The sequence below is a fragment of the Plecotus auritus genome, assembly GCF_963455305.1.
Source record: "Plecotus auritus genome assembly, chromosome: 3".
In the NCBI taxonomy this organism is placed as follows: Eukaryota; Metazoa; Chordata; class Mammalia; order Chiroptera; family Vespertilionidae; genus Plecotus; species Plecotus auritus.
This window is the reverse complement of record NC_137772.1, coordinates 206,385,025-206,878,584: the sequence shown is the minus strand read 5'-3', so window position 1 is coordinate 206,878,584 and position 493,560 is coordinate 206,385,025. Positions and strand designations below refer to the sequence as shown.

Sequence of the window (493,560 nt, the reverse complement as noted above, 5' to 3'; positions counted from 1 at the left end):
ACTTCGGCAGCAGTGCTAAGGATGTCCAACTGCCAGCTTGTTGGACATCCCCCAAGGGCTCCCAGACTGCGAGAGGGTGCAGGCCGTGCTGAGGAACCCTCCCCCACCCTGAGTGCATGAATTTCATGCACTGGGCCTCTAGTTTTCTATATATTTCCATGGATTAAAATGCTTGCTGCTATGAAATTGAAGACATGAATGTCAGTATGCCTAAGGAAAATCATCATACACTCTGAGCATATAATGGCCCTAATTATATAGGATCTTTAACCAAAAATCAAAAGCCAAGATCGGCTATAGAAGTGTAAATAGGACCCAATTTGTGGTCATCTGTCATTCTTCAGCTTTGGGTGAAGCTTTTTATCAGAGATCATAGGCACTCCATATTCCCCGTAGCGGAGGCAAACATTACACTGCTTTTCCCCAGAGGGTCTTGTCCACCTTCCCTTCCTCTGAGAGACTTTTTACCCTGTCAAACCTGTTCCATTTCAGAGCAGCAAGGCTCAGTCACTCCCTGCCATGTCAGGGAGCATCCTCTGGTCCCCCTCTAGGTGCAGAAAGGCCTGGGTTGGGGGGCAGGCAGTGGACAGGGCCACTCCCTCTGAATTCCTGCACCTCTGGCTCCTGCTGGCAGTTCTCCAGTGAGGGTAGGCAGGAGCGCGTAGGTAGCTAAGTTTCTGATTCTGACACCCAAGGGAATTGTAACCTAAGGCATGCTTCGAGAAGACTACCCCAGGGGTCTCAGCACAGTGACTTTTCTTGGGACCTTAGCTGAGTCATTTGTACTCCACAACCCTTGGTTTTCCTTCCTGAAAAATGGATATAAAAACATTCCTAATTCAATTACAGAGTAACCTGGGAGCTAAGAATTAGCAGCAGGGATGAGAACATTGAGAAGGTATAGGAAAGGCAAGTTGGATGGTCTCGGAAGCCCCAGAAAGGCCATCAGAACTGCTTCCAACCCCAACCTAGTAAGCCAGCTGGACTCCAGAGAGGTTAGGCAACTCAGCCAAGGTCACACAGCTAACATGTAGAGCAGAGCTGGGACTGCCTTAATAGGCAATTTCTCGAGCAAACTACAGGAGTATATGACTTGAGAGTTTTAGACATTTCAGCTGGGCCAGCAGAGGGCTTTGATAAGGGTCCTGCTAATGCCACCCCAGCATCTGCACTGCCAGCAAGTGTTTCTGCTGCTCTCAGAGACCTTGAATTTTCCACATGGGGTCTTAAATCTGTGCTTATCAGACCCTCCAGGGGCTGCCCCTCTGGTTGGTGTTGTGGTGTGGTGACCCAAGTCCAGGAGACCTAGGCTAAACTGCTGATCTCACCACTCATAACCAGGTGATCTTGGGCAATTTCCCTGATTTCAATCAGTCTCGAGTTTCCTATAAAATGGAGATGATGATAGGACCTACTTCTCAGGTGATAATGAAATCTCTGTAGCTGGAACAAGGCAGCGTGGTGGCCTAGTGGACCAGTAGAATGGAGCAGGGCCTCCCCTGGGCCTTTTTTGAGTGTTGGAGAATAGGGAATTCCTGCAGACTCCAGGGAAGGGTAAGCAAGGATCATGGGAGATCCCTTGGAGGACTTGGAACAACAGTTATTACTAACTGGTACAGTAGTCTTTTGGTATTTGAACAACTGACTCAGCCGCACCTTCCAGCCTACCGTCCACTCTGCCTACCTTAAAGGATGTTGATGGGAGGGAAGGCAAACACAGAAACCATCTATCCAGCATCATTCTGGGCATCCGGGAAGCTCTCAGTAACAATGGCTCTCTCCCTCTGAGAGATGGGACCTGTACCTCCAGGTCCCAGAGAAGAAAATCTAGCTGGTCAGTGGGCCACCCTGCCAAGATATACTCATTATTCTGCTGCTCATTGCCACCCTCAAGGGAAATGCCTTTTTCTTGTCCAAATGCTTTATACTGTAGCCCAAGTCCATTTTTGTAGTGCCTTGATTTTTAAGTCCAGACCAAATCTAGAAGCTTTCTAAAGCTCTTGCAAAAATAGTCCAAAAACACACTGTCATTTGAGGGGAAAGGCCATCAGGAGGCAGAGGATACCTAATTTCTATGGGTGTCTTTTGTAACATCTCCCCTTCCTCCTCGTGCTCTAGCAGAGTGGCATCAGTGGGCTTAGGCATGCCCCTGCTCCCAGGTGTGGCACTGCCCTGTCCTTGTCTTTTCAATCTAGCAGGAGGAAAGAGAGATGTAGTGTAGACGACTGAGAGCCCGGTGTGGCCATCAAGAACAACAGATGTGAACCCTAGAATTCTGGCCCCACTGCACAGCCCAGATGAGTCAAGGGTCCCGAAGCCACATCCATCCCTCCTCCCTCTGTGCTGGCTCTGTGTCAGACCCCCGCTTGGGGACACAGAGTGCAGCACAATTTCCGGGAGAGATAGACACACATAACTGCGAGGCAATGTGTTCAATGTTTCAAGAGCTCTCATGACAGCTTGTTATTAGGACCCAGAAAAGGGACTCTTTGCCTGATGCCAATACATGGGTTTATGTTATTGCGACATAAGAGTGTGGGCAGCAAGGATCAGGTCATGGAGGCCCATTGTGCTGTGCTAAGGAGCTTGAACCTCACCCTGCAGAAAAAGGGGAGCCTATGTCCTATGGGAGTAAACTAGGAGATATTCTTTAATAGCTAGGTCACCCAAGTGTCTCATCTGTCGGAGTGCTCTGAGCTTCATCACTCCAACCCCCAGACCACCTTCACTGGCTGCTCTGCTGTATCCGTGCAGACCCAGGCCTGCCTGGAGTCAGAGGAGCGGATGTGGCCAGCCATGTGGTGGATGCTCTATTGCATTCTCTCTGCAGGATGGATATGCTCAAAGGCATGTTGAAGGGAAAGACCTGGAGGGGTATCCTGGAAGACTGAAAAAAAGGTTTGGAGAAGGTAGATGCAAGAGTAAGGCTGTGGTGGGGCTACTTCATTGTTCATCTCATCTGAGTTTGACCATCACTCAGCATCACACTGTGCATTCCCTGGTTCCCTTGGCCTCATAGGAGGGCCAGCTTTGGTCACTGCCCTTTATGGTCTCCTACAGCTGGAAGGCCAGATGCTAAGTCTCAGTCCTACGATAATTGTCCACATTGCTTCCTCTCCCTCTTATCTTGTCAAACTTCCTCCTGAACTTTTAACACGAACCATGCTCATGTCAGTGTGACTGTCAGCCCAGTGGAGTTGGCCTTTTCAGGGTGGGTCTTGCAGCCTTGCTCAGCCCCTAGAACCCACAGGCCTGGTTCCAGGCCACTGACCCACACTTCCCTGTTCACCTCAGCGGCAGCAAGGCCACAGTGCCTCAAGACAGTAGGAAGACAGAGAGCACAGGCTCCTTGCTGCCCCATCGATTCCTTTGCACAAACAAGGCTGGTTCACCTCATCCTGCAGGAGCCCTGGAGTAGAGTTGGCTTTTCTTTTTCCTGATCTGAATTTTTGAAGGATATGGATGAGAATATTCCCAGAAAGGAATTTTCATCAAATGCCACTTTCATCAGGTCCCACCCAAATGCTTTTGGGAATCCCTATAGTCTAGAGTCCAAGATTCCTGGCTGGGCATTTGGGGTCATTGACAGTGCAAACCCAGCTGCTTTACCGCCTATTTCTCTCTCTCACTAACACTGAGAATGGCCCCACTGATCGGCTTCCCATTTCTCAAACCTGCCTCTCAAAATCCACCTCCAAGCCTTGGGATAGGAGATTCCCCATCCCAGCCCTCCCTGTCCTTCCCTGACCATGGCCTTCATAACACGCAATAGTCCCTCTTGCTCTAATTCAAAAGTTATGCTAGCAAAGAAGACATGTATGAGGTCCTGGCTCTTGCACTGATGACTTTCCCCCTTTGGCAGATGAGGATGCTAAAGCCCAGGGACAGTCAGTAACTCACCTGTAGTCACAGGTGGTGAACAAGAGTGCTGGCACTCAGACCCACATGCTCCAGCTCCAGAACTCAAGCCTCAAAATGTCCTCCATATGGAACTTGTTCCCTCTGACTCTCAAGGCGGGAAAGAATTCTAGATGACACACTCAGTGCTCCCTGACTCTTGTCCACAGGTCTCTACATACGAGACATGTTCCTTCTTCCTGGAGCGTTGTCCTCCACTTTTCCTGAAGGGAAATCAGTAGCCAGCCTTTAGTGATACCTTGACTATAACCAGAGCTGCATCAATTCCCCTCCTCAGGACTGGTTAGAGAATCTGGGTGCAAAAGGCAAACACAGGTCTCTTGTTCATAATAAATAAGAATTTCAAAATGGTGACAGAAAAACATGAAACCCCAAGGACGGGGCCCTTCTACATGCAGGGCCCCATGGGACTGCCAAAGTGACCACCCAGGAAGCCCACCTTGTACCTGTTCTGGGCTCCAGAGGACCTGGTGCTCCCCCCCCCCCCACCATGCTAACACTGCCCCGTCCCCCGGGCATTGGAGTGGCAGACCTGTGGCATTGTTGAAGCCCCAGTATGAGTAGTGCTTGGCACAGTAGTTCCTCAATAATGTCCATTAAGTTGGAAAGACATCCTCTATGCAACAGGCTATAAACTTCAGAAGAGGTGATTCTAAGAACAGAAGATATACCCATATGTCTAGGTTCACATTTTTTGGTGTTTAAAACTTAAAAAAAAAAATTGAAATCCTCTTTGTAAAAACAAGAGTGGGTACCATTATGCCCCCCATTCAGGTGTTGAAGTCCTAACCCCTAGTGCCTCAGAATGTGACTGTATTTGGAGACAGGGTCTTTGCAGCGGTGATTAAGTTAAAATAAGGCTATTATAGAGGTCCTGAATCCAGTCTGATTGGTGTCCTTATAAGAAGAGGAGATTAGGACACAGACACACGGAGGGATGACCAGAAGACCAACAGTGGAAAGGCACAGGGAGAAGACAGCCATGTATAAGCCAAGGAACAGATTCTTTCTTACATCCCTTAGGAGAAACCAACAACCTCAGATTCCAGCCTCCAGAACTGAGCCAGTACAGTCCTGTTGTTTAAGCTGCTCAGTCTGTAGCCCTTTGTTAGGGCAGCCTTTGCACACTTAATATAGGTACTTAAAGAAAAATTATAAATGTTAAAAGCTGACAGGAACCATAAACAATCAGAACAATCATTAACTTCCTGGCATACCTGTGCCATGCTGGCACAGCCATGGTAAACCTGAGAGGGGCGGTGAAGGATGGAGAAGACAGACAAGAGAATAAAGCTGGGGCTAGGTGGGACACTGCTTCTCTGATGGAGAGATAGCGCCACAGCCTGCAAGCTGAGTCTTTATTTTATAGCCAGATTACACGAGGCAAAGTAAGGGCGTGGTCAAGATGTTTCCAATGTTCTCGCGGGTTTCAATTACATGCACCTGATCAAGCTTTGTTTACTTGCTGCACCTCTCACAGCCTATATCATTTAGCCACGTGAGACCACAGGTTCAGCCATAAGGTCAAACTTACAACAATAGCCTTTGGCTATAATTGTGCTGGGAGGGCTTTGCCTTCCAAGCTAGGACTTGCACGTGGCTTTGCCATGCGAGGACTGTGCCCTCTCATTAGTCCGAGGTTTGAACCTGTCCAAACACTGTAGCCGCTCTCCACAATACCTCTATAATACTTTATTTCACATACTTTTTTTTGTCTGCATAGTCTTCACATCTGATAATGCAGATAATTTAGCTTCTCTTGTAATGTGATGGATCAAATTTTGTTTTTTAATATTGATAGCTTAGCAAAGTTTCTTTCAGGTTCAAAACTTAATGTTGATAATGTCATGTATGTTTTCAGAATTGTTACCAAACTTAGGAAAACCTCTGTGAAGGTTCTTTCACATATCAGCTGGAAAATGTCAGGACATTGCCATCTGCTTTAATGCAGTGGTTAATCTTAAATGCTCTTTGAATTGCCAACACTCATTAACCAATCTGTCATCATCACTCACACTTGTAGGGTTATGTTATCTTTAGCCATTATATCAGTTTATGTTGAATCAGCAAAAAGGGGGACATTATTTTTCTAATGTGAACATATAATTCATCCCTTTCCCTTAATTGGATTATATAAAAATCCAAGAGCTTACTCATTACTTCTATTGGAAATTTGTCTCTCCCTCTTAATGAATTAATAGTTTTGTGTGACCTGGGATTTTTTTGGTTAAAATTTGTTTCTTGATATAAAAATAATTTTAATCCTACTTTCACAAATTTTTAAAAACCATATGGCATATGAATACATTGTTAGGGCACCTCCCAGCCTTTGAGAGGGGTTGGAGCAAGTGAGGGAACCTTAGCTTCCTAGTGAGTCAGTCCTGGTCTAGGTTGGAGGCTGGGGCTCAGAAGGACTAAACCAACACATACTTCCAGCCCCCAACCTTGCCCCAGCCAGCAGCACCCATCTTTAGACCCACAGTCCCAAGCTGCAGCGAATTTCTGTGAGGTTAGGATGAAATTACACACACTTTCTGTGTTTGTGTGTCGAGAAAGAAAAATAATTTTCTGAACTCAAAGTAGTTTCCTTTGGGGGTATTGCCTACTCTATTCATCTGGTCTACCACAATAAGATTTTCTCTGGTTTTGTGTATAAAGTTTTTCTTTTCCAGCAGTCTTACTAATAAAGTGTTTGTTTTTTGTTATCTATTCCATGGTGAACCTCTGCATTCCCTCAGGGTGAGAGAATTGTTAGAGATAGGTGAGATGGGTCCCAGGTCCCCCAGTGTGGCCTGTATCCTTGCATGACCCTCACAGTGATTAAGAATGTGGGATCTGGGGCCATACAGTTGGGGTTCTGACATGAATTTTACTAGTATACTAGCTAGACCCGGGGCAAACCACCCCCTCCAATCTTGCCTTTCCTTGTGGGTATAATGGAAGGAAGTGTACTTACCAGCACAAGATAGATGTCACAGTGAGGAGTGAGTGAGTTGTTATTACAGGTAAAGCACCTAGTACAGGACTGAACATTTCACTAGAGTTCACTACAGGACAGTTAGTGTTTTTATTAAGAGGATAATCCGGAGAACTGGGGAAACTGGTAAAGGGAACAGGCAGGCCCTGTCCTTGCCCCAGGGGCTCCTCCGATCCCCTTCCCTCAAGGGTTCATGGGGATTGGAAGCTGCACCCTCTGCTCCTATAGCCTGGGAACAGCCACGTGTCTTGCCTCTCATTTCCTATCAGACAGAGGCAAGGAGCGAGCCTATTAGGAAGACCCAGGGCTTCAGCTCCTTCCAGGCTAAGGGCAGGAGATGGCTGTACCTGCCTCACAGGCCGTGTTCCAGGCAGGCTCAAACTGCAGCTCCTAGGCCATTGTTGTGGTCAAAGACCTGCTGCAAAACCTGACTCGGTGTGTGCCAAGCATCAACCATGAGAAGAGCAGGTCACACTCTTCTCCCAGCAGCCTTCCCAGATCTCACTCTCCTGCCTTGAACTCTGCCCATAACCAGAATCTGCTCTAACTCTGGGCTTAGCTTGTTCAAGAGACACCCCCTACTGTCATGTATAGTATGTTTCCAAAATTGTGCACTACAATAGAATATTCAAAAGTATAATCATAGACTTACATGGCATAAGGGTATTTTTACCAGGGATCTAAAAGAAACAGCAACATCGTATTGTACCTCACCTTTTTTGCCACAATTTTTACAGTATACTACTCATATTTTGAACATATTTTTAAATAATTCAACATTCACTGATAGGAATGAATATTAATATTGAAAAACAAAATGGTGCCCTAGGTGCCAGACACCAGTGTAGGCGTTGGGGATATGTCTTTCATGGAGTTGACAGTCTAATAACAGGAGGAAACGGATAATAAAAAGGACATGTAACACAAGTCAATCTGTTAGCTGGTGATAAGTGCTATGGGGCGTGGGGGAGACAAAGCAGAACAGAGTAAAGAGGACCCAGAGAAACGAGGGTGGAGTGGGAGGTGCAATTGGAAACAGGAGGGCCAGGAGAGCCCCACCAATAAGCCGAACTCTGAGCAATGACTTGAAAAGTTGGTGAGGGAGTGAGCCACCTGGTAGGCCAGGGAAAGAGCATTCTGGGTAGAGAGCCCACAGCATAAAATGGGTCTGGCATCCATGGCAGCCCAGGTAATCCATTTAATTCTGCTGAGCTTCTGCTGATGGCTTCTTGGCTCTACTTGGGCACGCCTAATGACACCTATCTCATTTGCATTATGTTTATGAGACTTATGCCTTCTCCCCCTGCTTCCCACTGCTTTCTTTTCATAATGCAATAAAGACAGAATTCAATGAAATGTGTAAAATAAGTGCACAAACTCTGTGCCTGAGGCAGAGGGAGACAGGCTGATGCTGAACTGTCAGCTGGCGTGCTGCGCCCCCACGTGGAAGCTTGGAAGGTTTGGCCCCTAGGCAGGAAGCTCCAGTCTGCACTGGGAAGGAAGTCTGGGGATCAGTGCACAGTGCCCCAACCTGCATGCTGAGCACAGGGGAAATTTATGCAAGTCAATGACTTCTTACTGCATCAAAGCAGAGCCCAGGGCAGAAGCAGGGAGTTGGGGAGGTGTGTGAGGTGCTGGTGGAATGTGGGCCACACCTGTTTCCCTCTCAGAGCCATGGAGGGCTTTCCTGTCCTTGAACCATACAGCAGACAGTCTCCCTGAGGCAGCTGTGTGCGTGGGGCAGGTGGCGGAGTTTGTTCTGGGAGAGGGTGCGGTGCCAGGGAAGGTGCCCTGGGACACGAACAGGCACTTCGCACTTCTTGGCAAAGGTCCTTCTGTTAACTGGCTAAGCATGTCTTTTTCCTCCAGTGTCCTCTGGACCAGGACCTCTGAGGCACCCATGCTGCTGTTCCCAGAGGCTTAAGGACAAGCTGTGGGACATGTGGGCGTCTGGGCTGGTGAGCCTGGGAATTGGGGAGGGGGTGTCTGTGCAGGGAAGCTCGCCCACCCCAGTCATAAATGCCATCCTCTCAGGGAAACGCAGGAGTATTTTATTGTTTCATTGAAAACTGAGCCCCCAGTGCAGCTGTTCAGGAATTCCAGGGGGCAGGATCGGTGCGGGAAGTGGGGAGAGGGCCCACTTGTCAAGCATCTGAGATCTTGTTACTGGGGTTGGGGGGAAATCGGATGCGGTTCCAGGGCTCAAATCTTTCTTGCCCCACACACCAGGGCGCTGGCTCCACTGAAGGTCATGAAGACACAAGGGCCATGTGTTTATTCCCCCATCAGCCAAGCAAATGGCTTCTGAGCCAGCTCTGGCAGAGTCTGTTTTCAAATAAGAAAAAGTTTTTAAAAACACTCTTTGTCTGGAGAGCAAAACCTGCTCCATGTTAGAGGTGACAGGTTAGGCTGTGCTGCAGACAGGAACTTCCCTCCTGGGCTTGCTTAGGGAGGCTCTGGCGCTGGCTGGCCTGTCTATCTGGGATGCTCTTTCCCCAGATTTCCAGTTGGCCATCTCCTTCTTATCTTTCAGATTGCAACTTTAAAGCTCACCTCCCCCAGGATGCCTTCCCTGCACAGCTACCTGGGCTAGCCATAATATCGACATTGTCACCCCAAAAATCAGACTTTTGAATTACAGTGCAGATTACACACATCATGTAGATGAGCATGCATCCCATCTCCATCAGTAGCGTGAGCTGTCAGGTGAAGTGAAAATCTGATGCAGGAACCATAACTTTTATGATTGGGAATGGATCCCTGGGGGCACGCAGATTTGGTGGGGTAGAGGCCTCTATGATATCACTGGAACTAGGCAGGCCAGGGAAGCAGGAGCTCTAAGGCATGTTCATACCCATCATTTGGCTGAGGATTGACCCTGCTTTCTTGTGCAAACATTCCATTTCTCTCTTGTGTTCAATGAACATTTGTCAGAAGTCTGTTGTAAAGTATGCAGGCACTGGGCTAAGCCCACGAGATGACAAAGATAAATAAGGCAGAGCACCTGCCCTCATGGAACTTACTAGCTCCTAATCCCAAAGGTGCAGAAAAACACTAGGAGCACATGCCAATATATCATTAGGTTCAGATTTAGCTCTTTCTTCTAAAAGTCTGGCAATAAAGCCAGAATAATCAATGATCAATAATTAAACATTTATATTACTTATGAGTTTATGGTTCTTCAACTTTTATTCAAATTGCATTTTTCTTTGCAAATACTATTAATAGTCAAAAGCAAACTCTTGATTTCTAGCTCTCTCCCCAAGTCCCTCTCCCTCAGTTTTATCCATCACTATAGATGGTTCCTCTATTGACCTAATTGCTCAGATCAAAAATATAGGGGCATCATCTAAAAACAAAATAAAACTATATATGTTTATATATAAAACCTATTATTCTTTTTATACTATATCTTATCTTTTGTAATTTCTGTAATTCTACCCTTATAACATATATACAGAATCCAACCAATTCTTATGATCTCCACCACCATCATCCTAGCACAAGCCATCACCTCTTATCTGGACTTTTGCAGAAATCTCATAACTGGTCTTCCTGCTTCCATCCTTCTCCCATACATTCTTTCTAACCAGATCAGGTTATCTTACTCTTCAACTCACAACCCTCTAGTAATTTTCTATCACACTTACAGTAAAATCCAAACTTCTTATGAGAGCCTAACAGGCCTCAAATGACTTGGCCCTGGCCACCTCTCAAATCACATCTCCCAGAAGTCTTCCCGCTCAGTAACACTGCTCAAGTTATATGGTTGGTACTGCTTTTCCTTAAACCTTCCAAACATTCCTACCTCTGGGCCTTTGCACTTGCTATTCCCTCTGCCTATGACCCTCCTGAGCTGGATCTTCTTATGGATCATTTTTTTCATAATATTTCAATCTCTTCTCAAATTCTAACTCTTTAGAAAGAACCTCCTTGACTATCATCCTAATATATAAAAACCCAGGGTCTGTAATGATTGACCATGGCTCAACTGAACACCGGAAGTCAGTCCTGCAGTCAGTGGCAACCCAGCACTGACTGCTGAGGGGGCTGCGAATCAGGCTCGGAGTGAGGCTGGGAGAGAGAGGCAGGGTCTGATCTGCAGCCTCCGTGGCAGCTGTTGATCAGCCGTTGCCTCTCACTTTCTCTCCAGGCTTCGCCAGCAGCCGTGCCTCTCTTTCTCTTTCTCTCTGGCTTCCAAGGGGACTGCTGATCAGCCCCACCTCTCTGATCAGGCCCAGAGATAAGCCCAGAGATGCTGACTGGCATAGAAACCGACCAATCAGAACCAAATCTGGGTGAACTGTAAGGCAGAGCTTTTGAGACTGACTGGCATAGAAACTGACTAATCAGAACCAAATTGGCTGACAGGGGAGGGCAGTTGGGGGCAAGATCAGGCCTGCAGGGAAGGGAAGTTGAGGGCGAGATCAGGCCAGCAGGGGAGGGCAGTTAGGGGTGATCAGGCCAGCAGGGGAGAGCAGTTGGGGGTGAGATAAGGTCAGCAGGGGAGAGCAGTTAGGGGCAAGATCAGGCTGGCAGGGGAGGGCCATTGGGGGCAAGATCAGGCCAGCAGGGGAGGACAGTTGGGGGCAACCAGGCTACAGGGGAGGGCAGTTGGGGCAACCAGGCCAGCAGGGGAGGGCAGTTGGGGGCAAGATCAGGTTGGCAGGGGAGGGCCATTGGGGGCAACCAGGCCAGCAGGGGAGGGCAGTTAGGGGTGATTAGGCAGGCAGGCAGGTGAGCAGTTAGGAGCCAGCAGTCCCAGATTGCAAGAGGGATGTCTGATTGGAGAGGGTTCAGACTAGGCTGAGGGAATCCCCCCTCTGTGCACGAATTTCGTGCACCGGGCCACTAGTAGCTAAAATAAGCACCATCACCCATTCTGCAATGTCCTTCACTCTATCTTTTTATCCTGCTCACTACCCTATATTATACTATGCATTTACTTGTTTACTAATTTGTTGCTGAATGTGAGCTGCCTGAGTGCAGAGGTCTCAGCTGTTTTGTGTGCCACCATAAACCTATACTTTTCAACAGTCCTTTGCTCTTCCCAACTGTGTAATAGTGTTTGTGGAACAAATGGCTAAAAGTTCACATTAATTTTCCTAATAATTCTAATAGGCTCATTTTTTAGAGTAATCATTGAGTGAATAGGCAAGTTTATAGTATAGCTCAAACAGGACTCTTGAAATTCAGAAGGCGTGAATTAAATTCCATTGGTTTTCTATTAAAACAAAACAACAAAAACCACAAACATTTATTTTTCCTTCTTCAAATCATGCTTTCTCTTCTCCCAACCTAAGAGGTACTATACTTATTTCCATTTTACCAACGAGGAAACTGAGGCATGGAGAAGTCAGCCTCGGTTTTTGCTATCTCACCAAGAGGTTTGACATCTAGAATGCAAATTCTATCCAAGAATTGTGGCCAGAGAAAGTGATCTCTGGATCACTTTTGAGGCAAAACTCCTGCACATTGTGTTCTTAACTCCTGTAACAAGGGAGCAAAGCGCCCCTTCCCAGGCCCCGCCTCTGTCCAGCGGGTCCCTCCTATCCTAGGGCAGGCTGGGACTTGCTTCTGTCTGTGAACAGGGGCTGTGCATGTGGGTCTCTGGTTACTAGGAACACTGCCAGCCTCCAGGAGCCCAAGGCTGCACTCTCCAGCGCCTTCTTGTCAGGCGCAAATAAACAGTTGTTAATGTCTTCCTGGGCGTATGTGCTTGATGTCATCACAACAAGGATCTCTGCACTTGGCACAGACCCGGGTGCAGACACCCGAAGCCTCCAGGCTGACAGCTGCATGGGGTCATTTTCAATTAGAGGATGTCTTGGAAAAGAAAAGAAAATCCAGCATCACAGCTTCTCCTGCAGCCTGCCTGCCCAGGGCCTGGGGACTCCCAGGTGCAGCCGCCCTGCCACTCCTCCGCTTGCAGGGAGAACAGTCAGCCCTGTGCTCAGCTGGGGGCAGCTTGTAGAATCTTGCCCTGCTTGGGCTGCACTTCCAGGCAGGAGGAGAAAGTACTGGGGCCTCAGAAAGTAGTGGCCTCCTGGAGAGTCTCATTTTTTTGTGTGAGTCCTTGTTCTCAAGGGAGAAGGAGGCCACACAGCACAGATTAGTGGGCAAGAGGATCTGAGCCCAGGTTTTGCTCCCTGCTAGCTGTGTGACCTTGGGCAAGTTTCTTGACCTGGTTGTATTAGTGGGAATTCCAGCAGGAAGCAAAGGCATAAAGTCAGATTGGGTAATTTGAGGGAAAGTGTGTTGACTATTTAGAAAAGTGTGGGCACAAGGCATCTTGTGGCATCTGGGACTAAGGACAGCAGAGCACCATGCCCCAGGGAGGGCCACAATGAGAATGAGCAAGAAGGGGGATGCCACAAACTCAGCAATACAGATCAAGAATATTTTAAAAATTAAAATTAATGTAAACAATTCGTGGTGAACAAAATATCAAAATTGTAAATTAAAACAGGCTTTTGCAAAGCCATGTCCAGCCAAGTTGAAGCCTGAGGCAAAAGGAAATGGGCCTCCCCATATGCATGTTTCTGTGTATTTTAAATGGTTAATTTTTTTCTCTCCGAACATTCAAGAGGTTTTTTAAATATTGAAAATTAAAAGTAAGTATATAAAGCTCACATTATTTTAAGTATTTTATTCACATCAAAACCAGTGTGTATTATAATTTTTACTTCCCTGGATTAAAATGGAAGCAAACTCATCAGTAATGTTTTTAGAATCTATTTGTGGTTTTGTCATTTTCAATTGAGAGAGTTGCCATGTTTGACAATATCTGTTGACCAAGTGACTATCTCTTATATAAAAGGCCTGTGGCCATCATGCTGTATTGCCGTCACGCCCAAACAAGCAGCAGCTCTTGCGGTGGGCGTGGCGGGGAGTGAGCTACTAGCAGCAGAGAGCTATGCGCAGCAGAGGGCGGGGCAGCTATGAGCGGGGTTAGGTGGGGTGGCCAGCTGAGGCAAGTGGAAGTGAACTACTCTCACACGATTTTGTGCGCGCTGGGCCTCTAGTCTTAAATAATTTTTAATTAACTTCAGTTCACTAAAATTCTTTCACAGAACAACACCAACAGGTATTATTAAAACAAAACAAAACAAAACAAAAAAAACACACCACACACAAACAAACAAAAAAACATCCTCAAGGCCACTTCTAAATTTAGAAAGAATTGCACTAAGCAAAATGTGTGAATCCATTTTAGAAGATCCAAATGCAATATGATTTTACATTATAAATGGTTGATATTGCATAGTTACAACTATCTCAGATGAATTTTCTACAGTGCTTAAATTGTCAGTATACTTAAGATCTAAATCAATGACTTCTTTTTGTAAATCAGGTCTATTCGTGGAAAATAACTTTTACAGCTACAAAATTCAAAATTTGTTTAATTTCTCTATCTCCATTTTAAATGTGAAATTAGGACATTTAAAATCTTAATTTCTATTTGATGTGCGCTGGTGTCACCCTAATTCATATTCTTATTCATGAATCATATATTTCCAATTTCCTTACTTTTTCTCTCATTTCTTTCTAAATACAGAAAGTATATCCATATCTCTTGATAAAGTTTTACATTCACCGAACAATTTCAAAGTTATTTCCTTTTATTTTTAAAAGGAAACCATCTCTAGAGCCTCTACCCAGAGAGGAAGAGGGTTCTGGAGCCAGGGCTGGTAGGACCCAAGAGACCACCTAGACTTGTGGTTCCCAAGTGTGTTCACCCCTCAAAATCACTGCAAGAGCTTGCAAAAATCACCGATTTCCTTTTATAATTCAAAAATCACAGTTATTTCCTTTTATAATTCACTATTTTCAATAGAAAATATGATAAGTGAAGAGGTAGATTTTGAAAATCTTAATGATGATTTTGCTTCTATTAAATCCAGGAAAATAAAATTACAATACATTCAGTTTAGAGTATACAAAAACATTTAAAACTAACTGCATGGATTCCTCCAGTATATGGGTAAAAAAAATGGACTTATAGCTTTGATGCGACCTCAGAATCGCAGGACTGGTAGCCAAAGGCACTCCTGAAATACTTGGCAAACCAAGAAGGGACTAGCTGCAGTGCAACAGGGATCCTGTGCCAGCCAAAGGACCCCTCTGAGGGTCTATTCAGTCCTACTGTGCTTAGCTTTAACCTGAGCCAGCCACATCACCCCTCGGCCTTCATTCCTCACCTGGGTGATAAGGTGATTGGGCTGGTCCAAGGTTCCATAGTCTGAGTGTTTAGGAGAATGACCTGGGAGTTTTAAAAAATCTACTTTCCTGGGCTTCCCCCCTGGAGATTTTGAGTCTAGACTTGGAGCACAACCCCAGAATCTGTGATTTTTGCAAGCTCTTGCAGTGATTTTGAGGGGCGAACACACTTGGGAACCACAAGTCTAGGTGGTCTCTTGGGTCCTACCAGCCCTGGCTCCAGAACCCTCTTCCTCTCTGGGTAGAGGCTCTAGAGATGGTAGGTTTGGAGCAGAGTTCCACAGAAGGGCAGGAGGTGAGGAAGTTTCTTCAGCACAGAGATGGTGTAGGGACAGCTGTGGTAGGCAATGGCCTGGACCCTTTTTCCCCCCAGCTTATTCTGAGTCCTAGGTGTTTTTATTGTTGTCATCATGTGAGATTATTACACTGTCTTACTATTCCCATATCTCATCTAACCCCAGTAAAATCCAACTTCAATTGATCAAAAAAAGTTGTAATAATATTGATACCCAAAATGTTGTGTGTACCCTCTCAATCTGCTGACAATTTTTCTGTGGCCTGGAAACAGTTTGCAAGGCACCTGCATCCAGCTCTAGGTTCCTTCTCAGATCAACTGTTTTACAGACAAACAGGTGACTCCAGAGGCTGCATCTTTACCCAAGGAGTGGTCAGCCGGCCATGGGCAGTGTATAGAGCTGAGGTGGAAAGAGCCAAAAGGAGATGGGCAAAGTGACAGGCAGGACAGGAAAAGTTGAGGCCTGGAGTTGGATCTGGATGTTGGGGGTATAGCACAGCCCCACTGGACAGGTCAGGCCACAGACCTGAATCCAGGGTGAGACTGGATGCTGCAGAGGTCGGCCCTGCAGAGGCACTTGGATGACTTGCACATGAGACCCGGAGGCATGCATTAGCTGGGCTCCATCTTGGAGAGATGGTGGTAGAGAGCAGGCAGTGCTGGGGGTCAGTAGTCCCATGAGTTCTACTTAACAATAGTTGGACACCAAGGTCCAACCTCAGGCACAAAGACTGGTGTGCCTCAGACGCTAGGTCTGGGGCAGGAAGATGGGGGGAGGTCAGGAAGGGGAGCTTCCCATAACTAGTCCTATCTTATGCCAGCTACTGTGCTGTGCTCCTTTTTTCTGTACAACACTCTGAAGTCATAAAATTCCCATTTCATAGGGGAAGAAGCTGAGGCTTAAAAGGGAGGTTCAAGGATGTGGCTGTTAGATGGTATTTAAACCTGAGCCTGTGTGACTACCAAGCTTGCGTTCTTTGCCGGGGGGCAAATCAGGAGAAAGAGGCTGGGCAGAAACCAGTTCATGGAATGTGCACCAAGACTGGAGCTTGGTGTGGGAGGTGAGGACCACATGGATCTTCCGCCTTCCAAACTCTGAGTAGTGTTGCTTTCAGAGAAGGCCACGGGATTGGGGGTGAGGGGCAGGGGCTGGTGCTGGCTCCCTACTTTCTCTCCATCAAGCTTGGTGAGTAAGCCTGGGAGGGGCAGTGATAAAGACAGCAGGACAATAGATTTGTCCTCCCCCAACAATCCATAGATTAGAAAATGCCCAAGACCTGCCCAGGGCTCCACCTGACATCAGTCAACATTAACCCAGTGTCTGCAGTTTATACCGTAGTAAGGACAAGTATGGTCTGGAATTAGCCTAGATATAAGGAGGCTGCTGGGAAAAGCGATAGTGATGATGTTGGTAAGAAGTGATCAACATTTTAGAAGGTGGAGAAGGACATGCCTGGCAGAGGCCAGGGGAGACATTTCAGGTTGGGGCAAGAATGGCGCATGGGGTAGCTCAGAGACGGAGGTAAGTGAGAGGCAGGTGCTGGAGTTGGGCCAAATCGGGTTCCTATCCCAGCAACCACTTGATGAGCTGAGTGATTGTGGGCCAATCCATGACTTACTTGAGTCTCTAATTTTTTACCTTTAAAAAAAGGGAAGAATAACACCTACCTCTCAGGGTTCTGCTGTGAGGAATACTTTAGATCACACCTCAGAAGCACTTGGCACAGTGCTCAGCATGTCTTCAGGAACACAGCTATGATCGGATCATCACAGATGCTGCCGAGGTTCCTGTAGCCAAGGTGGGAGGAGAGATGAGGTGCAAGGATGCTGAGGCGGAGCTGATGAAAGGTCCCCTCACAGCGCAGGCGCCCATAAATGGCACCACAAATGAGGAGCTTGGTGGCTGCCCCACGCAAGCAGAGGGAGCAGAGCGCGGGGCTTGCAGCCAGCTTTACAGAGGTGGGCTTTCAAATCCAGAGTACAGGCTGACAGCGCTGCCTGGGTGGTGGCTGCTCCTCTGAGGGACTGGGGCTGCCCACCTGCCTAGGCTCCTTGGCCAGTCTCCAGGATGCCAGGCAGCCAGACGTGAGGTCATGTATTTATTAGAAGGACCCTGCAGCTGGGGTTGGGGGGAACAGAGGGCAGGACTCGTCCGTTTCCAATGCTCCTCTTGAGGCTGCTCAGAGGGACTTGATCTGAGGCCCTCAAGCAAAGCATGCATTAGGTGCAGGGGTGAGAGAAAAGGGTCCTGCATCTCCACCCTCCCCACTCCTATCCTTGCTTCCTTCGTACTGTCCTGGGCCAGGTGGCCTCTCCTAAACGGAGCTCCTGAACTTGGTGGCAGGTGTTGGTACAGACACAGCCCACAGGTCTGACAGGCACCACGTGAGAGCAGTCTGCTCAAATTGCCTTTCAGTCACTGCCCCAACACCTCAGGCAGTTGAAACTCCCCAGGAAATAGCTCTGGTGGGAAGGAGATTGTGCCCCCACCTGCAGACATGGCCTCCAGGGCTGAGAGGAGAGGCAGACCCATGTGCCTGAAATGGGAAGAAGACCAGGGAAAGGTGGCCCCAGCGGATTGGTCATGGGGCAAGGTGAATGAAGTCACAGCATTGAAAGGGTTTCAGAGGCCATCAGACCCAGCCCTCGCACTTAGAATGTAGGGAAACTGAGGCTCAAAGAGGTGAAGTAAACTTCTCAAGCAACATGAGGAGTGAATAGCTGTAGAAGGCTGAAAAATGGCCCTCAAAGGATATCCATGTCCCGATATCTGGAACTGGGGAATGTTATCTTATATGATGGAGAAGGAGGGAGTCTTGGCAGATGTGATCAAATTAAGGATTTTGAGATGAGATTATTCTGGATTATGTACGTGGGTGCTAAATGCAATCACATGTATCCTTATAAGAGGGAGGCAAAGAGAGACTTGACAACACAGAAGAGAAGGTCATATGAAGATGAGCAGACAGGGATCTCAAGATGCTGACCTGGAAGACAGGAGTGAGGCAGCCACAAATCACAGGCCCTAGAAGAGGCAAGAATGGATTCTCCCATCTCTGGAGGGAGTGTGGGTCTGCCAACATCTTGATTTTGCTCCAGGGGCACTGATTTCAAACTTCGGGCCCCCAGAGCTGTGAGAGAATACATTTCTGTTGTTTGAAGCTACCAAAGTTGTGGTGATTTGTTACAGCAGCTGCAGGAAACTAATACGGTGGTTTATGAGGACCAGGCTCTGCCCCGGGAGCCATGCTTTTCCTATCATGACCAGCTGGGCTGATACGAGGAAGTGATGATGAGGGCCAGGAAAGCAGGAATCCTGATTTCCATTATCTATTCTTTCCACCAGCCCTGCTATGTCCCAAGGGTAAGGACAGAGATGCATTATTTGGGGGAAGCGGGGTAGGCTGAGGAGGGAGTAGCCACAGGAAATTACAGCAAACGTGTTCCTGCTGTCTTGTGTGTTCAAGGAGCAAGCCAGCAAGGCCAGGCTGGATGCAGGGCCCTGGACCAGTGTCCTGCTGCTAACTGAGCCTTTAATACTGTCTAAACACAAGTTGGGGTATTTACAGTTGGAGTTGCTACTGTATGGCACGAGCATTTGCAGTGGCTCGGCCAGCATCTCCCTGCAGGCCAAGAGGGAGTTCCTGGGGTTGATTAGAAGAAAAGCCATTTGGGGGAAAAATCTCTGGAGCTGGTTAGCATTTCCTCCCTCCTGGCTGAAGTGGCTCCTCTGAAGGAGCAGGACAAGCCAGAAGCCCGGGCCCAAACTCCAAGGCACAGGCAAGGTGTGTCCCACTCCCGAACAAGAGATAGAGATCGGTCAGCTTCAGTTTATCTGAAAGAATCCTGGAGGTGGATACACAGGTTGGAAAGCCAGCCTGCCCCAGCCACCGCAGCTGTGTGGCTTTGAGCGAGGCACCCAGCCTCCTGAAGTGGTAACAGTGGAACGTGAAAGTGTTTGTGAAAGGGCTTTTGTAAGCTGTAGAGGGCCAAGCTCCCAGGGCTGTTATTTCTACTCCATTAGCTTTGTTGGTTTTCCTAATAAGTTCCTATTACACTCTGGTCAAGTAGATTAGATGGGAGATGGGTGGGCTATGATGCCAAACCAAGCCTGACTCAGGGCCAGTCCATCCCACTAGTAAAAAACTGCAGAGTAAATGATCCCAGGACACATACACATTTCCAAGGAATTGGGGGGTGGAACAGCCCTATCCCTTTTGAGCTATCAGTCTAGCAGGAGACACTGAACGCATACATGGGAAATGACCTTATTAGAAAGCAAGAGATCCAAAAGTGCCAATGACACAGGCCAGGCAGACATGGAAATGCTGAAAGCCCACACAGCTGGAGCACAGGGGCGAGGCTAGACCAAGCCAAAGTACACTGCACTCCCCAAGTCTGACACTGAGGACTGTGAGGCCCCAGGCCTGAGCAGGTGTACTTGCCAGGGGATGGGAGGAGGGTAAGGCTCTCTGAGAGAACTGTCACTCATCAGCCTCAGGGGAAGGAGCAGAAAGAGTGGCTCTGTGGGGTTACCAGGGTGGCCAAGGTTAGAGGAGGCTCTGGGTCAGAGACCTGTGGTCCCCTGAGCTGTAATACCTGCAGGCATTCTGGGGGGAAGACCCTGCTGAACTTAGCACTGGTGGGGGGAGGGGGGTAAGAGTAGGGTGGGCCTTTGTGAGGACGAGCCTTGTACCATTCCCCCACCCCCCACCCAAAGCACTCTGCTGTCTGGGATAGAGCTCATGTCAGCACCAGCCACTGAGTGTCAGATGTCCAGGATTAGGCAGGTGGCCTTGGATGTGACCAGAGTTCCATGTTCTAGGAACTACACAGAAGAGAGAAGCCATGGTCTCCCAGAGCAAGTCTGAGTTCTGGCCACAGTAACCAGGAAGAAACCACAGGACTAGGGAAGTTAGAGTTATCATCCTCCTCAGACTGTGGCAAACTGTGGTCATGCCAAAACTTTTATTGCTTTTGTTTCATTAACCTGTTTCCTCTTCATCCTTGATCCCCAGTCCTCTCGCCCACCCCTAACGTTTTTGGTATAAATCCTTAAATATGAATGGACTTTCTAAAATACATTTTAAATACATTGTGTATGGTATGTGTGTACTGCACATAAATGGCATTGTGCTATGGCCTTTCTGTTTCTTCTTATTATTTTATTATTTTTTGTTGTTGTTAATCCTCATCCAAGAATATTTTCCATTGATTTTTAGAGAGTAGACGGGGAGAGAGAGAGAGAGAGGTGAGAGATATCAATTGCTTGCCTCAAGCATGCACTCTGACCAGGGCCAGGGATGGAACCTGCAACCCAGGAAGGTGCCCTTGATCAGGAATCGAACCCATGACCCTTCAGTGTGTGGGCCAACACTCTAACCACTGGCCACGGCTCTTCTTGTTTTAAATTAAAGTTAGGTTTTTAAGATCTGCAGGTGATGCTGTATGTGCCTCGAAGTCTTGGTTTTGATCGGTACTGCCTGGTGATCCAGGGTGTACCTAACCCCCTTTAACTTACCCAGGTCCCTGGAGATGTGTATCTATCTACATCCAACTCTGTTCATGTCTTCTTGTGACAATGGCTGGAGTCATCACATAAAAGCATACTTTGTTGTACTCACTATTCCCAAATTTCTCTGAGAACCTCAGCACTAGTCCATCTTCCTGCCAGAGGTGCATGAAGCTTTCTGTTTTCCCCATCCTTAAACAATATCCTTGGTAATCTGATCAAAGTAAAGTTTTGGGGTTTGTGGTAGTTAAGAGTGTGGGTTCAAATCCTCACTCCATCCCTTTAGCTATTTGACCTTAGGTAAGCCACTTCTCTGTATCTGTTTTTGTATCTGTAAAATGGGGATAATGATATAATTATCTCATGGGGTTATTATGAGGATTCAATGAATTAGTGAAAAGTGTGGTACATATTTAAGTATTCAATAATTACAACTACAACTAGTATTACTTTCTGCTGCTGCTGCTGCTGCTAGTACAACCACTGTTACTGTGGCTTAGCATCACTTCATATACTTGGCCATTGGGGTTTTCCCCTTTTGCAGATTGCTTATTCATATATTTCCTTATTATTCCATTGGGTACCCATGTTTTTGTTGTTGATTTGTGTTAAACATCCAGTATATTTTTTATTGTTGAAAATATCTTCTCTCAACCTGTTAGTTACTATTATCTTTGACAGTGATGTCTTTTGTTAAACAAAATTTCTGAAAAAGTAAAATCTCTTTTTAAAAATTTCCTTGGGTTTTCCCCTTTTGTGGATTGCTTATTCATATAAAATTTCCTTGGGTTTTCCCCTTTTGCGGATTGCTTTGGAGTGTTATTGAATAAATTCTTCTCCACCCCAAATTACAAATATATTATCTATTTCTTTCATGATGTTATGATTTTACTCTTCATATATAAATCATTAGTTTTTTGAAAGCTCACATTACTTTTGGTGAGGTAGGTATAAAATTTTATTTTTATCCAATGTAATTCTTTTCTTCATGATTTTGTGGTGATTTATACATACGTATTTAGAAAAGGAATATATAATAATGTAATCAGATTTGTTTAGTACTGAATTCTATTGCATTGGACTCTTTGCCTATCCCTGCACCAAAATCACATTGCTTATTATAACTATACTAGTGTCCCAGGGCACAGATTCATGCACATTGAAAGGAAATTAATTAGAAGAAATATTTTAATATCGCTATTCACCCTTTCTCTATAATAGATGTGTCAACCAAATTCACAATCGACTATGACAGATTGAAACTCACGCATGCAATTGGCGCCAGCAAGAGCTTTATATGTATTGCACGTTGCTCAAGTCAACTTAGCCTTTTATATATATAGATAAACTTGCTTAATTAGACCTGCTTTCTGATTTAGCTAAACTTTTTCCAGCCTAGTGAAGCACCCCGACTTCTCTTTCAGGTAATTGTCAGCAACACAGCAGTAAATATCAACACAAAACAGATTATGATTGTAGATCACACAGGGAGAACAAAGGGCAAAATATTTAACTGTAGCAGTGTTTGACTATATTCTGTGCAGTGAGAAAACCTGAAGTCATTTTCAAGTTCCACCATTTCTTACTTCTTTTCAGTCAAGTTGAGTTTCTAAGCTTTCTAAATCTCCATTTTCCAGCTAATGAAAAAAAAAAAAGGATTCTACAAAGTCTCCTATTTATCTACTCCAGGATTTCTGTGAGGGTCAAATGAGATGAGGCATGGGAAAACACTTCATAGACATTTGGTTAAATTGTAAAATGTTTGCACCTGGCTATAAAGCAAGTTGTGTTCCTGGGCTGAAGAAACTCCAAGGAAGTTTGTCTCTAGGGAGAGAAAGCCAGGCATTGTTATGTAACATCATTACCAAACACCCACAGCGACCATTTCCGGGCTTGGCTGGTCTGTGGGCTGCATTTTGCACCATGGGGTCTTGGCAGCGTTGGCTGCAATTTGGTGGAGTATTGCTCCAGGGTGGTGGCGGGCCCTGTGTCTCACTTGGGGGAAGCCAAGTGTTGGTTTGTCGGCACCAGGTCTGTGGTGCTGTTTATTTTTAAATGGTCAGTACACATCATGGCAGCTCCTGCATTGAGCATCTGCCCCCTGGTAGTCAGTGCATGTCATAGCTACCAGTTGAACAGATGGACACTTAGCCTTTTATATATATAGATTAATATGGGTTTGTAGTATTTTCATATTTTCCTACTGAATGAGATAACTATCCTAACTTATTTTTCTTTAAAAAAATGTAATTAGCTATTTATGGATCTATATTCTTTGATACACATTTGGAATAAGTTTATGTCCCTCAAAAAATCCTTATGAGATCTAAATTGAAATTGCCATAAATTTATAGATCACTTTGAAGAAAATTGACATATTTACAATGTTATGTTGACCATTCGTGGATAAGGTATACTTCATTTATTGCAATATTTCTTATTTACTTTAATTGAGTTATAAACTTATTTTTATAAGATCATATGCATCGTTTATAAAGGTAATTTTAGTTTTTATTGTTATTTTTATAAGGTCTTAATTTATTTTTATATTTCTAATATAAAAATGTATATAACAAAAAGTTATGGCAAAAATAATGGTACAATTTTTTTAAATTGATCTTATATCTGTCAGTGTAGGTGATTTTGTGTTCTGATAAATTGTCTGATAGTTCTATTTGTTTCTCTATGTGGATAGTTCTACCTTTTGCAAATAATTTGGTTTCTCTATTCCTTTTCTATCATTATTGTTAATGTTTTTCTTGCCTTATGGCATTGGTCAGTTATTTCAGTATACTAAAGAATAATGGTCATAATGAGTATTCCTTATAATGAGCCCCAGCTTAAACAGAATGTGTCTAAAATTTTCTCTCTTGAGACTAATGTTCACTGTGGGATTTTTATATATATGTCATTAATCAAGTAAAGAGACATATTCCTGGTTTTGTGAGAATTAGTACTATTTTTACTATTATTCTGAAAAGACATTGAGATTTATTCAATGCCTTTTCTATATCTATTAAGATAATTATATCATACTAGAGGCCTGATGCACAAAATTTGTGCACAGGTACAGTCCACTTGGCCTGGCCTGCAATCAGGGCCATCTTTTCCAGCTGTCCCTGCTGGCCCTGCCCCTGCCGCCACCCACCGCTGGTTCCCTGTTTGCCATTGAGTGGTCGGAGCCTGATGGCCAGGGGAAGGGACTGAAAGGTAGGCTATTCCCACCCACTCACGGCCCCACCCCCACCATGGGTCGCCCTCTGCGTGTGGGGTGACTGGCAGGGTGTCCCCCACCACCCACCCCTGGTTCTCCATTTGCCTTCGGGTGATCAGAGCCTGCTGGCTGGGGAAAGGGACCAAGAGATGGTCAGTGTGCCTCTTAGTGACTGGTCAAGCAGTCGTTCTGGTTGTTCTGCCGTTAGGGTCAATTTGCATATTACCCTTTTATTATATAGGATTATTCTTCTGTGGCCCATTATTTTACTGAATTACTTTGAAATAATTTTTATATTGTTACTTCTTCCTGAAAATATTCTTGTTGATTTTAATGTATTATTTTAAATACATAGTTGGATTTATTTAATAAAAATATTTCTTATTGTTTGAATAGTCATATTTAAATATATGCTTAAAATGAAATAAATCTTTTCAATTGTCATTTGTTGGCTTTGAAATCAAGGTTATAGGAGCCTCGTAAAAAATCTCTCTCCTGGAAAAATTTGCATAAGATAGATTATTTATATGTAGCTTGAAAGCTCAATAGCACTCTCGTATAAAACTTTATGGGCTTGGGGATTTGTTGACACATGTGTGAATTTGAAGGGAGCATTTAATGTTTAAATTTTTAAAAGAATGATTGATTTACTCAATTTTTCTAATTTATTCTTTTGTTACTTTTACTTTTCAGAATTTATTCATTATACTTAAATTTCCAATATTTTTCTAAAATAGTACATGGTAGTTCTTTTGTTGTTTAAAAGCCTCTGTTATATCTAGTATTATTCTTTTATTCACTCTATGTTTTTTGATTTGTGTCTTGCCTTCTTTCTTTTTTAAAAAAATATTTTTATTGATTTCAGAGAGGAAGGGAGAGAGAGATAGAAACATCAATGATGAGAGAGAATCATTGGTTGGCTGCCTCCTGCACACCTCCCACCAGGGATTGAGCCCCAACCTGGTCATGTGCCCTGCCTGGGAATTGAACCATGACCTCCTAGTTCATAGGTCAACACTCAACCACTAAGCCACACCAGCTGGGCTTTTTAAATTTTGATGTCTTGCTAGAGATTTATCATAAGTATACTAAACTTTTTCACAAAACCAGACTTTAGTCTTGTTAATTTTTTTACTTTTTTTTGGCTCATAATTTGTTGATTTCTGCCCTCATTTTAATTTTCTATTTCCTTTTTAGTTTTTCAGGTTTACTCAATTGCTCTTTTTCTAACTTTTTGAGTTGAAGGCTTAGCTCATTTGTTTTTGTTCTTTTTTGCTTTGTGATGATAAATGTATTTAAAACTGTAAATTTTTCTCAGAGAAATGATTTAATTGTGTCCCACATATTTTGACATATGGTGTTTTCATTTTGTTTAATTTTAAGTATTTCATGCTTTTCCCTGTGATTTCTTTTAACCAAAGGGTTATTCAGTAGTATGCTTTATAGTTCCCAGGCATATGAGGTTTTGAAAAAATGATTTTTTTGTTACCAAGACCTAATTTTATAGCATTATGGTCAGAATGTAACTTCTGCAATGTTAGTGCTTTGGAATTTATTGAGGTTTCCTTTGTCACCCAAGTTTAATATTGATTTTGTGAATGTTCCACATGTTCTTGAAAAGAATATGCATTTTATATTTATTAGGTGTAAAATGTTTATGTGTTAGTTAAAGCCTATTAGTGAATAGTTGTATAATTCAAATTTACCATATCTTTTCTTTTTTTATTGGTTTGATTGATTAGGTTCATGGAGGAATGTGTTAAAATCACCAATTACAACAAAATATTTATTTATTTCAATAGTTATGTTTCAGTTTATTAATTTATATATTTCAAAACTTTATCATTAGATTCATATTTGTTAGTGATCACTGTATTATCTTCATTTTACTGATGTACATAGTATCTCCCTTTGTTCCTTTGGATGAAGTTATTTTTTTCTTTATTGATTAAGGTATTGTATATGTGTCCTTGTCCCCCTTTTGCCCCCCCACCCCCTCCCACTCATTCCCTCACCCCCGCGGTGTCTGTGTCTATTGGTTAGGCTTACCTCAAAATCCATTTCATCTGGTAAAATTGACACCCTGGCTAGGTTTGGGTACACATTCATTTTATATATATTCCCCATACATTTATTTGTATATACTCTGAGTATATGCAAAGGATATTTCTAACACAAAAGAGTGTTAGAAATCAATAAAATACACTCATGAAGCCACTGCTGAACTCATGGTAGAACATCACCCCCCTGGGTGCTTCTTCTAAATCTCATCATGTTCCCTTAGCCCCCAAGATAACCTGAATTTTTGTCTATCATTTTTTACTTTTATTTATGTGGGTTTTTTAAATACTTTTTCAGAAGCTCCATTTGATTTATTTTCACATCTAGTTGGCTTATTTTATTTATTGGTCCTTACTAATTTTTTCAAACCTCAATTTTATCTCTTTAAGCATGGCAAGTATAGTTAGTTTATATTCTCTATCTGATGATCCTAATATCTAAAGCATTTGCAGGGGTGACTCTGATTTCTTTTTCCAGGGCTAGAGATGAATAAAGAGAAAGGTAGCTCTGTAAGATTACTTCAGAGGAATAGGCATATTCCTGGAATTGGATTCACACTATAGATTTGGAGGAGCTAATCCCAGGACCAGGCTTAAACAGAGGCTGCAAGGCCCCAAACCAGGGCTTCCTATCCATATCTCCTCCTAGCTACTCCCCCTCTATGATCCACATTGCAAAGCACAAAATGAAGAGGCCATGACTCTGTGATTCTCTGAAGGATAACTCAGGAAGCAATGAGATTGATACAGTATAAGATTAATATCCTTTTCTAGCTATAGAGTCACATGTGGAAGAGGTTTATCATCTTCATGCTGGATGTAATCTGCCAGCATCTTTAGAGCTGTGATAAAGAAATATCATATTCCTCACCTCTGCTAGGCAGGCAGCAGAAAGAATCAGGGCTGGGAGACAAGGAGGTTTTCTCAGAGGGAGCCAATTCTAGATGGAATTGTAAACAAATCTTAAATATTTCCTATTCAATAATCACTTCTCCTTTGTTCTTCCTAAAAGAACCCTGACCTTTCTCAGGTATCCTGTTCTTCAGAAAAGCCTGTTCTTCGAGGGAAACTGAGTTGGTTTCTTCATACTTAATAAGAAATGCAAGAAAAAGCTGGCTTCTGTTCTTCCACTGGGCATTGTCATGCCTGGTTGAGATACTAGGAACTGCTATAGCCAACTTGGGACCATGAGAGGAGTCAGCCATTGGAAGATATCAGCACCAGGAGAATTACAGGGTGAGGAGCCAGAGCCCTGGCATACAGAGCTGTCTCTGCTTGTGACTTTTCATGTGAGACATGGATCTTCTTACCCCTTAAACTCTTGAGTCAAGGCTATCTGTAACTTGTAGCAAAAACACCCCAACTGAATCAGGTATGGGGAGAGTACTTCAAAATAACAGTCACAGAATGGAAGAGAGCTAAAACAGTGTCCAATGTCACCCATAACGTTCTACATAAGGAAACTGAGACCTGGTCCATGCTAATTCCAGTCAAAGCAGTGACTGGAATCCAGGTCTCCTGGTCCTGAATCACAGTCATTTTTTTCCATGATAGACAAAATAAGCACCATTTACTACAGTTCCCCAGCGGTGAACACCTGTTACTTTTTTTTCTGCCCCAAGTCCCTTCTTTATGTGATTTGTTCCTCACATGACTCCATGTGAATCTGATGGAGCCGACAATCAAGGGTCATCACTGGAGGAGTAAACATGTGACCCACGCTAGCCAATAAGACAGCATTCTTACTCTGATCAGTTCATTTGAGGATGAGCATGTGACCCCAGTCTGGCTAGTTAGAATCCTTTTAAGGAATTGTTACATGTGGTTGGAGGGGTCAGAAAGATTTGAGATTCTTTACATGACTAGGTATTTCCTTTCATTTAGATATTATTTTAACTGTCACCCTCTTAAAACAGTCATGGGAATGTAAAGTACAGCATAGGGAATATAGTCAATTATCTATATTTATAAAGAGCCAGGATCCGTAACATCCAAAATGACTGAAGGCTTGACCGAACACCAGAAGTCAGTCCTACAGTCAGTGCTGGGTCGCCATGATGACCCAGCACTGACTGCCACACTGCGGGTGCCTCAGCAACCCAGCACTGATTGCCGAGGGGGCTGTGATCAGGCCTGAACAGAGGCCTGGAGAGAAAAGCAGGGTCTGATTGCAGCCCCATGGCAGTCAGTGTTAGGTTGGCGTGGCGAAAGTCAGTCCTGCAGTCAGTGCTGGGTTACCGTGGTGACCCAGCACTGACTGCTGCGCTGCGGGTGTCGCATCATCCCAGCACTGACTGCTGAGGGGGCTGCAACCAGGTCGGGAGAGAAAAGCAGGGTCTGATCGCAGCCCCCTCAGCAGTCAGTGCTGGGTCAGCGTGGCGGAAGTCAGTCCTGCAGTCAGTGAACATAGGGTCAATTAATATCTCTTTGAGAGGAATTGAGAATATAAAGTACAGTGTAGAGCAATTACTTACATTATTTCACATAAAACTCTTTTCAACTAAGATATTTTCCTTTATTTAAAATGTATCTTTATTGTTGAAAGTATTACAGATGTCCCTTTGTTTTAGTTTTGTGGGTTTTTTTTTCCCCCATTGATCTCCTCCACCCTGCACCCAACCCTTCCAGGCCTTTGCCAGACTATTGCCTGTGTCAATGGGCTATTCCTATCTAATACATAAAAAGATTTAGAGGAAATAAAATAAAAGATATGCCAGGTAAATATTGAACAGAAGAGCTGAAGTTGCTGCATGAATACTGGATACACGCTTGAAGCCAAAACACAACTCATGAGATAAAATTAGTCATTGTAACATAACAAAAGGTTCCTTTCATTAAAGAGATAAGATGGTTCCCAATACTTATACACATAATAGAACAGTGTGGGGGTTCAGAATGAGCCTTATCAAGATGTGTCTCAGTGGTATGCAAATTTTTGAGCTAAGGACAATTTTAGCTTCAGGCCCAAATGAAAATTCTGCCCCTCCCTTTAACTACCTAAAAAAAAATTGAATTAGAGGCCTTGCTCATAGTAAGACATTATCCTATATAATAAAAGGCTAATATAAAAATCGACCAAACAGCAGAACGACCAGTTGCTATGACACGCACTGACCAGCAGGGCAGATGCTTAATGCAGGATCTGTCCCCTGGAGGTCAGTGTGCTCCCACAGGGGGAGCGCCGCTCAGCAAGAAGCCAGGCTCATGGCTGGCTAGCGCAGCAGCGGTGGTGGGAGCCTCTCCCACCTCCACGGCAGCACTAAGGATGTCTGACTGATGGCTTAGGCCCACTCCCTATGGGATTCCGGACTGCAAGAGGGTGCAGTCTGGCCTGAGGGCCCCCACCCCTGAGTGTATGAATTTCGTGTACCAGGCCTCTAGTATTGTAATAGCTATGTATAGTGGCAGATGAGTACTAGACTTATTAGGGGGATCACTTCTTAAATTATATAAATGTCTAACCACTATGCTGTACACCTGAGGCTAATACAAAATAATACTTTAATTGAAATGTTGACTTTAATTGAAATCAATAAATAAATATCACCTCTGACAACTCAAACTAAAGTAGTCCACCAAGCACTGTGTCTCATTATACTGTTTAATTATCTTCATTATACTTACTATAATCTTATTTTTTTTTTTTTGCTTATTTGTTTATTGGTCTCTTTTTACATCCTCTTATAACCCCCACCATCATCAACAATTTGGTTACTCCAAGAAAATAGGGACTTTATTTGTTCTCCTGTATCTTCAGTGCCTGGCACAAAATAGATGCTCAATGAAAGTTAATTACATTAGACAGTAGTATTGTCTAAAATATCTGCTGGCCTTCAGTACTGGGCTCTCTCCTACAGGTTCCTCCATGAGGCTTTTTCCTGTAGGAGGAGTATATGTCCCCCACCAATGATTCCAGATGTGATCATTGACTATTTTGACCAATAGAAACCACTGTGAGCATTTGACCTATGTGAGCTGCAGTGATCTATGCTGCTACTGAATAGAAGCTTGAAGGACTACTGAATGCATGGCCTCAGAGCTGCTTTTTACCTCTTTCACAAGACCAAGAGTCTGCTCTCTCAATATGGTCCAGTAAGAAAGACTGATATACAGCAGACCTGCAACCTTCCTCCCCTGTAAAGGACATAAAACATAGGTAAGAAACAAACCTTTTTTAAATGTAAGACACTGAGACTTGGGGAGTGGTTGTTACTGTAGCAAAATATAAGGAAAGTTGATTATACACTGGTTTAAGTTAATTGATAAACCAACAAATGATGTTTTCCTTGAACTAGTTTGAACTGGGTTTCTGCCATTTGCAACTACAAAGACTATCACTAATGTATTATCTTATGTTGTTCTCTTTTCATTTGTTTACATTTCATCTTCCTCTCCAGCATTTGAGGAGAGACATAATCTTATTCACCACCGTTTCCCTGGGGCCAAAGATAGTATTTGCTCATGTCTATATTTTGATTACTTGGTCTCTGCCTCTACAATCAAGCCATTTAAGACAGAGGAAGAGAAAGGAACTTTCTGGCCTTCAGTATTCCAAATTAAGGGTATTCTTGTTCAATTCTGAACATTCCACTCTGCCATCTTTCTCTCTTATCTCCACTGATCGAACCTATATCATTAAAATGAAGAAATAGCAAAGGTAGCTGCTCAGGTGGTTTTAGGCCAAAGAGTCCTGGCAATAAAACCAGACAAGTAGGGATGAAGATAAATGACCTAGAGCAAAGGTCTGGGCTATTCTGAAGCTCTCATCTCTTTATATGGGGCTCTGACAATTTACTGATTTTCAGCTGAGGGTACCATATTTTGTTTTCTAAGTAGAGTAAAGTTTTTGGATCTAAAGAGAAGCTCAAACCTTCTGTGAATAACAGATGGGGATAGATGAGAAAACTCATGAGGATAATAAGTGCCAGTGTAGTCCTGAGTGGGTGAATGATGACAGGGCTTGGAAAACAGACCCAGAAATAAGAAGTCCATTGACCCAGCCAGTTGCCTGTGAAAGGAGATGGCTACAGGTGACTTCCTTGTGGTGTGGAGAAGACTAGTACATGATAAGTAACTATCCTCCAGACCTATTGACACAAGGCAACCTGGTTTTGTGACAGAACTAAAGGATCAAAGTTTGACCTGAAAGAGAGTGTTCATGAAATTGATTTATGGTTTACTTCTGAGTCAGGAACATGAACACATAAGACATAGCACAACTTACATCTGTCTCTTCCAGATGGTTCAGAGAGGGTTTTAAATGATATGGTTTAAAGAAGGATTTTAAGCCATAGATCACTCTAGCAGTCTGCTGAAGCCCATAGCCACTGTTACCAGACTAAAGGGGTCTGTTTGCCTGAGTGCATCATAGCTCAATAAGATACTAAGAGGTACTTGAGCAAAGAAAGTAAGGGTTTCATTTTAGGAAGTGGCCCATGCCCAGAGACACAGGTGAGCCAACACTCAAAGACTTGGCTCCTCATTGGCTTCCAGGGGATGGATTATATAGGGGGAAATGAATTATGGTGACTAAGGGATTTAGGGTCGTGGTCTCTACTGATTGGTTAGTGCTAGGGTAAGGGGTAACTGTACATCTGGCCCTGATGTCATCTCTAGTTTGAACCAATATTCTATCTCTGTGGTCAGTGGACTCAAGGATATGTTCCTGAGATTATTTGATACTGACTAGAAACTCACTGTCCTGAACGATTAATGATTAAGGGAGTGGTCATGTAAGGGAGAAGGAGACAGGTGAGTCAGGGTGCTAGATGAGGCCAATTTGAATCAAAAGGAAAGAAAGGAATAAAGGTCATATTAAAGAAATGAAGTTTCTGCACAGATACACTTCTCAGAATAATGTTTTTAAGATCCACATAACATAATAAAACACATAGGATTACAAACAAAACAATTAAAACAGTTACCAACACATGATGACAAAATGTGATTAAAACATCATTAGTAATGTATTAAATAACAAGATATTGCACAATTCTAAAAACTGCCCTATTTCATGAGTATGAATATTTTGTGACATCTGCAACAAGAATGTGCTACAAAACTATCTGTGAATTTTGTTGGTGACAACATCTCCAGTACCACTAATAGTAATATGATTAGGTGCTTATCCTCAAAATAGAAGGACATGCATGCTACACTTGTTAGAGGTTAGTTAAACAGAGTTGCATTTTTTTCCATCCATGTTCTTGGATAAATTCTATCCAAACATACTTTGAGAATATGGATTCTTGGGTAAGAACCCTTCATTTAGAGATAGTCCACTTGAATTCAAAGAAAATGATGTAGTATTTTCTGGGATCCAACCTTCCCTATCAATTAAGCCCTAAACAACCCAGTTAGTCAGTGTTTGACTCAAGGAGGCAAGCTGTTACCTGCGTGGTTGTTCTGGCCTATTGTGCCAGGGAGCCAGACTGGGCTTTAAATATGCATGAACTGGCTTAGTGCTTGTCACTCCTCCCAGAGCATCACAGAAGGCCTGGTGGCACAGATTGGGCTTACTCTGTGCCCTCCAATTCAGCAGGCCTGGGAACGATCCCAGCAGGAGCCCTGGTACCAATCCCTGCCTCCACCCCATCTTCGTCCCTTGACTGAACCTATAACCCCATCTACTCTTGCATTCTTGAAGCCATATGTCCATCTGGGACCACCATATTCCTGTAGGAATAAGAGAGAGAAGGGGAAGGGAACCAACTCTAACTATGCACCAAATATGTGTGGAGCATTGTGATCAGCACTTTGCGTATACTGTCACCGCACCCCTGCGACATGAGTGATATTATCCTATCTTACAGATGAGGATACGGAAGTCCTGAGCAGTTGAGTTGCATCAGTTGAAGTTCAGACTGGTGGAGCCCATATTTCCCAACATAATGCACAGTTTCCCAAAATTGAGAGCATGCCATCTCTTTGAAACAGCTCATTCAACCTGAGGGTAACTCTGACTCTCAATAAGTTCTTCCTTATTCTGAGCATTAACCTACCAAGAGGGATGGTTGGTACTAATTATTAGTTTTATTCAATAACAAAGTATTCATTCATTAACTCATTCAACAATTTCATTGAGCACCTACTAGGTGCAGAGTAAAGCAAAGCCCCTTCCCTCTTGTGGAGAAGACAGGCAATAAAAACCAAGCAAGTCAACATAGGGCATGTCAGATGGTTGGAAGAACTGTGGAGAACAATACTGACAAAGGTGATACAGATGTTGGGGATGCTCTTATGGTTAGGATGGGCTTCTCTGAAAAGGTAAAATTTGAGCAGAGCTCTGAAAGAGAGAGGGGGTGGGCCACGTGGATAAGAGCATCCACACAGAGGAAACAGGGATGCTTGGCACATGGCAGTAAGGAGGCCAATGTGGCAGGAGCAGAGTAAACAGGAGGAAAACATTAGAAAAAAGGCTGATGTTCAGCTAATATGCACCTATTTGGGCATACTGATAATGAAAAGATTGAAAACCTTCCAATCTGGCTGGTAAGTAGGCACTCTTCCAAGCTCTCAAGTGCCACCCCACCACCACCCTCACTCTTGGAACTCCTCATACCCAGCAACTACAGGGGTAATGGCTGGCACAGCAGGATGCCATCACAACTTTCCTCCAGCCCTATAGTGAGCACCCATTCAGATTGGTCTGTGCCCATGCTGTCCTTTTTTGTGCCATTTAACATTCTGAATATCATCTTGTGTAGCAAATGAAGTCAGAGAGGGAGCAGGAATCCAGATCAGGTGATAAGGAATTAGTTTTGTTTGTTTGTTTGTTTGTTTGTTTGTTTGTTTGTTTTTTGAATGAATAAAAGAAGCCCCTTGCTGGTTCTGAGTGGAGGAAAGGCATGGACAGCTTCCAGATTGAAATGGCTAATCCGACCATGATGTGAAGGCTGAAAAGACTGTAAGGAAGCAAAGCCTGAAGCAGGGAGCCCAGCAGGCTATTGTCACAATCCTGCAGAGGGGGGCAGTGGTTTGGAGCAGTAGAGCTGGCAAGAAGTGATCAGATTCTGGAGATATTTTGAAAGTAGAGCTGACAGTATTTGCTGATGGTGAAAATATGGGTCATGAAAGAAAGCCAGGAGGCAGGAATGATGCCAAAGTTTTTGATCTGAGCAACTGGAAAGATGGAGTTTCCATCAGCAGAGGTGAGAAAGACTGCGGGTGGCCTTTTAGTCCTGGCATTTGGATGAAAGACTGACTCTTTGGACTGAGTAAGGTGCTGGAGGGTTGAGACAATGAAAGATGGTTTTTATTACCTAAGTGATTGCAGAGCATAGTCACTATATACCGTATTGGAAATCCTGCAGGAGGAATTTGGTTTGGGAGACATTAAAGTTGAGATAAAAGTAGATGTTCATATAATGTCCAATATGCAGTTAGATAAAAGCCTGGAGTTTGCACTTAAAACCCTGCCACTGGTTGAAAAATAATGGAGTAAGGGCAGGGAGAGGAAAGAAAAGATCCAAGGAATTAACCCTGGGACAGATGTAAAAAATAAACACACAAACAAACAACAAAACCCATAAAATATAGAAAAGGAGGCAGAGCAAGAACAAATAGTGAAAAAGGAAGAAAATCAAGGGAAGGGATGCCCTGCAGCCAGATGAAGACAGTATATCAAGGAGGAGGGTGCTGCTACTAGGTATCAACCAAGATAAAGACTGAGACCGATCATGGATGGAGCAGGATGGAAGTCTTTGGTAACCTTGACCAATAATCGGGACAAAAGCCAGATGTTGAGGGTTCAAGAGAAAACAGGAGAAAATTATTCCTAGTGGATACAATTAAGACTTAGAACTCTTTTTATTTATTTATTTATTTATTATTTATTTATTTATTTATTTATTTATTTATTTATTTATTTATTTATTTTTATTGATTTCAGAAAGGAAGGGAGAGGGAGAGAGAGATAGAAACATCAATGATGAGAGAGAATCATTGATTGGCTGCCTCCTGCACACCCCCTACTGGGGATCGAGCCTGGAACCTGGGCATGTGCCCATGACCAGAATTGAACCTGGGACCCTTCAGTCCACAGGCTGACGCTCTATCCACTGAGCAAAACTGGCTAAGGCAAGACTTAGAACATTTTAAAGGAACTTTGCTCTAGAGGAGAACAAGTATTGGAGGGAGACTTTCTTTTCATTTTTATTTTAAGATGAGAGATACTACAGCTTGTCTGTATGCTGATGGGAATGATCCAAGAAAGTGGTGGTGCAGGAAGGGCCAGCTGCCTACCTGCAAAGAAGAGAGAACAGGATCTGGGAGGAAGGGAAGTGGCCCAGGTAGGAGCACTGGGGGTGCTAAGTGCTGGGGGCAGGTGTGCAGACTCAGGGGCCCCAGGTAATGGGTGTGGGGACAGGAGTGAGTAGAAGTTGTTCTCCAATGCTCCAGGTTTCTCAGTGAAAGAGAGAGTGAGGATGAGGAAGTGATGTCTTCTCCAATTATTCTATACTAGAGGCCCAATCCATGAAAATTCGTGCAAGAGTAGGCCTTCCTTCCCCCGGCTGCCGGCACCAGCTTCCCTGGGACCCGGGCTTCTCTTGGGCTGCCAGCAGACACCCAGGAACTGGGCTGGGTTCCCTCCAGCCACAGCTTCATCAGGAAGGAAGTCTGGAATGATGTCCAGAAGTCATCCAGTCTAATTAGCATATTACCCTTTTATTATTATACTGAGGCCTGGTGCATGAAATTTGTGCACTGTGTGTGTGTGGGAGGGGGGTTCCCTCAGCCTGGCCTGCACCCTCTTGCAGTCTGGGACCCCTCAGGGGATGTCCATCTGCCTGCTTGCTGCTCCTTACCACTCGGCTCACTACTCCTTAGCGCTGCCACGGAGGCAGGAGAGGCTACCGCCACCACAACTGTGCTCGCCAGCTGTGAGTCCTAGCTTTCTGTGTAGTTGTCTGTGGGCCAACTGCTCTCTTCCTTCTCATTTAGGGCGAGCAGCATGTGAGGGAAGAGTGTGCTGTCATGGAACGCAGAGGGCTGCCCAGAGCTGAGGGAAGTGATCCAGTCCATGGGGTGAGAGGTAGACACAGAGGACGTTATCTCACCCAATTGTGGGGCGGGCTGGCCAGCCTTCATCTGCCTGACCCCACCCAGGAAGGGACCGAGCAGGATGTCTGCCTCTCCATTCTCCATTCTTCCATCTGTGACACCTGTCACCCTTGCCAGGCCTCCCCCAAAGTGAGTTCAGCTCAATCCCTAAAAGGGCATGGGCGGGAGTGGTGGGGAGGGTTCCACTCCAGTGCCCCCTGATTCCCAGCGATAGGACCTGGTCTCAGGATGGTGACCACAGCTGCAGAACATAGATCTGTTTCAAGAAAAGTTAGGAATGCAGACTTTCATATGAGCACCTATTCCAAAAGGTGGCAGTTTATTCACATTGTGGCAAAGACACCTTCAAGAGTAACATAAGTGGGTAAAGTCAGGGCCAAACCGGGCCATTTCCTCATCCAATCTCTCTGAGGCGCGTGGATAGAACCAAGTCTCAGCTCTTCGCAGGACACTTCCGTGTTTTTTTTTTTTTTTAAGCCTAAAGGACAGTAGTCTGTCTCCATTCTTATTCTTCGGGATTTTTTCATCATCGGAAAAAAGGATACGTACATTGGGGCAATCCTCTTGAGATACAATATTCCAGTTGCACCCATGTGACAGCGACAATGCCCCTCAGAAGGAGGAAGCCAACAAATGGGGAGCAGGGAATTCTGAAAACCAAAGCAAAGGTTCAGAACATGGAAGAAGTCCTTGGTGTTCTGCTGAGAAACTTGGACTCCTTCCTCTACAGTCACAACTGCCACATGCCAATCACTCAGAAATATCTTCGAACTGGCCAACTTATGGAATTCTCCCTTCTCTCTGTTCTCCTGAGCCGGACTCCAGATGTTGACTGTGGCATTCTCTTGGTCATCGTTTTGTTTTTTGTTTTTCCAAAACGTTACAAAGTCTATATGAATATAAATACAAAGATGCAGCCTCCTTTGTAGGAACAGGGAAGGAAGGGGTGGTTAAGTAAGGCACACAGAGCTGCAGCAAACACCAGCTGTGGGGAGGGCCAAGGGGGAGAGGAGGTTGGCACTGGGGCTGAGACCCTAGAGCCATTGCTGGGAAAGTAGGGATCCCCTCTGAGTGCCATGTTCTGAGGCTGACCTAATTGGTCAAGCTGAGGCAGAGGTGGGTGGCCATATCAGCCATCTTTGATGCTGTTTACCCTTTCCCACCCAAGCTCTGTTGTAAAACCCCAGAGCCCTGGATTCCAAAGGCCCCATCCAGAGCAGAGGCCCTGGAAGGGGGTGAGAGAAAGTGAGTAGGGCAATTTTGACAGCCAATATGCCACAGTGGTGAGAGGTAGCAGGGAAAGGGCTCTCATACATACCTTTCTGTGGGGGCCACAGGTGAAGGAGGCCAGGCGAGTAGGGTAGGGATGGGGCACCATGGCCCCAGCCTCTTAGGCATCCCTGTCTGTCCTCTGCAGTGTACATGGAAGAAAGGGGCTGCCTCTGAGGAGGGGCCAGGCTAGGCCAGGTGTCCATCTTGAGTTCTGGCTGAGGTAATGGCACCCTGAGATGCCTTCTAACTGGTGATGGGCCCAGGCCTGACTTCTGCCACCACTGCTGCCACTGCCGGGACCCAGGCCTGACTGCCGCTGCCACCAGGACCCAGGTGTTCGGTTGTCCGTCCAGTCGTATGGCCTTAGGCTATTATTAGTATAGATATTTTAGTATCAGGGCCCAGCCCATCCTATATAATAAAGAAATAATATGCAAATGGTTGTCATGCCTTCACACTGTCATGCCATGATGCCCTCACACCATCACAATCTATCACCAGGAGCTGCGTGTGCAGCAGGCCCATGCGGGTGGGTGGGGACTTGATGCTGCATGCACAGCATGGAGGCAGGTCCCGGCAGCTCCACGTGGTGATACTGGGAGTCCTGGCAGGCTCCAGCCTACCTCTTTGGGGCAATCCAACAAGGAGTCCCAGATGGGTGGGCGGGGCCTACCTCTTTGGGGCAATCGATCATGGGGCTCCCGCACTGTGAGAGGGCACAGGCCAGGCTGGGGGACACCCCCCCCCCCGCAAGTGCATGAATTTCGTGCACCGGGCTTCTAAAGTCTTATATAATTCTGAACCATCAGCACCTAGCACATGGTGGGAACTCTGTAAATGATAATCAATTGATTGATGATAGGCCTTTTTCAGAGTGTCTTTTCTAGAGTTTTACAAAGGGCCAAGACTTAATTCATATTTTATTGTCTACTTACACCTCCCTCTGTACACCTGCAGTCACCATACCATCTAGCCTACTTAACTACTGCCTGGACAACTGTAGCATCCTCACCCATTTTTCCATCTGTAGAAAATTCAATCATCCCCCTTAGCTCCCTTCAAATGCACCTCAACATTTTCCTGTCCACCAAAAAAAAAAGAAGTGATCATTAATTTGGCATTTGGAGTTGCTTCCTGAGAATGTTGTCTTTTCAAGTGCATCTGTGAAACTACCCTTCTAAATCTCAGTGCCTCCATGCTTCTGTATCCCTTTTAACACTTTGTTCCAAACCAGGCAAAGAGAAAATGCTTAGTGCAGATTTGTCAACTAATGGTTTAGCAAGATGTGGTACTGGCACTCACAGAAAAATAAACACTGGACCAACTATCTTCTGCACCTCCCAACCCCCTCTACCCCCTCCCCGCCCCTGCACTAGCATATAACTCAATAAATGTGGAAGTCTACTGACACATTCAGGCAGCACAGACAACAATATTAGAATGCAGTTTTGTGTCCACCCCACTCCCCTTATCTCTCCCTTGTCATCACATGTGAAATGCACAAAGGAATATCTGAGCACAGAGAAAAATTGGAAGATGGGATTAGATGATCTGCATGGCATAAGTTAAAATGTGTGTGGGAAGGGGGCAGGGAAGAGGCCTGAAGAAAAGGCACTCATTCTACACTCACTCTGAAGAGTGTCAGATGAAGTCAGCTGGCTCCAGGAACAGAGGTTGGAAAGAGGGCAAAGAGCACACCAGGCCTGAACCCCCCTCTCCAGGGATCTTCTTATCTAGGCAGCCAGAGACTTTTGCTGGGTGAGCGAGTGTGCTGTAGATGTGTGGTCCAGCAGGAGAGCTCCCTTCTCACTATAATGAGAAAAGTCTCACGCCTCATCTGTAAAACAGATGATAACTATCTGCTATCATCACATCCAGAGAGGCATGGAGGGATGGCTTCCATGATCAGCTGATCAGGCTTGCCAACAAGGGGCTTTATTCTAAATATATTCCAAACCAATACCCAGAAATGTTGTAATCAACTCTCCCAAGACTTCAGCATCCTGAATCCACAGATGTGAATGTCGAAAATACCTGAAAGGTTCATCTAGATCCACCTTCTCATTTTGTAGATGTTTCTTTTCTTTCTTTCTTCTTTTTTATCCTCACCTGAGGATATGTTTAAAGAGAAGGAGGGAGAAACATCGATGAAGACAAACATCAATGCCTGGACAGGGAATTGAACCCGCAACCTAGGTATGTGCCCTGATTGGAATCAAACCTTCAATCTTTTGGTGTACAGACAACACTCCAATACCTGGCTAACATAGGAAATGACACCCATGACTATTGTGAGTGGCCCAGGGGTAGGCTTATCACTCCATCAAACTTTTTTCCTGGCCTTTTAGTATAGATGTCAGGAGAATGACTCTAACTTCCATCTGCAGTAACAAAATTGGAATCATGTAAATATAAAGCTATCCTCAGCCATACTCCCTGCCCTCACCCCATGGAAATGGGAGAAGGGAAGAGAGGGGAGAGAAAGGGAAGGAGAGAGGGAAGGAGGAAGACTTGATTAAGTGTCCATGGTTGCTGAGCTCAACTTTATTCCTGAACTTCCCAGTTATACAAACAAGGTTTCTGCCACTTGCAATTTAGGGTAAAGTATACTTGTGTAAGATTTTATATTTAGTGAAGCCCTGATAAACTTGATTCTTGATTTCCTGGTCTTAGTTAGAGAGTGAAAGGATGGGTCTCTGTGTATGCAGTGATAGCCGCAGCTCAAAGGGAACTTGGCCGATGAAGGCGAGAGGTGACCTTCCAAAGAGTAAGATGACAGCCAGAGCCAAGCTGCTGGCAAAGGAGTATGTGGCAGTTGAGAACATGAAGGCACAAGCCACGATTCCCTGGAGTTTACCAGAGATTCTTGGGAAAGAGAGCCTGGTACAATGGAGTTGGAGCCTGATCTAGGCATTCAAGTTTCATGTGCCCTGTAGGTTGCAGAAGTCTGGAGTCAAGCTTATTCCTTCTCTCCCTCCCTTCTTTACTTCCTCCCTTTCATCCTCCCTGTCTCCCCTGCAAAAGTAGGCTTCTCTCATGGAATGAGGTCAGAAGGGGGATGGCTGCCTGAAGACCCAGTGACTACAGAAGGAAGGGGGAGACACTCTCCTGACATCTATCCACATTTACTGAGTCCTCACCACTTTGGTACATTTCTTTGTTTGCTGTATCTTAGAAACACCCACCATGGGGCAGGGGTTGGAATATAGGGATGTTGCTGGAAGTTTGCAATAAAACCTCACCCCATCAGGTCCTTGGAAGTGCTCAAGTGACCAATCTGCCGAGACTCACTGGGGGCAAGGAGCTGAGCCCTACTGTCCTCTCCCCATCACCAACACTAGTACTCTTTCTGGCAGGACTATGGCAACTGGTTGGGCTGGAGGATGGAGACAGCCTTGGACTGCTGCTGATAGAAGGAACAAGAGGGCTGCTCTAAGGGCTCAGGAAAGGAGGGGATCTGCTGGGGAAAGGAATAAGAGGGGTGGAGGTGGGAGAGGTGAAAAACCTGGGCGAGGACTGAAGGATCTAGGGAACTGGACTGCGGAGCCCAGAGACTATTGCAGGTGGATAAGAGCATGAGTTTTAGATCAAATACAGATAGAAAGACAGGCTTTGTTACTTACGACCTTTGATGACAAGACATTTACAGCCTTTAGTTCTTCATCTGTAAAATGGAAACCATAAAATCTACCTGATGGCATTGTTTTTAGTGTCACATGGAATCATATCTATGAAGCACTTGACTTTGTGCCCAGGCATAACAAGCTCACACACAGGAAACCATCACCACCTAGGGCTTCATGAGACACGCCTCAAGTGTCTGTTACTCTTAGTCTGGCATGTAAGGCCAATTATGAGCTGGCTCCTTCTTGTTTTAGCAGCCTCAACTCCATTACTGCTTCTGTGTCATTCATTCTGAACTTCAAACAAGACCTTCTTTTTTCCTCCTTTTAAGGTCCAGGAGGAGCATTTGGAAGGATGGGAGCAGAGATTACTAATTGCCTATGCAACACCCATTTTCCTCTTTTCCCTCACCAGTAGAACGCTGACTTTGTTGGGAGATGGAGCAATGTACCCAGCAAAGAAAACTACATTTCCCAGACTCCCTTTCAGATATGGTAGCCATGTCACTGAGAACTGGACAATAATATTTTAAACAGAAGTTATAGGGTGTGGCTTCCAGAAAACTCCTAAGGAAAGGAGGCTACCTTAACTGGCAGTCTTTTTTCACCTTCCCCTTTACTCTTTATTTTCCTCTAGAATAAAATGATGGCTGGAGCTGAGGTCATCTTGCAACTGTGAGGTGGCCTTGAGGAGATCAGCAGCACCAACCCTCTTGATCCTGCAGGGGGGTCTTGCATTTGCTCCAGGTGTCTCCCAGTCATGCCCCTCTCCCTTCTAGACCACTTTGCAGATATTCAGGACCCTAGAATTTTCTGTCTAAATGGCCCCAAGCCCATTCCTAGGGCTGTCTGCCTTCTTCCCTGTGTCTGCGCTCCCAAGATTGGCCCATGTCTCCAGTGTGTGCTGAGTCCTGGGCCGGTTAGGGGAGGCCTCTCTGAGGAAGTCATATTTGAGCTGCGACCTGGATAAAGTCAGGGAACAAGCCATGTGAGAATCTCAGGCAACAGAACCTCAAGCACAGCAGCCTTAGGTGAGAAATGACTGGAGTGTTTCTGGAAGCTGGGGGGCCACCTCAGAACCCATTCCACCCGGTTCCTACCAAAGCCACACCATGCCACTGGGCATAGTTCCTGATGGCTATGGAATTCCATTTCCAAAAAACAATTTGAATCAGATAAATTCTGAATTTAAGTTCTGCATCATTAGCTTTCAGCTCCCTTCTCAAATGTTCTCTACATCATTTGAGCCCTTACCAAGACTGTAATGGTTCTGGCTTTGTGGCTGGACATTTAGCCATGGACAGTATGGTGTTGGAAGGCTGGTCTGTATTATCTGTTCCAGTTGCCATTCTCTCTTTCCTGGAACATGGTTTCCTTTCATCTTGGACTAATTTATTCCAGGCCCTGGCCTCATTTGCCCATTCAGTCTTTGGCATACCAGTCTGGGATGAGTTTGACATGGTTCCTGGCCTGGAGGCAAGGGGATGAGTGAGGTGACCTCCAGAGGAATCCACAAGCCACGGGAATTATCAGTGTGTCTCTGAGTCATGTCACCACTAACCAGGCCAGAGTTTGGCACATTTCAACATCTTGGAGTCTGTTTTCGGCAGGAGGGAGAGAGGGAATGGAAATGAATTAAGTGTAAGCAGGGAAAATAGTGTGAGTGGAAAAGATTTATTGTATGGAGAAGATAGCAAGTGTTCATTAAAATGGGCTTCTTGGCATTTAAATCCATTATGTAGTGTTGAGAAAAGATAAGTTGCTTTGAGTGTATATGCATCTCATCACATAGTTGCCCTTGGGAAGGACCCCAAATGACTCAGAATATATTCACTACAACCTAATAAAGGCAGAGGATCTACAGGGCTTTGGGGATGTGATGAAGGGCCAGCTGTGATTAATACATTTCCTCGGGATCAGATTAGAACTGATAATTACCTCTTCCTTTAGGAAGAGACTGGGATTAGGGGAGACTGGGAAGGGGAAGAAGGGGGGACATGAGAACCTGGGGACACAGAAACCTTTGCTTTTGCTGCAGTCTTGTCAGGAAATGTGGAAGGTCCAACATTTTTTGATAAAATTTCCATAGAGAAGCCAATTTGACAGACGCCAAAGGTTTTCCCACCTTGGATCTCACTTAGGTTTTGGAATCAAGGCAAAGGTAAGCAGCTACTCAGCTTGGCTTGTTTCTTTTGGAATGAACTCAGGCAAATTCCTCCTGGGTTTGTTTATGTTGGCTGTCTGCAGTGACTTAAAAGCCTTGAGACAAGAGGGAGCAACCTCTACTCAGAGGTTCTGAGCAAATTCTGATGATTCAAAGCTACTGAAGGGGAGTTTCTGAGTGGGATAGGATGGAGGGCAAGTGGGAATTGATGAGAGCCCCATAATTAGGCATCCAGGAATTTGTACTTTTATGCAGAGATAAATGTTTTGTACTTGGTACAGCATGGACACGTACTGATTACAGGATCCTGAGGTCCCTGCTGTGACAAACATCACTCTTTTATTATTTCCAGGGTCATAAGGAGGATAAGGGTCCCCCAGGGAGTAGCTGGGGTGGCCTGGGAGTACACCCCGGAAATTTAGGGGGTGGGCAGTGACTTTATAATCTAATGCAAAATGATTTCAATATTTTAGATATGGCCCTGTTGTTGTGTCAATGAAATATCAGATCTGATTCTTTAAAATATAGCTGTGGAAAGTGAGGTGTAGAAAGGGGAAGGCAGTGGCTGGTCATTGTTGCTTTCTAATAAAAGCCTCATTATCGACCCAACTCCTAAATATCTCAGTGGAGACTCCAACCCACATTGCTTCTTAACTTTCTTCCTCAGTTCCTGCCTTCCTTTCTTGCAGATATCAATCTTTATTGAATGCAAACTATGTTCCAGAGACTGTAGTAGGCTTTGGGTCCTAAAGATAATTAACATGAGCCCATTTTCCTTAAGGGAAGTCAAGCCCATGAGTAAGCCATACATACCTTTGCTCAGGGTGAGAGTTCTAACATTAGGCCCCTATGTAGATTCACAGGTATAGTTGCAGTTTAGTGATAAAAGAGAGAGCTTGAGTGGGAGAGAAGACTATGTCGATGAAATACAGTATAGCCCTGGTTAGAGCATTGGCTGGTAGACTGAAGGATTGTAGGTTCAATTCCTGTCAAGGACATGTACCTCAGTTACAAGCTTGATCTCTGGTCCCAGTCAGGGTGCATGCAGGAGGCAACCAATCAATGTGTCTCTCTCACATTCATGTTTCTTCCTCTGTCTCTCCTCCTCCCTTTCCTGTCTCTAAAAATCAATGGGAAAATATCCTCAGATGAGGATTAACAAAAAAAGAGAAAAGGCTGGCTATTTGGGGAGGGCAGCCTTGGTGGGAATCAAGAGTCAGGTGTTAAAATAATGGGTTATCTGGCAACAAACCAGAAATGAGAATTCCAGATGTAGCAAAAGCCCAGTAAAGGAAGACTGGAATATATAAGAGATGACAACAGATGGGTTTGGCCAAAGTGGAGAGTTTATATAACTAAATCATAGGGGGGAGGGGTGTAATGATGGCAGGCGGGCATAAAGAAAATAGAATGGCCTCCAAGACAGACCTAGATTTCACTTCTGGCTCATGAATATATTAATTAGGTGATCTTGAGTGAGTTAGAGAATGTCTTAGAACACCATCTTGTCATCCATAAAGTGGGGTATTGTTACAGGTCATTGTAAGGATTACAGATAATGACTATGATGTGCCTAGTTCAAAAGGGCCCCAGTGAGTGATTGTTACAGCTGTACATGTCCACCTCCCTCACTTTTCCTACACCTCTCCCAATCCCAGACCCATGCTTCATATGTAATTCTAAAGTAATAGGGAAAGTGTTTATGAAGGGAGTTGGTGGAACTCTAAGTTGGGCCCAGTGGCATGACCACAGGACCAGGAGTCTCCCCACATACCCTAAGAAGCATCATGGAAGGCCATGCCAGGGACAAGACAGAAGCTACATAAAGTTGCAGGAGATGCTCTGGGCATGGGAATGGAAAATGGGCACAGTTCTCAGCCAAGTGGGGATGGCGCAGGTGAGCAAAAGGGTCAGACCAGGGCTGGGCACTACATAAAACATAGGCAGTGTGAAAGGTTAGGCAGCTGGGAGCCACAGCCAACTTGGAGCGGTACTCCTGCTCAAACAGTCAGGATCCTGTAACTCAAGGGCTCCAGTAAGCTACTGAGTGAAGCTATGCAGCCTCTCTGTTTTATTAACTTGACTTTATAAACTCTTTGTTGTCCATAACCTGACACACTTTGCATTTAGTTTATGATCTCTCTCTCTCTCTCTCTCTCTCTCTCTCTCTCTCTCTCTCAGTCTCTCTCTCTAGTAGATTAACTATATTGTATGTTATAATAGCAATTTCAAATCTCTTTTGAAAGTGAGTGATAGATAAAGAAACAGAAATATCTTCTGTTTTTTAAAATCTTTGCCAGTGGCACAGGGTTTTATCTTACTCCTTGCTTTCCAAACCACATCCTCCTGTCCACATCCCCCACCAATAAGGGGCAGATAAATGCCTACTGGTTCTCATCTGAGTTAGTGCTTTTCAGTGTGTGTCCAATTATTCATTTCTGCCCTTACTGGAAATAGATTTCAGCCAGCAAATTTTCACCAATAGATGGAAGACACTGTTCAGAAAGCCTATTCTTGGTTGCCGGCTCTGAAGGGTACTTTCATATTTTCTGACTTAGTGATCCTGGAATATAATGGCCTCCATGTGGCATCTCGAATAAGCGGTAGTATAACCAGAGTCACCATCTTGGATTCTAGATGAGCTATGGCATTATGAAGTAATCATCCAAAGATCAGTAAGAAAGACAGTTTTCTTCTGAGGAAATTTCATTCTTGATGAAGAATTCCAATCTCAAGTCTCCCCTGCTCCCAAAATAAACTCTCTTTTCTTTGGTTGACATTATAAGGAACCACTCAAGGAAACCACAAAAACCATGAAAAATTAGTTTAGATTAATGCATTTTCTGAAAATCATGATTTAGAGACTGAAACTTATACTTGGGCATTACTTGATATGTTTTTAATGGAATTGGTGCAATGTTTTTAAAAATATGCGACATATTTACCCAACGTCAAAGCAAGGAAGGCATTTGTTTTCAAAGCCAAGGCATGTTAACAGAAGTGGGTGTATGGGGGTGGGGAGACAAGAATTCTTTAGTGAGTCCTGGGCTGTGACATCTCATTTGAGGTCCTCCTCCATAGTTTACTAATCTAGAAACACAATCCAAAATGGAATTCAGCAAAGGTGCTGATTTCAAGAACACTAACCAGGCGGTGCCAGGTACTCTGCAAGTCCTCCATTTCCTGGCATCTGTGCCACCCTCTGGGAATTGCCCCACCTGGGCTTTAGGTTTACTATTGGCCACAACTGTCTCTACCAATGGATCTCATGCTGGACCTACATTTCTTTTAGTCATTGATGATAGTGTTCATCATCTTAGAAATGTATGTATTAATTATAACATCATTACCTCATATCTATCTTGTGCTCTGTGGCTTACCAAGGACAACCCTGAGAAGGAAGCAGGGCAGGGCGGTATCATTTCCATGCTTCAGAAGGAGAAAGCAGCTCAAAGAAGCTATGGAGCTTGCCCAATGGGAGAGTGGGCACCAGAACCCAAGTTTGGCTCCAAAACAAAGTGCATTTTCTATTAGAGTAAGTTCCCTCGGCACCATATGAAAGACTCTGTCTCCACAAAGTCTTTATGCAAACACAGACAGCTGAGAAATGCGCCTCAGCAATGTACGTAGGTAATGAGGCTGAAAGACCTTGGAGACTTTTGGGGACCCAGCCTCTGCGGCACAATGGGGAGATAAAACATTAGGCAATAAATTTAGGTAAGGAAAACAGAATCAAAAGAGACTAATGGAGCACAGTGAAGTCAGAGGATGGTAGTTAAGAAAACCAAGTTTGAAATTGATAAGGCAGACAGAGAAAAATTTCTGAGAATGTAGTAAGAAGTTGACACATACTCTCTGAAGAATTATGTGCAGGCAAACCTGAGTCCATCATGCTGAGAGAAAAGTAGGAGCGGGTTTTGATGTGGGATCCATGTCAAAAGCCTGCCTCTATCACTTAGGGCTTCGTTCTCCTAATTGAGGAAGACATCCTGGCTTGGAATTCTCAGCCCTGCACTCCTTACTCTTTTAGGCCTAAAAGAGTAAGGAGTGCAGGGCTGAGAATTCCAAGCCAGGATGTCCACACATTCTGGAAAACCAAGCAGAAGTTCCCTCAGAATGCCTATTTTCCTATTGGGCCAGCCTTCTGCTCCCCTTACTCTTCTTTCCTGTTCTCCTGCATGGCAGTGAACAGCAGTGCCCCCAGAACCATATCCCTTCAGAAGACTTTCTCAACAGGACTCTCACCCAGTCACAGAGGAACCCACTTACTCTTCTGACCTTCCCATGCAGCTTTATCTGCAAAAAGGAAATGCAAGGCGAAGGTCCCCTGAAAATTAAAACACACGGCTCTCCATATGAGTTCAGGGAATCTTTGTGTTTTATTGTCCTATCTTTCCAGAATGTGTGGCTGAGCCATGAAGGGTGGGTTCTGCTCTCTGGTGCCCTCTGCTGTGGATGAGCAGATCAGATACCATTGTGGGTGGGGGCAAGAGTGGAAATTGGGACAACACTTACATGGACAGAATTGGGTTAGGATACCCAAGATACGGATGTGAAAGATAAGAGCTATCAACACTCGTCCATACTCTTCATTTTTGCCATGCTGTGGTGAACCCGTAGGACTTGGTCAGCCAGGAATAGAAGTTAGCACCTGCCAAATTCAACCTCTTCACTTACTAGCAATGAGTGTATCTTAGTTATACATACTTAAGGTAAAGGTAAGGCTAGCAGAGGCACAGGAAGTTCAGAAAAGTAGGGTTATGAGGAGTGTGGGCAAATCACCTCTCTTCCAGATTATCCATGAAGGATTCATATAAGTGAGAGTTGAGATGCTGCTGGAATGATATATTGGAGATTCTACAGTAAGTCTTCACTTGGATAGATTTTTAGATCATGTGACTTTAAGTGAAATGACAACTAACAAAACCAATTTTACCATAAGCTAATTTACATAAATAAGAGTTAGGTTCCTTTGGAATATTTCTACTCACAAAAACATCACCAAACTTCTAAATAAAGACCCAAATACTTCTAATATTAAACATTGAAATAAATGTAGGCTATACATACATTTAATACAGATGAATAAAAACAAGTAAGATTATTCTTTTCCAACCCACTGATCCTAGTTCAGGGTCACAGGTAGCCAGAACCTTTGCCCCCAAAACTTAAGGCACAATGCAGGCACCCACGCTGGACAAGACATCCTTCTATTGAAAGGCCACTCACACACACACACACACACACACACACACACACACACACACACACTCACACACTCACTCACACTAAGACAATTTAGACACACCAATTAACTTAGCAAGCACATCTTTGGAATGTGGGAGGAAAACTGTCCCCAGAAAAAATCCACATAGACATGAGGAGAACATACAAACTTCACATACACAGTGGCCATGGATAGAAATCAAAATTTTCCCTCTCTTCAACATTATAACAAAACTAGAGGCCCAGTGCACAGGATTCATGCACTGGTGGGGGGTGTGGCCTGCAGGGATCCGCTGCTGTGGGAGCGCCACTCATCCAGGTCAGCCAAGAGGCTGTGGACCTGCCCTCTGAGCAACTGCTCCCTGGTCTGGTATCTTCCGTGGAGCTGGAGCACTCACTTCTGCAGCGAACCCGGTCTGGGCCAGGCCCAGGGACAATAGCACTGAGAGGCGGTGGAGTAGCCCTCAGTCCCACAGCGCCTACAAACCTGCCTCCCAGCCTCTGGGGTCAACTCTGAGAGCCCGGTGGCTGTGCTGTATGGCTTGTGGGCATCCGGAGGAGGTGGCAGGGAGTGAGGAGAAGGAGCCTGTGGCGAGCAGGCAACAATCACAGCCTGGATTCCTGCCTGTCTGCCCGGGGTTTGCAGTGGGAGCAGCTGCTCATCCTGGTCAACTGAGCAGTGTTCCCCCTGTGGTAGCACACTGACCACCAGGGGGCAGCTCCTGTGTTGAACGTCTTCCCCCTGGTGGTCAGTGCACATCATAGCGACTGGTCAACCGGTCATTCTGATCATTCCGCTGTTTAGTCCCTGGGCTTTTATTATATAGTACTAGGGGCCCAGTGCACAAATTCGTGCACCTTGAAAGAAACTGTGGGCCACAAGGCTGCAGTGGGCACAGGGGTGGGTTTCAGCCCATCCTACACAACCTGGCCCGGCCCCTCCCACCATGGTCCCTGGTTCCCTGTCTGCTGGCAGCCTCACTCCCGCTGCCAACACTCCCATGTGCTGACGGCGCTGCCCCATTTGCACCCGCTGATGGCATGGAGCGATTGGGGCCGGAGCCAGCAGCAGGTGTGAGCGGGGCTGGTGCCATCAGCAGGTGCGAGTGGTGGCTGCTGCCCCTAATTGCCCCTCAGGAGCAGGGGGAGGTGGAGAAGCCCTCAGGGTGATCGGGGCTGGCAGCCGCTCACAGCCACCACTCACATCTGCTGATGGAGCCAAGTGATTAGAGCCAGTGCTGGGCACTGGCAGTGGGTGCGAGCGGTGGCTCTGATGCAGCAGGGGGTGCAAGCGGGGCCAGTGCCAGAAGTAGGTACGAGCACATGGGAGCAAAAGAATTTTCAGTAACCATCAGAAGCTCGCCCTGATGACAACAACCAGTGCCCCTCCTTGGTCTGGTGCCCTGCTCACCTGCTCCACCATCCCGCCGCAGCCAACGCCCACCATGTTCCATGCTCTGCTGCCTGCTGATGACACCCACCATGTTTTGCGTGTGCCCCCTGGTGGTCAGCACATGTCATAGCGACCGTTTGTTCAGTTGTTTGGTTGTTCTGCAGTTCGGTCTATTTGCATATTAGCCTTTTATTATATAGGATTATTATATAGGATGACATTGACTGGAATGACGTTATTCAAGGATCTGCTGTAGATGGATTGGTTCCAGGGGATAGGGTGTATTTTGGAATGGGCATGGTCCTAAGGGGTTGAAATAAAATGTTGAAAAAGAAGAGGTGGACATGAAGATTTAAACAACTGGAAAACCAATCCAAAACGTTAGTGTTTTCTTAGAGTAACCAAAACAGTTGGAATGGATACACTGGATTCCATTCCTGTATTGGGAGAACACTTTTCAGAACTCAAAGAGTGGTGAATATGAAGACTGAATGTAATCACCCCATTTCAGACATATTGAATAAAGGTCACTCATATCAAGATGTGTTTCAGTGAAGTTTTTTAATTACAAGAATAAAATTTAAAATCCAATTAGCAACAAGCTAGGAGGAAAAAATATGGGCATGGATTAATTGTCCATTGTTTTGAGAGAAAGGTGGTAAATCCAGCCAAATCATCACTCCTACATTAAGGCAAATGCTGTGTGTCTTAGGTTGTCTGGGAAGCTGACTGTAAGCCTGAGACCTGCATACCTAGCAGGAGGTTTATTGGGAAGTGTGCTCCAGTACTGGGGGAGTGAAGGAAGTAGAACTAGGCAGAGGGAGAATCTGAGCTGCAATGAGTTGCCGTGGAGACCTCTGTCAATCCCACAGGGAGTCTGGAGCTGGGGTGGCCCTTTAGAGTCATCCTGAACTGAGGAAAATGAGCTTCATCCCACAGCAGTGATGATGACTGGATGGGTCTGCCCCAGAGCAGAGGAGTGGCCTTGGTCCAAACAGCCCTCTCACTTAACATTATTCTAACAGGGTCTTGACTACAGCTGGGAATAAGCACCTAAATCCTGCAGGAACCTGTGGCATCTTTACCACCAACTTGTTAAAAAAATTTTTACCTGAAGGTGTACTCTGGCCAACTAAGTGATGATTATCTATATATATAAAAGCCAGCGACCAAATGCTGTAACGGCGGAACAACCGGTTGCTATGTCACCCACTGTGGCCAGTGAATCAGCCGATAGGGGGGTGGGGCCAGCCAGCCAACCTCCCCAGGTCCCTCCCCCTGCTGGCCCCACCCCTGATCAGCCTCTCCCCTCTCCCACCCCAATGAGGGTACAGTGGCCAGCCAAACCCCCCGTGGCCCTTCCCCCCAGCCAGACCTGCCCCCAATTGACCTGCCTCACCCCAGTCAACCCACAGTCCCTCCCCCTGACTGGCTCCAATTCTGATCATTCCCCCCTTCCCGCCCCAATAGGGGCTGGAATGGCGGCAAACCACCTGCGGCCCCTCCCCCCAGATGGCCCCGCCCCCGATGGGCCTCCCCACTCTGATCAGGGCAGGACCAGCTGGACAACCACCCATGGCCCCTCCCCCAGGCTGCTGGCCCCTGGTAAAGCGCCCCACCTCATTTGGGGGCAGGCCCACAGCCCCTCCCCACAGCCAGCCCTGCCCCCAATCAGCCCTCCCACCCAAATCAGGGGCGGTGCCCACTGGCCAATCATCTGCAGCCCCTCCCCTCAGCTGGCCCGGCCCTGATCAGCCCCCATCAGGGTGGGCCGGCCAGCCAACCTCCTGCCATCTCCTCCTCCTGACAGGCCTAGCCCTGATCTGCTGATTGGGGCTGGGCCTGCCAGACCCCACCCACGCACAAATTCATATACTGGGCCTCTAGTGACAATATAAAAAGGCAGGAGACTTCAAATTCATTTTTAACACCAACCCTGTTTGGTTATATACTGGATGGTGCAAAAGTAGGTTTACAATTGTGAGTATGCAAAACAAGGAGTTTATTCTTGTATTATTATTTATTAATTATTGTATTCTTTTCCATACCAACAATTGTATGGAAATCTACTTTTGCCCCACCCTGTATTTCAATGCAGCCATAGAAATATAGTCAGAAAAGAAAAAAAAAGTGATTGTAAAGCATCTCTTAGTGGTGAAAATTTGGGTGAGTTAAACTTTTTCATTTACATTTTACTTTTTTGCATTTTCTAAACTTCTATGAGTATATGTTACTTTTATGATTAAACAAAATAGATGCTATTATATGTGACTGCACATATACCATAAGAACACAAATAAAGTTAAAATAGACCAAAATATTAGCTATTATATCTCTGAAGAAAGGAAGCAGGATAAGTGATGGTTTTTTCTTTCTTCAGTGTTTCAGATGTTTGCTCACATTTTTTTTTTGTATTTTATAATTAAATTTAAAAATGTATTAATTCCTTAAAGAGCTCAGAGAAAGAAGGAGGTTTTATTGTTTTGTTTTTAAATTAGAACTATGCCTACCATCTCTCCATCCAGCTTAACAAGTTCTTTGGAAAGTTGTTTACCTACGAACCTAAATTCCTACTGGTCCTGTTCATGTAAAGCAGGCACGTCCAGTGGTCATGTGAGAGACATGGATGCTGCTGAGATGATTTGGGCCTGGAGGTGAGGACAAATCACAAAATTCTTAACTCAATTTAGTGGGGGGAAAGCTGGGTCTTTTGAGGGTAGAAACCAGAATATAGTTAGATAAAATCTCCCCTCATCTAGACCTCCCCTGTTGGCTGACCTGATCCCTATGTTGTGAGCTATGGCCACCACAAGCTTCCATACCCAATATGCAATCTATTAGCTGGATGGAATGGAGCAGTGTGAAAAGGAAGCAAAAGGTCCATCTATATGATGGAAATAAAATGGAGAGCCTTTCCATACCACACAGTTTACTTTCATTGCTTATTATTATTAACTTTGTGTTATTATGATATATGTGCAGTCACATATAATAGCATCTATTTTGTTTAATCATTGCTTTCTGACTCACCCACAGGAACATAAGCTCCCTGGGGGCAGGAATCTTTGTCATAGTGAGTGACATAGCCCAAGAGCCTGACACACAGTAGGTGTTCATTATGTACTTTGGAGTGGATAGACTTAAATTTATGGTGTAAAGGGATTGATGAGGAAAAAGATAAGACAGAATATACTGCATAATTGTAATTTAAAAATACAGATGTGCTTGAGAGGGCATGAGAGTCTGGGAAAAAAACCCACAGCAATTGTCAATGTTGATTATAGATTTAGGGGTTGTGGGTGATTTTACTTTCTTCATTGTTTTGTATGATTTATTTTTTATTTTTATTCATTGGTTTTAGAGAGAGAGGGAGGAAGAGAAAGAGGGAGAAACACTGACTTGTTGTTACACTTATTTGTGCATTCATTGGTTGAAGCCTGTATATGCCCTGACTAGGGATTGAACCTGCAACCTTGACATATAGGGATGACACTCTAATCAACTGAGCTACTCCACTAGGACGTTCTTCATTGTTTTTTAGATTGTCTCTTTCTTGGTGTGCAAGTTTCACTTCTAGGGTCATATGAAAATGTTAAATTTTAAAAAGAAGAGGGATAAGAGGTAGGGTCTTGAACCAGCCATGGGCAACCAATGGGCTTGGGTGTGGTTCAGTCACTACAAAGTGGGTGCCCTGGTGGTGCACCTCCTGACTGTAGGCCATCACTGGTTCCTGGAAATATCAACTCCACCCATGCTGGTAGGAGTCATGGGGATATGGGCCTGGAATCTCCCCATCATTAATGCCCCTTGAAGTGAAATTTTCCTACTGCTAGCCACTTCACTCTCCCCAGATTAGCAGAGGTGATGCAATGTTTTCATACTACTGTAGTTTGAATCTAGCCCGTTTAAAAGGTGTGATGTAATTAAAATGTATTATGGGATTTCTTGTGTATAAGTGGCCTGAGACATCAGTGTTCGTTGCTTTTACTAACAGCTGCAGCTATGCCCTGGTATCATTTTATTTTATTTTAAAATAGTTTTATTGATTTCAGAGAGGAAGAGAGAGATAGAAACCTCAATGTGAGAATCATTGATTGGCTGCCTCCTGCACGCCCCCCACTAGGGATTGAGTCCACCACCCGGGCATGTGCCCTGACCAGGAATCAAACCGCAACCTCCTGGTTCATAGGTCAATGCTCAACCACTGAGCCATGCCGGCCAGGCTGCCCTGGTATCCTTTTAAAAGGAGGACCCCCTTTCCAGAGCCAGGATTGGCAGCAGTGTGATCCTGCACATGTACAGGAGGAAACAAGAAGCATGTAGAGCAGCCACGATGACCAGCCTAAGCACCCATGAGCCCTCACATCATAGGATATATTCAAATATCAGCATAACTCTCATTTCTCCTCTGGAGCATGGCCTCTTTGCAGTTTCTATTTAGGCATTGGGTTAGACTCCACCAAACTGACCTGTAAAATGGAGCCAGGTCCAGAGGAAGAGGAAAGCAGGTGGGGTTGAGGTGTGTGAAAGGCAGTAAAGAATGATGTTTGGCCCGTGTTTCCAACTATACTTGAAAATCATATCACAACAGAGATCTGGAAGGCTGATTTCTGGAAAGCAGGTGGGGTTGAGGTGTGTGAAAGGCAGTAAAGAATGATGTTTGGCCCTTGTTTGCAACTATACTTGAAAATCATATCACAACAGAGATCTGGAAGGCTGCTACCATTCGATGACATTAACATTGCAAAACGTAAGCTTTTAATCATTTTGGGTTTGAAATGAATTTGCATATAAAATGGTAAGTCCCTTACCTTTGGTGTCCTCATGCTTCCTGTCTCTTATTCCTTTTGTTTCTCCATAGCACTTATTACTATCTAAAATTCTATACATGTATCAGCTTATTGTCTATCTCTCCCCATGACGTAAACTCCATGAGGCAGGGATTTTTGTCTCACATATCTCTAGTCTGAGAACAATGCCTGGCACATAGTAGGTGCTCAATAAATATTGGTTGGGGTGAGGGGAGAGAAAAGCAAAGACAAGGAGAAGCATCTTTATAAAGAATGTTTTAATTTATTTTATTTTAAATCTGAATCTGCATAAAATGATTAGTTACATTCAGCTCAAAGCACCCCTGTGACATGAACTGAAGACAAGCCCAGGTTTGAAACTTTGCAACTCACCATCAGGTCCAGTGGCCACAGTAATAATCAGCCCTGTCACTTAATTTGCATCCACTGAGGCTATGACAGCCTCAGCTGTAAGTACTCAGAATTTTCTCGGGGTGATGGTGGGAAGCAGAGGGATGATCATTTATGATTGATGCTACAACAGGGCCCTGATTACGCTTCTGTCATGGCCTGCAGCCATCTGAAATGAGGGAGTACCTGAGGAAACATAGGGAAGGCTCATGGTGCTGTTACTGGAACCCTGATGTTTTTCCTGGAATCCGCCCACTTACACACACTGGTCCAACAAAATGCATGAACAGGGGTTTGCAGTATAGAAAGAAAAAAAAAATAGTTTAATATTGAATTGGCCAAATGGAGGTGGGAGCTTATGCTCTAAAAAAAAAAAACCCCAACTCTCCAATAGAGTATAGGCTACAGATTATATAGATAAAATCAGAAGACACTGTGGGTTAGGGGTTCAGGGTTGTGTGGGGAGCTAACTGGTCGGAGGTGAGGTGAGTGTAATGAATCATTTCTTCAGATCTTGAGGACAGTTCTGAGGTCTTTTCTGGTGTCCCTCTGTCCAGTCTCATGGGAAAGTAGCCAGGGGGTTGTTCCAACTTAGGGCTCAGAAACTGAAACATAACTTAGGTGAAGATGTGATCTTTATCCTGACAGAGATCTGGATCCTGTGACTACTTGTCAGGTCTGAGCTACTGTCTTCTCCTGCTTTGGAGGCTGCTGATTATGGGGGCAAAGGTTAGATCTCTGAAGAGTATGTTTATATAGAAGGAGGGATATGATATCTAGAGCTAGGACTTAAAGCTAATTTAATCCAAGTCATAAGGACCCTTGGTTTCAGTGCCTGGGAATTCTGGGATAGAGAAACTCAAAATGGTACCAATCCCCCAAAAGGCTACAGTAAAATCAACTTAATCTTGAAGTTTCTAAGAAGCAGCATCATTTCTCTTCCTTTCTGAGCTCATTCTCTCTCTCTTCACACATAAACCCATTTCAAGACCCCCTTGTGCCATATCCTGGCAGATGACAGACACCACACTGTGCAGAAGCACAGACATACTTGTGAATGGTCTCTCACTGCTGCAGCGCCCCCTCAGCAGTGGGGCTGGCTCGCTCACACACTGGTGTGCTGAGAACCAGAGGATGCGATGCTGCCTGGCTGGCTCTGGCCAGATGGTGCTGAGCTGGCTGCCCGGCTCCTCCTGCTCTGATGGCCCCCTCCCTGACTGCTGGGGGCTGGCTCATCCATCAGCTTGAGCTTCTCATGCTCCTCTTTCAGGAAGAAGTCCACCAACAAACTCTTCTCTTTCTTGATCTGGTCGCTGATGTCCGTGGGGATATCTGGGATCATCCAGTCCACGAGGACGCTCAGGAACATCACAAGATTCTGTCAAAAGCGAGAGATAGGGGTAGAGAGAGGAGGCTTGGCCAGGGAACACCAGTGTACCACTGTCTACACTTGCCTGTAAGGGTGACGGTCTCAGCAGTGGAGCTGGTGGTAGCGTGCAACAGTAAAGGGCACAGATCCAGGGGTAAACCTGTTTGTGTTATTCCGACTCCACAGCTTACTAGTGGGTGATCTTAGCCATTGAGCATAACTGTCCCTTGTGTGTCCACATGGAAAGTGGAATAGTAACAGTACATACTTTCTGAAGTTGTGTGAGGATCAAATGAGTCAACACCTCGCACATAGCAGGGCTCCATAAGTGTTAGCCATTGCTTCTTCCCCTCCTCCAACACATTTCATGTGTCTTGCTTTGGCTTCTTGGCCTCAAAGCCTCCAGGCCCCCTGCTCCAGAGCTGCTGGAAGTGGCCACAAGGCTCAATGGTCTCTCCAAGGTGTTCCCTGGGGCAGTTGCTTCTCTCTCCCTTGCACCTGACCCTCTTGTCTTCCATATCAGAGATGTATCTTTGGTTTTTGCACTGAACTATGGCCTCAGCAGACCCCATCCTCTACTCACATTCACCACATCCTGCTCTCCATGCCATGCCAGCCACTCTAGTTACATGGCCTATTGGGAAGTCTCTGCCTTTTTTGTGCACACTTGTAATTGGCTTCCTCCTCTGTCTGCTAAGCTACTTCCCCTCCATTGCAAACACAGGTAGGATAAGACTGTGCTTCCCTGGGAGCATTTTCTGTTCAAGTGGGTGAATATGTTATAACAGTGTCATCATGGCCCAATAAATGTTTGCTACTTTGGTAATCTGGTTCCCATCCATTTCCTAAGCCACCATCAACTACATCCTACCCAATACACTACTCTGATTGTTGTGTTCTGTGCCTGACAATTATATGCTCATGTGTCTTCTCCTCTCTGAGGTTCAGAGGACAGTGACGAAGCCCAGAATGAGATAAGAGAGCATGGCTGTCTTCCATGCTCTCAACCTATTCCCAGCTTGACCTTGAACCCTTTGTGTGCCTAAGAGCCCAGGGGAAGACTTTGGGAACCAACTTCTATTTCCAGAGGCTCCTGGCTGCCTTAGGTCATCTAGAGTTGCTCTGAGTCATACACTCTTCCTTTAAACGAACTCCTCACAGGGTCAGTCAATGCTATATGTGACATATGGTAAAGTGAAGTGACTCCAACAGGTGGGGCAGCAGGGGATGTCTGAGCGATTTTTCAAATATATCACCCCATCTCCCCAGAGGAATAATGGCTGTCTTCTTTAGGTGAAAGACTAGCCGTTGGGCTCCTTTGCTTCCTGGGCTTGGGTCAGGGGCAGGATATTTTAGAGCCTTCTAGAGATCCAACTTCAGGGATTACAAAAGCCTGAGGGAGTGGATGAGAAAAGGATCTGGGCTGGGGCTCCAGTTTTGCTTGAAGACCCACAGGACCCTGAGTGGAGAATCGGGAAAGGGGGCCTTGGGCTCAGAGAATCTCGGAGGTACAATTGGAGCTGCTGCTATTGTCAGAGATAGGAATCACTGGGCTCAGGTTTGCTATTCATTCATGAATGGTGGGATGGCTCTGGCAGCCCTTCCCACCAGATGTCTCAGGGGCTAAAACAACAGGAACAAAGGAGGGAGCCAGCTGAGAGGGCTAGGAGAAAGGTTCAGATGGGGCTGTTTGTCTGCATTAGAGCTGATACTCTGGTTTCCACTGCTCTTCCCACTCCCCTTTGTTGTCTTAGGTTGAAATGGAAATCTATCTCCACCCTGCAACTTACTCCACATCTGCCGTGTAATCTTATTCTGTGTTTTAGTCTCTTTCTGCAAATCCATCAATTCGTGGATGCCCAGGGAAGGGAGCACTCACTGCCTGCCACCTGTGCCATGAAAACCTGGAGATGAGGGGCCGGCAAGGAGACATGGTTGTCTTTACTCTTGCAGCTTAAGACCTAATTGGCAACTCCTTACTGGAATAACTCACCTGGAAGATTATGACAAAAGCCAGACGGGCAGACAGAATAGACCAGTACTGTTTGGAATATTCATATGGGTTTGGGGCCCATGGCGGCTCTCGGTAATCCTTAAACCTGCCAGGAGAGAAATGTGGTGTTCAGATTGAGAAGAGATGGAGGAAAGGGGGTACTGTAGCTCTAGGGGGAACCTCAGGGGTCAAAGCAGCAGGCACGCCTTGGCTCTCCGACTTGGAGGAAAGTGGGTAGAGAGAAGGAATCCATGGCCCAACCAACAAGTGTCTGTGGGATAAAAAGACCAAAGTCCAAAAAAAAAAAACAATGTCAGACTAGAAATGTCTTTTTCCTACTCTCTCTCTAACATCCCCAAAAGCTTCCTCTGGTGTCTGGATTCTCCTTCTGCAGGAGCCCAGGAATCATGAGAGGACCCTAGGACAGTGAATCCACGTTGGCTCCCACTAGCTTATGGCCTCTGGAGGGGAAGGAAGACACCCCCCACCCTCATACAGTTTTTGCAGCCTGTGGGCTCAGTGAAGATAACAAGTGCCAGCAGACAATCCCAGGCTTCATGCCCAAGTGTTTGCCTTGGGACTATGGTCTTGAGAGGGGCTGGCCTCACTTGATGACTATATTCTTATACCCAAAGAGAAGTGGCCAAGCTGAAGACAATGAATTTGGGGAAGGAGGGCTGATGATAATAGTCATGGTTGGTCAATGTCATCCTCTTTTACTGGCCATCTTTATAAGTTGTTTATATGGCTTAAGAAACAAAATGTCAGTGGCCTGACATGAACTCATGCCTCTTCCTCAGACCTCAGACCCTTGGAGGGGCATTTCCTCACCATTGTCTCCCCCCTACCCCCATCCTGGGATGACTCATGTTAGAAATGGCTCATTTTCTCACTCACTTTTTTCTAAACCTGGAAAAATGACAAAAGCTAGTACCAGAAGAATTATGATCCTTCATGAAACTGTTTCCTCCATAGACTTCAGCAAAGCTTTGACACTCAATAAAATCAAAGCAAGCCCAGGGCTGGAGGAAGGGGTGGGGTGGCATCAGGCCACAATGCGGGATGTATGACCATTGAGTGGGGACTCTATCTGAGGAGGAGATAGGAAGGGAAAGAGGCAGTATGTGTCAATCCCTGAGCAAGGAACTTTTTTGGAAGTTTTCTCATTTAATCTTTACAACAGCATCCTCAGGCAGGCATTGATATCCCCATGTAACATAGGAAGAAACTGAGGTTCAGAGAAGTTCAAGTAGTTGGCCAAGATCTCATTGACAGCAGGAGGCTAAGGTAAGGCAAGAATCCAAAACTGGCTGAATTCAGGCTTTTCTCCTATCTCATACAGCACCTTACTGTCAGTAGCAGTTGGGGGTCGGGGGTGGGGACAGGGGGGAAGTTCAGAAGTGGGTGCTCTCTGTAGCTCCCCCTAACCTGAATGCACCAGCTGTTTTGAAAGATTCACGTCAAAGCATGGTGACTTCCAATTGCCCAAGGAGAGATGAGGGAAGAAGAGAAAAAAAAAAAACCCTGAAAAGAGATGCACACAAGAAGATAGAAAAAAACCCTAGCGATGAAGTCAGCAACAGAAAAGACAAACTGAGAGGTGGACACTAAGCAATCGGCTAGGGCTGGGCAAGAGGCCAGGAGCTGCCCCCTCCCCACTCAACTCCCCTTCTTCCAACAGCTGATCACAGCTGTTGCAGGCTTGGTTTGACATTCGGATGAAAAGCAAAACTAACTGCAGCCCAGCAAAATACCACGGCATTCATCACATCCATCCGTGGCTGAGGACAGAAACACGACCAGCTCCAATTATGCTTGCTAATGGGAGAGAGTGAGTGAGAGCATGGCTAAAGGAATAAGGGCTTCTTGGGATGGGAAAAACTCAGGCTCCCCACTGTCCTGCTGCCCCCCCACCCCAAAAGGATCCCATGGCAGAAGGGAATTGATCCTACTTTTTCTTTTCAAGACCTCCAAGGAGTGTTACACACACACATCCACTCCTTATCACAGGGAAATCCTTCCCCAGGTCTAGCCCAATCCCTCCTGCTGCAATCAAAGCCTGTTTCGCTTGTTGTCTAGCTTCATCTATGAAGGAACAGATGTTCACTGACCTCAGCATGAGAGCCATTGCTCACCCTGCTTTTTTCCAGTCTGGAAAGAATCCATAAATAATCTAATTCTGGTCCCACCTCTGCTACTAACTCACCACAGCTTTTGGAAATATCACTTTGCTCTCCCTAAGTACCCAAAATATGTTTTGAATCTAACAGGCACATCCATCTAATTAAGGAACTAGGGAAAGACTAATACATAGATATGTCCAGAAAGTTCTGCTTGAAATACACCTAGGCCAATGGGCTAAGGGTGCTCTGTTAGGAACTACGGGACAAGCTATCCACAGAAAAGAACAATATGCAATTTAATTAATTATACATCTGTTCGCATTTCTCTTTCCAAAGCTAACTTTTTAACAACTGTGACCTACAGTAGTAACTGTACATTTTGAATTAATGCACACATAAATATGTGTCACTGGAATGAAAATTATACAAAAGATACTCTTGCTATGTCCAATGCACTGGTATTTTTCTATTCTATTCTATTCTATTCTATTCTATTCTATTCTATTCTATTCTATTCTATTCTATTTCATTTCATTCTTTCCATTCTAGTGAGTGTTCCATAAAAATATATACACACTTTGAATAATGTATTAATTCCAAGGGGTTAAAACTGAAAAGGAAGAAACATCAATTGAGCTATCTATCAGCTGTTAAAGTGTGTATACATTTTTGGGTCACCCTCATTCTATTCTATTCTATTCTATTCTATTCTATTCTATTCTATTCTATTCTATTCTATTCTATTCTATTCTATTCCATCCTATCTTAATCTATTCTATTCTTTAAAATGCTGACCATGACCCACCAAATTGATTTCACAATCCACTAATGAACCATGACTCATAGTTTGAAAAACATAGACTCCAGTAAGCCTCTGCCACCAGGTAAATGATTGGTTATTTACATTCCAATATAAATTCCGATTTCATAATTTTAAAAAAACACACAACCTTCATCTTAAGAAGTTAAGCTTATCACATGTTTTCACTGAGTAACTAGAAGACACTAATTAAACAAGAGATAATTAGCTTTAAGATTAGAAATGTCCACAAAAGGTAAAGTGATAAAGTGGTTAATAGAATCAATTGTGTCCACCATGGTAATAGTTGCCTGCTTTGTCTGTTTTGTTTCTAAGCCCAGGACATAGAATTGGCAAAAGCATGGGCTTTGGAGTCAGGTGTCTTGATGCCACCTCCACCATTTCAGTTCTATGCCCTCTACAAAGAGCCCTAACATTCTGATGGCCGAGGCCATTATCTATGAAATGGGCCTCAACTTTCTGCATCTCACAGAGTTATAATGAAGATGAAATGTCAGTGAAGGGCACTCAGCACCCCACCTGACCTATCCTATATAATAAAGAGGTAATATGCAAATTGACCACCACTCCAACACACAAGATGGCCACCCCCATGTGGCAAAGATGGCTGCCCCATGTGGACACAAGATGGCTGCCACAATATGGCCAGCAGGGGAGGGCAGTTGTGGGTGATCAGGCCAGCAGGGAAGGGCAGTTAGGGGGACCAGGCTGGCAGGGGAGGGCAGTTGGGAGCAACCAGGCCTGCAGGGGAGAGTAGTTGTGGGGGACAGGCCTGCAGGGGAGGGCAGTTTGGGCGAACAGGCTGGCAGGGGAGGGCAGTTAGGGGCAATTGGGCCAGCAGGGGAGCAGTTAGGTGTTAATCAGGCTGGCAGGGGAGTGGTTAGGGGGTGATCAGGCTGGTAGGCAGAAGCAGTTAGGGGCAATCAGGCAGGCAGGCAGGCGAGCGGTTGGGAGCCAGCAGTCCTGGATTGTGAGAGGGCAGTCGGACATCCCTCAAGGAGTCCCAGATTGGAGAGGGTACAGGCTGGGCTGAGGGACACACACACACACACACACACACACACACACCCGTACATGAATTTCATGCACTGGGCCACTTGTCAGATATATATACCCAGTAAGCAGTAGCTATTCTTTCTCCTTTGACTGAGGTAACTTATGAAACACACCCCTTCTGTTAAAAGAGGACAGAGCACATACACCCGTGCTCCTTGTTCCTCCCTGCTTTCTAGGAGGATTTCTGAGCACTCAAGAGCAGATGCCCCAAGTTTCCCATGATGCTGATATAAATAAAAAGAGTCAGCCAATGCCACAACTGCAAGGGGCTTCTCTCAGGATCTATGTCTATGTAAATGTAGGCAAGCCTCAGGTTGGTGGGAATTAACTTCTGCTTCGTTCCCATCAGCTCAAGTATTTTCTGAAACCAGACCCTTTCCCCTGGTTTAGGGAGCTTGGTTTTCCTACAGTCCCACTGGGCAGCCAGGCACTGGGTGACCCATATCTGGTCGCTTCCTGCATCTACTGGCTGGGATTTAAGCTCGGGGATATAATTTTAGGAATCATTCCCAGATCTCACTCTCAACCCTCCAGTCCTCCTTTATTTTCTTTGGTATTTAACATTAACTTTGAAAGTTCTCTTTTGTCTTCTAATAAGGAGTGTCTTTCATAATGAAACAACTAGAGTGTCTTAAAAGCAAGTGAACACTTGGAGTGGCTATGTCACTAACTGAAAGGACCTGGGGAAGTTATTTCACATCTCTGGTCCTCAGCTTTCTAATCCATAAGTGGAGCTGACAAAACGTGCCTCTAAGTGCTGAGTACACCAATGTACACACACCATCTCTCTCACCCCAACCATGAATAAACAAATACATACATGTGTGTATGTGTGTACACTGAACATGAAAGAAAGACAGTGAGAATTAAATAAGACAACACATGTGCATGTGATTTCTTGAGACTTCTACAGAAAATGGACACATGGTTTCTTTGGAAGAGAATGACTAGGGTAGGGGCTGAGAAGAGATTCTCTTTCTTATATTTATATAAAATATAATAAATAATTATATATTAATAATTAATTAACATATAATTAATATATAATTATGTAATATATAAATTTTAAATTCTATAATTTATATAATATGTATTATATGTAATACATATATTCATGCATATATACACATACACAATTATACATACACATACATACAGAATTAGGGGGCTGAGAAAAGAGTCTTTCATATATACATTTATAAATAGGGATAACTACTTTTATAGTAAAAATAGATTCAAAATTTCAAAAGAAGAATGTAATTAATAGCAATATTCAGTTGTCTCAAATATGTTTTTATACTTAGCTTTCAGGAGCAAAGTTATAGTGTTAACTGAGACAGACTCCCATACAATAAGTGAAAATGGTACAAAAATCAACATTATATTTTAGCTTTAAGATTACATTAATGTTTTATCTGGATCTAACACTAAGAAAAATTACATTGATTGAGTGGAATTTATATATTACTTAAATATATAAAGTTCCCATGACAAAATATATTACATTATTATAAAACAAATCCATGAAACAATACCTTAAAGGTTCTCCAAATTCATTTGATATGAATGCATAGAAAATGTCTGAAAAAGGTCACTGTTGGGAAGATGCCTAGGACCAGGCAGGGGTTAGGGTGCAGGTGGTACAAAGTTAGAGAGGTTGCCTGTAATGTTTAAAATTTTTGTAGGAATTGATTGATATATTGCATGTGTCATTAACTATTGTTTTTTTAAAGCAGAAAAGAATCTTTGGTGATTATTTATTCCAAGACCTCATTTTACAGATGTGACAACTGTGGTGCGGAGAGGGAAAAAAGACTCCTGGCTCAGATGTCCCCCTCCCATCCTCACTTGGAGGGGTGACCAGTGACAGTGTCATCTGCTACAACTCATCACAAGACTCAATCACTGTGGGCAGGAAGGGTGCCTAAATAACAAACTGAGGAGTCGGTCATCAACAATCAGTAGGTTTTTTTAAAAAATGAGATTTTAGTTATATTACAAATTAGCTAGTAAATGCATTTCTCAACTCCAAACAGTGGTATGTAAAAAAATTAAGTCCCTGTGGAAATTAATGTTATATTAATGCTGAACATAATTACATACAATATTTTCATACCATCTGATCTACTTAAAACTGCCTTCTGAACTTGGCCTTTAACAAGGGAAAACACCACAGCCAATTAGGAACTAATGAGAACCATGTCAATCCAGTGGTTGATAAAGATCAGGAAAGACAACACCCAGAAAAGCTTACTTTACCTCTGGTTTCAGCAAGAAGCAGATGAGGGGCAGCCATGGGCTGGAAGGAAATTCGCCTCTTCAAAGCTTTTACAGGACCTCAGGGTATGAAAGAACTGAGGCCCTGCAGAAAAACCCAATAGAGGTCACCCAAGACCCATTGGATTGACCATGCCCAGGTCGGCTCCTCCAGGCTGGCACCCAGATCCACGGCCAGGCCCTGTCCTGCTGATCGCTCTGCTCCCTTCCAGCTAAGCCAGGAGCCCAAGACATCATCCATCCTGCAGGACACAGTGGTCCTTTGACCTTGTCATATGGGCACTAATCAGCCTACACATTGACATCACTGGACTGTTTATGGAGCAGCCCTCCCAGAGTGGTTAGATGGTTGAGGCCAATGTTGCTGCAAAAATGCTGGGAGCCAGAGACCTGCCTTAACTTTTATTGCTATTTTTAAGATACCTCTTACCTGGCAAGGTTTTATTGGATCTGGAGACCTGTTTTATTTGACCACATTTATTTCCAGAGGTCACTGAAAGCTAAGAATAAGAAGGGTCATTGAGTTCCCAACACTATTTGCCAGAAAATCAGGGCAAATTTCAAATCCCACCACGGAAGCAGTTTTAAATGCAGGCTTTGGGGCTAGTGACAGAATTGTCTGTTTCTCACAATCTCTCTCTCTCTCTCTCTCTCTCTCTCTCTCTCTCTCTCTCTCTCTCTCTCTTTCTCTCTCTCTCTCTCTCTCTCTCTCTCCCCCTCTCCCTCTTCCTCTCTCTCTCTTTCAAATTCCCCATCTTTCTCTGTCTCTCCCTCTTTCCCTCTTCCTCCCTTCCATTCTCTTCTTCTCTCTGCTTTACTTTTTTCGTAGCCACCGACAATTCCTAGCTTACAAAGAAATTAGTAGGTTATGCTTCAACTTCTTAAATCTAGAGAATTTGATGACCCAGACAAGGTTACACAAACATGCATTGGGTTTGTCTAGAGATAAACTGCTTGTTCTCTAGGTGTCTGCTCACACTGTGGAGTAGGGCATCTCTTTATTTTTAATGTAATGCACTAGTCTTCACACTGCAGACAGAGATAACACCAAGGAAAAGTTTGAGCTCATCACTGCTCCCTTAAATCCCTCAGTGGCTCTGTGCTGCCCCAAGAGGGAATCCATACACTTCCAAATGATCAACATATTCTTCTTGGTCTGCCTTATGTGCCTTCTTCCAGTCTCATCTCTCATAGCTGACCTCTATCACTCCAGCCCTAACCACTGAGCAAGCACAAACTCACCCCTCCACCTGGAAGACACTGCTCTCCCTGGACCTCCTTCCCTCCTGGACACCTCCTTTACCATCCAGCATTGCTCTTCTCATCCCACTCATCAACCAGGCCAGCTTGGTCATGTGAATAAGGAGTTTCAACTTTTCTACTGTTCATTCTTCAAATTCCACCTCCCTTGAAGCTTTCCCTGACCTCTTAAGTCTAAGTGAAGTGCATTGCCTCTGTCCTCAGGGCTCTCAGAGCTCCCTGTAGTGACACCATTGTAAATGATTAAAACTATATTTTAATTGCTTATTTACTTAATCACCTCCTCTATCTAGATTCCTTGAGGGAGGCACTATGTCTTATTCCCTATCATATAACCAATGCCAAGCCATTAAGTTCTCAAAACCAGTTGCATTAGTGAATCTATAATCCTCACTGGTACTGAATAAGAAAAAAAAAATCAGATGTTCCAAAGATCATTTTGGTTTGATTCTGGAATGACCTACTTTCTGTGAATAAATTTTCTTGATAGAAATATAGAATATACTCCCCATGTATGCACCTATTGATAATTCTGCCATTCAGTCACAGAATTTTAAAAAAATGGGGGCCACAATGGGATACTACGCTACTGTAAAAAAAAGAAGGAACTCTTACCATTTGCAACAGCATAGATGGCATGGAGATCATTATGGTAAGTGAAATAAGCCAGTCAGAGAAAGATAAATATCACATGATCTCACTCACTTGTGGAGCATAATGAACAACATAAACTAATGAACAAAAATAGATCCAGAGACATAGAAGCATTGAACAGACCATCCAACCTCAGAGGGAAGATGGAGGGGGGAGGGTAAGAGATCAACCAAAGGACTTGTACGTATGCATATAAGCATAACCCAAGGACACAGACTGTAGTGGGGTGAGGGCATGTGCTGGGTGATGGGAACAGGTGGGAAGAGGTCAATGGGGGAAAAAGGAGACATATGTAATACTTTAAACAATAAAGAATTTAAATAAAAAATGGGGGGTACAGATAAGCCAAAAATCCCATCTACTTGCATGGAAACAATGGAGAGAAGAGTTATTGGGTTCTTACAACAGGCTAGAAAATCCGGTGACTCTGAAGGTAGATACAATAAAGCTCAATCTGATCCATGTATACTAATACCTGATGTCCTGGGCATGTGTTGTTTTAGCCAAGTGGTATCCATTCATCTTGTCTTCTCACTAGGGAACTACCTCCAACTCAGAGACCATGTGCTTCAGCTGGAGATGATTTCACCCTCCAAACCCCACATCAATGGCCCCAAAGCCATGGAGAGTATCACATTTCTCTGGTTAGAGTGATTGGTTATGGGTAGGGCATGCATACTGATCCTAATCAATGAGCTGCAGTGAGACTTTTGCTGGGGTCATTGGGAAAGAGTTATGGGCTTTTATCCCACTGGCCTGTAGTTGATGGCAGCCATGCAGATCTTAAAGCTATAGTCAACGTCAGTTGGAATGGACTTGGGAGATGGAGAAAGATTTGGTTAGAGCAAACTTGGTTGAATCAAACCTTGCCTAAAAGTAGGTTTACCCTCAACTTTCACTATGGGGGTCATTAAAGTCGCTTTGTGTTTAAGGCAGTTTAGGCCACTGATATATCTGGAAAGCATATTCATATGTGTTACTGGAAGATCTGATAGCCAGGGGAAATATCAGCAAACCTCAGTGCTCTGGACAAACATGTGTTTCTAGACCAGGGGTGGGCAAACTTTTTGACTCGAGGGCCACAATGGGTTCTTAAACTGGACCGGAGGGCCGGAACAAAAGCATGGATGGAGTGTTTGTGTGAACTAATATAAATTCAAAGTAAAGGAGCGGAGGGGAGAGCAAGAGAACCGGATAGAACAGCCAGATCCGGCTCGTGGACCGTAGTTTGCCCAAGGATGTCTAGACTAACTAAAGAAGCAGATAGTGTTAGCCTTGCCTCCACATACTACAAGTCACACTGATATTGTTCCTCCTCTCCCCACCGCACCCCCTACACATGGGGGTGGAGGTTTGTGTTCTTGGATAGATATGAATTTTAGCTCAGGATCTGTTACTAGAAACCTCTATAGTCTTGGGGAAATTCTTCAACTTTCTAAGCCTCAGTTTCTTTTCATGTAGAATGAGGAGTTTCAACAAGATGATTTCTGTGGTAACTTCCAGTGATAAAAATTATTGTATAATTTGCAGTTTTCAGTGCCTGCTTATTTAATGTAAACCTGTTTACTGACTCCATGGACTCCGCTGGAGCAGATCTAGGTGCTACTAGAAAAGGCCTAGAGCTGGTACAGATCCTCTCTGAGCAGTAAAAGTATGTCTGTTGGATCCACAGAGCAAAATCCAGCACCCTGGACAGTCTGGCACTCCAAACACACAGAAGAGTGGCCCCGGGTAGTGCACAGTCTAGTAGCAAATCTGTCGGCGTATGACTTTAGTCTAAGAGCTAGAGTCTTCATAGCCCCAGGTATAAAAATTCCTAAAACATTGAGGCTGATATAAATTGATGTCTATGAATAAATTTAATCTGGTCTCTGATTTTGAGTCTTTTCTTGGTTAGCTAAGGTTACTGGTCCTGGGTCCAGAATACCCTTCTACTTAAGTCACAAATTAGTAAGGTTGTTTAACTCAGCCATCTGGGTTGGAAGACCAATTCATTTTCTTCCTTTTGTGGTCTCAGACTGTGAAACTGAACTGAAGCAGCCATCTTACAAATGGCTGATCTTGAATACCAAGGTGTCCCAGGTGGGAAAGCATGACAGACATGCCCAGGGTCATAACTGCTGCAAACACAGCTGAAACACTGCTTCTTCAATGGAGTCATTGACAGCTTTTATGTCAGATACCACTGGGGATTGTCCAAGAAAGTCTTATATTTTCCCAACAATACCTTTCCCTAGGTTTTTATTTTTGTTGTAGTTATTGTTCTATATTTTTATTTACGAGGTGTGATCTTTGATTAAGTCCTTTATGAGGACTATCATTTCATCAGGGTACAAAAGTGTTAAATAATTTAGTCCCCTTTAATCTTCTCTTTATTTGCCCTTCTTGGGTAAATAATGGAGAGTTTTCTGGGTTTTGGCTTCAATAATCCCCGTGTTTAAATTTTTAATCATAACTCTAACCTGGACCTCTCTGTAATTCCAGCTTGTGTCTAGGAGTTAGGCGAAATTTTCCCCTTGGATTTCTTGCCAATATTTTCAATGTAACATGACTGAAATCAAATTTATTACATGTACCATAAAATTAGATTCACTCAGTGTCATCCCCATCTCTGTCAATGGACCCACAATTTATTACATGTACCATAAAATTAGTTTCACTCAGTGTCATCCCCATCTCTGTCAATGGACCCCCTGACTTTAATCCAAACTTTGGAGATATCTTTAACTCAGACTCTCTCTAATGTGTCTTATCACTAATTTTGCAATATGTTAATAAAATTGCTCATTTTTTTCTCTTTCTCTTCCACCACCTGGTCTGTTCCCACTATGGTTCATGTCTGAATGATGCAGCAGCTCAGCTGCCCTCCCTGAGTTCCCCCAATTCTAGTTTATCTTCCTCAATAAGACCAGATCAATTTTCCTAAGCCTACCCTTTATCCTGTCATTCCTTTGTCACTAAAAAGGTCGATATCTTATTATATCACATTAAAATTCTTGTAAGATTTCAAAATTTCCCATCAAGTATTTTATCCTATTTATTCAAGTTAAACAATGTTTTTGGCTTATATTATCCTAGGAATTTCTACCTATATTGTATTTCCTATATTATTCTCTTAAGCACACTCTTTGCTAACTACATCACCTAGCCCCCTAAGTGTTTATCTAATACCCCAAATTTATCCCTACTCCCACGACTTTGTTCATGCTGACTCCCCACCTGGAGTCCTAGAATTCCTCTTGGCCCCCCAGGAAGCCTACCTTCTCCATTCTAACCAACAGCGATCTCCCTCTCCTCTGAATATCCACAATGTTTATGGTCCATACTACATATAACCACTAAATAACCTGCTATTTCCTATATGTTCTGCTTGTTTTCTTTCTAATCAAACTATAAACCCCTTGATGGTAAAGAAGAGGTTATATACTTCTTTGTCTGCTCCACAGTGTCTAACAAAAGGCACTCAATAAGTATTTGTTGATTCATGGAAATTAATTTATAGTAATTGGGGGTGGGTTAGGAGACAGAGGGAAAGGAAAATGATCTAAGTCTAGGTCATCCAGATAATTATTTGGATCTACCATTTCAGGTCCTTTGCCTCCCTCCTCATCATCATTACTTTACCTGCAGAACTGAACCTCCTGGTCAAACTGTGAGTTTTCAGGTTGTGTTCCCTCCTTCAGCTGACTGACGTTGAAAAAGGAGAGGGTGTGGTTGACAAAGCCATGCAGAGTCCCATTGTGACTATAGGAGTACTGGTACACAAGGCGGGGGATAAAGTCGGAGGTGATGGCAATGACAAAAGCCTGAGGAACAAAACCACAAGCACTTGAGGAGAGGTCAGGATGGATGCTGTCCAGTTGGTGCAGGGCCCATCTGGCTGAGAGGTCAGGATGGATGCTGTCCAGTTGGCGCAGGGCCCATCTGACTATCCCCTCATGGGTTCCCCATCCAGAGCTTCTGCTCTGATTGATGCAGAAGTCCTTATCTCTGAGCTCTCATAGCTGACTTACCTGGCTTTTCAACCTTTGCCATGTGTAAGCAAATCCATAAGACAGTGGTTGTTAAGGGAGTAAATTACAACCACTGGTATTCCCTCCAACAGCATTTGGACCATTTGGTGTTGGAGGGAATAAATCACCTCTGAGATAGTTGGTACTGGCCAAGCCAAAGCAGAGTGGAAGATTTTTGGAGAAAATTCTGAATAACCAGGTGCATCTGCCCCTGAGTGACACTAGAAAGCCAGGAATACCAAGGATGTGGTTCCACACTTTCCTCAGTTTGATTATGACCTCTTGGCACTTTTTGGCACATTATATAATGGAAATGATTCTTTCATTCATTTTACTTAGGAAAAGTGAGACACAGAGGGTAAATGATTTGGTCCTCCTGGATGGAACCACACATACCCAACGCTACGTCTGGCATATCTAAGCACTCTATAAATGTCTATGGAGCAAACCAAATGACAAATGAATAATTATATGTTTGAATGTGGGCATACTTTCTGCAAGGAAAATCTTAAATCTTCTTGGCAAGTGTTTATACTATATTCCACATCAACAATTAAAGCCCTTTTTAAAAATGTAGTTTAGGCATTGTTTTCTCAATGTACACATGAGTATGGATGGTCATAACCATATCTGAGAATGAGTAACATACTTATAACAATCACAGCTACACCTACTGAGCACTGGCTATCAGTCCTTTTATCATCTCATTTAACTTCCAGAATGATCCTGTTTAGTGGATACTCTTATTCTTTCCCATTTTCAAAGATAAGTGAAAAAATCTTAGAGAGGTCAGTAAAGTACAACTTCTTTCCTTCTACTGTATAGGTAGAAAGTGCTTAGTACACAGGTTCTCTTTTTTAGTAGACACAACTCCAAAGCAGCCATTGATCTATTTTCCAAATTGCACCTTATTTCTCAAAATGTGTGTTTCCTACATCAAACATTCAAAATGCAATGAGCTGATTCTCTCTGCCTCCCCTCAAACCTCTCCAGCCAGTTTATGTGTTCTTGATACAGAACTAGGTCTTTCCTAGGATCAACGTTTCTCTTCCAAGAGAAAATAGGCTGTGGGCTTCTTAGTGTTCACTGAGCTGGCTGATATTTTCTTGGGAGTTGGAAGAGGAGGCCCTGCCTGGCTACCATCCGTACAGAAGGCAGAAGCAAAAGGAGCTGTTGGCTTGGGCCCAGCAGGATTTCCTTTGAAATGTGGACATGTCTGGCAAGGCAGTTAAGGAAGTCACAACAGGTAGGACCCCTCTTCTTCCATGTCCTATCTTCACCCATGCAGTGCCAGAGTCCATGGGGATAATTAAGACTTCACATTGACAACCTGGAGGAACTGTAATTAGGAATTGCAGCCTGGGCAATGCTCCAGGTATTGTTTAGCTCAGGAGTAGAAAAAAAAGGAAAGAGATGGATAGATACGTGGAATTCTTTCCTCATTATTCTTGGCTCTGAGCAAAGATCTGATTTTGCCTCTTAAGGAGAAGTTTTGCATTGTGGTGGGTAATTACCCTTTTTTTCTCTTAATGAAATTAACAATTAAGTGGCATGGTTCTAGCAACAGCATGATGAGTTAGAAGGCTTGTACACACTATTAACCAGGGACCTATCTTAAATAAAGCTCCAAATGGAAAAGACTGAGAGGTGACAAGGACTGGTGTCCTGCTTGTAAAACCTGAGCTCCTCAGGAATGCCCTTCCCACAGGGTTAGGTTGTCATGAATGTAAGCACTTACATTGCTGATAACAGAGAACTTGCCGATTCCGGAGAGAATGTCAAACCAAATGCCTGTAAGACAGAATGGAGGGCGTCGGGCTCACTCCCACCCTTGGCCCAGTGATGACAACCTTGCGGCTCAGGGTGATGCTCTGCAGGCATGTTACTGGGGAAGGGTTGCTGGGGCCCCAGGAGTGGGCTTGTCTGAAGAGGTCCAAGTACTCCCCTGTCTAGAAACCAGGGATGCAACTGGGGGTGGATAACGTAGCCTCTGAAAGCCTCTCAGTACCTGAAGATCTGAGGATGAGGATGAGAAGTTCAAAGGGGTGAAGAAGCAAGGGCTTCCCCAACCCTATGGATTCCCGACACAGTGAGAAGGTGGTGGTGGGGATGGGTTTTCTACCACCTCTAAACAGGGACATACCGATATCTTTGGTTCTCACAGCATCTGGCCGTCTCAGCTCCGTGACAAACTTCTTTGCATCCAGCCGCACTTCAATGACATTGTTGAGGAGGGCAAACACAGGTGCCAGAGGAAAGGAGGCCACAAAGAGGGTAACAAAGCCAAACTGGATGACTGAAAGAGAGGACAAGCATGAGAAGCTTCATCAGGGAGAAACAGGACGTAGATCAACTTCGCCTTGTATCTCATGGCCCTGATGTTCCTTATACAGTCTCTTTCTACCTTGCTCTCTTAGGCTCCCTTTTCGTTCCTGCCTCACAATCCTGTGTGTTGCCTTCTCAGTCCCTGCAGGCCTACTGGCCAATGCTATCACCCGGGATCCAAGTGCTGTACTAGATAAGAGAAAGGGAAAAGTCTTAACTTTTTCCTCTCCATCACCCCCCTTTTTTTTTTTTCCATTCACTGATCCTGGTCACTTAACTCAGAGGTGACAAACTTTAACAGCAAAGGTCCAGAGAGTAAGCATTTTTGCATTTGCAGGCCATCTGGTCTTGTCACAATGAATTAACTCTGCCATTGTAGCATGAAAGCAGCTACAGACAAAACGTAGACAGATGAGCTTGGTTGTGTTCCCACAAAACTTTATTTACAAAAGCAGTAGAGAAGGGGGCTGGGTTTGGCTCATGGGCCATGGCTTTCCAAACCCTGAGGTAACTTAAAAAAATCATCTCCCAAATTTGGCCTTTTCTTTCCATATCCATAGTCGCTGCCTTTATTTAGTAAGTTTATTCATTCATCTCACATTTATTGAGAGTTCACTGAATGTCAGGCACTGTGCCAAGTATTTAAGGAGGCAGAGGTCTGGTTCTGTCTTCAAGGAGCTGGGTGTAAGCAGAAAAGAGAAATGTACACAAAGACGTGCAACACGACTTTATTTGTGCCGAGGGAGGAAGAAGAATGTACAGAGACAGCAGAGCACAAGGGAGGGAGCGTGGATGCCTATTCTAAGGAGACTCTCCGTATCAAACACCTATGCTTAGCCTTCAAAGATGGGCCTACAGTTCCAGCAAGACTGGATGAAAGAATGCATTCCAAGCCCCAGTAGAAGCGTGAAAAACAAGCGGAGACAGCCTGTGCCCACCAGATGCTGCTGTTAGGAGTCCAGGCCCTCGTTTCCACCTGGACAACTGCATCAGCCTCCTCACTGATGTCCTTGTCCCCAGTCCTCCCATGCTTCTATAGTCTCTTGGGTCCTGATTCTGTCACGTCCCTACTCATAAAAATTTCCCTTGGCCCCCCTCTATTTACTGAATATAATCCAAATTACTTATCTTGGAATGCTGGTACTTCACAGTTGGCTCCCAACCAACCTCTCTAGCCCTGTCTACCAACATCTTCACCACAACCATCATGCTTCTGCCTTTTACCACCCTGAACTTCTTGCCCTCCTGATTTTCCCCTGAACACATTATCCATTTGTGCACAAAAAGCATTCATTCATTCTCGAGCTAGCAAACGCCTATGCATCCCCAAGACCACTCCAATGCCCTCTCCTTGTACATGCCTGTTACAGGATCACTGTGTGCTATTGGGATGGAGCTACTCACAGGTCTTTATTTCTCACTAGAAAGGGCTTCATCCATTCCAGATGCTCAGTACATATTTGCTGATGCAAACACAGTGCCGGAAAGTTACAATCTAATAGGACTTCCCTATATACCAAGGGCAAGTTATTTAACTTCTCCATGTCTCAGGTATTTCTAATGTAAATTGATGATAATAATAGTAATAATAATAATAATAATAATAATAATAATAATAATATCCACCTAATGGGGTTGTCATAAGGGTAAATGTTATTGCATATATAAAGTGCTTAGAACAGCCGTGGGCAAACTACGGCCCGCGGGCCGGATCCAGCCGGTTCGGCTGTTCTACCTGGCCCGCGGAGCCGAAAGAGCGGAGGGTTCTCTTCTCTCCCTCCCCCGCCCCCCCCGCTCCTTTACTTTGAATTTATATTAGTTCACACAAACACTCCATCCATGCTTTTGTTCCAGCCCTCTGGTCCAGTTTAAGAACCCATTGTGGCCCTCGAGTCAAAAAGTTTGCCCACCCCTGGCTTAGAACAATGTCAGCCACTTAATTACTCAATAATGCTACCTGTTATGTTCAATTTTACTCTAATTGGAATAAATATCAATACATACAGATGGCTGTGATGCATGCTGCATACTTCTATGCTAGATGGGAACAAACTTAAGATAAAAGCACTAAACAAAAGTCAGGAGGCTGGACTGCTAGTCCTGGATATCACAGGCTGTATGCTCTTGGACAATTCACTCTGTTTCAATGAACTTCGGCATCTTCATTGATAAATTGACAATAGTTTAAATTCCCTTCAGGTCCGATTTGCTATAGTACCATGATTCTCATTCTCTTGTACAAGCTTCAAGATTGTAGAATATCCAAATAAAGAATAAAAAACTGGGATCCAAAACTAAAAAATAAAAATGAAAGTTCACAGAGCGATAGCCCTCATCACAGCAGAAGTTTCAAGAAAGAGAACACATGGGGAACTTTTGCACAACTGCTTTTGAACCAGCAGTTTGCTTGGGCCCACAATGTGTGTTATTGCTCTGATACAGCCCTGTCCCTGCCATCATCTTTGATGCCCAATGGGTGCTCAACAAGGCTCTAGGAGATTGACAGGTGCCAGTTGGTGCCAAGATGCACCAGACGGCACAGATTTATCAAGGTTGGGCCATGGAATGATGACCTGGCTAACTGGAAGGTCAAAGGGGACTGGGAGGGGTTGTGGAGGAGAAATCTCCAAAATCAAGCTCTTGGAGGCAGTTCAAATGCAGGGTCTGTATCATCTCTTAAATGAGGCTTTGTTGAGGAATTCACTTAGAGTCAGGGGTGCAGATGAAGGCAAAGGGGGTTAAAGGGAATGGAATTAATAAGGAAAGCAAATCAGATGTTAGACTGGCTTTCTAAAACCCATAAAATACCTGTCTATGTTTGTGTATATACATATGACTATATCTTTCTTTATAGAGTTCTAAGTTGATCTTGATTCTATGAGCAAGCTCTATAGTGTAAATGTTCTTTACATAAGTGACTTCCTCCAGCATAACTGTGCAAACTCTTCAAAGCACCAGCAAGGGTTTGTCAGAGTGACTGATGGGGGTGGGGAAGGGGCAGGTTACTTCTGAATGACCATACATATATACAGCATGCTCTCACCACACTCATGCAAATGGCTCTAGGAAATCCAACATCCTTCCAGGATCATAGGAAAAATGGGACTCTCCACTTCTCTCCTTAGTTCACATGAACTCAAGGCATTCGTGAGCCCTCTCCTCTGGGCTTGCCCTGATGGTCTGCTTTTCTATCTCCATAAACTCTCCAGACACAGGCTCTCTTTTGTCCCTCTTCTGTTGACACAAACAACTTTCAGTGATGGCTCAATGCTAACAGTGCTCATAAATTATACCAACCTCACAACACAATGTCTCTTCTCTTTCCCCAGCCATGTAAATCTATGTGTTAAGGACTGGACAACCTCAGGGGAGGGGGCTCAGCAAAGGCCAGAGGTGCTGGGCCTGCAGTGATAGGACAGCCCTGTCCTGTCTTCTGAGGTCACTCCTTGGTCTCCTGGGCCAAGAGAAGCCACTCTCTGAAGATGTCCCATTGCCTCCTTGGACTGGGTACCCTAAGCATTTCCACAATACAACCCAAAGGCAGAAATAAGTAAGAAGTTTTGTTTTATCTCTTAGGGAGAAAAAAATAAAACAAAACAAAACATAACCTTCTAGCATATAGATGCCAAATCCAAGACTCACTCTTTGTAGTCAAAGGTCTAAATGCTATATCAGATGGGCGTTCTTCTGGATTCACTTCAGAGGACACAGTGATACCGGCCTTCACCAACACCAAGATTTGCTTCTAAAAACAGCCAGCCTCCATTAGGATAAGAGCAACGCCGGAAATCCTCAGTGCACTGCATAATAGAAGCCAGCTTGGCTTGACCAATAACAGATTAAACCTGGCCAAGTCAATTAGGGAAGAATCCATAGTTGATTTTCAGCTAAATCTTTACAAAGCTTACTGCAAAGTGCCTCAGAAATGCCAAGCAGGAAGCAAAAAGACTGGAAATACTCCTGGGCACAAACCCCATTGATTTTCTCTCTCACTTTCTCGCAGCCAGGGGCTTTTTAAAATAACCATCAGCCCTATCCTGCCCGATGCTGGAGACAATTAAAATCTTGGCCTTGATTACCTGGGTTTAGGTTAAAATAACAAAGAGGAGTGAGTTAAACTAAACAAGATGGCATCCAGCAAGGACATTCCAGGACCATCTGCTTAAAGAAAAAAAAAAAATTATATATATATATATATATATATATATATATATATATATATATTAGGTAGAATAAAATGGACTGGCCAGGATTGATGGAAAAGCTCTTAATGGAGCACAACTGTGATTTTTTATTCATTTATTTAAAATTCTTCAGTGTAAATATCAACCTTCCCAACACACACACACACACACACACACACACACGAGAAAGTCCAGATCTTTTGTCTGGCATTCAAGACTCTGTGTGATATGACCCTAACTTATTTTTCCCAGATACATTTCCTTCCCATGTATGCTCTGGTCTCAGGGCTAATATTTAGCTGCTGTACTTGAAGACCAACCCTGCCTGTTTTCCAACCATTTCAAAACCATTTGTACTTCCCCAAACTCACCATGTCTTCCACATTTTTGAGCCTTTGCACATACTACTACTGTCTGCAATTTTCCTTCTCTTTTTGTTTGCTGAATTACTATTTATCTTTCAGGTTCAACCCAAATCTAACCTTCTCTAAAAAGACTCCTCTACCCTAGTCCCTACTACCTCACCCAGTGGGCACCATGGGCATTTCTTTTCATCATGCCCATAATGCCTTGCACACATCACTCTCTTTGTTTATTTGACTTGTTCCCTACATGGTAAGTCTCTTGAGACCATGAACATACTTCATTCTTTTCTGAATCCTCACAATTTAGTGTGGCTCCCATCCCATTAACAGATGCTCAGAGGTCATCGTTTCATAAATACAAACATATTTTCACCAGCTGTAAATACAAACACAAAAAAGAAGCGACAACTAAACTGAACAGAAAGCACTGCAGTTAGTGATGGTGAGGCAAGATAGAGACCTAAGTACAAATACTTCCACAGAGCAGTTCTCAGTAGTATAATTTGCATAGAAGACTTTGAACAAAGTTGGAATCAAAAGAGTCAATTAGGAGAGTCTAATTCTAATGAAAATAACAATAGCTTTGTTTTTAACTTTCTATAATTTACTAAAAGCAACACAGTCTGCTGAAGAGGTTTGAAAACTGGGGACTAAAGATTCCTCTCTTTCATGAACCACTAATAAGCAATATAAGGGCATAAGTGCGGGACACATTGGTGTGAGTTTGTCTCCTAACCCAGGAAGCAGATACTCAAAAGATTCAGTTAGAAACAACTCATTAATATAAACACTTATGTTAAAAAACCCAGCCAGGGAAGGTCATCACTATTTACTTCATCAGCCCATATTTCAAGGCTGTGCCCAGTGTAAAAAGAATTGCAAGTGTTGATTGACTAAGATAACGAGAAGAAAGGCTTGAGCTGGTTCCTCAGCATGGTTCTCTATTGCATAGGGAAACAATCGAAGTCTTAATAGAAATATAAGAGGTTCTCAATGTCCATCATTCACCATTCATTCATTCATTCATTCATTCATGCAGTTTATTTATCCAACAAGCATTTACTGAGCATATTCTATATACTGGGCACCATGCTCATTGCTGGAAAACAAAGATGACTAGATTACTATGTCATCCTTCCAAGAGCTCAGAGTATGCAGTGGGGAAGATAAACTTGTAAACAAACCCTGCCAGGGTCATGGAGTTAGAACTCTAACGTCAGCATTAACAGAATGCAGTGGAGCACTGGGGCAGGAGTAACTCACTCTCATCAGTGGGTCCATGAGGCTTCACAGATTCACAATCTCTGGGCTTGACTTGAAGGACAAGTAAAAGAGGCACCTAAAGGTTTGTTATATGGTTGGTTGTTAAGATCTTCCCTGCAAACCCACTGATCCAAATTCACAAATTACTTAGGAAATAGAGACAATGCATGGAATTCCTTTCAATCTGCATGGGATTTATACAATGGATTAGGCTCAATACAGAAACCCTGGAAGTCATAACAAAAAGAAACATGCTTGAAATGAACAGCTTAAGTACTACAAGTTTACTGCATACAAACCAGTGTAACACTGGGATAGATTGGCAAAGCACATTTTCTTCATTTCTCTGTCATTAAGGGAGACTTAGTCCTCACTTTTTCCTCACCCACACATAAATGGTAAAATATTAGCTTCTTCAGATGTAGAGAGGACCAATGACTTCCAAGAGTTCTGCTACTCAAGCAGTCAAAGTCTAGTTATAACAGGGGATTTCAGGTTGACAGCATGACACAAATCAGTCCATGAGAGGCCCTCCTCTCTGTTTTGGGAGCCAGGGTAGAGTCATGGGAGCCTTCAGAGGTAAACCCTACTGATGGGCACAGAAAGGAGCAGGAGAATGTGGCTCTTGGCCAAAGGAGGCTTAATGGCCTGGACAATGGTCTTCAGAAAAATCTGCCCAGCGTTTCCCTTTCGTGTCCTCTAAGTCAAACTCCAAGCCCTTGGAAATCATGGAGCTGTATCTGTCATGCACAGGCAGCATGCTCCGTGGTTTATAAAGTGATCTTCAGTGTCAAGTATCATTATCTCTATTTTACAAGTGAAAAGACTGAGTCTCAGAGAGGTGAAATATTTTTTCCAGGGCCACACACCTACCAATTGACGAAGCTGGGAACAAAGATAGTTTGTGATGTTGACCAAATTCAAGTCCTTTTACCATGGAAAGATGTAAATATTCAACCTTAACACAGCAGTGTCCCTTCCCCGTCCCTGGTTACTCTTACATCTGAAGTTTCCTTTATTGGATCTTCTCTAATCTGATTTATATTCTTCTCATACAGATACTTCCATTCTCCAAAGTATTTTTAGGCATTTATACATGTCTTCTATCCTTGCTGTTTTCTGTGTCATTGCTTCCACTGTCCTGCATTTATGCCACCTCAAAAATCTTACATCAATGGACCTAGTTCAGCTTCTTAAAACTAGAGAGAATTGAGTTGGTGAGATCTACTGATACATTTCTGATTTCCAGAGAACAGCCTGGTAAATTTCTAATAAATGTTTTTTGAGTGAACCAATGAATGACCTGCCTTACTCACTCTTGTTTACTTTATACACCTGCATAATGGGAATGTGAGGACCAGTTATCCATCCATCCTTCTTCCCATCCATCCATCCATCCACCCCTCATTACTCTTCCCCCTCCCTCTACTTAGTTGGGTTGTGGTCCCAAATTCATTCACTCATTCATTTCTCAACCACTAACTGGGCATCTCCTGCATGTCAGAAACTTTCTGTGGTACACTGAGGGGTGTGGCATCCAGATATATTCTTTTAAGTATTTATGGGAAGAGGGACTCCTATAACAGATAATGACGAGCAAAGTATGCTTCAGAAGCCAAAGGAGAGAAATGACCTGTGACTCATGCTACTTCCCAGAAATACTGGAATGCAACCCTGGATGCTGCCTGAACTGCATTTAGGTGCCATTTTGAGAAGATGGCAGATGCCTGATTATCTGGTAGGATGACTCAGTTTGTATAAACAGAATGGCCCAGGGAAAGGAATTTCCTGGTTCTTTAAGTCATTGTCTTATAGTACAAAATTTGGAGTTCTGTGACAGAATGTGCAAGCTTCAGTGCTAATGGTTGGACAGATATTCTGGGATATTTTATCACTTATAGCCAAGGCACCCTTAGGACTAGTTTTATATAGTTAGCCTCTGTTGGAAACTTGGAAATTACCTAGTGTGATCCCTACCACACATGACCAAAGAACACTGAAGTTGGAAGGAATCTTAGGTGTCACCTAAGTTATCACTCTATCTGAAGCCTCATCCCTTCTATTCTTTTTTGAATAAGAGGCCACTTTTGCTTGATCATTTCCAGGGGAGGGTCCCTAGTGATGTCTGGAGCCAGCTCTTTCCATTGTTCTTTATTCTCTGTCTCAGTGCTGTCACTGAAACTTTGGGGGTATTTGTTATAAAGCATTATCATAGCAATAGTTGACTAGTACACATGGGATATTTTGCCAGAACTACCTAAACAATAAGGCCATTATTTTTAGTTGCTGTAGGAGAACTGTCCTTATTTAGGAGGATAACATTCCCTGATTACAAGCACTTCAAAATAAGGAATCTTGGACCCTGGAGGCAGGAAAGGGGGTAGACTGTACCAGCTAAATTAATACAGTCAGGGTATGTGAAGAGCGCTAATAAGAGTTGATGTCTATGAAGTCCAACTGTCATTTCGTCATCAAGGTCCTCACTAAAGTGTGACTTTTTTCATTCTTTCTGTGTCTTCCTTCTTCATCAAACATTTATTGAGCACCTACTGTGTGCCAGGTCCTATGGTTAAGTGCTGTGTGAATAAATAAGGCACAAATCTTGCCCATCACAATTTAGTGAATAACAGGAATCTAAGTCATTGGTGTTCAGCTGAGAGGAACCAACAATTACATAACTGACTTATCTGATAAAATGGTGATAAAACTTTATCAGGAGAGTCTTTGGGATCTTGTCACTAAACTCTTCTTATAGGATTAAATTCAGGCTTGTGTTTTTGTGCCAAATCCCACTCTGTAAAATTCAACTGCTGCAAATGTCCAGACAACTTTGCTAGCAGCTCTTAAAGCAACTGAAGCATTTCCTCTCATCGGGCCCTGAGGAAAACTCGCAACTGGGCTGTGAGGGGCTGCGGTAAAGCAGCTTTGAAGCCCCATTTTGGGGTTGGGGACAGTGATGATTAATGTCAAGGCTTGCTCCTGGGCCAGCATTCTTTTCTCCCCTCAGAGGTGGGGGATGGGGAACTACCCTTGAAGTCCTTCTTAGTAAGCTCTTCAGGAAAAGGGTTTGATATTGGAGATTCCCTCGAAAGCTTGCTGCTCCCCTCACAGGTTTTTCCAGCTTAATCCCTCACTCTCAGGTTTCTCTTTGTCTGGAGCCAGCCCATCCCCACCAGGAATCCTGCCCAGAGGTAGCTCTCTACCCTCTCTACCCCCCAAACCCCCTCCTCCCAGCCTAACCCTCCCTCCCAGCTTCCCCTTCACCTCGTGGCCCCTCCCCCATGCCTGCTAGGCCCTGGGCCCTGGTTCCAGCACAATTTAGAAAAAGTAAATATAATACATCTCTCCCTGCTGCCTCCCTCAACTGATGACCTGCCTCACCATTACAACTGACAGGCTAGCAGTGGGCTCAGCGCACTTCCTGTCTGCATGGGTGGTCCTGGGGATCACGGGGAAGGAAGCTGACAGCTGAGAGCAGGGCCAGGGATCACCATGTCAGGCACACCAGAGGGAATGAGCTGCTTTGGTTTCACTGCTCTCGTTTTTGTTCAAAGCCCAAGACAAGGGCCTTTCTGGAATTGGGGAGGTCTAGGTTGTTGGGAAGGAAGGAGAAAACCTCACTCCATCCCATCCCTTCACTGAAGCCTAAGTTCCTAGGGGTCCTGAATGGTCTGTAGATTCATTTCCACGAATGAGCCTTTGAGGTGACCTCAGGCAACTGGCATCACCTGCTGGGCCTCTTGGCTCCCAGGAGCATGGTCCAGCTGGTATGTAAAAACTCAGATGCCAGCACTAGAAGAGACCCTGGAGGTCACCTGGCCCAGTAGTTTGAAACTCTTTATTCTTGTCAAGATACTCAATGAAAAAAGATAATGCACACCACTCACTTCTATTGGTGTAGCCATGTTTTGAAACCTCCCTTGTTCTCTCACTCAAAAATAATCTAGGAATATGAGCAAGAGAGAGTAGCACTGGCACTGTTTTACTTTATATTTAAAAAATATATTATTAGCAGTAGTGCATTGCTTGTGACTTATTACATAATTGATTATGACCACAGAACAGTGAGTTGCATCTCTGCAAGGAAAAACTCATCTGGTTTAATTGCCTATACACTTGACCCTTGAATAGCATGGTTTGAACTTCACAGATTTTTTTAATCTCAATGGTACTGATAAATACAGTACTATACGTATATTTTCTCTTCCTGATAATTTTTAGTAACATTTATCTCTAATTTACTTTATTATAAAGGGGGTTTGGGGGGTAGAGAGGGTAGAGAGCTACCTCTGGGCAGGATTAAGTAAATAAAATAAATAGAGAAAAATGTTACTAAAAATTATCAGTATATAATGTACGAAATATATTGATCCTCACCCGAGGATATTTTTTTCCATTAAATTTTAGAGAAAGTGGAAGGGGTAGGTGGATGAAAGAGAGAAAGAGAGAGAGAGAGAGAGAGAGAGAGAGAGAAACATCCATTCGTTGCCCCCTGCATGTGTCCTGAGGATCAAACCTGCAACCCAGGTACATGCCCTTGACCAGGAATCAAACCTGTGACCCTTTGGTGAGCAGGTGGACGCTCTAACCACTGAGCACATTGGCCAAAGCTATATGCAGGTGTTTTTTTTTTACTAAGTGGGGGGTCATTGCCTCCAACCCCTGCATTGTTCAAGGCTCAAATATAATGTCAAGGAGGAAAATGAGGCCCAGAGAGATATTTGACATGTGCAAGGTCACGTTGCTAGATAAAGGCAGACCTGAATTAACACCCAAGTCTCACCTGACAACCTGGAAAGATGGGAAGGAGAGATACTGATCTGCCCTACAGTGACCATCTGAAAATAAAAGGAACTTTCACTTTGAAGACACGGGTGCAGCGAAATCAGAAGTAGTGGTATAATTACTATCACCAAGTCTTAGTTATCCATGGGGATAGCAGAAATGAGTGCCTCCAACTAAGTTTTGACATGTGTGAACTCAGTCTTCATTCCCACCAAGCTGTTTCCCAGAGCTGCCACCTATGAGCAGCATGGATGGGTTCACATTACACCTTCTCTTATTTCCCTAGCTTCCTCACTGGAAAGGAGTTCATAATAGGCCTGCGATGGGGGAGGGGAGAAGGCAGAAAGGAAGGGCAGAAGAGGGAAAGAGGAGACTTGAAAGGAGGAGGAGGCAGAGAAAGAGAAACAAGGATAACCACCATTCTTGATAATCCACTCCCTGGATTAGCAGCCAGTTAAATGAGAACTGATGTCAGCATGACTAGAAGTGAGGTTGTTTATTCAGTCCTGCTTTACTGGTTTACCCAATATGTTTCCAGTGCCCATGCTGTGGCAGGGGCTGTGCAAGGCCTTGCAATTGGAGGAAGCTGCCCTAGGAAATTAATTACCAACAGGCATCACTGATTTAGGAGGCAGCTTGTCTGAAATGCTATGGGGGAGGGAGCTGAAATACTGAGGATGGGGAGAAGGGTGAAGTTAGGGAAGGGAAGGCACTTTGGGGAGGAGGAGACAGAGCTGGGTCTGGTCATGTGAATGGGAAGGCACAGGGAATTCCAGGGCAAGGGAAATATGCAAGATCAGGCATGAAAGGCTGTGGGTAAAAAATGGTCCATGGGGTTCATTGTGGCTGGCCCTAGTATGCATAAAAGGCCTAGGGTTCTATAAATTGACAGGATGCCCCACAAAGGCCTTGTTAAGGATATGAGACTCTGGAAGTTTCTGAACAATGGATGATAAGACCAACACTACCCTCTGAAATAATAAACAGGGCAGTTTTGGGATGGTGGTTGCAAGTGACTGTGTTGAGGGTATAGCAGAAAAAGCAGCAAGTAGAGGAGGCTAAGAGGCTATCCACAGGAGCAGCTTCCAGAGATATTCCAGGGGAAAAACCCACCCACTGGATGGGACTGTGTGAAGACAGAAAGTGAAGAACAGTGATGGGGAGATTTCTCGGCGAGAGGCCTGGAGGATGGTGGGGCCACAGATCTGGTAGATAACTCAGAAAATAGGCACAGGAACTAAGTTTCCAGTCAGGAGGGCTGAGAAATGTTTTCCCAGAGATGAATTCTTTTCCTGGTCTTGTCTAACATCCCAAAACAAGCCCGAGATGATGGCTGGGAGAGGAGCCTCTTGTTTCCAGACCTGACTGTGCTGACTCAGTTGGAAGTTTCTAAAACCCAAGGATGTTCAGTGAGTTACAGGCCAAAGGCACACTAGAGTGGCCAGTTCTCTGTCACACATCTCTACTCGGTCAAATGAAAGCTGCAAAGACCTAATATCTTCGAAGTAAGCAATTAGCTTCATTTTTTCTATGACAACCAGTTTCTTTCTTGTGACTGTCTGCCCATTTCTCTCTGCCACTGGATCCTTAGGGCCTGCAGGGCCTAGGCCCATTTGTTGCCTCTGTGTCCTCAGTGCCTGGCACAGGTCCTGACACAACATTACCCTCAGGGATGGCTTGGAGAGGCGGTATAGAGGGAAAGACTTGAAATTGGAGTTGAACTTAAATCTTGAGTGAGAGCATTCCACTCTGTCCACTTCCACTAATGACTTGATCCCTGAAGGCAAAGGAGCAAATTAAAACCAGAAGTGACTTTTCTTTGAGGGAAACCCTGATAATAAACAGGGTTTACTTTGTTCTTGGGAGATGAAAATTGCTGCATATTAAAAATACATATAAATATGTTTACAGTGAAAAGGAAGGCTGGACCAAATATCATAAGAGTAAAGAGAAGTGGGGTCTCTATTTCCCTGCTGCTGAAGGAAGGGGAGTTAAAGAGACATTCATTCAAGAAATATTTTATTGAGCTTTTACTATGTTCCAGGAACTGTGCTGAGTATTGTAACTAGAGAGGAATAAGGCTCAGTCTCTGCCCCTAAAGCACTCACATTTTCTTCTATATCAAAGCAAGTATAAGAAAGGAACTGAGGATGGGAGAACGAAAGATGCTTCCAAGAGATATGTTTGAGTCTGCACAGCTCAGCTAGAACTGGTTGCAGGCAGATAAGCAAATTCAGACCTAGTAACAGGAGAAAACCAGATGTGAATATGGGGCATTATGAAGAGCATACAAAGCGGGAGCCAGTTCATGGATGCCCTTATATACTATGCTAGGAGACTTGAATTTTATCTTAAAGTCAGTAACACTGAAGGGTTTTAAATAGAAAAGATAACATGCTCTGGATTGCATTTTAGAAAAGTTATTTTTAAAAGTGAGAAGGAGAAGGGGGAGAAGGAGAGAGAAAGGAAGCTGGGAGACAAGTTAGGAGGTATTTGTAGCAAATCAAGGAGGAGTGAGTTCAATGGGAATCCAAAATTCTTAGTAGAGGTAAAGTTAGTGAGGTAAGGAGCCATAAGCAAAAAAGACTCAGGATCATACTGAGCAGGATTCTATCCAATTAGAGTTGATGCACAGTCAGAGAGGAGCCATGGAGAAGAACACAGGGTCTATATCAAGTCATGGATGCCTTCCCGAACCCAGGAGACCAAGCTTACAATTTCATGAGACAACTGGGATGCAGCTGCAAGGGTGTTGATGTCCTGGTCCCTGAGGTGGACCTGCCCCATGCATTTCCATCAGCTGGGCCAGTGGTTGGCAAACTGCGGTTCGCGAGCCACATGCAGTTCGTTGGCCCCTTGATTGTGGCTCTTCCACAAAATACCACATGCGGGCGCGCACATACAGTGTGACTGAAACTTCGTGGCCCATGCGCAGAAGTCGGTTTTCGGCTCTCAAAAGAAATTTCAATCGTTGTACTGTTGATATTTGGCTTTGTTGACTAATGAGTTTGCCAACCACTGAGCTGGGCGATTCTTACAGGATTTGGTGTACATACCCAAAGAGCAGGGGAAACCAACAGCCACTGGCCCTTCAGAATAATTATCTGGCTTTCACTCCAAATAAATGAAGTAAATATGCAATCATCAATACACCTCTTGTTCTATTACAGTTTGACAGGATGAAAACTCAGTATTGAGCAAAATGAAATTTCCTCTAATGACTCTGTGAATAACAGAAGAAATTCATCTCATTGCCCACATTGGTAGTCCAAGGGCCTCAGAGCTTGGGTGGTTTAAGAAGCTGGAGGAAGACTCTAAGAAGGATAACTGAATTCCTGAATCAGGAGGACAATAGATTATTTTTTGGATGACTAGAAGAACAAAAGTTTGTGGGTTTTAGATAAACAGATGACAAAAAGAACACATTTGAGATGCCAGACTTGTCATGTAGAGCCCTAAGGGCTTGAGATTCTCTGAAAGGACATCTTGGAATGTTTATATCTCTGGCTTCTGAGGGTGAGTCAGATTTGCTTGGGAGTCTGGGACCCTCAGTCTTTAAACACTACTGCCCAACCTCACACTAATGGGATGGGAAGATCCTCCAGGATTCACGACATTCAGGGGCTTCAAACTGTGTTTAGTCCATTTCTAGATTAAAGAGAAAGAAACTGGATTCCTGACAATACCAATTGTGGCTAATATTCATCGGAAACCTATGTACATCAAGCACTGTTTTTTAGCTACTTTATATACATCACTTACTTCTTAGAACCATCCTAATAGGTTAGGTGCTATTATCATCAACCCCACTTTTGAGATGAGCAAATTGGGCCTGGCTGACCTTAAACATCAAGCTCAGAGTCATGTAACTAGCTGCAGCAGACTTCAGATTCAAAGCCTGCTTGGTTTGATTCCAGAACCAGCTTCTGACCACACTTAGCATACCTATACTGTTAGATGAAGCTGTCATTTAGTAAAGTTTATTCTACAGCTTTTCATTGTACCTGGAAGCAAATACTCCATTAAAGGGTGAAGAGGATAATCCAGAGATGAAAAGAATGAAAGGAATCTAACTCAGAATCACTGTCCTTGTACTTCTATAAAATATGAAATAAAATAGCCACATCTCTAAAATGATTGACAGCAAAATGGCCTACAGAATTCTGTGATGGACTTTCTGAGAAACCCAGCTTAGAAAACCCATGTATGATCCAGGCTTCCTCCTCCCGACAAAACTGAATCAATATCAGATTGTTGACTGAATCAATATCAGCTTGAATTGTTGAAGAAACTCTTCCGGTCTTCAAATTTGCTCCTCTAGATACTTAATATTTGATAAATGAATAAATTAATGAATCTACCTGTGTTACCTCTTTCCTTCCTTAGGTCTTACTATCTCCCTTCTATACTTGCTGCCCATTTCCTCAAGGGAAATAGAGTTCATACATAGTCACAGCATTAGCCAAGGTTTCATAACTGTTCCCTATGCCCTGATATGAAATGCAAACTTGTCTGATCTTCAGGGTTCTCTGTTAGTCCCATGTCTTTACCTGAACCCTCCTTACCTAAAAAACATTTGCACTTGCCAGCCCTTTTCCTTAGCATGCTCTACCTTACTCTTGTTATTGATATGCAAATCCTCAGAACCAGAATGGAACTTGGAGATCAAGTCCAACCTCCTTCCCAGAGTTGGAAAACTCTTCAGAACATCCTTGAACCACCATCAACCAAGCCCTGCTTTGAAAATGATCCTTCATTCTCCACTTAAAATGATAAGAAACTGACCTCTGTTAAGAAAGCTTCCCTAAATAATTCACAGTGGCCAAGACATGGAAACAACCAAAGTGTCCTGTGATAGAGGACTGGATAAAGAAGATGTGGTACATATACACAATGGAATACTACTCAGCCATAAGAAAAGATGAAATACTGCCATTTACAACAATGTGGGTGGATCTGAAGAATATTATGCTAAGTAAAATAAGATAGAAAAAGTGAAGAACCATATGATTTCACTCATATATGGGATATAAAACTGAAACCCGTGAACATAAACAGTGGTGTGGTGATTGCCAGAGGAAAGGAGATGGTGAGAGAAGGGGGTTCTACTATATAGCAACAGAAGAATATTTGAGTTTGGGTGGTGGGTACATGGTGCAATATACAGATCTTGTAACATAGAAACCACACCTGAAACCTACATGATTGTGTCGACCAATGTCCCCCCAATAAATTTAATTTAAAAATAAATAAAAATAAATTCATTCATTTGTTTTTATTTATCAGACATATTATCTGCCTGTTATGTGCCAGGAAATGTACAAGACTCTGGAGGATATGGAGATCAATAAGCCTTAGTCCCTAGTGAATGATCTTTGGAATCTAATAGAGTGAGTCTGCTGAAGAACAGATATGTGAGCAATATATCATCAGTGTTATGTATCAAATGCAATGCTGAGACAGAAAAGCAAATAATTAATGATTCCTCTATAGAATCAATTTCACTCTCTATAATCTTGGTGTGAATTTTTCCCAAAAATCACCAAGTCTACTAGTTGTTGTTTTTTCCTCTTCTCATGAATTTTTAATTACCCAAGTTTGAGACAGAGTAGCTGTCTATTCAATGATACAATGGCTCACAAATTGGAGCATATTTCCCTATACTCTGCTTTCCTAGGGCCCAGGGCCATTAAGAGAAACAACACTGACACTTCACATAGATTTTATATGTGTGAGACCAGTGGTCGGCAAACTCATTAGTCAATAGAGCCAAATATCAACAGTACAACGATTGAAATTTCTTTTGAGAGCCAAATTTTTTAAACTTAAACTTCTTCTAATGCCACTTCTTCAAAATAGACTCACCCAGGCCATGGTATTTTTGTGGAAGAGCCACACTCAAGGGGTCAAAGAGCTGCATGTGGCTCGCGAGCCGCAGTTTGCCGACCACGGTGCTAGACATGCTTCTAAGAATTTTACAGATATTGATTCATTAAATACAACAATCCTATAAGGTAGATGATATTATTATTATTATTATTATTATTATTATTATTTACAGCTAAATCTAATTGAGACACAAAGGTTGGCCACTTACCTAAAGCTGCCCAGCTAGTTGGTGATAACACTAGATTTTGAACCTAAGGCACATGGCTCAAGGGTCTCTGATCTTAATCACTCAAAAGAGAAAGCTTTGAAATAGCTATCTGGACAGACAGCCATGTAAAACCTACACAGATAATTGGGTGGGGAGGGGGGGACTGGAATTGGAGGGTGGAGGTTGGCAGACAGGGCTCAAAGATTTCTCATATAAACCTTTTCCAAATGGAAGCCTCAAATCTCTGGCAGCCAATTTTTACTGAGAGGATGGCAGGCATAGAATAGCATATTAAATACGAGTAATCATCTCTGTGTAAATATCTAGTTGGAGAGGGATTAGAGGTAGCACTTAACTAAAGGTGAAAAGCATAAGGGAGCTAAGTAAGTGTTTACATAAACTGGGTCTTGATGTTTTCTTTGCCTATTGTTCCTGAAACAGACACAATGATTGTTTCTTCTCTGGTGAGTTTATTTAGAATACAAAGGTCAGGTTTTGCCTGGAATTTTAGATCCCCAGGGCTAGAACAGAAATTTTGAGGTCATCTAAAGCTATAAGGAATAAGTCCTTTTCTCTACCCTTAATACACACACACACACACACACACACACACACACACACTTTTACAACACAGAAGAGGATAACTATCCATTAGAAATAAGATGGGAAGTACCTGGTGCCCAGAAAGGCATTAGTGGCCCTCTATTAAAAGTGATTAACCAAAGTAGGCAGGAGTCATCATGCAAATACAATGATATTAGGTATTGAGTGATTCTTTTGTTGGAGCTGATTGATGTTTCTCCAACACTCTAGATTGAATAAATGTTTACATTATATGTCTGACCTCTTAGTCCTATGTTTTTAATCCATTAGTTCCAAGTCTTGGAAAGAGGTTTCTCAAATATCCACCTCAATAAAAGATCAGAATTATTCACAAGTAGCCAGGAATTTGAAGGCAGCTGGTCTAAGTTGGGACACTTCTCATAATGAAAAACTCATGGCTTCTGAACCACATGTAAAACCACTGTGTTTATCAGTCTGTACTACATGCACTCCTGTTTTAAAGGCTATTCAAGAACAACCGGAGTCCCAGTAACTAGAAATCTACTTCTCACCCCTAAATATCCTCAGGTTTTTTAGAGAAAAGTTGGCATCTTACCCAGACCTACCTTATCAGAGTGGGGGACTCTCCTAGTACTCTCCATGTCAAAGATGTACATAACTCTTATCCCAAGTGTGATAGGACTAGTTTACTTTTCCTTAATGGAAACTCTGTCCTTAAATTTCAGACTTTACTGTTTCTCTTTCAGCTTTATCAATGATAGAAGCCATGCAAAGGGACCTGAGAGACCAAACTTCTCATTTCAAGATGAGGAGAGGAAGCTCAAGGAGAAGAGAGCATTATTCTAGTATCAACTTGGTGATAAGAGTTGTTCCTGGTTCTCATTCCAGGATTCTTTCTGTTGCATACTCCTCTACTTTTATGTGGCACTGAAGGTGACATTGTGTAACCAGTGAGCTCAGGAAGGTGCAGTGGCTGTCCCAGTCATTTCCCAAACCTTCTCCTCACTCCTGTCCCAGACCACATGTCTGAACCTGCATCCAGTGGAAGGAAAGATCCCTAGCTCTTACTCATTTCCATGTACTCTGGAGTCAGTCCAGTATATGGCTCCAAGCTGTAGTCTAGGTCCCACTGCTCTGGATGCTTTGAATGGGCAGAGTCAGTTTCTCCAGGTTCTGTTTCATCTTTCAGCTTCCGAAATAGTTTCTTTAGCTTCCTGGAAAAGAAATAGACCAGTCACCAAAAGTCTCTGGAGGACAGAGTTAGTTCTGCAGACAGAAAGGAGAAACAAACTAAGTGTTGACACTAAAGTTATCTGTGATCCAAGGACAGATAAAGGGATATGAAGGAAACTGTTTTTTTCTTAAAGACAACCTGAGGAGGTCCTTCATCAGGATAATGAAAGGCTCCCCCACAAAGGATCATGAAAGAAACTAAATTCTTCTTGCATTTTAATAAGCAACAAGAGACTTGGCCCTGTCTACCAAATACTGAGATAGTCCTATCATCTAGCAGGTGACCTATCTGCCCTCTTCATGTGGAAGAGAGGGTGTCCAGAAAATAATAGAAAGATACTCTCCTCCAAAGTCAAATATTTTTCAGGTCTTAATAACACAAATGGCACCATCTTTCCATTAAAGCCAGGCAAAACACTGTCTACCACTGCTATGTGTTGAAATCACTCTCCTCCCAATTCATATCAAAGTTCTAAACCCTAATGTGACGGTATTTAGAGGCAGGGCTTTCAGGAGGTATTTAAGATTAAATGAGGTCATAAATGTAGGGTCCTAACCAATAGGATTGGTACCCTTATGAAACGAGGAAGATACAGTTATCTCTCTGTCTTCACCATGTGAGGACACAGCAAGGAGGTGGTCATCTGCAAGCCAGCAAGAAGGCCCTCACTAGAAACTAAATTCTTCTGGTACTTAATTTTGAACTTTCCAGCCTCTAGCACCTTAATAAAAATAAGTTTCTGTTGTTTAAGCTACACAATCTGTGGCATTTTGTTATGGCAGCCCAAGCAGACTAAATCAATCACATGCAGGACTTTTTTTGGTCTAGAACAGTGGTTGGCAAACCACGGCTCGTGAGCCACATGCAGCTCTTTGGCCCCTTGAGTGTGGCTCTTCCACAAAATACCACGGCTTGGGCGAGACTATTTTGAAGAAGTGGCATTAGAAGAAGTTTAAGTTTAAAAAATTTGGTTCTCAAAAGAAATTTCAATCGTTGTACTGTTGATATTTGGCTCTGTTGACTAATGAGTTTGCCAACCACTGCTCTAGAATAACAAGACAATAATGGCCCAGCCTCTAGGGTTGGTATAAGGAATAAGTGAAAGAATGTTTATATAATTTTTAACACAGTATCTGGGCATGGTAAGTATTCAATAGATGGTAGCTATTATCATTTTAATATTAAATGTTAAAATATACCTGAGGGTATAGTCTTTTCATAGTTCCCACTGATACACAATATATAGACAATGAAATTTGGTGGAGCAGGCTGCCAATTATGCTAACTATTCTATGAGAAAATTTCTAGGAGATAATTTGGAGAAGAAATAACAACAGAACAGACAGAATGATAGACTTGAAGAATTTAAAGGGATTTTGAAGTCCATGTTCCATCTAAATGCAGGACACCACCCCCGCCTTCCACATTCCTCACACAAGGTCATGCCACCCCTGTGTGGTTATTTCCAGACTAGCACTCCTGTCAATATTAGGCATCTATTGTTAGAAAGTGCTTCTAAAGTTTATGGAAATCTAATAATTCAAAATTATGTTCTAATCAATGTCTTTCTAATATCAATTGCCATCAAGAAGATGTAGTATAGTGTAGTGGGTAAAGTCTGATCTTTGAGGTCAGAAAATAGTTGTTTAAAGCCCAGATTCACAATTCACCAGCTGTAGTTTCTTAAGCCAGCCATTAAAACTCTGTAAGTTTTATTTTCTTATCAATGAGCAAATGTTAACTACCCCACAGGATTAGTTAAAAGAGATAATCTATGTAACATGCTGCACTTTGGGCTTGGTACATGCTAAGAGCTCACTAAATATATCTATCATTGTCTCTATCATCACCACCACCACCACCATCATCATCAAAGGAGGATTTAAAGAATAAGTTGAGATCCATTTAAGCAGCAGTAAAATAAAATATTTCATAATAAATTAGCAAGCGATAATTCTGTGACATTAAGAAATTGAGAAAAACCCAGATGGAGCCTGAAGATTCTAAAGCCAAATAGAGTAGACCAGCTAAGACCCTATTTGTGAGTCAGAACAAAAGAATAGGATGAAGAGAGAGAAAGAGAGAAGAAAAGAACAGAGTGGAAGAGGAGGGAGGAGGTGGAAAAGGAGGTCTAGAACCAGAACTCAAATTGATACTTTTCCTCCAGATATCAGTAATCAGAAAACTTGGCTAAATCTTTAGTAAAAACTAATTAGTGGTTTTAATTAAACATAGAAAATTGAACACATGCATATATACTTATCTATTTCTGAAATGCTACAAAAATAATAGTTAATGAATTTTAAAATGTATGAAACCACAAGGTTAAAGAAAACAGCCATGAATACAATAGTGTATTGAGAGATGTAATGAATGTCTTGGAAGATGAACATTGATGAAGCGTTAGCAAAGTTGTTATGGTTGAATACCAAGTGCCTATAGTAAAAGAAAGCACAGAAAAGCAAGCCAGCTCATGCTGCAAAATATCAGAAAGGCTCAAAAATTGCAGGCACCAGGTATCACCAAAGGTAGCTGGTATTGACTGGTCAATGCACTGTTTAAGGAACAGTAGGCCCTAATGTGTCTGTCCACCCATATTTTCCAAGTAACTACCACTTTCTAACACCAGCAAGAGCAAAAAGTTTATTTTGAGGAGAACCAGGAAAACTCTAGATCTGAAATAAAACCAATAAAATAATGGGAAGTTAAAAATAAATAAACCCTAAAAAAAAGTACAAAAGACAAATAAATGGACCATACAAAAGATAAGAAAATGAATTAATCTAGGAACTCCAATAGAATGAGAAAGACAAGACCAAGAAAATGGTGGGGAAGAAAATACATAAGAAATACAAGAAAATGTCCCTGAGGTGAAGAATATGCATTTTCTGGTTGGAAGAACCTACTCAGCATAATGGTTAAAAAAAAAAAAATGGATCTCTGCCAAAGCACATCACCATGAGATTTCAGAAATCTAAGAATAATGAAAAGGATTCTAAAAGCTTCTAGGTACAGAGGGAGAAACATAAATTCTCTAAAAATTATTTGGAATCAAAATGGTATTAGAATTCTCAACATCAGCCATTGACACTGGAAAATTCTAGGGAAATGTATTAACATTAAGGAGGTAAAGATTTTAGCACAGAATTCTATACCCAGCCAAAGTATACATCAAGTGCAAAGGCAGAATAAAAACATCTTTACACATGCAAGTTTTCCTAAAAGATATCCTTCTATACATCCTCATGATATTCCAGGAGGATGAATTTCACCAACCAAGGATATACAGCAAGAAAAAATTCAATATATAACCCAGCAAACAAGGAATCCATCAGAAAAAGGAGGCATTGAATCAAACTCAGATTGATAGCTGTGTAGAAGATTCCAGTTTATGGATATGCTCTCCAGGAAAAAATAAATGCAACCAATAAGATATCTGATGTATATGATGAGGTAGTCTAGATATAAAAGTGAACACAAGCAAGTGTTGACAATAATGTGTAATGAGTATTATGAAAGAAATTTAGGTAATTATGAGAATACTAGAGGCCTGGTGCATGAATGTGTGCCTGGGTGGGGTCTGGCTGGCCCGCCCCCAATTGGGGCTGATCAGGGGCAGGCCACCTGGAGGGAGGGGCTGTGGGAGATTGGCCATTGGCTCTGCCCCCAATTGGGGCCCCATTGGGGCCAGGCTGGCAGGGGGATTGGGGCTGTGAGAGGTCAGCCAGCCCTGTCCCTGATTGGGGGATAATCGGGGGTGGGGCTGGCCAGCCAACCACCTGCGGCCTCTTCCCCTGGCCAGCCCCGCCCCCGATTGGGGTGGGGGGCCAATCAGAGGCCGGGCCAGCCAGGAGGAGGGGTATGTTATAAAGACCGGTCATTCTGGTCGTTCCATCATTCCAGTCGCTTGGCTTTTATATATATATATATAGATAGATAACAAAGAAACCTAACTTTGCCTAAAGAAGAGGACATTTCCCTGAGGAAGAGATGTATAAATCAAATAAATTACAAGAGATGAGAGACAAAGCATGGAAAAGAGTGAGAGTTGTGTGACAGGTGAATGTATGTTCTAGGCCCAGGGAATTATTTGTGCAACAGCCAAAGATAAATGTGAAAATGGCTCAGAGGAGGGACTGAAAGTTCAAAATGTTTGGGGCACTGAGCAGGAAAGAGGAAGTGACAAAAGATAAGACAAAAGATAAGGCAAGTTTATGGCATTGAAGGCATCAAGCAGTGCTTCAGCAAGAGATTATGGAAGCAGAGTCTAGGTGATTGCAATGGATGTAGAGAGATGTAGACAGATTGAGACATGCTTAGGAGGTAGAATTAAGAAGCTGGTGGTGAACTGTATGTGGGAATAGAAGGAGAATGAGGATGGAAGTGTCTTTGGGCATATGGTGGATGGTGACACAGTTTGCTAAGACAGGGAACACTAGAGAAGAGGCAATTTTGATAAAGGGGACGAGGAGTTGGAAGTGGAGGATGCCATGAGATAGCTAGTCTAGTAAGCAATGTTATATAGGTCTACAGCTCTAAAAACAGGTCTAGGTTTGAGCTCAAGATCTGAGAATCATCGTGGAGACAACTGAAATCCAACAATGAGCACCACATGTAGATTGAGCAGAGGGGAAAATATCTACAGTTAAGGGAGGGATGGAGGGAAAGGAGCCTTCAGAGGGCAAGGAAGTAGCGTCATAGGAACAGGAGGGCAACTGGAAGACCATGTGGCATGGGAGAGGGCAGCAGAGAGCTTCAGGAGGAACTGTGTAGTCCGCAGTGTAATACACCAGGGGTAGGTCAAAAATGATGAGGGGGGCCCATTTAAAAAGCTGATGCAGAAAGCCCCTCAAGAGTGGGATTTAACAGGAATCCTGCAAGTTGTATAACATTCAGATGGGTCGTTTGGAAAGCTTCAGGTTATGATTCCAACCGTATGATGCACTCGCTCGTTAAAATAACTTCTTTGATGTTACCCCCGTATCCTTTCGTCTGCTATTTTTCTGTCCCTTTTATAATGACAAGTCTGAGAAACTCTGTCCAAAAGGCTCGGAGCCTTTCCTTTGCTTGTGCCCCCTAGGCTCACCCCAAGACCATGGGGAGTGTCTGTCCCACCTGGGGCCTCCTGCCACAGGAATCCGGGCCCCAGGCTGTCGTCCACAGACCCTGGTTCCACAGCCACTGCGAGCCTTGTTAAAGAAAGCAGAACCAAGCCCTAAATGGGCCAAAGAAGAGAAACATATCCACCTCTGAGCAGTGTATTCCTTTTCTTGACACCTGAAAAGGTTCAAATTTGTTTCCTAAACTCTGGATTCATGGCCAGACTCCACAGTATTTGAGGAGAACACAGACCTCCGCTGCCTGTGTTGTCTTTAAAGAGCTGTTTTATGTCTTGAAAGACAATATTTATCACATTTACCAAAAAAAGTAGAGAGTTTATAAAATTTTACTGGCTGTGTCCAAGGTTATATCCCTGCTATTTTGGGATGTGATTTTGTGCTTTCAGTAAGAATAGGGATGTGAGACTTTTTGCCAATAGAAATATTGTTCTACCTCTCTCTCCATTGCAGACTTTGCCCAGGTGAGAAGCTGGCATTTACCCTTTCACACACACACACACACACACTCATCTTTCTGAATGATACAAGGCCTATTTCCAATCCTGCTTCAAGGAATATAGGACCTAGTTTGAGATAAAATTATAGCGAGGAGTTGGGATGTCATGTGGCATGTTTTCCAGGGATTTGGAACCTTTTTTTTTTTTTTCTCTGTCAAGGGCCATTTGGATATTTTTTTTAAACATCATTCACTGGCTATACAAAATTATCAACTTAAAAATTAGCCTGCTACATTTGGTCAAACATTTAACTCACCCCTAATGCCCTGGCAGAACCAGACCAAATGATTAGTGGGCCATTTCTGGACATTCCCCATCCCTGTTTTAGAGGCACCACGCAGTTTGGATTCAAAGTATATTTTGCACAAACACATACGGAAGAAGGAAAGGTGGGGATAGCATGAGGGGGGTGGGAATGAGGGAATTCCCCAACAATGGACTCCGGTAATAAATGGCATGAGATCAGATTCTGCCTTGCTTCTCACCATGCACAAAGTCATCCCAGAAGTCACTGCCGATGGGCATTATCAAGGGGCCTGTAATGTTTAAGACTACCCGGCTCCTCTCTGTAAAGCATCTGCTACAACTCTGTCAGGCCCAGGAGCCTGGGTGGCATGAGTGGGAATAGTCCGAGACCAGACCACATAACCCAGTTTTGTCATGTGTTCCTGGTGCCCAGGTTTTACTGTCTCCCTGGAAAGTACTTTGTTTTTCCATCTACAGGGCCTCTGAACCAGGCCCACTGCCTGGTGGGTGGTACCTGGACAGAGTTGGGTTTCCATAGTGGCCCTGTCTGGGACACCTGCCGCATTTAGGGGTGGAAAAGGGAGAGCCTGATGGAGAAGCTTATCCAAGGTCCCAAAAGATGAGTGTGCAGGATTCTTGCACATGCCTGCTATCTGTGCCAACCTTGTGGAGACCTGTGGGATTAGGAGGTGATACTATTGCTCTAAACCAGTGTTTCCAGCAAAGGATGCATTCCAGTAGTAGTGCATGTGACACATTTGGAAGATCTCTACACTTGGTCTTGTATCATTAAAGCACCTGGGAAAACTATTTCCTTTCCTGCTCTTATTCAGTCCCACTGACTGCAGTCAAGGAGAAAATCCATTTGCTGCTGATATGTCCTTAACACCACCCCATGCTATCGGATAAGAAAGAAAATGAAGCTCTTAGGCTAATGTCATTGGTTAATAATGCTCTGGTTTTATTATTTCTTTCTACTGTTATTTGCTATTTGTGGTAACTGATTGTGTTCATTTTCCACTTTCAGAAATGTTATAGATTTTAATAAAATTCATTTAGAGGTAGATATTAGGAAAAAATTTAAAAATTGATTCACAAATGACTGAAGATTGGGAAATAGTTCTAATTCAAGAAGCCTGCTGGATGTTAAGATTCTCAAAGGCATCAACATTGTAGTTGTGATACTTTTAGCAATACATACACAGAATCTAATGAGAATATTGTACCCTCAGGGGAGATATCAATTATAGTGGACTGCCTAACCTATAATAAAGATCAATTAGATAGTCTTTCACATTTTAAAATTTTCTTTGGAAGAACGTTAGAAAATTGCTCTCAGAAATAGGAAGTAAATACTATAGACAGTCAATCTTACAACTGTATAATCTTTTATTTTTTTACCCCAAATATTCCTATCTAGCATGATCACCTGCCTAACTCCTCAGCCTTGCTTTTTATAAAAAAAAAAAAAATCAAGTCTGTTCTCTAAGATTAATATTTATCTCCCTTGAGGAAAAACTTTTAGGCAGGCTCTGAAGATACATGAGAGCTACATTTTGAACGAAAAGCCACTGGGCCCAGAACAGAAGAGGAAAATCGTATTCCTGAGTTGCTCTTTTCAGTCTACTTCCAGGACTTGAAATACTTACAAGCATCACATATGAACATATAAGCAATAACATTCAGCAACCCCTTAGCAACCTGGAATCCCAAAGAATGGTTCTTCCTTTCTCAGATGTCCTTATTTTCCATTTTCCAGATAACTGAGCATACATCCAGGCTGTATTTTCACATAACTGTGTTGGACACAAATTTTTCTAGAATAACTTTGCTGATGTCACGCAGTGAGTATATTATACTGTCTCCACCAAAGGGCTAAAGACCATTGGGCCTAATTTTTTTAAAATATATTTTATTGATTTTTTACAGAGAGGAAGGGAGAGGGATAGAGAGTTAGAAACATCGATGAGAGAGAAACATTAATCAGCTGCCTCCTGCACACTTCCTACTGGGGATGTGCCCGCAACCAAGGTACATGCCCTTGACTGGAATCGAACCTGTGACCTTTCAGTCCGCAGGCCAACGCTCTATCCACTGAGCCAAAACAGTTAGGGCTGGGCCTAATTTTTATAATTTACACTGTTCCTTCTTCATGGTCAGGCTCAACTGTCATTCCTCTTTGGACTATAAAAGACTCCTTTTTATTTTCTAAGTGTCACACATAAGGATATTGCCAGGTGCTGAACCCTAGATTGGATGGATCTAATTTGTTCAGAGTAGGTTCTGAGTAGAAAATGGAAGGTCCATAAATCATAATCATAGTTATTTCATGTGACCAAACTCAAAATACAACCTGTAGAACTATAAAGAGCTTTGGAGATAGAAAACTTAGGGTTTGGTGGAAGAACTTTTTGTTCTATATCCCTGAATTTAACTATATAATTATGTTGGGTGTGTCCTTTAGCAAACTAGAAACTGAAATGAGAAAAAATATTTTGAAACAAAAACGTGTGTTTGGAAACACCAGTGACTAGCTTCATTGACTAGAGGAGAGGTTCACAGAATGTCTGAGCTGAAATGAGAGCACCTTAGAGATGGTTATAATGCCATCATTTTCATCACAAGATGAGGACAGTGAGACTTAGAGCAGTGACATGCCCACAGCTTTATGAGTTACTATGCAATTAGCATCAATTAACTGTGGCATATTAAACATACATCAAGCATAAATCAGAAAATTTAGCCTTCAAGGCAAACAGTTGTGTGTTAGTTTCAGCTGTTATGGAGCTGATGGAATTGATGGGTAGGGAACAAGCCAACACACTGACCAAACATATGCCTGGGTTCTTGCCCCTCTTACACTCTGTCAAAGGCTGCTGGGTCCAGAGTGAGAGGGCTAAATGGTAGAGCAGATGTCCAGAAATGAAAAATGGGCATCTCGTGCCCACAAGCTATATACAATTCCATCCAGAACAGAACAACAATGTACTGGAAGGGCAGATGTCTTCCCCAGATGTTGAGGGGGAATGTAGACTTTCCTTTGTAGCAGTGGTGGAGGGGCTGGTTTCAAAGCTGCCCAGGGGCGAGATGTGGCTTTGGTACATCTTTTTTTGGTCTACATATTTTCTGGGTATTTGTCCATAACAACTGTGGCCTGTCTGAGATGGTAAACTCCTAGAGAACAGCAACCATGTGTTTCACCAGCTTTGCTTGATGACTATCACTGACTCTTAATCAGAAAGCTAGAAAACAGGGCACAGCTTCAGAGGGTTCAGTTTCCCAAGATTGATGACTTCCTGTCTGATGCCTAGAGGCTAGCTTAAGCAGGGAGGTAGTATAAGGCCGCCCAGACACCAATGCTTTCACCAACCCTCCTCCAAGAGAAGCACGTGCCAGAGGGCCACCTGAGGTGGTCCTGAGTGTAGGGACAGAAAACTATCCTAAGCATTCAGCCTAATTAATAGTGGGTGATGCTGAGATCTGTTCTGAGCACTGGAATGGTAAAGTTTTATGTGGGAATGTTGAAGATTCTCATTCCTTGAAGTAGAGCTCTCACTATAAAAGGTTTTGTTTCCAGGTAAATGACATTTTTCTCCATTATAACGTTAGCTCTCTAAGTGTGGAGGAAGACCAAAAAATAATATTCTCAGGAGAACTTTCAGACAGGTACAGCCCCCATAGAGGCAGTTTTCCATGGAGAAAGGAGTTGGATCATATGTCCTCTAATGGTTGCATTCAGCCCAAGAAATCAGCAACCTTTCAATAGATTTAGAGAGATTCTGGGCTCTTGCCCTTGCCATGGCCCCGAGACTTTGATCAGAGAGCTGCCATCTCTATGAGCCTTACTTTCTCCATTTGTAGCACCACCTGGGTTAGGAGGTGGTTTTGATAAGCCTGAGTCAGTCTGTTGTTTGTTTAGAAAAGATATCACACTCAAGAGAAATTGTTTCTTTAAACAAAATAATTGCAGACCATCTTGTTACAAATGATAGTGGCAGCCTTCTTCAAGAGACAGACACAGCCTGGAAGAAACCCTCAGCTTAGGAAGACTTCTCTGACAGCTCCCAAATCCCTGACCTTTACTCACTCTGAATTCTGACGGAGTTTACAACACACAGAGAGTACCCAGTCACATACTTTCTCTTTTGTCTCCTGAACTTAAAATGTAAGCTCTGAGAAGACAAGGGCCATTTCATATATGTATTTTTAAATTTTTAAAATTTAATTGCATACAAATCTTGTGCTTAAGTTGAAAGAAAAACAGACAGGCTGTTGTTATAGACTGAATGTTTGTATCCCCTCCAAAAGTAATATGTTGAATTTTTGTTTTTAATCCACACCCAAGGATTTTTTTCCAATTGATTTTGACTGAGAGAGAGAGAGAGAGAGAGAGAGAGAGAGAGAGACATCTATTGGTTGCCTCCTGCACGCATCCTTACTGGTGCTGCAGAACCTGCAACTGAGGTATGTATCCTTGACCAGGAATCGAACCTGCGACCCTTTGGTTCACAAGCCAACACTCTAACCACTGAGCCAAACCTGCCAAGGCCATATGTTGAAGCCTTAATCTCCAACATGATGGTAGTAGGAGGTGGAGCCTTTGGCAGGTAATTAGGTTTAGATGAAATCAGGATGAGGGAGCCCCTGTGATGGGATTAGTGCCCTTATAGGAAGAAGAAGAGACACTCTTTCCACATGCACACAAGGAAGAGGTCAATGAGCATGCAGTGAGATGTGTGTTGTTTATGCCACCTAGTCTATGTTTTTTTGTTATAGCAGCCTGAGCTGATGAAGGCAGCTAGTTAAGTTCAGACTGCAGTATTTGTGGGTGTGACTCTTCAGTATACAGTTCTCATCTTTTAATATCTGAGTCATGTGAGTCAAGAAGTGAAGGCAGTGGTATTTCCTTCAAGCCTTCCTGCAGTGTGGATACTGTAATGCTGGTTATGTACTTTAGAGCCTGGTTCTCTGACCTGTAAGGAATATTCTGTTAGCTAGTTGTTCTTCAATTCCTTTGCTTCCTGAACTAGCCAGAGTGGATCCTAATGTCCACAACTAAGATGGCCAATAACATGAACAAATACAGTTGGAAAGAAAGGGATTAAACAAGTGTTTTTGTTTTTTATAGCAGGACTTCTCAGAACCATTGATACAATATGCATAATAAATCTCCAAGGGAGAGAAAGAGGGTGTGGCAGTATCTTCAGCTAACCCCATGGGGACTGACTATTGCATCCCACAACAGTTAATCTTGCAAGGGGTTTGCAAAGATCTCCAGGCCTGGTACAAATTGTCCATCCTGGCCTCCTAAATAGAATTGGCCCAGCCTGTAAGTGCTACCCCAGTCATCTCTGTCATTCCCTGGCTCTCTGATGCTTTTCTGCCTGAAAATATCCCCTGAAAAAGATTTTTCTGTAAACACCATAAAGCAATATAAATGAAAGGCAAAACAAGTTACATTTTCTTTGACCTGAAGGCAGATTTTCATTTGCTCCATCTTCTTTTCTTTAGGTCTAATGCCTGTGAGTTAGTGTTTATTCTCATCACTATCTCAATGCAAAACTTAATTGAAAGTCGTCCTTCTATAAAATCTGTATAAACCCATCTGGGAGGGGAGAGAGAATCCATGTGAAAATCCATTCTGCGTTTCACCAGCTATGCATCCTTCTCCTCCGAAGATCATATATTCCACACTTTCTTAGTGATTTTTCTAAACAGTTACATTATGTTTCAAACTTTCATATTCACCTATCCACCATACTGAACATCTCTTTTACTTGTTCACTGGGAGAACAGATAGCATTAAAAATATTAGACAGCTTGAGGTCAGAGATACCCAGTTCCTAGCTCTGCTGCTTGCTGCTTATGTGTTCTTAACGAAGTGCTTAATTGTTCTGAGCCTCAAATATCCCGAATCAGATTGGCAAACAAGGCTGTGAGAGGAGCCCTACCTTATAGGGAAAGTTATTGGCAAGCAGACAAAGGGAAAATAGCCCAGCTATCTGAGAGGAGGAGAGGCCATGAAAATCCTGCTGAAAGTCCGGCCCTGCTGAGCTAGGCCCCGGCAGCAAGGAGGGAGATGAGAAGCATTTGTTACATACGGTACTCCAATCTCAAAGATATTGTTCTGGATCAGCTGCTTCCCCAACATGATGATGCTAAGCTGAATGCAGAGCTCCATGAGGCAGCCCCCCGGAGCACACTGCAGAGAGGAAAAGACAATGGAAGGAGTGGTTAGACCAAGTGAGCTCAGAGGAGCAAGGACATGAATCCAGACATGGTGCAATGGGGATAAGGATCAGGCTGGGAGTGGTGGGTGCCCCTGTAAACCACTAGCTAGGCAGGAAACACCAGTGGCTAGCCATACTTACCTCTTCCATGCGGTAACCATTGAACACATAAACATAGCTTCCAGGTCGGCCCACAAACCTGAAATTGAGAAGTGTGGGAAGAGTTAGGAAAAGAGAGAGAAGGTCAGGGCTGCTTAAGGGCATGCCTTTAGAGCAAGAGCCACTGCCCAATGCCTTCTTGAAAGTACTGGCCAGGGCAGGTGATAAATCACCCAGGGACAGTTTATGCCTGTTAGCAGCTAACAATCATCTATAATACCTAAAGTTCACCTCCAGGGGATAGGGGGTGAGACTAGTGTGGGGCGGGAAGGTCACACAGAGGGAGTGTGTGTGTGTGTGTGTGTGTGTGTGTGAGAGAGAGAGAGAGAGAGAGAGAGAGAGAGAGAACGAGAGAGAGAGGGAGGGAGAGGGACTAAGCACAAAATTTGGATTATCTCTAAGTATATTGTGTGTGCATCTCCTCTCAACTAGTTTCAAGAATTGAGTTCTGACTACAACTTCCCAGTGAGTGCTACCGATTTCCCATGAAATGAAGGGTGAGACAGACTAAAGTAAGTGGAGAGTCCTGGGAACAACAACAACAACAAAAAAAACAACACACACAAAAAAAAACTAGACTTCTTACTGAAAACGTTCAAAGGAATGGAAGAAGCCTGCCTCATTCCTCTTCAAAGTAACATCAATTTTATTGGGGGATATGAAGCCAATCATGGAACTAGACAGGAATCCTACTTATTTGAAACGTCATACCTAGGTCCACCTGTTAAAATTCTACTCATCTATTTAAGGCTCAATTTAACCTTTGCTTTTCTGTGATGTTTCCTTGTCTCTGTTCATCATTGTAGCTCTTATTACAGCACCTTTTTCAGATTACAATGTGCTGTTGCCAGGACTACTCTTTCAATATACCACAAGTTTATCTAAAGTCAGGACCCTATTTACTTATTGCCTAGAATATCATGTTTGCCATTTGTTATTGATAGCACAACTAGATAGAAAACACCAATGAAGTATATACTCATTAACATGAACAGTTTCTCTGCTCCTATAATTTCATAAGAGCCAAGGACAGAGGTGCTGGGCAGGGGTTGTGGTTTGGGCCATAAACACATTTATAAGAAATTATCAAATGTGGATGATGACAGTTCTTGCTACCAATGTCTATTTGATGAGCATTTAGTTCTGGGGAAGCTTTCCTGCATAGTTGATGCCTCCTGTGAAATCTCCTTGTAGATAGCCAATTGATCTGACCACAAAAATATTTATCAGAAGTGATTTTACATCCAGACCTATTACATAATGAAGAATTGGACTGGACTTTGTTGCTGGTTCCTGGAAAGAGTCTCTAAATCTTTGGAATTTCCTGATAGGAGTGTCTTTGTTATTCTTAGTGGGTCCTTGGGATTATATCTAAATTTATGCTAATGAGATAACTCAGGATGAAGGAGACCATGCCAGAAGGGCCAACCATGTGATTGGGGCTTTGAGCCAGATAATAGTAGCCTGACCTTAGGGGAGGAGAGAGCAAGTGGAGATTGAGTTCAATCACATGGCAGATTATTCAATCATACCTAAATAAAAACTCTGGACCATGAAGCTTGGATGAGCTTCCTGATTGTTGGTATACATCAATGTCCCAGAAAGCTAACATGTCCTGAGATCATGGAAGTTTTGTTTAGGACCCACCTAGACCTTATCTTATGTGCCTCTCCCAATTGCTGGTTTGGATTTGCATCCCTTTGCTATAATAAAACTGTAATTGTAAGTACAGCACATTCCTGAGCTATGTAATTTGTCTTAGTGAATTACTGAACCTGAGGGATGAGTGGTTGTAGGGTTAGTTGTCCAAATCATGAGTGGCCTGGGAGCCCCATAGCTTGCGGCTAGTGCCTGAAGTGAGGACAGTGTTGTGGGAGACTGTGCCCTTAATCTGTGACCTCTGTACTACTCTGAGTAGTTAGCATCAGAACTGCATTGCAAAACCTAAGAGCCTCTGGCTAGACATGAAATTCTCTACTGCCTCATCCTCAAAGTTAGGAGACACTAATTCTTCTAAGATTCAACCTTCAGGAGCCAGAGCCAAACCCCTGTAGAACTTCCCTAATTATCAGAATCTGAAGATGCTAATACAAAATGGTTTAGTGTTAACTGCGTCCTGAACAGCCAGGTAGGGGTGGAGATGGGGCATGGGACTGAGGATGTGAATTGACAATGGGAACAGGCTGACTCCAGTGGAGGACCCAGACTTAGTGACCAATTTCTCTTCCATATATGACACCAATACACTCACCTCCCTTTGAAAAAGGCCACATAGAAGATGGGCGAGTAGGCATTGACAAACTTTAGCAAGAAAGCTTTCAGTATCAGGCGTTCTTCAAAAGTCTGCTCTGTTTTTGGAACCTCTGAAAAAGAAGAGCAAAGCTGATAAGATGGAGAGATTTCTCACCTCTCTGAATTTTGACCCTGTGACATGAGCCATTGTCTCTCAGCTTACTTCTTCAGAGGAAAAACTAAGAGATTCAGCTCTCTGGCACTTCCATCCTCTTATCCACTGAAGCAATGGTTTCATACTGTGCTCCTCAAAGAGGGTATGGGCAAGCAGAACTTCTTCCTACAACCTTGATCACCAAGGGAATCCAGCTTTTACTTGTATAATTCCCACTTCTGTGAGATTTTACTTGAACACAAATCCCTGACCAAAAAGGCTTATTCAACACTGAACTAGAGTAAAGAGGTGGCAAAGACTTATCTTGAGCAGCATGGCATTGTTCCTTTCTCTCCTCCACCATTTTTAGCAGGAAAGCCCTCAACTATATGTCCTCTGGATAGGCTGAAACATCTTTAGTCCACTCATTCAAATGATGAAGGATCATCAGATAAGTAAAACAAACACAACCTAAGACTAATGTCTCAAACTTGGGGGTCATGGTGCCCGTGTGTTCTATCAGGTCCAAGCAGAGAAGCCAGCTGATATTCCCAGAAGGACCCTGAGGGACACTGAGCAGAAACATCATTGGTGTCTTCAGAAGACTTAAGACCCATTGTATGCTCCAGTGAGCATCTGTGCAGAGTGCTTAGTGAGGTCTCCACAGACGGTGACAAATACCTCGACAAAGAAAAGAGAGTACAGAGCCATACTTCAGGGGCAGAAGAAAAGCACTAACTGTGTATCATGTGCACTGATGAGTGCATCCTGAAAGTATGTTGAGCACAGGGCCAGAGTGCCAGGGTCATGTGGCCAGGGAGTTCTGTGTCCAGATGAGACCAGTGTGGACCCGCCTGACTTGTCTGCCCACCTGACTCACACATGGATTTTGTAGGAATCATTAGAGAAGTGGACACAAGACCCTGTTCTCTCCACTGAAGTGCCCTTCTATGACCCATCCTCTCACGTACAAATCCTTCCCATCTTTTAACATCCAGATCGAATGTTACACATAATCTCCTTCCCCAAACCTTCCCAGATGCCTTCAGCTGGTAATAAAATCCTTTTGTGTGTGTTTTAAAATAATATTTTACATTTATCTGTATTAATTACCTACATCCATGCCCTATGAAAAATCACAGTAATAGTAGCTTTCATTGATTTTCTGTGTCTTAGTTTGGATTACCTTCTAAGTCAGGGATTCTGGAGTAAGTAGTTTATTTGAGGGGCTCCTTGGGAAGCTTGGTAAGGGTGTAGGGTGGTGAGACAGCAAGGAGATGGAAGAAAACATGGATGTGTTTGTGAATAGGTTAAGGCTTCAGACAACTGGGTCTCAGTTCCACTAGGGACCTTCTAAAACACTGTGTAAAGCACAATTAAGAATCATTATACAGAGGGGTGAGCAAGCAGGAGTGAATCCTCCACTGGTTGAAGGTTACTATTGGATTTGACTCCATGGCACTCCCAGCTTCTCCTATGAAGAGAACTCCTGCAGACAGAGAGCTGCAGTGACCTCCAGGGTGGCCAAGGAGATGTGTGTGCCACACCAGAGGGTCTGCTGCAAGCTGCTCTGCAGGGGGCATTGCACATGGGTGTGTGTGATTCCCATCTCATTTCATCCTCCCCTACCTATGTGAGGGAAGTTTTATGTGTCACTTTTTTGGATGAAGGGAACTGAGGCCTGTAGAGATTAGAGCCTTGCTCAAGATCACACATTCAGTAAGTGTCAGAGTTAAGATTTGAACCCAGATTTGCCTGCCCCCCAAAGACAGTTTTTACTACCCCACACTTTGAAATCAGGATCTTTGATTGATTAATGTTTACATCACGCATCCTCTTTCACTTCCCAACTCTCCTCCCCCAGCCTGACATCATGCACTTAAAACTATTTTTCACTGTTCAGTTCACATTCATTGAGCACCAGCTGTGTGCCAGGCACCATGCCAGGATGAATGAAGACTTCATCACCTCCTTCAAAGAGCTGCATTTAGCAAGGTCTCTATTGAAAGCCTTTTGCAAACTGCCAAGTCTCTTCCAAATTTACTCTGTGAGTGACAAGGTATCATCTCCCCTCTCATCCTAGCAGGGGATCCTAGGGAGAAGAATCCTGCACTTCCATGTCTGCTTTCCCACACAGCACAGCGAGCCTCTCATTTATTTGCAAGCCTAGAACACCATCTTGCGTATTAGAAGGTGATACCCAATAGCATCAGCATTGGTCCAAATATGAGCCTCTGCTAAGGACAATATCACAGGCAAACACAAGCCCCCGAAGACCCATGGCCCAGGAGGGGTCTTAAGAATGGGAATGTTTAAAGACTCCATAGCACTGCTATCACAAGTGTGAGCCTGCCTTGATTTCTCTCTAAGGCTGAAAGGGCCTAAGGAAATGAGAGTTACTCACTTGTCTTAGTCCCCCAGAGCCCTGAGAAACATGGTGTCATTCCTGTAAACCCAGCAACACTGAAAACAGCGCTCCCCTTCATCCTGAGACCCACTTCAGTTCACTTATGTTAATGAACATTCCTAGAGGCCCTGCAGACCATGCTGAGCCTATAGAGCACCCCGTCACCCTATCTGTGGCCCAGCTGTGTGTTAAAGGGAGAGATTATTTGCTTGTTTTGTTTGGCTACAGTGATGGCTATAGGTGCATATTTTAGCATCAGACATATTTGAGATCAAATGCAGAATGTAAGTAGAGGAGTGAAGTTATATAAACAGGAAAATGACACCTGCCTCTCAGGGTTGTCCTGAGGACATGATGGGAATGTTTATAAAGCACTCAGCCTAGTGCTTGGCACAAGGCAGACCTCAATAAATGATTGTCATCTTCATCATATCATCATCATCATCCTCGTCGTCATCCAGGTCTAATAGCCCTACTTTCAACAGCACAGCTGGGCTGTCTGTGACCAGATGTTAGTGCATATGTGTAGCCCCTTGAGGTTCTGGGTATCATTTCCATGTTAACTTCTGACCACTTTCTACCAGTCAGTGGTGAGCATGGCTGGTAGGTGACCCTGTTGGCACCCAGCTGGGAAAGTTGAATCAATAGGCCCCCTGTTGCCTCCCCTAAAGAACCACAGCCCAACAAGCTTCCTGAGGTCCTCCAAGCAGGTTTAAAAATAGCATGGCCTGCCAGGGAACCTGGAGACATTGCCATAATTCTAAAGGAGAGGAAGTTGGACAAGTCTACCATGCTAGCCTTCAGCTGATAGACAGCTGTGTGTTTCTCTCCCTCTTGCCATGCCTGGACCGACACAAGCACAACCCCTGAGATGAAAGTCCTGGCCAACACTGCACTGCCTCCCCCAATAAGCATTTGGGTGAAGATTTGTACTCACCATTGACAGTTAACACCATCACTTCTGTTAGGTCTTTAGTTTATGTATGTTAGCAAAGCCCCTCAGATCATTAAACTCTCGGGCCTTTGCCCTCCTTGCTACAAATCCTGCCCGACAAAAAGGTCAGTGCCTCCCTGTTGATTGATGCTTATCAGGTCCTCACTGGGCTCAAGAGCCATGTCCACATCTTCAGTCTGATTCTTATTCTCCCTGACTAAAGGAAACAATGCTGAGGCCCAGATGGGAATGCCTGCCATCAATTTTTAAGGTCACTGTTAGTTTTAAGATCTCATAACTCTGAATCTCCAAGTGGCTGTGAACTCTATCATATTCCCCACTGTGTCCCACCACACCCCCACCATGGACAGTTTAGATGACTTTTTATAATAAGCATGGTCACAGCTGTTGCCAGATGTACTCTACTATGCACACTTATTGAATGAATGAATGACAAAGAAAAAATATTTGGAATAGTGAAAAAATTTTATCATTTACTAAAAATTCCCTGTCACATTGGAAGGAGAGCAAATCTTAAGGAGGCACCTTTGTCTGCTGAGCAGGATAATGCATATGAAGACAAAGAGAGGGGCTGTCAAAAGGGAGTTATCTTTCCCTACATGAGATACCAGGAGGGGGTGCTGGAGTTAGATGCAGGACCCAGGAAAGCCTAGGGCTAGTGCAATGGGAGGGAGAAGGGCAGAGAGGGAGATGAGGGGGCTGCCACCCAAGAGGAAATGTGAGTGCACAGGTTGGGGGATGCCCAGTGGAAATTTTCATTAACTTCTACTGTGTGATTTGCAGTATGAGCCTCCTCATTTGCCTCTCCATAGAATCTTCAGTAAAGATTCATCAAAACCTGCTTTCCTTTCCATTGCTTGAAGAATTCTGGATTTGTTCTTGAGGAGGGATGTGCCCATGGACTGAGTCCTACTTCAAAATGGGCACCACATGAACAGAGACTGCCTATGGTGCCCTGTTGTAGCTCAGTTACAAAGGAGAGAATGGGAAGAGAGAGAGACAAGAGATAGAGACAGAAAGTGATAGAGGCAGAGAGCAAGGAGAAGAAGAAGGAGGGGAATGAGGAGGAGGAAAGGAAGAAGAAACGAGGGAGGGAGGGAGGAAAGACGGAAAGGAAGGCGGGTGGGAGGGAGGGAGGGAGGGAGAGGTAAAACTTTTCAATAGGAATTTGAGCCTTTGCCCGGTGTGCCAGAGGCAGCAAATTCACTAGTAACTTAACTGCATCTCATCTCTTTGTCTCTCACTTTTAAAATTTTTTATTTTTTAAATTTTAATTGTTTCACCCTTTTATTTAATTTATTGGGGTGACTCTGGTTAACAAAATTATACAGATTTCAGGTGCACAGTTCCACAACACATCATTTGTATACTGTATTGTGTGTTCACCTCCCCAAGTCAAGTCTCTGTCCATTGCTATTTATCCCTCCTATACCCTCCTCCACCTCCTCCTATCCCCACCTTCATTTTTAAATATTTTGTGGTTAAGAAAAGTAAAACCAATGTCACCCGAAAGTAAGTAATCAGGCCTGATGAGCTGAAAAGTTGGAACACGTATAAATGTGGCTAGAAGGGGATTAAGGATGAGGTATGGAGAGGCACGTGTCTTTGATTTTCTTTTATAATCTCCTTTGAACTCTTTGTACTCAGATCTCCCAATCCCTACAGCAATTTCCTCCAAGGTCTCTGGAAAGAGAATCCGGTTCTTTCAGAGCTCTTTGCTCCAACTGGAAATGAATGGCTCCCTTCCTCCCTACTGATAAATCACGGGCCTAGCTATTATTTATTAGTTTTATTTTTAAAACAGCCTTTGCCTATGGCCATGAGCCACCATAAATAATGGGCATTTCCAATAAACAATCTAAATCCACTTGATTTGCCACTAAATCAGTCAGGTGCCTCCACCTCAGAGAAGCTCTGTGGCCATGATGTGTGCTTTGCTGAGAAAGGAGGCCCTCAGGAGACACCTCAAGGGAGGGAGAGAATTGGAGGGTAGGAGGGAGCATCAAAGCCCTGGAGCTCCAGCTGGATTTGGGGCTCTTTCAGTAGCCAGCATAAGGAACCTCACCTGCCTATGACAGAGGTGATATAACTGAAGAAATGGAGCAAGTTTTCTCAGAGTCCAACCGGGGTGGGATGATGTCTTCAGGACAAGTAGGGTGACCTGCACTCAGGCTGCTGAGTAGGGTCCCCTCACAAGACCCCAACCTCAAAAGTGGTCTGACTCTGCACCCCATGAGAAAATGGCCCAGCCTGGTTGTGTTTCATAAGGCTCCAAGTATGATGCCTTTAGATTTCCACTGCTACATAGATGTAAAGGAGAGTCAACATGGAGAGTGTGAGCAGGCAGGGGTCAACCCCTCTCCATCCTTTATATGCCGCTGCAATTCCGAGGCCCCAGAAAGCCACTCAGATTGATGAGAGGCCATCTGAGGGATTGGCCTGCTCCTGACCTGTAGGAACAGATTATCATCAGAGAGCGGACTCTATCTAGGACCAGGAAGGGCAATCGAACAATCGGATAGAATTCCTGTGCAGAGCCATTACCTACCCCCCTTTCTCTCACGTGTTAAACCTCTGGGGTGCTGTGTCATAAAAAAATATGGCTACAAATGACCCAGCTGTAAACTGCCTTGGAAAATAATTAGTATGAAAGCCTGAGTTAGCCCCAGGGGACCAACTAAGAACTCCCGTCTCCTGAGTGGCATTCTAATCTTACGGAGGCAGAATGGCCGGCAAGAGGATGCCAGCTGCAGAATCTGAGTTTTGGAAAAGCAGGTCCTCCTAACTGATGTCCCCAACAATCCAGCCAGTAGATATATAATGATGGTGATAAGACAAGACGAGAAGATGCCCAAGTGTGTATTTCAAGTAGTACCAGCCCTGCACTCCTCTGGGCAGAAGGATGGAGGGCCTGAACCTGTGTGGCTGAGTCAGAAAGCAAAGGTGTCTGCTCCTCACCCTGCCTTTCCCCCAGGGCAGATCAAGCTTTTGGAAACAGCAATGTTTTCTGACAGCCCAAGCATCTGGCCTTCCCTTCATTTGTGGTTGTGTTTGGGGAGAGGAGATGGGAGGTGTCTCAGCCTCCTGGGTGATGTTGTTGCCTTGTTTGTGCCATGGGGAGGGAATCACCCTAGCAGGAGCCAGCCAGCTGGGTAATTAGGCAGCCAGTGCATTGCCTAAGGGAGCTGAGAGCCCCAGAACTGGAGATTAAGAATGAGTGTTCCTGAGATACTCATGTAGCTCAAGGGATCCCTCCCTTTGAGTCAGAAAGATGGCTCTTGCTCCCAGATAAAGGGATATGAGACCTACTGTGCTGTCTAGCAGCCTAGCCCAAGGTGGCAGAACCCCAAAAGTATCTCATTTTAAGGAAAAAGGATGGTAATAGAAAGGAAGCACCAGGAGAGAGAGGGTAGGGGGAGAGAGAGGGAGAGATAAAGAATGGGAGGGAGGAAGAAGGGAGGGAGGCCTGGCTGGCGTGGCTCAGTGGTTGAGCATGGCTCAGGAGGTCATGGTTAGATTCCCAGTCAGGGCACATGCCCGGGTTGAGGGCTCGATCCCCAGTAGGGGGCATGCAGGAGACAGCCAATCAATGTTTCTCTCTATCCATCTCTCTTCCTCTCTCTAAAATCAATAAAAATATTTTTTTTTCTAAAAGAAGGGAAGGAGAGAGAGTTCTACTATGGGCCCATCAAGGAAAACCCCATATCTAGTGCCTGCTGTGTGCCAGGCACTATGCAGGCACTTTGTATAGATTCCCATTTGATTGTTACAACTGCCCTAAGAGGATTTTCTCCCCATGGCAATTACAGGTGAGGGAACTCATAATGTGCCCCGTTCATGACCGCAGATATTTCCGTGACACCAGCAGTCACCTCACAAATGCACACACTAGTCTGGAAACCAAGCCCCCAGAGAGTAGGAAGGGAATAATTCCATCCTCAGGCCACTCCTCATGTTTTCCCTAAGACGGATCAGGAAGGAGGACTCATCCTGCAGAAGCTTTAATGTAAGGATTCCATTTTGCCAGAGATGAGGAAGGAGCAGGGAAAAAATAACCCTAATTCACTCTCCTTCTGCCCTCTAAGCTCCTTCCATTGCTTCCTCCTGCATGAACCCCATCAGGCTCAGAGTGGAGGAGCCAAGCAGCACAACCCACTGGGCCTCAGGGGGCACAGAACACGGTAGAGAGGGGTGGAGAGGGATCTAGAGAGGAAACACAGGAAGCAGAGAATGACCCCTGCTCTCTCTTCTCATGGTTAAAGTCTCTAAGTTCTTAGAAAACACAAAGAAAAGGAGAGAAATATATTGGACCTCTTGCTAATAAGAGAGATGCATGCTTCCATGATTAACTGGAAAAATAAAAGAGACATGTCATAGTTATAGCTCAAGTTTGGGAATAAATTCTTGCCAGTTATATTAAGGAACAGTGTTACTAATAATAGTTTCATATAACTGGAATAAGTTGTTCTACAAACTTGGGCTAAAATCGTGATCACACCATCCTCATCTTTCCCAGACAGCATTTAGGATGCTTTAAACCAACATCACTGAGGGGGCCCTCAGGCAATGGTAGAATCCACTTTCCCCACACCCTTAGGTGGCCTCACAGAAGGGGCAGGCAGGAGGCTCTTCCTCCATAGTTGCCCAAGGCCACACAAGGGGTCAGGAGCTGGTATCAGAGCAGGACTACAAGCCAGCAGAACTGACTCAGGCCAGATTTCACATTACCAGCACTATGGTCTCGCCAACACCTCCAGGAAGTCACTGGTCCCAGACTGGCCCACACGCAATCACACATATCCGCACACCCCTATATGTATCCTGGCTCTGGAAGTACATCCCTGTGCAGGCTAAGGCTGCAGTGAAGCTGACTCCTGGGTCTCAGTGCTCTGAGCCAACAAAGCTAGCATTTCACCCTGCACTCTATAAAAACACACATTATCCACATTTGATGGCAAATTAGATCCATCCATATATATCCCAAATGTTCTTCTTTAAAGAATTTTTAATGTCCAGGCAGCCTTTGGTACTGAGTTTTCCCCTCCGTTTTCCTTTCTTTCCCCTCTTCTCTCCTTTATAATAATACATTGCTTTTTGCTGAGGCTAGTTTAGAACTAGGTGCAAAATTTTAAACTCAGGACTTCCCAGAGGCATTTCAATTCTTTTTTAAATATGTTTTTATTGATTTTTAGCAAGAGAGAAAAAGGGAAAGGGAGAGAGATAAGCATCAATTGACTGCCTCCTATATACTCCCTACCAGAGATCGAGCCAGCAACCCAGAATCAAACCGGTGACCTCTTGGTGCATGACACTCAATCAACTGAGCCACATTGGCCAGGGCAACTCTTTTTTTTTTAATTTATTTTAATAAAGCATGTAGGACCTCAAAGTCTTTGAACCTATGGAGGTACCCTCATGCATGGAGACCTAGAAGGCAGGCAGGTGACAGAGCTTGTTCCCACTGAGTCTCTCTGCTTATCCCCAGAGACGCACCCCCCTACCCCCGCCACCTGACATTCACATAGGTGGGTGCATTGCATTTTAAATCTTCTGGAGCCTCTGGTGTGTTTTCTTTTGCTTTGCCAGCCCATTTAGAATTTCCTGAGGAACAAGGACAGCTACATATTGCGAGGCAGTAGCGTGTCATGGTCTGAGCAAGGACACTGAGGCCAGACAAACCACTTAGGAGCCATATAACCTTGGGTCTGTTATTTATCTCTCTGTGTTCCAGTCTTCTAATCTTTAAAATGGGAGTGTTAAGACTATCTACATTATTGCACTGTTGAGGCTGTTTTAAAAATTAAATATACTAATATATGTAAAATGCTTAGAACAGTGCTTAGCACAGTGTGTATGTTTGTGTGTGTGCATATGCACGTGCACGCACACAAACACACACACACACTCATACACCACTATTAACCATGGGCCTTGGTCAAGTTTCTAAACCTCTTCAGCATTCTCAAGAGTGAAATACAAGATGAGCGATTTCTTGCGCTATTGTATAAATTATGGGGGACAATGTATATACGATGCCTAACAGGGCCTGGTAGATGGCAGTGCTCAATAAAAATCAAGTGTTTCTCCCTACCCTGGTTCTTTTGTTCACTTCCCTGTCCCCACTTCAGTAGCATCGGGGGCAGCAACACTGAGGAGGAAGATATCAGCAATATTTAAATACCATACAAACACAGCCAGTTTTGTAAGAACGGGAGACTTTGGTTTAAAACAATGATCTGTTTCCAAGACCCTACAATAAGCCCAATCCTGTAACTAGAAGAGGTTCAATAAAGAGTGAAGGATGAACTGCACAGCTCCACACACAATTTAGCACATTGCACATAGTTTTGAAAAGGAGGAGAAAAGGAGGCAGTGGTAGGGGAGCTGTAGTTAGAGGATGATGCTGATAAAAACAAGCTGATGGCATCTTGATTATTCAGCCTAGAATCCTGGAGTGAGTCCTACCTCCTCCACCTCTAGCCCCTAGCTAGCACAATTCCTCACAGCCAGAGTACGAATAGGCCCCGTTCCCAGGCCAAGCCTGACCCATGCCTATGCCAGTCATGATAAGACCCTACAGTTTTCAGGAGGATTAGAATCCTGCTCACCTATGTGTGGGCTCAGAAACTCATTGTTTCAAAGGCACAGTATGACAGGAGGGAGCCGTTATGGTCTGAATGATTACATCCCTCCAAAATTCAGTTTGAAAACCTGTTGCCCAATGTGATGGTATTAGGAAGTGGGGCCTCTAATAGGTACTTGCTCATAAGGGTGGAGCCCTCAGGAATTAGACTAGTGCCCTTGTAAAAGAGGTTCCAGAAAGACCCATAGCCCGTTCTTCCATGTGAGGACACAATGAGAAGTCTGTGACTCACAAGAAGGCCCTCACCCAACTCTGCTGGCACTCTGATCTCAGACTACCAGCCTCCAGATCTGTAAGAAATGAAGTTATGTTGTTTATAAGCCACCCTGTCTGTGGTATTTTGTTGTAGCAATCCAAGGAGACAGGACGGAAGCATGCCTTGAGCTGATCTGCTTTGTGACTCTTATTGCCTGGCTTCCTGTGAGGCCCTGTCCTATTGGCCTGGGTGCCTGTGGTCCTGAGGTCCTGCCCAGCTCTTGTTTGTTTTCTACACTAGGATCTGGATCCTTTCCCTATAACCACCACCTGTGACCCTTTCAGGAATGAACAGATTGTTGGGAATGAAGACAGTCCTTGTCCTACCAATTCATTGGGATTCTCATAAACTTTAATGATTGATGCTTACTGAACTGGGCTACACCCTTTGTACAGTGAGCCTTGGCCAACCAGGCCCCAAAACTTCATTTATTTCCATAGCAACCCCATCCCAGCACTGCAAGTTTCAGCTCAGTCCCTGGGCCACCAGTGCTGTGTAGTCTCCAAATTATAGCATGCCTTGCACCCATCCCCATCAGTATTGTTATTATGGCAGCTGGGAAGACAACTACTGTCTTTATTTACCACTGTTGAGTCAATCCCTCTGAAGGCATTTAACAAATTCTGTCCTTTGGCATAACTATTTATGGCAAGAATGAGTTTCAGATAGGCTTGACTTCTAGGCCTGCTGAGGGATGCTCCTAGAAAGGCTCCTGTCCATCAGCCAGCCTCACAGGAAACACTTGAGAACTTGCTGGGGTTGTTTACACCAGCTGTTTGCACCTGGTGAGCAAAGCAAATATTCACAGCCTCCTCATCAATCAGGAGATCTGGGGCAGGAAGCCAGACCGGTATTAAACCCAGCGTGAGAATGGCAAAGAAAGCCCCTACGCCTGGCAGAATCCTCACCCCAATGGGTGGCATTATCCACAGCTTTATGTCCTGGGGAGGCCTGGGGACTCTGAAACTACACCTTTGCTGGTCATCCCTGGTGCGTACAACCATCTCTGTTAGTGTGTATATCCTTTGCCATTAAGGAAAATTCGAGTTCGGATGTCTTTGTTGTACCTTTCAGTCACTGTCCCATTGTGACAACTTCGCATTTGCCTCATTTACCTCCGTGTTTCCTCAAATCCTTTTGTAAGTAGACAGAGTTGAAATAATGAATACATAAACACTCACTGTGGCCTCTACTGAGGTTTACAGACTACCTAACTTATATGCATTTTTTGAAAAGACTTTGTGAATGAAAAGAGACATGACTTTACCAATAACTTCATCAACAAACTTATGCTAAGATCTACCCTGAGGCAGGCACTGTGTAGGAAATAAAGAGCAAGGTAAGACAGAGTAGCTCTTTTTCAGGACTTTGTCACCTGGTTGCAGCAAGTGGCAGAGACCTTTCAAGTTCACAGAACATCCACTCACATCTATGTGTTTTCAGTGTCTTCATAATTAGGCTGGTTCTTGCCAGTGCTCCCTGAGCCGAGTGATGGATGATACTTCCAGACTGCAGTGTTTCACAGCCTTTGTATGACCCCCCAGCTCTCCCCCTGACATTGTCTCCATGTGGCCTCCATCAGTCTGGTCCTTGAGCAAGTGTGTGAAGCACAGACCATGGCCTGTCACACCAGACATGTAGTGTGAGCAATAACAATTAAACAACTTCACATTATGTGACTGAGATCTTGAGATGAATTTATGACCAGCACAGCCTCGTGTATTCTAACACTGGGAAATACACACAAATACAGGACTGATAACAGGCAATGCATGATAAATTCCAGTGAGCAGAGTAGATAATTCATTCCAAGCTGACTCCCACTTTGCTGGCTTATAAGCCAAGTCTGTGATATTGTGTCTCTTCTGCATTTGCCTTTGCTGTGGCCTCTTCCTCTCTGTGTGGCTGGTGCCCTCCTGTTGACCAGCTCTCACTGCAACAGGCCTTTCCCAATCACCTGATCCAAAGGGCACAACCCCAATGCTATCACACCTCCCTGTTTTGCTTCCTCACCCTCCATGAAATGTTCTTGTCTACTGTCCATCTTTCCCTTCTACAGTGTAAATACAAGAAGAGCAGGGACCATGTCTTTCCTGTTTACAGCTGTGTTTCCAGGATTGGGCCTGGCACAAAGTAGGCACTCAATCAATTAACATCTGAGGGATGAACAAAGGAATAAATGATCTGCAGCCCAAGAGTTCAGATGTGGGAGGGAGGAAACTCACTAAGGACTGAGTGTCCAGAAAAGGATTCATTGGGAGGCGGGCCTCGAGAGGTCCTTTAAAAAGAGGGTCACCAGGGGTTGTTACAGCTGTTACAGAAGCCTGAGCAAGGCACAGGGGTGGGAACACACAGGCAGGGGGTCTGGGCTGCCTGTGAATTGAGTGGAGGAGGACAGTGGGAAGAAGGTGGTGACTGAGAACCTGGAATGCCAGTTTATATAAGGTGTCCCCCAAAATTATATATACACACTTTGAATAATTAATTATAAGGGCAGTGTTTATTAAAATACATTTCATTTTCAAAATTGAGCTATTAACTGTTAAAAGGTGTATACTTTTTTGGGGAACACCCTGTATCTAACCTAAGGACAAAAGGAAGCTCTCTTCAGGGGCTGAATGGGAGTGATGCTGAGTGGAGATTTCCAAGATAGAGGCCCATAGAAAAGAGACTAAAGACAGAGGCACAGTCATTAGGTTGTGACAACAAAGCAGATAAGGTGATGATCAATGGACAGGAAGGAGGAACATAATGAAGGATCAATTAAACTTGGTCCAGAAAAGTTCCCTCTCTGCCCAATGCCACACAGCGGGAGTGGGAGGAAGAAGGAACTAGGGCTAGAACTCCCAGGTTCTTTTCACTGGGCTCCTAATTCAGTGGTTCTTCCACTGCACAGCAGCACCTCTCTGAGCCCCTGGGGACATCCAATCTAACAAAGACAGGAGCAATGACCCGGGATAACGCCTACATGGGTTCCTGAGTGGAGACCCAGCACACCACGTCAATCTGGACAGTAAGGAGCTTACGTTAAAAACAGCAGAAAACACATTTGCATTTTAGAGGCAGAATCTGAGTTTGAACCTCCAAATAATGAGGATTTAATACTTCCCTTGCTGACCACACATCGTTTTTGCGAAGATGGAAGGGGATAGAGAATATATATATTTTTAGTTTAAAAACAATTTATGAGTATTACTATCACAAAGAACAAAATATGCATGCTAAAATTTCATCTCCTTTCCAGTGCACACACTTTCTTATGGAGGACTGGGTGTTGGGTTAGCAGCCTGGAGGGGCCTAAACTTTTGGGTTGGGGGAGTGCTAATAAAAGCAGTGGATGGAGCTTCACAGAATGGAAACTACTCTGTGCCCCAATGCAAAGAGAATTTGCCCAGCCTTGTACGCTCACTAAATACTTGCTAATGAGTTTTTCATTGTCCACCCCTCCGTTTATGTTCTTTCTTTACCACTCTCTGGAGCTGTGCAAGAAAAGTGAAATAAAGTAATGCAAATGGACAGCAGGAAGACATTTCTACATTACTCATTCCCTGTTCCTCTCTTCCCCACTTCCTGCCCCCGCACTAAGTAATCTCCTTTATACCAGACCTTCTAGCTTTTCTCTCCTCTCGCACCCTATATCCCTGACCATGTAATTTTGCAAACATACAGCTCCCGTCATATCACACCCTTCAAAACATCCTCAGTCGAGTTGGGAGCTATTGAGTCAGGAGTTATTGAGGCAACATTTCTCTCCACTGCTGGTGTTTCTTCCATGTGGAGGGAGTGGGATCAGTTGCAATGCTCTGCTTATCTCCCCCATCTCACTCATTTCTCCTCTTGGCTGACAGAAGGGGAAGTAGCTCATCTCAGTGGTCAGTCCGGAAGGTGACACTGGCACTCCTTGCCTACTCACTCCTCTGTCCTTCCCTTGGGGAGCAAAGGGCCTGCAGGCAGCAAGTGTTCTTCTATTCCACCCCACCCATGTCCTAAGACTTGCTAGGCTGCCCCGTCCTCTGTTACCACCACTGGGAAGGTAAATCTGTCTGGAACCCAGTCTTAGGAAGCCTGTTTGATTCTCCTGCTAAGATGCTTCCTCCGGTGTAGCCTTTTTCAGCTGTAAAGGCGATACCTTGGCTGTGTCTATACCTGCCTGTGCTTTATTTCTCAACTGGTTTAGCACTCGGGCCTGGACAATGGGTACTTTTCGTTAGATGCCCTGTGAACACCTACAAACATGCTTCCATTGTCTATGTAAACAAGCAGGGTCCTTGGCATTTGAGGTCTTCCACACGACCCCCGCCCTCCCAAAAAAAGGTTATCATCAACTTTCTGGGCCCAGTTCCCACTATGCTGTGTCCTTGGGTATGCCAAAAACCCGAGAGCAACCACCATTCTGGGCTCACCTGGTATCCTAGAAATGCTTCATTTTTTCTTTCTTCCATGTGGTAAGCTCTGCTCCTTCAGCTCCCTGGCATTTAGGCCCATCAAAATTCTGCCACCCAACCCTACTCCGAGTATAAGCCCAGGTACATGCCCTTCTCTGCGTGCCTTTGTTGGCCCCGAGGGATCTGAGCTCCCTCTTCTGTGCCAGATTTCTCATTCTGTTTCCTCTGCCAGGAACTGTCTCCTCCTGCCCACTCCCCCCATGCCCCTCCCTCACAAACCTGTCTGACCACCACTTATCTCTGAGCTCTCCAACTGATGCCTTTACCTCTGAAGCTTCCCTTGAGCCCTCAGGAGTGTTGGGTGGTCCTCCTAAGTGCTTCTATAGGATCCTGAATACCACTAAATACACGGAAGTAAATGCTCTGCCTACTTGTCTCAAGAAGTTTATGAAGGCATATAGATAACACTTGCAATTATGTACAAGCCCGAAGAGAGCAGAACTGCCACTCTAGATGGTAAATGCCTATGTCCACATAGAAACCAGAGGTAAATGCCCAGTGAATAGAGGCCCATCGGGGAGAGGCTCGGAATGAGTAACTGGAATTAGGGAGGCCTTTCCGGAATCCTCTGATCCTCCAGGGTAGGCTCTCTTAAGAGGGGGTTATCCTATCAAGTATCTAGCTTCTAAACTGGTCAGTGAATTAAAGACATCCTATCATTAATTCAACTGCCCAGAGGTTAATAAGGGGCCAAGACTCCTAGTCCCTGGATTCAACGAAGCTAAGGGGGTGCATCCAGGCTCCCCAGAATAAATCCAATGAGGAAAGGGTCTCGGCTCTCAGCCCTCCCCCATCTCATAAGCACAAATGCCAAAGAGTAGTGTGCAGCAACAGCAGGTTGCAGCTCAAATGACACGTCTGAATATTGAGGCCACTGCATTTTTCTCACTGGCTCGAAGCTTGGGAAGTCTGATATGACTCTTTGAAGTCTGCTCAGTGCACAGGGAATGTGTGGATTTTCTGGGGCCTCTGACAATATGGGGAGAGATAAGACCCTCTTGGGCTCAAGTATCAAGAAGCTTTCTCAACTTTATAAATGCTGCTGGGAAAAGGAGGAGAGCTAAAACTCTGAGATTTTTAACAGGAAGTGTTGAACCCATCTTGCTTCTAAGTTAGGCTAAGAAGAATAAACCCATGGCTTATTCTTAGGGGATGGTGACACAGTCAATCTGGGCGGGAGGAGGATTGATCAAAATTGCTGCAGGGCCCTAGCCAGTTTGCTCAGTGGATAGAGTGTCAGCCTGCAGACTGAAGGGTCCCTGCTTCGATGCCGGTCGAGGGCACATACCTGGGTTGTGGGCTCAATCCCCAGTGGGGGATGTGCAGGTGGCAGCCGATCAATGATTCTCTCTCATCATTGATGTTTCTATCTCTCTCTCTCCCTCTCTCTTCCTCTCTGAAATCAATAAAGATATGTATTTTTAAAAAAATTGCTGCAGGAAGGGCTTCTGTCTGAGGGGTGCCCTTCCTCATTTCCCCAATTAAAATGCTCTATACAGAGAATCTTGTTCTTGTTCCCTTTCTCATGCTGGGTCATTACCACACTGAATGATCACGTTCCAGGGGGCCTGGGGCAAACACGTGATGCAGTAGCACAGTACCGATTTTGGTGAGCCACTTGGCCACCGCACCGTAGATCTCATCCAGGATGAGGATGACCACGAGGTTGATGATGACCGCTGTCGCTGTCACTGTCACCCGGACGTTGGAGCGTGTGTCCTTGTTGAGAGACAGAGCAGCTGCAGTTGTGATACGATACACAATGACCGCAAAGACAATGGAAAAGGTCAAGGCAATCTGTAGAGAAAAAACAGGGAGAGTCACACATCCGCAGACAATTATTGAGCACTTATCATTTGCTCAGCCAACAGTATTATTGGCTAAGCCAGGTATTATTAATCTGGAGTTCATTGATGGGAAACAGGGAACTGCAAACTCCCTAAATTCTCATGCAAATTCTAAGTACAGATGCATTTTTCAGGAGAAAGTGTCTTCCATTTTTATCAGATTCCAAATGGCCCATAATACACACAAAGAATTAACAATAGTGTGTACCATACACATGATGTGATTCCTTTTAGTAGAGAGCTTTCAATCTGCTATGGAGAAAAGGCGAATTCCTATTAAATCATAGTAAATAATACCTGAAAATGTATTAAGTGCTAAATGAAAAATATAGTTGTTAAAGGGTCTGAGAGTACAAAGGAGCTAGTAGATCTGAGTGCTCAGGGAATAGTTTGTGGAGCAATGGAATTTAAACTGGGACTCAATGAAAAGACATAGTGAGCCATTGAAGGTGTTTGAGCTAAGTAGGGGTGAGTGAGAGCTTGATGGGGTGTATGTGGGAAGGTTGACCAAAGGAGAAAAAAGGGAGAGAAAACAGGCAGGAGTGATATTTTCACACTCTCAGTCCTCAGGATGAATAAAATATCACTTTAAATTTCTCTATCAGGCAATTTGAAATGGAGGACTCTGATATCTCATTTGGTGCCAAAACTTCTATGTTTAAAAGGAAAATTTAGCAGCCACTTGACCTCAAAGCCTGACCCCTCATTTCTTCTTTCTAGAACCTAAGAATAATAAGACACTCTCCCTGTCACGCTCCCTCTTCTCTCTTATCACAGCCAAGGAAGGGCCATTTCCCTGAAGCACAGAATGTCAGGAGAAGAACAGGTCCTGAGTAAGCCTCTTAGATGGGTGCAGAAGGAAGAAAGGGAGAAGCTAGGTGTTTAACCTGCTCAGAGAAAAACTCTAATTTGTTCCAGTCAAGTGAAATCTTCTTTCTTAGGATTCTTTTCACAAAGGCAGCTGTTTAGGTCCTATTTCCTCTGGGACAGGGAATGGTGAGGTGGGCACTGGCTATGGAGGGCTAAATAGAAAACATGGGGAGAGAAAAGAGCAGGTAAAAAGGTTCCCTCTGAGAAAAACAATCTGTCCTGGGCTGTACATTCTCTCCCTAAAAAGGAGAGGGCGGGGCTCAGGCTTGGGCAGTGCTTTGCAAGCTGTGTGAAAGACACTCTGGTGTGCAACGAATGAGGAATGGGTTTGAGATGTGTCTGAGTTATGGATGTCTTCAGACTTCTAGGGGGTACCTGGGAGTGCTGAAGCCTGGAGTGTGCTGGTGGCAGCCTCAGCTATTTATTCCCATGTGCTTTACAAATATCAGTGCTTGCCCTGTGGGCCATAGTGTGAAAAAGAAGCCTTCCCTAAGCACAGAGGATGCAGTGTTCTCTGAGTAAAAGGAGGATGTGTGTGTGTATGCCCGAGTGGAGGAGAGGTTAGATGGGAAAGTCACTCTGTGGGAGACCCCTCTTCAGAGGCAGGCTGGGGGTAGGAGTAGCAGCAACCCCAGCCTCTAGGTCTAAGGAGGAATGACTACCATGTAAGAGGGGAAACTTGGATGTGACATCACCCGTCTCCAACAATGTACACATTTTCACTTCCCATTCCTCTGGGATTGTCACTGCCAGACAGTAAGGGCCTGGAAAACATGGTGTGAGATTCTTTTTCCCCAAAATCACTTTTGCAGTGAAGGACCATGATGGAAGTGGAAGTAATAATGAGGCGGGGGCAGCCAGGGCATTGGGGAGAGAGAGAGAGGAGAGAAAGAGAGAGAGAGAGAGAGAGAGAGAGAGAGAGAGAGAGAGAGAGAGAGAGAGGTATTTGGGGTTGGGTTTGGAAAAAACAATGGCAAAAACATCCTTTGCTTGGGGGTGGTGCATGGAGAAACGACTGGGCAGGAAATCAACTTCGATGCTCCCTCTCTAAGAGGCCCAGCTGCTAAACTGGGGAAGGAAGAACACTCCTCCTGGCTACACAGAGTGTGATCCCTGGGACCTGCTCCATCAGCTGGGAACTTGATAAACATGAAGGATCTCAAGCACAACTCCAGACCTAACTCTGTCTGCATTTTAACAAGATTCCTATTCAAGTTCCAGAGGCACTGCTCTCCTCACTCGAGAAATCCCCTATTTCTGCCCTTCCTAAATCCCCAGCCCCACCTCCAACATGTGCCTCCCAGCCCTCTGATGCTGTTCTTTGCCATCTTAACTTGTCTGATCTTGATTTTCCATCCCATCATAGAAATCAGGTTTTGAACTTCTCCTTCGGAGTTTCCCACGAGCATCTTAAGATTCACAGTTTTCAAACTGGAAGAGTTTGGAGAGCACCAGCCCAGTCCCATGGCCATTAAATAGGCCAGGAAACAGATGTGGAAAGTGATTTTCTCAAGGTCGCAAGGCAAGGACTACTACCCTAGTCTCCTAGATCATGATAGGAATGAAAAATATTTTAGTATTTAGGGCTCATTCATGTTTAGCCTTTTATTTCATGTATAAGGGCCCAAGAAACAGCAATGTGATTGATCCAAGGTCTGGAGAGTACATGGTAGAGATGATACACTAATGATGATAACATCATCCTCAACAGCTGATCCATTTGTATCCACTCTATGTCATTATTCAATGCATATCTTCACAAGCACTAATCCTTATAATAGCACTAATGTCCCATCCTGACATTAGAATCCATGCACTCTGGCACTAAATCCAGTACTATTTTCACCACTTTGGCTGCATTATTGATTTTGATGATTAAATTCAATAAATACTTTCCAACCACTTATTGTGCAAACCACTGTGCTGGGAATATTTCATGTTTGTGAGCAGTCTCCCCAACTAGGCCAAAAGCAGGGATTGGTCTTGTGCTGCATTCTGTGCCTCCCTGTTTGGTAAAGATTTTCTGATCCCGTACACATGGTCACATTATCATGGTCCCTGTTGCTTTTGGTGTTTTAATCCCATAATATACTTCTGGGCACAGCCAAATTGCAATGGAAGCCAGGTGATAGAGTCTATAGCCCTATTTGACATTCTAAGAGAGACAGAAAGGGGAACAGGTCCCGACACTCTAGGACTTACATTCTGAAGTGAAGTTGAGAAAAATCATTGCACACATAACAACTGTTGAGCCTAGTAGCAGCTGGACAGAGTCACAGGCCTTAGTTCCTGAGTTTCTGGTATGCTCTGAGCAGAGAGCAGGGGGATTTGTTAGAGGAAACTCCACAGAAGCAGCTTTGAGACCATTTTCTATGGGAAAGTCTTGAAGGAAAGAATAAGGAGGAGCAAATAGAAAAGGCAGAAGCAACCTCTGGGAGAAGCAACTAGTAGGAGAGTGCCCAGTCTAGGGCATGGCATGTAATAGTAGCTCAATTTTTAAAAATATACACACTAGTGACTTCATCATTGACACAATAAGTTGTCTCTGGGATCTTCCTAATTCACTTATTTTCTCATTCAGTCATTCATAAAAGATGTCTTGAGTACCTACTATGGGCCAGTCACCATTTTTAGGTGTCAGGGATATAATGATGAAAAAAGATAAAAATTTCTTGGGCAATGATCTTCTAATGAGGAAAAATAGACAATCTCTCTATATAAAAGCCTAATATGCAAATTGTCCCTGCGGGAGTTCAACTGGGAGACCCATTACTCACTATGATGTGTGCTGTGACCACCAGGGGGCAGCATAGAACGAAGGGAGGCCCCAGCCAGCAGGTGGCAGCTGGGGAAGGGAGGCCCTGGCTGGCAGCCAGAAGGCCCCAATCTGCCCTGATCACCAGCCAGGCCTAGGGACCCTACCCGTGCATGAATTTCATGCACCAGGCCTCTAGTAAACTAATAAATAGGTAAAATATGTAGTATATCTGGTGTGATAAATTCTATGGAAACAAATAAAGCAAAATAGGGGCATAGGGAAAGGTTGCAACTTAAAATAGGGTGGTCAGGAAAGGCCTGAGTGAGAAGGTGACATTTCAGCAAGGACTTAATTGAGTAAAGAGAGAGTTGGAGGGAAAGATGAATGGTGGAGAGGAGGAGGGCCAGCCCTTTAGTATAAGGATCTACATCCCATGACATATGAAGATTTTAGAGAGGTTTTAGCAGAGGAGTGACATTATCAGACCCAGATTGTACAAAGATCAGTGGAGGGACAGTCTAAAGGCAGCAAGATCAGTTAGGAGGCCATTGCAATAATCCAGTCAATGGACGAGGGTTTCTGATGGCTGGTTCCCAATATATGAGTATAAGTAAATGATTGTCTTGGGCATGAGAGGAGCGCTCAGGCTCCTAGCTCTAGAGGAAGGAAGGACATTGCCTCTGATAATCCCCTGTCCTATAAAAAGAAAATCAGAAGAGAGTTAATTCAAAAAGAAAAGAAACTTTAGCTCAACATACTGGGTGAGAACAGAAAGAGAAAATTTATCTTCATCCATGTTGCCTCTATCACAGTGGGAAGATGGACACAGCATGTGACATTTCCTTGGCTCTTTTCATCCTATGAAAAACATCCCCAGCTGATCTGGCAGACTGGCATCCCTAAAAACGTCCTCATGGCCCTGGTCCTGAAATCTTCTGCCAAGGTTCAATCACAGGGGACGGAGGAGGGAATGATATTTGATATTCCAGTTTGTTGCCCAAATTTCATAACAAAGTACTCTTTTATAAACACTCCCTGACCCCTTGACCCCATGCTCCACACAGTGTTCTAGGGTAATGCACTGGTCCTCACGTATGATGAACCAGGCTGTGAATCCACAATGGGGATTGCCCATGGCCACTTCTCAGGGACAGGGGTTTGTTTTCCTTTTGCTCTCTGTTCTCCTTGGAACACAATTTTCTCTGCAGTTCCATAAGTGGGGAATGAGGTACGTTTAGTTCTATCATCTTTATTCTGAGAATGTAGCCCTTTGAAGTTCCAATTTAATTTGGTGAGTACCTCCTGTTAGAATTTCAATTTCAAGCCAGTCATTCCCCCTGCTTTCTACCCTCCTTGCCCCATAAAACCACCAAAACCAAAGCTGTTGGCCAAATGGGAAAATATCCTCAAGGTAAAAAGCATCTCCCATTTTCCCTTAGAGTTTAGCCTCACTATCCTGTCAGACCTTCAAGGCTTTAAGAAGATTGAAAAGCAGGCCTGGCTGCTGTGGCTTAGTGATTGAGTGTCAACCTATGAACCAGGAGGTCACAGTTTGATTCCCACCCAGGGCACTGGGGTTGAGGGCTCGATCCCCAATGAGGGGGCATGCACGAGACAGCCGATCAATGGTTTTCTCCCATCTTGATGTTTCTATCTCTCTCCCTTCCTCTCTGAAATCAATAAAAAATATTTTTTTTTAAAAAAGAGAACATTGAAAAGTATATTTATCTAGTATTTTGGGGGGTTAGTTTCAGCATGATGGGATATTACAAATATCTTAACTTATCACTACTGGGGATAGAAGTATTTTACTTATCTATTTTATTATTTATGCATATATTTATTATCTATAAACTCCTTGAGGGAGGAATTATTTTGTTTTATTTTCTGCTCTACCCCCACTGCCTAAGAATAGTGTCAAGCACATAGTTGGCACCCATTAAGTATTTCTTGAATGAATGAATAATCTCTGACAACAAGATGCATATTGTGGGAGGCTTTGAAGTGCTAAATTAAACTTTTCTATCATTCCAGCTTAACACATTGCAATTCACCACATGTTGTTGAATAAATTCTACATGCCTTGCTCTTGTTAAACAATGGGAAGATAACAAATGTAGACTTCTAAGTTCTGGCAAGACCCACATCACCTCTGCAGTTCATCTGTGAAACAAGTTGTTGAATTAGATCCTTCTTTCACTTTTTAAATTTCTGACACTAGGACATGGTTCCTGTCCTCAATGGTTAGGATGCAATAATAATGACAATAATAACCTTGGGCCAGGATCAGTTACTTGTGGTCAATAGGTCCAGCAAATCATTATAGTCCCATTTTTTTTTTTTTTTTTTTAGAATAAGCAATCTCTCAAACCACCCCCACCCCCCCACCCCCGGAACTAATGTATAATCCTGCTTAGAAATGCTGTCAGGATACACCTCTCCTCTGTAAAATGGAAGCTCCAGTCTTGAATACTAGAAGGATTCTACCTATAAAGAGGGGGCAGATGTCTTAGTGGCTTGTGCTCAGTCCTCTGAGTTTCACACTTTGTTATTTTTAGCAAGATGGGATGTTACAAATCTCCTAAGATCTTCTTGCTTCAGTTACTATTGGCTCACTCATCCTGGCTCCCAAGACCAACCTGCTACCACTTTATTGATATGACTCAAATGTGAATCATAAACCCCTTCCCTACCTACCCTGACACAGCTGAGACCATCTGGGTCTCTCAAAAAGGCCCTCTCAAACTCTCAGGGAGAACACAGAGAAATAAACACAGCAACTGCAGGGAAACAGAAAAATCAGCTTAGAAAGCCCAGGCTGGCCATCTCCTGTGGCTTCCAGACTCTGTTCTATTCCACAAACCATCAGAGAGAGCTAGCCCACAGCTTAAACAGGCTGCCACAATTCTGTAGCCATCTTATCTGATTACTTATTTCAAGGTCTTGGTCTATCCCAACATGAAAGTACCATTTCATGACCTACTCCCTGGAAGTTCCAACTTCAAACATCTGTGGTCAAGGCTGGGAAGGTAGAACCCCTTTCTACCCTCTTCTTTCTGAGAAGATTGAAACTCCTTCAATAGACACAGAAGGTCACTGACCCCTTCCAGGTCTGGTGAGAAAATCACCTTCCCTTCTTCAGGTAACTGATACCAGCAATGGCCTCACTGTCAGATAAGATCCTGTCCTTCTATACAAGGACTGTGGCTTCATCTTTATTAGCCCTTCGTGATTCCCAAAGCATTACAGAACAACACACCCACAACATTCACTTAACAGGATCTAACAAGCATAAGTCATAGACAGGTGTTCCCTCAAGGAAATTACCATGAACAAGATGGAGACGACGTTTATCAGGTAACCTGGGAAGCGATCTTTCCAGGTCAGCTTATCTTCATCATCATCCTGGGGAGAAACAGGAGAGGAGAGACAATCAAAAGGCACAAATAACAGGTAATAACTTCCCTTTAATTTTGCATACATTTGCACATCATTAATCATTCACCAATCTATATAGATATTTTTCTAGTCTCTGATGTCTTACCTCCCATATTAACAACAGCTCTTCTAATTTTATGATTTCTAGAGAGCCTGGAAAAACTATGGTGAAAAGAGGACATGATTTGAGTTCAGCCTAATTCTTGGCTGAAGTTTTAAAATGTTCAACCACTTATCAGCTATGTGATCCTGAAATGTTTCTTAACTTTTCTTACCCCCTATTTCTTCATTGTAAAATGGGCACAGCCACAACACCCATCTTGCCTACCTCACAGGATGATTTTGTTTGTTTTGTTTTAATGAGAAACATGTGAACATGTTAAAGCAATGGACAAATGACATATACAACCCAACCACAGGGCAACATCTTAAAATAGATCGTTCTTTAAATAAAACATCAACTGTAGATCCTATTCAATGTGCAAATTACCCACAATTTTTGCTCTTCAAAGAACCTGCATGTGTTATCATTTGTTTACTCCAAAAATGACTGTGTTCTCTGTTGATCCCAAATGCAGACATTTCTAGGTAAAGGCTAAGTGATCAGTCTGGCTGAGAACTCTATCTTTTCCCCTCAGACTGGGTCCAGTACACCCAGGGGCCACTCTCTGGGACAAGTGTACAGCTGACCAGAGTTTTTCGGCATACTCTGAAGACCCTCCTGTGGTCTGGTGAGGCCAAAAAGGTATGTATGAAGATAAAAATCTCTGTCAAGTAAATGCCATGTAAGTTTAGTCCAGGCACTTGCTTTCTCTGAGCTGCAGCTCTATAGAATTGAAATTGATACAGGGTTGTTGTGAAGACTATTTGAAGCCATGTTCATAAAGATGCCATGAAAATGGCAAAGCATGTTATGCTGGTAAGGTCAGACCCCTGCATTTCTACAATACATCTGAATCAAGCTCAGCCAGTGAATGTTCCAGGTCCCCCTCCTCTAGTCTCTCTTCCCTCCTCACCACTATTTCAGAATACACCTGATTTGGCTCTAGCAACAGTGCCATCTAGCCTTTGAAAGCTTGTACTGTAGGCAAAGAGCCTTTTTGGCCTAGGAGACATCTTTCTAAAAACCATTGTATGTCTACTATGTGCAGACCTTGGTGCCAGGAATGGTGGTAGACAGAAGAACATGGATGTGACCACAGCCCCTGGGGGCTTGCAGTCTAAGAAAACAGAAGTGGCACACACATACCAAAAGCTTCAGGGAGCATCTGCCAGTATGGGAGAGGAAATTATCTTGGGCATGAGCCTTTGGGGCACTCAAGGAAAGAAATGATGTGTCTTTCCTACTGCATGTCTGGAGCTGAGCACAAGGTTGAGCTGGCTTAATAAATGGGGGTAGAAATGAGTGTTAAGGCTGAAGTCATTTAATAATTAGCACTTTCATTTACAGATGATGGAAACAAGGGATACTCAGTTTTTCTTAGACCTGGTGATAAAAATCAGGTCTCTAGACTCCTAGCCTAGCAGACTTTCCATCACACAATTGAGAACAAGGGAACTACAGGTTGTGACCAATCTGAATGAATGAGAGCATATAAATCTGTTTCCATTCAGACTGGAACAATACTTATTCATATGCTTCTAAATTAGGCCAAACATCAAAAGGGAGTAGCACTTCTTTCTGTTTGCTACAGTATAATACTTCATTTTAATCACACTCGTAATATTTTCCTTTAAGATTCTGACAAGGGAAACTAAAGATGGATTAGTGTTAGGGTTAGGGTTAGGGATTCTGCAAAGAAAATAAGGGGGTGCATGACAGGACTCTCCCTGGGGTCTCCCTCATTACAATGAAGGTTTTGGTGATTTTTTTTACTCTTTTTCTGCTCTCTGGCCTAGAGATAAGACATTCTGCTTTAAAACCCAGCAAACCAGATGTGTTCTGAAATATCAGTAGTGGGTAGAAAAGAGAGAACTCCAGTTCAAAGGTTCCATGTTATCAATTGCTCCATAAGGGGGCTTCGTGAGTGAGGAATAGAGGGAGAGGCAGAAAAACCTGTGTTTGGTCCCTGAGATTAGAGGAAGGGGTGGGAAACATCAGGTGAGACTGAGTCCAAAATGGCCCCCAGGGCAGAGTTAGACAGTCCCGAAAGAAATGGGGGGAAGGGAAGTATGAGCAGAGGATCAGGAAATATGGCCCATGATGAAATGGGTCCAAATAAATAAGTACAACTGTAGAGGATGACTAATAAACCCACGGAGGAGTTAGGCCTTTGAGATGGTTTTGGTTAAGGTTTCATGCCAAGTAGTTGTCCACCTTTTTCAGGCCAGGAACCAAAGGGGTGGGATGTCTTTGGAACAGCCTCTAGCCTGCAGTGAAAACTCTGTCCTGGAGAATGAGTTTTGGACAGCATGGTCTTAGCACCTTGGAGGGCCGGGCTCTGTGCTGGATACTGAGGACACAGTGAGGAGAAGACTCAGCCCTGCCCAGAAGGAGCTCAGAGACCACAGCAGAAACAAGGAAAAGGATTTCACCTGGCAAGGAAAGTGGCATTACTATTTTGCATAAGAAAGAGATGTATCTAAAGAAAATTGACTTGGTTGACCTCTCAGAGCAACTATCTTAAAGAAAAATATTCATTTTGACACAGATGTTCTAGTGTTTATTGAGAAATCACCTCCTCTCATGATTACATTGACGAGCCCTTTCTTTCCTGGAAGTTATAGCTTCTATCTCACACAATGAGACACTATCCAAACACAAGAGGCTGAGAGAAACACAAACATTACCGACTGTCCTCCAAGCTCCCACAGTTACTGGTAAAGAGGACAGTGAGTAAAGCAGACTTTGTGTATAATAACTGGTTTTGATAATGGAAGCTAATTAAAACTCTCCACTCACTGGCACATTAAAGATGTGAAGATTTATAGCAGAATTTGATTTGATTACACTTTGCATAACTATCACATAACCAGCCTACAAGGTAATAAAATGAGAAGTAGCTTTGAGACCAGAACATCGGAGTTTAACTCTTGGCTCTAGTACTAACTAGTCAAATGACCTTGGAAAATTCTCAGAACCTCAGTTTCCTCATTTGTAATTATATTTCTTATCTATAAATGTGTAAAACGGTAGTATCTGTAACACCAAATTACCATGTATTTTATATGAGTTAGCTAACCCATGGAGAGGGCCATGCCAGTGCACCTGCACACAGAGGTTGGTGAGAACTCCTAGCGCCTCCCTCTCCTTTTAAAACAGATGATAACCCTTGTCCCACCTATGTGGCAGAGGTATTGTGCAGATCACATGAGTGAATGCCTGTGAGAGAGCTTTGTAAACTGTAAGGCGTCAGACAAAAGTAAGGTCTAATCAGCTTCATGATTACAGCAAAAGCAGGTGATAAGGAAACACTTAGCTAATGTCACCATTGTTAAGACATGAGCCTAGCTGTCACCTGTGTTTGTTTCTTTGTCTCTGCTGTCTTGTTTCTGTCCCTGGACTATGGCTCCTACTTCCAAGTCTCCAATAGCAAGTAGCATAGTGATATTCACGTATCTATGGAATTGTTATTTTGAAAATATTTATGTTCAGAATATGTATTCTCTGTACTATCTTAGAAGCTTTTCTGTATACATGCAAACACACACATGTGCGTGTGCGCGCACACGCACACACACACACACACACACACTCCACACCCAGATTACCCTATTACATTGTATGGATACATTTTTTCACAACTAATAAACCAATATTATAATTATTAATTTAAGTTCACACTTCATTTGTATTTTCTTAGTTTTTACCCGTTGGCCCTTTTCTGTTCCAGGATTCTGTCCAAAACTTTATATTTAGTCATCATGTCTCCTCCAGACTGTGATAGTTTCTCAGACTTTCCTTATTTTTAATGACCTTGACAGTTTTGAGGATTACTGGTCAAATATATTGTGGAATGTTCCTCAATATGGATTTGTCTTAAGTTTTTCTCATAATTATGCAGAGGTTTTAGGTTTGGGAGAAAGACCACAGAGATAAAGTGCATTTTATCCCTTTATATCAAAGATGCAGGCTATAATATGACCTATCACTGAACATGTTAACCTTGATCACTTGGTGGAGGTGGTGTGTTTATTAGGTTTCACTACTGCAAAGTTACTCTTTTTCCCCGTTCCATACTTTTTCTTTATAAGGAAGTCACTATATGCAGTCCACATTTAAAAAGTGAGAGTTATGCACCACTTCCTTGAGAGGATAATGTCTACAAACTCCCCTAAGTTTTAACCCCAATTTTTGTATTTTGGATTTTCTTAAGGTGGGCCTATAGAGAAGAGGGTCAAAATGACAAGGAAACCCCAAGTTCCATTTGGGCAATGCTTCCTATAGCACAGTCCCAGGGGCCATTCGTTCTGTTCCAAAGCCACCCAATCATCCAGTGTGATCTTGTTCTGTCATTCTGGTCCCATTCTCCTCTAAGACACAGCTACTTAATGCTCTCTCTGCTGGGTGAGCCTTCAAGACCTCTCACAAACAACACTTACTCTAGAAACATAGATTCTACCAACTTCACTATGTTCTCTCTCTTAGTTCTCTCTGCTAAAACAGCTCCTCCTCCAGGCAGCCTTCCTGGCCTGACCTTGAGGCCACTATTGGACTGTATATCCTTCCCTTCACTGAGCTTAATACATGCTCCCCGCCCCCCAACACACATAGCTTCTATCACCATCATGTAAGCCTCCAAAATGGTCTTGGTCCCCATAGCCCAAGCACACACAACCTCTCAGGCTGAGCCTATAGGTCCTGCCCCTCAGCCCTATGGACTTGCCCATGACTGATCCCCAGAGTTATCTAGAGATAAATACTTTTAGGGGCAGAATCTCAATCTAGGAGGAAAATCTTGGCAAGGGGGCATGAGGCAGTCATGTGGCACAGCACCTAAGTCTACAGGCATGCCTGAAGCCCAGGGCACAATGCAGTATAATTTGTGGCTAAAATGGAAAACATTATTTATTCTTCCCACTGCTTGGTTTTCCTAGCAGACACAGAAAAACAGACTCTGGATCCCTTGTCTCCCATCCTGAGGTCCAGCCTGCTTACTTGGCTTCCTCAGGTTCCCTGGACAGCTTGCTGCTTCACTTTCTCTGTCTCTTCAGGGGGCTGCTTTGGCCTTTCTGGGTTCCAGTATTGGACTGAGCTTCTCTCCCTCTCTTATCCCAACCCCAACTGTTCTATTGTGTCTCCTGCCTGGATTCAGATTGCAGGCAGCCCCTCCCCACTAATTCTTTAGAGGGGAGACCCTTCTACATTGTGGTAATGGTAAAATGAGCCTTAGGTGGGCTTAACAAGATATGAGCACCTGGGGAAGGCATATTATTGCCTGCAAAAGAAGAAGGCCTAACTGAAGCTATAAGCATCCTCACCCAGTAATATATGTCTAAATCCCTAATATATAATCTTACCTAGCACATCATACAAAGTGTTTAGCCAAATGGCCATGGACTTAGAATACATTTAAAGCCTGTGCCATGATCTCCAAGGCTTGACATGATCTACGCTCTAGTTCCGCTCACATTTCATTTCCTACCATTCAATCCCTTGCTTACTCCATTTCAGCCACACTGATCTTTCCTATTCACTAAACACCCCAAGCTGGTTTCCCCTTCAAGACCCTTGTAAGAGTCCTCTCCTATCTTTTTTCCCAGTTAGGTCCTCTTCTCAGTCTTCTTCTGTGCTCAGCTGTAGCATCACCTCCGATGAGTTTTTTCCCAGTGCCCCAGTCCATAACCTGGCCCTTATTAGTCTCTATCACAGCACATCACTATCTGAAGTTACCTGTCTATTTATTTCCTCTCTGTCTCCTTTAGGAAAACGTGAGCTCCATGACAGCAGGCAGCCTCTGTGTCTAGTTCACCACTGGCTCTCCAGTGCTGGCCTCAGCCTAGCCTGAGGATCCTTCTGCATGCGTGACTAAGGGGTGAATATCAGTCTGGAAGTAATAGCCTACCTCATTGGGTAGTGTTTAATACTCCTAAGGTTGGGATTGAGTATTTAGTCTCTGGATGGGTTAAATCCAGTTTCACACAGGAAGAGCCCATGAAACAATTTTGTGCCACTGTCTCAGGTTACAAACCAGTGCCAGAACCTAAGGGGAAAATGCAAGAGATTTGTGGTAATCTTTTGACACTTTAAGAAAAATAGAAAAGTGTACGTCCCATTGGCATGTGCCAATAAGGACAGCTTTTTGGATGGAAAATAATACAGGAAAGAGTTTTAGCCTGAGTAGTACCCAGCTGTGTTCTGGCTAATCATGAAGACCTTTGTGACAGGTCCTGCAGCCACACTGCGGTCCTCCTAGTGTCTTGTCACGTTAGGTCACACATTATTTCATTTTTTTTTTCATTGATTTCAGAGAGGAAGGAAGGAGAGATAGAAACATAAATGATGAGAAAGAATCACTGATCAGCTGCCGTGCACACACCCCCTACTGGGGATTGAGCCGGCAACCTGGGCATGTGCCCTGACTGAGAATCAAACTATGACCTTCTGGTTAATAGGTGGAGGCTCAACCACTGAGCCACACTGGCCAGCCAGGTCACACATTATTTCTTAGTCTAACCTACAAGCCTCCAGCTTCAATTTGGGCCATTTCCTTATGTTGTACCCCACAGAATGGAGAATTGATCTATAGAAAATTTGTTTACAAACTTGAAGTTCTGCATGAAATCCCTCCTTACTCTTGCTTTCTTCAGGCCCAATCTCATAATTCCCATCTTTTCCTACTCATAATTCCTATTTTTTTCCTACTAAACTAAATATGGAATAAAATCAGTGGTTCCACATTCCTGTTTATATTTTTTCTCCCTACACCACTGTGACACTCTAAAGGGGTATCCACACCTTACTGTGTTGGGGGCAGGTGAGGGGAGAAGGAAGCAGGTCCTCAGCCTGAAGAAAGGAAAGAAGAGTTGTTGGCTCAGCTCCCAGTAGATGGTCAGGACACAGAGAAGAGAGGTTGCTGCTGTGCAAAGGTGAGGTTAGAATGAGACAGCCAGGGCAATGTCATGACTCCCACATTAGCTAATCATCGAAATCACTTAGGTGACTTCAAAATACAGATTTTTGGCTCTGCCTCAGGTCTACTAAATCAGAATCTTGAGGGTGAAAGAATCTGTTTTTGAAAATGCTTCACAGGCGACACTGTAAATCAGCCCAATTTGGGAAATGCCATTCTACAAGACTCAGCCCTGCCTTGCTCTTTTTCCTCCAGGGCCTGTATTCCTGCGGCTTGTCCCTCTGTGAACAGATTCGTTGAGAGGTGCTTACAGGGTGGAAACAAGCTTGGAGACAATTCCCTCATGCACGGTGTCCACACAGAATCTGTCACATCAGCTTCATTGCCAGCCCAGCCCACTGACCAACTGGCTCCCTTTCCCTCTTCTTCCTCGACCACAAGCTGATTGTAGGCCTCCAACAGGCAGGTACTAATCAAACTTCAGCCCAGGGATAAGTTTCAGACCCATTCGGTAGGTCCTAGAATGACAAGGGCAATGTCGGAGAAGGCCTAGAAAGCATCTGATTATTTTTAATTTATGCAGTTACCTTGAATTTGGTGAATTTATTGGGCTTTAAGGTTTCCCCCTACGCACAGAGCACCATATCAGGTTCTACATTAAGAAAGAGAGGGTCACTGCCTTCCACTCAAAAACAGAAGTGGCAGGCTTCTCCGTGTGAAAAATTACATTTGGAAACATGTTAGTAACTTTTATTTAAACATTGTTCCCTTTGAAAGATTTCACCGGCAAATGAATAAATAATGAATCTTGCCAACATCCAATGTTGTTCTGGTCAGAAGAGTAAGGTCACTTTGTTCATTCATTGTTTTGTTAACAATGTCAGTCACTTCTGGCCTCAACCCAAGGACAGAGCCATCACTGTTATACCACAGTTAGACAATATACATCTAAAATAGTGTTTGTTTTTAACTAGGAGAAACAATTTTCAGCAATTTGCAACAACAGTAAATTGGCAAAAAGACACTGCAATTAACTCTCATCGTGGTATTTGGTAACACTGGCTCCTTTAGCATGCAATGTTTGTTTGTTGGTTTGGTTTCAGATTTTGTTAGCTAATAGAGAACAGTGGTTAGTTGCTCTTCCTCTTCATTAAAAACAAGGGCCAGGACAAATGGGGAGGGACTCCAGCAAGAGAAATTGGGTAAGACAAGCAAACGTACTTCCTAGATCTTCTTCAAGGCTGGGGTCAAGGGAGGTCAAGGGAGGCATCCTCCATTAGGCTTCAGGAGGACAGAATCTCCAAGCTGGCCCTGGGACATACCCAGGCCACTGTAACACATACTGTTCAGTAACCCATTCTGCAATTAATCAGTGAAATAATGCGCCTTCTTGTGAGGACTGTAGGTGAGGTAAGATCCTGCCCAGCCATTCACGCCTTTTTGGGGGGTTCGGTGAGCAGGAGTTGGCTCTGTCCTGCTGGGCTGAGGATATCCTGGACAAAGTCACAGGACAGTAACAAAAGTCAGTGCCCTCAGCATGGTCAACTTCAGCTGAGCATGGGCCTCCACTTACCAGGCCCAGCACAGAGAGGGGAGTGGGGCCAAAGAGAAGAAGAAAAATCCATGAGGAGGATGAAGAAAAGGAGGAAGGGAAAGGATGGTTACTCTGAGGCCGGATATGCAGGTAGCCTCTGTCTGGCTTTCTCTTTTGTCATTGTCATCCTACAGGGCCCAGGATGAGGCTCTGCACACAGAGGACTACTGAGAAGACTAAGAATGAGCAGGTCCTAGCATGGGAGGGTGGACTGGGCCAACTCCACAAATCCAGCTCAGAACCCACTGCCCCTGATGCGTGTGACTACCCACCATGCCATGTGGTGAGGAAGAGAAGGACCCAGGAGTCCATCCAAACTCCTACCCTCTGATGCTGATGGCAGAACCCACTGTGCTGCTGGAGCTCCCAGAACACATCCCATCCCACTGTCCACACACTGGCCTTGCCATCAGTTCCGCTGTCGGTGCTGAGATCAGAGGATTTAATTTTGACACTTGAAAGAGGTTAAGATACATTAATAAAGTGATGGGGTCAAGTCTGCCCAGATCATTGAAACTGGGCATTGATGAGTCTTTTTACAATTTTATAAGCATCTACTATGTTCCAGAAACTGTGCTGTGGCCTTTGTGCTCCAAGACTCTTGGTGTCATGAGAGAGACAGATGGGCAACAGTTACAGTGAAGTGAAGTACTTATTGTGGAAGCATGGGGGAGCAGCACCTAACTTTTATTCAGGAATATTCATGCATGAGTGCTTGCATTCCCATGTACATGTGTGCAAGCATGAGTGCGTGCACACTCACAAACAAACACACAAACTCATGCTTGATGGTCTGGGTATAACCCTGAACAATGACTGTCTAGCTAAAGTAGTGGTCCAAGACTGATTGTTCTATCCATCATCCATCTGTCCATCATCCATCCAGCCATCCACCCACCTATCCATACAGCCAGCCAGCCAGCCAGCCAGTCAGCCAGCCAGCCAGCCAGCTAGCCATCCATCCATCCATTCATCCATCCATCTATTAATGTGTGTTTACTATTACAGGCACTTTTCAGGATTCTTTACATATATGATCTTACTTATTCCTCAAAATAATTTTATGAGCTAGGAATTATTAGTCTCATATCATACCTAAGAAAATTAAGACCCAAGAAGGTTAGTTATGTGACCAGAGTTACACTAGTAAGTAGCTGAGCTGGGGTTTTAGTCAAGATCTGAATAATTCCAACCCTATTTTTAATCTCTTCTGTGTTTCCTACACTGTGTTCTTCATAAAACTGGATTTTCCAGGTACTCACAGATGTTCTATAGGCACAATCTCCCTTTCTTTTAGGAAATCTAATATTCTAGTGCATATTAGAAGCTCTGAGAAGAACTGTAGTATCTGTTTAATCCAACACTCATAGACGCAATTGATCATGAAAGTTCTAGGGTAGCAAACTACCCAGGTCTGTGGCACCTTGAGAAAAGCTACTTTATCACCTTATCTGATCTAGAACCACAACACAGAGTTTCTGCCTCCCAATGTGATACCTTTTTCTTCAGCCAGAATATAATGATTTTACCTTAAACCAATCAACAATCCATCCCCTTTCATCTCAGTGGCCTTCTCCTTCCACGGGCCTTTTACCCTTTCTTTCCCTGAACTGCAGCATGCTTCTGTGAAACACGGAGAACAGAGTCATTAGAACGGACGTGATGGGTTTGGTCTGCAAGCTAGTGTTGAGCATACACTGGAACTTGCTCATACTGTCTTCCAACTCTGAGTCTTAAACTCTTCACTGGCCCAGGACGAGGGCCCATCTTCCTGGTTGTTCTAGCCTCCTACCTCAGACTCTGTTGTTGGACTCTCAGAACAACGGCCTCACTTTCTACCCTCGGTCTCTCAATCCCCAGCTTCAGCATTAAGGAGAATATCTATCAGCACTTATTTCTCTAGTTTTTCTTTCCATTCATCTCATATTTCTCTTCCTGAAAAAAAAAAAAAAAAAGACAGACTGGCAGGACCAATCCTGACATGAGCACTCCATGCCCAAAAGGGATTTTACTCACTGCTCCAGAAAGAGAGAACCTGGCCCTACCTCTCCTCATCTGCAGCCAGAACCAGGAGCCAAGGGAGACACAGTGGTGTGTCTGCCTGGGAAAACCCCCTCCACTCTGCAGCTGCCCCACATCCCCGTCCCCACCCCCCATCCAGGGAGTCAACATACATTATCTCCTTGCACTTCAGGCCCTGACTCACTGCATTGTTGGGGCATGACTGCCAGGGAATCTGCAGCCTCAGCTGCTCCAACCAAGCTCCCTGCTCTGCACCGCAGGGTACAACCACCTCCCTATGTTACCAGCTAGGGAATTTTTTTCCCAATAAGCTCAAGTTATCCCAAATGTTTAACCCCCAGGAGTGACTGGAGTCAGCCCCTAGAACATGCACAGGACATCCCTTTTCTTAATGAACAAAATGCACAGCTTAACATAAGAGCTTGCTCTGACCTAGGTCTCACCACCATTCATTCATCCATTTCCAGGCCCTGGGCAAAGGGCAGACAGGGCTCTTTGAGATCCCACACAAGCCAGATCAGAATTTATGGATGATGCATTACATTTTGATGGCTTCTGATACAGAAACAGAATAGTGAAGATTGAAGCTGAGAAAGAGAAGGAAAATCTAATTCCTTGAAAATAGTAGGCAACCTGGAAGAAAGCTACCAGGACAATAAATGCCTGACAGAAATAAGGAAATTCTCCTCCCTTTCTCTCTCTTTTCTTTCCATTCTCATTCACCATGTAGTCAATAAGTATTGCTGGGTGAGAAGGAGGGAAGACTAAAGGAAGGAAACACCCTTTTGTCTGGGGACACCCTTGTGGTCCTCTTCTCTCACTTCTGGGGAAGAAAACATCAGGCAGTATCCCAGGGTTACCATAGAGTTGAGGACGCACCATCACCATGGGTTTGTGTTGAGGAAGAACTCAACACAATTAGGTTCTAGCCCCATCTCTGAAATTTATTTGCTACTAGACCTTTCATGAGCCAGAGGGGAAAAAATTTACTTAAATTCCTCATTCCCAAATTTTACTTTGAAAAAGTAAAATGATTTTCAGAACTATACTCATTGTTACATACATTTCCTTTCTTACCACAAAGTTTCCACTCCCTTCAAAGCTGGTCACTGATGTTTTCAAATGGAGACTCTTTGGTGATTATGTAGTAAAGCATTAACCTTAACCAAATAAGGTCTGGCCTTTGCCCTCAGCTACCAGGAGGTGATCTCCAGGCTCTTCAAATGTCCTACTGATAGAAGTGTCTTTGTTTGCCTGGGGCATTTGGCCACCAGATAATCTAACAATGTGATTTATTTCTGGGCCATATGGAATTATTTCTACCCCCAGATGGGCCAGAGAATAAGATCAGCCATATAGGATCAAGCCCCAATAAAAACGCTGGACACCAAAGCTCAAGAGTGTTTCTCAGTTTGCAATACTTTGTGAGTATTATTACACACTGACGCTGAGGAAGAGACACTGTCCTGACTCCATGGGGAGAGGACACTGTGAGTTCTTTGATACTTTCGTGGACTTCATCTTCTATAGTCCTTCTCTTGGCTGGTTTCAAGTTCTATCCTTTTGCTGTAATAAACTGTACTGTGTGTACAACAGCTTTCAGTAAATTCTCTAAGTTCTAGCAAGTTACCAAATATAGGAGTGATCTGGAGGACTCCCAAATTTGCAATTGGTGTCAGAGGTGATGGTGGTCCTCCTAACTTCGAAGTTGACTAACTCTTTATAGTTGGTCTAAACTTTCATGGTGAATAACATTGGCTCATAGATTAGGAAATGGTACTTCCACTGGTGGAGCCCTTCTTCATCTAGGGGTCTGTTACACTCTCCTAATGAGGATTCTCAGCTAATGAAAAGATTATACAGATATCCTTAAATCTAGTAGTCAGCTTGCAGAATTGTATAAATGTAAGCACAAATTGCCATGGTTGCAATTTTTGGAAGTACTGATAATCCTTAATGGAGACAGCAACCTTCCTCCACACACCCTCAGCACTTGGTCCATGCTGCCGATGTGCGCTCATCGCTTTCTGCTCTGTTTGGTTATCTATGTTTCTTGGTACATGAGACTGTGAGCTTCCTGAGAGCAGCAATTGTATCTTACATCTTAATTGTATCTTCTGCTTTCTGGAAATCAAGGCAAAAAGTAATTCACTAAGTTTTTGATGGGTTAAACTGGATTGGCTGATCCTTTGAAGACAGTACGCAGTTGTGTCCATGGATATGTGGTTATTACAGTCCTATAAACAAGTTCACTTTAAACTGTGAGCCCACATAAAATTTTACAAGTCTCTTGGTCCTCCCTAAGAAGATATTTGAAAAGAAAAAACCAACACAGAGGCAGCAGAGCACAGAGCAAAAAGCACACATTTGGGATTTGAAAGACCTGGGTTCTGGTGATAGCCTCATATTCCTTGGTAGTAGCTACATAACCTTAGACAGATCACTTGACCTAAGACTAGGTCTTCTCATCTGTAAGACAGTGAGAAATACTGTACCCTCAGGCCTCCCAAAGACGTACCAGGAAGTAATCATTATAAAGCTCACACTATTACAAGTTCAGATTCCAAAGACATTTCTAAGCATCTGCTACCTGTTAGGTATTCTACAAGGCCCTTGCTGTCATTGTTTCATTCCATTGAGTCCTCATATTCTGGTGTTGGGGGTAATAATTGGGAAGGAATCTTGGGTAGGGGTATAGACAACACAAGACTGGCCATGAGATGATAATTATTGATGTTGGGCGAGAGAACATAAAGGTTCACTCTACTATTTCTTTTTGTGCATATTGAAAAGGTTCTAATAAAACATATTTAAAGTAATCATCTTGGCAACAATGTGAGACAGGCCTTACTAGTCCCATTTTACTGAGAACCAAGGCATAGAACTAAAAAACCATGTGGGTTCCACAGGATATTAGAAGTAGAATTGGGTCTAGGGGACCTTGGTTCCTACATCCATGCAATTTCCCAAACCTTCAGCTGCCCGTCTCTGGGGAGGTTACTGTCCTGTGTGGCTGGTACCTGTTGACAAGAACCTCCCTAGCCCTCACAAAGGTGTTCTTTGAGGGTCTAGGTTTGCTTGCAGGAGAGGTGGATCACTGCAAAAAATGAAGAGATAAGGGAAAACAGCATTCTCCCTTCCTTTCCTATTCCAGGAAACCCTTCCCACACTTCATTTTAGAAATTCAAGGAATATTGGGAATCCTCAAAGAAGCTGTCTGCAAATATTAATTGAGTCCCAAGGACACTGGCAGGTGTTGCTAGAGGCTCCAAGAATGTATAATATACAGTCCTGCCCTGCCCCCAGCAACTACCTCAAATCTGCTCACAATGATATTTTAAAATTTATTAGCAAACTGTACAAAGAGAAATATATCATCACAATAATCTTTCACCTTGAAAAGGATTTGCTCTAGAATGTAGAGAGAGGTTTGCCTATCCTATCTAATAAAAGAGTGATATGCAAATTAACCATCACTCTGCTACACCCACAAGCCACGCCCACCAGCCAATCAGGAGCGAATATGCAAATAAACCCAACCAAGACGGCTATGGCCACAGAGAGCAGGAGGGAGGCTTGGGTTTCCCTGGCAATGGAGGAAGCCAAGCTTTCCGCCTGCCCTTGCCGGCCTAGGCCTCCACTCAAGGCTACAAAGTTTCAATGATAGAAGATACATAAACCCAAACAGAAATGGCAGCAGCCACAGAGTTGGAAAAAGCAGGAGGCTAGGGTTGCCCCGGGCAATGGAGGAAGCCAAGCTTTCCACACACCCTGGCTGGCCCAGGCCTCTGCTTAAGGCTACAAAGTTTCAATTATAGAAGATACATACATCCCCAACAGAAATGGCTGCTGCCACGGAGCAAGCAGAAGGCTTGGCTCCACTCCAGGCTACAAACTTTCAATTGTAGAAGATAAATAAACCCCAGATACCAGGGCCTCCGCTTGGGTCGCCAGGGGGCGTGGCCAGCCTGCAAACCACCATAGGCCCCTCACCCAGGCCGCCCCACGCCCCAAGGGAACCCCCACCCTGATCCGGGACACCCTTCAGGGCAAACCAGCCTGCCCCCACCCGTGCACCAGGCCTCTATCCTATCTAATAAAAGAGTAATATTCAGATTGACCATCACTCCAACACACAAGATGGCTGCCCCCATGTGGTCAAAGATCCTGCCCCCATGTGGACACAAGATGGCTGCCACAAGATGGCCAGCAGGAGAGGGCAGTTGGGAGGGACCAGGCCTGCAAGAAAGGGCAGTTGTGGGCAATCAGGCCAGCAGGGGAGGGCAGTTGGGAGGGTCCAGGTCTGCAAGGGAGGGCAGTTGGGGGCGATCAAGCCTGCAGGGGAGGGCAGTTAGGGGTGACCAAGCCGGCAGAGGAGGGAAGTTGGGGGCAACCAGGCCTGCAAGGAAAGGCAGTTGGGAGGGACCCAGGCCTGCAGGGGAGAGCAGTTAGGGTTGACCAGGCCTGCAGGGGAGGGCAGTTAGGGGTGGCCAGGCCGGCAGGGGAGGGCAGTTAGGGGAAAACAGGCTGGCAGGAGAGCAGTTAGGCATCAATCAGGCTGGCAGGGGAGTGGTTAGGGGGTGATCAGGCTGGCAGGCAGAAGTGGTTAGGGGCAATCAGGAAGGTATGCAGGCGAGCAGTTGGGAGCCAGCAGTCCTGGATTGTGAGAGGGATGTCCGACTGCCCGTTTAGGCCCGATCCCAGTGGGATCGGGCCTAAACGGGCAGTCGGACATCCCTCGAGGGGTCCCAGATTGGAGAGGGTGCAGGCTGGGCTGAGGGACACCCCCCCCCCCAGTGCACAAATTTCGTGCACTGGGCCTCTAGTCACTTCTATAAAGGAAGGAACAGTGTGTGTGTGTGTGTGTGTGTGTGTAGAGTAGGCAGATGGAGCTGAGCAAAATGAAGCAAACTTCACAAAGGCCTCTCTAGGGACATTCCCATCTGCAACTATGGGGCTGGTGGCAGCTTGCATTTGTTTAAAAGTTCAACCCTGGGATGTATACAATTTCCCCCAAATAATCCTTGAAGGAAGAAATAACAGCATGCAAGTGACACCAACAATACTCAAAAGCATGGAGACATATTTAACCACTTTCTTTACTATGACCACATTTTGCCAAAGCCCATGTTCTAGGAATCTCTCCCACTCAATTAAAAGAAAGTCACCAAATGGATTGTGTTTTCTCACCCCATGTTTTAATTTTCTCTCAAGCTCTTGCTGCAACACAGTGGTTGGCCAAACCAAAATACACCAGGGAGCTTAGAAAACATTGCCCAATCACCTCTCCAACCTCAGAAACTACCACTGGTGCCTATCGTGTGACATGCTGCTTCCACACACATCACTGTGCGTGGCATTCCCAAAGTGTCTTTTCTTGGGTGAGGGCTGAAAGGGACAATCCCTAAAGGTTTCCTCCATACTTCCACCTTAAGTTCTAGCTTGCTAGCTAAATAAAGTAACTCTTCAAGCCACAGCTGGATTCCCCATGCACCCAGTTTTCCGCAGCATCTCCAGGTTTTTCACACAACCAAGAGGCAATCAGCCGAGCATGACCAGGACCCCCAGCCTCCAATCCAAGACCATGTAAAATATACCAACTTTAAGACAGTGGAGAAAAAGTTAAACCTGAGCCCTGTAATTGTGGTCTATTGACAGGCATGTTGTGTCATCAGTGCATTCTCAGTTCATGCCTTATGTAGACGGAGACTGTGAAGGACAACAGAAGTCTTGTAACGCTCTGCACCCTGTGCCTTTCTGAACACTCTTGCTTTGAAAAGCAGGGTCCGTGAGTTGAACAATCAAGATCTTTCAATAGTGTGCCTTAGGCTCATTTTCTTTCAGGTTAAGTGTGGCCAAGTGTGGAGGACCCCTGGATGACAGCTACCTGGTGTAAAGGAGTCTGCTTTTATATATGTGTGTTGAGCATGTGTGTGTGTCTGTGTGTATCTGTGTGTCTGTGTTCACACACGCATGCATGTGCATGTGTGTTTGCAGAGATAAGGAGGTAAAGAAAGCAACAGACACCCAATACATCAAAAATCCCTGCCAAGTGACCTGATACTAAAGAATAACATTCACTTCGGTCAAGTGTCTAGACATAAACAAGTTAAGGGTAGTTGGGAGCAATTATGATCAGAATGAGCCAACATTAGTATTTAGGACAGGTAATGTCAAGGCAACTTCCCAATTGGAAGTTCTGCATAGTATATCTAGATTTCAGGAAGGCTTTTTTATGAATTAAAGTTTTAAATAGGCAATGCCTATTGGCTGAGAAGCCCAACATGTCCACCGTAAGTAGTTTTCCTCCCATCTATGTCCCTATCTGCCCAGTTCTCACTCCTGCCTCTCTCCATTCTGCAAAGGCAACACTATTATTTTTTTTTTACTAAGCTTACAGAATGTCTTATGAATATAGAAGCTAATACAAATGTATGTGTGCATGGACTTATAGTTTCTTCTCTTTTTACAACAAGGAAGCACACTACACACCTTGCTCTGTATGTTCAGGAAGGTTTTGAGGAAAGCTGTGCTTTGTGGACAGATAACTTTGTTGGGGCAGGGAGGGGGTGGGGTAATGGGGAATGGATGGCACTGTGCAGTTGCAGGGACACGACATGAGACCAGAGATGGAATCAAGTTCTGTTGACTTTCTTTCCCGGGTCCTCCCCATTGCATTGCTCTGTCTCCTGGATCAGCGATTTATGCATGCAAGAAAGGACTTCTGAAGTACTGGCAGGCTTCTCGGAAGCAGTTTGTCCTCTAAGTAGTTTAAAATATCCCCTGGTAATCTTGCACACAACATTCATTTGCTTAATAAATCTTTTTCTCATAGACCATGCAAAGGTAAACTTTGAGTCCTTTGCTCTTGAAATGACTAAATGACCTAACTATGTGAAAGTCCCAGCCCAGTACTTGGCACATAGTAGCCACTTCATAAAATAAATATTAGTTGAATCTGAATAGTCACTAAATTCCAATTTAATGGAGCTTAGATCAAGTTAAAGAGATTAAAAAGATTAGTCATACAGGAACAAGGAACTGGCTCCTTCAGAGCCAGTCCAGTGATGGTTTACTTTGGTAGCATAAGCCTTTTATAAACCAGTGGTCACTTTCTACTCTCTGGCCAGAGAACCAGAAGTAATAGTTTCCGTGGTATTCATTCAATCCTCATTTTGGGGATCAAATGGATTCTAACAGTTACTTGCTGGCAATATTCAGGCCTGCCCACTGATAGAGCTAAGCAGGCAGGTCAAGTGCGGGTCAAGTGAGAGAACAAGATTTGGGGAAGAAATGAGAAATCCTCTCCCAGGGCAACCTGCACCACCCCTTCTGATTCTCCAAGAACAACCATCCTAGTCCTTCACTCCTAGCTGTCCTCACCAATCAGAGCAACTCCAGTCTGTGATCACATTGATCTCAGGAAATCACATTTCCTTGATGTTTACTTCAGTCACATGCAAAAGAGGGTGATCCCCTGGAGAAGAAAATATTTACACAGAGATTCCAACAGGGAAGGGGAGCTCCCTGGCAATTAGTTGCTGCTACAGATGTAGCTTAACTGTCCAGTGGTCTCTAGATGGAGACCCTCACTGGTGTAGGTCATCGTAAATTTGCCATAGTTAATGGGCAAAGGAAAGGAGAGAAAAGCAAAACTGCCATGGGCTGATAACTTTCGGAATTAATCTTCAAGGTAGACATCTTTTCAAGGTCACCAGAGAATCTAGGTTCAAGTCCCCAAACAGTGAACTGGGCTCTGATCCTAATCTTTCCTTAGGGAGACAACACAGTCATTACCATCACATCAACACATCAACTCTCCCCACACAACCCTGGGCCATCTCTCCCTGCCAGCCAGAATTGAAGGTACTCAAGAGCTTAGACAAGCAGCACTGTCTCAAATACAGAAAATGGCTGCAGGAGGTTTCTCCAGGGTCACAGCCTTCTGTAGGCTGTCAGGGCCACCTCTACCTAGAAGAAGACCTCCCTGAGGCACTGCTGAGACATAGTGCCTCTTCTGCTGCCAGCTGCCAGCACTTTAGGAAGGCCATGTTGGGTGTAATGGCTGCCAGTGCTGGGTCTGAATCCTGGCTCTACCACTTGATGTTGGGTCATTATTTCAGTTCTCTAAGCCTCAGTTTTCTCATCTGTAAACCTCTGCCTCCTGGGGAAGCTATAAGAAATAGATGAAATCGTCTCCAAAATGCTTAGCAGAATATCAGGTTGGTTGTTAGTGTTGAATAAATATTATTTATTTTATCATCATTAGATGACTCTTAAGAACCCAGAACTTCTGTTCAGAAATTTGTAATTCATCCACCACCACTAAGACCCCCCCACATCCTACTGTATCAGGCTTGAACTCTGCTCACTGGCTTTTAATTCCTGCCCTCCAAGCATTCTCCCTGATTGTATTGCCATCCTATTTATTTCTGTTCCCCATCAGCCATCTTCCACTCCCAGATACTAGGGGAGTGGCTGCCTACCAGCTCTTGTCCAATAATAATAATAATAATAATAATAATAATAATAATAATGATAATATCACAATAATAATAGTGACAGTCAGTAGGTGACAGTAGGGCACTGTGAATGACATTACCTATGCCTCCCCACTTCATCATACTTATGTCACTTGCTCATAATAACCCTGTGAGATGGGAGTCAACACTTCAGTTTTAAAGCTAAGGGATGAGATGTCGAGTTGCCCAAGGTCACTCTGCAACCTGACTAGAATGTGAGCTCCATGAGAGCAAGGGGGTTGTCTGTTATATCTACTCTTGTATTCCCCAAACATAGAACAGTCCCTGGCCCTCAAATATTAGTTGAATAAGTGAATGAATGAATGAATGAATGAATCAATGGATGGATGTAAGGATGGATGGATGGATAGATGGAATTGAGAAACTGAAACTTGAGCCTAGCTCAGTGTGACTCCACAGCCAGATGTGACACTCTTCCCTCTACTATGTATATGTAAATCCTATTTATCCTTGTAAAGCCAGCTTCTTACAGAGTTTTCTGCCACCTGCAGCTCATTATTATCCCTCATTTTTTATTGTGTTTCCATAACATGCAAAGTCTCCACCACACATGTAGCACTTATTAACCTCTCTGAGGGCAGGGACTACTTTTTAGTCACCAAACCTCTTAGTCTCAGTCTTGGCTTAAATTGGGCAATTCCTGATTACCTGGCTTCTTTCAGGGGAAACGGTGATAATCATCACTTCCTCTGGGCCCCACATCACCAAATCCTAGTCTTCTTATGGGAACGAGGAAGTGAACTGAGCCTTACTCTTAATGGGTCCACCTTGGCCACCTGAACCATCACCAGTGGGGGTCAATTCTTAGATCTGTTCTAACGCTGGGCTATAGCATTAACTCTGTCCTAGGAGTCAGGAGACCTGGTCCTAAGTCCCAGTTGCACTATTAGTTTCCGTAAGAACTTCTCCATTCTGGGACCCAGTTTTCTTGTCTGTAAATAAAGGTCTCTATGGCCTCTACATTCTCATCTGTCGTGATCATCTGTACACCTCATGTGCTCAGGGCCATGGAGAGTACAAAAGATCTACTTCCAGTTGAACAGCCATTCTAACGTAGGGATGTCTATGTCCCGCCTTTCTCTTTTCTGTAGTTAGCACTGTGATTTCTCTCCAGACCTTTCTTTGACAGAGGGCTCCTGGATATAGAGCCGCATCACTTCTTCCACTTCTGTGCACCATCCTGCTGCCTTCCCTCATTGGAGCCTTCACAGGGGACCAGACATGCTGCTCGTCAGTGAGCAGCATGGGATTAAGGTGCGTGTGTGGAGGGGCGGGGGCACAAGAAGAAAGTATGGTGCTTAGCAAGAGCCACCAACAGCCTCTCCTAAAGGATAAGCTTTCTGAGTATCTGGATACCACAGTGAGAAATACACTTAAGAAAGTCATCAGCCACAGGAGGGTCTCAGGAATGTATAGAGAGAAATGAAAAGCACACTTAGCCAATAACAAACATGCTGGACAATTGCCTTGTACACACGGGATGAAAACAAAAGGATGCCACACTGTTTGGTTTTATAAGCACCCTGCAAAAACCAGATCACAAAATGTTCAGCACATCCCACTTTATTTACACAACAGACAAACAAATGCACACAAAGAGTAGAAGAAAGTACACCAAAATGTTAACAATGATCACATTAGAAATGACTACTCTTTGTTTTTTTTTAAATAATTATTTGTAGTTTCAATTTTTTTTCTGCAGTAAACAGATTGTTTTATAAAGAGGAAAAAAAATGCAGTCAGTTATTTTTAAATGCCCCTCATCCTAAGATTTTGAAAATAAAAATGCTAAAAATAAAAGGTTGGCCCTTTTAAAAATGTACTGCAAAGTGGCAGCAAATTGAAAAGAAGAAAACATATGAGCTGCAGGCACTAGAGAAGGGACTGAGCTTCTCAGGACTGAGGATTGGCATAGTACAGGAAAAGGAGGAGACTCCAGGAGACGCTGGGAGAGGTGGGGTGGCGCTGAGAAGGCCCCAGCACCCCTGGAAAGGAGAATAAGGTATGGAAGACAAATCCCTGTTCATACAGAAGCCAGACCTACAGGATTCACACAGGAAATGCAAACTAGTATGTCCCAGAAGGGAACAAGGTCAAGAAGCTCACTGCTTCAGAATTTAAGCAAAGAGAACATTATTTTACCCTTTAAAGTCTGGAATTTCAAGAAGGTATTATCCTCTTATTATTGATTTATTTATTCTTTTATAATTTAGGATTCTGTTCATGTTCATTTGGACCTGGTGTCCTCTTCTGAAGAAGAAGAAAGCTCACAACATCCATTAAATCCCTCTCCATCCCTCCTCTTCTACCCCTTCACAATAGGTAACTTTGCAGAAAGGGGAACAATAGACTTTCCAGTTCTGTGGGGGAGTTCCCCAGGTGGGTATACTGGGGAACATCTCTGTATGTTCCCCTCTAAAATGCAGAGGTCATGAGATTCCCACCCAGCTTCATCCCTCACCACACCACCACGCCACCCACATGATCCTACCCCTAGTCCTCTCCTAGCAGTGGGAGCAGGGGAAAGGTTGGCTACCCAAACTAAAGGCAATGACCACCAGTGAGGATTTACACCTTTCCAAGGTGCTTCATTCCTAGAAAGAGAGAAGGAACACTTATCCCCTCTTCTCTTCAATGAAAAATAGGGTCCTCTTCCCTGGAGCTCCTCCTTCCAAGATAGCAGCAATAGCCCTAGATAGCTTCTCCTTCCACAGTCCATAGCCTCTTGGAATGTTGAGGAGGATGTGAGCAGGGTAGAAAACAGAGAGGTGGTTCAGAAATAATGAAAGGTCATAAAAACAAATCAGCACAGTTTGCATAAGATCAGCAGGAGAGAAGATTCAAAAAGAGGTAGGGGAGAAAACCCACCCACTGCAGGAAAAGAGGGAGACTCTGGACACATGGCTTTCCTCTTTGAAGCCTGGCTCCTTGCTGAGAAGCTCCACTTCCCAGTCTCAGTTCAGAGGTAGTGACCCCTGGATAATTAGAGCTAGCAGATTTTGACATGCATTTCCTGGGGCTGGCCTTGAAGATGTTCTGATGCTAATTTAGAAAGACTCTCAGATTGGAATACTAGATGCATAGCTTGATCCTTATACTTCCATCCTCCACCAAATGTGACAGGATCATTTATGTTAGGAATTCTGATGTGCTCTCCAACCAGAGCCCTGGACTGGTGCCTGGAAGTTGGCTCCAAGCCTACCCATGCTGGAGCCAAAATCCTCTGGGCACCAACTGGGTGGTTAGGGTATCTCTGGGCTCTGGGTTAGGAAGACAAATTGTCAGTCCCCTCTCTGCCAAAGGAAAGACTGACGTGTCTGTGGCTACAACCTCTGTGTATAAAGACATCTCAAGGCAAACACTGGGGTCTAAGGTTAAAATTCTCCACATCAGGATTTACTGGAACACATCTTCTCTGTAGGGATCTTCTGCACCACATGGAAATATATGGACTTGCAATTGGCTGAGTGAAAATACCCAAGGAATGTTGATTAATGAAATAATGAAGATAGGTCCTTGATCGTGTGCCTCAGTCCTGTGCTTTCTGCTGGTCAATATTTTTTATCAATGACTTGAATAAAGACAGAGACAACAAGCTTAAAATGTGCAAATATCACCAAGCTGGAAAGAGCAGATAATATACTGGTTGGCAGTAGGAGTATTCATGAAGATCTTAGTCTTAGCAAGATTGACTGAAATTAACAAGTTGGGTTTGAATGTAAGGACCTACATTTCAATTCAGAAAAGCATGTGGGTGAATACTGCCCATGCCAATGACAGCTCACAGGAACAAGATTGGGAGGGGGTGGGGGGTGTCCGCTGAATCTGAAGTCAGCGTAAGTCAAAAGTGTAACGTGGTCTTTAAAACTTAAATTATATTGACAGATGTGTAATATTTAGAATAAATAAAGTCCAATTGTAACCACTTGGTGTTTTTCTATGGCACCCTCTTCTTAAAATGGACATTGACAAACAGAAGAGGGTGACTAGAGTAGGAAAGGCTCTGAAAACATTGCTAAGTAAATGAGATGCTGTGCTAGGAATGAAAGAATTTCAAGTGAGACAGAACAGCTGACTTCAGACATGCCTCTGTTTGTGGGCTCAGAGCATAGCGCTAGGACCCACTGGTGGAAATCATGGGAATCCTGATCAAAGGCGGCAGGGGTGTGGGGGGAGGGACGCGGGGCGTGGCTGAACTGCATTATAACATAGTAAATTCTCCATTCCTAGAAGCATTTAGGCAGAGACTAAATTAGCACCTTTCAGAGACATGATAGAAACCTTACTGGAACCCATAAGGTGTCCCTTCCAACTCTGGAGGCTCTGTCAATTAAGGTCCATGCAATGACAAAAGGAAAGTCCCCAGGGAATGATAAGAAGCAGATAGGGGATATGATGGCTAGCCATCTCTGGAATTCTGGTCATATGGAGCAATGGGAGATGACTCACAGGGTAAAGGAGGGAAATGAGGTTAATCTCTTATAAGCACTAGCCTCTGGATGACAAACATGCTCTGCAGGAAAGAGTGGAGAAACTTTTTGCCCCAAACTCAAGCTGAGACACACCCAGAATAGAGGAGATGAGGAGACATGCATTACTTGTCCAAGGCCCCGGTACTGCTGGCATGACCCACACAGCCTGCACAAAGGGCTTTGCACCAGGGCACTACCTTGTGCTTCTCATGGAAAAGTGTTCCCTGAGCAGAAAAGAGAGCTCAGATAAGCCTAGAAGAGCAGGCAGCATCCCCACCAAGAAAACTGGGATAGAGTTAGCTTGGCAGCCATGGCGCTTCCCCTATTTCCCCTCTGTGTTCTCTTCTGTAAAGAAACAAGGGTGGGGTGCTGGTGATGAGTAAGGCTGATCCCTTCCACCTCTCACATTTGCTATGAATTTTATGGATTTTGTGGCTTTTGCTTCAGTGACATCAAGGTCACGGGACAGAAGAATCAGGGTGAGGCAGAGTGCAGGAGGTGTAATCAATTTCCCACAAGAATGAGGCCAAGGCAGGGTGTCCCTGGAGAAAAGTTCCTTAAAGACAACTTTTGGAGTTGGGGCCAGGCATAGAGAAGACTCGATGACTGAGAAGTCCTGACCCCATTTGTTTTCCCACTCACGTCCCTGGGAATAATATTAAAAGAACAAATCCCAGTACAAGTTAATGAATAAGTTCCCTGCTGCTCTTGAGGTCACTTCCACCAGGAGGAAATTTACTCTCCTCTTCTAACCTTTTCCTTCCTTATGCAGCCTTATATCCTCTTCTTACTCTCTGGAGCCCTTTACTACTTGTAAGCCCCTATGGCTATTTTTTTAGTCAACAGGATATTATTTATTAAGCTCTTACAGCAGAGTCCTCAACAGCCCTTCTTTCCTCTCATTTCCCGGGTTCAACCCCCAAACCTACACTTCCTTTGAGTAACCCCCAGAAAAGCAGAAGGGTCAGTCTGAGAACATTTCCTTCATGGGTCCAGAGAAATAGAATGGGCTGTGCTGGAAAACAGAGGGGTGGGAGGCATAATTGGAGAAAATGATAGAAGAAGAGGTTTGTCACTTTACTTAGTAGATTGGTTTAAAAATGGTATCAGTTCCTTCTCTTTTATAGTCTCCTTATTTCCAAGGAAGAAGAGAGGAAACAGATACATAGAGATAAGTTTAGATCAATGATTCTTCATTTTTTTATCCTAAGACCTATGTATCTTTCTAGGCTTCCTAACACACTGTTTTGGATTCTTAAATTTTCCCCAACTCATATATTCATCAACACCAAAAAGTGGGCTGTGAATTCTGGTCTTTTGATAATTTAAGAAATAAATGAGTATTTCTATTAGACAAATATTTGGACTCTTGATTGAGTTATGGGGTGTTTTCATTCCCATTCTCCTATTCTCCCTGACAGGTAGTAGGTCTGAGGTAAAGAGAACTGTGCTCACAGCAGCCATGGGCACAACAGGCTGGAGGCAAGGCTAAGTTCATGCTATTCAGTTCCAACATCCTGGAAACTTTCTGTCCCCAGTTCAGTTCATGTCCTGAAAGTCAACAAACACCGTGGTAGGCACTGGAAGAGCCCTGTGTTTGTAAAGGCAGTTAGAAGCAGGTGACTGAGAAGAACTGGCCATCCTTAACCTGTGTGTACTGCCATGCCAGGTATGGTGGGAAATAAACTTTGAAACTATTTTTACCCATCTTCAAGGAGCTAAACATCTGGTTGATATCATTTTTGAGCAACCAAGGTACTCATCTGAGTAGAATGGGTGAAGTTTGGTCTTATTTGGAGGCAGACAAAGAGACAAGATGACATTGAGTTTTTCTTTTCCACACTGAGATGTCTATATTTACCTGGAGAAAGCAAAGAAGAATGTTGCCCTATAAGACCCTGTGAGCATGGGGGATGTGATGATGTCACCAGTATCCCCTAGGGCTGTCCCCTCTCTGCTGAGCTCTCAAACCTATGTCTACTCTGTGTATTCTAAAGCATATCCCCATCCGAGATTGTGACATACAATCTCCAGTTCTATGCCCTATTATCATCATGAGCTTTCTCATGTCTTTCTCTCTTCTTTACCCCACAATTAAAGATGGAAAACACAGATCAGGCAAAATCCTAAATTGTCTTATTTTGGGGAAAAACAAACTCAAGAAACAGAGTGAAAATTCAGATGTCTATCCCACTCTCCATAGCATGGATGAACTGGCAGAGTTCTGTTCGAGATTCAAAATGTACAAGGGACTTTAATCTATTGGAGAGACAAGGCTTAGACTGTGAGGACTTTGAAAACAAACAAATAACAACACATTTAAATAGGCAAATCAGACATTGGAGGATGACCATAGAATCATCTTTGGGTTGTCACATACAGTGGACTTTTTTAGATAGTCTCTATTTCAACATTCAATCTCATTGTTAGATCACATATCCTGATTTTCAGTTCAGAAAACAGAGTCACTACAGTTGTGTGCCAAACAGTTAGATGATACATTGTAAGAGAAGTTCAGAGGAGAGAGAAAGGAGAGCTCAGTGTGAACAGGGAGATCAGAGAGGGCTTCATGGAGACCACGGCAGGGTCTTAGAGGATGGTTCTCATCCTTCCAGTGAGCACACCTGCTAGTCCATCTCTTCCAAGGCTTGGCCTCCCAGTTGTCTTGCCTCAACTCTGTATTCATTTCTTTTGAACCTTCTCCACTGGGGTTCTCCCTGGCTCTTGTGGCACAGTGTTCCAACATCTATAATTCACTGTGGCAGATGTGTGCAGGGACAGGAGGGAGTGGAGAGAGAGACTGTAAACAACCCTCCCCACCCTGTCACACTCAAAGCTTAGGCAGTCCCAGTGTTTTCCCTGGGGCCCTTCATGCCAGGTGTCCCTCTCACACCTCCACCAGGCCCTGCGACTCCTGGGATCATTGTGGCACCAAGGTCTGGCAGAAAGCAGCCCCATCAGAAATGCCAGCTGCTCTGGGGTTTCCAGCACCTGACTCACTGCCAGCAGTGGGACCACTGTTCCTCTGACGGGTGGGTTATGAGGGATAAGCTTTCTCCACATCTGGGCTGGTGTGGAGAGGCAAAGAACATCCCAAGTATTTGCTAAGTCACCTGAAAAAGGGTCTGTACCTCATGGTAGTCAGGTGACTGACTCTGAACTTGGCCACTTCACAAAGGACTAAGGAAGAGCAGTAGGAATGCTGGGGACTTCCAGTGCACCAATAAGACTCTTGGCATATCCCCAAGAGACTCTGTGAGCATGCAAAAGGATGAGAGGAGAAAGGTTCAGTGACAGCCCACCCCTCCTGGTCAGAGCAAGATCAAATTCTTTCCTTCACCACCATCCCCTCCCTCACCCTTCTACCTCCACCCATCCAGAGTCAAGAGCTAGACAAGACGAATGCCTATGGCAACTTTCTCTCACCAGTGTGGCTTCTGGAAACAGCTGCTCTGCCCACAGAGGAGCGGGCTATTTCCCCCATTCCTTCAGCTGGAGCAGCACTCCCCTCAAGTGGCAGAAGGGATAATTCTACTGAGACTGGCTTCTTCCCATCCGGAAAAGAGACAGCTTTCAAACAGGCAGCAGAGATAGGCCAGCCTCCCAGACGAGGGGGGTCAACCAATACACAGCAAGCAGATAAGCAGAATCAGGTCCTGGGGTAGCTCTCTGGAATGGCAGAGCCCCACTTCCTCTCCCCTTGCAGGGCCTTCTAGCACCTGCCCACTGCACCCCCAAGAAATGAAAAGCATATGTGTGCTCTGAGGCCATCAGCCGTATCTATTGATTTCTTCAGAACTACTACTTACAATTTCTGCATAAAAACAATCTTTGTTAAACACTCATCTTGTGGTGCTAACTAGCTACCATACACAGGAATTTCCAGAGCTCTCCTTACAGAATTCAATATATAAAATTTTTATATTCCTTCTTCCCAAATATTTAGTAAGCACTTACTATGTGCTAGATTAATGGAGAGACAAAAACAAATTAGGCATGGTTCCCTCATCAAGGAGAATATAATCTAAAAGGGGGAAAACACTTATACTACCATTAAACAGTACCACGAAGGTAGTCAATTGTTGTTGGTAATAATAGAAATACATTAAAGTCCTATGGAAGCACAAAGGGGAACAATTAATTCTATTGAAGGTCTAGGACAGTGGTCGGCAAACTCATTAGTTAACAGAGCGGCAAACCGCAGCTCGCGAGCCGCATGTGGCTCGTAAGCTGCAGTTTGCCGACCACTGGTCTAGGAGCACTTTAAGGGAAGGTTGGGGGTCTTTACACTGAGGGCCACCCATGCCCATCTTGGGCCCTTTGGGAAGCTAGCATGTGGCACCAAAACCCGGCAGCCAGCAGACCCCCCCAAAGATGCCAGCTGTTCTAACTTCCATTCACTGTAACTGGGGGGAACACTTTTCTGAGAGTTTGTAATAATTACAACACCAATTATAATACCAATTCAATAAATATACTTTAGTTCCTTCCTTGTACAGACAATGGAAATATAATGAACCTACTCTGTTACTTTGACCTCATTTGCTTCTAAGTCCCATTTAGTATATCTGAATATCTGAGTGTTTTGCAAAGATATCTTGACACCAAAGGTGAAAGATCCAAATTCAAGTAGAAGAGACTCAAGGAATGCATTGCTGTGTGTGCACTCACCCTAGGATGAATGGAGGGAGAGGGTGATGGATACACCACTAAATGGAGGAGAAAGTGAAGATAAGAGAGCGAGACTACCTAAAATAGTTGAAAAACATTTTAACCAACTGAGTCAACACCTGACATGTCTTAGACTGAAAATAGTTGAGAATCATTGTTTTAACCAACAGAGTTAAGCTAGATTATAAATGACTATAGGACTGATGCACGAAATTCGTGAAAGGGCCTCAGCCCTCGCAGCCCTGGCTTTATCCAGGAGGATGTCCAAAAGGTAGTTCAGCAGTCCAATCTAATTAGCATATTACGCTTTTATTGTTATAGATGGGACAAGGCACTGTCTCCACCTATTAGAATTATGCACAATTCATGTTATATACTCTTTAGCTATTTGCCTTTTTCACTAGACCTTTAGCTCAAAGGGTGTGTCCTGTTCATCACCTAATCCTGTGTCTGACTGAGAATAGTTGCTTAATAAATATGAATGAATGACCTGCAGTTCTTTCATCCCATTGAATATGGAACAAAAGGAAGTGAGAGTTACTGTAGCTCCATACTGGGAAGATTGCCCTAATAAGAGAATTTTGAAACCCTGGGATAGACTTCCAATAAAACATATGTAATTTCCTTGCTTAAGAAACTATATGAATAGGATTGGCGTCCATTAGTCCAGGCTGGTCAGATGGGGTCCTGCATGGAGCCTAGGGAATAGCCAGTCCCCCTTGCATGTTATGGATGCTGTGGCTCGAGGCTGAATCCTAGCATCGTGCAAGGTGTCCTCTTCACAAGGCTGTGTTTCCCAAGAACTTGGAGTGCTGCACAAATACCCAACATCTGTGAATTTCCATAGAACCTTTCTCCAAGGAATTCCACTCACTTAAAGACATGAGCTCATTCATCCTCTCATCCCCCCTGAGGCAGGGAGTGGACCAGCATGATTACCTCTATTAAACATGTGGAGGAAGAGGCACAGAGAAGGAGAGAAACTTTTTCAAGTTTACACAGCAACTATAGGACTGCTGAGAAGGAAACTGGGAGGTCTGGACTAATGTCCCACACTGGTTCCCTTTCCTGCCTTTGTCTTGGAATTATGCTGAGAGTTAAAAGCATGAAGAAAATGCACATATTATGAGGACTGTTGTATTATCATCATGGATGTCCAGTGAAATTCAGCAAGACCACTAAAAAAATATATATTAATCATCACCCCAAGCTCTCTGTTTCCAGGTTTCTACTTCAATGATTAGGACCTGGTAGGGGAACAGAAATGAAGAATAAAATACAACTCCGAAACAATTAAGATGGGGAAGATGATGCCAAACCCTACCCTCAAATCAGGGCCTCAGCAGTGCAGCTGAACCCATTGTTCCCCTTGGGGAGTGGGGATGGCTTTGGAACATGAAATGCTTTGGGAAATTAGGAAAGGGGAGGAAGCCTGGCCAAGAGGCAAAGACCAGCTGAGTTCTCCAGATGCCTGGGAGCAAGGACAACCACTCACCAGGAGGACCGGTCACTCTTCTCCGCTTTAATCAGTGGGCTCTCTTGATTAACCCAAAGCCCTGGCTATCACCATCAATAAGGATTTTCTTCCAGCCAATCCTTAAAGCCTCAGCTGCCTCCAAACAAAGGTTTGACTCCTGCACCCCTTTTGAGAAAGGCTTAAAGTATTGACTAATCTAATCCCTTCTGCACCTACTCAAATCCCTGGGACCCAAAAAGTGAAAATCTCAATTAGGCACGCTGCTTTATCCAAACCAAAGGCACAATGGTGCACAGTCTAATCCAGATTTGCTCATTACTCTGCAAACAGCTCAACACGTAATAGGGCCTGGGTGGCGCTGGGGTCATCCAAGTCTGCATTCTTCTATGCAGTCTCTCTTGTTCCTTCTCTTCACTAAAGAGGAAACCCTGACCCATGGGTGTGCCCCTCCTTTGTCAGAGCCTTTCAAGTGCCAGAAAGTCACCACGTCTATGCCTAACAAATTTCCCGATGATCAGCACCCCAGTCTCCTAAGTCTTGCACAGGAAGTGGAAGTCTTAAGGGGCCAAGGCGTCAAATCGGTGATTGGTCTCCAGAGATGTGAAATGGAGATGCAGAGAAAATGAAGGAAGGAAAAAGTGAAGGCCACAGAGTGTATTGGTTAGGAAGGTAGTTAATCATCTCTAGAGAGATCAGTTTCAAAAGATTTAGGGAGGGGGGAAATTGCAAGGTTATTAAAGGGCAAATGAGATGTAAGGAAGCCAAGGTAGAAACTTCAAGAAGAATGTTAGTTAGAAAAAAAAGGGAGATGTTGGTACCAATGGCAAGGTAGCTGGAGGGAAAAACATATATGAGAAATAATTTAATTGGGAGAGCAGAATCTTTGACCTGATTTGGGGGAGAGGAGTTAGAGATACCTGTGAAAGAAAAGGATCGCTTTTGACAGGGAGAGATGGGGGATATAAGCACAGAGCCAGGCTTTTTGCCAGAGGGGGACATTGGCTTCATTTCTGTACCTTCTTGGTGGAACCTGGAATCTGTTGTTCTAAATGGGTACTGGCTTCCCAGCTCCTCAATAGGTATGACCCCCAGGGCCAGGCTCCCCGGCCCACTGATGGGGACCAAGGTCCTGTTCCTAAGCTCTCAGTGATTCTGGCCCATTCGTGGGACTGGCTCTTACCTTTCCTCCAAACTCACCTGGGATATCTGAGTTTGGCTGCCCCATACCTCTGAGACCTGCACCCCTCTAATTCCAGTGTCACACACAAGCAAGTGAATTTAAACTGCTATGATACCTGCAGCAATGGGCAGGTTAGGTAGCGATGCCTGCTCTGCTGTTGTCTTTGTCTTCCTTAGGGATAAGAGATGAGAGTTTGTGGCCTAGCTTAGGATATGACCTGCTGAGTCACCAGTATAGTGTTTGGCACATAGTAAACATAAGAAATACTTATTGAATATAAGCTTATTTTTGAATTCTTCTTCCCTTCTTTCAATCTTCTAGTGGAAAATGATTTTTTCCAGCCCAAGAAGTTAGAATGTCCTAATTCTAAAGTCTGTAAGCAGATTTTTGCTCTGAGAATCAATTGACTGAATGGACCTAATGATGAAGTTGCTCCTTAATGCAGGCATTCTCAACAGAACTCACTTACAGGATTGATGGAGACACTGAGGGGAAGGCCACAGGAGTCTCAAACTACTCCAAATCTAGTCCCACAGCCAGTATCAAAACCCATGACTTTGGAACCACTCACCTCTGAGCCTCATTATTTTCTCCACTCAGAATTCCCCTGAAACAACATACTCTTTTTAAAAAGCCAAATAAGAGTGAGTCCTCTGAAATTAGGGAATCCACAGCTGCTACTGACTTTGTATCTCCAGGAGGAAAATGAGGCAGCCAAAGCTCTTGGCCAGCTTTGTGTTAACATAGCTTGGCCAGCTCTGTGGATTCCTGAGAGTCTGCATCCTCCACAGGGTGAAATTCTCCTGTGCTCTGTGTCTGGCCTCTTCTAGCTCAAGCTGGTGCATCAGCCACGTCACCTGGGAGCAAGTGTTCCAAAGAGCAGTGGCCCGAGCTTTCCTCCTGTCCCAGGAAGAGTTCAAGCATCCCAAGTATCATCTCATCTTGGGCATAGTTGGTGAGAACACATAGGCTGGGAGTTGAGGTGGCTGCATCCCATGACTCCTACATTGGGAAAAAGGGGCCCTCACTCAACTAGCTCAAAGATGCAGGCAGAATCCCTAACTTTTCTTATAGTGGGAACAACTTACCCAATCCTGAGCATAAAAATAAAGCTGGACACCTCATGGGAATCAGAAATTAGATCTAAAATTAATTTTGTTAAGTTCAGATTGTGTATCACTCAGCAGACATTTATTAAACACCTGCGAAATGCTATGCACTGCTCCAGACAGGGAGCACATGGCAGTGATAAGTCTGGCAGAGTCCCCACTTTCAAGGGGCTTATTACAGAGAGGTCAGGCAATCAGCAAAGAAGTGAGAAAGAAAGAAATAAGGCCATTTCAGGTCCTGATTGGTGCTAAGGGGTAAATCACACAGGCTGACAGGAGGGAAGATCTCTCTGAGAGGGTGATGAGATGAGAGCAGAATGAGGAGAGCAGGGAACATTCAGAAAGAAACTTCCAGAAGAGGGAACAACAAGTCAAAGACCCTGAGACAGATATGAACTGTTGAATTTGAGGGAAAGAAAAAAAGAGTGAATGCAGCTTAAGTGTGATGAATAGGAGGCAATTTGAAGGGAGATCAGGGCCAGATCTTGTGGGGTCTAATAGCCCATGATGGGGGAATCCCCTGGTGGGTGGGTGACGTGATCTGATCAATACTTTGGAAAGCTCACTCTGGATAATGTGTGGAGATTGGGCTGCAAGGTAATGAGGCCACCAGACAGAGCAGGCAAATTGTCCTTGCAATAACTCAGGCAAGAAGTGATGGGAGTTTCGACTAGGTTTGCAGATGTGAATAGGGTGAGAGGTGATCAGATCAGGAGTATATTTCAGTAGTAGAACCAAAGGTATTTATTGGTGCATTAACTATGTGATATGAGGAAGCAAAAAGAATAAAAAAATGACTTGATTTTTGTTCTTCTTATTTTCTTTGTGCAAGGTATTCAAAGATGATATATGCTTAAGTGGGAGATTTGTAAGATAATGAAAAATACTTTTATTCTTTAAGCCATTAACTTGTTACTCAGGTTGGTAGTGAGTGCTAAGGTCAAGACTATGTATACGCTCCAGAATTTATGTTGCCATTGTAGGTTCACTTAAGCTCCTCCTCTATATCATGGGCTCAAAGGTCCTAGATCCAGGGCTGGGTTTAGGCCAAGATCAGGCTCAAATCATTGCAATAATCTAAGATCAGGTCCTGGTTCATAGCACTTCCAAGTAGGGTGTCATGTTCCTGCTATGCAGTCTTACCAAGAAACTCCAGTATTCAGAGGTAGCCTGGTTAGGTAGTAAGATGTCAGTAGCCTTGGTGGTCTGCAAATGATGGCAAGAAGCCATCTCTTCTGTGCCCCAGACCTGGGCCAAAAGGTCATGAGGCAGACAGTGTGAGGGAACAGCTCCACCAGGGTAAGAAAATAGACTGAGAAAGGAGGAGAATGAGAACTGACATCGCTGAACATCAATCGCTGTAAAATCCATGTCTAAGAGCAACAATGGATGCATTTGGTGGCTTCTTCCTTCCTGAGGCATTTTCCTCACCTCATTCTCTGGGACTCCACCTTTTTTTGTTTTCTTTCTATCTCACTTGCTACTTCTTCTCAGGTACTTTGGTTGCTCCTAATGAGGTTGGTCACAGGGGTGGACAAACTTTTTGATTCGAGGGCCACAATGGGTTCTTAAACTGGACCGGAGGGCCGGAACAAAAGCATGGATGGAGTGTTTGTGTGAACTAATATAAATTCAAAGTAAAGGAGCGGAGGGGAGAAGCCGGATCCGGCCTGTGGGCCGTAGTTTGCCCCCAGCTGGCTATCATCTCAATCTCTAAACTATAGATAGCCCCAGGTTTAGTTCTTGGGCATTTCTTTTCTCTACCTACAGTTGGTGAGCTCAAAGAATCTCATGGCTGAAAAATCACTTAAATGCCGAAGACTCTCCAGGTTGGACATTCCCTGGAGCAAAGCCCAGTGCCTTCTGTTCGTCTCTATGTGGATTGGCAACAGCTGTCACAATGTAGTATGCTTACCAATAAACACCTGACTTTCCCCCTGACCAATATTTTCCAATTATTCAGGCCAAAATCTTGGAGTCATCCTCGACTTCTCCCTTTATTCTACACCTCACACTCACTCCATCAGCAAATATTGAGGGATTTGCTTTTGAAATATAGCCAGAATATAAACACATCACCATCTCCATGGATACTCCCCTTGTTCAGGCCACTGTTTTCTCCCCTTGGACCTCTGCAATAACCTCTCCCTGGGTTTCCTGCTCTACCTTTGCACCCAACAATCTAGTCTCCATTAAGCAACCAGGGTGAACATCCACAAATGTTAGTTTGATCATGTCAGTCCTCACTCAGAGTCCCAGTGACTTCTCATTTCAGTCCCAATAAATCCAGGGTCCTCAGAAGGTCCTCCATGATCTGACCCCAATTACCTCCCTACCTTCTTCTCCAGCCACTTCCTCCCCTAAGAACTCTGTGGTCCAGCTACACTGGCCTCCTTGCTGTTCTTGGAGCACAACAGGTTTGCTCTACATCTGTTCCTTGCACTTGCTGCTCCCTCTGCCTGGAAGTCCTTCCCCTCACTACCACCTGGCCTGCTTCCTCATCTGCATTGTTTCTGTTCAGTCGTCACTGTACCAGAGAGACCACTCCTAATCACCCTATCTGCTACTTCACTGTCTACCCCCTCACTTTGTTTCATTTTGCTTCATAGAATATACTGCTATTGAACACATAGCATATTTATTTGTTTATTCATATATTGTCTGTTCCTTGCTACTAGACTGCAAACCCCTGAGGGCAGGGATTTTGTCTCTTCTTTTCACTGTTGTATCACCAGAGCCTAGATCTGTGCCTGTCATAGAGAGGAGCCTCGATCAACATGTGCTGCTTTTGTTGTTGTTACCATGTACCAGGCACTTTACAAGTGTGTTTTCATTTAGTCTTCTCAACATACTACATGGCCAATATTATTATGCTTCTTTTTAGAAATTTAAAAAAACGAGAGGAAATAAGTCACAGCCCAATGCATCAAAGCTAGAAGGTGGCATTCTGGGACTTGAACTAGCTCCATTTGATTCTAAAACTTTCTCCACTACAAAAGAATGTGCCCCAGTGTCCTCACCAGCCCCTTAGCTTCTAGGATCTCTGCTTCAATTCCTTAATAGAAGACCTTACTCAAGAGGCAGAGGGACTATTAAAAGAATAAACTACAGGAACAGAAGAGAAAGTCAAAGAGAGAGAGAAAGGAAGTCAGAGACGATACCCATGGATTCTTTTTGAGAAAGAATGAGCTGTTCAGATCTATATGCAGGTGCTGGGACAGGCTTCCTATGGGAAAGCTAGCATGGCTGAACGCCCCAGCATCCTCACACAGAGTTTACAGAGTGGCAGCAGTCAGGGGGTCAGATTTTCCTTTATATGCCATTAACTAGTGAGCAAACCCCTTCTCCCTCTAACCTCAGCTTCTCCATCTGTAAAAATGAAAGGAATGGCCTGACAGTGGTTGCAAAACCTGGCTATATATCAGAATCAACTATTGAGGGTGTGGTTTCTGAGGTCAAAGGTTGCCTGAATTCAATCGTGACTCTGCCACTGACTGTTTTTGAGAGTTTAGGACTTACTGTCTCTGTGGCCCAGTTTCCTCATCACAGAAATGGTAATAATAAATTCCATCAAGGCATGGTATGAAGATTAATTGTGTTGGTATTTATAAAACACTCAGAACAGTGCCTGGTATAGACTTAAGTACTACATAAATGTCTATTGAATAATTATTCAGGAAGCGAGGCTGTTGCTGGCTGTGACAATCTCTAATGGGTTTTTCTGGTTTTGATATTCTATGATTCTGAGCCACTGCTCCCTAGAAGAAAAGAGAGACCAGTCCTCAGTAAACTCTCGCCTTAGAGCAGAGAGCACTCAAGCACCACTCCTGACTCACTGTTAAACCAGTCTCAACATGAATTAAGCCCTTTTAACTATGACTTTGAACAACATGTCAGATCAGGCAAGGTTATTGACATTGAAGTGGAACCATTGAATCTCCAAATTGAAAAGAATCTTAAGATCATTGGTCAGCATTTTTTTCAAGCACACATGGAACTTTTACAGAAAATAAAAAACATATTGCAGGTCACAAAGCAAATTTCAAAATTAATATTATATATGCCACATTCTCTAAATAAAATGCAAGTAAATTAGAAATAGCCAAGATACCAATGTCCCCACCTCTACATCCATGCAAATGTAAAACACACTTCTAAATAACTCATGGAATAAAGAACTCAAAATAGATTATTAAAAATATAAGGGCAAGTTTTGGGTTGTTTTGTCTACTAATAAATCCACAGGACCTAGAATAGTGCCTGGCACATAAATATTTATTGAGTTAAGGAATGAACAAGTTAAATGATGGAAAGTTTAGATGCTTTTACTAGAAAAGATATAAGACTGGAAATTAATGAGTTAAACATCCAACAACAAAGAACAACAGAATAAGCCCAAAGGAAGAAAGTAATAAGTAATAGAAGAAAGTAATAAATAGAAAAGCAGAAATAAAGAAAAAAGAAGAAAGATAATAGAAAGGATAAATAAAACCAAAATTAAATTTTTTGAAAAGACTAATAAAATAGATAAACATCTGGTGCACTGATCAGATTTTTTAAAAGAAGGTGACACAAACAACATTTGGAATCACACTGGAAGTGGAACAAATATTAGTAACTTTAACAGAAAATTCTATGAAGAATTTCATACCAATAAACTTGAAAATACACACAAAATTGACAATTTCCTAGGAAAATATTATTTAAAAATAAGGAATCAAGAAGAAAATAAAAACCTGAATAGAACAAAAATAGTAAAAAAAAAAATCTGAAATTTAAAATCTACCCACAAAAACCCAGCAATCAGCCCAGACATTTTAAAAAGAAGTTTTACCAGACTTTGGAGAAACAAATCATCCTGCTCTTCTATAATGTATTGCAGAGAATAAAAAAGAAGGAACACTCCAAATTCATAACATGAAGCTTTCACAACTTTGGCACCAAAATTGGACACATAGTACAAGAAAGGAAATCTGTAGACCAACCTCACCAAAATATGTAGATTTTAAAATCCTAAATTACAAGCAAACCAAATAGAGTAAATACACTAAAATAAGGCAGCATCATGTTGGTTTATACCAGGAATATGTTTATCTTAGGAGCTCTATGCATGAAGTTCAGTACATTCAAAGGTTAAAGGAGAAAAGCCACATGATTATTTGAATTGATATAGAAAAAGCATTTGATAATTCTATTTAAATTATCTTAATAAAATAGGAACAGAAGGGAACTTGTTTTAATCTGATAAATGGTATCAACAAAATAATATAGCAAATATCCTATTTATAGGTAAAATATTAAAAGCATTCTATTTAAAATTGAGAATAAAATAAGTATATTTAGTTCCTAATTTTTTATTCAACACTGTACTAAAAATATTGGCTATATAGTAAGATAAACAAACAAACCAAAAACAAATAAAATGCAAAAAAATTAAAGTAAAGAAGCCAAAATTCATTGTTTTCAAAAAATGCGATTGTTTACACAGAAAATTTAAGAGGCATTTCTATTTCTGGCAGTAATAAACTTAACATGGAGAAGACCCCTTTTCAGGTACAGAAAACATACTAATGCCTGCTAAATACATTAAATAACATTTCCTTTAAGCATTCCTGAACTGGTGGTACAATATGAAAAGAACCAATACTAAATGAATGAGCCCATCTACCAGTTCTAAATGAACAGGCAACTAATAATAATAAAAACTGGTTAGAACTACATGAGAAATGGACAGATTAAATATTTGACTGTCATTATTAAATTCCAATTATTTTCTTATCTTTTTCCACCCATGAGTTATTTGGGAGAAATTTTTAAAATTTCAATTGGTAATCTTTAGAAATCTATTTCTAAATTAATTGCATTGTGGTCAGACAATGTGACTTTTTTATAATACAAATTCTGTAAAACATGTTTAGACCTGCTTCCTATTTGGAATATGGTGAGTTTTAAAAAAATGTTCCACCCTAAGGGAAATTTCAACATAACACACTCAGGAATTGATAATGCAAGACAACAAAATTTCAGCAGATTATAGAAAATTTAAAACCACATTTAGCACAGTTGATCTCGTAAATCAATAAAGAGTCTGCACCCAGAGGAGAAACCAAGATGGCGGCATAGGTAAGCACCTAAACTGCTTCCTCTCACAACAATTTCAAAACTACAACTAAAAGACAGAATGGACACCATCCAGAACCACAGGAAAGCTGGCTGAGTGGAAATTCTACAACTATAAGGAAAGAGAAAAGCTCACAGAGAATTGGAAGTATGGCAAAGGGTCTTTGTGCACGCAGAGAGGAAGGGTAGCTGAGAGCCTGGCTGACTTTCTCTGGCAGGAGCGGGAAGGAAGCCCCCGACTGCACTGAACCCCAGTTCCGACTGCACTGAACCCCAGTTCCGGGTGAAACCCCATGGACCCAGGCTCATACAGGGGGAGTCTGGACTGTCAGGTAGAGAGAAAGGCACCCAGAGACTCAGAGACCCGGGGGAGACCTGGGGGAGCCCTAGCGGGCAGGGGCCTGGAGGCGCATGTGCCAGTGTGCACAAAGACTGCGGAGGTTGCCACAGGCTTTCCCTAGTGGAAGGGAGTCGGAAGCTCCTGACTGCACTGAGCCCCAGTTCTGACTGCACTGAACCCCAGTTCCAGGTGAGCCCCTGGGGACCCAAACTTTTGTGGGGGGAATCTGGACTCTCGGGCAGAGACTCGGGAGCCGGGGAAGGCAGAGGTCTGGAGGCACGCACACACAAGGGCAAGGCTGATGGGAAGCCAAGACTGTCTGCTCCGCCCTGAGACTCGACCCCATCCAAGCTGAGCACAGAGGCTTTTGCAATCTGGCAAGGCTAATCCTATAAGGCTGTCTCCAGCACTGAACTTCTCCCAGCATAGACACAGCTGATCCTCACAGCCAACTGGCCTGGAGGTCAATTCCTCCCAGTGATACCAACAACAATCAAGACTTAATTACAACAAGGCTGTACACACAGTCCACAAAGGGGTGCACCAAGAGTATCCACCTCAGGTTAACTGGGGAGGCTGACCCACTGGGCCATATAGGAAACCTAGCACACAAAGCTTCCCTACCAACTCAGGGAAGCCGTAAAAATTTGGCAACAAAGAAACAGAGCACAAATGAAAGAAATGGAGGAAAACAAACGACTGGATATAGAATTCAAAACCACAGTTATAAGGCTTTTCAAGAATATCTTAGAAAAGGCCGATAAATATAACGAGACCCTCAAAGATATGAAAAAGGACCAATTAGAAATTAAACATACATTGACTGAAATAAAAAATATTATACAGAGACCCAACAACAGACTAGAAGAACACAAGAATCAAGTCAAAGAATTGAAATACAAAGAAGCAAAAAACACTCAACTGAAAAAGCAAAAAGAAAAAAAATCCAAAAAGTTGAAGATAGTGTAAGAAGCCTCTGGGACAACTTCAAGCGTACCAACATCAGAATTATGGGGGTGCCAGAAGAAGAGAGAGAGCAAGATATTGAAAACCTATTTGAAGAAATAATGACAGAAAACTTCCCCCACCTGGTGAAAGACATAGACTTACAAGTCCAGGAAGTGCACAGAACCCCAAACAAAAGGAATCCAAAGAGGACCACACCAAGACACATCATAATTAAAATGCCAAGAGCAAAAGACAAAGAGAGAATATTAAAAGCAGCAAGAGAAAAACAGTTAATTACCTACAAGGGAGCACCCATACGATTGTCAGCTGATTTCTCAACAGAAACTATGCAGGCCAGATCGGAGTGGCAAGAAATATTCAAAGTGATGAATAGCAAGAACCTACAACCAAGATTATTCTACCCAGCAAAGCTATCATTCAGAATTGAAAGGCAGATAAAGAGCTTCACAGATAAGAAAAAGCTAAAGGAGTTCATCACCACCAAACCAGTATTATATGAAATGCTGAAAGGTATTCTTTAAGAAGAGGAAGAAGAAGAAAGTAAAGATAAAAATTATGAACAACGAATACATATCTATCAACAAGTGAACCTAAAAATCAAGTGAATTAAAAACCTGACAAACAGAATAATCTGGTGAATATAATAGAATCAGGGGCATAGAAAGGGAGTGGACTGATAATTCTCAGGGGGAAAGGGGTATGGGGGGGTTCAGGAAGAGACTGGACAAAAATCATACACCTATGGATGAGGACAGTGGGAGGGAGGTAAGGGCAGAAGGTGGGGTGGGAACCGGGTGGAGGGGAGCTATGGGGGGGGGGAAAGGACAAACAATTGTAATAATCTGAATAAAGATTTATTTAAAAAAAAAGAAAAAAATAAAATAAAATATGCAGCGATAAAAAAAAGAGTCTGCACCACTGCTACAGCATACCAGATGCACGTTTTACAAGTAAAGTCTGTCAATCAAAACAATGCTGATATTCATCATAGAATAACATAATATAATAAAAATGAGCCACAGACTGGGAGAACTTGCAATGCATATAACTAACCAGGATAGCATCCATAACATATAAAGAGTTCCTATAAATCAATAAACAAACAGAAAAATGAGCAAACTGGAAGAACAAATGATTTACATGGCAAATAAACAGAGGAAAAGATGCTCATTCTTACTAGTTTTCCCAAAATGTTAAGTAAAATCATCATATAGAAAACCATGAATATTGGTCCCTACTGCATTCTGTACACACAAAAAATAAATTCCAGGTAGTTCCAAGTTTCATGTGGAAAAGCAATCTTTAAAATTCTTTTTAATTATATTATCTTTATGATCTTGTGGGGTAGAGAAGAATTTCTTAAAATATAGAGGCACAGATCAAAAAATACATTTGACTAACTTTAAAACTATTATGAAATACCATTTCATAACCAATTTAGAAAATATTAATATCTGTTCTATAAACCAGCAAGAGCTGGTGGCAGTGTAGTAATTAGTGGGAATATAAACAAGTTCAGTCATTTTAGAGAACAATTTGATGATATCCTGTAGAGAAGTGTATCCTCTAAGAGTAAGTAACTCCTTTCCTAGAGAAACTTTTACATAAATGCCCCCAAACACATGTAAGAGGATTCATAACTGCATCACTGGCAGTAGGAAATAAGGAATCAACTTCAATGCCCTTAAATAGGAACAATGATAGATAAACGACGCTATACTAATCTAAGGAATATAGTAACTCCATTTAAATGGATGCATTAGAGCTCCATACATCAAAATGAATCTATCCAAAATCAATGCTGAGCAAAAAATCAATGCTGAGTAAAAAAGCAAACACTATGTATAGTATGATACCACTTAGATAGTTTATAAACATGAAAAAAATACTATTTAGTATTTATATGTGCATACGTTAAGTAGAAACACAAAAATATCCATGTAAATAGTGAACGCCAAGTTCAGAATATTGAGCACTTCTCAGAAGGGAAGGTGCAAGGGTGTGAAAGGCAGGGCTACATATACGCTTCAGTTACATTTGTAATGACATGTAAAAAATAACAATCTGAAGCACACATGGTGAGATGTCCTTTATGACAAAATTGTGTCATGGTTATGTGGGTATTCATTAGTTTACTCTTTAGACTTTTCTGTGTGCTCAAAATGTTTCACAACTTTAAAGCCTATTATCGGTTTCCTCTAACTGTTCGAAGTGGAATTTCCTCATTTAATGTTTCTGGCAATATCCATTCACCTTCTATTTGATCACCTTCTATTTGATCAATTGCCTGTTACTTCTGGGATCATCATACCTTTGGTTAAGTTGTGGTGGGAGCGCACCACAACTGAAGATTCCCTATCCAGGATGCCCAGAATCTACTTTTCTGAATTTTTCAGGCTTATATCCAAAAGAGCAAAAAGGTTTTAAAAGGGGGATGATTAATTACAAACAGGATTGCAATTAAATATTTCAAAGCAATAACTACTTGTCAGAATACACAAATGTCGGAGACCCCTCGGAACTCCTGCATTACAAGATTGCCATCATCACCAATCACAATCTGCACCCACCCGTCCAGGTGGCTTCTGCCACATCGCCAACCAGTCCCTCCCAGCTCAGCAGGTCACACTCCCCATGTGCAGCTCCTTCTTGACTTTTTATAATAGCACAGGTTTTAATGGGCAGGCATAAAATAAGGTGCTTTTTATAAGAATCTTGTCATTGGAAGCTTCTGGTATTTACAAAGTCCTTGACAAAACAACAACAACATTTTACTGAACTTTGTGATGCAGCCAATTCTGTCGGTGTGCAGAATTGGCTGTTAAAAATGTCCTTCCCTAAGGAATCTGAAATCTATGTTCCCTGAAACTTCCACCACTTGGACCTGATTCTGCCCTTGGGAAACTCCCCCCTCCCCAGTGAGCTTCTCTAGCAAGAATAAGAGTGAGTGTGTGTGTGTGTGTGTGTGTGTGTGTGTGTGTGTGTGTTACGCATCCAACACGTATTTCCTGTTGTACCCATGGCTCCTGTACTTTTAGAGACAATCTTTCCATTTCCGAGTCTGCCAAGATTCAGATAGGAGTAAACTGCAGGCAAAGATACCTTAGATTACAAGAATTACTTGAAAGATACCTACACCTAAAGGTGGTTATGTTTTTAAGACTAACCCATCTAATTGAAAGTGGAATATCAATTGCCTGTCACTTCTGGGAATATTATAGCTTTGGTTAAGAAACATAATTTAACTAACAGATTGTTCATCATTATTGCTTTTGTACAGTTGGAATTCAACCGAGTTTCATTGAAAAAAAAATTGTGACACTTTATTTTCTTAAGAGCTTGTGATTTATGAGGACTACTTAGTAGGCATATAGGTCTATTTTACTGGAAATGGAGATTCTGTGAAGATATTTTCTTTAAGGGGTGTGATTTGTAGGTGGTTATGTGATGAACGATTAAACTTTCATAGAGGGCAAATCAAATGTTGTTCATGTCCTCTGCTCCTGGCAAAAGAGAAGAAGGGCAAAAAAAAAAGGGGGGGGGGGAAAGAGAAAGAAGAAAAGCGGAGGTTGGAGAAAAAAGAGGAAGAGAATAAAGTCAATCCATCTTATACAGCACAGATACAAGAACACCAAAACTCCAACTCTGGGCTCCCCAGTCAAAAACCTCAGTGTGGCTTCCCCTCTGACCCTCCAGGCTCATATGAGTTTGTCCACACAAATGGAAGGCCAGGCAGAGCCCTCGCCAGATGGAATCATCTGTAGGAGCTGGGAACCTCAACTCACGCACTATTGCATCTACTTAATCCATGCCTAAAACTGCATAAACAACTATGAATTCTTACAAATTCTGACTATTGTTTTTGGCGGACTCTGTGGCTTCCTAAATAGATATTAAAGCAATTCTCCAAAACCTATCATAATTGTTGGTTTTTCCTCTTAAGTCTTGATGTTTTAGCTTCTCTAGTCCAGCCCAGAGCAGAGGTCTGTGTTTAATTTAAGACAGTCTCTACTGCCCAGGACCAAACTGCCTTGGATGGTTCCAGCTCCTTTCTTTCTACCCATTTAAGTTCACAAATTCCTGTAAGCTTCTTCCAAAAGTCAAATGTTGCCAGGACAATAAGGTTCACAAAGCCCTTTGGCTTGGGAAAGTTTGAACTTGCTCAAGGGTTCAACCTGGTCCTAGATTGACACTGGGCCCCATGCTCTATGAGGGAGAGTTAGAATGCTATGGAAAGAGGTGTGGCCTGGGGGTCAGGGACACTGTGTTCTATTCTGGCTCTGCAACTACCTGGCCAATTACATGACCCTGGAAATATTCCTGAACTTAACTTCCCAGTTCATAAAGCAATTTCATACGCATTACCTCATCTGCTCCTCACAGAAACTCTACCAATAGGACAAATATTATCACTTATGTTTGCTTAAAACCCTGCAGTGGCTGCGCATCTCGAATAAAACCCAAAGTCCTTGCTGTCTCTGACTACCTCTCAGACCTCATCCCTTCCCACTCTCCTTTTTGCTCTTTTTGTTCCTGTCACACTGGCCTCCTAACTGTTCATTAAGCACACGAAGAAGTTTTCTGACCCAGGGCCTTTGCACTTACTCTTTTCTCTGCCTGTATGCTCTTTCCCTAGATATCCACACTGTTTGACTGTTTGCTTTCTTACTTCATGTTGATGTCTGCTCAAATGTTACTGTACCAGAGTGATCTTCCCTGCCTACCCTATTAAAAGACAGTACATTTCCTCCATCCCCTGTACCATTTCTTCTCTCTCCTTACTCTGTTTCATCTTTCTTTGTAGCATTCATCACCCACCAATACATTACATATTTATTTATCTCTGTCATTGCCTGTCCTCCTTCCACCAGAATGGATGCTCTTGAAGAACAGGCACTTTGCTTTGCTCACTGCTGTAACCCCATGGTCTAGAACAGCAATTTTCAACAGGTGTTTCATGGCACACTGGTGTGCTGCAAGAATTTTTAAAACATGCAATACCTGACTTTTAGTCAAGAGCACTGACCTCTTTTCCCTTAGATCAGTGGTCGGCAAACTCATTAGTCAACAGAGCCAAATATCAACAGTACAACAATTGAAATTTCTTTTGAGAGCCAAATTTTTAAAAATTAAACTTCTTCTAAAACCACTTCTTCAAAATAGACTCACCCAGGCTGTAGTATTTTGTGGAAGAGCCACACTCAAGGGGCCAAAGAGCCGCATGTGGCTCGTGAGCCACGGTTTGCTGACCACTGCCTTAGATTGTCAAATAAAAAAATGACAACAGCCAACACAATAGCTGTCCAGTGTGAATGTCCTGTCTTAAACCATAAATACATAAGGCCATATAATATAGTTGCATCTTATTGGTCACATCACATAACAAGGTTGTGTCTGATTGATTAATTCTTGGTACCAGAAATATTTTATACAAGTATAGGCACCTGATTTTTTAGAAAGTCACTTTGGAGCAAAAAGCATAGATAATTACTATTATTATTATTTTTTGTAAATCAATCAAAATTATACCTAATTTTTGGTAAGATTGGAAAAAAATTTTCTTGGTGTACTGCAGAATTTTAGTAATCAGTTTATGTGTGCCATCAAATATCAAGGTTGAAAATCATTGTTCTAGAACAGTGGCCAGCACATAGTAAACACTCAAGAAATATTATATATTTGCATTAATGGAGTTGTCTTTTAAGTTATATGAGAGTTATATGTGAGAAAAATGAGATTCAGAGAAGTTAAATAACTTGCCCAAGGACACGAAGCTAGTAATCCACAGCAGTGCTCATTCATCTCAATAAAAGTTGGAAGGCCAATTTATCCACTCTGAATCTTGATTTTTATTTAACAGTGTAGCTTTTCACTTTTTTAAATAAAAGTGAGATAATACATTAATACATGTACAATATTGAATCTTATCCTGCTTTGGAAAAACATAATAGTATAACATAAACATGTAGCCATGACCTCAAATCTTCTCTGAAGTCTGTTTTGAGAGAATGATTTTTAAAATTTTTATTAAACTTATTGGGTAACATTGGTTAATAATATTATATCAATTCCAGGTATACAACTTTATGACATCTGCATGTTCTATTGTGTGTGAGGTCCTTTTTAAAATGATCTCAATATTGTATAACATCAATATACCTTAATTTATTGACCCATTCTTATATTGGTCAATAAGATTATTTGAAAGTGTTTCATGTATTTGATAAGCCTTTGATAAATATTTCTATATTATCTTTGTTTAAATTTCTTAAATCTCCTTAGAGTATTAACTTTTATAAGGGTTTTGGCTTATTCAACTAAATTTTCCTCAGAAAGACTATACTAATCTTTATTTCACCAATAATGAAAAAAAAGACCCTACACAGAATCCTGGTCAATATTGAATCATTATTTACATAACTAGAGGCCCAGTGCACAAATTCATGCATGGGTGTGGTCCGGCAGGCCCAGCCCCAATCAGGCAGATCAGGGTCAGGCCTGTCGGGAGGAGAAGACAGCAGGAAGTTGGCTGGCCAGCCCCACCCCCTATTGGGGTGGTGGGGCAATCAGGGGTGGGGCCAACTGGGGGAGGGGCTGTGGGCCGGTTGGGGTGGTGGGGCCCCAACAGGGGCAGGGCCAGCCAAGGGGAGGCCAGTCGGCCCTGCCCCTATTGTGGTAGGGAGGGATGATCAGGGGCAGGGCGGGCTGGGGGGAGGGATCACAGGAGGTTGGCTGGCCAGCCCCACATCTCCAATCGGGCTGGTTCACTGGCTACAGTGGGCGTCATAGTGACCAGTCATTCCGGTCCTTACAGCATTCTGGTCGCTGGCTTTTTATATATATAGATATGTCAAAACTAGCATCATTGTTTTGCAAAGTTATTTTCTAATTTGTTGTTTATTTATTTTAGATCTTCCTTACACCCCATTTAGAAGGGTTTTAGGAGCTCTGTGTCAGGAACCAGAAACAGAACAATATTTACATTTCTTATTATTTTACCACATGTTGTTTGTCAAGTACATTTGGCCACTGAAAACAACTTTCTTTATGGCCCTTCTCTTATGTTCTGATATTTGCATTTTGGAAAATGGCTACTTTAAACCAAACCATAGTATGAAAGAATGTCCTTGAGGCTCTTCTTAGATATCCTCTTTAGTTACCTAATGTGTTCCCAACTTTTTCCCCCCAAAGGAGGCTCAGTCAACTTTCTTTACATATCAATCTGATTATCCAAATTCTATGTATCTTAAGGGCTTATCTTTGAAACATTCTTAAAACTTCCAGCCTTTCCAGCTTTCCACTGTTCTCTCCTTTCTCTGAATGGATGGCATATATGGAATTTACACCACTCTATTTGATGCTGGCAAACTGTCTTATGTTCATTTTATTCTAAACTAGAGGCTTGGTGCACGAAATTCGTGCAGGAGGGGTGTCCCTCAGCCCAGCCTGCACCCTCTCCAATCTGGGACCCCTCGAGGGAAGTCCGACTGCCTAAACGGGCAGTCGGACATCCCTCTCACAATCCAGGACTGCTGGCTCCCAACTGCTCACCTGCCTGCCTTCCTGATTGCCCTTAACTGCTTCTGCCTGCCAGCCTGATCACTCCTTAAACCACTACCCTGCCAGCCTGATTGATGCCTAACTGCTCCCCTGCCAGCCTGATTGCCCCTAACTTCCCTCCTCTGCTGGCCTGGTCACCCCTAACTGCCCTCCCTTAGCAGGCCTGGTCCCTCCCAACTTCCCTCCCCTGCTGGCCATCTTGTGGTGGTCATCTTGTGTCCACATGGGGGCAACCATCTTTGACCACATGGGGGCAGCCAGCTTGTGTGTTGGAGTGACAGTCAATTTGCATATTACTCTTTTATTAGATAGGATGGAGGCCTGGTGCACAGGTGGGGGCCAGCTGGTTTGCCCTGAAGGGTGTCCCAGATCTGTGTGGGGGTTCCCTTGGGGCATGGGGCTGCCTGGGCGAGGGGCCTGTGTTGGTTTGCAGGCTGGCCACGCCCCCTCCTCCCGGCAACCCAAGCGGAGGCCCTGGTATCTGGGATTTATTTATCTTCTATAATTGAAACTTTGTAGCCTTGAGGCCAGGACTGGTCAGGAAGCTTGGCTTCCTCCATTGCCAGGGGCAACCCAAGCCTCCTGCTCTCTCCAGCTCCGTGGCCGCCGCCATTTTTGTTGGGATTTATTTATCTTCTATAATTGAAACTTTGTAGCCTTGAGTGGAGGCCAAGGCCAGCCAGGAAGCTTGGCTTCCTCCATTGCAGGGGAAACCCAAGCCTCCTGCTTGCTCCACGGCTACAGCCATCTTGGTTGGTTAATTTGCATACTCGCTCCTGATTGGCTGGCGGGCGTGGCTTGTGGGCGTAGCAGATGTACAGTCAATTTGCATGTTTCTCTTTTATTAGTGTAGAGCAGTGGTCAGCAAACTCATTAGTCAACAGAGCCAAATATCAACAGTACAATGATTGAAATTTCTTTTAAGAGCCAAATTTTTAAAAATTAAACTTCTTCTAACGCCACTCCTTCAAAATAGACTCGCCCAGGCTGTGGTATTTTGTGGAAGAGCCACACTCAAGGGGCCAAAGAGCCACATGTGGCTTGTGAGCCGCAGTTTGCTGACCACTGGTGTATATGATATATTCTAAGTAATAAGATATTTATTGACAGACAAGACATCCCTCCCAATTTTGTCCACTTTTCCATGTTTTAAATACCATCTATATGTCAAATTTATTTTTCTGGCCCATACATCTCTGGACCCAACTGCCTAAATAACTTCTTCTCATCAATGTTTTATAAACACCTTGATTCAATATGTCCAAAATTGAACTCATAATCTTTCCCCCAACTGCCTCTCCTCCAGTCATCCCCATCTTACTAAATAAAATCACCACCTCTCAGCTATTCAATTAAGATATCCGTGTGTGGTTCTTATCCCTTTCCCTAACCAAACCCAATGAACTCTACCTGCTAAGTATGTTGAGTTGTATCTACTGCTACCTCCTTGTCTTAGCAGATACTGTCATCACTGCTGTCCATGTATATGTCTATCCCCAACACTCCATACAGCAGCCAGAGTATTTTAAAATGCAAATTCCATCATGTGTGACCCTGCTTTTAAAATCCTTTAGTAACTTTCCATTGGTCTTAAGAAAAAGGCTAAATCCTTAACCAGACCTATAAAGCTCTACATGATCTGGCTCTTCCATAACTTTCACCCTCATCTGGAGCCACTCCCCTCAACAGCATACTCCACATGCAGACATTATTTCTTTTCCTTGGCTTACTAAACAACTAGGAGGCTGATAGTGAGGCAATGAATGAAGAAGGATATTAAGAAGAGGTGCCCTAGCTGGTTTTGGCTCAGTGGATAGAGCATCGGCCTGCGGACTGAAGAGTCCTGGGTTTGATTCCAGTCAAGGGCATATGCTTGGGTTGTGGGCTCGGTCCCCAGTAGGAGGCATGCAGGAGGCAGCCAATCAGTGATTCTCTCTCATCATTGATGTTTCTCTCTCTCTCTCCCTTTCCCTTCCTCTCTGAAATAAATAAAAAATATATTTTTTTAAAAAAGAGTCAAGAAGTTGAAAGAGAGATTAGTGTGATTACAAGTTTTCCCTGAAGATGAGAAGATTTCCATAAAAGCTCAAGATTATAAAGGCTTTGATTCCAGAATGCCAGACCAGTTTGTAACAGGTGATTGCCATGCAGAGAGAGGATGGGTCCTATCCTCTGAAAGAAGTTCTCTGAAATACTAGTGGTGTAGTCAGTTCTACAAAGAGAAGGAGGCCTGACATTCAGGACTTTTCTCTGTCAGTGACATAGAGCAGAGATGACCACTTTGTATATAGTTTACCCAGAATTAAGAATTAGTTGCATCCTCCCTTTTCCAAAAGAATGGTTTAATTTGATAGGTTCTTTTGAATAAATACTCTTGTTAATGTGGGTCGGGAGGGGAGGCCTCAAAGAGAGAAGGCAGTGGTTAAACAAGAACTAGAAGTGCCTTTTCACATTTGCCTCTGTAACCAAACATGAAAACCCTCTGAATAATGTAAGCTTCCTGTTTTCAAAGGACTATAAGATAGTCACAGGATAGCTTTACTTATGCAGCCCTATGAATAAGTATAGGGCCACATTAATCAATCATGTGATGACTTATTGGTACATAGATTTTGGACTCCTAGGGCAAATTCTAACTATAAGCAAATAAAGAAAATCAGGAAGTTTGGAGTTATGTTCTTAACAATTCTGTTTAAAGAAAAAAATAAATGAACTGAGGCCCAGAAAATAAAAGTTATAGATCTCATAAACATAGGGCACTTTGATTTACTGACCAATTCCCTAAGACCTGCTCCTCCCCTGAAAGCCAATCCCTCATTTGAAATATGGGAAATCCAGGCAATGCCTGTACATGCTCAAAAATGTTAACTGCTCCCTTTCAACCATTTGGTAACTTTTTAAAAAAATGTGCACATAATTATCATATACAAGAATATACACATTAGAATGTAGATGAAGTGGTTTGGGCCCCTCTTTACAATTTGTAATATTTCGAGGTCTTCCTTTGGATATTCCTTGAAATCAATTAGCCTAAATGTATTTCTGACCCAAACAACACTATAGAAACTGGTTTCTTGAGTTATATAGGCTTTCCAGAGGTGATGTTGTCCAAGTTCCTGCCTCCTAACTTAACTATATCAGCCCAAGTTAAAGACATACTAACAGCCCATAAGTAGTTATTTCTTAAATTACAAAGTCAAACAGAAGACCTGCCCTCAAAGAGATTTCAGAGAGAGAGAGAGAGAGAGAGAGAGAGAGAGAGAGAGAGAGAGAGAGGTAGGTAGGTCAATTAATGGAAAACTTTCTCCTAAAAGGTATGAGGTGCTATAGTGATGTAGTGGGTTGACTTGAGGCTCCCAAAATATGTCCAAGTCCTAACCTTTAGAACCTGTGAATGTGACTTTATTTGAAAAAAAAAGATCTTTGCAGTGTAACTAAGGATCTTGAGATGAGATTATCCTGGATTTAGTGTGGAGGTCTAAATCCAATAACCAGTGTCCACATAAGAGACAGGAGAGAAGAAGACACATACACAGAGAGGAAGCCATATAAAGACAGAGGCCAAAAGTGAAGTTATGCTACCACAAGCAAGGGATGCCCAGAGTCGCTAGAAGCTGGAAGAGGCAAGAAAGGATTCTTCCCTGGAATCTTTGGAGGGAGTGTGGCCCTGCTGAAATCTTTATTTTGTACTTCTGGCCTCCAGAAAACCATGAGAGAATATGCCCAGTTTGTGGAAATTGGTTACAGAAGTCCTGGGAAATGAATGCAAGGGCCAACAGCCCTGGGAAGTGAGAGATGGCCTCCCAGTGGAGATGACATTAGCCCTAATTTTTCTAGGACAAGAAGGAGTTTGTTAGATTAAAAAGGGGAAAGCATGTTCCAAGCAAAGAGACATGCATGTATAAAGCCACTGAGACATGATTCAGCAAGATGTACACAGAGAATTGCAAGTAGTTTGGAAATGTTTGGTACAGAAGAAGTGGGAGTTGAGTTGGAGAGGTGGGTCATGTATGGCCTTGTGGGTAAAGCCAAGATGCTTGATGATAATCCCAACACTATGGGGAGCATTAGAGGATTTTAAGCAAGAGAGTGTCATAATCAGATTTGCATTTTGGATGGGTCCCTTGAAACAGCTGGAAAAGAGCCTGACAAGGGGCAAGGATACTACTTAGGGGTCACTGAAGGAGTCTAGGCAAGATGTGGTGAGGGGAAAAAAGAGAAAGGGATAAATACAAGAGACATTAAATAGTTAGACTCTAATAGACACAATGGGGTCCCTTAGATGTGGGAGTGAGTGGGAAGGTACAATTGAGGATAGCTCCAAAATTTCTGGCTTAGACAACTTAGAATCTTTCAAAATTAGTGTCATTTAGCAAGAGTAAAACATATGCATTTATTCTTGTTTTTCTTTTTTTACTCATTTTTTAACCCAACGATATAAATATTAGATAAATTTTAGTGTTTTAAGGTCTCTTTAGGTTTCAAAGTACTTTAAACATTTCCTTCCTGAAAGCAAATGTTCAAGTCATGGCTCCCACTGGGGAAAGCTTTGGCAGGTGGCTAAGGGGAATGCTAAATCCCCTCAACCCCGTGTGCCAACATTATAATCAGTATTGTGACAACACATGAATTAAATGGCCAAGAGGGGTCAGCACACAGAGGGAAGGTTTATGGAGCTTCCTGGAAGAAAGATGGAAGATGACACATGGTGGGCTCTGGGAAATTGGGAATTCCTGGCTTATTTATGGAACCACTGTTACTAAGTCCCCTATTGTGTGACTCATACTGGCAGCTCAACCACCTTCCAGATCTCGAGTTGCCAAACTCCTTTGCTGAATCCAAAACAAGGAAAACTCAGACTGAGTCCATCTTCTTCCATCCACCATCACATATAAGCTAAAAATGCCTGGGGGAAGGGAGCATTCCAAGTGTCACCCTTCTGCCCAGGGCTCAACTGGCCCAAAGACACTAATTTCATTTTCTAGGGGACCCACCTCAGGCCCTCCTTCTGTCTGCCAGCTCCTGACTTCTTCCAAAGAAAGGAGACAAAGAGAAAGATGCTAAAGCTGGAAGAAACAAAATCTAATATCAGGATCTGGCCCAGACTCTGCTGATTTTGAACAACCTCCCTACTCCATTTGGCCGGCCAAAGTTCTGGCCTATTCTTTTCACTTTCCCACGTGTAGATTATCTGCCATTCTACCAGATTACTATAGAATGACCTTGGTTTAAAGGCTCAAAGGACACAGAATCATTTTAGCCAAATCTCCACTTACCTATCCAAGTCTCTGAGTCCAAAGGAAGGTCATAAAAGAACCTCAGATAAGAACTCACTCCTCTTTCTGCCATACAAACATGGATTAAACAAGGACAGAGATGGCAGGGGACTGGCTCCAGAACCTCCAGCCAGAGCTGAGGCCATGGCAGCTTGTACACGAGGCCCAAGAAGCATCACCCAAACCCCAGGTCTGACAAGTTTGGTGCTAATGCCAGCTTTGTTTCCTGCCTGGAACTCCAGAAAACTAGGAATATCCCCAAGCACTGCATTTATGAGATAAATATGGAGAATGGAGTTATAATATGGTGTTCATTGTTATCCATTAGTAGTAACTATTGTCATTCCTTTTGCTCCTCCTCCTCTTCCTCTTCTTTCTCTTTACTCCACTCCTTTTTTTCTCCTTCTCCCCATTCTTCCTCGTCTTCCTTTTTAATAAGGTTTACTTATTTTAACTCTAATTAAGAATTTCCATCTTTAGAATTTCAAAGGTGCCTGGTTTAGAATCACAGCGTGAACTACTTAGGAGCCACTATTCTAAACTATATATAAATAAAAAACAGAAAAGGAAAAAGCACAAAATGCATTCCAAATTCAAAGAGCCCTATTAGATCAGTTTTGGGGCTAATATTGAATTTTTGTGATTCATCAGAAGGGTGTGAAGGCGCACCCTGGGTACTACAGGGAGATAAATCGACTATTGATAGAGAGTTCACAGTCAAATAAAACATGGCACTAAAGTAAAGAACACCATATTAAAGTATTTATCAAGTACTCTTCTGTAGATTAATATTTTCCATAGGTCAACACTGTTTGTGTATACATGTTGTAAAGCTGGAAAAAAAATCAACATCTTAACAAGAGATTGGCATTTCAACAAGAAAACCTTACCCTTTCTCGGAAGTCAGGGTGACCCTACTTGCCCTCTAAATTGTTTCCAGAAGTTTAAGTTATCAAAGGAGGTTTTATACTTTTTTGGTTGATTATTCACCAACCGGGACACATTTCATCTTGGAGCTAAAACCATAGCTCACAATTTGTCTCACGGATTCCCCTGCCAAAACCTGGCCTTAGTTCAACTGATGAAATATCTTCATTGGAGAAGCACTCATGATCCATCCTTTGCCCTAGAATCATATTTCCACATTAGTGATGGGGTCGGAAGATGCAGACAATTCCAGGATTTGATATAAGTAATCCACCCATTCCCAGGATGTGATAAATGGCTCCCTGGCCAGAACAGGACCCCAGAGTCTACAATAATGACCCACCTATGCTCCAGAACATCTGCTCTCCCCATCACTTATTCAAGAGGAACAAAGGCCTCCTGCTCTCCCAGAAGGGGTACCCGAGTCAATGAAAGAGTTCCAGGACAGGAATTAAGTGACCTGACCCAGTTTTACTCACAGTGAAGACTGAGCAGCAGTAGGAGAAGCAATTACACTAAAGCTCCTTTATATACCAGTCACATGTCCAGGGCTGTATCTATGTAGGTCCTTCACCAAGCACTGAAGCATGTGCCATTAAGAACCCAGTAACGGAAGACTTTGAGCTTCCAGGATCTCTCCTACTAATACAACACTCTTGAAATAATCCAAACTCTCCTCCTCCTCCTAAAATAATAAGTGCAAATATGTTCATCATATGTTCAACCATAGGGTAAGGACTAAAAATACTATAATATATTCATATGATGTATTAACCCAAGTAAACTAAAATTCAGGAAAAACTTACAAATGTGTTCATCATACCAGTATGTTAACTACAGTTTAAGGGCTAAGAAAACTATAATATAGTCATACTATGACATATTATACAATTATTGAAATGATGTTCACGAATAGTATTTAATAAGATTTGGAACTTCTTATATTCTAAGACTAAGTAAAAAAAAAAAATCATGATACAAAATTAAATATGTGGCATAATTTTTTCAACCTGAGACAATATACACAGTAGATTTCTGGGAGACAAAATTATCGATGATTTGTTTCTCTTTTTAAATATTACTTCCCTTTTTATATTTTTTTACAAGTAGCACATACTACTTTTATATACTGATAAAATAAAAGTTACTTAATTTGATGAAGCCTGGTTTTAGGGGCTGATGATGAAGACATTGAAGGAGGATGTGCTGAGCTGGAAGGTAGCTGTGCATCTGCAGAGTTATTGTGCTAATTGTTAACCTTCGTCCTGATACTCCAAACACTGAGAGTGAAAGGTTCCAGAGTGGCCCCTGTCTCCACCCAGGGCCCTGCAGTCCAAACTCCCTGGTTCTGAGCAAGCTCTTTCATGACTCACCAAAGGTTCCTGGGCTGGTCACTTCCCTTAAAATAATCCAGCTGGCAGGGAGCATGCAGTGGTATCTGGAGGATTCATTCATTCATGTTTATAGACAATCTGAGATTCTTGGTTGGAAGTCGCTCCATGCTAAGGAGTGCAAATATTCAGCAGAGTACATTTCCAGGGCAAACTTCCTGCCACAAATTGTCTAATTTAATTCAGATGCCCAAATTCAGCATAAATTTATGTAAGTTGGCTGATAGAATACGCGCCATTATAATAAAAATGAATTGGATATTAAATGTCTACAGCCAACTGGACACCACTATGTCTGGCCTTCCTGGGGAATCCTGAGGTTGGGTCCAACAGGCCCATAAGTGGGCAAACTCTGGGCCATTCATAAGCGGACTTCTTGGCCTTGGGTGGGTATTAACTCTTTCAAGGTTATGTATATCTCCACCACAGGGATGTAAATGGTCCAAAGGTGCCACGAAAATCACAGGCCCACCAGCCCTAGACCAAAATATGTGGCATCAGAGTGCTGGGAAAGCATGAGTATTTTTGAATGAAAGAAACAGCAGCAGCTCCTCAGATGAGGGGATTGGCTTTGGACAATCTGTAGATGAAGAACCACTCGTGGAGCGAGCTGCACCTTTGCAGAGGCGGTAAGTTGTTTGACAATATATTGGCTGCCTTCCCTTCTCTGTCACGTTCTCACTCCACTACTGGGGTTTCCACCTCCCAAATAAATTGTGCACTTGAATCATTGGCTCTAACAGCCGTGGGCAAACTATGGCCCGCAGGCCGGATCCGGCCCGTGTGGCTGTTCTATCCAGCCCGCAGAGCCGAAAGAGCGGAGGGTTCTCTTGCTCTCCCCTCCGCTCCTTTACTTTGAATTTATATTAGTTCACACAAACACTCCATCCATGCTTTTGTTCTGGCCCTCCGGTCCAGTTTAAGAACCCATTGTGGCCCTCGAGTCAAAAAGTTTGCCCACCCCTGCTCTAGGAGAACGTAAACTGAAGTAAGGACCCTTTCTTCCTCATTCTTATTCTGCGTGAAAGTTAAGAGAATCATGTCCTGGAGGATCTCAGGGTCCACAGCAGTTGCACTGGGTGAGAGACCCTTGCTCACCAACTGAAGAAGGGCTGAGCAGGTGTGCTGGTGGGTGGAGAAGGAAGTTCCTGCAACCTTCTCTAGCTTGGGTAATAATTGCTAGAAGGGCATAGTCTCAAGGCCTCTGCTTTCTCTGTCCATGCAAAAGCAACCCCACTTTTCTTTGAAAGCTCCTTGTGACTATCATGTCAAAAAGAATTACAGGGAGCCAGAACACCTTGTGACCCCGGAGGAATTTTTTAAACCAACACTTGATTTTCTGGCACATGAAGGGAAGAGCGCAAAGGAAACTAAAGGGCTTGTGTGTGTTCCCAGTGAATTCTAGGGAAGTGAAATAATGACCTTGGCCCAGACAGCAAAAGACAAATTTAATTTACATGCTTCAGGCCGTATATGGAAAAATCATTTAGATGGAAAGAAGAAAAGTCCAAACTGCAAGTCAATAGTGGCAAACATCACACATCCCAGTGGTATGTGCTGGCCTCCATCAGTGACTCTGCTGTTCCAACATTCCCAATCATTGCACATATTTGGGCCTTGTGCTTTCCAGGAGGGTATGCTCAGAAATGCCAGCCTGAATTTGCCCAGCTTTCGCTCAAAGTCTAGGTCTGCTGCTTCTCCTCCCCCACCATACTCTCATTTCACAGGCTGCCCAGCTCTCTCTAGCTTCTTTTCACAACCCAGGCCTTGGGACTCTCCTTATTTGTAGCTTCTTAATTTAGATGTAGGCCAGTAGAAATGTATACAATGAACAGAAGAGAAGGTCTTATTTTAACCAGAACTTTTGAGGCTGAGAATGGGCTGTCAGTTGAAGAGGGCCAGAGACACCCTCTGACAGCCTGGGCCACCCGAGCAGTCTCTCCTTGGGATGGATAACTCACATGCTCCACGAAAGGAGATGTTTATGGACACATGTGATGCTTCTCTGGCATCCTCTCCATGAAGTCCAAGACACCCTGGAGATTGTAAGTAAAGTAAAGTCTTCTGGATAAGAAGTTGTTGAGTTTACTTTTAAGTCCCCAGGTTTTAAAAGAATGTCCATAATCAGAAACCCTCAATGCCCTCCTTACACACACACACACACACACACACACACACACACACACACACACACATGCCGATAGATAGAGAGATAGAGATAAAGACAGAGAGACTAAGAGAGTTGAAAAGAAAGACTTAGTCATAGACAGAGACAAGGTGAAAATATCCTGGGGCAGATCAACTCTAAAGCCCAAAGGAGAAGTCAGTGAGACCCAAGACCAAGTGGAAAAGCTGCTAGTCTACCAGGCACTTCCTTGCACACACAGACTATCGCCACCCCCAAACAAATTCCTGTGACTTTGAAACTCACTATTCGTCTCTGTCAGCCTTTCTGCTCTTGGCTGTCTACTTTACTCTTCAATGTCCATAGAACTTAGGAATTTCTTTACGCAGTACTTCCCAAACTTTCTCAGTTCACAGTACACTTAATGTCTCGGTAATTTTTACACAATGTCCCCAGGCTCAAAGAAATACTTAACAGTTCCATTTATTGAGTAGTTAAGTTCAAATAGCTTAATAAATATTTATGTTCTAACAACTTAGTAGCCATTTGGGGAAAAACATACATAAGTTGAAAGAAAAATTATATTTTATTATTAACCCCAATTACTTACTAAAAGGATGTGTTTACCTGTTGGACACTATCCAACTTCTCCAACTATGGAGTCAGATTGGACATGACCACTCTCAATTCCTGTTCCACACTGATTTTGTGTAGAACTTGCACTGCTTCTACTTGAAATTCAGCCATTACTAAGAGATGATGACATTGAAAGCTGTATTGTGAAATTTCACATCGACACTGTTGAGGTAGCAGTTCACATGGTGTGAGATAGGTGTCAAGTATTGCTGGGATTTCCTCATAAATAGTTACAAACTCCACAACACTTCTGTGAGTTCACTGTGGCACTCGGGTACACTGGGGCATAGTTTGGGAAACATTATCTTCATACCTTAAGAAACTTTCTCAACATACTGAAACCATTTGTCATGACTTTCTCTCATGTGTGTGTATGAATAAACTTATAAACAAAACACATACTAGTATAAGTTCATATCTGAATAAAAGTGCATAAGAAAATGTCTGGAAGGATACAAGCCAAACTTAACTATGCCTACCTCTAGGGAGACAAATAACATTAGGAGGAGATGAGGTCTAGGGAAACATTCGTTTTATCTAAAATACAGATTTTTTTTTCTGGTGAGGAGAATGTTTTCATGTATAATTTATATCATTAAAATAAAAACAATTTTAATGTACCTATACACACAAAAACTTTACAACACTACGTCAGATAATGCTAAATTCTGTGCAAAGAGAGTCAGTCCCAAACTCCAATGAAGAGAACTCATTTACTAAAGTAGTCAGCCTGGCTTTGCGGGTGCACCAATAGGTGAGCGCTTCTCATTCACAGGTTCTTCTTATGGAAATTTCCTTCCTTTCTCACCTCCTACAACAGTGATCTCAAGGGTAGTAGTCAGAATCACCAGAAGGCTTTTCCCTCCCACCTTCTCAGAATCTAACTGCTCACACTGTACATTTGATGCTGTGGCAGATGAGGCCACTGTCCCTTTGGTAGTCTGGAGGCTCCTGGCAAGGATTATATTTCCCAGCCTGCCTTGCATCCAGGTGGAAACATGTAACTATATCCCACCAATGAGAGAAGAGGTAGAATCTGAAATTCCAAATATAAGTCCTTAACTACTCCTAAGAAGACATCCCTTTTATTAACCAATGTCACCCCAATAATTCAATAAAAATTTAAAAATAAATGAATAAAATTAAAAAATAAAAGAAGACATCCCATCCTATAGTCAACAAGACTGACTCCCCAATTCTTGCAAGGCGGGGGGGTGGGGAGGGAGAGAGAGAGAGAGAGAGAGAGAGAGAGAGAGAGAGAGAGAGAGAGAGAGAGGCCAAAGCTTGAAACAATAAATAAAAAAATATATATAGTACCTTCAGAAGAGAGGCTGAGGGAACTTTACTCTGTTCCACAGAACATTCTGATAAATTACTGAGGACCTCAGTGGAAAGCCTGAACCGTACTCCCTTGGCCCAGAGTGAGAGCCCAGACAGAACCCCTCCATCCCTGCAGCCTGGGCCTCCCTTCTCCCCCATGCTTTCTGACAAGACAGTCCTAAGCTTCCTATTGCTGTTGTCCCAGCCTCCTCGTCAAGGTCCTACAATTATGCATAATTTATTCCACATGTTTGTGCTATTGCCAGAGGCATTTGTCATAAAAGTTTCAATGGTTTAGATGAGTTTTCTTTTGAAAAAATTGTCCCCAGGGTGGTGCACTGAACAGTAAATTAACACCCACCCATCCACAGGCCTCCTCTTGGCACATGTTCTAGCTTCGATGCTCCCCATAAAACATTCATTAAATGCAGCCTCACAGGCAGCACCAAGCCGTGATGGGAGGACAGGTGCCTGCATCCACACTGGATAGACATTTGGGTGACAACAAGCCCCATTACGTAAACTCCTAGGACTACTTAAATGGGATTTTGTTGTCCTTTTAGTGATATGTTTTATAGAAGATTCATTTCAGACCACATTTGCTATTTCCCCAGCTTGCTATGTGCTCTGTTCATATACACAAAAATATGTTTCTCCCTCTTCCTTGAAGTCCCAGTTATCTGATCAGATCTATGTCACTCCAATGACACCATCATACACGCACTGTTTCTCACACACACAAACACACACTCTCACACATGCTCACACCACTAGCACACCCATTCCATGCACACAAACATTCTCAACAACTCAGGAATGGTCTGAACAACTGATCATTCATGCATTCATTCATTCTGTCAGTGGTTAGCACTCCTATGATTTTTGCCAACATTTTACTACTTCTCAAAGCAAGGACCTGGCTTAAGTGACCTCTGCCTGGTAGAGGTAGGTTCTAAAATTAGGCTGACTTATTGACTTTGTGCAGTCCACTTGTTCTCAGACCTACTCCCTGAGTATAGCAACTCCCTGCTGTTGCTAAACTCTGGGTTGCCTCACCATCCCCTGATTGCCTCAACTTCCCCAGGTCTAACACCTTTGGAATTAGTTCCTTGTATTATTTTCCCTCTATTGAACTACAAGGTTTGAGCTTTGTTTTCTGACTATTCTCTAACTCAGCGATTTTCAACCTTCTTCATCTCATGGCACACATTACTAATTACTAAAATTCTGTGGCACACCAAAAATATATTATACTTATATTTTTTGTCAATCCGACAAAAATATAGGTATAATTTTGACTCATTCTTGCCAAATGACTATTGTGTTGGCTGTTGTCATTTTTAAATTTGACAATCTAAGGGAAAAGAAGTCAGTGCCCCTGACTAAAAAGGTATTGCATGTTTTAAAAATTCTTGTGGCACACCAGTTGAAAATAGCTGCCATAACTCATACAAAGTTTATTGAAAGAATGGAGGCAGGAGTAGGAATTAGAAGGGGTAGAGTTTTATCATCTTGTATGAACAGAAGAAAATCGTTCCCTCAAGGAAACTTGAGAAAACTTCCAAATATGCCCAAGACAGACTATTCCAGAAAAGATTCAAACTAATCCACAAGCCAGAAAAAAAAAAAAATTAGCCTATTCTTTTATTAAAAGACTAGAGACCCAATGCATGATTTCGTGCACAGGTGGGGTCTCGAGGGGGAGGGGGTGGGACACCATCAGCCCTCTGGATGGGCGGTGGGACGCCCTTGCCTGCCAGGTATCCGGATCCATCCCACTGACGTTTGCGCCGGGAGCCACCTGGTGGCTGCTTTTATACCCCTTCTTCTTTGTGGAGTGTCTAGGGAGGGGAAGCGGCCGTGGTGCCCGAGGCTGACTTCCAGGAGGCCGGCAGCGCTGTCGGGATATTGCTGGTGGCGCTGGCCCATCGGTGCCTGGCCCGTTCTCCAGAGATTAGACCTGCAGGACTACTGAGGGAGTGAGTGGCTGCTGCCAGGCTGGTGGGCGCCAGGACCTGTCAGTCAGCTGAGTGGCGCTCCCACTGTGGGAGTGCACTGACCACCTGGGAGCAGCTCCAGCGTTGAGCGTCTGCCCCTTGTGGTCAGTGCATGTCATAGCGATGGATCGTTCTGGTCGTTTGGTCTTAATGGTCGCTTAGGCTTTTATATAGAGAGAGACAGACTCTAGCCCTGGCTGGGTGGCTCAGATGGTTGGAGCATCATCCCATATACCAAAAGGTTATGTGTTCAATTTTGGGTTAGGGCACATACCTAGGTTGCAAGTTTGATCCCTGGTCAGGATGCATATGGGAGGCAACCAAATGTTTCTCTCTCAGTGTGATGTTTCTCTCGTTCTCTTTCTCCCTTTCTCTCTCTCTAAAATCAATAAAAACACCCTCAGGAGAGGATTGAAAAATAATAAAAAGTTCCAGACCTTTGGAAATACAATATATATCTGTGTTTATATTTCAGATTTCTCCCTATTGTCTTGCTATAAACTGAGCTAATTCTACTCACTACTGTCCTCAGTGGAAACAGAGCATCACCCACCAAAATGTATACAAACCAATGAAGAAAAAGTAGGATAGCAAGTTTTTCTCATACCCATCTTTCCAACAAATACCACAGTCCTTCCTGCCTGTAGTATACTGGTAAAGGGAAGAACCAACCACAATTTTTTAGAAGCATTTGAGGATATGGCAAAACATTTGAAAGACAGAGGAGCATAGGGGCCAATAGTTTAGTTGCTCCTCAGTCAGATCCTTGGGCTCATATTCTGGTTCTGCTTCATATTCGTAATGTGTTATTTATTTCTCCAAGCTTCAGTTTTCTTATGTATAAAATGTAGGTAATAAAGTTTTGAAATTTAAATGAAATAAAGTCTATAAAGCCTTGCCCATAGTGAACACTCCATAAATATTACTTGTAATTTTATCATTATTACCACTTTCACCATGCCCATATCCTTGAAAATCATAAAAATAGATATAAGAATAGCCAAATTATCACTGTCTAGGATAAAGAGACAGTTTATCCCCCAAAGTTATGAGCCAATAACCAACATCATCTCTCACATCAGAAAAAAAAAAATCACAAACTCTCAGAACGCCAGAGGCTATAACCCAATTTCCCCATGTGATAACTGAAGCAGAACAGACCCAGAGAAGGATTCAACTATCTAATGAAAGCACCACAAGCCAGCCAACGTTTGGGCCTTATTTCTGTTGACACTCCTCAATGTGGAAGTGTAGTTATCACCTCATTACAGTTATAACATATCATTTCAGGTCAGCATTATGTTGATGAGATATGAGTTGTTCTCAGAGAAGCCTCATAAAGAGAGTTAAAGTGTAGTGCGACCCTGGCTGGGCAGCTCAGTTGGTTGAAGCATCATCCTGTACACCAAAAGGTTGTGGGTTTGATTCCGGTCAGGACACATATCTAGGTTTTGGGTTTGATCCCCAATGAAGCTGTGTCCTGGAGGCAACTTAGCAATGTTTCTCTCTCACATCAATGTTTCTCTCTCTCTTTCTCTCTCCCTTCCTCTCTCTCTAAATATTAATAAACACTAGTGGCCTGGTGCACGGATTTAAGCACATTGAAAGGAAATTAATTAGTCCCTCTGGTGCAGGGACTAATGCAGGTGGTCCCAGGTGGTGGCCAGCAGAGTGGGACTGGGCAAGATGGACTGGACATCACTGGAGCCAACCTCCCGTGGTCCCTCCCCAGCCAGCCGCACCTGGGCCGGTGCTGCAGCTTAAAGGGCATCTGTGGAGTGAGTGGGGTCCCTCTAGCCGGTGAGGTCCCTCGGCCTGGCCTGCAGGGATCAGGCCAAAACCGGCTCTCTGACATCCCCCAAGGGGTCCCAGAGTGTGAGAGGAATCACAAGGAATCGGGCCCTCTCCTCTCTGGTTCTGGAGTTTGTCACCCGAGAACCACCGCTGCCAAGTGACCACAGCTCAGCAGCTCCTGTGTTGAGTGTCTGCCCCCTGGTGGTCAGTGCACGTCATAGCTACTGGCTGGTTGGACAGTCACTTAGCCTTTTATATATATAGATATCCTCGGGTGAGGATTAAAAAAAAGAAAAAAGGTAGTGTGCCATAGCTTAACATCATATTTAATGATGAAAGACTAGTTTTTTTTTTTCTCCTAAAGTCAAGAATAGGAAAAGAAAGTCCATTTTAATCACTTCTATTCAACATTGTAGAAGAGATTCTAGAAAGGACAATTAGGCAAAAAGATAAAATGCATCCAGATTGGAAAAGGAAGAAGTAAAACTATCTCTATCCATAGATGAGAAAATCCTAAGGAATCCACTAAAAACTATTAGAATTAATAAATGAGTTCAGCAAAGTTGGGGGTACAAAATCAATATACAAAAATCAATTATATTTCTATATGTTATTAATAAATAATCCAAAATTAAAGTCGAGAAAATAATAACATTTGCAATAAAATAATTATAAACAAATTTAACAAAAGATGTGCTGGAACAACTAAATATCCACATGCAAAAAAAAATATTTTTTGGACCCCTAATTTACATCAAACACAAAACTAACTCAAAATGGATCATATACCTAAATCTAAGAGCTAACACTATAAAACTTGTAGAAGAAAATCTAGGAGTATAGCTCTATGACACTAGATTAGGCACTGGTTTTTTAGCTATGACACAAAAACACAAGTGACAAAAGGAAAAATAGGTAAACTATATCACAAAACATTAAGCTTCAAATTACATCATCAATAAAATTTTTTAAGTCCATAAAAAAGACAATTATCCACTTGAAAGGAAAAAATGGGCTAAAGATTGGAATAGATATTTTCCCAAAGAAAACATACAAGTGGCCAATAAGCACATGAAAAGATGGCTAACATCATTAGTAATTAGGAAAGTGATAATTAAAACCACAATGAAATACCACTTCACACACTAAGATAGATAAAATAAGAAAAGACATCAAGTGTTGGTGAGGATGTGGAGAAACTGGAGCCCTCATGCATTGCTGGTTAGAATGTAAAATGGAGCAATCACTTTGGAAATTGATATGGCAGTTCTTCAAAATGTTAAACATAGAGTTACCATATGACCCAGTATTTCCACTCTTATGTATATATCCAAGAGAAATGAAAACATACATCCACAAATATGTATACCAGCATTATTTATAATAGCCCCAAAAGTGGAAGCCATCCAAATGTCCATCAACTGATGAATATCTAAACACAATGAAATATATCCAAAATTCAGAACATTACTTGGCAATAAAAAAAAAAATGAAGTACTGATACAGCTACGACATGGATGAATCATGAACACATTTTGCTAAGTGAAAGAAGCTAAATACTACACTTTGCATGGTTCCATTTATAATATGAAAGTCCAGAATAGGCAAATCTATAGAAGCAGAAAATAGAGTAGTTGCTTCCCAGGGCTTGCTTGGTACCTATTGGATCTAGGGTTTCTTTGGGGGAAGATAAAAATATCTTAAACTTAAACTGTGGCAATGACTGCACAAATCTGTGAATGTACTAAAAACCATGAATTGTATACTTTAAATGGGTGAATTTTATGGTCTAAGAATTAAATCTCAATAAAGATGTTTTTTAAAAATAAACTTGATATTTTTTAAATTAAAAAAAAAGCAATGGGCCTTAAAGATCAGGCAGAGCTGATTTTGATTACCAGCTCCCCCACAACTAGCTATGTGGTCTTCAGCAAGTTCCTAGACCACTCTGGACCTTAATAAATGGTAGTTTTTACAATTCAAAAGGAAAGAAAGTAATAAGAGGTGGGAATATGCAGCCTGAGGATTACAATGAAGGCAGAGCCAAGGTAATCCTCTGGGATGAAAGAAGCCCATCGAAGTTTGCCTGCTAGACTTTGATTCTTAGTCACCAGATGAAGGTACTTTTCCTAAATATCCCACACATGATGGTGCCCCAGGGCCATGTCGTGTAGTGAGTATTGACCACAATTCTTTCCGTAGGCAAGAACAGCATCCCTCCCATCAGGCAGCACTACGTGCTCCTCCCTCCCTCATCTCCCATCTTTGGCTAGATTTACAACAAAAACAGAAGCATTTACACTATTAACAGAACTGGAGGAATATAGAAGGATGCTAACAATCAAATTCCAGGCCATTTTAATCTTACACTGCTCATTTGGGAAGGTCATCCCCACCTCTACCCTGCCCTGGTGTCCATAAAGCATTAGATGCTTTGAGCTTTGCATTCTCAACAGTGTAATGAAAATAGATGTTGAATGCTAAAACATAAACATATGTGTCATTCATAATACATTCAGATGTTTTTCAATTATTCATGGTTCCTGAGAGTTACTTGACCTATCATGCATATATATCCAAGCAATGTTTGTATTAGAACCACAGCCTCAATGTACGCAATCCCAGCTCCTTGGCATTCCCATCTATGGAATTAAAATTAAATGAGTCGGTGGTCAATAAAAGTTACATGTGATTTCCATAAAATTATCTATTGTATATTGCTCTGGGGTGGAGAAAGAAGTTTGCATGGAATTGCCGAAGCTGACAGGACACAGAACGCTTGCTTTCGGATGAGGGAGTGGTGATAATTACTCTTTCCTAAGAACGAATTCATTATTTCCCTGAATAACTGGTGGTCCTGGACTTAACTTGCTGTCAAGGAAAAAAAAAATAACTCAAAGGGCCACCCTCTTTCTGTTCAAAGTCCTATTTTCTTTAAAATAAAATTTAAAAAGCTAGTGTTCTGAGCTCAAAAACAACACATTCTTCTGTTTTGATGCTTGAATAAATTTGCATGTTAACATGAATGGTTTCAACTTAAAGAATGTCAAATTAAATACAATTTGAATTTAAATCCAAGATGGAGAAAAGATATGCACAAAACAACAGATTTTCAATCTTGTCGATTTTTTTTTTCAGGAACCAGATTAGGAAAGACATAAACACACACACACACACACACACACACACACACACACACACACACACACACACTTGGTTTCAAAGAAAGGTGGCACTCAGAGGAGACAGGCACTGCCAAAGTGGAGCCCCCGCATTGTACCCCCACCTCACACACAACAGGAGTGTTTACAGATCACAGCACAAATTCTGAAGTTCTGTTTCAATGTCTGAATGCCACTATAAAACTCAGAAATACGACTCAGAAGCCATGGTCACCATCATATTCCTACCTTTGGAGGCCTACCTAGGTAAGATGAAATATAAGGAACATTATATGAGTAGCTCAAGCAAATGTAGGCATGTATTTTCTTCTGTTGGCCCTAAGAGCCATTTCTTGCCTTATCCTATGACTTCCTCATTGCCCTTAAAGGCAGTATATAAAGTGGTTAGATTTACATACCTTTGGCAATGGATCTGGGTTGAAATCCCAGATCCCCTCATTTACTTGCTGGGTGACCTCTGGCAAATGACTTAATCTGTGGACATACTTTTTTTATTAGTTTTCATTTACATACAATAGTACCAGCCTCATAAATTCATTGTGAGAATAAAATAATATAAGGTGCTTAGTACAGTGCCTTGCCTAGCACAAGCAAGCATTCGATAAAGGTTAGCTGTCATTGCTGGTTGGTATGGTTATTATTATTATATATTTAGGTGATGGAGTGCAGAGGAACCAGGCCTGACAACAGTTTCTTTCTTCTCCAACCTGCTCTCTGATATTGTCCAGATACCATCCAGGAAAGAGAGACAAATCAAGTCATGGCAAACGCCTGCTACCCATGAGCTCTGATAGCAGGACAATCAGAGATGTCATGCTCTCATTTCATTCTGTCTCGCCTCTGTCAACCCCTTCTCACAGCCCAGTCTCTGTCCATGAAGGAGTTCCCAATGAAATGACAACAGGATCTTAAGAAATAAAGAGGATAGTGAAAAAAAGCACCAGCATCTTACCTCATCCTCACTCTCAGGCATGTTGGTCCCCAATTTCTGGACAACAGTCTGGTCACTCTTCTTTAGCAATTTTTCTCGAACTTTGGTTTCATACTCAGGCCGGGAGTGTTCCTAAAACCCAAGAGTCAAAGAGTAGTTAGTAAACAGGCAGAATAGCAACCTTGGCCTGTGGGTTATAACCAGACACAACAAGTACAATAAAGTCAGGACATAGGATCAGATTCTATTGGACATAAGCTGCCACACCACATATAATCATGAGGAGTCTAGACCAAGAACACAATGTGGGAGAGAAAGGGACACACAACACTTGTTACCACACTGAAAACCAAACCTGGGCACGTTCCTGGGGATGGCACCAGTGTTGAGAAAGGAGAGAAGAAATGTTAACTTGGCAGCTGATACAAAAAGAAGCCACATGCTTTGCATAGCAGTTTGACCAAAGCCAGAGGGATGCATCTGTTCATCCCACCAACTATCTGCATACCTCAAACTTTGTTTCAACGAGCCAGATCCCAGCTGGAGAAACAGATGTGCCCCACAGCTGGGAGTTAGGGCAACAACCAAACTTCCTCCCTGCTCCATTATTCTACAAGCTAAAATGGCGACTAATAAAAATCAAAGTTAAAGGTGGCCATGGGGAATCTTAAAACTCACTTGCCTGGGCCTGTTTCCTGTACAGCCTAAGTGATTAACTCATTGGCAAGTACACCAGTGCTCAAGAGACATCACTGAGCCATTCAGCAATACAAATATGAATGGTGAGTCACCAGGCATGGGAAAGCACACCTAACTAATCAAGAAGACCATGGTCAAATCAAGTCAGATGCTGGAGCAGGAAGACGCATGACTGACTTCAAGGAGAATTTAACTGTGCACACCTGGACTCATTGGCAGTTCTTCCCCGAAGCATCCAAGGACAAATAACTACAGGTGTGAGGACTTCATGTTCCTGTATCATTTAAAAATAATTCCTAGGCAGGGATTATAACTCCATCAGAGATTCCAGAAGCCAATAAGCTAGGCTCCTGGCCTGTCTTTGGCTTTTCCAAGATGCACCATGATGTTGGAGAGGAGAAACCATGTGTGTGACTAATAAACATAACCAATACAACAGGAGATGATGCTATGTAAGTGTTTTTATGGCTCACCATCATCAACCAATCTCTTGGGAACAACCAGACCCAAGAGTCATTCCCTGGATCAGTGCAACTTCTGCTTAAGAGGCCTCCTTGTGGAACCAGCTGGACACCATAAAGACTTATTGAAAAATACTTCTTTGGGTCCTGTATGTGCTTGTTGAAGGGAGACCTGCCAGACCCAAGAGACTTTTGCTCAAAAGTGGGGCAGTCTTCAGCTCAGTGAGCCTCTCTTGTCCATAAACTTCTTTCAGTCAAGCCCTAGGTGCTCCTAGGACATCTTAGCGTGTGTGGCCTCATGTGAATACTCCATCCTCTCTGAAGGTAGAACCCATATATATATTTTCTCATTTGTCATGGAATCTATGATGCTGTTAGTCCCAGGGCATATGCTTAATGCAAAGGACTGGATAGAGTGAGCATATGTACTCAATACATTACCATGCCCATATGCTCAAAGGCAAGCTGACTAATTAGAGCAAGGAGAAGAAATCACACCGCAGACATGGAGAGCCACATAGGCTCCAGAACAAGACTAAACTGGGGATTTCACTTGCTTGGCCATAAAACATCAGGGCCACAAAGTCAGAGGTCCTGTGCCCAAGGCAAGGCCCATCAGTTACTGTAGGAGAGTGTGGAAAAGGTCTACTCTTCAAGCAGCTGCCATATTGCTTATGATATCCTTAGCAAGTGGATACTTAGGCACTTGGAAGTGCCTCTGGTCCTTCTAGCCACTGTCTTCAGCACTGCATCCAGAAATGTCCACATTATGGGTAGAACCTGTCTGATATTGACATCTGCTCTTCAGTCAATGTGGGAATAGATAACTGTGAGCAACCATGTCACGCTGTTCCTTGTCAACTTGCCAACATCGAGACTGGGCCCCTAGTTCTCAAAAGAGTCTGGAGGAAAGGCTCATTTGTTTCCATCCTTTAATTACAGGATGAAGCAAGATGTAAAACCATTTTTGCCCAACCCTGTAAGAACCTATCCTTAGCTCATGCTTCAGTTCACATGGTGTATTGGCTTACACTGTAAAGGTCTAGGGGTTTTCTTCTTCCATGGGCATCAAAGACAACAGCATCTGGCACCCATGCCTCTCCCTTGACCCTCAGAAGGCTTACAGAGGCATTCTGACATTCCCTGCTCTGGGAGAGATTCCTATTTTCTTGATTTATGCTCACTAGAACCAATGATATGAGATGTAGAAGTATGTTGAATGACATCTCAAGGCTACCACAAGGCTTGCCTCTTGTGTCATCTCTTTTCCAGAGAGGGACACTGGGATATCTGGCTACCTACCAGGACCAACTTCTTACAGCTCAAGAGCAGAGAGGGAATTTGAATTCTTAATCTCAGTGCATATCAATCATGGCTTAGCCCATAAAGTCAAGCTAGAAAAGCTGTCACAGTGAGACCTGGCCAGTGACTGGCTGATGTTACAGTGCACGTAAGTGGTCATTTCATTCAAAATGGTCTATTTGTAGCATCAAAGCAAAGCAAGGACCCAGAGAAGCATGCAAAAGAACTCACTTCTTCCTCTTCTATACCAGTCAGGTCCCAGAAGTAGCCCAATCGCATCTGTAATCTCTTCCAGTTTTCGAGAAACATGGTAGCTTTAAAGGAAAGAAAAAATTCTGTCAATTTTGAAGAATGGATTTTGAGTACTCTTTGGATTCACCAATGGTGGTGAAGAATAAACTTATAAAATTCAAATGGAGGAGCTTTCTTTAAATCTTTATTTCTTTCCTCCTACTTCTGTCTGGAACTGCTCTAAATATTCCACATCCTTAAAAGCCTAGTAGACACACACGCATATACACATATCTTTCCCCACTTCTAGGTTATGAGAAGAGGGTAAACATTGATCTCAAGAAGTGAGGAAGGATGGCAGAATAAAGAAAATAAGAATGAAAGAGTTTGTAGTCATTTTCTGACAAACTTCACTGTGTCTATGAATACATTCTTTCTTCCTGTATCTTCCTCAACACTCTCACGTTTTTTTCTCCATTTTTTTTTTTTTTTTTTTGGTCCCCAGCACCACTTCCCTTCTGTGGGCCCTAATACTTGCATTCTGAAATTATGTAACAGTCTCCTAATAGTTCTACCTAACTCCAGAGTCTCGGCCTTCCAACCCACTTTGCATGAAGCTGATAGACTAATCTTCCTTAAGTGGCACTCATTCATTCATCCATTTCTTAGCCATATTTGTTGAATGCCTACCACATATACACATCAGTCAGTCTGCCTGCTCCAACCACAGCCCCCTTGAAGGGGCATCTGAGCTGAGTCTTGAAGAACATTAGCATTCAGGCAGTAAAGAAGATGTGGAGAGAGAAAGAATACCACTATCCCCCCATTCCTCACCCCTGCTGAAACTTTCAATGGCTATTTATGGCCTAAGTTCTCTCTGGATACTGGAACCCTGTATATCTGGCCAGATTGACCTAAATCAATTCCCACCATTTATCAACGTACACCTTATGCCTGCATTGCTGCTGACGCCATCTCCTCCCTGTCCTCTTCATTCCTAACTTGTGCAAATTGTCCCCCGCTCCTGAACTACTAACCAATGTCTACCCTCATCCTTTCCTGACCAGCTCAAGTCCCACTTCTTTCATAAGATCAAGTTCAAGGGCACCCTCTCCTCCACACTCCTACTGCCCTTAAGGTCTGCTGCCCTAGAAAGGGAAGGGATATGGCCCTCCTTGAAGCCACCCATACACCTCTACACATGATAAGAATCTGATAAGAATCTGGGTGCCCTTCATTGTATGCTGCGCTGGACTGTTGGCTGCCATTCAGGTCTATAGTATAGTAATAGATCTATAAACTCTTTCTTGGCTCCTAGATGCCTGTTTACCTTGGGCACAGCACAGAACTGAGCATAACAAACACCATGGACTGGTTAAATATACAATTATTTAAAGCTTCATTTGCTTTACTTGGTACAATATGACAGTGCACTGATCTGTATGTTTTCTCCTAGGACTAGCAGAATTTTCATGTAAGTGCATCCTGACCTCCCAACACTGGCATCACCCTGGGGGATGCAATGAGACCAAGGAGGATGTCACTCCTCTTCCTATACTCCTCTCAGTGCCTGAGGAGAGTTCTGCAAGGTCCATGAAGGACAGAAGTCAGACAGTGGGAACAGGCAAGAGAAACAAAAGTGTCATTAAAAGAGGAGCCATGAGGACGAGGGAGGGCCAAACAAGCACCGATGAAGAGCTGTTCAGAGTTCCTGGTGCATATTATGTGCCAGGCACTGTGCTAAGTGCTTTGTACACATATCTCACTCACTAGTCACAGAACATTATGGGACAGGTATTACTTCACCCATTTTACAGATGAGGACAATGATGCTCAAGGGTTAAGTATTGTGCCCCAGGTTACATTGGACCTTGGGTATTGAGTTTAGCAACCCAATGCTAGATTCACATTGGATTGCTATGGGAGCCACACATTAGGCAGTCCCCTAAGTAAAAAAAAAAAAAAAAAAAAAAAGAGTTTATAAACCCTGTCCCTTTTCTTTTCAATAGGGCTTCAATCTCTTTCCAAAGTTCCCTGGAGTTTGAGGCCAAAACAGCAGAGGGGCTAGGCCCAAAGACTCCAACAGACCCAGGTTTCTCTGTCTAGTACCTTCCATGAACCCCCTGTCTCAGCAATCCCCTCTCCCACTCCACAATAGCCTGAGTCTCTTTCTGTGGAGAACCACTTTTTCTTCTCAGCCTTATTCTTGGCAGGCCTGGGCCCTGGCCCAGGCCCACCCAGCAAAGCACCACTGATCATAATAATCATGGTAACAAGAAGCATTACTATGATTTTTAATTGTAACATGTAGGCAATTATGCCCAGGGGCTCTTGGCTGCTGTTACTAAATATACAATCACATAAAACATAGCAAGGCTGTTTAAAAGACAAAACCAAACTCTACCTTTTGCCAGGAAGCTCTGACACAATCTCACCCTTTTTGCTTTCCCTACACTGCTATCTGAGAAGAAGAGAGAGGAGCCAGGGATGAGGGTAGTAAATTATTAGGCTCTCCAGAGGGGTGAGGGGTACTTGTTCATTACAGCTATTGAGAGAGAAGAGGCAGTTGTTGGGGCTTGAAAGTGGGCAAGTAAAAATGAAAACCAAGTTTCTCTACAACAAGGAATTAAGCAGCTCATCTAAGTTCTTAAGGATCATGGACCCAGTGTTACTAAGCTACAGCTATTCAATCATCGTAATATCTACAAGACAAATTAATGGCATTAGGATTGCAACATATCGAAATATGAATGCATATTCTGAGTTCCAAGTCCATTCAAGTGGATTTGTGAGTAATTACAAGATGCCCTTGCTGGATGAGGAGACAGAACTGCCTGACTTCCCAGGTAACAAACTTCAACTTCAGTCTGTTTTACTGACCATTCCTGTGAATATTTTCAGAGCTTTATGGTCACAAGTGCCATTTCCTCCTGCCTCATTCTCATGAACTGACCACTGTCTGTGTGTTCTGGGTTGCAGCTGTTTCCCCTGAGAGTAGAATGCCCTGGAAGTTGTCCTTGATGGCCTAGGAATATGGAAATCTTTCCAGTCTGGTTCTATCTCCACCCAAGTAGAGGTCCCTACAGGGAATGGAGGACAGTTGCTCCCACCAGTGCTGAGAACAGACTTCTCTCTGTCTCCTCCTCACACTTTCAGAGGTGTGACTCACGGCCCCATCCTGGTAGGTCCTCCAGGCCCCATAGAGTTGGTGATAAATCAAACAGCCTCTGTAGAAGCCACATGGCCCTACTGGTCTGTGATCCAATGGGAAAGCTAAGGGCTTGCATATCCATGATGAGTAAAAAGCAGGTGGCTACTCAAGATGGGCTGAAACATGTCGACTTAAGTCTCTTTTTTTAATACACGTGGGTGTGCCTTCTTGGAAATGCTCAGTTACCACAGGTTGTTATTCCAATTTATCCCAGTTTGTAAAAATACAAGTGTGTGTGTGTGTGTGTGTGTGTGTGTGTGTGTGTGTGTGTGTGTGTATGGTGTCAAATGGCTATGGCCTAGAGAAAGTTTATTACCCTGATACTCTGGGATGGGAGGGGCAGAAAAGAGGAGAAAGACAATGAAGGAACTCTTTGTTCTTTCCTTCACAAATCCCTTCACAAAGTGGAATACTGAAAACACCACTGTGGTATTAAGTAAAATCTCTACAGTCTATACTCATGGTATCCTAGAAATTACACTGAACCTGGAATCAGGATACCAGGTTTAGGCCCTTTACAACCAGCTAACTCTGTGACCATGGACATGAGCCCACCACTCTGCTATTTTGGGTGATAGCTATGACTTTATATGTCTTAGATGTTCCTGGAGGTACATTATGGCTGTGCTACAAGTTTTCAAAATATTCACTGGTTCAAATTCTGAATAAATCATGCATGAGACTAATACAAGGTTACTATTGCTGTATTTTTAAATATATACATATATATAGCCATGATAATATCCCTAGTTCTATTTACATATATGAGTAAAAGAGGTAAACCTATTATCCCTAAAATACTTCTTGAGATACAAGGACTAAAAACTAAAGAAAGTAAACTGAAGGATATGGCCATTAGAGCATGGTCACTGTACCCATTTCAAGGTACCACTCATATAAGTGAGCCTCATGATAACCACTTACCCCACAGAGCCATGAAGATGGAGAAGAAGACAGTGGCAGGATTGTCAAATAGGTGGCTGGCCCGCGCTGTACCACAGGCTGAGCTGAGGTTCCAGTAATCACAGGACTTGTCACACAGGGGACACATGGTGAAGGCATTCTGCTGGTCACACATCTCTTTGCTGCAGTAGACAGAGGCTACTGGGTCAGGTGGAGCTCACACAGGACCCACCCCAAACAAATCACCCCCAAGACATCTCCCACTTCTGAATCCATGGCTGAGCTTATCAATGCCATACATGAGGTGTATTAAAGAAGGGATTGGATTTTTCACTTTGAGAGTGTTATTTTTACGATTTGTCCAAAAAAAAAAAAAAATAGATAGGCCACCTTTTGAGGTATGGAGGCCCCACCATTAGAAGTGCCCAAACAGAAAGTTAGTGATCATCTGTCAAAGATGTACACTGAAAGATGGCTTATAAAACCCCCTTCAAAAACTGTGGAGTGTGTGAGGTTGATAGAAAGCACCAACAACTGTGATTAAATCAACCGCCTGAAGTTAGATTTCATCATCACTCAAGCATAGACTGTCTTCTTAAACCTACAGTCTGTCTTATAAATGTGTGACACTGGTCACAAGCTCTTTCTTCTGGAAGTAGAAGCTATGTGAAGAAGAATGGAGTCAGATATGGATTGGAAGACTTTTTCTAAGTACATCTGCATTTGTAGAATGGGGATTAATAACCTCAACCTAATAAAAATTATCATGACCATGAAATGGGATTAGGGGAAATGAAAGAATGAGGTAAATTTTTCCAAAGTCTAGATTCTATGATCTTCGAGAGAGAAGCATGAGTCAAATAACCATCGTCTATATTCTAACCAATTCTCAGTACATTTCTATTTAATGGACTGATGAATATATTTGAAATTCCATTCCTTCATTAGGTGATTAGCTGAACCCAATAAACTTAGGCTCATATGAGTGCTTATAAATAAGAACCAAGGAACTACCAGCCCTAACTGGCCTCCTAATATCTCTCCACACCACTTATTGGCAGGAAAAGTAATGAACTTATCATTCTGGTGTGTAATAGTCCTCCTGGGGAATGGGTAAAGGGTTAGGCTTTTGGTTTGGAGGAAAATGGTGGAGAACTCAAGATTTCATGAAAATGAAGCTCTGGGGAGGTATGGGACCCTACACTGGAAACCACAGCTGTGTTTTCTCCAGAAAGAGGCAGCAGAGGGAGCTGCAGAGCATGGCTGGCAAGTGGGAGGCCACTACCAGGGTGAGTAAGCTGGTACCCTGTGTGTTAAACAAGTGCTTAGATTTAACCCAGAAGTCAAGGAATGCCTGGATCTAGTTTTCCTTTATTAAGAAGTTGAAGGGTTTAACTGAGGGCTGTCACTGTCTGTCAAATGCCAGCTTTCACGCTCGTTTTTAATGAGCTATTAAGTCCACAGCAGGGAAAGGCCCTGTGTGAGAGAATGGGAAGGCCCTGTGTGAGAGAATGGAAACTAGGTCTCCGAGGATAAACCTTGGTTCCTCCACTGACTTGCTGCTAAGCTCTCCACTGGCAAGTGTCAATAGCAGTGACTCATTCACATCCACAACATTAAAGAGTAACATCTTGTTAATAAGTTCAGCTGTGCTAGCTTCACCTGAGCAAATTCTTATTGTTCACTCGAGAGCCTGGTTTATTTCAAGTCTTCGGGGTCAGATAAGTGTTCGCTGTGTAGTTGAGAAGAAGTTGCTATTTTCAGAAAGGAGAGGGCCCTCTTGGAAAGCAAATTCACACAGAAAATTGTTGGTTTGTATAAATTCTAGTAAAGCGCTGTGCCTTGAAGCTGTGCCTGAGAACATCTGAGTAGGACTTTGTTCTTCAGGGGCTTTTTTACACATAGATTGTGGGAGGGATAACCCCAGTCAGCCTAATCTTAATCAAATCTAATCAGTGCGAAAAGGTCAGGAATGAAAAAGTATTAGCAACCAACTTGGTGCAAAGTATTTTGAAACTTAAGCACTATGTTAAATTACTGGTTTTAAAATTAGAGTACAGTCAAGTATCAATCATTTGTATAAAATTACAGCCACTGTGGCACAGATACTCCCCATATCATTTAAATTGGAAGTCAGATGTTTTGTAGGTATTAATGGTTGTTTTTGGTTTTGGTTTTGGATGCAAGCAATTTGAACAGAATTCTGAAGAAATTCTACCTCAGGGTGACATTCAAATGACTGAATTCTCTAGAAAAGCTGAAAGATGAGGGAAGCTCACCTAGAATTGAAATCATGTCTAGATTATTCACTGGCTGCATAATCTACAGATTCCTAGTTAGAAGTAACTGTGGCTATAAATCTAATAGTGTATTTCTTCAATCTATCATTTCTCTAGAAAGCATAGGTTGATGTAAAAACCCAGCATTGAGTGGTTTTCTCAATGAGTGACTCATGGCTCACAGGTTGGGTGTTATAGGACTGTGCTAGCAGAAAGAGAGGAGGTGCAATGAAGCAATTATTCAGACAGAACATCTGTTATTAAGGTTCAGACCTAAAGTAACCAATTTTTTTCAATATGGTTTAGATTAATCAACTTTTTAAAAATGCTCCAGTCTTTCCTACCCATGTAAGCAAATGCCTAACAAATGGAACCAATCCCTTGGTGAGCAGAGGAAAGTTCTATAGATGTATCATGCACATATGGAATTATTACTTACAAATGATACTTGTATCTCACATATCAAATTTATTGGCAATAAAAGGTACCATTTAAAGTTCCACGTAATGTAAAATTTCTGGTTTTGATTTTGTACTGTAGTTATACAAGATATAACCATCAGGGGAAACCAGGCAAAGGGTATATTGCACCTCTCAGTACTATCTTGGCAACTTCCTGAATCTACAATGTGTTCAAAATAAAAAGATTTTAAAAAGCAATACATAGGTAGTAACTTCCCAGCTTAATGCCAAAATTAGAAACCTCTGAAATAATCTCAGGAATAGTGCAAGTTTTTAATTATGCTTAGGAGTGGATGGTAGACACAGAGTCTGAAAAAATGTGAATTTATTTAGATTTAGTATTGGGATTTGGAGGCCATTCCTTTGTTGATAGGAGTGATATTTTGTGAGTTTCCATCAGGCCCACAGAGCTTGGACTTTTGATGGGTATACAATTCTGATTTAAGAACAGTTCTTTAAACAATTCTTCACAATATAATTAATTTTTTCTATCATTTATACCTTCTTGATTTGTCATGTCCTATCACAAATCTGAAAAAGTGACAATCAAAATTTCAATTTTTAAGAGTCAATTTCAAACTTTTTGACTATGACCTACAGTTTGAAAGTCTTTTACATCATATTCCAGTAGGAAAAAACGTACATACCATCTTCTTATAAACATACTCATACAACAATACTTACACTTTCTTTTTGTGATGAATACTAATATTATACATCATTCTACTATATCTTATCTTATTCTATTTCACTTAAAAGATAACCATTAAATTGATTCCATAACTCACAAATGGGATGCTACCCATGGTTTTTAAAACAGCATACACTCTGATAGGCATCTACAATGATAATAATCACATTTTACATGCCTACACATCTGTACATATATGATGTGTGCATGTGCATAGATATATGTCTTTGCAGCATGTACAGATGATAGTCAATTCCAGCTGCAATGGTCACTGTCATATGTATTCCCATATGGGCACAAGTTCTAAGTCTTGATGTAAACCAGCATACTGACGCCCCACCCATTATACTGGCATTGGTTCTTTAAGCACAGTATAGAGCAGGAGTGGGCAAACTTTTTGACTCGAGGGCCACAATGGGTTCTTAAACTGGACCAGAGGGCCGGAACAAAAGCATGGATGGAGTGTTTGTGTGAACTAATATAAATTCAAAGTAAAGGAGCGGAGGGGAGAGCAAGAGAACCAGAAAGAACAGCCTCCTCCGGCCCGCGGGCCGTAGTTTGCCCACGGCTGGTATAGAGATTTCTAGTTTTGATCAACCTGGGGTTCAGCTCTCTAGGGATCACAACTGAGCAAGAGAAGCATGGAATCCGTGTTTTCTGAGAATGCATCAGACAAGGCCAGTTGAAGTTCTTGGCTGCCAGGGGGAATATGAGCTCTCTGGAAGACTTCACAGCTTATTGGAAAAAGCAAAACTTTGGAGCAGCAGGAGGCCAAATCTCAACCCTGACAATTAGTAGTTGTTGAAGTTGAACAAGTTATATGACCTCATTTATAGTCAATTTCTCCAACTCTGTTAGGCGAAAATAATAACTACCTTATATAGAGTTTACAATGTTGATTTCTACAGCATCAAAGAAACTAGTGCATAAAACCACCTAGCACCATGCCTGGCACAAGTTGGTATTTGGTAAGTATTGGTTCTTCCCTGATGCCAGAGGGCAAAGAAAGTAAGCACTATTTTTAAGTGCTTACTTTCTTTGTAGGCTTTCTCTTCCTCATAAGGACTAGACTTTGTTCCATTTCTTGGTTCTCCAAGAGCTCCACCATGGGAACTGTCACTACCTGTAGTTTCCAACTCCTGAACCAGAGGCCTTCCTCAGTTCCAGAGCTGCCTGCTTCTACAGCCTCACAGCATTTTATCCCAACAGTGTTTGACCGAAAGACATGTGATCTCTACCCAATACCACTCAATACTTCCTGCCTTGGATCTTATGGGAAAATATGGGGGAGGGGGAGCGTGAATCATGAAGTTAAGTGGGGCAAAGCATTTCTCAGGCACAATTTTTTCATCAGGCTTTATCCACCTGTCCAAATCAGACATGGCTCTGGAGAAGAGCTTTACTAGGAAAGAATGTGGGTCACGCCCAGCATGGCTATGAAGCCATTCCCAGAATCTGTAGCTCCCAGATCTGGCTCGGGAGAAAAGTTGTGTGTGTAGTAAGGGAAGAAGAAGGATAGAGGGTGAGGACTTTGGAAGGAGATGTGTGAAATGTACTTGAAACTAAGATGAAACTCCAAACTACTAACATGGGAATTGAGCCTTTTTCTTTAAAATTGTCTTACCTGGGAATATCTTCTTCAATTGTTGCACATCCATAAAGAAACACAATCACACCAATTATAGAAGATGGGATGAGGAATGATGTATATAATCCCAGCCAAGCAAAATACAGTCCAATTTTTTCTCCAAAATACTTTCTGGAAAATAAATTATAACACATTTTAAGAGCATCATAGATGGAAAAAGCATCCTCCAGTGTGGATTAACAAAACAAAACAAAAACAAACAAACAAAAAAAGAACATCATATACTTGCCTCATTTCTGTTAGTTCTAAACCTGACAATGGGTCAGCATAAATAAAAAAGGAATGGAAGTTACATGAGGAAAGGGGGGCCTCAGTACAAGGTCTTTTGTGAAATTAATTACATTTCATTGGAATAACATATACACACCTGTCCTGGCTGATCATGTGAAATAGCTACAAGAAGGAATTCAGCCCTAACAACAAACAAAAAATATTCCATAAATTTTAGCATATTCACCAGACAAACATGAATAACACATCATCATTTCATGAGTGCCATGAAACCCACAGAAAAATGCTTTTTGGAACTAGCTTATGTAAACAACACACACAAATTATATACTTGAGGATGTACACTTATGTACACAAATTAACATAAACATACTCACAGAAAAATGATTAGAATAAATTTGATAAAATAGTAGTAATATTTTCTTTGGCTAATAAAATTATGGGTGGTTTTTTATTTCTTTGGTTTTATATCTTTCCGTATTTTTAATTATCTACTTATTAATGAATTACTCTTATAATTTTAAAAAATGATTCATTTTAAAAAGAAAATTTACCAACCCATATCTTTTTTTTATCCCCAGCTCATAAAGTTAGTAAATTATCACACTAAGCCTCTAAAAAGAGTTTTTTCCTTAAATAAATATTGGTTATGGACACCTGATGAGAAAAATATAATCCACAGAGGAGCAGCGTATTTTATTTCTCAAGTGACTCTGACATAAAATCCAGGAGGGAAATGGGAACTCAGCCTACTCTGTGATGGAAGCATGAAGAGTGAGAAGAACAGTGAGCAGTCTCTTGATCCACTACCAGTGGGGCTGCTCTCAGTTAGGATGCAGACAACTGAGAGAAAATGTAGCATCCACCCTAATGACAAGAGAAATACGGATAATCTGTGAAATCAGAACATTTTTTTGAATGCATCAGAAAGTGGAAGCTGCAAGAAACCAGGTGAACTAAATTTTGAAGAGAGAGAGAAGCCCCTCCAAGGAAAAGTGAGACATATAAACAGCTTCACATTTGGCAGAGCCTGGGAGGAGTAGTCTCCATAAGCGTGAGTAAGAAGAGATAGAGAGAAAAATGTTAACTTCTGGAAGGCTGAGTGTAGGTTAGCGTGACAGGTTAGAATAACCGGGAGCTCCAGACACAAGATGAGTTTGCACTCATTCATAAGATCCTATCCAACGACCACCACCCAGTAGTCATGAGGAGGATAATGGGTAAGTTAGGAAAATGGAGAGAGCTCCTTTAGTTCCACACAGCCATAAAAGCCCACCCATCTCCCAGGACCATTTCCCATTCAGACAAAAAACCTAAAGCACTGAATAATAAGGTCAGCAGTCTGCTGATGGGGGAGGGCCAAAAGGGACACCACTCTGTGGTAAAGGGCTGCTGAAAGCCGAGGGTTTTCAGGAACAGCGAGAACAAATTCCCATCCCTCCATGGCCCACACAAAGTATATGGTAATAGCATCCCATGGAAGAAGAAATTTGAACTCTGTGGTCCAGTGAAGGTGATGCTAGCAATGGCAAAATCAAACCTAGCTCATCTTCTGACTGTATTGACTCCAATTATGTTTGAAAAAAGAAACCCAAATGACTGATAAACATATAAAAAGGTGCTCAACTGTGTTAATCATCAGATCGCCAGATAAATTCAAATAAAATCACAATGCAATACCTCTACATATTTGTGAGAATGGCAAAATGAGAAAGAAGAAAATACCAAGTGTTGGCAAAATGTGGGGAAACCAGGACACTCACATGGTGTTGGTGGGATGTATACAGATTGAACCACTTAGGAAAAACTGCTTAGTGGTATCTACTACAACTGATCCAACAACTCTACTCCTAAGTATATGCCAACTACGAATGAATATATGTGCATCAAAAGATATGTTATACAAGAATATTCACAGCAGCACTATTTATAATAGCCTCAAACTAGAAACTACCCAAATGCCTATAAATAACAGAACTGATAAATATGTTGTGATATACTTGCCCATGAAAATGAACAAATTACAGGAATTCCCAACAATATGAACAAATATCACAAACACAATGCTGAACAAAATAAGCCAGACACTACAGAATGTATATACTGTATTTATCTATATGAAGTTCAAAAACAAAATAACTGTGCTAGAAGTCCAGATAGTAGTTAGCCTTAGGAAGGCAGTGACTAGAAGGGAGTTAGTGGGGTAAGGGGGGGACCTTTGGGGTACTAATAATGTTTTTCTTTGATCTGGGTACTGGTTGTATGGGTGTGTTCACTTTGCAAAAATTCAGCAAGCTGTATATTTATTGTATTAAAGTATGTATAACATACTTTTATTTTAAAGTGGTTTTAAAAAGATACCACATGTGCTATAATCTGCAGGCCAACAGATTCCCTGAAGATCATTTGTCTTCAAGTCAGACAGCATTTAATCCATGTCAGACATACATATCTTTCAGGCCCAGTCTGTCACCAGACCTAAAGAGGAGTTTTCACCTGAATGAAGCACAAAGACCAGGCTAACAAAAGACAAGGCTTCCAGAACACGGAGGCCAGCCCTGAAATGCAAGGTTGGCATTTGACCAGGCAGCCCAAGGCAGTGATGGAGGCTGAAGGATGTCTGCACCATTCCCAAGTGATCAGGTCAGAAGTTGAGCAAGAGATGATTAGCATGGAGTAGACGAGCCAGCGGGGCATGTTCCATGGGAGCCGGCCCTGTCAGCTGGAGAAGGGAACTTCTGTTCTCAACTCCTGCCAGGCCCACATCACCTTCCTTCCTGGTTTCACAAAAAGCTGTCAGGCTTTCCTGGCCCCTCAGGGGATGGATTAAAGGCAAACAGATTTGGGTGCCCTTAGCAGCATTATGGGTAGGTGCCCAGAGAGAAAGTGCTGAGCCTTTAATTAAAGTTCACCATGGTTGATTCTCTGAAAGACAATCTGGAATTTCCCCAGCTACTGACAGAGCCAGGCAAGCCAGCAAAGGCTCTCCTGGGTGAAACCAGGAGATGGGAGCCAACGTGGGTGAAATAGTCAGTCAATTCAAGGCTCAAGCTCCCTATCAAAATGGTCTCCCCCAGCTGAAGGCTTTCCCCACCACCATTCCCTTTACAAGGTGGGTCCAGCTGAGGAAAAAGTGTGTGCACCCTTCTGATGAGAGGAGAGGGAACTTCTGATACCAGGGCTGTCCCCTGGGAAATTCCTGGTTTAGACCTTTGAGCCCTGCACTGGTCAAAACCCCAATTTCATTTTTTCCTGCCGTCCCCCATTTGGGCTTTGCTCCAATTCCTTGGCCTCTTATGTTCCTCATACACATCACATCTGCTTCCATCTCAGGGCCCTTGCTATGGCTGTGCCCTCCGCCTGGAACTCTCCTTCCTCCGACCTCACACTCACTTCCTCAGTCTCTGCTCCAACATCACCTCCTCAGAAAGGCCTTCTTTAATCATCCCCTCCCAAACATCTCCTAACCTCTCACCTTGCTTCATTTCTTTTTCATAACACCATTACCTGACATTGTTTTCTAAATGTGTTGGTGTTTTTGTCCATTTCTGCTGCTAGAATGTAAGCTCCATGAGAGCAGACACTTTTTCTCTCCTATTCACTATTTTGCCTAGAATATGCCTGGGACATAGCAGTGGCTTAATAAGCATTTGTTTAATGGATGGCTGAATCCTCACAATAACACCCATAATGGGGTTACTAGGCCTGTCCCTCTTCTATGTAGAGGTTGAGCATAGCTCAGAGAAGTTGAGTAACTTGTGTAAAGTAACACAGCAAACCTGATAGAATCCAGACTCCAATTCTGAGCTGCCTGATTTCAAGCCTATACGTTAACCATGACATGTGTCTCATAGGTCACAGAGTAGATGATTATGCAGATTTCAGCCTCCCAGTTTGCAAAGTATTATGATTTGTTTTCAATTTTAGTAGAAAACTGAAAAGAACCCTATCAATCATCCAAAACTAAATTCTCCATTCAGTGATTTACAAAATCCTATACCCTCCAGAAGCTCATTCACATCAGAAAAGGCAGTCACAGCACGTGTTCCAATTTCTATTTGTTAAATAAGCAATACATAAAATGATTATTTAGACACTTTCTGTTTATTAATGAGCAGCATGAGAGCTTCCAAGTACACATCAGATGGTGATTAGAGACACATGCTCAGGGCTAGTCCCCCAATCATTTATCACCCAGTGGTTTTGGCCATTGTACATTGTTTTCATTTTCATTCTTAAATATTGTTTGGGTTTTGTTTTTGTTTTTTACTCACAACCAATCTTTAAATAAAGATGGGAACATAAAGAACATCAGTGGTGAAATATAGCATGTCAATGAGAGCATAAAAATGGCAAGAAAGAATTAGATAAATTAGCCTCAATGATATTCACATAGATCCATAAATGCATACAACTGATCAATTTATTATATGGTGTATAAAGATATGTCATTATAAAAAACCAATGTTAAAAGAAGGGGGGTTATTATATCCAATTGGCTCTTAGTTATTGGGAGTTTAAGATTGTCTCCAACTACTATGTATAATTGGCAGAAAAATCCTTGCAAATATAGCCTAAAACTTTTAGCTCGTCATTTAGGAATGAAGGATAAATATTAGCTAATAAACCAGCTAAACTTTTCACTCAAACTACAAATATGCCAAATTTCAGATAGAAAAGTATGTGTTTTTTTCTATTTTGAAACTATAATATGATGGTAAATTTTAATCTAATTTTATATATATATATCACTAGAGGCCCAGTGCATGAAATTCGTGCACGGGGGGCAGGGGTGTCCCTCAGCCCAGCCTGCACCCTCTCCAATCTGGGACCCCTCAAGGGATGTCCGACTGCCCATTTAGGCCCGATCCCACGGGGCAGTCAGACAGCCCTCTCACAATCCAGGACTGCTGCTGCCCAACCGCTCGCCTGCCTACTTGCATGATTGCCCCTAACCACTTCTGCCTTACAGCCTGATCACCCCCTAATCACTCCCCTGCCAGCCTGATCGATGCCTAACTGCTCCCCTGCCAGCCCGATTGCCCCCAACTGCCCTCCCCTGCTGGCCCAGTCATCCCTAACTTCCCTCCCTTGCCAGCCTGGTCACCCCTAACTGCCCTCCCCTGCTGGCCCAACTGCCCCTAACTGCCCTCCCCTGTCAGCCTGGTCACCCCTAATGACCTCCCCTGCTGGCCCGATTGCCCCTAACTGCCCTCCCCTGCTGGCCTGGTCACCCCTAACTGCCCTCCCCTGCCAGCCTCATTGCCCCTAACTGCTATCCCCTGCTGGCCTGGTCACCCCCAACTTTCCTTCCCTGCAGGCCTGGTCCCCCCCAACTGCCCTCCCCTGCAGGCCTGGTCCTCCCCAACTGTCCTCCCCTGCAGGCCTGGTCACTCCCAACTGCCCTCCTCTGCCAGCCTGGTCACCCCTAACTGCCCACCCCTGCAGGCCTGGTCCCCCCCTCAACTGCCTTCCCTTGCAGGCCTGGTCCCTCCCAACTGCCCTCCCCTGCTGGCCTGATCACCCACAACTGCCCTCAGCTGCCGGCCATCTTGTGGTGGTCATCTTGTATGTTGGAGTGATGGTCAATTTGCATATTACCTCTTTACTATATAGGATTACTCAAACCAAAGATGACATTCCGCTATTTAAAAATGTATTTGCTGGGACATATTTTCTTGTACAATTTAATGTAATAACATAAACAGTGTGTGCTACCTTTGTTAAAAAGGAAAAGAATAAACTTGTCTTTATGTATGAATAATATTATAAAAGACTGTATGTAATGAATTTTATAGTACAATATCCATTTAAAATATTTTAGAATCATTTCTTCATAATTTTCTACGCAATATTGACTTAAAAACAATTCCTAAGGGAGTTCAGGGGATTAAACCTGTGTTGCCATGAAGGTGGCTTGTGTGAAGCTGCAGACCCTTTCTCCACCCAGCGCCACCAGCTCTGTGTCCTAACAGAGTGACTTCAGTGGACTGTGTCAATCAGACCTCCTGTCTCTCTGCCTGTTGCACTGGCCAGTGGGGAGGCACCAGCAGGAAATGGAAGGATGGTTGAATAAAGACCATGGGGCATTGATTCCTCCAACGGTCTGACCTGGGTTGGCAGTGGGGGCGGGCCACAGCTCCTGTCAGAGGCTTACCTGTGTGGTAGCTTCAGCACCGCTCTCTCTAGTTCCATAATCACAACCTCCTCTTGCTCCTTTTGGCCTAAATGTGCTACCAACTCCCCACTGTTGCTGATCCCTGGGGTGTTCCCATCCCTTGTGGATTTCCCTTTATCATTAACTGCTTACTTGAGTGTCTTACTTCTTTTTTAAATAATACAAAGTTCAAAAGTCAAAAAAGGGAATGGGAGGATTTACAAGTTTCTGATCTGTTACAATTCTCTCATTTTACAGATTAGAGAACTGGGACTGAAGGACATTACCAGATTTGTCCAAAATCACCACCAATAACTAGGCAGAGCCACAAGTAGAAACCAGAGCTTAACATGGGGAAAATAAAGACTATACATTGTTAGGATTGTTAGAAGAGTTGTATGAGTTAATATATCAATTTCTTGAAACAGCACTTAGCACATAGTAAATATGCAGAAATGATAGTTATCATCATCACCACCATCATCATCATCATCATCACCATCACCATCAGCAGCACCAGCGTGTGCTAATTCTCAACCCAGTTGAGAAAATAAAGGAGATAAAGACTTAAAAATATGCAATCCTTCTTGCATAAATATTCTAAAATTAATCCTGTTTGGTATATGGAAAAACCAAAGCCCCCTTCAGTATGATGAAAAAGAGGTTCTGGGGTTCATGATGTGCTGAGAGCCCAGGGTAAATTCAGCCCCCTATGACCACTTGGCCAAGTACCCTGTTCAGCAAACACCCTGCACAGCTGTCACAGAATGGCCCTGCTTCAAGGTCTCCCAGCAAGTAGGTGCCACTATTAAATGAAAATGACCTTCATCTCACTGAGTTAGAAATATCATCTGAGACAGCACAAGAAAAGTGCTTTTAAAATTCTAAAGCAAAATATACCAGCACAAGTTACTGTGGCTTCCTTACTCCACATTTTTCCAAAAAGAAAAGAGGCCAGAGATTTTAATAAAAAGAGGTTGAATAATTATTTTGACTTTGCTGTTCCATAATGTGTGTGGGTGACAGAAAAAAATAAACCTTCTCCATATGACTAAAGAATTGTTCTTCAGTGTTCTCCAATATTCTCAAGGGGGAGAAAGACCAGTACTATGACATGTATCAATCATGCCAAGTACCAGTTACATTTTATGTTGAAAGTTTGATGAAGAAATGTCTTGATGCAAAACATAGCATTTACTGAAAGCTCATGGACAATGTTGGTGCTGATGTTTTTGAAGAACACCTGATGCCATGGTAGAACCACGAAGAAAACTGAATTAGAGCCTAGCCTCCCAAGCTACATCTGTTCTTCAACAAGACATGGCCATGTCCATCCTGAGCTCTGTAGCCTCTGTTCCTCCCTCAGTGTTCATACATGTGAAATCTCAACTCTGGTTGTTTTTCTTTCAAATCCCAGGTTAATTCTCACCTTAAAATAACCCTGTTTTTTCTGTCCTGGAGCATTGACCTTTTTTAGATAACTTCTCTTCTCCCAGATTTGCTCCCTTCTCATCCACCAAGGAAGGGAAGAAGAGCACCTATATGGCTTTTTACATACATAAATAGTTTAATCCCTACACTGTGAGTCAGGTTGTATTCCCTCAATTTTCATATAAGGAAAACAAGCTTCAAAGTTTATCTCATGCCCAAGTCCACATTTAGTTAGCCACACATCTGAATTTCCAACCAAAGTCTATCTTGAGAGTCTTTGATCCTTTTCACTGGCCCACTGTTTTGCCAATTCCAAATCCTTTCTTTCCACTGCTAATTGTACCTCTCTCCTCTACCACTAGAATATGACTAATGGACAAGAGAATAGGAATAATTGTATATAACACACACATACACACAAAGAAAATACAAAATGGGAAAAATCTCCATTGTCTCATCTTGACCCAGAAGATCACTATGTACCCATGAGTCATGTTAAAAATTATAGAAGAATAAAATAAAAAACTTCCAAATTGTTTTTCCAACTATTACGCATTAGCCTGAGCACCATAAATCTTTTCCTTAGTCAGAATAGTTTCTCCCTCTACTTTCACCAAGGTGGACCTCCTTTGCCTCTGAGAATGTCCACTACCTTAGCTGCAGCCTTTGGTGTGGTGAGCAGTAAATGATAGTAAAGAACTAAAGAGCATGGGCTCAACACTTTGATATAATAGTGTTTTGAAAAGCTAATACCATCTAAACTATATCCTCACATACCCTGATTGAGGGTAAAGATTCTTAGGCTTGCCAAGGCTATATGGGAGACTCTCAAAAAGTCTTCCTCAAGCCCATCCCATTTTTCCAACCCAATGATTCCTCCCTCAGACCCCTCACCAGCAATGAATATTATTGATGGACATATGTCTTCATAACTCACTTGTTACATTCTACAACTTAGTTCCTCTGCATTGTACTGCTGCTTGATTTTATAACCAATGACCCTAAAAATCTGCACCACACTTTATAATGTATAGGTACCTTCACACACCCTGAAGGTCACAGGTTTAAACAACTGGCCCAAAGCCAAGCAGCTACGACGGAGGATGCTGGGACTGATGCTGTCTTTTGCTTTCATTGCCTGAGTTCATTCACTTCTACTCTCTTATTATTTAAGTGGTTGTGTCTTATCTCCCCAGCCTTGCTGCAAGCATCTCAAGGGCTTATATTATATTTTTCTGCCCGCCCCCCTGGGTATTATACAATGCTCTGTCCTTTCCCAACACATGATGAATCCTTTTTAAATGCATGAATGATGAACATGTGAAGTGAGTACTTCTGTGAGTCAGGTAATGGCAAGAAAGCTTCAGGTGATTTGCATGAAAGCCACTTAGGAATAAAGCCATCAGAGGCAGCACCAGTCTCTGTGCCCAGGCTCCTGATTCCCTGGAATAATGTACATATGGGTAGCCTTTGTCTCCCCATGAGCTTTCTCCCAGCATCTTTTAACTTAAGGACTAGAGGAAGAGGGACTTCTTAGATGCCCAGTGCTTTCTTCTCATTAGTATACCAATGTAGAATCCTAGCAGAACTTGAGGCTTAAGTCAAAGGTTATATGCTTTCAGATCACTAGCATAGATCCTGAGCTACCTGAGTACAGAACAATGCTATAACCTGGAGGACCACTCCAAAATTTGAGGACAGATACTCCTGAATATGGCAGGCCCCAAAGAATTCAGCTTCCAGATCTTAGGAAAAGGTCATGAATTCCCTATCCAAACATTAACCAAAGTTCTTTCAGAACCCTAGACATATGACAGCAAATGCATGAAGGATAAATATCTCTTAAAATATACACACAAATAATTGAGGTGAAAGAAAGGAAATGAGCCTAAAAATAATCAGATGTGAAAACTGGCATGAGCTTGGAGGACATAAAAAAAAGCCATCAGAGTTATGGAGTACAGAGGAGTCACTTAGCTTTTACTTAAGGCACCAACCAAGAATCATCAGGATTGCAGATGATAAAAGAAATGGTCTCTAGATGAGGTATGAGGTCATGGTAGCAATAATCAGCTATGATTATTGAGGCTCCAGAGAGAAGTAAAGATTCAATCATTTGTCTTTTGCTTCATGTTGAATATGCAGAGAAGGAAACAAGGCCTTAGGGATGAAAGTAACAAGAAAGAGGTAAGAGAGCAGTGTCCCCAGGTGAACTTGATCCTCTCAGAACCTGGCATGTGGCAGCATGGCTGAGAAGATGAAGAGACCAATGTGGAACTTATAACAATATCTCCTAAGTCATCCAAAGGCTCTTTCCCAACAATGCTTTCTTATTACTTCAGGGTAAATGCATCACAAACATATGGATTTGATTGTATTTTCCCACCCCCATCTTCCTCTCCTCATGCCAGAAAAACACATACAGATTTCAAAATGAAAAGGAAAAAAACTAAAGAACAGCCAGGGATCAAAATGCAGAGTATGGTTTTAAGCAAGCTTGGAACATGTTAGGAAAATAATTATCTCTGGTCAAAAATCCAAATGGCAGTGGCACCCATCCATCATTAACACTGACAGCCAGGAAAATAACTGCAATTAGTGGGAGCAGACATGTGGTCTGCCAGTAGGGACTAGAAAGAAATGACCCCCAGAGGTCTGACACCTCTATGGATAAGGTGACACATCATTTCCCTGCAGTTTTAAGACCAATGTGTAGGGGTGAATCCACTTCTGTCCTCAGACTTTATCAAAGGGTTGGTATCCAGCTGTTCTCCATCTCTACTGGAAATGGAACAAAATGGCTTCCAATAGAGTGGAGGGAATGCAATTTCAACATCAAAAGGAATGACCAGTTGTAATTCACTCTTACAACAATGCATATTAATTGTATGCCTATAAATCAATCTATTTACAAGTATTTATTGAGTGCCTACTCTAATAAGGGCTGCATCATGAGCCAGACACTAAGCCGAATGATTTTTAAATATTATTCCAATCCTCACAACAGCACTAAAAGATGAATATTATTAACTCCATTTTATAGATGAAGACTGAGACACAGAGAAGTTAGATGCATTTCCCAAGATCATAAAGCTAGAAAATGGAATATGAGCAAACCCAAGTTTATTCAATTCCAAAATTTTCCCTTTATTTTCTTAAATTTTGGCTAAGTTCTGAAGGAGATTCTTTGTCCCTGCCCACCAAACTACACATCATTTTATGTTGAATAAATGTTGAGTGAATGAATGAGCATAAATGATGGGTTTTAAACACCAATGCTCTTATACCATATTTCATCTATTTAAACATTCACCTCTTTTAAGTATTAATTATATAAATGTGCATCTTACAATCAGTAGACTCTAAGAATCAATGAAATATGATCATCTCCAACCAAGACCAGTTTCACATGAAAACGTAATGAACAATACAGGACAGTGAGATACTGTGATTTGCAAGAAATATATATATTTATATATATAGTTATTCAGATGACCAGAATATATTTCTCAGATATACTTGGTCTTCAGCCACAGTTCCTGGCTCACAGCTTCCAAACCCCTGGGAATTTCCTAAGGAGAGCGGCAATGGTGTCCCTTTTTTATGTTAATGAGGTGACTTTTGGACCCCACCCAAGGAAGGGGGCTGTTTGAGTAAAAAACAACAAACACAGATTCCTACTAACAATACATAATCTGAATCCCATCATGAAGTAATATGAGACAAACGCAAAGGGAGAGACCTTTGACATATGACTCTTTTCAAAAATGTCAATGCCACAAAAGACAAGGAGAAGATTGCAAGTTAAAGGAGACTAAAGAGATATACCAACTATAAATTATAACATAGGACATTATTGGGGCGATTGAAATTTCAATATGGATTGTAGAATACGTAGTGACATAACAGCAATGTTAAATTTCCTGGTGTTGAAGGTTACACTGTAAGAAAAAGTCCCTGTTTTTAGAAAATACACAGTTTTTAGGGATAAAGAGGCATGATGTCTACCACATTCTCTTAAATGACTTCATATTAATAATGTATACATATGTATGGAAAGAGGGAATGAGAGCAAATGTAGCAAAATATGAACAATTGATAAATCAGAGTGCCAACAATAGGGAGTTCTTTGTATTGTTTTTGAAATGTTTCTATAATTTTGAAATTATTTTAAAATAAAAATGTAAAATAAAATAACAAGCAAATAAAATCCAGTTTCTCCTCATTTTAGCCCAGACCCTGACCTCAGAATGGCAATGTCTGATTTCCTAGGCTCCAAAAGCATTTCTAGAAGAAAACAGAGAAATGTCCATTAGCAGGTCCTACCCCTAAATGCTCAGTCCTTTCTTTGATTTTAGTAGAGACTAAAGGTGAACAAAGTGATAGTTGGAAATAATTATCTGAGCACAAAACAGTTAGTGCGACAACCACAGAGAACAAGTTAATAGCCATTTATGTGGCTTCAGAATGATCCTTCCCTTGTAAACATACCAGCAGTGAACCATGGCCAAACCCGCTCTCTACCCTCAGGAACTGGGAGTCTTAAATCAAAGGTACAAGGCGGGGTAGGCAGTAGAGGCTGTGCATATGTTGAAGGAGGCTCTGAAAACAAGAATAAAGACGTTCCTGGAGGCCGTTTTGGAAGGGGAAAAGGAAACCTTGATGACTTCGTGAGATATTGGAATAGGTTGCAAGGGTGCAAGCCAACAGCATCCTTTCCTGGACATATTTAAAAGAGGAAACCGTCTAGGAAAATGTTACAATGTGTAAGAGTGACTTTAAAATACTTTATCATACACAATGTGAGAGGATGTGTGTTATTTGACTGAAGCTATGAGGCAGGTGCCAAGCAAGATAGCCCAGGTGTTCAGCTGGCAGTCTATTCAGAAAGCCCGTGATCACAGGTGGCATTTCTGCTTTCCTTGTCTCTATCAACAAGCCCAGCTTGGTAAATTAGCATACGGAGTGTCAGAAATGGATTTTCATAGGTAAAAATAATGGCCTGTTGAGAAGCATAACAAATGTTAGAAAAGGGCTCTCATTTGGTGAAATTGGAAGAATTTAAATAATGTGGAATGGCTTGACATATTTCAGACATACTCCTTTGCTTATAAATATCCATGGAGGTGTATACCTCATGTCCTAGGGATAATGCCTTAGGCTAAACCCCTAAATAGTCCCATGTCTAGCTTAGTCTCTGGATTCTGTTTCCCTCATACTGACTGTAAAGGTGACAAAATTCTGTCTCTAGAATTGAGATTTTTGCCTGGAGTGAATCTTTCATGCAAGGAGATGACCAGAAAATATAAAAGAACAGTGTAATTAAAATATAAAAGCTGGGACATCCTGAACTGGTCATATGAACTACTACTTTTTCCACATTTGTTAATAGATGTCACTTATTTCAAAACTTCTTCAGAGACTAACAGTGTCTATCAAGAAAGAATTGTGCAAAACTTGCAACAAATGAATGAGGTGTGGGCCTGCATAATGGAGGGGCAGAGGAAAGATGAGCCTTTCTTTTTGTTAATGATTTCTAGCTTAATTCCACTGTGGTCTGAGAATATATTCCATATGACCTCGATCCTTAAGAATCATTGAACCTTATTTTATGAGCTAGAATATGATCTAGCTCAGTAAATGGTCCATGTGCACATAAAAATAATGCATCTGCTGCAGTTTGGCTACGTGTTCTATAAATACCAATTAGGACAAGTTCATTCACAATGTTGTTCAAGTCTACCACATCCCTACTGATTGACTATAATTACTGAGAGAGTTGAAATCACCAAATATAATTGTGGATTTGTCTATTTCTCCTTTCTTTTTGTCTATTTTTAGTCTATATATTTTATTTTTAATTGAAATTATTGGGGTGACATTGGTTAATAAAATTACATAGGTTTCAGGTATACAATTCTATAATACATCATCTGTATATAGTATTGTGTGTTTATCACCTCAAGTCAAGTCTCCTTTCATCACCATTTATCTATCCCCTCTTTATTCTACCTCCCCTGGCCCCTCTTCCCTCTGGCAATCACCATACTATTGTCTGAATCCATGAGTTGTTTTTTTTCTTTGCTTAATCCCTTCACCCTTCTCTGCCAGCCCCCAACCCCCTCCCGTCTGACAGCTGTCAGTCTGTTCTCTGTATCCATGAGTCTAAGCTCTGTTATCAAATGCACACAATCCCAAATAGGATTGTTACATCTTCTTAATGAGTTGGTCTCATTATCAATATAAATATCATCTATATTTCTGACCATATTTCTTGCCCTAAAGTCTACTGTCTGATATAAATAGAGTCATTTCTGCTTTATTCTGATTAGTGTTTACATAGTGCATTTTTTTTTCACCCTTTTACTTTTTTGTTGTTGTTGTTAATTCTCACCTGTGGATATATTTTTTCATTGCTTTTAGAGAGAGTGGAAGGGCAGGAGGGAGAGAGAGAGACTGGAAGAAACATTGATGTGAGATAGACACATCAATTGGTTGCCTTCCACATGCACCCCAACCAGGGCAGGGGATTGAACCTGCAACCCAGGTACATGCCCTTAACCGGGAATTGAACTCAAGACCCTTCAGTGTGTGTGCTGACGCTGTAAACACTGAGAAACACTGGCCAGGGCACCTTTTTACTTTTAACTTATCTGTGCCTTTATATTTAAAGTATGCTTTGAATAGGCATCAATTAGTTAGGTATTGCTTTTTATCCAATCTAACAATTGATACCTCAATTTTTAAAAGTATTTTTTTATTGATTTCAGAGAGAAAGGGAGAGGAAGAGAAAGAGAAAAACATCAATGATGAGAGAGAATCATTGATTGGCTGCCTTCCGCATGCCCCATACTGGGGATGGAGCTGGAAACCCAGGCATGTGCCCAGACTGAGAATCGAACGATGACCTCCTGGTTCATAGATCGGTGCTCAACCGCTGAGCCATGCAGGCTGGGCTATACCTCAATTTTGATGTTTAGACTATTTATATATTTACTAGTGACCTGGTGCATGAAATTCGTGCACATTAAAAGGGGATTAATTAGAGGAAATAATTTAATATTGCTATTTGCCCTTTCTCTATAATGGCAGTGTCAGAGATGAAAGAAAATTAGTAAAATGTATATGAAAACCTTCCTCCTGTCAGAGTCTGGCGCTCACCATGGGACCCAAAGTCGAGTCCCCACCCACGCACATGCACCTCAAAATCGCGTGAGACCCAGACCCAGCCAGTTCACTCCCATTGGGCTAGATCCAGACCTGGCCAGACCCACCCTTGTCAAGCCCTGCCAGGCAGGGGGCATAACCTCAGGTCCCCTGGCCCGGCACCAGGATGGGGGGCATGGCCTGAGGTCCCCCAGCCCAGACCAAGGTAAGTGGCGTGCCTTGAGGTCCTCCATCAAGCCCCACCAGGTGGAGGACATGGCCTGAGATGCCCTGTCAAGCCCCACTGGGTGGGGGGCATGGCCTGAGATCCTCCGTCAAGCTCCATCAGGCGGGGGGTGGGGTGTAACCTCAGGTGCCCCGTCAAGCCCTGCTAGGCAGGGGCGTGGCCTGAGTTCCCCCAACCAAGCACTGGGGGTGGACCTTGAGGTCCCCCATCAAGCCCTGCTGGGTGGGGGGTACGGCCTGAGGTCCCCTGTCAAGTCCAGCCAGGCAGGGGGGCACAACCTCAGGTCCCTGCTGATTGCTTGTTAAGGCTCCTTAAGGGAACTTGGCCTCAGCTGTGGGTGCAGCCATCTTTGTGATGGAGTGATGGTCAATTTGCATATTCCCTCTTTATTAGATAGGATGCTTAACGTAATTGCCAAATACAGTCAGGTTTAAGACTACCAACTAGTTGTTTTATTTTGTACTGTTCAGAGCAACTATAGGGCTACCCTTGTTCTATCTGGAATTCCCTGACGGTTGTCTAAAGTCTGAAAATAGTTATTACATATATTTTAAGTAGTTTAGAGTTTTTTATGATAGAAAAGCTAGTCCTATACCAGATACTCCATCATGGCCATTGTGGAAGTAGGAAATGGTGATTAAAAAAAGGTTTCTCAGGTGAGTCTAGTGCTGCTGGAATTGTTGTAATTCAATGGTCACAAGTTCATTTGGGTAGAAAAAAAAGTCATAGTGACATTTAAGTGCTGGATATAAAACAATAAGGAATGTTGGAAGCTGTGGGGAACTAGAGAGCATATGTTCCAATTGAAAATATTCATACTTAATGTTTTTAATACATCTTTTGGATCAAGTTTAAAAGAAATGTCTATTAGCTGAAATCTTCCCTGGGTTTCTAATTTGTAACATCAATGGATCTTCTTGAGTGTCAACATACCTCTTAAAATGGGGCACCCAGAATTGAGCACATTCTTCAATGGCGAACTGACTGCTCAGGAGTGGTGACACCATAATACCCACAATCTGTACCCCATGAGTTCATTACTTCAGTGTAAGACAAGTTCATGTTTGGCAATAACCTGAGAGCTCATGTTTAGCTGTGGTCCACTCACCTCCCACTCCCCCTGCCCATCTCTCTTGCACAAGTGCCGCCAAATCAAATTATCTTCATCCTACACTATTATTATTAACCTGACTTTACATTTACCATTATTAAATTTCACCTCGTTGGTTTTGGCTCAGGGTTCCTTCTTGTCAAGAGCATTTTGAATCTTGGTTTTCTGTTATCTTTCAAGGTAACTACTTTATCCAGATGTGTACCAATGAAAAATATGATAAGTGTGCCTCCCATTCTCAAGGACCCAAAACTAGTGACTTGACTGATGCTGGCCAATCAGTGCTGCCTTTGTTCCTTGTGATCTCTACCCCCAGGGGAACAGAGAATAGAAGGAGATGAAGCCCAAACAAATAAATCCAGCTCTTAGAAAGTATCGTGGCAAAAAGCCAGGGTGATGGTGAATTTGAAATCTGTGTGGATTTTGTATAAATGTTCCCATAAATACTGCTGCCACTCACTCTCACAGGTAACAGATAATGTTGAAAATGGGAGAAGATAGGGCCACCCTAGAGCAAAGCTGTGTGTTATTACTCCTGTTTGGCTTTCACTCACAAGCCTTAGCTCCCCAGCTAATCTTCCCTGAGCTTCAGTTTCCTCATCTGAAGTCTAATAGGCAGCCTACAAGGACCCAGAAGAAATTTTGTTCAGGGGAGACAACTCAGTAGCCCAAGAAGCTCTGCTTCTCCCACCACAGCATCCTCTTTTCCACTAGAGACCCAGACTATGCTCCATTTTCACAAGGCCTTGCTTTGCCCTGGCTGTGGCATACTTCTGGGAAAAGTAATTAGAGGAACTCTCTCTATCCCTCCAATAACATTCTTTAAGTCTGATTTTACCATTTCCTACTTAAAATCCTTCCATATCACTTGATCTAACTATTTAAGTTTGGCTTCATGATCTGATGCCTGCCTACCTTTTCTGCCTTCCATCCCACATTATCCTCACATATAGTCTTCATTCCAGCCATACTCAGCTCCTTTCAAACCTAAATGACTATGCTGTGTTCACCACCTTGTGCCTTAATTTGTGCTGTTCTCCGTGCCTGGAATGCCCACTCCCCTCTCCTACAACCATCTGACCCCAAGTCTTTAGTCAAAACTTAGCTCAGTCATTGCGTCTTCCAGGAGGTCTCCTCTGACTGATTCAGGAGCCTCTCTTTGGTCCCTCCTAGTACCCATTGCACATATTCTGTCCATGCAATCATAACCCATCTGTAGGTATTTGCCGATTTATCTTTTATCCAACTTGACTACAAGCTCCTTGAGGGGCAGGATTTTTTCATCACCACTACTTGGGTTGGTTTCTGCCACAGTATTGGTGCTTGTTGAATTATCAAGTATCTTGACTATGGAGTGAATCAATGAGCAACTCAAAGCATGTGGGGGCTGCAAGCTGAGTCTTCATCATAGCATCCTGAGCTCAGGCTCAGGCTCAGGATCTTGGGACTCTGTGTCACAGCAGAAATTTAAATGTCAGACATCCTCATGTGATTCCCAGACCATTCACTCAGCTACCCACCTCCTTCTAAATTCCCGCCCCCCCACCGCCCTCCACCACCCCCCGGAGCAAGACAAGTTAAGTGGAAGAAAAACTAGGAAATTTCTCCTCTCTCCTCTCACAACTGCCTCACAACCAAGGAGCCACACTCCAGATGTGCTGGCCAAGAGAGGTGCTCTGATGCCTGCAATCCACAAAGTCGGGGAAGCCTCCTGGAAAAACATCAATTGGAAAATCCATCCCTTGCCAGCCCTCACCAAGCTGCTCTCCTGCCAAGTTTGTTCACTGCTTGAAGTCTATGACCCACTAGTTGTTTACGTTCCTGACCCTGAGTTCAAGGGCATCTGCAATTTAATTTGAACCATGGATAGATGGGGCTGTTCTCTGTTAGAGTTCCAAGAGCATAAACAACCTTCCAGGCTGAACTTTGTGTGGCATTCCCCAGCACCACTCCTACCCTGGGCCTATAAATATTTCTATCACTTTCCAAGATCACCTTCAGCAAGCCCAGATGGGTAACTTGCCCCCAAATCTGAAAGACGTCACTAGGAGTAAACAGATATAGGGTAACTGAGATGGATGAAGAAAGGAAATGGCAGGAAAAAAAACAAAGCCCAAGGGTTATTGGAGGAGGGAGAAGGAGAGAGTCCCAGGGACCAAAAAGATTTAGAAAAAGATGCACATACCTGTGAAGCCTGAGATAAATACCTCAGGGCCTGGGAGGGTGTGGGAAGGACTGAGGAGACAACCTCGAGGGGACCATGATGAACTCTGAAACTCCTTGTCAGGAGTCAAACTCCAAATGAGTGGTGATCAGAGTTGCTTGGCAATTCCCCACCCCTCCACCCATAAAAAAGGAGAAAGAAAAGAAAAGTAGAGCAAATGGGACCTCAATCCCTCAGAATACCTCTCATAGAATCTGCCTCCTTCTACCACCACTGTTCTTCCTGCCAAAAACATATTCAACCATAAAATCATGCCAATTCCTTTCTGCCATGCCCAGGACTCTGAGGATTAAAAGCCAACTCCAAAGGGGGTGGGTTATGGACAGCAAAAAGAATTCTGATCAAGGGATATAGGGCTGGGCTTGTTCCCAGCTCATTCACTACAGGAAGCCCACTTTGTATCTCATCGATTCTCACTGTTCACTGGTACTGCCGGTTGGCTCACTGAAAATTATTGTCACCTTTTACAGACAGAGCACTGCTCTGACTTTTTGTTCCATGTCACATTCATCACCGATTGTCCACATATAGGGGACACATCATTGGTTTATATTACTGTGCAGGTGTGCAGATAAGAGTCCCAGTTATCATGGAGAGCAAAACCCTGAGGACAGCACACCATGGCAACAAGGCAGAGGGACCCTTCCAGTCCTCTTACATATATATGCACACATACACATACACATGTGCACACAAACATACTCACATAATTAACATGCACCAACACCACTGGGACAACTCCAAGTCATTTGGAGCATGAGTCCTCAGGCTGAGCCTCTGGGCCTCCCCAAGAGTCAGCGGCCCTCATGGCCCTCATGCCAGTTCCCCTGCCATGCAGCTGCCATCCACTCTTCAGGCCAGAAGCCCCTGAGATGCCACGCAGACTTTTCCACTCCTCCAGACCTTCTTAAGTGCCTCTGATATACACCATGTGTCCCAACAGGAAAACACACACTCATCAACTCTACAAAATGCTCCAGATGTGATCAAAGCCAGAGAGGCAAAAGAAAACAGAGATGGGGGTATTCAGGAAGGGGGAAAGGAAAAAATCCAGTATGTGAGGGTGGGGTGGGATGAGGGTGTCCTGGGTAGTGGGGAGTCCAATAGACAAAGTCCAGAATTGGGGTCCAGACTCTTGATTTCCAATCCCTACTTCAATTTGCCTCCATGTGAGACCTTGGGTCTTGCCTCCAGACAGGCTTCAGGCTTGAGATTCTGTCCTATGGAGCCTAGAAAGTTGACCTTAGATGGGATATTATAGACCACCTGGCCCAATCCTCTTCTTGTTATGTGAGGAAGGTAGCAGGTAAGTCAACCTGCCCAGAAAATCATCCCTCTCTCTCTCTCTAATTCCACATTATTGTACCTCCCAGCTCACCTCACTGTCAGCAGGTTAGAGCAGCACAGATTAACAATTCTTTATTTTGAAGTGGCCTCAGACATAATACCTCTGTCCCCCTGCCTTGTTAGTTCTGTTAGGAGATTTTGGTTCCCTTTTTATAAAATTAGGGGATGGCTTTCAAGGACCCCCAGATCTAAAAATCCTGAAGCCCCCATGATCTATGACAACACCCCCTTTAAGGAATCAGATCTGTTTTATTCTGAAAGATTCTAGAGTCCTTTCACTATCCCATCTGAAAGTCTAATGACATCTGTCCACTAACCTCCACCATCTGCCTTGGTCCCCTTCTAGGAAGCAGCCTGTGTGTCTCACCAACACAGTTTTCCTCCCTCAAAGTGTAGCAAAGTGGTTAAGAAAATGGACTCTAGAGTCATACTGCCTGAGATTTTGAGCAAGGACTTATCAACTCTGTGCTGCAGTGTCCTCATCTTGAAAATGGGGGCAATGATTGGGCTGACCTCACAGGGTCACCATGAAGATTCAACCAGATTGTGTACACAAAGGACATGGTAATTCTTTTTCATGGTGGGTATAAGGGGAAAGTGCTATGTTAGCAATAGTCATCATCTTGCCCACTAAGCCATCTGCCACCAGTGAACAGGGAGAGATGGTTCCCACCCACTGATACAATCTAGTGAGACTTGTGGGTTAATTTGGATGTGGAGGAATGAGGATAAGAAAAGAGACTCTGGGCTCAGAGACATAGTACCCAGAATGCCCAGAAGTCCTCTCAGAAGGACAGAGGACATCTAAGAGGAAAAGTGGTTCTTCTCCCCAGACTCCCCACCTTGCCCCACCACACTGTTTGGCACAAAATGTACAGTCTCAGGTCTTTTCTTGTGCCTCACACAGAAGAGCCTCAAGTTCTTTAAGAGTAAAAGCCAACAGATCATGTCAATGCTGCCCATACATATGTACCCAAATAAGCCAAACCCTCCAGATGTACTCTTTTTCTTGGATAAAGTTCAAAGTCCTCCAGGAACTGGTCCCTGCTTCACCCCAGCCTGGTCCCATCATGCCCCCAGACCTAATGCTCCAGCACCCAACCCCCCTCCTCCAGCAGTGGGGCAATACACACAGTGGTAAAGAGAATTAACTCCAGAGCTGAACCTAAAAGCTCAAATCTTACCTCTTGCTAGCTGTGTGACCTTGTGTGATTTATCAACCTCTTCATGTCTCAATTCCTCATCTGTAAAATGAGGATAATAGTATCTGCCTCAAAGGGTTGTTGTGAATTAGCAAATGTAAAGGGCTTTAATGGAGCCTGGCACACAGGGCGTACCAAGTAATGTCAGCTATTGTCACTATTTCACTCATCTTTGCCTGGCTCATCTTGACTTTCACTCCTGTATCAAATCTTAGTTCAACTGTCACTTCCTCATGGAAGCTTTTTCCAACTAGGTTGGATGGCACTAGATCTGCACTCTCATTACACCCATACTGTAACCCATGACTACACATTATCTGTCTTCCCTGCTAGATCATAAGCTTCATGAGGTTCAGCTATTCGTAAGATGATCCTGCTTTATACCTGTTATTAGATTGGTACTCAGCAAATATTAACTTATCTCCCCTTAAGAAAGAGTATACTTTTTTTAAGTATACTCTGTATTTGTGCTTGGCATGTGACTACTTTGGACAATGGAACACTAGTGGATGAGATGTCAGTAATGACTTAAAAGGCACTGTGTTGCTATTCCTTTCTTTGTGCTCTTGAGATTAATGATGAGAAGAACATGCCTGGATAGCTTCTGATCTCAGGGGAGTGAGAAGAGCTCTGGAGACCTGAACACAATCTGAAGCCTTAAACCAAGCCCAGCCAACCCTCAGCCTGAAGTAGAGTTTTTCCACTCAACTTACAGACACAAGAGCAAGAAAATGTAATGACTGTTGTTATAAGCTGCTGACTTTGGGGTAGTTTGTTATGCAGCATTATTGTGACAACAGCTAACTAGTACACTTAGTATAATTATTAATAGTATAATAACTTTCACTCTAAAAAGTGTCCCAAGTTAGATGATAAATTACCTATCACCCAAGATCAGTCCATGTCTATCGTTTTCATCACTTTAACACCAGTGCCTAAAACAGTGCCTAGGACAGAGAAAGTACTCCATAAATATGCTGGGTTAAATTGAACTAAGTTATATGTTGTCTTCAATCTCTTTCCCAAAATACTGAGTCTTCTTCCTAACTGGATGGTAAGAGGTCCGGGTTTGGGGGCTCTTCCTTCTATTTCTTTCACATTGTCCCATAACAATGCTCTGAATGGCTGCTGGATCATTGGATGGCCAAACCTCACCATCTACAAATGTAAAATCTTCAGAGAAGGGCCAATATATCCAAAGAGGGATATGATTTCACAGGATGTAACAAAGGGGCACTAGACCATGGGGTAAGCATGGGGAATGAATAAAAGTGAAATAAGATGAACTCCAGCAAAAGGAACTGACATGAGGCATCAGGTGGGGCTTCTAGGAGGCTGAATCTGAATGGGGCAAAGAGATACCCTCAGTCTATGGTTAATTTACTTCTCTCCACTGAGCAGCTTGCCTTCCTGTCCAAAGGCTGAGGATTGGGCAGAATATCAACCTAAAGAAATACTGCCATTTTGTTAGAATTGATAACATCTGGAAACTAAGCCATTGCCCTTACCCACCTCCAGACTAAAACACACAATTAAAAATTTCAAAATCCCAGTCCTCCACTCCCCTCTCTGCCTCTCCTGACGGTGTTTAGTGAAATAGATTCTGTGAAAGAAACCAAGGAGGCCAAGCCAACAACCTGAGGCCTGAGCCCTCAAGGAGGGTTTCCTGAGTCCCTTCAATGGGCTGGGTAACTCAGGCTGAGCACAACCCCTCCACGACTGAGTCAACCATTCTGCCAGGGGCAGACAGCAATCCTTGGCAGTTACCCAACTACGCATGTCTTTGAATACCTTAAAATAATCCCAAGAAGGTACTGGAGGACAGCAGTCTCTCAGGCAGGGATCTTGAAGTTTTGTGTTTTTTTCTTGCTTTTGTCTGTGACTTCAAGACCCACAGAATGCTGTGCTTTTCCATTTCTAAACAGAGGCATGTGCCTGTGCAAAAAGCCTGGGTGTGCCGGGCTAATTAAATTTAGCTATCTTGTGGCTGTTGTTGTAACGTGTGCTCTGCCGATGTTATTCAATGTGTTAAGACATTTTGTGTTTATGTTGGTTACATACCCATGTGGTGTGGGTGGAGAACATCACTCAAGGGAATATCATTAGCAGAAATGGGGAGCTCGGGGGTTCCAGAGACACTTGGTGAAACAGTGGCTCATGGGATCAAACAGTTGGGTCGTGTCCATGGTAACTCCTCATCCACATGTTAGTCCCCTCCCTCCTTCTAGGGCAAGATCAGTCCCTCAGATCTATCTCAGGTTCTTGACTCCCACAGATAGGATCACACCTGTATCACCAGCTTAGAAGTTTAGTGGAGGAGACACAAAGAGTTCAAGTCTCTCTGCCCAGGGGAGGAACTGCACCAGGCCCACAAGGGCTGAACTTTGGGACTTGCCCAAAGTCTCCCAAGAGAAAAGATGAGTAAAAAACTGAATCCTGATGTGTCCACTCTCACCTCACAGCTGGAGTACATAAGTCCTCAAACCCTAGCAAGCTTTGTTTTGCCACCTGCCTAAATTCCATAGAAACCACTCTACAGCATCTCCTTCTGTTCCCACTGTCATGATCCTTTTGTCTAGGACTTCTACCCAACACTGTCTCAAATATCTCCTCCAACCATTTCCTGGAGCCATGGTGCTCTCTTCTCAGCCTAATCTGAACCTTGTAAACCCCCAACCATATTTCTTCCCTCCTTCAAATCTCTAATTTCTACTCAGAACTCACATACCCCATAGTCTCATTTTTCTCTCATCAACCATACACTATGCAGTAGTTAACCCCTTCAAAACCTTTCCTGGTAACCTTGCCCTTCTACATATAGCTCTGTGCATTAGTTCCCTGCTGGGTGCTCCTTTACAGCTTTGTGACCTCCATCAGAAAAGTTCTGTATGCCCCATCATTACTCTCTAAGAGTCCTGTTTTCCTCCTTCTTTTAGCCTTGACACCATATCCAGGACAAAGCTCTTCATACAGTTGACCCTTGATGCAGGGACCCACTCTGTGTTGTTAACAGACTTTGAGCTCTGTTGTAAAAAATATCTTTGATAGTCTAGGTTTCTCATGACTTCCCAAAGCAAGTAAGAACAAAATGCAGCTCTTCACAGCAAAGGCACTTGCTGTATCATTTTCACTCTGGTCCCCTTTCTGAGGCTTCTTGAGCTTCAAAAACACCACTTCACTCTCACTGGGAAGCAAAAAGAAGACAATCCCACAGCAAAGGCAGACAAAACCCCACACCTAACAGGAGCCAGACTCCAAGACAGGCTGTAGAGGAGTTTTACCTGCTGCACAATGCTAACCTGCTTGGGTGTCTCATTGCTAACCTGGCAGCTGAGACCAAGAAGTAAATTGGGGTTGGGAAGGAAGCTACTCAGTTGACAAAAGCAAGACGTGACAGCTGACAACCTGACAACATGGAAGAAGTCAGAAAAATAAAAGACTATGAAAAATAGAAAAGAGAAATTAAAAACATGGAATTCTGGGGTCATTTAACAGAGGCACAAACAACTTTATCTAATTCAACAAGCCCTGAGAGTGACATGTCACTCTGCTAAGCACAGAGGAATATTTACAATGATGAACCTATGGTGAAGTAGGGGTTGACTATGGTCAGTCAGCTCCACCTACCAGCAGATCACACCAGTTTCCCCTCAGAGACTGCTAATTAATGGGATTAACATTAGACGCCCAGTTCGCCTGACATCCAACTGGATGGAACTCTGTGTCACCTTCAGCCACGTGGCACAAGAGAATAATCATAGTTTCTGGAGTCAGGCCTGGGTTTGAATCCAGGTGTTTGGGGAAGCACCTCATCTCACTGAGTTCATAGATGGAGGTAACGATACCCATGGGCCGCTGGGAGGTGCAGAGTTTATGCCTGCAAAGTGTGTAGTTACAATGCATTGATTTACAATAAAAAATAGTCTCATGATTATAAAATATTTGGGAATATTATAATTTTCCCCCAGGGAGCATATAAGTAATTACTTAACCAAGCCTGTCTCCACAGTATTTGTGCAAGTCTTTATTATAATCCTCATAATAATATCATGGAGTGGGTAGGACAGGTATTATGAGGCCTATTTCATAGCTGAGGAAACTGAAGTTCAAGAGAGAATGGCTTGTCCAAATATTACATCAACTAGAAACAAAGATAGAGCTAAAACTGAGTTCTAATCTCAACCCACTGCTCCCTGTCTGAAGGAACATCCCCAGGCAAGTACCTCAGGATCTGATAAACACATACACAGTCACTCTATCCATCTTTTAATTTAATAAGTGTTGGCCTCACACCTTCTCCATTTTCTTCCTGGAGTAGGGAGCTCATTTGTCTTCATATGGATGTCTCCGCAAATCTTTAATGGCGATACTTTTCCTTTCCCGAAATATTTCCATCCTGGCTGAGTTCTTCTTTAAGCATGATGACCTGAGTTGGACATGTTTTGGTAAATCCCTAAGTGATATTATCCTAAAATGTATTCTGAGAATTTCCAGGGTCTGTGGGTACTGCATGGATATTTCTAGATGACTAGTTTGGGGGGTTCAATCCCCCCCCCCATAGTCTTTTCCATATGCTGTTTCTCTACAGCCTCACAGTTACTTTTTTGAAAATTTTCTCCATCAATTTGTCCCTTCATTTCCTAGAAAAGCCCAGTGGTCATCCACAAGCTTGGCGATTTGACTTGGAACTTAAGCTCCTTGAGAATGAAGTCATGCTTAATTCAGTTCCATACCCCCAGTGTCTGACATATGGTCAGTGCAAAATCTGTGTTGGTTTAACTACACAAGTGAGGTGTGTGGAAGGGCTCTGCTCTGAGTTCCCAGGCCAGTGAGTCCAGAAGAGGACAATCAAGATGATGAGGTTGCGTGAAGAGACTATGTCATATGAGGACATGCAGACAGGTCTAGGAATGTTTTGTATAGATGAATGAACTCTTAGGTATTTGAGGACTGTTACTGATATAATCACTATTTTCAAATAATTTAAGGACTGAACTACATGACAGGGTACTTTTGTTCCTGGAGCTCCAAGGAGCAAAACTGGAGCAAAAGGGAGGAAGTCAGCAGAGTTCTTGCTCTGGCTCCATGACTATTTGTCAAGGTTAGAAATGTCCAACAGACAAACAAGCTGTCCCTGAGGCAAGGCACTCCCTACTATAAGAGAAGTCAAGCAGAGGCTGAGCATTGGTTAAATAAATATGCAGTGAGAGGAACTCTTTATGCCTTCATTCCAGGGCCAGGCACTGAGCTGGCTGACCTTTAAGCTCATCCCACCTCTGTGATGTTATGATCTGATCCCAGGTTACTGGGTACTGAGAATTTATTGCACACAAGGGCCAAGACGATATGAAATATAAAGCTTGTCATGTATTTTCAAACTAATATCAGCTTCTGATCCTCCTTGGGAAACAGCACATGACATAAGCAGTCAAGGAAGCAGTGAGCTGGTGAGCCAGGTAACTCTTTCCTTCCCTGCTCTGCCCTTGCAATTCTGGGAGGCCATGGGAACATGTGCAGCTACCTTGGGGCTTGGGATCCACCATCTGTACCATATGGCTGATACTACAGGAAGGAAGGTTAAAGGTTTGATCTAACAGGAATCGCCATCTATGGAAAGTTCTTTTGAGGCTCCAGAGGCCCACCTCAGAAGACCTAGATGGCCTTTGGGTGCAGCCTTGGACTGGAGCTAAGAGCACCATATTCCTAGTCTGAGTCAACTGACCAGCCACAGGCCATAACCTCCGGGAAGGTGCAAACTGGAAGGGAGTGACACTCAGTGGGGGATGAGAGAGGAAGAAGAGTAGGATAGAGCTACTTCACAGTTAGATTTAATAACCAGCCTGACTTATTTTTCTGATCTGTCAAATGGCCAGAATATAACATCACAGAACACTGTTATCCTTGTTTCTGCCTGGTCTGAAGCAGCTACTGTCTGCTTTTCTCTGTCTACTCTGTTCCCATACTCTCAGAGACAAAAGAAAAATAATCTTCAGAGCCATAAGAGATTTCCTTCCAGCCTGAAAATACTTCCCAGCTAAGTCCAATATCTCAACTGCTGAGGCCTGTGTAAATACCCCCCATGTGTGCTAGTCCCCCATTTCACATTTCCTTAGCCTCCTCTCTTAGATCCAGCCTCACCTCCTTCCAACCCTGGATTATCTGCTAACCTATAGGGTAGATCAAGGTGCATGGATCAGGCTGGCATGAAATTCATACAGGTGAGATTTGCAAGTCAAGATTTTTATCTTACCACTCCCAATCCACAGGCAGGAAGGATCGGGCTTTAGGTCAATGTGGTTTCTGGCCACGAGTATCAAACTAAACAAGAAATCCATACACAGGGAAGCCCAGGCTGGCAATGAAGACACATTCAGGCCCTTTAACCTCAGTCCTTCAGAAAGCAACACTCTAATTCAAGTGCCACCTCTTCCAGAAAGTCTTCCCTTATTCTGCTAATAGCAATTACTCTTCTTCTATCATCGTGTACTATCATGTTTATACTCATATCCTTAAAAGCCCTCACTTCATCCTCTCTTGCACATGCCTGTCTTCCTACATAACTGCTAGATCCTTAGGGCACAAACTTCACCTTATTTATTGCTACACCACCCATGTTTCTGAGCACAGAGACTTTGCTCATGGTAAATGTCAGTAAATATTTATTGCATTGGGCTGAATGGCCTTTATAAATCTCAAGGAAGGATCAAGGAGGAGGCATCAGGGCTCAGGAAATAATTAATCACAGGTTGATTAACATTGTTTCCTCTCCATTCCCACCCCTAAACCAGCCTGGCCTGCTGAAAAGCCTCCTAAGAAAGAATGTGGCTCCCTATCTCCCTCCTAGAGGGGTTGGAAGGGGGCAGGGCCTAGAGACTGACCAAGAAGGATGGATCAAATCACACAGCCTTCTCGTGGATGAGAACTCTGGCAAGGAAAAGGACATCTGCCTTGCAGTAGGAGGAGGGCTAACCAATTCCTGTGATGCCAGGATCCAGGACAGGCTCCCTAAGGGCAGGGCTGGAGAAGACTGGGAGTCTAAAATGGTAAAGATGTGTGCCAAGAGGGGGGCACATATCACTCTTGCTCTCCACAGATAATGCCCAAATGCTTGTGAGATGGTATGACCCCTCAGGTTGTTGTGGAAGTGTTCATGTCTCAAAGCTTCAAGCCAGAACATTTTTTAAAAAATATGTTTTTATTTATTTCAGAGAGAGGAAAGGAGAGGGAGGGAGGGATAGAAACATCAAAGATTAAAGACCATCATCAATCAGATGCCTCTTGCACATTCCCTACTGGTATGGAGATCAAGCCCGAAACCCAGGCATGTGTCCTGACAAGGAATCGAACTGTGACCTCTGGTTCATGGGTCAACACTCAACCACTGAGCCATACCAGATGGGCATAGGCCAGAATATTTCTAAGGGAACTTCAGAGCTGCCCCAGGGACAGGTTTCATACCCAGGGCCTGATTTTTAGGAAGCCTCACTCTTGAAGTGGGCATCCCTAAAAGAGATGGGAATGAGTGAGTGACAGCCACGTAGCCCTCTCCTGATTCAGTGTGCTGTCCATGAACAACCCCCTCGGTGAATTTCCCAAGACAGCAGGTGGCAATCCCTTGAGCCTAGTAGGCTTGTAAACCCCTCTCTTCCTCATGCAGTGACAGATGCTTAAAAATTAACATTTTGTACATAAACTTCAGCAAGTGTAGTTAGGAGCTAAATCAAACTCAGATGTTTAAAGTCTGTTTTGTCTCACCCATATCAAAACTTCCAAGCTAAGAAAATCAGCCTGTGAGCAGACATTAATTCTAGTGAAAAGACAGGTCATGTTCCTGATGAACAGTGGATCACATCTGTACAAACCCAGAGGGTCCCTGACCCCCAGGTTTCCCAGGAAATCCAGGCTGTTTCCTTCCTAGGACATTGGGGTGTTAACCCAGAGCAGTACAGGCAGAAACCTACTCCCCTGGCAGCAAGATCTCTCGTGCGGCTCCTAAAGGACTGGAAGAGCTACTTCCCTCCAACTAAGACATCTTGTCCCTCATTGTCTTAGTCACAAACTGCATTTCTGCCAGGGCACAAGTGCTGCTGGCTGGATGTCCCCAGAAGAATCTACTGGGAGTGGGTCCCTGCTGGATACCTTCCTGGGGAACTTTCAAGGCAACTATTACACACACACACACACACACACACACACACACACTCCACTCAGGCCTGCGGGCCCAGAGGTTTCTAGAGCAAAGGTGGAGAGCCCTGTTGGGCTGAAGAGACACATCAGCAGTCTCACAGTGCAGCCTTCTGGGCATGCCTGAAGGTGCAACAGGAAGAGGCAGGGGCCAGGGGTGCAGGTGTCTTGCCTCCCCTCTGCCCACTTTCACTGCCTGGGAAAGGAGCCTCTAACCCCAAATATCAAGTTCAGGCTTGAAGACCTAGAAGAAGGCCTTCAAAATGTAAACAGATCTCCCATCCCCACTGAGCTCTCAGTGCTTTAGGCTGTTCCAAAGGACTGGCATGAGGGTGAGGGGCACACTGGGGTTTCTCAGGAAGAGCAGAAGCTCAGTGCTAAACACAGGAGCTGAGTACCCAAGGAAATAGGTGGGAAATAGCTCTACTAGACCTTCGTCTGAATTATACTCAGCTTCTATCAGACTCCCCTGCCTCTGTCCATCTTTCAACACAGACCATATGGGTGCAATTTCTATGTGAGGCACCAAGAGGGTTCAATTCACATTAGGAAGTAGTAATGGAACAGCCTCATCACAGTGTGAGGCCACAGTGGCTCAAGGAAGGCAGCCACAGACAGTTCTGACAGGTGGTAGCAGGAAAGATGGAGAAGTGGTAAAGGCAGAGAGAAATGATGCTGAGGAAGCACCAGGGATGTGGTGTCAGAGAGAGGGCAGACAAGAGGAAGAAGAAGATGACTTTGAAAGAATCAGAGAAAGTAAAATGGGTCATTTGGGAGAAAGTGTGAAATGAGTTTAGGGTGGTGCCTGCAGAGTATGGGTAGCTGTTCCCCACTCCTCCACCCTAGTTGTCTCTTTACAAGCCCTCCAGCTGCCTTTTATTGGCTTCCCTGTCTCTGCTTACCCACCTTTGCCTTTAATGCTCCTGTCCCTCTCCTCTCTCCCCACTACTGTCACTCTCTCTCTTTCCTGCAGCCCCTGGAGGTCAGAGAGTTCCTTATATTACAGGGTAGACAACTCCCCACACACACTAGCCAGTGTCCCTTCCCTCCAGCCAGTATCTGAGAGATGCCTGAGGCGCAGCCTTGCCCCCTCTGGCCAAGCCGCTGGCCTAGCCCAGAGCTGTGGGAGCTCCCCAGCCATCGGATCCGTGAGGAGCAGTGGCCAGCCTCCAGCTCTGCAGTGCATCGTGCCCCGTCCAGACACATTTGAGCTCTCTGTGCTCAGGAACCGCCAGGCCCCAGAGCAGGGCTCTGCTCCAAAGGCAATTCTTCCCCTGCAGGTGAGGCTGCTTTGGTGGCCAAAACTGAGTGCATATTGGAGCCATTTCCCACGTAGCTGGCGGCCAGTCACCTGAAGTCTCAGAGGCACAGACAGGGCTCTCTAGTAAGGAGAATTTTTATTTTTTAATCATATTTTGAAAAAACAAATGAGTAGTTGGAGAAAACAGGCGACAGAGTGGGTGGCCACTTGAGATGCAGAGAGGAAGATCAAAGCCCACCAGGCATGGAGGAAGCAGCCTTGGTGTGGCCCAGAGAACAGTCTAGGTGGCCCATGCCTCATGAAAGGCAGCCGGGGCCTGGGAGGTGCTGGGGGAGGGAGCCTCGGTCACAGGCACCCAGTGGCCCTGCTTCCCGACCCAAGCACTTTGGTTAACAGTCTTCAGCTGAAACAAACACCTGTTGTCAAGAGACATGCAGCCAAGCTCCCAGTTCCCTGAGAAGGCACTCACAGCTCCATGTGGGAAGTGAACCTGCCCAAACTATGATCCCAGGCTGCTTTCTTCTTCCAAGAAGCAGCTGGAATTTCTCCCTCTGGACTCAATCCTTCTGGCTCTGCCCCCTTTAGAGTCCCAGCCCAGGGCAATCAGCCAGGAACATTCTCCGTGTTTGCGTGCTGATTAATTAGTTCATTAGAAGAACCACAGTGACGCTGTGACAGTGAGTCCATTATTTCAGTCATAGGCTGAGAGTCCTCTTTTCCAAATAAGCATTCTCTATCAAATTTCCTTACAGATCCCTCAGTTCAGCCTCCCAATTTAGGGCAACCAGGATCCTGAAGGCCAAAGAGGGGCATTACTTGCCCAAAGAAACATAGAGCCCAGAGTGGCTGGGCCTGAAAGAGAACCCAGTCTCCAGACTCATCCCAGTGCTTTCCCACTTGAAGGTGTTGTCTCCCAATATTCCAGCTGGGAAAGAGGCTGAACTCTAAGAACACACTGAGTGTCTAGAACCCTCAACCCATTTTATGCTAGTCAGACTTACTGCATTCTAGTACATTCTTTAAAAGTACTCTTCACCAATGTTCTATAGAAGCTAGGGAAATTCTCGAGGTAACAGGACATGATTGTAGAGGCAGTGCTGAAGGAAGGGATGCTAGGACCTGGTCTCTCCTCCCTTCTAATTTGGAGAAGCCATAAAAAGCCCATATTACCTATTAGGCCAGCCAGATTATTCCAGGTCTTCCCTTTTCTTGGTCAACACCATGCTTACTTGGGCATAACCCAAGGATCTGCTTCAACCAGATCCTTCTTTAGAACAATAATAAGAGGTGTAATTCCATTCGTTTCCCCCTCCCCCTACACACACACACACACACACACACACACACACACACACACACACACAAAAGAACAGGCAGGGACTGACCATAGTGCTGAAGGACCTCAAGGTGGAAGTCATGGTGCATCCATCTACATTATCTGTTGCTCACACAGCCTCCATTTTTCTCCCTGTCCCTGAGCTGCTTCCCTATCCGTAAGACACAGCAGGGAAATAATACAACCTAGCAAAGCAGATTTCTCTGCTTGACCAACAGTCTCCAGAAGCTAACGGGATCGACAGGTATATTTCAGGATTTGCATCTCTAGAGTGTTCCCAAGAATTTCCTCCCACATCTTACCTGATGAGGTCAATAGGCTGAAACTTATAAAACACTCCATAGCGTGCCCATTCTTGATACAGCAGCTAAACAAGAAAAATAGGGAAACAGATTAGAGGCGGGGGAGCAACTGTTCACCTTTGTCTAACCTAGCAAGTCAAGATTTTACCCCCAAAGCCATCCCAATGGCTTCATTTGGATGACTAGCAAGTCAACATTGAATTTTCAAAGTCCAGCTTCTAGGACAGTTCTCATGAGACATCCACAAGGGAGATGTCCTAAGGCAGGAGGCTTTAGAAGCTGACTTCTTCCCCAGAAAATAAAGGTGACCTTTGTCACACTCCAAGGTAATGCTACACCTAGTCATCATAATCTTTCTTTCATTATTCCTTTGTCTTGCTTAGTCCAGCAAAATGAGCCCTGGCATTCTTTTATTCCCTCATTTAACAAGTATTAATTGAACATATACTATATACCAGGCACTGTGCAGACACTGGAACACATTCTAGAGGATAAGGGAGAAAATAATGCACCAAACATATCAAGCCATGCCATCTTGTGATATTTCCACAGCAAATTTAGCAGAACTGGCATGTGGACAAACTTGTGTATCAGTCCCAAGGGCAAACCACATTTTAGTGTCAAATACCTGGCCAGCAATCTTCACAAGTCACCCACAAGTAAATGAAGTAATTTGATAACAAAGCATCACTAGACATCACCTAGCTGCCCATGCTGAACAGATACTAGCACAGAATCAAATTATTTGTCTAGAATTGCGACTTATAACACAGTTACTACCTTGTTATGTTCTTTATTCTCCTTATACATCACATCTCCTTATACATCACACAAAATTCACCTGGAATTCTGTCAAGGAAAAGCTACTGCCATTGGGTACTTTGTATATCCAGTTCAACATCCACCCTACAGGAAGCCATCCTTTTACTTAAGTAACTTTAAAGACATTATATGAAAACTTCAATAAGAATTGGCATTCCTACTTAATGCCTATAGACTTTTATTGTCAGAAATTCTCCCAACAACCAAAAAATAGAACCAGAAACTACACAGATCCTGACAGAACAAACTGCACCCACAGTTACTACCATGTGCAAACTAGGAAACCAAGACACAAAAAGGGGTGGCAATGTGAATAATGGGCACAGGAAGATCTGAATTCATGAGCTTGGACTATGCTCATTCTAGGCAGGTGCCAGCTACTAATCTTACTGTTATTATTACATCTTCTTCTCCCCCTCATCTTGGGCATTTCTACCACCCTTGGTTTTTATTCTCTCTCCCCAGTGCAAACTCTGGGCTCACCAGCACCTGGTTGTCACAGTGACATCATTTGTGGCCCAAAGGGAGGCCAGCCTGCGTCAGGAAATGCAAGGCAAGTCCTCCCTTGAGGGCTGTGGCACGTCACCACCTGCCTCAAGGGCTCTGCCCTCTAGAGCAAATTCCTCTCCAAGTCACCTGTCCAGCCAGAACCTGAGCCTGAGAACACTTACCTGCCATTGCCCTGGATGGTACAACTAAAAATACTCCAAGAAGTCAATATGGCCCAGTTGGCTCAGGCCCAAACTAAGAGCCAAGCTCACAGACCTTATCCCTGGTTGGATCCCCGACCTGCTATCAGAAACCTTCAGAAAGTCCCTTTGTCAGTGTGGTACCCTCTAAGCACAGAGCTGTATCCATAGTTTATGGATAAAGATGAGGATGAGCCAAGAGAGCTGTTTGAGTTCCATGCAAAAAGGTGAACAGTTGCAAAATTGGACACAGGAGGAGATCATTAGGCAGCCCCTGCAGAAGAGCTAGAGCTACAGAGCATCAAATTGGGGGCCTGGCACCCCATGTGGCTCACCCAAGCCAGTTTATACATCCTTACAGGAGAGGTAGGGAGAGGGTGGAGAGTGCTACCTTCCCTACCTCCACAAACATTTAATCACACACAATTAGAGACCAAGTGGGCCATGCTAAAGCCCAGGTTCCAGGGTCCCAGTCAGGGTCAAGGGAGGCATGCTCTGGGGTCTATGCCTATGGGGATTAGAGTGGTGTGAGGAAAGTTCAGAAGGACAACCACGGTAAATTGAGATAATCCCTTTAAACTTGCATAGACTAGAATTTTCTAATGAAGCTCTTGGCAAATCCACTTCCTCTCTTAGAGCTCCAGCATGTCCTCTACACCCATTGGCCAAGCCTGAAAGCAGATCAGGGAAGATCTGCAGCTCCTTCTCAGTGGACAGCGCCTTATTTCAGGGGTTCTGGGTGAAATTCCAGGCATGTTGGTCTGACCCCAAACCTTTAAGGCAGGAAGCAACAGCTCCCCTAGAGACCATCCCATCTGATTGATCACAGCATACAAGTGGCCCACAGGCTCCCTAGGGATTACGTTTGACAGTGGATCAGTTGGTTTGAGTATTTCTTGAGACTATAAAGAAACCCAACTGTTAAAACCATTCACAATGCCAGAGCACAGCAAGATGTTTGAGACTTGTGGCCTCCTCTCAGGCCACAAGCTCCTCAGAGAGCAGCTGGACGTGCAACGGGCAGAAAGATGCCAGCTGTGGCCAACTGAGAGGCATGAATGGGACAGGGTGGATCTAAATGGGAGAGAATGGAATTCTATACCCGGATCCTACAATGACCTGTTTGAATTTTTTGGCAAGTCACCTCAACTATCTAGGTCTTTTCCTTTAATAGTACAATGATAGTTGTGCAGAATTGGAAAATTAATCCTCAAGTGAAACCAACAAAATGAAGTGAAAACAAGAAAAGTAATTTTTTTATCAAAAACACAGACTGACTCTCTTTATACACCTTTTAGTGAGTCACTTTGTAACTGTCCACTAGAGAAAACAATTATTGCCAAAAGCTAGAAAATCCAGGACCAACGGTTTAAAATCACTCCAGTGCTGGGCTTTGGGTTCCCCCTGTAAGTGGGTGGGAGCCACCAGGAACCAGTGGGGTCAGACAGCCCTCAGAAGATGCTAATGGTCACTTCGATGGGATGCTTGAGAAAACCAGGCAGGTCTGGCTATTGTGGAATTAGGTAGTTGCTAGCAGCCAGGGGCTACCCATCCACACCCACACTGCTCCCTCTTCCTGCTGTCCCGCTTTCTAGAAAGGTGGGAAGCCCCTGTGCTCCAGAGGGAGGAAGACTCTTTTTAATTATCCTTCAGGATGAGAGAGAGAGAGAGAGAGAGAGAGAGAGAGAGAGAGAGAGAGAGAAAGCCCTCCAGGTGCTAGCTGGGGCTGAGTCTATGGAGATTGCACAACTGCTTGAGGCCAGCTGGAATGGAAGGAGTTTGTATTCTCAGGGGCCACTGGGCTTGCCTGGAATCTGCCTACAGGAATCCTGGGCCTCAGGGAGATCATGGGAATAGCCACATATTACAGGGAAGAGTGAAGGAGAACATCCAGGTACTGGCAGGATGGGCATTTTGAGATGCCCTTGCAAGTTATCCCCAGAGAGGCCATCCCACATTGCAGCTTCCATGTCCTCCAGCACCAAATTCAAGGGTTCTTTCTCCCTTGCCCTCAACCAAAATCCCTCCTGCAGCCCTCTCAATGGATGATAGGCAATTACAATGTAATAAAAACAAATAAATATACTGCACATATTCAAGGGGTTGGCTCTTTCCTCTTTAGATTACCTTTAGACACCACCATAAACCACTGAAACTACAGGCAGGAACCCAGAACCCTGGTCAGATTTCCCCTCACGATGTAAAAAAAGCTGTGTGCACCCGGCTATAGGGCTCCGGCTGGAATCTTGACACCGAGGTTTTAGTCCTGACTTGACAAATGTTTTTGGACATTGGAACCAGTTTCCTCACCTTGCTGGGTATGTTTCCCAAACCAAACAGACAGAAAAAAGCTTCACTCTCACTCATGGTTTCTCTTTTCCCCCATCACATGTATTTCCCTAACGTGACCCTGGCAGAGGAAATCAAAGACACCAGGACTTGCCAGCAAACCCAAGGGAAAGCCACAAGAACAAAGCCTAGTGTCTTTCAAAGACACTGGTCCACCTCCGCTGAGCACCCTTTTGATGTAAACTTTGGGAATTATGCACCGGGATGCCTCTCCACTCTGGCTGGTCTCTCCCTGCCTTCCAGATTCTATCCAATTGACCAGTTGGGTTATGCACTAGGAATAATTCTATTGGCCTAAGAAAAACATTTCCTGGGAGGAACATGTTTTGTTAAAAGGTTTTGTTGTTAATAATAATATAACATTGCAAAGACAAATGTACATATATTTTGGATAGTCTACAATTTGCTTGTCTCTGCCTCTGTAAAGATAAGAGAGGGCTGGCTGATTTCTCCCATCAATTGCTGTGTGATCCTGGTCTGGAATGTTCCTATAAAGTGCTCTACCTGACAAACTGGGTCACCACCCACCCAGCAGGAGGTTTCCTAGGTGGACATCAGTAGTGATCACTCTTCAAAGGGGAGGAATGTGAAATTAGAGAGTGGGAGGACAAAAAATTGTTAGGGTGAGCGAGGTGAGATGTGGGGCGAAATGCTTCCTCCTTTTCCTTTAAATCTGATCCGGGACTTTTCAGGAAATTAAACACCGAGACTATTAGCATCAGATAGAAAACAGATGAGGTTAAGACATCGAAATACTAGAGCAGATTCCCTGGGCAGGCAGAGAAGGGACATGTGTAAGCAATCACAGCAGTATTTCTGGAAAAGACCTTTTATGTTTTTAATACTTAACACTTCATAACAGGGACTAATAGGCAGGATAAAAAGAAGGCTGCTCTAAATGCAACTTGGGGGATGAATGATTTTCCAGACAACAGAGTTGGGTGGGGGAGGTAACTTCTTGGGCTTCAATTCTTCACCCCTACTGCCCTTGCCCACCCTCCTCTGCTCGCCATAGTTGCTGAAGGCTGGGGAAAACTGTGTGGGAGGATGGCATGGGGTGGTGGGGGGTTGACAGCCAGATGTGGCATTTCATTCATGGGCTAGTTAAGGAGGCTGGGTGATCCTTAGCCCGCCATGCCATGGCAGGGAAGGGAGCACACCCCCATGCCCTGAGTATCGCAAACAGAATAAATGGGATCTAAGTGAGTGGCTGGGGAGAGAGTTGTCCAGTCAGGAGCTGTACTGGCATAGGAGAGATTCTTTCAAAGGGACCTTTTCCCTCCCCTAATTATATTATATATAACCTCTAATTCCTAGCTGCTGGAATACACAGTGTGAATGAGCTTCCCTCTCCCTCAGATTTCTTATCTGAAATTTGGGAATGGCTATATCCCCACTAGAGCTGTGGTCGGCAAACTGTGGCTCGCGAGCCACATGTGGCTCTTTGGCCCCTTGAGTGTGGCTCTTCCACAAAATACCACGGCCTGGGCGAGTCTATTTTGAAGAAGTGGTGTTAGAAGAAGTTTAAGTTTAAAAAATTCGGCTCTCAAAAGAAATTTCAATCGTTGTACTGTTGATATTTGGCTCTGTTGACTAATGAGTTTGCCGACCACTGGCCTCGAGGATAAGAAGGAGAACTTAAAGATGACCCCCAAAAAAGATAATGGCATGGAAAATAATAAATTTTTAGCAGGATTCGAGAGTCAGAGGTGTCCCAAGCCCTGTTTCTGTTTATTATGGCAGTGTTGTCACAGGTAAGGTGCAAAGTCTTTCTCTGCATCAGTTTCCCCATCTATAAATTAAGGAATTTGGACTTCCAGTGTTTCTCAGTTAAGGCCCTCTTGTCATTAGGAATGGGATAATGCTTTTGTGTGAGATGGTTAGCCTAGCTGGCCCATCAGGCACTTCATACCAGCAGCACCCCCATACACACAATCATGCCAATGACCAGAAATGGCCCTCACATTTCCAAGTGCCTAGAGGGCAGGGAGCAGTGGAAGGACTGCTGAAAAATATATAAGCAGATAAATCAAACATTTAGGACACTTCTATCTAGTTCCACACCCATCCATGGTCTTCCATGCTCAAGCACTCAGTGCAGCATAAAGCCAGCTTACCTTTCTGTCATTCATGTCATCCCCTGGACTATCATATTCACCCTGTACGAGGGAAAGAGATGCTAGATAAAGCCCATGGAACTGTTAAAAACAGAGAAAATATTTTCTTTTTTCTTTTTTTAACATCATCCCATTTTTATCATTCTCATTTGAGGAAGATCAAAAACAAAAACATGATATGGTAAGGAACTAATGTTCCTTCCACTTTCTTAGTCATCAACCTTTGCAGTGTTTCCTGTGGACAACTTCTCAGACAGATAATCCCCTCAGATGCTCCAGAGGTCAGCCTGTGCCTCCTCATAGCAGATGCAATAGCACAGCCTGTGTCTGTAAATGGGCATATTACATGACATCACCCAGTACCGTGTTCTGCTCACCCCTGTCCACAACTGACTGAACCTAACCTCATATATGCCCATCATAAAGATGTCAGTAAGGTGAAGATTGTCATCTGGGAAATTCCTTCAGGCATTCAGGGATCCCCACCTCGGTCACCTCATTTGGCACGACTCTGTGACAGGTGCTAAAGAAGTCACCAACCAAATGAATAGTGGGGGCATTTCATTCATGGGCCAGTTAAGTTCTTCATGAGTCAACTTGAAGAATGTCATTTAATTGTATTATGGGATGTTTATAACATTACTTCCAGTCAAGTAAAGCTTTGGTTACAATCTGTTTTCTTCACTTAACCAAACAATAGTATAAATAATTTTGAGATAGTTCCTTCAAAATGTTAAAATAAAATAAAAATATGACACTTAGTATATATTTGCATATTAAGGATGAGGAATTTCACATCCACACAAAACTATCATATACAAACGTCACTTTCAACTATTTAAGGACCTGATGGTCTAGGTTGTGTGATATCCAGGCCATAGGCTTTCCTTCCACCGCCATCCACCCATTTCCAACATCTCCTCCCTTTGACCACTTGCAGGCCGTCTCTGCCTTCTCACACTTTCCCCAAAAACAAAAGCAGGGAGTGTAGGGAAAGCTCAAATAAAACCAGTTCATTCTGCCTTTGGGGAAATAACTGGACAGACAACTGGCAAAAATCAAACTGGGGCTTATGGTCAGTCATGAGCTGCCCAGAATCAGCCAAAGTATTTTAATGTCATGATTCATTCCTGCCTCACCTCGCATATATCCGCCCACTGTGTTGCCTGTGGTTTTTAAGTTTTTTAGGCCTACAGGGAGTGTGCTGACAGAAATGGTACTTACGTCATGAAGAGGGTAGGCCGCCTCATAGATATTGTTTGCTATCAGAAAGTTAATACCTATGGAAGAAAGGAAGATGAAAATAATAACTCTAGGGCAGGAGTTCCTTTTGACACATATTAAGCCCTCACCCACCTCTCAGCTGAGAATCACTGCACCCTCCTCTATGGCCCCCCAGTCTATATGCGTTTTTATTGAGCTTTAGTTCTTAGTGTAAGAGCAATATTTTTTCATTTCCCAAATATGAAGTTATGTTTTGATATCAGACAGGCTCTTTCAAACTTCGCATTTCTCCTGTCCTCACATATTCAGATCTCTCCAGTCCAATCGCTCTCCTCCTCCACCGCCCCCTCCATGCCCACCAATGTCAGTTGAGAATATCTATGTTGAATGATAGCATAGGGATGACTATATAAATTACTGTAATTATGATCAATAAAAATATGTCCCATAGCACTTTATCTGAACTCCCTTCTGGCACCTCCCTGTTCCTGCACAGAGCAGTGGTTATTCCTGTCCATGGCTGATCTGTGGACCATGAGCTGCCTCAGTTAGGGGAATGCAGGCCAGTAGTTCTCAAAGTATGATCTGAGGAACCCTGGGAGTCCCCATGACATTTTCAGTGGGTTTATAGGTCAAAACTATTTTTTTTATAATAGTACTAAGATATATTTACTTTTTCATCTCTAGTCTCTCACAAGTATACAGTGCAGTTTTGTGACATGTGATGACATCATCCCATGACAGTTGATGGAATGTATGCTTGCATGTTCTTGTGCTTTAAAAGTTTTTCAGTTTTAACTTTTAATGCAACAAATATTAATCAATATAATCCACCTAAACAAAAGCCCTTTGGGCACTCTCAATGATTTAAAAGTATAAAGGGTCTCTGAGACCACAAAGTTTGAAAAGCCACACAAGAAATTCATTTTTTAATCTCAACAGTATTTCACACCACCAGCCAATAGCAAGCCTATAAAATATATGTTCAATGAATCAATGGCTCTGTCCCTTTAACTCTAATATGCTCACAACACAGAACCTTGTGTTCAGCATTGAGGCATGGTTATTGTTTCGTTCATGATTTTATTCAGCGGCTATTAAGTGGTCTACATGTTCTGCCTGAATCAGATGGGAGGGATTATTCTCACCAATTCCAGCACGGAGGATCCTGCCATGCTGGGAGGCACACTTAATCATGGGGCATGTGGGGAGTCTCTGCTACACAGTGATTTCCCTCATCTCAAATGCACTTTCTGCCCTGAATCACTCTTTCCAAAGAGACTATAGATAGAAGTGAGATGAGGAGAAAATTGGTTTTGGAGGGAAACACATATGATATCTAAACTCTTAAGTAATCTGCATTTTCAGGGCTCTGAATAAAGGACAGATTTGGATAACAAATCTAAACAACAGTTACTCATTCAAATTCATGATTTTTCACCTCCCATTTCTACCCAATGCCCCACCTACAAGCCCAGAAACCGCAGAGGTTCTTAAACAATCCTCTCTCCTCTGTCAGCCTCCCCTTCCTCAAATCTTGTGCCTATTCACCTCAGTTCTAGGATACTGGATGCCAGAAAGACCATCCATGGGCTCATTGGGAACAGAGGCCACAAGGGGCACTCAGTAGAAGTGGCCATTTTCCAGTGAGTTGAGAGCTGTGTTTGGTGCAGCGGCATTACCAAAGGACCAGTCCTTTACTGATTTTGAGTTTCCTCCTTGGCATGAACATAAAACATCAGAAATAACTCTGGGGAGTGGGAGGATCAGAGGGTGGGTAAAAGGAGTGCAGGTTGGGGGAGGGGTGCCCCAAGGCTCAATGAGCTGCAGATTTGTCCTACTTGCAAGACTACAATTTCACTCTGAGCATCATTAATCAGTTCAAGAGCCATAACCACAGCAATGTGAAGCCACCCTACAATAATCAAGGGGAGGAGTCCCACGTCGGGAGGGGGTGGAGTAGTTCAAAGCTACACAAGGGCTGTCAACATGGATAGAGGCTGAAGCATCACAGGCGGGTAGGTCTTCAACTAGACCACACCCCACGCACTACCCCACCCAATCTTTCCTCCCTTCCCCTTGTCCCCCTACCCCCTGCACCCCATGGTTGCCACGGCAGCAGTATACACCCTGAAGACAGTCTCAAAACTGCATGGGGAAAATTAAACAGGTGTTGAACTCTTCTGCTAATTCTCAACTTTGCTGAGCACAGTAGCTGAGTGTCTGAGAGAATTAGGCTGACAACCTGAACTCCTGGGTCCTACTGCCAGATCCTCAGAAAGATTTCAAATCATTGGAGGTCTAAAGCTGTGCCCCCCACCCCCATCTCAAATAAAGTTTCCTTACAATGCATGCCGAAAGCAGGCAGCTCACTTCACTTGTGAAATTTTGTGTGTGCAAAATTGTTTTGTGTCCCTCAAAGGTCTACAAGGTACCTGAAATCAGAGAGCACTCCCCTCTCACCTTTGCCACTTATTTATAGCACCTAGTTCCCTACTGGGAATACTGAAAGAATAATGGCTGTTACAAATAACTACCCTATGGCTAAACTTATCTCAGTGACTTTCCATTTATCACAGGCACTCACCTTCCTCACTATTTCAGTTTTCTTTGGCAATCTATGCTGATGAAGAAACTTTAAACTCCAATTCATTAGTCCACTTCCTAAGAGAGGAAGCCCAACAAATGGTTCTTTGTCTTGGAGCCAATATAATTCATGTGATCCTAACCCAGATAACCAGAGCCCCCACATGCAGTCATGGAATGTGTCTCTGTCTCCCATGGCTACGGACCTCCTCTTTTACAGATGGTGTTCTATGGGCAATCCCAATCACTGGCTGATGAGCAGAGGGAGGGAATAGGACATAAAAGAAAGAAGAATGGGGGGTGGAGGCAAATTGCAAAGTCACTGTGCATCCACAACTTCACCCAAGAATGGGAATTGTTTTGGCCTCTTGAGTCACCCACAGACTTCAGAAACCAAGATTCTACCCCCAAACAAGCATGAAAATTGGTTTGAAAGAAGAAAATAATCAAACATTTTTTTAAAAAGAGTCTCTGCTTTGAAAATTGAAATTCTGATTTTTTTCCTTTCTTTTCAGCAAAAATGGGTTAATTGGTTCCATCCATGTGGCCATAATGGCAAAGCTTTCTTCTTCAGGATCACGTCTATTGTCCTTCCTTTCCGCTCTGGACCCAGGGAGAGAGATGCCCAACTTCCTTTCCCATTACTCCCAGAAGGGGGGCCTGGGAGAAGGAGAAAGCATGGAGGGTGTTCCCTCTACCCACAGAGAGTAGCAGTGTCTCGGCTCCAAGCATAGCTCACTAGGGATACCTTCCCTGATCCCTAAGTCCCATCAAATCAGCAGGTACTTCATACCTATTGCTGTTAGAACTGTAACTCCCAAAGGACAAGGTTTGTGTTTCCTCTTTGCTCATCACTGACTACAGCTCTGCACAGCCTGATCCAACCAGATAGGTCTTCTGCATCCATAGGGTCAGGACCAAGGGACAGAGCAGAGCGGGCTTGGGCCCAAGACTGGTACCTGAAAACACACACTCATAACACAAACCTGAGGCCTAGCATTTAGCTTCCGAAACATCTCTGGTTTCCTGGACACAAAGGATCAATCAAAGCACAGTTTATGGTCTGCCTCCCAGAGAGAATCTTATTAAATCTGCAAGTGGTACTGGGTGACAGGGACTAAGCTCTAGTCCTTCCAGGCCAAATTCAAAGGAAACTGCTCCATTGGGACAGGTACTTAGAGGAACGGTGCCGAACTCCTGAAAACCCATTTGGTTTTGATCCCCCCAGAACAGGGCCCAATCTACCCGGCGTGCTGCTTTCATCCCTTCACTCCAGCCGGACCTAAATCTAAACCAGAGCCCCCAGACGGTGCACTGAGCAGAGACTATATTTACCCATCACCAAATTGTCTTGACATGTGTTTAATTACTTAAATGCCTTTAATCCAAAGTCTTTTCTTCTAACAAAATATAAACCAGTTCAGCTGCATGAATGATAAACCAGATGTTTACAGCACACAACATGGTCTGGCTTCAGTCAAAATAATTAAGACATCGTCTCCTGAGTGGGGAGGGGGGATGCATAAAGCATATTCATGTAAATGCTCTGACACCAAAGTGTCTATGAAAATGTAGCTCCATCAATCTGCAATTCTCTGTCCATGAAAAGGCAACCATGACTTCCACATGAAGGAACAGGAAAGGTGTCCATCCTCCTCGGACATGATCACGGGGCCTTGGGTTTCTTTCCATGGTCAAGTTTACAGCTTTCTGTGATGGGGTAAACTCCCAGACCCTGAAAGCTGGCCTTATGTTATGATTAAGGAGGCATCATGGGGCTGGGCCAAGTCTGTGATGGCTCACATGCTACTGCCACCATGCAGAACCAAAACTCACAAATATATTTAGCCTCTGAACATCATGTGTGCATTGGTCCATAATCCCTCACTTCTAGGGGTAAATAAGAGAGAGATTCCCTATCCACACCTTTGTAAATGGTCTCTCTATTACTATTCCCAACCTAAAATTTTCTGATTTGAGTGTGTCATTTGTTTCTGATTCTCTGGAGTGGCTCCCATCATGTCTTTTTTTATTAATTGCTTTCTTTGTATGTATCTCTCTTGCCAGACAACCACGTGGCTTATTTCCTCTTGTCCTCAAATGTTAATTCAAAAGTAAGCCCGCCCCATAAAGGCAGGGATTGGTGTCTGTTGTGTTTGTTTGATGCCCTACTCTATTCCCTTAGTTCTAGAATCTGAATGACACATAGTACATACTCAATAAAAAATTTTTTGAATGAATAAATGAATCTAACATTGGGCAGACCTCAGCTTCCACCTCTCTGGGAAACCTTTCCCAATAACTTTATTCATTTATTAATTGATTAAAGAGCTATGAAGACAAGCTAAGGAACCCAAGTTCTAAATCTGGCTTTGAATCTCTAACCTTGGGCTCCAAGGTAATCCCTCTATGGTGAAATGAGTTAACATCTGTTGAACCTATTTTGCATGGTAGTATACAGGAAATAATGAGAGTAAAAGTGCTTTGAAAGCATACAGCTACACATGTGCAAATGGTCCTTATTATTTGGTCCTTATATATTTGTACAGACACCTCTTATCTGGTTATCCCAGCTCTCACAACAGAGAGCTCAGAAGAAGAAGTATCGAGATCTCATAAAACCTGTTCCCTAATGTTATGTGAATGTACTTTAACCACAGCAGAATCCTTCAGACCCTCCTTCACTCTCTCTTTACCTAAAATTCTAACAAGCTTGTGTTTCTGTCTCCCAAACAGCAAAGCAAAACTGAAATAACAAAACTCAGAAAGGAAGCTAACCTGGGTCAAAAATTCAAGAAATCCAAGAGTGTGGAGCAAGCAACCCTTGAAGAAACATTAAAAAAAAAAAAAGTATGTTCTTAGTAATGATCCTGAATCATCCATAAAAGGTTACTATGCATTTATACAGGGAATATATGCTGACCTATCCTATATAATAAAAGTCTAATATGCAAATTGACTGAATGTCGGAATGACCGTCCACTGACCACCAGGGTACAGATGCTCAACGCAGGAGCTGCCCCCAGCCCACAGACCCCAGGCCAGCCAAGGCAGGTGCCAGCAGGAGCCCTCCATCACCCCGCCAGTTGCCCCACAGACAGGCCCTGATCACTGGCCAGGCCTAGGGAACCTACCCATGCATGAATTTCGTGCACTGGGCCTCTAGTTATACATAAGAAAGCAGAGACTAGTATAAGAGATTTAGAAAATTTTTTATACAAAAAGATGTTTCTGAGAAGATCAAGAACTAAACCACTAACGATATTCCCCTTTCACTTTGGCTCAAGGTCAAATTTGCAGCCCAATTGCAGAAACTAGAGGGCCTTATGGTTTAAATATTTGCAGTCTAGTTTTTTCTCCTAGTTTTGACATTCCATTTTAATTTGTGCTTTTTCTGTTTCTTATTTTTTAATTTATTATTTATATTATGCTGTTTTATTGTTTTTCTTGTAAGCCACCTCAGAAATTTTATGGAACAGAACAGGAACATAAATAATTCAATACATACAACTTGTATGCAGCTCAATGCTTTGCAAAAGCAGTCATTCAAAACAATGCATTTTCCACAAAGAAAAGAATAATACTAAAAAAAAAATGAGAGTATTTCTGAATTATTATTACCTTCAGTACTTTTTTCCATCTTCTAATTCTAATCTTTATTATCTTTCCCATCTTTTAATTTCCATTGTAATCTGGTATAATAGGAAAGGGAATAAGGCTCTGTACATTAGTCACAGAAGTAATGACTTTGTAAAAGTTAATGCCAAGGGTGAAGGATCAACAAAATACCTTGGACAACAGTTCTAAGTACTGTCCTGTCCTCCTTATCTTCTTTGTATGAAGCAATCATCCTCTGGAGGATCTAAGTCAATTCTATGCCATTTGTGCTCCTCTACCCAACCAGAGAGAAGAGCAATAAAACAAAATTCACCCCAAGGCTCAAAGGCCCATATTATCTTGAGGCCTCACCCTGTTATCATATTTTTCATTCTTCCTGATCTTCTAAGTAAGATTGTTTAAGTTGACCAAGGAGCTTAGAAAGAACTTGATTTTCCTAGGCAGAAGTCAAACAAGGTGAAAACTGGCCTTCAGGGTTCTCCTCTGCTGGAAAGCAGAGAAGTTCAGTCATATGTCCCTTGTTACAAAGCTAATAAATCACCAGTAGCTATTGTGCAACTACCAGATTTTATTTATTTTGGGGAAAGGGAGTTAGGGCTTCAATGTATGAATTTGGGGCAGGGACAAAAATATCAAGTCCATAACAATATGTAACTATTAAGGCGTTTGCATTTTATCTAAAAGAAATGTGGATCTATTTTACCATTTCAAGCAGGCCAGTGATATAATGAGTATTGCCTTTTAAAAACAGGCTACATTTTATAGAATGGGTTAAAATACACAAAACTGGGGATAAGAAGATGTCTTAGTGCTTGGGAAAGTAATTCAGGTAAAAAATAATACAGTTCATATAGACTAGGATAATGGTTGTGAAGAGAAAAAGTACACCAATTGTAGAGATGTTTGAGAGGTCAGTCAACTCAACAGCACTTAGTTATAACTTCTGGCTTGAGAAATTGAGAGCTAGTGTTTATTGAAATTTGGATTACATGGATGGGAACTGTGTTGTCCCCCAAAGGGAAATCTATATGGTCCTTTTGGTTCACATTGTAGTTCAGATTCTTTCAGGGCAACTGCATGGAGATATTGAATGTGTAGTTGGATATTTAGTTCTGAGAATCTAGATAGAAAATAATTCATCACTAAATTTTCATAATGTCCATGCTTAAAGCACAGAAATCATAATAGGTTTTTAAAATTTACAGTATAGTGAGTTGCTAATTTAAGCCTTACCTTAAAATATATTAAATGGCACTAAGGAAGAGACTTTATAATATCTGTTATTCTCTGCTTTTCTTCATTTTTCATCATTTTATAAGTGAAGGAAAACTGAGGCTAATGGACACAATATAGTCTACCACAATTTAACAGAACTTAATGATGATAGAACTTAAACTCATTTCTCCATATTTCCCTGCCAAAGTTCTAGCAGAAGTACATTGGCATCTTAGGATCTCAGGTTCATCATATGTCAAAAGGAGGTAGGCTATCCCTTCCAATTCAAGAGTCTATAAGTTGATGGCGAGATAACTATTATTTCTATAAGTAACCGATTTTAAAGACCCAAGCTAACTCCATGTGTAGTTCATAGAATCCAAAAGGTAGGAAAAATAAGGGTGGAGCAAGGAAAGCCAAGTTCCAGACCCAATTCTGACAGTGACTCAGTGTATGACCCAGTGTACACTTATCCTCTTTGTACCCATTTGTAACTGGAGATGAGAATTACTGAGATGCCTTCTTTCTCTCGGGCTATGAAACAAATACTAGAAAATTTACAATGATACTTAGACATAGATGTGGAAGTAATCGCTTCCTCCTCTATGTTCCCTTTGCACTCTGAACATGCCTCTATTATTGTACCTGCCAGATTATCTCATAACTGTCAGTTTATGTTTGTCCACATGGCTAAACTAAGAGCCTCTCGAGGGTAGAAATTAGGTAAAATTCACCTTGGCATCTCTCAGTTTCTATAACATCATTTGACACATAGCAGGTGCTCAAGAAATGTTTTCTGAATGTTAAGAAAAAGAAAGAAATTTTTGAAAATTACTCAACAACAACAAAATCCTTAAGATGTTTGGCTTTGAGACATAAAAAACAAACAACAACAAACACAACCAAGACCTTAGATCCTCAAAGGAAAAAAATCATTGTTAAAGCAGAGGGTCTCTAATGACCTTTCAGCACTCTGGAGACTGTCTCTCAAAATAAACTTTAGTTCTTAGGGACTTCCCAGTTTACAAGACAAACTAACAGCTTCTTATTTAATCTTTACAAAAACCCTTCAAATTACATATTATTATCCCCACTGGACATAAAAGGAACCTGAGTTGCAGAGAAGTTAAGTCATTTGTACATGGACATGGGAAGTCAGGAACTCAGCAGCTACTGCTATGAAACTAGCAAGATAGTCATGTTTAATTAATTCATTAAACAACATTAACTGAGCAGAATGTGCAAGGCAGACAGCTAAGAGCATTGGAGCATGAAAGATGATTCAGACACATCTAAGGAATGTCTTCAGAGTCTAAGCCATGGACAGAGATAACCTGCAAGAAAGAGATTCCGTTTTATGGGAGAGCTGAAAAAAAGGGGGAGCATTAAAGAGAACCTGTTGGACAATGATGTTTGGTCTGGGGATGGGCAGGAGTGAGATTGGGGGAAGGACATTCATGCAAAGGGAACAACATGAGCAAAAGGAGAGAGGATAATAGTCACATAAACAGGAAGAAAAGCACTGGTGAGAGAGGGCAAAGGAGAGAGGGGAAATGAGATAGAAATAGAATATATATAAAGCCTAAGCGACTGTTAGGACCAAATGAGCAGAACAACCAGTCGACCTGTCACTATGATGCGCACTGACCATCGGGGGCAGACGCTCAATGCAGGAGCTGCCCCCTGGTGGTTAGGGCGTTCCCAACGCCAACCTCCTGCAGCCCCTCCCCCCAGCCGGCCGCCTAATCAGCCCCGATAGGGGAGGGCCAGCTGGCTAACCTCCTATGGCCCCACCCCCCCAGCCGGCCAGGCCCCCTGATAAGCCTCAATCGCCAGCCAGGCTGAGGGACCCCACTGTGCACAAATTCATGCACTGGGCCTCTAGTATTAGATATATTGATTTTAAGGTTCTGGTGAACATCTCAGTGGAGTTATCAATCAAGCAGTTGAAAATGCTGTGCTGGAATTGGTGGAAGAAACATGAAATGATAATATACTGTTGCCAATCATCTTTAGAGAGAGAGAGAGAGGAGGAGGAGGCCAAAAACACATGGAGACAACAACATCCAAAATGTGGGAGAAGGGAGAGGAACCAAAGAAAGGGTAGTCCAGCGGTAGAAACCTAACAACAGCAGATCAGTAGATCAGCAGCCCCTTCCTGGATATCAACTCTCAGAAGATGAAGGTTCTGTAAAGAAGGCTTGGAAAGATGTACAAAGTTAAGGAAGATGAAGACTAAGAAAGGGGCCATGAAATGTGGGAAGTAAGAAGTCACCTATGATATCCCAGGGAGCAGTTTTGATCAAATTAGGGAGGGTGTGAAAGGATAAAAGGGAAATTAATGGGGTTGAGGAGTGAACTGGACAAGCAACGAGGATAAATTCAAGAACTTTGATGGAGACCATGAGAAAGTACGAAATACTTTCTAAGATCTCTTGATTCCTCTGGTTGTCTATTATAACCAAGAACAATTAGCTGCTCAAAATGAGGGCTTCAGTTCATTCCATGGAATTGAACTGGACTAATTAATTAACCACTCACTCACATCCTTTCCTTATAAGCATCATGCTCTACAAATAACATTACACAGAAGATTTGATTTTTAAAACTTGGAGTGTGATTTTGAATTTTGTAGCAAGATGAGCACATCAAAGCAGAGTATACATAAGTGCCCCTTGAGAGGTTCTGCACTATCCTGGATGTGCTATCGCTGTATGAAACCTGCTCTGATTCCCTCTTCAGTGCGGTTCCCTTGGTACTGAGGCAGCTATAAGGCCCATGATAACTTCTCCAATAATAGCTATTACTGCTGTCATCACTATTATAATTCATCAACTTCACTGCCTACATTATGCACTAGACTTGCCTCTAAATAACTTTGGACTCTTTTCAATTTGAAGCCGCCTCAAAAACCCAAGATTTGTCACCACAGAGTATATTCTGGAGGAAATTCTCTCAAAGGTTTCAAAAGCCATTCAGTTGATGGTAGCACCTTTGGAAAGAGAGCTCAACCTGTAGTGATTTCTGGGGGAAGCACACGTGCTTGTGCATAAGCTCACATTTTTACCCCGGCTATTATGTGTCTCTATGTAATTCATCAGCATCTGGACAGCTTGCCTTATACTACAAGTTCCCAAGTGCTGAGGTTCCTGCTTCAAAGACCAATACCCTCAAATTTAAAAAACAAACCACAAGGCAAACAGATTTAGCCAGATTGGGTGACAAGAATGCCAAACTTAGAAGAGGCACACTCAGACTAACGTGTGGCCTTACACAAGTCATTCATCCTCTCTGGGGTCAGTTTCGTCATGCATAAAGGGAAGGGGTTGGACTGAAGGACTTCTAAGATGCCTTTCTTCTGGAATGAAGATCTGGGAGAGGTTATAGCAGTCTGGGGAGTAGCCCCAGCCCCTCCAAGAAATGGGGTGTCCCCTCCCCTGCTCCTAGAGGGCAAGGCGGGGTTTCCCAGCCTACGTGAAAGCAGCCTCCTCCCCTCTGTGTGGGGCATTTGTTTGTCTTGTTCTTTGCTGCCCACCAAGCGAGCTGTTGAAAGGACAGCTCTGGTCCCCTCGGCACCCCGTCAGCACTATGTCTATGGGTGAGGCAAGGGGTCCTTACCTATTGTGTTGTTGGCTCGGGAACAGGCTGTGCGCTTCAAGATCTCATGCACCTAAAACGGATGAGAGCAGGGCTGTGAGGGCCTTGACCGCATGCGTCACTACATGGGCGGGGGGGGGGGGGGGGGGCGGCGGGGACCAGGCGGCTAGACCTGTTTCCAGGGAGGGGGAAGCCAAGCATGTGCCAAGCTCATGGACTGCTTGTCAAACCCACTCAAACTTGAGTGCTTTGAGGAAACAAAGAATCAACACACACACACACACACACACCCTTCGCCCCACCCTGAAAATTTTTAAGAAAGGAACGGCTATAAGTTTCAGTTACAGGAGGCAAGGAAAACACATCAGGGAGCCCAGACCCACAGCGCCCTCTGGAGGGATCGGGAGGAGGCGCCTGGTGGTGCAGGTGATGCCCTGTCTGCCTTGGGGAAGAAAGACCAGGAGGAGGATGTCCTTCCTCTCCACCAGCCCTGATTAGTGCCATGCCGGGGTCAGCACAGCACAGGGAGACAGAAAAATCCGGTTCTAATCCTGGTTCCTAGCAGAGGGGTCCTGAGCAGCTCCGTGAAGGTTCATTGCCTCCTCTGTAGTAGAGCTATGTCACAGCTGCTTTGAGGAACCATTTTCGCGTTTTGTAAACTGGAAAAGGGCCACCTATGTGTTGACCGTTAGTACTATTATTCTTGTTTTTCTCCTGAGTCCTCAGCTTGCCTCCCCAATCAGAGCATATCAGACACTTTCTCAAAACTCCATGCCTCCGAGCACGTCCTGGACACCCAGCAGGCTGCATGCTCAGTGACTACTGCATGTCTAAATGGACCAAAAACCCTGGACTAGGGACTTGCAGGGGAGACTCTCTCCTGGGAGAGAGGGGTGCTGAGTGTACCCCCAGCAGAGAAAACAGGGACACAGATGGCCAAGGTAAACCTGCTGGCCAATCACTACCCTTCAGTGTGTTCCAAGCCTGTGCCAGGCTATGAAAAGATGCCCAGCAAGGAAGTTTGCTCTGGGATAAATAGCTGGGCTGCTCAGATGCCCACAAAAAAAGAGGCACGGAGAAGACATTTATAGATGTGGGTGAGGTCCCCGGGGCAGAATAGACCCCAAGACAAAAATCAAGGCTCTTTCTCTTCTCACAGTGTGGGGTGGACTGGCAAAAGGGCAGGATGGGAAGGAAGAAGTTTCTAGAAGAGATGAATGGAAAATGTGTTACTCCATCATTATTCACACTCCCACATTCCAGCCACAGACCTAGAGGGAGCAGTAAATAAATAACTTCTAGCAGAATGGGGCCCAGGAATGTTTAATTCATTTAAAATACAGTACAGCAATTCAACAGCAATAATAATTAAGAATAGCATTTATATGGCATTGTATTATTTTACAAGCACTTTGCAATTATCGGGTAATCTCCACAACACCCTATAATTCCCTCACAGACGTAAGATCCAAGCCTTAGGGAGATTTAAGTGGCTTATAAGAGCATCAACCAAAAAAATGGCAAGTTTATGGTTTTTTCCATAAAAAGATGAAAGAAATCATATGCTTATTTTATTTTTTTAAAGAATGGTTTCTTGACTTTTAGAGGGAAAGGAAGAGAAAAGGGAGAAACATCAATGTGAGAAGGGATCAAGCCCATAGCCCAGGCATGTGCCTGATCAGGAATTGAACCAGCAACCACTTGGTGCAGGGGATGATGCTCAACCAACTGGGCTACACCAGCCAGGGCACATATGTCCATTTTAAACCTTCCTAAGACACTAGGGTAAGGGACCTAAAGTATTTTCTTGCCCATCCTGCAAAGAGTCATGGCCATGTTTTCAGCATGCCTTGGAAATGTGCTGTAGCCTCCTCTAATCACCTCTCCTTTTATTCTTCTTATCACCCTATTGACTTGGAAGTTTTGCTGAGTATCTAACCCTTATTCCTCCTTCTGTTGAAATTTAAGTTCTTTCCTAGGGACCAATGGAAACGCACCGCCATCGTTTCCTCTGTGTCATGAGTAAGAGTCCAGCATTCCTTGGGCCCCTCTTTCCCTTCTCTGTTCGTAAACTGAATGTTCTCTCAATGGGTAGAGAATAAACTGATCAGTGAGTAAACCAATCACCTTACACATCAGATTGGGGCCACAGGGGCACAGGCCATATGCAGATTTTCACTGGAATCAATCATCCTACAAAATTCAAAAACTTGACTTCACGATTTTTCAGGCAAAGAGACTGTAGAAGAACAGTATAGTCATGAATTTTGGCTTTCTAGTGAATGGGTTGTAATTTTATTCTTGAACAAACTGGTGTGTTCTTACATTCCCTGTGACAGGAATGCAAGGACTCCTTTGGGGGTGAAAGAAAGAAGCACGGTGGCCCAGCCATGAGTTCTCATTTGGACACTAATGATTCTGTTTGAATTTTTTTCAACTCATTGCTTCTCAGAGCCTGTTTCCTCAACTGTAAAACAAGGGGGTCCCCTGACTACCTGAAAGTCCCACCAGCTCTAAGAGTCCCTGTTTTTGTGATTCCAAGAAGGGTATAAGTGGAGAACTCTAATGAGAAGACACTCCTCTTAACCCTGAGTGAGGACAATTTTATGCTTTTTTATTGAATTTATTCAAGTGACATTGGTTAATAAGATTATATAGGTTTTAGATGTACAATTCTATAACACATCATCTGTATATTGTATTGTATGTTCACCACCCCAAGTCAATTATCCTTCCATCACCATTTATTCTCCCTTTACCCTCTTATACCTCTCCCATCTCCCTTTCCCTCTCTGGTAATCATCATACTATTGTCTGTATCTATGAGTTGGGTTTTTTGTTGTTTTTTTGTTTGTTTTTATTTAACCTCTTTACCTTTTTCACCCAACCCCCTATTTCCCTCCCCTCAGACAACTGTTAGTCCACTCTCTTTTGCTACTGGGATTAGAAAGCATCTGCACATTTCTCTCAGTTGCTAGACAACTCTAAGCAAATGACAATGGGAGGTAGCAGGGAGGGCAAGAGGATGTCCTCCAAACTGGGTACTTGGTCTTCCCCGACCCTTTCCTGGGCCCACCACACCTGGTTGAGCACCTGGTTAGCCTGTTTACTCACAATTCGGCTACGGGTGGCATTATCAAAGAAGGTGTCCTTATCCTGGATGTTGTACCTGGAGATACCAAGAAAGCAGAAGGTCAACTAATTTAGTACCCTTATCCTGAGACCACTTCACCCAGGCCCAGAGCAAACTTTTAAAAAGCAGCATAGCAAGATGTGTAAGACACACACAATCACACAAACTCCCATTTATACTCTTTTTGACCCAGTGATTCTGAAAACTTATCATAGAAATTTATCACAGAGAAAATAAATTTAACAAAGAAATAAGTTTCATAGATAAAAATGTTCATCACAAAGTTACTTTCAATAAGGTTATGAAGATACAAAGCAATTCCAAAATCTATATGATAAATTATTATGTAGCCATTGAAAATCATGATTATTAAAACTTTATAAATAGAAGATTTTCAGACTATCATCGAAAAATATTATACTACAAGTTTTAAAAATAAACAAATGTTAGAAGGATTCCTGTGTGTGGACAAAGAGACTATAAACACACAACAGCAAAAAGAGTATAGCTTCAGGGTGTTGGAATTATAACTCTTTGTTTTTCAGGGAGTCATTTAATGTTGTCACTATATCATATTAGTTAGATACCAGAGTCCTAATTATGCAAGGCCTGTATCTGTTCTAACCTTCAAATATTGACCTTTCACTCAAAAAATAAAAATCCCAGGTGTGTAGAGTTACTGTGCTTGGGACCCAGTGCCAGAGGACACACAGATGCATGAGACATGCTCCCAGCCTCCAGGAGCCCAGACACTGCGATAGGTATGTTTCCAAACAAGTGATGCAAAATAGACATGATAATATGTAAACCATTGCTATGAGAAGTCTGAGGATGGAGACCATATTCTGGTTGGAAAGATCAGAGAATTCTTCAAGATGGTGTTTAGGAACTGGACTTGAAGGATCACAGAAGTTGAATGAATGGGGCTGTGTGGGAGGGGCAGTTCGATACCAGGGCTGGCATGAAGGAAGGCCCAGAGAAGGGGAAGCACAGAAGAAACACAGAGCACAAAAAGAACAGCAGGCCAGGAGTCAGCATGCCAGTTCCAGGTCAGCCCCTTACGGCTGTATAATCTTGGACAGACCCTGGACCTTGATTTCCTCTCTATAATAAAGGAATACATGTGGATGGCCACCTCACAAGAGGTTGTATTATTGTGATTTATAACAAACTAGAGACGTGGTGCACGAAATTCGTGCATGGGGGAGGGTGTCTCTCAGCCCAGCCTGCACTCTCTCCAATCTGGGACCCCTCGGGGGATGTCCAACTGCTGGTTTAGGCCCAATCAGCAGTCGGACATCCCTCTCACAATCCAGAATGGCTGGCTCCTAACCACTCGCCTGCCTGCCTGTCTGATTGCCCCTAACCACTCTGCATGCCAGCCTGATAGCCCCCTAACCACTCTCCTGATGGCCTGATTGATGCCTAACTACTCCCCTGCCAGCATGATCATCCCCAACTGCCCTCCCCTGCCAGCCCGATTGCCCCCAACTGCCTTCCCCTGTGGGGTTGAGGGGACTGGGGGATTCCAGCTGGATGAGGCAGGGCTGAGGGGACTGGGGGACTGGGAGACTGAGGCTGGATGCGGTGGAGCAGAGGGGACTGGGGGACTCTGGCTGGATGAGGTGGGGCTGAGGGGACTGGGTGCTGCCATCTTGTGGTTGTGGACGCTGCCATCTTTTGAGGGCATGGCAGGCAATTAGCACATTCCTTCTTTATTAAATAGGATACATAGTTTGGTCTTCATCACTGTTCCTAGCTCATAGCTCCCAAAACCTTGGAATTTTCTGAGCAATCAGAGCAATGGAAGCATCTTTTGTCATAAAATTTTGTCTCTGTCCTCAGTTCTTGAAATCACTTCAGAGCCATGAAGGTGAAATAGGTGTTTGTTATTCATAATAAGCCCTTCCCACCACAATGAGGTGACTTTTGGAAAGCACCTTAGGAAGGAAGCTGGTTTCTAAGGGAACCAACATGAATAGAGAGTGGGAACTTTCAGTCCCACTCCCTGATTTCCTGGGATGGGAGATGGCCTAGAGGTTGGATCAGTCATCAATGATCAATGAGTTAATTAACCATGCTTATATAATGAAGCCTCCATAAAAACCCAAAAGGAAGGGTTTCAGAGAGCTCCCAGGTGGAGAGGCTAGAGTTCTCCCACATGACACCTGGCAGGTTCCAACACAAAGGCAAAAATTCCTTTGTTTGGGATCTCACCATCTGATTGTTGATTTTTATCTTTTGTAATAACCTGGCAATCTAGTGAGTAAATTGTTTTCCTGAGGTCTGTGAGCTTCTCTCCCAAATTAATTGAAACCATGGATGGGGTCATGGGAACCTCTGATTTATAGTTAGTCAGTTAGAAGCACAGGTAACAACCTGAACTTGTAATTGGCATCAGAAGTGGGGTGGGGGCAGTCTTGTAGGACTGAGCTGTCAACCTGGGAAATATGATACTATCTCCAGGTAGATAGTGTCAGAATTGGTTTCAATTGTAAGACATCCAGCTAGTGTTGGAGAATTTCTTGGTCGTCTGGGAAAAGACACACACACATTGGAATTGGTGACCAGAATTAACACCAGAACCATTGAGGAGGGCATTCAATGAGGGAACATATGCAAAAGAACAGCATATATATGTGTATAGAATCATTATCGAATATGGTAAAGATGTGTAGGATATACTATCCAATGGCCAGCAGAAACACAGCTCCCATAAATACCATCTCCTCAAAAAAGACAGATCCTCATATCTTTTCTGCCTTTCCATGCCCCTTCCTGTCCCTCTCTTGCTTGATTCTCTTATCCTATCAGCAGCAAAATTCACACAATAGTCTTGTTTTCTCACTAGGTCCTAAAACAGAATAAATGCTGGGCTGTTGCATCTGCCACTTTCCAACCATGTCTTCCCCATCCAAAGTTTTCCCAAATGGACATCCCTGTGAAGAGCTGTTAGTCCCTCACCCAGGGTTGGGTGTGGGGAGCAGGTCTCTGCAGAGTCAATACATTTATGAATAGGCAGCTTAAAATACAGAAATCCAAAAGCTTCATCCACCTTCTCTCTGGTTTATCACAGCAAGTTAAAATCCTATCAGACTGGGAACTGAGCAGAATGGTTTCCCCACAGAAGGTAAACAGGTATCTGAGTCCCAATGTTTATAATTGTCTGCTCCCTGATTCTCTATCCATCATGCAAAATGACTGAAATGTCAGGTTTCCCCCAAAGCCACTGGACAAATATTCAGGAGTTATTTTTGATAATCTCACGTACCGAAGGAGATGCAGAAAATATTTCACGAGGAGAGTATGCTTCCTCCCCTCTTTCCCAGGCATGGGGCACTCTCTCTATGACTGAGTGGTGTTTGATTTTCTTGCCCATCCTCCCTCACATCCCTACCCCTGCAGTTCTATTACTCACAGGTACATTTTCTCCCTGGAGAATGGGTAGGAGAGATTTTTCATCCTGTTGTTACTATGCTCTGGAACTCTGGGCTTCAGGGGTGAGCTCAGCTTCTGCAGAATCTCATTGAACTTCTTTGCAATGCCGCCTTCTGATTTGATCTCATACATCTATGAAAGGCAAAGTCATAGGTCTGAAAGGAGGCCATACCCAACATTCAGGGAAGAGTGACTTACCAACCAAAGCTGCATGAGGTCCAGATCTCAGGATGGGACCACTCTGGGGACAGAGGAGACTGGGAGAAACAAGAAGTAGGGTCCTTCCCTTTCCCTATTGCTTTCACAAGGACATAGGCTCTGTACTCCCTCTAACTATTTGTGTGAGTAGAGGTGACCAATGTAAAGGAATGAGCGAGGAGTCCAAACTTTCTACATGACTTTGTTATAGCACCATAAGAGAAATGGAAAACCTACTATGTGACAGTCACCATCCTAAAGCTTCAATGCACATAGCAACCCAGTTAGATAGACAACATTAGTTTCATATTGTAATGAGAAAATTAAGGCTCAGAAAGGTGAGATGAGTCAGCAAAGATCACACAGACAGTTACTGGGTGACAGCTTGAATTTAACTCATGTCAACCTAATCCAAAGTCTACTCCACAACTACACTATGCCCCTATGTGATCACATAGCATCACTTTGTTTGTACCTCTTAGGAACTATTTGATAAATGAGTCTGCTCTCAAAGTAGTAAACATCTAATAAGTATCTGCCTTGAGTAAGGCATAGATTAGTGCCAAGATAATCATTAATATTCATAGTCCATATAGCTTTTTATAATGCACATATTGCTTTTGCATGCATTATAACTTTTAGTCTTTCTAACTTACAGTTATAGTCACTGAGACATAGTGCAATGAATGATGGCCACAATTTTTTTACACAAATTCTCCTTTCAAAGGGTGGCATCTCTGTTTCCACCCTCTTAAGCCTGGGTGGGATCTGTGGCTGTTTGACTAGTGCAGCAGAAGTGACACTATGCCATTTTCATCTTTCAGGAAGATGGGCAGCTCTGCCTTGGTCTCTCAAAGCCCTTGGCCACCTGGAGGAAGTCTGCAGAGAGGTGCTGAGAGGACTCATAAAGGGAAAGAACTTGGCTGAGCTCAGCATCCCAGCTGCCCGCTAAGCATCAGGCATGAGAGGGAAGCCTTCTAGGACCCTCCTGTCCAGCTCAACCCCAAGCCAAATACCACCGAGTGACCTCAGTCAACACCACATGGAGCAGAAGAATCTCCCAACCCAGTTCTGCTCGAGTTTCTGACCCAAAACTTAAAAAGTAGAGTAAAATGAGTGTGTTTTAAGTTACTAAGTTCAGGCTAATTCATCATGCTGCGATAATTAGAACAAGAGCCAACATCCAGATCTTCTGACTTGAAAGCTGGTCTTCTTCTCGCTAGTGATATCTTCAAGTTGCTTAAATCTAGACAGGCAGTAAAACATGTACAGAATACATACAAGATAGACAGAGATAAAAGCCACAAAAGTCATGCAAAATGCTTTGAGGGTTCAAAGGAAGGAGACAGCACATCCAGTTGAGAAATCAGAAGAATGTTTCATAGAGAGAATAGTATCTCTATTGGACTTTAACAGAAAGGTAACCCTCTTTTGTTATCATTTTGTTATTTAATAATAAAATTATGATAAGTTAGGGGATAGAAAGAACCATCCCTATTTAACAACTGAAACATAACCACAGTTCACTTCTTCTAATAATTTTTTCTATGCATTTTTATTTAATTTCTGTTATAAAATTAACACAATCATAGTAAACAAACACAAACCATAACTAAATGTTAAGTTTCCTTTTTCTTCCAAACCAAACTTCTCCAGAAGAAATCTTTATTAGCAATTTGACTATGTTTTTTTTTTTTTTAATTTTTTTTTAAATATATTTTATTGATTTTTTACAGAGAGGAAGGGAGAGGGATAGAGAGCTAGAAACATCGATGAGAGAGAAACATCGATCAGCTGCCTCCTGCACACCCCCCACTGGGGACATGCCCGCAACCAAGGTACATGCCCTTGACCGGAATCGAACCTGGGACCTTTCAGTCTGCAGGCCGACGCTCTATCCACTGAGCCAAACCGGTTTTGGCTTGACTATGTTTTATTCTGACTCTTTCAGAAATACATTTATGACTGAATCTTGTTCTAAACTGTGATTTTATTTCACATCTTCTATAATTAGCAATAGTTCACAGATATATATCTTTTCAGATCAGTTCATGTAGAGCTACCTGAATGAATATATAATATTACACAGTAGACATAAATCCTAATTTGTTTAGTCATTTCCCTAGTAATGAGCATTTATTTTTATTTTATTTTCTTCACATACTTTAGCTTACTTGTTCATATTTCTATTAACATGACCTTATAAACACTTTTCATTCAACAGATATAGGCAGATATTCCAGGCAAAAAAAAGTAGGAAAGTTCAAGTTGGGCTTAAGAAGGGTTAAATGCCCTGGTTTCTTTGGAGCATGAGGTTCTGATGGGGACATAGTGACAGTGCCCATCAGAGAACAGCAGGTTGAGACCCTGTTGCACAAGGCCATGGGAAGTCAGTGAAGGGTCTGAACAATGACAAAACCAGAGTGAAGTTGTGTAGGAAGAAGAAGAATAAGCCATATTTCTGAAACAAGGGGATTGTTTATTTCTAAGAGCACATACCATTTAGTAAGCATCTCTTGTGTGCCTGGCTCTTGATATACATTAGCATTAATCTGAAAGATATGCTGCAAAGCCAAGAGGAGTTAAGTATCTTAGCCAAAGATGGTACGAGCCAGATAATAATTGCTGGAGCATTTGAACTCTCAGCAAAGCCTGTGTTTTAACTGCTTTACTCTCCTGCTTCATTTGCTAAAACATGAGTTATTGTGGGAAAACAACAATAAAAAAGATGACCTCCTCACACTGCCCCAGCATACGTCACATAGTACATTTAGGGTAGGTTCTGACCCGGCACGGGCCCTGCACTGAGACTGCCATGGCGTGTTAATCATACCCATAACCACATGCCTTTAAATGGCGTGTGCATGGAAATTAAGGTTTCAGAGCAGGAGGGAAGCTGATGGACTCTATCTTCCAGATGGCCTTGGAATGACAGACCTAGACTCACCAAGGATATTTCTTCTTTGTCCACTTCTCTCTATTTCCACCTCTAGTTTCTTAGTCTAAGGAGCCTTCAACTACAGTAAGAACCAGTCTCCCCATATCTTCTCTTGCTTAGAGTTGTTAGATCTAACAAATAAAAATACAAGATGTCCAACCTGGCTGGGTGTGACTCAGTGGCTGAGCATTGACCTATAAACCATGAGGTCATGGTTTGATTCCTGGTTGGGGCATATGCCAAAGTTGCAGACTTAGTTCCTGGTGGGGGGCATACAGGAGGCAGCCGATTGATGATTCTCTCTCATCATTGATATTTTTATCGCTCTCTCCCTCTCCCTTCCTCTCTGAAATCAATAACAATATTTTTTTAAAAATACAAGATGTCCAGTTAAATTTGAATTTTAAATAAGCAAGAAATATTTTTTAGTATAAGTATATCCCAAGCCATATTTGGGACATACGTACACTTTAAAATTATACTTATATAAGAAAACAACTTTTTAATATATTTTTATTGATTTCAGAGAGGAAGGGGGAGGGAGAGATAGGAACATCAATGATGAGAGAGAATCCTTGATCAGCTGCCTCCTGCATGCGCCTTCCCCCCCGCAACGAGAACCAAGCTTACAACCCAGGCATATACTCCAACCATGGCCTCCTGGTTCATAGTTCAACACTCAGCCACTGAGCCACACCAACCAGGCAACAATAATTTTTAGTATAAGTATTGTACAGCATATTGGGACATATTTATACTAAAAAAGTATTTATTATATATCCAAAATTTGAATGTAACTAGGCATCTGTATTTTATTCTGGCAACTCTGTTGTCCACCTCTAAATCATTCCCCATATTGGAGCCAGAGTGATGTCTCTGAAGCAAAAATCTGATTGTGTCACCTGCCTAGGAAAAAGCCTTCAACAATTATCCAATGCTCTTATGATAAAGACAAAAATTGTTAACAGAGCCCATGGGATTCTCTAGAAGTCTCCACATCGTATTTCATGGACCCAAATGCCTCTCCTTTGTAGTACTTATCACAGTTGTAACTTTACATTTATTTGATGATTATTTGATTAATGTCCAGCTGTCCCACCAAACCATAATCTCCATAAAGGCAGGATACTGTTCAAACTATTCCTTATCTTTGCATGAATGAATGAATGAATGAATGATAAATCTCTGGGGAACCAGCATTGATTACAACAGTTGCTGCCACAGAAGGAGCCCAGGCTGGGGACAGAACATCCAAAAGGTAAGAGATCTTGATAGAAATAAGCCAGGCTGGAGGATAAAAAGCCTAAAGCCTAAAACCTCTGTCTGGCTGAAAGGCTTCCTTCCTGTCCTCACTGACCACAAAGGCACTCAGGATCCCAGCCCCGGCAAGGCCAGGAATGCCTGTATTCAGTCATTTTAGGTTAATAACCCAGCAATTGTCTCAGGGCCTGGTTCTTGCATAAAGGTAGCTAAGAACTTCTAAGCAGTCCTTGACCTTCATCTTGGCAGTGTATCTGGAAGAACTCACTTAGAGAAAAAGGCTAAAGGGCATGGGCACCTGTCGTATGTCTTTAAAGGAACCAGGAATGGGACCAGTACAAATGTTGACTGTTTTTGATAGGGTTGTGCTCCAAATCACTGATAGTAATATTGTCTTCCTTCGGGAAAAATGTAGAAGGTGTAAAAGGCCAGTGCCCCACCGGAAACCTCAAGGTAACATCCACTCCACAGCCCCGACCAAAACCCTACATAAACATGCCCAGGCTGAAACACCATGCTCACTTATGTCAGAAAGAGATTTCCCAGACTTCAGCGACTTTGGAAAGATGGAGCCAGACACATACCCACTATAAAACATAGGTTGGTGGCCCCCTGGTACAATACCATGGACACTAGGCTTGGAGGACAAAGGACCTGCTTCCTACTCCACTGGGCCTTTGCACATATTGCATCTATTCCTGGAACTTCTCCCCTCCTTTTCCACCTGGATTACTCCTCCTTCTCCTTCACCACTAGGTTCAAGTGTCAACTTTTCCAGGAAACATTTCTTGGCCCCTCACTTCCTGCCATGCTTCCTTAGTACCCTGTGAATGAACACCTGTGTCATAAAATTTGTCATGCACTTCTCTTAGTCTTGGTTCACCTGTCTGTCTCCCCAACAGACTATGGACTTCTAGAGAAAGCAAGGACCACAATCTGTATGCCTGGTGTGTAGGAGGAACACAAAAATTTCTATTGAGTGAACATCCTGGCCCTTGCTGACACAATCTAGCTTGGGGCAAGTCCCTCTCAGGTTCTTCATCTCTAAAGAGAAAACTAGGAAACTTCTAGTTCCCACACTCCCCAAAGTAATGGAGTAAAAGGGACCAGATTTACCATACCTGAAACAACCAAAACATTCAGACAAAAAACATGGAATCATGGTTTCTGCAATTTAAATGTCCACCCCCCCCCCAAAAAAAAAAATCTTGAAATTCTAATCCCCATAGTGATGGTATTAGGAAGTGAATCTTGGGAGGTGAGTAGGTCACCAGAGTGGAGCCCTTATGAATGGGATTAATGTTCTTATAAAAAAAGACCCCATTGAACTCCCTAGCCCAGTGGTCGGCAAACTCATTAGTCAACAGAGCCAAATATCAACAGTACAATGATTGAAATTTCTTTTGAGAGCCAAATTTTTTAAACTTAAACTATATAGGTAGGTACATTGTTATTAACTTAATTAGGGTTATAACTCCTAAGCTGACCTAAGCTAAAAACGTGGTTATTTTGTGGAAGAGCCACACTCAAGGGGCCAAAGAGCCGCATGTGGCTCGCGAGCCACGGTTTGCCGACCACTGCCCTAGCCCCTTCCACCATGTCATGACATAGCAAGAAGGCATCAGCTATGAACCAGACAGAGGGCCCTCACCGGACCATGCTAGCACACTGGTTTCAGACTTCCAGCCTCCAACACTGTGAGGGGGGCGCAAAAATCTCTTGTGTATAAGCCACCAGGTCAGTGGTATGTTGTTATAGCAGCTTGCACAGAATAGGACAGCAGTTTGCCAACTATTGGACATCAGAAGTTCCTGAGAGAAAGGAAACAAACAAGATATGGTTGCTCCAGCTCACAGCTGGCAGGAAGGGGAAACAGGTGGAGGCCAGCAAACTCCCTGAGCTGCAGAGACAAACTATACGTCTGGGGAAAGCAAGGCAACTAGAGTTCATAGGACAGAGTGCCCAAGAGAGAGAGCTTCACAAACAACCCAAGAGATCTGCAGAAGTTCCTCCTGAGTATTCGGCAGTATGGGCATAAAAAAACTACCTGAGACTGAAAGAGTTGGGAATGGCACCTATTCCTACCAGCCAGAATGGAAAATCTCATCATTGCCAGGGCATTGGGTAGAGTACTTAGATCCATACTCAGTAGAGTGGGTAACAAACCTGAGATTGAGCATCACTCCAGACCCACCCAACAAACCATAACAGAGAGGACTGATGCAATAGCTGTTAAAAGTATTGTCCAAGTCTAACATTCTACAGCTTCAAAACATTTCACGAAAAAGACACATTAATTCACAGCATGAACGTTTCTAGCCACTTCCCAGATGCCAGGCGCTGATCTTGGTGGTTGATTGTACCAAGTTCTGAAGAAGTACAAAGATGATGATGACACTTTCCATATACAGAACTTTGCAATGTATCCTGTCCTTCCACAGGCACCATTTCATTGGGGCCCACAAAACTCTGCAAGGTGTGCCTGTCAAGTAGTATTAGCATTGCTATTTTACAAATGGGAAAACTGAGACTCTGAGGGGTAGGGAATTGCCAGAGTTCATGGTGAAACCAGGCCTCAAACCCAGGTTTCCTGAATCCCCCCATCCAGGCTCTTTCCTTAAACCTTTGATCCTTAGAAGGGCTCCATGATCCCCTGATTCCCTGAGAAGGAAGCAGGCTGAAGCACCCGTTCAGTCCCCGCCAAACCCAGCAGCCCAGGCTCTCCTCTTGTGTTCAGCAGGATCCACGAAAGGCATCCGATCCTCTTTATTATTATTAATACAATCAGCAGCAGCATCGTTATTACTGTTATTCTTGGACATCAGAGAATTATGAACATCCTCAGAAAAGGCAAGACACATGTTAGCCAGCTGTTCCCCATTATGCCCTCCCTGGGTACACGATACGCCTTTCATGTGCTTAAAATCATAAATAATTTTTAAAGTATGTTGCTCCTATTTTTTATTCCAGGGCTCAAATGTGGTTCTCATAAAAACTTGCTTTGGCCTCATTGTCACAGTCTAAGAGGTTTGCTGAGATTTTTTCTCTTCTTACTTCTTTTTTCCCCTTGTCTCGCTCTGTCTCCCCTTCAGCGGGGCACAGCAGTGTGGTCTGAGGCCTGATTTGTTTTCTTTCTACGTTGGAATCATGTCCCTTCCTGGGATGCAAGGAACCAAGGCTATAGTGATGTCTATCATGAACATATGCACATTTCTGTTCCTGTTTTACAGATAAAGAAACTGAGGCACAGAAAGTTTTACTAACATGCCCAATGTCACACAACATTTGGAGATCTAATGACCCCCCAAAGATCAATAAAGAGGTGTAACAACATAAGATATAAACAATATAATCTTGATTATCCACAAATCACTTATCTACAGTGACCTAAGAGAGTCTCTCTCTGCAACTGGTTGGAAAAGTCAGCAGGAAGAACACAGGCCAGGCAGAAAGATGGAGAGTGAGTCCAGCTGTGCACCTGCGTGCTGCTTACACCCCACAGCCCAATAGACATTAATTCAGATTATCTGTCCCTTTGAATTTATTTGTGCTTTCCTCTGCCCCTCCAATCACATGATAACGGAGGGTTAACCTGTTATTATTCACAGCATCTCACTTATATTGAGAGGCTGAAGATTACCATCACACCCACCTACTCACCTTTAATGTCAAAAGGCTCAGATACACAGAGAAATCAATAGTGTGTGGAAGGTGGCAGCACATGCCACTAGCTGGACAGGGGTGGGAGCTTGTGAACTAGAGAAGTTATAAAGAAGAGAAGTTAAAGATGCAGCAGAATTTGTGCACTATTGTCCCCATTGTTGCCTGAGAAGGCAGAGAGAGGGATGCACACTCACACACAAGCACACACAGAACCGGTCCAGAGAAGTTCCATGCATAAGCACATTGACCCTTGAGAGGGAGTGTTAAGCCATTCACCAATCAAAATGCAAACAGCACCAAGAGCTGCTAAGTTCAGCAGCATTCCAGAGCCCAAAGGCAGACTCTGCACATATTAAGAACAGGAGCTGCTCAGTGTCTTCATCCCAACCTATGCCTACAGGTCAATTTCTTGTCTACAGCAATGCTGAATGTAGGCAGTAATATATTTACAAAATGCACATTTTCTGATGTCTAACTCTGTACTCATTTATGGTTTTTAATTCTGTTTCAGTATGTCTTGTATACATGAATGAATGTTTGCTGACTTTTAAAATGTGGGATAAAATCCAAACAATTTACACGGTTGACTACGCCCCTACAAGCTGTGCCTCCTGCCTCCACCACAGTTTCAGCCCCTCTGCCCACAGCCCCTGTGCCGCACGCACACTGGCACACGGGCCTCCTCCCAGTTCCCCACACAGGCCAGGGTTTTCTCACTTTTGGCTGCAGGACAGGTCCTTTTCTTTCCTTGGAACGTTCACCTGTCCTCCCCACCTGGCAAACTCCTACCCAATCCTCAAATCTCAGCTCAAATGACACCATCCTTCACTCTGCCCCCCACCACCATCTAAATTAGTTACTCCAGTTGGCTCTCTGTTCACCCCCTTCTTTTACTTCTGCAGGTGCCTCCAAGCTCACAACCAACTAACTTCTGAATACTCAACACACCAAAGCCACATGGAACCAGGGCCAGCTGTAGTCACCACTGAATCACCAGCCTTCAGCAAAGTATCTCATGCATCGTGATAGTCAATAAATATTCATTGGGTGGATGGATGAATGGATAGATGAAAAATGTGAACCTCCAAATGGTTAGGAAGCCTTATACACAACCAAGCCCCACTCCGGGTACAATTAGACTCTTCCTACATGTTCTTTGGTAACCAAAAGGACTATTGAGGACCCAGATTAGGGATGGCTATTATGGGACATATGCACACTATGCTGCCATTGCTTGCCTTGCAGCAGCCCTAAGGGATCACAGCATTCTTTCCTAATGCTCTTGGATGGAGGTTCAGAACCCCTCTCAGCATCACACTCCAGCAAGCCAACAGTGGATTAGGTCTGCTGTGTGTAATCCATTCTTTCATTCATTAACAGATACTGATTTAGTGCTTGGTCTATACCAGGCCCTATTCTAGGTGTTGCCAATGCAGCCAAACAAAATCCCTGCCCTCGTGGAGGTGCCAATGTAGTGAGGATATAGACAACAAAGTCACAAACATGTGACTCAGTACCGGGTAGCTGAGAAAAAATAAAAAGAGAGAGAACGTGGATGGAGAGTGGCAGGGCGGCACCTCATACAGGATGGTTGAGAGGCCTGTCTGAGGAGGGGACATTTGAGCTGAGGCCCCGGTGAAGGGGTGGGTTCTGTGGGTATCTGGAGAAGGTCTCAGGCAGGAGGAAGGACAAGCAAAATGGCCCTACAATGAAAACATGCTTGGCTTTCTGAAGGAACAGCAAGGAGGCCAGTGTGGCTGGTGCAGAGTAAGCAGGCAGGGAAGTGGTGGGAAATCAATTTCTGTATCACAGTCCCTGACTGTCATTTCTGGCTTCTCTCTGACTAATAGTCCTTTAACACCCACAGGTTGGACCTTGCCCCAGCCATGGGACAGATTTTGTCCATGGTCCCATCAGGCCTTTGCACCCAGTTCCCCTTCTCTGCGCTCTCATCTGTGAAGTGGGAAACACCAGCCACTCTGGGTCGGGGGAGGAGGGTCAGGATTGCTAATTTGTAATATGTGCTGATTTCTATGGTATAAATGTAGTAGCCTCACATCCTTATCCACAGGGGATACATTCCAAAACCCCCAATGGATGTCTGAAACCACGGAGAGTACCAAACCCTATGTATACTATGTTTTTTTCTATATACCAATGATAAAGTTTAATTTATGTTAGGCACTCTAAGAGATTAACAACAATAATCATAAAATAGAACAATTTTAACAAGATACTTTAATAAAAGTCATGTGAATATGCCCCCTCTCCCTCTCCTTCTCTCTCACACACATGCGCGCGCACACACACACACACACACACACACAATTTTATCATATGATAACCAAGAAGGCTAAGTGATTGATGAGCAGGGAGTATATACAGCCTGGAGACACAGGACAAAGCGATGATTTGTGTCCCAGGTTTGATGGAACAAGACGGCGTGAGATTTCATCATGCTACCCAGAACAGTGTGCAATTGTTATTGACTGTGGATAACTGAAACTATGGAAAGTTGAACTGTGGGTAGGGGGGACTGCTGTATGCCCACTGTACACATTTCAAGCTATCAATGGTATAACAACCAGCTCTCAAAATTCCTGAAAATGTAACAATCCTATCTCGAGAGCCATTATGAGCCAGGACATTACTGACATCAGTTCTTACTGGGTAAGGAGAACTCGACCCCTGAGCCCAAGTGCCAGAAGCTGACTGCCTCTCTGCATCTCCTCTCCTGCTAGCCCTTTCTCACACCCACAGGGGCATCCATAGCCAAGCTGGACAACTGTGGGGACCAACCCCATGTCCCAGTTACGCACAATGGTCCGGGTTTACAATGTGTCCTGGCATAGTTATCAATAGCTCTTCCATTCCCAAAGCACCCCACTTTGGATGATAAATTCAGTGGTCGGCCTACCCACGGCCCCTTGCCCTTAGCCCCACCAGCCCGGGGTCCAGTATCTGGGTCCCAGACACCCCCAGCCTGGCCTGCGCTATCCCAGTTCAGACACACATGAGAGTGAGGATGTGAAAAAGAAAAACTACTGCTTCTATTTCAATGTTTTTTAAACCATGAGTCTAAAAACAACTTAATAAAAAATTCAAATTCACTTTCCATTACATTTTCAGCTTCTCTGTTTCCAGCTTCACTGTTAATGAAAATGCCATTACATTTTCATATGCTCAGCTTCACTGTGGTCTTCCCAGGCCTGGCTGCACATCTAGATCATGGTCATGTGCCATCTCAGGTTCCTTACTCAAACCGCAACACTTAGGTGGCACCAGTTATTTTTTTTGTTATTTTTTAAGATGAGAGGGATTACAGAGAACAAACAAAAAAAAAGAATAAAAATTCAAAGTGTTCTGCACTCTTTCCAGCCAATTTAAATAGCAATCAAAGAGCATGCACCAAAAATCCCATAAAGATATCAAATATAAATCCTACCCTCTCAGCTGTGCCTCTATTAAAAACAAATGCTTGGGAACAGGCAGTGACAATAGGGGAAAGGCCCCACCTACAGCCAACCTTATGGAAACAGCAACACTTCTGGTTCGTTTCAAAAATTATTGATGATAACAATAAAAGGAATCTGTTGTGGAAGGAACTTTGAAGGCTTAGTGCACAGTGACCCTCTGCCCAGGACCCGGATCTGCAAGTTCTCCATGCTTAATAGAACTGATGGAATTTCTCCTGCTTCTTACTTTCTGGTCACCAAGGACAATTCATGAAACTGTCAAAATAGCCCTGAATCACTACCTGATAAAAGAAGGAGTTGGTCAGGGTGAGGAGGGAAAGGAGTGTCTCTTTTGTTTGTGAATTTTGCATGGAGCTGAAACCCCTGCTAGTATGCAGAGGATTGCAGCTGCAAAAAGATCCTAAGGCTGGGGAAACAAGAATTATTTGGCATCGATCAGTTGATCACTGTACTAATTTATTGAGCATCTATTATTTATGGAATACCATACTAGAGTTTACAGGGAATACATAGGTAACATAAACTATAGTTTCTACTCTTGGGAGATTATGGTAGATTTGGAGACACGAGAGTAAAGCACTCAATAAATAAAAACTAACAGGTAAGAAAAATACAGACTGTAGGTAAAGGTGACATCAGTTCAGCTACATGAACAAAGAAGGGTCTATGAGGGAAGTGATATTTGGGTTTCTTGATTGTTTATTGTCTATCTGGGGAGGGTAGGAAGATCATTCTAGGACCAGAGGCAAATATTTAATGCATTTGCAAGGTCCAGCCCCTGGAAGAAAGAGTAAAGTACTCTCCTTTTGACCAGAGTCTAACAGAGCTCGATGTAGGCTCCACAGTAAGGTGTAGTTTGGAAAAGAGCAGTCCAGCGTGTGCAGAGAACTCAGTGATGTGACCAGGCTCACAGTTTAAAGGGCAGTCCCACATGAGAAACAGGCACCCTTGCCCTTACAGACATGAGAGTGAGGATGTGAAAAAGAAAAACTACTGCTTCTATTTCAATATTTTTTAAACCATGAGTCTAAAACCAACTTAATAAAAAATTCAAATTCACTTTCCATTACATTTTCACCCCACAGGCTCAGTGCACTACCTCATTTAAAGCACAACTTTGAAGAGGTGGCGGATGTAGGACATTTTTGCTCTTAGATAGTTGAACATAATCAGAGTGAATGACCTTAAATGTTATCCGTCCCCAGTTCTCTCCACTAATATCAATAACAGGGAAAGAATAAACAAATTCACAAATTGTCATTTGGCTTACATATAGACCACACATTTTACAGCTATTACAGAGAATTTAGGATCTAAGTTCCTTATTTTATAGATGAGAAAGCTATAATCCAGCGCTGTTAAACAATGTAATGAGCTAGTCCATGGCATTAAAAAAAATTTAAGTGTATGACCTCTCCAAGTCCAAGATTACTTAATTTAGGATGGAATCTTCCAAAGTATGTTCTGTAGACCACTGGTTCCCAGGACACCTGTTCATATACCTATTAGTATCATATCAGTGTTCAGCAGGAAACAGGTTGAACGAAATTGAACCGTCTTCTTTACTGCAAGGCTTTTCAGAACTTTTAATTGGTCAGATAAGTTGTAATAATTAAGAGTTTTCTAGAGTTCACAAGATTATGGAATTTGGGGGTTTTTTGTTAAAACAAAACACTTTTACTCTACTTTGAGAAATGTTGTTCCAGACTATGATACCTCAAGCCCCAGTTATGGATTCTTAGGTAAAGCGAGAGGGTAGAAGCATGACTTTGGAGCCAGACAAATGTCTTTTGAGTCCTGAATCTAACCTTTGAGTCCTGAATCTAACCCCTTCATGCTGTGTGGCCTTAAGTAAGTTTATTAACCTATATGAGCCTCAGTTTCCTCATCTATAAAATGGGCTAAGGCTAGTAACTACCTCATATTGCCATTGTGAGGATAAAAATAAAATAATGCTTATCAAAGAGCACAATACATAGGAAGCATCCACTATATTTAAAATAATTTAATTAGCTATTTATCAGCTTATATCTTTGGTTACTAGTTTTTTTTCTTATTTTAATTTTGTTTTATATTGTTGAGAATGCTTTTATCAACCTTTCTCTTAAAGTATAAAATGTAGTCAAGGTTTAAAACATGGGGACATCCTTATTTTACAGATACCCTTCTGCTTTAGCAGAAGCTTTACCTTAATCAAACAATGGTTATCTTTGGAAATAGATGCATAAGTGGGAAAATAATTGTTGAAATAAATAAGCAGTTTTTCCTAGCCACACGGGGTCTCCGTCCACCATCCATACTAAGGTGAGCCTTTCCCAAGACTCTCTGATCTCATCAAACCAGGAACAAAATGCAAAGTAGATATAGACACACTAAGGTCATATAGGAGGAAACTTGCACAAAGACTTCTCTAAACAACACCAAAACCAAGCATCAAGAAATGAACAAGCTTATTTCAAGCAATCTTAGAAGATGAAAAGTAGATTCTTAGATACAGAGCAAGCCTGCAAGCCTACCAAAACCCAGGTCTTGAGTTGTCTGTCTCTTGCTTTCTGACCAGAGGAAAAGCGTGTTCATTTCCTAGGGCTGCCATGACAAATTACCACAAACTGGGTGGGGCTTGTAACAACAGAAACTTATTCTGTCACAGTTGTGAAAGCACAAGTTTGAAACAGAGGTGTCATGGGGCAGTGCTCCATCCTAAGGCTCTAAGGAGAAAAGCTTCCTTGCTTCTTTCAGCTTCTGATGGCTGCAGGCATTTATTGGCTTGTGGCTCTATCACTCCAATCTCTGTCTCCATCTTCACATGGAATTCTCCCTTGTCTGTGTGTCCCAAATCTCTTTCTACATTTTCTTAGGGTGGACCCATTGGATTTGGGTACACCCTAAGTCCAGGGTGACCTCATCTTGAGATCTTTAACTAATTATGTCTGCAAAGACCCTCTTTCCAAATAAGATCACATTCACAAGTCTCAGGGTTGGGGCTTGGACACATCCTTTTGGATGTCACTATTCAACCCACTATAAAAATACAAGGTGGGGGAGGGTGGGTGGGAGGGAGGGAATCAACCAAGGACTTTGTATGCATATATGCATAAACTATGGACACAGACAATGGGGTGGAGAGGGCCTGGGGTTGGGGGCAGGGGCAGGCTGGAGGGGTCAATGGGGGAAAAAATGGGACATATAGTAATACTTCCAACAATAAAGAATTATTTTTAAAAAATACAAGATTGGCAATGGTTAATTTTATGTCAACTTGACTGGATCTTAAAAGTAAAAGCCTTGCAATGGTTAATTTTATGTCACTTGACTGGGACATGCAGTGCCCAGATATTCTGAGTGTGTCAGTGAGGGTGTTTTTGAATAGGATGAACATTTGAATGGGTAGACTGAGTAAAGCAGATTGTCCTCCCTAATGTGATGGGCCTCATCCAATCAGGTAAAGGCCTAAACAGAACAAAAAGGCTGACCCTCCCATGAATAAGAGGGTGCTCCTCCTGCCTGCCTGCTGAACTGAGACACTGATCTTATACTGCCTTAGGGCTCAAACTGAAACATTGGCTCTTCTTGGGTGTTGAGCCTGCCAGCATTTGATTGGAGCTCATACCGTTGACTCTCCTACATCTCCAGACTGACAATTGCAAACCTTGGGACTTCTTAAGCCTCCAAAATCACTTGGGTCAATTCTTTATAATAAACATATATACTTCTATGCATGCAAATCATATTGGTTCTATATCTCAGAATCCTGACTAATACAAGCCTCAAATCTGAATAGAAACAAGAGGTGCTGCAATTCTGGCCAGGCCGAGTCCCTGAAGCAGGGTGGACACCTGAAACAGGGGGAGGCTCTTCCTGCAGAACTTTTGTAAAAGCCACAGTTACCATATCAGAATTTCCAGAGGCAGTAATAGGCATCTGAGAATGACTTCCAATAATTGACAAAGCTTAATGGAATTAATATTTTCCTCCTAAGGGGCCATTAAGGCTAACTAAAATGTAATTTCTTTGCTTTTTAACTGGAATTATATTGGTTCAGCAAGGTACCACCAATTTTCTCACACTGTTCAGAAAATTCTTAGTGGCAGTTATATGTGTTTTCAGTTAATGAAAAATGAAGATGAATTATTCCTTAATAAATGCAATTTAGTAGATTAAACTATTCCAAAACATGGATTTCGTGGAGAGAATTAAAGTGTGATTGGTACTCCTGCTCTAACCTTTATCTTTGAATCAAGTTAGCTCATCAGAAATTTACCTATATTATTTATAGTACAACCCTCCCTGAACTACAGTTCAACATTGACATCCTCAGATTTTATCCAGAACCAACTAAGAAAAGTTATACAAAGAACATTCCAGAACCTTAAATGAACTCATTACTGAAAATATGTCCCTTATATTATTCATGACTTTTACCTAACAATTATGTTTTAACAGAAGGACAAAGTTTTCCTCCTCTGACAAAACAGAGCAGGGTGGATATATAAGCCACAGTCCTTTCTGCCTTGGCTACCTGGAAACTCAGAATGAAAATTGTCTCATTTGCATTAATTACCCTGATTTTCTATTTCAATTAGCATTATTTCTCTATACCTTCCTACTTCCCTCTCAATTACATACTTCTTTTTTATGTATCCTTCTTTTAAATGCTCCATTTGTGTTTATGCTTTTGGCTGTACTCCATCTCAAGTCCTGTTTGGGGAAATAGGCTAAGATATGAATCAAATAACCCCAGATTCATGGGGGCAGAGCCAGCAGTAGAACTTGAGGTCTCCACTTGTCACACCTGCAGTCTATCCTTTGAAATGGGTGCCTTCAAGCTGTCTCTCCTATACTGTGAGGCCTGCTGGCTTTCCCAGTGACTGCATCGCAGGCCGTGCACATGGAACCATTATGTTTGCGGACACCCCAAGGACCCATGCTATAGGAAACAGAAATCCCCCAGCACAGAGCCCAAAGGCCATTTGCTCCCGCGTCTCCACTGATTCCGTGTCTGGGCTTCTGGCTTCCTCGGCAGATTTAAGGGACTGGGCCTGTTTTCCCCACAACAGTACAGATGTTGGCTGTGAAGGGAAATAGCAGGAAGGAGCAGCCCAGCTGTGGTGCCAACTGTGCTACCCGACACACATCGCATATGAACAATAATACCAGCAACAGTACTAATAGCAGTTACTTTGTGTTGCATGTGCCTCTATGCTAGGCATCCTAAATATATCGTCACTGCTCCTTACAACAGCCCTCACTGACATTTATTATTCCCGGTTTGGAGATGAGGGGAGCTCTGAGTCTACTTTCCTACAAAGGTATGACCTGCTCGAAGTTAATGGCATCCGCTTGCATGGGAAGGACTTAAAAGCTAAAGTCCTCACAGGCTCCTGGGAACAGCTGCATGACCCCTGCGATATTACTCACTCTATTAATAATAGCGACAAAAGCTTTGCCAGATTGAATAAAAGTGATTTTCCCCCATTCCAGGCATGTCACTTCTTCTTAGTTTAATGGCTTGATTAACATGATTTCATTGATAAGAATAGACTTGGTTACTCCCCCTCATCCATCCCTGGCCTTGTCTCTGCTGCACTTGGAGCGTAAGTGAATGTAAGTGGTGAGAAAGAGGGGTAGCCATTCATACATATGAAAGTGAATGAGAAATAAACATAGACATTGACCACAGTCTAGAAAGGCCACCTTGGTAATAAGCAGAGATGAGAAAGCAACCATTTCAAACCTTCCCAGGCTCCTCGGGGCCAAAGGCCAGGCCTTCCCACCCTCTTTCTGTACATGAATGAGTGTCCCTCACAAAATGCTGGCTCTCTTGTTGTTGTTTTTGGAAAACAAATGCTTCCTTCCAAGGTTCCCCCTCCCAATTAATATCTGTGCTCAGGACTCCGAGTCCCTGGACACATTACTATGGATTTGTCCAGGTTTGAGATCTCGATTTTGTGATTTCCTCCCCATCTTCCTGGTCTCTCCAGAGCCCACTGAGTTATGACACAAACTTCCACTGGCCTGGAGGATGCTTAGATGATTCCATACCATGCCTCAGACTTCCTCCACGTTTCCCCTGCCGCCAGGATGTGGCTCTCTGCAAATGTAGTTTATTCTCATTGCAGTCACTTCCCAGACCCGTTTAAAAATGAGAAGAGTGCCCCTGAACCCAACACTGACCCTCCACAGACTTCCCTGTCTCATCCTCCCCTCCATGTTCATTTCTCATCTCAGGAATTAGGTTTAATCCCCACCCCCAAGCCCACCCTGGGATCAGGTCTCAGATTAACTTTTAAAAACATATGCATCCTCCCCTGCATAACAAGTTATGTTCCAGTCTCCTAGTTATGACACCCCCTGTAAGGTCAACAACAAGCCACTGCATTGCTATGAATACAAATATCAGGGTCATGTGACTGAACCCATAGAAGGATGCCAGAACAGTCCACCTGATTCACATCTGGGGCCCAGAAACTTTGGAAGAAGTTCTTTCTGTTATACCTGGAGCCTTGTAGGAGCTACCATCTGGCTTTATTCTCCTGACTCCCTGGTTCACCATATTTCCATGCAGAATCTGTCCTGTGCTAATGAGTCGCCATTTGACACACCATCTAACTAGTGTTTTGATTCTGGGCATGTGCATTCTTCCTGTTGTGCCTTTGACTATAAGCTCTCTGAGTGCATGTATTATTTCTATGCCCTTCAGGGTCTCTCCAAAGACTCTCCTACTAAAGGAGTTCCAGTGTTGGCTGCCAGTTGGGTCAGGAGGGACATTAATTGGGGGACTAGGAATTGAGAATATACATAAAAAGACTTGATAACACAGACACAATAACAAATTCCTGTACTTCCATAGCACTGGTTAAGAAATGGATTCTTACAATGGCCTTCTAAGAAAAATAGGGCAGGTATTGTAATGCCCATATCACATGTGAAGAAACTGAGGCTCTGAAAGATGAAGTGACATCCCCAAATCACATAGCAAATAAGTGCAGAACCAAGGCTAAAAGTCTGGTCTTCTGAGAATTGTCTAGTGCAGTGTCTCCCAAAATTAAAAGGAAGAAGGGGTAGAAAATAGTCAAAGTGCTCATCAACGCATGAATGGCTAAAGAAGACGTGGTGTATATTCACAATGGAATAGTATTCAGCCATGAGAAGGAAGGACATTCTGACATTTGCAACAACATGGATGAAACTTGAAGACACTATGCTAAGTGAGATAAGTCAGAGTAAGGAAAGTACTGTATGAAATCACTTATACTAGTACATGGAGTCTAAAAATCTAAACTTTTGTGAAAACAGAGTGTGAATTTTTGGTTACCAGGAAATAGAGGGAAGGGAATAGTTCAGATGTAGTTCAGATCCAATGCACAGTAGAATATGGACGACAATATTATATTATAATCATCAAACTTGCTAAGAGACTAGAACTTAATTATTCCAACCACTAAAAAGAAAGAAAAATTATGTGATATGATAAAATTGCTAATTATCGCTACAATGGCAATCATATTACAATAGATAGATGTATCAAATTAACATTTTGTACAACTCAAAGTTACACCAGGTTATATGTTAAACATATTTTTGAATTATGAAAAATAAATGCAAACATAAAAAAGGAGGTAAACTCAGAGATGGCTATAATATGTCCTTGTCCTAATTATCCTTTCTACAAATTCAAGTCCTAAACCATAGATGGGAAGTTTCAATAGGATAAGTGTTTGGGGACATATAAACTCTGAGGACAGATATGCTCTCAAAGATATGAGTTGTAAAAGAACAAGCAGAGACCAGAGGGATCAGAGGCTGGCACTACTTGGGGACTGAGTCTGAGAATGAGGAAAAAAAGAAAGTGGTAGAAAAACGAGAGGTGTGATAGGGTGTTCAAAGAACAGAGAGGGAGGCTAGGAGAAGGCATCAGAAGAGAGGTTAGAGAGAAAAGAAGGAAAGGAAAAGCATGGGAGTAAAAGAAAGATGGGAAGGAGAGCAAAGAAGAAAGAGAGGTAAAGAGAAAAAAAATGAAGGATATACACTTTTTCTATGTCTCTAGGTTTCCTGCTAAAAGGATCATTCTAGGGACAGAAGCAGTAGCATGGGCATTAGTTTTGCTCACCTTCTTTCCATGGGTCAGCCAGCAAAGATAAAAACATAGGAAGCAAGATACAAATAGAATGAGATTAACAGAACATTATTCAGATAAATCAGAGAAAGGAAAAGAAAAATATATATTGAAGTTAGAAGAAAGAGAAGAAAAAGGGGTTGGCCATGTTAGGACACCAGCAGAGGTAAGCAGAAGCCTCTATCTAAGGCTAAGGCTTAGGTCATGTTGCCAGCAGACTGGGAGTACATCAGTGGAGGAGGAGCAGAGATCTAGAACAAAGATGACACATCACATTTGAGGACAGCAGTAAAAGGAGTGAAAGGTTTAAAACTGGGAGACAAAGAATGAAGTAGTACAACTAAGTGGGGAAAGATCACAGTGTGGTCCTTATGAAACCAAGACTTTCAGGCATGTGACCCCAAAACATTGACCTTTTATTAGCAAAAGTTTGTAGCTAATATTCATGTCTATGTTTGTTCCTTGTTTAATAGTCATGTGTCCACCTGCCATGGAGGTATTATCCATCTTAATAAACCTGTAAAAACAGAACCCCCAGACTTTATCCTTCTTGAGTAGGGGATTCAAAATGGCATCCCACATGATGGTACTTGATGAGTGATTTTTTTTTCCTTTTGTTTTCTTTTGTGTGTTTTTTTTTTTATAAGTGATTTTTGATAGGAATGGTAAATCTGTTGGTAGTGAAGATGTAAACATAGCCAATAATGCTAATCAGAATGGTTTTGCTGACTATAAGGATGCTAATGATAGTGGAGATGGTAATATAGGCAGGTGATAACAGTGGTATAGAAGCCAACAAATATTGGGAGGGTGGGAATTATGGTAGTTAGAATGATGAAAATAATTTGTGGAAAGCTTGGTCACCACTTGTGAAATGACATTGTGGGTGTGTGTGTGTGACAAAGTTACAGAGACAGAGACAGAGAAACAGAGACAGATAAAGAGATAGATTACCCATAGATCACTCATGGTTAAACTAGATTATCATCTGCCCCAGGACCCTTCCAAGAGCCATCTCAAATGGTCAAAGCCAATGACCACCCATTTCCCTAAAATGCCTAATTAAAAAAAATGGTGAATCTGTGATCACGTTTCCTTTCTTTTTGGAGGTGTGAGGTGTTTGCTGGATTTTGTTTTATAAGAAGACTGTCACCTAGGAATTCCCTGAGGTTTCTAAATTATACATAGACTATATCAGCTAAAAAGAACCTTAAAAATCATCTAAACTGTGTGGCTCCCAACCCAGATATGGATGACAACCTCCTAGGTATATTTTTCACAATACTGACACCAGAACCTCATTCCACACCAACGAACAAAATCAAAATCACAGGATGAGACATTGGTATGAACACTTTGAAAGTATTCCCAAATAATTTTGACCAACTCTTCTGATGAGGAATCTTCTATTTTACAGAAGAGATGAGCCAAGCCCACCACACACAATACTTAGTGGCAGAGTCACAACCAGAATATTCATAGCACGTTTTGTGCAATTTTCCCTGCATGCTGCTGACCCAATCATCATGGGTTGCTGTCTCTTCTCATTGTTACATTCACTCTGAAAAAAATTCCTGGCTGTGTTGGGACCCCAAGAAGAGGAAGAAAGAAGAAATCAAGAAGCTAGGTCAGGGTAATGTCTGGTTTCTCATGGAGCCCATTTCAGGTGAGCTCTGAGGTGAAAGGATCTCCAAACCCCCCCCTCTCCTTTCCCCAACTCTTTTCCTGTCCCACCACATCATTCCCTATACTTAGGGTCCTTGGGGAGGTAAGTGTGATTTAACCTCCACAAAACCCATGTCCCACATGACCCTGTTCCCCAATTATTCACATTCATCCAGCCCTCAGGGGGCCCTTAAACCCAGAAGAAACATGTTCATACTTTCTTGGTGGGAACTTTGATCTTCAAGAATTCTGCTTCTCTGGCCAGCACCTGCCACGGGGCATGTATCCGGACAAAGATGGATCCTTGGCTTTTATTCTGTAAGATACAGTGAAAGAAGAAATAGAAACACTTATAAGGACAAAGCTTAAATTTCTGGTTCCCCAAACTAGAAGCCACAACCTGGTGTTTCTTCAGTTTCTGATTTTTGTTCTCTTTAAACTTCACCAGGGGCTAGTCTCCTCATACCCATACCATTCTGTTTCAGAAAAGTTCTCATCAAAGCCCAAAGGGCAATGTTAGTGTGGTCCCTGGGGTTTGGTGGCTTCAGGGGAAAGAAAAATTAAAACCATTGTGTGCAGAGATTTGAAATGTAAGCAATTATAATTTTCATAAAAATTCTATTAATTCTCAATAGTAGTTATGAGGTTTACTTCTGCCAGCATTCGGTGAACAGCCTGCAATTTGTCTACATGCACCTATTTTCATTGTTTGTTGTTAAGTTTGTATTTTTGTTCTACTATTGTCCTGTGTCACAACCCCAAATCACAAAAGGGGTTCACCCATGCCAAACAGTAATTATATAAATAATAATGTGAATAATATAACTCCAAATAGTATCATAAATATAAATCATGACCAGGCCTCAAGTGTGAATGTATGTTCCAGGTCAAGTGATTCTGTGAGTATATTGATTTCACCCAAAAATGAAAATGAAAGAAAATGCAGTGATGAGTGTTTGAAAATTAGGTCTTAATGACTCAACAGTCCGTTTGGCCCTGGTCGCAGTGTCTGTTATAAAACCTGGTCAGATTATGACATGAAGCATCAGTTTCCACTTATCTTCAAATAAAACCTCAAATGTTTTCAGAACAAGCACACACAGGGGGAAAAACTTTTTATGACATAAATTCAATTAATTTTGTCACCAAAAAATGAAAGAGACCAGAACAAGTAGGAAATAGGCAAAAGCCTCATCATTTATGAGAAGCATCTAAAACTACCTACAAAATTAATCACAAACACTATGTCCACGGAGAAAGTAGAACAAAATGATAGCAAAATTCCTTCATCAAATGACTGTTGGAAACCACCTAAAACTTGTGCATCATAGTGGGGAGATCCTGGTATGCTGGCCAACATGCCTTTCAGATACAGCCTCTGAGGGGCAGAGTGGGAACTGGGGGACTAGCAAGCGTGCTCTACAGAGACACCTACTTGCAGCATCTTGTTCCATTTATCCCCTGAAAACCCATGCTCCAGGAGAAAGGAGGCTTTATTAAATTACTGTGTGTCTTGTGAAGCAGGTTGCATGGAGACCAGTACTGAGGAGGCACCAACTCCATGTGCAGCAAAGATGTCATTGCTCACATAAAAGTAGTTGTCCCTTTAGAAAACCATCCCCCAACTTCATTCACAGAGGCCAGTTGGTGGTCAATAACTTGTCCTCTGGTCTTGGTTTAGTGTTGAAGATAGTAGCCTCTGACCCTGCCCTTCCAGTGTGCCAGGCAGAGAAATAAGTGACAGGAAGATTGTTCTCCCCACTGAAGGACATTAACTATGATGGTGCTTGCATATGAAATGATAAATACAATAAAAAGATATGTTATGATGTTCATAATGCAAATGAAGACTACGTCTTTGATTTTAAATGGTGGTTCTGCCATATATTCAATAATTCAAACATCCAGAACCTATCCCCACTTTGTGAATAAAAGCTGATGATTTATAAGGGAGAAGAATAAAAAAGAAACCAAGATTTTACAAGAATATTGAACTATGAAATGAAAGTCTGGGATAGTCCAGAGTTCAAAATACTTGAAAAGAATCACAGTAATTGCGATGCTTATTTAGTGAGTGTGTGTCATGTGTCAGGCAGAGTTGGGTAATTATGTGCTTCAGCTCACAGAATGTTCACAGTCCTAAGATGAAATACTCAACTTTCCAGCCAAGTGGACACAGTTATGACAGAACACTGGACATGGCCTTCAGTGAGAAATTTCCCCAATTTTTATGTCCATATATGATTACAATATCCATAACTACTGGACAGAGTTTTCAATCACTTGTTGCTACTTCTAATTGCAATGTAAGCTTTTCTAATTTAGTGAAAATAAGAATAAGAAAGGAAACCATCTGTGAAGCTGGTCTACAACCCAGCTCTCCATTATGGGACATTAGTTGCCTCTAGCAAAGCATTCTTCCTCTCCAGTCTCCTCAAATGGAACTTGTTTCAAGTAAAAATAAAAGCTAGAATGCAATTTTGTGGTGCTAACATGTAGTCATCATGTTCCTTTTATGCCATTCCATATTGTTACCTTCTCATAAAAAGAAAAACATGAGAGCTGATGTGAAATATTAGCTGGTGTGACTGGCTATGTCTCCTGAAGAAAAACAAAACCCCTGAGCAGAACTTCCTCTCCATTCTTCTAAAATGCAACTTGTTTCAAGTGAAAATAAAAGCTAGGATGCAATTATGTGATGCTAACATCTAGTCATCATGCTCCTTTTATGTCATGCAATATTATTACCTTCTCATAAAATGAAAAACATGAGACCTGATGTGAAATATTAGCTGGTGTGACTGGCTGTCTCCTGAAGAAAAACAAAACAAAAACCCCTGAGCAGAACCATCATCCAATGTGGAAGCCCTTTCACTAAAATTGGAGGTTAATGTAGATTAAGCCAAAAGAAGGAGAAGAAGGAGGAGGAGGAGAATGGGGGAGGGAAAGGGGGTGGAACAGTGTTGAGGGGGGGAGGCAGGAAGAGGACGAGGAGGGAGAAGAAGAAGGAAGAGGAGGAGGAGAAGGAAGAGGAGGAGAGGGGGTGGGGAGGGGGTGGGGAAGGAAGGAAGGAAGGAAGAAAGGAAGGAAGGAAGGAAGGAAGGAAGGAAGGAAGGAAGGAAGGAAGGAAGGAAGGAAGGAAGGAAGGTTGGTTGGTTGGCTAGTTCTTTGTTCTCTAGGCCCAATAGACTTCCATTCTGCCCTGTATTTGCATTCTTTGAGGCATACTGGGGCAGGGAGGGGGGGCATTTGGAAAGAGTCTGGGCTTCAGATTCAAACAGAGTGAGATTTGCATCCTGGATTTTATAGCTCTGAGACATTGGGCAAGTCACTTAACCAAATAAGCCTCAGTTTCTTGATCGGAATAAGGTGGATGAGAAACATTTCAGGACTGTTGTGAAAATTGGAGATAAAGTTTGAAGTCTATGTTATACAGCATGGAATGTGGACTGTTTAATAGATGTCAGACATTACTGACTAAAATGACTGTTTCTTGCAGGGACATTATCTGAGGCTTCTAACACAGCACTGGGCACACAGTAGGTTATCATTGAATTCCTGTGATTTACAGAAAAGACTTAGAGAAAAACAGTTCCTGTTAGATTAAAATTATGGATAAGTAATCCTGGTTTACTCTCTTGAACTTTTTTCTATTTTGGTTTGTTTTAGGGGTTGTGGTTTTTTGTTTTCCCAATTTTTAAATATAGTTCATATACAATATTATATTAGTTTCATGTGTACAATATAGTGATTTGACATTTATATACCTTACAATGTGATCACCATACCAATTCTAGTAATTATCTGTCACCCTGCAAACTTATCACAATATTATAGACTATATTCCCCTTCACCTTTTTCACCCATCCCCTCACACTGTTTTCAAAAGGTCTCATGGACCCTAAAAAAAAATCATAGGTTTTCCTGGCCAGTGTGTCTTAGTGGTTGAGCATCGACCTATGAACCAGGAGATCCATCAGGGCACATGTCAGGGTTGCAGGCTTGATCCCCAGTAGGGGGCATACAATCAATAATTCTCTATCACTGATGTTTCTACCTTTCTCTCCCTCTCCCTTCCTCTGTGAAATCAATAAAAATATATTTTTAAAAAATATATCTTCAAAATTTAAGGACTAAATCAGAAAACATTATTTTCTGAACCAAATACAAATATAAAATATAAGAGTTTAGCCATCAGAGTATATAACCCATCCCTAAAAGAGATTTTATAAATAAGTAATAAATGTGATTGTGTGGTAGGATATCCAGGCTGTAATCGATATGGGGCTACAAGGACTATAATGAATCTAGTGTGACCAGCCCCCAATGGATTTATGATTTACAACTGGCAGAAGACCAGCTCAATCCAACATGGCAACTAATTTTACCTGGCAGTAACCCCTAGCCTCATTATACATTCACTGTAATACATTACCATACTAAACAACACACCCCACACCACCATGATTAGAAAAAGAAAGTCCATATAAGGACACAACATGGCCAACAGGGCTCTTCCAAGAAGTCTCCACCACTTTCCTGGGAAAATCCTGAATATTCTTCCCCTTTATTGAATGCTCTACCCCTTGATTAAATGAGCTTCAATAAAAGAAGCAAATCCCACTAGGGAGTAGCCACTCTCTACATCACTGTTTCACTAATAAATGGTCTTTCACTTTAAATTCTATGCTGACTTGAGTTTGGATTCTTCCCTATGCAAAGCCAAGAACCCACCATGGATCATGGACCTTCAGGTCCCCAAACCCCAGAATGCCTGCATCATCTGGAGGGGCTCTGAAATCCCATTAGGCAACTAAAATGTAAGTCAATGTAAAAAGAGCCGTAACATATAATTTGGTTCCGGTCATCAGAGAGAGGAGAACCAGTGCACAGAGATTTCTCTGGGAAAGCCCATGTACGTCCATCTGAGGGTGCATCTATTTCAATAGCAAGTAATGTGAGTTATATGAAGGGGCAGGAAAATTTATCCAGCTCAATTGAAATGCCCCACAAACACTATGCAAATTCTTTCAGTGTCATTTAATTTTCATAAAACCTTATAAAGTCTGTTTCTCCAATTCCTAGATATCAGGAAGAAAGTACCCAAGAAGAGAATATAAGTACTTTAGTCAAAGGAAACGAATAATCCTCAATCATAACCTGACTGTCGTCTTTCTCGGTCTACTTTAAGTTGTGTTGTCAGTTCATTTCCCAGACCTGTTTTCCACTAAGTAAACCAAGAGAAAACTGAGTTCACAAAGAGGCAAAATCTGGTCACCATCTTGAACTTGTATCCTGCCTAATCAGCCAGTCTCTTACTCTCTCCCTTCCTATCTAAGATTGCCTCAACAGTGAGCCTACTTATATGCGCATTCTAAGGCACTAGTACCTCTACCCCTCCTTCCTGGACTCCAGCCACACAGCCCTTCTCATTAGTTTCCAACTGCTTCAACCAGCTTCCCACCTTGGCACCTCTTCATCCAACCAGCCTCCTACTTTAGAGCCACTTTGAAGTCTATTCCCTTCACTACAAAGTCCTCCCCAGCCCCAGACTCAGCCAAGTCCTAATTGGGTCTCAACTGAAACATGACTTCCTCTAGGAGTCCTTTCCTGAACCCCTTGGCTCCCCTCTTGCCTGAATAGCTCCTGTCCTCCTTCTTCATAGCACCAACCACTATTGTAATTACTGTAAGTAGGTGTTTAACAAATGTCTCCCTGGCTAGACCTTAAGCTCCTTGGGGACAAAACAACATGTTTTGTTGGATGCTTTATCCTCAGCAGCCACCACTGAGCATGTAGTAAATGTTCAGTAAGTATTGCAACTTCAATGCACATATATATTAGTAGGTTCTGTTTGGATCCTGGGACCAATGTCTAAAAAACTGGCTACCATCGTCCAGAAAGTAATTGGTGAATTTTGGCCAACCAAATTAAAATCTAGTTCCATTTTAAGAAATGAATTCAGTCCTTAAGTGTCATTGTTCAATCCTTTCTCATGCTGACAACTAAAGTTATTCAAGTTTCCACCTGATCAGGAACCTTATGAAGACATTGCAAGAGGGCCTCTCCATTCCTATCTGTTAGCCTCTGGTCCTCACAGCATTTGCAGATCGCTGCTTCTTTTCTATGGGGTCTCATGCATCAGCACAAGCTCATTCTGGTGCTAACACACACACACACACACACACACACACACACACACACACACACGAACTGGGTATACCTAAAACCTCTCTGCTTTACAGGCCTATTTAGGAGAAGAATTAGGAATATTCTGGAAAATAAGAGACATCAACTGTAAAAGTCTTTGGTAACTTTATTTGCCAAGCATCAAACTTCAATAATGATATTCAACATCTCCATGCTGACAGTGCAAAGCACAGCCAGCTGATGGGCACAATGAACCTTAGAAGAGTGAACTGATTTGGCCAAAGGATTCTGGAAATGAAGAAATCTCCGATGACACCCAACATATCTTTCTCAAGTAAGAGACGAAAACCTAGAGCTCAAGAAGCTGAGTTGCTTTGGCTTGTACTACAGCTAATTAATAGCAGAGCCAGGAATGGAATTCAGATCTCCTGATGCCAGAGTCCATCCCACAGTGCCTGTAAGGGAATGGCATCACATGTCCCTGAGGACTCTCAACCCATCCAAGGGCAACCTGAAGCCCCTCCCTTCAGAAGAGATTAGGTATATGAGGGATGGAGGAATGGCAGTGAGAGGGGGCAAATTGTGCCCCCAGCCACCTCTCTTCAGTGCTCCAGCCACTGCTCAATGCCCTCTGCAGGAACTAGAGGACACACGCTCCTCCTCCATATTGTTTATGGCTTGCTGTTGTTATCCAAAGATTGCATGTGGCTTTATAAGACCACGTCCTCCCTCTAGAGAAAAAAGAATGAATGGGATGCAGCCCTAGCCAAACACTGGAAACTGATACTCCACAGCCTCCTTCCCACACAGTCCTGCCAAGTCACCTCAACACTGACCCCAGACGCCTGAGTGTACTCTGGTCCCAGGCCCTGCTGTGAGCCCAGAACATCAGCTGCAGCACATCATGGCCCAGAAATGGAGCTGCCAGAGGAAGGTTGGGAAGGTGAGCATGTAGACAATGGAGAGGGGCAGAGCAGGGGCAGAATCCTCTAAGACAGTGGTCAGCAAACTGCGGCTCGCAAGCCACATGCGGCTCTTTGGCCCCTGAGTGTGGCTCTTCCACAAAATACCACGTGCAGGCGCGCACATACAATGCGATTGAAACTTCGTGGCCCATGCTCAGAAGTCGGTTTTCGGCCTGGGCGAGTCTATTTTGAAGAAGTGGCATTAGAACACTCAAGGGGCCAAAGAGCCGCATGTGGCTCGTGAGCCACGGTTTGCCAACCACTTCTCTAAGATATTAGCCACCCAGGACCTCTTAAATCGGCAAGAACCATTGCATATGGTCCCACAGAGATCATGAGAGAAACCCCTTGGACTCACATGTTCTCAAATCATCGTGGTTGAGGTTCACACAGCTGGAGAAGTGATAATAAGAGGTGCTAAGATTGTGGTCAGGGCAGCCATCATCATAGACTAAAGAGAGGTGTGGGGTGTCACTTTCAGACTTTTGAAATGAAACAGGGAATGAAATGGTCCTCACAATGGCCCTATGCTCCCCTGTGCCATCATTAAAACCAAAGTCTCTGCTTCTCTTCAGCTATCAGGAACTTCCAACCTATGACCAGGGAGCAGGCTCTGCCTAGACCTCCCAGTGACACACTAACTTGGAATTAAGCTCAGGAAAGAATGTCCTGACAGGAGAAGGAAAGATGAAAACTTGCTTTCCTGGGAGGCCCTGGATGAGAGTAAGGGCCTCTTCTCTCCAATGCAGCAAAAGTGAAGGGCAGAACCAAATGCCCACTGAACCTTGTCCTAGAGACCCCAAACTACCAACAGCATGACCCCTTTTATAGAAAAGGCTTCATGTAGTTCCCAACCAGGGTCCTATGTAACTGAAAAGTTAGTCACTCATATTTTTTTCAAAGCAAAGAGCCATCACCAAAGTCCCTGGGAGAAGAAGGCATTCTTAGCAGGTACGATCCCTTGGGACAGCTACCAAAATAAGCAGGTGCCCAGAAGAAATTATCTCTGGACCTGCTACCACAGTCTCTACTCCGTGAATTGCATATCACTGCACTCCAGACAGGAGCCACCCAGAAAACTTCTGCTCAAAGCCCAGGTAAAGATGAAGTAGTGAGGGGGAACACAGGAACACCTAGGGGTCAGACCCTCTTACACACCAAGGGCTGAGAGAACCTGCTCCCATCTAATCCCTATGCTACAGTGGCCCCCAAGGGTAGCACAGCACCCCGGAAGGAGTACCATATGGGGAGTCAGCAATAGAGTAGGATTAAGTGTTCTCCTGATTTCATTCAACTTCAAAAATCTCTCAGAAGAAATGGGGGGAAATTTTCACCATGTAGGACAGGTCATGGGAAAGTCAACAGTACTAGGGTCTGAGTCCTTGGTCTTAAGCCCCAGCTCTGCCACTTACCAGATGCACCATTTTTTATGTCATCAAAGCTCTTGAAACTAAGGACCATTTTAAAATAATTATAATTAATAATAATAACACCTGTAGGAGAAAAGGATGGGCTCTACCCAGGGACATGTGGAATCTTTGGGGCACAGAAGATATGTGTATTTCCTTGATTATGATGATGGCGTCACAAGTTTATACATATGTCAAAACTCAACGTATTTAAATATGTGCAGTTTCTTATACATCAATTATACCTCAATAAGGCTAATGAGAAAAGATTTACAAAAATGTAAATCAATGCCACACTTCTGACATTTTTTTGTTTTGAAAAATATTATTTTTATTAAAATATTATTTATATGAAATAAACATTATTTAACAATGTTTTATATTTTAGTTTTTAACTAATAAATATTTAAAAGTTACTAATGATTCCAGGATATCTCAAAATCAAATAAAATTATTTACATGAAAATATTTTGCAAACAATAAAGTGTATATATATATATATATATGTATATATGTATATATATACACACATACACACACAGATATATATACATATATATACATATATATATGTATATATATCTGTGTGTGTATGTGTGTATAAATATGGGTACTTTTAGAGGTTATATATATATATATATATATGTATATATATATATATATAAAACCTCTAAAAGTACCCATATTTCTAATGTCCTTCCTAACTCAAAATTTATGTGATGTTTCTATCTTGATACTTTTCTTCCCTACTCAAGACACTTGTATAAAACCTTCACGTTATCAGTATATATATATCTATATACGGATTTTTTTAAGAGCAAGCTCCAGGCAGCCAATTCCAAATCTCTCCCTTGGCAATCAAAGCAAAGACCATGCGCCTGCTCCTTGGACCACAAAACACATGCCCTTGATCTTTATGGGGATCCTACCATGCTTCTTAGAACCCACCTGAGAGAAATCATAGCTGAGTCATATTTCTTGGCATGTACCTGAACAACACCAAGTGAGATTAAATATATAGAAAATGTTTATCTTTGGCATTTACAATGCAAAAAGTTACAGGCTGAACAGAATTCAAGGGCCAAAGACCAAATTTTCACACACAAAGAAAAAAAGATCAAAATTAATGAACCCTGAAGATGTTGGCAGAAAGGACAAGGCCTCTCCCCAAATGAAGGAAGGCTAGGGAGTTGACAACCAGGCTTCAGGCACACAGGCCCAGCCCCAAACAGAGGGGAAAAGGTCAAAGATAAACATGAGGAAAGACCAGAGGATAATGCTGCCCTTTCCTAGTCGTCACGGTAAAACTATTTTGGACAGTTGACATCTGCAAGTGGAATCAGATGCTGCAGAATGCTAACTTTCATCAATGTACGTGCTTCCCACTCCCACCATGACAAGGCAAGCATTTCAATGCCCAGAAGAATGGAAGGCAGACGCAGAGTGGAGACAAAAGGTCCCCTCATTGGTGGTTGATAAGTACTTACACCAAGGATGATCAATAGTCCTGGCTGGGCTGGGACAGTCCCATTTTATTTCTTTGGTGTCATCATCCTATCCAGTTTAGCATTTTCACATCATAAAAAATGTCCCAGATTGGAAAATAAATCACAGAGTCACCTATGGATCAGCAATGAGCGCCATTGAACTCAGCAGCCATCAAATCTTTGGGCAGGAAACCTTCCTGACCTTTATTCCTTTGGCCGATATGATAAATGTCTCACTCAGAGAAGCATTTCCAGGCATTTGAAAGCTCACCATATTACCTCTAAAAGTACCCATATTTCTAATGTCCTTCTTAATTCAAAACTTATGTGATATTTTATGTTGACACTTTTCTTCCCTCCTTAAGACATTTCTATAAAACCTTCATGTTATCAGTAATTAATTCCCCTCCCCTCCATGCTGATGAACCCTTTATTTCTCTTAGTGGTGACTCACCTCTTCCCCAAGGAGTATTTCCACTATTTCCTATGATTCACTTCTCCCAACATATTTCAATTCAACAAGTATTTATTGGGGAACAACTGTGTGTCAGCAATGCGCTAAGAGTTAAGGGCATAGAGAAGAAATATAAGCCATCATACCATCACACAGCTTTTAGCTTCTTTGGAAACCAGATAAATGATATCTAACTTACAAGACAGATAGATAACATCATGACTGAGGTGATTAATGTCCAAATTGACAGGACAACTAATGAATGCTCACCTGTTTGTTGTCTCCCCTTTCACTCATCAATAATTACCAGACTTTGCTCTTAGAAATACTCCTCCTGAATCTCAGTCATCTGTTTTCAGTACAATTGACCCCACTACCAGGATAGGCCCAATTAGCTTGAGTCAATCGGCATATCCATCCCCCTGGCCCAAGCAATTGTCTCTGCAAAGTGTTTGTAATGCAATCAGAACCAATAAGATGCAAGGAAATGTTGTCCAGGGTTTCTTGAGAAAGCAGCTTTCTCTTTCTGCCAGAACTCTAGGGAGAATAGTGGCAGTCAATTTGCTCTGAAAAGGGAAGGCCTGGGTCAGTAAAGGGACCACTGAGTAATTAAAATAAAGTGGATCCTGAAAAAGGTTGAGTAGAAAGATGGAGAAGTGGGAAATCCTTAGGGACATCATTTGAGCTGCTGGATCAGGCCTCACCAGAACTACATATTGGGCTTCCTGACTACACAAACTTATAAATTCCCTTTGTTGTTCAAGCCAGTTGGAGTTGGGTTTTCTGCAATGCAACCAAGAGTTGTCACTGATATAAGAAATCAATGGAAGAGCTGACTCTGGGCTAGAGGAGCCAGAAATGATGCCATGGAGGAGAGGGAACTTGAGTTAAACTTTGAACATTGTATGATGGGATTTACATATGCCAAAAGGATTGTAGGTGGCACAGAAAAGAAGGAATAAGATGAAATATATATATATATATATATATATATATATATATATATATATATATATATATATGCAGAGGAGGAACCAAGATGGCGGCATAGGTAAACACCTGAACTTGCTGCCTCGCACAAACACTTCAAAACTACAACTAAAAGACAAAACAGATACCATCCAGAACCATGGGAAGGCTGGCTGAGTGGAATTTATACAACTAGAAGGAAAGAGAAAAGCACGCTGAGACTGGGGGGAGGTGCGGAGGTGCAGAAGTGAAGTGCAGAGGTACGGAGGCACATGCGGAAAAGGGCTGGCAACTGAGTACACTGTTGTCTTTTTCAATTGGGAGGGAGATACAAGCTCCTGACTGCTCTGAACTCCAGTTCCGGGTGAGACTCTGGGGACCCAGATTCATATGGGGAGAAACTGGACTATCTGGCATCGGGCCAGAACGCGAGGGCGGCTTTCTCTCAGAGGTACTTGAAGTGATCATTGTTCCTGCAGGGTGCTGTGGGGCACAGAGTCCCAGGGACCTCTTCAGGGTAGGGCTGATGGTCAGCTAACTGCTGTTTGCTCTGCCCTGGTGATTACCTGAGACCCCACCCCACCCAATTTACAACCCCACCCAAGCTGTGTGCAGAGGCTTTTGCATATGAATGGCTTGGCCATTTGCAATCTAAAACCTAACATACTGCAGCTGGGTCAGAGAGCCCCAGAGCCTACAAAAGAAGGTCCAAAGCTGGACAGCAGCTTGCATTGCTTCACAGCTGGGCCTCATCTGGGCACCTCCAAACCCCAAACAAAGAGGAGGAATCTGCAGATCTCTCTGTAGCTCCTGCTGGGTGGCCTCAGGCAGTGGCTGACTTTGCACCTCCTTGGAGATCCAAGAGCCTGTGTACCCAGTGGTCAGAGTGAAACCATCCAGATTACAACTCTTCACATCCATAAGAGACACACTCAGGGGGCAGACTCAGTGAGCACCAAAGCCCCATTGAAGCAAGTTTTGCCCCATAAGGGTGTCTCCAGCACAGAAGTTCTCCCATCATAGACACAACTGATCCTCACAGCCAATTGGCCTGGAGGTCAATTCCTCCCAGTGATACCAACAGCAATCAAGGCTTAACTACAAGACTGTGCACACAGCCCACAAAGGGGAGCACCAAGAATTTTCACCTCACGTAACTAGGGAGGCTGAGCCACTGGGCTCTATAGGACATCTAGCACACAAAGCCACTCTGTCAACACAGGGAAGCAGCCAAAATGCGAAGATAAAGAAACAGGTCACAAATGAAAGAAATGGAGGAAAGCAAACTACTGGATATAGAGTTCAAAACCACGGTTATAAGGTTACTCAAGAATCTTCTAGAAACCTCCAAGAAATTAGTGAGACCCTCAAGGATATGAAAAAGGACCAATCAGAAATTAAGCATACACGCACTGAAATAAAGAATAATATACAAAGATCCAAGAGCAGACTAGAGGATCCCAAGAATCAAGTCAAAGATTTGAAATATGAAGAAGCAAAAAACACCCAACCAGAAAAGCAAGAAGAAAAAAGAATCCAAAAACATGAAGATAGTGTAAGAAGCCTCTGGGACAACTTCAAGCATACCAACATCCAAATTATGGGGGTGCCAGAAGAAGAGAGAGAGCAAGATATTGAAAACCTCTTTGAAGAAATAATGACAGAAAACTTCCCCTACCTGGTGAAAGAAATAGACTTACAAGTCCAGAAAGCGCAGAGAACCCCAAACAAAAGGAATCCAAAGAGGACCACACCAAGACACATCATGGTTAAAATGCCAAGGGCAAAAGACAAAGAGAGAATATTAAAAGCAGCAAGAGAAAAACAGTTAATTACCTACAAGGGAGTACCCATATGATTGTCAGCTGATTTCTCAACAGAAACTATGCAGGCCAGAAGGGAGTGGCAAGAAATATTCAAAGTGATGAATAGCAAGAACCTACAACCAAGATTAATCTACCCAGCAAAGCTATCATTTAGAATTGAAGGTCAGATAAAGAGCTTCACAGATAAGAAAAAGCTGAAGGAGTTCATTACCACCAAACCAGTACTATATGAAATGCTGAAGGGCATTCTTTAAGAAGAGGAAGAAGAAGAAAAAGGTAAAGATAAAAATTATGAACAACAAAGTGACAACAAATACATATCTATCAACAAGTGAATCTAAAAATCAAGTGAATAAAAAATCTGATGAACAGAATAAACTGGTGAATATAATAGAATCAGGGGCGTAGAAAGGAAGTGGACTGACAATTCTCAATGGAAAGGGGGTGTTGGGGTGCGGGAAGAGACTGGACAAAAATTGTACACCTATGGATGAGGTCAGTGGGGGAGGGGGGTAAGGGCAGAGGGTGGGGTGGGAACTGGGTGGAGGGGAGCTATGGGGGGAAAAAAAGAGGAAAAACTGTAATAATCTGAACAATAAAGATTTATTTAAAAAAAAAAAAACATGCAAAAAAGGAAGTGAAGCATATGGATACTAGCCTGCCTGAAGCAGAGTGGAAGTCAGGGAAACCAAAGGGCTGAGATGTGGCCTGTGTTGGCCAAACTGCTCACCATAGTGCTATTGTCCGTAAACTTCACAATAGTGATCTTGATGTGTCAACACTGCTCATTCACCCAGATTTGTTATATCTTTAACGGGATAAAGAATGACCCTGAGAGAATGCCTTCTCCCTTTTTCAGTGCTGCTCAAGTTCAGAACTTCCTCCCATCCTCCAGGGAGACCAAGAAATGCAATAGGTGAGCAGTGACTGTCCATCTGCTCTGGGGTTGATCTGGACTGTGGTCAACAGACTAAAGGAACAAGCCTCCCATGTGCCACTGAGACCTTCTCCAGGTCATAGAAGGCAGATTTCTTAAAGGCAGGTCTCTGGCTCTTCCTTCTCAGGGCCATTAATCCTTCATAACAGAGATCTTATATCGGGAGGCAGGATCCACTTTGAACATGAACAAGGAAGCTGTAAAATCCTCTACAACATTAGTTATAAAGAACTTCAGCTAAAGAACCCTATCTTCTAGCCAAATATTTCAAGGCACTATCCTAATTGAACTTTGGAGGGCCAGCGCGCCACCTGCTCAGCCCTGCTATGTTCCTGAGATGGTCTCTGTGTCACCTTTATACAAACCACAAGAGTTGTACCATTCCCTTTGGAAATGGATGGGAGCTTTTGATTGTCACCATGACTAGGGAGCACCACAACCATTTAGTGGATGGAGGGAGGGATGCCTTACATGCTTCAATGAATGTATTGTAAAGTCACACACAAAGAAAAGTTACCCTTCTTGAAATATGTAGTGCTCCATCAGATATCACTGCCCTAGGGCTCAGGGAGCTGAAGTCAAAACCACTGTGCTACCCACAGACCTATCAACCTGACACAAAAGTTAGTGTTAGCAATTATCACACCAGTGCCCTGCCCCCACTCTACCAGACTCAGACTTAAGAGATATTAAGGTAGAGCTTAAAGAAACTGGTTTATGAGTAAAAGCTATTAAATTAGCTAAAATCTAGATCTTGAATCTGATATTGATGAGCTGATCAAAGACACTCAGGAAAGACCCATCACTGTGATGATAAGAAAAAAGAATAGAGGAGTTGATTCTTTTGTGGGCTTCCAAAAAACACCCAAAATCAGCCCATCTGCCAAGAGTGCTATGAAAATAATTCATTAGCCCAGAGTGAGTGGTTTGGGGGTTAGGGGATGAAGTAAATGGGGTCTCTGAGAAGCAAGGAAGGAAGAGCTCAGAGACACTTGGCTTAAAATTCCAACTCTGCCATTTGCTCCCTGTGTAACCATGGATGTATTATGTAGTCTCTCTGAGACTCAGTTTCCCTTTTGTTAAAATAAAATATAATAATCTAGAAGCAACAGTGACTTCAGACACTGCCTGTGAAATCAGCAATAATATAAGAAAGACATCTAGCACAAATCCTGGCACATAATAGGTGCTCAATACTAGTAATAATTGGTTTTTACAGATGGTGTCTCTGGGCCAGAGGAATTTGAATTGAGGGGGTTTGTGCAATCCATTTCCAGCATCCTCCCTTTTTTCCCAGAAAAACCTGGCTCCTGGGGCATTTTTTCCCTATATGAGGCGAGAGCCTGGTTTGGAACATGTCCCCTCTATGAAGCCAAAACAGGCTTTTCCACAGCCATGACCCTATCACACACACCGCTGTGGAGCTGGCCCCGCCTGAGACCGCCCACCCCTCCCCATAGCCTCTATTCTGGAAGAAAAGGGATCATCAACCATGCTAATTAAATCTGCAGATGATAACAAACTGGGCGGTGCTGCAAACAGCACCAGAGAGGATGGGGAAATAAATGAGAAGGGACCTGGGGAGTTTAGAAAATATGGGACAGGAAATAAGAAAATGAGATTCAATGCAGAAGAATGCAAGTAACTCTAACTGGGGGGAATAATCAGAAACATAGACATTGTGGGGAGAGGGAACTAGAAAAAGGCTGAGGAGATGAGGGCTTGGGGTGGAGTGGATGACAGGTGGCAAGTGAAACAATAGGTAGCAAGAGGTGAGCAACAAGGAGTAGAGAAGCCTAGAGGTTAGACCAAATGGAGAATGTGCTGGCCATGGCTGAGCTGGAGCCCCAGGTCCCGTCTGGCAGGGCCAAGCAGCATTCTCCAAGGCTCACTTCCAAAAGCAATCCTCCATTCAAGCTCTAACTCAAGTCACACCTTCTCCAAAAAGCCCTTCTGGACTCCTAAGCCCTACCAGTCTCTTCACTTGCCACTCATCTGTGACATGCAGCACCTGCGTTTGACTGCAGGCATCTTTCCAAGTCTGACTCCCTTATGTCCAAGGGGATGGAAAGCCAGCACTGCAGCGCCCTGGGCTCCTTCTGGCATCACCACAGTGCTAAGCCCCTGGTAGGGGGCAACAAAAAGATGGGTCAATATCATCTCAACAACCAGACAAAGAGAAGAACTTCTCTCTCCAAGCTCTCATGGGTCAACATTATACCCAAGGCTTCCTCAATTTTAACTCAAGGCCCTCAATGCAGTGCCTAATGCAAGGTGACCTGAATCAAATGCATGATGTCTGTTTAACCCCTCTTAAGACCAGAACACACACCAGAGGTCACTTAGGGTTCAGGGAGAAAAGGATGGATGGTGAGTGTGGGGAACAGGAAGGTGTGCACCCCTCTGTATGACGATGGCTCTTCTAATTTAGCCATGATGCAGGGAGTGGCTTCTCCAAGATTCCAGTGGTCTCCCTGAGACACCTTCCCCCTTTTACCTGAACACTTCACAACCAATCATCATAATCAATAGCAATCAGGAATAAGGTAAAACTCATTCTCAGGGAGTTTGAGCAAGGCTCACTAGCCCTGGAGAGAACTCTAACTGCTGCTGGGGTCATGGTCATGTCACATTCCTACAAAGGAAGGTGGGAGCCCCTCATAAGCCCACAAATACCACAGTTCTCACTAAACATGTGTGTTTTAAGGGATGAAAGAAGCAAATGCCAAAAACTAGCTTTGAAGCTCAGCCTACTTTGGCATTAGGGACAATAGAAGGGGAAAGTAAAAAGCCAAACGTGCTGAAAACTCTCGGAGAGGCCAATGGATGAAGGTATCTTTATAGTGTCTTTTGTGCATGGCAAGTTCCTTGTATCCCAAGCCAACAGGACACCACTGTTCTGAGAGTCCTCTGGAGAAAGAAAGCCCACATCTTTCCTGCTCATCTGTGCCCACACTATGCTCAGCCCCCTAGGGTGGTGGGACAGACATGGGACAAGTTAATGGGACAGAGACCCAGATCTGGTTGGCAGCTCTGCACTTTCTATCATGGAAACTTAGGAATGTCACACCTGCTTTATGCTTACCTATCTGCAGGGTTCTCAGCCCTTCAGCCTGAAGAACAAATGTAATGCGATGGGCTGTAAAACTCTCAGCCTCCTGGGAACATCTAAGAGTAAGCCAGAGCACAGAGAGTCACAGCGACTTTCGCCATCTACATAGCACTGTACTTCCTCCTGTCTTTCCCCAAGGCTCCCTTCCTTGTTCTCATATTCTAAAACCTGAAAGGATCATAGGTCTCACTCAGGGTGAGGGCACTGTTCTGCTGGATGAAAAACGAATAGGGACCAACCAGCAAGGGTAATTGTTGAACTCCAGTACCCACACTAACCAAGGTGTCCACATGCAGCTGCACAGGTGATGCATGCCCTGCAGTGATGCTCCATTAAGGGAAAACAACCCTATTAGAAGATAACTTAGAATCTGTATGTGTAGTTTGACAGATTTCTAGCAGATGGCAGTGAAGTGTCTTGAATTTCCAAAAATAAAAGTAAGACACCTTGAGAAAGAGAGACCTATTTCTAATTTGTGCCATATGGCACAAAGATACCATATGGGCCAGCTGGGGCCCCCATCTTAACCCTGGATGCCAACCCACAGGAAAGCAGCCAGAGAAAAAGAATAGCAGCACTTACTGTCCTGATGGACATGGGTATAAATGACTACTGGGCCAAAGCAGAATTCCTCCCAAGGATGTTTACATTTTTTAAAGGATCAAATAATATTTCATTTGGGGCATTACAGGCTGATGAAGATCCGATCCCACCCAACTGAACTGTGGCAGGGGCTTTGAATGCTTTATCCCACAGTGACTCACATAGACATCCAACCCACAAGGGGGCTGATGGGAGAGAGGATGAAGGTCCAGGAGCTTTCTGAAGAGGTTCAATCACACCACCTAGGCGATGGTTGCACAACTTTGTGACAAACCTGAAAACCACTGGGTTGTACCCTTTGGAAGAGTGGATGTTATGGTACAGAATTATAAATCTTTTTTTTTTAAATCAGGCTATCTAGACCTTCATTTCTACCCGCAAAGAAGGCCAGCCATATCAGGGCTCTGGATAAGCTTCCTAGCCATCCTTTTCCCAGGAAAGGGATGTGTCCATGGACTTGGAAGGATGCATCTATAATAATAAAAGTGTAATATGATAATTAGACCGAGCATCCTTCCGGACTTCCTTCCAGACAACTTTCCGGATGAAGCCGGGGCTGCGAGGGAAGCCTGGGTCCCGGGTGCCAGAGGGAAGCCAGTGCTGGCATCTGGGGGAAGGAATGCCTACTCTTGCATGAATTTCATGCATCAGGTCTCTAGTGGTATAATGAAAAGAAACAGGCTCCAGAACCTGACAGCCTTACCAATCTGTCTATGTGACCTTGGTGGTGACTTAAACACTCTGAGCCCTGGTCCATAGAATGGAGGAAATGGCCTCCCTCATGGGGCTATTGCGAAGGTCGATGCGAAGAGGTGTGGTAAATCCTGTCCACCAGGGCGTTCATATGGCAGGTGAACGGTCATCTTTGTTATTTCCTTCAGTGACTTGGGTACTCTTTGCACGGGGAGAGGAGAAGGGTGGCTTTTTTTCCCCCAATATTTGGTAATCTGGCTGGGATGGCTACTCTAAGTGACTGACTTCTATATTGCTATAAATAAATGAGATGAGGTAAAGTGGATAAAGTGAGGACTGAGGAGTTCTGCTAGTGTCAGAACTGTCATTTTTGCCTGAAAGTGCCTAAAGCACCTTCTCTCTCATGACATCTGGTGTCCCGGGCTCTTGAATGTTGACCTGTGTTGTTCTCTGGCTCTATCACGGGGCCAGCAATGCTGCTGACTCTGGATGATGTGTGGGTTGCTGCATAGATGACAAAAAAATCTGGGACTCTGTGGGCAAATACTGTCCAACTAGCTTTGCACCATGTGCCTGCTACATTCACCTCCCTGTCCACATCCCTTACCTGCCCCTGTCTTGCTTGAGCTTCTTGGAAGCTGGATCTGTGTCTTTTAACTCTTGAACCCCAGTCTAATACTATGCCTTATATATTGTAAGTATCTAACAAATGTTTGTCCTATTAATGCTCTGACCTGATGGTGCATGTATGTGTTTTCATGACCTAAAGAGATCAGCACTAGGACTGACCATAAGCTATCGTGAGGCAGACGGGCCCCAGTGGAAGGATAGCCTAGGGCTGAAACTCAGCCACATATGTTTGTACTATACCTGCCAGAGAATGCAGGGGAAGGCAAACTGGTTGCTGGCCTCGGCACTGCTCTTGGAAGAAACTCTATTCTGCACATCAAAGGGTGAATCTCCTGATCAAAAGTTTGAACCAGACACTCCACCTCCTAAATCCATTTCTCTACTTCCCACACTAACTATCCCCGACTAATAGCCCTCTGGGGACTGGGATCAACCATGGAAGGCAGACATCTGTGGAGCTTCCAGTCCCTTTAATCTGAACCTGTAGTCTAATATCTACTGCTAACACATTCATTATGCCACACAGGCAAGAGAGAGCATCCAGACACATTTGGGCCACCTGAGTCACAATACTTTTGTGATTGAGTGTGATAATCCTCATTCCATTGAAAAGCAGACTGAGCTCAGACAGGACATGCTCTAAATCACTGCAGTGGTCCCTAGCCAGTTTGGCTCAGTGGATAGAGCCTCAGCCCAAGGATGAAGGGTCCTGGGTTCAATTCCAGTCAAGGGCATGTACCTCTGTTGCAGGCTCTATCTCCAATCCCAGTCAGGGAGTGTGCGGAAGGCAACCAATCAATGTGTCTCTCTCACATTGATGTTTCTCCTCTCTGTCTCTCCTCCTCCTTCCCACCCTCTCTGAAGACTCCACTCTGTTCACACTGATGCATTTCAAGGGGCAGGCAAATCAGAGCCCATTTAGAGGAGAGAAATGAGAAAAGTAAAAGAACTCAAAGCCTCATTGATGAAAAATGGATGATGGTGTTTGACTGATTAGAGAGAAAATACATCAAACACAATCTGGTTGATACAGTGTTTTACACCTTCTAAAATTTGATCTTGCAGTCAATTGCTAATCATGTTCTGCACAAGCTTAACATTTGGTTGGAAGAAAGTGGAATTGGCCATTGGGAACATAAAAGTGGTATGATTGTTGCATCCACACGCATGGAGGGCCTACAAGAGCATAACAGTATATCTTCATCCTTCTCCACTGAAAATATAACTTGATATCAATGCTGTTTACATTCCCTCCTCCCAGATTTAGAAGATAGGACAAAGGGAAAGGAGCAGAGTCAAGTCTAAGTGAAGCTGAGTCTCTATTAGTAATTTTTTCTTCAAATAATCAAAGCAGCAGATAAAGTTACAGTCAGATAAAGAACAGTTGACCGTAGCCAAACATGAGAAACAAGGCTAATTTCAGAAGTCCTCATGTTTTCTGGTAGAAGAAAAAGTCTAAATAAAAAGGTAGAAGAAAAATTCTGAACAAGCAAGTGACTGAGAATCTGTGTCTCAGATACAGATCAGAAGAGAAAAAAATTATCTTAGGAGCTATATAGCCACAATTGAGCCCATTCCAGATCCAAGACCCATATGAAGCACTCAGTTACAGGGATAAAAGATGCCATCCCCACCCTCCAGGAGATAATTGTCTCTTGGAAAACAGACATGAAAACAAAGTATTATAACATTTGCAATAGAAGTGGGGAGGAAAAAACCTAGGGGTCAAGGAAAGCTTCACAGAAAAGAATGTGCTTGAGCTAGACCAACACATTGAGAGAGGTAAGACAATTCCAGGTGAAGGAAAGAGCAAGGGCAAAGGCATGGAGGTAAGAAGCAGCAGGGAAAATGATTTGGTAGGACTGGAGCCTAGGGTGTGTGCCGGGGTCAAGTCAGAGAGTGGAGAGACTTACTGGAGATAAAGCAAAGAACTTCTTCTTAGGTGCTTAGAAGCCATTGGAAAAAAAAAATTAATATGGAATTGACTTGATCAGATTTGCATTTAGAAAGGCCAATCAGATAGAGCATGAAGATGGTTTAGGGCAGAGGCAAATCTAGGAACCAGTTAAGAAATACTGCAATAATTCAAGGGGAGGTTATGAGTGCTGGAATTAGGATGGTGGCAATTAGGATGGGGAAAGTGAGGTGGAAAGAGATATGGGAAATGGGACTAACATGACTTGACACCAAATGGATGTGAGGGGAGGGAAAACCCTAAGAGAGGCTTCCAGATCCTGGCCTGACTGAGAAGGAGAATGGTTAGGACGACCCCCAAGACAGGGAATCAAGAAGGTTCAGGATTGAAGAGAAGATGCTGAGTTTATTTATGAACATGTTGAGTTTGAGATTTACTAGACATCCCAGCATTTGTAGTCAAGAGACAGATATAAGAGTCTAGAGCACATAGTATAAGTACAGGTTAAATAAGAATATTTGACAGTCATCATACATATGTAGGTAATAACTGAAACATAGCGACATGGGTGAAATTGCCCAAAAAGAGTGTTTAAAGATAAGAGTCAATGAAAGTAAAAAGAGAAAAAGAAAGCTGAAGACAGAACTCAAAACACTGATACATACATGGCAGATAAGGGAAAAGAAAATATGAAAGAGAATAAGAAGGATGCCCATAAAAGCAGAGGAAATGCTGGCAAAAATCATGTTACAGAAACTGAAAACTTTAGGAAGAGAAAATATCAAGTAGGAAGAAGTGGTCAAAGGTGTCAAATGCAAAGAAATATCAAGTTTAAAAATGACTGAAATGGTTTTCTAGTTTCACTGAATAGAAATAACAGATGAAATTAGATAATAGGAAGCAGATTAGCATAGTCCTTAGAATTTAGTAAATATTTGATAAATGACAGATGGATGGATGGATGGATGAATGGATGGAAAAATAGATATTGACTACCCCCAACTGAACCCACTGACTGCATAATGGATTATATTTGTGATGGTTCTATCCAGAGCCAGAGAGTTGAACAAAGGTGACCTCAGGAAAAAAAGGAAATATAAAGTCCACAGAATAACAAGAAAAAAACTCATAGCTATTCTACCAAGAAGGGTCTTTCAAAGGTCATTTCGTCTATCCCCTGCCTCTGGCAGTATGTCAAGAGCAATTTTTAATGCGTGTTATCAATAACATAAAGAAACCCACATATGCATGCATCTAAATCAGACTTTCCAAAAGGAAGGAAGGAGTAAGCTTGCATCTACCCTACCACCTCTTGCATCTGGCGTGGGGAATGGAAAAACTCGTCATCAGCATCACTGCTGCCCCTGGAGCCAACAGCACAACCAGAGAGCCAAGTCTCTGTGAAATGCACCAGGTCAAACTCAATGATCAATAATAAAATCAACAGCCTTCTCAAAGCCAAAAGGGTTGAAATTCAGAAGGGGCAATCCTGTAATTTCTCCTGGGACCACACAGCACACTCACTTTCATGAGATTTATAGCTTTAACCAATTCTCCAGATACCAGAGAAACCTTTGACTAGGTAAGAGGCCAGGGTCAGGAGAGTAATGATCTAACAATTAGAAGGGCTTGTGGACCTCTAGAGACCCCCCACCCAGGCCTACCAGATCTAACAAGAGAAATGCAAACCACTTACAAGGATTAACCAATCAAACCAGAAAACCCAGCAGCCATACAGTTCAGCTGGAAGAATGTTCCTTTATTGAACAAACTATGTCTGGAACACTTCTGGTCTCATTGTTCCATTCCAGGCTGGAGTCTGAAGCTATAGGAATAAATGAACAATTTCAATAATGCGCATCCTGGGCTAACTCTACTGGCACATAGAGACCTCCTGGCTGGGGCTGAGAACTGAATTAACTCCTTCAGACATGGTAGGAGGCAAGGAGTTAGGTGGGGTGGCGGGGGGGAGATGGGTGGCTAGGGAGGCAGAAAAAGATATTTCAAAATGTAAACAGCTATTGAAAGAAGGCTAAGCGACACTGAGAACAAATGGGGAGTCTTGTTCTTCAAGGGTCTTTAAGAAAGGGAAGGAGAGGAACAGGCAAAACATCTCATACTGAGATTTTATGACAGTAATACTAATAGACCATGACCTGTGTCAACTCAGTCACTGCAATCATCACTTCCCTACAGTCTGAAAAAAATGACACCTCTCTGCCACTCAAGCATCCATCCTGGTACACCAGGAGAGGAAATATACAATGTTAGGCTTGTGGTCTGCATTTTATAAATGGGAAACTCCAGTTTGAAGTGATCTCCTGAGACTCCTGGACTTCAGAACCTTCTATTCTGCTCTAACTCCTCCACTTCACAGGGAAGGGAATTTGGAGAGCTGTGGCCCTTCATGATAGCTTCAAACAGAAAGGCCAGGATCTGCACTCCTCCCCACAGGCATGGCGCAGGGATTGTGCCAGCTTCAGGTCCTGGCCCGCCGGCCAGACAGAGGACACTCACAGTTTGGTCAGACATCAGAGGCACTAGTGGCCAAAGGACCAGAGCCATGAGACAGGTCTTCTTGACCAAGGTTCAGAGGAAACCCACATCAAAGATAGGAAAGGCATTAACTGGGTGGTCTGAGAGAGCAGTTAGGGTGGAGCAAAGGACTAAAGAAAAGGAGAGCGCCTAAACAGAGCCACAAACAGAGCTGTCTTTGTTGTCTCGACTCAAAACCCAGCAACAGACAGAAGCCTCAAGAGAAAAGGCAAGACCTTGTTCAAACTAGAGTCGGGGGCATTGCTTGGTCTTATCTCGAGAGTGCTGTCCACTGGAGAGATGATCGACAGGAAGGAGGCAGAAGCGAGACAAGGGGGAAAGTCTCAAGAAGAGGATGAGGTTAAAATCCAGATGGGGAGACCAGAGCAGAGAAGGGTGCATGTGGCCAGACACACCTCCCTGTGGCTTTCCTGCTAGGGTTATGCATGAACTCCCTTTATTGCTAGGGAGCATTAAGTGCCCACCACATGCCTGGCTGGAGGCTACTAGCTCACACCACTTATGGAGGAAGCCAAAAATAGAGTGGCTCCATTTTTCCTTCCCCAGCCTCCTTCAATCCCTAGCTAGGGTGATGAAAACTGAGCTCAATTAAATATTTGAGGTTCACAAGTAGAGCCTGTGCTTACTCCAGTGAGGCTGAGGTTCACCCAGGAAGAAGACACCTCCCCCAGGAACAGATCCACCTGCTTTATTGCTGAACCAAACCTGGAGATGCCTCCTGCCCTGGAGTTTACTCATAAATTTACAACCGTTCTACGCAAGCACTCATGGAAATGTCACTTAGCTGTTTGTTTAATCCTGGGTAATTTCTCTTGCTTGCTCATTTATGCCATTGATTGGAAATAGCACAAACATGTGGGTGGGTTTGGATACGTGCATGTGTGTTGGATGTCTGCTCAGCTGCCAGGTCTCGGGCTATTATGCAGGATGCTCTCCAAGCTTGGAGAAGAGGCCCCTGGGGAAGCAGTGTGAGCCCACTCAGCACTTGGGTCTTCACTTCAAGACCCTGCTCTTCTACTGCCTGGAATTGGGGCCTTGGCAAGACATGCCTGTCTAGGCCTCGGTGTCTCTGTGAAATCAGAAGTTTGAATGAAATGACTAATGTCATAGGTCATCTCTAGCTCTGACATTTTCTGGGCTTATGTAATATACTTTAAACAGTGCCAGGTATCTATAATTAGTAACTACAATAGCAAACATTGATGAACCATGGCCTTTTACCTAATCAGAGGTTTGAGCTCTGGTGCACTGTGCCTGCATCAGAGAACTGGTTAGAGCTATAAACCTCAGAAAGAGGAGTCCACTGTACCACCCCAGGAGAAATGACAGGATTGCTCTTCCTAAATTTCAACCACTCTGTGGCAGACACTTCTTTAAACTCCTTTCATGTATTATCTAACTTAATACACCAGCCCTGATAAGCATCTATATATATAAAACCCTAACATGCAAATAGACCAAATGGCAGAACATTCAAACAACTGGTAACTATGATGTGCGCTGACCACCAGGGGCACGCGCAGAACATGGCGGGCACTGGCAGCAGGCGGCAGAGCGTGGAACATGGCAGGCTTCGGCCATGGCGGGATGGTGGAACAGGTGAGTGTGGGCACCAGACCAAGGCAGGGCGCCGGTCACTATCATTGGGGTGAGCCTCTGGTGGTTACTGAAAATTCTTTGCTCCCCCGCGCTGTGGTCCCGCCCAGCACTCACACCTGCTACCAGTGCCGGCCTCACTCACACCCGCTGCCGGCGCTGGCCTCAGCTCGCACCTGCTGCTGGCGCCCAGCGCCGGCCCTGATTGCCCCTCAGGGCTTCTCCACCTCCCCCTGCTCCTCAGGAGCGATCAGGGCAGCAGCTGCTACTCGCATCCACTAACAGTGACAGCCCCACTCACACCTGCATTCAGCACCAGACCTGCCACTCACACAGGCACCCAGCGCCAGTCCCAATTGCTTGGCACCATCAGCGGGTACAAGTGATGGCTGCTGGCCCCAATTGCCCCTGAGGGCTTCTCCACCTCCCCCTGCTCCTGAGGGGTGATCAGGGTAGCAGCTGCCACTGGCACCTGCTGATAGCACCAGCCCTACTCGCACCCACTGCTGGTGCCAGTCCCAATCACTCTGTACTGTCAGCGGTGTGAGTGGGGCCAGTGCCGTCTGCACGTGGGAGCAGTGGTGGAGGGAGCAGGGCTGCCGGCAGACAAGGGACCAGGGGCCGCAGGCAGGAGGGGTTGGGTGGGGGTGTGGAGTATGGGCTGAGACCCACCCCTGAGCCCACCACAGCCTTGTGGCCCACAGTTCCTTTCAAGGTGCACGCATTCATGCACTGGGCCTCTAGTATATTATAATCCCTATTTTACAGAGAAAGAAACTGAGGCACAGAAAGTTAAATATGTGGCCCAAGGTCACCCAGCTAGTGAAAAATGGAGATAGGAAATCCTGGCATATACCTCCTGACCACTTAACTCTGACATCCTAAGGCTCCCTCCAGCAGGAAATAAAGGGAAGGACATTTAGACTCTGGGCCGCTCACTAGTCAAGGTACTAGGCAATACTAGATCACAGCCAATGTGGGCAGTGATTCTGGCTGCTGCCTCGAGTACATTGTAAAATTCATGAGAGAAGGGGATGAAATTACCAGTATTCATTCAAAGCACAGGGGCAGCTTCAGTTTCAGAGGTGTCATGCTCACCCCATCTACCTGCCCAGGCTCATCTGCGGACTGAATGCAAAGTGCAGACCTGAAAGCCTGTCCTTCACCCCTTCCCCACAGCTCTTCCTGCTGCTATATCTCCTGATGAAGAGCAATCACCATGTGATGGCAGGTGGCCCTAAGGCAAGGTCAGATCACTAGGCTCAGAGGCTATCTTTGTGTCCCAGCCCAGGACAGCTCACACCTTCTACACCATTTCAGAGCTGGTGAGCAGACAAGGGCAACTCCTACATCAGGAAACTCAGCCTGTTTCATGAAGGTGCTGCCACCTTGCCTAATAGTGCACATTGGAAAGAAACAATCACGTAGGTCCTTCTCTCCAACCCATGACCTAGGATAACACGCTGGGTCTGCAGATAGCTCTATATCATCTGGAGAGAAAATGGATCAAACAAAAATGAAGGGAAGCTAGCACACAGACCCACAAACCCACTTTTTTCCCCCACCATGGTGAAGGAGGACAAGCACAGTCCCAGGGCAGGGCTGCTAATGAAGAGCACAGGGACCCCAAGTGGAACACCACTTTCCCATCCACCAGCACCATGTTCAAAAATCTGGTTCCGATTTACTGCAGTATCCATCGCCTGAATCCACCAGAAAGCACTACATTCTTGCTTTACTATTTCATCTCCCTCTGGTCCAGCCTGCTCTGGCCTCATGTCAGATTAATATTCCTATTACGTGGAAGCCGGACGAAATTGCCTTTGGTGGGGTTGACCTCTGCAGTTGGCCCCAACTGCCTGGAAGTCAGTGGCAGCCACCACCCCTTCCCCACCCCTGGGGTCTGGAAGTGTAAACACTCAGGGTGGCCCTTGACTCATATAGAAAGTTATTAGGAAGGAGTGAGGCTTTACAAGGTGTCAGAGCTTTCACCAAGCTTTTGGGTTGGGTGAACCGATCTCGGGATTTACAGAAAGAGAGCAACTGGATGGAAAATGCACTAACAACACAGGCTATGTCTAAGGTTCGTGCTTACTAACTAATGAGCAAGGCTGTGCAAAAGGAGGTGACCGTAAGAATAAGAGCAGAGAATAGCTAATGTTTAATGAGCAAGTTACCATATGTTAGGCACTATGGGTTCAACTACATTATCTCATTTAATTTTCTCAACAGCCCAGCAAGTAGACATTACTCTTTTGCCCACTGCACAGATGGGGGGAAAAAAAAGATGAGCCCAAGCAAGCTTTAGTGACATGCCCAGGGCATCAATAAGTGACAGAGCCACGAGCTGAATCCAGACAATACAAATCCAGAGTCCAGTCCCTCACCACTGAGCAATACTACCAGCATGGCCTGACTTCTTTGGAATATTGCTTAGAACCATACAACCCTTTATTAATGATCATGGGAATGATTTTGAGGGCTGCCCATGGCTAATTAAGACCCCTGAGCTAGTATAGTCTAGGCTCCAGGTAGCTCACAGACCATGACCATGTGTCAACACATACTCATGAAATGTGACATTAGTCTATTAGTGCATCAACCGGAAGTAACTGCAGATCCTACCACCAATGGTGTCCAGATGCCTGGAGTGCCCAAGAGGACTCTGAGGAAAGTCCTGACCTGGGACTCAGAATTTTAGGAGGAGAGGCCCTGGACAGACAACCTCTCTCAAGCCCTTCCCAGCCTATAAATCTAAGTTGTCCTGACCCTCCTAAGCAACTTTAAAAGCAGAAGGGGAAGTAGAGACTTAAATAGAAATCTGTATACCCATGTTCACAGCAGCATTATTCACACTAGCCAAAAAGTAGAAGCAACCCAAGTGTTCATTGACAGATAAATGGATAAACAAAACGTGGCATATACATACAATGGAATATTATTCAGCCTTTAAAAGGCAGGGAATTCTGACAGGCCACAGCATAGATGAATGTTAGAGACATTATACTATGTGAAATAAAAGGACACAAAGGACAGTCATAAAAAGACAAACATTGTAGGCTTCTACTTATATGAGGTACTAGAAAAGTCAAATTCATAGAGACAGAAATTAGAATGGTGGTTGCCAGGCCGAAACCGGTTTGGCTCAGTGGATAGAGCATCGGCCTGCGGACTGAAGGGTCCTGGGTTCGATTCCGGTCAGGGGCATGTACCTTGGTTGTGGGCACATCCCCAGTGGGAGGTGTGCAGGAGGCAGCTGATCGATGTTTCTCTCTCATTGATGTTTCTAGCTCTCTATCCCTCTCCCTTCCTCTCTGTAAAATATCAATAAAATATATTTTTAAAAAAAAAGAAAGAAAAAGAAAAAAAAAATAGAATGGTGGTTGCCAGGAACTCAAGGTAGAGAGATGGGGAGTGGGGAGTTAGTATTTAATGGGTATACAGTTTCAGTTGAGGAAGAGAAAAAAAGTTCTGGAGATGGATGGTGGTGATGATTGTACAACAATATGAATGTACTTATGACACAGAACTATACACTTAAAATGATTAGAATGACAAATTTTATGTTTTTAAAATTGTATGTATAACATTATATATGTAATTAAAAATATGTATATTTAGCCACAATAAAAAAAATTTCTAGTAAATGTGATATCTCTTGAATCTAATAACAATTAAGAATTAGGCTTGAATCTTTAAAAAAAAAAAAAAGAAGAAGAAGAAGCAATTCATAAAATCCACAAATGAAAAGGTGCTACATTCACTAGCCTCAAACCCCAATGAAATGTAATAATGGATTCATAGAAATATGGGAAAGTAAAAGTTAAATCTTCCAATATTAAATTACTTAAATAAGTAACCCTACCTTACATAGCAGCACCCTCAGTAAAAATGTATGATTCGAGGCAGATCACTCACAGTGGGGCCCTGAGACCAACCCTAGGAATCCACTGCTTCCACGATGAAGATTGTGATTCCTGGGGGCGGGCCCCATTCTTCTGCAGAGCATTGCCACCAGTGTCCAGGAAAATGGGAAATGACTATTCCAAAAGGCCCAACTAACCATCTCACAAGTCACAACTGGTTTTCTCTGTTGGGTCATTTTGTTAGTCATTCCTCTAACATCTATGCACACCTTCTCTGTGCCAAGCACTATGAGAAGCTCTGGAAATAAGGAGAAGGAGAAAGAAGAGAGCAAAAGAACTAAATTTTTTCCTTTGGCACTTGCAATATGCCAAGCACAGCGATAAGTTCCTTAAAAGCATTACCTTCTGTAAGCCTCACATAAGCACTGTGGGGAAGATATGTCCACTTTTTAAAAATAAAAATGCAAAGTCTTTTTTTAAATATTTTTATTGATAATAGAGAGGAAGGAAGAGGGAGAGATAGAAACATCAATGATGAGAGAGAATCATTGATTGGCTGCCTCCTGCAGCCCCCCAATGGGGATTGAGACCGCAACCCGGGCATGTGCCCAGACTGGGAATCAAACCACCATGACCTCCTGGATCATAGGTTGATGCTCAACCACTGAGCTACGCCAGCCCGGCAAAAATGCAAAGTCTTAATGAGAAAGATTAAACTTCTGGCAGTTACACAGGGATTTGAGTCTTGTTTGTCTGGCCCCAAAGCATAAGTGCTTAACAATAATCCTACCCTGCTCACCCCTAGAGATACAGAGATTAAGTCCACATGATCCCAGCTTACACATGGCTGGGAACTATGAAACAAATAAATAATTGCACTACAAAAAAGAGACTTGCTAAAATAAAGAACAGTTTCGAGTGCCCATGAGCCAGGCAGGAGCGGTCAGCACAGCGCCACAAGGACAGGGCTCTAAAACTTTAAGTGTCTTATAAGTGTCTTTATCTCCCACACACTCCGTGCCACACTGAGAGGGCTAGAGTTGGGTGTGCTGGCCACCAGATGGACAATCAACCCAGGAATGATAAAGAGGTATTCCTAAGAGGTGGTAAGCCTTTCCAATTAGTGCCTGACTGAGAAGTAAACCCTTTCTTTATGGATTGTAGGGTTTCACACAGCAAAGCGCCCATCCAAGGCTCTTTACTGCCTCCTGGTGACCTGGAGGACTCATGGCAGTTATGCAAATAACACAGGCCCTGGGGCTGAGTTCAGAAATGAAAAACAAGCAGAGGAATGTGTACACAGATGGAAAATATGGCTCATCAGGTCTGTGCCTTCTCTTATCTGTGGTCCCTGAGACTTAAAATTCCACTCTTTTTTTTTTCTTTTCTGTCCAAACCTGCATCTTGGGGAAAGCAGATCTGCCCAGAGGAGATCATTCCCTTTAGTATTGAATCCTTGGTAGTGGAAAATTTCCCCCAGGGGTCTCAGGAAGGTGATAAGGCCTCTTGTGGCTGCAGAGTTTATTCCTCTAGTATGAGAGGTTATCTGAGATGCTGGTACCCTCAATACCAGACCTCAGGTCGCAGCAGAATGTGCTTTGAGCTGGTCCCATTGGAACAGCATTAAGCAATGAAATGAGATCCTATCTTAAGTGCTTTGGGGCTGTCAAGAAGAGGGCCTTCCACTCACAGCTGAAGGTACAGGCACACATTCAGTAGAGATTAATAGACTGCTCTTCCTTTATAAATACCCTAATCTGAAATTGATTATTCTTGAGTCGGTCCATCTTCCAGGGTTTTCCTAAAGGCACACATCAAAGTGTGAAATAGAAAGAAGTCAACCCAACAATCCCTTATCAAGTCCTGTGTTAGGGACTAGGGAGTGGAATTGAAAAAGACAGTCACCATTCTCACAGTGGAGATGAACATGCATTTTCATTACTACAGTTTTAATGGAGCCCCAAATAAAGGTATATAGAGGAAAACAGGGTCATCCCGGAGGAAGCAGGAGGGGGAGACTTCACAAAGGTGCAACATGTAAGTTGGCACACCTCTGATTGACAGTTAGTGTGGGATAAATATCTTGAATGGCCTCACACACAAATCTGGGCTCCTGTCCCTTTCCTCCAGTGACTGTCTCCCTCTCCAGCACAGTGGAATGTCCAGTGAGGCACTCTCAGGTGGGATCTCCTGCTGTCTCCTTCCTCTCACAGTGACACAGAAAACACCATTTCATAAGCAATAGCTTACCCATGGGCCTCCCTAACTCACTTCATTTTAAGTGTTTGTCTTTTTATTTGCACTCAGACCTCATCACTGTCTACTCTGCGCATGTTTGCTGTGTGAGCACATTTCCTTTCAATGCCTTCTCTTTCTTTGACACCTCAGAATTACTTACCATTGCCTGAATGTCTTTTTTCTAAAATGCTGATTCCTGTGATACACATTCAGATCATAGCTACCTTTCTTTTCTCATTGAAAAAATATCTACATGGCCCTGGCTGGGTAGTTCAGTTGAGTAGAGCATTGTCCCGGTGCCCCAAGGTTGAAGGTTCCATCCCCAGTCAGGGCATATATAAGAATCAATCAATGAGTGCATAAATAACTGGAACAACAAATTGATCTTTCTCTCTCTCCCAAATCAATAAATTAAATGTCTATATATATCTACATGAAAAGTCTGGTATGTCTGTCTGATTATGCCCCTTGTTCTGTGCTTTCATCATTGCCAAGATGGCATGAACAACTGGGGTTCCTCTTTTGCCAACCATCTTTTCCTTGTTAATCAGATCAGAATTTAGTTCCTCGTATTGCCTCTTCTGTATCCAAAAACACAGTCTATAAACAGAGAAATTTAAGATGTTCCATGATGTTCTGCCTTTTTTTAAAAAAAAAAAAGTATACTTATAGCAGATATCTTCATAATGGAAATTCCCCATCACAACATTTCCATGTGTCTTAAGTTCTATATTAGTAAAGCATCAACCATAGTTCAATGTTTTACTTCTTTTAATCTCCTTGTCTGCTCAACTAACAGATTCCCACTGTCCTTTCACCCTCCGGCTTTTTAAATAGCAGACCATCGAGACCTTAATGTTATTAGAATGCAAGAACTTGACCTATAGTCTATCCTGGAAAAAGAATTTTCCCATCTTTAAGGACAGACTATATCAGTGGGTCTCAGAATGTGGTCTGGGACAAACAGCATCATCTGGGAACTTGCTAGAAGTACAAATTCTCAGGCCCTATGTGAGACTGAGTCAAAACTCTCAAGGTGGGGTCCAGAAAGCTATGTCTTAGACAAGCCCTCCAGGAATGCTAGTTCTAGGACGATAAAGAGAGCACAACAGAATACATGGAGCAGCTATTAGAGAATTCTGAAGAGTATACAGTAGAAGGAAGATTGGGGGCTGGGGAGGAGACTGGAATATGAACTAACACCAAACTGGTGTTTTTTCCATCCTGTATTCACCCCACTTAGGCACAAGGCAGTCCCCAACCAGAAGTGGGCTTCATCAGCATAGATGGAAGGAGCCCCAGGGGAAGCCCTCTAGTTCTGGCTCAAGAACATCAGGAATGAAGAAAGAGCCACAGATATGGAAAATACCTGAGTAAATAAAATACACTGTTCTTCTTGAGTTCTTTAAAATATGTTTGACAGTGAAAAGTAAAAATCATAACATCTGGCGGGTCTTTCAATGTATGTAACCGCAATACATGAGAAAACTATGAGACAAAAGGAAGTTATAAGGTGGTAAGGTTCCTATACTCCCCTTAAGGTGATACTAAGTAGACTGTGGGAAATTAGTCTACCTATTATAATCCCTAGAACAACCACTAATAAAAATATGTGAGGATACATATTCATAAATAAGCACTCCAGATGATTCTGATAATGCTCAAATTTGAGAACCAGTGGGCTACACAAAAGGGAAACTTTAAATATAACTGAAATCCTGATTAGTACTCATTTCTGACACTGAAACCCCAGCTTTCAGAGATACAGTGGATGATTTGGGTCTAAAGTGATTGTGATAAGGATCAGGGGGAAGCATAAGGCTTAAGTCATAGCAAGTAAGCAGACTTGTTCCTCATTCCCATAGTGGAGCTAAGGAACAGCTCTTTCCTTCCTCTCCCCCTCCCCTAGACTAATATTCAAGATTAGAGATTGGATGTTTGCACCTCTAGGTTTTTAAGGATCACCAATGTTCTTTGTGAGGGGAGATTGATGGAAAAAATTGAGGGTTTATCTATGACCACCAGTTGTAGTAGAAGGAATTCACTTGGTATTTCTGTGCCTTCATTTTCTTTTTTTTTTTTTTTTTAATATATTTTATTGATTTTTTACAGAGAGGAAGGGAGAAGGATAGAGAGTTAGAAACATCAATGAGAGAGAAACATTGATCAGCTGCCTCCTGCACACCCCCCACTGGGGACATGCCCGCAACCAAGGTACATGCCCTTGACCGGAATCGAACCTAGGACCTTTCAGTCCGCAGGCTGATGCTCTATCCACTGAGCCAAACTGGTTTTGGCTCTGTGCCTTCATTTTCTCCTCTTTTACTAGTAAGCCCCACCATTCCATATGGTCCAAATGACAATGGAACAATAACACTGAAGATGAGAGGTGATTAATAGATCCCGAACTGGAATGACAACTAATATTTTGTGGGGATATTACCTATCTCTAAAGAGAGCAAAGAAACTTACAGAAATAATTCAGGTAATTCTCTTAACTTCCTTGTGAATGAAAGAAATAATTCCCCCAAATTAATTATTTTTGGCAACTGAATCTCAAAGAAATTTAATCCTTCATCTCAAACCCTAACAAGCTTGGATCTGGGTGCATAGAAAAGAGGAGAAAATTCTGGGCTGAGAAAATAATTCAGGAAGAGATCCAGTGAGGAAAAACTCTGATAGAAATAATCCATGATTGCCAAAACCGGTTTGGCTCAGTGGATAGAGCGTCGGCTTGCGGACTCAAGGGTCCCAGGTTCGATTCCGGTCAAGGGCATGTACCTTGGTTGCGGGCACGTCCCCAGTGGGGGGCGTGCAAGAGGCAGCTGATCGATGTTTCTCTCTCATCGATGTTTCTAACTCTCTATCCCTCCTCTCCCTTCCGCTCTGTAAAAAATCAATAAAATATATTTTTAAAAAAAAGAAATAATCCATGATTTTAAGCTCTAAAGAAAACTGTAACTGGAGATATAAAGTTGGAAGTTCTCTTACCATAAAACTGGCAACAGAAATGTTGGAAATAAAATAAATTATCCTGAGAGTAACTATAAAATGAGAAAAGAAGAGAGTTTTGGAATGAGATTGAAGAAGCCCAACGTTTAAAAATCAGATATACCACAACAACCCAACCAAGAGGACTTAGAGGAAGTGGCCAGAGAAGTAGGAGGAAAATCAGGAAAGTCTGGAATCAGGCAAGGTAGTGTTTCAAACAGGAAGAAATGGTCAACTGTGATGAATATGGTGAAAGGGTTAAGGAAGCTGAGAACTAAAATGGTTCTGTTAAGTTTAGCACCAACTAGAAGACTCTTGGTCGTCTACACAAGAGCCTTTGGGGCAGAGTGGTGGGAACAGAGGCAGATTGAAGTGGCTAACTAAGAGGAAAAGAAATGGAAACAGTAAGTAAAAATACTTTGAAAGTCTATGAGATACTTATTATAAAGTGCAGTTATTAAGATAATTAGGTCCTGGGAGCACCCTTCTAGATGAGATGCTGTCCAATCCATGAATTGTTTAATAAAGCCAATTAGATCTTCAAATGATAATAATAATAATAATAATAATGAGGATCATCAAACAGAGAATGGAATAAATTAGAGAGTCCAGCGAGCAGACACACACACTTGATTTAGGATACAAATGATGAGGCAGAGCAGTCGGGAAGGATGGTTCTTTAATAAATGATGCTGGGTTGATTGGATATCTATGTGAGGAAAATTAATCTTGGCTCACATGCCACGCACACAAATCAAGTTTATGTGGATTGTAGATCTAAATGTGAAGGGTTAACCAATAAAGTTTCTGAAGATAACATGGAAGAATACATTCATGACTTGGATAGGTGACAATTTCTCAAACAAAATACAAAAAGCACAAATCATCCTATGTAATAAAAGGGTAATAGCAAATTGCCCCTAACAACAGCTTGACCAATCACTATGAGGCACACTGACCACCTCTCAGTCCCTTCCCCTTGCCGGCAGGCTTCCATCGCCTGATGGCAAACGGGGAACCAGGGGTGGGGGACAGGGGATGTGGGTGGTGCCAGGCAAAGGCCCCCGCCAGTCGCCCCCCCACACAGAGGACAACCCGCAGCAGGGGCGGGGCCAGTGAGCAGATGGAAATGGCCGACCTCTCAGTCCCTCTCCCCATGGCCAATGGGGAACTGGGAGTGGGTGGCGGCAGGGGTCGGGGCTAGCTGCTGGCAGCTGGAGAAGATGGCCCTCATCGCAGGCCAGGCCTAGGGACCATATCTATGCATGAATTTCATGCGTCAGGTGTCTAGTAAAGGAAAAGACCAATAAATTGGACAAAAATAAAATTAAGAACCTCTATCCACTAAAAGACATAATTAAAGAGTGAAAAGGAAAATGACAGAGCGGAAAGAAGATATTTGCAAAACATATATGCAACACTGGACTTATACCAAATATATATGAAGAACTCTATTAGATCAGTGAGGAAAAGACAGATAACCCAAGAACTTCACAAAAAAAGGATATCCAAATGGCTAAAAAACAAACATATGAACAGGTTTTCATCTCATTAGCCATCAGATAATACAAATTAAAACCACACTGAGATACCACCACACATGTACCAGAATGGCTAAAATTTAAATGACTGACAATACCAAGTATTGACAAGTATGTGGAGAAACTGGAACTCTGATACATAGCTAATGGGGAGTATAAATTGGTACAGACACTTTGGAAACTGTTCACTAAAGCTAAACATACACAGACCATATGACCCAGCAATTCCATTCCTAAGTAGATACCCATCAGAAAAGCATTCACCAAAATATATGTAAAAGAACAGTCATAGCAACACTATTCATAATAGCATAAAACAAGAAACAACCCTAATGTCCATCAACAATAGAATGGATAAGTAAATTGAGATATATTCAAAAATGAAATAAAGACCAGTATAGTAATGAATAAAGCACCACCACACACAACAGTACAGATGCATCTCACACAATTAAGGTTGAGCAAAAAAAGCCAGACATGGAAAATATACCATATGATTCTATTTATATAAAGTTCAAAACTTGGGAAAACTCATGTGTGATGCTGGAAGTCAGGATAGTCATGACCTTTGGGTGGGGGCCTGTCACTGAGTGGAGGCCTAGGGGAGCTTCTGAGGCTGGAAATGTTCTCTCCTCATCTGGGTGGCAGTTACCCAAGTGTAGCCACTTAGTGATAGTTCATCAAATTGTACACTTATAATTTGTGTGTTTTTCTATGTTACAATTCAATAAAAAGTTTATTTTTTTAAGCCTGGCTATAAGGAGTTGGAGAGAGCAGGTCATAACTGGGGGGGTAATAGGTTGAAAGAGGTGTTTCTAAAAACAGGAGAAAAAAAAAAGAGGAGCATGTGAAAACAAGTTGCAGCCCAAGAAGCTTGCTGTCCCTCACTGGGGTGGAGGAGACTCTCCTGCTGTCTGCCTGAGTGGGCCTCTGCGTTCTGCCCAACAGGTGTCATGTATAGTAGGTGCTTTGTAGACTCACTGATAAAAATGTCTCTTTAGACCAGCTCTTTTTAACCAATGTGTTGCAAGAATTTTTAAAATATGCAACACCTGACGATTTAGTCAGGGGCACTGACCTCTTTTCCCTTAGATCAGGGGCCCTCAAACTTTTTAAAGAGGGGGCCAGTTCACTGTCCCTCAGACCGTTGGAGGGCCGGACTATAGTTTAAAAAAAAAAAAGACTATGAACAAATTCCTATGCACACTGTGGGCCCGGGACGAGTCAGCTGCTAAGCAGGACAGGCAGCGGCACCCGGCGGGCTGGATAAATGTCCTCGGCGGGCCACATGTGGCCTGCGGGCTGTAGTTTGAGGACGCCTGCATTGTCAATTTAAAAAATGACAATAGCCAACACAATAGCCATCTGGTGTAAATGAATCAAAATTATACCTTTTTTTTTTTTTTTTTGTCAAACTGGGCAAAAACATTAGAATACATTTTTTGGTGTGCTGCAGAATTTAGTAATCCATTTATGTGTGCCATGAGATGAAAATGGTTGAAAACTCTGCTCTAGACAGTGCTTCCAGCATAGAGGCTCAGCAAATATCTCTTTAATTGTCATTTCTGACCACATCTCAGAGGACTACAGACTTCATGTTATTGAGAAATCTAACAACTTAGTCAAAGAGCCAGAGTGCATGATTTTCATATTCAGAGGAGGAAACAGATGCATTTGGTGGGTTAGCAGCTACCCCCCAAAATCACACGGCCCTAAGAGCCATGATTCTGAGATCCTCAGTCAGGCAAGTCCATAAAGACCAGGGAATCAGACAGCAGTGCAGTGCCTGGGCACTGAAATCAAGACCGGCTTCATCTCTGAAAGCCTCAGTTTCTGCAAAATGGGAACAATAACTTCTCAACAACTCCTACTTCACAACAGTTTTGCTAAGAGAATGTAAAAGTCTGGCATGTACTCAGGTGACCACAAATGTTTGTTCCGCTTCTCCTCTCCACTTCCCTAGGGAAATAGAAGGTTCTTAGAAGAGAGAAGCAGCTCTGTCTGGCAGAGAGCTCCACAAACCAGGGGTGCAAAGGTCCCTAGGATCCTAGACACGTGTTCTCAAGACCATGCAGTCGCCTGGCGCCGTACCTGCCAGTCTGCAGGACAGCTAATCCCTCTTCCTTTGCACAGTGGTCATTCAAAATCATTCCCATAATTCACATGGGTTTCTGTGTTTCCACAGAAAGGTTTGGGTGTGTGTGTTCTTTTCCCAGATCAAGGAGGGGGTAAGCGGGGGAGATGGGGAGACATAGCAGCACAGTGTGTGTGCTTGTGTTTCAAGCTGCAGATGTTTATTTCCCCAGATGAATTTAAAAATTACTCCAAATTCATCAGCATCTTCTGAGGAAGCTTCCTAACTAGCAGCAATAAGTTCGGAATGCAGACACTGTGGTGGGGTAGAGAGGCAGAGAATGGAGATGGGGCAGGAAGCATGAATCCTGCTTTTATCCAGTTCCCTCTGCTCTCAAGTTCTGGCAATCTCTCAGGAGCAGCATCCAGCTCACCCCCATTCATACTCTTGGATGTCAATGTAATCTTGGTGCACTGAGAGCCCTGGGAGGCTGGAGAGATACCCCTGCACCCAACCTTTCCCTCCAGCTCTGGTTCAAGGTAAAGAGTGAGGAAAGGTGTGGGCAAGCGGAAGACAAGGCTGTTTGGATAGTCAAGAGCGACAGCCAGATGGGGCCTGATACTCAGCGCCCATCTAGAGGGCAGAGCACGATTTAAAATGCTTTTGAAGTTAGTGATCTTCCAAGGGTCTCCATCTGTCTAATGAGACAAGCATTAAAGACTCGCGAAGTTCCCTTCCAACTCTGGATTTCAGAGTCATCAGGGCTTACAATAAAATAAAATTGGAAAACAAAATGAACTTTCTCTTTTCAAAAGAAAATGGGGGGGGGGGGGCGCATTCACTCTCTCTCTCTCTGAGTTCAACTTGTGGCCCCTGCCATCCTGGCCCAGTCCCTGCTCCCTGGACAGGAAATGGACCCCAACTCCCTCATCTGGCGCTCGGTCACTTCATCTGCTGAGTATTTAATTAGAACTGGTGACGGCTGTTTGGAAAGAGCCATGGCCAAGAGGGCAGGAGGTGTCTCCTGTTCTCGGCTCAGGAGACTCAGAGAAAGCCGGACAGCTGGGACAGGTCTCACTCTAGGTCGTCCTCCTGCTGGCAGCACTTGATGGCTTTCTGTGTTCATCGTTCAGATGTTCTCCTGGGGAGGGCCTGGACTTCAGACTGGGCGGGGCCCTCTCAGCAGGGGAACCGACTCTCCCCATCCCACTGCCTTCATGGTTTTCTTTCTAAAGGCCAGAAATTCACATTTCCATGCAGAGCAAGCCTGCAGCAGCGGCTGCAAAAGGGACCTGGAGATGTTAGCAAACCCAGGCAGGAAGTAACAACGAGCAGATTCAACCTGGAAAAATGTGGCCATTGCATCTGGGGATAAATAATCAGAAACACAAATACTCAGGTGGGAGGGAGATGCCTGGAACAGGAAGCAGCCAGACAGCATTTGGATAGGAGCTTGCAATGTGATCTAGTGACAAAGAAATTGCTGGGGGATTCACGAGTTGGATGCACAGAGGTGATACCCCAACAAGAACAAGTAAGGAACAGGGGCGGAGCCAAGCAGCTGTTCTTTGCCTCCCGAGAGTGCAGGACTATGTGGACCAAGGGGTTGAGATGGCAGCAAGAGAGGTTCAAGTCAGACTCTAGAAGGAACCTTGTCACTATGAAGCATAGGGAGATATTATCTGAGATGATGGAGAAGTGTCTGGGAAGATGTTTGAAGCAATGGGACATGGGAAGCCATTCCAGAGGCAGGAGCATGGACAAAATGACCTCCAGACATCTCACACGACCCACCAACAAAAGTGATTCTGCAGAAAACAGTGAGCTGACCTGCTCATAGATGCCGCAGAAAATAAGAGATGCGGGAACCCAAACCAGCCAAAAACACTAAAATTTAAGAGCTGGGAAAAGTTACCCGATCTATCCTGAATCTGAGACAAAGCTGGGAAAAGAACTCCAATCTGCAGACGACCAGACTCCCTCCTCCTCAGACCACAAGAAAGATATTTTCCAATCCTCCCATTGGCTCCATTGCGTAGGACAGTGGTCGGCAAACTGCGGCTCGCGAGCCGCGGTTTGCCACTCTGTTGACTAATGAGTTTGCCGACCACTGGGATAGGGGCTTAATCACAAGGAACAACAACAGCCTGTAATTATTGGAATCGAGAGTCTAGGTCAGTGGTCGGCAAACTCATTAGTCAACAGAGCGGCAAACTGCGGCTCGCGAGCCGTATGTGGCTCGCGAGCCACGGCTTGCCGACCACTGGCCTAGGACATTGGAGCCTCAAAATGAGGCTCCTGAGACAAAGTCTCATGTACATTAGACCCAGTGGGGCCAATCAAATGCATGCCATCCAACCTGTTCCTTCACCAACATACAGTTGCTCTGGAGGGATTAAGGATAGACCTCAAGAAGAACTTCCCTCCTAAATTTTGAGGTACTGCCATAACTAGCCAAAGAGGCCATTTATATTCTTGCTTCCTCTAGTAAGTTCATAACTGGGTGGTGCTTAGAGTTGTGCAGGAGGAGACGCGCTGTGCAACCAATGCACTGTGAGATGGGTACAGATGTGCCTTGATTCAAACAAACTTGAGATTGAAAGTCCAGGTTAGAAAGCAGATAAACTAAGCTGATTATTCTCTTTCAAAAATGACTCACTGTAACAAGCTACATTTGTACACTTAAAATCGATGGGAATTTTAAAAACACGTGTTCGATATAGCAGGCTAGATTTCTAGCTCAAACCAGGCACTAAGGTGGATGACCTGTTCACCAGCCCAGTGATTCCAGGTGAGTCTTCCTGGGGCCCATGCAGCCTTCTGGTGCAGTATTTGATATGGGGTCTTAGCTCTTGGGCGAGCTTTCCAGAGGCTCTAGAAAGAAGAAAAGAAAAAAGCAGCTTTCTTTGAGGGGGGCTCTCTGGGGCATCTGGACAGCTGGCAGGTGTTGGAGTCCCACTCTGGTCCATGAAGCCAGGTGAGCAGAGGAACAAAGATTATTAGGATGGGAGAGTACCTCCAATTTTTAGACAGGCACACCTAGACCAGAAAAGGACAAAAATACTGTAGGGATCTTTGGACCTGAGATTAAGGATCTAGAATACCAACTAAATCAGTTTCTGACATATGCCTGACACCAGGCACTGCTCTCGGCATTTTGAGGTCTGTTGTCTCCTTGAATCATTTGCTTCCTTGACAAATGTTAAATATCCATGTTGTGCCAGTCTTGTTGGAAACAACTCAAACAGATCAGATAAGACTGCAGCGACTGGAGACATCCTATGGTTTGCCCAAGGTTATACATCCCTTGGTGGCTGAGTAGGGTTCCGGATTCAGTCTGGCATTCCGACTTTGCTTTATAACAGAACTTTCTCCTTCAGAAAACCTTCCAGCCCTGCCCCTCTTGGTTATAGTCATTCTAGCAAGAGGATTCGGATGCATATAGTCATGTATGTGCAGACAAGGTCTGTGCAGGCAATTTGCAATTACCTGTTCTGGTGCAGGTGAATGCTAGATAAGCCAGAGCCCTCTGTTCCTGGAGGGAATGACACTGTGTTTGCGGGAGGAAGATCCCAGCACGTCTGTCTGATTCAGCTTGGCTTAAGCTAAGATTAATGACTGAATTAGCTTCCATTTCCTGAGCATCCTAACAGCAGGAGGGAATGACCCAGAATGCAAGAGGCTGTTAGCAGATTAACCATTCACCCTCCATAAGTAGCCCACCCATGGAATAAACCTGTACATTTAGAGGGGTCATCCTGCATGACCCTGAAAAACTGTCTGCCTTCTGTTTCTTTCATTTAACACTGAACCCTCCAAATGTGCTGACCAGGTTTTCGACCTCTCCTTTCGTCTCAGACCAGCATACGCTTCTGCACATAAGGGGTACTCCCTCCCAAATGTTGCCTGGCTATTACAGCATTAGGCTGCAATGTAAGCGGCTCATGACAGCTGGGGTAAGGGAAGGAGGGACGTCTGTTGGGACCATGAGGAAAAAGAAAGAGCCAATACGGTGTGATTTCCAAAGCCCTGTTCCATCTGCTGGTACCCAATACACCACCAATCGCCTCGGGCTTTGATCCCTATTAAAAGTGCAGTGGCTGCAAAGCAGAGTTCTACTGAAGGGTCTGAGTGAAGGACATCAGAGAGGTTACAAAGAAGGAGGCGTGATGGGGAAAGCAGGAAGGGAGAGGCCAAAGAAGAGAGAGCTGAGCACAAGCGCCTCCTAGTCCTAGCACCATTCCTCCTGATACCTGTGGACAGGATCATCCCAGCCCTGCTCCCAGGGCAGCTGACATTCCACACTGGCTCACTGTCCTTTGTGCTGGGGCCCTAAGCTGGCTCCAGACACCACCCTGCACTCTTTCTCCAGTTCTTGCTGTGTCATCCCCAGCCTCACCCTCCTGGGAACCCCTGCCACCTCTCACCCCTGCCTGCTGGCTGCAGATCCACCCAGCTGTCTCAGGGGTAGTCCTGAGCAGATTGATTCTTGCTATAAACACAACCCATGGGTAATTAAAAGGTACCTGCAGGAATCCAGCTGTTCCACAACCCACAAGCTCCCACCCAGGCAGATAAGAGGGAAGGTAGGGGTGGGCAGAATTGGGGACAAAGAGGTAAAGAATACTCTCAAGTTCAGAGGCTCCCTTCTCCTCTCCTGAACCTGCTTTAGCTCCTGACACCCCCAGTGCTGAGAGTAAGGACTCCCCCTTCCCCATACCAAGTTCAGAGGGCAGAAGCCTTAGCCCTGGAGAGGTGGAACATTGCTGTGACTGGGAACTCACACTCAGGGTCTGAACCCCTTACTGGCACCAGCTATTTGACCTTTACCAAGTTATGTAACTTCAGTTTTCTTATCTGCAAAATAGGGGCAGTAACAGATTTTATAGGGTTGCTATAAAGATTAAATGCTACTCTATGTCCCTAGCACAGTGGAAATGTCTGTTGTCATTACTAATAACTTCAAAAGCAACAGTAAAAAACTCAGGGAGGCAGGGAGGGAGGGTCCAGATTCCCGAGGCCCCCGTGGCAGGAGGGGAGAACATGTATTCCTGGTAATGCTGAGAAAGACATTTCTGGTAATTGAGTGAAAGCAGGGTCCCAGCCCCAGAGAGGCTTCGGGGGGTAGCCATTAGACAGTTCCTGACATACTGTCCACAGGAAATTGTGTCTGTTTCTTTTCCTGAAGGATTTTTTTTAAATCCTCACATGATGATATTTTCCCCATTGATTTTTAGAGAGAGTGGAAGAGAAAGGGAAAGACAGAAATATCGATGTAAAAGAAACACATTGATTAATTGCCTCTTGCAACCCAGATACGTGCCCTTGGTCGGAGTCAAACCCAGGACCCTTTGGTACACAGGCAGATGCTCTATCCACTGAGCCAAAATCCTGAAGGATTTTTAAATTGCATTATGGAACTAGCCTGGCATCAACACAAACATCACCAAGTCCATAACAACACTAATCACCCTGGGCTGTGGAATCTGCCCAACAGTACAGAGCTAGAGAGTGCTAAAAGAAATAAGAGAGACCTATATAGAAAGGAAGGCTGAAAAAATAGAAGAAGAAAAAAGCTAACCACCCCCAGGACTCAACCTCTTCCCCCAGCAGGTCACCAAAATCCCCTCAACACTGATCAGAGGGCAGACTGTAAGGTTCAGGTTCACCACACAGATTTACACACACACACACACGAGCACATACACACACACACACACATACAGCCCAACTCCTCTTTCTCTTTCTCTCTCTCTCTCTCTCTCTCTCTCTCTCTCTCTCTCTCTCTCTCTATATATATATATATATATATATATATATATATATATATATATCAGGGGATGGCTCTGAGGGGGCTGCAGGTTGCCATGGTAATCCCTTCACTGGTTGGGAAAGGAGATGGGAGAACCAAAAGCAAAGCTGCTGCCAAAGAAGTAGGACCAGGAGAGGACTCAGGTGGAGAGGAAGCTGAGGTTCCAGGCAGCTGTGAGAGAGGGCGGGGCTAGGAGGGGGGAGAGGGTTCCATCTTCTTTGGAAAGCCTTCCCTGCCAACCCCAGCTCTTGGTGATCTCTCCCTCCCATGAACAACTTATACATGGATTGTCGTTGCTACACATTATATTTTGAATCAATTCAGCACACATTGTTGAATATCTACCATGTGTACGACACTCCACACACACACACAAAAATAAAGAATATAATACAATTCCTGTTCTCGAAGCCTTCAGTCTATCAAGGGACAAGTGAAGCTCCAGAGGATGTACTGTTCTGATGATGTTGCCCAAGTACGAAATTAGGAGCAGAGATTACAGACAGATACAACAGAGTATCACATGCCATTTGTAAGTAATGAGAGTCTCTTTTCAAATATTTTGCAAAGAGGAAGCCTCCGTTTGATGCCAATATGTCTTTAACCCTTCTGACATTGGTTAAGTTTCCTTCTTTTAAAAATTTTTTTCATTTATTTTTTAAATTGAGGTAGAATTGATATACAGTATGATATTAGTTCCAGATGTACCACATAATAAGCTTCCTTCTCAACTAAGAGTGAGCAACGCCCCCACCACCACCATCCTGGGACCTTCTGTAGCCAATTGTATCCAACCAGAAGTTAATGATGTTATTTTATTTCTAGTGAGCTTTATTTTTGTAGTTACTGTCTATTTGTTGGCCAGTGATATTGGTTCTCCATTTTTTATAATAATATAATTCCTTTTAAAATATATTTAAGTTTAAAAAGTGAGCCAATTTGGCAAAAATATTCAGCAATAAACACTAATGCTTATTCCTAAAATCATGAAACTGGTGAGCAGTGGTATTCATGGTATTTAAATAACTGACACTGTGAGATCTTTTGCAAGGGGAACCCGGAAAAGAATTAATCAGCACATTTGACTCCGTGAGTATAGCTCTCATTTCCCAACTAGATAGTTAACCCCTGCACCTCCTCCCCTCAGGCTGCCTAATCCACAATTAGGCATGTTTTTTCATTCATACAATGGGAAGGAAACTCAACTCAGCTCATAGGGAGTATAAAAATTTGGAAAATTAATGCAAAATGTAGACAAATAAGAGAGCCCACTTGGACCCACTGACAAAGAGGGAAAAGCCCAAAGCAAGAAGGAACTCCACACCATTCCTGCAAAGAACTTTGTTTTACGACATTCTACTCACGGGAGGTGTTGGCTTCACATTTCATGTAAGAAAATAGACCCAACGTGGCTAAGAGGCTTGCTTAAAGGCGCACTCCAATGCATCCCACTCATTGCCCTCCACAGAGAGAGTTCTTCCCACCATGTCTTGCTGCTGGGAAGGTCCAGGTGACAGGCAGGAAGTAACTCCCACTGATAGTCACTGGTGTTCTAAATACTCCACTAGCAGAGCCAGGAACCCCAGACCCCACTCACAGGCTGTGGCCAACTTGGTCCAAAGACATCCTTTCCAACTCCTCAGAGCACAGTGAGGAGAAGACTCAGCAACACACACAGGGCTGTGACCATGGATAAAGGTGTGTGCCAGGAGCCAGCAGCAAACCCATGCAGACTCTGAGGGCCCCATGGCTTCAGCCCCAAGCCTTTGGGGCTTCTTGTGTCTGCACTTGAAAAAGAAGCTGCAGCAGAACAGCACACTCATCCAACTCCACTCCTTCTGACTTCCTGTTTCTGTGCAGGTACTAAAACCCCACAGGCCCTCTCTGAGGACAGGGAAGCCTCCACCCTCCACAGGCCTGTGGAGAAGCAGAGTATAAGCTCCTTCACCTGGGAGAGCTCCTAGACAGGGGAGCACCACAGCTTTGGCTGAAACAGCCACAGCCAGACCTACCCCACTCCTCGACACCTGGCAGTGATGGATCCCCAAGCAGAAACTCAACAAGATGGTTATAAGATTATCAACAGTCACCTTGGACAGGCCCACACCCAGCTCCTTGGACTGCTGAACTGGACAGACACTGGCCAAGGTAGGGTGGAGTACAGCAAGTGAAATTCCCAACCCAGCAATGCTCAAGGGACAGCGCGCACATTCTGGGAGACATCAGAATGGACCCAGGGTTCCCATAAATGGCCATTTCCAGGAATTTTTCTGGGGAGATGCATAATGCTCTGGCCCTACCTGGGCTCCTGGGCAAGTCAAAGGGATGGTGGGGTCTCCAAAGTGCACTGTCCATCAAGTGAGACAGTGACACGGCCAACTGCCCTGCCAGCTCTTCTTTTGCTTCCACTGTGCTGCTCCTCACAGTCATGGTGTACAGAACAGGGAAGGCTGGGAGCACATTGGAACATTGCTTTTGTCTGTAGCCCGGATGTAAACAGAAGCATTATCTCCCCTGGAGAAAAGCCATCACTCCACTTAGACTCTCCAATCCACTCACCCTTTGCTCATCCAGAAAAAAGGTCAGCCTTATTAGCAGAACGTGTCATGAATGCTCAGGAATGTCAGAGCAGGCAGGGGCCTAGGAGACCCGCAGGAGTTGGTAGAACACCCCCAGGTCACATGCTCTCTGCAGAACCTTTTATGAAGGTCTTTAAAATACCAGCACGCTTAACTCCAGCATTCAAACTAGGGACACTTTTAGTTCAAGAAACCATAAGATAAGCAGCAGAAAACCACAAACAAAATGAAGTTGTGAAATGAAACATGATTGGCCAATTCTAAGTTTTCCCCATGAATTTCCTTTTACTTCTCATCCACCTCCTTTGCCTTCAACAAGTACTTACTGACAGGCAAGGAATAATAGCTTCCAAATGTTTAAGGAAAAATATATAAGAATAATTTTAAATTGAGAAAAAAAGTATCTTTATCAATGCAATTTTTCAGTAAATTGAGAAAACTATCCATTTTTATATAAGCATAGACTACATCAGCCTAAGTCAGTGGTCGGCAAACTGCGGCTCACGAGCCACAGTTTGCCGCTCTGTTGACTAATGAGTTTGCCAACCACTGGCCTAAGTCATGGAAACCCAATACTTTCAGGTATACAGTTTGAGAAGTGCTAATTATGCCTAAACTTCTCCTTTCCCAGATGGAGAAGTTGAGGTTCAGAAGGAAACCAGTTAGTGGCAGAATGGGACCTAGAACCCATGTCTTCTGGCCCTCAGCCCAATCCTCTCCCCACTACATTTCCTTCTTGGGTTCAAGCATACCGTGGACTAAACCACACATTCCCAAAGGCAAAGAGCCATGCAGACCACAAGCAGCATGTAGGAACTCAGTTGATGTCACAGTTGTGTGCAGTCAACATGCCCCACAAATCATGTTCATGTCTCAGAACTCCTCGAGACCCTTCTCTGAGCCAGAAAACAGCTCGCAGTGTCTCCATCTGGTCTCCTTTCTCACAGCAGACAGGCAGGATTGCCACTCACAGCCTGGGGCTTCTCCTAAATTTTAGGGGTGATGTTCAGGGATTCATAATCTGTTTTGTGCCATGGAGCCATAGGACAGTCTGGTAAAATTGATGGACCCCTTCTTAGAATGTTTTTAAATGTGCAAAATAATTAGACAGGGTAATGAGGAGACTAAATACATAGAAATACAATTATCAAAACATTTATACAGGCCTAACCGGTTTGGCTCAGTGGATAGAGTGTCAGTCTGTGGACTGAAGAGTCCCAGGCTCGACTCTGGTCAAGAGTACATGCCGGGGCTGCAGCCTCGTTCCCCAGTAGGAGATGTGCAAGAGGCAGCTGATCAATGATCCTCATCGTTGATGTTTCAATCTCTCTCTCCCTCTCTGAAGTCAGTATTTAAAAAACAAAAACATTTATACTTAAGTATGTGATGTAGTAATACATGCTTCTTTATCAACACATTGAATAGCAAGACCTAGAGCACATCTAAAGATTGCTATTATTCTGAAGTAGTGATAATTATAAATGCTTTTGGACATTTGTGCAACATCTATAGTGTGATATCAATCTATGTGTGATTTCTATTGGTAACAAACTTGGAGGAACTCACAGTAATATAGTTTTGTGCCTAATTATCCTTAATTAAAGTACATGCTAAGTTTCAGTTAAATGTTGGTGAAAATAAAGTATAATTTTCTACCGTCCAAATTTATGAATTCTACCCTTGAATTCTATTCACAAAACCTGTAAGGTTTAAGAGCCCCTGATGTTACCACATAGACCTCAGGACTCATTAGATATAAGATATATAGGGGCACCCTAATGAGCTGACCATGGGTAGCAGGGAGACCCTGCTACAGTGAAGAACAGGGGACCCAGAGCCAACATTACCACCTGTCAAGCAACAGAAATGACCACTGGGCATCTCCAGACCTTGAGGCTCAAAGAAAGACCCTGCCAGGCACGTGGCGGCACTTCGGCCAGTCAAGCTGCCCACTCAGACTATATCGTAGTATATTTCCTTTTCTTGCAAATAAACTCTTGCGTGATTTGCTGCCAAAAAAAGAAAAGACCCTGCCATAGGCAACACACACTTCAGTTAAACCTTGCAAACATGCACAGTCCTCACCTGCATCTCCACTCACGGAGGGTGAATCCTTCCTGGGGACCTGATAAGAGTAGGAGAAACAGCCAGCCCACTCACTTGTTCTGGGACCCTGAGCATCTGGGGCAGCGAGAGGGAAGGTGATTTAGCCATGAGCTTCAAGGCACAGGTAAGACTTCTCCAAGTCACCCAGACCATCAGTCACTCTCCCAGAACTCTCTTCCCACCTCTTTACTTTAGACCTCATTCTGTGATTCTCTCTGGTCAGGTTCACTTCCCCTAATAGACTATGAGATCCTTAAAGGCAGGATCATGTCTTATTCACTTGTGCGTCGTCGGTGCTTGGCCCAGGACGTGGCACCTATAGGTGCTCATAAATGTCTTCCAAATAGGAGGCAGGAGAGAGGGGGCCAGAAATGGAACCTGGAAGGTCTCCCTGGCAACTGCTTGTTGTGGGGTCGAACCCTGGAGTCAGAATAAGACCACCGGAGGCTGCTGATTGATTAAAAAAAGCAGGCAAGGATTTATTGAGCTGGCCAGGACGGCCGCGAGAGCACCACACGCAGGTGGAGTCCACCCTCAGGACCGCGCCGTTTCAGGTGTAGGCAGTCCTTTTAAAGGTCTAAACCACAAAAATTTTCCTTTGTTCTAAACGAGCCCCTAGCCACATCCTGCTGGACATTGGATTGGAATGTGGACCTATCTTGCGAAAGCAGATTGTACAGAAGCAGAATTGAGCAAAGTTAATAATCTCTATAAGTTGTCTGCAGTTTCAACTCCTGGAGCTACTGAGTCAGTGGGAATCAGTCTCCTGTGGTTCTGGTCCACAGGCACAGGAAAATAACCTTTGTGATGTGGGATGGATTTATGTGCTGAGGTAACTACCCTGTTGTTTAAGCAAGTAAGTGTGTGCAGAAGCCAGAATAGCAGGGTTAAAATCAAACAGCAGTTTTTACCCAAGTATGGTTGCTACCATACTTCACTGCTTTCTCCGTGTTTGTCTAGGAGCCCAAAACATCTAGCACCGCCATGAAGAGGAATGATTAGAAGGGTAGAGATTAACTGTTTCCTGACCAGCTCTTCAAAAACAAAGACTGAGGTAAATAATAGTAGTAATCACGAATTAAACTCAAAGTATTTAACAACCAGCCTAGGATATTAAGTCAGAACAGGCACTGGCCATGGACTCCCTGACAGTCATACCAGAAGTGCCAGTTAGACATCAGTCTCCTGGGAAGACAGGAAGTTAACTACAAGGAAAACAGACCTAACAGAGGAAGTCAGCCCATCTTGACTTATTGTTTGCATAGACTCTCTGTAATCAATATTTTATTTCCTTAAAGCAGTGACTGTCAACATTTTTCATTTCAGGGCACACATAATAGTAAGCTAATTACTAAAATTCTGCAGCACACCAAAAATAATATTAATTTTTGCTGATTTGACAAAAAATAGATATAATTTTTATTCACCCACACCAGATGGCTATTGTTGTGTTGGTTGTTGTCATTTTTTTATTTGACAATCTAAGGGAAAAGAGGTCAGTGTTCAGTAGTCAGGTATTGCACGTTTTAAAAATTCTTGTGGCACACTGGTTGAATCGCTGCCTTAAGGTATGAATTAGCAGCATGAGATTGTAAAGGTCACATCCAGTTCCTGCTCTCTGATGGAATTCAAAGAAATGTCAAGGCCTTCTAGCTTTAATACCCTATGCTCCTGTTCTCTCAGACCTCACAGTTTGCATCTGGTAACAGAAACCCAGCAAAACAAACAGCCAGCCAAGCTGGTGCCCTGGCCAGAAGTCCTTCGCCAGGCTCTTCAATGACCCTTGCCCTCCGCTGCTATAGGGAGGACACTGGCAAATAACTGAAGCCTAGAAACTCCTTCCAGCCCCTTTGGAGGGATCCTGGAGACCACGACCTGAAGGCCTTGAGAAAGAGCCACACCAGCACCCTCCCCCCGACACACCTCTAGTCCAGCCCTCGGCCTGCTTTTCACTCCACCTTATGGCCAGATTCTTTCATAACCTGGGCAGTGCTTATCTCCAAGGCTAGTTGACTACGTAGCCCAAACACCATCCCTAGAGAGCCATCTTCAGAGACTAAGAGGAGCAGTAGTTAGGAGACCTAGTTTCAAGGGACAGCTCTGCTCCTCACCAGCTTGACAAGGCACTTGGGTTTTCTATGACAAGGAAACAATAGCTGCTTAATCACCTCAGTGGGGTTGCCAAGAGCATTAAATGGGAACATTGAATGTCAATGTTTAAATAGTAAGCTCTTTGAAAAAGGAAATAGATATTTACCCAGGTTCAGGGTACTTGAGCTCCCCTCCTTGCTTCTCTTTGTATCCCCACCCCCAGACTTCCTCGAGGCTTCCCCTCTGAGATCAGATCCAACCAGGCCTGGTGGCTCTGCTCTGCCCTGCTGTGTGGCCCCAGGGGGCGGGGCTGCTGGGGCTTTGTTTTTTCCCTAAAATCCCTTGGGGCAGGTGAGAAGCCCAAGACTCCAGCATGCTGCTTCAGTGGGACAGGAACACACCCAAGGCCAGGGGGAAATCATGGTATTTTCCCCAGTCATTAGCACAAGTCAACAGCAGCGTGACTGCTGCCCACACTCTCGGGGGCATAACAGCCATCACCAAGAAACAGTATGGACTGGGGCATCGTTAAATTCCACATCTGTATTTTCTCTGCATGTGTGTGCTACAGCCTTTCCTAAGAATGCAAACCCCTACCCCATTCCAGAGGAGGAAGCAGACTAATTTTATCATGGAGTTAGCAGGGGTGTGGGGACCCTTGTCCCATAGAAATACACCACTCCCCTCACTTCAGTTCCCAACAGCCAGCTGTCATTGCCTGAGACAGAGTGATGACAGGAAGACCTCCGGGGACACTGTTACCCTAGAAAACCAAAGAGCAAGGTTTCTCTAAGGATCAGGAAATTTCCTAAGTCCTATTTTCCTAGCAAAGCGAGATTTGAGAGTTTTGCAGACACAAGCTCTATATGGGTCAGAGAGAAGACAGCAGCAGGGGGGTGCCCATCTCCACACAGGTGGCCCTCACCTGCCCAAATCAGCAGTGAAGAGGCAAGTGTCTCTGTCATCAGCAATGCCTTTAAATGAAATTCTAATCAAATGGCAGAATGTAACAAAATACAAAGGAAAACTACTGAAAAATACTTAATAGTCTTTAAAATATGAACATGGACAATGCCAATATATGGAAATATGCATACAAACTTAAAAAGTGAAGCACCAAATGGAAGATAAGCACCAATTATCATCCTCTCTAAAGTGCGCCAGTAGCAACTTATGTCAGAAGTGAATTCTGCAATACTCAGTCAGATTGGTGGATGCAAAGTTCCTTTGATCTGTAGGACTGAGTGAGTAATGTTTAATGGGTCTCTCATAGAAACCCATTTTTCTCCAATTATCTTAAAATCGAAGTGAACCCAGAACCCAAAAGACAACCCACCCTAGAAGGTGGGGACAACTGAGCAGGAGGGGCCTCAGCACCTGCTCTCCAAACTGCCACCAGGGGCAGTCAAGCAATGTCCCCTCGCCTGTGAGGTGCCAGTTCCAGACTGCGGCTCAAGGCCCGAGGCTGAGCATCCTAACACAGAGAAGAGTTGCTCAGACCTCAACAGCCCCCAGAAAGTTGTTCAGACCTTCACAGGTCTCAGTTAATGCATCTCTAATCTGTATTTACCAACATGGCATGGGGGGTGGGGGGCGGGCAGCGAAGATCATGAACCACCAGCCCTGAAGGAGGTAACTATTCATTCTTAGTCTTGTCGGTGGCACACAACTAGAAGCAACTTAATGTCCATTATCATCATGGAGTGACTAGGTAAATTGTGGGGAGGGCATATTATTCATCCATTAGGAGAAAAATGGATTAGATGTACTTGCAGAATGTGAACGGGTCTGAAAAATATAGGGCTGAGAGAAAAAGTGGGAAACAGAATGGGCTACGGGGTGCCTTATATAAACTCATAATGCACACAGTGCTGAGAGATGGCCACCGCCAAGAGGAGCCTAAGGAATCATGACCACGAAATGCAACGTGGTGTCCAGGATGCAAGCCTGGGACAGAAACAGTACAGTAGGCAAAAACTAAGGAAATGTGAATAAAGTTTAGATTTTAGTTAATGATAATGTATTGATATGGGTTCATTAATAGTGTTCTATGTACCATGTTAATGTAGATGTTAATAATAGGAGAACTGGGTACAGGGTATACGGGAACTCTGTCCAATTTTTCTGTTAATCTAAAACTGTTCTAAACAATAAAGCCCATTTTTAAAATGAAAAAAATACATAAAGCAAGAACAACACTACACATTTCCCAGAACCACAAAGCATTGGAATAATTACCTGTGGAGTAAGCAGGCAGTGAAGAGTGAGGGGAGATATTTAAATAAATAAGGAGAGGGGGGGTCCTTGTGCAGACCAATGATAATAATGCACCATGATTGAGAAGTGCGAAGAACTCAATTCTTTGCATCAGAGGTCCCAAAACTAATAACAATAATACATTTTTAGAAGAGAGAGAGAGAGAAAGAGAGAATACGGTAGGTCCTGATGGCTACATGAATGTTGGGAGCTCTGGTGACAGAAGGGGGAACCAGGGAAGTTGAAATAGCCCTAGGAAGGAGGAGTTAGATAGACTTTGTAGGCAGGGGTGGGGACTGGGAGGGAGCAGCTTTTGGTGGTAACAACAATCCAGGACCCACTCCACAGCCCCATCTAACACTGGTCAATCCTAATTCCCAGCCAAAGCCAGGAAAATCCAATAACAACTAAAATAAGACATGCTGGAAGGCAGCAGAGATATGCAGTGATACTATTAGTAATAGTAGTAAAAGTCAACAGGACAGTTATATTTGAATTTGAGATCAACAACAAATAATTTGAGATCAACAACAAATAATTTTTAGTGCAAGTATAGCCCCAGTATTGCATGGGACACACTTATCCTAAAACATTATTTATTGTTCAAAAATCCAAATTTGACTAGCCATTGTGAATTTTTATCTGCTGAATCTGGTAACTCTACATAGTAATAATAGCAAATACTGTTCTAGATACTTTATTTAATTGTCTTGTTTCATATTCATAACAACCCAATGAAGAACGTATTGTTATTCCCACTTTATAGACATGAAAACTTTGACTCAGAAGGATCTAGTCACTTGCCCAAGGTTGTGAGGCTGGTATATGCCAGGCCTGGGATGTGAACATCTGTACTCTGACTCCAGAGTCCATGTCTTTTTTTTATCTTTATTGTTTAAAGTATTACATATGTCCCCATTTTCCCCTATTGACCTCTCCCATCCTGCCCTCACCCCTTACCCCAGGCCTTCACCAACCTATTGTCTGTATCCATGAGTTATGCATATATACATACAAGTTCATTGATTGATTTCTTTATCCCGCCCACCCTCCCCTGCCTTCCCTCTGCTACTTATCCAGACCCTTAAGGTTTGACAGTCTGTTTGATGCTTCCGTGTCTCTGGATCTAACAGAGTACAGAGAGTCCTCGGGTTATGTCAGACTCAATGTACGTTGTTTCGTGGTTACGTTGCCATTTCCCATTTATTTATATTTTAAAAAGTTCCATCAATTCAACATATGTACATATGTGCTTTATGTTTTTTATTATTTATTTACCACAAGTAAAGGTCAGGAATTGTCATATTTCTTTTAATTTTTTTTTTTACTGTTTCACTTCATTACTGCTGTGTATGTGCTCCATGTGAATGACATAGGTGCTTATGTAGGTGGGTTCCGACTTACTGCAAAAATCGCATTACTTCGCACCGTAGGAAGGGATCTCCCATGTAACCCGAGGACCTATTGTACAGGTCTTGAGCACAATGCTTCCCAGCTGAGCAGGGAAACTAAGTGGGGCCTCCACACCCTGACACCTACAGGCAGGTGTGTGTACTGCAGCCTGGCCATAGTGGTAGTGCCAAAAGTTCTCTGGCCCTCAAAACACAGGACTACCTCAAGAAACCTTCCCACCAGACCCCAATCAGAGGCACCAAGTGGGCTTTGGGTTTCAAAAAGTAAAAATCAGCACCCTCACAACAAGGGACCCCAAGCAGCCCTAAAAGAGAGCACTTTCCCTACAATGGTGGAAAGAAGAACAAGAGAAGTAGCTCCTGGCTTAAGGGTCTGGATAAGTAGCATGAGTCAGCACAAAGAATCTCTGAGTCAGGCCACATGCCATCCTGCCTGGAGACAGAGAAATGCATGAATGACCTTTGGGGGTCCCTTCCAGTTTGGGGACAACCTTAACTTGATTCTTACAAAACAGGTTTCTGATGAGAATGGCACTGTACCCCTCAACAAGACACCTCTAAAAAGAATCATAATGAGTATTTATTGAGCACCTACTATGTGCCAAATATTGTGCTGAATGTTCTCATTACCCTGGTCTAATAATGGGACATGTAAAACTAAAATCCATCGGGGTGTCTATTATTTCATAGATTAGGAAGCTGAGACTTGGGGAGGTCACTTATTTATTGAACTAACATGTGTTAAGCACCTACTACTTTATTGTTTAGACTCTGTGTTGGGTGCTGGGGATACAACAGTGAACCAAACTGTCTTGATGGAGCAGGTGGGGCACAAATTATAAAAACAAATAAACCTCTCATGTTATTTCAGGTAGCAGGGCTAAGTGTGATGAAGAAAAGTAAAGCAGGATCAAGGAACAGAGTGAAGGGGCAGTGGTATTCTAGCTAGGATGGTCAGGGAAGATGTGTGGAAGGAGGTAGCATTTGAGCAGAAGTGTGGAGTAAGGGAGTGAGTATGCACGGGTCTGGAGAAGGGTACAGAGGCAGAGGGAACAACCAGTACAAAGGCCTTGATGTGAGGGTGGCCAACACATACAAGATAAGGCTGGTGGGCTGGAGCAGTGCAGGAGGATGGGAGGAGTAGAAAATGAGTTTGGAGAGTATGGTGATAGCAGGTCATTTTTAAAGGATCACTGTGGTATGGAGAAATGGATGGGTAAATGAATTAATAAATAAATGGATGGATGAAGGGATAGATGGATGAATGGATGGACAATAGACAGATATGTAGATAAATGAATTTCCATGGATTCCCTTAAGATGGCTACTGCCCAGCGGTGAGAATATATATAGCTCACATATTTAGTTCCCAAATAACCAACTCCCTCAGGGGTCCCACGCAAGCACATGCCTTAGTGAAGTAGAGCCTGTATATTGGAATTTTGATCCATAGTTCAATAGGAAAACAGGGTCTTCATCCCAAGGAACCCATTACAAAGAAGGCCATAGGATGGGGCCTGAGAACACCAGGAAGAAATATCCTGCCTTCAGTCCCTACTAGGCTGACTCCCACACAAGAGCCTGGTGCACAAGCGCGCGCGCACACACACACACACACACCTACTACCTGGGATCCCCTAGGTAGAGTCAGTAGCTATATCAAGACTCTTCCTCAAGTCCTTGGGCAAGAAAATCTGGTTTTTCCACCGGAAAAAAAAAAGGCACCTTTCAGAACAAAGCCAAGGCTCCCTACAGATGATGCTGGTCACCAGGAGCCCAGCCCTGCAGGGTCATTCCATCCCACAACCCTGTGACACCTGCCCAACCTCACCTCCATGTCCTTCTCAAGCTCCAGCCCAGCCTCCATCAGGTTGTGCTCAAACTCCTCCCGCTGCTCCTTCCTCTCCTCTTCCAGGGCATCCAGCCGCCCCAGCTCAATGTCACGAGAGCCCCCAGCATGGGGCTCCTTGCCAGTCTCCCCATTGGAGATGATGGCCAGTGACTGGCCAGGGGAGCTGTGGCTGGGATGTGCCCCACGTTTCCGGTAGTGGTAGGCCAGCACATAGTCAACCTTCCTTTGGTTGTCATAGAAGTGCATGCGACTCAGAGGGGCCTCTGAGGACACTGGCTCGTTGGCATCCAGGTAGTTGTTGATGACCTGGCCAGAGAAAACAATAAAAATTGTGAGGTCTGGTGAGGAAGGGGTGAGAGACAGAGGATGCAGACCTTGCTCTGGCCCCCAAAAAATGCACTAGGAAGCAAGCCCCTTAGGACCCAAGGCCCCAACTGCCCCAGTTTAAGGACAAGGTGGCCTAAATTCACCTGCCACACCCACCCCACACAGCCCTCCACCCACTTGTCCACAGCCCAGGCATGGGTGCCTTCACACCTGCTCCAGCCTTCATGCACACATGCATGCTCACATACAGACTGCACACACAGCACCATACCCATGAACAGCCCCACTACCTGCCTCCACACACAGAGCCCCAGGCCCACTCCTGCACATGCACACAGTCACTCACCCAGCTCTCTGCACCAGCACTCCTGCATACACACCCGTGCACACGTATATCACCCAAGTGCACTCTGACATGCACACAGCTCTCCACATGCACAGTGGCACACCCACCTCCTTGCAAATCCGTAACACGCATACACACACACGCACACACAGAGTACTCACTGGCAGGTTCTCTGGATCCATTGGAACAAAGGCCAATTTCTGGTCACCTGGCCCACCCCCACCTCCCACCCTGAGGGGATTCACTATACACTATGCCCCTCACAGCCCCACATCATCCTCTTCCTCCTCCTCTCCAGCCACTGGTGGCAGCAGGGGACTGACTCCTGCTCCCGTCCACCTGTGGAGATGGGACATTGAAAGAAGAGGAGAAAGAATGAGGCGGAGCAGAGGAGGGACCTGCCTCCCCTTTGGGTGTTTCCCTGTTTATTACTGGCTTGATACCCAGCTGCCTCAGCAGCACCTGAGAGGTCACCTGGGCAACCAGGCACAGGGGAAAGCCTCCAGAGCCACCACAGCAGAGGTGGGAGGGGAGCTGCGAATTCTGCAGACCAACAGGTGGGATCACCGGGCCTCTCACACCTCCTCCTTCCAGGTCCTCTGACCAAAAGACTCCAGCGTAGCTGGGATATTACTGTCATGACTTACAGAGAAAGGAAAGGAAAAGGGGCCTAATAAAAACCCTGAGTATCTCTCTCTCTCTCTCTCTCTCTCTCTCTCTCTCTCTCTCTCTCTCTCTCACACACACACACACACACACACACACACACACACATACACCTGCCCCCCAAGTGGAATTTCCCCAGTCACGAGGCTCCCCTTGGCCATCCCCCCGAGCCCAGTACTCACAGAGCTGCTGTGGGAGCTCTCTTCACCGGACAGCTGGCCAGAATCTTGGTTGGAGATGCCCTGTAGACCTGGGGCTGGGGGACCTGGCACCTTGAGGTATTGCTGTCCTTGTTTGGGGCTCTGGCTGCCCCTGGCCACTGCACAAGGGCTCAGCCTGCGTGGGGAGCCAGGGAGCAAGGGGATGTCTGTGAGAGAAAAGACAAAGGAGGCAAAGCCACTTCAGGTGATGGGGAAGCCAGGACACAGAGGAGCTGAGGCACTGAGGGAGACACAGTGGGTGGTCCTAAAAAAATGGCATGTCTCCTCAGAGCCTTGGTAATCCAGGGTCACACTGGCCATAGGGGAGAAGAGAGTGGAGAAGGGGAGTCTCACTCCACTACACACACACACACACACACACACACACACACACACACACACACACACACGGAGAACCTGGAGCCACCAGCAGGAGCCCCTGTGGATGATCGCTGTCATAATCTCTTATGATTCCCAGACAAGAGGGTAGCATCAGGAGAGCCAGGGTAGGTGGGACACTGTCTGCAGACACACCTGGAATTAATGCCAAAGACAGGCTGAGGGCCTCTCCTGGGGCAGCCTGACCAGCCAGCACCACTCCTCGAGGAAAGAAAGAGCAAGAACAAACCAATGGTGAGCCCTCTGAGGGCAGGAGTGTCCTCTGACAAAAGGGCAGCCTCCAATGCCCTTGAGGGGTCCCCACACACCTTCTGGTTCCACCAAGGCCTCAGAGCTCATGGCCCTTCCTTGATCCTCCCAGAGCAGCCCTTCTAATGACAGCACTGCAGTGCTATTTCCAAAGACTCCCAGCAGCACCCTGGAGGGAGAGGAACCCAGTGGGTGATGGAACGCTGCATGTTAGAAGTGGGGGGACTGAGAGATGAAATACTGCAACTCCACTTTGCACAAAAGTCCAAGACAGGGGCCACAAGTTGCCAGGGTCTCACAGCTGATCAGACCCAGTCTTTTCCAACCTCTGAGGAACACTTTCAAGCAGAGAAGCATCGTCCAGTACACCTGGATTTGACCCTCAGCTCTGCCACCTGGACTTGACCCTCAGCTCTGCCACCTGGGCTGAACCCTCATCTCTGCCACCTGGGCTTAACCTTCAACTCTGCCACCTGAACTTGACCTTCAGCTCTGCCACCTAGATTTGACCCTCAGCTTCTGCCACCTGGCTGAACCCTCACTCTGCCACCTGGACTTGACCCTCAGCTCTGCCACCTGGACTTGACCCTCAGCTCTGCCACCTGGGCTTAACTCTCAACTCTGCCACCTGGACTTGACCCTCAGCTCTGCCACCTGGGCTGAACCCTCACTCTGCCACCTGGACTTGACCCTCAGCTCTGCCACCTGGGCTTAACCCTCAGCTCTACCACCTGGACTTGACCCTCAGCTCTGCCACCTGGACTTGACCCTCAGCTCTGCCACCTGAGCTGAACCCTCACTCTGCCACCTGGACTTGACCCTCAGCTCTGCCACCTGGACTTGACCCTCAGCTCTGCCACCTGGGCTTAACTCTCAACTCTGCCACCTGGACTTGACACTCAGCTCTGCCACCTGGGCCTAGACTTCAGCTCTGCCACCTGGGCCTAGACTTCAGCTCTGCCACCTATACTTGACCCTCAGGTCCGCCACCTGGGCTGAACCTTCAACTCTTCCACATGCTGACGCTGAGACCTCTCTGAGCCTCTTTCTTCAACTGTAATGGGAAGAGAATCCCAAACGTGCAGGATTGTAATAAGCATGAGAACTAGAGATGTGATGCAAAGTACCCAGGACAGTCATTACCCTATGTGTGTGCAACAAAAGGTGATTATTATAATTGCTCTCATTATTTTCACTTTAAGCTCTGTGTGAACAGAAATTACACCTTATAATTCAAGCTCAGCCCTTAGCCCCTGCTGAATGAATGAGTGAATTAATGAATGAATGAATGAATTAATTAATTAATTAATCAACAAACAGCAGCTCTTCCTGGTCTCTTGAAACAGAGCTCTGGCCAGTTACCAGTTTGTGGAGCAGCTCCTGTTGCATGCTCTCTGCTGGGCAGTTTCAGTAAGCCTAGAACATTGGTCCCTGCACCTGAAAAACTTAGCATCTTTCACACAGGAAACACAAGTATAACCAGCAGAGTAAAGCTTTCATAATTTATTACTATATTGTGGGCTCCAGTCCATGTTGTGGGAGACCAGAAAGCTAGGTCAAGGTAGGCTTCCCGAGGAATTAAGCCTAAAGTTAGTTTTGAAGGGTAGGTGGCTTCTGGAAGACACTCCCTAGAGACAGAACATAGGGGGCAAGAGTAGGCATGTATGCTGGTGGTGTAATAGAGCGGCCACCAGCTCAGGACATCAAGGGAGGAGCTTCTTCATTGGTCTTCGGTCTTGCCTCATCTCTCTCCCTCATGCTTTTCTGCATGCTTGCCCACCAACTAGTCCAGGGCAGAACTAAGAATAGGACTCTACACCCCAGGGAAAGCCTTAAGACCTTCAGATGCATGCCTCACAAGCCAAAGATCATCCTGATGTGTAACTGGGCAAGTAACAAAGGTTACCTATACCAAGCTCATCAAGGTCCACCCTTCCTTCACCACTATACTCACATTCACAATTGTGACTCGGGACAACTCAGATTCAGAGTCAACCCAAAGCTTTAGTCAAACCACTATCCAGGAGCCACCATGCCTTGAAGGTGCCACCTGGGTTTGAGGCTGGCCTCCAGGGCCCCACTGGTCATCCTGGCTGCTCTCTCTGCTTGTTCTCTGACACAGACATCACAGCTGGATAAAACCTCCACCATCCCACTGGCTGAAGGTACCTTAGGTTGTGCTACAGAGGCAGATGAAGGAACAGGAGCAGAGATTTTGAGAGAAAAATAGTAGACACTAAAGTCAGGGAGAGGCCCAAATCTAAAAGAAAAAAACAGGCAGAGCTTGTTTTTAGAGTCCTGTTGATACCTGTCTATAGATTGTCTCTTCACTGAGCTGCCCAAGCCCTCTCCCCACCTTTGATTCCCCTGTATTCTATGTCTGCACCTTCCCATCCACCATCAGGGCCTTTGATAGCCATTCCTTCTTCTGGCTGTTGGCTGTCAAGGATAAGAAGCAAATTTATAGCCCATGCTGACATCTTGACATAAAATAAGTGAAAGCATTTTGAAATCTCTTTTTTTTTTAATTTTGAAATCTTTAAAGGGCCCTACAGATGTTACTAGCCCTGCATGTTTGCAGGGCAGAGGTCTTAGCTGAAGGAATCCTCTCTGAAGCCGGGCACTGGTACATTGTGCTAGGGGGAAGGAGAGATGCTGAAAGGCAGCAGTTCTTCCTGGGCCCTTCAAGTCATGCCACCTCTTAAACCATTTGGCGCAAATCTTTAGGGTCACAGCAAAGGCTCGGAGCTTGGAGGACCCTTGGAGTAGGGAGAAAGATAGGACAGGATGTGGAGAACTTGTTAGAGAAAGGCTCGGCAGCAGGTGATGGGGGCGAGGGCAGGGGGGAGAACTGGAGCAAAGGGACCAGGTGACACAAGCAAAAGGGAGCCAGAGAAAGAGCAGGAAGTGGGTTCCCCAGGCCTGGAGAAGGGGAGGGGAGCCATAAGGGCCAGAAGAGATTCCCAGAGCTTCCAGGATAATAGAGCTGGACGTCCAGGCATCAGGGCTTTCCCTTAAAGTGTCCCTTGTGGCACCGTTACTCTCATTACTAACCACTGGCAGGTGAAGTGTGCAGTGCCCTGAAAAATCAGGCAGCCTCTGTCACTAGCCTATCAAGGCCATGGCTGCCCTGGGTGGAGATAGAGCATCCAAACTCTTTTAGGACAAGAACAAGACTCCAAGTGGGGGTGGTTCTACCAACAGGCAGGCCTTACTGGGAGCTTCAGAGAGAACCGGTCACTTTCAGATTTTGAAGGCACTCACCCTGGCCTCTCCCCAAGCATCTTACCATGGACAGATTTCAGTTAGGATCAACATTTACTGAGGTCTCCCCCTGCTTCCCTGCATGCATTTGACGCAGGAAAACAGCCTACATTTTAAACTCCAAGCTCAGAATTTGGATCCAATGGCCCTGCTGATCACCCCTCTCTTGCCCCATAGGTCTTGCTAAACAGCACCTTTCTAAGCCTCTGTGCATGGTCAAAGAAATCAGGAAAACTCACCAGTTCTCTCCACACAAAAGGGATCATTTCAAATCTTCCTCTTCAGCTCTGCTTGTCTTATAGCCTTGGCTCAAAAATAGCCCTCTCTTTGTGAATAAGTGTTTTCAAATTGCAGCATTATTTGTGGTGGCCAATCCATGGAAACAACCAAAGTATTCTTCTATAGACGATTGGATAAAGATGAAGTGGTACATATATACTATGGAGTACTACTCAGCCATAAGAAAAGATAAAATACTGCCATTTGCAACAATATGGATGGATCTTGAAAGTATCATGCTAAGTGAAAATGTCAGACAGAAAAAGTCAAGAACCTTATGATTTCACCCATATGTGGGATATAAAACTGGAAGTAACAAATGAACAATCAATACAAACAAACAAAAATGTAGGCAACAGTATGGTAGTTACCAGAGGGGAAGAGGTAGGGGAGATAGTAAAGGAGATAGTAAAGGGTAGAGGGAGTCAAATATATGGTGATGGGAGAAGATTTTACTTTGGATGATAAGCACACGATGCAATATACAAATGATGTATCACATAGTTATACACTTGAAATCTATATAATTTTATTAACCAATGTCATCCCAATAAATTTTTTTAATTTAAAAAAAGGTTTTAAAGAATAGCCTTTTCTAGCTTGATGCTCAAACATCTCTTTGCTGATGATGATCCTACCACAAGTTCATCCTTACCTTGAACCTGGATAAGTATGAGTTTTCTGCCACTAATCCTACTCCCCTCAGATCCTCTTCGATCCTCCCCAATCCTCCACCCTCCTTGCACCCTAAGGCTAATACTACCATTTTGAAACAATCTGATCAAGTTACTCTCATTCAGTGGATTTTCATGCTTCTTAGGATGAAGACCAAATTGTCTAATATGGCATACAGGGCCTTTCACAATCTGGGCCCTGCCTACCTGTCTGAACTGCTTCATCTGTTTACACCCATCCACAGCCTGCCTTCGCTGCCCCTCTCCTCTTGCACATACCATCATGCTATGCTCCAATCATAACTGGACATTTCTGGGGGAAAAGGTAAAATATTTATTATCTTTCAAATCTCTATTCATTAATGCCAAAACATTTTATTTCTCAAGCACTATATAATACATTGGAAATATAAGGCCAAATCGAACCTGGGCCTTTCCACCAACCCCTTGGTGCTCACAAGGAATGAGGATTAATAAGGAAGGAAGATAGATTAGTAAGAAGATAATTTCAGGAATGAGAGAAGAACAAAGTCGGAGTATGAACAAGGACTTACAGAAGCAGAAGCCCTCAGCTCTGCCTAGAGCCTCTCAGGGTACATGAGTTTTGAGGTGTACCTAGAAAAGTAGGTATCTTCCAATGGGCAAGGTAGGAAAGGAGATTCCAGGGAGAAAGACAATAACTTGCATGGACCTTTGCAATCAGCCACTGATCTTAGCTGTTTCAGATCATCAACCTCACAAAGCAGAGTGCCTGCCTCCTTCTGCTCATTTTCCACCCACATAATCCCATTAGTTTCCAACTATGCTGTGGGATTTGAGGGTGGATTTCAGGAAGGACCCCTCTGATTTAAGTAATACTTTTAATATGAATTATAAGGCCCCTTACCATATTACTGACAACCTTCCCAGTATCAATCATCTGCTAGTCACTTTACACACACACACACACACACACACACACACACACACACACACACGCACACACACATTCCAGAAAGACTGAACTACCTGCTTCAAGGAGGTGACATGTGGGGAAGCACAGGACTTGGTTGGAAAGTTTGTAAGGAGGAATCTCCAAAAGGTCGGGGGCCTCTAAGGGGAGCTGGCCAAAGGTGGCAACCCCTGCCTTGACTTTTCCAAACAAGTCTGAGCCCCCAGGTGGTTTGCTGGAATCTTCAGACACATGTGTCTTCTCAAGGATGCTTACCCTACTGATTGTACCTAATAGTTAATTTTAGTTCAAGCTGTTGTTACAATAAAAGCCTAAGGAGGCAGGCGAACGGGGGCTGCTTGGTTTTTCAAGCCAAGCAGTCCCTTAGCCCTCTCTTTCACAGAAACATGTGCCAGATAATCATTCCTAAGTTGCTCAGGGTCTGCCCATCAGCCCTGGCAGTGACATGCTTTTCCTTGTATTTGGTCTTTAAAATTGTCCTCCCTTCTGCTTCTAACCAGCTCTCCTCAATTCTATACCAATCCCCACTCTGTTAACATGCAGAGTTCATGAGTTACAATAACATTAAAGGATTATAAGCAGGGAAGCAACATGATTAGAATTACATTAGAAAGATCACTCTGTCTATAGTGAAGATAAATGGGGTTTCAGGATAAGGATGGATGGATGGACGGACAGATGGATCTCAACTCCTTTGCTGCTATAGGTGACCCTTCATAAAACTTTTATTTCACTGGTAACCAAAAACCTCCATTGTCCTGAGGCTTACAAACAATGTGGCATTCAAAGACTCCCATATCTGGCTCTTACATATCTCTGCTGCCTTATCTGTCCATCAGATAAGAACATTCAAGTTTACTCAAATCTATGTCCAAGCTGAGCCTCACTCTGTGCCTTTGCTCAGGCAGTCATCCCTGCTTGGAATGCTCTCTCCACTTGTCTAAGTCTCATCCAGATAAAGTCTTACTCATACACTGAGCCTTCCCTAACCACTTAAGGAAGACCTCAAAATGTTCAGAAAATTTGCCTGTTATGTCTTTGTATTCCTAGTATAGGACTCTGGATGCAACAGAGGCTCAGCAAAAGTTTGGAGGTAATGATGTAGGGAATTGGAGACTCCTTTATTACAGGTGAACTAGAGGCCCGGTGCACAAAATTTGTGCACTGGGGGAGAAGGGGAGGTGTCCCTAAGCCCTGTGGGATCAGGCCTAAACTGGCAGTCAGACATCCCTCTCACAATCTGGGACTGTTGGCTCCCAACCGCTCACCTGCCTGCTTGCCTGATTGCCCCTAACCACTTCTGCCTGCCAGCCTGGTCACCCCCTAACCACTCTCCTGCCACCCTGATTGATGCCTAATTGCTCCCCTGCTGGCCCAATTGCCCCAAACTGCCCTCCCCTGCCAGCCTGGTCACCCCTAACTGCCCTCCCCTGCAGGCCTGGTCCCCCCAACTGCCTTCCCCTGCAGGCCTGGTCGCCCCCAACTGCCCTCCGCTGCCAGCCCCATCGCCCCTAACTGCCCTCCTCTGCTGGCCTGGTTGTCCCTAATTGCCTTCCCCTGCAGGCCTGGTCTCTTCCAACTGCCCTCCCCTGCAGTCCTGGTCACCCCCAACTGCCCTCCCCTGCAGTCCTGGTCACCCCCAACTGCCCTCCCCTGCAGGCCTGGTCGCTCCCAACTACCCTCCTTCCCCTACTGGTCTGGTCACCTCAAACTGCCCTCCCCTGCCAGCTCAGTCACCCATAACTGCCCTCCCTGCCAGGCATCTTGTGGTGGCCATCTTGTGACCACATGGATGTGGCCATCTTGTGACCACATGGGGGTGGCCATCTTGTGTGAGGGCATGATGGTCAATTTGCATATTACCTCTTTATTATATTATATAGGATTTTGAACAGAGTGGCTTCCCCTCTGAACTGAACACAAAACTGCCCTAATTATAACAGTAGCTATAATAACCCTAACTACTGACATCTTGCATGTGCTGGGCACTGTTCTAAGAACTTTACATGTATCAACTCATTTAATCTTCAGGATAACCCCATCAGATAGGTACTATTGTTATCCCATTTTACTGATGAGGAAACTGAGGCATAGGGTAGTTAGGCAACTTTCCCAAAGTCATCAGTTAGTAAGTGGCATATTCACAGTCCACACTTTTAACCACTAGGCTAACCTGTGCTCAAGAAAAGGAACAACCAAGAAAACAAACTTGATAAATCTGGACTCCCTAACTAGGCATTCTTAACATCCCTCACTCCTTTAAAGGGGCCTTTTAATAAATAGCATTTACAGTCAATGCTCAGACCCAAAATCCTAAAAGTAAAGACCAAGGACAAGAAAAGAATAAGAAATTCATTTCAGGGGGCACTTTTCTCAATGACAAAATCCACAGACTGGGACTTGGATGAGTTGCCCAAATGAAACCTACTCATTGGCAGCCCACCCTACACTGCGTTTTGAAGTGTGGCTGATAAGATTAAAGTATAAAAGGTCCTCCCACAATGTCTTCACCTGCTTCTCTAACTCATACTAGCCAGATATCACTTGCATTTTAAAAAATGAATATTAAGAAAAAGGAGCAACTGAATCTGTTAGCTAACTACTGTCACACCAGTGTACAATTCATTCATTCATTTAAAAAAACATTTAATAAGTATTTATCACATTCCTTCCCTGCCTTGTCCTGGGTGCTGAAAACAGGAAGATCTCCAAGCCTACTTGGGGAGATAAGTGTGTAACTCTGTAACTTTAATACAGTAAAACAACATGGAGATGCCATGCCAAACTTATTTTTGATAGGCCCCTATGACAGAGACTACTACCTGCTTTCCAAAATCCATGTTCTCTTCGTCTTCCTGAACACACAGCTGGACCATATTTCCTAATCTCCATGGCCACGGGGCTGAATTCCAGCCAGAGGAATGTAAACTGAGTGATACGTGCTACTTCCAGGCCTGCTTCATATCATAGTAAACCTCCCGTGCATGTTCCTGCATGCTCCTACATGGTATTTTCCCCTTTAAGATCACTGGAATGGCAACTCTCAGGGCCACCTTTGAAGTTATAGTTGAAGTTGGCTGAAGATTCATTACTCTGGGTCCCTGAAAAGCCACATGGAAAAGAGCTGCCTCACCAACTTGTTTACCCAACCAAGATGCTTACTTTAGAAAGAAGTGAACTGTTTACTCATTATGTATTTTTCAGTCTATTTGTTAGAGCAGCTAGCTGAGCAATATACTAACTAATATAGTAACTTTCATAATAAACGTAGATAATACATAACTCCACCTACAAGTGCAATAAGTCACCCCTCTGAGGTACCACCAACGTCAAATACTCATACGTAAGAGCCTTGCTCAACAGAGCCTTTTCCAAACTTCTCCCAACCTCACAGATTTAACAACCCCTCATACTTTTGCACACCACAGGTGGGTAGAGATACTCAAAGTAGGGCCTGGATATCATCTTTGACCCTTACAGCAGCCTGGTACATAGTAGGTGCTCAATGAAAGAGTGAATTATAAAATGAAATGCTGAAAGATGAGCAGAGAGGGTTTCTGGGAAAAGTCATCTCTTCTACATTTTGTGATATAGAATTCTGAAGCTTTGATTGTGTTGAGTTTAAGTATTTTTGAGCAATAACAAAGTTCTTTTTAAAGAAAAGTTTTGGCCTTGATTGCAGGCAGTCCCATAGTCAAACTCTCTCTCAAGACAAGAACTAAGACTGGGATCATAACTTCCTGTTAAAAATAAGTAAATAAAACTATTTCTTTCTTTTCTAAATCATGAAAATTACTTTTGACTCTCTAATAGTTCTGGCCCTTGTCAATGACCTACATCTGAAACTGTTTGCTAACAAAATACTTCTTGATGAAAAGCTTGCTGACAAGAACTTCTGCTTCCAGTAATAATAAAATAACTGGTACTTGGGTAAACATTCTTCCAAAAACAAATATAAAACAGGACAAATATATGAGTCATCCATTTTCAGGCACTGAACATCTATCACACAGAAAAGCAATCCCTGAGGGAAGAAAAACTCACCAGTGTAACCTCATCAGAACAAGTTATTGACTGGAGTTCATGGAGCTGGAATCCAAATAAAGCAAGGAGGGCTCACTGAACCAAAGAAATAGAGATCAAGGTTTGAAGCAGCTAAAATGGCTAGAAATTATGGGGTTGAGTGCAAGAGGGAAGGAATCTGTTTGAAGGAAGGTTCCCAGATGCAGAGGTTAAGATACGTGAGGCTTACTAGAGAGGCTGCTACACTGAAATCAGAAGAAAAATGCTGGCAGTCAAACAGGACTGGGAGATGTTGAAGTTCCATCCTAGACAGAGTAGCAAGACCTCATTAACATACATGTCCCAACACTCCAGGCATCCAGCTGAGACACCAGGGCCTCATTTTATGAGTAAGAACCACACACTAAAGAAAAGTTTCTTTTAGATCAGGGGTAGGCAAACTTTTTGACTCGAGGGCCACAATGGGTTCTTAAACTGGACGGGAGGCCAGAACAAAAGCATGGATGGAGTGTTTGTGTGAACTAATATAAATTCAAAGTAAAGGAGCGGAGGGGAGAGCAAGAGAACCAGATAGAACAGCTGGATCCGGCCCACGGGCCGTAGTTTGCCCAAGGCTGTTTTAGACTGTCTAAAAAATCTTAAGAGCATGTCTTGAAAAAAATCCATAGGGGAGAGAGAGTGGAGAGGTTGAATCTTAACCAAGTTACAGAATCTTGGAAAATGCCTTGGATTTCCATAAATATACCCTAACAAAGTAGCAACCAAACCAAAATAAGATCAGCCAGTAACTGAACTGCCAGCTAGAAAAAAAAATAATAATTTTTTGACCCTCCTGAGTGGAAGACAATGTTGTATTACGCACAATGTCCGTTCTATGATCACCATTTATACTAGATATGCAAAGAAACAAGAATAAGTGGCCCATGAAAGAGACAAAGCAAGCAATAAAAATTGATATCAGCCCTCTGGCCTTTTTCACTCCGTCCAAAGGGATCAGGAGCCAATTTACCCTCCCCCATACACATGGAAGATCCACACCCAGGTTGTCCTCCCAGGAAAAGGCCGCTTGAAGCTGCTGGGTTGGACCTGTTCATGCACACAGACAGAGCTGGTGCTGGATCTGGCCCTGTCAAGGAGGTAGGCATCTTGTTCCCCTCACTCCTTCCTAGTCCCACTGTTTATGTGTCTAAAATAAATAGGATTTTGATCACACACACAGATCTCAACGAAGCCCAAAAATGTTAAAGCAGCTAACGTAAATGTGTTCTAATAGTAAAGATAAATACATGCTTAATGAGTGTAGAGAAATAGAAACTACAAACATAAACAAAAGCAAATGTAACTGCTGATTTCAAAACTTACCACAAAGCCCCACTGTGGTACTGACATAAAGATAGTCATATAGACCAATCAATAGAACTGGGATTCCAGAAATAAGTTCTTGAATCTCAACAAGGGTAGCAAGAAGTGAGGAAAGAAATGGGAAATGGTACTGGGACAAGTGGATATTCACATGCAAAAGAATGAAGTTAGACCCTTTCCTCACACCATACATAAAAATTAACTTTTCCAAAATGGATTATAAACCTAAATGCAATAGCTAAAACTGTAAAATTATTAGAAGACAAGGAGTATATCTTCATAACTTTGGGTTGGACAATGATTTCTTAGCTATAATACCAAAATCATAAACAAATTGGCCTTTATCAAAATTAAAAACTCAAAAGACACCATTAATAGAGTGACTATACAGAACAGGAGGAAATACTCCTAAGTCATATACCAGATAAGAGACTTGTATCCAGAATATGTAAAAAAATTTTATAACTCAACAGTAAAAAAGGTAAATAACCTAATTTAAAGATGAGCAAAGGATCTGAGTAGATATTACTCCAAAGAAAATATGCATATGGCCAATAAGCATGAGAAAAAAATGTTCAGTCATTAGTCATTAGGAAAATGCAAATCAAAACCACAATGAGATACCACTAGGATGGCAATAATTAAAAAGAGCAATAATGCCCTGGCTGGTGTGCTCAGTGGTTAGAGAATCAGCCCTTACACCTAAGGAACTCAGGTTTAATTCCCAGTCAAGGACACATACCTGGGTTGCAGGTTCCATCCCCAGCCATGGTAGGGGCACATGGGAGGCAACCAACCAAGGTGTCTCTTTCACATCAATGGTTTCTCTCTCTCTCTCTCTCTCTCTCTCTCTCTCTCTCTCTCTCTCTCTCTTTTTCTCTTCCTCTCTCTCCCTCTCTCTTCTCCTTTCCTCCCCCTTCTCTCCCTTCCACTCTCTCTTTAAAAAAATTAATGGAAAAAATATCCTCGGATAAGAATTGTTTTTAAAAGAGCAATAACAGAAGGAGGGAAAAATGGCAGCAGAATAGACAGACGTGTCCTGAGCCTTGTCCTGGAGCAGATAGAAAGAACAGCAGAGGGTCGCACGGGGAGTGTTTGTTGGTGAGTTAAGGGACAGCTATACTCCAGGAGAAGGTGGGGGACTAGAAGAAGCAGAGAACTGCATCAGTGAGCTAGAAGACAAGGTAGGAAAAATACCCAAGTAGAGCAGCTTCTAGAAAAAAAAAAATTAAAAAGCAGGAGGAGAGCCTAAGGAAACTTTGGGACAACATGAAACAAAATCCGCATAATAGGGTTCCAGAAGGAGAGGAAACTGAGCAAGGAATAGAAAACCTGTTTGAAGAAATAATGACAGAAAACTTCCCTGATATAGGGAAGAAAAAACCCACACAAATCCAAGAAGCTCACAGAGTCCCAAGCAAAATGAACCCCAAAAGACTGACGCCAAGGCACATTATAATTCAATTGGCAAACACCAACGACAAAGTAAGAATCTTAAAAGCAGCAAGAGAGAGACAGAAAGTTACATACAAAGGAACCTCCATCAGACTAGCAACTGATTTCTCAACAGAAACACATCAGGCCAGAAGGGAAGGGAATTAAATATACAAAGTCATGCAAAGGAAGGGTCTGAATACAAGAATACTGTACCCAACAAGGCTATCGATCAAAATTGAAGGTGAAATCAGGAGCTTCACAGACAAAAAAGGACTAAGGGAATTTATTACCACCAAACCAGCAATGCAAGAAATGCTAAAGGGTCTGCTGTAAAAAAAAGAAATAGGAAGTGAAGAAGGAACACAGGGGTAAAGAATAAAAATGGTGACAAATAAGCACCTATCAATAATAACTTTAAATGTAAATAGATTAAACGCACCAATCAAAAGACATAGGGTAACAGATTGGATAAGAAAATATGACCCATATATCTGCTGTCTACAAGAAACCCACCTCAGAAAAAAAGATGCACACAGTCTAAGGGTGAAAGGATGGAAAAGGTTTTTCAGGCGAATGAAAATGAAAAAAAGCTGGGGTAGCAATACTTATATCTGACAAATTAGATCTCAAAGTGAAGGACATAACAAGAGATAAGGAAGGCCACTTCATAATACTAAAGGGAGCAATCCAACAAGAAGAAATAACTCTGGTAAACATATATGCACCCAATACAGGAGCACCCAAATACATAAAAAAAAAACCTCCTGGAGGATATCAAGGGAGAGATTGACAGCAATACAATCATAGTAGGAGACTTTAATACCCCACTATCACCATTGGACAAATCCTCTAAACAAAAATCAGCAAAGAAACATCAGTCCTAAATGACTCACTAGACCAGATGGAATTAATTGACATCTTCAGAACATTTCACGCCAAAGCCACAGAATATACATTCTTCTCAAGTGAACATGGGTCATTTTCAAAGATAGACCATATATTGGGTCATAAGCAAAGTCTCTTCCAATTCAAGAAGATAGAAATCATATCAACCATCTTCTCAGATCACAGTGGCATAAAACTGGAAATCAACTACAATAAAAACAATCCAAAAAATCAAACACATGGAGACTAAACAGCATGCTATTAAACAATGACTGGGTTACCAGAGAGATCAAAGAAGAAATAAAAAACATCATGGCAATGAATGACAATGAAAACACAACAATCCAAAATCTATGGGACACAGCAAAAGCAGTCTTTAGAGGGAAGTTCATAGCTCTACAAGCCTACTGCAAAAAAAAACAAGAAACAATGGTAATAAATTACCTAACCCTACAACTCAAAGAGTTAGAAAGAGAGCAACAAGAAAAGCCCAGTGTAAGCAGAAGGAAGGAAATAATAAAGATCAGAGCGGAGATAAACGACATTGAAACCAAAAAAAAAAAAAAACAATACAAAAAATCAACAAAACCAAGAGCTGGTTCTTTGAAAGGATAAACAAGATTGATGAACCTCTAGCCAGGCTCACAAAGAAGCAAAGAGAGAGGACCCAAATAAACAAAACTGAAATGAAACAGGAGAAATAACAACAGACCCCACCGAAATACAAAGGATTGTTAAAAAATACTATGAAGAACTCTATTCCAACAACTGGACAACCTGGAGGAAATGGACATATTCCTAGAAAAATATAATCTTCCAAAACTCAATTAGGAAGAATCTAAACATCTCAATAGGCCAATAACTATGGAAGAAATTGAAGCAGTCATCAAAAAGCTTCCAGCAAACAAAAGCCCAGGGCCAGATGGCTTCACAGGGGAGTTTTACCAAACATTCAAGGAAGAACTAAAACCTATCCTCCTCAGACTATTCCAAAAAAGTCAAGAGGAAAGAACACTTCCAAGCTCCTTCTATGAAGCCAGCATCACCCTAATACCAAAATCAGATAAAGACAACACAATGAAAGAGAATTACAGGCCAATATCCCTTATGAACATAAATGCCAAAATCCTCAACAAAATTCTAACAAATCAGATCCAGCAGTATATCAGAAAGATCATACACCATGACCAAGGAGGATTTATCCCAGGAATGTAAGGATGGTGCAATATCCGCAAATCAATAAACGTAATACATCACATAAACAAATTGAGAGATAAAAATCACATAGTCATATCAATTGATGCAGAAAAAGCATTTGACAAAATCCAACACCCTTTCTTGATAAAAACTCTCAACAAGGTGGGAATAGAAGGATCATACCTCAACATAATAAAAGCCATATATTGCCAAAACTGGTTTGGCTCAGTGGATAGAGCGTCGGCCTGCGGACTGAAGGGTCCCGGGTTCAATTCCGGCCAAGGGCATGTACCTTGGTTGCGGGCACATCCCCAGTGGGAGGTGTGCAGGAGGCAGCTGATCGATGTTTCTCTCTCACCGATGTTTCTAGCTCTCTATCCCTCTCCCTTCCTCTCTGTAAAATATCAATAAAATATATTTTAAAAATAAATAAATAAATAAATAAATAAATAAATAAATAAATAAAAGCCATATATGATAAACCCACAGCTAACATCATACTCAATGGGCAAAAACTAAAACCATTTCCCCTAAGAACAGGAACAAGACAGAGATGCCCACTCTCACCACTCCTGTTCGACATAGTACTGGAAGTATTAGCCATTGCAATTAGACAAGAAGTAGAAATAAAAGGCATCCAAATTGGAAAAGAAGAAGTAAAGCTGTCCTTATTCGCAGATGACATGATATTTTACATAAAAAACCCGAAAGACTCCATCAAAAAACTAATAGACTTAATAAATGAATTCGGCAATGTAGCAGGATACAAAATTAATGCCAAAAAATCTATGGCATTTCTATACACCAATAGTGAACTTATAGAAAGAGAGACTAAAAAAGCAATCCCATTTACCATCACACCAAAAAAACTAAGATGCCTAGGAATAAACTTAACTAAGGAGGTAAAAGACCTATACGCGGAAAACTACAGGACACTGAAAAAAGAGATAGAGGAAGACGTAAATAGATGGAAGAACATACCATGGTCATGGATTAGTAGAATCAACATCATTAAAATGTCCATACTACCCAAAGCAATCTATAGATTCAATGCACTCCCCATTAAAATACCAACGGCATATTTCACAGACCTAGATAGAACTTTCCAAAAATTTATCTGGAATAAAAATGACCCTGAATAGCCACAGCAATCCTGAGAAAGAAGAACAAAGTAGGTGGGATCTCAATACCAGATTTCAAGCTGTACTGCAAAGCCACTGTTCTCAAAACAGCCTGGAACTGGCACAAGAACAGACACATAGACCAATGGAAAAGAATAGAGAATCCAGATATCGACCCAAACCACTATGCTCAATTAATATTAGACAAAGGAGGCATGAACATACAATGGAGTCAAGACAGTCTCTTCAATAAATGGTGTTGGGAAAATTGGACAGATACATGCAAAAAAAAATGAAACTAAACCACCAACTTACACCATACACAAAAATTAACTCAAAATGGATACAGAACTTAAACATAAGACAGGAAACCATAAAAAATACTAGAGGAATCCACAGGCAGAGAAATCTCAGACATATGCTGAAGCAATTTCTTCATGGATACCGCTCCTAGGGCAATGGAAGCTAAAGAGAAAATAAACAAATGGGACTACATCAAAATAAAAAGCTTTTGCATAGCAAAAGAAACCATCAACAAAACAACAAGAAAGCCCACTGTATAGGAGAACATATTTCCAAATGTTATCACTGATAAAGGTTTAATCTCCAACATCTACAGGGAACTTATACAACTTAATAAAAGGAAGATAAATGATCCAATAAAAAAAATGGGCAACGGACCTAAATAGAATCTTTTCAAAAGAAGACAGAAGGAAGGCCAAGAGACATATAAAAACGTGCTCAAAGTCATTAATTATCCAAGAGATGCAAATCAAAACGACAATGAGGTACCATCTCACACCTGTCAGAATGGCAACCATCAACAAATCAACGAACGACAAGTGCTGGCGAGGATGTGGAGAAAAAGGAACCCTAGTGCACTGCTGGTGGGAATGCAGACTGGTGCAGCCACTGTGGAGAACAGTATGGAGTTTCCTCAAAAAATTAAAAATGGAGCTCCCATTTGACCCAGTAATCCCACTTCTAGGATTATATCCCAAGAAACTAGAAACACCAATCAGAAAGGATATATGCACTCCTATGTTCAAAGCAGCACAATTCACCATAGCTAAGATTTGGAAACAGCCTAAATGCCCATCAGCAGATGAGTGGATTAGAAAACTGTGGTACATCTACACAATGGAATATTGCACTGCTATAAAAAAGAAGGAATTCTTACCATTTGCAGCAGCATGGATGGACCTGGAGAGCATTATGTTAAGTGAAATAAGCCAGGCAATGAAAGAAAAATACCACATGATCTCACTCATTTATGGAAAATAAAGAACATTATAAACTGATGAATAAAAAGATAGATACAGAGGCAGTAAAGCACCGAACAGACTGTCAAATTACAGCGGGAAGGCTGGGGAGTGTTGGGGAAGGAGGGAAATAGATCAACCAAAGGACTTGTATGCATGCATCTAAGCACACCAATGGACACAAGACACTGGGGGGGGTGGGATGAGGGCATGCGACAGGGGTAGGGGAGGCTGGGGGAAGGTCAATGGGGGAAAAAAAGAGATATATGTACTAATATATGTAATATTTTAAACAATAAAAAAGTCAGGATATAGAATAAAAAAATAAAAAAGACAGGATTTACAAAAAAATAAAAATAAAAGAGCAATAACAAGTGTCAGTGAAGATGTGGCAAAATTAGAACCCTCATATATTACTGGTAGGAATGTAAAATACAGAACTTTAGAAAATAGTCTGGCAGTTCCTGAAAAAGTTAAACACAGAGTTTCCATATGACCCAGCCATTCATATGTACACACAGAACTTTGTACTTGACCGGTATTTATAATAGCAAAAAGTGAAAATTCAAATGCCCATCAACTGTTAAATGGATAAACAAATGTGGTATATCCACACAAGGGAGTATTATTCAACTATAAAAAGAAATGAAGAACGTATACATGTTATAATATGGCTGAACATTGAAAGCATTATTCTAAGGGAAAGAACCCAGACACAAACACCATTTATATAAAATGTCCAGGATAGGTAAATCCATGGAAACAGAAAGTAGCTTAGCGGTTGCCAGGAGTTAGAGGGGGGAAGGTGAATGACTGCCAGTGAGTATGAGGTTTCTTTTGGAGATGATGAAAGTGGTCTAAAATTAGATAGTGGTTGTACAACTCTGTAAATATACTGAAAAATCACTGAACTGTACACTTTTAAAGGGTGAATTTTATGGATGTGATTATATCTCAATAAACCTGTTATTTTTTAAATGAAATTCCTAGAACTGAAAATTCCAATAACTAAAAAGAAAAATTCATTGGATGAGCTTAACAGCAGCTGGAGAAGGCAGATAAAGGATCAATGAAGTAAACGATAGATCGATAGAAATTATCTAATCTAGAGAATAGAGAACTAAAGATTGAAAAAATAATTAACAGAGCCTCAGGAACCAATGGGACAATGTCAAACAGTCTAACATATATGTAATTGGTGTTCCAGAAATAGAAGAGAATGAAAATAGAGCAGAAAAATAATGGGAGAAACAGTGACTGAAATCATCCCCAAGTTTCATAAAATACATTAACTTCCAGATTCAAGAAGGTCAGCAAAATTGAGCAAGAAAAAATACAAAGAAAATTCACAGGTAGATACATACAGAATAGTTTAACTGCTCAAAACCAAAAATAAAATCTTGAAAGCTACCAGATCAAGATGGTATTATACATGGATAAAAGAATGAATATAATAAAAATACGAATTAAGGCTGACCTCATCAGAAAATAAAGACCAATAAGGTGACACCTAAAATCCTAAAAGGAAAAAAAATAACTATCAACCCATTATTCTGCATCCATCCAATGAAATTATCATTCAAAAATGAGGGTGAAATAAAGATATTTTTCACCAAAATGAAAACTGAGAGAATCTGGTAGCAGCAGAACACAGCAAGAAATGCTAAAGAACATTCTTCAGGTTAAAGAGAAATGATAACAGGGAAATGTGAATAAGAACTGGTCCTGATGGGAGTGTCTGGTATCCCTTTCTTACATAGGGGAGGAAAAAGAGATTTAGAGCCACTGGTTCAAAAGGACTATTAGCCATTGAGTTTTCTATATGCTGTAAACCACTACTTCTCAAATTAGAGGTTTAACTTGTTAATTGGTTATCGAATGATTTGCAAACAGCATTTTAAAAAAATATAATAGGGTAGAACTGAACCAGAAAAGAATACAACAGAACACCCTTTTTAAAACAAAATCAGATACAATATAATACATGCCCATGTGATAAATAATATACTTTCTAAAAACCTACTAATAAAACTATAGCTCATTATGTTGGGCAATGTCTTACATAAATATCACAAATATCACTGTGACATTCTTCTTAAAATTTAATGTTGATTAACTAGTCTCCTTTTATTAGACAATGAGATCCATATAACTTATTGTCTCTTCTCTGACCTGCCTGTCAGGGAGCTCATAGATAAATTTTTACTCCATTACAGTACCTATTCTTAGTCTAGGTCTTGTGATATAATAATATGCTCCCAATCCTTCATTATTTGACAATTGTTCATTTATCCTTGTTTTAAGTTTTATTATATCTGAGTTTTCCCTTCTTACAAAATGTTTGATGACTAATAAATAAAAATATTTATCTGATATAGTAAAAAATCATGATGGATTAAAAAGCAATTAGGGAAAAATAATAACTACCAAAATATATTAAAAACAGTTGGTTTTTTATTTTATGTATTTGTATTTAATTTTCCTCACAATGAACGTGCATTTTTATTTTTTGTAAAGCTAATTTTAATTTGCTTATGACTAATAGGCATCAGAAAAAGTGGGGTTTATTCCTTTGTCAGTGAGCAAACCCAAAGATATATGGTAGTGTGCTTTATTCTCATGTTTGCTAAATAGAAAGAGGATCTGACACGAGCGGCCTGGGTACTGGCATCCTTTAGCAATTTCAGCAGAAGTTAACTTAGATGCAGAGTTGCCAGCCAGAGAGAAATAAATTATTTTCTTAAAGTTCCTGGAGGAATTGCAAGGTTGTCAGTAGGAGCCAAAGAAAGACTTCTAGTACATCTTAAAATACCAGAAGTATGGACAGGGCTAACTGCATTGCTGTGGTCCGAACAAGTCCATGCTTGACCCCACCTCCTCCTTCCTATATCCATCAATAGTGCATGCGGCTGCTAAAGCGTTAACATCATCTTAGAGTACCAAGAATGGAGAACATAAGGTATGACAGGCAGGTGTGTGCTTTTCTTGAGCACAGTATTGGGCATTCAGGCAGACTCCTCAGAGGAAAGGATAGACAAGCTCCACTTTAGATCCCAATGCCTCTGGCCCTCCAGCCCTACCCCACAATGGAAGTTGGCAGAGAAGGTACGCATGGAAACTGGACCAGAACCTGAGGTTGGTGTTTGGAACCCACCATACCGCTCACACAGCCTCTTCAATCAACCAGCAAAGTGGCACAGGTTGCCACATAGAGGCAATTCAGAGAGTATAGGAGGTTGCTGGGAAGGGCCATATTGGGTCCTTGGCTCCCAAAATGATGGGTGCATGGCAAGACACAGTGAGAGGAGCAAATGGGCGCTCCCCTCAGCAGCTGGGGAGGGGAACAGACAGCTGGGCAAGAGCTCTGATGTCTGGTTCCAAGAACAAAGTCCAGGCAAGTAGAAGAACACAGGGTATCACAGTCCTCTGGGAGGGCCTCAACCTTGTCTAAGATTTTTTCCCTCCACCTGCCACTTGCCTTTGAATTAGAACTAACTTTGCTCAATGGGACCTCTGTCCTGGACCAGGGTCCACGTGGTTCCTGGAGGTATCTCTCCATACCTGTCACAAAGCACTATGGGTGACAGCACCTTCCAGGCCCTTCAGCTTATTGTTAATCCCAAGAGAATGGGCACCTCCCCACTTCTCGCCTCTCTCAAGAACCACCAGAAACAAGGCAGCCGACAAAATCCCTGTTCCAGGCCAGATCAATCCTGCCCTGGCACACCTGTCTGCTCAGGATAATTTGGGAGGCGAGGTAGATAATGTCCTCCTCCCCCAAACTCCATCTCAGTCTGCTTTACTTCTAAGAAAAACCCCTAGGAAAGAAGTGCCTGGGTTCCCTGAACCCGGAGTTGCAAATGCCCTCCCTGAGGGCAGGTTGGTTAAGGGCTGGAGGAGACTTCCTGAAACTGGAGGGGCACGCCAGGGATGCCGAAGTCAAAATTGTTAGGGGTGAATCCTAACCTCTGTCCTCCGCAGACTGTTTCTGAATTAAACTCTGCTAGTTGGTTGCCTACTCTCAACACTTAACATCCAACAACTTGTCACAAGGAAAGGCAAACTCGCTGAGGTAGGAATCGGTAGTCCATCACCCAAAAAGCCCCAGTTCCAATCCTCTGCCTCTTGTCCCACCTTTTCTCTCCTCCACAGAACTTGCTCAGGCGTCCTTCTGCTCCCCTACCCCGACGGGGAAAGGGATCAGCTCCCCTCACCACCCTCTCTCCAGGTTCACTTGAGGTCACCAATCGAGAAGGGCAGGCGTTAGGATGCGTCTCCTTCACCCCAGCCCCTCTCCGTGCTACAGCTTGACCAGGACCTGGGTCCCCAACAGGGAAGACTCACCTTGCAGCCCAGGGGAGGCCATGGTGCTGGCACACAGGACGCCGAACACGGACTGCCCCGCTGCTGCACTCGCGGCTGGACAGGCTTATTCCGCCGGAGGCTAATTCCATCTCGGCTCAGCTGGGTCTGGACGTGCCCGCCCCTTGCCTGTTGCCGCCTGCTCCTCCCCAATCCCTCCCCAGGCCACCCGGCAGGCGCCACCGGAGGCAGAGCGGGCTCTCCCGCTGAGCCCTGAGCACAGGAGCGCCCGCAGTGCCACGTGGGGAAGAGCGCTCGTCCGCGGTAGGGTTGCGTTTGGGACACCTGGTTAATGGAGCTGAGGGGCGAGACAGTAAGTGCTGCCCGCTCCCCTCAGCCCGGGGGAGGTGCCTCATAACCTGGGCTGGGTGTGAATATTCAGCCGGATTATCTGGTGAACCGTCTGGTTGATTAGTTTCCAATCCCACCCGCAAAGCCTCCTTCCTGCAGCCCAGTCCAGGGAAATGTCCGGGGTGGGGTGGAGTGGGGCGGGGTGCCTCCCTGCACACCTTCCTTCACTCGACCCACCACCAGCTGTCCCCACCTTTTTCTTGGCTAAAAGGAGCAGGAGTCAAGGACTAGGTACACAGGGACAGGTAGGACAGGAAGAGGGGCTGCAGGTTCTAGAAGAGCTTCCCCGCGAGACCCTGGGACGGGGTTGAGGAGGGAACCTGTGGAAGCCCGGTCCCAAAGAACCAGAGGACTGCCATCTCTCTGAACAGTAGGTACCTGGCCATGGGCAAAGAGATGAAGAAGAGGCTTTGGAAAGTCGGTGATTTTCTTGAGAAGGGTGGGGAGGGGTTTAATTCAAGGTCATGCGTGTCTCCACTTCTAGAAACCAACCTGGTTTCCAGCAATAAACTGTCCAAGTGAGCATCCTCATTAAGTTAAAAAAAAAAAAAAAAAAGTAAAAACCCTCTCCTCCAGATAACCTACTACAATATTTTAAAACTAATTATTGTTGTTATTTTTTTTTTAAAAAAAAAGCCATTTTTTCTTATATTTATTATTCTGTTCTGGATGATGGTATCTTCAATTACAAGATGCCCTAGAGCTAAACAAGTTCCTTAATACATAGGGCCCGGAAAATGAAAAAGTACGATGTTGAAGTCAAGTGTGCTATTTATGACCATGACCTTTCAGTGTGAAGAATGTTATCTCCCCACTCTATATGAGGAGCCTGTAGCAGTAAAGGGGAGCAGACCATGCAGAATGAGCCAGGGGCAGAGCAGAGGGAAACCCAGAAGATTTAGGTCCCGATCCTGGGCTTTCTTCTGCTCACTAGGAGTAATCGTGGCTAATGTTTATTATACAGGACTTCCTCTTCCTCAGGCACCCTTTAACCCACAGTAGTAACTTTCCTTCCAACGACAATCCTATGAGGTAATTACTGCTAGTATACCCATCTTATGGATGAGGAGACTGGGGTATAAAAAAAGGTCAAGCAACTTGCCTCTAAGGGTATGTGGGATCCCAAAGTAGGCAGCCTGCTCCAGAGTCTGTGCTCAAAACACTTTGCCATTCAGCTTCTTTCTCTCCCAAACAATGCCCCATTCCCATTCGCTTCCAGGGACCTTCTCCATGTCTTTTCAACACCAAGACAAGTGGGAAACTTTCCACCATAGTTCCTTTATCCATTCTCTTTCTTCTCTCCCTCCAGCACTTTCTTAGTCTCTGTACACTCCCTCTTGGACACTCTCCCTAAGACTCTGACTTTGAGGGACTGTCTCCTCTGGTCTGAGAATGAGCAAAAAAACAAAGCCCTGAGACCAGAGGCAGACCCTGCCCTTGAGAGACCTGCAGAGTAAGAGAGGTTGTGAGACACCCCCACTACCTCCACCAGTTTCCCTTTCTGCAATCCTTTTTACCCTGCTCCTTTTTTTTCTTAAATCAAAATATGCAGCCTTTCTGATTCAGTCTTTTTTGTTTTGTTTTTTATTGATCGTGAATTGTCATATCAGTAAGTAGGAGGAGAAATTCAGGCTATGACGGGTCAGGAAGTTGGAAAATTGACACCTTATGCTAAAGAGGCAGCCTCTCTGCTGAGTCTCTCAGTAGAGGCTGATGCCTCCAATAACACCTCATCCCCAGGTGCAGTGTTAGTCGATCAGTCAGGAGAGAGACAGGTGATGCTTTGCACTGGATCTGGTTTCCTAAAGAGACCTTAGAGGCTACTCAGCGTTGGAGGCAGGATGATGGATGGAGAGATGACAACCTTTGAATTATTGAACAGTTATATAAAACGTCTATCCATTCTTCCTTCCCTCTACCCTACTAAATTCCCCACTAAACCTATTTAACACAATCCGGGCCATTTGCTTGTAGTGTATATTCCCTTGAGATTGGTCCCCAGAAGTAATGGAAATGGTTGAGATCTAGAAATGCAGCAGTCACTGGTTCCCACGATAGCAAGGGCTGGATCTGGAAGTAGCAGGATGGGGTGGCTCTGGTGGAACTGCCCTGGAGTTCTTGCCTACAGGTCAAGGCACCTGAGTTCTGAACTGGCCCCAGCACCCAGCAGCTGCGTGACCTTCAGCAAGTCACTGGAGTTCTTCAAGCTGCTTTCATCCTCAGTAAAGGGGCAGGGGAGAGACAGCGGGTTAGATAATGTCTAAATCCTTTCCAGCTCCATCATTCTTTCAATGAGTTGAGTCTCTCTTGGGTTAAAAGGATCTGGAAGGAAGATCAATTCTCCATCAAATTCCTGTCGCAAATCTAGACCTTCCCTTTGTTCTCACGGAGAAAATACTCACTAGTTTCCATCATCTTGCCAGCATATACATGTACACTTTTCTCATAAATTTTAAGGAAAGACCATCTCACTTAGGGATCTGGGACTGGTGAAGTTCGGTGTTATCTGCACCTCTTTCCTTCCAAGAGGATGCCTGGAGCAGGCAGGGCTTTGGCATCCAATATGTGGCCTGAAAGAAGCCCAACTCCTCACCCCTCAGAACAAAGAAAATGCCCTGTGCTCTGACACTGGTGGTAGAGACACTTCCCCTTTTGAGCCTTGATGTTGCTATTTTTATTCTTATCCCTCCTTATATTATTATAGAGCAATTACAGTTATCCCAGACTTATCCTTCCAACCCTACAAGTAAGACTCACATTCCTGTTTCCCAGACGAAGAAACTACATCTGAGAACCACTAATGGGCTTATTTGAAGCCATATAGGAGAGTAGGGGCCTTATGTGGAACCCAGGTCTGCCCCCAGGTCTGGTGCTCACCACCCATGGTGACCTGTGGAGATGGGACCATGTTCCAGTACCTGCCAGCACCCCATCTGCAACCCCCTCCATCTCAGCACCTCTCCTTCCCACAGGTGCCACAGAGGAGACACAAGAAGTTAGCTAAGGGCTCAGAGAAACCCTTGCACACCTGGCCACAACCCTGCTCTAGAATGCCAGCCACGCTGGCGATAGCCATGTCTATCTTAGCAGGAGCCTGGCTCCAGGGCCCACCTTACTGCTCTGCTCAAAGCTCCAGATTCAGAGACTGGAGAACTCGGTGTTCCTGAGCAAATCCCTTTTACTTTAAGCCATTGGGCTGACCTTCTGAGAAGGCCCACCCCACACTCTCCTCTCCTCTCTGCACTGCATGGAGACAAAGGCACCACTTTTTCCCAGGTTGGCAGTGCCTCCCACAGACACTGGGGCTGCAGTGTTTTCAGGTGGAACCTGAGTTTCCTTCTTCAGAACCATTCTCTGAACTCGCCCAGCCTACAGTTGTCAGGTTGCCCTGGAGGACACAGTGAACCGTTGCATTAGCCTTTTGCAAGATGAGAGATTGGCTTTTATTGTGGGCCCGGGAGGGCATGGGAGCAGAGGATACAGGGGACCGGGCAGCACTCTGGCCGGTTGGGCAATGCAGGCGGCATCGGGTATCCATGGCAGGGGCCTCACTTGCTGCACTTCCTGGGGGAGCACCTGCACTGCATGGCATTGAGGACCTCATGGTAGACGATGGAGCCGTTGGTGCAGCGCAGGGGCACCTGCATGGGCTCTGTCCGCGTCGGGGAGCAGCAGGAGCACTGGTCCTGCACATCCTCCGTTTCGATGGAGTACAGTGCTTTGCTGGCACATTTACCCTGAAGTGGGACAGAGAGGAACAGGGCATGGTGATGGTGGAGAAGCCTGGAGTGCGCAGAACTCAGAGGCAGCCTGCTTCCCCTACCTGCCCTCCTCCAAGTAAGGTAGGCCTGGCCTCCCCCAGGAAACCCAGGACAGTGGGGCAATTTGTAAAGGTAGGTCTCAGGGAAGTCTGAAATGCCTTCTGTCCTTATGGTGCCATCACACCCAGATCCCTCTAGCTGCAATTTCTATGCATGTTTGATACAACACCCCCACCCCCACTTCCATAAGTAAGTCTCCATTCTCTTTGAAGGACTTGTTGAATCTTCCCTCTGGGGTCAAAGTTCCCAGTTACTTCAATAAAACATTTGATTTCACATAAAATGCTTCCAGTTCTACCCAGCCAGCATGGCTCAGTAGTTGAGCATTGACCTATTAACCAGGAGGTCACGGTTCAATTCCCGGTCAAGGCACATGTCCAGGTTGTGGGCTCGATCCCCAGTAGGGGTTGTGCAGGAGGCAGCAGATCAATGATTATCTCTTATCATTGATGTTTCTATTTCTCTTTCCCTCTCCCTTTCTCTCTGAAATCAATACAAATATTTTTTAAATGCTTACAGTTCTTTTCAGTTCTCCTCCCTGTGAATTTTCCAGATCCTTCTGAAATGTAACTAAGGAGATATCTCCCAAACAAGGAGACTCCCCTCCCCATGTAGGCCTCATCAAAGTCAGGGGCCCTTCCTTACCTGGCAGTAATGAATGTCCACTTCCTCTTCAGACTTACAGCTTCCCACTTTGACATACTGCAGCCTGGCAGTGATATCCTTGCAATCAGGCTCCTCGCCTATGGGACAGATGAGAGGTGGGGTTCTGTAGAACACTCCCAGCCCAGTTCCCTCATGGGGCTGGAAAACAGTGTCCAAATCACCAGAGCCAGCCACAGAGATGGGAATTATGTCATCCTGGTTCACCCTGTCCTTCATGTTCAGAGATGTAGTTATTGCTAGGTTTAACTTGCTTACTGGTACAATTTTAATTGCAAGAGGAGCCTAAATTCCCTGTGCTTTGGTGATGTGGATGGGTGAAATTTGCTTTTTATATAATTGAAGATTCTAAAAGCCATAATGGCTGTAGCAGTCATCTTATGTTTATAACAATGTCCAGAAGCTAATGGGCAATGAAGTAACCAATAAATACAATTAATATCTGCCCATCCCTGCCTTTGGGTTAAGAGGAAAAGCCAATATCATAACCACATAAGGGCACTCACAGCCTCTTCTTTACATACAGGTGTTATGTAAAGAAGCATCAGGTCAGAGTGCTATCTGCCAGTGGAGAATTCTAAGACTTAATGGCAGCTCACCATTCCCCAACTGAACACTGGGAGTTCTCTGTTCTTGGATGGCTCCTAATCTAAGTCAACCCCAATTGCATATTAGCCTGCCTCCAACTTCCAAATAATTTCATTTTCAAGGGAAAGCCTGCCAACTACATTAAGAGAATGAATAAGGAAACCATATTTAAGCCAACATCCTATATTCTTTCTCTGTGTATTTAAATCCCTGAGCCTGGCTTACTTTCCTTATAAAGGGTCTCAGCCTCCTGAACACATTAACCAACAAAGGCCCTTTTTTGCTGGTTTTGTAGATAACAGTCTCTTAACCAAATGCTTTGTGCAGTGCACCTAGGGAGACTTCACCTCTTCTGATGGTTTCCTGACTTCACTTTCTTAAACCATTCAGACAGGAATCATAGAAAGAGATGCTTTCGGACTGTGTTTGCTCATTCTACAACTTGATTACAACAATTACAGGGGATGTCAGAGTAAGCCATCAAGAAAAGATGAATGATTGAATGCCAAAGTTATTCATGTTTTCACTCTTCCTTTCCTTACCCAAAAATGAACATGGGCCTATGAACCCAAAACAGAATAAAACAACAAAACTAAACTTAAAAAAATATTAGTCCAGGCAAGTAATTCTATCTTCAGAGAATATTGCATTAACATTGGGATTCTGAACGTTATTTGTGCTCATGAACACGAGAATGTGTGTTAATAACACTGATCTGCAGACTTGACAAGTCCAGTATGCAAAGCTGCTGCTGTGAGCTATTAGGATCAACCAGTATAACATAAAACTGCAAGCTCAAGAGGGACCGAGAGTGAAGAATGGGGGTTAATAAACTCAGACCAGCCTTATAAATCATGGGGAGGACTCTACGTTCTCTGTAGTCCCCACAACACACAGTGGGTCTAATGTTAGCTTTGCTTCCTGAGATAGCTGTGTGACACTCGATGAATAGATGTGTATTGAATGTCTACTCTGTCAAGATCATGGATCAAGGGTGTTTGTCTTCAAGGAGCTCTGTTTGGAGAGAGAAGATTTTCTTTCGTGGTAGGACTATGAGCAACCCAAGACTCTATGAGGGGAAAGGCAGGCAAGAGGCTGGAGACAGTGAGGAGTTTGGAGGAAAGGGGAAAGAGGCGATTCGCAGGCTTTTGGAAGGGGATTTGAGCAGGGGGCAGTTTAAGAACATTCAGGGAGGAGTGGCAATTCCCTGCAGGACTGAACATAATGACTGGCTGGTGATCAAGAAATATCTTTCTGGAATAAAGCTTACTCCAAAGAACAGTCCCTGGACTTGGTCTGATGGGTTTCAAGGGACAAGCTATTGGTAATGTACTTACATGTGTCACAGCAGGTGCCTGGAATTTTCATGATTTTCCCCTTAAGGAAACAGCAAAGTCCCAGATTAGTCACAAATAGTACATAGTGGTCAGCTTACAGGTCACTTCCCAGGCTAATTCCTGGACTCATGACCCTGAGTTTAAGTCCTCAGATGTAAACTGTGTTTTCCCACCACAAATGCAAGAAGAATGACCACCCTACCTGACCAGGCTGAAACAATTTTGATTATTCTGAATTCTCTCCCAATTGAGTCATCAGAGTCAAATTCTCAGGGAAGATTGGAAATCAGTCTGCTCGCTCACCTCTCCTTCGGGATCACACATTCAGTCTCCCCCAAAGGAAAGGTATTTTTATAGCATCATATAGCGCAGAGAGTTTTGTCTGTGCATCAGGCTTGATATTGTGATTTCATTGATTCCTACACTAGGTCAGAGATCTCCCTTGGATAATGGGAAATCACGTCAGAGCTGGACTACATGCTGCTCAGATGGGCCTCTGTTCTTAGAGTCAGAGATGGAGACTGTCAAGAGGAAAGCAGGGCCTGAGCTCCGAATACTCACTCCCTGTTCCAGACATTTGTGTTCATCAAAGGGCGGGCAGCCTGTGACCCTCTTTTCCCAGATGTACTCTCCTCTCTCATTGACCTTGCAGAAGTGACTGTCACAGCCATCCTGGAACATCTCATCACGCTGAAACCAAAGAAGGCAAATTTGAAGGTAGTGTTTGGTTACAAAGTCGCTTCAAACCATGACCTTGAGTCCATGAAGTTTTTTAAACAATTTGGAAGACTATAGGACAAGAATGAGACCGTATCTATAAAGTCTCCACACCCAGAATACACAAAAAAGGTAGAGCCCTTATACATCTTATTAACTGTAAACAGGGCCACATAAATGTAGAGAATCCCCAAATTCTTCTGATCACTTACAAGTTTAAAGAATTAAGACATGGGAAGGTAAACTGGCTAATCAATAACTGAGCTAGAGATGAACTGGGCATCACCTCCCAAACCCACCAGTTAATTCTGACTTTCATAAGTCAGAGTTTATTTCACCCTGTCTTTCCAGTCTCGTTGACATCAGGCTAGAGAAATTTCTTAAACTTCAACCAACTTTAAATCATGGACCACACACCAACTTGTCCAGAAGAGTGACAACATAACTAAAACAAAGAGACAATTTTTGTCTTCTATATGTTATTCATTTTTCTTTATAAAATCAGAAAGAAACCAATATTGACTCAAACTTAGTCCCTCTTTCTTGAAGAAAAGATCCCAAAATAGGAAACCAGTGGTTGATATGAGGGGGACACTTGAGTTCCATGGGCTCCCACCTTCAGGGTCATGATTTGTCCTCCCCTTAGCTGAATGGTGCAAGCCACAGGCAGACATCTCCAGCAGCATTCACCTGGGATCTTCTCTTCCTTGTAACCCTGTATCCAGGAGTAAAAGCAGCCGTAGTTAACCTCCCCACAACATTCCAATTACAGCTAGGCTAATTTTGCCAGCTTCTCATCTCTCCTAGAGTTCAGAAAGTCAGCATCCAACGCTAACTAACCCTTGTCAGTTCTCAATCCCCTGTATAACATTTCTTCCCTCCATAGATGTATACCTCACTCAAATTCTAGCAGCCAGACCCATGAAATTAGACCTCTCTCCTGAGCTCCAGACTTATAAGTTCAATTGTTTACTTGACAATTATTTATCTTACTGTCATCTTAAGACTTATATCCAAAAACTTGATTTTTGCCCCAAACCCCATCCTTGTTCAATTTTACCTATCTCGGTAAATAATTTCATTACCCAGTTTCTCCAACTAGAAATCTGGGAGTCACCCTTGGGTCTCCCTCTTTTTTACACCCCCACCCCCACTCATCACCAAATCTTGCCAAAAATGCTTCTCAAACTCATCTGCTGTTTGTCATGGAGTGTCTTCTGTCATCACCTGGTCTAAGCAATCATCATTGACCACTGGATTCTGATAATAGTCTTAATTTCTCTTCCTGACTTTATTCTTGTCCCTACTACAGGTCTCCACACAGTTGCTAGAATGACTTTCTTAAAATAAAAATCCAGTCATGTTACTCTTCTGCTTAAAAACTCCCAAGTGGAGTTCTGGTTCTAATAATGGCTGAGTCACTTATATTGGACTAGCTCTCCTGCAGATAACAAAATATTTAAAACAATTATTCAAAGACACTGGATGGCCAAATCAGCAATGAACCATAGGTTATTTGATCCTTGAAAGAGGGAACCATAATGGACAGGAATCATGTTTAAATGGTTTTTCCCATGAGGGCAGTCTGCATGGCACTGGATGGCTGGAACCTGAGAAGAAAACTGTGGTTATATTTGCCTGAAGAGTCAGAGGACAACATTTGAAACTCCTAGAATAGCTGAAAACTAAAGGGGAAAAACTCGAAAAAGAGGAAGACAAAAAGAAGAAGCCCTCTAATCTGCATATAAATTCCCTTCAAATCCTTGGTTAACCCCTAAGTTATATACACACAGCGGAGGAGCCCAAGGACAAAACAACAGGTGGAAACCTAAAGAGCTGAGCAGAAATTTCAGCTCCACACAGCACAAAGCAGCCAGGGTTTGCAGTCTGAATCCCACTAAGCTGAAGTGACTAGTCAAACACCTCATGTTTTCATTGACATTTCAAAAGAGCCAGACCTTAGGATTAAGAACTATGTTTCAGAACTCAGACATACGTCATATAAGAATTATTTCACCCTTGAATCAAGAGAAATATTGAAATAGACTGTCCCTAATGTAGTTTAAAATCTAGCCTCCTTTAATTCAAGGTGAACCACCAATAATCTAAGTTAGAAGCTAACTTAACATTCATCAGAGGAAATAGAAGAATTAAGAGTCTCTTCACATAACTCCCACCAATGTCTAACACATAGTAAAACATTTCATACAAAGGAATGGGGGAGAGGGGGCGGGAAATGACCCAAGGTCAAGAGAAAAATTACTCAATAGAAACAGATACACAAATGACCTTCATATTACAATCAGCAGACAGAAACTTTAAAATAACTATGATAAATATGTTAAAGAGTCTAAAGGGAAAATGAATATAATAGAGAAAAGAGATGCAGAATTTAGGAACAGCCTGGAAACTTAAAAAAAAAAAAAAAAGAAAGAAAGAAAGAAAGAAAACCCTAGAACTAGAAACATAGTTACCTAATAAAAACAAACAAACAAAACAAAAAACCTCACCAGATTGGATTAACTGCAGAAAAGAAAGTATCGGTGAATTTTAATATTGATAATAGAATTGTCCAAACTAAAGCACAGGGAGGAAAAAAGTTTGAAAAAATATACAGAGCCCTGATAGCCAGCAGAACAGTATCAAGTGGGCTAATATACATGTAATCATAGTTCCAGAAAGACAGGAGAGAAAAAAATGAAACAAAAAAATTTAAATAATAGCTGAAATTTTTCCCAAAATTGATTTAAAAAATCAAGTCACAGATCCAGGTATCTCCATGAATCCAAAGTAAGGAAAGTATGAAAACTGTTAAAGGCAGCCAGTAGGAAAAGGTGTGGGCGATGCACACAGGAAAATAACAATAAAAATGGCAACTAGCTTGCCATCAGAAACAATATAAGCCAGAAGAAAATGGAACAATATATTTAAAGTGATAAAATAAAAAACTTTCAACCTAGAATTCTGTACTCAGTAAATGAAGGCAAAATAAAGATGTTTCAGATCAATGAAATCTGAGAAGTGAAATGCCATTTGGCTCACACTAAAAGAAATGCTAATAGAAGTTCTTTTTCAAGCTAGAAGGATATAATATAACATGGAATTTCTGATACATGGAGGAAGTGCATTGGAAATTATAAATATGTAGATAAATATAAAATACCATTTTTAGTTTTTTTCTTAAATTCTATAAAAGACAATTTACTGTTTAAAGCAAAATAATAACAATTTATCTCTTATGTAGAAATAAACCATGTGAAACTATAGCACAAAGTATGGGTAAAAGATAATATACATGAAATGGTATATTATTAAATCAAGGTAGACTTCGATGAGTGAAGAATACATATTGGAGTCTCTAGAATAGCCACTATTACCTCTACATCAAAATATTTTCACTTGTGATTTCTTCTTTGATTCATGGATTATTTAAAAGTATTTTATTTTATTTCCAAACTGGAGGCCCAGTGCATGAAAATTCATGCACTTGAGCGGGGTGGTCCCTCAGCCTGGCCTGCCCCCTCTCACAGTCCCCCTCAAGGGCAGGAGGTGACCCAGTGATCAGGGGAAGGCGACGCCCCCATCACACCTCTGCTGCTGCTACTGCCAGCAGCACAAGCCTTGGCCGGTCCTGGTTACCTGAGCCTCGGGCGGCCCTGACTGGCTGGGCAGCCAACATCCAAGGCTTGCCTGCGCCTCAGGCTGGCCCTGAGCGGCTGAGGGGCTAAGGGGACTGAGGGACTCCAGAGGCAGGCGCGCGGGTGGGGCTGAGGGGACTGGGCACCACTATCTTGTGGCTGTGGGCACCGCCATCTTTGAGGGTGTGGCAGTCAATTAGCATATTCCCTCCTTATTGGCTGTGGGCGCTGCCTTCTTTGAGACGGTGTGAGGGTCAATTAGCATATTCCCTCTTTATTATATAGGATATGGGGGTATTTATATTACCTTGTTTATACTAATTTCAATTTCATTTCATTGTGGTGATAGCATACACTCTATATGATTTGAAACTTTTGACATTTATTAACGTTTTTAGGGCCCAGAATTTGGGCAAGATAGGTGGAAATTCCCTGTTTGAGAAAATGTGTACTCTACAGTTTTAGAATGTAGTGGTTCATCATTTTCAATTAGTTCAAGTTAGTTCACATCATTTTCCAAATCTTCTATATCTTTATTGATTTTTTTCTCCTACTTGTTCTATCAGTTACTAAGTGAAATACATTAAAATTACCAACTAAAATTGTGGATAAGCCTATTTCTCCCCCTACTTCTGTTAATTTTTGCTTCGTGTATTTGTATGCATATAAATTTAGGGTTCTTGTGTCTTTTTAATGAACCTACACTTTTATCATTATGAAATTACCTTCTTTGTTTTGGTAGCATTCTTCATCTTAAAACCTATTTTGTTTGGTATTATTATACCCATCTTAGCTTTCTTGTTTCTACTGTGTTCCTGGGATATCTTGTCCATCCTTTGACTTTCAACCTATCTGTCCCTTTAAATTGGAAGTGCATCTCTTGTAAACAGCATACTAATTGGGTCTTGCTTTTTTATCCAGGTCTGACAATCTCCATTTTTAATTGGGATTTTGTTTTGCCCATTTACATATAACGTAATTATCCATATGGTTAGGTTTAAATCTACCATTTTGCTATTCATCTGTTGTCTTCTCTGTTATTTAGTCTATTGTTAATTCTTTTCTGTCTCCTGGTTTAATCAAGTTTATTGTATCTCCTCTAGTAGCATTTTAGCTGTATTTCTTCATATTAATATTTTAGTGGCTACACAGGTATACACTTATCAAACTTCAACAAACTATATACTTACTATCTGTGTGGTTTATTATAGGTAAATTATATACCTCATTAAAATTAAGAACTTCTATGGCTTCCCATTGCATTTTTAATAAAATCTAATCTCCTTAGCATGTCTTGTAAGGCCTGACATCAGCCTTTCCTAATTTTCTGACCTTATCTTATACCACCATCCCCTTGCTCTTGACAATCCAACCCTGTGCATCTTCTAGGTCCATGAACATGGCCACCTCCTTCTCACTTGAGAGCCTTTGTGGATGGTGTTTCCTCTGCCTGTAATGCTCTTCCCCACACTTTGTATAAAGAGCCTTTTCTCGCCCTAGCTGGTTTGGCTCAGTGGATAGAGTGTTGGCCTGTGGACTGAAGGGTCCCAGGTTCGATTCCAGTGAAGGGCACATGCCCAGGTTGTGGGCTTGATCCCCAGTGTGGGGCATGCAGGAGGCAGCCAATCAATGATTCTCTCCCATCATTGATGTTTCTATCTCTCTCTCGCTCTCCCTTCCTCTCTGAAATCAAGAAAAAATATATATTAGAATAAATAAATAGCCTTTTCTCATTTTAAGTATCATTTCTCAGAGAAGTCTTCCAAGATACAACATACACACACTACACACTACACACACACACTTTATAACATTTAACACAATTTGAAATTACCATTTGTTTAGTATTTTGTTCTCTATGAGAGACATGCAAACTTCAAACTATGTCTATGCTGTTTGTCCTCCCAGCGCCTAACTCTTAGCAGCCACTCTTATATTATAAATATGTAGGTAAATATAAAATACCATTTTTAGTTATTTTCTTAAACTCTATAAAAGACAATGTACTGTTTAATGCAAAATAATAACAATTTATCTCTATGTAGAAATAAATCGGATTGAATAATATACCATCTCATATAGGTACTCTTTCACCCATACTATGTCCTATGGTTGTCACATGGTTCACTTCTACGTAAGAGATAAATTATTATTTTGAGATGAGTTCAGTGAGAACCATGATAGAGGCTTAAAGTGAGAGGCCTTCATGTACTAGTATATCTGCTTTGGAAAAAGCAGCAACTTCTGGACAACATGATTTTACTATCTTGCAAAAAATGCCCCCAAATTTGGAAGACAACGTAAGATAACCAACTTTTTATTTTGCAAAGTAAGAGTATTTTAAACAAAGTTAACAAAATAAAAAGCTACCCTCAGCTGTCTTTTAACTCTCCCCACCACTCCAAAAAAAAAAGAACAATCTCAATTTTTTTAAAGAATAAATTTAGTTAAGTGAAAGCCATCTATGTTGTCATTATTTTTCTCATTTTGTCACCCTTAGTAGTGATCACTTAGATACCTCCACTGGGGCCTTGGGTTTCTCTAACATGAATCTCCAGCAGATCAATTTGGAGCCCCAAACAGAAGACCTAGTCCCTCCACACCACTTCCTTTTCACTGCACATGGGCTGATGCTCTGAATCAGCGGGAAGAGTTAGGAATGGGTAAGCTCGCTCAGAAGTGAATTTAAACAATTTGCTACTCCTGAGTCAAGCTTCTGCGCTGACGGAACTCAGCACAAATCAGGGAAACTGGGCCAGGCCGCACACTCCCCTGGGAAGGTCACTGTGTGGGTTGGAGGCCCTGTGAGGGGGTGAGGACAAAGGAGGAGGGGGGCTGCAACCAAAGTGAAGGGACAAGGGCAATGGGGGCAAACTCCACATACTAAAGAGGCAGAGGGCACAGTTCAGCCAAGAATAAGGAAAAGAGAGGGTGTTGTGGGAGAAGAGAGAACAGGAGGAAGAGGCAGAAGGGATACAGGGTAATAGGAGCAGGGAGTGATTTTAGAGCTGGGGTGGGGAGTTGGGCAAGAGGGACAGGAGGAGGAGAGGGAGTACAACAGAACCCACTTGAGGGAGTAAACTGGCTTATCTGCTGCCCTGGAAGCCAAATGCAGCTGCACCAGGTGGCAGGGCTTGTGTGAGCCCTGCTGTCCATTTCTAACTCCTGCTTCTGCCCATCTGTTCCCCATTCTGCTTCCTGGAGGGTCCTCTATTCCACATTCGATCCCTTGCTCAAGGTCAGTTCACGGTCATGCCCCTCCGGATGCCTTCTCAGTGTTCCACGTCAGGGTGACCTCTCTTCCTCACGCTTTCCCTGAAAGTTCATCTGTCAAGCTTCCTGCCTACCACCCACTAGCTCAAACCACCTTCTGCTGGTCTTTTTGGTGCAAACATTGTCTCCCCTGGGAGGAAATGAAGGACTCACTTCTCTGCTGACACTAACACTTTAGTTTGATGTAAGCAGATCAAGCAGAACTGCCTCAGCCTAATTCACCACAGCTCCCCACACCTGCAGGAGGCCTCCCTGAGGCCTTCCATTGCAGAGGAGTGCAATAAGACCAGTGAAGGATGCTGAGCTAGAATGGGGGCAACTGAGGCCAGTTTTGGTGCGTGTTAAGAGACACATAGAAAGAGGGCTAACCTAGGGGTTTCAAGAGGGAGGAGGTGATATATATGTCCAGGTGATATACTGCCCTGGACATATATCATAATATTGGAGGGAAGGAGGAATAGTACACAAACCAAAGGGGTCGTGTATTTTAAAAATATGTATTTAGAACCTCTATCTAGACTGGATTTGAATGCAGTGGAGGGTACCATGCCACCTTCGGACCACCAGAGGGTGCAGTTTGAGAGCTCACAGGCTCGCCCTCCAGAAAACCTGAGGACAGCCTTGGTGTGGATTTCTTGATGCATTGATGGTAGGGTAGGTAGGTCAATGGACATCCAAGGTAAAAGGGAAGCCACAAACTCCAGACATCAGTATTTCATTCGTATTCAAGCCCAGTTCTATTCTAGGGGGTTGTTACACACACACACACACACACACACACACACACACACACACCCCTAAAACATCAACTGCATTTTTTAATAGTAAAAACCCGCTCTTAGTGGGATTCTAATTGAGGCAGGAATGTTCTCTTTAAACCATTCTATCAGAAATAGCTGTGTCTACTCCACATAAATTTATTAAGCCCCTATTCTGAGTATGACACTATGCCAAGTGCCATGAAGAACACATGCAGAACACTCTCTTGTCCTCGAGAGCATATAAAACACCCGTATGAGTGTCCCTCATCCCTGTCCCTACCCACTCCTGACATCCCCTACCCCTCTGTGCTGCTCCTCTCAGGGAGGTCTCCTCCTACAAAGGTCTCCTCCCCAGGCTCGGCCCCAGACCCCTCCTGCTGCCTTGCAAAGTTGAGGAGAGAAGCCCTCCCTGTGCACCATCTGAAAGAGCTGTTACTGTGTTCCATGCCTCTGGCTCCCAAGTAACTCCCCTGACCAAGTGTGGTCTCTAAAACAGCAGGGCCCCAGGCACAACGGGCGGTGCGAGGAAGAAGCCGAAGCATCCTCCTGAGCATTATGTCCAGCTCTGTGACGTGGGGCTGAGTCATAATGAAAACAATAAAATGCCGGCTGCCATCTCCCAAACCAGAAATGATGGTTTTACTCAGAATCCACCCTCAGGAGGGATTTCGAGCACACAGTCATCGTGACCTAGCGCAAACAGGGTGAAATATTTTAAACCACCTCAATGTCCAATAATAAACGTGTAGGTTGTGGCACATCTTTTCTAAAGAAGATTGTGTATAATCTTGCACATAGTAGGTGTCTGATAAATATTTGCTGACTAATCTTTGGTGTTCTCAAAAATTGTAGTTATGTTTTTTAAATGTTGTGTAAAAAAATACAGAACTGTAAATATGGCATCACAAGCTTTGCAAATATTGTGTTTATTTTAAACACACAAAAAGGAAGTGTTTAAAATGCACAAAACTAAACTGTAATTTCTGAGAGATGAAATGTGGATGGGTGACTTGGGCTCTCCATGACAGGTGTCAAATATTGTCCACAATCAGAAATTAAGGAACATTTATTTTAAAACCTCAGTGAGGTCCCATGGCTTGGGCCCACGAGTATTCAGCCACCCCCTAGGTCCTTGACAACCCTCTCACCTGGGGGCAGGCTGCACAGGTGGTCTTGCTGCACTCCAGCTTGAATCCCGAGATGATCCCCACCTGGGCGGTGCAGTGGCAAGTCGTGCACACGTCAATCATCATACTCGTCCCAGGCTGGAACCAGAGGCACCACAGTCAGGCCTCCCAGCACCCCGAACCCGTGACTTCCCCTCTCACCTCAGCCCCATAAACTGTTGCCTTATCGGGGGGAAGCCTCCCATAGCTGCCCTGAGCCATCACCCTGACCCTCCTGCTGTCTCCGGTGGCCCACTCCCTTCCCTGCATTCCCACCTCAAGTGTGTCAATGGTAAAAGTGAGGGCTTCCATGGCAGAGAGGGGGCTGGGCAGGGGGAGGTGGGATAGGTTGAAATGTGCACAATGACTGCAGAGCACTTCTCTGTATGTATTAGAAATGCTCAGGGGCCTGGAATACCGCCAGGAGGTGAGTGCCAGACAGGACGCCCAGGCCCTAGACAGTTAGGAAGATCTCAGAGGCCGGGCTCCAGGATGCTGAGAAACCCTCGAGGCAATGAGAGTGCACTGGGGTAGGTCTCCCGGTTTCTCTCATTTCCATGTTAGAATAAGGCCCACCCTTTCCACAGCACCCCCACTGCTGTCCCACCAACTGGCCCTGGAGAAGAAGGCAGTAGCTCACCGCAATGGTGGTGCCGTTGAGCATGCAGGCCTCCACAGGCTCTAGGGGAGAAAGAAGCACAGGCGTGAGAGTACGGAACACCCTGACCACCCCTGCCCCGCACATGGCTGATCCCTTCAGGACCTTCTCCTCCATCTGGGCCTCTCTCCTACATCTGCCTCCTCGCCGCACTCCACCTCCAGCGCTATGGATCCTACTGCCAGAGCCACAGTGGCCTCGCTTCCCCCAGGCCTGGCGAGGAGGGGCAGGCTGCCTGTTGCCTAGCACCCAGCGTGAAAAGACCCCTGAGTGTCTTGGTAGGGAAGGCACATGTTTCAGTGATTCACATGGAAGGGGAGAGTGGGAGAATCTTTGGGTTTATGAAGAATGCAATTCTACTCTGGGAACTTTAAGTCACAAGATAAAATCATACAAAGAACTCAGAGCAGGTGGTAGCGAGCGGTTTGTTCCTGTTACTGTTTGTTTGTAGTGAGGGAGGGGGTGGACATTGGAATGCCTTCCCTAGCAGAGGCAATACCATGAATAATCACAAAGGTGGTCTCTAGAGTCAGAGAAATGTAGGTCCAATCCCAGCCCTACAGCTCACTAACTCCCGTGAGCTGGTGGAAGCAGTAGCAGTCCCCGCCTCCCAGGGTTGCTGTGTCCGTGACATGAGATACAGCGGTATAAGCCATCACTGAGCACCGTGATGACCTTCAGGAAATGGTTCTATTTCTCTCATCTTATTTGCTTTGTCACAAAAGCATTAGGAATAGATGGGAAGATTTTGATCCTGCTCATTTCCCTGAGTTGCTAAGAAAGCAAAGAATTCAGGAGCCCTTCCTAGAAATCCAGCCCAGAAGGTGGGTCCCTGGACAGGGTGCCTTACCACAGTGGCAGGTGGGGCAGCATTCTGAGCTTGCACAGCTCAGCTGGAAGCCCACGGGGCAGGTAGGGACATCCAACTGGGGGCAGGAGACATTCCTCTGTTGCACAAAGACCTCCTCCTTCACTCGGACACACTCATTGATGAGGCAGGGGTTCTCCGGGGAAGCCCAGTGAGAGCCAACCTGTGGTTAGAACACAAAGTCCCATGAGGAGTGCACTGTTCCCTCAGGGAACTGGTCTGGGCCCTAGAAGCATGCCCTGGGTTAACATCTCGGTCCCACCCACCGGGTAAAGCCCAACATGGCAATACGCTACAGCAAGCATGTTAAACTCAAAGGCTAACAGGGGCCAAATAAACAAGGCATGCGGCCTGTGGGCCGCGAGTTTGACATGCTTGCGCTACAGCCATGGTTACAGAAATAGCTCCAAGACTTAGGGAACAGAATAGTGTTTGCTTCTCTGGCATAGACATGTGTACAATGGAACTCATGAAGAGGTCAGGGTCGGTATAGACTGAATAGCACCTGCCAGGGTCGATGTAGGACTGAATAGCACCTGCAGCCTGTGGGTTTGGTGGGGTGGCAGGCCCATGGTACATGCAGGGTGGTGAGGCCATCCCTACACCAACCACTCAGGGGAAGCAAGACCTCAGATTCACTGGCAACAGTAGGACATAAATTCCCCAGGCGTTCCCGGAACTCTTAGGGAGGAAATTGAGCTTCTCCCAAAATTAATGAAATGGGAAGCCTGAGGCCATCTTAACTAGTTCCTACGGGGCAAGGTAACCCAGTTGATGCCTGGATAACACCAGCAGCTAATTAACCTCCTACAAGAAAGGCAAAGGGCAGGGGATGAGCTCTGATTTTATAGGTGATCCAAGGCCAGCACTAAACCACAGAATAGACAACCCATCCTGAGGCCCCAACCTACATCCTTCCAGTACGACTGGGAGTCCCCCCGTGGCGAGCCAATCACCACCTCACAGGCAGATGGCAGGCACCTTCCACAGCATTCGCCTTCTTGTAGGACATAAGTGAAGCCCTGAAAAAAACACAATGAGCAGAGAGAGAAGTCAGGCAAGCAGCAGAGACACTGGTATACTTATCTGCTCCACAGGTGTACTGAGCCCGGGGAAAGACCCCAGGACTGGGCTTTATCTTGAAACTCTGTCCCTAAAAGAAAAGGAATGCTTGCAACTGTTCAGGATGGGTGAGGAGGCCAGGCCTGCTTTGCACACTCACACACAGGACCAAGCCAGAAGATGCACACAGCTGGTGCCTCTCTCTGGGGGAACACAAGCACTCTAGAGACTTGGATCAACATCATACCATCTCCATGGGGCCCACTTACATCCTGACCCATGTCACAGAGGTGCCCAGTGAGTTGTCCCCAGTGTTTTATCATCTGAGATTCTAATAATTTATTATGCATCTATGACATACTAGGTACTTTGGAGAAGCCAACAAATTAGAATGATATAATCTAGACACCCTCCACTACAAGGCAAAATATACAAGCTGCCATAAAAGACTCAGGGGGCACAAAAGAGAGTCATCAATACCTTCAGGGACCCAGCGTCACTGGTACGCCTCTCTAAGAGTGCCGAGTGACCTGGATTGATGTGTTCTTCCTGTTTTCTGCTGCCTCCCAATATGGGAAGACACACTGTTGATACTATGAATGACTACTAGGACAGATGCCTTGCTCCCAAAACCCCACCAACTTCTCATGCTCAGGTTCTCCTAGTCATGTCTCCAAATTTCCGGACTGCCATCTTTTTGAGATCCCCCTCCACCTCCAGCATCCCCATTTTCCTGCTGCACAACCAGGGTACATCCAATATTCTCATCTCTCTTTCTTTCCCCATACCCCTCTAAATCCTCTACCTTATATCTGTTCAAAATATACATCACAGACCCTTCTTCTTACTCTCTTCTCCATCCTGTTTTCATTGGTTTCTCAATTAAGAATGGAAATAAGCAGGTCTAATATCTAGCCAATCCAAAGACAGATGCCAATGAAAAAAAAAAATAGACTCCTAATATATTTAGCAGCACAATCCTTTAAACACAGTTAACATTGCTGAAATGGTGGTGAGAAGTGTGGAGCACTGGTCCCTTGTTTCTTTGCTGGATCAGACTGGCCCTTAAAATGCTGGCATTGCGAGTGTATTAGCCTCACAGAAGGGGCCCTGGGCTAGGAGTCAAGACAACCCAGTTCTACTGGCTTTAAATGAGCTGCAGTGCTATGGCCAACCTCATTCCCTGTGCTAGTTTCTGCTTTCTATTTGATAAGTGGGAAGAACAGCCTTGCCTCTTCTTCCTTCGGGAGGAGCATCATGAGGATGAATACAATATAATGCATTACATTCAGTTCCTTGGACACAGTTCCTAACACCATGATTTAGTCTGATTCTGGAATCTAAAAGTGGGGAATCAGGTGGTCATAAGCCTTCAAAGAAAATTTTCTCTAAAGTTTATACGACGGAGGGGAAATTCCTTTTGCCATCAACATGGAAGCAAGGCCATAGGTATGTAGGCACAGCTATAATATTCTCTGGGAAGCCAGCCTGCCCTTTGCTTACTCTACATAATTTTTCTGACATGAACAGTAGAAAACTATGGAGGTGGTTGAGGAAGTATATTTCTTCAGACTGTGGCTTCAGAAAGAAAGAATCAGAGGGTGATGATTCTTTGTTTGTTTTTGTATCTATTTTTGTCACAATCTAGACAACAAATGAATTCTGGTAAGTGAGCCCGAATGTCTCTGAAGTCAGACCAGAGCCAATACCTTCCTCTTTGAAGAATGAAGTCTGAAACGATCACAATTCACTGACGCTCCCACCTCAACTCAAGACATCATACAGACCAAAGCCCAACCTCCCACATGCCTTCAGCTTTAACTAAACCATAGACCTCCTTCTCCTCCCTACAAGGTGTGAACATTTAGTCTTTAAGACAGGTCACTCAATTCTCTACAGCAATCATCTGGTCAAGAGTTTTAGAAATGTTTCCTCCTTCACCTGATCTCTGAACCCATTTTCTTTTTGAAACTGCCTCCAGCACCACAGCCTCTGGTTTCTGCCATATAATCTGCACTCTCCCCAACAGCTGACTGGACTAGACTGGGGACTGGACAGAAGATCCAATCCATGGGATGAGCTGAGCCCATCAATTTTCTCCTTGAAAAGTCAATCTATTGAACACAAAAACTGAACAAGTCACACTGGACAGGGATGGCCCTGGATCTGAAAAATCATGTTGAGTTGAAGCCAGATGCAATAAAGCCATGTGAAAGTAAAATTTATGAGAAAGCAAAACTTCTTCCCAGAGGAAGTTGACCTGCAATGCAGAACTGGAGCAGATGGGCAAAGAGAAGCAGAGACAGGGGTGGGGCTCATAGGACACGGGAGAGAAATGTTGTATGACAACTTATATATCCTGTACTTCATTCCTGAGAGTTTTACTTTGGCTAACTTGAATAGATTCTGTTTTTTTGCAACCAAAACTCCCTACTGAAACACAAAACATATTGGGTGCCATATATAAATGGCCTCTAAACAGTACTCTCTTTACTTGATAGCAGGTTATTCTGATAGCCTCCATGGCCTATGGGAGGAGATGGAGACCAACAGGTTTCCAAAACTTAGCATTCCCATAAGACACACCTGGATACCATAGCATCATCCTCTCTCAAAGTTGCCTAGCAACTCTGCTCCTCCTCAGTACATCATTGCAGGTAGCGCAGCAGATGAGCTGAATGGACTCCCTATTTCTGGATTTACTCATAGTTCCTCCCTTTCATCATCAAGCCATACATTTCCAAAACAGCATCAAGAGCACTGTCTTCTCTGCTGTTAACATTTACAGAAGCAACCACAAGATGTGTTACTCTTTTTTTATCATCATTATCTACTGATAATACTGCAGTAATAATAAAAATAGCATTAAACCAGCAAGCAGAATTTGACCCCCAATTCTCCCTGCACAGGATTGCTTCACTTATCTAGGGTCTTATTAATCTTAAATGTTCAAGAAGAGTCCCCCAAAATACAGAGAAACTTTGGGGGTAAACTACAATGAGAATTTAAAACTGATTGGGGAAGACTAATCATATTTTCTATACCTCAAATTATAAACACAGTCTGAAAAATCACCAATCTATGTGGAAACACTATAGGACATTAAAACTGGAACAATCTCAGAAAATTCAGAACATTTATCTGTTCTAGAGTTAGCCTAAGGTAATGTCTGAGGAGGGAAGAGATAGAAAAAAAATCAAGTCCTCTTTTCTAGGCATTTAATTCACACCTCTTCTCAAACCAACTACATAGCCCTCTGGACTCAAGACCATAAAACATACATGTCCATTAGGCAAAGATTACCTGAATCACAGAAGGATGACAATGCAATCCTTTCTTGGTGCTTCTTTCTTTCCCCAGCTCACCTCCCCTCCCCCATCATCCTGGTCTTGAACGAGAGTTTACTAAGGGGGCTTTTTGCCTCTTCCTGTGACGCCCTCCCCTATTTCCATACCCTGAGTGCTCCATTCAGTGCCTAGTCTCTCTGTGCATCTTACCAACTGGCAGCTTTCTTCACAGGGCTTCTGAGAGCACTGAGCCACACGCAGGCCCATCACAGCATCCTCCATGTCGGTGCAGGTGCAAATATCACATCCCTCCTCCCAGAGCTGGCCAATAGGGTAGACAGTGCCTCGGTGGACACACACCTGTAGACACAAGGTTTCTGTGAGTGAACTAATTCAGTTCATTTAAACAAGAGGTTAGAAAGCATCTACTATGTGTTGGAAGTTGCTCTAGGTTGCTCTGAGAATACAGCAATAAATAAAACAACATGGTCTCTACCCACATGCAGGGATGCTTATAGAGCAGATTTTAATAAGCATGAAATCTGGACCTGCTCCTGCTCCTCCAGAACCTGGGTACTTAGAATCCTTGAGCTGGAAGATAATCCAGAAGGGACCAGAGGTCTAGAGCATTCCAGGCAAATGAATGTGTGCTCTAGCCCTAATAGACTCCAAGGAAAGGTAACTGCGACTTCTCTTTGGCATTCAATGCAGGACTCACCCTCGATAGTTCAGCAGCTGTAACTCTTCTCAGATCTTCCTACTGTAATTATGGTTCATCTCAAGTTCTGCCAATTAATTATCTTTCATGATAACTCTTCTTGGTTGATCTCTTCCCTATGACTGCTATGTGCATTTAATATCTGTACCATCTATTGATACTTTATTGTATTCAATTTATAGACTATTGTCTTATATATACTAGCAAGACCATAAGTTGACTACATCTTATATTTCTCCCATAATACCTAATATAGTACCAGTTCTGGTAGAACACAGTAGTTGCTCAGTAATTTTTGGATGGATGGAAGAAAGGAAGGAAGGAAGGAAGGAAGAAAGGAAGGAAGGAAGGAAGGAAGGAAGGAAGGAGGGAAGAAAGGAAGGAAGGATGAATGAATTGATAGCAATTAACAAGTGAGTCAACTATTAACTCATCTGTAAATAATCTATGCCTTCATATTATTTCCTTAGCTAATCTAAGGAAATATCTTTAAAGGCCAGACCATGTCTTATACCTTGTTTGTAACCTCAGCACTGAGCCATAGTAGGTTCTCTATAAATACCTCCTGAGCTAACTAAATTCCCATTAGGCTGAGATAGAATATTGACTGCTCACCCACCAGCCATATAGCATTTGGTTTGGACAGGAGGGCAAATCTTCCATGAGAAGCAGATGTTTGGCCATCATCCCAGCCACAGCTGAGCAGCCCCTACCTTGTCAGGAAGGCAGGTGATTGTGGTGCAGCCACAGTCATTGGTGACGGCCGATGACAAGTACCCCAGAGGGCAGGTCACCGTAGAGTTGACACAGTTACAAGCACACTCATACTCATCACAGCACTGGGTCTTCCGAAGGGTCAGTGTCCGGTGTGGGGGACAGGAGGGTGGGGACTCCCTTCTGCACTCCTCCTTCCTGCAGGCTGAGGAGCAGAAAGGTGACACCCTAGTCCTGCCACACTGGGCATTAAAATCAATCAGGGTTTGTAAGTATTCAGCTATTAAATAAGAACCCAACGGATTCTAGGCCAGAGGATTAAATCAGAAATGCACATGAGCCCAGTTCAGGGGCTGTGGGGTATTCAATCATTCTCAAAAGAAGTTAGTCTTCAGAAAATGTGAACATCAATCAAAAGGAGAAATGTGAAACTAGGAATTTTAATGGAGAAGAAGCAAAGACTATTCAGTCCCCCTCTACCACCTTCTCATGCACATTTGGATGGGGTAAGGTCCTTCCAGCTATTGATTCTCAGAGGCATCAGATATAGAATCCCTAAGACTCAGATAGGCCTTGGATGCCATTAGCTGGTAAGCATTTTTATATGCTGGTAGCTTATGTGATCCTATCCCCACCTCAGTCCCTAGAACAATATCCTACAGTTTCAGGTCCTCTAAGAAGGTTGAATGAGAGAATGACGGCAATCAGTCAAACCCACAATGTTTTATAAATGCCAAATCCTATCCTGTGTCCTTTGCCTATTCACAGCCTCCTTCAAATACAAGGTGTCCTCTCACCCTCGAGGTCTTACATCTAGGAGCTCAAGAGAGATTCTAAATCAACAAGATAAGAACTCTGCTTGACTTAAAGTGGGTATTCTCAGTATCTAAATACAGAACTCAGTTTCTTGACACATCTTACTTTAGTACAACCTTATGCTTAAATTATAGTATTTAGAGATTAGATAATAAAACATACAAAGGGGAGAAAACTGTACATCTGTTTGGGAATAAGGTCCAATGATGAGGACAAACCAAGGAAACTTTTCCTCCCCTCAATGGTGTGTGGGAAGATGGGAGTAAATAAAGATTAGGTCTGGAGACTTCTTCATCTCAGACCCAATTACCTCATAATACAGCTCAATGGGGACATGCCTGTGGCTGTGCCCACTCCCAGGACACCTTCAGCATCATGCAGCTGGGAAGATTCTTAGAGGATTCAATCCAGGGGTGACCTTGACCCCTCTGTAGTAGACATCCCCAACCCCACTCGAATCAGCTAACTAGAATACAGGACACCTTCCCCAGGCCAAGAGAGAGTGGCCGCACTACCACCTCCTCTCCATGGAGGCTTTACCGCAAGTGAAGTTGGGTCTGCACTCCCCGGGATTGGTCAATGTGGGCTGGAGGCCACCTTCACAGCGAGGCACCGGGGGCAGGTCACAGCTCTCTGAGTCACACACTAAGGGACAGAAAAAAAAGACATCCACTCAGAGTTTAGCAAGGTTATTCTTGTATTACCTGTGATTGGCACCCTATATTCCTATTCATGCAGACTTCTGTTAGGTAGATGGTGATTATGAGATAAAGGTAGAGATACAGATAGAGGTAGAAGTGGAGGGGGGAGATAGATAGATGATAGGTAGGTAGGTATGTTGATTGATTGATTGATTGATGATAGGTAGGTAGATAGATAGATAGATAGATAGATAGATGATAGATAGATCCAGATCATACAATAAGCTCATATTGATTATGTTGTCATCAGCTAGGACTTTCAGGTCACAGCCAAGTCACTTGAACCCTCTAGACTTCTGTTTCAAATTCTGCAAAGTGGGAACTCTACCTCATAGAGTCAGTCTAAGGATGTCATGAAATAATGAAGGCAACATGCCTGGAACATTGTAGAAGCCTAAAAGGTCTACAAAATGAGGGACTTTAACTAAATGATCTCCCAGTTCTGTCTACTATTAACATTCTCAGATCTACTTTACACAAGCTGTTCTCAAGTCAGATCTCCCTGCCCATAGGACTTCTATGTGTCCCTGATCAATTTCATCAGCATAAAAAAAATTCTTAGATTATTCCATTCTTTTGTAGATCCTTGCACTGCCCTTGATCTCTTTGCTTACCCTGTAAGATCTGCATCACTGCAAATTTTACAATTAATAAACACACTGGACAAGACAGAGATGGGCATTGGAGGTTTCCTGTCATGTTAAACCTAATTTCATCAGCTCTGGATTCATTTACTTATAGCATTATTCAGCCCATTATTCACTATGCAGTTCGAAAGCCAATAATGAAACCCTTTGACAAATAACTTGCTGAAATCAAGGTGCCCTGTGTATGGCCTTCTCCACATCTAAGATCCTCAGAAAGGAAAAAGAAAATGGGCTGCTTTGGCCTAACTTTCTCTTCCGTCAATTTCTGAACACTTTCCCCCACCAGTGGTTACCCCATTCTTTAATTAATGCTTTCAAATCTGACATTTAATGATTTACTACAGAATTTCTCTAGGCAGGAAATCCTATTTTTTAGAGGTTACTTTTTCCATTATTTGGAAAATCCAGTCAGCTCTTGCCCACCTCCTTCTGCACACCCTGTGCCTAAGACCATATGTCTCTTACAGTGCCCACATCATTCACTTGGGGCTGGGCCTTGGGCCCTGGAGAATGCCCAAGGTGGGCACATACCACATTCATATTCTGGGCAGCACTGGTCTGCATTCTGGTGGAGGCGAGCCACTTCACACGGGCCACATGTGGGAGCTGGAAAAGAATGCCACAGAAGTCAGAGAAATAAACAGTGGTACATCCTGGAGCAGGATCTAAAATATGGCAGACTCTCAAAGAAGGTGAAGAGAGCAGCCAAAGAATATAAATATACTTAGCCCATGGGCACAGACACGGAGCAGTGAAAGCCAGGGGAGGGGTGGCAGGGGCTGGGTGGAGGTGGGCAAAGGTGGGGAGGATGGAGGACATCTGTAATAGTGTCAACAATCTATATATGTAAAAGGCTAATATGCAAAGTGTCCCCTTGGGAGTTTGATCAGGAGACCAGGAGTTTAATCGCTCGCTATGATGTGCGCTGACCATCAGGGGGCAGCACAGAATGAAGGAAGGCCCCAGCCAGCAGCCAGCAGCTGGGAAAGGGAAGCCCCGGCCGGCAGCTGGAAGGAAGGCCCCAGCCCGCAGCCAGAAGGCCCCAATTGGCCCTGATCACCAGTCAGGCCTAGGGACCCTACCCGTGCACAAATTTCGTGCACCAGGTATCTAGTAATATATATATGGCAGACTATCATCCACAGAAACTAACGCAGGCCTTACATGGGAGGCCATGAGGTATCAGGCTGTGGGATTTCTGAGAATGAGGCTGTTGACCTCTGAATGTGCTCTCCAGGAGACTCTAGTCTGAGGGCCAAGGTGGGGCAGGGTTAAGCTCTGAGAGAAGCTATTCCAGGTGTAGGACAAGGGGAACCCCAGCCCAGAGAGGTAAGGAAGGGTGGTCTGGCCTGGGAAACAGGCCAGGCCCAGGAAATCCACATGTGGATATGGTGGCTGCAGGGCCTGGAGGTAGCCCCAGAGAGAATGAACTCACCTCTGGCCGTGGGGCAGGGGTGTGAGGTGCAGTTGACCTTCCGCCCACTGAGACACATGCAGATCAGGCAGGGCTGGTGGTCCGGGACCCAGGTTTCCAGGAACTGAGAGAAAACGAGGTTCAGAAGGGGTGCAGGACATTAGGGCAGAAAGCCCTGGAGTAAACAGAAGTCAGTTCCCCCACCTTCACTGGAGCCTTGTCACAAGGATATTTTTATTATTATCTCCACTTATCAAACGAGAAAGTTGAGGCACTTGCAGTTCTAGGGTCGAGCCAGCAGAGGTAGGGTTTGAACCCTGAATCCACCCTTTTAACAACATGTTCCGCTGCCTCCCAATAATAATTAGCATTAGATATGTTCGAGATATTTTTCCTAGGGACTTTATGTTTATTTACTTTATATTCCTTATCATAACCCTATCAGGCAAGTACTATTATTATCTTCATGTATAAATGATGAAATTGAGTCACAGAGAAGGAACATGACCAGGTGGCACACCCAGGATTTGAACCTGGCATTCTGGCCCCAGACACCACGTGTTCTACACCTGCTACTCACAGGCAGTCACAGTGCCTGACACTGCTGGGGCTGTGGGAGTGACAGACATTGGATAAATACAGTCAACTTGAGGAAATAAGATCATGCAGGAAAAGTTGCATGAGATAAATGAAGTGTGAAACATCCACACTGTGGAATACTACTCCGCCATAAATAGTCTAAATACTACTCAGACTATCGAAGTACAAAACACACACAGGTGAATCTCAACAGTGTTATGCTGAGTGAAAGAAGCCAGGCCAAAAAGTAGTATATACTACATGATTCCATTTATATAAAATTCCAGAAAATATAAACAAATCTATAGTGACAGAAAGCAGACCAATGGTTGCCTGGGGATGGGAGCTGGGGGTCAGGGGACGTATTAAAAGGGGCCCAAGGAAACCTTGGGGGTTGATGAAAATGTCCCTTGTCCTGGTTGTGGTGGTGGTTTTACAGGAGTACGCACGTGTCAAAACTCACTAAACTGTACACTTTATTAGCTGCTGTTTATTATATGTAAACTATATCTCAATAAAGCTATTTTTAAAATGAAAAATAAAAGGGCCACAGGAGGGCAAAGAAGAGCAGTTCACTAGGGCTGGGGCCCTCAGAAGTGCCTGTGAAGGGTGGGAGGTGGAGTGGGGTGGGGGGAGCAGGGGGAGGAAAAAGAATTCTGGGTGTGGAACAGAGGGGAGAATGTCCTGTGGGTCAGCGGGCAATTGTAGAGGCCTTCCCTGCCCACTTGAGGAGCTTGAGCTTAAGTTGGTGGGCAATGGGGCAGCCCTGGAGCTTTATAAGCAGGACCCTGCTTCCCAGGAAGAGTGTTAAATAAGGGCCAACATGGTGAGGGTAGCAGGACTGAGAGGGGGGGACTAGGAATAGGAAACCAAAAAAAGAGGTTGCAGGGGCTGCTATTGAAGTGTTTCTGGGGGCCAGGAAGACACAGAGAGGGGCCCTGGGTGCTGGCCTCAGAGGTGGGAGCAGAGAGACCAGGCAGAGGGGCTGGGGTGGGGAAGCATTGCTCATTCCCTCAGGCCTCTGGGTGATGCCAAGAAACGGCAAATGGTGTTGGGGGGGGAGGGGTGGTATTTCAACTTTTAAATGGCAAAAATGGTGAAATAAGAAGAGGGTTATAGTTTTTATGTGTTTTGAGGGATTTTTCTCTCTCTCTCTTTTTCAATACTTCATTGATTTTTTTACAGAGAGGAAGGAAGAGGAACAGAGAGCCAGAAACATCGATCAGCTGCCTCCTGCACACCCCCCACCGGGGATGTGCCCACAACCAAGGTACAGACTGGAATCGAACCCGGGACCCTTCAGTCCGCAGGCCAACGCTCTATCCACCAAGCCAAACCAGTCAGGGCGATTTTCCTCTCTTTTAAAGGAGGCTTTTTAAAGAGCCTGTTTTTGTGGACTTCAGATATCTAAATTGAAGAATAAATAATGCTACAACTATCCTGAGAGTGGGCAACACCACAACAGATGACCAAATGCAGGTGCTAAAGCTCCTCCTCCAGGGATTTTTATTTTCCCAGTCAGCTTTAAGGAGGTCTGCCTGAGACAGGAGACAGAATCTTGAGCCCCTGGAAAAGCCCTTTCTGGCTAACACTAAGCTTTTAAAAACCGCCCACGGCCAGCTATATAGGGGCATAACATGCCGGGTTATGCAGCGCGTGGGCCAGCAGATGGCGCCCCTGCATCAGCACAGGCCAACTCCAGGCAGCCCTGTCTCACCCCCCAGGTTCCAAGGCCAGGATGTGACAATTACTGAGACAGGAGAACAGGTATGAGAGCTAGCTGGAGTTAAAAATTTCGATGACAAAAGAATGGCCCACAGAGAATTCGGCAAGGGAACCTAGAAGTCTTCAAAGCCCAAGGTCACAGAAGGAATACAAGCCCACAGCTGAGAAGATGCAAATGAACAGTTTAGGTTACAGAACACCAGAGATCAGAGAGAAAGGGAGGCTCCAGGCAGTGGCGCTAGGCTTCTGGGTGATGGAGGCAGTTCTTGCTGAGCTGAGCTGAGCTGAGCTGAGCTGAAGCAGTGCTTGCCCTGCACAGCACCCCGTTCCCCAACACGGAGAGAGGGACAGCCAGCACGGCTATGGATCCCTTCTGAGCCGGCAACAAAGACTCCCATCTTTACAGTGCACTTTGTAAACTAAACAAGAGCTATGGAAACTGGTAAATATTTTGCCCTTCCGATGTTACCACAAGAGGTTTATACCCTGGTTTATTTCCCTGAAGGAAAAAAATTCTGGCCTTCATTTTTCATTTTAAAAAATTTCATTTAATGGAAATATTTTTCATATTAGATTTTTTTGTTCTTAACTCTACTTTGAAAGTAAAAGCTGCAATTGCAGGTGGCTGGATAAGATACTTGTTTTCATCTGTGTAAGCTGTAGTATTTTCCGAAATAACTAAAACTGGCTGTGTTCCCTTCCTAGTTTTAATTAATTCATTTTATGTTACTTGATTTTAAAATATTTTTATAAGACGGTTTCTATGTCAAAAATAGTGCACTATTTGGAAGCATTCTTTATACCAGGTGAATGCATATTCCCGATGTGTTGCATTGAAGATGAGGGAGCGGTGAAAGGGAAACAGGGTCAGAGAGGAGTGGAGAAAAGAGGGGTAGAGACACTAACATAAAATTCACAAGCTTCCTGCTTTCAGCCCCCTGCAGACAGCTGATGGCCCCGGAGCCAGAAACACTTTGCAAACTTGAGCTGACTTCTCATCAGGATGTGAAGGAAGGGAGTAGAGATCACATCTGCCTCCCTCTGCGAGTATATTACCACCAGCAGCAAAACCAGTCTGCAATTACCACTAGGTGCTAGCCCCACCTTTGAGTGGTACACATCCCTGGAGCCCAGCAGGAGTGCAGGAGTTGTGCAAAGCAGGGAGAGCAGTGTAAGGTTTGTCAGCTTGTTTGGAGAATACTGTGGTACAGGAAGTTCCTTAAATTGGCAAGTTGAAATATAGCAGTAGAGTATGACTGGGCTTCCCTCTGAGTTTATCTGTCCCACAGTGAAAATAAATGGGATAGAGCCCAGCAACAAGACAGAGCAGGTGGAGCCACCCAAGTAACAGCCTAATGGATGCCCGTGCTGACATGAACTCCCAGTTAGCTCAGAGTTTAGCTCAGGGTTCTGATGAGATCAATGGCAGGCTAGGACACTATGGGATGACCTGGTGTAGTGAATAGGAATGCCAGTTTTATCACCTTGTGCCATCTGAGCCTGTTTCCTCTTCCATTCAGTGGGACATATAATGACATTTCTACAGAGCTTTGGGGAGAATCAAATAAAACAGTCCATTTCCTGGCTTACAGTGTCAGGGGAGAACAGTGTAGTTACTGGAATTGTTGCTTTCATCATTCCCCAGTTTGGTTAGCTGGCCTTACCAGGAGCTCTCCTGGCAGTCATTAAACATAGTGGCAAGTCACCAAACTCTATCACTTAGTGATAAAGCCCTCCTTGGTGATGACAGAGATGTTAGGTTTGGGGATCAGCACATGATCATAGAACACATTCTCCTTTGCTAGAAGCCAAATGTATTCCTCCCTCTACCATGCTCTGTAGTATCACTGTCAGGGATGAAGGACAGAACCACAGCACACACTCACATGTGCACAGACACACACTGCCCCAGATCCGACAAACACACATATTGTCAACTTTGAAGAGATACGACTGTCATCTTAGGAAGGGGAGGATCCTTTCAAAATGTATCAATAATTCCTAAAGGGCTAAAAGAATTGATGACTTCCACACAAATCAACCCCCCCCCCCAAAAAAAAGACCTAGTAAAAGGGCAATTTTGTATATTGGAACAAGCAAGTTCTCTGGAGTCAGACATAGCTTCAAATTCTGAGTCCAACACCCAGCTCCATAACTTACAAATTGTGTCCATGGGCAGTGCCCTAAGCTAAGCCTTAGTTTTCTCATAGATGTTTTGTATTTATAAGATGATGCTAGATATCCAGTGTGTTTTTAGAATCCTAGTCCAAGAGACTAGTCCTAGTCCACATGCACACACACACACACACACACACGCATACACGCACACATGCTCACACATTCACTCATCCACCACACATACAAGTTCCACGGTCAGATAAGTTTGATAAGTGAAAACCCTCTTAAATACTTGCCACACATTAGTACATTAAAAACTCTAAATAGCCCTACAATAAAGAAACCTATTTAACTTGTCTAGCTGGTGTTCTTTAAATGTTCTAGACCACAGGTAACTGTTAATATCCTATAAAACACACCTTTGAAAATTTTTGAGATAATGAATAGATAGTGGTTAGTACAATGCAAGGTATATAATATATCATCATAATGGTAGGCATCACCATATAAAATATTCTTTTTTTATCCTCTCTTGGGTTCCTATAGCATCTATTTACATAAATATAATGATGAAAAGTAGTAGTAGCAATAGTAGTAGCACAGCTAATATATGACAGAGTCAAGATATGAACCAAGATCTAACTCAAAAGCCACTATGTCATACTGCTCCCCTCGCCTCAATGACCCCCTTAAGAGTCAACCCCTACTGCTAAAGTTAGAAGGGGCCAATCACTGGTGAACACTTCTTACTGAACCCAGAGAGAAGCAGCCCCATGGGAGGTGAAAGACCAGGGCTCCTACCTGGTGCCGGACTCCATCCTCACCGACACACTGGGTGCAGGCCTCCTCGGGGACACAGCTATCTTCCAGCATGACTTGGTGTGAGGGGCAGAAGCAACCTTCTGAGGGATGGTTCCCACAGGAACTTGAATTGCCCTCACAGTGCCGGGGGCAGCCATGCTCACAGTGGTTGTACACCAGGGATGGTGGGCAAGACATAGCTGCAGATGGAGAAGAAGGTCACTCTGGATGGCTCACACCCACCAGAGGGAAACAGAGGCACCCAGAATAAAGACTACATTTCCCAACTTCCCTTGCAACTAAGCGTAGTCATGTGACAAAGCTTTGACCTATGAATGGAAGAAGTGTAGACTCCTATAGCAGCCTCCAGGAATCTTTAAAAAAAAAACAAACAAAAAAAAAACTATGTATACCCTTTTTCCCTTTTCCATCCTTCACCCATTCTGCTTCTTGGAACTTAGATATGATAACTAGAGCATCATCTTAAACTATGAGGAAAACCCACATCCAAGTGAGAGTGAGCAAAAAGTTAGAATCCAGTTTGAGGCCCAGAAAGAGCTGGAGCCACCTCCCTCTGATCACTGTGTGACAGAGAATTTTATTTCTCTGTTACTTGCAGCCAAATTTAATCATAACTGGTTATATGAACCTGTGTGGCCTTAGGAAGTATTATGGTTATTTCTTTTTAATACATTTACCAGTATATTTAATGCTTACAAACTCCTCTTAAAATGAAGTAAGGAATCTACAGCTATGATGAATTGCCTTGGGAGAGAAGCTACAAGGTGATTTATTCCTCCCACCCTGGCCCTGCTCAGCCCCTTTCTTAGGTTCTCATGGTGCCAAGGCAGAGAAATTCTCCAAGGATTTTGAGCATCAAGGATTTTCCTATGCACAATAAATAGTCAGTAGGTAGACCAAAAAATTAGCTAAGCAGAGAAGGTGATATGGGTAACTCAGAAACTAACATTTGCCCTTTGATCTGCAGGCAGGTGGAAAGGAGGCCGTACCATCCACATGCACTCAGAAAACCAGAGCTCAAAGGAACCTAGGGGTTGTCTAGTCCAACTGTCTCATTCTAAGATGCAGAAACTGGTGCCCATCACCAGCTGAGCTGCGACTAGGATGCCCAAGTCCTCCAGCCCCATGTAAGAGCTGCTGACAGCTGTATAATTATAAACTCGTAAACCCTGAGACTCCAAGATGTTTGTACATATTGATTTCTCTACCCCTTTCCCCCCACCAATTAAGAGTACGGGATTATATTAGATCGAGTCCAAATAGGGAAGCTGACCTTGAAGGGGAGATATCTACTCTGTGGCATCTGTAACTAAGAAAATTCTTGGTATTCAAATGGCAAAATTCCACTCACACTCCAAAATTCTGCTCAGGCATGGCCTACTCTGGGAAACTTTGCTAAAGCTTGGTGGAACTTTAAATTCAAAATGACTGATTATTCTGTACTTTGCTGGTGCCTGTCTGTGCCTAACACATTAAAATCACATTTGTCTGAACACTAAAATACTAATAGAAATGATCGTGTTTTCATTTACATAGAAATTCAACACTCGAATTACTTATACATCTCCCACCTTCTTTGATACTAACTGAAATCCTAGATCAGAAGAAATGCGGGATTTTGATCCTCATTACCCAGATAAAGAATCCGAGTACCAGAGAAGTTGAACAAGCCCACAATTAGTTGGTATTCACAAATTTTAGGGGATACATATAGATACTCACCACAAAAGTCAGCTGTCCTCCAGTCAACACAGACCCCATTAGTCCGACAGAGGTGGGCATAAGAGGCGATCACCTCACACACTTGCTCTGGGTGGCAACTGTCCTGCTGGCACATGGCATAAAATGTGGCTGGAGCAAAGACCTTGTGGCACTCAGCAAACAGTGCCGAGAGGAGGACCTGGCAGTGGGGGGTGCTGGAGATGGAACACTCCTCCTCGGGAATAGGTTGGCACGTCCTCCCCGGCTGCTGCACAGTCCAATCCTGGACAAGCCTTTTCCAGTCTGTGGTGACCGTTCCATCCCTCAGCATGAAGTCATTGGCCCCATTTTCATCACAGATCCCTAGAGAAACAAGGAAAGACAAGGTTGGTGGCTGTGGGTGCCAGCATATTGATGCCAGAGACCTGGCCATTCTCCATCCCCACCAGCATCGGAAACTTGCTACTGGACACAGAAATACAAGCATCCAAGAGTCCTGAGAGTAGAGCAAGGAAGGTTTATAAATATAAAAGGAGGGAGAGTTCAAGATGTTCTTACCACAGAGACCATACATCTTTGAAGCAAAGGTCTTGGGGCTGAGTTGCAGCTGGAACTCGTTGTTTTGTGGAGTGAATGTGAAGATGTGGCCAAGAGGATTGAATCTGATCTCATACATGATGGCACCATAGATGTTGACTTCCATGTCCCCACCCATGTAAGGGACAGAGACCAGAATCCCATTTACCCCCACCTGCCCAAAGAAGAAAATAACCCATCAGTTGTCACAGCAATAAGGAATCCTAAAATTTCACTCTTAGCTTCTTCCTGAAGTTACTAGGAGTCTCCAATATTCACCACACCCAATTCCAGGGTTATCCACAAACCCTGATGTTTATCAGCAGCTCTTCTAAAATAAAGGAGTTTTGAAGAGCTTGGCAGGAGAACAGACTATTATAATACTGCACAGAGACCCATGAACCTGGAACCTGAAAGCCCAGCAGTTGAAGCACCTTGAACCTTGGGTCTCTGTGTGCTCCACACGGGAGGACAACCCCTTCAGGATAGGCTAGGAAAGTTGCCATTTTGCCAGCTCATCAGTGTCTCCAGGAACAACTAACAGGACTATTTTAAGCCTTTTTTTTTTTTTTTTTTTTGGTGGGAGAGAGTCATTAGGAGCTCTTTGGAGGCCCCATCACACAGCATATCAAACATGTTCAATATATTCACAATATTATTTTTGCTGTAAATGTTTTGGAAGGATTTTTCTCCTTTCTAATTTTAAAATTTTGGCTGTGAGTTATTCATTTAATATATGACTAGCTATGATTTTTCAGCAATTGCTGCACATATTCAAGAATTCTTGCAAAATGAGATCTAACCTATAAGTTGTTTTCACATAATGAAATATTTATGATTTCTAAATGAACAAGTAAAGAAATTGTCATAACATAACCTTTAGTAAGCATTTAACCAAACATTTATTTAAATCGGTTTTGCAGTTTTCTTTTTGAATTTTGAAGCCATACATTTTCTTGAGGCACTACATATTTCCAAATGCCCTAATTTAGGCACTAAATAGTTTCTTTTGGAAAGCTAACAAGCCTGAGGCACTGGGCTCATAATGCCTGCTGGGTAAACAGTACTGCTGTCAACCCCAATTTTCTACCAGTGCCAGAATCTGGCACTACTTTCACAATTTAATGCTACCTAAAGTTGGTACCAAATCTGGGCCCAGAACAACATGAAATCACACCAAAACAAGGGAGATGGCAAGAAGCCCCTCCAAAGAAGGTGGTACTCTGCTAGTTAGGCAGAAGACTACGTCTCTAATAGGAGTGCCAGCTAAAACCAACTGCCACCATGTTCATGTGGCTGCCTTGCCATGGAACCCACAAAAGTCACCTCACCTCCATGTCGCTGTGGAGCTCAACCGAGAGGCCATTATGTTTCACCTCAATGGACTTCATGCACGCCTGCCTCGCCCCAGGGCTGCATGCACCGTTATGGAGAATCAGCTCCAGGTCCTGCTCCTTGTTTTGAAATAGAACATACGAACAGCTGCCCGTCAGCTTGAAATTCTGCCCATCAAAGGTCACAATGTGCCGGGTAGAGCTGCCCATGCACACACCTGGAAAGGGGACAGCAAATGAGGGATGTGCCATTATCCAAACTCCCATCCACACAAAGAGGCAGTGATACCAAAGTGCACACAGATAAACAGAGTTGAGAGCTGAACAGGCCCTTTGAAGTCCTATAGTTTCATTTCCTCCTTTTTACAGATTAGGAATCTGAGATTCTGAGAGGTAGAGTGCCTCAGGTAAGTAACACATGGTCATTAAATCTTTTCCTAGAGAAAGCTTACAAGAACAAGCAGTATATTTTTTAAAAATGTGGCAAATTATAGAACCATATTTCAAAAAAAAACTAAACACATTATAACGTGTGAAGTAAATGCTCCACTCTGCCTTGGCCCAAGAAACAAAGTTAAGTTCTAGGGGTGTTATGACTCATTGAAATCATGAGGAGCTAAGCAAAGCATGAGCTCACGATCTCACTGTAAAGAAAGTTCACCTAAAAACACGTGTGTCCTTTCAGCTGCCAAGTGACTAACGGTACAAGTGGCCATGTTGACTTGATCCCTTAAGAGATCGCACACGAGAAATACTTCCGAAGCCAAAACAAATGGTTGGGTCTCAGCACTCCCTCATTTGCCACTCATTCACTCATGTAATCAACAAATTCTCAAGGTTCCTATTACAACACCACTTGTGAATACTAATCATCCTGCATCTAGGTAAGAGGATTCCGTGAAAATCCCCCCATGGAAGGCACCACTGCCATACATGATTTGAAAGCTAACTGTGGACCTAGATGAAGTTCGAGGTGAGCTTCCCAGACAAACTATGATCACTTCTATGGTGGTGGGTAAATAAAAGCCCAAGAAAGAACTTAGAGGCAGTTTAGTGAGTCAGTGAGGCTACACTAACGTCCCTCACTCCCAGACAGGCAATCTTCACCTGCAGGAGAGACCTGTACACCAAGACAGCACAGCCACTGACAGATGGTGGATCTGGATGTACCATCGGTCAGAGCTGAGCAGCCTCTCCAAGAACTTCTTCCACTCAAATTCCCCTAAGTCCCTGAGCAGCCAGGTATTTCCAAATGCCTCTACTGAATGCTCCTGGCCTGTTGATATCCATGCTGCAAGGGATCCCAAATACTCCAGCTATGAATATTGTCGAGGAATCCAACCCCAGCTTCTAGGAGAATGTAGTAAGTCACAAGGGAAAGAAACTGTGTGAGCTCACACTTGGCAAGTGAATGAGAATGGCTCTGCCCACCATAAGCGCCCTCCAAAAACATAGGAAGAGCCCTGGCCAGTGTGCCCAGTGGTTAGAGTGTTGGCCTTGCACCAAAAGATCACGGTTAATTTGCACACCTGGGTTGCAAATTCAATCCCTAGCCCCAGTCAGGGTGCATGTAGGAGGCAACCAATGATGTGTCTCTCTCACATCGCTTCTCTCTCTCTCTCTCTCTCTCTCTCTCTCTCTCTCTCTCTTTTTCTCTCTCTCTCTCTCTTCCTTCTCCCTCCCTTACTCCCTTCTACTCTATCTAAAATCAGTGGAAAAATATCCTCAGGTGAGGATTAACAAAAACAAACAAACAGGGGAGAAGCCAAGATGGCGGCATAGGTAAACACCTAAACTGCTGCCTCGCACAACAATTTCAAAACTACAACTAAAAGACAAAACGGACATCATCCAGAACCACAGGAAGGCTGGCTGAGTGGAAATTCTACAACTAGAAGGAAAGAAAAGCACACTGAGACTCAGAGGAGCTGCAGGAAGCAGAGGTACTGAGATGCGCAAACAAAGAGGACTGGCAACTGTGTGCGCGGCTGGCTTTCTCAAGCGGGAGGGAGACAAAAGCTCCCAACTGAGCTGAACTCCAGTTTCTGGCGAGACTCTGGGAACCCAGACCCATACAGGGTGAAACTGGACTGTCAGGAAAGAGAAAAGCACACTGAAACTCAGAGGAACTGCGGAAGGCAGAGGTACCGAGGCACACGCGCAGAGAGGGCGGGCAACTGAGTGCACAGCTGGCTTTCTCAAGCGGGAGGGAGAGAAAAGCTCCCGACTGCACTGAATTCCAGTTCTGGGCGAGACTCTGGGGACCCAGACTCATTCGGGGAGAAACTGGACTGTCTGGCAGTGGGTGGAACTTGAGGGTGGCTTTCTCTCAGAGGTGTTTGCAGCAATTACCACGGGACACTGAGACACGGGGGCCTATTAGAGCAGGGCTGACAGGAAGCCAATGCTGTCTGCTCCAACCTGAGACTCCACCCCATCCAGGCTGAGCACAGAGGCTTTTGCAAGTCTTGTCTCATAAGGGTGTCTCCAGCACAGAAGTTCTCCCATCATAGACACAGCTGATCCTCACAGCCAATTGGCCTGGAGGTCAATTCCTCCCAGTGGTACCAATAACAATCAAGGTTTAACTACAACAAGACTGTGCACACAGCCCACAAAGGGGTACACCAAGAGTGTCTGCCTCAGGTAACTGGAAAGGCTGAGCCACTGGGCCCTATAGGACACCTAGCACACAAAGCCACTCTATCAACTCAGGGAAGCAACCAAAATGCAGAGACAAAGAAACAGATCACAAATGAAAGAAATGGAGAAAAGCAAACTACTGGATATGGAGTTCAAAACTACGGTTATAAGGTTTTTCAAGAATTTTCTAGAAAAGGCCAATAAATTTAGTGATAACTTCGAGGATATGAAAAAGGACCAATCAGAAATTAAGCATACACTGACTGAAATAAAAAATATTATACAGAGATCTAACAGCAGACTAGAGGATCACAAGAATCAAGTCAAATATTTGAAATACAAAGAAGCAAAAAACACTCAACTGGAAAAGCAAAAAGAAAAAAGAATCCAAAAATATGAAGATAGTATAAGGAGCCTCTGGGACAACTTCAAGCTTACCAACATCAGAATTATGGGGGTGCCAAAAGAAGAGAGAGAGGAAGATACTGAAAACCTATTTGAAGAAATAATGACTGAAAACTTCCCCCACCTGGTGAAAGAAATAGACTTACAAATCCAGGAAGTGCAGAGAACCCCAAACAAAAGGAATCCAAAGAGGACCACACCAAGACACATCATAATTAAAATGCCAAGAGCAAAAGACAGAGAATATTAAAAGCAGCAAGAGAAAAACAGTTAGTTACCTACAAGGGAGCACCCATACGATTGTCAGCTGATTTCTCAACAGAAACTATGCAGGCCAAACGGGAGTGGCAAGAAATATTCAAAGTGATGAATAGCAAGAACCTACAACCAAGATTACTCTACCTAGCAAAGCTATCATTCAGAATTGAAGGGCAGATAAAGAGCTTCACAGATAAGAAAAAGCTAAAGGAGTTCATCACCACCAAACTAGTATTATATGAAATGCTGAAAGGTATTCTTTAAGAGGAGGAAGAAGTAAAAGGTAAAGATAAAAATTATGAACAACAAATACATATTTATCAAACAAGTGAATCTAAAAATCACGTGAATAAAAAAATCTGATGAACAGAATAAACTGGTGAATATAATAGAATCAGGGGCATAGAAAGGGAGTGGACTGACAATTTTCAGGGGGAAAGGGGTGTGGGGGATGCGGGAAGAGACTGGACAAAAATCATACACCTATGGATGAGGACAGTGGGGGAGGGGGTAAGGGCAGAGGGTGGGGTGGGAACCGGGTGGAGGGGAGCTATGGGGGAAAAAAGAGAAACAATTGTAATAATCTGAACAATAAAGATTTATTAAATTAAAAAACAAACAAACAAACAAATAAAAACAAAGACACAGGAAGAGAACAGGGATCCCTGGGACTGAATGAAAACCTGTCCAGAGAATATGATAGGGTGTGAACATGGGTAAAGGTAGCACTGTGCATGCCTGTGGTGAGAAGAGAGGGTGCTTAGCTTCTGGTCTACCTTTCTGCACAGCCCAGCTAAAAGCACTGCCCCTTTAACACTGTCTATGCTGGAGAAGCAAAGGACTCACAGGGGCAGGTCCAGCGGCAGCCACAGGTCTCTTCTATTCTGACAGGGGACTGGCTGTTGGGGCACAAAGGCCTTGGTTCCCGATCACAGTTGACCCGATGACTATTCAGCAAGGTCTGGCCATCTGGCAGGCACGTCACTGTGTGGCACTGGTCTGGCAAGGTCCAGACATCCCCAGGCTGCAAAAGAAAGAACCAGATTTAGGCAGAACATAGGATGAGGTGCTCCAACTCTAAGCCCATCTACCAGGCCAAGACCCCTCTGAGGACATAGAGACTAAAACCTGGACATAGGCCTAAATGGCAAGGAGACAGGAGACAGAATACAAGATTCATAGGTGGACCTATCCCCTGCCCCAATAAAGAAAACAAACAGAATGTAATATAATGGTAAGAAAGAGAACTGGACCAAGACCATAGGGAAAGAGAAGTGTACAAGGAGGAACAAGGACCCAAAATATATATTTCTGATTTTTCTTTCAAGGTCAACAAAGGGGAACTTACCCTCTTCTCATTTCCATCCTCATCCATGCAAACTCTAACATACCCTGAAACAGACACAAACCAGATCTGAGTTCCCAACCATCACCCAGGAAGTCTAAGCTATTCACGATGTCTGTATGGGCTACCTGGGCTAGTTCTTGAAGTTGACTTAACTCTGAAAATAATCTGAATGGGTTTAACAGTGAGGATGTGGGTATACCTGGTAAGAGGTGGGCATCCCATGATTCTTCAGGTGGGCTTTGTGGTTATTTCTAATTGTGATGATAGCAATAGTGACAATACAGCAATAACTATGGTTCATAAAGCTTTTTCAAAGTCAGTATCTCCTTTCCCTCTTCCATAAATCAGTGCCAGTGGGGGAGTAGGGAGGAAATGAGGCAAGATCCTCAACACTTGAAAGGGAATTTGAAAATTTCTACCAGTAGGAAAGGGCGATAATTCTGTAGTAGGTTTTGACTCGCCATTAATTACATTAGGAACACATATTAAATCAGGTCAAATAAATCACATGTGGTTAAAAGAAGGTTTCTAATCTTAAATCAACTTAAACTATGGTATTTTGATATTAGATTCTATGTTACTGTGTTTCTAAAGGCCCATGTATTCATGGGAGAGTGGGCATGAGGAAGAAGACCATGATCTACAAGATGCTGAGGTTTCCTGTTCTATTTTCTACTTCTTTATCTAAGATGCCTGTGCACAACTGAGCATGGGCTTTTTCTGCTAAAGTTTGGATGGGCAGTTTGGAAATAGCTGTCTGGTAGCCCCTTGGAGATTCATAGTACACACTTTTTATGAGTAGAAACTTAAAGGTCCTGGTCTATATAACAATCTTCCTTCAAGACCAAAATCTTGTGCGTGAGCACCCTCAGGTCTCTGAAATGGGCATTGTTGCTTTTGTTTTTACTTTTTGAGAGTGGGGGGAAGAAAGATATTACCAGACTCACCAGAACACAGCTTGTGGAGGAAGGAATTGCCCAGGGTGACCATAGTAGGGAGGTCTTCAATGCGCTGGAGCTTCACCACGTTGGAGCTGGCGTCTGGACCTGCTAAGATCCTCAACTGGGCTGGGTCATACTGATCCCCGATTCCGATAGGGAACACTGTCACTCCTAAGTGAGCAGAGGAATAAGAAAGGGTCTCTGCCAACCTGCTTTGGTCAGGTGGGCACAAAGTGGACTGGCCTGAAGCTACACCCTGTATCTGTATAGAGCCTCATGTTTTCCAGACTGGACATTCACAGGTGGCCATGAGAGGACTTAGCGCCATTCCACTCACCTGGCCCTCCCTCAGCACCACACCACCTGTCCGGGCTCACATTATGTTGATATTCACAGCACAAGTTGTTATGGGACACCCAGGCTAGGCCATGCCTGTTTCGTCCCCTCCCAAAAGCAGCAGCCTTTGTCTTTTTCCATCACTCATCCCCCAAACTCATTAGGTTGGTACTGGAAAAGGGCTCTGAATACAGGAAGTTCCCCAATGGTTCTTAAGGCCCCCTATGAATCCCTCTGGCCTCAGACATGGAGAGGGTGGTTAGAGACCAAGGAGGCCACTTTAAAGAAAAAGTGTAAGCTATGACCCATCCCTGGACACAAAATGAAAAGTAAATGTTAAAAATCTAAAGAATGTAGACAAATGGAGGGTTAACACACACTTATTACTGCTTGGTTTCCAAATAGCACAAGGATTGATTGGATGAGTTCCTGCTGTTTGAAACCTGGCCACATGCAGGTATGGAGCATTTAAATCAGCCAGGACACCTAGAAGTAATACCTTCCCACTTTCGATCCTCAGGCAATTTAGCATAGTCTCAGGATGGACACTGAACACTGGACACTTACGGTTGGATCTGGCAGCCTCGGCAGCTGCAGCCACAGAATCTGTGGAGGTGCCCATGATCAGGATGACCACCGCCTTAGAGGCGCCTGGCCTGGCACCATGGACTTCCGACGTGATGTATTGCACAGCAAAGCCCAGAGCATGCCCTGAGAGTGGAGAACAGACCACACAAGTGAGTCCTGGCTGCGGGGAAGGCATTTCTGAAGCCAACTGGGCATCCTGTCTCCAGGTGGATCCAAAGCAGAATGATTCAGAGACTCAGGGAGTCTCACACATAAGTAAGATCCAGATGAGACCAGAAAGACCATCTAGGCCCTCCCTTTACAGCAAAGAAAACTGAGGCCAAAACCAAAGTGACTGGCCAAGGTCACTCCTCACTTATGCCAAGAATGAGGACCAGACGCAGCCCCTGCATCCCAGCCCATGGCACCACATTACCAATTTGGCTGGGGCCTCCCTCCTGCTGCATATGGTCCACAAGGCCCAGCAAGTGGGTCTTCTCCTGGGCCACGTTCCACGGCACATCGATGGTGGTGATGCTTCCATACTGCAGCACAGACACATGCGTGAGCTGAGGCCCTGTTGGAAAGAGGACACGGAATGGCACTTTCGAGCAGGCAGAGCTCCAAGAAGAGCCCCTTTCTAACCTGCTCCTTCAGGCGCCTCACTCACCGATATTGGCTTTTGAAATGAAAGCCTTGGCAAAGCTCTTCATTTCATCGAAGTAAGAAGCTGGAAAGCCAGAGGAGCCGTCCAGGAGGAGGACCACATCCAGGGGCTGGCTGCAGTCTGCAGAGAGGTGAGAAGGTGAGCATACAATGCCAGCAGGGGACCAGCCACTGCAGTACACAGCTGCATTCAATGGGCAGGTGTGGGGCACCACCAACCACATGGCACCATCAGCCACGTGGCACCATCACAGGATGTGTCGCCATTGGTCTTGCAGGATGGCAAGATGAGCCCGGGAGAAGATAAGGGGGCCAGGAGTGCCCCAGGCTTGGAGGCATTGGGAAGACTCCAGTGCCACACAAAGGCAGTTTAAATGCCTCCCCATGAAAGCAAGAGGCATCTGTTCTCACAGTAACAGGAGGCTGCAACTCTTCCAGAATTGAGTGAGATATTGGAGCAGCAAAACAGGGAGATAGCAAAAGGAAATGGAGCAGCAGTATGGCCTCAGGTCTTACGGGTAGTTAAGTGCTGTAAGGTACCTATATATATAAAAGCCTAAGCAACCATTACAATTGGCCAATTGAACAACTGGTCGACCAGTAGCTATGATGCGCACTGACTACTAGGGGGCAGATGGTCAATGCAGGAGCTGCCTCCTGGTGGTCAGTGTACTCCCACAGCCAACTTTCCATGTCTGGCCAACCTCCCGCGGTCCCTCCCCCTGGCCGGCCGGGTGGTCAGTGCACTCTGAAAGCCAACCTCCCTAGGTCTCTCTCCCTGGCTGGCTAGCCCTGATCAGCCACTATCGGGACTGGGCGAGACGGCCCTGATCGGCCCCAATCGCCAGCCAGGCCAAGGGATCCCAACCATGCACGAATTAGTGCACCAGGCCTCTAGTTCTGGTTATAAATGCCTACTGCTCATGTGACTGTTCTGGCACAGATCATAGTGAGGAAGCAAACTCTGGCCTAAACACCATTCTGAGACTGGGTAAGATGATGCTATTCCTGTTCTCCTCCACAGAAATATCACAAGAATTTCAATAAATCTGTGGCTCTGATTAAAACAAGAACAAAGAAACAAAGGCACTGATACAAAGTGGGAGGATAGACATTAAAAGAAGGCTAGTTATTCTGGGATGGTCCCAGACACACCAAATAAGGATGTTCAAGAACTAGGAATTGATTAGACATTAGTATCCATTCTGAAGGCAATAATTATAGCAGAGTGGCAAGCACTTGCTGTGTGCTGGGAACTGTTCTAAACGTTTTTCAAAAAAAAGTACTATTATTATCCCCATTTTACAGATGAGAAGACTGATACACACAGAGGTACTTGCCCAAAATTATTACCCCCAAAATTGCCATAATTGCCCAGCTAGTAAGTGGCAGAAGTGAGATTCAAACCAAGGCAGTCCAGCTACAGAATCTGAGCACTTAACTGCTTCCTGTCACCATTTCTTGGCCTTGCCCCCAAAGAGTGTCAGCTACTTAGAATAATTGCATCCATCCAGTGTGGTCAAAAAGCTGATCATCAACAAATTTCATAGGTTACCTCCAAGGCAGGGAGTGGGATTGGGTAGGATGAGGCTGTGTGATAAATAAATATTTTTTACTCCCTATATTTGGTATTATTTAAATTTTAATAATAGACTTGCATTACCTTTGAATTTACAAGAATAGATCCTCCTCAATAAAGGATCACAGATGCCTCTCCCTGCCTGGGAGGTGAGGACACAGGCACTCTGGAGGTAGATGTGACCCAAGGCACAAAGCAGGGGAGCCGGGATTAGAACCCAAGAGGTATATCTCCACCAAGGCATGGCCCCTGTGCAAGGTGCCCACATACCTGGGGTGGGGGAGAGGGTGGGGATCTGCAGTCCCTCTCCAGAGCAGCACCTCTGCAGCACCAAGTCAGGAGCCTCTCGGGGGAGCATCTCAAAGTCCTGGATGAGGATGGGGACATTGGGCCAGCCAATCCTCTCCAGCTCCTGCACGTTGGCATGAGGGCCCACCCCGATGGGCACCACCTGAATGTCTCCAGGCATCCGCTTGATCTCATCAGAGGCGGGGTTCCCTGTGACCATGTAGACCAGGTTAGGTGCCTGCTCCCGGTCCCCCAGGCTAGCCGAGAAGGTGTGCTCAGACACGTACTGCAGGGCCAGGCCCGTGTTGGTGCTGTTGCCGCCCTGGTAGCGGATCTCCCGCACCCGCTGCAGGACGTCCCCCTTGGACTGTGTCTCACGGAAGGTGGTCTCCTCGGTCACCGTGTACGAGTATTGCAGGACCGTGATGTGGATGCTCTCCTGGCCCACGTCCATCCGCCGGATCACTTCCTCCATGAACTCCTTGCTCCTGTTGAAGTTGGCCTCACCGATTTGGTCCGACCCTTCCAGAACAAACACCACATCCAGAACCATGGAGTTCCTCTTGGGTCCCAGCGTAGAAACCCCCAAGTGCTCCGGACCCACGGTGACTTGGGCCATAGGAGGGGGCTGAGTTGGGGCCGGCGCCTCGGGGGCGAGGTCACAGAGGTAGCTGATAATCTCGTCCCTTTGCTGCTCCAGCTCGTCCACACTGCTGAGCACAAACGCCTTGTTCTCGGGGGCCTGCTTCTCGATGAAGCGGATCTGCTTGAGGTTGGCATGCGGCCCAATGCCCACTGGGACCACGATGACCTTCTTCTTCTTCAGGCCCTGGATGTAGTGGCGCAAGTTCCGGCTCAACTTCTGGGGCTCCTGGCTGGCCGTCAGGAGCAGGGCGATGCGGGAGGCCTCGGGGCGGTCGATCTTGCCGAAGATTTGGAAGAGCGTGTACTTGAGGACCTCGCTGGTGGAGGCCACTGCGCTGCCCGCGTACTTCACCTGGCTGGCGAGGCGCCGCATCTCCGAGGGCCGCTTCCGGTCCCTGAGCTGGATGTAGGCATGGGAGCCCTCGTGGTACTCCACCAGCGCCACGCGGATCCGCTTCTGGGAGATGTGCAGGCGCTCCATCATGTCCACCACAAAGACCTTCAGCACCTCGAACTCTGCCGGGGACAGCTTGGAGGAGCCGTCCAGCAGGAAGACCAGGTCCAGCAGCTTGCTGCAGAAGAAGTCGTGCAGCGGCGGCTCGGGGGTGTCCTCCACATACGGGGTAGTGGGGCTGATCGGGCCTTCCGTGGGGGGCACCTCTAGGCTTCCGGGTTCCCTGCAACCTTCACAGGTGAGGTTGACACCATCACAGTGACTGCAGAGGGAGAGAAACAGAAATGGTTCTGGAAGAGGCTCTAAGCCAGGGGTGGGCAAACTTTTTGACTCGAGGGCCACAATGGGTTCTTAAACTGGACCGGAGGGCCGGAACAAAAGCATGGATGGAGTGTTTGTGTGAACTAATATAAATTCAAAGTAAACGAGCGGAGGGGAGAGCAAGAGAACTGGATAGAACAGCCGGATCCGGCCCGCGGGCCGTAGTTTGCCCACGGCTGCTAAGCGCTTCTCAGCCCTACTCAGAACCACTACACCTGTCTCCATACACCTGCCTGCCTGGCCCACCTGCACTGAGCTCCCATGGGTCACTCTCCACCCAAGTGAGACATCATTTTTAACATACGTCCCCAAACACACACACACAGCAAAGGCTTCCCTGGATTCCACAAGCCAAACTTTACTAGGACCTGAAAAAGAATCTTTCTTGTTTCCGGGCTATCCACACAGCCATTGAAAGTAGATTTTTTTTTTAATCAAACTACATCTCTAGCAATACAAATATTTAATTACAACCCAAACCTTCTGCCAAGTAACTCCAAAGACAAATATTGCTCTAAAATGTTGACATTGACCAGGACTTGTAAATGTTCTACTGAAGATAAATGCTTTATGGTATCTATACTAATAAAAGCCTAGGTGGCGTCACACCCTCACGCATGACGTCGTCACAAGATGGCCTCCACAAAGATGGCGGGCGCACACAGCGGAGGCGGGGCCCGGTGGCCGCTCCACACGGTGAGGCCTGGGGGTCACGCGGCTCTGTGCAGCATGGAGGAGGCGGTTCCCAGCGGAGGAGGTGGGTCATGGCAGGGGAGGGCAGTTGTGGGTGATCAGGCCAGCAGGGGAGGGCAGAGGAGCGGTTAGGCGTCAATCAGGCTGGCAGGGGAGCAGTTAGGGGGCAATCAGGCTGGCAGGCAGAAGTGGTTAGGGGCAATCAGGCAGGCAGGCAGGTGAGTGGTTAGGAGCCAGCAGTCCTGGATTGTGAGAGGGGTCCCAGATTGAAGAGGGTGCAGGCCGGGCTGAGGGACAGCCCCCTCCCATGCACAAATTTCATGCACCGGGCCTCTAGTCTCTCTCTATATATAAGCATAAACGACCATTGGACTATTCAACTAGTAGCTATGACACACACTGACCTCCAGGGGGCAGATGCTCAATGCATAGGCATGGAAACATGAAACAGACTGATGAATCTCAGAGGGGAGGAGGAAAGGGGGCAGCAGGAAGAGATTAACCAAAGATCTTATATGCATACTACAGACCCAGTGCATGGATCCATGCACCAGTGGGTTCCCTCAGTCTGACCTGCAGGGATCGGGCCGAAACCAGCAGTCCGACATCCCCCGAGGGGTCACAAATTGCGAGAGGGTGCAGGCCAGGCTGAGGGACCCCACCAGTGCATGAATCTGTGCACTGGACCTCTAGTTTATTATAACAGGATTTAAACTGTATGAATTTTGGACCATGTTTAATATATTGGGCTTTCAGGAAGAGAGGAAAAACTGGACTAAAATATTTTTGGAAAGATGAATATTCAAAATCCCAGCTTTAGCTAACAGGACAAAACATTTGGGAGTAGCATGTAGGGGTCCCCAAGATTTTAGACGGGGGAAAGTCAGTGGCTCATTCATTCATTCCTCCAGCAGACATATGGAAGCACCTATCCAGGAATTGGCTGGACCCTGCACCCAGCCCCAAGCACATACCACAACTCTTTAGCAGAGCAGTTGCCCCTGACACACATTCCTACACTACCAGTCCAAATTTCCCGGCCTTCTGGTCCCTTCTCCCTTCCACCAGTGTCCTGGAGAGTGGCAGGCTATGCCAGACCGTAGATGCAACCCAGGCTAGGACCTTCTCTTCTGTAAATTCTTGGCCTTTGAGGCAACTTGCCCTCAGCACTCCCAGTAAGGCCAAGAGCCCTGGGATGTGTGGCCTGTGGCTCGCTTTCCAGGCAATGCTCCAGCCTGCTTTGGAATTACTGTCCACACCTGTTTGCCCCGGTAGCTGCTCCTCCCTGTGGCCAGCAGAGTGCGGTGGGGAAGTGGCTCTACACACATGTCCTGTGGCTCAGAGCCCCACACCAGCATCGGGTTCTTCCTTTATTCCTTAGTCTCCGTTTCAGCAGAGGGCGAGTGGATAGGCAGGGTCTTACCGGGAAGTTAATTCCCACTTCCTCGTGGCCCATACAATTTATTGCTTCCATCTTTGCTAACAGTGCATGAGTGACATACTTTCTAGTTTCCTGTGTTTGCCAGAAAACTCACCCCGGGCAGCGTTCACTCATGTTTATACAGATGGCTGTGGCTGGATCTGACGCTGGCAGCTGTGGCCATGGCCCCTTCCCCAGTGAATTTAAGTTCTCAAGTTTAAGTTCCCATAAGAAGTGATATTGAATATATGAATATATCAACATCCAAATGCACGTTCCTTACTTAGGAGTAGGACTTCAGAAAGCTCAGTGCTCACCCTGGGGACTCGTTCTCACCTCCCCAAGCTCCCCCACTCCCAGAGGCAGTTGGATGAGAGAACCCAGAGTCTTCCCTCCCAGTTACAAAAACCCTGTCCTGGGACCTGGGTTGTGGCCCAGCAGTGTCTAAGTCACATTGAGGGGTCAGGGTTCTGCCTCACTTTCCTTCCCTGCATCCCCACCTCCAATAAAAAGGAAACCTGACTTTCATAGACTAGATGTGACCTCCAGGAACAATGTGAGACTTCACCCATCCTTTAGCAAGAAGAAATTAAGAAGTCTAATGGACTCTAGCCAGTTTTGCTCAGTGGTTGGAGCATCGGCCTGAGGACTGAAGGGTCCCGGGTTCAATTTTGGTCAAGGGCACATACCTGGGTTGCAGGTTTGATCCCCGGCACCAGTCAGGGCAAGTGCAGGAGGCAACCAATCGATGTGTCTCTCTCACATCAATGTTTCTCTCTCTGTCTCTCCTCCTCCCTTCTACTCTCTCTAAAAATGACTGGAGAAAATATCCTTGGGTGAGGATTAATAAAATAAAAAAGAAGAAGAAGCCTAATGGTTCTCTTAAGAGATGTTTTCTGGAGAAGCAATCTAGTCTGTCCTTAAAGACAGAGAAACAAGCTAAACAAAAACTACCTCTTGACTAACATAGCGAGGGCATTTTTCTAAAACCTACACCTCTGAGCAGGTCCCCAGAGTAGACAATAAGACTCATGCTTCGAACAACCAGGTTTTACCAAATCTGGCAGTGCTCAGGATCGCCGGGGTCCAAGGTAACTTTCTTTCCGGGGGCCAGGCGCCGGCCAGACACCTCGCACACCAGGCAGTCTCTGGGGTCAACGCAGGTCTGCAAAAGCTCATCCAGGATTTTCCCTGCATGACAAACCTCTCATCAGGAGCCCAAACTCACCTTTACAACAAGGAAGACTTACCTTTAACTAAAGAGGGCCTGGGTTTGGGCTAAATCCCTAGAAGGGGGCATGCAGGAGGCAGCCAATCAATGCTGTTTCTATATATCCCTCTCCCTTTCTCTCCCTCTAAAAATTAATAAAAACATTTTTTTTAAAAAAAAAAGGAAGTGCTGCTCCAGGAGATAGACCCATAAATAAGCAAACAGAAGCTCAATTTTTTCAAAAATCATAGCTGGCCTGGCTCCAATGAAAGGACATGTGCAAACAGGACCCAGGGTTATAGGGTTGGGAGCGGGCACCACTGGGCAAGGCTGAGATGACGTAGGACAAGGAATCACCTTTCCTGACAAATTGTCCCATCCCTCCATCCGTACCCACCCATGACTGACCTGGGGGGCAGTGTGCATGGCAGCCCTCCACACACTGCACAGGGCAGGCCAGTGGCTCGGGGTGCTGGCAGGTGGTGGGACAGGCAGGGGCACAGCTGTTGTAGCGCCACTCGCACTCGTACCCATTCTCCCGGAGATTCCTCTCCTCGCAGTTCTGGGCTGTGTAGGCAAGAGACGAGCGTAGCCATTAAAGCATAGGCAGTCCTATGCCCGCTGAGATGCCAGGACTACATCCAGGCCCCAGACAGACGTGGTGAGACCTGTAGTGGTGGTGATGGTGCTGGGTGAGGTGACAATAACATTGGGGACAAAGGAACTACAGGAGTCACCAATATAGAGACTGCTGGACTTGTAAAGCACCTAAACCAGGAACCCAGTGGTTCTGAATTGGTTTTCCATATAGAAACTATCAGCTGCTTACACCTGAGGAAGGAAGACCATCCACAAATGTATGAGTTGATCGCTCATATTGGCAAATATAGTGTCTAGTTAAAGACATATATTCACTTCCCTCTTCTTTTCATCACTGTTCCCTCTTCTCCCTCTTCCAGAATTTCTCCAGAGTAAGGGTCTCTACATATTAATGTCTTTGATCCCTGTCCCCTGTCCCTCCTCACTCACATCAGTGTCTTAACTGCCTTCCACCCTCTGCCATCCATCCCCACACTAGAGCTCTGCCTTCTCTCCCATGAGGGTGTCATCCTGCACCCACCTTAAGGTCTTAATGTCTAGATGCACAAGAGTTGAGGGGAGGGGGCTTGAGACCCTGAGGGACACCAGGACTCACGACACAACGTTGCTGTCCTCCAGGTCACCACCTTGCCGTGCTGGGCACACACATGAGCGTAGGCAGCAATGGTGTCACAGAAGCAGGCACAGTCCCCAATAGACTCGCAGGAGCAGGTGTCATAGATACAAACATCCAGGAACGGCTCAGGGTCCACCTGCAAGGGAGCACCAGGGTGGCCCAGGCCTGCAACCAGACAAAGGCACTCCAGCTCTTGGTCTGGATGGGAACGTTCTGGTGGTCACAGTATGGGAAAGGGGGGTCCAGGGTAGGAGGGGAAATGTAGGTCAATGCTTCCAAAGAGGGAATGGGTACGAAGGCAGGATTTCCAGCTTCTAATCTGTATTCCAGCAAGAAACATTAAGTAAAACCAGTCTTTCATAGAATAGATGTGTCTAAGAATTTTTCAAAAGAACATTTGTTTCTATCTGTCCACTTATCTACTTAATCATCCATCCATCCCCAAAACCGACTCCCAACCTCATGGATGTTTGGGTGTTTTTTTACATAGACACATCATACACACACACACACACACACACACACTGCTCACTCTATTTCCCTTGCCTCCATTTAGCAAGAAGAGAGAGGAATACATCAGGACCCACTCACGTTGCCCTATGAGGTGTTATGGGACTAGTATGCTGGACAGTAGGACCAGCCTGTGTACTCCTGGACCATCCCCAGGTCTACATGAAGAGGTAGCCTATCCACCATCCACATTCAATCACAGGAATCATGCCGACCTTCCCTTCCCCCCAAACCTGCCACTGTACACACTGGCCTCTTTCAGAGTTGCTGGGAAAGGAATGAATTCAGACACTGAGTGGGTCATTATTTCCAACACCCTCCAACAATCCCGGTTCCCCTGACTTCTCTCACTGTCTCCACTGTTCCCATTCAGATGCCCAGGATTTCCACCAAAGCAGGGAATCCTGAGTATCATTGGCATTCTCGGGGACCAAAAATCATTGGATGGATAGAAAGAGAACCAAGATACAGGTATCGCCCATGGTGGTGGTGCTACACAGCACATGTGTGTTTGAGGAATTGCTTAACACCCTTGGAGAGGAAGACACAGAAGCAAGCCATAAAATGAGGCCTCAACACCCTTTTCTGGAGCTATGACCAGAAAAGGGTTTTTGAGACAAGACCTAGGAGTTATAGGGTTTTATGAGGGGAGAGGATAGAGTACTCAGGACTGAAGATATAGTAAGGAAAACAAAATTCCTGGCTCTAGAGTTGGAGATAACTCAGGAGGCACAGGCTCTAAAACTAATGCCCAGAAGAGAATCTGGTGCTCAGAAGAGCTAGGCCTGGTATAGAAGAAAAATGACTTGCCAGGCATTGCTTTCCCCATAAATTGTCGATTATCCTTTCTGTTTCCCAGTTTGCGCCAATAAAGGGAGAAAATAGGTGACCCCATGCAGATCATTAAAAAGGCTCCCAGGCTGGGTCCAGAATTAGACACTCGTGCTCTGAGTGCCCGAGCCGCTGGCCAGCCCTCAGCGCTCCTCTGCCTCTGGCTCCCTGGCAGCCCTCACCAGCTTGTTGCATTCCTGGAAAAGGTCACTGGTGAGGATCCTACAGGAGGAGTCCACCATGCTCTGCTTCATGACGTTGTTGTGGCAGGTGGCAGGGGAGAAGTCCAGCGGCACCTGAGGAACAAGGCAAGAGAACAGAAATAGACCAAAACAGTCAACCTGGAAGGATCCAAGAGACCCTCTTCCAAGCCCTGCAACCAATGCAGGGCATACCACTCCCCAACCCCCCACCCGCAGCCCACAAGGAGACCCTAAACGTACTTTCCTGGTGTCAGCACACTGCGGGCTCACTTTCCAGGAATTCCCGAAGTCCACAGGGTCTTCCTCAACTTGAAGATTGCTGCCGGTAAAGTCATTGTTCTGGATGCCATCAAAATTCCCACAGAGGCCACACACCTGCTCCTGATGACAAGTTGAGAATGTGAGCATTGCAAACCTCAGGGCCAATTCTGACTCAGGGCAAGGAGGGCTCCAGACAGCAAAGGAGGCCGCTCATCTGAGAAGAGGAGGGTTGAGGGGAGGCAGGGATGGAGACCCAGAAGAGACCAGAGTGATCAGCAAAGCCTGGCCCTTGCCAAGGCCTTTTCCTGGCCTTCCTCACTGACCTCATTTTAAAGTTAATAGAAAAAAAGATCATTCACAAAGAGAGACAACCTGCCCACGTCCTGTAGTTGGCCAAGTGGGAATTAGGCAGCCTTGGCTCTGGAATCTCCAATATAAGCCATCACCCTCCCCAGTAAGGGCCTGGGCAGAGAGGGGAGCTAGTTCATCATTGCATCAATGAGAGTACAGAGGTCTGACTACTTTACACTATGGACATGGGAGTCCTTTACCTGGTAAACAGCAGCCTGTTCATAGCAGGCTGGCCAGGGTTCTGATGTATACCAAGTGCCACCAGGGCTGACATAAGATTTTATTCATCTTCATGTTCACCTATCACAGTGTTGGTATACAAGTCCCAATAAGTGATTATTGAATGAATGGAAACCATCACATAAGAACTAGGGGAGGAACTGGAAATATTTGGCCTGGAAAAGAAAAGATGCTACACTTACAACATAGTTGGAGCCCTGTCTTAGGACAAAGAGATGTGACTTATTCCTATTTTGCTTCAACATGGAGAATTACTGGGAAACATGTAAGAATGTTCCCAGAGTTGGACAAAAGGCCCAAGGTCTTTACATGGCTTAACAGCCCCCACAGTATGATCCCTGCCTCCTCCCTACCCTTGTTAACGACCATTCTCCCCAAGTCCCTCCACTCCAGCCACAGGCATCCTTGCTCAAACACTCCAAACATCATCCACCTTGCAGCCTTTGCACGTGCCTAAATTCTCTCATCCAGATGTCTGCATGGCTCACACCCTCCCTTCTCTGAAGATTCTGCTCATGCATCCCCTTTTCAGACCACCTACCTTTCCCTGAAACATCAGGAGGTGCAGTGTCTACTTCCTACTACTCAGGAAACTGAAGAAGGTCACAACAGCAAGTCACAGGCAAGATGAGGAAGAGTGAAGGAAGGCCACTGACCTGGTATGTCTGCTTCAGCACCACAGAGATACTCAGGTGGCGGTCCCAGACCACAGAGAGTGCCTTGCCCAGCAGCAGAATGATGTACCGGCCGGACTCCACCACCTCAAAGTGAGTTTCATCCTTCATGGGCCTCTTCACATTCACCTGAAGGAGGGCGAAGCGTGAGACAGGGAGAGGGAGTACCCATGTCTGTCTCCATGGAGCTCCATTTGCCCCATTCAGTGAGAGCTCATCCCTTCGTGGCCAGCACCTGCCTGGATGTTTCTGTGTCTGTCTTACCTATCACTCTCCAAGAACCTTCTGACTAAGGGGCAATAATAGAGGTGGCAGCAAAATCATAATTATGAGATTAAAAATAAAACAAAACCAACTAGCAGAAGATCATCCATCACTTCCCTAAAAGAATTTTTGACACTTGATCATTAAATACATGTGGCCTCCTAAATAGGTTTTTAATGTGGCAATAATTTTAAGCATCTCTGGGCAATTGATTTTATTTATTTATTTATTAAAATACTAGAGGCCCGGTGTATGGATTCGTGCTCCAGTGGGGTCCCTCGGTGTGGCCTGTGGGGATGAGGCCAAAACCAGCAGTCCAACGCCACCTGCCGCTCCTGCCTGCTCCCACTCACCATTCATCCTGGCCCGCTGTGCCTACCACAGGCTTGAGCCCAGTCAGTCCCAAGCAGGAGAGGAGTCCCAAGAGGGAGAGGCTTGAGCCACCACAGTGGTGCTCACCAGCAGTGAGCCCTGCATCTGGCGCCTGTCAGGAGCACACTGACCACCAGGGGGCAGCTCCTGCATTGAGCGTCTTCCCCCGGTGGTAGTGCACATTATAGTGACCAGTCAACCAGTGGTTCAATTGGTCATTCGGTCGCTTAGGCTCTTATATATATACTAGAGGCCCGGTGCATGAAATTCATGCACAGGGGGTGGGGGGTGTCCCTCAGCCCAGCCTGCACCCTCTCCAATCTGGGACTGCTGGCTCCCAACTGCTCGCCTGCCTGCCTTCCTGATTGCCCCTAACTGCTTCTGCCTGCTAGCCTGATCATCCCCTAACCACTCCCCTGCCAGCCTGATTGATGCCTAACTGCTTCCCTGCCAGCCTGTTTGCCCCTAACTGCCCTTTCCTGCAGGCCTGGTCACCCCTAACTGCACTCCCCTGCAGGCTTGGGTCCTCCCCCCCAACTGCCCTTCCCTGCAGGCCCGGTCATCCCAACTTCCCTCCTCTGCCTGCCTGGTCACCCCTAACTGCCCTCCTCTGCAGGCTTGATCGCCCCCAACTGCCCTCCCTTGCAGACGTGGTCCCTCCCAACTGCCCTCCCCTGCTGGCCATCTTGTGTCCACATGGGGGCAGTCATCTTTGACTACATGGGGGCAGCCATCTTTGTGTGTTGGAGTGATGGTCAATTTGCATATTATTCTTTTATTAGATAGGATTAGATAGGATAGAGGCCTGGTGCATGGGTGGGGGCCAGCTGATTTGCCCTGAAGGGTGTCCTGGATCAGGGTGGGGGTTCCTTTGGGGCGTGGAGTGGCCTGGGTGAGGAGCCTGTGATGGTTTGCAGGCCGGCCACACCCCCTGGTGACCCAAGCGGAGGCCCTGGTATCTGGGATTTATTTATCTTCTTCAATTGAAACTTTGTAGCCTGGAGCGGAGCCAAGCCTTCTGCTAGCTCCGTGGCGGCAGCCATTTCTGTTGGGATTTATTAATCTTCAATAATTGAAACTTTGTAGCCTTAAGCAGAGGCCAAGGCAGGCCAGGGTGTGCGGAAAGCTTGGCTTCCTCCATCACCGTGGGAAACCCTAGCCTCCTGCTCTCTCGAGCTCCATGGCTGCCACCATTTCTGTTGGGCTTTATTTATCTTCTATAATTTAAACTTTGTAGCCTGGAGTGGAGGCCTGGGCCTGCCAGGGTGTGCAGAAAGCTTGGCTTCCTTCATTGCCGGGGAAACCCAAGCCTCCCTCCTGTTCTCTGTGGCTACAGCCATCTTGGTTGGGTTTATTTGTATATTCGCTCCTGATTGGCTGGTGGGCGTGGCTTGTGGGCATGGCTTCTGGGTGTAGGGGAGGTACAGTCAATTTGCATATTGCTCTTTTATTAGATAGGATAGATGTTTTTGTTGACTTTTAGAGAAAGAGGAAAGGAGAGGGATAGAGATAGAAACATCGATAAGAGAGAAACATCTTCAATTGGCTGCCTCCCACATGCCCCTACTGGGCTCGAGCCGCAACCCAAGTATTTGCCCTGACCAAGATTTGAACCATGACCTCCTGGCTCATGGGTTAATGCTCAACCACTGAGCCACATCAGCCAGGTTCAGCATCTTAAACAAGATCTCCTTGGTGGTTCTCACATACCCTCTGAGAACCATGTCAAAGCTCTACATGGGGCCTGCATCTGGTTACTGCTCTTTTAAAAAAAGATTTATCTAAAAAGAACTGAAAACGTAAAAGAAAAGTAAAAATTCCTGAAACACCATCACTTCCCAAAATACACATATTCATATATACATATCTATAATATATGTATACTAGTATATAATTGTATTCTAAATATATTATATATAAGTATAATTAGAAGGAAAAGCCTCCTGCCCTCCAGTGTCCACTCCACCCTCAGAGGTAAGCACTGATCCCTATGCGGATAGCACTACCACCCTTCTCCACACTTATCTCTTCACCTTCACTAAAATGGGCTCATGATAAACATATGCATCTGTAACTTGTTCTTAGAGAATATGTCACAGTCAGATGATACAGCTCCACCTCACTCTCTTTCATGGCTGCACGATATTCCATTGACGCAAGTTCTAAATGAATGCTTGGCACATGCTCTTCATAAGCCCACAGAAGAACAAGGGGCCTGAGGGGGAAAGGATGGGCTGCCACTCACCTCTCCATCGAACAGTTCAATCTCTCCTCCTTCCACCAGGATGGTGACCCGCTTCTTGCATTTCACTGAGGGGTAGCCGCATCCCTCATTCCCAACCAGGATCCGAAAGGTCCCAGGGTTACTACCACAGTAATCCTGGGGGAAAGAGGTGAAATATTATTCCTGCCACCTCTCCCCAGGTCAGAAGATTGGCATCAAGTCATCTCTGGTGTGGGTGGTGGAGGCTTGGCTAGTTGCTGCTGCTGTTCACTCCCAGCATGCTCTACATGCAGCTGGTCAGTGCCCCTGCTCAAGCCCAGCATGCTCTGCACATGCTAGTCAGTGCCCCTGCTCACTCCCCGCATGTTCTTCACATGGCTAACTGGTGAGACTGCTCACTCCCAGCATGCTCTGCTCATGGCAGGTCAGGGTGTTGGTTCTGCCCCACTCCCAGCATGCTGAGCAGGCATGCATGCTCAATCACCTTCACTGCCTGACTCACAGGACCCTACAGCTCAGTCTCTGAGACTAAGGCTGCCGGGTCTGTGGCGTCCCTCAGACCATACCAAGTCCCCACCCCTCCTCCTCCCAAGAATGGAGACAGAGAGACCACATTTGTTTAAAGCTTCACAGAGTCAAGCCATCTTGTTCCTCATGAGAAAAGCCCCCATCCCTCCTTGCTTACCCACTTTGGTGTCAACCAGCAAGAGAAATTTACAGGAATCCACGCAGTGGGTAGAGGAAGGCAGAGGGCTCTCACTCACCAGCTAGGCTCTTTCTCATCCTGCTGGGCAGTGTGGCTTTCCTGTGCCCACCCCCCGTCCTGCCCATTCTGAATTGCACCAGGTTAGAAAAGAAAATGTGGAGAATGCAATAGAATCAGAGAGTGGGAAACAGACTCCAGGGGTCATTTCAACCATCCCTCTGTCCAGGGCCGCTGCTTAAGGCTGTGTGGGTTATTCACTCCACAGGGTACTAGCAGGGAGGGTAACACAGCCTGCAACCCAGCCTCGCTCCCTCCCCACTTGCCCCTGACCAAGGCTGCCTGCCAAAAGGAGCAGATGCCTTGTTCTAATTCTGTTCTGGTGCTGATTGGGGCTGACAGTAGCCTTGCCCCACAAAAATCCCAGTCAACAAACGAGCTTCTGTCCTATGTTTATGTCTCCATTGGGTAAAGTAAAGGAAGATGGCAATCACGTGAGACTCGAGCCCTGACCTATGTAGGCCCTTCTTTTAGGGCTGGACAGTCACTGGAAAAACCAGCCCAGAGTCATTTCTATTGACAGAGCAGCAGACTCTGACCTGGAAACCCCAGACTGCACCCCCCCACCTAAGGACAGACAGCACCCTCCCCCCGATCCCTCTCTCTCACCTGCACCAGAACATACTGGCACTCCCCGGGGAACATGTATTTGAGCCCGTCAAAGGTGAGGTAGTGGGCCATGCCGATGGTGGAACACGTGGCATCACACACATGGTCCGTGCAGTTCCACTTCCGGTCCCAACAGACACTAGGAACAGAAATGGCAGGGTGGCGGGTGTGAGGGGTGTGAGGGGGTGTGAGGGGCCCATGTGGGCACTGGGGGATGAGAAGGCCAGGAAGGAACAGAATGTTCCAGGTGTTACCCAACCTTCCAGGAAGCCTCAAGAAATGGGGGATCCAGCAGGAGAGAGGGAAGTCGTGCTGCACTCCATTACAAGGGGGAAACTGAGGCAAAGAAGGGAATGGGTGATCCAGGCAGCCCAGGAAAGAGACCCAGACCCTCTGTAGACCGCCTGCTATAAGTTTGCTAAAGCTCGGCCTCCCTGGAAGTTGCCTGAGAGTAGCCTCAGGGTCTCTACAAAACAGACGCTGCCCGGCCAGCGTGGCTCAGTGGTTGAGCAGTGACCTATGAACGAGGAGGTCACGGTTCAATTCCCAGTCAGGACACATGCAGGGGTTGCAGGCTCGATCCCCAGTGTGGGGTGTGCAGGAGGCAGCCGATCAATGATTCTCATCATTGATGTTTCTATCTCTCTCTCTCCCTCTCCCTTCCTTTCTGAAATCAATAAAAATAAATATTTTTTTAAAAACAAACACTGAGGCTGCATGCCATCCGAGGCTGATGCAGAAAACAAGACAGAGCAGCAAGAAAGTTCTGAGTCGGGCAAATAGTGATGAACTGTGCACTTCTGCCAGGAGAGGTTTTGTGTGCACATAGTTATATGGTTAAATCTACAGCGACTTGCTGATTGCCACAACACCACATCCCACTGCCCGGTAACCAGAGCTGACATGAGGAAGCCCACTGTGCGTCAGAGGCGGTGAGCTCAGACCTCAGGCCCCAGACAGCTAAGCGCCGTCCTGCCTCTGCCCACATGGGCCTCTCCGTAAAGCCGTGCACAGCCCCAAAGTCAGAGACACGGTAAGTGAGCAGGGCAGAGGGTTATGTGAAGGATGGCCAAGGAGAAGAGAGAAGAGAAGCCAGCCACTCTCACAAGGTGCCTTTTCAAATGGTGTCCCTATAAGCACACTCACGGGCAATATGCTTAGGGGGCAATAGAAGGCCAGAGAAGGAACCTCCAACCCCACGCCCTTTGGTGACTTGGTCACATGTACAATGACTGATATGGGGCAAGGTCCTTATCTTCTCCAGGCCCCATCTCTCTGAACGGAAACACTAACCTCTAGAAGAATGTCTATGCAGGTGAGCACAGGTGGTGATAAAGATTCTCCCCATTTTAAAGATAGAGACACAGAGGCTCAAAAAGGAAAAAGTAACCACATTCCCTCAGGTGCTGGAGCCAAGGGTCAAAGGTCCTTGGCCAGGTCTGCCCTCTACTCCCCACCCCCAGCATCTTGACCTTCATCCCCACCTCTGCTGACTCCCCCCACAATGGCTCAGTCCCCGCAAAAGCCTCTCCCAGGGCCTCACCAAGTGTTGCAGTTGATCTTCACCGTCTCTCCGGGGGCATACTCCTTGCCCTGGTGGAAGCAGGGACACCTTTCCAGGGCCACGCATCTGTTTTCATGCCGGACCTAAGGGAAAGCAACCCAAGAGTCTTGGGGGCCACAGCGAGTGATCCAGAGCCCTGCTGGGGAGACAGCCTCAGCCCGAGGTCAGGCCAGGGAGCCCACGCCCTGGCTGGGCTTGGGGGACACAAGCACCTGGCTACACGGATACTCCCTGGCTCAGCTGAAGACTCTCTGACCGCCCTCTGCTTCAGACCCTGATGGGGACATGGTCACCTGCAACCTGAACGAAGACTCTTTGATAACATGTGTCAGAAAAGTTTGAGATGCTCATATTCTAAGACCCAGTACTTCCATACAGATGATTTCTCCAAATGTAAAAGAGTCATGGTCAGAGGTTAACACAGAATTATTTACCATTGGGGAAAAAATTGTAGCAACCAAGTATTCAATAATAGAAACGTGATTAAATCCATTAAGGACTCGCCAGGTGATGGTGTCCATGGAGCTATTAGAATGGGCCTTTGGGAGAATCTTAAAAGATGTGAGGAATACTTATGCTATTACTATTTAAAACAGGGGAGAAAAAACCTGTATATACATATGGTCCCAATTATGAAAATATATATTTCAAAAAAAAAAAAGACTTAAAGGAAATATAGAAGTTGCCTCCAGATGGTGGGCTAGGATAGAAGAATTTTATTTTATTTTATTTTGGTTTTAAATATTTTTTTCCAAATGTTCTTTAATGAGCAAATACTATGTTTATAATTGAAGACAACGGACAATATATTTAACAAAAGGAATGAATGAATTATTAATGCACTTACTACCCTGGAGGTGAAAGTTGAATGCTGGCCACAGGCAGAGGTGGACCAAAACCAGAGTCTGGGGACTAGCTCAGGCCACACATGTACCCCCCTTACCCAGTCCCTGAGATCCTGACACACACACACCCCCAGAGATGCTCCACTTCCCTGCCCTCCCCCGACACAGAGGTTACAACATGAGCATGCTATGCTCCTCTCATCTGTTGGGGTAGGGAAGAAAGACAAAGACCTACTGGCCCCAGTGGGCTCAGGAAGAGCTGGCCAAACCCACTCCGACCCCAACATGTAGATCTGCTGCTGTCCCACCTGCAAGAGGCAGCCCTGGGTGTTGCTCTGGCATGGTTACCGCCAAGTGATCTAAAACAGCCCTGGTCGCCCTCCAGTGAAGGGACCATGGTTGGCTCTGGAGGAACCAGAGGGTTGAAAAGCTCCTAGTCTGGATGGCTCAGGACTTGTGTGATCCGGTCACTCCCCAGACAAGCTTGAGTTCCAGGGCACAAAACAAGATGAAGCCCTGGGAACAGGTGTTCTTGAGCTGGACAAAGGACTTTCAGGTCAAGGAGAAGAGGTTAAAATTGTGTGTGTGTTGCGGGGGGGGGGGGGGGGTTGGAAAGGATGGGAAGAATGACCTCCATCACCTTCCTCATCACCTTCCTCATCACCTTCCCCAGCCTCAGTTGTTTTCCTGAGTCCTTAGAGCCCAAGTAAAGGGCAGGATGGGGTTGCAGAGAGTGAGGAAGGTGTTGATCGACCACATTCTTGGTAGCTCTTACCTCCTAGGACTACTGTTCTTGGAAGACAATGAGCTTAGTCACCTAGTAGGAAAGATGGCAGCTTGGTAGGATGGGGGAGGGGGGGGATTTAAAAATGTCTGTCTACAGGCTTCAAAGGCTGTCACAATTAGGGGTCATTCCCACATCCTCCCAAGCTTTGCCAGCTCTGTTAGGCTGAGGCCTGCCACCTAGTGGCTACTCTAAGAATAACCTAAATAATGCATCTACTGGGGAACACAGAACACTCCTACAGTTAATAGAGACCAGAAAACGAGCCTCATATCAGAAGCATTACCTGAGACAAAAGTGATGCAGGATGCATAGGGGTGGATTCTGGGAAACACAGCCCTCACCTCACCTTGGCAGAGCACATGCTGTCCCATCGCCTACAGCAGGCCGGGTAGAGGGCTCCCAGGCCTCTTAGTCTGCGTGTTGTATGTTCTTACCTCTCTTCAAGACAGTCAGCCCATTGACAATAAAGTGCTGCACACCATGGCCCAGGTAGCCCTCCCCTAGCCCAGGGCTGAGTCCCGGGCAGCTCAGCCCTTCTCCAGTGAACACAGAGCTCAAATCCCAGTTTGGCCATGAGATTACACTGCCAGCTCCTTCTGTACCCCTCTCTGCCCTGACTTATTTTAGTAAAAGCAGATTACTAATTGGTGGATTACAATATTAAAATAGGACTGTGTGATTTCACTTATATGTGGAATCTAAAAAACAAAACAAAAACAGACTCATAGATGCAAAGAACAAATGAATAGTTGCCAGAGGGGAAGGGGTTAAGGAAAAGGGGTAAAAAGGGGGGGGATAAATAAGAGTCACAAATTTCCAGTTATAAAATAAATAAATCATTGGGGTTGCAATGTACAGCATAGAGAATATAGTCAATAATATCGTAATAACTTTGTACAGTGTCAGGTGGTTACTAGATTGATCATGGTGATCGCTTCGTTAGGTGTATAAAAGTTGAATAACTAGGTTGTATGCCTGAAATGAATATAATATTGTATGTTAATTGTATTTTAACAAAAGAATGGACCTTTAGAATGAGGACTGCTAGAAAGGTGACAGAGGCATGGGAATAGATCCCTAGATCCGAGCTGGAGGGAGACAAAGCAACACCTCGAAAGGAGAGGAGAGGTTTCCAGGCCCCACCTCAGCAGGAGGCTCCCGACTGGGAGAGAAGATCAGATAACACCAACCTGAATCATTAAAGAAATTCATGGAGATAGAAAAATAAAGGCACAATACAGGTGAACAGGGTCTAGATGAGAACTGGCCAGACACGTGGGGTAGGCTAGTAGAGCAGGCCCTAGGTGGATTTTGTGGCAAGTCATGCAACTTCATGATTAAAATGAAGAGAACCATCTCTGCCTAGTATTTGCCGCTTTGGGACACCAAAGGGTTAATAAGATAAAGTTGACAAATGACCCTTCAAGGACTTCAGAAGAAAACAGGCAAAAATGGTTGTCACTATTGTTCCTCCACTCATGACATCTTCAGTAAGAATGACTCACACTGAGAGCGTGGCACCAGGTCTTAATCAGACCCCCCCAAAAAAAAAATTATGACGTAGGAAGAAATGGGTTTTGTTACTCTTCTCTGAAAAAGCCCCATCTTCCCCACTCCCCACTCCAAAACATCAACACCACACTCAAAATGACCCATTCTTCAAAATCCTTTTTGCCTTCCTACTGTCCTTTTCTCCTTCTCCCACCCCATCAATACTTCCAGCTCAATGCAGCTGATTTCAATTATATGTTTGCTAGGAAGGGGGGAAAAGCTGATGAAATAATTCACACTAAGGTGTGAATGACTTCCCGTGAGGATTTATAAGGTTGTAAGCTTCTTTAAAGCTCTTGCTTGTTAACCAAAATGAACTTATGCTTATTATAGTTTAGTAAGCCTGATTAGCTGACAAATTGTATGAAGTGTAGGAGATATTTTTAAGATGGGGACCTTTTTAATGATATCTCATAGGATTTACAATGCCCATATGTGAGGCCCGCTCTGGATGGGCCCCTGAGCCCAAGCTCTATATTTCTAAAGACAGTGACAAAGTCTTTCCAGTCTTCATATTGGGCCTGTGAGAAAACTGGGCATCAAAGAAATTAACACACAGGGAAATTAACACACTTCCCAGTTGCCAACAGGTATCCTTGTACCAGCAGAACGGGGTACCAGTTTGGAAATGCAACCACTAGATTTCAAAAGGGAAGTGAGCATCTCCCAGGCAGTGGACTACATTTCCTCCAAAGCACCTCATGGCCCAGCCTCTGAAGGATCCAATCTGGGAATCAGGAGACCAGGATTTCCACCATGCAACTATGTGTCCTTGAATGGTTCTGCTTCCTCTCTTTCTTCAGTCTCCTCCTGTGTGTCGGAAGGGGTTGAAATCCTGGGTTTAGGGGTTCCTTCTCACTCTGCCCCTTGATGATGATCCTAGAGAGGGTTCCAGCTGTGGCTGGAAGGAGGACTGAACAGTGGGCAGTAGGTTGTGTTTTGCTGCCACCTCCTGGTAGAATCAGGTAAGCATCTAACTTAAAGGCAAGTGGTTCACTCAGGTGCCTCTGAACTGAAGAAAAAGACTTTAAAATTTTCTAGTGCAACCCCATTTTATTGATCCAGTGGCCTCATAATGTGGACACTGGGGTCTCAAAAAATTTCTCCCCATGTCTGAAAATTTACTAGGGCATCTCCATTCATAATATGACTTTCCTCCATGAACTTCTTATAATAGCCATCGTAAACCACCACTTACTAAGCAACATCCATGTGTCTATTACTGTCATATTCAGTCCTCACAACAACCCTTCTAACCCAATTTTAGAGGTGATAGAAATCAGACACAAAGATTTTAAGTGACTTGCCACTCAATTAACGAAATGTCAGGAGCCAGGATTCAAACCTAGAATTTTGGGTTCCAATTCAATGCCTTTTTTATGCTGCTTCTCCACCAACCACTTATCACAAGTATGCTCACCCTCTTGTTCCATGCAAGGAGTCCGGGCACCAGTGGCAGGATCCAATGGAGGCTGCTACTTGTGGAGTGAACCAGAAAACCTCTGCTCTAGACAGGTGCCCGGCCCTGCTCTCTCCCTGCCCCCAGCATTTTCCAGCAGGTGCTGCTGGCCTTGCAATGAGTATTGAGAGATGCTTTGAAAGGCAGTCTTCAACCAAGAGCAGCACTGCTCAAAGTGTGGTCCACGGGCCGGTGTCGGTCTGAGATGATGTGAGCACAGACATGGAGAGGAGGTGTTTACGCCAATCTGACTGAGTAATATACACCCGGTGTAGCTAATAAAAATATAAGGGTCATATGTTGTATGTAATTGCTTCTTTGTTTCATTTTTCTGATTATTCTACTATATTTAGAAAAGCTTTGGTCCACAACAGATTGGAAATTTAAGAAAAATGGGTCCTTTGTGTTTCTCCCAGGGACTAGAGGAGCAGATGGGTGCAACCTCTGAGACTGACCCTCCGTGATTTATGAAAACAATAATGAAAGCTGTTCCTACGATTCGACAGCACTTTCTGGTTTTAAAAGTTCTTTCACATACAACTCCTTCAGGCCCACAGCAAATGCAATGAAGGCAGAACAGGAAGTGTGCCCACGTTACAGACCAAGCAACTGAGGCTCAGAGCAAGAGTGGATGATTGTCCAAGAGCAAGGTGCCAGAAAGTCGTGCAGCCTGGACTGAGAATGTGGCCTCTGACCCCTGTTCCTACTCGCAGACTCTTTCCGCTCTCAGTAGACCTGCCCCCACAGGAAAGAACTACTCCCTCCCTCCTTTCAGGTCCTCAGAACACAGCATTCCTGACCTCTCCCCCCAAACCCTCGGTAACATGCCACAGCCTCACCACCTTCCACAGGGGACAGCCAAACAGAGAAACACCCTTGGGAAGGATGTCTGCACCGTCAGATGGGCCCAAATGGGGTATTTCCAGATCATTTTTCTTTGCTTTGTGTCCAGGAACACGTGTCCTGTGCAGCAGCCAACATGCTGTGCACTTAATAAATCACCCAGGCCTTTCTGCTCTGCCGAATCTGGCCTCGACAATTTGCGCGTTAGTCGGCATCATCATGAAGCAGTTGTGAAAATAACCCAATCTCTTAGACCCGTGGTCGGCAAACTGTGGCTCACAAGCCACATGCAGCTCTTTGGCCCTTTGCATGTGGCTCTTCCACAAAATACCACGGCCTGGGTGAGTCTATTTTGAAGAAGTGGCGTTAGAAGAAGTTTAAGTTTAAAAAATTCGGCTCTCAAAAGAAATTTCAATCGTTGTACTGTTGATATTTGGCTCTGTTGACTAATGAGTTTGCTGACCACTGTCTTAGACCATGAGCTTTCCGGTTGACAAGCCCCTGAGGCTGAGGTGAGAGACAGACACCCAAAGACGGTCCTCGGGATGTCTGCCAGAGGCTTCAGGGATGCCAGTGAGCTCCTAACAGCACGGCCACATCCTGTACTCGAGGTCTCGCTCTCCACTGGGGCTTTGGGACAATCATGCAATCCTTGTGGTTATTAATATTTAAGACTATCTGTACTCTTTCCTTCATGGGGAAAAAAAAAGCTCATTAAATAGAGTCCCTGATGCTGATGCAAACTCCTGAAGGATGTCCCTTTCCTTGCCCGAGCCACCTCTGATGTGGGAGAATGTCACCTCTAGGTATGAAGAAGGGACAGTCAAAATAAGGGGCCTTTAGGGTAAAAAGAGCAACATGGAAGCTTGCAATCCTCTCTCCTATTTCTTGCCCCTCTCCTATTTCTCCTCCTCCTTACATACCTCCTTGAAGAGCCTCCTTGTTCTGCCAAGGCACCAAACAAGACCTAGTTTAGGGCCAATCTCTAGCTCCCTCATGAGGAGGGATAGTTCCAGAATCCTGAGAGGCTAAGACAGAGGGGAACACCCAGGGGAGAATAAGTGGCAGCTGGTCTCTGTCTTGGAGGAGAAAGGGTAGGTTGGATGGAAGAAATAGACCATCCGCCCTGCACACACACAATGGCAGCCTCCCTGAGGGCCACAGGTGATGGGTCCTAGTGCCTTTCACAGAATATTGACAACTCCCCCGGCCCTGGACACTGCCCCTCCAGCCGAGGCCTGGGCATCGTTATGCCCTTTACAGCCATATGAGAGCCATCCTGCCTCCCTCCTATTTTTGCCTCTACAACCCCTGCCCCTCACCATTCACTTTGGGTCTGAGGAATTGTAGTCAAAGAAATCAAGAAGACAAGATTCATTTGAAAGAGAAAAATCCAGAATCTCTCCTGGTTTTCAGGGTGAAAAGAATAACATATATATATAATATTTTTAACTCAAAATGGCCTAAGGAGGAAGGTTAAGAAGACTTGGGAGGAAGGTTAAGAAGACTTGGGCATGCTCAGACAATGGCCACCATCAGGAGGCACATAGGAGCCAGGTGGCTGCAAACCATTGTGAACCCTGAGAAAGAAGATACCTACTAAGAAGGGCTCCTGGTGGCTAAGAAAGTTCTAGTGGAAGTGCCTATTTATCACTTGAGTTTTCTGGAAATTCTTGCTTTGCTTCCCATGGCACCTCTGTGCACTAAGCATTTTTGTAAGATCTCATCAGGATCAAACCCACACACTTTCCTACCATCTCCCTTCCTGACTTTGGCGGCTGACTCAGCCATGGGACCTCCCCGACCCCTGCCCCCATTACCACTGCCACCTGGTTCCCATCCTGGTTTAACTCTTGTTTCTTCCTCTCTCTCTGCCTACAGGAAAATGGACAGCTGCTGACCCCTGGCAGCAGTGGGTGGCTCACCATGCCTGGGGGGCAGAGGCAGCCGGAGACACAGCCCATGCTCATGCACTCCAGGTCGTAGTTCTGGCAGGTTTTGGCACACTCCAGCCCTTCAGCCCGCGGGTTGTCAGCAGGACACACGAACTTGACCATGGGGGGCTGGCAGGACAAGCTCCTTTTACCTTGGAGATGGGAAAATCAAAGAGGCCGTCAGTGACTGGGTGACTAGACCTACCTTCTATACTGTCCTGTGGTCCCCTAGGTGCAGTCACTCCATTCCAGAGACACAGAGCTGCCCCTTCCTGGGATGGGGTGCTGCCCCACCTCCTGCTGGGAAGCACTCTTCCAAGGGCCAGTACTCACTGCGATGAGACAGGGGACCGAGGGGACCGCTGAGGACAATGTGCTGTGGCAACAGGCCTCCCGGGGCTCCGCTCGTGCTGCAGTGCATGAAGCCGTCCTCACAGTAGCTGCGGAGGAAAAACACAGCCCAGCTTTGCAAGAGCCACTACAACCACCACCGCTGTCTCCTCGCCTCCCACTCACTCGGGCTCCTTTTCCTAGAACTTACCACACTGCAGCTTGACATATATTTGGGTTTTTATTGGTTAACATCTCTCTCTCTCTCTCTCTCTCTCTCTCTCTCTCTCTTTCTCTCACTGGACTATAAGATCCAAGAATGTAGAAACCATGCCTGCTCTTGCTCACCATTTTATCCCCAGCATCCAGCATAGGCTTTGCATAAAAAACTCAATTTTTTAATTTTTTATTTTATTTCTATCTTCCAATCCCAGCCCTGTCCCCTAACATGGGTATCTATTTTCCTGGCATCTAGTCTCCTAAATGGTCCTCAATGATCCCCACATCCTGGTAGCCACACCCTTGTGTAACCCCCTCCCCCACTGTATCAAGTTTGGTCTGTGTGACCAGTAGTACATGGCAGCAGCGACATACCATATGTCACTTAAGATGAGGTTATAAAAGACTGTGGCTTCCATCGCTCTTGAATTACTCACTCTGGGGGAACCACACCATGAGCAACCTTCTCCTGTTCTGAAGGAGTAGCGATTTTTGTCTCATTATGGTGTGTCTACCAAATATTAGTTATTTCATCTCAAAACATTGGTTCTACCTACTTTTTGCCAGAACGGTATTAGGTGTTGGGGATCTGGGTCTCAGGTATGTTCTCTACCCTTGGGGAGGTCACAGTCTAGAAGGATAATCAACACATTTCACTGAAACCCAAGTCTAATGGCCACAATTGCTTTAATATAAGTGTAAGCAACCTGTTGGGGGTACATTAAATTGAGAGGAGCTGCAAGTTAATCTCATTGGAATGATGAGAAAAGTTTTATACCAAATGCAACATGCAGACCTTGTTTGAACCTTGATTCGAATGAACCAATTAAAAACAGACATTTTGAGACCATCAGGAAAAAAAGTGAACATGGATTGAATGTTAAATGATATCAAGGAATTACTGTTAATGTTTAGGTTTGCAATAGTATTATGGTTATGTTTTTTAAAGTGCTATCTATTAGAAATACATATTGAAGTATTTTCACATGAAATGAGGTAAGAGCTCAGGTTTTCTGTAAGCTATTCCAGCTGCAAAGGGGAGAAGGGAATAGATAAACTAAGAATGACAAAGTACTGATAATCACTGAAGCTGGAATGAATGCACTAGGGCTCCTTACACTATTCTCTCTCTTTTATGTCTGTGTGAAATTTTCCAAAATCAGGACATTTTAACTGGTCTCCCTAGTAGACTGTCAGCTCCCTTGGGGCCCACACTGTCTGGTTCATCTTTAGATGTCCCAACTCTAGCCCAGCACCAGGGACTGAGCAGGTGCCAAGGAAGTGTTTGCCCAACAAAGCTTCTGCTACAAATGTTTTCTGTGACCATGACAACCCTGTGGAACTGGCCGTGACAGAGGGCCTAGATCAGCCTTGGGCAAACTACGGCCCACGGGCCGGATTCGGCTGTTCTTTCCGGTTCTCTTGCTCTCCCCTCCGCTCCTTTACTTTGAATTTATATTAGTTCACACAAACACTCCATCCATGCTTTTGTTCCGGCCCTCCGGTCCAGTTTAAGAACCCATTGTGGCCCTCGAGTCAAAAAGTTTGCCCACCCTGAAGGGCTGCAAGAAGCAGGCACTATTTAGAGCTATTTCTCAAGAACATGCACAAGCAAGTCGGGACAGCAATGCACCAGAGGCAACACTTCTGTGATGTCTTTTCTTCTGGTTCAAATGTTTCAACCTGAGACACTGACAAGAGGCTGAAGGGGAGGGGGACAAGGAGAGCTCCCGTTTTGTGTTCTAGAAAAGGGCCCAACACATGATCGTTGGCAATAAAGATCAAGGAATCCTATTGCCAGCCTGCAGTTCTAGTTTTCCGCATAGTAAGAAAGTCAGAAGACCTGGGTGAAGTCCCAGCTCTGCTCTGACTTCCTGTGCAACTGTGGACAAGTCACTCCCTTTCTGGGGCCTCAGCTCACCCATCTGAAATGAAGGACTTGGGGGACCATTTTCCTTTCCCTGGTGCTTGCACTTACCACATGGTGTGATGGTCTGAGAAGATGTCTTCGGGCTGGAAGATCTCACCGTCATAGAAACAGGGGCACTGGGCCTTGGGCACGCAGTCTCCCCTCTCATCCAGGTAGAGCCCCGGGGGGCAGAAGCAGCCCTCCAGGCAGAGCTCGGTGCATTCCTCATCCGGGTAAGAGAGGGAGCGGCAGGTCATGTTGCAGGGGGTCCCACACTGCAGGTACACCTGACCCTGTGGGCAGCTCAGCGCTAGGAGAGAGGGAGAGGAAGGAGGTCTCAGTGGAAGCATTAAGATGACAAGGACTTGGAGTGGCCCCTTTCAGCTGTGACCCCCCTCCCCAATTATATCTGTATGATCACTGCTTTTCTTTCCCACTATGAGCAAAAGTGTATCTTTATGCTCACAAGTGTCTATTATAATTAGGGATACACATGTTTTCTCTGTGTAACCAGAAGGACTATGCTAGTCATCACTGAATCCTCAAAGATTGGGACATAGTAGAAATCCTGCTGGGTAGTGAAGCTGTGAATATTAAAAGGAACTAGAATTGATGGGCAAGGGCATTTCTCCCATGATGATAATAACATAATGGCCATGATTTATTGAGCACCTATTGAATACCCTGCTCTTTACACAGGTCCTATGCCTTTCACACCTCTCTGGGTGAGTTGGATCTCACATCTCCCTCTCTACGGATAAGAAAACTGTCACTTAAGCTAAGAGACTTGTCAGGGTCATGCTTCGAAGGCAGGGCAGAGGCAAGATTGGAACCCAGCTCTCTGTGAACCAAAAGCTCATGCTCTTAACCATTATGCTCTAAAAAGGTAACACTCCCTTAGGAGCCATGCTTTTTGGGACACACCAGTCACATAGAGCAGGGACACTCAGACCAACTCCAGCAAAGTGGGCAGCACCCACCTACCCACAGCCTCCCTCTCCCTGGCCTCCCACATAGAAATAGCACAACAGACAAAAGGCAGGAGGAAGTATGGCAAAGTAGCACAGCAGCTAAGAGAGGGGGCTCTGTAACCCAAATTCCTGGGTTCAAGCCCAAGTTCTGCCATTAGTTAGCGAGGTGACTTTGAGTAGTTTCCTCCCTGGAATATGATGGTAGTACCACCTGGATTGTTGGGACAGTGACATGAGCTAATGTGTTCAGAGGAATGCCTGGCCTGGGGTACATGTTGTTATTGAGTCATGATTACCCTGGAGACATAGCTCCAGCCCAGCTCAGGTGGGAGGGGTGTTCCAGAGGAAGGTCTGAGCCTGAGAGACCCGGCCCTCCTGGATTCTGGCGCACACATAACCTACTCTCTGTGCTCCCAGCAGTCTCATGGGCACCCCGATGATGCAATTTTTTACTGGGAGGTGTGGGAGCAAACTGCTTCCCTGTTGCCAATCAGCTGTTGTCCAAGAAATGAGAACCTTGCTCTGGGGACACTGCTCCTGAGGCCAATAGGATCCTTCCCCTCCGTTAGAATCCATTTCTACAGCGAAGCCCACTGGCAGAGCATTTCACAGAAGCTGTAAAAGACAGCCCTGCCCTGAACCTCAGAAATGAGGGGGGCCTCTCCAGAGGTGCCCTGCAGCCCCGCCCCCTCCTGCACCTGCTCTGGGCCTGGTATTTGAGGGCAGCTGGGGAGGGAGGGGGCTCTGTAACTATATTATACATAGATTTTCCTCTGAACCAGCAGAGAGGTTGGGTCATTGGGTAAATAATTAGGGCAAGGGTGAGTTAAAATGGGGTGTGTTGGGCAATAAAGATGGAAGTCCCTTTCAGTCCATTGAACCCACGATGATAAGGGCACATTTCACCCTTAAAGGAGCAGCTGGGCCCGAGAGCTGCTTTTACGCTCTGACCTCTGACGGGCTGTCTCTAGAGCTGGCTTGGAGCCACGTTAAATTGTTCCTTCCCCAGAAGAATGCACAGCTCCGTCTAAGTGTGCTCCCACTGTGTGCCAAGGGCTGGGCTAGGCTCAGGGATGCAGAGATGGTAAAGCTTGGTCCCTGCCTTCAGGGAGCCCATAGTCTTGTTTTCCCAAAGGAAAAACAAGAAAAAATGTATGTGCTTCTCCCGAATCTCCTCACAGCATCCCACAAAGCAGCTACTAGTATGGGATCAGTCCTTGCTCCGTGAGTGTCCCCAGTTGGTGTGACCGCTCCTTCTGGATAAAGTCAGTGGTTTAGGGAGCTATTTGTTTCTCGGGAAGGGAAAGTGAGAAACAGGATGAATCCAAGAGTCCTGCCCACCCTCCTTGGGCTCAGAGGACCAACCCAAGGCCATCTGGTTCACCTCCACATAAACCCATAGAGACAGATTTCTCTTCCGTATCTTAAAGCCTCAGGAGCCAGGGAACTCCCTAATCCAATCTCAGTCCCTGCAAAAGCTGTTATCCGTGGAGGCTAAGAACAGCTGCTCTTGGGCGATTAAAGAATATTTCGGTAAGTCCTCAGCATTCTGGGAGAATGTCCTCAACTAGGAAGTCCTTCAGATGCTATTACACACTGATCATGCATCATTTCTAATATTGCTGGACAAGCAAAGCAGATTCACAAACATCACATCATTTACCCCTCATTACTTTCCCCACTTTCTAAACAGCAAACATTCATGAGGACCTGAAGTCTGGACGGGGAAGTTAAGGGCTCAAGATCTCATGCTGGCATGTGACAGGCAAGTAGCCAGAAGGCCTCAGTTTTTTTGTGGGATTGCTTTGACTCAAAACATGAGTTGGCTCAATAAACCCCATACCTAAACTCCTCTTCAAATACATGATATTAAGTCCTTTCACCATTTCTCATAGCTCCTATTTTCCTGCTTCTGTCAAGACCACCAAATTTTTGACTCGAAACACATCTACCTAGCCCTAAAAATGACAATATCCACCACACCGTATCCTTCTGGAATACCTTCCTCACTTCTATACATCATACTACTATTCCAGCATGGAAACAACTCTTTTAAGTACGCCGCCTCCAGAGAGCCTTCCTTGGTTGCCTCTGCAGTAAACTAAGTATCATTTCACTCAGGGTGATAAGAAATTAGTAGGGAACCAGACCCATCTGTGTCTCAAGAAGGAAGATTCCGGTTCTATGCCACTGCCATTTCCTGACCACACTGGCCACTCAGCAATTATCCCCTGAGCAACAACATTAACAACAAAAAGTGAGCACAGTCCATCCACTCAGGGGACCAGAGCTCCAACACTCGTGCCACACTCGTGCCAGAACTAACAGGGCAGAGTGAGACTCTAATGATGTCATTCCACTTCACATGACTTTATACAATGCCCGAGATTTGGGCCAGGAGTCCACCGATGGTTAGCCTGAACTTAAGAGCAAAGGATTGGTGCGTGCCTGTCCCATTGCCTTCATCAGACCTTCCAGGGATGCAGGGACCCACTCATTCCACAGTCTGGCCATACATGTAGCCAACACTAGGTGGCAGCAGCCACAGGCAATCTCAGCTTGGCAGGGACACCAATGTTCTAGGCCTCCCGGTAAGGGGTCCAACTTGCCTTCCTGAAACAGGAGGGAGTAGCCAGGCTGTCCTATGAGTGAGCCAGTCCCCTCCCCCGTGTCCTGCTGGGAGATGGGAAGGCAATGTGGCTGCAAATGAACTGTTCCCTCACGCTATGCCTGTCAGATGCTCCTGGGCCCAGTTCGGAATGCAGGAGTGCAGACAGAGCAGAGTAAAGGCCACGTGCATGGAGAGGGAGGGCATCCGCCTCAGATTCTGTTGGGTTTTGGGGAGGGGGTGGCAGGCAGGGAGGGCACCCACCACAGAAGCTGGGCTCCCGCCACGCGACGTGCACCCCTTTCCGGGCACAGGCAGCTGCGTAGTTGGCCACAGCGCTGCACAGGCAGTCCCGGCCGTCCGAGCAGGAGCAGACGTCGTAGTGACAGTTCTGCAGGTAGGGCAGCGGGCCCACGGCGTGGTGGCAGGCCTCGAACTTGGGGGACGTCAGGAGAGAGCACGCCTCCTCCGCGAACTTGGCTGTGGGGGAGGGGAGAGAGGGGGAGCCGGGCTTAGCGAGGGCCCTGCCACAGCCTGGGTGCCCCGGGCCCCAAGGGATAAAGTGGTCTCCTACTCCGCAATCCTCATCCCAGCTTCTCCCTCCGCAGCACATGCCGCCGAAATACCCCTTGGCTGTGTGATTTTTCTTCCCTAGTCAATGTCCTTTCCTAATTACATTTGGCTTAAATACATAAGAAGCTGTATGCCCAGGGCACACCTCCTGGCAGAGGGAGAAAGTGTGCCATGATGGGCTGGGTAAGCTGGGGACCTTCGCGTAGGGCTGACAGGTCCCCGCAGATGACTCTGCAAACGGCCACCCCAGTGCATTTATCTGACGATAATTTAATTCAGTTTGGTGGCTGCTGCCCCGGCAGATTGAGAAGGTCGAGGGGCAGGAATACGTCCTGTTCTTTTCTTTCCCAGAATCTGGCGCACTGAGGGTGCCCAAGAAAGGGGCTTTGAAGAATAAAAAATAATCCAGATGCGGATCATCAACTGCTGGTGGGAAAACCCCTAGCGCCTCCCTCCCCCAGCGCCGGGCGCCCCGCCCCGTGGAACGCGCGGGAACCTGGGGATCTCGGGGCTCTGCGGGGACCTGGCTTTCTGCGGGCTCACGTACCCAGGCGCGGGTTGAGCTTGCAGGGGTCGCTGTGCTGCTGCTGCAGGTCCGCGCAGTCCGCGTGCAGCTTCCACGCGTTCCCGAAGTCCTCCACCAGGGGCTCCACCAGGCCCGCGGGCGTGCGGAAGTCGTCGCCCTTGTTGCCGTTGAAGTTCCCGCACAGGCCGCAGGTCCTCCCCGCGTAGACCGGGGACAGCTGCGGGGAGACAGGCCCTCTTGGAGCAGCTGCCGCAGATGCAGCCGCAGCCTCCTTTCGCTAGAGAGGTGGTTTAACAACGAACGCCCCCCCTCCTGGGGTGAGAGATGCGTATGAAGTTAGTCAACCGCAGCTACGCCCTGGGCTGCAGGGCAAGGTAAGAGCTGAAAGCAGGATGGTTTCCCACCAGCTCCATTCCCGTTCTTAAACCAGCAGAGACCCGGCTGCTGCACGGGATTTCAGAGAACATGCAGGCATTTACTGAGGCGACACTGAGTCCAGGGGAGGGAGAGAGGCTTGCCTGAGGTCAGGGAGCTGGGACCAGTAGCCAGGTTGACGCCACCCTCGCCTGTCAGAGCAGATGCCTACGCCAATGAGCCCTGACACCCACGGGAATCAAGTGCGAAGTCAACGCCTTTTTATTGAGCATTCATATCGGTCACACATGAGGGCCAAGAGGCTGAGTCGGTTATGGGTCAAGTGCTCTCAGAGCTCACATTTGGTGACAAAGAATAACACCTTCCAGCCCCGCTGGTGTGGCTCAACCTATGAATCAGGAAGTCAGGGTTCGATTTCCCGTCAGGGCACATGCCCTCGACCCCCAGTAGGGGGGCGTGCAGGAGGCAGCCGATTAATGATTCTCATCATTGATGTTTCTATCTCTCCCTCTCCCTTCCTCTCTGAAATCAATAAAAATATATATTAAAAAAAAAAAAGAATAACACCTTCCCATCTGTACTTAACTCGGCCACTGAGTGTCACTGAAAAGGCCCTGAGCCACGAAGACTCTAGGGGTTGTGATTGGAGGAGGTGGGGTCTCTGGAGCACCCTCTGGAGGGTAACCTGGGGTGGGGAGGAGGGGGGTCCTGGGGTCCAACTCCAGGCTATTGGCATGTGGCTCCTTCTCCATCCTTCTGACTCAGGGACAAGTTGGGAAGTCGAGCCCGTCTCTCTGGGGCATGTGCTGGTGTGTATTGAGAGGGCCCGGTTTAAAGATGGCACAGGGCTGGGGCCCCAAGTCCTGCCTGCTGCCCTGCATGTAATCCGTGCCGCTGAACGGGGTCCCTGAGCCACGTTCTGAAACCCTCATGCTTGGCCTGGACCCTGTGTGGTCATCTCTTGGATGATACCTTCCAACTTCCAGCTCTGATTTAATAAAATGCAGGAGGAACAATCTAGCAGAAGGTTCCGGACCCATAAAAAATGTATCCAAGTAAATATCATTAATGCGAAAGAGGGTGGAGTATGGTTCCTTGTTTGCTTCACAAAGATCAAGTGTTGGCCCCGAGGCACCCAGGCCTCCCCTGACTGTCCTATTTAAAATGTAACTCCTCCTGGCCCTGGCTCTTCTTGCCCTCTCCTCTGCGTTACTGATCTCCCCAGGATTTACCACCTTCTAATACATGATCTAATTTACTTGTTGGTTTTGTTTATCGTCTGTCTCCCCCACTGGAATTTACACTAAGTGAGGCAAGGATTCTTGTCTGTTTTGTTTCACTGTTGCAACCTCAGCCTTGCCAATGGTGCCTGTGGACACTCAATAAGTATATGTTGAAGAAATGAATGCTTGAACAAAGGACTGAATGAGTTCATGAATGAATGAGGTTCTCCTCTGGACACAGGCTGAAATGCAATGCCAACAGTCAAGGTCAGCCCTGAGTAAAGCCGCAAAATCAGTGACGACTCTTCCTCCTCACCTGCCTCTCAGCACCCTCTCTTTCCTCCTCATTCTCAGGCCTCAGTGACCTCCTACCCCCGAAGTGCCCTCCTGTGCACCCGCGCCACCCCCCCCCCCCCAGGCCTGCCATCACTCCCACGCCCCACTCTTTAAATGATATCTTCTTTCATCCCCTTGGCCTGTCGCAGGGGTCAGCTTGCCCGGGGATGAAGAATGGGGGTATATATGGACATCAGGCAGAGGCTGGCCACCAGCCCTACATTAGCCCAACACCAGAGACTTAGAGAACATGCTTGCTATTTGAAATTAACCTCGGATCAGTGACACTTCTGATAACTGTCAGAGGTGCTTCCTACACTGCTCTGCCTATGGCTGAGCTGGGCGCTGGGTCTCAACCAGCAGAGCCTGACTGCCTGGACCACCGGCCCTCGGGGACAGGGCATCTATACCTCATTGGCTGAAAGGAGAGCAGGGAGCCCCCACAGCATCTGGCCGTCCTCCTCTCTGGTGAGTGTGATCATCCTGCTCCTCCCCGTGACCTGTCTTCAGCTAGCATCCTCCACTGGGCAGCCCCCACAAACCCCGGGGTCAGCACAGTGATGCGCCCGCCTCCTGGTCCATCCACAAATGCCTCCTTTTGTCCTCCAGACCAAAACACGGAGGGCGTTCTCACAGCCACTGGGTCATCTGCTCCTGTCCCGAATCTTGACCAGTGGAGTCCTCCTTCTGTTAGCTAAACGGACTGAAATCCAGCCCCAAAGACAACCCTGCATCCCATTCCCACAGAAAGAGTCTTCTCGGGAGAGAGACAGGGAACAGAGAAACCCGAAGAGAACAGCCACCGGACAAGATGTATGGGCCTGCTGACTCAGGGAGAAATCACACAGATGGAGAGCGCCCTCTGTGGGGAGGGCAGGTTCCTGAGAAAGTGACACGGCTATCGGACACCTCCCTTCAAGACAGGTGAGCAAGAGGTGATGTTAGAAACCTGAGTTCTAGTCCTCACTCTGTAACCGAAAGGCCATGGGACTGGGCAAGTCACTTTCTTGCTCCAAAAATGATGGGTCTTTATTTCCAACTGTAAATGAGGGGCTGACAAGATCTCCTCATGCTCTATGGGCTGTGGTCATAGGGTTTATTTTTTACAAAAGAGAGAAAAAAAGGAAGTTAATTTGGAACTCTCTTGGGGACTTTAAAACAAGAGCAAGAACATGATGTCATCAGGATGGAGGACACCAGAATCTCAGATGCCCATCACAGGGTTATACCCTCAAGCCCTGTGGAACCTGGAACTCGGGGACACAGAAGGGGACTCTGCAGGGATCCTGGGAATGACATAGGGCAATGGTTCTCAGAGTGTGGTCTCAGGAGGGTCTCTGATGCCCTTTCCAGGGAACCTGCAGGCCAAAATATTTTCATAATAACACAAACACAGTGTTTGGCTTTGTCCCTCTCATTCTCTTATAAGGTGAAGTGGTATTTTCCAGAGGCAACATGACAAGTAATATCACAAAGATTGAATTCAGAAGTGGCTGTGAGGCCAGCTGTCTTCTATTAAGCCAGCCATTAAAGAAATTTAAAGAATTGTAAAATAAGGGTATTCTTCTGACTGCTTTTTGTTTTGGGAAAAGTTTCCTCACCCCCCCCCAAAAAAATGTTATTTATATTAATGGGTAGTGGGTTTATTATTGTTATTTCTAAACGAATTCCTAAGTACATATTTTAAATGTCTGTGGGTTGATTTCTAATCTGGTAAATATCAATAGACATAACCTTCATAAGCGTTCTTGAGGTCCTCAATAATTTTTTAAAGGACAAAGGCACCTGAAGACCAAAAAGTGAGCAGCACTGGTCTCGTGGGCAGGACACCGCCAGCCGGCGTTTGCTAGACACGCCTCCCAACCCCCAGGAGCCCTGGTTGCTTTGTTTATAAAATGTCAGTGACAATTGCGAGAAAAATATACTGATCGCTATCTAATTGTGACCCCATGATTCCAGAGAGCAAGGGGAAGTGGCCCTGGACTGCAGAGGCCCAGGGCCCAGGTGAGGGATCTGGTAGTTCCCAGTGCAACCCTCCCTGGGCAGTGGGACGGCTTTGTCCCCTATGGGTGCATGACACAGTCTTGGCTGTGAGTGCCAATCTGGCTCTTCCCTTGCTGCCCACAGTGGGCACCCCAGGGACACCCCTGCTTCTAGGTTTTGTTGCAGCCAAGAGGCTGGGCAGCAAATCTGCCCTTCCCAGCCCCTTGGGAGCCCACCTCCTCGGAAGGCCCTGAGGGTACCAGAGCCCCAGGCGTGAGAACCCCTAGGACAAACAAGGAGCGTCCAGACAGCAAACACCAGCCTCTCGTAAACAAGAGAGGCCTGTTCCTCCCTCTGGGGGCATAGGGCCTGCGGAGAAATGAATTCTTCTCCCACACACAAAGCCACTCTGCCCACAGCACAAGGGGCACTTTGTAAGGCTGGACTGAGGGAAGGCAGTGATCAGAGGGCCTACCTTCACCAGCAGTCTCCCGCGGCCATCCCAGTCCATCTGCAGGTCTTCCCCATAGCTGAGGCGCACAGAGGCCATCACGGTGTGCTGGATGCGGAGGTCACCTAAAACCGAGCGGGGCCAGAATTTGGGCTGAGATGGGGAGAGGGCAATGTGGTGGCAGGCAGATGTATCCTGGGGAGAGATGGGGTGTCTCATGAAGAACTGTAGCAATGAAAGCAGTTATGGGGACGATGGAGATGTCCAGGAACCTTAAGGGGGTCTCACGAGGATGGGTGTAGTGCAAATTGTATTCCCCAAGAAGGTGCCTCTGTATTCTTGCTGTAGCCTGCCATTCCCCCTTGCCACAAGAGGGCGGCCGAGGCTTGTGCATCCATAGCTGCACAGGTGCCCTGAGCCAAGGGTCTGTCTCCCATTGAACCCCTGAAACCTGAGCATTCCTTGGGCCCCTCTGCTGCTGCTCGACCCTTCCAGACTGAGTGACTCAGTCCTCACAGCTGAGCGATACTGTGTGCCCTGGAGGAACATGTCATCTCATGGACAGACACACAGCATTAAACTGACACACAAGCGTGCTGTCTGCCCATTGGCCCCAGTTCACTGGCTGTGAGCAATGCCAGGACAATGGGCCAATGGCCATGCAGAAGAGGGGAGGGGTCTGAGAGCCACTTTGAGGGTGAAGTTTGAGACCATGCTGGGCACAATGGCACAGTGCAGCCTGGCAAAGCACTGGACAGGTAGGTTTCTCCCTGTCATGGGTCACAGGGTCACCTGGCTCTGTCCCATGACATCCAAGGGTCTTACTCATCACCAGCCATTCCTCCAACCTCTCAGTGACAGGCTCTGATCCTTTTCCACCTCAAAGTAGAACCGGAAACATGAAACCCAACCCTTACTGTCCCCTTTGGCTCAAGCTGAGTAGAGAACTGTCTTGGTTCCGCTTTCCCTCTACACTCTCTCCCAGGCCTAGAGCAGCCTCCTCTTCTCCAGATGCCAGCCATCTTCCTCCACTTGTCCTCCTCTTCCAGGAAGCCTTCCATTCTTACAGGGATGCATGCCAAGGATACCCAGCCTGCCCTCCAGAGATAGCACTCTCCCACATTTCTGCAGAAGGGGAAGCAGTGAGCACGGCTGAGGGGCAGGTGCTGTGGGAGCTGGGCCAGCCCAGCCTGTAAGAGGAGGAGGGACCCACCTTGCAGGAGGGGTATCTGGACATCCTGGCCATCTATGGCGACTCCTCCCCCGTGCTTCAGCTTCACCAGGCTGTTGTGCAGGCTGGGCAGGCGGGCGGTGACTGAGCGGGTGCAGACAGCATCAGGATCATCGGCACACTGCCACGAGGGGCATGCAGAGTGACGTCACCACATCCCCGCCAGCCCAGCGTCCTGGCCCAGGACCCCTGGACTCAGAGAAAGACTCCAACCCCACACAGCCTCTGGCCTTCTCTCACAGAACAACTCCATCCTCACAGATCCATCGCTGTGAAGGGTGCCCCTGGAGTTGTGCAACAAGAAGGTCCTGAGCCCAACCTATCCCCCTGCCCAGCTTCCCATGGTTCTTATGCCCTTGCCCATCTGGGTCTGGTCTTACATGAGGAACCCTGGGCCTCTTATTCCTTGGGCCTATTGTCCCAAAGCGAATCAGGACTCAGACCCTCAGGGAAAGTCCTACGCACCCTATATGTCCTCACCTTGGCTCCATTCTCTAGAGAAAAGAAGCATACCATGTACACAGCAGCTCAGTAACAAGGGACCACTCACCCCACCCCATCACTCCTCCATCTGCCTCCTGATGGGGCGCCTGGTTGAGCTCACCTGCACAGTCTCTATGACAATGGAGAAGGAGTGGTCCTGGCAGTCCCGGGCCAGCAGGTACTGGCAGACCCCACTGAAGGTGAAGTACCTGTCATCAAAGCTCTTGAAGTGGGATTGTCCTGTGATGAGACACTCTCCTGCAGGGGCACAGAGGAGGGGGAGATCAGGAGGAGGAAGGGGAGATGGGGGGGGTCAAGAGGTGGAGCGGGGAGATCAGGAGGAGGAGGAGGGCGAGATCAGGAGGAGGAGGGTGGTCAGGAGGAGAAGGGGGAGATCAGGAAGAGGAGGGGGAGATCAGGAGGAGGAGGGTGGTCAGGAGGAGAAGGAGGAGATCAGGAAGAGGAGGGCGAGATCAGGAGGAGGAGGGTGGTCAGGAGGAGAAGGGGGAGATCAGGAAGAGGAGGGGGAGATCAGGAGGAGGAGGGGAAGATGAGGAGGAGGGGGAGATCAGGAATGGGGTCAGGAGGAGGAGGGGGAGATGAGGAGGAAGAGGGGGAGACCAGGAGGAGGAGGAGGAGGAAATCAGGAAGAGGAGGGGGAGATCAGGAGGAGGAGGAGGAAGTCAGGAGGAGGAGGGGGAGATCAGGAGGAGGAGGGGGAGATCAGGAGGAGGAGGGGGAGATCAGGAGGAGAAGGGGGAGATCAGGAGAAGGAGCGAAAGTCTGGAGTGGCGAATGGAAGCCTGTAAGAACACGGTGCCCCTCACCAAAATGCTACAGCTGGTCTACAAGTTCTACAGGAAGACTCTAGGCCAGACCCTGCTCCTCAACACATTTGATCTTCTAGTTCAATCCCCATTTAATGATGGGGGCAGCTAAAGGATGTGAGCCACACTCCTGACTCTCAGCTCCACATGACGCCCAGTCCTTCCTCACAGCCACACCCATGAGCTCTGGCTCCTGGAGCCTGCAGGGTGCTCAGCCCAAGGAGAGGCCTTTGCTGCACTGGCATCGTGGGGGCTCAGGATCCAGCCCACCTGGGAGAGTCCCCACATGCAAGTGGGCAGAAAGACCAGCCTGGAGGGCTGATGAGAGGGTGAGGGGGCCCTCTTGGAGCTCAGCAGTACCAAAGCCAGGACCCCATCCTGCCCCTCAGCTGAAGGGCAGCTCTAAGGCCTCCTCATGAGCAAGTTCATGCTGGACTTCAGTCAGGCCAATGGGGGGCCAGGAGGTGATCTGCCCATGATCTCACCACCACCTGAGCCAGCTCCTTGGCCCAGGCTGACAGGTTTGTGGTGGGAACAAGGATTCCCCTTCATCACCCCGCAACTCAGAGCCCTCAACTCACCCCCACCCACTGCTGACCCATCCTCCCCTGGCCCTGTGCACCTAGAACCAGAGATCACACCATCCTGGGAAGTGTCCATGTAGACACTCCATCAGTGTCTCCCATGGTCCCTTCTGGCCCACACAGCCTAGGGCAATCCCATCCCCAAGCCCACAATAACCTAGTGAAGCTGAAACAGTCCTTTCCCACCTCCCTTGAGGTATTTCCTCTCATCTTTGCTTTCTACTCTATAGAGAAATACAGACATACACCACGGCTATTCCATAAGTAGGGAGCCCCCATGCCATACCTGGACACTCCTGACCTCCAGACAGCAGAGGCTTGCTCCCCATTGCACTGATGTACTTTCCCCTGGCAGCCAGTCCCACCCAGCCCATCTCCAGGAACTGGGGCTGGGCCCTGTCACAGTCAGGGGTCCCCAAAGGCCACAGGGAGATCCCAGCTGCCCATCTGTCAAAGGCAGGCTCCATGGCACTCTGCCTGCCATCTGTGCCCACATTTGCACTGAAAGGCACAGGCAGGGGCCAGATGGCACACTTTGGACCCAGGTGTGGCCTTCCTTTGGTAGGTGTTGGAGACAGGGGTCCAGGTGCAAAGTTCTGGTTATGGTGAGTGTCCCTCTGCCTGGTCTTCAGGGCAGCTGACCCCTTCCAGCATGGCCTGGGTCAGGAGGGCACACTCAGCCCACAAGAAATGGGGAGAAATGGGAGGCCCCAGACCATTCTCATCAGCATCAGCTTCTGTGATGATCAGAAAGATATATTTGGTCTTTGTCCCTGGTTCCTGGCACATAGCTTCTAAAATCCTGGAATATCCTGAATATAAGAGTATCTTTTGTTCTAAGGAGCCACTTTGGGGGGCCTCAGGGTAGGGCTGGTCACAGAAAGATCAGGCATGATTAGAGGGCTGGACCTTTCAGCCTCACCCCCAACCTCAGGGACTGGAGGTTTACTTAATAGCAATTTAGTTGGCCATCCTACCTAATAAAATCTCCATAAAACCCCAAAACAACAGTTTGGAGAGCTGCCAGACTGGTGAACATATCCAGGCAGGAAGGTGGCACACCCCACTCCATGGGGACAGAAGGTCCTGTGCTGGACCCTTCCAGACCTCACACTATGTGACCTATAAAATGCCCTTCATAGCAAACCTGTAATCATAAGCCCGGTGTCTGCCTGAGTTCTGAGAGCTGTTCTAGCAAATACGGAACCCGGGAGGATATTGTGGGAACTCCCAACTTGGAGCCAAGTCAGACAGAAGTAGCTACCTGAGGACCCAGTGCTGGTGCTTGGCATCTGAAGTGGGGGGTGGGGAGCAGTCTTGTGGGACTGGCCCTTAACCCACATGGTCTGCTACTGTCAGAATTGAATGGAATTGTAGGACACCCCGTTGGTGTCCAGAAAGTCAGAGAACTGGCTGGTGGGGACGGAGGGGATCATACACATTTGGTGTCAGACGTGCTGGGAGTAGAAATAAACATCACACCTCCCCACCGCATTGTCCCCCAAGAAGGGCAGGAGCAAGGGTCCCTGTCCATGGAAGTCAGAGCAGAACAGGACGTAGGAAGGGCCAGGTCATCCCCGAGGATTGTGAACGTGATGGAACTCCCCGTCCACTGATGTCACGGGAAAGCCACCGTCTTCTGCAAACACCGTGACCTGGGCCTTTGTGTCAAATGCCTCGACCCTGTTGCAGAAAAATGGGTGGGAATTTTCCCTCCAACCTTCCTCTGTTTTCTCAAGAGCACTCTTATCTGAGAAGAAATTGGACTTCCATCCTCTTCGACCATGCCCAGGAAAAGAGGGGTCAACAAGAAAATACACAAACATTCAAAAGCACAAAGTTCAGGGCTAGCATCTAATCCTCCGATCTGATTTCCTGCTCTGACCCCCACTGATTTGTGTTCCGAAGTTTCTCAGGAATCAGAAATCTAAATATTTTATTTAACTTATCTCCTTGGTACACTTGAGGGATGGAGCTACAAGCACAGGAAACCCAGGGACCTGCTGGGGAGCAGTCGACCCTGGGAGCTGGAACAGCAGCCAGAACAATGGGTCTATCCTTGGCCCAGGGTGAGCGGGATACCCCAGACGTACGATCCTGTTCAGTCAGTCCATCAGCAAAAGGCAGCCCCCAGGAAACAGCTGGCCCATCGCCAGCTGGAGAAGGTGGGCAATAGAAGTTTGGTGAATGAGTGAAAAGCAGGTGATTCTTAACATAACACAGAAAGTAGAACAGCCAGAAGTTAAAGCTGATCTGTCACATGAATGAAGATGCTCCCTCACTAAAAAAAAAAAAAAAAAAAACACAAAAAAAATATCCCATCGGATGAGACAAGGTACTTCTTCTGAGCAAACCCTTTGTTTGTTGTGCAGGAGCCTCCACGGGGCATGTGTCCATCCTTACCCAGGCAGCTACAGAAAGACCAGCCCACAGACCTCTAGCAAAGCAATTCAGACTTTCCCCCAATGGAAAAATTCACCAAAGCCTGCCTCTAAGTCACCATCACATAAACTCAACCAAATGTACGAGGTGCATCTCTAAGAATTCTGAGGGGATTGCCTCATTTACTGCACCCCTGAGCTGGTTGGTCACTAAACAGATACAGCAACTAACACAGAGAAAAACTCACCCAAAGCCCCGAAGGAGTCAAATGGGGATTTGCACATGGGCATCTGTCTGGCTCCAGAGCACAGAGCACTTGACACCACCCAGTACTGCTCCTCTCCCCCAGGCTGGCTCCTCCAGCCTCTCACAAGCCTGATTTCATGAGGTCAGAGCCTGATGTCACTCCGATCCTGGGCCCCTGTGGGCAGCTGGGTCGGGGTGTGGAGACAGAGTGGAGGAAAGCCTTGGCTATGAACGGTGATGTGCTGGCCTGACCTGAAGGAGGTGTGAGTCCGGAAACCCTAACAAGGCCTGGGGCCAGGCCACAGGAGGTTTCCAGGTACCTAGAAATGCATGCTTCCACTGGACAGGCGTGGGCCCTGGCTTACTCATCGTTTTCTCTGTTAGTCGGAAGGGAAGTTTACCTTCCTTCCCAGAGGCTTTCAAAACAGGCGCTTGAACAGGCAACCCAAGGTTGAATGATGGGGCTATGTCAGAATGCATCAGAAATTATCCCAAACCAAACACACAACAAGTGTACCAAGACCCCACACCTCCCCTCAAGACCGGGCAGGTCCACGGGCCGCCCACACCATCAGCCCAAGGTAGGTTCTGGCTCTGTCTCACCTTCCTGCCCTACCTGCCCCAGCCACACCCCACTTCACACCACCCCTCCCCATTCCAGGCCCCTGTGGGCACCAGCCTGAACCTGCTTGATGAAGTGGCTGTGGCTGTGGCTGTGGCTGTGAAGATGAAAATAGCTAGCATTTACTGAATGCGGGCTGTGTGTCGCGTCACAACAGTTTCCATGGAATGAAGCTGCTGTTATCATCCCTATTTTACAGGTGAGGAAACTGAGGCTGCAAAGGATTAAGCAGTTTGCCAAAAGTCAGCCAGCTAACAAGTGGTGGAACTGGAATTCCAACCAGGCCAGGCCACCTGCATCCCCAGCCCATGCCCCCAGCCCCAATACTATGCTACCTCTCCGTGCCCAAAGGATTTGGGCCACAAATGGAAAGCCCTCCTCTTACACCTGCTCAGTTCCAGAGAAATACCTTCCACAGTCTTCTGTTGGGAGTCTGAAATCCCGTAACCAGAGCTTTATTTGTTTAAGGAACAGTCAGTCGCTCTTCACAGGCATGCTCCTTCCTCATTTACCCTAAGCAAAGCATTTACGGTTCAGTGGGAACTAAACTAGCAGAGCTGCTCTGGGCAGTATGTTTTGCAGAGGAAGGAAAGAGAGGCTCAGGGCTACAGAAAGGGTCTTCAGGCAATGGGGAAACCAGTTTCGACTGGGGCTGCCCTAATTCCTAACCAGATTAGAGGTGTGAGTGAGCAATGAAGACTCAAGAGTACATCGCAGCCTGGCCGGCATCGTTCAGTGGTTGAGCATCAACCCATGAACCAGGAGGTCATGTCCGATTACTGCTCAGAGTACATGCCCAGGTTGAGGGCTGGATCCCCAGTGTGGGGCGTGCAGGAGGCAGCTGATCAATGATTCTCTTTTATTATTGATGTTTCTATCTCTCCCTCCCTCTCCCTTCCTCCCTGAAATCAATAAAAATATATTTAATAATAATTTTTTAAAAAGCACATCGCAGAAGCTCCTGCCCCTCCCCATATGGACCGCTGCTCAGCTGGGCAATTTTTTTCTCCCTCCCATTCCCCATACACAACACTGTGCTAGGCAGCTTCTAAGATGCCCCTTATGGTCCCCATGTTCTGTATTTACATCTTTCTGTGATCCCCTTACCTGTGTATACATGTTGACTTGTTTCTAGTACATATAATACAGAAGTGAAGAAGGTCACCTTGGAGATCAGGGTTTTACAAGACCATGGTTTCTGTCTTGGCTGTTACCCCTCACTCTCTCGACATCGCTCATCCTAGAGCAGGGGTGGGCAAACTTTTTGACTCGAGGGCCACAATGGGTTCTTAAACTGGACCGGAGGGCCGGAACAAAAGCATGGATGGAGTGTTTGTGTGAACTAATATAAATTCAAAGTAAAGGAGCGGAGGGGAGAGCAAGAGAACCGGATAGAACAGCCGGATCCGGCCCGCGGGCCGTAGTTTGCCCAAGGCTGTTCTAGAGGAAGCCAGCTGTCACATCATGAGGCAGCCCCATGGAGGGGTCCACATGATGAGGGACCAAAGTCTGCCAACTATGCATGAGTGAGTTTCAGAGTGACTCCCTCACCCTGATGGAGACTTCAGATAAGACCACAGCCCAGTCAATAACTTGACTGCAGTTTCATGAGTGATTTGGGCCTCTCCCAGACTCCTAACATGCAGAAGTCCTGTGGTGTTTGCTAAGTTTGGGGGTAATTTGTTACACAGCAGTAGACAACTAGTACACTCTCATCTTATTCCAGATAATCAAAAACCATCTCTTTATTTCTAAGACAACCTCAGCTCCTCCAGGGACTACAAAGAAGCTCAGTCTGTTCTTTGCTTGGCTAGGCAACAACCAACTAAACTCCAGAACTAAAAATAGAGGGTTAGAGCCAGGGCTTTGAATAGGCGAGCAATAGCTTAGTAGCGGTGTTGGCAAAATATCAAACCACTCAGAAGACCATAGAGTTGGAGCTGGTTATCCTCCCATCAAGGATGTCTTGCATCCTCAGCAAAGGTACTTTCTAATTTTTGAATTAAAGACCAAGGGATTGTATTGTCTACCCCAGACCAAGCATTCTATCATTTACACAGTGGGTGTGCAAATAATTGTTGGGTGGATGGAAGGATGGAAGGAAGGAAGGATGGATGGATGGATGGATGAATGGATGGATGGAAGACCCTCCCTACAGAAAATAATTATTTAAGAATTCCTAATCTGGTAGTCAATCTGACAAAACATAATAAAATGAATTCTTAATTCCATCCACTGTGGATCACAGATCTTATACTAGAACTGCTTATTATTTAGAAATTACAAGTTTTTTCACAGTTCAATTGCAGCAACCTCAAATGTCTTTCAAAGGACTCCTCAGATCTTTCACGGGGTTTAATTATGTTAAATTGGAGCATTAATATCACTTGAAAGAGCAATCTTTTGTCCTTTGTACTTCCTTTAAGAATTGTACAGAAGATAAACCAGCCAGTTGGCCATCCCTGGGCCAGATTAGTTGACCTACCTCTAGTGCCCACTTTCCATCTAATTCCAGAACTTACCCAGTGTAGAGGGCACTGGGTAAGGTCCTAAGTGACCCTAAATTACAGACCCCACATATTATCCCAGATATCCAGCTCAAACCCCCTGTTAGCCCACCAAAGCCAACGGGGCCTCTTGGGTCCACAGGGAAGGAAGCCTGTTATCTGGCTGTTTGCCTTGCAATTTTTTATTGCACCCTACAAACATGGAGACCCAAAAGTAGTATCCACCATGCAAGTTGAGGTCTTTAACTGAGTGTGGGGCCTCTCCAGAGGTCATGAAGGATGGGAAAGATCCTCCTGCAAATGAATGAATTAAAAACTAGGAGAGAGCCCTAGCTGGTGTTTCTCAGTGGTTAGAGTCAGCCCGTGCACCAGAGGGTTTCAGGTTGTATTTCTGGTCAAGGGCACATACCTGCATTGCAGGTTCCATCCCTGGTCCTAGCCAGGGTTCGTGCAGGAGACAACCAATAGATGTGTCTCTCTCATATCAATGTCTCTCTCTCTCTCTCTCTCTCTCTCTCTCTCTCTCTCTCTCTCTCTCTCTCTCTCTCTCTCCCGCCCTCCCTCCCTCCCCCTTCCCCTCTCTCCCTCCCTTCCACTCTCTCTAAAAAGTAATGGGTGGGAGGGGGGGAGGGCCGCGGGTCAGATATACTCAGGTGAGGATTAACAACAACATCAACAGAAAACTAGGAGGGAAAGTAAAGGGACGGGCAAAAGTAGAAGTCAGGCAGCTGTGACTTTGAGTCCTGTCTCTGTTGTTTAGCAGCTGTGTGATCTTGGGCAAGTTATTTAACCCCTCTGGGTCTGTTTCCTCTTTTGTAAAATGAAAATACCTTGTACCTGCCTCACAGGCTGTTGTGTTGAGGAAATACATGTAAAATGCTTAGCATACTGCCTAACACATAGCAAACCACATGAGTGACAACAAAAGGGGAAACCATCAGGAGAAGAGCAAAGGTCCTTGGAGGGTGAGGCAGAAAGGAGCTTAGAATGGGCAAAGTTTGCAGTAAATAGAATATAGAGTTTGGGGCCAAACAAACAGAGGAGAAAGTAAAGGGCAGGGATTATAAGACAACTTTTCCTAAATAGATTTTCCACTGTGGGGACAGGGTAGGAGGAATCATTTGGTGGTCTGATTTCCCTAGCTCTTGGACCATGCCAAGGTCTTCCTACGAGGCATTCCAGAAATTCTCACTTCAAGCTTAAAGAATCACCAGGCCCTTCTTCCTCTTAATTTTCCAAAGAATTTGAGTCATCTTTGATCAGTCAACCGTGACCTTGCAATTTTTATAGCTCATTCAACCTTAATCCTTTTTCTCATCAGGTAATAAAACCTTAGCCCAAGTGCATTCTCCCTCAGCTGGCCCATGAGTGGGTTAGCACAGCTGGTACCTGAAACCAGAGCTGTGGTCAAGGGGTTGTATCCAGCCTGAACAGAGAAGCCACTTTCTGCCTGCCTTGATGTGTGGCTAGTGGGGGAGGACATACCTCTTCATTCAGAGAAGGCAGAGAATGAGCAAAAGGTCGCCTACCTGGACATTCTTCATTGCTGCAGATCCACAGGCTATTTCTGCAAATGCTGTTGGGGAGAGAAGCACAGGTCATGCAAACACCAGATACATGATCAGTTTGAGAGCTCCCCACATATACCACAGCTCTCAAAGGAAGGGATATGGGAGAGAAAAGGAGCTGATGCTGGAGGGCCTTTGTGAGGTTAAAGGTGTACAAGACAGGGCTTTGGCCACAGAGGAATCTTGGAGATAGTGTTAAAGGGAAGAAACCCTGACAAAGAATTAGGCAAAATAAAAAAGCTAGGGGGTCCAATGTCCCTACCCAGACACTAAGCAATCAAATTCTTTCTTCTGCCCTGGCCTGGTGGCACAGTTGGTTGGAGCATCATCCTGTACACCAAAAAGGTTATGGTTTTGATTTCCAGTCAGGGCCCATACCTAGATTGCGTGTTCAATCCCTGGTCAGGGCACGTATGGGAGGGGAAGAGAGGAAAAAATATTGATTTGTTGTTCCACTTATTTCTGCATTTCTTGGTTGATTCTTGTATGTGCCCTGACCTGGGATTAAACCCGCACCCTTGGAATTTCGGGACTACACTCTAACCAACTGAGCCACCCGGCCAGGGCCAGAGGAGCTTCTTGGTGAACTGATTTGAGCTAAGCAGAGAGGACAGCCCAGCCTGGGCCTGGCCTATTGCAGAGAACCATGGAGAGCAGGCCTGCATGAGTGTCCATGGGCACTGCTGTCACCTTCCACCTAGTAGATAAATGATCTCAAGGAGAGAAGAACTGTCTCATTACAGCATAGTTTGGGAGAAAGCTACAGATGCGGTTTGCATGTAAAATACTTCCTTCCCTGACCTCACCTCTTCTAGGCATATCTGTAATATAATCCTTGTGTTGGATCACTGACTTCTATGCCTTTCCCCCAACCTCACCTCCCCACCCCCACCAATTTCAACCTCTTCTCCCTCAGCCCAGGCCAGGTCCTATTCTACCTGCCTCTGCCCCCACTGCCCCAGCTGCTCCCCTCACCCCCTGGCAGCTCTCCCAGACCACATTGCCCAGCCCATTACCAGGTGTTGCAGTCTCTCGAGAGGGAGGCACCTGGAGGGTACCGCTTCCCAGAATGCACACAGGAACACTCCGTGCTTTCCACACAGCGGCCTTCATCAAGGAGCTGTCCCTCTGGGTTCAAGGACATCAAGACATAGTCTCAACCTTGTCATCATCATTACTCGTCTCACAACTATAGAATCCCCGTGGGCGACCATCAGCTTAGGGCTTCTTCCAGGAAGCTCAAGGTATTGTTCTATGATGTTCATCTTTCACATTACGTCAATACGAGTGAGGGGGTTGTTAATCTCCACTCTACTGATGGAGAAACGGGGAAAGAGTTTTGTTCAAGTTCTCTCAGTAGGGAAGTCATGAGTCTAGGCTGAACACTTCTCCCAGGAAGCCCAAAGAACTTGTGTGACGTTTACCTTTCACATTAACTCAAGGAGGGAGGGGAAGTTAATTCATCTCCACTTTACAGGTGAAATCAAAGCAAGAGTTTTGTTCAGGGTCTTCCAGTAGGAAAGTCATGAGTCAAAGCTCACAGGACTCACTTTTAAGAACTGAACAGGGTTTTTCACCAAAGCTCACGAAGGCTCTCCTGAGAAAGACTTTCTAGTGCGAAGCACTTTTTCAGCTGAGCTCACATGGCAAACCCAGAAAACATTTAAAAATATCTTTCTCCCAGACCAGTTCCCCGACACTTAACTGAAAACAAAACTGCCATCAGATTGGGCCACATGCCCCCAAACAAAGTCACTGTTGGCACCCAGGCCATGCTTCTGTTTCCTAGACACACATGCTTTCATGAATACAGTACAACAGGAAAACATAAAAATAAATGCCAGCTCGACCCTGACTACTCTGTATGAAGACTTTTTAAAAATAAATAAAAGGCCTCTGATTTCGGCAACGGGGATCTCACACAAGTGGCTTTCATCTGGCCTCCTCAGGCCAAGAGCTGGCAAGGCCTCGGGTTTGTAAATAAAGTGGGAAGTTATTACCAGCGCAGCTGCAGCCATCCACACATTGCTCCTGACACACTTCATTGATTTTCAGGCTCTGGCAGGTCCTGGTGCAAGGGGACACACACTCCTTGTACTCCATGCCAGCAGGGCACGCCGGTCCTAAAACAGAAAGCTCAGGAGTCTCGCCAGGGCAGCTCCCCCGATGCAGCATCTCACAGGCCACGCTGTACTTAGGCCCCCTTGGTCTGCTCCCCTCTGTCTCCAGGGCCTCAGGGGCCACCTCCATCCCAGTGACAGCCCAGAAGCCAATGTCCCACCCAAGATCGTCCCACCCAACCATCCCTCCCTTGAAGGAACATCTTTCATCTTAGAGAGCCTGGCTAAGACCCAGCAGGGTCACCTGGGATCACCACCTCTTCTTCTTGGTCATCTGTTCTCCATGAACAGCTTGACTTTTTTTTTTTTTTTTTTTTTTGGCACCTTTATGCTCTCTCCCTTTCAGCTAAAACACTCTCAGGGTGAAAACACGCTCCTCTAGGCTGAAAATGAATGGCCTCCTAGAGCCAAGCAAGTACATGATGTCCTCAACCATCCTCCTCTGAAGGCCCCTCTTCCTCCTAAAACTGTCCCCAATCAAATGCCCCACCCAGCACAAGGCCTATGCCAGTCACACCCACCTTCCCTGTGTTTATTCCCACTGTGCTGCAGGGCTGCCTCCAGAGCCTGTCACCTAGCATCTGGCCTCCCTGCTGGACCCAGCAACACGTGGGCAAGGGCTGGCTCTCCTCCTCTCTCTCCAACCCCGTGGCTGTCTGACCCAGGCCAACTGAAGGACCGGTACTCTTTTCTGGGTTTCACAAGACCAAACAATTGCCCCCAAAATTCTTCTCCTCCAAGATCCATCAGGTATCTCTCCTGCCCTACTCCAAAGGCCTAAAAAGAACAGCCCCCCACCTTCAGAGGAGAGGCCAATGGCTACCAGCCACCTTTCTCACATTCCCCAGCAAACACGAAAGGCTCTAACTTATAAGCTGAGAAAACACAAACTGAAGACTGTGTGTGTGGTGTAGCTGGCTGGCTCCCCCATCTCCATGGGCCGGTGTGACCTGTCTATTTATGGCAGACTGGCTGTTCATCTGCCCGGCTCTGGTCAGCGGAGTGTCTGGGGAGACAGGAGGCTTCTTCCGAGGTGACCGACAGGCTCCTACTTAATCATGATAATTTGGGGATGGTGACAATGTCAATGACCAGGGACCTGACGAAATTAGAAGGTCAAAACCACAGGCGCCACAGGGTGAGGTGGAGGGAATGTGAGTGCTGGGCCTGCAGGACAGAGGCTGATTTAATGACAGGGAAGAACTTAATGAAAGCCTGCCAGGATCACCAGCCCCAGCCGGGACACTTCGGCCAACTCCCTGCTCTGTGACAGGCGGTCAGCACAGGTATTAGCTGAAGGTGCCGCCTTGCTGAGATCTGGCTGCAGACAGAGAAAGTTTTTGTGTCCAGGGGATGGAGTTTCGGGGGGGCTCCTGGGGAACCAAGAGAGGCATGGCACGAGAACAGAGGCGGGAGAATGGCCTGGAGACCTTGGGAAGGCCTTTTGAGCCTCATCACGGACTTTAAGGGAGGGGACTCCCTCTGTGAGCCAGCACTCTGGCTGGGTGACAAAAGGGCAGAGGCTGTATAGAAATTAGATCCAGATACTGGTGGCTCTGTAGGCCCTGGCTGGCTGGGGCCTGGTAAAGGCAAACGATTGTGGCACCGAGAGATTCCTGAGGGACACCCCAGGACAGACACCACTTTTCCCCAGCCCCTGAGTGCCTCCCCAGCCAGGGGGGTGGGCAGTGACTTACGGCATTCGCTGTGCTCGGTCCAGCCGTACAGCACCATCCCCTGGTGGGCGCAGGCCCGAGCATACTCCAGGAGGGCCGCGCAGGGGCACCTCAGCCCCTGGGTGCAGGTGCACAGAGTCCTCTCGCACAGGGCCACGAAAGGCTCGGGGTCCACCAGGGGGTGGCAGCGGGCGAACACCGAGGCTGTCTTCAGTAGCTGGCACTGCTCCCACGGGCCCTGCAGGAACAAGTGCCACCTCGGTGAGCGCAGCAGCATGTGGCCCCAGCTCTTCACTGTGTGCACTCAGTGTCCCCTGATGAAAGCCTGCCAAGATCTCCATACCGGGACAGTGCCTGCGCCTAGTAGATCTTATCTACAGTTACCAAATTAAACAGTCCATCAATCAAAGGAAAGGTATTGGACTTGTGCTATGTGAACTGTACTGACACCGAGATTGCCTTAAACCCTGGAAGTGCAGAGTCCAGGGCCCTTGGACTGCAGCGGCAGTCGGTGTCCCCTGAGGGGAAAGAGCAGAGAGGGAGAAAACAGTGGGAAGAATGCTGAACTTGGAGTTCATGTGGAACTCCGCAAGAGGACATGTGACTTCGGAGCCAGGCGTGCTGATCAGCCTCTGTTTTGCACTGACCTGGTCCCTTCTGCTCCCTGTCATTGACTATAAATGAGGAGTGGGACAAGTTGTGTAAAGTAGACATTCCTGGGCCTTAGCCTCAGAGATTAAAAATTTCAGTATGAGGGGGATGGAGCTCAGCAGTTCCTTTTTCCAACATTCCCCAGGAGACTCCTGGGACCAGAGGGGACCGTTTCCCATCATGAAAAACGTGCTAGGTTCTACAAACTGTCCCAGAGACACTCTACCAGGCAAGGGCTCTTCTTGGGTTTTAGCACTTTGCTGATACCCTCAACCCAATAACACGAGGCAGGCGTTGATTACTCCTGTAACATGCTAGTATAAACAAACACTCCTCAGCGTTGTATTGGCAAACATCTCTGCACTCTGTGTTTTAATGATTCTAAATGAACATCTTTTTCACAGTTTCACCTCTCTGAAATTGGAGTGCAGCTTACAATTGCTGTCACACTGGAAGTGGCAGGTTTTTTTCTTTCTTTTCTTTTTATATATATTTTAATTGATTTCAGAGAGGAAGAGAGAGATAGAAACATCAATGATGAGAGAGAATCATTGATCTGCATGCCCCCTACTAGGGATCGATCCTGCAACCCAGGCAGGTGCCCTGATCGGGAATTGAACCCTGACTGGGGATTGAACCCTGACCTCCTGGTTCAGAGGTTGACGCTCAACCACTGAGCTACACCAGACGGGCAGTTTTTTCTTTCTTAGTGATTTACTGTACTTGAAATAATGGTGTGTCTTAGAATCAACAATGCCTTCGATTTGATGTTACACAGTATTGCCACTAGAAATGGGTGTGTCTGCACAGACATGCTCTCCAAAGGGAAGCCAGCAGTTAGTGAAAGGACTTCAGCTACAGAGAGAGAAATATAATGGTATCTAAACAGAAGGGCTGAGTTCTGAAGGGTAAACCAGAGCAAATCCAGTCTGCTCACACTGTACAAAGGGTGGCCAGAGCAAGCCTGCATAAACCAAGAGCCAGGGGCCAGGCCCAATTGTGGCACCATGAAGATCCCGGAAGAATGGAAATCTAACCCAGTGCTGCTCAGCATCCTCCAGAACCACCCTGGCAGCACCAGGGACGTGTTGTGGCCCTAGGGAAATCTGTGTCCTGCTCCGGGTGCCGCTGAGCGGGGCCCTGCCTCCCACCCAGGCCGCACAGAGTCTGCCATCAGAGCCAGGCAGGCGGGGCAGCATGTCACAGACAACCCTGATTGCAGCCAGCCCAGAAAGAGAAAGGGGAGGCACAGGGCCCAGATGGCCAAGCAGTTGGGTACGGCTGGTTCCCTCTGCACCTTAGAAAGCTACAGCTGTGAACTTGTGGGTCAGGACCCTTAGCAGCTCTGTGTGTTGGGGGCCAACTGCTGACAGCAGCATTCCCTCCATGGCCCACCCCCCTGACTTACGCACTTGGGGTTGGACCCGCCCCTCCTGTCCCTCCCCCCCCCCACCACCACCCCCTACCCCTGTGGTACCCACTGTGTGGCTGGGAAAAAGCTTGAGCTTCAACCCAGCTCTGCCACTAACTGGTGGGCACTGAGTCACCTCATTAGAGAAGGGTGTCCTGAGTACAATGGGACCATTACAGGACCGCCTCGTGGGTGATGTGAACACACACAGGGCCTGGCACCGAGCAAAGCTATCAACAAAGGAGGACTACTCTGGTGGCCCCATGACCACCAAGAGTTCGGTGATACATGCATCCTCCCATTGGCCACTGCACGCATTTCACGCAGGGGAAACTGAGGTTTCTGAAGACATTGTCCGGAAGAGTCCTGCCCTGGACCTGTTATGACTTCACAGCCCCGGATCCAAGTTCTACCTCTTCCCATGCTAGTGGCGTGTCCTTGGGCTATTCCCTTAACCATCTCTTTGGGAAGATGGGGATGAGGATAACAACAAAGTCTACCTGAAGAGACTGAGGTGAAGGTTGAATGGAATAATGTATGTGAAGGTTTAGACTAATAACTGGTGACCCCATATCTTCATCACCATCATCATCATTATCAATATCTTGGCCACCAGAGAGATCCCTTCCACTGCCCCTCCTGCCATTAGGTTTATCCTCCAGGATGGTGAGCAGGTCACCAGCAGGACAGAAGGACATCTTTGCCCTTTCGCTCTGTCTCTATCTCTCTGGGCTGTATAAGGATGAATGGTTGTAGTCGCAACATTATCACTTCACTACTATCTTGGGGGTTCCCCAGGGAACAGAGGAGCAGCTTTTGTTATTCTTTGATTCAGGAGGGTCACATCTCTCCAGAACAAAGTAGGTTTCTTTCGAGTGGAAGGATGAGGGAGGAGCCTCCCTGTTGTAATAGATGGGTCTGAGAATCTCCTGGGACTCAGGGGAGGAGGCCTCAGCCACACCCTCTGCCCCATCAGCAATGACACTCAAAACATGGGGTTGCTGGACTCTTAAAGAGCAGCTGAGGCCACCCTGAGAGGGCCCGATGCTCAGCTCTTGCCTACCTCTTTCCCCACCCGCAAGTTAAAATCAGAAAAGAAAAAAAAATGAAGAAAGCAACTCCATGGGTTTTTCCTAGTGCTTGCTGAGATCGCCTGCTCTGTAGGACAGTGGCTCAGAGCCGTCTCTGCACCACAGGAGTACCTCCTGCAGGTGCGGGGACAGGGCACCTAGGGTTCTCACCAGCAGGACACAATAAAGCCAGAGGAGAGAAGAGACCCAGACATCCAGTGCCCCATACCCTGTCAGAGTGGCAGCGGGCAGAGTCCAGCACGGCCGCCTCCAGCTGGCCCCAGTCCGGTTTTTCCTGTTCAGAGGAACAGTGGGAACAGTACACCAGCACATTTCCGGGGCGGTCCCTTGAGATATTAAATGGTTTACAGAAAGTCTTAGAAGAAGGGTGTTTTCTGGTTATTTGTCTGCAGGATGGGAGTGGATTTCTACAGAAACAGCCACCTCCCTTCTTAGTATAATTCCGTTGGCCTCTACCGTTTGCACCTGAAAGCTGGCTAGGATTTCTTCCTTGGCAGAGACAAAAGGAGGGTTCTGCCCCCCTCCCCCCATCTTGCCCTCCAGTCTTCCTCTCAACCCTGGCTGCACTTGGCCTACTAGAGTGACCACAGTCTAAGGGCCGGGCAGGATTGCCAGCCATCAGAGCTGCAGCACGGCCCCCCTCTGGCTGCTAGCCCTGCCCCCCAGGCTTCTCTGTTCCACCACAGGTAGCCCTGCCAGCCCCAGCCAGGTCCTAAGACAAGATGCCTCCACAGACATAAATCTGAGTCTGAGCCACACCCTGACCAAACCTTCACTCACAAGATTGGCTGTGTGGCCTCGAGGTCTCTAGTAGTGTGTCCAGGTCAGCATAAAGGACAAACCTGATAGTGTCCCAGGCCAGCTTAGAGGACCCAGTTCTGGCTGCTTAGGAAGCAGCTTGGCCAGGCCTCCCAGGATCTGACCCTGGCCTACCTCTCTAGTTCATCCCTCCCCACTCCCCATCTCCTAGGTTACCAATGGTTTCCTAAACAAATCAAGTTGTTTCAGAGACCAGCGCATCACCCACTCCCACAAACTGACCCTTCAGAGACCTGAAGACACCTTCAAAGAACCCAAACCTCCTCAGAGAAAGGTGAGATAAATACAGCCTTTCAGATTTGGAAACTGAGGCATGGAGAGGATAAAGAATTTACAGCTCGGCAGTTCAAAAAGTGTGGTTCAGGGACTCCCTACGGACTCCCAAGATCCTTTCAGGGGTCCATGAGGTCAAAACCATTTTCATAACAATATCAAGATGTTACTTGCCCTTTTTGCTCTCATCCTTTCGCAAGTGCGCAGTGGAATTTTCCGAGGCTACGTGACGCGTGATATCACAGCAGATTAAGTGCAGGAGCCGATCTGAGAATCCAGCTGATTTCTCAGAAGCCAGAGGATGAAGAGATTTGCAAAATTGAAACAATGCTATTCTTCTCCCCAACCATGTTTTTATTTAGAATGTATATTTTTATTAAAAGATGTTATTCATGTAAAATATTATGTCTATTGCTTTTAAATGAACTAATATGATTTAAATTTCTCAGATTTAATATCTAATGCAGTAAATATCAATAGATATAATTGACATAAATAAAATCTTTGGCATCCTTATTCATTTTTAAGCGTGCAAAGGTGTCTTGAGATTAAACCATTTGCAAACTTCTGAACTAGTAAAGGGGTGACTCAAACCTTCATTCTGTCACCTGCCACCAAACCACAGTGTACACAGTCTTCCACACCCTTGATGCACCTACCCCACTTTGTTTCCTAACAGTTGGCGTAGAATACAGGGCAGCTCAGTGGATGTAGCACAGGTTTAGAAGCCTGGTTGTGCTGGAGTTCCAAGCCCCTTCCAACTTCCAAAATGTGTGACTAGTAAAATCATCTCGCCTTGCTGCACCTCGTTTCCCTTACTGTCAAAGAGAGAGGGTGTGGAGGAGGTGCAAAGTGGCCCAGGATCCATTCCTTCTTTCTTAGTCATAGGACCCTCGGTTTCCAGTTTTCCCCTGCACACACAGGCACTGGACTAAAGATTCCATTCCCAGACTCCCTTGCAGCCAGAGTAGCCATGTGAGTAAGCTTTGCCCAATAGAATAGAAGCAGAGGATCCTGTGCAACTTCCAGGAACTATCCTCAAAGGAGAGGTGGTTCCTTCTCCATCCGTTCTCTTCCTACTGCTGAAACGTGGCTGTGAGGCCTGAGGCTGGAGCCACCATCGGGGTCATGAAATAGAAGCCTCATGCTGATGACAACAGAGAAATAAGACAGAAGGACCTTGGATCCCAGCACCATGGACGGGGTCCTGTACTGGCCCTGGGCATCCCACCCCAAGCTTCTTTACAATGAGAGAGAAATAAACCTCTGCGATGCATAAACCATGGTTACTCAGGTGTCCTGCCACTCACAGCGGAACCTGCTCCTAACACAAATAGCAATCCCTACCTTAGATGGTTGCTACAAAATAAAATGAAATAAGATTACACAGGAAGGAAATCGAGTGCTTATAAGTATCACTGTCAACAGCAGCCCAACAGTTCAAAAATGGCCTCTCCTCAGCTCTCTGCTAAGCCAACCTGGCAGGGAGACAAAAGGATGGTCAGCTAATTAGTACACTTCCAGCATCTCCCCGGCTCCAATGCCGGGCATCAGCTCCTCTGTCTTCCTTCATCTCTTGTCCGTGGTGCTAGAAGCTGGCAAGAGAGCTGCAGCCCCAGCTCCATCAATCCATGACCTCACCCTGCCTGGGTGGGTGTGCAGACCCACTTGTGGTCCATCTAATCACATTTTCAGTTCATTAAAGAAAGCCAGGCCTCTTCCCTGGAGATGCCACGCCAGTTCAAGGGAGAGGGAGAGAAAAGAAGCGCATCTCCCCAGTGGCAGATGGGGGAGGGGGAGAGTGAGGAGAAAACACAGTAGCAAGAGATCTGAAGCTTAGCTATTGTGTTTGTTCCCGAAGAGCTGACAAAGGAGAAGGGAGGGGGGCATTCCTAGGACCAAAGTGAACAAAGAAAGGAGAGGGTAATACATGAAGTGCAAGATTGTTCAGCCAGGCCCTGATCTTTCCAGCCTTGGTGTGGGTGCCCTGCGCCTGCCCCTGGAGGAGGTGTGGAGGCGCCTAGAGCCTGAACTGGTCCAAAGTAGTGGGTTCAAGAATTTGTCCCTGAGGCAGGGCATCATTTCTCATTGGTCAGCCTGCAAGGATAGATGGGGAAGGGTTCGTGAGTCTATTTATAACTTCTAGGCTGGCCTGGGATTCCCACCCACATTCCAAGATCTGGCTCACAAAGACCCCATGAAACTGGTTGATAGATTTCCACCAAATGGATGTTTTTTGCAGAGTCAGACATTCCTCTCTCTGAGATAACTGGGGTACAGTCCTCATGAGAAGGAGCAGCTGGAAATGTCCCAGAAGTCCCCAGCCCACCAAAGGACCCTCCTCACCCTCTGTCCTGGTCTCCTGGAGACCTCTGAGTAATTCTCAGGGACCGGGACAGGGCTCAGCTAGATGAGAGGACAAGGGACACGTACTAGCCCAGGGTTCCCAGTCTGGTGTCTGCCTGAGCTCTGGGGATGGAACCTCCACCCATCATACCCACAGTGAGAAAAGATAATCAGCTCTTATCACAGTTGATTCCCCTGAGCTGCCATTACGCTTACCATTCTTTTGACAATTCATCATTTACTACCCAAGGTAGCATGCATGTGGTTCTCTTTCATGTTTATTCAATTTCTCCTATGTGTCTTGCCCCTTGAACAAGATTGCCAATCCACCTTGCACAGTTTTAGTATCACCCAAACCACACAACACATTTCAATAAATACCTACTAGTGGGCACCAGGGGATTCTTGCTCATTCTTGTGCTCACCATGGGGAAGGAGAAGGGAAAGAAAGCCATTCAGGGAATATTCTGTTAAAGGTTTTTGAGATTATTACATTAGGGAGGCATTTGAACTGAAAGCTTGAATACTAGAACCTTATCTGTCCCTCTTCAATGGTTTGTCAAATACGTACCCTAAAAGGCCAAGTACTGCTTAACTTGAGGGAATCCTTTGAAACCTTGTGGCAGCCTCTGATCCCTACTATAAGGCCAACCCCTGCAAGACACAGTGACCATGGTCACCCCTGCCCCACTGCAAGCCCATGGGCTCACTGTCCCTTCTCCTGCTTTGTATTCAGGGGAGTGAATTTTCTCTAAAGGGGAAGGGTGCTCCTCAGTGTTGGGTAGAGCTGTTTGCCTTGCAGAGGGAAGGCTGAGATGCAGAGCAGGGATGTAAGTAAATGAGGACACAGATGATCAAGTGGAACCAAGGACAGCACCCTAGATCCTTGGACCTCAGCAAAGCGTATGAAGTAAATCCTCACTCCTTAGCCTACATGTGACTGGAGAGGCTAAGGGAGCAGTTCTCACTCAGGGATAAAGGGGAGGTGGAGGGTGTGCTTTTGTTCAAAGTCCAACTCTGAGCTAAACATCAGTGGGACACAGTGGGTGGGCACCCTGAATGTAAAACCAGGCCAGGTCATGATGCTGTCCTCTGACAACTAACTCCTCTGGAGGTCCTGGGTCACAAGTGTCTTTCCTTGAGATTTATTGACTTTCCCTGGATCAGACTCTCTGACCACAGTCTCTCTATGAATCACAAGGATTCTACCAAGCAAATGAATGGAACAAAAGTCTTACCAATCTCCAAGGAAAATCCACTCCAGGCCAAACACCCAATTTAGTGAATGGAAGAGTCAGGGAGTAGAAGCAGGGTGCCAGGAGTAGGCCTGGCCCGTGAGCCCACAGCTCTGCCAGAGCACTTAGCACCTCAGTCAAGCCCGGTGCTTAAATTACCTCTCTCCTGCTTAGTGAGCTCCCTCCCAACACAACTGTGAGCAGAAAGAGTACAAAGAACTGGGTACCTACTTTGTAAATAAAAGGTTTGGGCAATATTTCATGAGGATGTGAAGAGTGAATTATGTTGTCCTCAACAAAATGGGTATTTGGTGTGCCTCTTTGTGCTCTTGAGGAGACATACTATGGTGGTTCAAAGTACACAGGAGTATTTACAAAGGTTAGCTTGTGCAGGACAGGTGACTTCCTGGAGAAGAAGATTATAGGTGAATAGCATGCTGCTTCAAAGGAGGGAGAGGGGGACAAAATGTGAAGACATGAACAGCAAAAGGACTAAAGGAACAAGGGTTGTGTTCACTGTATAAACGCCAAATTGAGAGCCAGTGGAAAACAGGCAATCTGGGACTATTCACAACTGATGAGAGTACCATTGGATGGGAACTCCTGAATAAAAACCTGGAGAAACTAGACTGAAAGGATCTTGCTACCCCCAGCATTCAAGGACACTCGGGAGGGCTTTAGCTTCAAGTGGGGATAAAAAGAAAGGAGAGACTTATCAGGGAACCAAGATGGGCTGCACAGGGCTGAGCTCTGCATGAGAGCTGGAAAGATCTCAGCAAGGATGCCTCAAAGATTAGACTCTTAAATCAAAGCTAGAGCATCACCTGTCTATCAGGATAGAGCTGGGGGAGCATGCATGCAGTAGGCAAGGGGCTGGACTCAGTAGCATCTAGAATCTCATCCCATTCTGAGTTATTGTGAGTCTGTTTCTAACATTGATGAAAAGAAATTTCTTCTGCTCCAGACTCCTGCCTGAGGTTGATGCTGCTGACAGATGATTCGCCACTGGGGTTGAGTAATAACTGGTGCCCTCAGTCTTCTCAAGAAAGACTCTGAGGAGATATAAGGACAGGACTGTGAGGGCCAGAGGCATGAAGTGGCCTCACATTCAGACGGCAGCAGCAAAAGCAGGAGATGGCCTTCCCATGCTAGGTAGATGACCCTGAGGAGGAGGATGGTTGCAGGGACTATGCCTCCCAATGGAAGTGAGGCCAAGGCCATGGGCATCAAGTATAGTCTGCAGGCCATACAGTGCACAGTGGCAACACACCAAGGGGCCACCATTCACATCACAGACATTGTATATGTGCATGTACGCTCAATGTCCTCTTATGATTATGATGGCAGTTTCCCAGCAGGTGGTGGTAAAGTGTCTTGAGGAAGGGCTGCCTTGTTCTAGTTAACAAGAGCACTGTATGGACTAGCCCAGCCTCCTAGAGCCATAGTCTTCCCATTGCAGATGGGTCTGCCAGACAAAGACAAGATCCCTTCACAACATTTAGCCCTTGCTGACATTCTCCAGACAGACAGAATTTAAAATAAAAAATTTTTAAGGCGACCTAAGGATCTTTCTAAAATGTTTACTGTGCAGTAGATTTGCCTGCAAATCAACATCAATTATACGAGCACTTAGAGCTTGGGGTTTTTTATTACCTGGCTTGCGCCCTGCAACTCCAGCAGTCCTGCCCTGTGTTTGAAAAGCTAAGAAAGCTGCAAATTTGCATGCACTCAAACAAGCCATTATCAGTCCCAGCAGACAGGCTCTGGGTTTTGTTGGCATAACAAGGGAACATTCATCCCTGAGGTATTAGTAATATGACCTGGCTCTCAGAAGGAGTTGACTCCTTGCTACCATCCTGGGAAGACAAGGAAGCACCAGAGAAATGGGAGAGAGATTCTGCCGGCTCTCAAGGAAAGTTCTTAAGTCAATGTAGTCTGCCCCACACAGCACTCTGCCACTGCTCAAGGCCTGGGAGCCACACTGGCACACACGTGTAAATGAGCCCATTTACAGACCTGACTTCTGAACCAGAGGCCCAGTGGGACCAAGCCAGCAGTGCACACTTCCAAAGATCATGTTAATCACCTCCCAGGAGAGAAGTCATGGCATTTCCCAGCCAATGAGGGTGCCCCAGTCACAGACAAACACAGCTTGATTGGCTAAGGCAAAGCCAGGCCTCTCTTCTCAGGTAAACAACCTGAAACCTGGTGTTCTGAGCTCAGAGGAGCTGGTGCCTAGGGAGTTCTGGTGTGTTTGGGGGCCTCCGCCCAGCACTAAGACCTTGGTAACCAGTTTCTTGGGCTGTTCCCAGGACACTGGTTAGCAAGGACTTGAACTCACCCAGTAGACAAAGTGAGTAGCAAACTTGCAGCTGGAGCCCCCAAAAGGGAGACAATCAAGGTTTCTGCTGGATTCTCCCTCCCTCCCCTTTGTCTCTGGGAGACCAAGCGCTCAGTCTCCCTCCTCAACTGGGCCTCAGTGTCAGGTTCTCCATTTGAAAATCCTGTCTTCACCTCCCACTTCTATGGGTAAATGAAACTATTCCTTTGTACTCTGAGGGTGGGGGGAGCATTTGCTTAGCACCAAGCTGGCCTGTGTTTGCAAAATAAAACATGGCAAAGCTCATATGGCCTCAAGAGTTGATTTGGTGTAAGGTACATGCGCGGCTCCAACCCCACTTCACTGGCTCAGGCACCCCCAACCTTGATCTCACCCCTGCCTAAAAACATTAAAGGGCAGGAGAGGCAAACCATCAGCCAACCACAGAACTGTAAGCTTGGAAATAAAAGAAGGAAGTGATAAAATCCCTCTTCCCCCTCCTCACTGTACATTCACCTGCTTAACAAGCAGCTCTAGACAGAAGTGGGTCACTCCCCCACCCCTCAGTGTGGATGCTTCAGCCACCTGGTTCTCCTTCAAGACTCAAGCTGTGCTCAGCTCCCCAAAAGGAATGGGGCGATAATAGGGAGGAAGGAGGAGAAAAAGTATAAATTGGGGAGCTTATGCTGAAAGTGCTGTGTGCTTGGCCTCCTTCTCCCCACTCCCCTCTTGCCATGGGAGCACTCCAGTGGGAACACAGACAGAGGGAGGGCACCGGGAGGTTTTTCCCACCTAAAGTGTCATCCTCCCAGCACCCCGCACAGGAGGCACAAAGGCCATCTCTGCCTGCAGAAGGTGGGGATAGGAGAAGTGTTGCCCACACTCTCCCACTCCCATTCCCTTCTCTCCAAGTGGAAGGTTCGGGTTTGTAGGATCATAAAGGGCAACTCTGAAGGGAAAAGAGCTGCTAACTAGCTACCGCACAGGTAGAAATGAGGCTGTGTAAAGGGTGGGAGGTGCCATCATCTGATTAGGAGGCCAGTGATGTGCCACAAGCCAAGGAATACTGCAGCCACCAGAGCTGGAAGAAGGTGATCTCCCTAGAGCAAGCATGTCAAACTCATGGTGCGAGGGCCACATGTGGCCCACAATGAATATTTTTGCAGCCCAGCCAATATAACGGTATGTAAGAAACGTTTTAATAAAACTTCCTAACTTAATTTTTACAATAACCTGTTCACATAATTATTAATAACGAACTACAATGTTTGCTAATGAATGATTACTATAATCGTGTTGTATTCATTTCCCTTATGTGCCTTAATGCACAGGTGCACCATTTCTCTCCACTAATATTAACAGCGAATATTTTAGCAGCCTATTGCCACGTCATTAGTCTTGGACTGATTTGTTTGATCTGCGCAACAGGAAATATTTTGCTTTTGAAGAACAAGAAAAATAGGTTTATTTGCATTACACTTATTAATTTGTGCAGTTATTCAGTGTCTGGTAAATTAATGTTCAAAAAAATATTAATTTTTATTAAAATGTTCTATTATTTTACGTCAACGATTACTCATTTATTTCAGCCCTTTGTATTCAGCATGTCTCTATCGAAATAAACCTACATTTCTATGAAAATTAAAGCTTTTGGTTTTTGCAGCCCACCTAAACTTAAACCTTGTTTATTTGGCCTGTGTTAGCCTTTGAGTTTGACATGCTTGGCCTAGAGTCTCAGAGGGAGTCAGGCCCTGCTGGCACATTGATCTTAGCCAGGGAAACTAAATTCAGTCTTCCAACCTCCAAAACTATGAGAGAATGCATTTCTGTTTTTGTAAGCCACTAAGTTCAAGATAATTTGCCACTTACTACAGCCTCAGGAAACTATTACAATGCCCAAGCTGGTCGCTTTAGGCCCACCTCATCCCTTCCCTTCCCAGTTTCCCCCACTACACATAACCCCCTTTCCAATGATGTGCTGGCCCTCCTATTTGTACTTTAAACAATCACTTACTGTGCACCTAAAAAAGAATTGTTTTTCTAGAGGCAGAATTTCAGACAGGGGCAGGTGATGATGGCAGTATTTGGGGACAAGAGAGCTTGAAATATAAAGCAGAAACACGGAGTCACTAACTATAACAAGTCATTAGACCAGATTCATTTTTAAAGTTTCGGGCCCAGAATAACTTTAGAATTGGGGTTCACCAGACTCTAGCCACAGTTGGTTTTCAGGAGGAAAGGGATCCATGGGAACCCTACGATGAATAGCCAGAGGGACCCACAGAGGTAGGCCCAGAGCTCCCCTAGGTAGAAGATTGAAACCCAGATGTCCTTCTGCTTCTTAACTCCAGAAGGCCCACCCCATCCAGACCACACCCAGCCTGGGCTGTGCCCACCTGCATTTCCTCAGAGACGTTGCAAGGGCTGCTAGGAGGGGATGCCCGTTTGCACCGCTGTTCTCTGCTGCTCATGGCCCAGGAGTTGGCAAAGTCGTAGGGGTCCGAGGTCAAACTCCCTGTGGAGAAAAGTTTCAGGAAAATTAAGCCATATTTATATAGATCCAGGACTTCTTAGTAAAAACTCTAGGTCTGTCATCTCCGGAACCAACTCCCATTAGATTCGTACATAGGCATCTGGGGTGGGAGTAGTTTTTGTACAGCACTCAACATAACATGACAGAGCAGGGGGCCTCCGGAGCTCAGCGAGTGTTTGGGGACGACAGCATGAAAGATAAAGAGTGTGCCCACCCATTCCCGCTTCTCCATGGCTTTGCATGCCATTCTCCCTGTGTGAAATGTTCTCCTCCCCCTTACTGCCTTGACTATTTCAACTCATTCTTTAAGATGTAGCTCCTGAACAACTTCCTCCAGGAAGGCCTTCTGAATAGACTCTGCTCCCTGCCTACCCCCCTACCTGGGTTGGGTGGGCCTCTTCTCTGTGCTCCCTCTCTCAAAATTCTCATCATCCTTTGTGTTGGCATCTTTTTTGCTTCTATTCAACCCCTATTTAACTCTGAGCTCCTTAATTCAGGGCACAGGCCACATCTCTTATCTTTAAATTCTTATCTGGCAGATTGTGGATACTCAAAATATTTTTACAGAATGAAGGTAAGATGTGACATGGAAACTACACCCTCTAATCACTGCACCCCTGTGCTCTACAGGATCTGTGCCTTAGGGCTTATAACAATCACGTTACTGTCAGCTACTCACAACCAGCTGTGAGGACCTCATGGGCCTACATGGCATGGTGCACAGTAGGTGCAGCCAGCAGCAGCATCAATAAGGAACTTAATGGAGCATTGAGGCAAGCAGCCTTTTTGCACAGCCAGGTATAGAAGAGTGAAGCATGGTTCAAGATCAAATAATGAACTGGGAAATAGGAAACATACTACCCCTGGGGAAAGAAAAGAAAAGCAGAACCTTAGAAATGTAGTCAATTGGCTTCTGGGATGTCAGAAAAAATGCCGCACCAAAGATATATCTACTTCCTCATTCCCTGAACCTGGAATATTTCTTTATATGGCAAAAGATGTGATTAAGTTAAAGATCTTGAAAGAAAGAGTTTATCTTGCATTACCTGAGTATGCCTTAAATACATATATCTTTAAAAGAGAGGCAGAGGGAGAACAAACAGAGACACACATAGAGAAGATGATATGAGGATAAAGGCAGAGACTGGAATGATACAGCCACGAGTCAAAGATTGCCAATAGTGGTTGGAAGAGGTAAGGAATAGATTCTCCCTTAGGGCCTCCAGAGAGAGTACAGACCTGCCAACACCTTGATTTTGGACTTCTGGCCTCCTAGAATTGTGGAAGAACAAATTTCTGATGTTTTAAGCCATCGAGTTTGTGGTAGAGGGTAACTGCAGGAAACTAATACATGGGAGAAGCCAAGGGGAAGGGAACTTAAATTTGTGGAGTTTCTGATGTGTGCCAGGCATCATGACAGGTGCTGCCCTCTGGGTTCTTGGTTATTCCATACCACACAAACTAGCTCACTTTCTAATAAACCATATTAAGAAAGAGGCAGAGAAGCAGCTTTGTGTTGGGTGGGGAAAGCCCTAGAGAGAATCTCTAGGGCCTAGTCTCATCTCTCCTTCTATCATCCTATGTGATCTGGGGTTGATTCCACCATGCTTCTGAGCTCAATTTTTCATATGTAAAATAAGTGGTTAGACTAGATGACCTCCAAGATTCTTCCATTCCTGACCTCCCATGAAGTGAAACTCTAAGAGCTCAATCTGAAATGAGGCATAAGGATGTCTACTAGCATTACAAATATTCTTGCCAAAGTAAAGACATAGATTTGATTAAAACAATTAACAAACTTAATTCAACAAGTATATATAGAATCCTGCAGCATCAAAGAATACATACATAGAACAACTGCAAAAAAAAAAAGATTATGTGCTAGGCCACAAAAAAATCTACCCAAATTTTTAATTTAATTGAGAAATTAACATTTTTAAATGTTTAGAAATTTTAAAAACATTTTATAGGTTAAGAAAGTACTCAAAATGAGAATTGGAAAATTTATAGAACTAAATGAAAATGAAAATATGTTACAAATATGGTGTGATGCAGCTAACATAGTACTTAAGAAAAATTAGTAGCCTTACATGTACATATTGAACAATTAAAAGTTTGAGAAATCAGTGCTGGAGAAGACAAAAACAACTGATCTTACTATTTTCCAGTCCAATGAAAAAAATAGCCAACTGTTTCTTTACACATAGACCCCTTAATCCCAAGGGTAGTCTGATGATAAGGAAGAAGGGGAACATATACAAATGCTCGGTTTTTGCAAGGGAGCATCACTAATTAAATATTTATGTAATTGAAATTACTAAAACTTAGTAACGATTTTCACATTGTCCACATTACCTGCATTGCTTGTGAACACACACACATGCGTGCACACACATAAACTGGCCTTTGGGGACAATGTTGAGTGAGCCCTTTCTTTATAGATCTCACCCATGAAGTTTTTTCATAGTGGTTCAGAGGGGTTTGTTCAAACCACACAGCATTTACCAACTATCTCCCATGTGTAAGTTGCTACAGGGAATTCCAATTTGAACCAAGTCAGGTCTGAGGAACTCCAAGAAGTCTCGGCAGTGAGATGGAATGCTGAGAGATAAGGTTGGTGGGATACATTGAGGTGAAGTCCTGGAGAGGCTGGCGTGCCAGGGGAGGAGCCATAGTGAAGGTTTGTGAGCAGGAAGTCACAAGCATTACCACACCTCCAGGAAATGGCACCCCAGAAAAGCTTACCTTCCTGAGTCCTAAAGTCATCTTCGGCAAAGATGTTCAAGTTGCCACACAGCCCACAGGTCTTGTTGAAGTATCTGTCTGACAGCAGGATTTGGAAGCTGCCACTGCCATCGATCCTGGCCACAAAGCCATAGGCCTCACTGGACAGCTTGTAGTACCCAGCCTCCGTTTCTAGATACAGCCCTTTGGAGGCATAGGGCATGGAGACACTGGAGGGACAAAGATGAGCTCAGGAAGTGGGCTTCTCAGACATTTTCTATCTGTCCCTCCCACCCTTCAACCCCAACCCCAGACTAAAGGTTCACACTGTGGTGCAAAGTGGCTGAGGGTCCGGACCAGCAGTCAGGAGCCCTGGCTCTCGCCCATCCCTGCTATTGGCTTCCTCTGGACCCACTTACTTCCTGTCTCTCGGTCCCTGCTTCTTCATGTGAAAAATTAGAGGGGGGTATTCAAGGAGTATTCCCAGGGTCCTTTTTAATTCAGACATTTGGGGCTTCTGACTTACCTCTGGTCCCCCTGCAGCACAGTACCATTGACAAACAAATGGATGTCAAAAAATTCCCCGAGATACACGGAGAGGCTCACTCTCTTGCCATTTTGGAAGTTCCCTGAAAGACAAGAGTCAGTAGTGGTTATTATTATCCAAAAGAGTTAATACATTTATTTATAATCATCACTTCTATAACCTTATCTCTGTGGAAAACTTCCCCCAAAAGATGTAACAAATGGGCAACAAAAATCTCCCCCAAAATCTCATTGCTCACTCATCTTATTCATCTAGAAACATTTATTGAGTGTCTTCTGGATACATAGCTTTCTAGTTGTCCCTTATATTTCTCAAAAGAAAAATGTAAAAGCATGACCTCTTTCTTCTGGGGGTTTACAATCTAAATATAAAGCTAAGATGAGCATGAAGATACTGACTACATTCTAAGGCAGCAAATAAAAGTGAGTTGTTGGTAACAGGCACTCTAGGATGGGTTATTCAAGATGTTGGACAGCCCTAAACAGGTGCTTTGTTTAAAATGGAGATTCATAAGTCCCACCTCAATTTACTGATTTAGACTCTCTGGGAGAAGTTTAGAGATTCTGTAAGTAAAGTCCATCATTGTGTGGGAAACTTAATTAGGACACAATAAAGAATCTGTTTAGCCCTTAGAGATTTTTGGATAGCCAAACACATGATAAAATAGTCTCTAACTACATGATAATGGTCCAGTTGTGAGGAACAAACAGAGACAGGGGTGGTGGCAATTACACAAAAGCAGAAAAACAGGTGGAGACACATTTGTGCAACATTATGAAGACCTGGCAACCCCACAGGTAGTCCCTGAGAACCGGTGCTTGAGCAGGGCCCTTGGAATTCAAAGATGACTGAGAGGCCATGGAGATGAAGGAGACAGAGGAACAGCATAGAGTCTGACCTCAAGGCTTAATGTCTGAGAAGCTGATGGAAAATAGGGAAGGTGAGGCCATTCAGTGAGGACCGAGACGGAAGATGCTGGAGGAAGAGGGGGAGTACAGTGCCATGGGGCTCCTGTAGAAATGGGGCCTGGGGCCCAGGTGGAAAGTTAACTTTGGGAATGAGGAAACGTGCCTTCTCCTAGCAGGGTCAGGGGACTGTGGGCTCCAGCTCCTCAACACAAAGGAGGCAAGGATGTCTGTGGAAGGAAGTCCAGGAAACTTGGGAGATTCGTTGACATGAGGTCCTATTGCCACAGCTGGGGCCACTGATAAAGAGAGTGAAGGACAGAGCTGCCTTAGTCACAGCCCAGCAGAGGTCTGCAAGGAGGAGTTCCCCAATGGGGGCCTGAGCTGGACTGAGGCTGCTGGAGGACAGCAGCCACCTGGGACACACACACACACACACACACACACACACACACACACACACACACATATTCCTAACCAATCAGAATGAGTAAAAAAAAAAAAAATAGACTGGTTTATGGTGAGAGTTCAGTGAGGGCTGTCACATGTGAAGAACTAGCCCGACAAAAACTCATAAGCATATATGCATGACCAATGAACACAGACAATAGTGTGGTGAAGATTGGAGTGGGGAAAGGTGATGGGCTAGAAAGGGTCAATGGAAAATAAAAGGTACATCTGTATAACTTTCAATAATAAGGATAAATTTAAAAAAAAAAAACAAGAACTAGCCCAGCAATTTTCAATCTTTTTCATCTCATGGCACATGAACTAATTAATAAAATTCTACAGCACCCCAAAAAATGCACATTTTGCCAATCTGACAAAAAAAAATAGGTATAATTTTGATTCATTCACACCAGACAGCTATTGTGTTGGCTGTTGTCATTTTTAATTTGACAATATAAGGGAAAAGAGGTCAGTGCCCCTGACTAAATAGGTATGGCATGTTTTAAAAATTCGTGCGGCATACCTGTTGGAAATCGCTGAACTCGCCCATTCTAAGACTAGAGTCTTGAATGATACGGTGTTAGCAGCTCAGAGATCACCAGGAAAGGCCTGAGTCCACAAACCACACTGTGCAGAGCTCCAGACCCACAGTCAGGAGTCAAAGGAGACGCCAGCCGAGATGAAGGGCTTTTATCCTGTTTGACTAGAGTCTTGCCTGCCCTGCATTCTCACTTACAACAGTTTCGCAGCTAGCACGTCTTTAAAAAGTGGAGCAGACTTTCTGACAGCCAGAAATTAGCCAAAGAGAAACACACAAAACTAGACAGGTAAGAGCAAATTGTTGATGGAAGAATCCGAGTGGAGAGTATATGGGTCTCCGCTGCCCTAGTCTATCGCCTGTTCTGTATGTTTGGAAATGTTCTCAATAAAATGTTGAAAACACAAACAAATGAGACAGCTTGGCAACAACCTCCAGTTTGCAGTGGACCAAAGACTAAATCCCTTCCCTGGCCTCTGCTGGAACTGACACTGAATGTTACCCCCAGCTTGGAATGAGCGGGCTCCATCCATGACCTGCCTGCTGGACAGGGTACAATGAGCCCAAGAGGTCAGGGTATCCAGGTCCCTAATAACAACAGAGCCCATCTCTCCGTCAGTACAGTTCTTCTTGCCATCTACCCCCAGCCTCATAGAGCAGATGGGCAGGCGGTTCTGTCCCTGCTTCACTGGGTAACTCAATCAGTAGTCTGTCATCTCTGAGCCAAAGGCATGTCCCTCCTGGAAACAGGAGAAGACTCCCTGTGAGCCTCTCCCTTTAGCAGGCTCTCCATCACCTTCGTGGAAATTCGGAAAGGGCCATGAGGACAAGTCAGCCAGGAGTGTGTGGCTGGAGGTGGGTAAGGAAGGCTTTGGATGCCATCAGGCGGCTTGGGGTGAGCCACCATCCTGCAGCCACAGATCTGTCAGTCCTCCAAGCTTTCACAGATGCAAAGTCAGCTAAACAGTTGTTCCCCAGGAGACTGAGCTGAGCAGGTGCATAGGAACGCCCACAGGCCACTCGCGGGCAAGGTTGAAAGATAGAGCCTGCAAGGCTGGATAAGCCAAGAATGCAGCAGAAGCAGAAAGTCAAAGGAGAAGGAAGCAGGAGAATGTGAGACAGAGCCCCAAGGCTCCCACTGTGTGTGGGTGCATGGAGCCCCGCCCTGTTCAAGCAAATGATGAAGGCAGCCTGGCCCCACAGACCATGGGACTTGGGTCCATGGGGGTTGCGGGTGCTGATACTTGAGGTAATTTGCCCATCGTCATAGAGCTAGTGACTGATGACAGAGCTGGGACTAAGACTGGGTACTGGTTTAAGTATTTGAATGGTCAGCTCTGTGATCCCAGGAGAGATTAGCCTTAAGAAACAGAGGAAGGGAAGGCAGGGGAGTGTGGGGGTAAGGGGGAGAGATCAACCAAAGGACTTGTATGCATGCATATAAGCCTAACCAGTGGTCACAGACAACAGGGGGGTGGGGGCATGAGTGCGGGCGGGGTTGGGAAGGTAATGGGGGGACGAGGACAAATATGTAATACCTTAATCAATAAAGGAATTTAAAAAATAAAAATAAATTTAAAAAATGAAGCAGAGGAGGCAGCCTGATGGGCAGCGCCCACTGCCCACCCAGCACTGTGTGAGGCAGCATCCCAGTGGGGACATGGGGCTAGCTGCCCAGGATCATCACCCATCTAGGGGCAGGAGTGGACAGGGGCTGGGATAGGAATCCTTCATGAGGACTGAACTGCCAGGGGCCTGTGGAATTGTTGCCCAGGACAGCTGAGGGAGGCCCTGGATGCCACCCATCCTCCTCTGAGGCAGGGGGCAGCAAGAGGAGTTTTGGAAATGTATCCTGGAGAAGTCTTCAATTCTGAAAAGCCTATTCTGGCAGCACCGTGAATCTTGGAGATCATCAAAACAAGTGGCTTTACACAGTTTTCCCCCAGAAAAGCAGAGTAAAAACACATTTTCCTTTACAAACCAGTACGTACACATGCACGCATTTCACACAATGATACTTAACCTCACCGTGTGCCACGCACTCAGATACTTTCTGATGTCTTCTGTCTTATTCCATTAATTGTGTAAAAGCTGGTTACACCCAGTAAGTTAATTCTGAGACCCCTAGGGCACGACTCCGTGTGAAAAACACTGATCTAGACTAGCTCCATTTCACAGGTGGAGAAACAGAAGCCTGAGTTTACAGCACGATTGCTCCATCTCGAACCAGTGACACCTGGGCCAGGTACTTCCTTGTGGTGGGGCCGCTTCTACCCACCTGTAGCATCCACCCCCGGTTGTGACAACCCAAAATGTACCTGACACTGCCGAATGTCCTCTGAGGGGAAATGACCCCAGTGAGAATAGTTAACTTGGAATGGAGCCCACACCTGGGTTTTCTGACTCTCAGTCCAGATGCCCTTTAGCCCCACAGCTGCCTAACAGGACACCTGGGTTCAGTTAAGCACTAATGCAGGGGAGAACTCTAGATCAGCCTTCTACTTTATTTGCTTCGTTCCCTCCCTGCAGAACTCAGGGGAATCTGATGATGTGCAGCCATTAGGAAGACAAACCTTTAGAAATTGCCAGTGAGCCTGGAGGAGGGGGAGAGCGTGGAGGGGACACACCCACACTCCTTACCTGCAGGTTAGCACTTCCCATAGTAGCTGCTAGGAGAAGAGGGGCTGGGTCTCCACCCCCAAGAGGCCAGAGCAAACCAGGGACACTCTCCCCCTGGCTCCTGAGCTCAGTGCCTGAGGATCTAGGTGGGGAACAAGGTCTCCCCCTCATGTTGGAGAAGCAGCAGCCTGGAAAGTAGGCTGGCAATCAGAGCCAGAGCATCTCTGAGTGCTTTCTGGAATATTCGAGTGTGGAGCTCGCTAGTCTGCATTCCAAACGAACACTTCACCCTCCACCCCTGTGATTCTGATGCAGGTGATCATTATCCAAACGCTGAGAAACAGAAATCAGGTCTGATACCATTCACGGATAGGGACACTATGGCTTGGGCTGGGGAAGTGACTCAGCATGTTGGTGGGGTTTCTGGCTGTCTCTGGGCTGGCTTGGGAGCCAGATCCTGCAGGATGGCTTAAAAAGAGCAGTCTCTCCAAGCAGGACTCCTGTCGTCTCTTCCTTTTCCCATCTGCTGGTGGCCTTGGCCTGGGACCCTGGAGCCTGCCTGTCCGGGAGGAACCTGGTCAAGGAAAGGGCCTCCCCTTTGCACCAGGTGGCCCTTCAGGCTGAGACATAAACACTTTACTCAGGATGTGTACAAGGTCCACAGACACTCAGAGAGGAATGGGAATTTGCGAGTTAGAGCTGAGAAAACAGGATGTCGTTGGAGAACAATGGAGCAGAGCTGTGTACGAGGACATAGTCATGCTCGCAGAACTGGACCCGCAGCGTCTAAGCCTGCTGGACCCCGGCCCCTGGCCCCATGCCCCTGAAGCAGCAGGGCCAGCCTCCCTCTCCTCCCTATGCCTTACTCACCACCACCACCAATTAAACCAATCTCCATTAAAGTGTGATTGATCCATAGCCTGGTCGAGGCCAATGACCTGCCAGAAAAGTGACACTTGACAAGAGCAAATTGTTATAAGAATAAGGACCCAGGGCAGGGAGAGGAGGGAGCACCGAGATGTTCTGAGAGAGAGAGAGGCCTAACACAGCTCTTCGATTCCTCCTTGGCCACGAAACCCAGAGGATGGCCAGAGAGGCCGGCTAATATGTTGGGGAGGGCGCTGATGTCACCCTAACCTTGACAGAAATGGCCCCAGGACCCAGCAGCCCCTGGTCTCCACCCTGTCACTGCCTCCAGCCTCACTTCCAGCCTTGGAAAGTTCCTTCACCCTAACAAACTCAGACAAGTGCACACCCTGTAAGGTGGCTGCTTTCAGTCACTAAGTTTCGGGTAACACTTCACATGTGCAAATATTATATCTCCCTTGGTCCTGACAATGTCTCCATTTTAAAGATGAGGACATGGAGGCTGAGAGACACTCTGTGCCTCCCCTAAGGATACTCCGTGAAGAGCGAGAGCAGAGAGCACAGGTTTTGTGACTCCAACTCTGGTTCTTCCTATGCTTCCATTTCCTGCTGGGGACTCAGCCACCAGGTCCTATGGGGAAAAAACATGAGCCCAGTGCTGGAAAGGGCTGGAGAGGACAGGGTGGGGGTGGGGGCTTCCTGGAGGAGGTGACAGCGACAGCCCAGAGGCATCAACCTAGCTTTATACCCCTGAATACTGGGGCTACCATAAGGGGGAGGTTTCCAGAGTTGGGTTTCAGTAGTGGAGGGGGCTTTTCCAAAGCTGCTCAACCCCCTGACCCCAGAATGTGAACTCTGTGCCTGGCACTAAGATTTGATTATGTATTGCGAACAAACCCTTCTCCAGGGTAAGCAGTCTGGAGCAGAGCAGAGCTAAGACACTGTGGGGTCAAGACAGCAACCCCTCCAGGGCACCCTAGTGTCTCCATGGGGTCCCCTTCCTGGAAACACCGCTGAAGCTCAAAGCCATAGGGTAGAGAGGGTGTCATTATTTCCTTCCTTCAAAATCTTCCCCATTACCCTCCATTTCCACTGACACTCCCAGACCCATCTACCACCTCCATCATGATTTTTATAGATAGATAATAGATAGGTGATAGATAGTTAAATAGATAGATAGATAGATAATACAACTAAAAGAGAGGAAAAAAAATTCCTTATGATGAGAACTTTTAAGATCTACCCTCTTAGCAACTTTCAAATACACCATATAGCAGAGTTGACTAGAGTCAGCATGTTATACTTTTCATCTCTAGTACTTATTTATCTTATAACTGGAATGTGGTACCTTTTGAACACCTTCATCCAGTTCTCCACTCCCCACTTTCCACCCCTAGTAACCACAAATCTGGTCTCTTTCTCCTATGAGTTTGGTGTTACATTGTTTTGCTTTGCTTTTTGAGTCCACATATAAGTGAGATCATACAGTATCTGTCTTTCCCTGACTTATTTCACATGGCACAATGCCCTCAGGTTCCATTCATGTTCCGACAAATGCACCATAATTTTTAAGGTAGAAAAATCCACTTAAAATAAACATTGGGACCACCTGAGATTGGAGGACCTAAGCCTTCGACTTTCCAGGGAAAGTAGAGCGTGCTTTTTTTCTCCCCAATGTGGGTCTGTCCATTGCTATCGCCACCTCCCCAAGGCTGAGCACCCCGCCTGCTACGTTGTGTAGCATCCCTCACTCACACAGCACACACATCTGATTAATTCTTAGAGTGAGAAGGTCACCAAACCCCAGTTTTCTGTCACTGCCTCCAGCCTCACTTCCAGCCTTGGAAAGTTCCTTCACCCTGACAAACTCAAGATCAAAACCCAGGTCCTCCTTTCATTATCTGTCAGAGAACCAGACAACCTCCGTGAGTTCTCCATTTGCAAGACAGGAGTGATTATATCTGTCCCTACATCTCGGAACTACTGTGGGGGTGCAGAGATGACATGGGCACAATACCAGCACTTTTCCAAGAACACAGGAAGTGCTCGACACTAGCGTGATGCTCTGAATTCCACCAAGAACACACAGAGATCCTTGCCTGGTGCTAGGGGCTTTGCCTGTTACAAAGCACCTTCTACTTCATCATTTCTCTTGATGCTTTGGGCTCCCACAGTGTTGCCTGGACCCAGAGCAGTGGCCACAATCACTGGAGAAGCATGAAGACTCTCCATCCCACCAGGCTCCATGGAGAGACCCACGGAGAAGCCAAGGGGAACCCTGTGTGATGGAAAGGCCATTGCCCACGGTGCTCTGCGGGATCTTCAAGAGCAGGCACTGTTGTAAGGAAACCTCCCCTACCCTTCAGACCCCCACATGCCAGGGCTGAGCTCAGCTGGCTCCCACTCCCTATTCCTCCGTTCAGTGCCCAGGACTCACCTATGAGCGAGAAGGAGTGTTTCTGGCAGTCCCCGGCCAGGAGGTAACTGCAGTCTCCAGCAAAGCTGTACATGCTCTCATCAAAGGTGCTGATGAAGTCGTCTCCAAAGAGGCTACATCGGGCCATTGGTGACCTGCCAAGAGACCCTTCTGCGGAAAGGGTCCCTGGAGGGAGAGGTCACAGGTGAGCACAGCTGAGACCACCAGCCCAAAAAGCCTTGTAGAAATGAGGCTGCATCTCACAGAAATTGAGCTGTGGGAAAGTACTTTCCATCCTAAACAAGGCCCCCAAATTTGATCCAGGACTCACAGCAACAATGGAGGAACAGTTTTTCAGGAAATCTATTTGGTTTAATGCCATTTCCATATGCATTTAAAATGTGATACATGCTCATCATAGAAAAGTTGGAGAATACAGAAGAAAAATACAAAAATCTTAAAATCCTCCATAACTAACATTCAGCAATAACTAGAGTTAACATTTTAGTATATTTTTTCTTCTGTTTTACAGCATATACACAATTGTGGAGTTTTTCTAAAATTGTGATCATCCCATGAAAATTATAACCAATTTCTCAATATTTTCAAGAATTTATCACACCATTGTATATACTTTCAAAATATGATTTTAGTGACTGCATTATACTTCACATTAGATGAATATAGAATAACCCCCTCTTGTTAGGATTTTAGCACTTTTCCACATTTTCTGATTATAATGAGCATCTTTCTACATTAATCTACTTGTATACCTTGAACAGATTAATTCTAAACAGATCAGCCTACATGCCTGATACACAGAATTTATAAAGTATTAACTCCTACAGGGTCATATGCTAACTCCACCCTCACATTGTGTGTGTGTGTGTGTGTGTGTGTGTGTGTGTGTGTGTGTGTGTGTTGGCAGGTGAGGAACATCAGAAAATCTCTTAAAATCCGTTAAATCCATTTTCTGGGTCCCTAGCTGGAAGATGCAGAGGGTGTGATCCATGTACATTTTGTCCCAGAATAACCTGTGTGCAGCAGACTGGGTGCTGCTGGCCTGAGTGGTCTAAGCGGAGATAGGCCAGGGTCAGAAAAAGGTCCTTCCTGCCACTCACAGCCTCAGAATCTCAGTGACAGAAGGAAGACAGTGCAATGCAGTAAAAAGGTGCTGGCCTGGGACCCAGGAAACCTGACCTCTGGTCTTGGCTCTGTGTGACTTTGGAGCAGTCATTTTTCCTCTCTGACCCTCAGTCTCTTCATCGGTACTATGAGAGGTTCAACTAGATGACCTCCACAATCCTTTCTAAAACTAGTAACCTATCCACATCTTGGATTCCTTCCTCCCCACACTCCTGCCCCATCATATAGGACTGTTCAGTGCGGCCCTTGTACTTATTAATTCCCCGACTGGAAAAGGCATTTGCAGGCACCTGCTCCTTGAGGAACACAAGTCAGAGGCAGGGGGGTCTGCAGAACTTCTCCAAGAGGAATTGACCAAGCAACCGGGGACTCTGGCCTAACCCAGGTTGGGCACACAGGTGAGCTGCAGACACACCTGCTCATTTCTGGAAGGGGGCTGTTCCCAATGGCCCTGGGGCGGGAGTGGAGAGTGGGAGCACTTTGGTACCTACCTGGCAAGGTGAGGACCAGAGCAAGCAGCACCCTCGCAAGCCTGGCAGGAATCATCTGCAGAGAAGCAGGAGAAATGAGCTGGTGGTCACTGCCCACATAGGTGACTGCTGGTATGTGCTACTGTCCATGCATGAAGTGGAAAGAACATTACTTTTAAGCAAAAGATTGATCAAAAGATTGGCCCGAGTTTGCCTTTGAACATGGAGTGCTGGTCCCAAAACAAAGTCCCTGGCCAGGCCCAAGAGGAACAGTCGCTGTGAGCCAGGACCCGGCTCCTTTCCCAAACAGCAGTCTCAGAGCCAGGACAGTGAGGAGGGCTCTGCCTTCCCCTCTGCATGCTTCCAGGCCAGCCTGGCCCTGCTCATTTCCCTGCATGCCTGCAGGAGCTAACAGCTAATTCGCACCTAATTCCTTCCTGCCTCTTCATCCTTCCACACTTGGCAGCAAACGGGAGAGTAGGAACTATCTTTTGCTTTTGTTCCTACCCCAGACACCCCGACTTGGAGAACACTCAGGAACCTCGTTTGCTGATCAGTCACCCCTACTGTACCATGAGCACCTCACTCATCTCCACCCCCAGTACCCAGGAGATGTCGGGCAGTTGATCTGATCAATATTCAGGAGTCCAGCAGCCCTGAGCCTGGACAAGAGTACCCACTGTGTGGCCCACCAGAGAGAGACAATTGACGCTGGCTGGCAAAGCACACATCCCTTAGAGCCCCTGTCACATGTTGCTAAATTAAGTGCGGAATCTGTCACTTGAGATTCACTGGGGGTGATTCATTTCCCACCTAATACCCCAGCCAGCCAAACAAAGAGAGATAAACCCCATCTATTACATATATGTGGAAGGAATACTTTGATGTCAGCCATGGCTAAGTCTTGGTCCCAAAGCAGATGCCCTCTCCCACAGCCTCCCCACACACAGGCACATCAGGCTGCTCCCAGAAAGTACCAGAGGTGAGGGCAAGGCTTGCTCCAGTCTCCTGTAGTCAAGTAGTATAAGCAGTAAAGCCCAGGCAGGAACAGAAGCAGCCACAGGACCCCCAGAGGCAAGTGGAGGAGGGGGCTTTAGGATGGTCCCTGGCTTTGAATCACCCTCTAAACAAGGCCCTTCTAGTCCAGGGAGTGAGAAGCCCAGCTCCCCAGGGGGAGGAGTCAGCCCTGATCTTTTTCCCACAACTGAGCCAGCCCTCCTCCCAGAAGACCATACCTTCCCCTGCAAATGGGGCTGCAGGTATCTCCAAGGTCCCTTGGGAAACAGCCACACAGCGGCCGCCAGCCCTAGGCCATGCTCCCCAGTGACTGCTGCACTGATGGGCCTGCGGCAGCTCTGCCCTAGCTTGCTGCTGAGTGGTCCAGGGGCTGCGGACTCCCTGCAGCCAGGCAGATAAAGCCCAAGTGATGACGTCCACAAGCCACCCCCCTTCCCACCACAATAGCTGTGAACTGCCACAACAGGGGACTGGCCTCCTCTTAATCACCAAGAGGAAACAATGAACGGAAATGGTATTAGAAATACCTCCAAGCCGATAAGGCTTTGAACAGTTTGGTAGGAGACCTCTTGGCAGCTGCCATAATGAGCTGCCTTGCCCTCCCCTTGCCCCCTAATACCCGTCCCTGGTCCTCCCCATACAGGCGGGTCCAGGCCAGGGAGGAATCCAGACCAGATCCAGCTTCGAGATCCGGCTTCCAAGGCCAGATTTTAGGGAAGTTTAGAAAACACCTCAACCTGAGCCAATTTAGTCGCCATGTTTAGAGGAAGGACAGGACTAATGCTTCCGGACCACGTTAGGTATTTTGAATGGTCCCGTTCTGGCCCCTGACAAAAACAGTCTCTTTGGGACCTGGCCAGGGTTAATGGACAAGTTAAAGATGAGGGGGGCAGTCAGAAGTCCAGGCTTTTGTAAAATGATGACTGAGATGGTTTGCTTCTAATAGTCCTCCCAAAGATTCTTCTACCACTTGTCCCCTGACCTTATACACAGACACGGGCGCGTGCACACACACACACACACACACACACACACACACACACACACACACCAATCCTTCTTCCCAACCTCCAATTCCCAAGAGCCTAGTTCACAACATCATCTGCTAAATTCATTCCTGCTAAAAGAGGTAGCTAATAAAATAGGGGGGGAATAGCCCTAGCGGGTTTGGGTTAGTGGATAAAGCATAGTCTTGTGGACTAAAGGGTCCTGGGTTCAATTCCGGTCAAGGGCATGTACTTCTGTTGCAGGCTCCATCCCTGGCCCTAGTCAGGGCACCTACGGGAGGCAACCAATCGATGTGTCTCTCTGATCGATGTTTCTCCCTCCCTGTCTCTTCTCCTCCCTTCCACTCTCTCTAAAAATAAAAATAAGTAGGGCCCTAACCGGTTTGGCTCAGTGGATAGAGCATCAGCCTGCGGACTCAAGGGTCCCGGGTTCGATTCCGGTCAAGGGCATGTACCTTGGTTGAGGGCACATCCCCAGTGGGGAGTGTGCAAGAGACAGCTGATCGATGTTCCTCTCTCATCGATGTTTCTAACTCTCTATCCCTCTCCCTTCCTCTCTGTGAAAAATCAATAAAATATATTTAAAAAAAATAAGTAGGGGAGAAATGTGACTCTCAAGGTGGGATTCCAGGCAGGACGACAGGCAACCTAAGACATTTAGGTAAGGAAGCCCACCTCATTGCTTCTCATTGATAAGCAGTGATACCTAACCTGCCCTAAGACTGGAAAACCATTATGTCCCCAACCTCCTCCCTTTCCCGCACACATACCTCACACTCCATCACTCCTTTTATCAACCTAGGAGAAGAAGATGAGCATTCCCAAGACAGAAATGGTAAAAGAGGCAGAATTGCCATAGTATAATAGAAAAGGTACTTAAGGATTTCCAATTTCCAGCTGTTTTTTTAATAATTAGGTAAAATTAATTTACTACAAAAGATCTTGATATACTATATTAAATATGACAAATATCCTTTAAATACACAGCTAAACTGGGAGGGAAATAGCATCTCCAAGGATCAAGGAGAAAAAGCATCCAATGAGCAGGAAGTGGGCAGACCTCTGTGGTTAGCCATTCTTGGATCCCTCCAGGCTGGAGGCCGAGCCTTGCAACAACAGGAAATGAGGCTTTGGGCCTAAGTCAGGAGGAGCCCTAGAATAAGACCCCTGCACCAGGCTGACGCCCCGGAAGGGTCCCAGTTTCCCAATGGTGGGCTAGGAGAAAAATTCAGCACCAACGTAGAAGGTAAGAACTTGTCTATCTCCATCTGCTTTAGAGGTGGGACATTAAGTCTTTCTATACAATTTGTAGCCATGAGCTTGCACTCATATAGGTTTCAGGTTAAAATTGACATTTCCACATGGTGCAGAAACTCCCACACTGAGAAGTGACACAAATGTTAGTCTGAGGTCAGTATCTGCGGTTCCTTGCAGAGACAAACAGAAATCTACCTAAAAGGATACACCTTCTTACCCTGGCTAGTGTGGCTCAGCTGGTTGAGCATCGTCCCATGCACCGAGAGGTCATTGGTTCAATTCCCTGTCAGAGCACATGCCTGTTAATACTGGGGTAAATATGAGCAGGCAGTGATTGCATAAAAATAACAATAATGATGATAAATTGGAGAGTTAAAAAAAATAAGATGGAATCAAAATACCAGAGAGCAATAGCACCTAACTGGAGGTGTGATGAGAGTGAAAGGGTATAAAGGTGCTTATATTGCTCAGAAGAAAGAAAGAGGTGATGACTCTGGACTTCGTTAAGCCTAGAATGCATAATAAAATTTTAAGAGAAGCTACTGAAAGAATAGAATTGAATGTACATATTCCAAACCAATGGAGGAAAACAGAAATTAGAGAAACTAGATTGACCTGGGAGAAAACATGGAAAAAGTAGGGCAAATAGCAAAATGCAATAATAAATAACTAACCATTGGTAAACAACAATGAAAAGTAAGAGATTATCAGAGTAGGTGACTTTTGAAAGCCGCACCATTCAACAATGTTCGAGAGTTGAGCTGAAAACATAAAAACACAGAGACTGCAGGGGGAAAAAGAAAAAGGCTAATGACAACTAAGAGAAAGCTGACTCTACTACATTCAGACAAAACACTTCTTAGGATAAAAGTATTATTAGAGACAAAGAGGATAAAAGATGGAAAAAAGATGAATGCAACAGGAAGATATAATGAAAGATTCATATGTACTTCATAACATAAGCTCAAAATGTAAAAAGGAAAAAATTATTGAATTATAAGGCAAAGCAGAAAAGGCTTTGAGTAAAAGTCAACAACATCCACTATGGAAAACAAGCAAACAAAAACATCTTAGTGACCTATACGAAGAAAAGAATGTCCTTGTCCTAAGAAACAAAGCAAACTTCAGAATTATGGTAAAATATAAGCCACTTTCCCTGTCAAAACCAGAACAAGACAAAGACAGTCAACATCATCACTGCTAGTCAACATTGGATCAGATGTCCAGGCCAGTACTGAATAAAGAAAATACAAGGTATATAGCTTCTACAGGAAAAATTATTAGTTGTTATTTGAAGATATGTGACTGTCTACATAGTAAAATTCCAGAGAATTATACATAAAAGAATCTAAATAAGAGAATTCTATGTAAGAGAATTTTATGAGTCAAGCAGCTTGTTAAGGTTGTCTTTAAAATTTACGATGTTCCTGTATAATTATAAAGTGTAACCTTAAAGGGACCTTATTAGTAAAACAACAAATACAATAAAATCTGCATAATGCCATATGCAGAAAATCATAAATTTTGTTGCAGGACATTAAAGAAAAACCAGTGGGAAGGTTCATATTAAGTCACAATATTGTAAATTTATCAATTATTCTCAAATTAGTCTATAAATCATATGCAATAACAAAATGTAACAAGTTTTTCATGAAATTAGGCAATCTGATTGAAAACCAATAGGGAAGCAAAGAATTAAAAATCACTCAGACAATTTCAAATTTAAGATTGTCACTAAGAAACAAACAATGGCTATTTTTAAAAGACAAGAAATAATAAGTGTTGGTGAGGATGTGGAGAAAAGGGAACCTTCATGCACTATTGATGAGAACATAAATCAGTGCAGCCACTATGGAAAATAAAATAGAGGTTCCTCAAAAAATTAAAAATAGAATTAACATGTGATCCAGCAACTTCACTTCTAGATACTTAACTGTAGGAAACAAAAACACTAATTCAAAAAAGATATATGCACCCCATGTTCACTCCAGCATTATTTACAGTAGCCAATATATGGAAATAATCAGAATTATGGTAAAATATAAGCCACTAAGTATCCATCAGTGGATAAAGGAATAAAGAAAATGTGATACATATACACAATATAATGTTATTCAGTAGAATGAAATCTTTCCATTTGCAACAACATGAATGGACTTTGAGGGCATTATGCTAAGTGAAATAAGAGAGAAAGACAAATACTATAGGATCTCACTTGTATGTGTGCTCTAAAAATAAAAATAAAATAAAAACTGAACTCGTAGATACAGAGAACAGATTGGTGGTTGCTAGAGGTGGGGGGTAAGAGGGTGAAGAGGGTTAAAAGGTACAAACTAAATAAATCAGTCATGGATGTCATCTACAGCATGGTAACTATAGTTAATAATACTGTGTTGTATATTTAAAAGTTGCTGCGAGTAAATGTTTAAAGTCCTCATAACAAGGGGAAACAATTTGTAACTCTGTATGGTGATGAATGTTAACTAAACTTATTATGGTGATCATTTCACAATATATACAAATATCAAATTATTATGTTGTACACCTGAAACAAATATAATATTATATGTCAATTATATCTAATTTTTTAAAGAATTTAAGTGGACATACAAGCAAGTGGCCATAGATAAATGACATGGAAAGACAATTCACAGAAAAGGACGAAACCCAGTGGGCCGGTGAACATATGAAAAACCGTTCAACCCCACCAATCACCAGGGAATTCCAAAATAAAACCTCAGTTAGTTATCTTCCCATCAGATTGGCAAGGCTGTGGGACTGCTGGAACTATTTGCTGTTGTTAGGACAGATGGTATACCACTTTGGAGAAAAACGTGGAAATAGCTGTTAAACTTAAGGATGATCTTCCCACCACCCAGCAATCTCACTCCTAGGCATCTTCCCAACGAAACATTCATCCACGTGCACAAAGCAACCTGCACAGAATGTTCACTGCAGCAGCAAAGGCAGTTCACAAACATATGTAAACAACATTAATGTACTTCAACCGCATGAGTAAATCGTGGTACATTCATCCTATGAAATACCAAATAACAGATAAAGAATCATCTAGGCTACACATACCAACACAGATAAATCCCAAAAATAATGGTGAACAAAAATAAAAGCAAGTATCTGAGGATTTCTACAGCATGGTAGTGTTTATGTCAAGTTAAAGACCATGTAAGCCCGACAGGCGTGGCTCAGTGGTTGAGCATCGACCTATGAACCTGAAGGTCATGGTTCTATTTCAGATCAGGGCACATGCCCAGGTTGCGGGCTTGACCCCCCAGTGTGGGGCTTGCAGGAGGCAGCAATCAATGATTCTTTCTCACCACTGATGTTTCAATCTCTCCTTCTCTCTCTGAAATCAATAAAAATATATTTTTTAAAAAGAATGTGTAAATAAAACTGTATTATTGATTATAAATATGTTTAATTGTGGGAAAAGTAAACATGCATGCTGTGATAACCACTAAGTGCAGAATGGAGCTATCTCTAGGTAGGAAGAAAGAATGAGAGGTCCAGAGAATGTTACATAAGGGGTTATACCTCTCTGTGTATGTTTTATTGATTTAATAATTTCAAAAATATGAGGCAAGTATGGAAACATGTTAAGATGGGACCAAAGTGGCTGGAACATGGATATCTTTATATTATCCTCTCTAGTTTTCTATATGGTTGAAATTTTCATTTAAAAGATACAGCCCTGCCCAGCTGGTATGGCTCAGTGGTTGAGTGTCGACCCATGAACCAAAGGTCACCAGTTCGATTCCTGGTCAAGGCACATGCCCGGGTTTCGGGCTTGATCCCCAGAAAAGACCATGCAGGAGGCAGCCGATTGATGATGCTTCTCTCTCATCAGAGTTTTTATCTCTCTATCCCTCTCCCTTCCTCTCTCTCTCTCAAAAAAATAAAAATCAATAAAAACATTTTTTTTAAAAAGATATAGCCCTGAAGCTAGTGACCTGGCATATTGATTTTGTCCTTACAAATAACATAATGACCAACATCCTTGCACACGCATCTTCCCACACATGGCCAATTGCCTTAAAACAAATTCCTAGACGTTAAAAAAACATGGTTAGGTCAAAGGGCACAAAAATTATTAAGACTTTTATACATCCTACCAAGAATTATATCAACTTTCCTTCCATAGCATATTACTATTTTTGTGGACTAAATGTTTATGTCCCCCCAAAATTCATATATTGAAGCTCTAACAGTCAACCTGATAGCATTAGAGTTGGGGCCTTTCAGAGGTAATTAAGATTAAATGAAGTCATGACGATGGGGCCCATGATGGGATTAGCCTCCTTATAAGATGAGGAAGAGACACCTGAGGTTTCTCTTGGCCACATGAGAACACATCAAGAAGGCAGTGGTCTGCCCGGCCAGTGTTGCTCAGTGGTTGAGCGTCGACCTATGAACCAGGAGGTCATGGTTCGATTCCTGGTCAGGGCATATACCCAGGTTGTAGGCTCAATCCCCAGTGTAGGGCATGCAGGAGGCAGCCGATCAATAATTCTCTCTCATCACTGATGTTTCTATCTCTCTATCCTTCTCCCTTCCTCTCTGAATTCAATAAAAATATATTTTTTGAAAAGATGAGGAAGAAGGCAGTGATCTGCAAGCCAGAAAGCAGGCCCTCCCCAAGAACTGAATCTGTAAGGACCTTGATATTGGCCTTCCATTGTCCAGAACTGTGAGAAATGTCTTTTGTTTAAGCCATCCAGTCTATGGGATTGTGTTCTAGCAGCCTGAGCTAAGACAGTTATTTTTTACTAGAGGCCCGGTGCATGAAATTCGTGCATGGGGGCGAGGGGGTGTCCCTGAGCCCAGCCTGCACCCTCTCCAATCTGGGACCCCTCGAGGGATGTCCGACCCCGGGCCTAAACAGGCAGTTGGACATCCCTCTCACAATCCAGAATTGCTGGCTCCCAACTGCTAGCCTGCCTGCCTTCCTGATTGCCCCTAACTGCTTCTGCCTGCCAGCCTGATCACCCCCTAACCACTCCCCTGCCTATCTGACTGATGCCTAACTACTCCCCTGCCAGCTTAATCGCCCTAACTGCTCTCCCCTGCTGGTCTGGTCCTGCCCCCCAACTGCCCTCCCTGTAGGCCTGGTCCCCCCTAACTGCCCTCCCCTGCAGGCCTGGTCCCCCCTAACTGCCCTCCCTGCAGGCCTGGTCCCCCCCAACTGCCCTCCCCTGCAGGCCTGGTCACCCCTAACTGCCCTCCCCTGCAGGCCTGGTCACCCCTAACTGCCCTCCCCTGCAGGCCTGGTCCCCCCTAACTGCCCTCCCTGCAGGCCTGGTCACCCCTAACTGCCCTCCCCTGCAGGCCTGGTCCCCCCCAACTGCCCTCCCCTGCAGGCCTGGTCACCCCTAACTGCCCTCCCCTGCAGGCCTGGTCCCCCCCAACTGCCCTCCCCTGCAGGCCTGGTCCCCCCAACTGCCCTTCTCTGCAGGCCTGGGTCCCCCCAGCTTCCCTTTCTGCAGGCCCAGTCGCCCCCAAATTCCCTCCTCTGCTGGCCTGGTCACCCCTAATTGCCCTCCCCTGCAGGCTTGATAACCCCCAACTGTCCTCTCTTGCAGGCCTGGTACCTCTCAACTGCCCTCCCCTGCAGGCCTGGTCCCTCCCAACGGCCCTCCCCTGCTGGCCATCTTGTGGTGGCCATCCTGTGTCCACATGGGGGCAGCTATCTTTGACCACATGGGGGCAGCCATCTTGTGTGTTGGAGTGATGGTCAATTTGCATATTACTCTTTTATTAGATAGAATTATTATTTGGTAATTTAATTGGCAAACACTGATACAAGCGTACTGTTTTAATATGCATCCTTTTCCTTATTGGGAAAGGTTTGCTAATATTGCCCATTCGTATTTCTTCTTTTGTGAATTTTCTTGTTGGTATTGTTAGCTCATTTTCAACAGGAATGTTTAGCTTTTCCTATTAATTTGTAAAAGCTCTTTATAGATTAAGAATCGCATTCTTTTTTTCTCACATTAATATGTGCATGTTTTCTCCGTTCTTCACTTTAATTTTTACTTATGCTGGGTTGGTTTTTTTTATGTACAGGAGTTTGGGGAATTGTGTGATGTTCTTTTGGGGCAGGG

General features: G+C 44.5%; 2 protein-coding genes across 2 annotated transcripts; both read right to left on the bottom strand.

Moving 5' to 3' along the window:
* Positions 1 to 54,992: 54,992 nt before the first annotated feature.
* On the bottom strand, positions 54,993 to 365,819 carry ANO2 (anoctamin 2). Its single transcript, XM_080659102.1, has 25 exons — positions 365,702 to 365,819; positions 344,236 to 344,420; positions 342,694 to 343,020; positions 286,812 to 286,910; positions 265,259 to 265,410; positions 261,822 to 261,876; positions 258,729 to 258,780; positions 247,692 to 247,747; positions 246,468 to 246,509; positions 240,491 to 240,555; positions 208,288 to 208,422; positions 203,254 to 203,414; positions 199,119 to 199,201; positions 196,447 to 196,557; positions 129,666 to 129,743; positions 122,465 to 122,660; positions 106,023 to 106,134; positions 103,754 to 103,811; positions 103,484 to 103,584; positions 91,354 to 91,499; positions 72,846 to 72,998; positions 72,441 to 72,493; positions 70,314 to 70,495; positions 58,500 to 58,605; positions 54,993 to 56,515 (listed from the first exon to the last, which is right to left on the bottom strand). The coding sequence occupies exons 1-25, from the start codon at positions 365,721 to 365,723 to the stop codon at positions 56,243 to 56,245; spliced, it is 3,003 nt and encodes a 1,000-aa protein (XP_080515228.1). The 5' UTR covers positions 365,724 to 365,819; the 3' UTR covers positions 54,993 to 56,242.
* A 3,667-nt stretch (positions 365,820 to 369,486) lies between these two features.
* VWF (von Willebrand factor) lies at positions 369,487 to 485,531 on the bottom strand. Its single transcript, XM_080659101.1, has 52 exons — positions 485,396 to 485,531; positions 484,182 to 484,236; positions 482,566 to 482,730; positions 474,729 to 474,831; positions 474,224 to 474,432; positions 471,342 to 471,460; positions 458,821 to 459,037; positions 457,004 to 457,126; positions 456,020 to 456,131; positions 454,965 to 455,011; positions 446,389 to 446,525; positions 445,767 to 445,905; positions 444,578 to 444,678; positions 440,207 to 440,402; positions 439,351 to 439,566; positions 435,577 to 435,817; positions 433,383 to 433,489; positions 433,041 to 433,201; positions 425,610 to 425,713; positions 424,067 to 424,205; positions 422,716 to 422,850; positions 419,817 to 419,963; positions 418,549 to 418,689; positions 418,288 to 418,401; positions 416,744 to 416,900; positions 415,957 to 416,115; positions 415,394 to 415,529; positions 410,788 to 412,166; positions 408,943 to 409,059; positions 408,709 to 408,849; positions 408,273 to 408,416; positions 407,376 to 407,540; positions 406,429 to 406,472; positions 405,927 to 406,104; positions 401,772 to 401,992; positions 400,423 to 400,615; positions 399,886 to 400,227; positions 398,143 to 398,342; positions 392,941 to 393,043; positions 392,037 to 392,111; positions 390,698 to 390,802; positions 389,341 to 389,546; positions 388,120 to 388,269; positions 384,472 to 384,582; positions 383,543 to 383,723; positions 382,675 to 382,715; positions 382,017 to 382,133; positions 373,813 to 373,911; positions 373,041 to 373,169; positions 372,480 to 372,519; positions 370,537 to 370,634; positions 369,487 to 369,807 (listed from the first exon to the last, which is right to left on the bottom strand). The coding sequence occupies exons 2-52, from the start codon at positions 484,234 to 484,236 to the stop codon at positions 369,619 to 369,621; spliced, it is 8,448 nt and encodes a 2,815-aa protein (XP_080515227.1). The 5' UTR covers positions 485,396 to 485,531; the 3' UTR covers positions 369,487 to 369,618.
* Between the last annotated feature and the right edge of the window lie 8,029 nt (positions 485,532 to 493,560).

Excerpts from the sequence above, each read along its gene's own strand:
- ANO2 (XM_080659102.1), bottom strand. The coding sequence starts at position 365,723 with ATGGCCTCCCCTGGGCTGCAAG. Across the intron at positions 344,421-365,701 it reads GGCCTCCCCTGGGCTGCAAG|ACATCCCCTTGCTCCCTGGC; the intron begins GTGAGTCTTCCC and ends TTTCTCTCACAG. Across the intron at positions 286,911-342,693 it reads AGCTTGAGAAGGACATGGAG|AATAAAAGCCAAGGATCCAT; the intron begins GTGAGGTTGGGC and ends TGTATCTTACAG.
- VWF (XM_080659101.1), bottom strand. The coding sequence starts at position 484,236 with ATGATTCCTGCCAGGCTTGCGAGGGTGCTGCTTGCTCTGGTCCTCACC. Across the intron at positions 393,044-398,142 it reads AGGATGGAGTCCGGCACCAG|TTCCTGGAAACCTGGGTCCC; the intron begins GTAGGAGCCCTG and ends GTTTTCTCTCAG. Across the intron at positions 382,716-383,542 it reads CTGCCCCACCTGCCACTGTG|AGCCTGTGGAGGCCTGCATG; the intron begins GTAAGGCACCCT and ends TTTCTCCCCTAG.